The sequence below is a fragment of the Hesperophylax consimilis genome, chromosome 3 (assembly GCF_061612785.1).
Source record: "Hesperophylax consimilis isolate HC1 chromosome 3, BYU_Hcon_1.0, whole genome shotgun sequence".
NCBI lineage: Eukaryota > Metazoa > Arthropoda > Insecta > Trichoptera > Limnephilidae > Hesperophylax > Hesperophylax consimilis.
Window position 1 is genome coordinate 12688139 of NC_142838.1, and position 461893 is coordinate 13150031.

The 461893-nt window shown below is 33.8% G+C and overlaps 6 protein-coding genes and 1 non-coding gene across 12 annotated transcripts; 4 read left to right on the top strand and 3 right to left on the bottom strand.

Moving 5' to 3' along the window:
* Positions 1 to 14387: 14387 nt before the first annotated feature.
* Positions 14388 to 191762, top strand: LOC149424976 (uncharacterized). 2 transcript variants are annotated; one of them, XM_089648243.1, is made up of 13 exons: positions 14388 to 14478; positions 16101 to 16320; positions 180356 to 180638; positions 180720 to 180939; positions 181053 to 184297; positions 184379 to 184600; positions 184725 to 184892; positions 185145 to 185280; positions 185485 to 185691; positions 187332 to 187487; positions 188106 to 188392; positions 188990 to 189159; positions 189570 to 191762. In XM_089648243.1, the coding sequence occupies exons 2-13, from the start codon at positions 16204 to 16206 to the stop codon at positions 189915 to 189917; spliced, it is 5559 nt and encodes a 1852-aa protein (XP_089504369.1). In that variant the 5' UTR covers positions 14388 to 14478; positions 16101 to 16203; the 3' UTR covers positions 189918 to 191762. The 2 variants fall into 2 exon arrangements, with proteins under 2 accessions (XP_089504369.1, XP_089504376.1); XM_089648250.1 differs by lacking the exon at positions 14388 to 14478 and adding an exon at positions 15783 to 15833 and having other exon boundaries at positions 15940 to 16320; positions 187353 to 187487.
* On the top strand, positions 111233 to 111304 carry TRNAQ-UUG (transfer RNA glutamine (anticodon UUG)). Its single transcript has one exon. It is a non-coding gene; the product is annotated as a tRNA-Gln (tRNA).
* Positions 191763 to 194811: 3049 nt separating the features above from the next.
* On the top strand, positions 194812 to 203438 carry LOC149424978 (cytochrome P450 4C1-like). The gene is made up of 9 exons (XM_089648259.1): positions 194812 to 195079; positions 195870 to 195979; positions 196664 to 196754; positions 197403 to 197588; positions 197675 to 198066; positions 199738 to 199806; positions 200165 to 200333; positions 202327 to 202506; positions 203235 to 203438. Exons 1-9 carry the CDS (start codon positions 194917 to 194919, stop codon positions 203396 to 203398), a joined length of 1524 nt encoding a protein of 507 aa, XP_089504385.1. The 5' UTR covers positions 194812 to 194916; the 3' UTR covers positions 203399 to 203438.
* A 2107-nt stretch (positions 203439 to 205545) lies between these two features.
* Positions 205546 to 207892, bottom strand: LOC149424979 (adenylyl cyclase-associated protein 1-like). Its single transcript, XM_089650893.1, has 2 exons — positions 207656 to 207892; positions 205546 to 206990 (listed from the first exon to the last, which is right to left on the bottom strand). Exons 1-2 carry the CDS (start codon positions 207821 to 207823, stop codon positions 206901 to 206903), a joined length of 258 nt encoding a protein of 85 aa, XP_089507019.1. The 5' UTR covers positions 207824 to 207892; the 3' UTR covers positions 205546 to 206900.
* Positions 207893 to 212017: 4125 nt separating this feature from the next.
* On the top strand, positions 212018 to 222845 carry LOC149424980 (cytochrome P450 4C1-like). The gene is made up of 5 exons (XM_089648269.1): positions 212018 to 212384; positions 214056 to 214124; positions 214483 to 214651; positions 216645 to 216824; positions 222640 to 222845. Exons 1-5 carry the CDS (start codon positions 212067 to 212069, stop codon positions 222801 to 222803), a joined length of 900 nt encoding a protein of 299 aa, XP_089504395.1. The 5' UTR covers positions 212018 to 212066; the 3' UTR covers positions 222804 to 222845.
* A 2146-nt stretch (positions 222846 to 224991) lies between these two features.
* capt (adenylyl cyclase-associated protein 1) lies at positions 224992 to 423440 on the bottom strand. 4 transcript variants are annotated; one of them, XM_089648292.1, is made up of 11 exons: positions 423292 to 423440; positions 389961 to 390003; positions 259536 to 259825; positions 257770 to 257855; positions 255270 to 255465; positions 254621 to 254807; positions 251385 to 251540; positions 250502 to 250683; positions 249388 to 249594; positions 227102 to 227245; positions 224992 to 226436 (listed from the first exon to the last, which is right to left on the bottom strand). In XM_089648292.1, the coding sequence occupies exons 3-11, from the start codon at positions 259566 to 259568 to the stop codon at positions 226347 to 226349; spliced, it is 1281 nt and encodes a 426-aa protein (XP_089504418.1). In that variant the 5' UTR covers positions 259569 to 259825; positions 389961 to 390003; positions 423292 to 423440; the 3' UTR covers positions 224992 to 226346. The 4 variants fall into 4 exon arrangements, with proteins under 4 accessions (XP_089504418.1, XP_089504405.1, XP_089504425.1 ...); XM_089648279.1 differs by lacking the exons at positions 389961 to 390003; positions 423292 to 423440 and adding an exon at positions 347747 to 349313; XM_089648299.1 differs by lacking the exons at positions 389961 to 390003; positions 423292 to 423440 and adding an exon at positions 292739 to 292763.
* Positions 423441 to 424803: 1363 nt separating this feature from the next.
* On the bottom strand, positions 424804 to 456228 carry Naprt (nicotinate phosphoribosyltransferase). Of its 2 annotated transcripts, none has more exons than XM_089648328.1 (11): positions 455895 to 456228; positions 455604 to 455774; positions 455389 to 455515; positions 454615 to 454698; positions 452288 to 452415; positions 442568 to 443036; positions 437476 to 437741; positions 436223 to 436341; positions 434329 to 434490; positions 433232 to 433360; positions 424804 to 431778 (listed from the first exon to the last, which is right to left on the bottom strand). In XM_089648328.1, exons 1-11 carry the CDS (start codon positions 455974 to 455976, stop codon positions 431701 to 431703), a joined length of 1815 nt encoding a protein of 604 aa, XP_089504454.1. In that variant the 5' UTR covers positions 455977 to 456228; the 3' UTR covers positions 424804 to 431700. The 2 variants fall into 2 exon arrangements, with proteins under 2 accessions (XP_089504454.1, XP_089504460.1); XM_089648334.1 differs by having other exon boundaries at positions 442724 to 443036; positions 455895 to 456226.
* Positions 456229 to 461893: the final 5665 nt, after the last annotated feature.

The following is a 461893-nucleotide window of genomic DNA, read 5'->3' on the forward strand; positions in this document are numbered from 1 at the left end:
TTATCATTATCATTTAGTTTCATTTCTAATTATTATCATTAAATCCTCACACAACTAATTTTATAGTAATTATATAAGTTTGAACTTTTATACAGATCTTTAGATACCTTACAAAGATATCCTTGCTTTTATCGGCATTTATTCCACTAGGATTACACGAATAAGAAGGAGTTATGATTTGGTGCTGACTTTGAGCTGATTGTTTTTTTTTAATAATAAAAACACATAAATTTGTTTTTGACCACGATAGTTTTATTTTCATTAAATAAATATTCTCCTGACGAAGGAAGGGATCTTCCGAAACCGGTAGAGTGAAAATAAAACTATCGTGGTCAAAAACAAATTTATGTGTTTTTATTATAAATTATGATGAGCCACAAAGTGAATGCTTTTTACAATTACGTTTTTTTTTAAAGTCAGAACCATTCGTGTGTGGATTCCGGCGAAAAAAATTGATATTGTTCCAATTTGACAATCAAGCGTGCGCGGAATCTAGCAGAATAAAAAAATATTACGTGGGTGGTATTGAATAAAATTGTAAAATATACTTCAGGACTAAATAAATCTGAAAAAAATGTTATTCAAAATGTCCACAAAGTTTTTATGCCCCATTTTATGATTTAATATATAATATTTCGTGCAAGCCATCATAATGGGTTCAAGGTTACAAAGACCCAATTTTTTTTTGTCAAATGGCAAGAAAATGTATCATTAATGTAGAAAACGTGGTGTTCTGTCAGTAATGGCAATAACAGACAACAGTGGCATATTTCACGCTTACTGGTCGCCTTCAAGACTTCAAGCAAACAAAAAAACAATGATTTCTTCAGACTTTTGACCCTCGTAAATCTCACGAACGACTAAATAAAATTTCGTGTTGTTGGGTTCCATTAGGAACTGATCTGGTATTTCAGTGTCTCTGAATAGCTGTCACCATAACAACTTAGTATTGGATTTAGGTATCGTATGTTTTATACATAAGACACAGTATACACAAATACCACATCTTAAACTTTGAGCTCTGGTGTTTAGAAATTTTTGTTTTTTACTGTGTAAAGATTTTGGCTATTTTATGTCGTAACATTTAGGATGGTACATCACGAGCTGTAGAGCTCTGAATTACCCATCTAAATTAAATAATACCAAACTATTTTGTTGTATTAATTTTTATAGATTTTCGATTAATAAAATAAAAAAATAAATATATTTAAATTGGACGATGCCGGATAGTGTAGCCAGTACCTTTTTACTTATTAGGGGATAAATTATCAACCGCGTTGAACATAACTTCATTTTATTAAATTATCGAAAACCGGAGGCCAGATTAAAAATACTCATAAAGATGGTTTGTGTATTTTTCTACGGCGAAGGTCTCTTTTAATGAAGATGTTTTGAAAATCGATTTTTGTATTTACCATCTCAACCTCAAAAAATGCACGCAATCATCAATATATCACCTTGCAATCGGAACATTGAACTGTGACTGATTTCATTAATTGGAAAAATAAATCAGTTACGGTCATTGACGTTACAAAAAATGCTAAATTAAAATAACTTCATCATTTTCGATGCTTTTTATCAATACAACTAACGAATAATTGAATATCAGATTTAACAAAGATAAGCCGTTACTAATAAAAATAAGAAAACGTAGTTTATTTTGTACAAAACGAAGAGATTAATTTCATTACTGGTTATTTTCTCGTATCTTCTCGACTTCAAGGATATGAAATTCTTATATATTGGTACTTTTTGGTACACCTGTCCGCGGTTCAAAAGTCAACGATCCCAATTTATTTTTTCGTGTGCGGTTAAAATCTGAAAAAAATATTTTACGCATGTTATATCAACGCGTCGTCTTCCGTAAGTATCTTTTCGAAAAAAATATTAATAAAAATTTAATTAAAAACATAATCTTCACGTTTCATCATTATGATTAAAATTACTGACGACAGATGATTATTTAATATGTACATTCATTGTAATGCAATCGTAATGCTTCATCATTGTAATGCTTCATTATTGTAATGCTTCATTATTCTAATGCTTCATTATTGTAATGATTCATCATTGTAATTCTTCATTATTGAAATTCTTTATTATTGTAATGCTTTGTTTTTGTAATGCTTCATTATTGTAATGCTTCATTATTCAAATGCTTCATTATTGTAATGCTTCAATATTTTAATTCTTCATTTTTGTAATGCTTCATTATTATAATGCTTCATTATTGTAAAGCTTCATTAGTGTATTGCTTTTTTTATTATAATACTTCAATATTGTAATTCTTAATTATTGTTATGCTTCATTATTATAATGCTGTTGTTTTGTTTGTTTTGTTGTTGTTTTATGTAACCAGCAAAAAGAGGGAATCTCTTTGTATCTGGAATGGATCAATTATTTATTAAATAATATAATTTTGTTTTGGTTTGACTGATGATTGAACATTCGTGTGTTAACTGCTGTAATGTGATCGAATTTCAGAGATATACGTTTGTGTTTGCCACCAAAAGTTGACATAATTCATTGTCAACGGCAACGAATGCATGTCGGGAAGTGGCTTAATTTTCGCTTCCAAGATTTGCGCGCATTCATTCCTGCAGGTACCTATATTTTTAAATTTTAAATAGATGGAACCTACTGAAGAACCCAGTGAAAATACATTGAATCGGGAAAAATAATTATATTAGGATATTACCAAAAAAATGATCTTTTGGAACTTCGGGCACTTAAATTTTAATTAAGAACGAAGTAATCATTTCTATGAGAAGCACTTTCCTTTAAGAAAAATAAAAAAGGTCCCCCTTTTAACTTGCTTCAAGCATAACATCATATCCCCGAACATCATCCGAAAAGATAAAGAAATGGGCTATAAAAATTCATTACGTAAAACATTTTCCTTTATCCATAAAATATCAAATCATGAATATTTTGTACGTAAAGCGCAGTTAAAGTATCCTATAAAATTATCAACACGAGGTGCTTTGTATTTTAATCAGATTTAAAAATGAATAAATAACACTTTGCACGTAAACTTATACAAAACATAAGAAAAACAATAAAGTCTTGGTAACAAAGGACTTGACGGCCACCGTGGTCGAGGAATAAGGATCGTCTAATCAAGGCGTGCTCAAATAATTTTTCATTTGGTTGATTTATTTATTTAAAATACTATAGGTTTCATTTGCGGCACGTGCAAAAGTGGAGGATACTCTCAGTAACGCCCTGGTATAGGACCAACTTTCAGAATTTAAACGTTGCTTGAAATGAATTTAGTCGTGTTTGATGTCCAGATCTGAATAGCCAGGAACTTTCTCACTTTCTTCCTACCCACCTAGTATTAGAGGCTCCAGGCAGTTAGGAGCAGTTGGGGCTCTTGTGCGGTATGCACATCAAAAAAGTAAAAGCGCGCTGTTCCAAATCTTACATTATTTGTTTGTGAATTGTGACATTGAAATAGGTCCTTATAATTAGTATGTCGACTAGGAAGAAATAATAAATATCTTTGGCAAAATAAAATCAAAATACACAGTTTTATTTTATTTTTAATTCAACTTAAACTAAGAACCTATTTTAGGATAATGGGTTGATATTTTGGGTTTTATAAAAGTAAAAAAAAAACACTAACCTTAAAACTTTCACATCAATAACAATGGCCGCCAAGTGAACAATCGATTTTAATTTTAACGAAATAACTACATATTAAAATGCGTTATTTTCCATTTCCGAAAACTTAAAATCTACTTGTCATTATAAACTAAAAGTTATTTTTTTAATCTCCCTACTTTCGGTAAATTTCCCATTTATCCTTTTATAAGAGATTTTTATCGTGAATCTTTTGATAAATTTCTTTGGATACCACAGACATAATAATAAACAGTTTTAGATATCTATCCCTTTCCTATATGATATATCACGATGTGTCACTAACGGCTTTTTTAGATAGAAAAAACCATATTTTAAATCACTGAAAACGATCAATATATTATCTAAAACAATGTTTACATGCCTTAATGCCCTTTAGTTTAACTTTAAAATATATTAGTTTTTCCTTGCGTACATTTTAAAATCAGCCTTTTCATTTTGTATCTTAGGAGCAATTTAATGTTCGACATCTAACAGATGTCGGTAGTAGATTCGTGGAGAAGGGCGATTATCGTTAAATTTTATGATTTTCGTCCAGTACACTGGCAGCAAGCTAATTTTTATTACGTTACGTGAATTTTCACTGCGCACTTGCTCTAGGGCCTGAGATGCGCGCAAATGTTTATGGCTTAAACTCAGCGTAATAGCTATCAATATTATTTATTACCAAAATGCCCGTTTTGAACGTGCAATTAATCGAGCATTAATAAAACTTACAACGATTTTAAAAGGTTCGTTCAACACTGAAATCACATTTTTAATTCCATGAAAACAATATTTTTACGATTAGGTCAGCAAGTTTAACGAAACATTTTTTTATTTATTTATTTAAGTGATACTATGTAATGATATTTACATACATTATTTCCAAAGAGTTTAATCATTTCAAGAATGACAGCATCGGACAATTAAAATGAAATTATTATTTCTAGAATTTAAAGCGGAGTTCAACGAAGAGCGTACATAGATTTTAAAACAGACTAGATGGACTAAACACAAATATTTCATAAACACACTAAGAAGTTAGAGAGTCCCATAGAAAGATTGTGTCATTGGTTAATACAGCTGCTTAATATAGCTTTTGTTTGTTGGAAGTATAAAATATTATCTTTTCAATTTAATAATATTATCTTTGAAGTAATGAACATTTTTTTGAAATGTTTTAACTAAGCTGAATTCAACACTGGGCATTAAAACTACGAAAAAATCATGTTCACCATTAGTTGGCAAGTTTTAGGTTACCGAACAAATGGAAAATAAAAATAAAATTTTGTTCGATATAATATTAATTAACCACGGACAGACAGTCTTTAATACCATTCATAAAATTATTTTCATGGGAAATAAAATATTATAAACGGTCGGGAATGCTTATTGGTTTTAAAGGAACTTTAAATTAATATCTTTAAGGACTTAGCAGTGGGCGAAGCTGCTCAGTTTAGGGAGCCGGATCACCAGTTCCAGTTTTCCGTAAAGATCTGGTTCGGTGAACCGGCTCGATTGAATGACGGTTCTTTCAAATACAGGAGGTGGGGGTGGCTAGGGAATTCCGGAGAAGAATTAGAAAAATTACCTAGAAAATTTGAAATTCCCCCAAAAGTTAATAAGTTTTGAAAACATTTCAGTATTTCTCCACGCTTTTGCATTTTTAGTACATAATATTTTTCTCCCCTAGATCTAGAGAAAATTCTCTAGACAATATAATATCACTAACCTCGTGTCCAAAAACATAAAATTCTAATTTCTTCTTATTTTAAATAAATATCAAAATTTCCTCTGAAATCATAACATTTGTGTTAAGGTAGATAATAACCATAAATACGCCATAGTTTACATGCGACTGAAGTGTGCACGTATGCTATGAAACCCTATACTACCAACCCGGATCAGTAGTGACCCGCGAGCCATGAGAACCTTTGAACAACCACACGGATCTCCGTTCACCGGATCACCCGCTAGCTTACCGGCTCACTTGTTTGCGAACGACTCGGCTCACCTGCTCACTCGTTCACTCGTTTGCAGAGACGCGAACCGTGAAGATTGGTATTTGCGAACCGGATCTTACTGATCCCTACGAAAGTCCGATTTACTGAGCCGAGTCGATAGGAGTAACTAGGATCAACTATTGCGTAACGTTATCTTCTTACTCAGGGTTTATTAGTTGTTAAAATGATATGGTTCTACCACTATTTTACTTACATATACAGATGGAAATATTTAAACTGTTGAATAATAATGTTCACCACAATATTGGCCTTAAAATACATGTTTATGTTAAAAACATCTCTAGAAGAATTACATGAACCAATCACGTATCAATACTACATGTTTAAATTTAATTTTAAAATATATTATAGATTTATTTTAACAGGAGAGAATAGTAAGAGACATATATTTTAATATTCATCCTTTATCACCAATTCCAGCTCGCAACAGCCGCCCTGCTTCTCTACTCCGCCCTAGCTGCCATCTACTACGCCAAGTTCAACCCAATCCAGCCGGACTACGACACGACCTACGACGATTACTTCTTCGGGAGGTCCCTCGAGGGCGCCGCCCCCGCCATAGATGGGGACAGCGCTGGGCCCGCCCCTGGCTGGCTGAGCGGCCTCAAGGACATGGGCAGCGCCGCCTATCAGAGGATCATGGATACCATACACAGGGGGGAGGAACAATTCTGGTGATCTGAGGATTAGAGGTTCTACTATATTAATTAGTATCAATCCCTATACAAAGTAACTGGTAACCCATATCCATAGATAATATGTGGAAACAGAGATTAAATAGGGTTTGATAAGACAAAAATCGTGCATTCATGAAACTCTGGTTTTACAATCTTGGCATTAAAAATTAAAAAACTTCAGAGTTCGCCCAAAATGAATAATGATGGAAAACCCCTCTAGGGGATTGATCCTTGTTATTTTGAAGCGTTTTTTTTATCGAAAACTTGTCTTATCTCGTCAAATATTGATACTATCGACTTGGAAGTGGTTTCATTCGAAACAGCAAGAATAAAAACATAGTAAACGAAACGATAAAAAAGTAAATTATACAACAATATTTCCTTAGCAAAATGTATGATTGTTTTATACATCACAGTTTTTAGACAAATTAAACTTTCATGGTAAATTGTTTTCAATTCAGTCATCATATTTTCGTAAGCCACATAGTATTTAAATAATAAAATTCCTCAAAATATTTACATGGAAATACATGAAACTGGATACTGCGAATCAAAGCCGATAAATCTACCTAGATTTAACCGTTTATCCAATATTTTTAGGTTTTATAAAGTTGGCACATTATGGCAATCGATCGCTCAAAACGTTTTTGCAAACTTAGCATGGTATGCCAAAAATCACTCAAGTAGTTATAAAAATATTTCTTGTATAGGTTTCATAATTTGCTAATTGCTACTTTTTATAGTTTGATTGGTTAGTTTGTATAACTTCTTATGTAATTTGTGTTATTTTATATTTTAGATAATCTCTGATAGCAAATTAAGAGCAAAACAAATTAAATCTATTTAATGAATAATGCTAGAAAATTAGCCAAACCTTTGTCTTTTGACAATGTAAACAAAATTGCATCACAACTGTGAATATAATTTTATCAAAAAGTATGATCATAAGCTTGACGAGCGATCTAATTGTAAAAAATATTGAACTATTAAACCCTGCCCCCAATTCAAAGTTTCTCTAATTTGCCTACAATAATTACTTAATATTATTTAAGAGCATTGTTAATTGACCATACCTAACGATTTTATTATTGCGTTTTAGCGATTGTTTTAGAAGACCTTAATAATATCAATGTTATAAAAATACATATTTTTATTAATTTAGTCATACCGTTTTTAAGACAGCAATACTACTGACCGATATCATCTGTGTGACACCTTAAAATAATAACTTTCAAATTATAGACGCTGTTCATGCTCTACGAGAATCTTTATCAATTCTACTTTTTATCTCTCCGCAAAAAAACTCCGCAATGAACCTAATCTTATTGCTATTTTTATTAAAAATAAGATGGCAAAGTTGTATTTACAATTTTAAATTAAATCAAGCTATTTTTTCAGCCATTGTAAAATTTTTGTGCTTTATAGACAGCCCTTTTTCCCTTTAAAAGCAGATACTATCATTGTCATATAAATATATTTAACTTTAATATTATACAAGAGTTAGAAATCCTCAATAGTAATTTAGGTTACTTAGACAAACTTATTTTTCATTTCATCATTTTCATTCATTTCATTTTAATTTAATTTTGTATTACCTATTTATTTATATATAAAATTAATTTATTTAATATTAATGGTGTTTATAAAGGCTTTTCCTTTTTGGATTAAATAAGTTGAAAAGCTTTTTTAAAGATCGCAATCTCCCAAGCGAGGTAAACACATATATTTAACTAATGATGTTTCATGTTTTAATCATTTTTTTAAAATTTACATTGTTTACTATTGATGTTTTAAGGTTGTATTATTATTATTTAATTACATAAGTTACCTAATAATTTCAGATGTAATTGTATTTTGTTTAAAGATTGTTTCAATTCTTCGATCGTTTCCTTTTTCCCATATCCCGTGAACAACATAACCTTCATAATATGTACTTCGCACTGTCCTCAATGAATCGCCATATTATTGAATTGTATATACATACGTTGAACTTAACAGGTTTTTAAAAATCAAAATCTGTATTAGGTACAAGAATCTATAGACTGCACTATTTGTGAGTCTTGATTGTTCCTTGTTTTTTTATCAAGTCGAATTCTATTGTAATGATTCTACTGTAGTACATGCACGTCAGATTCAAACGTGACACATCTGAGGACAAAGGGAACATAGAATTGACCTCTAATGGAAGCCATCTTTGAATAAAGAGAATAATAGTGTCACAGGAGAACGTGTGTGACACTTTAAAACCATAAATTTGATGGAACCAAGTAGTGTTACGATAATGAAAAACAAAAGTGAATTGTGAAAGGCCTATACTACGTCTAGATATGATTCAGAACTCCATTACGATAGGATTTCCATATCTAAGAGAAAGTAAGTGTATACAAGAAATCAGAATTCATTTAAAGTTTAACTTTAAATTATCCTTTAGAAATTAGGTGAACAAAATCAGAAAATGTAGGTAAAATTTTTAGTGGTATTTCAAAGAGTGTGATTAAACTAATCACTTATAACTTTGTTATTATTTGAAATTCATTCTAGATTTAGTCAAACTTTACATGTACCTGTTTTCATTGAAACCTTCACTAGTTAACCCACACCAACCTAAATTTAACAAACTATTTTTTTATACCTATTTAAGTAGGTATTATTTAACGGTACGTTTACCGAAAAAGAAACACATTATTGCTTATTATTTAGTTCTAGAATAGGTACTAACTATTTTTTTCAGACGTTCTAATTATATATAAAAACAATGGGGGCAATGCAAAAAATATCTTGTAGTAAAGTTTTTAAATACATTACCAGAAAGTATCAGAATTATACACTGAAATATATAAATTGAATACTTAAACATGCAAAAAAGAAATAACGAACATAAAAACACATCCCCCTATAAACATTAACCTTTTTTTACTATGTTTGTACATTTTATATATATAAAAAAATGTGAAATGATTACTATGTGCATTGTAACATAGTTTAAATTATGTAACATTATTTATTCTGAATAAAGACATTAAAAAAAACTAATAATAACCATCATAGCAAAAGAGGGTTATATTTTCGGTGTGTATCGCTCTTTAAAATACCGCCATTGCGCGATGATACCTTTCTAAAATACGTTTTACTCACAAAAAAAAACACAAAAATCTATAACACAACAAGTAAAAATAATAGGTACCTATTTAAATCAGACATTCTTAAAAATAAATTTTGTTAGGTGTTAACCAGAGAGCGGCAAACACAAAATTTTCAAAGACAATGGAGTAGTCTATCCATGGAGCATAGAGCACGTGCAAAGTGAGCAAAGTCACCCGCCAAGACCAGGAAAGAACAAATAAAAATCAAAAAGGGTAAGACTATCCAGATAGGTACCTACCTACTTAAATAAATAAATATAATTTGATGTTCACCTACTTTGGAGCTTTTACACTTCCTGAGGTATTTACCTAACTTGCTAGAAATTTACTAATTAAATTAAATTTGAAATATGTTCCTAATTCATAAAAGTTTAATGAACAAACCAAGGGAGTTCGTTATTGACGTATTTATTATAAGAGGGAAAATACAATTCATGATGCAAGTAGACAAATAGAGAAAGGTTTGAGTTCGTTTATTTTACTCTTTTATACGCCATCTTTATCACATTGTGTACATTAAAGGGTTTCAATTTTTTTACAAGTGTTAGTAACAATGGTTGGAATTAATATTTAACAAGATATTTATTTATTGAAAAATATAAAAATTATAGATAGCAGAGGAATAATGTAATACATAATAAAATTTCATTTAAATAATTAGGTTTATATATTTTTATTTAAAGATGCACCCCCATAAATAGTTATGTGTAAGTTTTTTGTTTTTATTTTTTTTTTATAATACTATTTATCACTCTTCTTTTTTAATTTTATTTTTGACTTTAAAAAATATATTAAAATATTTTTACATGAATGTTTTTAGTTGTGTTTTGAATTCTATAAAATTATAACCACCGGATCTTATATTACTTTGTAGTTCTGTTAACTCAAAGTTTTTTTTACGTATCGTAATCAGTGACATGTATTTTTTGCCTGAGATTTGTTGCGTTACATATATTTTTTTAATTTTAAAAGAAAGTCGAACATTATCGGGTTACAAATAATCTGGCAATATTTGAAAACCTGCTACTACCGCCACAGCAAGCGAAAAATGTTGCTTGTGTTGTGATGGAGGACTAAACCAGTCGAGGAATTGAACACACTACGCCTGGGTGGGACTCAAACGCGATGTCAACTCAGCCATCGACCGGTAGATACATATATGTTGTTATTATAATTTGGAAATGACTTAAGAACAAAAGATGAGAATATTAAACAATATGAACTTTTGTGCTTTATCCTAATTTTTATAGCAATGTCTTTATTAAATATCGCCCTGAGGGTATTTAAAACATTCGTTCCATTACTTACTACTAGTGCTTATTATTAAACAATTTTTGTAAGGTTTATGAAACAATTATAACAACACTCAGAAATTCAGAAGTTTCCATTCACTAAAAAATACATAAATTTTCTGGCAAAATTTGAAATAAATCGATCGATAGGGGGTATATCTTGCGTCGTAAAGTTTTACAATCCTTTATTTGCCGAAAAATGAAAATATCGAAAAGAAAGCTCTCCATTTTTTTAGCTCTCCATGTGATGTAGATTAACCAATCCCGCTTATACTACGAGTTTCCGGACACCGTGTATAACTAAACTACTACGGGAAGGTCGTCACATTTTACCAAAAATTAGTACATTGTATCTAACTCGCTAATTAGATGGCCCAACAATGTCATCAAATATGAAACCTTTATATACATAAATATATGTGCATCTTATTTATCACCTCTCGAAGGTATGTATTATATTGAAGGAAACAATAATGTGTCCTTATTCAATAATATCAACTTGTAAAATGATTAGTCCATTCTTAGAAATTATACAAATATTGAATTAACTTGTAGCAAATCGGTTTTTAGTTAGTAAATCTAATTTATTTCTATTAATTAATATGAGTACGCATTGTACTGTCTACCTTGTCGGTGTAAATCTGAAGGTTCTAATTACAAGTCAATAATATATTCTCGATAGACATCTGACTGTGGCCTCCCCTTTGTAGCCTTGACTTAATTGGTTAGATTTATTGGTAAATTGACTCTACGAATTACTGTAAGTACTTAAAAAAAATACAAACCCGTTTGAAGAATAGCACGTGTGTAGGTATCCACCTAATTATAGTGTATAACGCCTGAATTTTAATATGTCTTAATCGAGTGATCTATTTTGTTGCAATCTGTAAATTCAACTCAAGTGTTTATATATTTAAATAGGTTGTACCTACCTATTTAACTACAAACTTTAAGAAAATTATTTATTTATACGCCCATTGGGCTTTTACATATATAGTTGATAAAAAAAATATTCTGAAGATTGTAAGTTCACAATAGTAACAATAATAATACATATAACCATATCCATTTGACATATTATAACAGCAAGTAAATAGTAAATGCATACAAAAATTATTTGTAGGTTGTACCTGCTGTACAAAAATAAGAATATGTATTGTTAACAAAATATAGAGCGTTTAAAATATAGAGGTTATCGCGGCCTGTTAAATCGAGGGCGTTACCAAATTTTTTTGGCGATTTACCAAAAAAATATATATTTCTTTAAATTAGACTAACGTCGAGTTGTACATATTTACCAATAAAGTAAATTTTTTAAATAAGTCTAAAATCCAGTGGTATCTATTTACCCTAGTTACCAACAAAGTTTATTTTTTAAATAAGACTAGCATCCAGTATTACCTATTTACCAACAAAATATATATTTTTTAAAGTAAACTACTATCCAGTAGTCTAAAGAAAATATTATAAGTGCAGTTCGAATTGTGCGTAAAGTGATCTTTAAATTTTGCCACATATTTTTATAAAAAATTTATTGGTGTTTTTAATGTTTTTAATTTTAGAACTTTAATATATGACACGGAACAGACTGAAAAATTGATATCTCTTACTAAGGATGGGTTGTTTCGGATAATTTGAACAGATCATCAAATTTCAACGTTCATTTTCAAGTTCTGTGAAAAAAATTTCAAGTTCCCGAAAACGAACGTTGAAATTTGATGAAGTGTTTGAATTCTCCGAAACAACCCCTCCTAAGAATTACGGTTGGAAGTTGAATCAATTACAAAATCTTAATAAAGTAGCATTTGTGAAAAAACATCATTCTGACGGGCATAAATGCAAGTTCTAACCCAAAAACTTTGAAGCCGTTTTCTCAGGAACTGAAATTTTGGATACGTACTAAGAATAATGTTTTAGTGTAATCATTGATAAATAAAGCATTTTTTGAAAAATTATTAATGCAAGACTTGTAAAATAAAACAAATTAAGTAGATATTTTTTTCTTACGCACGCAGGGATTTAAAACCGTTACCTTAGGATTACTAGTCGAGAGCTTTACCCCTCAACCACGGAGGCCATCAAAGATTGTAAAAATCTTGAAATATATGATGAAACTGGTTGTGAATACGAATAAGACGGAAAGTCTGTCCGAAACCGGTTGGCTTAACAAAAGTAATGTAGTATTCATACAAAAAGTTGCATTTTAAAATTACTATTTTCTAACATTGAAGATTTGAATCTCTGACAAGGGTCAATAATTTTGTCAGTCCAAATTCTAGGTTTATTAATATTCGTATCTTCCTTATTGGAATTTAGGTTGGCGCGAAAAATTCGTGTTTACATAACTTGAGAATCTTCGTGGAATCCAATTGACTTCCACGATTCGAATCGATCACTGGCCTTCTAGTGATATTATATGTTGTAGATCCAATACATCCTCGACGGGTTCCATGAAAGGATAAAACTGTTCCTGTAAAGAAGAAGAAGGAGGGGAAAAAGAAACAGAAGAAGATGAAAGGAATCCAATTAGGGGCGTTTAATCATACCTGGTCGACCATTAAAACACCACCGCTGCGGGCTGTAATTCGATAATCAGAAAGGGGCATCGTCTGAACTGGCATTTGTTACGTTTATCTTCAACCCATTCATCGAAAAGGGCATTTTATTTCTAATACATCGTGAACAGCCTTTTTAAAAATTTAAAACCTTTTTATTAATGTGTTGATTTTAACATTTTTACTGTGGAATTCTATAGGTCTTGCTTAACTATGCATGTTTCAAAAGTTGTCTAGCAGTATTTTTCTGAGGAGAAAACGTAGTAGTGTTAAGGAAATGTCTTTTTACTTTTAACCAAAATTTCAAAGTCGAAAGCATTGTTACTTGATTTTTTCAGCTTTGCTTGGCTAATCGCCTCAAGTCCAAGTTCAAATAATAATATAAACAGCTCTAACTACGTTTCCATTGTCTTATTTAGTCTTGAAATAACTCACCATTTAATGCTGTAACCGTCCACCTGAACAGAAATGAAAATATGTCTTAAATAATACACATGACTTATGATTGATATGTAAACATTGTTTACTAAGTGGCGCGTAAACTGAGTGATTTTCAAGACAGTAAAATTACAATATTAGAGATCATTGATAAAAAAATATTTATATGGCTGTTTCCTGCGCGCCATAAAATGGATATCTGTGTACATCCAAATATTATTTTTATATGCATACATACATATTTAGTTACCTAGGTATGTATGTACCTGCCATTTATTGTCATTTAAAGCTATTGATAAATGAAACCAATCATATTTCCGACACTTTTATCTTTACTTTAAATTTACTGTCAAAATTTGCTATTTACAACTTCATGAGAAGTACATTTCAACGAACGCCTCTCAAGATTTATAACAACACTACTGTGACACTTTTATATGAGGGATTTCATTTTGCTAGCCGATGTTGTTCTGATGTAGTTCTAACCCTTGCTTGTCCGATTTTATAGTGGAGCTTCCACGCTCAATAGCGCTCGAGCCTCCGAGCGTAGCGGACGTGTTTTGTGACGCTACACTTTTCGCGTCGTTTATTCGAGCTCGCCGCGATGTATTTTCGTCAAAAGAATCATAGTAATTCTTGTACCTAATTTGTCAACAATGACTCGGTTTGAACTCTCGGAGGTAGCGCGCTGCAGTACGCTTGGATATACTATGCAATAAACGGTTCGTGGTTAGAATTTTATTTCGTTTTTTTACGAAGATATAATAAATGGAAGTTATAGTTATGCCCAGCCACATCGATGTGGCTGTAGGAATATGATCTTGTCATCTGATTGAATTTTTCTCCCAGTTTGGTATTGTGGTAGAATATACATATTATATCGACTCCGGAAATACAAAATGGCGTAAGCGACAATTTAGTCAAAAATGAGTTAAACATACAGTTTTGATCAGACAAAAATTCTAATTAAAACTGTACGGTCTATTACTATTATTCTAGTCTACAATTTTTTGAAAAAAGTGTCGCTTACGCCCTTATACCTTTCCAGCGTCGATATTATGTTTTGTAGGTCAGTGATCCCCAAACCTTCGATCACAAGCTACAAGTGAGTGTTTTCAGTAGCACATATAATAAATAATTCCTTTAGAAATTTTCCTTACGAGATTGGGATAATAGGTCAATTGCTGACATAAATATTCTCCTAAGAATATTGACATTGAGAAAATATCTAGGAAAAACAATACTTTGACGGTGCTAATTAGAAAATTTATGTGTATTTTATGTAATTTTTGCATTTTAAAAAACAATGGATCATGTGTGTTATACGAAGCATTGATTCCAATTCAATCATTTAACCTTTTTATAAATACATAGGTATTATTTCGATGATCGGCAAGATCAAAAATTAATTCATCCATTCAATTTGATAGGTACAAATATTGCGTCCAATCATATAAAAACAGGAAAATATGTTAATTTTTTATGTGATAAATTATTGATGATTATTATCGTTATTGTTATTCAATGTTCCATTAAACGAGAACCACAACACAGTAAGACTTTGACTGCAATAAAGTATCACAAAAAATCCATTGTTGGCGCGACAGATGGATTAAGACCACCGATCGCGCTGTTAATAGTTATGATTTTTAAAATGACCATCAGAATTGTATTATGAATCCAATTAATATAAATCCTTATCTATTCCTCGAATCCTTCGAGAGGTCTAAAAGAATTGGCGGTTACTAGAACAAGGTGACATTGACATTGGTGTTACGCGTAACTGGCATTCCAAGTTATGAAACACTTGACGCGCGAAGAACCGGTTAATTAACGCTACCTTGTAAAATAAACACACCTCACCAAAAGATATAACTCTTTACGTTTTAGTCTTCTGTAATAATGCTTGCTTTAAAGATTTTTCGGTGAAGTGCCACGGTGGGTGACTGTCGGGTTTGAAGTGCTCCGTACCGCAACTGAGTTGCTGGTCTACCACTGCGTTGAAGTCTTTCTCAGTACAATCGGGCTATCGGAAGTACGGACGTTACGTCCCGATGCGAATTACCTTTTCATTTTGGTATCTTCATTTAAAAAAAATATTATACGAGCACGTGTTCTGAAAATAATATTTAATTTTATAATTTATAAATAAATAACATAATCTTTAAATAACTTTGTTTTAGATAAGGGCTTATTTACAATGTTAAGGTTTCGCAGAAACAATTAAAATTGCCACCCTCAAAATAATCTACTGTTATTTTAACTGTGAAAGTTGCTTGTGACGCATAATGGATAATTTAGTGCAGTTTTATCACTAATCAAAAGTTTACTTTTCAAAAATTAGTACCTACACGTTTGGACTCGTTATAGGACCCTGTTGAAAGTGTGTGTACTTGTTAGAACAGTAATGTACTCGGGTTAAGTGTTAAGTGAAAAGTGACAATAATATGAAAACTATGGAGAGCGTATACGGCCACAGCAAGTACAGACACCCCCTCACCTCCAACAGCTACTACCAGCAGCCCTCCATCCCTCACGCCAGGTCTGGCACTTTGAGGCCTCAGGTATGTCCTATACTACATTACCAAGCTTCTCATATATAATTTAACCCTTTTAGCAGTTCTAGTATAAACCTGCTTCTTTACGATATCCATGGCTATCAAGCCAATTTCCCGAAGGGTTAAGCAGAGATGCTGGAATATTGACTTACACTCCTTGTAATATCGACATTCATACAATCATCTTACATTATCTAAGATTTTTCCGACTGTTAACATGACCCGATTCAACTAATTTGATAAAAAAAGTGATTGATTGCAATCGTGGTAATGTCTATTTGTTTCTCTATCTTCTTATTCCGATCACTTGTAAGTGCATCATTACATTATATTGAACCTATACCCTACACTCCTTTCTCCGCCAGTCTGATTTATAAGTCGAATCCTTTTATGTGTCTTCTCGTTTTTCCAATATTATAAACACAAGTGTATCAGATTTCAAACCTCTTCCTTTTTTATCTTTTTCCATTCGTAACTGGGTGCCTATCGAATGTATTCAAGTAATAACAAATTGTCGTTGCTCGTCAAGCAAATAAATAGATATTTTCTGCTCATTAATTGACTATTAGGTATCTATCAGCATTACAATAGTAAGATAAATAGTTAAGTATCATCATCACTAAATGGAATAGGAACTATAAATACGAAACGAAACCTCGGAGATTGTAGCACATTGAATGAAAGATTTATACAACTATTGAGAAGTGAACATTTTATTTAGTCAGATCTGGCAACGAGCATAACCAATACATTATACCACAATTTGATTTATATTTAAAATGGTGGGAAATCTTTCGATATATTACTTATCTATTCGTCCCCCTGATTATTGAGATGATGGCGAGTTAAAAGGAAGCCATACGCCAAAAATAAGTATATTTTTAGTGTGCCTTATATCGCCACGAATATAGGTAATAAACATAAAAATTGGTTGGCAAACAATGTCTAGAAACGCTCAGTTTCAAGGGCAAAAGTGGTTTTTATTTATTTTATGAATAATTTTACGAATAAAAGTTAATCAAGGGAAACTTTCGCAGATAATCTAAGCCATAATATTGTTTTTGTTTTAACTTATTTCTTATACGCGTTCATACATTTCTAATGAAAAAAAGATATTTTAATTAGTTTACGCTTTTATTTTTTATAAAGTAACTGACGGTTTTAATTTTATTCTACTCAAAAAAAACGATGAAAAAAAGCTTCAATTGATTCAAAGCATATTTTTTGATATTCATAATGTAAACTGATTTGTAGTAAAGATTAATCTAAAATAGTGATTTATGTTAAGCTTCGCTGTAATGATTACACTGGACGGGTGGATTGAATTGTGTTAATTACATTTTCTGTATTTTAATTGTAATCAAATAATTTGATAACGAGTAGGCAGGTTGATGCGGAAGTAGAGGGTTACAAATATAAAATAATTTTTAAGCTTTACCTCAATAAATAACAACTAAAAAAACATGTTAAAAACGACTTTATAGAATTGCTATAGTTCATCATTGGCAGGTTAACATTACGAATTATTATGATTAATCGTCATATTTCTGTGAACGGTCAAATAATTACTCAATTATGAGGTAATTAGTTACCTTTGTATTTCTTTAGGCACTTGCCTATAGGAAAGAAGACAGGTATAAAACAAACACAACAGTCAGAGGTCGGTGATACAAGTAAAGAGGTAATTCTATGATTCATTATGTTCTTATTTACTCCAAACCAATCAGCCAATCATTATCTGCAAAAAATGCATCAAATACTATTTTTTACTGATTTTAATTTACTCACGGGCACGAAGGTAAACTACAATTATATAATGGCAGCCTCAAATATATTTGAAAAAAAAATTTTCAAATATATTTATCATTTCAGAGACAGAGACTTCATACCGGTGGTAGCTAGATTTTCATTTCTGATAGGGTATCAAAAATGTGTTTAAGTCACATACTCAAAAACAACAATAATGATTAAAAAAATAATAATAATTAATTGAAATTTAGAATTTATTAGAACCTAAATTATATGTTCTCGTCTATACTTCAATAACATTAATTAAATTAATAAAAAAAATTTAAGATTTTGCGGAAATTGCTTTGTTATTCATATTTTACTCCTAGCCATTTATTTATTTCGGAAAACATTTTTTACATCTATGAATAATAAACTTATAAAACAATACAAATTACATCTAATGACAAATTTTCACATAAACATAAAATTGCAACACTCAATTAGTCACTTTGTAAATATAATTATTACCTGTTTTTTTTTTTATGTAGCTATGTTTACTTTGTTTATATCTAATAGCTATAATATAATTATTGGACATTTTTTAATATAGTATTATGTTTGCATGGCATTGGTTATTGGCTCCGTCCACACGAAGCCCGCGCAACGCGCTGAGCCGTTCCCAACTAGAAAATGAAAAATTAAGTGGTCTTCCCAACAATGGGCGTCCTGTGAAAAAAAAATTGATGTTATCCGATTGTAAAGTCCAATAAATTTTTTTTTGAAATCACATATTACACAGAAAAAATTAAAGATTCTTGAGACCCTAACAAGTATAACACACCTCGTTAATGATAAACTAATGGGAAAAAGGATGTATTAACTTTTCGCGTGTAGATCTGTGATGCTTATGGGTTGATCTATGACACTGAAACACTGTCAGGTTTTCTTTGTATTATTGCATCTTAGAAATAACGTTACGTATTACGTGCTTCTTTGTCTGTAGAGTTTTCATTGTCACCGTACGTAACCGGTGTTTACGAATTAACCGTCGTGAATTAACCGTGAGGGTTACCAATTTAATAAGTTGCGCAATGCTCCTATACAATGACGCGCTGCATTCTTTACCGTTATTTTCGGAGCGTGGAAAAAATGCGGTTTTAGTCCGGAGAACCGAGCATTATGAAAAAAAAACGATAAAGAAGAGGAAATGATAACAGTTAAGTTCACTATAATCTTGTGAGAACTCCCATCACACTTTACACAAGAAGATATAATCTAATTGTTACAGTGCTAAAATCTACACAGAAACAATTAAGTTCATGTCTTCATCGGGTGGTTAAAGTTATTTTTGTAGACCAGTAGACGAGTTTTATGTATTAATTTCATGTCTTCATCGGGTGGTTAAAGTTATTTTTGTAAACCAGTAGACGAGCTGTGTGTATTAATTTCATGTCTTATTTGGTGGTTAAAGTTATTGTTGTAGACCAGTAGACGAGTTTGATGTATTAATTTCATGTCTTCATCGGGTGGTTAAAGTTATTTTTGTAAGTAGACGAGCTGTATGTATTAATTTCATGTCTTCATCGGGTGGTTAAAGTTATTGTTGTAGACCAGTAGACGAGCTTTATGTATTTTCACATGTAAACAAATTAATCTGAACGTCGTGAAACATTTGAAATCGAGCCGCTAACAATAACACTCCGTATGTAGATAGGCGATAAGGTTTAAATTCCCGCTTAAGGCAAAGCACCACGAAGTAATCCATAATTTTGCTAGTTGAACCTGAACGCGAACCGAGCCACGAATTATGGGAAAGGGACTAAGCAACTGAAAAGCATCTGCAAGCGGCGTTTCGCGCTCTTCCCGGTTGCTTTGTTCCTTTCCCATAAGTTGAGGTTCAGTTTGGCAGTTCGGCTCGCGTATGTATACGTACCATGAAGCGAAATCGGTCGGTTGTAATAAATTGAATATTATGGAGAGTTATTTCCAACTCCCTTAATGTACAACTTCAATTGTCCTGAAAATGTTCTGTTAGAAATAAATATGTATTGAACTCACCTGCGTTGATTGATTCCAAAACAATCAACCGAGTAAACAACAATCAATGAGAAGGCTAGCCGGTAAAAGGCTCATCATGGAGTGTCGCTCGGCAAAAATTATTAAAAAATATTATATCACCAACTTTTTTATTATTTCGTTAATGTGTCAAACCACAAAAAGTACCACAACTTTGTACAAAAAATAAAATAAAAACAACAACAAAAAATAATTTATTGTAGAAAGCAATCACTTTGTGGTTTGACATATTTAATAAAATAAAATACTTTTTTGTTTTAAAACCACGATATTTATTAATTTAAGAACCGACTCAAGCCCTCAAGCCCACAAACTCAAGCCCTCTATATTTTGTTATATATATACACACATTATGTACTTCTTGTTTAGTATTAATTTGTACCCTGATGATGCTTAAGTAAAGCGAAACCGGTCGGTTCTTAAATTAATAAATATCGTGGTTTTAAAACAAAAAAGTATTTTATTTTATTAAAAAATAATTTGTAGATACCTTGGAGGCCTTCATCGTATGGTTTACAGAATACTGTAAATACTGTAATTTCTGTATAATATTGTTTTGACAAAGTCCTAAAACTATGTTTTTTAACGATTGGTCATACAGTTTTGTTTTTATTTATTTTTATTTAATGACTGTATTTATTATAATTTCGACGTTTTAACCAGATACATATGAAATATAAATGTATAAGAGACGTACAAGAATTTAACTGTAATACATGAATACTATTTTTAATTAACGTAGGAATTTGATTTTAAAAACGTAGAATATTTTCGTGGTCGACGTTTTAATCAGATACGTATCAAATATAAATGTGTAAGAGACGTACAAGAATTTAATGGTAATATACTAAATTAATAAACGTATGTGATTTAAAAAAACGTATAGTATTTTCTTGGTCCTCCTTAAGTAAGGAAGTAGGTTTTGGATAAATCGCTTTTAGCGTTTTCTATGATACAACTTCATGGCTGGGGTCATTGATGTATTATACTTAGATGATACATAAATCGGAAAAAATAGGTTCCACTTCTTTACTTCCAATTGACCTCCAACCCTCTAAATAAAACTATCGAATCCGGTCTACGTGCACCGCTTATCGCATTCTAATAAGAGTGGAATACGTTTCGACAAGTTATCAGCACGGTTGGTTTTTTTGTTATTTTTTTTTTTGTTTTTTTTTTTGGTTATTTGGTTATTTTGTTAAATGAGTTTTACTTTAATTTTTAACTGTTTGATGAATCATATTGAGTCTAGGATAAATACCATTGATACAAACATATACTTGCCGTAACATCCGACATGCTGTAACATCTGACCTGATGTAACTTAACATTTTTAATTTTATATTTTTTTTATATTTTTCAATCATGTATTTTGAATTGTTATTCAGTGAACCCTGATTTTTTATTTTTTCAATTTTATTTTCTAATCTTCTACAAAGATAATGTACTCGTATGTATGTGAGTAAAATTTTAACTCTTAATAAACACAAGTATAACCACGAACTGGCGATTCCTATGTGGGATTTTTTGGTTAATCTGCTAAATGTATTATTCTTTACTTTTTAACAAAAAAAAGTGTTCCCTTAATTGTAAAATTATACCAAGGTATGTACCGGAAAAATTATTAATAATTTTTTTTTTTTAAATAGCGCCACTAATTGTATAGCTCTATGGTTTGGATAGAATTTTTTTAGTAATTTTTATGACGATATTTGTAAAATACTGTTCAATTCAATTTGGGAGGCGGGTACGGTTACCGCCTCCCGGGGAACTATTTATGATATGAGATGGATGACCGACATCTCTGCCATAAGTATCCCCAAGTAGTTTGCTACGTTTGGTGACTTAGCAGTGGTTTCCTGGTACATCTTTTTTTCAAATAATGTAATAATTTTTTGTTTTAATTTATTTAATACAGAACAATTAATATATAAGTTGATTACATAACGTAATTTGATTTTAAAAAATGCAATATTACAGGCTTTTAGTCTTATAAAGATTAAAACATTTAAATAAATTTACTCCCTTTTTCACAATTTAAACGAAAACATGTTGAAGACGCGACACAAAGCGAAAATAAATGTTCAACAATGCCGCCCACTTAAACTTAAAGGATATATAAAATAAACAAAAGAGTCTTGCCAGTTTAGTATTCACATCACAAAGAAAGATTAAAAAGGAAGCAACGAAAAACGAAAGCAAGATCTTTTGATCTTCAAGCTCACTAAATGTTAATTTAAACCATCACAATGTGAATATCACGTGTTTGGCGCAGCGACTAACAAACTATAGGGTTGTTATAAATAATATTATGTAATGATCGATAGTTTTAGGACTACTGGTTAAGGGTAAACAAAAAACAAGTAAAAATCTACACGTTCATAAAGGGGGACAATTAAAATATTATAAAAGCAATTTTTAAACGTTATGCTTTAAAATATTAAGACGAATTTGTTTGTTGGCGGATGTACATATTTAATATGAATAAATAGTTTTGTCCGTATAAAAACTCAATTCTTTCAAGAAAGGAATAAAAATATGTTCAATAACATGTTGGATTGAATCACCAATACAATATTGCATTATGTACAGTAACATGTTGGATTGAATCATCAATACAATATTATATATACATTTCTGTCGTATTCTCGTTTTTAATCTAGACTGGATATAAAATTTACATGCTATCTATATATTTAGCTATCGATTTTCTAATCAACCGCTTCCAACCGTTTGGAGACAGTGAGACTATGGCATCCCTAGTTGGTCTGAAGATAGTGGAGAGGAAATGAGATGGGGTACAGGAAGGTAAGGGAGTACCTGGCTATTCAGATCTGGTCACCAAACACGGCTTAAGCCATTTCAAGTAAAGTTTCAATTCTGAATGATGTTCTTACTCCAGGGCTATACTGAGAGTATCTTCTATGTATTATTTTAAGTGAATGAATTGTGATATAAGGCAAATTCATCAAATAAAATTTTCTTGCTCAGGGGCCGTTCAAGTATTATGTTAGCACTAAAAGGGGCAGGGGGGTCTTTGCTTTGCTTATTTTTGATGACATGGGGGGGTGGGGGGGACGAAATAGTGATTACGTCAGCACTGCTCAGCAGTGGTTATTTTTTTTTACACATTGTCTATGTTTGAAAACCGAATACATATTCGGGGATTCTCACAAATAATTAATACGTTTAGGTACTCGCTTAAAAAACAGAATACATTAACAGAAAAATGCATATAGGTACCAATTTTTACGTAAGCATGGGAGGGGGGGGGGAGAGCTTTGCTTACTTTTGGTGACAAGGGGGAAGAGGGGGTAAATAATTGTAATAAATCTGCTTACGTAATACTTGAACGGATCCTCACGCCGGGATTTGAACCCACGACCTACGGATAGCTAGTTGAGAGCCTTGCCCTTTAACCACGGAGAAAAAAACTGAAAGTAATTCAAAAGTATTTCACTAGGTTACCCTACTGTAATTTCCAATGAATCAATCTTTGAAATATTAATTGTATGCGTGCAGCCTTTACGTTTAAGTAATCTAATCCTAAGGTTTTGTGTTAAGGGTTAGGTTGGTATGTATGTAAGTACATGACAGTATGATATACGATACAGCCTTCTCTCCAGGTGGTGCGATGGTCGCTCCAGTAGTGACGCGTGGTTTCGCCTAACTGAATCCCCACCGACTAATTGAATACAGGGGTGAATGACCCCCGCTTCCAGGTTCGCATAGTCTTGCCTTGTTAAATACCTCCCGAGACGGGACGAAGAGGAATTACAACGAAAAAATATGAGAAACCACAGTTGTTTATAATATCGTCTGCGACACATAACATTCTGTGATACATCAAACAGAGTATTGAAAAATTTGCTCTCTTTTGCTTTTCTTATACAACTTCTGCTTACAAATGCATAAAATTAGCATTCATTTTATTCATCTTGTCACTTGATATCTCGTAGGTATTAATTTACTTGAAATCATAATAACTTGTATTAATTAAATTATTTATATAATCAGTAGAACGATGGCTACCCATATTTAGGCCTCATCACTCCAGACCTTGAGCCATGGCTGCCTAAATTTAGTTAGACGGTTTTTGCCATTTTATTTTTTAAGAATTTTTATAGTATCTACAATTGTGGGATAAACGATAAAATATAGGTGAATTAATTGGCTTTGAACCGCAGTAAGCTGTTTATATGTATCAGTATTAATATGTATGATTTATTAAATAAGTGCGGGCGAATCCAAAACTGAATGCCCCGAAATCTCCATCACTACTAGACTTGAAAACATCAATAAATTATTTTTTTTGAGACTCGAAAATTAGCACTTAAATTAAAGGACTAGGCTAATAGGACCAGAAGGAATTTTAGGACTAGAAGTAGGTTTAGGACTAGTAGGAGAAGGAGTAGGACTGGTAGACAAATCTAATGATTCAATCGAATGAATATAAAAAATACATTTTACACGGCACTCTAAAATGTAAATCATTAAATTAATCGTGAAAGATTTGGAAATGGTTTCGGGTTATAGATTTTGTTAAAAAAACCATTATATTGATTTAAAATACTCCAATGCGAAAATTTAATTAACAATTTACATAGCAGAAACATTCACACAAGGCGAAATGTTTGAAAAATCATTTAATTATGTTGTTCAGACATTCATTAAACTACTATTATTAAAGAGTAGTAAAATCATTTTTATAGATTTAAATGCCTCAATAAATAAAGTTAAGGCAATTATAAATTATTAACGGATCTTTAATTTAAGTTTCGATGAGTTTGGATGGAGTCATTAACCCCGTGTTGTTAAAAAGTCAATGCTTTTGGGTGGTTTTATTTGATTTTTACTACCTATTCTGTAAACTATAATTAATTGATTTGAGATCGCATTCATTAATGAAACATGCTTTTGTAGAGATTTGGATGTTTATTTATCTCAATAAATAACCCCTAATAAATCAGTTCTTACGATACATAAAGATAAAATTTAGCCACTGTTATCAAAATACATTCCTAAATTATATATATTATCTCAACCAATATTTAAAGATGAGTACGTATGCTTCACGGAGAGTCCAAAAGTTAGTTGATTTAATACAAATTATCCAATTATTATTAATAGATATCAAAAATCACGGGATAGCCATATGGGCATTGTTCTAATATCCCGTCGAAACTTGTTCATTATCACGAGAATAGCAGGGCGCGGGGACCGGATTCGGTAGTGTCCGGTCGTTTGGCGTTAGAGCATTGGGAAAATTAGAGTTCGTGTCTCATTTAAATTGGGATAGTCAAAATGGGAATTCTTGAAAAATCAGTTCTAATTTTGAAAATGGCAAATAAAATAATTTTCTCTTTCTATATTAGTTCTTTATCGCTTGTCTGAATTTGTTTAAGCAAACAGTTCCAATTTTGAATGTCATTGAAAGTTCATCACCAATTAGCAATTTGAATTAAAAAAAAAGCTTTTTGTGTTTAACATTTTGTACTTTAATTCGTGTTTATTATATTTTGTAAACCCTACATTAAGTCCATCCGCTCACGGGGCAACTGAAACTGATTGGCAACTGCCGGTTGCAAACTGGTTGGCAATCGAGCTTCTCTCGGCGCTACTCAGGTTTACGATTTCACTTATTATGTACGTTTGTTATATCATTTTTTTTAATATTTTTTTTATAGTGAATACCTCACAAGAGTCCCAACTGCTCCCGTCTGGAGCCAGTGAGACTATGGCATCCCCAATTGGGGGATGTTGTGAGGCTGAAGGTAAGTGGGGAAAGGAAAGAGGAAGGTGGGGAAGTAACTGGCTATTCAGATCTAGTCACTAAACACGGCTAAAGCCATTTGGAGCAACGTTTCAATTCTGAATGGTGGTCTTACACCAGGGCGATACTGGTAGTATCTTCCACTCTCCTTAGTATCATAGAATGAAGAAGAAAACTTCAGTTGTTATAAACTGTCTCATATCGTAATCTTGGACAAATCGCAAATTTATTGCAACTGAAATATCTATGAGCAACTGGCAACTGAAAACGCGCAGGCGGAGTTGCGAGTGACTGGTTGCGCCGCCGTTGAAATACAAAGGATAGCAATTTGAGTTACCAACTGTTTTTTTTCAGTAGCCCCGTGAGCGCATGGTCTTAGTAGAGGCTTTGGTCTATAGAATAAGCAGCAATATAACGTATGTGTAATGTATTCACTACGGAAGAATGCAGCTCCCGTGTTGAATATCGCTCAATCGCATGTGCCAGTTTACAATAGCCCCGCTTGACCTGTATGTCGAATGTATGTATTCTGAAGATAGAATATAAATATAAGAATACGTACCCGAGTAGTGTATGTAGGTACGGAGTAAGGAGTAACCACTTTGATATCCTTACCAGTGTCGGAATAGAGGTGGGCAACTAGAATACTGACCCAGGAGCCTTCTCTGAAGGGCGCCAATGGAGTATTTTCACTAAATCTCTATCAAATTATTAAGAACATTAAACAAAGTGATTACCAATAACACGACGTAGCGAAACAAAAGTAAGGTTATAATTATATTAACAAAATGTTCAATGTTTCTTCAACATGGGGGTAAGTATTGGACACACAAATTAATGATTATAATATTACACTATGAAGTATTTGCTAAAAACTGAATGTCACCAAGCTGTTTTAGCTACTTGTATCTTCTTAGGACTAATGATTAATACGTAGTTATGGCAAATATTGTTACAATAAACTGTCAAATTTCATAAAATCTCATCAAATACATCTTTTTTCATTCTTTTTGAAATATTTCGTGTTTGTATGTAGTATTACTTTATGTTTGTGATTACTCTATGTTTGCTTCATTCAAATGTAAATTGTTAACCTCGATACATACTCAGTCCTAGTGAGGTTGATTTTTATGAGAAAAAACGCGATTTATGTATAGTTAGATGCAATAAATAAATAAATAATGGAAGAAAAGGCAAATTATAGCAACAATTCCAAATTCATTGTATGATGGATACGCCATCTAAGATTTGTTTGGATATTGTAGGTGAGTTTATTTTATTTTTAATTACCTTCGTTAATTAAAATTAATATGTACTAATATGAACATTCCAGAGTGGTAGATATTTATACCACCAATTGACCACAATACAGAATTGAAACGTTACTTGACGGTTGGGAGGTGTACTGACTCTTGTGCTTTACTCAGATAAAAAGGTGAAAATATGATAAAAATTTTATTGGTTGCGAAAAATTGATACCCCAGATAATATATACGTATAAAAAAATGAATGCCTAAACAAGGCACAAATATACCTCGTCCCAGCTCTGATTATTACCACGCTCACTTCAGTTTAGAAGAAACCAATCATAGGAGATTAGTTTCGGTGAACTCCGGCAGAACTCGTTTCTGAATGTTGAACTCAGGTATCTAATCTATAAGTATTCATCAAACTAATCGTCTTTCAAAGTACCTTCCCAAATAATCATTAGGTTGGTACTGGTTATGAGCTCGTCGAAATCAAAGGGAAGTGTGAGTATTTAATGAAAGCAAGTGCCTAATTAATGATCAGGTACCATTCACATATCAAACGTTTAGCTATCATTATCATTAATGGTTCATAAATTAACTTTAGTAATCAGTTGTTATTGAATATATTGGGCGCTTTTATAATTCCAACTGCAACAGCACGGCGACGGCAACGGCACAGCGACGGGAACGTCACGACGACGGCAACGGCACGTGGCGTTTGAACTATTTAATACAATCGAGGGAGATGTACTACAATGCTAGCATTTCTCCTTTTTTCTCTTTTGTACACAGCATTATTTATTTTATAAAAAAGAGCTGTAGCATTATTGTGATAAATAATGTTTTAAGCTTTTTTGTGCCGTCGTTGTGCCATCGTTGCGCCGTAGCCGTAGACAAAGCGCCCATTTAACCTCATCACACTTTAAAACGGACAAAATATTCACATATCTAGATATTTACTAAACCTGTTGATTATTCAGTTTGGTCAAGTATTTTGGACTCAAATCCAAATTTAAAATATGCATGAAAAAGTCCGCGCAGCCGTTCCTCTTAACGAATGTGATTTTCTAAATAATATTATAATGCCCACTACGTTACAATGGAATCCATGAAATATTAGTTAGGTATCTTTATATACGCAGTAAAATAAATGCACTACAGAGTTCAATAAGTGGTATTCGATCGGAGATTGAACCTTGAACCTTGAACATTAACCTTATCTCAGTGGAAGTCAGAATAATTTCATGGTGTCACCGATCCAAACAGATAATAAAAAATGCAGAAAATAATAATATTTCCCTTTTAAAACTAAATGGGCTTAATCTTGAATGACTTTAAGCTCCCTGATTATTGTTTATTTGCCAATTAGTTCTTCAAAATACATTTTACTTCATCGCGAATATATGTGAGACATTGTACAACAATAATCCCGCTCATTAGGCTGTGTTGAATTGCTTGGTAATACTGGTGCCTTCAAATAATGTAAAGCCTTATCATTCCATATATTCCCACCTGCGCGGCTGTCATTCTGAACTGGTAGAGAAGCTACACGTACATAGCGCATCTCCACTTGCAAGATCAACGCTTTATAAGTGGAATGACAACTTGCAGTTAGTAGTTGTTGTCAACATTTTTTGTAATGAAAAATTTCAATGTTATAAAATAGTGTTAAAATCATTCGCCCTTTGTAGAGAAACTTGTAATCAGCATAACATGTAGCTTTTGTTAAATCAATTTATAAATACTTGGTATTTAATTAAGACATTTACGGAGAACATACACACCAAATCACTAAACTAGGCGGCTGCCTGTCTCATGATGACCAATGGCATATAGTTATTTTGTATGATGTGTAAATATATAAATTAGCTGAAAATACAAGCAGAAAACTTACTGCTATATAATACTGTTAATTTATTAAAAATCTGGTAAAATTAATCGTTTTCCTGTTAAAAACGGGACTGTAGGTGTTTAACGAACGCATTGGCAGAGTTCCTAACGTAGTATCAGTTAAAAGCTAAAGGTTTTTTGAGGACGGCGGAACACGTGTTCATACAACTAATGATATTGATATCGACGTACTGATATTGTCGCATTCCGCCATGATATTTATTAGGAAAAGAACACGTGCTTTCGATATATTCTGAATGACTAATATTTTAACATGAATTGGCATGGTATCACTTTTATACAGGATCATTATTCTCCGTATAGAAAATAGATATAAACGTGTACAAGGAGTAGCTTAAAATTTAGATTTTATAATCTAATCCTTATACATATATTTTTTCTGATACATACACACACATGTTTGTATGTATACATCTATATTGTTTATAGTGTGTAACTTATTTAAGACAGTAGATTAAAAAAAACACTGGAAACCCCTCAATAAATCGAGATGAATGGTTCTGCACCTCTGCAATAGTCTTCATTCCATCTCCCAGCAGCTAGCTAAGGCTAAGCTAGACTATCGCAGGAACGACATGTTCCGACTGTTCGGTTGCCTTTAATAGGCTACCATCTCCCTGCTTTGGATGTTTCCCATATATCGATGGCAAGATGCGAGATCTTGTACATCAACTCCCGGCGCGAAGTGGCTGGCGAAAGGCCATTGCCTTCTGTTGCTGGGTATTATGGAAGTTACGTGCTTTTAGAAATACCTAGATAACTCTTATTAGCAGCATTTCAATTTTTTTTTGTTTGACTTGATTTTAATTTTTAAATCTCTGTCTCTACAAATATTCCAAAAATACTCATGTATTTTCAATAGGTACCTACTACACGATGTAAGATGTTGAAATCTTTACAAAATTAACAATTTTACCTAAATATTCTTTTGATGTAGATTGAATACAACTAATCTTGGATTCATTCCTGCCTTTCTTCAAAGAAGACATGTTTTTTTTAGTTGATACCGCCCAAGAGCCCCTACTGTTCCCTGCTAACCGGAGTTGGCAAAATTGTGAGGCACTTTTTTCACTAATCTAAAATACAAATAAATTAGATCCCGTGTGAAACCTCGGAAAAAAATAAATTATAGTTATGAATTCATCAAAATTAATTAAAATGTGAGCGTCGTACAAAACATCGATAAAGGTGGTGATGTTTCATTTTAAGGTTATGTTTTGAGGTTGAATGTATTGGGGAGGGGATGGATATGGGCAAGAGGAGGGTGGTAAGTTCCAAAATAATAGATTTTTATCAATAATTAAACTTAATCTATTATATATACTATTGTATAAAACGCATTCTGAGAATATTGAAAGGGTACAGCACAAATTTCTAAGATTTATTAACTTTAAACTGAATATTCCAATTCAAAATATTAACTATGTTTTTTTGATGAAACAACTTAACTTAATAACGCTATCAGATAGGCGGATCATCTCTGACCTTGTACTTTCAAATAAAATTATTAATAATTCCATTGACAACCCTGAAATTCTCGCCAAAATAAAATTTTACGTACCGACTAGAAATACCAGGCAAAGTGCTACATTTTTCTGTGACAATTTTAAAACCCTCTATGAAGCTCATACACCTATAAATAGACTATATCATTTTGGTAATAAATTTGGGAATATTGTAGACATGCTTAAAGATTCCGTATTAGTTATAAAACGAAATCTTTTTAATCATTTTACTGAGATGTATGAATTCACAACTCCGTAGTTAATACACTTTTGTTTTTATATGTATATGTTCCTTAATACATATTTAGCTTTCCGTAATCCACACTATTAATTTGAATTTACCTTAATTAATCAAAAATAATAATTTATTGTAAACTATGTAACACAACTGTATTACTTGTTAACTACTTTTGTAAAAGCCCATTAAAATAAAATAAATAAATAATCGGTCAATATTATTTTAAACAAATCACAAAGGAACAACATTGGTTGCTAAAAGAACGTTGTTTGTCACAACGCTTGCACGAGTTTAATGCTGTACCAAGATGTTCCAAAAGATCATGTCAATGTGTATAGCAAACTTCATCAAAATATTCGTTATTTGTACCACTACACTGACGAGCTAACAGGTGTGCATGTGCATGTCGCCTACTAAGCTTCGTACATTCAGACCTTTTTATAACAATACTCGCACGAAAACGGTCTCCTAACCAGTGCGAAGCAAACGAGAATGTTGCATTTAAAAAGTATTTAAATGCAACAGAGTCCAGATAAGAAAGAAAACACACATATGTATGTACGAGCGACAGGTTAATGACATATTATGCAGGTTCAATGCGAAGGTTCACTTGCGATGGCACATGTATGATCGCTGTACACTGAGGGTGTTCCTTTACGTATTATAAGCGAGTAACGCGTGAGAATGTGCGCCGGGAATATGAATTCATTCCATTAAAACGGTAGAAAATGTACACAGAGTTTAACTCGGTGTGTGCCGGGGCAGAGGTGTGTTGGCGTTTCATGCTCTTTGACTACCCCTGCGGGAAAAAGCGTGCTTGTTAGTTTGCTAGAATATTAGTTGTCATGTTTTTTACACGCAGATGTTATACGTATAGATATAATTGTTGTTTTTTTGTTTGTTTTTAATTTGTTGTTAGGCGCTTTGATGACACTATTGCTTCTGAAGCTAGAATTTAACTCGAAAAAGTTTTGTACTAAGATAATTAATTTCTGTTTTAAAGCTTTTCGCTGTAGTACTTAGATAAAATAAGTCACTAGGTTCAAATCTTTCGTTAATTTTCTCATTTATGTTTAATTTTCAATGCAAATGATAATAATTTTAATAAGACTAAATAAAAATTTGTTTTTATCTTTGTTTAAATCACCATTTTAATTAAAAATATATATCTACATTCTTCAGAACCGAAGGTTCCTTCATCCACCACGTTCTCAGGTCATACATATACAAGTATAGGCAAATAAGAATACACAAATAAGTATAGACAAATAAGCATAGACAAAAGTATGTAACAGTAAGCGGAAGGAGAAGGTAATTTATTAATCAGTTTTTTTTTTTTTTTTTCTTATTATTTCTGGCTTTCACCCTTCAAGGGTGTTCTTGGCCATCATTTAAAATTATTGAGAAATGAAAGGTGAATTTAAATATTAATTTTATTTAAATGGGCAAATTTCAAAATTATAATGAAAATTGGAGTCGAGTTCAGACTTAGAAGAGATGAGATGTTGAATGGAGGGGAGGCAATTTTAGATAAGGCTTGATAGAAGAGAGGATATTTGTTTAGAGAGGGACAACCAAAAAATATGTGATCTAAAGTTCCCACTTCTAGACCACAGAATGTACAATCTGGGGAGTCAAGGACGTGAATTTTAAAAAGATGGGAAGGAACGGAACAATGTCCGATTCTCATTCGAATGAGTGAAGAAATTTCTTTTTTGGAAAAATGAGGGAATTGCTGAAACCACGGTTTTGATGGAATAGTCCTTTGTATTGAGGCATAGCAGGCTCCCTTGGATTGACTAGCAATGTGCCAATACTCCGACCAAACATTGCGGGATCTATCTTTGATGATGGAAAAAATGTCAGATAGGGGAATGTGGTTTACGAGGGTAACAACAGGGTTAGACGCTCCTTGTTTTGCCAAGGCATCCGCAATATCATTACCCATGATACCAACATGTCCAGGAATCCAAATCAGAGTTACAGTTTTACCAGAGCTTTGAATGGAGGCTATCATCTCTCGAATAAGGCATACAAAGTGATCATCAGGATGAAGAAGAGGACTGGATTTAAGTTTTTGGAGGGAACTGAGGGAGTCAGAGAGAACGAGGGAATGTTCAAAATTATTTTTTATTATATATTTGAGAGATTCTATTATTGCAATACACTCGGCTGAAAATATTGAAAATTGATTTGAAATTGAATGAAATATTCTGTCATTAGAATTATTGTGGTAAACGTTAATACCTATACCACAGTTAGGAGAATCGGGAGATTTGGATCCATCAGTAAATAGAAGAGAAAAGTTGGGCCATTTAGATGAAATAATGTCATTGAACATATTATTGACAGTTCGGGCCGGGAGATTGGAATGACTTTTAAAGATTCCGATCCCTTCTATTATTGTTGGGGATAGGGTGACGTGACTATATTTTAATTTGTATAAGGGAAGTAGATCATTTTGGATGATGTGAAGCTCTGAGAGAGACTTAAAATTTTTACAGATGTCAGGAAGAGGTTTAGTTGAAGCTCTGATTGTAGATGAATGGGTTGAGTCAATGAACAACGAGACGCTGGGGATAACCTGATGACATTTAGAATTTAAACATTTCAGAACAAATTTGTCAGCAAATAGTTGACGCCTTAAATAAAGAGGAGGATCAGAACATTCTACCTGAAGGGAATTGATGGGTGACGATTGCATCGCTCCAGTTATAATTCGCAAAGATTTAGATTGAATTTTGTCTAATTTATCAAGTACATTTTTTGAGGCAGTACTAAAAAGTGGGCAGGCATAGTCAAGATGGCTTCGAATAAGTGCGTTGTAAAGCAACTTAATGCAAGTAGGGTGAGCACCCCACCAAACGCCAGATAATGATCTGATGATATTTAAATTTTTTTCGCATTTAGTAACTAAATTATTAATATGGGACGACCATTTAAGTTTCCTATCAAATGTTACTCCCAAAAATTTTACTTCAGAAGCGTTGGGGATTGGAGAATTTTTAAATAAAATTTGAACGGGGGGGTTTTTATGGCGGTTTGAGAAGGTGACACACTGAGTCTTTTGGATTGAAAGTTCAAGACCATTTAACGTGAGCCATGTGCAAAGGGCATTCATGGCTTCGTTAAGATATTTGACGGCGAGAGGGATGATTTTGGATGATAAGAAGAAAGCTATGTCATCTGCGAACTCAATAACTTTTACTTGTGGGGGAATAGCGACATGCATATCATATGTGTATATATTATACAGTAAGGGGGACAATACATCGCCTTGTGGTAAACCCTTCCAAATAGACCTACTTTGAGGAAAAATATCTGGAAGTTCAATGAAAATTTTTCTATCTAGAAATAGATTAATAATAGATTGGACAAACATGGGGGGAAGGCCAAGGCCTAGAAGTTTTTTTTTCAAGATTGGGATGGAAACATTGTCAAAGGCGCCTTCTATATCTATAAAGACGGCAAGACAAACTTCCTGTTTAGAAATTGATAAATTAATATCAGTACTGATGATGGTAAGGTTATCTTGAGTGGATTTTTTTTTCCTAAATCCAAATTGAGATGGAGAGAGAAGCTGTTTACTCTCGACGAAAAATTCTAATCGGTTTTTAATTAATTTTTCATAAAGTTTACTGAGGGTGGATGAAAGAGCGATTGGCCTGTAGTTGGGTCCAGAATTTGGTGATTTGTTTGTTTTTAAAATAGGGATGATTATTTGACAACTCCAGTCATCAGGCATTATACCAGTCTGGAAGATTTTATTTAAGATGCTCAAGAAGTGGTTTAGAACATTATCATTACTATTTTTGATTATGCTGTAAGGTATACCATCTCTGCCTGGAGATGAGTCCTTGACTGTTGATAAACAATTTTTTAGCTCAATTAAGGTGAATGGAGAGTCTAGCCAATGATTAGACATAGGAGTATTATAGATGGGCGTTATTTCATCTAAGTTAGGTACAGAAGGGGGGGCAATTTTGTCCAAAAATTCATCGATCCATTTAGAATGAGACGCTCGAGGAGATGGTGAACTGGAGGAGGATCTAAATCTTCGGATCATAGACCAAACTTCCGAAATTGGAGTGTTCGGAGATACTGAACTGCAGAAGTTGTACCACCCGGATCTTTTTTTTGACCTCAATACCCTTTTGGCATTGGATTCAGCATTTTTGTATATAAGATAGTTCTCCATAGTCATATTGTAACGATAGGAAAGAGATTTAGCTTTCCGAATTCTTACTACTTTGGAACATTCCTCATCCCACCAGGGAGTTGGAGGGAGTTTTTTGAGAGATTTAGTTTTAGGGGGAGGATTTGATTTATTTATTGCAGTTATGAGCATTGATTTGAAGTTATTATAATCATCTTTGACGGAAAATATATCGGTGGCGGGTGAATTTAATAGGAACTTGTCCATATGAGAGTTAAATTCATCCCATTTGGTGTGTTTCGTTTTAATTTTTGTTGAAATATGAGACTTGTCTGATTGGAAAGAAGTTTGATAAGTAATGGTGATCGGGAAATGATCACTGGAGCAAGGGTCGGGGGACACCACCCACGAGGAGAGAGAAGCCAGACTAGTAGAACATATCGATAGATCCACTGCACTGGGGTTTGTGCTGGGGCGTGAGATCCTAGTAGGAGATCCGTCATTCAAAAGGAAAAGGTTGGATTGATCTAGGAAATCCATCACACTTCGACCATCTCGGTCGGAGAAAGCAGAACCCCAGACGGGGGAATGGGCATTAAAATCGCCTAATATAAAGAAAGGAGGGCTTAGTTGACTTACAATTTGCAACCAAGTTTGTTTATTGAAGTGGGCTGTTGGGGGAAGATAGACTGAAATAAAGGATGTGTCCTTTATTTTAGCTGCAACCATTTGGAAGTCAGCATTGGGGGGTTTGATATTATTTATTGGGGAAAATGATATGGATTTTTTAATAAAAAGGGCAGCACCGCCACCCGAACCTTCCGGGCGGTCGTCGCGGAGACAGGAATACCCTCCCACATTAAAGTGGGTGGATGGAGTAAACCAAGTCTCCGAGATAGCAGCCAAAGAAATAAAGTTGGAATTTAATAGGTTAAGGAGATCAGATTTGTTAGAAATAGCACTTCGGCTATTCCACTGAAGTATTCTGACATCCTGAAGAGTCATTTTGAATAAATGATTTTAATGTGGAAATAATAGTAGCAGCGTTGGACGGTAGATTAGTTTGAGAAGAAATAAGCTCAATTAGAAGCATAATAAGAGTTTGGATAAATGAAGAATTGTCTTGGGAGAGTTTTTCAGAAAGTTTAAGAGAGTTCATTGAGGACGGATTATAATTATTTGCACACCCATTTGTGGCATTTGAAAGAGGTGAACCATTGGGATTTAAGAGCAGTGAGTTGTGTTGTTGCTGATCGTATCCAGGAGCCGGTTTAGAGATAGCGTTTTTGTATGTGAATTTAGTTGAACGAGAAGAAGTTGTTGTAGTGGAGGGAAGAGGGTTGGATGAGGAGTTGCTGGATAAAGCCTCAGCAAATGGATAGCTGTATGTGAGCCTGAGCAGTTAAAACATTTAGGTGAGGAGGAAGAAGGACATTGGTCAGCTGCGTGGTTTTCTCCACATTTAAAACATCTGGGTTGAGATCTGCATGCAGCTTTGGTATGACCAAAACGGCAGCAATTGAAACATTGAGTGGTGGGATAAGTATACATTTCAACTGGTAATGAGTTGAAGAATAAATATATATGGGAGGGAAGAGATTGACCTTCAAAGGTGATAACGACAGATTGGGAGGGCTTCCAGGAAATTATACCCTCAGAGGAGTCCTTGTAATTTAGCCTCCTGGCTTTTATGGGATTGCCAATGTGTTGGGGGGTTGAAAGTGAAGACAGAATTTCTTCGATGGACAGATCGGTCGAGATACCTCTGACCAGGCCCATGCGAGTGACATTGAAAGTAGGGATATATGCCTTAAACTTTGAATTAGATGAAATGAAGATATTTTTGATGAAACTGTTGGCAGCTGACCCTGAGAGGAATTCGACGGAGATTCGGAAGCGACCCTCGGCTTTTACACCTCCAGGCTTGATTGAAAGATTCTTGCTATTTGATAGGAATTTTCCAAATTCAAGAGGGTGGATGGTTTTTCCTTGCTCAGTTTTTTGGGCGTATACTATGAATGGGCCACGGGAATGAGGAGAATAAAAGTTTGTTGGAGGAAGTTGAGAAAGTGCTGGTGGGGACTGTGAAGTCGAACGCGAGTCAAGTTTTATTGGGGAAGAAGGAGTAAATTTCCTTTTTTTGGTAGAAGTCAAAATGACAGAATCACTGTCAGAAATTTCTACATTTTCCCCGTCTGGGGGGTCCGGAGAGGGATCTAGGGGCTTTGTAGGGGGTACAGGAGGGAAATCTTCCTCCATTATTCACAACAGTAAACAACTACAATAATAGTATGAAAAATGACAGAAGTAAAAAAATTTATAAATATCTGGAAATCAGCAGCGAAAAGTGACTCCTGGAAGATCAGAAGGGAGAAGAAACCTCAAGGCACAACACACTACACTTTTTTTTTGGCCAGAAAACAAAATATAATGGTAAAAAATTAATTTTAGATAGAGCAAAACAAAACAACTGATGACAGCCAAATGTTATTGTTGCAATCTATTAATCAGTTATTATTGTAAAAAATATCATATAAAATTATAATCGTATTTGTGTAACAAAAACTTTTATAAATTAAAACTTCGAGGAGCAACTAAGAAGCATAAATAACAAAAATATAATGAATTTGGAAGATGGTTTTTTGAAAAATAAATTTGGTCATTAATAATTAATTAATTAATTATTAGTTTAATTAATTCTGAACAGGAATCATTCAGGAATGGCACACAAAGAAAACTTACTGATATAATATTGCTAATTTATTAAGAAACTGTTAAAATTAATAATAATCCGGTAAAGAATGGTACAGCAGGCCTTTAACGAATGAATTGATAGGTTCCTTTTATACTTTTAGTAAGATACGAACGATGTCGGAAAAGGTGTTTATAAAATTCCGAATATTTCCGCATTTCGTCATTGTATATTATTAAGTCAAACTCAGGTGCGTGAACACGTGTTCAGATATATTAAGAAAGTATTAAAAGTTTATTAGGAAACGGCCTGTAATACCATTTTTAAACGGATTTTAAAATATCAGCAATATTCATTTTTCTCCGTGCAGGAACAACAAAATATGAAAAACATAACAATGCCTATCTTCAATAACTTTGAGTCGTAAAGCTTGGTCAGCGATTATTCAAAAATTATGCTCGATGCCACAAGGTCATCAATCGTGCCTGATTGTAAACCGCAAGTTATCTCTGTTTAAAGATAACAATGGTTTCGAATGATTAATTTCCTTACGTTCCTTTTCTTTAACGTACTACACCATAATGCGCAATAATTCATTTCTCTTTCATATTGGAAAGAAATCTACTTTAATTTGGTTAGATCGGAGTTAATTTATTCTTAGATTGTTGCATGGAATGCAATGGGGACCTCAAAAGCACAAAAGCAGTTCCCATTTCTCATTCATCCAATGAACCGCTCATCCTCCATTGATTATTTATTGAGGAGAGTCAACAATGATGACCCCGCTACGGCAAAGGCTACGGAAACTGTGTCAAATGCCTTCATCTTGTGGAAGCCAGTACCAACATACTGTTTGCACTTAGTAAACGGTGAATGCATGAGCAAACAAGAGCAGACATTGTGTTTGAGTATCATTGATCAGGCACTGCAAAATTAACATGGTTTGTTTAACCGTGAAACTTTAGCATGTTGTAGAGTACTCGTTTTCACAGGTATTTGCGAATTGGACAAAGGACTTGCTTTGTTACACTTGAAGTTTGTGAGTATAGGGTTGGTTTCAGTATCATATGAGTATCTAGCACGGTAGATCGATAAAAGCCTATATCCATACGATATTGACGTAATCCGTCGTCTATAGTCAGTTACCGATATTTGCGAGCACGGTCAGAAAATGATTCCGGCAGTTGGTAGACAAACGCCGCTGCTTTTGCGGGGTTTGCCAATTTTATGAATATTTTTGTTTGGTATTCAAAATAACAAAACCAATAGGTGTGCCAATTAAAACAAAATTAATCAAACATTTTTCAAGTAGTAATAAAAAAAAACTATTATGTGTGAAAACATTAAAGCTTTTCAAAGATTTTAAAGGTACCAACGTGCTTTTTGATAGTTTGGACTTAATTTGGACTAAATAAGGTATGATAAAAGCCCCGATTATGAACAAACTAAGAGGCAAAGAAAATCTTAATAATTGAAAACCTAATTAACATTTTTATATTAAGTATAAAATCCAAGTACATTAATTCATTAAGTATAAAAATACATTCACAAAAACAAATAATAAGTGGTTCTTTAACTACATTAAACATGTGTTTTCTTATATTTGTGAAAGGAACGATAATGAATTAGTGGGTGAACGAGAAGACCTCATTCTGCAAAGTTTTAAAACCATATTAAAATGGGGTTCCTGCGATGCATCGGTAATTGCAAAGGAGGTGGTATAAATGAATATCCACTTTGACATCGAAAACTCTCGCTATAAATCATGTCTGCAGTATTTATCTTCAGTTCTGTATAATGAAGTTGTTATCCAACTAAATAACAGCTGTCAGATGAGAAAAAATAATATCAGTGACGAGGATTAATATTGTTAGTACAGTCGAGGGCACCCACCACTTCTCCCGAACCGTTTTAAGGATCAGATGGGTTCTTCTATCGGTCCTCACGTCAATACCCTACTTTTGTTTTTAAATCGAAGCTACTATTAAATGATTCTAAAAGCCCCCGAGTGTCCCTACATAGTACAACATATATCGTACCAAAAACGTTTAAGTGTTCTCATTCAAGGAAGTTTGTTGTTATTGAAGTTAGTGGAGAGACAACATTTATAAAGCAGAACATACGTTAGGATGGAAAAATTGTAAGTTCAGGGGTGTATTTTGTCATCGCTGGCTCTACTAGCATCATCTTCTGCGGACTCTCATAAAAAATGGACAAATGGCTACCTAAAAACAGCGAATGACATCTAAAATCCAATTTCATACCCAGAAAGACATGAAATTTATTACGCCCATTTCTTATGGTTGAACCTGCCGTGTTTTCATGTACACGGAGAAAACTATTTGAAATAAAATATTGCTAATTTATTAAAAAATCTCTTCAAAATTATTCGTATTTCAGTTAAACGGGACTGAAGGCCTTTAACTATTGGATTGACAGGTATTCTAATAAATTATCCGTAAAACACGAATGTGTTATGGCGATGTCGGAACGCGTATTGAGAAAAATTCAAATATTTTCGCATTTCGTTTTCGTGTACTATTAGGACAAACGCAGGTGCATCAGCACGTGTACGCCAACGTTATTATAAAAGCAGTTTTTTTTATCTAATTTAGGGGGTTCCTTCTCGGCGTGGGGCCCTACTCCTGCACGCTTTAGAGTCCTACCGGTAAATCCGGCCCTGGCTGCCTATAAACAAACAATATACTATTAAAACAAAAGCCGATGAATGGTGAGCATCCGAGGAGTGCCTCACGTGACAGCACAGGAAAGGGGGAATGTGATTATCAAAGACTGCCATCTTTGACAGCACCGTTACATGCTTGATTATCTTCGCTTTGTAAATTATCGTCGTCTCGGATCTCAGAGTAAATAATTTCTCAGCCCAACGTTTGTTGAGACAAGCTCTTGTCAGAGTAACTGTGCCCATAATACGAACATGTAATCTTATAAAAAAACGAATATCACAATGATATAGTATTACATACACAAACTTGCTGTACTCACGGATCTACAATGTGTTTCGGGGTTTAGATGTGAGTGATGGACAAACATTCATGTGCATTTTTTTTAAAACAAAATATTAATACGAAAGTAACCATGATCGATTTGAAGAACAAAATGATTGATGGTTTGAAATTAAAATGTACAGTTGGGTATCAAGTTCCATAATTAACTGAGAATAAAAGACAGCATGATCATTGTAATTCGGTTGAAAGAGCACTAATTCTCCGCGTCACTAGCCTCATAATCAGATTCAAAGCCGCTCCTATCGAAGAATAAATCTCTTGTTTTGGCCCACTTCGCTCGGTCGCCAGACATATTTTATAGAATAAGGTATTATTATTCCGTGAGCATTACCATTTGCCCTCGTGGGCCAAGTCGGTAAGCGGATAGCTCCTCTTATTATACAAAAATGTAGTCTCTCGAAAGTACAGTTACTGTACGTGTCCTTGACCGCCATCGTTCTACTTCTTATCCCGGGTCTGTCGCATATATACCGGTTTAATCCGAGTACAGATCACCTTTCATTTTGGGAGAATACAACAAGCCAGAGAAGATTCGACTCCCGATGCTTTCTATATTCACTCCTTGAGCAATTTTGGGAGATGTTCTTCACAAACAACAAATACCCATAGAGTATTTTTGAGATGTACATCTCCCAGCCCGACACGGTCTCATAAAAGTTATGATATCTCATTTTGTATTAATGTGTGATGTATAATTTTAACAGTACTAGAAAGAGAGATTTCTGCGCTTTTAGATTACTTACTGTAAATAACCACAGACGCTCCCGGAAATTTTGAAATAATTCCATGAAACAACATTTAGCATTTCAAAAATATTTGTCAAGGTTTGCAAACTTTATAATAAATATTTTTGTATGGAATGAAACAAATGTGAAGTGTAATTATTTTTATAATACCTTTTAATAAATAAATATGTTTAGTAGACTCGTATAAAGAGGTAATTACAGTATACACAATGAAAGTCATCAATAAGCGACTTATAAACTTTATCTGTGTTGCGTTGGAAACGTTATTATTTTTTTAATTTCATAATATATTTCGTAATACTAAAATCTGAAGGAGTCTTTCAACTGCTTTCAAAATCGGTTATTTATTTTGAAAAACGGTAAAAAACAACGATTGTATCTGGAATTTCGATTCCATTTAATGCAAAAATATTTTATAATCTGCTTTCAGACACTTCGCCTATGAGAAGTAAATTGCAAAATGTTAGAGGCTTTAGGAGTTAACTTCATAATAAGTAATAAGTTAGCACCGTCAAATAAACGAGATACAAATAATGGTCTGCATTTGCATATTTATGATTCATCACGAAGATTTAGGTAGCGTGCATTCTTTGTCTTGGCATTTTTGCAACTAACGAACCTCTGAATACATGTGGGCCCCAGCAACGATCAATAATAAATTGGTTGCCCTTTTTAAGGGTTCATAAATATATGTAAATTATTTGAATCATTTTAAGTGACTTTAAATTACATATGCGCTTTATTTATTTTGATATGTTGGGTTCTGAACCCTCGTCCAATGTCTTATGGCAATGTCTTTGGCCAAATCGCCCTTTGAATGATATTTAATTTATAATCTTAAAATATGAACAAACAAGATTTTAAATTCTGCTTTCGAAATGCATTCAATCATAAAACAGTTTTAGCAGGGTTGCAAATAAAATTACGTGACAGGACGCAGAAATAATAAAAGTCTTTGATTTTATTTTCAGTTGAAGGAACTTAAATGAACCCAGTTTATTTTTTATTTTTTTATAATTTATAGTATAGAAACAAACAGTACATGATTTACAGAGATGAAACAATATACAGGAATAAGAGACTTCATGTTGGGTACCATAATATGTTTCCTTGTAATGTCTGCTAATTAGTATGTTTATTTCTTAATTACCAGGTGACGAGTGTAGTATATGGGTGTGTGTAATGTATATGTGTGTGTGAGGGTGTGAGGGTGTGTGTGTGTGTGTGTGTGTGTGCGTGACTGTATGTAAGCGCATTGAAAATTTTAAATTATTGACATGATGCCGCGTTTGAATTTGGGCAGTGAATCCGAAAAAATATCAATGTTAGAGTTTAAATATTATTTAGAATATGAAGAGCTCGGTTAATTGGCGAATAAGATGCTGCATTCTTTTTATAATTAAGCGTGTGGAAGTGCACTGTATGTTGTGTACGTCTCAAAGGTATGTTAAAATTAATAAGAGTATAATTTATATTAAATTAATACATATATTATTATTAACAAAGATGTTGTGTACGTCTCAAAGGTATGTTAAAATTAATAAGAGTATAATTTATAATAAATGAATACACATATTATTATTAACAAAGATTACATTATAAATATTACTCACTTTATTAGTAATTTTTGAGGACTCCTGTGGCAGAGTGACATAAAGGCAAAGATTTTACTGATAAATTCTGGTGCTTTCTGAAATACAAAAGGTTTACCAGCAGGTAAGGTTAGGTTACCTCAGCGAGGTGATACAATTCTGATAAAAGTAAAGTAAACGCTTCCATTTCGGGCTTTTAATCGATAACCCGAAGATTTATCATTAATCGAACTTTTTTAATTAATTTGTTGATATTTGCATTAGTATTAATTTAAATAGTACTCGAGTGTGGGCTGGGGCGGGGGCGAGTCTGTTCGCTCAGGACCAGGACAAGTCTGTTTGCTGTTCAGTTGTTCAGTAATGTCGACTGTGGGCGGACTGGGTCATGAGGACTAAGTAGTAGTCACCGGTCAACGGGCTGCTCCCAGACACCTCCTCTAATCCTGCCATTAATGGGTCATTGTCATGGACACAACACACAACCAGCATCAAGTTCAATCTCGGACATTGGATACGTTTTTAATTCCGATTAGAATTCAAGCGTGGGTATACTGGTTTCAATAGCGGGGTTACCATTTGTGGATATTTGTAGATGATAATATTATGTTTACATTTATTGTTTGTTAGTTTACCGATATGCTGTGGTTTTTTTGAAAAAGAAAAGTCTCTTATCGTGGATCTTGTTTTGTAAATAGAATCATCAACCAAATTTTCGATCAATCGATTCACAAATAATACTTACATAAAAAGGACAAAGCAAATAAATTTTGGTCTAGTCATACTTTTTTCTTTAAATTTAAATCGTGTCGTAAGTAATCGAAACAAGCATTAGATAAACACAAAACCATTTGACTGCAAACACTTTTTTAAAGATATACACATCAAACTTACGCAGAGTAGATAGTAATCTACAGAAACAGTCAGGCATATGAATTTTGTGAACGACTAACATCATCTCTTTTTAGTCGGGTAAGTTCTGCAAGGGAAATTTCTGGGAATCTCTACCTTATTTTAGGTACTTCGATAACCTTTTTAAATTATTTTTTTACTACAAATTATTTATCCAGTTATAGTAAAAGATTTCTTATTTTGACATTCTTAATATTTGTGTAGACATTTATACCAACAAGTTTTAAGGTTATTTTGTATTATTATAAATAAATATATCCACTGTTTTAGAAATTTCATTCAGTGGTAAAAGGTACCATTCCTTTTGTCAAGATATGCTGGGCTAGAAGATCTCTTCTGCCCTGTGGTATCTTGAACAGATCACGGTGACGACTACAGCTGAAGTTTTCAGGCACTTCAATGAATTTCTTGTCCAGTCTTTCACAGCCTCAACACTTGTTTACCAAAGGTCGGTCTGGTTTGACCAACTTGAATTTCCTACAATTGTTCAGAGGGTATCTTGAGCACCTGATCAAAGCATCATAATTTGTGATAAAGCACAGCATCTCTCATAGCTCACCAAAATAAAGAAATCCATTTTGTTAGGTTCATTACTACTCTTTGATAAAATAAAAGAAATAAAGACTTTATAGTAGATAGGTTTGTTCCCAATCCAGTGAGTGTAGGTGTTCTGGGTTAACATGAAAGTGGTTTCAAAAAATAGACGGAATTTCTGCGAATATCGGGTCACTGCGAACTGCGAAGGAGGTGACCCAGCCCCAGTCTTATGTGATAAATTCAATACATAATTGTGTTGTGTTCAGCATAAACTAACCGCAAAATGTGCCGGTTATCCGAATATGGCAGAGGAAGCATTTCAATTAAAGTCTTGTTGATGCTGACTTGCTTTTCCATATTATATTTAAAAATATTGTTTTGGTCGCCTTTATGTATTTATTTGCATGTTTCTGCAAAGATCAGACTTTTCCGAGATCGGTTATTCACTGTAAATGTGAAAACATGGACAATCAAACACTGGTAAAGTAAATAGTTTGACTTATGGTGTTAAAAATTTAACAAACAACCAGACGAATTAGAATAACAAGTCAAACGTAGTCATTATTAAATATACCTAGGTAATAAAACATGAAATCCCCATTCAAAGGGAAATCTCAACAATGAAATTAAGTACATGTATCAAATGAATACCAATCTTTACGAGCAGTAATCCTATTTGATATAAATCTTTGTTTATTTTAATGCTCCTCTCCGAGAATAGTTGTCAGTTATAAGTTACGTTCGTCGACTTGAAGTGATCTCTGCCCTTCCTTATTATCTTCCTGTTTTAAATGGAATTATCTGTTTCAATAACACCAAATAAGGATTTTCTTTTTTAGATTGCGGGCAAGCGCAGCCGTTTCTGACCCTTACACCGTTATGAGTTCCTGGTATATTTTTTAGGTCAAACTAAAGTCAGAAATGCTGTAACAATGGTAAGGCTCCAAAGCGATGGTGTTGGGAAGTTTCTCATTCAAAGCCCATCACAGTGCTATACTACACTGCCATGGTTTATTATTTTATTTATTTATTTATTTATTTATTTATTTATTTATTTATTGTTTGTTTGTAAATATTACATAATACAATTAATGAACTTAAAATGTCCAACTAGGCGATTGCCCGTTTTAGGACATTCCAATATGATAAGTTTTTACATGTAATATATGGTACATTATAGTGTTGACTATTCTGTTGTTAAAAAAAAAATACATATGTATATTCGTGATTATTATAATTTGATTCATTTTAGTACTAAGCCAAGAAAATAGCTCTCCTGCGTGTACTGTGTAGAACCACGAGGACTATAGATATATCGCCACCCGGTAAAGCGTATTGGGCGTGAAAAGGACTTGAAGAGATTTTTTATTGGGGGTGTTGACGAGGTTCTTAAATGAGGTAGGAAAGACAAATACTGGTAACTTATTCGACATGTTTTTTCATGACAAATTTTGGAATGCTTGCGATGTATCTAAAATGTGCTACATATTGCTTATTTTTGAAATTTTTTGTATTTTAAATAAACACTGATATTTCTTAATAATAAAATTTTAATGTCAAAGATGAAAATGTTAACAAAAAACTGAGACATTTTGGTTCTAAATGTCCATAATTTTGAAAGAATTCAAAAATACCTTTTGTGTAAGGCTTTTTGTGTTTAGACCTCAGCACGGGCAAGCCACCCAGTGAGGCCAACATTACTGGATAATTTTGAAATGTAAAAAATATTGTACCAAAATAAATAAAGGAATTAGTAGGAATACGGTCACTTCACTTTTTACATCGTTTATGCAATAAAAAAATCCCGCCAATTTATAATCAAACCAAAAACTAAACTTTTTTTTGGATTTTTTTTAGGTATAAATATTTAAGCTGAATAATTATTTATCTTTCCAACCAACAAATCTATTATATATGGACGACTATATATTATAAAATATCCCGGTCAGATCTGTCCTTCAGAGACTCTTACGGAATATGATGTTTGTGGCTATTAATGTCCTTCCAAGGCTTGAAGGGTTAAAAATTGTGTGAATTGAACGGGACTCCTGCTCTTGTCCATCGAGTTTCTTGTTGTTAAAATTAGTTCCAAGCAGGATATACTAAAATATTTATAAAAGGAACAAATTTTTAAACTTCTGCAATTTTTTCAAAGAACACAATAGCAAATTTGAAATAGAAACTTGTTTTATTTTCGTTATTATTGAATTAACAATTTTTTTCCAAGATCGCCGAAGAGTTTTGACTACTAAGAATAATAAATAAGCGACTTCCTCATGGTTCCTCGGGCCGGAGGAAGTGGTCTGGCCTTCGAGATAATGAATGTAGGTTTTCCAGTCAAAAGACGAACAGTTGCCAGAATTTTTCACAAATTTGTATGCAGTATCGTGAACGACTGGTGTCCGTGGATTAACTCATTATAAAGAAACGAAGGCCAAATGATTCACGATCGCTTATCTTTACTGCTAAAATAAAATCATTCCAACTAATTGAACATAGAAAAGTTTAACACAAATACAATATTACCTAAGTTGTGAGACTGGGTATTGTACCACGGTTCTTTCAGATAAAATATATATTCCACGGACCCTATTTTTATTATTTTCTTCTCTTTTAAATATAGATACGAAACTTCAAAATTAAAACGCATTCAAATATTGACTAAAAACATCATTTAAAATTTTTGCATCATTTTCATTCCCGATTTCATTAATATCGCGTCTTCTACGCAGTACCTACACTTTTTAAATAAATTTCATAAATTCTTTATCGTTACTTATTACCTTGTTTCTTATGTATAATAATAGCTCACTAATCACATTTTTGTTACCAATACCAACCTGATTTAATTCGTTAAAAAAATCGTTAAAAAATCCTATTCATCAAAAAAGATACCTTATCGAAAAGTGTACCTATTATTAAAATAAAATAGTTGTAAAATAACCTGTCTCGACACACGATATACCTAGCGAGAAACAGCCATAAACAGTAAGCAACTATGTCTAAACGCTGATTTACCCAATAAAAATATAATAATAAATATATTTGGCATTGTTTGCGTGAGAGTTTCCTACGCGATATCTACATCAATAACGTTTGGACTATTAGCAACTCTTGAAAGTACACAAAGAACAGTTGGTTTTCTGTCGCGCTTTAGAATTTTTATTAGTTAAAAAGAAGTCTATATAAATCTTTACAGTAATGTAGTCAGTGTCATGACTAAAAAAAGATGTATTGGCAAATATTTTTGGCATCGTATCTGAGTTGATTATTTGCGAAATTATTAGGTTACTTTATCATTACCGGCAACTGCGTTTACCGGCATTTATTTTTCATCCTTTATTATAATCCCTTTATATGGTCCCTACGTTAACCCGCTTGATAACGCTGCCCAATCGGGTGGTGACAAAGTTAACCTTTCTTTACACTATACAGTCATGGATGCTCTTGGAAAGGTGTCACTTTTTTTTTTTATGTTGCGTAGATGGCATAAAGTAGAAGATAACGAAAGTATTCCAGAGTATCGCTCTGGAAGAAGCGTTGTCGGGGCAAGTTGTTCAGGAGGTGATAATCTCTATTATCTTTGGTGCTAGTCTACGTTGTGAGGTAGTTCTTATTGAATAATACTATTCTTAAAAAATGCTTATTTATTTACCATTGTTAACAACTTAGGCACCTAGTCAATGCCACTGAGTAGTTTGTGGCTAATTGAAGGCCATCGAAAACTGTTGAAAATTGACATATTTAACCATTTTGTTTAAAATTTTTTTAGATATGAGTAAAATAAAATAAATGACTACGTACATTATAATGTACGAGTAGGTACTCAGAAATGTCTTTATTAAGTAAATTATATGTTGTATCTACCTAATATCTGGCATTAGTCATACTGCCGTGAATTGACTCACGAAGTATGATAGGTAAAGCTTAATGAAATGGTTAGTTCTCCGAACTAACATTAATATTATTTTATAGAAAAAGGCACGAATTGAAATTGAACTTGGTATGGAATTTAGGTCAAACAGTCAATTATTATAATCAATGCACCTACGTAGAGATTCTATCCGATGCAGGTGGCGGAAAGGCTAAGTGTCTCTAAGGCTTGTCGGCAGATAAATTAAAAAGATTTTTTACTTAAATTCAAATCTTGGTCCGGTCATGGTGGTATCTTTTTTTGGGTCTAAAACACAGTTTTCTTGATGCACGTAATAATGTGAACTCGTTCCATTCTACTGCTAACCCAGCGTCCTGATCATCAAAATATGTCAAATTATTGTCAGTATCAAAAATAGAAACATTAATAAGTATGCATCAACATGAAAGTAGTTTTACAGTTGAATTATGAAGGTTTATAGATGGATTCAAAAATGCCATCGAACAGGAGCCGTGTGGTACGGCCCTCTATATGGCGATAAAAAATCTGCTAAAGACGTTAAATAACTTCTTTGAATCCAAAACATAACGGTCCGTTGACCTACAAACACTTTTGAGAATCGGATATTTACATATTTTTTTAGAGATAAATCTCACTAAAGTAGGTACTGCCATAATAATATTATTTGCTGAATGATGCTGGTGATTAATGTATCAACTTAATATATGCTGATATAAGTCTATTTTATTTATGAACCGTTAGTCTTTAGATAGTGTTGTCAACTAGTAGCGTTAGGTAACTTCTTTTCCCAATTTTCCACAATATTTAACGTCTTTTTTTTAGTCTTTTTGAGCAAAAAGGAATTCCAGTGAATTTAAAATATCATTTTTAACTTCATAGTTGGAATAATTTTCAAAGTGTGGATTTTTCAAAGCCCGCCAAAACGATCGAAATCTGACGAGGTACGCGTGACGACATACATCCTTCATCCGTCAAAAGTAGGTCGATCCCGCTCGGGTCTGCATGAAAACAAAAACAATTTAAATTATTTTTTTATTTTTTTTTATTATTTATTATTTATTATATTTATTATATAAGTACATTTTTGTTTATTTGTTACAATATAAGATAAAATATTTCAGGACCCCTCTTCCATAGAAGCATTAGCTTGTGGCTGGAAGAGGAGTGTACATTGTTTTATTGCAATAAGTAATTAATTAAAAATAAAATGATTTTAAACTTATTTAAATGAAGTGAGTTATTTTTCATGAAGTGAGTTATTCTTAAGATTAATTCAATTGGAAACATTTTTATTTTTTGTGAGTTTGTCTTTAAAATATTTTTTTACAGTGTTTATTATTTTGATGTTATCATTAATGTTTCTAATTTCTTCAGGTAGTCGATTGAAAAAAATTCTTGCCCGGTAAGTGTAATAATTTTGTGCAAAGGAAGTGTTTAATTTTGGGCAAGTGTTTAATTTGTTCAATATTTACCATGATTTCCAAAAAACATGAATTCTTTAGAAATAATTTGTCAACTACTACTGTAGTGACCCGTGTGCGAGTGTACGCAGCGCAACTTGGCACAAATTTTTTCCCATTCTTAATATGAGCAACCCGTGAGGTAGCGGTATAAGTGCTGTCAGAACACGCCGACCAAGTTTGAGAGTCTCACGGTTATAATTGTTTTTAATGAAAATTTATCAATTCTACGTTAAGTACTTATTTTCGATTCTAAATTTTGTTTTGTTTCACTCAGTAACAAACAAAGGATTAAAAATGCTTGGCTTCATTTTCCGTAATGGCTGAGACTTCAAAAACAATTACATGTATTCGTATGAAAAATGAACTTGTATTTTTCTTTAGTTTGAAGTCATGTCGAATATAATTCTTCTATCTGATAATAATAATAATGATTGGGTTATTTGCATAGCGGCGTTTTTGTGAGAAAATCACCACAAGGGAGCTTAACATCTTAATTTATGCATGTTCCTATCACTTAGACTTATAACTTACCCCTCTCTTAAATCCACTCCGATTCCAATGAAAAAAACCAGCATAAATTACCAAGATATACTAATTATAAACTCGGTCTACCAATAGAAACTATAAATTACAAGCACTTTAAAATTTTTAATTAATAAAACTTTCAGTCAGAAGACTTGTTTCGGACTTGACTTGTATTTTTAAAATTATTAATGTATTTATAGACAGCCCTGATTTATTGAGTTTAATCACCTTCAACGTGCCAACTAGAACTACTCGATCGAAAATTATTTTTAATTTTTAAAAATAATATCAAGACTACATCATTTAGATACTTGCTTGTACCTAGATTGCATGCAGTTTGCAACACTTTCGCACAAACTGTAGATGTGCTTAACTGCACAAAATATAGTTACAAGAAGGCTATAATAACATATATAAATAATAATTAAGGTTAGCATAGCACTTTTTTTCGGCATGGGTTCTATATAATTCAAAACGAAAATTTTACTATTGATTACCGTTCCACTGAATTATTATGTACATGCTTGTAAAAGCCCAAATGGGCGTATAATAAATATCAATAAATATATATTCAGAATCAACGTTTGTTGATCTATATGAATATGTGTTTTTAAGCCATAATATTTTTCACTCAGGTTTCTTACTAAGGCCAGAGGTCAACGATCGCGAGTTTTCTATAAGTTTAGTTAAGTATAATATTATGTTGCATTACATAACAAAGAGTTGTTAATTCTAAGTCAGTTCCGAGATCGTAAAGTTAATGATTTACCTTGTTTTTATAAGTGCCTTTGGATACTTGCCAAGCTTTGCGAAGGAATCTTTCAGTACCAAGAACATACTGCGGAAAACGAGAACATTCCTAGGAGTCAGCACTGAATTGATGGTCATTTCAGCTAACTAAATTACTTCACGTGTCCGTTATTGTACGCATATGAAACATTTACACTTCCTTATCTAAGTAAGTACCCAGCAATAAAGTGATATAGAAAAATTAATAATAAAAATGTTTATCGGAAAAAATTTTGTAGTAATATATAATAATTTCCCAATATAATATTAAAACTAACCACACGGAGAAAAATAAGGACTTCTAATTTATTAAGAATTTGATGAATTTTGAATTTTTGGGTTATTTTCGAACTGGTTGTGTGAATTTTTTTATGTGTATGACGTACATGTATGAGTGCCAACTGCTCTGTCTGGAGCCAACCAGGCTAATGCTTCCCCAATTGGGGTTATGGGTTATTGTTGTGAGGTTAACGGTATTGTGGAAGGGAAGGAGATGGGGAAGAAAAGGTGGGGAAGTACCTTGCTATCCTGGTTACCAAACACGGCTAAAACCATTTCAAGCAACTTTTCAATTCTGAATAGTCGCCTTACACCATTGCGATACTGAGAGAATCAGAATAGAGAGAGTACCATACTTTATTTTCATTTAATAAATTGTATGAAGATAAAATTTACTTGTGCACACCAAGATTTGAACCCGCAACCTCCGGATTGCTAGTCGAGAGCCTTACCACTCGACCACGGAGGCCGTCAAATAATGTGAATAATTCACCGACATGTATGTCTATGTTAGGAATGTCCTTCTTTAATAAAAAAATAAATTGCTCTAAGTAATATAGAATTTCGTGATTAGCCATTTGATTTGATTTGAAAAGTCAATATCGAACGAGCATAATCAATCGTGAATACAATCAAAACATATATAAGATTCGGCACGGACCATTGATGTCTTCTTAAAATATGGCCATTTTTTTATTCTACTTGGAATAATGCAAATTAATCTCGAGGAAGACTCCTTCCATCTCTTTTTTTATGATCTACGCTGTAAATAAATTAAAGGTATCAATTCTGTGGTACTTGAGAGCACTGGGGGTCAACAACTTCACTGCGGTTGGTCGAGAATAGAAGAAAACTTTGTACTAATACAAGAACCAACACAACGAACAACGAACAGCTTCGTACCTCTAGACATCGCGGCGTGCTGGTTTCGTTATTAATTTAGTTGTTCCATTTAATTATTATTTTTCTTCGGCTTAAAAATTCTTAGCCCCATAGTCTTTGTGGGAGATTTTTCTCCCAGCCCGACATGGAATCACGTTATCTCATTTTGTAATATGGTGAGATATAACAGTGTTAAAAAGAGAGAACACCACGTTTTGTATTTGCATTTAAATGTTTATTATATACGCTCCTGAAAAGTTTGAAATAATTATATTAAACAGCAGTTAGCATTTCAAAATGGGTTATGGGTTATTAATTTAGCAAATTTTATAATCATTTTTTATATTAAACGACAAAAAATTGAAGTGACGACAACTTTTGTAATACCTATGTTTAATTAAATATGTTTATCAGATTCGTTAAGTTAAGTTAATTTCATCTATGTTTACGATAAAAATTTTATTTGTAGTATTACATCGGCTGGCAAAGTCCTCCATCATAACACAAGCAACATTTTTCGCTTTCTGTAGTGGTGGTAGGAGATTTTCAAATATTGTCAGGTTATTCGTAAAATGGGAATGTTTCTTTTTCTTTAAGATAAAATAAAAAAAAAACTTTTATCTGCTTTCAAAAACAGAATTTTATTTTTAAATGCGTTCAAAAACAGCCAATATATTTGAAATTGAATGTCATGCGGGGATATTTGATGATGTTATTTTTTTTATTCTTTTATTTGCTGTCCTTGTGTCTACTTGCTGACCTCCATTTAGAATATAATTAATGAAAATTTCGCTTATTTGTCAAATATTGACTCTTTTCGTTTTCATCGGATACAAGTAATGCTTTTTAATGTCAAACAATATTTGTTGAGGACAAGTTGAAATATTTATTAACGGTTATAATAAATTTGTATTCAGATAGTTTTGTTTGTCCATTTCATCGTGTTCAATTAGGTAATATTGCAGACGTAAAGACTTGTTCTTTGCAGAAATATTTAATTTGTAAAAGTTAGAATTACTTAAAACATTTATTTAGGTTAAACTATGATGTTTGTCATATAAATGGTAACCTTTAGCCTAGTTAGTTCCTTATCAACTACATAATTGCCTTAAATACACTTTGCTTCTTATCAAACTACATGATTGCCTCAAGTACGTCGGTGCAGAAGAATAAAAAATTACAATTTTTCTTTACCATGTTTTAAAGTTTGAACCTTGCATAAATACTGGCTTTAAAACTTTTACATATGATGAATTAACATCGGTAAAGTACTCATATTTTTGTATTTTCTACCATAAACAATTCATTAATAAGAGATACAGTTAAGTATCCGAGTTGTACATACAGTTAGGCATATGAGGATTCCAATCTTTATTTGCGTTTATCTCAAAACAATGTTTTAGTAGATAGGCCCCTGTGATTCTAAACCCCCGAACTTAAATGAACAAAATAAGCAATTCTCAAATACCTACTTACGTGAATTATCAGATTGGATTTTCCCACGTTTTTTAAATGGCTAGGAAATAAATTAATAAAATATGACACGGAAACCAGTTTTCTATTAAATCATTCCCTCGAGATATAAATAGGTAACAACGTTAAAATAACATATTTTAAACATAAATTAAATCGCAAAAATATATTATTCTTTGTTTAATATTATATGCAGTCACTCGTGTCTAGGATGAACGAAGTATGCATGAAGAATGAGTTAATGATGAATGTAAGTAAGTCTAAAATAAAGGGTGTTTGAAAGAGAGAGTACGAAAACAGTGTGCAATATAGCTGTGAATGAGGAATACTTGGAGCAGGTGGATGAATTTGTGTATTTAGGAAGCATGTTTACAAGAGATGGGAAGGCTGACAGAGATATTGAAAGAAGGGTAAATGCAGGTAATTCCTTTAATGGAGGACTGAACGCAGTTGGCGCTAACAAAAAATTGTCCAAAGAAGCGAAGTTAGCAGTCCACAATGGAGTGCTGGTACCTACCCTGATGTATGGAAGTGAGGCATATAACTGGCAAAGAAAGGATGAAAGTAGATTGAATGCTGTTAAAATGAGATCCCTGAGGCGTATGTGTGGTAAAACCATTTACGATCGTGTGAGGAATGTGGATATCCGTAAAGAGTACAAGCCTGATGTAACCGTAATGATTAAGATCAAGAAAGGGACGCTTAGATGGTTTGGGCATGTAGTGAGCGAATGAGAGAAGAAAGAAGTGTAAAGAGAATATACGATGCAAATGTGAATGGTAGCAGAAGTCGGGGACGCCCGAGGAAGACATAGCACGACCAAGTGAATCAGATACTTGAGTCGTGCCATGTCAAGAGTCAGAACAATAGAAGAGTATGTATTAGACGGTGTATGAATGTGAATGAGGCAAGGAGTGTGTGCCAAGACCGAGTTGTTTGGCGGTCCGTCCTCTCTGCCTACCCCTGCGGGGAAACGGCGTGATGGTTAGTTAGTTAGTTAATATTGAAACAGTTTTGTGATTATTCCACATCCCAACGTCCTGGTCAATTGTCATTTACTTTATTCCTCTTCTTCCAAAGTCCTTCGTTTTAAAGTCTTACCTGGGAAGAAACAAAAACGGAAGAAAGAAGACCTACGCCAGTGATATTCAATTGTAATTGTAACACACCTATCATTTGTTTTCATTCGTAATATTGCGTCATTGATAGTGCATATTATCTTATTGTTCGTATCATTACTCTCGTGAAAATGCCATTAAATAGTTTGAAATGCATTCCGAAATTCAATATCCTCGTGTGGTGAAATTAAGGAGTCGTGTTGTGGAAATATCACAATAATTGTGATTAAACCGTGATTGTATATGAGGTGTACACCTATAAACTTTGCAATAGTGGGTATCAAGTGTATCTGCCTTTTCCAGTCGATAATTTAAAAAAATTTAATTATTTTTTTAGGTTATTATTTTACTGAGAAACATTCCTACGTGAATAAAGATCAAATAGGTATAATGTTTTATGGAGAGTCTCTTGTCTAAGTTTCTTAAGCGGAGGCTTTGAAAAACAACATGAAGCCCTCCCAAGGCTCAGAACCTCATAAATAATGATCGTTAATATGAAGCACTATTTATTCCTCTAGAACAATTATTGTATATCTTCACTACACTGTGGTACCTATTCTGAATTGTTCGTTTGGATTATATAAGATCTAATACCCTTCTTAATCTGAGTTTTTATCAAGTCAGTGACTCAAAAATCACAATAATTACACCTGAATTGCCTTCGACAGAAGCTAGATCTGCCATTTCGTGGTTTATTTCGGTTTGAATTTTTATAGATAAGTAGTTTTTGGCACTTCTGTGTGGCCTTCGTATACCGCCATCGCACATATTAGTATTAGTATTGTGGCCGCACTGACTGTAACGCACTTACAGCAACGGATCTTCGGAACCGTGAAAAAACCATGGAAAATCACATCACTTGGCAGCAGAATACATAAATCGCAGCATTATGTAATATATTATTTGATAGGTTTCCGCAATACGTAAAACTGCGAACACTTGAAAACGTAAGCTCTGGATCGCTGCGTTTTCTGCCGCCTTGTAAAACTTTTAACGCAGTTGTTATTTAAAAAGGAATTTGGGTTGTTTGGATGATGTAATTACATGTATTACATATAAAAAAATGCAATGTGCTGGAATGGTATGGCCTTAATAACATCTAAGTATTTGATTAGGTGCTAAATTTTTGATTTTGCGTCCTTCCACAAGGATATCAATAACATTGCACAGTAAATCACAGTAAAAAGTTGTTTTTACCTGAACATTTTAATACTGTATATATTTCTTTAACATCAAATCCAATATTATTTGGTTCTAATAGTGATTTATTTATGGGGTATTATGCCGTGTTGCAATACTTCCTTCTTTAGCCAATGTTTCGGACAGCATTACTGTGTCCATAATCAGAGCAGATATAATGATGGAAGCTGTGATGCTGTCCGAAATGTTGGCTAAAGAAAGAGGTAGCGCAACACGGCATGATACCCGAAAAATAAATCACTAAAATACTTTTGGCCGTGATCTCAAATTCTATTATTATTTAATTCGTGCATTTCGCTCGTTGACTCGTGGAATTGATTATTAAAAAAAATCCTTTTATTTCAAACACATATTTGCACTTCTATTTCACGTTTACAGGATTTTCCAATAAGAGGTGTTATTTTAAATAGCCCGCTATTTCGGTAGATTTTACTTTTGAAGCTGTCATTTTTTGACATTTGACAAGTAGAAACTACGTCATCGATAAAAATGGAACGATACACTCTTCAACAATGCATTGAAATTATTAAAATTCACTTGAGTGAATCAAATGCAAATCATCTTGAGTGATGAGACCCATTTCCACCTCGGTGGCTATCGAGAGATGATTAAACATTTTTCATGGCCGGAATTGTATGGTATTAATTTGGACAACGTTTACTTTCAACAAAACAGCGCTACGTGCCACACAAGCATCGAAACCATTGATCTTTTACGATTGAATATCAAAATAACACCTCTTATTGGAAAACCCTGTATATAATCATTTTGCCGGCTTTTGATTTTTGTTAAAAGGCTTGAAATCTCACGCACATTGCGAATTTTAATAACAAATTTCTTTTGAAAGGAATGAGTTTTAATATGCTTTGCAAGTACATTTTGCAAACCGATGCAAATAGGTTATATGTTATTAAAGTGTATCCCTTATTAGGTCTGATTTATGTACAAAACTATTTAATAAATTACAATAATTACAAATTACATAAGACACAGGACATTATCGACTCGTCCTATTGTTCATGTTCATAAACATAATATTCAAATGGCCTTAAGAACTCGTGGCAAATAATAAAATGAATATATTATTGAAAAGTATACAAATTACGCAATTTAATTAGAAGTAGGTAATAATTACTAGCCTGAAACACAGATACAATTTGAAAAAATCTTCCGAGAAATAATTAATGCCGCCGACGGGAATCGAACCCGTGCCTTTTTACTGCCTAAAAAATAAATGACTTACTTATTAATGTTTGAGGATTTAGTTTTTTTAAATAAAACAATGAATCTTGGTACCTAACTAAAGCAAAACCTTCGCGAACGATAACAAGTCTTAACGAATCAATCGTGATAAAAATATCAATAGTTTGTTACTTATTGGGCGAATTGTACACCAAATATAAAATTTCCAAGGCAGACTGTAAACTAAGGATGACGATTCTCTTACAAAGCTTCAATGACGATCCTCGTGATAAAATCATTAGCAATACTCGTGTACTTACAATGTACTTGCTTGCATAATATATAGTTTGTTTACTAATAATTTCAGCGTTATTGAATAATATTATGAGAATCTAGAATCGTGATTATCCACGTGTAAAATCGTCACTTCAATATGGCTTCATCAGAGTTGTCAAGTCACTTGGGAGTGATTAAATTTATTTCAGAACACACCGAGATCAACTAATGGAAAACTTATTTTTAAAATGCTTTACTACATAAGCGTCCCACTGTTCGGAACAAGCCAATATATCCCGCATTTTAGTTCAACAATTTTGTGAGTTAAATTAAATGAAGTAGGGGAGCAATTTTTCAGGTAACGTTTCAATTTTGAATGATCATCTTACCATGACGATACTCGGACGCGATTAAGAACGAAATGCAAATCAATCATAATTAATTTATTGGACTCCATTGGATTTTGAATCCGTGACCTCGTTTCATCTCTGAACACTGATAGCGAGCCAAGAATCTTTCCGTTTTACCATGGAGTTAATATAAAAAATATATATATAAATAGTTTCTTCAAATTTTGCAATTTCACTTTGTGGCACCATTTTATTAATAAAATAATTAAAACACTTTGTTTTTACCACGATAATCTTTATTTTTTATATAAAGTCAACATGTTTCGAGAACGATGTTCTCTTCATCAGGACAATTAATGTACTAAAAACTAAATTGTCAAGTATATAGAGACAGGTGTGGGTAGAAAAGGAAGTAGTGTGGGGGGGGGGTTGAGGGGAGGGGTGAGAGGTAGAAAGGGGAGGTGCTTAGAAGATCAAAGACAAAAAATTACAATGGAAATATGCTTAAGACAGGGTTATTCACAAAATTAGTTTGATTATTAATAATATTTAAATTTCTATTGACATTTTTCCTAATTTCTAATATTTCTAAAAGGTCTAACTGAAAACCACTAACATTAGTGTGTAAAATTTTAAAACCATTTTTTGTCAAATGAATGGTTTAATTCAATTAGATGGTTAGCAAATTCCGAATAATTATTGCTATTTAGACATCTCAAATGTTCCTTAAACCTTGTTTCAAAATTTCTGCAAGTTTTACCTATGTCAAAATGGTTACAATCATTGTAATTCAATTGGTATTTAGATAAAAGATACAAGATAGAAGACAGAAAACAGAAGATAGAAGACAGAAGACAGAAGATAGAAGATAGAAGATAGAAGATAGAAGATAGAAGATAGAAGATAGAAGATAGAAGATAGAAGATAGAAGATAGAAGATAGAAGATAGAAGATAGAAGATAGAAGATAGAAGATAGAAGATAGAAGATAGAAAATAGAAGATAGAAGATAGAAGATAGAAGATAGAAGATAGAAGATAGAAGATAGAAGATAGAAGATAGAAGATAGAAGATAGAAGATAGAAGATAGAAGATAGAAGATAGAAGATAGAAGATAGAAGATAGAAGATAGAAGATAGAAGATAGAAGATAGAAGATAGAAGATAGAAGATAGAAGATAGAAAAAAAATCTGCTCGTTTGTGAATACATTTATACGATTTTTCAAGGGTATAACGTAATAGTATGAACTAATAAATTGTTTTTCAATGGAAAAATACCATTGAGGAGTTTTTTTAAGATCTTTACGATGTATTTGAGGACCTAATGAGTATAATTCATTCGCAATGGTAAACACGACGTTATAAATTATACGTATATTATAGTATAATATATTAAGTTATTAGTGGCTAGGTCTTCGGTAGCAGCTACATGATGAATTCCAGCTAAGAACGTACCTACAAGCCCGCCATTATAATTTGAGCACCACTTCAACAGGCATAACGCTGATAGCTCCATTATTATTGTAGTCTCTCATTCTTTCTCATTAATGACAGGTGTAAAAGAAAGAGAGGTTATAAAAGAGCTCTCGGGGGCAAAATGATAAATTATGACCTAAGGTTGAAAAAAGGTGTGAGGCTGTGCTATTATCATTGGTCTCGCTAGTTGCTTCCACAGAATCGTTAAGTTTAGTGTCGTGACGAGGAATTTTCCGGCCCTGTAGGATACAATCCCATAATAATTATTATAGCCTCATGATTTGTAACTAGTATTTGAACTATTATTGTCAACACTACCTACGGTCACAGCTGTCACAAGCTAATAGATTTTTTTAAATACATTTATCTATCACACGCTAAAATGCGAAAGCAGTTTGTCAGTGGGTAAATAAATTGCGTTTCGACAAAAAAAATATTACCTCATTGTAACAAGTCATGAAACTTACTGATTTCTGAATTTAAGTGTAGTTTTCTAAATCTTAACTGATTGTGTCAAGAATTCAGACAAGCGAGTACCTACCTGTAATACGACCTTTAACAGAAAATTAATGATTTTCAAAATTAGAACTGACGTGTCAAGAAATCGAACATAACTATAATAATTTTTTACCAGAAAATTATTTTAATTCTATATTTGAAATGTGTATTTTTATTGTTTTATTTTCTTAGGGTTAATCTTGACAAGCAAAGAAAGATTTAGTTATTTTTATGGGTCTGCGCTATGGTCATTTTCAAGAAATAGTTATTTAATAACATTATCCCGTGATTTTCAGGTTCCTTTACTACTCAAAAAGTAGGGTTATCTGTATCTTTCCTGGGAATTTATAGTATGAATACTGCACAAGAAATATCACTGCTCCCATCTGTAAGGACTGAAGGGAGTAGGATATGAAAGGAGCTGAGAAAGAGGAAGTTTGGGAAGTATTTGACTCGTCAGATCTGGAAAAACACGACTAAAGCCATTTCAAGTACCATCTTTCACCAGGGCAATACTGAGAGTATCTACCACTCCTGAATTTCCTATTACTTTTCAATGACGACGGCATTAAAATTATGTAATAAGGCAAGTCACAAAAAATGCTTGTTTAAGGAGATGCACTACGTAGTAATTTAAAATCATGTGTTTTTGGTTTTAAAATTTGTTTGCCTAGAAATGTTACAGATGCTTTAAATAAATATTGCGATTAGAATACATCCAGGCCTTTAAAATAATCGAGTATTTTTTAGATAAGTCTTTTTATAAGACCAGAAAAAAATAATGTATAGGCCTATGAAAACTGCTTTAAAGTTCAAAATCTCCTACTTACGAACCCATTTTCGGTTATGGCTTTATTGTATAATGTTGCAAATTAAGTTATTTATAAAATGATCGAAAAACATTTAAATATTTGAGCCTGAACATCAACAAAATAAAATAAAAGGCACTTTTTGGCCATGTTTTTTTCTTGCATAAATCAAAAAAGGGTGAAGCGGGAATTTAAGCCTTATCGCCATCTACGTAAGGTGTGTTATTGATAGCGGCTTGATTCAAAATATTACACGACGTAGTACATAGCCTTAAAACAGTTATTTTGTTTATTTTGTCGAAAGTGTTACTACATTTGTAAATCTTCGGTTCACGTTAGTTTCACGTCTTCCAAGTCCATAATACGACTAGATATATGCTAAAATAGGTACAATATTGTTCAACATCTGATCAGAGTTTCAACTGAAGTCAAATAATAATTTACACAAGCAAAACTATAATCTCAAAGCTTCAAAGTTTCAAGGTTACCTCGACCCGCCGACCATCGACAATCATAGGGAAGAAGAAAAAACCAACATTACATATTATGCTTGTGAAGGCGTACATAACTGATAAAAATGAACTATTTTTTGATAATTCTTTGCTTGTGCTCTATTTTTTACATTGCATGAAATGAATCCTTAATTTACCATCCTTTTATCACATTATTACACAAATATCTGTATTGTAAGAATTGTTGTCAACAAATTAAGATTAATTCAACTATTCAGCCTTTCCTATTATTCCTGACCAAGTCTGTGGAATCGTTTTGACTAAATTTCTTTGCCTGCTGGTATTTTTTAAATATTTTAGTTTATAATGTATTTGAGAAAAAGTATGCATTACATATTATCTGAGATGATGACAGCCCAAAACGTGTTTCAGAGATCGTCCCTCATTGAGCAATTAGTCGGAAACAGACATGGAGAACTGGTTAACATAAATTTTAATGGCCAATGCTGCAAGATCTTAAATCAGATCGGAGAAAACGATGCAACTTTTCAAAATCAAAGTTCTTCTGGACTAAATGAAACTGTGTTAGTTGCAATAAGGAGAGCATTTTATTACACAGGTATGTGTATAATTTGTTTTTTTTTGCCATTTCAAATCACAAAATATTAATACATACCTGAGCAATAAAATTCTCAGTTATATATCCTTTCCCTTAATCCTGATAACTGAGTTCTTATGAGGGCTGCAAAACCAGGAACTCGCCCCTCCGTTAGCGTATTGGAAGCGCTGCAGTATCTGGGAAGGTCAAACATCACGCTGTAGGCGTTGTTATACTGAACGCAACCCCTTTCCATGCTGCTCTTCGTAAAGTTGGCCCGAAGTAAATATTTTTAATAATTTGTGAACAAATATTTTTCGTTTTAAAATACTGATATAGGTACATGGGTATATGTCTGACAACCTAATTTACCGCTTGTAAAGTACATATTTAATATCACAAAAGCCTTTCATTAAAAGTCGTGTTTGCAAATGGTGACAAGTTGTAAATATATTTGTAAATGGTTAAATAAGACTTAGAATAGTACAGAAGAAGATTTGAAGAAATTTGTTAGTAAATTGTTGGAAAATCTTTCATACTGTGATTTTCATTTAATAAAGTTATTTTGTTTCTTGACATCCCGCTTATCATCCAAACTCACGTGAACACCACGCCTTTGATATCTACTATCACCAAAACAACCATCTAAAACCAGCGCAATACATAGTGATACATATCTACCATCGAATAAATTGATATTTACCTACCAATGGATCGATACGCATTATAATTTGGAACAAATAAAGCGATTTGGAAAGACTAATAATACTTTATTAATAAGAATTTCACTCAGAGCCCATTTTCATGGTAACAAATTAACTTCAGCAACTATAGACCAAGAAATATTACAGCGCATCAAAATAACTAAATAGTAAAATCCTTCTATGCATGTTCGTAACGCGTAAAAATGACGTGTAATTTATCAACCTGGCAGTAATATTATTGATCTCGCCGCGAAACATGTTTGTTTTCAAATAGGCAGGATGGAAAGTTCCTGCCACTGAGAACAGTGTTGTAACCTCTCTTTCTGTTACATGTTTCGTTTATGAGAAAGATGGAGATAAAATAATATCTGTTAACGGTTTGCCTTTAGGGCGTGCAGTGTAATCAGTTGCGTGCCCTCATCGTGACCTATTGTCCACAATGCGCAATGTGTATATAGTGTTACATCCATTCTGCCGTTGAGGTAGATGTTCAAAGTAGGCAGTGACTAATTTATTCATAGCTCAGGCATGTCACTCTGTTATTTCCTACTACTAAACTTGCATGTAGCAACGATGAAGTAGCTACAGATAACTCGATAGTTAAGTTTAAGTTTTGGTAAAAGTTCTCGATGAATAAACTTAACACATCACAAACACAATCCCCAAAATTTAACAAATAATTTTAAAAATTACCTTAGCTTCACCGAAAAATCTGACCTTAAGGGTATACTTAACCATTCCTTATCTGTGGTATGTATTTACTACACATTGCTTCTAAAAACTTTAAAACTCTATAAATATAATAAATTCTGGGTTTAGATTTTAGGTATTCCTCCGTTATACATTTATGCACTGAATTAAAAAATAAAATTTTACATAGTTTTCAAATTCAATTAAAAATCAGAGATTTTTGTTAAAAATCGGAAACAAATACACCAATACAATCAACCGTGTGACGCTGCTACGCGAAGGGTGTGCGAGGAAATGACACGATCTTGATGTCCCGCTTTAGTTCGCTATCCGGGAACATGAGAAATCAACACGTCCGCAGTTGTATTTTGATTTAGACCATCGATACTTACGACCGCATAGCTGTGTGTGCTAGCCGCCAGCCAGTCGGTCGCGGACCGTCGTTAGATGTGGACCCCTCGCACGTTTTTTCATCATCTGCCGATGGTTTTTTCATGTTTTCAGCAATTAAATTACAATTATTATCACTTTTGATATAAAATATAATAAACATAAGCGATTACAATGAATATTCATATTTTTCCGATATTGAATCGCTTATTTTGAGATGTGTATTGACTACACAGCACCGGAACCCGTGGCTTTTTTTAGCACAGTAAGGGAAAGGTTAACCTCACAGGCAATTTGTTCTCTTTTGCGAACAATCAGCTATTACCTGTAGAGTCAATTTGTTCGCGTTATGGTCTCACAGATATCGTTGTGTCTCCCTTACTGTCATGGTAATAAACGTGTTATAAAGAGAAAGCACCACGATTTATATTCAAATCTAGATATTTACTACAGTAGATTTAAAATGTACACCTCTATTAAAATAAAGCTTCCGACGGCAATTTTCAACATTCTCTCAACAGGCATCGTGAGTTGTCTGAAAATTATTAATTATTAAGACAAAAACGGGGTGACATTAATGTTTATAATATGTATTTGTATGCCTTTCTTCAGAGAATTGAGTTCATATACGTACAAAACTTGTTATTCACATTCATATTGCATATGTACGGGCGCAAACAAATAATTCATCGTATTATTTTAAAGAATTTATTTCTGGGTTTATATAAATGATCTCACGTACGTGAGAACAATCCTGATAATACACAAATTTGTACATACAATTACAAATTACAAAAATCTACTCAGACGTGGATACGGAATAACTTCCAACTAGTGTTTTTTCCTTATATAATTAATTTAATTAAATAATACCCTTCCTGGTTTGACTTACAAATCTAGCAAAATTGAAATTCAAAATTAAATCAGAGCATTTTTTAGATACTTTCGTTTATACTGAAGTCATTTTTCCAACAGCATTTTATAATTAAAATTTGAACACTTACGAAGAATATCAAACAATATTCTGACATCGTCAAAATTCATAATTTCTTTCGAAAATTACATACATTTAAACTGCAACAGTAAATTTAACGGTACCAATGATTACTACGGAACTTAAATGCCAAAATAATTCGAAAATTGTTTATAGTGTTCATCTCGGTAACACATATTACCTGAGGGGATTGTGACTCCAATTAACCAACAGTTTTATTTTATCCGTATTAATCTTCAGATATCTGAAATTTTTAAAATAGAGTTTCTTTAAATTTTTAAAACAAGACCTTAAACCTAAAGAGTCAAATAGGTTATGATTGAGTATACGCTGGATAAAAGTAAAAGGGTATATACATTTTAATTCGGCAGGTTTATACGTTATAGTTACGTACTACCCTGATCGTCGTTCTGCGTCCCGTTAGTCCTATCATTTCTGAACCTTCACCATTCACACACGTTCCTTCCTGCAGCTATTAGTAGACAAATATTATTTGTCGCGGCAATCTCCATTATTTTCGAATCTAGGTGACGGAAACATTTGCATAATTTGTTTTGTCCGGTGATAATGCAACGCAGCTGTCTGTTTTCAAGCACTTAGGTAAATACGGGTCATTACCTATTCAATCACTTTACCCACTTTTCTTTTATATCACCACTTGCGCGGAAAACTCACCTTCATGTCGGATGCAATTACTGTCAATTGCGTAACACTTACTTGGGACAGATTATTCAAAGGAATGTAAATGTAGGTTAAATTAGTATCGTGGTCTAATCTAAGTTTGTAAGATCAACCGACAACGGTGACGACTACTCTAAGGAGTAAACTGTCTTCTTCAGACAACTTGAATGAGGTTTACATTTCAAATTTCCCAGATATATTAATTAGATCGAATGCATTTCTCTTACTGGCGCTTTCACCGATGAAACTGGACTATCACTGGCTAAAAATTTGACTTAAATGTACAATTTCAAAGTGATAACAGTTTTTGCGTAGTTTAAAATAAGCCATCTATAGGCACGTATTAGCTTTTGTCAATCTGTTGACTACTGTCAACGTTCAGACTGCAGAATTTTTGGTGTCTGTTGAACTAAGAGTCAAAACGATCTCTTTATTTACATGGTGAATGATAATAATCAGTAAAGTAGTATGAAATTTCTGAACAAAAGATGCCCTTCCATTATTGATGAAGTTATCGTGAAAGAAGGATTCCAGGGAACGTAAACATATGATTAACATCTGACTCTAGGGGCTTCGAACTCAAGGAGAGAATTGTAATTTCTGGTCACTCAACCTCACCATGTATAAGTAACAAGATGATGCATGTTTTATTAATAATCATTATTCAATGCATCTTTTGATGAAGAGTTTTTATAATACGGATCTAAGGAGAGACAATGTTAACATTATTCGTGATAAGCTTCAATATTATCTGATTGATCAATTTGACCACTAGAGGCTATCTTCTTTTTCAGATATTATTGATGGTGTTGAATTGTTGAGATACCTTGATTAATAATTGCTTCTGCTGTTCGATAAATTGTACATAGAGCATGAATAATAAAACGTGTTTATAAACAAATTCCGATAGATTTAAAATATGCGGTTTGATGTTTGTTTATTTGACAATGATCTTTAACAAGGATCAAGATAAATTTAATTCATTCATCGGCAGGTTACAAGATGTTAAAAGAATAGGCTCTTGCGTAGTTCTTTTATACTTTAAAGTAAATACTTCGACGCTTGGACATCGGTGTGTTTGTGGCTAATGGTTTGGTTATCTCTAGAAAACTTCCCGCGGCCATGATGTCTAATTGGACATGATGATATCATGGTGAATTAATACTTTATACACACGGCTGCTAGTTGGTACACTGCAGCCTCCATCTTATCATGTCAGACACAGGTCTCGTCTTCCGATTCTAAGGTACGCAGTTATCAGTAATTGCCACAATGTACCACGGTTATTCTTACAACTCCAAAGCGAATTCTATTCATACGTGATGACCTAATCATGAATTGATTGAGATTGCAGAAATGAGATAACAGATGGGTAATAGAGATGCTAAAAAATAATATTAAAAGCATCTTTATAACAACTAACTGTGATATAATAACTCATCTACCGTCGTGTGTTATGTTATTAAAATAATCATTGTGATCATCTGTATGTAAATCTGTATACTCTGAACAATTTTTTAGTTAATTTTTAAATAACTTGATTTTCATGTCACTATTTGATAAAGTTTTGAAGATCTAAAATAGTACCTATGTATTGTTAAAAGATGGTTGCTATCATTCATATTTTTCCACATAAATGTGTCGTCTAGGTTTTCAACAGTTCATCGATAATCTTTTATGTGCAAGCATTTTATACTTGGGAGTAAATTTGTCAAGATCTGATCATCATTAATCAAAGAGGTGTAGGTTAATATTCTCTATTGGGCACGTAGTTTAATATTCGACCATCATGGATTAAACATAAGTTTAACGGCAATAAAAGTAACTCTCTACACCAACAAAATACAGAAATATAAATACTAAAATTATTTGTTCTGGGCACCTTCTATTTACTGGACATTACCCGAGTCGAATATGACTTGTAGACTACACGGAGAAAAATGAGTATTGCCAATTTATTAAAAATCTCTTCAAATTATTGGTAATCTGGTTAAAAACGGGATTGCAGGCCGTTTCCTGATAAACTTTCAATAAATTCAAAATATATCGAAATACGTTTTCACGCACCTGCATTTGCCTTAATAATATATAATGACGAAACGCGAAAATATTAGGATTTTTATGAATACGTGTTTTAACAATGTGATAATATATTTCTATTTTACTAAAAGTTTATTAGGAAACCTATTATTTCATTTGTTAGCCAGATTACCAATAATTTGAAGAGATTATTGACATCATTGAAGAAGAATATAATACTAAGAAATCTAAACGAAACATGAAACAGAACAAGACACAGAAAAATTAAAAAAGATAACGGTAACAACTAGGAATCGAACCCAGGATTTCTTGTATTACCGGGACAGGCATCTTAACTAACTTGACCATTTACTAAACGTCATATTTGTCGCTCTCGTACTTCAAATTCAAAATTAAAAATATGATCTTGCAACAATTTTTTCTCATATTTTAGGCATCTATCCCTTTAAATGGAAACAAACCTAAATAGTGTGTCTGTATTATGGATATAACCTTGAAAAAAGTTGAAACTGAAGATTCTTAATAAATTATCAATACTAATTTTTCTCCGTGAAGAGTCCTGGGGTGAAATCAGATCAAACCAAAGACGCAAAGACAGAAAGCGTGAAGACATAAGACAATCAACTGGAACATGATTTGGGTGGAGCAAATTAATAGAATGTTGTATCCATTAATGTCCAACACTGTATACCGTATACCTCACCACAGGTGAGATAAACATTAATTAACATAGATTCATGTAGTATTTTTCAGATACATGATTTTTTAGGCCTCGTCAGTTGGCAGCTGATATTAACATGTTTTTTTTAGATTCTTGAATAAATATTTATCTGACCTTCGATATAAACGTTTTCATCTTTCTAGAATTTGATGAGTATTGTTACAATGCACCGTATAGGCATCAATTAGTTCCGTCAAGTAATTTTTTTTTAAAACTTAATTAAGGTCAAATTTGGCGGGTGTTATTTTTTATATGTATTGTACTACTGACACTTTAAGATTTGAGGTCAGAACAAATTTAATATTTGGTTATTTGTTTTTAGCTAGGTACATTTTGTCGGAAGTGATGACAGACCGTTTGATTAAATGATTTTTTTTTTTTTTTTGATATACATATATATATTTCACTAGTATATATATTATATTATATTATTATATTATATATATTATATATATTATATATTATTATGATATGATTAATATTTATTATTTTTCAATGTTCTCCCATAAAAAGCAATTGCTTGTGTGTATGGGATGAGGTATTATTTGTTTAGTTTCTTAGATTTTTATTTAATTTTTTAATTTTTTGTTTTTGTTTTTCTTTTATTTATTTTTTTTTTTTTTTAAATTTAGTTTAGGTTTTCAGTATATTTTTTTAATTGTGTTTTGAATTCTTTGAAACTATCATTTAGTGATCTTATATTTTCTGGCAATTTATTGAAGAAATATTTTATTTAAGTCCTGAATACCTTAAGCTATGTACCCACGCTCGTTTAAGCTCGATGTTTTTACGCTAAATCGAACGTGTTTCAACCCTATTGTTCGATATCGAGCGAATAACTCGTTGCGTAAAAGATTCAAGGGTCGTAATTCTTGCTCGATGTTCGACAGAATTGATTATTTGACTGAACGTCTTGATGGTACATCCATGGCGTCTTGTGTCGAGCTGCTCGAGTGCGTGTACGCAACGACGAGCATGGTTCCAAGTCAACATGTTCGATCGCGCCAAACCGTTGATCATGAATATACGTGTGTACATAGCTTTATAATATAAACTTTGTCCTGTAACAAATATTTCCTTGAGGGAATTAATTTAATTAATTATATCAGCAGAACTTCAATGCTGTGGGAAACATATTATGTTACACTCGTAATGACAACAATCATAATTATTGTTCCGCTGAGAATGTAAGTGCGTATTACGCCTGAGCTCTTGCCTAGGTTGTTATGAATGTATTAACAACTTACTGTCTTCAACTTGTATTATGATATTATCATATTAATTACTCATTTAAGCTCACAGACAATATCAGTAATAGTAATTTAGATATTCCTACAGTCTTTCTTAAAAAACGTTCACGAATTTTGTCGAAGGAAGATACCATTTTTTCAATGGTACACGTAGAAAAATTACAATTTTTGATTTATTAAGAATCTCTTCAAATTATTTGTAATTATGGTTAAAAACGGGATTGCAGGCCTTACAATGAATTAACAGGTTTCCTGAAAATCTTTTATGAGTATCGTCGGTTCATCAAACGAAATATTACAACGAAAATTCTTTGTATCGTCTTGATACATTATCAAGGCAAATCGATAAAATATTTTTCAATTGATGTTTTATTGATTAGGCCACTTCATTAAATCGAATTTATGGAGGAAATTTGTTTGTCTAGAAATTACAAGATGCGTGTACTCATACAAGATGTGCTACAGATGTCCTATACAAACACTCAAAATGTCCCGTCACCTTACTAAATGTACTTGTCCCACCTCTTTGTATTAGTACAAATGAGGTGGTTAGTGTATTGGGACTACATTAATACATTTCGAGTATGGGACATTTTTGTATCAGAGCCGTGAGGTGTCGAGGTGTTTGTGTATTGGTACAGTATTATAACAAAATATAGTGATACCTCATTTCAATAATTGAGTACCTTATACAAACTCATTCTGATATCGTGTCCTACCCAACACTATTCCAGAGGGCCATCGAGCGGAGAATCCATTCAGGCAGTCATAATATTAATGTTGGTGTTGTTGAATAAGTACTGGTCTGCACCAGAGAATTATTATTTAATATCGAACTGATGAGTACGACAAGATTTATTATAAACTGGCTGACTGCATCTCTTTCTCCGTTCATCACATAGTCTCATTTAACCCATTTTTTATTTGATTCGTGCTTCGTCGGGTATCCCCAAATATTTTTTTCAATTCACATCATGCAGTATCTTGTTATCCAAGTTGTAACGGTTAAAAAACTACATTATGTCGACTTAATTTCGACTCCGTATCTCATTAAGTCTTTCTCGAGTGTCCCAGACTTCTTCTATCATTCAAACCGTACTCTTAACACTCCTGGCACTAATAAGAACAAACTTATAGATGGCGACGAATAAATGGTTTAGGAACGCGTGTGGGATAAACAAAGAAACAGTCATTTTTATAAATGTAGAAAATAATTATCAAAAATACTAATTTCGGTTGTGCGCGTTCGATGCTCTGGTTCAATGAATTCGAAACTCTGATTTGTTTTGAATTTAAGTACAGGGTTTTCCAATAAAAGGTGTTATTTTGAATAGCCCGCTATTTCGGTAGATGTTACTTTTGAAGCTGTTATTTTTTAACATTTGACAAGTAGAAACTACGCCATTAATAAAAATGGAACGATACACGCTTCAACAACGCATTGAAATTATTTAAATTCACTTGAGTGAATCAAATGCAAATCATCTTGACTGATGAGGCCCATTTCCACCTCGGTGGCTTCGTCAACAAGCAAAATTGTCACATCTGAACGCAAGAGTTATTGTTGAAAAGACTCTCTATCCTCAACGTGTGACTGTTTGGTGCGGTTTATGTTCCGGCGGAGTCATTGGACCTTACTTTTTCGAAAATGAGGCTGGAGCAACAGTTACGGTGAATGGATTGCGCTATCGAGAGATGATTAATGATTTTTTATGGCCGTAATTGGATGGTATTGATCTGGACAACGTTTACTTTCAACAAGATGGCGCTACGTGCCACACAAGCAACGAAACCATTGATCTTTTACGATTCAATATCAAAATAACACCTCTTATTAGAAAACCCTTTATATTTAAAAAAAATGGACCCAAGAATTAACACAAGCGATAAAGTAACTTCCCATGAAAATGTTTTTTCAAGAATTTAGACTATCTCGACTAGTATTATCATAAATAAAAACAAGTTGGTATTTCCCAACACAGTGCAGCGGTGTATAAATTGTGCCTATCCAATTATCAAAGAAATGAGATACCAATTTAGAATATATCATAACTTCGTGTGTTTCCATATAATTTCATTGGGTAACGCTTCGGAATTCAGAGATAAACAATCTCATCTGGACCTGATTTCCCCAATGTCTCGGCCGCTCATTTGGTAATGGTAATTTGAATGACGTTTCCTCTTTTCGGCGTGATTTGGAGATTTTATGGTGTTAGAGAGTACAGTAAAGTTGCTGATGGGAATAGTCGGGGGTTGCCTCAGCCGGTTCGCGTCCGCCCAAGGAGTCATTGACCATCACTTACTTTGCCCATACCATCAAATATCATCTACCTCTATACAAGCAAAATGCGGACACATAATCAAAAAAGTATAATATCAGTCTTTGAATTTGAGAACTAATATGTTTAAAGTTACACGCTTTTTCAAAAGTTACTCGTCTTTCTTTAAAATTTGAATCCGCGTCGTTCGATCTAAATATTGTATTCCAATTAGTGATGGGCATAGATTGTATCGAAACATTTCGATTATTTATTAATTATCGATTAAAATTAATTTAGATGAATTGGTGTTTGAGTGAAATAAGTAAAAACTTCAAAATCAATTAAATTATTTATTTATTCGTATGTATGAGAATCGCACGAATTCATTTGGTAGGTAAGAGATATTCGAAGATGTCTAAAAAAAATTGATGTTGTCACTGTTTTAAGCCTTGTTGAATTGTTTTTAAGGTTTTTTCCCTCAACAGATTTCAACACCATATTTTTTTTCAAATATACTACCACTAATACAGCTGATGTGATATTTTAATTAGGTGTAAAGCCATAACAAAATGTTTATTTCTTATTATTTTTAAATAATACACTAATTTCCTTAAAGGGTTATTAAAAAAATGTTAATTCGGTGTGTTAAATAAAATTTCCCGCTTTATTTAGTTCATTCTTGAGTTGCTTGAGAAATGGCGCCCATGTGAGGTGGGACGTTCCGCTTGGCGGGAAACTTATATGGCGGAGTCAGTTTGAGGTTATGTTTACATTTACATGGTGTTCGAAAATGTAACTTATCTTTCGACCCGTGAAGGGCTTTTACCTCTGCAGTAGCTACCCAGCATAATTAGTTGCAGATGAACCCTGGAGTCCGATTTTTCATTGTTCTTTTTTGAAAATGTAAACGGTCGTGGAATTAAATGAGACTGAATGAACCGACAAATTTTAATTTGTATTACAAAGGGAGTTCATTAAACTTCGTCACCTGAATCTCAAATTTCAATACACATTTCAGAAATTTAACTGTGTCTTAATCAGAAATCTGATTGTGCTATCAATGATTGTATGCATGGTTACTAAGCTGTAAAACCTTCCGCATAGGGGGCTCTAGAGTAAAGTAATTTGTTGTTGAAAGATGACAGCGCGATTTCCATCACGACGTATGAGCTTGTATAAGTTAGGATTTTATTAAAAATAAGCGTGTTGATATCATTGATGGATGATCACATTTGATATGATGCCTAAGTGGTTGAAGGGTAAGGCTCTCGACTAGCAATCCGAATTTTGAAAATAATGTCTACACATTGGCCACTCTGAAAGTTATAAAAAACACAACTGATTTTGTAATACAACATATTGTAAGTATAAAAATTCACAGAATTTCTGTAAATGCTACTTAAGTCGAGGGATTTTTGCTCTATTTTAAATAATTATACTCGATTTTTAATATTAGTCCGCTCCCTCTTACATCCGTATTTACATATCTCCCTTTCAAACCACCTTCTTCTTCATTTTGAACGCTTACTACGGAGCCTTAAGTCCATGTTAAATGTTTACCTTCTTCAGTGAACAAACAAATATACAGAATAGAATTATACCGTGAGACGAAAAGGAGTCCGATGTTTGAAATGCAGGTACCTACTCTATAACAATATTATTATACTTGGTATTCGAACTCATATTTGAGGATAAGTCTTTTGTTTACGTTGGAGACAAAGTGTTCTGTTTAACCAAACGATTAGCTGCCTATAAAATGGCTCAATGACTCAAAGGAATCGTTTTTGAAAACTCATTCTTCATAATTTATTAGAAGTTCAAGTGTTTGAAAAGTAAAAAAGATAATTGTGTTCTTTACGTCAGTAGGTAGTAACAGATTGACATACTTTACTTAGCGGTCGTTATTATTTACAGTACCTTCATGGTACTTTCTTATGAAGAAGTTTTCACAATATGGCGCTTTACAAATTAGCCAAATATGATTATTTATTTGAATCATTACTCTATTTTTCAAATCAAATCACTTGTGGAAAGAATAAATTATCTTACATCTCTTAATACATAATACTAGCTGAAGTCCCCGGCGTTGCCCGGGGTTTACGCAAATGTTTCGAAATCCAATGTAGACAGTGACCTTCCTCTTATTTTGAAGGTTAAGTGTGCAAAATTTCATCAGTCTCGGAAAAAACTGTAGATTTGTATTAAAATCAAATCCATACCCTGGAACGGGGCACAGATACTCTCCTTTATATCATTTAGATTTTTTTCTTCACTCTTCTTTCTAAAATCATCAACTAAACGTTATTACGATTTAAAAAAAAATAAAGAAGGTAGGTATCTCGGCACTAGGATGCTAAAGTTATTTTTTGTTTTTAATGAGTTTTTATTATTCACAATGTACATTTGTTACGTAACAGTGTTACATAGTGAATGCCAAAGAAATACAAAAAATTGCTAAAGTTATATACCCACTTTATACTTCAACAAGAGGTAGTTATAATTTATTGTAAAACCTTTATAATTCCGTTTTCAATAGCTTTGTTGGCACGCCTTCCGAGATTACGGCAAAATACGTGAATCATTTCGATACTTTTTTTTCTTTTGTTACGTTTCGAACGTATCAACGTAACTTGTGACCAAAGAACGTACTTGCGCCTTGAAAAAAAGATAGGCCAAACGCGTGTCATTGACTTGAGATGTGAAAAAGGTGTAACTTTATTAATTAAACGGCGTATTGTACGGTTAAATAATGCAAACAAACATTTGTATCGGAGATTTTTAGGCTTTTTTAGCATAAACAATGGTGCATGATCATTTTTTGTACGAATAAATTCTGTATAGTGATTTTTTATATTAAATAAATGGTTCGATAGGTATACCTTTTCGAGGACACTGATAGATTTTTTATGGTTTATATACGTGTATACAAGATGATTAAAAATACAGGTTGTAAAGTTCTTATATTTTAGTTTGTTATTTGAATGATATCGAGATGCAATCTAACGGTATTTCTTCAACGTCGATCAAATGCTTTTTTCCCCTGATATTCCAAGACGTTATTTTTAACGAGTTTATATACAACCGGTCTGTCTTGCAGTCAGCTCATAGTGATCGGAAACGACAATGTATTCTTATTCAATGCATAAGAAGTAAAAAAAAGACTTCGCCGTTGTTTTTTTCTGAACATATGGTGACTCAACATCCTGCGTTATTTAAATTTTAATATTTACACTATGCACATCGTTTATTGGATTATTTATATAGCAAAATAGATTCCCATGTTGCGTGGTGTTAAATGAATACGAAATAAGATTAATTCAAATAGATTTTAATCCAAGATTATAAAAATGCTGATCAGCGTGAGAAAGCATACATGTTTTTGAATTGCGTGTGAATGATTTCTGTATCACTTCCAAAAACAGTTTTTCCTTTCCACCTTTTATTTTGGATGAAAATCTTTTGTCTATTCTATGAGCTTAGCTCTTATATTTTTCACACTAAGTAATCCTAATAATCGGCTTATTGGATTATCCAATTGGTAGACATCTGCGTCACCTATGTATCTATCTTCTACCAACTTGCATTTCGGTTTTTCAGTTTTATCAATTTCAGTTCCTGAAAATCGGTGTTTACTTAATTTGAAGGTTATAACCATCAATGTAATATATTATCAAAGAAGAAGATATTACCAATTAATCAAAATGAAACTTGAAACAGAACAAGACACAGAAAAATAAAAATATAACGGTCACAACTAGGAATCGAACCCAGGATATTTTATCTTACCGGGACAGGCGGATAGATTAGGTAAGATAAATTTAGAAATAATGTTTTGTTAATGTAAAAGACAAAAAGAAAAAATAATGCATTTTTGATGTTTAGTTTAAAAGATGATTAGATATAGTTTAAAAAATAAAATAAAATAAATGTTAAAATGCAGAATAGTTCATCAATAAGTGCGAATAGTATAGCAACCTCTATTTTATCGTGATATTTTTGTTTAGCCTTTCGGTGATGGTTTTGATGAAGTAATAGTAATTACGTATTATGTTTATTAGTTTTCGCTTATTGCTATAATCTGTATTAGATGTTTGTTGTGTGATTAATTTATTTATCTTTAAAAAAACAATTTACTAAGTATGGGTTGTTTCATAGGATTTGAACAATTCATCAAATTTCAATGTTCATTTGCGAATTCTGTGAATGTCTTATTAAAGTTATGTTATTATATCATTATAGGTCAGTTACTTGACAGAACTGTAATCGTAACAGAACTTGAAAAGAACTCTCACAGAATTTTATAATAATATTTGAACAATTCATCAAATTTTAAATTTTAAATTCAAGTTCAGTTTTTATGTCACCATGGCAGGTTGATTCACTGTACTTGGATACTAACGGAACTTGAATTTTAACTTTTAAATGTGACGAATTGTTCAAATTCTGTTAAACAACACGTCCTTAAAAAACAAAGACGGTCTGTTTAATTTAATATTTGTTAAAAATGTAGACTACTACTTACCTTATTACAATATAATAAGGTATACATTTTCTCAAGAAACCCTAGTTCAGGTGGACTGGTTACTTGACGACCTCCGTGGTTGAGGGGTAAGGCTCTCGACTAGCAATCCGAAGGTCGCGGGTACAAATAGGTGTTTGAGATATTTGTGTTATTTCATAATTTATTAATTAAAATGAATACCTATGTAGTATACTTGCAGCACGTTTCAAAGTGTAAAATACTCATTCAGACTTGAAAAGTTGCTTGAAATAGCTTTAACCGTGTTTAGTGACCAGATCTGAGTAGCTAAGTACGCCCCACCTTTCTCTTTCTCTTCCCCATCTCCTTCCCCTCCCCACTACCTTCAGCCTCACAACATACCCCATCCCGAGTCCACTGGCTACAGACGGTTGGGAGCAGTTGGAACTTGGATTGTTAATTATATTTGCAGGTCGAATCTTGATCATCATCTTAAATTGAAAATAAAACCCAAAAGCCACATTAAGTAGGTATGCACAAAAACCCTCGACATAATATTGCAGAATTGAAACCTCAAATCGCTTTGCCAATATCAAGACACAATCACAGTCAAATTTCCGTTATCCCAGAAAGTCCCGTAATACTTCAACACTTGTTGCACGATGTGATATTTTGCAATCATACGTGGAGCATGTTATATAGATATTATAGACAGGCGTCACACTGTTACAGAGTCACACACGACCGAACATAATCTAAAATGCTCGACTTGTCACAGTGTCACTGTCATGTCACAATGACAGTGACAGTGACTGGCAATTTGCACAACTCTAAACTATTCTCTCTGACTTTGACACGAATAAAATTTGCATTTTATATAATTGTTATAATAATAGTTTCTAGCTCAAACATGTCACTGGCCTCAATCATCAATTGCATTTTGTTTTTAAAGGTAACGGAAGCATTGTAAAAAAAATGAGTTCCAAATTTGCATGTTAGTGTAGAGATGTGAAAGTAAAAAATCATTTGATTTGAATGATAATTATAAAAACGAAAATAAAATCAATAGTCGAAATGCAAAGGATAAAAAAAATACACATGTTTAGGAAATGAGATCAAAAGAATTTGGTATTCTCAAACTCTTACTCAAAATTTAGGCGTATTAGATCTGTCAAAGAATTTTATATATGAAATGCTAAAATCAGTCATTTTAAATACATGTAGGATTACGAAAGATTTTTCAAATATTTGTATTGAGGGATCAGTAGGATTTATAGGTCCAATTAGAAGTTCTACCGAGCCGAACCCTCTGATATGAAAGTATCTGTAGTCAGTGAATTATTTTCCCATTTGATCTCTGGTGATTTGATATGTTGTTCTTGTATTGTTTTGTATTTATTATGCTTATATAATGCACTTGCATAATGTGGATTGACTAGAGATCATTTATGGAAAAGTGTGTGGAAGGGTTTAGTTTTCCCAGTGTTTCATTTTTAACCCGGATATAAAGTCGAAAAAAAATAGGTTACTGCACGGCGAAAAATGAGTAATGCTGATTTTTTAATCATCCAGTCAAAAACGGGACTTTAAGCCGCATCCTGATAAAGTATTTGTAAATTCGTAAAAAATATCGAAACGCGGGTTCATCTACCTGTGATTGTCTTAATAATATATCAAGACGGAATGCAGAAATGCTAGGATTTATAAGAACACGTGTTTGGACATCGTGACAAAACATTGGTATTTTACTTAAAGTTTATCAGGATACCTATCAATTCATTATTTAATGTTCTACAATCCCGTTTTTAACAGGATAACAAATAATTCGATGAGATTTTTAATAAAATTTACAATATTTTTTTATCAGGAAGTTTTCTCCGTGCGGCAAATGATATCTACCAAAAATAAAATAAAGTTTGTTCTGAGAAAACTGGGATCATCTTCCGAAAAAATGGAAAAAAAAAATTTGTAACTGTGACGTTTTTGCAATACAGTTATTGATGAAAGCGCCAGTTAACGAATATTAAAAAAAAAAAAAGTGGGTGTGTCAAGCCTACGCAAGACAGAAGTGAAACTTCTAGTTTCAGCTGATGCTTGGCGTGGCGCAGTTCGCTGGTGTCTGAGAGAGAGGAAAGAAGAGAAGAGAGAGAACGTTCGTGAGCGGCTCCCCCACCTCAACAAGGTTTCACTTCAAAAATGCCACAGCCGAGAATCGAACCTCGCTTAACTGATTGAAAGCCAACCACGCTGAGCACCAACTGTAAGCAAAGCCGCATAAATTGATTATATTATGTAGGTTCTGAAAATATGAGAGCTTGTTATGTTTTATAATGTTACCTACATCACACCCAAAATATAATATATTTTTAAAAATAATGTACAATGTACAGAAATAGAATCCCACACAAGATCGCGTAGTGCGCTCTAGCGAACGGATATTTTATCAGAGGGAGATAGTTTTAATTTTTTTTTCTGTAAATTATTACATATTATCAAAATAAATAAATTAATTAAATAAATGTAATACAATTATCATAATATACGGATTAGATAATAATTTTAATCCAACACAATAACGCAAAGCGCGCTCTAGCGGAGTAATGTTTTATCACAGTGAGATAAGTGTTTTTATTATTTTGCAATATTATTTTCTTTTAAAAAATGTTCTGACCTACTAAAAAATAAGATATTGAATGAAAAAGGCGTTAAAAACAAAAAAATAATGTGCGATGGCCGAGAATCGAACTCGGATCAACTGCTTGGAAGGCAACTATGCTGACCATTACACCACCAACGCCAGTTGTCGGGATGAGCTAAGAAGCATTTATATGTTACTTCAAAACTTTGACTAGATCAAATGAACTTTAATCGGTGGTGGGGGTACCCGCATTTTCGTTTCGGTCATGAGTCGGTTTTACTCCGGTCCTCGAAATTGCATGACGCGCGTAAAGAAGTTTCACTTCAAAAACAACAGACAAAATAAACAAGGCTTTTTTCATAGTCTAGTGGTTTAGCATGAGTCCAGCTTATACCATGATTTTATTTGTGATTGCAATATCTTCATTCATATCACCTCCATTTGTATACTCGTATTTTCAATTACAAAATGGAAATGTTTTTAGTTATTGTAAGTAGTTTTTTTCGAAAGAGGTCCTCGGGTTAAATCCGCCGTTGACCATCACTTATTATCTTGATTATTAAGGCTCTATATTAAGCACTCAAAAAGAAGAAGAATATGGTTTTAAAGGGAGATGTGTAAATACGAATGTTGGAAGCGTGTTCACATAAAAAAGATATTATAATTGTTATAATTATTGATTATAAATATTACATGCATACGCGAAAATATTTAATAAAGACTTATTTAAAATAGAGCAAAAATCTCTCGACAAATGCTTAAGTCGCATTTGAAGAAACAGTTTGCATTTTTTCAAACTTATAACTAGAGACACCCATTCATAGAAATTGAATAGGTTTCTCTACTTTTAACATGTTAACTAACAAGATCTGTTTTTTTATAAATTTCGAGGTAATTTCTGAAATTCAACTCTGCAAACGTACAGAAATTATATTAAAAAATAACGTATATTAAGATCTTGAACATTTTAAGCGTTTAAGGAATGTATGTTTGTTGTATTTCTGTTGAAATTCAAAATGCGGGGTCTTAAGCATGCAGTCAAATAAACAATATAAGTAAATAAGAAAAAAGAACATTACCACAACGTGTGGAACTATGTTATCTGCCTCCCCCTTAGGAACGCAGTAACTTTATAAAGTAATTGTTATGGATGCATACATTTATGCGTATATATTAGCAAGGTTTACTGTTAAAACAGCCGACATTGTAAGCAAGTGTGTGATCGTGCATGAACCCATTATTTAAGATTTTCATGTTTAATCAGCCAACCTCACGTTGTACAAATCAAGGCCAAAAGTTTTTAGAGCAATAACTTCTGACAAAAGAATATAAAAAATACTTATTCGAATCATTTCTATGGATCATTTCGGATGAAAACGACTCGTCTAAGGCCGTGAATGTACTGTTAATGTAGTATTTGTATGAATTTTCTAGATCAAAGTTCTTTTTTATTTATTCTGATCGTTCCTGAGAAATACAAAAAGGTTGCAACTGAGATATCAGCGATATGCCCATATACAGAGAATACTTGTGATATGAAATACTGTGCGATAATCGCGTAGACTATCGACACATTGGTTAGATAATGGTTATAATCTAGGCAGGTATGTAAATTAACGCTCCGTTCGCTGAATCAAAAAGATAGGTATTCGCAAATGTGACTTACGGAAGAGTTGGTTGTGATGTTCGATGATATGGTTCTTTTGGTATCGCTTGTATGGTGGAGGAATTCACAGGCACTCGTATAAGATTGAACTTATTAATAACGGTACGGTATTTTCGTCAACTGTCATTAGATGACGTTTTCACTCAAAGTAAAACTGCGCAGATTAAAGCCAGTAAAATTTGAATCCTAGCCTCCTTATTGGTTGGAGCGAAAAAAGCGTTAAAACAATTCAGTGTCACGAAACAAATACAAATATTCATTATACAGACATAGTTATTTAGTCTTCAATATTTAAATATTACAATATGAGGTTTTAATCATGAAGTTTTTCCATAAATGGTCATTTTTCTGTAGGCCTATATCCAATGAATTGAAAGAGTTCCTAACAAAGTAGGAAGCCAGTAAAATTAACCTAACAATGTAGGAAGCCAGTCAAGCAAATTTTCTATGAGGACGGCGGAACACGTATTCATACAAATACTGATTTTGATATTGACATACTGATACTGTCGCATGATGTCATGATATGTATTAGGAAACAACACGTGTTGTCGATATGTTCTGAATGACTAATATTTTATTAGTTAGTTAGCATGCTGTCAATTTTTTAACAGGATCATTTTTCTCCGTGTATATTGGGGCAAAATAATTTTAAAAATTTACGATTTTTCAACTTTTCATAAGTAACGTGCAGTAGGTACCTACATTTATAAAGCATGATAGCAATAATTATTAGTGTTATTTATCCAATTATCATGCAAACACGCTTCAAAGATCTGACATTGATTTTCCCTGAAAAGATCTGTGATAATGATCCGTGATGACTGTTGGCATCTTCAATGTATTGATGATTTATCAGTCATGCCTATAGACCGACACGATGCCGACGCCAAGGTGCCGCTGATGATGGCAGCTTGACCAAGTGTTATTATATTGGCATAAGTGCCAACTTTGGTGTCAGTATTACAGCTGATTCAGGTAAGTGAGTCACTCTGAATTGTAAACGACTAATATATTTAACAAAAAAATACATGTGCAGTTTTATACGTATTCATAAAATGATAGACCAAATAATAATAATACAAAATAGTTTCTTTGGCATATTAATTCCAAGTGGAAAAACATTTGCTAGTTGCTTAGCTAATCCAAATCCGTTGATAGGGTGAAACTATCATTTAGAGAATTTCTTTCGGAAGTTTTATATATATAATAAGTGATAATTTTATTAATAGAAAGTTGAGAAAAGTGGAGCAATACCGGGTACATGTCGGTTAGTATTACGAAATGCGAAAATATGAGGATCCGATGATATCAAAATCCGTTGATTTTGTGAAACTATCATAATAATTTGAAGATATTCTTAATAAATACTCAATACTTATTTTTTTTTCTTGTACACACTTACCTTCAGCCACACAACTTACCCTAATTGTGCATGCATGGTCTAACTAACTTCAGACGGTTGAAAACAGTTGACTCTTGGGCGGTATTTATATATAATAATAATTATATATAAAATAATCTTCTGGAAAAAATCTATGTCGCTACAAAAAAAAAATTCAAATCATATTCTTTAAAAATAAACTGATTTATATGAGAATCTGCAAAAGATTCACGTCTCAGTTATAGATGCTAATTTTATATAAATTCCTACGTACCCTGAGGGATATTGTGCTCAGTCGCATTCGTTATAAAAAGTTGGTGCGTTAGAGATACATTTTTACTTAGTGATTACTGAGTTTGATTGGTGAAAGCGTTATATTGCTGTAAATCTTCTGAATACCCGTAGGTAATTTCCTTCACTAATTGATTTAATATTCTTGTCGATTAAAGTTAGATTTCTTTATGAAAAACGTAATTTTCTATTTACTTTGTGTGTAAGTGGGGATAGCAAAAAAACACCAATTTATTTCTGGTCGATTGGGAGCGAAGTTTTTCATGTCTTCAGTAACAGTTATAGAAGAAGATCGACTGTCTATCATTAGAGTGGTTACAAAGCGATCTGCGCGTTAGATGTTTGTTACTGTGTTTATGTATTTGTAGGCCAATAACTGCGTTGTGTGGCTTGGACGGTTAAAAACGTGTAACAAATAAAATCAATCGGTGTGCATTCATAAATAGTGCAACTCCGATAAAACGATATGCAACTGTAATACATTCGGCGGTTTGTATTTGTAACGGTAGTCCCTGTGGCATACTGCGCTTGATAAAAATGCACTTCTTTCGTAAATGGAAAACACATTTTTAATACTGACAAACGGGAAAAGAAATTGTCTGGACCAACCAAAAATAGGGAGAACAATAAATTTGTATATTTCTCTGAGCCGTCTTTGGGACCGTCCCTGGAACCTTCCCTGGAACCGTCTCTGGGACCGTCACTGGGACCGTCTCTGGGACCGTCTTTATGACCGTCTCTGGGATCGTCTCTGAGACCGTCTTTATGACCGTCACTGGGACCGTCTCTGGGACCGTCTTTGTGACCGTCACTGGGACCGTCTCTGGGACCGTCTCTGGGACCGTCTCTGGGACCGTCTTTATGACCGTCACTGGGACCGTCTTTGTGACCGTCACTGGGACCGTCTCTGGGACCGTCTCTGGGACCGTCTTTATGACCGTCTCTGGGATCGTCTCTGGTAATCGTAAATGTCTCTAATAAGTATTGCATGAAGATTGCTGCGTTACTTATTATGTAATCAACATAGCCAAAATGCTGTTTCTTTTTTAATTTATTTCAAATAGTAATTATTATTATCCAATTAATTGTTACTATTAAAAATACTAATTTCGGTTGTGTGTCTATAACTCCGGTTCAATGAACTCTAGAACTACAATTTTCTTTGAATTTAGGTATCGTTTCTAAATTTCGAACTGTAAGGGTGCGTATAAAAGAAAACAAAATTTCCGCGAGCCGAGCCACCAAATTCGGGAAAGGAACAAAGCAACTGCAAGCGGCGTTTCGCGCCGTTGGCGGTTGATTTAGCATAATATTACCTACCTGTAATATAGTATTTGAAAAGAAAATTAAAAAAAATTATTGTTTTTTTCAAAATTCTATAATAATATCCCGTGATTTTTTACAGATCTGCGCTAGTACAAAAACTAATTTTGTTTGTGGGTTCGGCTGAGAGTAATCTTAATTCCGGTTCAATGAACTCATGTTTTTAAAAAAATAAGTTAGTTTTCAATATTGGAACTGTTTGAACAAATTCACACAATCGAAAACTATTCTATTTTCACAGAAAATTGGAACTGACGAATAACAAATTCAGATAAGCGATAAAGTACCTACCTGTAGTATATTTTCTTAAAACAGGAATTATTTTAATTCTGTATATGAAATATGTATTTCTTTTTGTCAAATTTCTTAGGGAGCAAAGTCAGATTTCATGATTTTTCAAGGGTCTGCGTTTTTTTCCATTTTCAAGAAAGCGTTATTTACAAAATAGTATCTAACATAATATCCCAATATCCCGTGATATTTCACGGGTCTGCGCTGGTAGAGAAATAATATTATGAGTTTAGAGAAGATGTGACGTGGTAATTATTAGGAACCCGACCGCCCGGGCTCTGGGTTCTTGTCCAGTTGTCACCTAAATTTTTTTCTGTTCTGTGTACTTATCTGTTGACAAATAACTACACAAAGTTAAGAAATTTAGCACATGAGTTTAATACTCTAAATTAACCGGAATTATGCATAATAGACCTCCAGTGGTAGACGTGAAATAAACAACAGTTAAGCCACATTTGAAAAACTTTTTATATTCCATTATGGTAAAAAAACATGCAAATATCGTTATTCAACTTATGTTTGTGGGGCAAAAAGTTGACCCCGTGGAAAGAAATTATAGACATAAGAATGGGAACAAATAAGTTATATTTAGCACGACACGATTTGCAATATTGCAATATCAATAGGAATACATAATAACATCGTGGATCATGCTTCTACAAGTAGAAAAATGCACATTTTCTACTATACCAATCATTAAACAGTATCGTATAGCATTGGGTTTAATTACTGTTTATGAAAACATCCGATTACTGATGATTATTAAAATGATTTCATCTTATGACGAATTAATTAACTTATATTGTATATTACAAACATGAAAATGTTTCTCATTGTTCGTGGAAAACACGAAGTATACAGTATAATATAAATCTGCATCAATAGCGGATTTTTTATATGCTTAAAAAATAGACACATTAAAATAATCCATGATTCAACTGCATTTCCTGTTTAATGTTTAAATTTTAACTACGTTCTTTTTAGATTTATGATGTCTTGTTTTTTGTTGCTGGATAGTTAAATATCTTCAGGAAGAACGGATAAATTATTGCGTGACGACACGATGTTTATCAACATTGTCCTCTATCAAGTTCCGCACTAAAATACAAATGCAAGCTTCATTGTATTTAATGTTATTTAAACACCCTTGAGATGCATCTGAGTTCACAAATAATAATAATATTACGTAATCTAAAATCTAAACAAAAACATACGAATAATGGAAAAAAAGTTCCTTATCCGGTGTTGTCAACAATAGAGCCATTTGTGCCAACACTAGAAAAAGACACTGCACGGTTACGAGTAGGTATTGTTGACTAGAACAGGGTTTGTCAAGCTTTTAAGTAATGCGACCTACTTTTAAGGTGTACAAACTCAACAAAAACCTAGCATGATTGAGATGAAAAAAGGTAATATTTTCTCACATAATTATGGTATTAATGTGTCTGTAATTGAATATGAATCTATAAATTTAAAAAAATGTACATTTACAATCTCTAGATATAAAATACGTGTCTACATTAGAACACACGATGATATGATCTAAATAAAGATTAATAAATAATTAAATACCCCAAGGTGTGCTTTTTAATTGAACAGAAATCCCTGCAGACGATGCAGGCGAAGTTACGTAACCTCATACGCGCCGCAGGCTAAAATTTTTGAACGTGTAAAAAAAACTTTTTTTAAATGTGGTTGTTTTATTGCCGTGAATTGGACATGACCTTCGATGGCCTAATATGGGTAATCCATTTTGTAAAACATGTGGAGATTCTGCCTTTCATCGTAGCATTACCCAACTTAACTGAAATACAAAATAAAATGTCATGTAAGGTTCATGTAATATAATAAATATTTTTTTATAAAACTACATATAATCGGCTCTAAACTCGTATTGCAAGAGCTAGTTATTGGGTTCGACAATAATTAATAACAATCCCTTCGCAAAATTACAGATTGAGGGCCTCTGCAATAGAGTTGTGACTGATTATTATTAGTAACTGTTACATCAGTTTAACCGTTACCTGGTTTCGTGGTACGAATTTCATCAAATCTAGTAAGGTGTGAAACGTAATGAATCGCATGTAAATTTGGTACCTATTTTACTTACGGATAAACGACAGTATCTATTTCAAATTAATGCGTGGGAAAAATCATTAAAGTTGCTTGCTAAATGTGATAAATCACACTAAGTTCGTTCTAAGACTTCTTGTATTATTTATTATACTTTGTGGGCATTGAATAAAATCTGACATGTTCTTCTTTATTTGTCAGGGAGTCTCTATTTTTTACATGCTTTACCGTGGGCATTAACCGTATAATATTTAGACAGTTCGCGGGAATAATCTAAATCTTTGGTTTTGATTTTTTTGGTTTATTTTTTCTTATGGAAAGTTTTTTGTTGCATTTTAACAGTTATAAAATTCAGGGAAATATAATACGATAATACAAAAAAATACAAGAAAATATAAAAAAAATTGTTATCAAAAACATCCCAAAAAAGGCAAATTCGATAGGTGGGCATTGTAATAATTTTAAAAATATTTCTACGACTTAAAATTTTAATGTTTTTATATTAAAAAAGTGTTCATTTTCTAGGAAAAAATATGTGAAATGGAGTTATGAGCGAAATAAAAAAAATCATTTTCCATTGAATAGAATTAACTACCGTTAGATGGAAAGTTTAAATTCAAACGTTGAAATTTAAACAAAAATAAAAAATGGTTATTTATTTTATTATTTTCGTATTTGATGATGTCTTAGAAACTTCGTAAATACCATCAGATTCGAAGCTAATTGTATAATAAATATCAAAATTACGTTACAGAAATTGCTTAATTTTTAACTTAAATTTCCAGGTTACATTTGACATTTTGTGATTGATAACCGTTATTGTATTTGTAAATATATAATTTCAGATTAAACTAATCTTGAATTAACTGTGAAATTAATTGAATTCGATAATTACTGGTGTTACTTGTGTGAATAAAATTTTACGTGAATCGTTAATCTGATTCCCATTGCATGTATTTAATATTTAATCCCATGACAGTGACCTAATCATTGCAAATTTACAATAATAACAAATGCACAAGCTAGTATAAATAATTGCTCTATTAACTTGTATTCGTGTTTTATAACCGGTTTTAAAAACAGACACAGCAAATACCTAATGTTCATTTATAATATGGTCAAGTTCACGATCAATACTTTTCAATTATAGTTAGTTACAAGAGTATGAGTTATTTATTTATTATTTAACTTAATTGTTTGTTCTGCATATTTACATATAATGTTTTTAATATTATTTAGTACAATAAACAGCAGTAAACATTTTCAAAATATGTTATCATAAGAGACCTTAAATTCTTTGACAGATCTAATACGCCTAAATTATATTATCATTATTATTATACATGTAAAAATCATTATTTAAAATGATTTTTTTAAAGTTAAAGGTGAATACAATTACAAATTTCAATTGAGAAATACATACACACCCTCCCACACACACACACACACACTCACACACACACACATACATGCACACACACCCACACAGACACACCCTCGGCAAACATCCTCACACTCACACCCTCATACCCTTATACACACACATTCATACACAAACAAACAAACCTTCCCTCTATTTCTCTCTCTCCCTCACAAACACACAAACACCCACGCACACAATCATACATGAAAACACAATTCTGATCTTCTTTACGTCGATCAATCGGGTGTTATCGAAGTTAGCATAGGAATTGCACGTTTATCGACGAAATTTTCTATGAAAACTAGTGACAATGCCATTTCATTACAAAACCAGTTGGAAGTCACCGGTTACTGTAACCGCTCGCTCTGTCCATCTCGCGTGGTTGCCATCAATATTCCTCCGCGCGGCTAAAAATGATCTTGAATTATTATCAAGCACATACCCACAGGTATTGTATAACGCAACCGATAGGGCGTGGATAAACGTTCAATGTAACTATTCTACTTTGAAATAAATCGATAAATGCAGTGGCGGCTCGTGGCTGTTAAGTGAGCTATAGTGTTAAAGAATGATAAATACGACTTAATTTATTTTTTTTCTATTTTAAATTTTTCGCATTGAAATTTTCAGGATAATTTTAGTGAGAATAATCTCCATACTGAATTGCGATATTTTAGGGATCAAATAAATATAATTAAACACTACTTCCAAAAAAACTTACAAATGTTAATATTTTTTGCAAAACATTTACATGTAAAAGCAATATAAATATTATGTACCAACCATAATAAGAATTGGCGAGCGCTCTGCCCCTCTCTTACTGTCTGATATTGCATATCTAAATTCCATTTAAAATCAAAGCATGCGTAGTATTTTATGTTTTGCTGCGTAAGTACCTTCCTACATACTCGAAGAGTGGAAAAAAAAATTTAGTTAAGCAGTGAAATAAAAAAAATATTTAATTTATAGCGTGAAAATGTGGATTATCTATTATCAACATATATTATAAAGGTAAATGTACAATGTGTGCTGAAATACAGAAATGCGTCCTGGTATGGTGTGGTAGCCCTCTATCCCCCATCCATGAAGAAGATTCTCGTTTTTACCTAAAGGGCGTGCTTTTGAAGATAAAAGGGCTGTGAGTTTCGCCCATCAGAAATTTCTAGAACAGTCCAGAACATTCGAGAGTATTCGAGAGCATTCCAGAACATTCTTTAATACTGTGGAGTATTCGGGAATAGTCTGGAACGTTCGGGAATATCTCAGATCATAATTAACTAAAAACTGGATTACAGCCCGTTTACCGATAAATTTTTAGTAAATTCGTAAATGTGACACTACATTGGTATCTGTAACTAGTACAACACAAAGTCACTATCCGCGTCTGTCTGTGTATGCGCTTAGTTCTTCTTAACTATGCAACGGAGTTTGATAGGATTTTCACTATCATTTAGATAATTTCTTTCGGAAGGTTTACAAATATAATACATGGACATTATATTTATTTAAAGTGGAGAAAAGTCAAGCAACCCCGGGTACACGTTAGCTATTCTCGGTCCAACTTAAGAACAACCTGTTGGAGTACCAAATTAGGTTCGTTCTGCGCATACCACCCCCCCGCTCCTTTCCTTCACCATCGCTCGGCTATCTCCGGCAATCTTCGCTGACAATTCGTTAGTCGTTAGTGCCCGCGCTTAGAGAAATTAACCCATTCAGACCCTGCTATAAAATGGATGTTCAGCCGATATGTCCGAATTCATTATCACCAGTTACGAAAAACAAAAAAGGACAGGTAAACATTATTTATGTGTTATTTGTATGACTATTCGATTTACAACAATGAATTTTTATAATTCAAGGATATAGATAGGTAATATATGTATAAAATTTGTGAATGTTGGTGTTGATCGGTTTTTTTATGTTTATAGGTGGTGCACAAACCTCAACGGACAATGATAATAAATATGTATCGAAAAAAATTTTCGGAATATCGATCACATTGTTGATGAACTAGAGGACAATAATGATAATTCGTTAGCTTTTAAAATTTCAAATGAATCATCTGAGGAAAATTATTTTTTTTTTAATGGCAATGATGATATTTTCAACTTTGGATTGATTTCTTAGCCGATTTGATAAATCTGATGCCTAATAAAGTACAATATGTATTGTAATACTATTATCATCATTATTTGAATGTATTAAAATGTTTTAATTTTTAATTTTATTTATCGGCAGGAAACTAAATTAAATAATTAATTTATTAAAATAGTGGGTCTGAATGTGTTAACGCTCGTCCTTTTAGGAGTGGGGAGAAGGGGCGGAGACATGCGCGTCCACGGGTTGTTCTAATGTTGGACCGAGTATAGTATAAAATAAATATTATTTACACTACATCATAAGTTCGGATAGCTTCTCTGACAATTTGCCCAATTCGGTAGACATACAGCGTACTACTACAAACTATGAACTGTATAATTTATTAGTCGTACATTTTTTACAAGTCTAAAAACCTCACGTCATGCCGATTTCCATCGCCGGTTAACATCTGTTTATCTTGTACCTGATCTAATCTTTTGATAATTATTTTGTGAGACGAAAAAAGTCTGGTGAAGATTCTGAACATCATCTCCAATTAAAAAGTTGAAGTTGAAATACAGTATTATATAATGATACGTGTATTTATATACGTGGGTATAATGCTTCTGCTATTAAAAGATACATGTCTACCGTCTTCCAGTATTTTAATAATTTTATGTACATTTTCTAAGAACTGAAATGATCTCGACTTTTGAATACATGAGAAATTGTTATTTTACTTAATTAAATGGTAATGTATGATGTATAATTATGTAACTGATTTATTTTACAATCTCACAACTGTTTTATTTAGGAAATATCGCTCATTCGAGATTGTTTAGTAAATACTTATGTAAATGTATGCCTTTGATATATTGGTACGAGGCATTGGCATCTTTAGACAGGTACAATTTTAACTAAATAGAGGACTATCATTATACGTAACACCAGATACGATTTCACAACAATTTAATATTTTTTTACAGAATTAAGATTTACGAGTAAATTATTATTTTTGAAAAACAATTTCGACAGTGACTTCAGAATACGTAACAGCTTTATATCATCTTTTTTTTCGAAAAATGTTCTCTGGTTTTGATTTTAAAAGCATTTTTGTGAATTATTAAGAAAACCAAAAAAATGTTGCTAAGACCTATTCATATGACAAAAATAATGTCGATAATTAATTCATTCGTACTATTGCCTCCTTCTTATTTTTACTACTGTTATTTTATTTTTTATAAATTTTAGACAAAGACAAATTCACGGCTTACGAATAACCTGAAAATATATGAAATTTTCTACTACCACCACAGTAAGCGGAAAATGTTGCTTGTGTTGTGACAGAGGATTTAGTCACTCCGGGGTATTGAACTCACTATGCTTGGGTGAGAACCAGACGCGATACTAACTCAGCCACCGATCAGTCAATACATCAGAAGGAATTAAATATTTTAAAAACGTTTTAACGTCTACTCAAAAAAGGCTTTGTTTTGACTTGACTATTGGAAGTTATCTCTCGTACGCAAGCACGAGCTAAAAATACGTGATATTAATGTTGATTTTTTGTACCTATGTTAATATTTCGGTAGGCGCTAAGCGTGAATTATGTATTATAATGAAATGACAGGAAAGCACAGACTTTATACTGTATTTTTAGGTGGAAAGGATAAAAAATTAGATATATGACATTTTGTACTAATATCATTAAATATGTTTAATTCAGAAAAATAATATTATTTTTAAATAAAAAACACTCCTGGGTTTCTCTAATTGAGACGTTAACCTGAGAAAATTTTATAAATTCCTGTCACCAATATTCTAGACGTAAAATTTTGTTTGTACAATGATGGAGAACTTAGATAGCGGAGCAATTGAACCTACTTAGCTACTGACCGGTAAATTTAATGTATATGTTAGTATTGAGTGATTGTGTTGTTCATATTTTAGCAACGTCAGCTAGTTGTACTATGCCTCATCTTATGAGACACTTGTAATTAAAATATATATTCGGTTAACCATATGAACATAATATTTATAAATTTAATTCTTGATAGAACATACTGTGTAGTTAAGCATGTGGATAAAAACACCTTGTTAACACACCAAAAAAGCTTTTTTATACTTCGTTAAATCCACATTATCAGTTCTAACTTGTCAGAGTATCATTATTCTTCCATTAGATCACAGATTTCCAAACATTTATAACCCTCAACTATAGTACAAAAAATGTTGGTCTGATATCTGTAGCCGCGAAAATTCTCGAACATTGAGCTCTGAGGAGGATATCGGTTCTACATAAGAATAAGGAATTGTCTGTAAATCTAGTTTATTCTTATGTCTTTTTAGCTGCCAAAAGTCGTTACATCGCTGTCAAATATTTTAAGAAGAATCTGAATCTCCCCTGTGGTGTCGTGCAATTTGTATAGATTTTTCTGAATAGAATATCTAAGTCAATCCAAGTTTTTCAAGTTCCAACGACTTTTTCATCACAAGCTACGAGGCATTGAAAGATCAAAATAATTTTCAAAAGTTAGTCAAGACGGCATAATTTGTTACTTATTTTTCTTTTTTATTAAAAGTGGAATTAAATTAATAACGAATTTTATTTTTTAAAACTTCTCAGCATCAATAATTCATTTTACACGTTTTATGAAATGTTATTTGCCTAATTGAATTAAACACCCAATAATTAAATTTGACATTTATATCTCTTACGTTTAATTTTAAAACTTTTACAATCTATGTTCTTGGTCGACAGGAATATGTACTGTTGTTTTTGTTAGATATGTGCTATCATTACCACAAAGCGTACGTGGTTTAATAATAATTTCAAAAAACACCAAGGCTACTGTAATAACATTGCCCTTGAAATAAACAGCAGTTTAAAATAGTAGTTTGTAGTTGAAGATAGTAATATGTAGTTTATTAAATGTATGTATGAACAACAAATTTCATTATTCAGATAGACTGATACTAAACATAAAAGAGAAGACATATATTTTTATTGTTAATTTAATTATTTGATATTTTCGTTCCCAGTTGGGCTTTTACTTATTTAAAAAGCAATTAATACACAATAACATAAAAACAAAGAACTAGGAGAAAACTATAACAAACTGGTATTACTGATATAAAATATGAAATTACTTATTATTTTTCGGAATAACTTATTGAGTAAAACCTCAAATTATAATATTTAAATACTGAAGACAATATTAGTGATTTTTTCAAACGAAAATCTTTCCCGGAAAGACAAGGGTCCTGGGTTCGAGTCCCAGATGTGACCGTTTCCTTTTCTGATTTTTCTGTTTCAGATTTTCGTTTGAAAAAATCACTAATATTGTCTTCAGTATTTAAATATGAAAATTACTGATTAAAAATCTCTTCAAATTATGCAGTCCTGTTAAAAACAGGACAGCAGACCCGTAACGAAAGAATTGATAGGTTTCATGTTAAACTTATAATAAAAAAGGAATGTACTATTGATGTGTCATTTTCGGATAGTCAGTATCTCAACATTATTTAGAAGAAAATTCTTTAGTATTAACAGAAATATTTTGGTATTGCTTAAAACGGAACATTTAAAACATGTCAGTTCAACCGGCTAGTAGCCGAGTGGACAAATGCACCGAATTCCCAGCCAGTGGTCGCAACTTCAAACCAATGCTTGCTAAGTCCTACATCATTGCACATGCACAAGCTACATTTTGCACTTACACAATAATGTGATTTTTGTGTCCTCAATGTGTATCACTTTGGAACCTAGCTGAATTTGATGCATTATTTCCCGAATCATGTATCCTCAATGTATACTAACCATTTTCACAGCTTCCATAAGACGACATATTATGCCTTAATTAACTTATTTCATGGGGGCCTCCTGGCAGGAGCCCTCCACCCCGAAGTTAGAGCTCTAGGCCGGGTCCTTTCGAGCCTTAGCGGAAGAATGGCCCTGACCGAAAGGACGAGTTACCTCTGTATCTCCCTGCCGTCAAATGCTTTACTCCGTGTTCGAAGCAGAGCTAGGCAGTTTGTTCAACTAGATTTTTTGTTCTGCTTGCCGAAGTGAAGTCTATTAAGACCTGTTTATATATAGTGATTGATATGTTTAGTATGTGAATAACATCCTTATATTCACTACCTAAATTACTATGTTTATAAATGTTATATTGTCAACAAAGTGTCATTTTCTGATAAAGTAAGTTTTTTTACTGTACTCCATCTATTCTTAAATGTATTTAAAACTTTAAAAAAATGGTTTGTCTGAAGAGTGAACCATCCTACCCAAGAACTGGTGTCGAGAGCTCTACCAGCCGAGCCGAATCTGCAGGGTTTTCCAGTAAGAGGTGTTATTTTGATATTCAATCGTAAAAGATCAATGGTTTCGTTGCTTGTGTGGCACGTAGCGCCGTCTTGTTGAAATTAAACGTTGTCCAAATCAATACCATCCAATTCCGGCCATAAAAAATCATTAATTATCTCTCAATAGCGTAATCCATTCACGGTAACTGTTGCTGTAGCCTCATTTTCGAAAAAGTAAAGTTCAATGACTCCGTCGGACCAAAACCGCATAAAACAGTCACACGTTGAGGATAGAAAGGCTTTTCAACAATAATTCTTGGGTTTTCCGAGCCCCAGATGCGACAATTTTGCTTGTTGATGAACCACCGAGGTGAAAATGGGCCTCATCACTCAAGATGATTTGCATTTGATTCACTCAAGTGAATTTTAATAATTTCAATGCGTTGTTGAAGCGTGTAACGTTCCATTTTTATCAATAGCGTAGTTTCTACTTGTCAAATGTGAAAAACGACAGCTTCAAAAGTAACATCTACTGTTTTAGCGGGCTACTCAAAATAACACCTCTTATTGGAAAACCCTGTATATATCGAATATCCCTATTGGATAAGACCGATATTTCATTCGAAACGTTATATACATTTCAAATGCGTGAGTACGCGTATGTGAACGTGAAATCCACAAGTTGATACAATGCACTGTCATCAACAACGAGTCTATCCGCCGAGTTTTTACTCGAGATAGGATGTCGGGAAGGGGGTTAATTTCCACTTCCAAGATTTGCATTCATCAAAGAAAACAGAAGTGAATTTCAAATAGATGTATTTAAAAAAAAAAAAATTTCTAAATGGGCAGGATAGCGGATTACATCACTAGGATCGCTGCGTAAGAAGTAATGCCGGGACACAGTCTTCAGTAGGCAGTATATTGTCGTTTTAATAGGTTTTCCACAACTTGTCAAAACCGCCGCACGTGCATTTGAACATTCTTAAAAACGATTATTGTCAAAAACAGATTCCTGTTTATTCTGATTTACCTATATATAACTTATAGTTATTAAAGTTCATCTTATAGTACTGCGCCATATTGGCAAAGCGAGAAATACTTATGTTCAATAATTTTGCCAAGAATTCGTACGACACGTAAATCATAAGAACTATTCTGTCTGTCAATACTTCATAATATAACGAGCTGTAATTAAGATAACATAACTTCTTCCCCGTCATTCTTCAATCGTTCTTTGGCATTTCTTCAACCATTCTTCATCAATGCTTCGGTCATTCTTCGACCATCTTCCCATAGTTCATCTCAATTATCCCGGGACATTCGAGGAAAACATCCCGCTTCGAAAGTCGAATTAATTCCCAGAACACTCTATAAAGGGATGTACGGCCATACGTCGCATTTGTCAAAAGATTCTTGTCAAAACATTTCGCTGACAATTCAATTACGTAGGTACCCATTTCATGGAAAACAGATTCCAATGGAAACAGCCTCCGCATCAGTAACCTGAAAGATGACATAACCGGACCACCCTATTTCTCAAAATCTGATTGCCAAAAAAACTATGCACAATTAATAAATGATTGCATGTTACTAATTCGTTGAATGAATGTATCCAGTATCTTTCTTTTGTGGCAGGTAGCTGAATTATTAATTCCCATTACATGACATTTGTAGCCTCGATTGTCAATCAATGCTTATTAAGTAAAGTCGAAAAATTAATAATAATTGGCAATTTAAAATATAATACACATTTTATTTTTTACAAGGATGGATCAAATATGGAATTGTTGTTAAATAACTTGGGTTTCAAACTATAACAAAAAACTGGTTTCACGAAAACATTTACATAGAAGGTAACTTATATATTTTACATCACAATATAAACACTATCACACTCCTTTTAAAAGCTTTTACACTCAATAAACGTTTAGGTTCACGCATATTTAAAAAAAATCATTTTAACAGTTTTGTACCTTTCAAGAAAATACTTTTAGTTTTGCTTTTATTTCCGAACACGTCTCCTACCTCTCTTTCTATCAGTGATATAGCGTCTTCAAAACAAACTACATAGTCGTGTATATAATTGAGAAGATTACATCTGAAATTTAAAGACAGTTTTCTGTTCTTTCTCACAGTCTTGAGAATAATAATTACTTAATAGTAGGTATTATAGGGTATTGATCTTGCCACGTGACTCTTATATGACTATATAAATTGATAATATTAATATACATGGTGTCCGGGGGTAAAGTGCGCTTACTTCGGGAGGTGATTCTACATGAAAAGTAAAAGAGAAATTTTTTTTCGAAATTCCATAAAAAAATATTTTTCCATAGAAGAATACTTATTTTCTCGTACAAACAATTCAACTTTTTAACCTGAAAACTACCTTAAAACATTGGAATTAAAAAAATATATTTATTTGTATTTTTTACTTTTAAAATCATGTTGAATCACTCCCCGACGCGACGTTGGCGCACTTTACCCCCGGACACCCAGTATAATTGTACTAAAAACTTTTTATACAAAATTTTGTATAAGGATGCTCGACAAACAACACCATATTTTTCTTATGATAACAATAATTATAGTATATTCGTCACGATCCTTGTACATTATATCAGTTATCTGTTATTAATAAATACATTAGACACAAATCAATCATATTAGCGCTCGAGGCGTGATGTTCCTAAAGTGTTATAAGTTGTGTCTTAGACCACCCACCGTATTTAAGTCTCGATAAATCACAAGGTAAAATCAATTAAACGATGTTTTCTGGCAAAGTTGGCATAGTTTTATTGGTGCTTTGATTTCGTGCCGTGCATTAATTATGTTTGAAAAATAAACAACGGATGCTGTCATTAAGAGGCTAAGATGCCACTGTTTAGTTAAATGCCTGCAATTTAAAAAATTTCGACGGTGCCCACATTGAATTAATTGGTTTGTGGGAATACGAATGATGACAACTCACATCCCGTAATGTTTCTAGGTGGGTTATTAAGTTATTATTAAACCATAAATCTGCTTATAAAGGAGAACAACGTACGAATTGATTCAACATGAATATTTTTTGTTAATGGAGAGAACAAATATATATATATATATATATATATATATATATATATATATATCCCGCTACATTTGTTGCGTCCGACCCCTAAAAACTCCATAGCATTGCAGCGTCCACCGACTTACAGCGTCCGATATACGGACGCTACAATGTTTTGACCTCAAAATTGGCCAGAACGATGCTTACCCCATGTAGAATCGTATGGCAAAAATTTTTGTGGAAGCAAAAAATGTCTCAAAATGTCTGGAAACGAATATTGAACGTTTGACATTTTGCCGACAGGTTCGCTACACGATGTATATATCGAGCAGTGTATGTTTTTATTCATTTCTACGATCTTGCCGCGTCCACGAAGTAATATAATTTTCGATACATAACGACGATCATGCTGCGTCTTCGCATTACATCGTTAGTATTGCGTCCTCAAGACCGATTACGAGTAGATATTATTTTATATACATAACGACGGTCGTGCTGCGTCCACGCATTACGTCGATAGTACTGCGTCCCCGTAGCCGCTCATGAGAATATACTATTTTTAACTCATAATGACAATCATGATGCTTCCATGCATCACGTCGATAGTATTGCGTCCCAGTGAACGATCACGAGTAGATATTATTTTGAATATACAACGACGGTTATGCTGCATCCACGCATTACTTTGATAGTATTGCGTCCCCCTGGCCGATAACGTTGAAATATTATTATGAATACATAACGACGGTCTTGCTGCGTCTACGCATTACGTCGATAGTACTGCGTCCTCATGGCCATTCGGAGTACATTGTTAAATATTATTTGAGCGTTTGGTTGAGTAAATCATCAGATTTGGCAACATTTGGTTAATTTACAACGATGCCGCTTGATACTCAGAACTAAGAATCGTCTTGCGTGGTTTTTAATGCATAACGACGATTTTGCTGCGTCCACGCATTACTTCGATAGTACTGCGTCCCCATGGCCATTCACGAGTACATTTTTATAAATTATTTGAGCGTTTGGTTGAGTAAATCATCAGATTTGGCAACGTTGGGTTAATTTACAACGATGCCGCTTGACACTAAGAACTAAGAAGCATCCTGCGTAGTTTTTAATGCATAACGACAATCGTGTTGCGTTTACGCATTACGTTGGTAGTATTGCGTCCGTTGTTGTTTTTTTTTTAAAGAAAGAGCGTTTTTTTGGGAGCGAAACCCGGTCGGCACAAAGTATAAAAAATAAAAGTGGTGTTTACAAAGTTATTGTTTTATTTTAAATTAAATATTGTTGTCAATTAAACAAACAATTTATAAGTTCCCGAATATTATCTGAATATAAAATAAATCTTATAGAATAAAATAAAAACCTCAAGATATGAATTGAAATCTAGCAAGAATATCGTAACACAAATTGTGAGGATTATTATTAATATATTTATAGAATTATAACTATATATTTTATCACACCTTCATACATGCAATGAAAACTTTAACTTAAATGAAATCAACAAAAAATCAAAATATAGAAGAATACGTATGTGAAACATACAGCGAATGCACTAAAATCTAGAACAATATAATAAATCTACTAACAATCTTGCACTTAAACATAAGGAGTATAATTTGAAACATGGACGAACTTCTGGTATACCTATGTATTTAACATTATGTCCACAACCAGATTTTTTAATACTATCCGAGGCACACTCGCATGCAATACATAAAAATATGCCAAGTATTCCAAACTACAAACAATATGTCACAAATTATCACAAAAATAAAAGTAGTGGAATTGTAGTCTATGCTAAAGAAAAATTTACTGATATCAATGTTAACGAAATACCAATATGTAACGCAAACTGTTTGTCAATTAATGAATCTAAATAATTAGCCAATTAATATAATCGCATGTATCGAATACATAGCTCTATTATACCCTTATAGTCCAGTAGGTACCCAAGCGATTCTTTCAGAAACTTGATCAGGGTGCTTAGGCTGTGAACATCTTGGAATAATTATCGATAATAACATCAAATGGAAAAGTCAAATAAACTCCACAGTAGACAGAATGAGAAAACTCATCTTTGTGTTTTTTAGACTTAGAAATACTGTATCATTAAAAATACTTAAAGGTATTTATTTTGCTCTTGCACATTCTACACTACTACAATATGAAATCGTGGTTTGCGGGGGGGGGGGTGCGTATAAATCATACCTACGTCCACTTGTGACAATTCAAAAAATATTAATAAAAATCATATTTAAAAAAGCCATATAACTATCCAACAATAAATGTTTTCCAAGGTTTCCCGGTTCCCCTTCTCACAAAAATTTATGACAAAAATACTCGTACATTAAGAACTTCAATTACATAAAGATTTATTTGATAAAAATAATATTCCATAATTAATTTTAAGCTAAATAATTATTTATATTGGAGGACTAACCGTACCACTAGTTCGAACTACAACAGCAAAACATCATTATTTATTTAACGGTATAAAATTATTCAATAAATTACTCCTGGATATATCTGAGGAAAATTATGACAGTTACAAAAAAAAAACAATTTAAAATTGTCTAATACCACCTAATAAATTTTCTTATTGTTTTAAATTATTTATTTATTTATTTTATTTCAGGGAAATCAACAGTTTACAATGTGGTTCATTTATACACGTGTAATTTACCTAACTGAGAAACCAATTGCAGATTTCCGCAATATTCTATTCCATTATGTATGTAAAAATTTAAAAACTATACTTACAAAAACTAAAAAATATTAAATTTATCGAAGAAAGCAAACACTTAGTGGCTTGACATTATACAAAATGAAACAAATACTTTGTTTTAAACCACTTTATTTTAATTTATATTTCGTCCACCGGTTTGGATTGAACCCAAATATTGTATAAAATAAATATAAAGTGGTTTAAAACATAGTATTGTTTCATTTTGTAAAAAATATAACGTTATTCAAGAGGGAGATTATTATAACATGAGATTATTTTAACTGGAGATTATTATAACAGGAGATTATTAAAACAGAAGATTATTATAACGTAATACTACATAATATATGTCATTACATAATATAATAACATTTTATGCAGTTTGGTACACGTTTAATACATTTTTAATATAGTTTTTATATTTATTTTGGTAACATTGAAGATAGAATCAGAGAGAATGTTATTATACATATGTTGAACATATTCTTCTAAGACAAGCATTTTTATTTTACTAGATTAGATGAGCGTGTGTGCCGTGTAGGTACTTTCAAATCAATTCTGCTTAATAAACTCCACATATTATGTTTCTGCTTATCATTCCTTGGTATTATTTATAACTAACCTGTTTTTATTACTTTTATTGTATTTTTTTGTAAGGCTATTAATAGTTTTTGTAATAATATTTGCAATATAAATATGTAAAAATATATTGTTGTCCTCTCCTAAGCACAAGCATCTTACTTATCAGAAAAAGGATTTAAATATTATTTAATATTATGTTGTAAATATTGTAACACTAAAGATGTTAAGAAATAAAAATAAAAAAAATATTTTTATTTTGAACTTAATGGTATTAATATGTTTAACTCATTAATTAAAATATTGCAATTTGAGGTTGAACTAATTAAGTTAAATATAAAAACAGATATTATTATATTGAATACGTAACGACAGAAGTTCTGCGTCGATGGTATTGTATCCTCGTGACCAATCACGAGTAGATATTATTTTGTATACATAACGACGGCCGTGCTGCGTCCACGCATTTCGTCGATAGTATTGCGTCCCCATGGCCGTTGGCGAATTTGTACATTTTTATGTATTGTTTGAGTCCTTGGTGAAGCAAAACGCCAGATTTGGCAACATTCAGTTCATTTACAACGTTGCCACTTAGCACTCAGAACTAAAAAGCGCCTTGCGCGGGTGGAAATTTTTGTAAGATGGTTTACAGTGGACGGTAAATTGATATCCCGACCTAAAAATGTCCAACCGCCCTCTGCAATGGAGCGAACTGGCGCGTTATGAAATGATACATTTTTACTAAGGATATCGTTGTAAAAAAAATTGTCGCACGCCTGCGCCCAGTAGGTACGTTTGTATACAAGGTGCAACAAGATATTCATTCAAACTTCTCACTATCAATAGACAGTTTGTTGTCAGGTCTGGTGTGTTTCTGGATGTCAAAAAAATAAAACATAAATATATATACATATATTTTTTATATACCGCACAAGAGTCTCAACCGCTCCCGTCTGGAACAGCGAGACTGTGGCATCCCCAATCTGAGTACTAGGGTGAAGGTATTGGGGAGGGGAAGAAGATGAGGAAGAGAAATGTAGAAAAGTACCTGGCTATTTATATCTGGTCACCAAACACGGCAAAAGCTTGGAAATAACGTTTCCATTCGGAATGGTGGTCACACACCAGGGCGATACTGAGAGTATATTTCACTCTGGAACGTGCTGCAAACACACTTTATATTATGTTTAATGTATTAATTGTGAAATAACACAAACAAATAAAAATTTATTTGCGCACGCCGGGTTTGACCGTCAGATTACGGGCTTCGGATTGCGAGTCGAGAGTCTTATCTCTCAACCACAGATGCTGTAATTAATTAATTAATTCACTATGAACGTGCAAACTTCACTAGAAAAGTAAGAAATATTTTGTGTTGTTTATTTATTTGTTAATTTATTTATTACACCTAATAGACGTTTACATTCTAGTTTAATAGTTGAGTATCGCAGTTATTATAAATTCTTCAAAATTAAAACAATAGAGAAAACAAAATAGAATGAAAAAAAAATGTTACAACAAAAGCGTATAATAAAATAAGATACATTGGTAAAAATGATAAGAAGTCTCACATCCTTAATATGTATGTAATTATTTGTATCTAATAAATAAATAAATAAAAATAAAAGTAGATATTCAAAATAAAGAAAAGATTGCAAAAATTATAGATGTCTATTTGTCTCGATATATAAAAGAATTAAAATAAACAATATTTATATTGATTATTTTTAAGGTGAAATATATCTCCCATATCAGAATAAGTCATGTAATCCTAAGGGGTTTAATAATATAAGGGGCATAACAACGGCCTAATTTTACCTTTTGAAACTCTCAAAACAAATCCAAGAGTCTTAAGGGCCTTATATACGGAAGACGTAAAAATTAAATCGACCTTCAAAACGCCATGTAACAAACAAATAATATACACTCGGACGCAAGAATATATTATTCAGTATGGACGTGAAACCTTTATTAGAATAGTCAGCAATATACGGCAGACGTAACAAATAAATTAGAGTGAACGGACGTGAAACCTATATTAAAAGGAACCTTCAATATACAAAAAATATACACCCGGACGTGAGTATGTACGTGACGCTAGAAATGTATGAAAGTGTAATAAACATCAAAACCTGCATTATTATGAATATTAAAAAAATATGATATTAGCGATTATCGTGAGTAAAATATAGTGCAATATTCACAAAAACAATCTAAAAAAAAGAACTAGAAGTGCTGGACGCCCAAAGACGGATTTACGCACGGACGCAATAAATGTTGTGGGACCTATATATATATATATATATATATATATATATATATATATATATATATTTATCCCCTCTCGTACTATGTTGATCTCGCGCGACGGTACGCCAGGTATATGTTGATCCGTTTGCATTTGTTGATCCACTCCGGATATGTTGATCCATTACCCAAGCTGGCATACATATGTAAATCCCTACAGATCAACTTGTGTCATCGAGATTTTGCTGTAAGCCACGCCCATTTTTCGGTGCCATATACATTTTACACGATTTATTTTGTTGATCTATATATTTCTGACAAACTTGACGGCTTGCATGCGTTGTAACTTAACCGCCAATTTCGCGCGCGCTGTCGTACTTTTTAGATCCTGTTAGTACATCCATATTCTATGAAAATGACTTTATACTTACAGAGGATAGACTGCCTCACGAGTATTTATATTGAAATGGAACTTTCGCAAACGTCAAATCCATGCTAAAAAAATCTTTTGAACTTGATTAAACAAAAATTGTAAATTTAATACATCATTTACTACGTTTCGTGACTTAGCAGGGGTGCTCGGGTTCAAAGGGTGAGGTTTGTCTAAGTCATTTTATAAGAGAAATTTTGAACATTGATTGAATAAAATTTTATTTTAATGTATCTTTTACCATCTCTCCCGACGTAAGTTTCTTGTAATGATTAAGTTGAAACAAAGCGTAATATCCATAATATGTGCCTATTAAAATTGCGGTGATTAGATTGGTGAGAATTAAATTTTTCAAATTTTAAATTGAAATTGCTGAAAAATTTATTCCAATTTGTTTTTTACTAAACATGGCTAAAGTCATTTCAAGCACCGATTCCAACCAACGATGTTTTAGTATATGTTCGTCAATCAACAGGAGCCATAATGTCTGTACATCAGAGCCCTCGAGAATTATTACAATTATGTGTACCGCCGCCCCGGGAGCCATTTATTAGATAACCAATACACCTACCATTAGTCACCGCCAACGATTTAGCGAGATAGTTGTTTATTTTTTGTATTTTTTTACATCGTCTCCACACAGGAGGCCCTAAGGAAAATCGTAACCCTCAAGGCCTATGTCATCTTTGTGAATGCTGTGTTGGGGGTATTTTGAAAGAAAGGAAGGTCAGTGAGTTCTGGGAAGGAAATAGGTATGGATGGGTGGGTAGTATTCTGGGGGTCAGTGTGTTCGAGTGATAAACATAAGATTCCAACTCTCCCACTGCGTTGCAAGGCGATGCGTTGAAAGAGGATTAATCGATCCGGCCCACCACGCATTTGGTAGGCAAGCGCATCCGCCGCCAAGAACCGAACAAACCTCACCCCATAAACCCGGGCACTCCTGCTAAGTCACCAAACATATCAAACTACTTGAGGTGGCTCTCGACTAGCAATCCGAAGGTCGCGGGTTCAAATAAATTTTATTAAAATTAATTTGCACTATTTTACAATTAGTGTTTGGTTATATCTGAATAGCCAGGTACTCTCCCACCTTCCTCCTCGTCATCTCCTTTGAGGTCTCCTTTGAGGATGCCATAGTCTCACTGGCTCCAGACGGAAGTTTTTGTAAGTCTCCATATTCAAATTCGGCGGTATGATTTTTTTATGTGACACCTATCACAAGAGCGCCCCTGTCTTTACACGTTAAATACATAGAAACTATGTCGCCAACCGGTTGGGCAGCGTTATGAGGCGGGTTAAGGTAGGGGCTGTTGGAATGAATTTATTAATGCTGGTCTTAAAGAGGCGCGAATTATATGGACGAGTAAAAACAGATGCTGATAGCTCGTTCCACATGCGAGCCGACTTACGGTAAAACGAGTCGGAGAAACGACCCGTTCATACATAGATAACATCAACTTTACTGTGAACCTGTGTTCCGCTCGAGTATCACGCACGTGCACGGTGCACCGGGGATCAATGCTGCTAGCTTCTTTTAACAGGCTCTTATAAAATACCTGTAGAATAGACACAGCATACGCACATTTCGTCATACATGATTTTACTGCACATATGCCTCAGGGATTTCATTTCTACAGTATTCTGTCTACTTTCAGCCTTCTTCTGCCAATTCCATGCCTCATTTCCATATATTAGGGTAGGTACCAGCACTACATTGTGGACTGCTAGCTTCGCTTCTTTGGACAGTTTTTAGTTAGCTCCAACCGCGTCCAATCATCCATTAATTACCCATTATAACCAAGAACCCGGCCTCCCCTACTAAGTCACGAAGCGTAATCAGGAGAGATGGTAAAAGATACAGGTTCAAAATTTCCTACATAACATTATTCCTTTTGCCGCCATTTTGGATTTTTATGGTCGAAAGGTATCCCTCAACCAGTTTCTTTCGATCCGGCCCGCCACGCAGTAGATGGGAAAACGCATCCGCCGCCAGGACTTAGACAAACCTCACCCTATGAACCCGTGTACCCCTGCTAAGTTATGATTTTTTTATGGATTTGTTTTTGCGAAATTTTCGTTTCAATCTAAATACGCATACATTTCTTATAAACAATTCAAGAAACACACGTCATTTTGATTTGAAACGGTACCATCTCACAGTCATTTCATGCGATATTCGACTCTAGAGACTAATACTTTGAGTTTAATATCACAAAAGATTACGGAATCACATAAAACCTTGTGATGAACAGTCCACCGATTGCCCCTTGATTGGTTCATTTAGTAAAACCATATATAGGGACACAGATCAACTTTGTCTAATAACTTCTTACCTGGATCAACATACTACGGGAATAGATCAATATATACGAGATCAACAAAATCTTTTGAACTTGATTAAACAAAAATGTAACTTTAATGCATCATTTACTACGTTTCGTGACTTAGCAGGGGTGCCCGGGTTCATGGGGTGAGATTTGTCTAAGTCATTTTATAAGAGAAATTTTGAACATTGATTGAATAAAATTTTATTTTAATGTATCTTTTATCATTTCTCCCGACGTAAGTTTCTTGTAATGATTAAGTTGAACCAAAGCGTAATATCCATAATATGTGCCTATTAAAATTGCGGCGATTAGATTGGTAAGAATTAAATTTTTCAAATTTTAAATTATGATTGTTAAAAAATTTATTCTAATTTGTTTATTACTAAACATGGCTAAAGTCATTTCAAGCTACGATTCCAACCAACGATGTTTTAGTATATGTTCGTCAATCAACAGGAGCCATAATGTCTGTACATCAGAGCCCTCGAGAACTATTACAATTATGTGTACCGCCGCCCCGGGAACCATTTATTAGATAACCAACACCCCTACCATAGGTCACCGCCAACGTTTAGCGAGATTGTTGTTTATTTCTTATATTTTTTACATCATATCCACACAGGAGGCCCTGAGGAAAATCGTAACCCTCAGGGCCTATGTCATCTTTGTGAATGCTGTGCTGGGGGAATTTTGAAGGAAACGAAAGAGAGTGAGTTCTGGGAAGTAAATAGGTTTGATGGGTGGGTAGTAATCTGGGGTTCAGTGTGTTCGAGTGATATACATAAGAATCTAACTCTCCTACTGCGTTGCAAGGCGATGCGTTGAAAGAGGACTAATCGATCCGGCCCACCACGCAGTTATTAGGCAGGCGCATCCGCCGCCAAGCCCCTCACATACCTCACCCCATAAACTCGGGCACTCCTGATAAGTCACCAAACATATCAAACAACTTGGGGAGACCTATGGCAGAAGTGTGGGTTATCAAATAAATGGTTCCCGGGGCGGCGGTACACATACCCTCCTCCCAAATTGTGATAAACTTCTACTTTCAAATGTAAAACATAATTTAAAACGTACCTAAATGACGGCCTCCGTTATCGAGGGGTAAGGCTATCGACTAGCAATCCGAAGGTCGCGGGCTCAAATAAATTTTACTAAAATAAATTTGTACTATTTTACAATTAGTGTTTGGCAACCAGATCTGAATAGCCAGGTACTCTCCCAACTTTCTCCCCGTCATCTCCTTCGAGGTTCACAATATCTTCAGTCTCACAACAACCCCAATTGGGGATGCCATAGTCTCACTGGCTCCAGACGGTAGCAGTTGGGACTCTGGTGCGATATTGCACCAGATATACCATCAACTTATTTTACCGTACATATGCCTCAGGGATCTCATTTCTACAGTATTCAGTCTACTTTCAGCCTTCTTCTGCCAGTTCCATGCCTCACTTCCATATATTAGGGTAGGTACCAGCACTCCATTGTGGACTGCTAGCTTCGCTTCTTTGGACAGTTTTTTGTTAGCTCCAACCTCGTCCAATCATCCACTAATTACCCATTATAACCAAGAACCCGGCCACCCCTACTAAGTCACGAAGCGTAATCAGGAGAGATGGTAATAGATGCAAGTTCAAAATTTCCCATATAACATTATGCCTTTTGCCGCCATTTTGGATTTTGATGGTCAAAAGGTATCCCTCAACCAGTCTCTTTCGATCCGGCCCGCCACGCAGTAGGTATTTTTTATTGATTTGATTTTTGCGAAAGTTTCGTTTCAATCTGAATACGCATACATTTCTTATAAACAATTCAAGCAACATATATTAGGGTAGGTACCAGCACTCCATTGTGGACTGCTAGCTTCGCTTCTTTGGACAGTTTTTAGTTAGCTCCAACCGCGTCCAATCATCCATTAATTACCCATTATAACCATGAACCCGGCCTCCCCTACTAAGTCACGAAGCGTAATCAGGAGAGATGGTAAAAGATACAGGTTCAAAATTTCCTACATAACATTATTCCTTTTGCCGCCATTTTGGATTTTTATGGTCGAAAGGTATCCCTCAACCAGTTTCTTTCGATCCGGCCCGCCACGCAGTAGATGGGAAAACGCATCCGCCGCCAGGACCTAGACAAACCTCACCCTATGAACCCGTGTACCCCTGCTAAGTTATGATTTTTTATGGATTTGTTTTTGCGAAATTTTCGTTTCGATCTAAATACGCATACATTTCTTATAAACAATTCAAGAAACACACGTCATTTTGATTTGAAACGGTACCATTTCACAGTCATTTCATGCGATATTCGACTCTAGAGACTAATACTTTGAGTTCAATATCACAAAAGATTACGGAATCACATAAAACCTTGTGATGAACAGTCCACCGATTGCCCCTTGATTGGTTCATTTAGTAAAACCATATATAGGGACACAGATCAACTTTGTCTAATAACTTCTTACCTGGATCAACATACAACGGGAATAGATCAATATATATGAGATCAACATAAGTATGCCAATTTGGGTAGATCAACATACTACGGGAATAGATCAATATATATGAGATCAACATAAGTATGCCAATTTGGGTAGATCAACATAAATTATGCATCCGATTTCCATACAAATTTTGAAAATTTTACTAACAGTATATCAAATGGTTTTTCTGGCAAACTGGCAACATTGATAATTATTGTACCACTGTTGTCAATTTATTCAGATGTATTCCATAATAGCCAAGTTATATGGTGTTAAAGGTGGATCAACTTAGTCTAACAACTTCTTACTGGATCAACATAATACGGGAAGAGGACAATATATATATATATATATATATATATATATATATATATGTATATGGTGATAATGATAACCCTGACGTGAGTGACCTTGCGTGACTGATATGTTTTCCTATAACCGTACTACTAAAGTTGATTTCTGGAATTGTGCATATAAAATTGAAATTTAGTAAACATAATGTTTGTAATCTGGTCTTAGATGAATTAAAAGGTAAAATAGGTTATTGCGACAACGCTCGTGGTTGCACTGAACTGAGTACTAATTGCACATAAATAAGCCGGTCGGTCGGTCAGACAAGCTGTCACCTGTGTCAAAAATGCTTTACAGTGCTTTTAAGATGTGCACAAATCATTCTCGAGCAAAAACCAAATCTGATTTTTTTTTAATTCGCATGCACTCAAAACTGACTTATTATTTCAATAAATACAATTTTCGCAATACTTTTCGAATTAAATAAAGTGAGACAGCGAACGCAGAAACACAGGGACAACCTAGTGACAGTGCGTCGTATTCTACTACTCTGCTAGTTTGTTTGTTCATCAAGACTGAGGGTAAAAGCCGCCCACTGATGGGTGAGCATGTGCGCGGCGAGCATGAGCGCGGCGAACATGAGCGCGGCGAGCATGAGCGCGGCGAACAGTCAGCCATATACTATATTTAGAATTAACTCCTTACAATACATCGCACAGACGCAATACAACGCATTACCTAGTAACCTAAAACATCCATTAACAAACAAAAAAACATTGGCAAAAGTTTATTTTCTTTTTATTTTCAGCTTTATTAACAAGTGACACAATCTTTTTTACCTCTATTACTTCTGTTTATTTTCTTAATATATTTTTAACTATCTAGTCATTTTTAAATCTATGTCGCTCTTCATCAAACTCCCCTTTAAAATACTGTACAAATATTTTCGTTTTAATTGTACAATGTTGTCCTTCCTTCATTTCTAATGTATACAAATATATTATAGCTTAAATAAATTTTAAAAATATATGTTTTTCATTCCCAATTCTCAAGTCCACATAATACCTACCACATCATATAATAGGTATATCGCAATCAAAAAACGTTCACATTATAATGATTGCATGGATTGAAATGACGTATAAATTAAAACCCAAACACAAAATGTGCTCTTCCATATAGTATTTTTTGTACATAGTTAAATCATCGCTTATCACTTTATCACATAGAAAAATACAATTAGAGCCACTATTTCGTACTAATTAATATCTTGTCGCAACGTGGTCCACTAACGATAATCGGTGCACACAGAAAAAAAGTTTTGTTAATTAATAAAAAATCTCTTCAAATTATTGGTCATTTAAAACCGGGATTGTAGGCCAGTTTCTGATAAACTTTTAGTAAATTCTTAACATATCGGAACATATGTGCACTCCCCTATATTTGACTACAGTGACGAAATGTGAAAATATTAGGATTTTTATTAATACGTGTTCCAACATCGTGATAAAACATTCGTATTTTACTAGGAAACCTTTAAATTCGTTCGTTAATCTCCTGCAATCCCGTTTTTAACAAGTTTACGAATAATTTGGAGAGATTCTTAATAAATTATCAATTTTCATTATTAATAATTTTTCCCGGTGTACGCTCTGCGCATAGACCGTTTGTAGTTTCCTGTCGGTTGGCGAGCAGTCGGTCGGTAGAGCGATGGAACCGTTTTTCGGACTAATTGGACAGATGGCACAGAAGATTCTGAAGACTCTGAAAAGATCCTTTTTAAAAGATGAGAAAATAAACTCTTATACCGTTCTTTACTTATACGTCTTACTTCAATATGCTGAAAGTGGTTGCTTGCGACTTTCACCCTTTTCCAGAGATCTCTGTGCCGCATGAATCGAAGACCTCTTCCTTTTACCATCTACCACTGGCTTCCATTGGCAGGGAGACCAATCTCAGCCCGCCCGGTCGCATTCCGTGCGGCGTTTTTCAGAGCCGCATTTCTGCTTTCTGCCCCGCGCGGTGGAAACGCTCCCCTACAAGGGCAGCGGGCAAATTGGCCGCGCGTTAACAGTCAAGATGGTAATGTGGCCACTTAGGAACCGGCAATGAAGACGTATATATTCGCGGTGATCACTTCAAATACGGTGGTTAATAGCCAGAAGCGTGCTGCTGCGCTTCCCCGAAGGATATGCCCTCACGACGGGAGATGTGGATATGGCGAACGATCTAGTTTTTTTAAACCCATCTGTATGACAATTGAAGTAAAAATACGCAATCTTATTTTTTCCACGCTTACCTTCTCCCTTTTTCGTTGGTAAAAAACAATTTCGACGACTGCAGGTAATAATATGAGAGAGAGAGATGGTTGAGAGTAGATTTTTAAAAATAACTAAAAGCATTTGAACCGGAATACGTTAGAAGGACAATTTGGGAGGCGGTATCGCTGCCCCGGGAACCATTGGATAACCTACACCTCTGCTATAGGCCACCCCAAGTGGTTCAATACTTTTGGTGACTTAGCAGGGATGCCGTCCATTTGTTCTGGTCCTGGCGGCGGATGCGCCTGCTCACTCACCCCGTGGCGCGCCGGACGGGTTGAGGGAGTCTTTTTAACTTCAGCAGGACTCGTATCGTCTTGCACCGCAGTGCGAGGGATGGATTCATACATCCGTCACTCCTGGGCCCACTGACCTCCAGATTCCTACCCACCCTTCATATCTTTTTCCTTCCAAGAACCTCCTCTAAATCCTACATCCAGAGCAATACTAAAGATGATTTAGGCCCTGAGGGGAATTATTTTCCTCGGGGTTTACTGTGTCTTACCGAAATGTAAATCTAATAAAAGTCGCAGTCGGTTTGTTAATTAATTTTCCCATTTAATTAAAAAATTATTTTTATTTTATTTGTTGCATGATGTCGATTTATTTGCTTACTTTCTTATTTTTTTATTATGTTGTATTGTGTGCATAGATCAAATCGTAAGCTATCCTATATAGATTACACTACATTGCACAACCTATGCGTATAATCCGGAATAAAATAATAATTATAACTATTATTATACGAAACATTTTCGTGCAGTTTTAAGTAATAACAATTACGTCTTTTGTGAAGTACTATTTATCCAGACTCACATTACTCACTTTGTAAATAGATTTTTCGTGGGAAATTTACAATCCTACTGATTTCATCTAGAATTACTTTTGTTCCTTTACATCTTATAGTATTCTTATAAATTAAAATTTCAAATTTCACATTTACACATGTGTGCGCTAGACCATCGATATTTTGTACAGAATTTTAAGAAAAGTTGTAAAATAATATTTTACTTAGTTGAAAAGTTAATTGTAAAAGTTGGGTTGTGATAAAAAGTATTATTTTTGGCGACAAGTTGGAAGATTTGCTTAAGTGATTTACTAGGAAAAAAACTGGATTATGCAATTAGAAAAAAACAAGGTTCTGTGGATATTCGAACCCTGATCGCTGGACTCAAAACTATTTCACTGCGAAGCACATCGAGAGAATATTATGATGTGAACGTTTCAATATAACAGCACGTCTATCTAAAGTGAAATGCTGACGACCTGCACGACTGTGTAATCGATTCGTCTGTACCAAGTTAATCTATCACAGAGAGTAGACTTGGATCTCATCTCGCGTGAGATTCTCACATCGGTTCCATGGTGTAACGGTTAGCACTCTGGACTTTGAATCCAGCGATCCGAGTTCAAATCTCGGTGGAACCTGCACAATTTTTTTTAAACGCATTTTTAAGGGATATAAAGATTATTTTAATGTTAATGCTTGCTCACTAGATTTACGTCAAGACTAGTTTAAAAATGTGTAAGTATCTACCCAAATAAAAACGAGATTTCTTTTCTTTTTGTTTATTATTTTTTCACAATTAAATTCCCACTTATTTGAGAGCTAAATTCGATTATTATTATTTAATCCTTGTTTATCTCACAAATCTAATCACATTTTCTGGGACATCTTTTGTAATACCAGTTATCATTTGTTTGATCTAACTAGTAGATAACTAACTACTTTTAAGATACACAGTTAAAATTGAATTTTCACATATTTTCCAGTATTTCCGTATAAAATGACAAGAAATGTTTGAAATTATTTTACGAAATAATTATATTACGCTCTTTCTTTTAAAATTTTCACTATTAACAGATTCCGTGGGATTTTATTTGAATTATTTAGTTGCCTTCAGAAACACGATTATTAAACCTAATTTATTGGCATGTGCAAATCGGTTATATGTCAAATTATAAGCAGATTAAAATATACATATTTAGATATCTTAAATAAGTACATTTCCGTATATTTTAGTAAGTAAAATCTGAATAACCTTATCGCGTTAATAAAATAGCATAATATTTGAAATATACAATGTTGTATATCTTGTCCAGAGATGTGCAAAATGGGTACCCAAAACCATTTGAAATGCAAAATGGAAATAGGTCAAAACTTTTCCATTTGAAAATGCAAAATGCAAAATGGTTTTTAGAAAAGCATTTCAAATGCAAAATGCAAAATACCTATTTTCAAAATGCATTGAAAATGCAAAATGGTTTCTCAGATCAAACAATTAAAATAATTATAGAATTTTTAAACAGTTTTGTCATTTAATAATGGACATCAATGTAGAACAAACATATTACATTATGGTAAATCAAAAAATGCCACGATTATGAACCACAAAAAATTTGCGCGCGACTAATGTTGGCAACGTAAAAACATAGAAACTGCTATCTAACATTTAATATTACAGCGTCATGGCCCCATGTTCAGTATTTGAATCAGTATTTTTTGTAATGGTATCAATAAATTGCCAGGGCTTCTACCAGGGAGCAACTTGACAAATGTAAATTACCTCTTATAGCGAGGTTGAGGACCGACTGATATTTGGGGCTTATGAAAAAAAGATGAGTGGAGATAGTAGGAAGAATGTTGCAAAAAAGCATTTAAAATGGAAAATGCATTGAGAAAAGCATTTAAAATGCAAAATGCAAAATGGTTTTTAGAAAAGCATTTAAAATGCAAAATGGAAAATACCCATTTTGCATTTTGCATTTCCATTTGAAATGGATTTATTTGAAATAAAGTACATCTCTGATCTTGTCTAGGTGATAAGAACAGTTTTATACACATTAGTTACACAATACTTGTAGATAATAATAATTGTAATATTCTTAGGACGGTTTGTTTCACAGAAGTTGAACAATTCATCAAATTACAAAGTTAATTTTCAAGGATAATATACAAGTTCTGTTATCATATTATTACTGGCCAGTTGTTACAGAAAACTTCATTAATAACAGAACTTGAATTTAAACTTTACAGAACTTGGAAATTACCCTTGAAATTTGAAGATTTGTTCAATTTCTGTAAAACAACCCGTACTTACACTTTTTTATATTTGAATACTACAAAAGTTAAGGAAATTATTGGGAATCATTCAGGAAATGTTTCGAGACGATACAAAATTGAGAAGGGATTAAGAATGTGAAAGAATGCGAAATTTTCCAGTAACGGGTACCTGTTTAAAATAAATTCAAATTAAAATGGATTTTGAAGAAATTGCAATTACCCAGTTTTCATTTTGGCAAGTCTAGTTACATTCTTGCTAGTCATAAAAACCTAATTATTTTTACCTTTAAAAAAAAACCTTCGCTGCGCCATCAAGCAAAAATATAACTCTGTCGTTTTATTGTAAATCCTATTTAAATGAAAAGTTGAATTTTCTTTAATGCTTAATATTTGTAAAGTTTAATATTCTGTAAAGTTGATCATTCTGAGATGTTGAATACTCTGTAAAATTGAATGTTCTGTAAAGTTAAATAGTCTGTAAAACTGAATCTTGAGTATAAAATTGAATCTTCTGTAAACTTGAATCTTCTGTAAATTTGAATCTTCTGTAAAGTAGAATCTTCTGTAAAGCTGAATTTTCTGTAATGTTGAATCTTCTGTAAATTTGAATTTTCTGTAAAGTTGACACTTCTGTAAAGTCGAATCTTCTATAAAGTTGAATCTTCTGTAAAGTTGAATATTCTGTAAAGTTGATTATTCTGCGATGTTGAATACTCTGTAAAATTGAATTTTCTGTAAAGTTAAATAGTCTGTAAAATTGAAACTTGAGTAAAATTGAATCTTCTGTAAAGCTGAATTTTCTGTAATGTTGAATCTTCTGTAAATTTGAATTTTCTGTAAAGTTGACACTTCTGTAAAGTTGAATCTTCTCTAAAGTTGACACTTCTGTAAAGTTGAATCTTCTGTAAAGTGGAATCTTCGGTAAAGTTGAATGTGCTGTCACTCTCACGGTATTACGAAAATGGCTGATTTCGCAGAGGGCAATGCCCTACTTACCGGCAATGAAATACCTTTCACGCGGAGCGCTGTTTCCTAGCGCAGTATAATATATTATACTTGACCCAAATGAACCAAGTTCATTGGCTAACTTCGAGATAAGGAAGCGATCGGCGCATTCTGTCCGAATAGGAAGCGGGAAATTATTAAATTGCTCCAAATCGAAATCGGATTTATTTTTTTTGCTTTCTTAGAAATAAGATGTACACATATTATTTCCTTAAAAAAATACATATTTAATATATTTTTTAGACTGAATGCTGTAGAAAAAAGATTCTGAGTTTTTTAGGCTGAGACGCATGTGTGGTAACAGGTAAATTTGGTGCTCCGGAAAGAATGCACGGCTGATGTTAACGTAATGAGTAAGGTTAAGAAAATAATAAGAGTATCACCGGTCGCTGGCCGAGTTGACATCGCGTTTGGGTCTCACCCAGGCGTAGTGTGTTCAATTCCTCGGCTGGCTAAGTCCTCCATCACAACACAAGCAACATTTTCAGCTTACTTTGGTGGTAGTAGGAGATTTTCAAATATTGTCAGGTTATTCGTAACCCGGGAATGTTTGTCTTTATTTTTCAAATCAAATGCCTACTTAAGTCTGGTCATCAAGAGTCAGAATAACTGAAGAGTGTGTATGAGATGGTGCATGCATGTGAATTAAGCAAGTAGCGTGTGCCATGAATCATGGCTCATGATAGAGTTATGAAGCGGTCCATCCTTTCCGGAAACATCGGATTTACCAATTTCGGTTGTGGGTCTGTCTGTGATTGTAATTTCAAATTCATTTTCAAAATTGGAACCGATGTGTCAAGAATTCATACATTTGATGAGCCTACCTAAAATATAATATTTTTTACCAGAAAATTATTTTAATTCTATATTTGAAATTTGCATTTCCTTTGTTTACGTTTCTTCGGGTTAATCTTAGGTTAGAATAAATTTAGTGATTGCGTGAGGGACTGCGTTTTTTTATTAATATATTACTAGAAGTTATGTGAACAGTTGACTTCGCGTATTGTTTTGCGGAATAAAAAGGTACTATCGAACATGGCTACCATCATCATCGAGTTAATACAGGACTTCGCTACGTTCAGTCAAACAATTATTATAAAGCACAATTTTCATCTTAGATTTAATTTAATAACATGCTTATTCTCGTGGAAAATCCTATAAAATGTAAATTTATGGTGGAAATAAATTAGCAGTAGCTTTACGATTTCTGTGCATTGCCCCGGGAGTGAAGTGGTCGTAGATTTTGTTCAGCTGGTTGATTCAATCGAACTGGTTCGATGTATCCGACTTTATGCAGGAATAATGGACTACACAATTACATAATACACCAAAGTTCCGTGTTCCGTTAGCGCAAACAAACATGTGGTTGTTCTGAACTCTAATTCACAAGTCAATGACATTACTTAGCACCTGGCTATATGTTTTTAGTAAATAAAGAGTCAGCTGATCGTTTTGATTTTTAATCTATCAGATCAGAAACATCGCATCAATTTTTTTTTTAAATTTACTTTTAAAAATTAAAGAAAACCAAAATTTCCTCTGCCTAATTAAGTCGATGCACTACGTCGTGTAATATTTTAAATTGAGTCGCTATCAATAACAACCCTTACGTAGATGGCGATAAGGTTTAAATAACCGCCTAACACCATCCGCCTGTTTTGATTTATGCAAGAAAAAAACATGGCCAAAAAGTGCCTTTTATTTTATTTTGTGGATGTTCAGGCATAAATATTTAATTTTTTTTCGATCATTTTATAAATAACTTAATTTGCCACATTATACAATAAAATCATAACCGAAAATGGGTTCGTAAGTAGGAGATTTTGAACTTTAAAGCAGTTTTCATAGTGCCTATACATAATTTTTTTCTGGGCTTATAAAAAGATTTCAAAGGTCAAGATGTATTCTACTCGCAATATTTAATTAAAGCTTCTGAAACATTTCTAGGCGACCAAATTTTCAAACCAAAAACACATGATTTTGCATTACTACGTATGGCATCGCCTTAATTATAAACCGTACATTATTTTCATTTCACGTGAGGAATTATTTATTATTGCGAAAGAAACGTCACTATCTTAATAACAATTGTTTTTTTCAAACTTTCTTCAGGTAGATACTAGGTACCATAATATTGAAGAAATTCTAATAAAAAAGTCCAAGTAAACACGAAAATTTCAAATTTGAAAAAATAATCTTTTTTGAACCAGATTTACAGACAGACGAAATGCAAAACGTTCGAATTAAAACTAACTGAAAGGTGATGCGAAAGCAAACGTAACTAGTTTTACCAACTGGTTTCATCAGAGTTATTTTTTAAATATTTTTTTCTTTGGATAGGTATTTGAAAATATGAAACAAACGATGGCGTCTTTTTGTAATTTTTAAAAAAGCTAACAGTTTTTTCAAATCTTCGTAGAAAGCAATAGGTAAACGTTCATCTAAAAATTCTAACCAGAAAAAAATGTTCAAATTTGATGACACCAGAGCTCGCTGTTCACCATTACAGATTATTTTATGTAAAATCCACACAAGCGTTCTAACTGGGAGTCAGTGAGACCATGGCATTCCTGATTGGGGTATGCTGAAAGGCTGAAAGTAAGTATAATTGGGAAGAAGGTGGGAGAAGGAAGGTGGAGGTTATTCAGATCTGGTCACCAAACATGGCTAAAGCCATTTAAAAAAAAACGTTTTAATTCTTAATTTTGGTCTTTCACCAAGCTGACATTGAGAGTAACTTCCACTCCACTTCCATCAGGAAGGGTTATTTTTTTAATAAGAAAAGACAATGTTAAAATCTGTCACTTGAACAATATTCATTCAACTGGTTTAAACTGAATACAAAACCCCAATGCAGGTCAACTGCAAGCTTAAACCTGAGTTGACAAATCGACTTACCTTTTGTAAAATAAAAAATAGCCACTGAGTAAAAAGGGAAAATGGTTTTCCTACCAAGGTTTCAAATCAAAGCAATTCCAAGGTCGCTTTCTTATCAATTCTCAAGCAAGTTGACTAAATCTCTGCATATTGGAAATCTGATCCTGATACCGTCAAATATTTCGCACAGTAACAAGGTGAATGCAAAAGGAAAGTGTTTATGTAAATATCCAAATCATTATGTTGGTGGTTTTTGCACCTAGTTTGGCGAAGTGGTCCCATTTTGTCGGCATCGGTCGGGGCTTGCATTGAACTCATAACTAATTTTTAGCTACATTGCATTCTAGATTTACCGTTAGGATAGTAACTATTATATTTATACCAACTCTCTGGGAAGGCGGTTACAGACACTTCCTTATTTATGCAATTATACCAAATAAGTAAATAAACTTTATGTTTTGGTAAACTTACTTGGTATTCAAATATTTATTCATATTATTTTACTAGCTGACATGTACCAAGCGTTGCTGGGGGTTATCCTTAGTAGATAGAGATATACAATTGCGGATTTTTCTGTAGGCCTTTTAAAGTTATAAAATTCTTTAGTATAATATGTTGATGTATCTCATAAAGTTTAGCCAACGTTAGTAATGTCATATTTTTTTACGACTTCATTACAATGTATCAATTTTTCTCTACTTTCTATAAATATAATATGCATGTATTATATATATAAACCTTTCGGAAGAATTTTTCTAAATGATAGTGCAAACCTTGTCACAATCCGGTGCGTAGTTTAGAAGCAGTAAGTATTGCACTGTACAAGTACAGCAGTTGTAGTAACTAAGCGCACAAACAGACAGACGCGGATCGTGACTTTATTTTATACTATTTAAAGATATCAAGATCTGCTTGCATGTATTTCTGAACGGATAATAAAGTTTGTACATGGCTGTTTGTGTAAATTCAGGTCTCCAGCGACCAATTTTTTCAGAACATTGGACAAAAACAAAAAACATTGGGCTAACATGAAACACCTCAATGTTTCATGTTAGCACAAACAAATGGTTCTATGTTTTTGATATTGATATTGCTTCAAGCCAGACGATGGACATTGCTAGGCTGCCCGAAACGTTGGATTGAGGAGGGGGAAGTGCAACAATCATATATACAAACCGCGTGAGATTGAATATTATTATATCGTAATATATTACACGACAAGAGTGGAAGATAGGTACCTTCAATAAGAGACCGCCATCTATGGTCGAAAAATTGCTTGAATTTGCTTTAACTATGTTTATTAATAAGATCCGAGCAGTCTGTTACTTCTCCACTTCGTCTGTATTTATTTCTCATATTTCTTTCCGATTCTTTTTGCTTTTGGGACTGAAGTAATCTAAATAGCTCCATTCAGAGGGATTCTAGGTTGTAATCAAGTTCTATGCAATCGAATAGAATATTTTAACCTTAACCAGTATGGTTGTCGTATCCCCTTTTTCAAATTTCGAATAAGTTAATAATTATAAGTGGGTCTATTCGTTGGAACGGGAAAATTTGAGCAGTGTTCGCACTGCGCACCTAACACGAAAAGCAGCTGCTGAATACGAATGTATTTTTACAGAAAATATAAAATCTGAACAATTTTTTATTTAGTATTTACGCTTTTCATGACGTTCGGATTTGGTAAACTTTTCTCTTATCTTGAATGTACTAACCATCAAACAATATAAATCTAGATATATTAAATCAATGGACTTCCCAAAAAGTTACACTGTAAGTGGGTCTTTTACTTGAAGTCAAAAATTATTATTGTGCCTCAGGTTTGAAATGGAGGAATTCACTTTGGTGATTTCGGTACGGCCTCGTGTCTTGCTATAAGATTCTAGTAGGAATCATTCTAACTATTGTAAAGGGAAGCTGGTAAAACTATTCCGACCTCCTATTAGAGTCTTCTACGAAAGATAGGTTTCTTAATAGAATATGGTAAGGAAACGTTGTTTAAATTTATTTATGTTTCACCTTACCAGTTCTTCTACTTGACTCTTATAAGAGGTCACAATGTGTCTACCAAAGTCACGGTAGTGAATACACACCATGAACTCCTTATCTGAACGGTGGTTCATCGAAGTTATAGGACTGAAATAATAAAGGCTCTCTTTATGTTTTAATAATAAAATAAAAACTAAACCTTTTTTAAAAAATATTATTAGATTATTTTTTTGTTCAGCCAGTAATAAGAGCAAATTTTTTTAGATAGTGAAATATTCTAGGCCTGTAGGCAATACCCCATTTCCGACATTTAAAGATATCCTGTTTAAAACTCAATATTACTATTTTTGATATCCGATAAAGCCTGGATACAAACGAAATATTGTGCGCATATTCAACATTATTAAATAATTATGTTACAAGAAGGTAAACGTTATTTAAAAAAAATATATATTTTAAGGGTAGATATTGTCACACTAAAATTTGTTTTGAAGCCATAGAAATAATTATTGATTGGGCATAAACATTGACTTGATTTAAGGAATAATTGGTAGCTATTTAAAAGTTTTTTTTTTAAATATTTTCTTTAAACAGGAGGTTCTGAGAAATACAAGTTCCCTTGGTTCTTATGTCATCTTTGAGGATGAAAGGGTCTTTGGACAGAAAAGACATAAGGAAGTTATGGGAAGGAAATGGGTATGATTTATAGTTATGCACGTTATGCAGTTATTTATTACAAAAACATCAAATCTAACAGGAAACTTAAGAATACCTTGTGGATATTTTCCACGGAAAACCATTTAAAATGAACAATAATACAATGTAGGAAAATTGTAGTTAAAGGTTCCCGTTTTCAACCGTTCGATCGTTTTTTTTATTTATGTTCGAATGTAAAATTTATATCATTATTGATAAAAACCTAGCGGTAAGATATATTTGCGAGGTTCATGCTTATCTATTAGTAAAACGGTTGAATTCATTTAAAAAAATATATATATCAGCAAACATTCTAATAAGATTCTTGTTAGAAATCAATCCCTATTAAAACTAGGCGAAAAAGTAGCTCCCAACACGTAAAGCTCTCTCCAATATGTAAAAAAAAACCTAGTTTATTCTTACACTATTGGGTAGTGCACGGGGGTAAGACAAATCTAGGATTCTAATAACATTACACTTGAATTTAAAATAGTGTGAAAACGGAATTGCTAGATGCATTTTGAGTCTTAGCGCTTAGTAGTCACCCCTAGAGAGAGGGAGTGAATCATTTAAATTGGAATGACCCGCAGTACAGAACTCCTTCAATAAGTCTAGTACCGCCAGTGGCGTGCACCGAATTTTTTAATAAGGGTAGGCAGTTGGAAAAGCTTAGCTGCAGGCTTTAACCGATGTTGATTGTAGCGATGAGTTGTTCATGAGCGATTCACAAAACTGAGTTAGCTCTTTTTGATGAGCCATATTCGTACGACTACCGGTAAACCGTACCACGGCTCAGTTGAACGTTTACTCTTTTGTATGGGAAGATATTTTAGGAAAATAGCACCATTAAAATTATTAATTGTTATTACATACTCAGAGACATCTGGACTCGGACATAAGTACATACCTATACGTACTAACCTCCTAACTTCTTATTTTTCAAGTAGTAACGAGGCAGCGTACCGGTAGCAAGAGGCGCACGATCATTCATACGCTGGGAGTTGTATCAGGGGAGTCGTACCGGGCAATCATAATATTCTCATTACTCATGCGCTCTGAGCTCGTTGCACCCGTTCAATGAAGCAGTCGTTCAATTGAGTCGACTCTTTGAGCTGAACGAAAATATTAAGCTGGTACCGTGGCTCCCGCTCTTGAAAAATAAAATGAGTCATGATCCATCGCTAGTTGGTTGAGATTACCTAAGTAAATATCCAAAAAACTGCTTTACAAGCCAATTACAGAATTTTATAAAATTGCCACATTTTTTCAACCGCATAATTGCATGTACGCCAACACAACAAAATTATTTTGGCAATAAAAATATACTAATTAACATTAAAGATGATCCAACAGATGGCACTGATTGTTACATTTGTGATTTATAACAATAGGCTTTTATCGACACTAAAGACAAACGAGTCATCCCTTGAATGAGCATATGCACATTTTTGTATCGATTGAAGACAAAACAGTGGTCGATCGGTAAGGCTCTCGACTAGCAATCCGAAGTTCGCGGGTTCAAATCGCAGCGTAAATTTTATTTGATTACATAATTTATTAATGTAAAATTATATGCAGTCTATTTGAGTGGAAGATACTCTCACTAACGCCCTTGTTTAAGACCACCGTTTGGTGACCAAATATTGGTTGCCAGATACTTTCCCACGTTCGTCTTCACCATCTTCTTCCATTCCCCACTACCTTCAGCCTCACAGACTCTTGTGCGGTATTCACATTTAAAAAATACAAATTTTTAACATGACGTGTGATCGTTTGCACATTTAGTTCCTGCCTTTGATAATTAACTTATAAGAAAGTGAACACTTTGAAAGTGTAGAGTTATTTCTTGCAAAATGTTATTTTTTTGTATTAATTACTTATATTTTTTTTATTTAAGTAGGGTAGGGTAGGCAGTGCTTATGTGCCTACACGCCATATGGATAGCACGCCCCTGAGCACTACTTTGGCGTGCAAGGTACGAGGACTCGATATACAACTTTGTATCGTTACATCGTTACATCCCTCCACTATTACTCGTCCTAACTCGGACGGCCGAGCCAGTTGAGCGAGTTGATTTATAAAATGATTATTTCCCTGATAGGAACCCTGTAAGCTATAAGAATATCCTATTGAAGGCCTGACCGAATGGGTTCACAGATCACCGACAAAAATATAACATTTTTAGGAGGCTAGAGGCGTAAAATTTTATTTTATTCAAAATTTAGTAAGCTTTTGTATATCCTTGTATTTTCGGACGGTTTCACCTCCGAAAGGGTGCTGAATTGTTTGTACGAGTTGGCAAATCATTTTGTTTTACCAATGCTCAATGAGCAAAAGTGTTAATATTACATCTTAACCCCTGTAATAGCCTTTTAGGATAATATTATCTCGACCGAGGGTCCATACTTTATAACAGTATTTTTATCTATCATGCGAAAATATATACGTGATTTTTCAGACGTTAGAAAGAGAAATATTACTTCATATACATATATAGATATACTGGATGCTATGAACAAAATTCTAAAAATTACATTAACTTTATTTTTTTTATTTATTGTATGAACCAGATAAAAATTTTCAATAAATTTTTAAAAATAAAAATATGGTAAGCATTTTTGATAACATTATTCAAGTTTGATACTAAAAATGTATTATTTATAAATACAAGTGCTTATTTTAAATAGTTCACTTAGAAGATAATTTTTTCTAGTTTCTAAAACAGTATTTTTTTAAGAAAATAGAAAAAATAACATAGTATTTATACCTATTCAGGGCTACATGGTGTTAAGTGTTGTATTTGATTTTCTTTATCTAGTAATTCCTAAGATTATTTGGAGTAAACAACGTAAACATAATTTTGGTCTCCGGCGAATTTATAATGCTTTTTTTCAATTTAAAAAAAAATCTTCCGCATGTTATCACTTGTCACTCAGGCGAGTAACTTTTTAACCCATTCCCCGACTCTAACTGTCCAATATTTACTGATCTTTTTGTGTTTCAAGTAGAAAAAAAAATCGGTGCTAAATTTCATTTACATTTCTTACTCCAAATAATGTCAGGAATCAGGAATGTTAAATTAAGTCAAGTGCGTTCATTAACACCCTCTTTAGCATACTTAAAATTAATCTAAAACATTGTAAACTTAGCAATTTACTAATAATACTTTTTATGTGTCTACAAATGGTCGAATGACGATAAGTTTGGCTTAAAATTAGGATCAAACAATAAACTAATCAGAGACCCTTTTCTAAAGATCGTGTACAAATATACCTACCACTGGAGGAGTATAACAGACCGCATATAGTAATTCGCTGTTGAGAATCGGGCCTCAGGTTAAAATCTACTAATTCGCAGCATCGTCAGCTGATCTAGACATAAGAGACCTTCAACTCTACCTGGACCGACAGGTATTGGTTTGTATGGGGACGTGTGACCTCGAACATTGTTCACGAAAATCTTTATGATTGATCGGTGGATCTTCACATGCCATGGATGTTTTTTCGCTCGGGAATTTAGAGATCGTGCAGAAGAAAAAAAAGGTTTTTGTAAAGCTAAATTATGCTAATTTCTGTTGAGATGCGTTGTTACACAATGTAGATTTTAATAGAAGCATTATTCAACAGGAATTATGATTATTTTAAGTCGTTCTGTACCTGGATGAAAAAAAATAATACAATAAGTAGGCAATTAATCAATAAAACAGTTTTTTGTATTCTTTATTGAATGCAATTAATGAATGTGGCAACAAACTTTATAAAAAAAGATTTATGATGAAATTAAATTTCATTTTATATTGGATTTTATCGATCTTCACAAAACAACAATGGGACAAACAATACTGCCGGTATTGTAAAATTCTTCTGCGTATATATATTTTTTAATTTGTGGATTGTAACTGATTATTTTAAATAGTAAAATGAGTTATTTTAAAAAAGAAGTCCGTAAGAAAGTTACTGCAGGGTCGGGCCTATTCAGGCGCAATTGGAGCAATCCAATTGCAGACTTCCCAAGGAGTCAAGGAATCAAAGAGCCAAGGCGCTGATAATTCCTAACACCTAAGAATTCGTGATTATTGGAAATCTTATTAAATATTTAAATTGTGATTTGTTGATTTCATACCTTATATGTTAACCGAGGTACGTATGACGTCACGCGTACCCAGTTAGATTTCGATTATTTTGGCAGGCTATAAAATGATTCGTAAACTTTCCCAATCGATATCCTTCATATTTCCTTAAAACATTCCCCAAATGGTGATGTAAACTAATAATTAGGAGCGCACTAATTATTTGAGAGTATTCATAAAATTCTCGTTCAATTTATTTATTTTGTTAGGCGTTTCAAATTTCTACTTTTGAGTCAAAGCTCTGAAGTGTTGACTTGAAGTGCTTACCAATATAACTGTGAATGAAATTTATGGTAATTTCAACTAAAAACCTGGTGGATATAATTATGTTGTACTATTGACTCCTCCGTAAAATCAAGAAACCAGATAAAATTATACGTAGAGTTGCATTTAATAACACGTAAATAAATTTTACGACTGTGACACCATGTCGAGATGTTTCTTAATGAACATGAGAAATTTTATATTTTAATAAATCTTTGATCGCAGTGGCGTGACATGCTTTCTTTTAAATCGTCAAAACACTAGTAAAAATGGCTTGCTCATTAATACTTTTTCCATCATTAAAAAGTTGAAATTTTAAAGATATATCTTTTAGAGTGAAAAAATACCAATCGTTAGAATTTTTTTCTGGAAAAATCTGTTGGAATATTTTTAAGAAAATTACCAGCACGAACAGGACGAAAATAAAACCATTATATTCTTGTATATATAATTATTTGTATAAGTAAGAGTTTTTAACAACATAAAAGTGGTCTTAAACAAATAAATGTGTTTATATTGTAAATTATGACGAACTACAAAGTTAATGCTTTTTTACAAATACGAAATGAGTATGTAAGTTAGCCTTTGTTCCAATTTCATGGCTTTATTAAAATCATTAGGTATACATACCGCCTTTAAACTTTTGAATAAACAGTAGCCTCCTTACCAATAAACGTATTTAAAATTTTACACAACTTAAAATTTTATATTTAAAAATCGTTTATTATTATAGGGGATGTATGTAAAGGGTTATTATGCACTGCGCAATTTGTAATATGTGCTCTCGACTAGTACGCTGTAGGTCACAGGTTCAAATCCCGGCGTGCGAAAGTAAATTTTATTTGATTAATATGTGATTGTTTTATAATGTTATTTCACAAAATTACTCTTTAAAAATATTATTTAGTATATTTGCGGCACGTTCCAAAGTTGAAGATACTCTCAGTATCGCTCTTGTGGAAGAATAACATTCAGAATTGAAACGTTTCTTGAAATGGCTTTAGCCGTGTTTGGTGACCAAATCTGTATAGTCAGTTTCATCTTCTCCATCTCCTAAACCTCTCTACTTCCTTTAGCCTCACAACATACCCCACTTGGGGATACCATAGTCTCACTGACGGTTAGGACTCATGTGCGGTTTCAATTTTTTTAAATAAAAAATGTCAATTCCACAGAAAGTACTGATATTTCACCTAGTAATCATAAACCAATAAAAATATCATTGTGTTTTATTTCTAACAAAATTTTTCTTTTTATTTTCAGGTAAGAACTTTATTCATCATCGAAGAGGAATTACGAACACATTTAACCAGGTTTTCATTTTTCTATTATCTTGTTTAACAATGTTTTAGAATAGTAGGTACCTACACACATAAAAACTTACTTTAAGACAAAAACACTTTTGTAATCTTCACAAAAAATAAAGGTAATACATTATACGATTTGCGTATGGCAGTTGAAATTCAATATGCCCAAGAGGCGCTTCCTTTATTTTCCATTGGATCGTATGATTGAAGCCATTGAATTTGAATTTTGAACAACCATAAAATACTCTTACAGAAAAAAAATCACTCCTCCAAATCAATCAATCACAACACGATAATGCCCAATCTAAGCGGCCTTGTATAAGATCCATAGAATTAAAACTATACAATGCCCTAAAATAAAGTCGTAATCTTAACGACGTAAGTGAAGAAGCCGTGCACAGAAATATGCGACGCGCTGCCCTGGTGTATTGGACAGACCTTCGGTTGAAATTTGCCTTACCAAATGTCTAAAATGATGTGGTAATCTTGACGTAAGTGATGAAGTCGTGTAAAAAGAATATTCGGCGCTTAACTCGGCTTAATGGATGAACCTACGGTCGAATTTGCCCTAGCAGGTCTAGAAAATTGATCTTTCCGTGGGGTTAATTTTAATTATTTTTGATGAACGTATTACTAAAATCTCAGATGTTTCTATAAGAATCTTTCAGGAAGTTACTAATTCATAGTCTAGAAATTTAAAATCTGATGCTTACAGCTAATTTTATATATTACATGAAAAAATACACTTTGTAAAACAACACTTTTATTATGAATTAATATTAACAGCCAACCAGGTTTAGCTTAGCTCAAGCTTCGTCAGGGCTTATTATATCAACTGATTGATATAGCAAGTTGATATAATAAGTCCTGACGAAGCTTGAGCTAAGCGAAACCTGATTGGCTGTTAATATTAATTCATAATAAAAGTGGTGTTTTACAAAGTGTATTTTTTCATTTAATATATAATGTCACATCACAAAGTGTTTGCTTCCTTCGATAAAGCTAATTTTATAGTTGAAAAACGTTTTATAAAATTTTCAAATAGTCTTACATAAAATATTTTAACGGTACGGTACTTTTCTAATCTCAAATATAAATAACTTACATCCGTAGGAATGTATATCGTTACGTTACGAATTCGTCGTTATTATCGTTATGAATTCGTTGGGATTAATTAAAATGTAAGCCTAGAGCAAACCCTCGTTATTAGAGTCTTGTGTCGCCTTAAGAAGAAGATAAGAAAACTTCGCTAATTAATAATAAGCTTCAGTCTATTTTTAAATGTTAAATAACTATTATCAAGGTAATATAAAATGTAAAGCTTTCGGTACAAGATTCAAGACAGTTTACCGTGCCAATTCTATGACTGCCACTAGTTTTATTCCCATGCATAAATTATAATCATCGTGACATCCGACTAACTTCGTCCCATATTATTTAATAGTTTGCTCGCCTGCAGGTAAAACGATATGCCATATTATTATGATTAAGTTTAATGTGTGCACATGAGATTGGGGACGTGAGACTTTCTCGCACGAAAACCTCTCTAAGAGGGATATAACATTTATTAAGGCGACGCACTACGTCGTGTAGTATTTTAAATCGAGCCGCTATCAATAACACCCCTTACGTACTCGTAGATGGCGATAAGGTTTAAATTCCCGCTTAACACCATCCGCCTGTTTTAATTTACGCAAGAAAAAAACATTGCCAAAAAGTGACTTTTATTTTATTTTGTGGATTTTCAGGCATAAATATTTAATTTTTTCCGATCATTTTATAAATAACATCATTTTCCACTTTATACAATAAAATCATAACCGAAAATGGGTTCGTTAGTAGGAGATTTTGAACTTTAAAGCAGTTTTCATAGGCCTTATACATTATTTTCTTCTGGGCTTATAAAAAGACTTATCTAAAAAATACTCGATTATTTCAAAGGCCAAGATGTATTTTACTCGCAGTATTTAATTAAAGCATCAGAAACATTTCTAGGCTACCAAATTTTCAAACCAAAAACACATGTTTTTGCATTACTACGTAGTGTATCGCCTTAAAGAAGAGTTGTTCGAGTAAAGTTTGGCAAGGTTTTGCCTTCAAAGTACCAACACAGCGTTAGTTTTTTTACATGTTTTTGAAGTTGAATAATAATCTAGATCTTGTTCAAGCTACATATTCTAGTTGATGACTCACACTTTATATGAAAAACTGTTTTTGTTGTTCTAGGTTCGCATTCAATGGACGTTAAATACTTACCAACAACTTGTATTTATGTCTTACAAACAAATTCTTCAGATTTATGTAATGGGTATTGATCTGTTGTGACCGCTATAAAAGAGAGAAGTCGATAAGTCAGGGCTTGAACGAAACCCTTTGAGGTGATGCGTTTGACTTTTCTAATGCAATAAGAAAACCAGTTTTCAAAGTAATAATAAAAGGCATCATCAGTCATAAAGACCAGAAGGAGACACAGAAAAAAACTGTTTTTAGTCCATTAAAGTATTTATATAGAACAAGCTGTAATAGATGTGAGTAATAGATCAGTGTTTTTCGTGCAAAGATTTAAGTAAGTAGTGCAAATACTTGAACTCTTTATTAACCTGATATTTTAAAGGATTTAGCTAAGATTAGTCCAACTCCAAACAATGATGTGCCTTGATTTATAGAAGTTCAGTATCGCCAAAGCAAATTGGTACAAATTGTACTTACTCCTACGCCAAGCGAGACGCATTCCCCTCCCAGGAATGCAGAAAATTGCATGTTGCCAGATACTATTAGGAAAATTACTCTCGTAATGTGATTAATGGTGCGGACATGACTAGGATGACCACATCTAGTCGCCCATCTAGTGTAGGATCCCACGGAGTCGTGGATATGAATCGATATCGAGGAAAAACAAACCAATTTTCAATTACGATTTCGATATCTCCTTGCGACATCCAACGTAACAATTTGTCGAGAGTGAAATTATTGTTTGGATGAAGCAGAATAATAAAGCATCTACAACGAGTAGATTATGACCACAGAGCCGTACATTAAAAGCATTCCTAAGCCAATAAAGAAATTGTGGGTATTTAAAAAATACTGACCACTTGTACCTTCGAACATACATATATAATATATATTAAACTCGTCTCACCTCAAACAAGTACAAGATTTACATTCGTGTGGTTAAAATAATATTCAAGCCAAGTTTGGATGCATCATGCATTATGTACATCTGTTATACTTCAAATCGAAAGCGATTGAATGTATCGCTATTCTGACAAACCATAACACAGACCACCCACATGTCAATCTGCGGTTGTTACACATTGAAGTTATGGTCCTTTGTTCCCTTTAAAACGTTCACGCTTTCCCCATTTCCCTTCGGAGATTCTGAACTTCGAAGCCCGCGCCATTATCGCGAACACACACAAGTTAACTTGTCGCGCGAGACAATGACATCATTAACACCGCCTTGACTGCGCAAAGTTCTTACAATATTCAATAACAATCCATCCAATATATAGCGGAACACAGGAAAACATGCGATAACTCGCAACCAGTTATTCTCACGCCTTGTCAGTGCGAGGCTCAAAACTATAACAAATCATTGAGATTAGCGTGCAACAGAATTATTATTACGTTTACGAGTTCCTTTTCGATTTGAAACCTTCGACATCGATTTTACGGCTCATTCGGTTTTATGTTTAGCTTTGGGTGGACTGTACTGCAGAGGGTATTACTTGTAATTCCATTGTGGCGGGCGTTCTTGTAGCGAGCAAAACAATAGAACGAACAATACACGTGTTAAATATTAAATTAAGCGTACGAGAAGCGATTCTTTGTTCATGTTACAAGTCTGAGGACAACACAGTGCTATACTTTTTCCTGAAATTTTGGTCGTAAAATGATCCATATTCAGGTCACGATTGTAAGGGTTGCGAAACATAGAATGTATTATAAATATTGTACTTATTTATTCAGTTTCTTGAACTTCACGTTGACTTGCGAATATTTTCCCTGTGAATGCAATTGAACAACAATATTATAGTACATTTTTTAGTCTTTTTAAGTAATGTGATATAATTTATTAATAACTGGCGGCTTGGGATATTTATATGATTTTAAGTATATACTCGTAATCAGTTGTTTTCGACATCGATATTAACTTAATATATTGCCCACGTAATAGAGGGTTTTCCAATAAGAGGTCTTATTTTGAATAGCCCTCTATTTCGGTAGATGTTACTTTTGAAGCTGTATTTTTTTGACATTTGACAAGTAAAAACTACGTTATTAATAAAAATGGAACGATACACGCTTCAACAACGCATTAAAATTATTAAAACTCACTTGAGTGAATCAAATGCAAATCATCTTGAGTGATGAGGCCCATTTCCACCTCGGTGGCTTCGTCAACAAGCAAAATTGTCTCATCTGGGGCTCGGAAAACCCAAGAGTTATTGTTGAAAAGCACCTTTATTCTCAACGTGTGACTTTTTGGTACGGTTTATGGTCCAGCGGAGTCATTGGACCTTACTTTTCGAAAATGAGGCTGGAGCAACAGTTACTGTGAATGGATTGCGCTATCGAAAGATGATTAATGTGTTTTTTTATGGCCGAATTGGATGATATTGATCTGGACAACGTTTACTTTCAACAAAACGGTGCTACGTGCCACACAAGCAACGAAATCATTGATATTTTACGATTGAATATCAAAATAACACCTCTTATTGGAAAACCCTTTACAAAAGAAACATTTCTCATGTTTTGAGAAAACGGTGGCTAAAGAGTTTTTAAAATTTTATTACATTACATGGGTTATACGTCGTACCTGTCTCACTAGGAACTCCTGAGTTGAGAGCAGTCTCAGTTTATCATAAGCCGTTTATAACAGAAACACAAATAACAAAACAATATCATCTTTAAATTTAAAAAGACAATCAGTCTCGTACCATTGGAAATGCATACTTATAAATTGGTTTTAATAATATCTTTGATGTTAGATCTGTCTGGGTTGATCATCCAAGACTTGATATCTGATTTATATTTAGAGTACGTTGAGTTCTGTCAAATGGCCAGTAGAAGCGCATTGTGTAGCTTTTTTTTATTAATAATTTTTCTGGTACATACATTGGTATAATTTTACAATAAAGGAAACACTTTTTTTATATAAACAGTTAAAAAGTAAAGAATAATACATTTAGCAGATTAACCAAAAAAATCCCACATAGGAATCGCCAGTTCGTGGGTATACTTGTGTTTATTAACAGTTAAAATTTTACTCACATACATACATTATCCTCATACATACATTATCTTTGTGGAAGATTAGAAAATAAAATTGAAAAAATAAAAAAATCAGTGTTTACAGAATTACAATTAAAAAGACATGATTGAAAAAAATATTAAAAAAAAATTAAAAATGTTAAGTTATATCATCTTTGTTGTAAAGTATTTAAAAATTTTTTGGCCAAAGGTATTGAACGATGAATTTTCATATATTTTTGAAAAATTTTACAGTTGTGGATGTTTTTTTCTGTAATCATTGTAAAGAATTTGCTAGGAGAGATAAGTTGTTGAATTTGCGGATATTTCTGCATTTTTAACAGATAATCGCGTTTTTGACTCATGAACTACATAAAAGCGTGATACAAAAAAAACCCACTCTAACCTTTTAAAATGTTTATCCCGCTAGATAGAGTGAAGTTTAGAACCAAGTCCAAAGAAACGAAGCTAACAGTCCACAATGGAGTGCTAGTACCTACACTGATGTATGGCATTGAGGCATATATAACTGGCAGAGGAAGTATAACAGTAGATTGAATACTGTAGAAATGAGATCCCTGAACCATACGTGTGGTAAAACCGCTTATGATCCTGTGAGAAATGTAGAGATTCGCAAAAAATGCATGGCTGAAGTAACCGTAATGACTAAGATTAAGAAAGGGATGCTTAGATGGTTTGGGCATATAGAGCGAATTATGTGATTAGTAGAAGAAGTTGGGGACGCCCGAGGAAGACATGGCACGATCAAGTGAACCAAATACTCGAGTCGGGCCGTGTCAATGGTCAGAATAAAAAAAGATTATGTATGAGATGATGCATGAATATGACTGAGGCAAGGAGTGTGTGCCAAGACCGTTTTTTGGCTGTCCGTTCTCTCTGCCTACCCCTAAGGGGAAACGCCTTGACGTTTAGTTAGAAGTTTGATACGATTTAATATTTTGTTACTGAAAACGTCTATAAACAACCTAAATCCAGTTTACCATAATAATATTACGTAGGCTGCGCAGTTATTACAGGTTATGAAAATATAACTCTACAAAAACTTGTTTTAATCCTGAAAACTAGTATCTTCGTTGTTGATACCCTTACAAGAAGTAATTAATTTTCTCATCCTTTGAATACTCATAAATTGATCAAGTCCTGAAAGCAGTGCTATGATAGCTTATGTTAGTGAGGTAATGAGGTATTCCAACATACGTAGGTGAATAACTCAACGCTAAAGTGTTTTATTTATACTAAGATGTGGGTATGTAGGTATAGATTATAAAGTGTATGGACTTTGGATTATGACAGATAAACATTATTTAAAGCTAGATTAAACTAAGTGGCGCTATAAATTATAACTTGTACTTGTACATCCTTATAATAAATGCCAAGTTTCCTGCACAAGTATTATTTATTTATTTATTTATTTATGAATACATATCAAAGATACCTTGATAAAACGATAGGGTAACATAAAATATATATATAGTGTAAGTTATCTCAAACCTTTAAGGAGAACGGTTGGGCGGTCTTTTTCATAAAAAAACTTATATTTGGATTTGGGGCCAAAATACTCAACTAAACTGAGCAATAATTGTTTTAATCAAAGGATGTAGCTTACATCTAGCAGTGCTACTTTATTTATTTAGGCTCTGCATTCTCAATTTCTACCGACGTGTTAGAACCTCTCTTAAATTCTTGAAGATTTTAAACTTTGCAAAAACACATGTTATTTTTTAAGTTAATCTCTATTCATATGCCGAGTTGAAAAGTAAATACACGAATTTCCCCCGATAGAAAAAAATCACAAAGATAAAAATACCTACATCTGTTCTGTTATTCAACATATAATTTCAGCGTTTTTTAAATGCTTCACGGAGATTACTTAATGATAAAAAATAATGCTAATTTATTAAGAATCTCAAAGGAAGAATGAGATTACAGTCCTTTAACGAATGAATTGATAGGTTTACTGATAAACTGTTAGTAATATTTTATTATATTTTACATTTATAAAACCACTACAAATAGTACAAAATCATATTATCAAGGGATCTCAACTATTCAATCTCCGTAAACTATTTCTACTTCAAAGCCTGAAATATGTCTTGAAAAACCAAAACAAATTTTAAAAATATGAACCCAAAATCAACTTTAGAAGAAATCATGTATTTTATACCCCACAAACCAATACCAAACTAATGCAAACTCACAGTAGCTTTATTGAACCTCGCACTTTTAATCTATTACCAAAAAAAATTCAAGTACCTAACAACTAAACTAGCGCAATACCAAAAAGAATTAAAGTTGTGGCTGTACAATGCTAATGTTGAAGCATTATTCATTTAATTTTTACTTTTTTCTCTTTTTCTATTTGTTTCTGTATAATTATTATTATTTTATTTTGTGTTCTTTTACTTCATATCAATGGATTGTCACGATGTCGGAAAACGTGTCAACAAATATCGTAACATTTTCGCATTTCGTCATTATATATTATTAAGACAAACGCAGGTGCATGAACACGTGTTCCGATATATATTGTTTATCAGGAAGCGAATTTGAAAATATTTTTAATAAATCAACAATACTCATTTTTTCCGTACATTTCTTGTAATTTACACAAATAATATCTCCCTTTCAAACCATTTTTAGTAATCTTCACTCGCCGTTTCGAGGGCGAAAACCTAATTTTAGAACGATTATACCTAAGCCCACACAATAATTTGACGTAAATATTTTATGAAAAAACATAAAATCTGAGCGAGTATTAAAACCAAATACATTACAAATGCAACTTATCCAATTGGCGGGAAATTATTACTAAAACATATTGTCATTTCAAAAACGAGAATAAATCAGTTCATTGAACAAGTTAATTAAAATGTCGGAAATAAGGGTATGGTTAATGTACATATAATACAAATAATAGCATTGCATTTTTTGCACATATATTTTCAAAGGGGTTAATAAAATGGAATATAATGAGCGTATTGTACCAATACGGTCAGGGTTATTCCACATTACAGGAACTATATCATCAAGGACAGCTTTTTAGCCGAACTTATTATTGACGGAGGCTTTGGTTTGATTAATTACAGCGATGGCAGGTGCACACTGCTCACCGCCTCAAATGAAAACACGCAGGATGACCTCACCCAGATCCTTCATGATTACTTCAAGCCTCTTCTTGTATGGATGCTGTACCAATACTTTGTTACATAAAATATGTAATACGTAACTTCATCACATACTCAATCTCCAACGAAGCATATAGTTAAATCCTCTTACGTATTCGGTTCTAGGTCGATAACCTATTGAGGCACCTATTCATCTACTGTTTTTTTAATAATAATTCAATTCGATCCTAAGTTTATTTCGATTCAGTTTTCACACCCAAAGGTGTTACATGCTTTTTTTATTGACAGTGTGATCATTAATCAAAATTTAATTGGCTTAAAAGCTTTAAGAGATAATGGTGTGCTTCGAAACAAATTTCATCACGGTACTAAAATTAATAAATTTGTCTTGCCATTTGAGTTTTTGAAAAAACTCTTATCTGAATACAATTTTTACACGCAGTATATTCGTCATCTATGGTTCTGATTTTAAAAAGCCATGGATAATGCTTAGATATAATGTACGTACAAGTAGTGTGTATAGTATACGGACATCATTACGATGCTTAATCATAAGGTGGGATTTGGTCTCCCCTCAAACAAATGTTCTCTGGTGCCTTGCGATTCTTCCACAGTCCTTAGGCCTGCTTTCCAATCTGCTCCAATCTACTTTCACGCAGTTGCTTGATCTGTCTTTAGATTTTAGGTTTTCTATCGTCAAATATTATTTCCGCATAGCCAGCCCTTCGCACGCAGTCTTTGGAACGTAACACTGACGTCTATAGACTTACAAAAACTTACTACTATAGGAGTAAGCAAAAAGAAAAAAGTTAGAAAAGAATATGAAAGAGAAAATAATGCACTTGGTATATCAAATATAATAGATTTAAAACTGTAACAAGCCCACATTAATAAGTTGCGAATAATTGAATTAAAAAACCTTTTCATAGTAACTTTAAATTTGGAATAATTTGTTTCTATTTTAGTATCAAGAGGCATTTCTAATATTCTATTTCTAAAATTCTAATTTGATATTCTAAAAAGGAACTTACATAAATTTTATTCAACTGTCGCTCAAGGGTCTCCAAAAACCACAACGTCTTCAGAAAAAAAATTGGTATAAATTTAAATTCGCACAGTTTTCTTGCTGAATTAGCTTTTAGTTATTAATGTTGGTTTATCAGTGTGAATCCGCTACATATTTTTTCCTCTAATTGCGGGACGTTTTACAGAATAACGAGATAAATTCAACCGATCCCATATTTATGCGTGCCTGGCAGGAGTAGGACACTTTTATTGCGCCCGATCACAAGGCGAGCGCTTTGTGGTCGCTATCAGAGATGTCACTATAATCCGATCGCACGTAACGGCTATAATTGGCCGGCCGTATACGTAATAAGTCCTCCGTGAATCAGGCTGTGCGGCCGGGGGGGCGAGGGGAGGTTGGAGCCCTCCCGGCCTTGGGAAGGGCGCTGGCACCCCGCTCTCCATCATTGCGCTTTTTTTCCTCTTTTGTTTATTTATAAACCGCCATAGACGGGTCTTATGTTACGACCGAAGATGCGCCTCTGAGAAAATTCCGCGGAATAGACAACATTTTTTTAGCACCGGATTGGAATTTTATGATAGCTCTTTACTCTTTTACGAGTCCAATTGTTCAGATCCTTATGAAACGTTGAGTGAATAATAGTATATAAGTTCCATGTCTTCAAGATAAAGTCCGATTACACACAAAAGTTTTGTTACAAAATATATATACTTTAAATATGGGAGTATTAAATTTCGATGTTTGTGATCCCACTGAACATAAACATTAAAATATGTCACACCTATGCTTCCGTGGTAGCTAAAAAAACAGTGTCTTCCTTAAAAAGAGAGTCTCAAGGAAAACACTGTGTTTTTAGTTACCACGGCAGTGTGGGTGTGAAAACCGAAAAGAGACAATTTCTTTGTACTAACTCCGCGCAAGAGGACTATTACCTTAACTTTTTAGGGGTTACGTAGGTCATTTTTGTTGATGTTATATTTTTTTCCTCTTCTACATGTAGAAGCAAACGTTTTGTTTAGAAGAGGACTAAGCATCACGATTTAAAATGATAAAAAATTAATGATCATTGCAAAACAAAAAATCAGAACACTTAAATATTTTTATCCAAAACCAACCCTCAACTCAACTAACTTTAAATGGATGATTTCATATCTAACCAAATAGAAAAAAAGAATATAATTTGATCTTAATTGGGTAGGTTTTTAAGCCCCGTATACCCAATTTCTACCGATTTATAATAAGTTTCTCGTTAACTCTTTAAGTTTTTAAGTTCCGAAAAATATATGTTATTTTGAAGATAATATCACAATACATTCGTTATGCCAAAACGTTAATTATTTGAAATTCCCTCGATAAAAAAATATCGCAAAGTAAGCTCCGAAAATTATTAAAAACGTGTTAGGTTCCGTTATTTAATATGTTATAGGCATGAAAAAATTCACAGAGTATCTTTAAATGCAAGTAAAGAATATTTCGAGAGATTTTTGTCTATATCAAACGAGTCGTTTTTTATTAAATATTTTCACAATTTTTTCTTAATTACTATGGTTTTTTTAATATCAGCGCGCTCCCTCCAACATTCGTATTTATATACCTCCCTTTCAAACTATTTTTAAACGCTTACTTACGGGGACGTAAGAATTTGAACATACCTTTGTTGAAAGAGAGCAAGTACAAAAGCCAAGTAAAGAAAACGTGTGTTGAATCTAGAAACTTACATATTTAATTAATATTTGTTTGGCCACTTTTGGTTGGCCATATCTGCATAAAATGGTTCCCATCGTAAAGCCTTAACGTCTCACTGGGCAAGTCCAGCGTTATAACTCACAGAGGAACAAGTAATATTATGATCCTAGCTTCTTTTATAAACCCTGCGAGAGATATTATAGCCCCCTAGCCAGTGCTAGTCGCTAGGTGTAGGAACTATTTATTTATACCATAATTTTACTTGTGTGTGTTGTTATCCTGCGAAAATTAATTGCCAAGATTTATTCTTAGTGGTTTATCGACCGTTCAAAAATACTTATTTGCTCGCATATATTATTTTATGGTTAGTTTATTGGTTCTATCATTTGGATATATTTCATGATATCAATGCAACAGTCTCAGGAGGTCTAGGACAGACGATCGATAAATCCAAATTTATATACGAATTTGACTAAATTCGTCATCTGTGGACAGTAAGCGATATTTGCGAGCACTGTCAACGATTGATGAGAAATGTTCTGACTGCCGAAAACATTTAGCGCCACCTCCATATATTATCAGAAAAGCATCAATTAACTGTCAATATACACAATTTTAATGTCGTTCGTTAGACAAAAACACTGGATTATTAACGAACGGAGTTTAACTAACGAAGTTCTCAGAGAATTGTGAGTTCGGGCAGAGAAACGAAATTTGTTAACTCAACAAGTTGTGAATAAAGACCTCATAAACTAATGAAGTCAATGCATATTTAGGTTAATTTTACAATTCAACATTCTCTATTTATTAATATTTGTACGTAGCTGTGTGACGTTTGACTCTTTGGAATTTCATTTAATAGACGGAAAAATTTCTATCAATGTTGCCAGCGTATATTGATTTCTTGTTTACTACGTTATCAATGTCGGTCTGGCTTTCAACAGCGCGACCGTGCAATAGATATCTATATAAAATCATTTGATATTTGCCTATCGATTCAATATTGTAAAGTTATCGCTTTCACTGTGCTAGTAATCTTCTGAGCAGCTCAGTCCAGAGATCTTAATAATTTGATCATCCGTAGAACATCTGTCACCCTTCCAAACGTTGCGAAAATTTCATAAAGTAATATTAAGACCAGTAGTCTAGCGACCGTCTGGGCACTGTAGTCGCCTGTGGGTTAGAACCCATAACCCATATCAGCTCGATACATAACAATATAAAACGAATACATGCGAATATAAACAAAATTCGTTTGACACATTGAAGTTACTCCTGGTTTTCTTTGTTTAACACACTGCTCGAAAGAGTTAGGTTCAATTATTATTATTCAAGGGTTGAGGGGCCAGATTAAAAGTTTGAGAAGGGTTTGTTCAAAGTCAAAGGTGAAGATGAATTACCTATTAATATATTGCCAGTACCTTTTAGTATAGGTTGAACTTGGTTTATGTTTTTAATACTCCCAGTCTGGAGGCCAGTGAGACTATGGAATCTCCAATAGGGTTATTTTATGAGGCTGAAGGTAGTAGGGAGGGGAAGAAGATGAAGATAGGGAAGTACCTGGCTATTCAGATATAGTCGCCAACACGACCAAAGCCTTTTCAAAGACGTTTCAATTATTAATGGTTGTCTAAAACCAGGGTGATACTGTGATATCCTCCACTCTTAAAGGTGCCGCAAATATAATATATATTTTTTAACGAAGTAAATTTTGTAATTGTGCACACTGTGATTTTTTTCCCGCATTCTCCAGTTTTGCTAGTAGAGAGCCTTAACCCTCGACCACGGAGTAGGTACGTCACATTTTTGCTGTTGATTGTAAAGCAGTATTGTATATATGTTATTATCTTCAACCATTATCGTATTATTTATTAACACTGTCTCTCATGGAAAATTGACTTTTCATTACTAAACTCTATGACGTATTGGTGATGTACTGTAGATTTTTGTACATTTTGTAAATAAATAAATAAAATAAATAAATAAGAGTTCTTAGAAATTTGTCCACCAAATTCTTTATCTATATCTTCACAGTTGAATGCTTTGACCACTGTAGCTACTCGTAGCTAGTCGTTATCCAAAGTGGATAATAAAAATTTGGAAAGGTGTTAACATTTTATTTTCTTTAATACTACAATAGGTAAATACTGGTAACTGAGTTTAATACTGCAGATAAAACCCTAATGATTAATAAATGTTTGAAAATTCTTACATTTTTTATGTGAATACCGCATAGAGGCTCAACTGCTCCCCGACTGTCCATAGTCGGTGGGACTATGGCCTCCTCAATTGGGGTATGTTGGGAGGCTGAAGGGTGGGGTAAGAGAAAGAGACGTGGAAGAGGAAGGTTTGGAAGCACCTACCTGGCCGTTCAGATCTGGTAACCGAACCCGTTATATAGATATATGGGGAAGAAGTAGGTTAGGAAGAACTTAGATATTCAGTTCTGATCACCAACAGAGCTGTAGTAATTTCAAGGCACATTGCGATTCTGAATAGTAGGTATCTGCTTTTAGTCATCGCTTTGCATTTTTAAATTCTGTAATTTACGAAAGTTTTCTAAATTTGAACCGTTAAATCTTTATTCGTGTCATAATACTATGTCCGATGAGAAAATAAGAAAATTCTTATCGTCCCCGTCTGAGGAATAAACTTAATGAACTAATGTGAAAATAAATTAAATAAGTCCGCCAAATTATCTTTTGTTTTAAACACATAAATTTAATGTTAATGTGGTGAGAAGAAGCCAGACAGCGCAATGGGTGCAGATATTTGGCATTGTAGTTTAACAACAACCAAAAGATAATATGTTAATTCATTTCGCATCCTTTTGCATAAATAATAGAAGTATTTTTGGAATAAATTTTTATCTTTCAAACGAATTTTATTTTTTTAAAAGCGAATCGTTTTACAGAACTCTAATAATAAGAACGAAACTTGAATATAACTTTCACAGAACTTTTAAATTTGATGAATTACAATAATTATTGTTCAAGCTCTGTGAATCAACTGAGCGTTCTAATAAAGCGATCTAAATATGGTCATAAAATAGGAGAGTACATTAAGGCGAAGCTTAATGCTAAATCACTATTTTGATTAAATTTTATAACAATTTATAACGTTATGAATACCAAAAAGTATGCTTTAGATAAATTGAAGGTTTTTCTATCGTTTCGCTTGAGTAGAATACAAATAAAATAATAAATAACCCAACAAAAAATATAAATTTAAACTTCTAAAAAAAAAAAATACAATAGAAATGTATGAACGCATAAAGGAAACAAATTTTAAAGAATACAGTTATAGCTAAAATTATCTGTGACAGTTTTATTTGATTACCTTTTTTGCTTTCTTATAAAATTATTTACAAAATAAATAAAAACCAGTTTTGTGCTTAAAATCGAACGTTTCTAGACTCCGTTTGTCAAGCTATTTTAATGCCTATTACCTAAAATATAAGGTATACTAAGAATATACATATTTTTGGCTTGTAGCTTCCTCTTAAGAGTCAGTTGTTTCACATAACTTGAACAATAACAGAACATGAGTGGAGCATTCAAAGAACTTGAATATTAACTTTAAAATTGGATGAATAACAATTCTTTAACAAAACTTCTGTGAAATAACTAACCCCAAAAATGTAACCGTCTTACTAATTAGATTATTACACGACCGTTCAACGTAAGTGGGGTAAAGCCAGCCTTAAGCCTGGTTTAAGATCGTTTTAACCAGAAAAACGCCATGCTAATAAATCTAGTTCTTCATTGTTATGACCTTACGCGCAGCGTAATATTTACACCGCGTTTTTAGTAAGGCTGTTTTAGTTGGTAACTATGTACATACTTATCTTAAATATTTTCTAGTTTAGTTAACCCAATTAAAGCAACTTTGACAAAAAGAAAATTGGATGGAAAACAGTCCATTTCAATATGAAGTACCTATAGATACAAATTAAAATATTGTTCTCTTGTAAGATATTTTTTGCCAACTACCTAACTACACACATGATGTCATATTGAAAACAACATGTTGACTCGGCACAAATTTCAGTTTTAATTCTTACTAACCCATACTATTGGACCATAATAGGTAATCAAATAACCCATGTTCTGTACCTAGGTATTTGGTACGGCAAAGGCTATCTTACATCATGTTATGCTGTCTTGCCTACAGAGGCTCCACACGCGTCAAACTAGATACAGGTATCTCGGTAGTTTTATATGGCATAGGAATAATCTTCTCCCGAATTGGTCACGATCTTCGACCGAAGACTTGTTGCCGGAGTTCTTAACGATCGCATCAGACCAACGACCGATTTCTTCATTCGAAGGTTCCTCGAACAGTCGTAAAACGTATTTCTTACGTTGTTCGGGATTTACGTTCAAACTGGACATAGCATTAACAAAGATAAATAATTTTTCATCAAATAGAAGCAACTACGAACAGCCATAAAAACATTAAATAAGTTTTGGTCTGCAACGAAGCGGGTAGAAAATTCTCCGAGACCAACTGCTATTATTTAATGTTGATAACATGTCCGTTTGCTAAAAATAAAGGTGGAGGTTTGAGGCCTCTTGTGAACAAAGCATAATAAAATATTTACGCCCGCATCTTATTAGCAAATCACAATGGGCCATCGTCCAGATATCCGGCACTGTTTTAAATATAATCGAATTAGAAAAAAAAAAGTGTTGGAATTCGACAACAGAGTTCCTTGTGTAGGAAAGTAATTGACTTTCTGGGGGAATGATTTGAGATTTTCACGGCCAAAAGTATTTTTGGGGCAGTATGCCGTGTTGCGCTACCTCCTTTTGTCAACGTTTCCGACATCATTACAGTGTCCATCATCATATGCCCCGATTTTCCATGACCTCTTAAGTGCAATATATTTGCTAGCTCCAAGTCCTCCACCATTTCAAAAGCAACATTTTTCGCTAATGATAATGATGGTAATAGGTGTTTTTTCTAAAATTTTCGGATTACCAGAAGGTAAAATTTAAGTTCAATCCTCTTAAAATTACTTTGGCTCTCTCCACAAACACTCAGGTATTAATTGTTGACTAAGCGCAGCGAAGTCATATTTTCATTTTTACATATTTCTGTAATTTGTTTCGTTCCGTTCTGGTTCCTGTTCAGGATGATAACTCTGTTGGAAAATACATTGTTAAGAAGCTTTGTAAATGCACGCACAGATGGCAGTGCGTAGAGCTTGCGGGGAAATCCGCAAGATGGAGCCAGTGGCCGGTTGTCGCCATTGACAGTGCGAGGGCTCTCCGACAATCGCACTGGCCCAAATTCCATTTAGCTAGCTTCTAGTTAGGTCGACTAACGAGTCACCAATATAATACACGTAGTATTAAATAAATCCCCGATTAATATAAAGAACCTCTTATTTATTAAACTCCTTCCGAGACGAGTTGGAGACTGTTTGTGCGAACACAACATACCCTTTTATCCCATCGGGGTTTCTACTATTTATTTATTTATACTGGGTTTTTACAGACTATCTCACTTACGTAGAACAATCAATTATAAAAAATCAGTTAATACACAAATAGGTACAACAAGTACAAAAATCTACTCAAACATAGGATACATTAATTTTCATACGTCTAAATAATGATTAAAATATAAAATAAATTAAAATTACCAAATGATGTGATTTATCAAATCGGAATAATCAATATTGTGGTACCTACCGGCCTGGAGAAAGTTTGAAAAAAGAATAGTCATTGAGATGGTGACATTTCTTTTGGACAAATTGTATAATTCTTTCTTTGGAAAAAAATATTACTATCTAAAATATTTGTGGTTTATTATCAAGTACGTGGGCATTTAGGTACGCACTTACAAATCTTTTGATTTCTGAGAAAGTTTTGGTTTTGATTTATTGAATAAGATAAAATTAGAAAAATACTTTTTTGGACGCAAAGTCTACACAGTTCACAGAACTACTAATTGTACCCTTTCCAGTAAAATGCACATTTTACAACCACACTCGCAGCTTGTTGTAGTGGTGGTCAAGGGGGGGGGGGGGGGAGAGGAGGGGGATGTAGAGCAATACATCCCCCTCTCACCTTGTAAAAGCCCACCAGGGCGTTGAAATTAATAAATAAAAATATTCAACTTTGGAAACAAAAACAAAAAAAAATAATAATAATAAAATAATAAAATAAAATAAAATACTATTTCGTTGGAATTTGATAGATTGGAATTCGATATCTCAAAAAAAAATTATGCAGCTCGATTACCGAATATTTTTTCTGGTCTCTTACTTGAATAAGTTGTCGTGTAAAATACTCTATTCGGAACTGGAGGGTTAAAAAAAAGAAGTAGAAAACTGTTTTTAAATTAATTTATCATAATATCACTCCTTAATTACTGTAGCATCATTATATTCTTAGCTAACGATAGATTATTGAAACCGCATTATAATGAACAAAAATATATGTACAAACATGTTGAAGGAGTTAAATATCTTGTCATTTAAGCAAATTACTTACTTCAACACTCTATGTTTAATCTACAAAATAATTAATGGCCATACATCAATTGACTTTTTAAGAATAATTAAAAACCTGAATCACAAACACAAACATGAGACGACGAAAAAAAAGAAAGAGACGTGTTTTTAACTTGCTTTTTAACACAAATGTTTATGTATGAAAAATGGTTCTTTTTCAGTTGTGTACATTTTAAAACACGTTTATTAGTAAGGTGGTAACATGTATAACGATTTTAATTAGGACTTGGATAACTATGTACTTGTTTAAAATTCCACAAATATATATAAATCCATTCTTTATGTAACCTTGCCATGGTCTTTCACTCTCTTTAAAACCAAAATTGGTATGCGTAGTAAAACAAATCATAAAATAAACGTGCATTTTTTTGATTCGCGTTTGGTAGAGGTTTTCACCATTAAAAAGAGATGCACGCCGTAGGCCAATAACCAATCAATAATAAAAAAGAATATTGTTTATATCGGACCATTGAAGGTCTGCCAAAGGTCGCCGTCTGCGGTTAGAAATTATTATTTTGGTATCTATTGTGCAATTTCGAGTTTCGGGGAATATTTTCTCCATGTCTCGTGAACTGAGGGTGTAAAGTACCTGGGGGATGGTTTTTTTCTACCCGATGAGTGGGCTGCCTATAGCAACTTATAGGACTGAAATACTATATTTTTTTATATTTTTTATTTTTTTTTTTTTGTCTGTAGGTATTTTTTAAATTTTATTTATATATATATATTTTTTTTTTTTGTAAAAGATTTTTTTATTTTGATTTTTATATATTGTTTTAAATAAATGTGTTTGTAAAATTTATACTATATTTTTTGTATATCTGGTTGCAATTTAATTTTTTATTTAAGTCCACTCATCAAGGGGGGAAGGTTATAGAGACTGGGAATGGATAGGTGGGTTTGTCGTCGGGACTTGAGCGCCCGAGACATGCTATGCTTGGATTTGAGTGCATAGGAAGTTTCGTATAGAATCTTTTGGCTAATTCTACCACATGTGTTTTAAATGGGGGGATTTTCGTGCCTGAATTAATAATGCTATTTCGGACAAACCAGGGGCTTTTGGTATATCTTCTAAGTGTGACATTCTGGAATGTGGCGAGACTTTTTGTGTTACCTGTGCCCCAAATGGGTGAGGCGTATGACATGATGGGGCGTATTTGTGTTTTGTAGATGAGTAGTTTGTTTTGTATGGAAGTTTTTGAGTTTGAGTGTAGCAACGGGTAAAGGGCGTTGGATGTGTTTTTTGATTTTTGTAGGGTGTTTTTTATGTGTTTTGTCCATGTGAGTCGTCTGTCAAGTGTAACTCCAAGATATTTGGCCGATTTTTGCCACGGTATAGATTGGCCGTACATCGTTATTTCCTCTCGCGGGGCGCGGCTGCTCTTTCTACGAGAGAAAAAGACGGCCACGCTCTTTGAGGGATTCACGTCTATACGCCATTTATCGTACCAATCTTGGAGTAAATCAATGTTTTTTTGTAGTCGGTATGTAATCATCCTGGGTGAACAGTATCTAACCATAACTGTGGTGTCATCTGCGTACAAAGCTTTGTGAGAATTTGAGTTATTATGCGCCGAACTTCCAAATTTATTCAGACTTATTTATACAATTGCTTGCTTCATTCATCTTCATACTTCGTAGCTCGTCTTCAATGCGTGAAAACAGCATAATTTTAAATAAATATTTCGTGGTATTGTGGTTCAGTACCACAAACGAAATTATTGCTTCAAATAAAACCAAATTTTAAATCACATCAATCGTGTAAAATTGGAACACAAGGATAATTGTGATTTTATGTAAAAAAAAAATAAGTTGCTAATATTATGAATATGAATGATTAAAAAGTGACTGCCCACATTTATTATAATTATGTTAAAAACGTGATGGCAATCCATTTCCTAATAAAATATTAATACATTCAGAATATATCGGAACACGTGTTAATGCAGCTGCGTTTATCCTGATAAATATAACATTCGTGTTTTTTACTGACAGTTTTTTAGAAAATCTGTCGATTCATTCGTTTAGGCCTGCAGTCCCGTTTTTAACAGGAATACGTGTACAAGTGGGAATTTATATCATGTATTTATTCTCTAAACAATCATTTTAATATTGCCGCCCCTCCTTTAAACATTTCTCCTTTTCTATGTGTGATCTCGACTCTAATCTTCCATATAATTAAGAAATTTACAAATTTAAATAAAATTACCACGTAAATACATACACCTCCCCTCTCTCTGTAATTTTAAATGATGACCTTGAACCTTGTTGAAGGTTGATATTCAGAAATATTAAAAAACTAACTGTTTTTAATAATTATCAGGTTTTACAAAAATATCAATATAAATCTATAAATGGTTTCTCAGTTAAGGCGAAGCTTAATGCTAAATCACTATTTTGATTAATCTTTATAACGAATTGGTGTACATTATGAATACCAAACAATATGCTTTAGATAAATTGAAGGTTTTTCTATCGTTTCGCTGAAGTAGAATACAAATAAGAATATAAATTACTGAATAAAAATATAAATGTAAGCTTCTAAAAAAATATATTTCAATAGAAATGTATGAACGCGTAAAAGAAGCAACTTAAAAAAAAAAACAATATTATAGGTAAGATTATTTGTGACAGTTGATTAACTTTTTTGATTTATTATAAAATTGTTCACAAAATAAATTAAAAACAGTTTTGTGCTTGAAAAGGAACGTTTCTGGATTCCGTTTGTCAAGCGATTTTAATGCCTATTACCAACAATATAAGGTATACCAAGAATATATTCATTTTTGGCCTGTAGCTTCCTCTTAAGTAAATTGCCCATATATCAATCTACCATACTGTAAACTGTTGATTTCCCTAAATCTGAGACTGAGGTAGATTAATTGATAAATAAATTATCTAACTGATGAAAAAAATTGATGATGAAGTCAAAAAATATTTCGCTTATTTGTTGCCTTGTCAAAAGCAAAAAAAAACTACCAAATAATAATATTATGTCAAATGATATCCATACTATAAATGCGCTAACAAAACTATGGTTTATCTAAAAACCTACCGCATAAACCTACTAAATATCTGGTCAAGCCGAGCAGCAACTGAAATACCGGCGCTAAGATAATGTTAGTGAGTGGACAAGCAAGCAACTCGTAATATGTGTCAATTTTTCATATGGTTTCAAGAAAAACCTTCTCATATGATTTAATATTTAATATAAGCGTATCCTCCCAGCAATGGCACTAAACTCACTGTTTATACAAACGTTAATATCAGTAATCTTCTCCTCGTAAGGCTTCTTAGCTTTTTAATAGGCTCTCGCATTACCTTTGCTATTACATAGCTCATTTAATGCCGGTTCTCGGCCGCGCCGTAGATTGGCGCTCGTGATTCGCTCTGCAAAAAGATGCACAGAATTCTTGATGGTCGTTGGCCCCCTCCTCATTGTGTAACAGTTTATAGTCTTGTTGGCTGACATATCTCTGGCCCGACACAAAGAACATGCCATAAATAAAATAATTTTTATTGCTTAAGTAGGTACTTCAGACTGACTCTTATTATGTTTACTAGTTGTTACCCGTGAAAAAAGACGGAATGTAACTTGAATAGTGCAAACGTAACCCATTTGAAATTTATTACAGGTAAGTACCAACTAAGTACCTACTTATTCTGAAATTGATAAGATTTATTTAAATTTGACAATATTCTCATGACAACCATCGGTTCCAATTTTGAAAAGTTCACACGATATTTACGATGCCTGCAGCCGACACTCCAAGGATGCATTGTCATGAATTGAGTGATTTTACAAGAAGGAAAATTATTTTTGTGATCTCTCCTTTTAAACATTGCAAACTATTTTAATTTTACTAAAAAAATATATCTTTCAACATTGAATAAATATATTACATAATAAGAGAATGTTAAATCACAGTTTGCAATTGATAGTTCGTATATTTAAACAATTTTATCTTTGGAGTTTAGATGTATAATAATAATAAATATATGAACAATACAAGCATTGGGTTTTAACTTTTTATTTTTCTATTCGTTACAATACATCTAGACTTGTTATTGTCTCACGAAATTAAGATAAAATGTGGCAAGTAAGAAACACTCATGTTTTTAGTGCATTCTTAATTCAAACGTTGGCATACATAAGTAAAAAAACGGGCAGCGTTTTCGTACTCAAAAGTTCCAGCGAATATTACCTCAAAACTGACTAGCGTTACAATTATGTGATTTTACCGCATGCATATTAATAAATAAGTGATTAGACTATTTTAAACGGTTCCATGCTAACTCAACACAGTGTCTATTCAACACACATTTAAAAAGTGATATAAAGTCATTAAAAACGATAAAAAAAAATTAACCTAACCTAACCTAATCTACTTAACTCAGTTAATAAAGTTATTGTTTCATCACTTTCCATGACTTTATATAACTTTTTAAAGATGTGATAAATTATCATTTTGATGATATATCTGGTCACTATTTTAAACAGTGAACTTAGTGACTTCGTAATTTGGCAGTTGCGCGTATTTGTACTCTAGTCGGTTTGCATTTTCTCTAACAACGCATAAATCTTCAGGCGGGGAACAGTTGTGTTATTCATAAAAATCCATGGTAATAAGTAATTTGAGAGTATTTACAGATAAAATATTTTTTCCTTGGCTTTTACTTGTAATTAAAAAACTTTATGGCAGCTTTTTAATACAATTTATTTAGAGGTAGCACACGACCATACGAAACGTCTGACAGTTTAGTACTAAATCTATGAAATCGAAAGCACTACAATTGACGTACTTTTTGCTTGCCACATTGATTTTTCTGCAACGCGTCTATTTATATTGTAACGTCTTTGAACACCAAACAAATTATAGCTTTTGACAATATGAAAACATAGCCAATTTTTAGGTGTTCATTACCTGTATTGAATTTAATGATAGGTAACTACCAAGTTAACGGGTCTAAATTATGTTTTTAAATTTAACATAATTATAACTTCAAATTAAAGTTATTGGATCCCCTTGATGATGGGTTATACGATGATTAATTATGTTTCGAAGTTTTATATTTGTGTATTTTATTAGATGATAATAGCACGAAGAAGAATAGTTTCTTGTAGCAATTGTAATCATTTGAAATTTATGAATAGATTTTCTGACATTGTGGAAGCATTCTACGCAATCAATAAAAAAAACACATTCGTGCACCTCTTTTTGCCCACGAAAATTGACAGACTCAAGGAAACTTCAATTATTAATATTGATAACCATCGTGAGCAGCGCAATACCCGGTAGCAGATAATAGGTCCGTGACATCATACGATGGAAACCAAAATATAAATATTATCTTTCATTACGATGCATCTGCTACAGTAGCCATGAATCCGCCGCTATGCTGGCTGAACACGTATCCAGCTAATCTCTCGGCATATTTATCTCTTTTATTATTGCGTTCCAGGAGCATAACTCGGCAATTGTATGTTAACTTCCAGCGGAACTGTTATACCATCTTTCTCAGGCATCCTGCCGGCCAATGGTCACATACATACATTACCAGACCGCCGCGAGTCCCGATGCCAGTTTGATACCATTTAGTAAGAGTGTCTTAGATCTTCTTCTGAGATCTTTCGTGTTTGTATTACCGGTCTGATATTTTTTTACTTTATCTCTGATATTATTTGCGTGTATCAATCATCTCTGGTCTCATTCTCTTCCGCTCGCATAGAAAACGTGACTCTCTCAGATGAATCTCGCAGTTTTCAAAGCGAAGATAACCCGCTGGAAAAAGGACAAATGCGATACGAGTTCAGCGGTGGCCACCTTTAACACCACGACCGGGACATGCGCTGGGAGATGGCACATTCAAAAGGAGAGAAGCATCAGGATCATATTGTTATAAAAAAAAACAGCAAATGGAATGCTTAAAGCTTCTTGGATTTAAACGTTAAACCTTTATTTGTCAAAAATAATCTCCACAATAGCTTGGTGTATTGTGGTTGCAATGGGAGACAGACACATGGAATGTCATATTCCTTAAAATCACGACATACATACAAGTAGAGACGAAGACACGGTGTATCTTATTTTACATCAATAAGTTACAATCTCTGTTCATTCAGACTTTTTTTATATTTTTATGTGTAACCGCATAAGCTTTCCAACTGCTAACCTAACCTAACCTAACCCAACCGTTTGAGCTAGGTAGACTATGGTATCCCCAGTTGGGGTATGTTGTGAGCCTTAAGGCAGTGGGGAGATAATGAAGATGAGGAAGCAGAAATACCTGGCTATTAAGACCTTGTCACCAAACACGTCCAAAGCCATTTCAAGCAACGTTTCAGTTCTAAATGGTGATCTTACACCAGGGCAATACAAAAGGGCTTAAATACTCAAATTAATCAAATTAATTTTACTTGCACACGTCGGGATTTGAACACACGACTTCCAGCTTGCTAGTTACTAGCCTTACCCCTCGAGTACGAAGTCTGTCTTCTTGTCATGCCAAACTAGATATATATCATCTAGTCCAAGGCTGCCCAACCCCAGGCCCGCGGGCCACAATGTGGCCCAGAACGAATTATAAGTGGCCCGCGTGAAACATTTTCAAAAAACCCGCCAATCCGCCAATTTGAAAAAGTGTTGCGGGCCCGCGGTAAAACAAACAATGCAGCTTGCGCGCGGTCACCAGTGTTGCCAACGACGGCGATTTATCGCTATTTAGGCTACTCAGAACGAGAATCAGCGACGAAAGAATCTAACCTGTTGAACTTACTTTTGAAACAAAAATACACCGGTTTTCGACATAATTTTTTTTGCGTCGAAATGGAATCCTGTAGCCACCCCCCCGCTGTGGGGTATCACATATGATCCGTAACAACCCCCCCCCCATGGATTTCAAATATTTTGTGGGGAGCACTCATTTAGATTTTTTTTTTGTGGGGAATTATGTTTTATAGAAATTCTCTAACAACCCCCCCCCCCCCATTGAAATAGGAACCGTCAGGTATTTAGTGGCCCGCCAGTGATTCAAAATCGTCAATTTCGCCCAACTGCTAAAAAGGTTGGGCAGCCTTGATCTAGTCTTATTAATAAAATTTATTCATTTTGACATATCGCAACATTTAAAAATTTTCGAAATGCTCTGAATCGATTTCTCCCATTACCAGCATTATATTATTATATAGTATACAAAATGGTTATAAATAACTTCGTATTTTGCTTTTGTTGCATCAAGAAGCATTTGGTTAAAAACAACGACTACCTACTTTTAAAAATAACCCGCAAAGAGCTTAAGTGCTTGATAAAAGCTAAATGCTTTGATAAAAGCTATTTGCGAAGATGAAATTATTGTTTAACTACCGAAGAACTGTCTGCGGGCATGTTGTATTTATTTTATGGCAAAATGGTCGATTAAATGAATTAAAAATAACTTTGACCGTTGATGACCGTTATAATTTTTTTCTAATGGGAGCCATAAGGCCAAATCGTTTATCGGTAAACATACGTTGTTTTGAGGTTAAAATAGTAACAAAAAATACTGGTAAAAAATTCATAATATGGATTAGATTAAGTAAGATTAAATTCTGGTACACATGACTGGAAATAAGATGTAAGATAATTTACTTACATGTACACGATTTTAAAGAGAGAAAAGAACAGTTGGTTGGCTGTGCAAATGTGTTACTATTTAAAATTCTGTTTTCACATAAGTACTCCCCACTGTTGAATTTTGCAGCCTCCTCTAATCTGGAGCCCCAAGGTAACCAAAATCCTTGACTGTGCATAAACGGGTGGTCCGTTTGATAGATTCCCTATCTGAACAAATGGACTACAATCTTTAGGGCGCAGGCGTCAGGCGGAAATGCTGTTTTATTTCTACCGGTATTTCAATTGAAGATGCTCCGAGAAATTAGCGTCGTTGATACTGGGTGATGGCGCATAGTTAGGAAACATGCCAAACGCGCGCCCAACATTTGTACACGGTTGACTTTTTTGTCACATGAGAACGGGTCGTTTAGCTCAACAGCTCAGTTGTAGCTCGTTCAAAGCCTCATCTTCTCTAAAAGACCCCCAAACAGCATCCCTAAAGATGACATAGGCCCTGAGGGAAATTATATTCTTTTAGGCTTCCTGTGTGGCGTTAGAGTGTATAAAGTATCAAATGTGTGACAGAATATTATTAAAATGGTTTTTTACACATCTGTATAAATAAAAATGTTAATATTCGTTATTTAAAATCTTAAGTCTGCGGAAGTTCTTCACTAATTGCTTTTAAATTTAGACAGAACGTTGCATTCGATTACGCGTGTATTTTATATACCTGTATTATACAGAAATCACCTGTGACAGGTAAAAACGTGTTTTTTAAAAGCAACACGCGCAACGTTTTCTCTATTTGCACAGACCGACTGAGCCATAGCAACGAGTGGCGGGGTACAGCTAGTATTTATTATATAAAGTGAGTTATTTGCAACGCGAAATTCGAAACGGATAACCTGCCCTGGAAAATCATGACAATCGGGAAAATTACGCCTCAGTTTATGAAGGTCTTACAATTGGCATCAAATAACTATTTCCCAGATGATCTTACATCATCGAAAATCGGAATACCATCAGTCACTGGACATCATCACGGGACATCAATTGGATATCCTGCTTCTTTGACATCGCACACTTTGAGGTGATGTAAAATTACGGAGTGAGGATCTGGATTTTTAGTTTTGTAGGTAACTTCTTAACATCTTTAAGTTGTACCTATATGAAGTGGTTGGCCAAAGAAGAGAACTGCAATACGCAATAACAAAATACATACATACTAACAAAGGTAACACATCGAATTTGCTTCTAGGATACGATTAACAATGATTTCAACAACTTTTTTCCTATACCATCATCAATCATTGCTCAAATAATCGGATTGCGTTCAACATGCCAAGCCATAGCCAACGCATTTGTAAATATTACTGGTTTTGGAGTACAATAGATAATATACTATTTGGATGTTTTTGAAATATATTGACCATGAACTCCGATTCATCGCAAGTCAATCAACCGAAATAATGACCAATGAAATAATACAGGTACATTTTACGTCTCTATCCAGTATCTGGTACGAACAATATAATTAAAGGAGTTTGATATCTAATTCAGGCATTATTTATTGACACCTGCCGATCATAGTCCCGTCTCGATGGTGTTCCTTCGACGCCTCTTGCCGCTTTTAATAAAGGAGTAATTTTTAAATTGTTGGGTATACTCTTTTCTGGGCGGTTAACATACAAAGAATGTGTTATTCAATTTGAATGAAGATAGCATTTGATATAGTGTTTGATGTGATGCCAGTTATAGTTATAGATCGTGCAGGGTACATCCCTAAAGTTTTTTAAAAGGTTTCTTGAACTTAGCATATTTTTGTTTTCGCTATGCCTGAGCATCTTGTACGTACACGGTGAACTCACGTGGGAGGGATCAAGGCTTGAAGGGAGATTATTAACTTCGCTTTTATTACGTACTGCAGATATTACGCGTAATTACGAGGTTTATTGTACACAGTTTATTGGTCCATCCTGTCACAAAACTTTTATTTTATTTTTAAGTGCTGCTTTATAAGAGTAACATTTTCTTGCCGTTTGTACGGATCCAGCGGAATTACTGCATCTCGGTGGATTTAAGGAGTGCATTTTGTAGAGAAGGAAGAGTATAGATGTTAATTTTCAGCAGAGAACATCACCTGATGTAGTCTATGATCTAATACATAGAACGAACCGTTTGAAAATGGAAGGGAATCGTCACGCGTTCACAATTGCTCTCTGTCTGTTTTATTTTTTATTTAACTTAACCATAGATGTTACTGCACTGTGCACCGTTTCTATATAAGATAATACAAAAGTTGATTCAACATTGGGTTTCAATTTCTATCGGGAATTCTATGACATACATGATTTTACTGATATAATATACGTAATAGATCATAAAACAGATGAGGTGGGAATGCGCCATTAATGGCAATGATAAAGACTCGATCCAAATTATTTTATTCGGTCGATATTGGTTATGAATATAACAATTTATTGAATTGTTTTCCTCTAATGTAGGTAATAATTATCAGAAATAAATGAGTATAGGGCCAATAATCCCGTCATGAACATCAATTCACAACTTTATGGACTATCATGTATTTGTCTAATGGACGATGGAATGGTCTTCGATGGTAATCATTAGTCTAAAGCCGATCTTTGATTGTTCATGTGCCGGAATGACGTCACGTGTTAATTCAACACGTTGCAGGCGAAACCATAGACTTGGGATAGTAACAGAGATGTCAGAAAGAAGATGGATAACCTCAGTCGTTTAATAATTTGGGGATCAGTGGTGAGGCACGAAATGAAAGAAAGTTGTGAAGGTCACATGTGTTTATTGGTGAGTCAGTGTAGCCGTAACGAGGAGATGACGCTGGACAGAAGAATACACCGGATGCTGGCTGATGATGGCAGGTCAAGCGCGGGTCAGTGAGTCGACGCCGGGCGCTGGTGACCGGGACTCAATGGAGGTCAGGCACTGGCGAAGAGCGTAGGTCTTCAGGCACTCCAGTGCTGACGAGACGGCCGAAGGTGCGGCGGACCTTGTAGGCGGTTGAGAGGGAACGGCGTGACCAGTGAGGATGCAGCGTGTCCTCATGGTGGTCATGGTAGCGTGGAAGAAGCGCTGGTCAGAGACACTGGAACCAGGGCGCTTGTAATCCGAGCAGCGCTTTGCCAGGAACGGCGATCTGGACAAGGCGCTAAGATGATGTCCCGATAGAGTCCATGGTGGTACGGGCGAAGCCGGGTATACGTCCTTCGCGCTAGTAAGAAGAGCGCGGTTGATCACTCGTTGAGCCTCGTAGACTGACGGCTGGTAGATAACTAACTGACTGACTGACTCGCTGCGTCGGGCCTATTTATACTGGTGGCCGACGGTAGCAGTAGGTAGATGGATGGCAACTAAATTCTAGGCACTCGCACAGACTGTGTGTTTCGGGAACCTTCGACAGCGTGGCAATTATGCATAGGCGGAAGACTCGAACCTTCTGGCGAGTTCTCGTAGTATCTCAGACTGAGTGCGCGATAGTATTGTCGCGAGTAGGCAAGTAGGTCTTGTAGTACGTAGGTTGTTTACGTTGCGGTTTGGACTGCAGGTACATAATTCGGGAGTAGATAGGTACTAAGTAAGTAGGTCGAGTGGTTTATTATTAATTATTTAATTTAGATTTTTCTCGACGCTACAATAATAATTACTGACGATATTTTGTATTGCATTTATTTTAAACACCTTTTTATGTGAAAACAAACCGCATAAGAGTCCTATATATATTGATTGCTCGGTTTATGTATGATTGCAAAATTCTACCTTAACTAAATGCAATCTAGACAGTGTCTTCAATAAATATATCATTTTTTATGTGCGACATCTATTGACTTTTCTACAAGTTTCAGATAAATATAAAAATATGCATTAACAAAACGAAGATAATGTTGGTAGCTCGTAGTCGAAGTATGATACAATTAAATATGACCGAAAGGCAAAAAGGTAAAATTAGATCAATAATAGAGCATAGCCAAAGCAATTCCTAGATGCGACCGAATCTTTTTCTCTTTTTACAGTTTCACTTCTTTGATTTGAGAGTCTTTAATATTGTCTCCACTGATTTGTAGTGGTACGCCACTACTTGACTCGAACGTTATTCTAGAAGTTTCCAAACAAGCTTCTTGGATTTTCTTTTTTTTTTTTAATATTTGTTTCTGGAGCAACTGGAATGTTCGAGAATGTTTTATTTTCCACCTAGATAAGCGACAACGTGAACGAAATGGTCAGTATAGCACCAGCAACCGCGACATCGAGATCGAATTATTTTGCCTACGTGACGCGCTTCGGAACATTCTCGAACCTTCCTTTCGTAAATCATTTTGTTGTATTTTCTACGTTTATTTATTGTTTTCGGATGTATTATTAAAAACCGCTTCAGACAAATTTCGTAGTTATTTATTAATAAAAAGAATACCGAACATAACTACAGATTAAATATTAAATTTTACTCATTAAGTTATTCCAAAAATAAAAACACCAAAATTTCAATAAAAACAACAATTTCATTCCACTGCTAAGAGGATGAGTAAATGATACAAACAAACTTCCAGATTTATAAATCATATTCGATGGCATCCTCGAATGCGTGAGAGCTCCGTAGATAATGATCTTTGATTGCTTCTATTACTGGGCGGTGCTTGATGGAATCAGTTGGCAATGACCGTGCTGGCAGTACCCCTTCGTGCTTCGAGACTTGCTCGTGCCTCATGCAGCGGGCGGCAGAGGGCCGCTGAACGCCCGAGGTGTACTTACTGAATGTGGTGTGCAATCGATAATGGGAGATAATTCACTTCGAATCTACGGATGAGGCGGAAGTAACAGGTAAACACCTCACCGTTGCATAATAACAACTGCACGTGAGTTACAAATTGGATGAAGATTTTAGTCTTAATAATTAGGCTCCGGATTCCAGAGTGGAATATATCCTCAGTGTCACCCTGGTGAAAAACCACCATCAAGAATCGAAACTTGGCGGCATTTATTTTTACTCGGGAGATATTTTCAATTTGTAGTGATATTTCAGGGGACTAATTATTTCTAATAAAACCTTGTCTTATAAACATCAGTTTATCATTAAAAAAAATAATAATAATTCAACAAATGTAGATATAATATGTCTCGACGCCATCTAGTGGGAAATTTAGCACTTACAAAGCCTTTCCTGCAAAAATAAAGTTGGTTGTTTACAGGTGAAAAAAATATAATAAGCAGTAATCGTTAATTGAAGTACTAGTACGTATTGAATTATTTGGCGGGTTGGAAATAAGCCGACATAGCTCAATGGTCCAGAGCACCTGACCGGACATCCGAAGGTACGGGTTCAATTCCCGTTGGCGGCATTCATTTTTACTCGTTAGATATTTTCAATTTGTATTGATATTTCAGGCGACTAATTATTGCTTATAATTATTTGTTATCCTTTGTGCTATGCATAAAACCTTATCTTATAAACTTTAGTTTATCATTAAAAAAATAACAATAATAATAATAAAGCATATCTTACATATTTTGATTTTGGACCAGTAAAGGGCGCAGGAATGAACAGAATAAAAGTCACTCTGTCTCCATATTGTAGGTATGCGTGATATCGCAGAAAATTTTGAGGCAAACACATAGGTACCTACTTACATAAATGTATTGCTTGCTTACAGAATATTTCTAACTATTATTCAAAAATTTTGAAAAATAAGTTTTTAATATAATCATTAATAATAACTGTAAAAGTCTTGGTAAAAGCTTTGGAGGAAAAAACTTTACACATATTCAAATTCGATCACTGTTTACCTACACGTGATGTCCCTTTCATGCTAATAACAGTAAGTATGCGTCAGGGAAATCATACACAATTCTGTCAAGAGCCTGTTCATTTGTCTGTTTTTACCCATAGTTTGTCTCTGTCAGTAAATGAAAACCATCATTACTTTATTAGGAGAACCCAACACTAAATATTTAAACATCGTGTCACTTAAACAACTCTATGCCAAAACCACACTTTTCTTATACTAACAACCATCGTGTCACTTAAACAATTCTATGCCAAAACGATAAATATTTATACTCACAATAATCTAAACACCGTGTCACTTAAAAAACCCTTTGCCAAAACCATACATATTTATAATCACAATAATCTAAACATCGTGTCACTTAAACAACCTTATGCCAAAACCATACATATTTACACTCACAATAATCTAAACATCGTGTCACTTAAGCAACCCTATGCCAAAACCATACTTATATGCACTCACAAAGATAATACACTTAAGATAATATCGAACTTACCTAACAAAATTACTAGATCTTTCAATCAAAGGTTAATCCAACAAGGAAAAACCAATACAATATTTGGACAGAGCAAATTTCATTTACTACAATATAAAACTTTACAACAGATATCAACTCACAAAAAAACTTACAAATATCAATATATTCAAAACATTCATAAAACAATGGATCTTGGAAACCTAGAGAGACGAAATTGATAGAATATTGAAATCAAACACAGACAAGTGAGACAACCTGTATAAGTATAATCAAAACAAACTATTTTACACGGAGAATAATGAGTACGAATGATTACTGAAAATCAGGTTAAAAAAGTGACTGCATGCCCATTTCCTAATAAAATATTCATTCGTAATATATATCTGATCACATATAAATAAAAGTTCACGCAGGTGGCCTTGTATTAAAAAAATATAATGGACGTTGTGCGAAAGCATTATTATTTTTAAGAGTACGTGTTCCGACTTCTTCATAACATATTCTTGCTTTACTGATAGTTTGTTGTGAAATCTGTCAATTTATTCTTTAAAGGCCTGCAGTCCCGTTTTTAACAGTAAAACGAAAAATTTGACCAGATATTTAATAAATTAACAATATTTTATATCAGTAAGTTTTCTTTGTGTAGATTTACATAGTATGTAACACGTTAAGTATTAAGAAATACAAAACATTGAAGAAAACCTCCTTCCTAGTATATAAGTATTAGGTTATATTTTCTATGTACACTGAATAAAATAAAATAAAATAAAATATACAACACTCTGAAATACAAATATTTCAATAAGAATCACATAAAATCTATAATAAAATCACTACTGCTGTTTATGAAGCAGCCTTTATAAACAACTTAAGTTTAAAGATAAGGATCTGTGAGCAGTTACCAATTAAAAATACATTATGAGGATCCCAATTAGCCGTCAAACCTTCACTCTCCGAACAAATAAGTCGACATCAGACTATTACGGACTTCTGATATAATATTACTATTCATTTGATGGAAAAGGCAGGCGTTGCAGGTTTCATGCAGGTAACATACGATGCGAGAACAATGTAGACAGGTAGTATAGTCGGCTCGGTAGGCCAGATTATACGGAGGCTGTCTATGGAATAGCGCACATAGTTCTTCTTCCAACGGACCTAGTGCTCAGCGAGAAATTATAAAGCTGAATTGCTTTTATCCAGGGGTTTTAAATTAATTATTTACGAGTATACAAAAATTTTATTTTAAAAATTCCCATTGTTAGTGTTTAAAAAGTCAACGTAAGTTATTTAATGTTGACTACGATGCTTTTAGCTTAGCTTTAGGCCTATATTATACCTACCCACTTATTCCGTACTTACATAAAATCTACTTGTCAGGTGATGTTTGCAAAAACTTTACTTGTTTGCCGTCATTCGTTTTGCACATTTTTTATATCTGAAATTATTTTTACTATATTCAGCCGGCAACGTTATTTCCACCACGAGCCATAATACGTGATGGAAATAATGAAATATATAGCAGAATAACATAAATAATAATGTAATAGCCTTGTAAAATAATATCATAATAATATAATGACATAATAACCTAGTAAAATAATAGCATAACAATATTATAACTAAACAACATAATAGAATAATAAATTAATCACATAATAACGTACTAACATAATAACATAATACCATAATAATAAAATAACATAATTAAAATAACATAGTAATAAAATCACATAATTATATACTAACATAATAACAACATAAGATCATAGTATAATAACAACATAACATCATAATATAATACATAAATGATAACATAATGAAATAAACAATAAATACAACAACAACATAATAACAACATAACATCATAATTTAATACAAAAATGATAACATAATAAAATACACAATAAATACATAGTAATATAATTACATACTAAAATAAAATCATAAAAACATGATAACATTATAACGTAAATAACATAATAATATAATAACGTAAGCTACGTACAGCATTAAAATACTCGTTTAGCAGTCAAAAAAATGAGACAAGACGTAAAATGATGGGTTTCATATTTGTCAAATGTTCAATAAGAAAAAAATGTGTTGAAAGTCGGGTGAAATCGCAAGATTATAATGCTAGTATAGAATGTATGTTTATGACAATTCAATGCAAAACTTGCTTTTTTCATCTAAGGTTGCGGGCTACGTCTGTATTTCGACCTAATTTGTATTGAGTATTAACATTACTAGATACAAACTAGAAACTAGGAAATACATTTTCGTAAAACGGAATGTTTCCAGTGGGTAATTTATTTCGTTAACGTTTTCTGATAACGGTATAAGAATCCATAAAGGTATTTCGTTCCAATCATGATGAAATATTTGCACATTAATAAAACAATATCCCTTATAAAAGGTTGGCCTTTAGCAGACGAATCAAGTAAAAACCAGTATGTAAGAATATTAACAATACGATACTCAGCATCCGATATAGAAACATAATGTATATAGACTAGCTGAGAAAAATAATGTTGTGATAAACACCTATAATGTTAATAATTACTGATCTGATATCAATAACACGAACTAATTCCCACATTACTGATGCGTACTCAAGCGTTAAACATTTTATTGCTCAGATATTAATTATATTCACGACACAATTATTATTAGAGTAAAATGACAACACAACGAGTAGATATTTTGTGTTCTGGATTAATATCAGAATATCTTATTAACCATTCTATGGGATGGTCTTCAACAGGTCTTAAGCGAAAAATAAAATTAATTTGGAAATCACCTATCAGTTAGATTTCGAATTGAGAATTGTTTGATTCCTAGTGGCATGTCATTTATCAGCAGTAGGTACCTACTTTCCGAACCATCACTTCTCAGTTTGAAACTATTATTTTTGAAAAATGGAATAGAAGACAGTGAAATCGAGTTCTTTTGTTTTGAGCGGGAAGATAAAAACGATTTGTCATCGAATAGGTTGGTATTGTTTGTCGTGAAGAAAATGTCGTTTTTTCGTATTCATATTTTTGTCGTTTTGTGGTAATTACATCGAGCTCCCTTGCTCTGAATTATTGTCGGATAACAGATTTACTGAAGTGTAATGCGATTGTTTTGTGTGCCAGAAATCCTTTTGCAGTTCTTACCGTGGAAGTGATTTGTTTCCTAGCATACACTTTCACCCAATTCCATCAAACATCACTGTCGTTAATTAGTGTTTTACAGTCCACTTTGTAAGTTCACCTGATGCTGTATAGTTTTTATACAGTTTCAGATGTAACACTCTTTATGTAAAATTGGAAATGGTGAAAGTGACAGATATTTCTTGCAATCCAACCTGAAGATTGGAGTCCCTGCTTTAATGGTAGGTACGGTTCCTGCAATAAAGCGTGCACATGTGTGTGGAAGAGTACCGCGAGTGACCTTGCAGGGAAGCTAGGTTCGAGGCATATCAGAGGCTGTAGGTACGGTACTGGGTACAGGCTACATATGAGCTAACACCACTACCAGCGTGCCCTGTATCAGCAGATACCGATGTACTGAGGGCATCTCAGGGGATTTATCTTCTGCAAGGTTCAAGGAATATATCGGTGGGAATACGCTTGAAAAGGAAAGATAGGATGAAGTATTAAAAATGATGAGGGAGAATATTTAGATTGAAAAGTGCATCAAGCTGTAGCTACCTAAAGGAATACTTAGTAAAATACGAATATCTCATATCACAATGTCGGAACACGTGTTCATAAAAATCCTAATATTATCACAGTTCGTCATTATATACTAACAAGGCAAATGAAGGTGCATGAACACGTGTCCCGAAATATTAGTAATTTACTAAAAAGTTTTTCAGGAAACAGCCTGCAATCCTGTTTTTAACCGGATATTCAAAAATTTTAAGAGATTTTTACTCATTTTTCAGATACAGATATTACTACAATTTATTTTGTTTGTTCAATATTTTCCAAAAATTGATAGGAATTTATTTATTTCTATGCTCGCTCATTTAAGAGATGATTACCTACAGTTTATATGGATAAAATATATTTTTTAGAAAATGTTAAAAAATAAAAAACTGTATGTGTATAGTTTAGTAGTGGTGTTTTATGAACACCTCAATTGGAGAACCTGTGCTGAGGTGTTCGCATATTTTTGATAAAGTGTTATTCTGTCGTCAAAAATCACAGTAGCCTCCTTAAGACTTTAAGGAGGACACTGTGGTTCCAATATAAATATGTCTTTATTTGCCGGCTTATTATTATGGAGTGATTTTTACAAGACAGTGTGTTATTGCAAATTATTATTCAATGTAGAGGAAAAAATATTGATAGAATTAATAAATTTCCGCTGAAAGAGAAATCGCGACCACCTTGCAACCTCACGATGAAGATTTTTTTCCTATCGGTAGGTTCGCCAATCTGAAATCGCCAATGAGTATTACAATCACGATCAGGTGAGCTCATCCGACTAACTGGGGTTCGAATATTTTCAGAAGGATTTTATATTATACTTTAACCCGAGATGAAGTTACGATGATGTTATCACCAGGGCCAACCAATGTGCCTCTCAATGCAGAAAACATAGTATATCTCAGTATCGCCCTAATGAAAGACAATCACTCGGTATCGATATGTTACTTGAAATGGCTTTAGCCATGTTTGGCGACCAGATCTCACTAGCCAGGTACTTCCGTCGCCACCCTCTACCCTTTCCCATTATTATTCTATTTATTTTTCACATTCGAAAAAAATATGATTGTATTTATTAATAATTAGTATTTGTATTGTTGTAGAACTCTGATGAAATACCTCAACTCTGAAATGGATTTAGATGTGTTTGGTGACCATTATAATTATATGTTTTGTCGATTATAAACTGTTATTTTCGAATGTATATTGTCTTTACAAACTTGCGCATTCAAGTTCGAACGGATAACTTTTTAAAATATTTTTGTAACTGTTATACTTGGTGGAATTCCATCACAATGAGTACAATGAAACCACTTTAAAACTTTATTCCACTTGTTTGTTTTATGAGACTAGACATACCTATTACATTGTGATATATTTCGATGTTCCAATTGTGCTCCATTACACTATAGTGTATTTATTTGCACTTGGATTATTATAAATTCGAGTTTATATATATTATTATTACAAGCGTTTAAGAAAACGCCCGGGTTGCCGGCAGTGAAAATGAAATATTATGCAGTGATAACTGAAGAGATATGTCAATTACCGGTTAGTGGCTGAGTCGGATTGAGTGGATTCAATACATATGCTAGCTAAGTCCTACATCTTGAAACAAGCAACACGTCCGCTTATTATGATGATCAATTCTTCTACTAGCTAAGTCCTCCATCTTGAAACAAGCAAAGCGTCCGCTTAGTATAATGGTCAATTCTTCTACTAGCTAAGTCCTCCATCTTGAAACAAGCAACGCGTCCGCTTAGTATGATGGTACAATTCCTCTGCTAGCTAAGTCCTCCATCTTGAAACAAGCAACGCGTCCGCTTAGTATGATGGTACAATTCCTCTGCTAGCTAAGTCCTCCATCTTGAAACAAGCAATGCGTCCGCTTAGTATGATGGTACAATTCCTCTGCTAGCTAAGTCCCCCATCTTGAAACAAGCAACGCGTCCGCTTAGTATGATGGTACAATTCCTCTGCTAGCTAAGTCCTCCATCTTGAAACAAGCAACGCGTCCGCTTAGTATGATGGTACAATTCCTCTGCTAGCTAAGTCCTCCATCTTGAAACAAGCAACGCGTCCGCTTAGTATGATGGTACAATTCCTCTGCTAGCTAAGTCCTCCATCTTGAAACAAGCAACGCGTCCGCTTAGTATGATGGTACAATTCCTCTGCTAGCTAAATCCTCCATCTTGAAACAAGCAACGCGTCCGCTTAGTATGATGGTACAATTTCTCTGCTAGCTAAGTTTGCCATGATGAAAAAGGTACATTTCCGCTTTGTATAATGTTACAATTCCTAAAATTTCCGTTTCGTATGATGGTACATCTCAACCCGTGGTTGATCCGGGGCCTCGTACTCCTTAGTTCTTTAATCATTAGCAGGGATGCACAGGACCCGAAGGAGTGTGTTGGGTATAATATAGCCATCTCGGCATCTAACCCGTCCGGCCAGAAGCTCAGAGAGAATAATGGTATATGCCCTCGCAAATAATGATGTTAATTATCTTCTCACTGCCATCTTCATTGTGCTGTTAGGACTTATCTCGTGAACAAGACCACTTCACATCAAAATACATTTATCAGGGTACTTTGAGAAATTGTTTTGCCTATTAACACGAAAGAAACTATTTAATTGTATCTGCCATTTTTACCAATCCCTCGCTAATGATCGAACTGGTTGGACTAGTTATTGAATAAACTCATACTCAGTTACAAGAAGTTTGCTGCTTGTGCGAGTTTCATCTCTAATATTTTGAGGTCCTGTGAAAAAATGTTTACCGAAGCATTGGGCAATTTCCGGGCATTGTTTTTGTAAATCTGAAAAATTAATATGCTACGTAAGTTATTCACTCTTTCGTTCATAAAGGAATGGCGAAGATGGGATGCAGAATATAATATTTTGTTGGAACAAGCTAAAGCTCTGCTAGTTGGGATTTTTATAGTTATCATTGTGTTTAGCACGAACCCAGCTATTCATGAGCATGTTTTAAGTTAAAACGTACGTGTAATTTTGCTTGTCAGATTATATATTTTTTCAATTAAAAACAAACAAGAACAAAAAAATCTATCACACGTCACCACTGATCACATTGCCACACCACGTGATACGCTCTCTGTCTCATCTATATGGTACTGCTGGAAAGAGGCGAGACGGAGTACGTTTGAATCACTGCGCTAGGTTTTACACAATAGCGGCGCGCGGTGGGGTTTTTGTTGTTGTTTTTTATTGAAAAAAATATTATCGTACAGCAAAATGACATCGATATTTTTTTGAACTTGCTTATACACCCCATATTTTTCAGCTCTGTCACGTAATTCTCGAGAGTTTTATAAGATAAAATTATTTAACAAATTCCAATTAGGTGTTTACTTAAGTGTCTAATTAATTTAATTATATCTACAACACAATTGCTGTTACCTATTATATTCCTGGGATTTTATAGTAGGTAGATACTATTTATTGATTTACATAATAAAATCACGTTTAGCGCTTACTTTTTTTTTAAATTTAGCTTTCTTGTTCATTCTCTTCAAATAACACTCCATAAATCTTCCCCTCAAAATATTATTCTAGCCTACATCCGATTTCTATTTGTATAGAAATAAAAAAAAACATCTAAATACAATATTGAAACGTCATTGAATAAAATTCATTGGTTCAAAATTGGAGTCCTTCTTAATAAAAACAAACACTACTCCAATTTTTAAATTATGTTTATTTTTTAAATGTTAGTTTATGAAAAGCTTCATATCAATCTGTAATCTGAAAATAGTTCCAGTGAAATAACACAAATTAATCAAATGAAATTTACTTGCGCAAGCCAGTTTCAGAACCAGCGTCCTCTGATTTGGTAGTTGAGAGCCTCACCCTTCGACCACAGAGGCAGTCCTGAAAGAAAAGGCTGTACAAATTTCAGAATACCAAAGATCATTACTCAAGTTTTGCTGCTCCATCACACACAGTTTCTTCTTCGTCGTGAAGATTGATATTATAAACAAAACTTGAATAATTATTTCTTTTTGATGTTTCGATAAGTTAAGTTTTCACGAATTCTTAATCATTTAGCTCCCCTAGTGATTCTACATAAAATACATACACAAACCTATATTCTTTAGTTAAAAATAATACCAGATTCATTTCCATTAGGTATACACTTTGAAAGAGTCTGAAAAGATCTTCATCCTGAACTGATTGACTTCATCTCGCGACTTATCTATTCACTATTATACCTAATATGACACAATAATTATTACATCATGTGTCCGTGATAACACAAATGAGTCACACAAGAATTAAATGATGGTTCTCAGGCAATTTAGTGTTCCCGACAAATCACGACTTATATCAATTATTAACAAACAATTATATTTAGATAAATTATGTTTGTTTAAATAGATGATTCACTTATTCATGCAGCTATATAACTTATTCATGCAGCTATATAACTTATTTATTTACGTGTTATAAGTACAGCCCATAAATCATAACTAAATAAATATAACGTATACTAGAGCAGACAAAAAATCACGAGATTTCATATAGTTGTAGGATTTGTGCAGCTGAAAGTATTTGCCTCCGGATGGCATATCAAAAAATAATTAGTAATCAGATAATCAAAAATAATCAGATATTAACATTTCAAATGTATACCGTTTATAAACAATTATTAGTGAATCAGATGACAGATTTAGATCTGTCAAAATAGATTAAAGAAATACACGTTTATAAATAATAATAAATATAAATACAAAAAAATACGTTTCGAATATAATAGAATAATTATTAATTAAATTAAATAACTTTGGTGCCTGCTTTATCACTTGGTTCCCAAAATCAGTTGCATTTAAAAAAATTAAAAGTTCATTGAACGCGAATAATTTTATGCAAGAATCATTTAACATCACGCACATCATAACAGACAGCCAAAATTAGTACCAGTGTTTGATTATTATGAAGTATTGAAACAATATTTATTACCAAACTACAGGTTGGTAGTAGGTACCCATCAGAAATCACAAAAACAAACGAGAAAAAAGATTAGGTATTGTTGCGACATTGTTTCAATATTATTATTAAGGTAATTTTTTGAATTGTTTAGTCTGTGTAAAATGAATACTATCAAATGCTGATGCGAACACTCTACTCACACAGATGCATTGCATGTATAAATAATGTGCCAAACTTGTTATACGACCATAATAAACTTCAACCATAATTTTATTACAAATTTGTTATCTTTAAGTCTAATCATGATAATATGACTAAATACTAAATACCACTGCAGGTAAAATACTGTATTTACATAAGGTGGTATAATGATTACATTGATTACGGTTTAAGCATCAATACAATACTAGGTCAAGGACAATCTGCAAGTAAATTGTCCGTTGTTATTTGTGCCATGCGGGATTTGTTAAATCAAGGTTACACACCGGATTATGCATCAATTGGCTTGTTCTTTTTATATTAAACTTTTTTTTTACTAAGTAATTCTACCAGAGAGCTGTGGATTAAACAAGAAACTGAAGTTTGACTAAATAATAAAATAAAATTTAGTTTACCAAAGTAATAACTATTATTGCCATCAATAAAATAATGATCTCTATTGCAGAGCTGTAAGATCCTTGGCCTCGAACCCAGAGGCCGCAGGTTCAAGGTTCAAGAGTAAAATAAATATAAAAAGTTAATTAAAGTGCTACGGGGTTTTCACGGCATAATAAGCGCATTGTTTCAGAGTGGAAGATATTTACAATTTCCCCATGGTAAGATAAATGTTAGGTACTTCAAACGACTAAGGCCCCGTTCAAAGATGGTTTGAAAGGGAGATATTCAAATACGAATGTTAGAGGGAGCGCGCTAATATTGAAAAACGATAATAATTAAACGAAAATGGTGAAAATATTTGATAAAACACGACTCATTTGAAATACAGCAAAAATCTCTCGACAAATGCTTTAGTTGCATTTAAAGATACATTGTGACTTTTTAATTCTTATAACATAGTAAATAACAGAAAAAAACGTGTATTTAATAATTTACGCAGCTTGTAATGATCTACCCTTTCTACTTCAAACTTTTCCTTCTCTTCTTTCTACGATAAATTTTCCTTAAGTCCCGTAGGTAACTTTTCCATAAGGTTTTGGTTATGTATATATCCGGGGTAGGAATGTCCTCTTTTCCGTCTTTCAAGCCTTTGTCCCTCTCCTTATTACACACCCCTTCAAGTGTGTACATCCTAGTTTGTCTACGTGACGTACGACCTTGAACGTACTCATCTCACGTGACGGTTCAGTATAAAAAGGCTTCACCGAACGTTGTGTTGGTTTTTTGTTTCTCGGTTTAGAAACCTAGTTATCTATGTATGTGTGGTATCCCTTGGTTCTTTTGAGATAGAGTGAGTTGAATCCATTACCGCTGTGTTTTAAAGTCATTTTATAAACCTTATCTTCTAAGTCGCCTGCTCCCCCAACTGGCTACGCGATTCTATCTATCGTAGGGTAATGTGAATATAATAAAGTGTTAGATTTTATATATGTGATATACATACGATAAATTTATGATGTTAGGTGTCGGCGCCATCCATGTATATATTTTGGGAGGGGAAGGAGTGGAAAGGAAATGAAATTTTTTTCAAGTTAAGATTGGCTCCTCCTCTTTACCAAACAAAACCGATGGATGATAATTTGAGCAAGGCGATCGATATCTGCGTGTCTGGATATCACAACCGGCCGGGTCTCCCCTTGTTCCAAATCGGCAACCGTCACGCCAGAATAAAGAAAACCAGGTCTCATCACCAATTTCAGAATTGCCCCAACCTCAAACACCTCCAGGAAAATCTACTTTACTGAGTGTAGAAGGGGAAAACCATGACATCCCTTGTCACGAATCTAGTCGCGAAAATGTGACACGTAAGGTCCTAAGTTACGTGCCACCTCTAGAAAACGTTGTAACTCCCTCGTCGTCGGGGATTTACATCCCTTTCTAGGTCAATAACATAGATAACACACGACGATCTTGTCGACATTTAGCCTGCCTTTAGCGATAGGTTGTGTGCCTACCCATTCAGCCAATTATCATGTGAGATATATGTAAGGTCTACTCGAAATGCCAAATTTAGGATGAGGACTGTCTGTATTTTAATATTTGGTTCCAGTATTTATTTTATGAGGTTACTAGCATCCTCGTGTATTAGGTATGGGTAACTTCTATTGAATACCTATCCTCTCAGGTAAGGTATAAACGGATAATTGGTTTGATTTTTGCATTTAATTTAAAGAGGCTGCCTACCTCTCGAAAGGTACCTGTTGAGAAAAGTTGTTCGGTTGGTAGTTTTATTTCGGAGATTACCATCTCCCTCTTTTGACACTAGATTTGTTTTTGTGCATCCCAATTCGTAACTTAGAAGTCAAACAATATATGAAAAGTATTAAATTAGAAAGTCAAATAACAGAAGAAAAGTATTCATTCTGTTTTTCATTCACCCAGTTAGTCATCTCTCATTCTCAGCGTGAAGCTTACCTGGTTACACTATATAGCTAAATCAGTTTAATTTTTGATCTCCCCCCTATCGGCTTCTTTCCTCATTTTAGCGAAATCCTTGCAATCTGTTCAATTTTGGTCCCCTCCCTACGCTTATAAAAGGGTAATTAAATAATTCTGTAAATACAATTGTACCTCCCTAATCTCTGTTGGGATTCGAACCCGAGTTTATAATTTGTTTGATCCTCTGGTTTTCGGTCTCCGTGGATAGATCTCGCCAAATCAATTCCTCCCTAGACCGATTAAAAACTTGCTGCCTTTATATACGGTCACTCTGTTTTAAAACGAAATCATTATTATTATTATTTTCATGTTTTTAAGACAAGTAATTTAGTTTGAACTACACATTTACGAAATCACGTTTAATTTAACACATTTTATATTATAATCGCGATCGCCCAGCCCTTAGCGCCCCTGGGGTGATTTTTCACAAAACGGCGCTCTACAAATTATCCAATTATTATTATTGTCATTATTATTAATTGTATTCTCACTGAGTCGAACCACTTTCACTTCACACAAACACCGGTTCAATAATCTTTCACTTTAATTCAAAAACCAACAAAGCTTTCTAACACCATCTGAATTCACTAATTAACTGTAATCCCACACAACACCTCTGATTTGTATTCATTTCTCGGAGCTGTCAGCGTATCCACGTTCAAGAACTGACTCCCCGTATTTTATCCCTTTCTGTGGGAATGTGTTTACTTAAGGCCTATAATCTATCCCATGTTGCTAGTCTAGACAAAAATTTTTAGAGCACGTTCGTTTATTATTTATCGTTTATTTATGTGGATATTCAAAACATCACAAGTTAACTTTGCGATTTTTTTTCTATCGAGGGAATTTCATATAATTAAGATTTCGGCATAACAAATTTACAGATATTATCTTCAAAAATAACTTTATTTTTGGAACTTAAAAACTGAAATAGTTATCGAGAAACTTGTTATAAATTGGTAGAAATTGGGAATTCGGGGGTTTAAGCTATGTTTGTTTAGTTACTAGATCTGTACAGCCAGGTATTTCCTAAACATCCTCTCACACCCGCATTTCTTTAATACTCTGACATGGTAATCTCTCTTTAAAAAATACTATTGTTAAATTTCTTGTATGCAATTTAAAATACCAATTGCTTAGAAACTGCTTAGTAATTGTTCGCTTACCAATTGCTTACAAATTGTTAAAAATAATATATTGTTTAAATATCTACCTTGCTTTCAAAATTTCTATAAAGTGATTATTATCGCTTATGAGTAAATGGGTTGATGACTTTACTTTTTATTTTTCTTCTCTAAATGTGTATCATGTTTTTATCACTCTGCTAAATGTTCCAAATAAACAATTAAAAACAAACAAACAAATTTAAAAAAGTAAAAATTAGTTAGAGGTTATACACAAAGAGAGGCATCCACGATATGCCTAATTAATTGAAGCAAATACGTACACGTTATAAATACCTAAGATAATATAATAAGAAATTGCAACCGAGTTCCCTTCAAATGCACACCGTAAAATACCGTTATGTCGATAAAAAACCTTGATTGTTTAAGATTATGAAATGCTTTTAAATTAATTATTATCTACCTTTATGAAGCCGGAAATACGGAAGCAGAATTTTTCTCTTTCATTAACATAATATTATTGCTATGATCGACTTAATGAAGGAATACCGTAATCAATTATTTATTTCTCGTTAGTTGTTTATTTTGATTGAGTAGACACGGACAAGCATAGCAAATAGTTATACACAAATTTTAAAATTGATCTTAAAAATATGCAGAAATAATATTTTGGTTTTTGTTAAATAACCTTCTATGATTTTAGGACAAAGTGCTCCTTTTGTAGTCAAATAAGTTCAATGGAGTTGCAGCCGCCTAAAATATATACCAATTCGTAATTACATTTAAAAAAATATACACATTATATTAGACATAAATACAAACAGCTGCTAATAAATTTCAACGTGAAATGAATATAGGGTGCTACCGGTTGTGGAAAAGGTTTCAGTTTGTGGCACAAAATGTCTAAATTGCTCGGTCATTGATTATTGTGAGTTGACATCGAGTCTAGTTCACACCCAGACGGCCGGCATAGTCCATTGGTAACGCATTGGACTGCCATTCCGAAGGTCGCGGGTTCGAACCCGGCGTGCGCAAATAAATTTTATTTGATTAATTTGTGTTATTTCACAATTAATTAATTGAAATAATATATAGTACATTTGCGGCACGTTCCAGAGTGGAAGATACTACCAGTATCGCCCTGGTGTAAGACCACCATTCAGAATTGAAACGTTGCTCCAAATGGCTTTAGCCGTGTTTAGTGACTAGATCTGAATAGCCAGGTACTTCCCCACCTTCCTCTTTCCCTTCCCCACTTATCATCAGCCTCACAACATCCCCCAATTGGGGATGCCATAGTCTCACTGGCTCCAGACGGGAGCAGTTGGGACTCTTGTGAGGTATTCACTATAAAAAAAAAAAAAAAGACGTCGTTAGTTCAATTCCTCAAAGACCTCCATCACGACAAAAGCAATATTTTCAGCTGACTGTGATCGTAGTAGGATATTTTCAAATATTGTCATGTTATTCGTAACCCAAGCGGCGTTTCGCGCTTGTTCCTTTCCCATAAGTCGTGGTTCAACTCGGCATTTCGGCTCCCGTGTTTAAACGCACCGTTAGATAATTTTATAATTAGATATCCATTTTCCCGACATTTTCAGTACTTTTATCAATTTGGTTTTATAGAGATGGGAGATGGCTTGCCTGGGCCCGTGAGTTTATCGCTACACCACTGGACATATTTATCTATCACAGACCAGAGATTTCCAGTTGCTACGTTATTAATGAGAAGAGTCCGGAATCGCAGAAATAATATCTAATAACAGTGTTGCATCATGAACACGAAGCTTCCTGCTTTGTCGATCATTCACTTTCCTCATAAGTTAACCGGTACGCGAGACAACACGCAACCTGAAATGGTCCATTGCTGGTGGCAACCGGCAAATGATTTTATATATGTTTTATATACTCGGGGTTATAAATAGTTTGAAGCATGTTTGGAGTTTTGAATTCTAGGTACCTAAAAAGTGGCAGTATTTTTAAGGTTAACTTTTTTAAACATTTGTTTCACTCGATTGTGCCAGGTCTTCCTCAGGCGTCCTCGACTTTTAACATTCGCTTCCACGTCATAAATTCTACTTACACACCTTTCTTCATCACCACATATGCCTCATTTTATTACAGATAAGTATTTGATACATCTGATCGTGCCTGTGTCTCATCAGTATCGTGAAATCCACACTTTATGGGTAACGGAATCAAAAATGTTTTTTATTTGTTTAATATTTTATTGTCCGTTAATAATTTTTATTACCTATCTACCGTTGTAAATGAATTTATTTTTTATTATTTAATAAATGTTGACATGTTACATTTTTTAACTACCATACTAGGCTAATGCCCGTGTTGTGGTAGTTATACATGAAATAATAATAAAATGAACATAAGAGAACTAAAAAATACTATTTTATAGAAACATAAGTATGCAAGTATGAATCAAAGATGAAATAATAATAAAAATAACATAAAAGAACTAAAAAATACTATTTTATAGAAAAATAAGTATGCAAGTATGAATCATACAAGAAATAATAATAAAAATAATTGAAAATCATATTTAACTGAAGGCTACTTGGTGATTTGATAATATTTTAATGATTTTCATATTTTGTGAAAAATCACCTCAATGGCGACTACGTCACTATTAACTCCGTAAGTAGGAATCTGCTTGTAGTAACATCAAGGTAATAACTAACTTACAATCAAGCCGTTTCCCCGAAGGGGTAGACAGAGAAGACGGACCTCCAAACATCTTCAAGGTCTCTGCACACACTCCTTACCTCATTCATATTCATACACGCTCTTCTGTCATTCTGACTCTATGCATGGCCTGACTCAAGTATTTGGTTCACTTAATCGTGCCATGTCTTCCTCCGGCATCCCACACTTTTTCTACCATTCACATTTGCGTTATATATTCTTCTTACAATCGTTTCTTCGTTCATTCGCTCTACGTGCCCAAAGCCCATCTAAGCCTCCCTTTCTTAATCTTACTCATTTTGCTTACATCAACCTTGCATTATTTCCTCAAACGAACAACGTGGTTTTACCAAAGATCTACGCCTCAGGGATCTCATTTTAAGAAAAGATAAATTATGACTTCATTTAATGCGAGCGTGATTCTTTTCCATTTTTTATTACGCTGCAATTTTCAATAGTGGTCTTTGAGCACGGTCAGAGCTTTTAATTTATATTTATTAAAGTGATGCAAGTCTTCTAACTTCCCGGTTCCAGTAGAACTATGGCATCTCCGGAGCATTCATTATAAGCTTTGTTAAATTATTGTTGTTTTAATTTATGCAAAAATACTGTATTCAGTCAATACCCTGTTGCATGGGTAGATAGGTACACAGCAAAATCCCAACAGCCCATAACGAGGGAATATAACTGTAAAACCATTATAATACCGTGTTGCTATGAATATCTTTACATATTTCTTAAGTAATGCAGATTTAAACCATCGAATCATATCTATATCATGGGTGGCCAACCTTTTTCAGCAGACGGGCCAGATTTTTAGATATGAGATTTTCTACCGGGCCGTACTAGCTCCTCTTGATACTTGGAACAACTGGTACAAGTATGAATGGTATTGGGGTATTGCTCACTCGGTGCTGGATTCCCGACAATATTTTTCGAATCCGTGGGGGAAGGGGGTTGTTAGGGAATTTCTGAAAAAAATAGTTCCCCAGAAAAATTTCTGGGTACATTTCCGAAGTATGATTCCTTGTTGCCTGTCGAAGAATTCCCCACATTTTTTTCATGTCCTCTGGTGCATTTTCTGTCAGTCGAAAAACTTCTTTCTTCTACCCGATATCTGTATTTCGGTTAGAAGAAAAATCTTCTTAGCGTCTCGCAGCTGGCGAGTATTACGTATACGGGACACAAGAGAAATCCAAGACTTGAAAGACTCGCAGTTCTGATAGTTGAATCAATTTACTCAGATACTTCCACATACTAGATATGATACGAACTACGAGCGTTGGAATGTTTTTTTGGTGGTTTTATGGTGGTTTTATGTTTCCGCGGGCCACAAGTTATGTTGGCCACCCATGATCTATAAAGAAGAGTGTATGTGGGATTGTTTATTATATACATCTACAGTTTTATTCTGAAATTGATGTGTTTTAGTACCTTTGACCTGCAAAACAAGAGGAACGTGAATTTTCTATTTTTCCCACTCCAGCAGGATATTAAAACTTCTTGATGAAATTTTGCACAGACACGATTTAAAAGTATTATAGTGATTTAGTTTTGAGGTATTATGCCGTGTTGTGCTTCCTCCTTCTTTAGTCAGTGCTTCATACAGCATTACAGTGTCCATCATCAGGTCAGACGTGACACTTTACATTCAATAAATTTGAAAAAGAAAATTACTAAAATCTGTGTTAAGCCCGGGTAACGCTGACGCCAAAGTGAAAATGTACTTTATTTCCATCAGATTATAGGTAGACACCTACCTAATATCATTATAGTAACCAAAATCTCCAATGGAAAGGACGTGAGAGAACCTAACCTAACCTAATCTCGGTATCGACCTCATGAAAGAACGTTGCTTTAAATGGCTTTTGTCGTGTTTAGTGACTAGATCTGAATAGCCAAGAACTTCTACCCTCAACTTCCCTATTTACTTCCCTTCCCCACTCCTTTTAGCATCACAACATACCCCTTGAAGTGTAGATACCATAGTCACACTGGCTCCGGACAATTGACTTGTACGGTATTTACATTAAAAAAAACATCGTGCATCATATTTATCAAATAATTACTGATGATAATAACGATGACATGATTTATGTGTTAATAATACAATGATATTTTTTATAATCATTATGCAGCTGAAACGTCAGTCAATTTCCTGATTCGAAACATAGATTATACAAGCATCCATTATTTCTTTTGCAATGGCTGCGGAAATAAAATGTTTATGCTTAACTATCCCGCAGCCACGTGGGGGAGTATGTAGTACCCAAAATTACTATCCTCCTTATATTAGCGTAAATACGTGACATATTTATTTTATTTTATTTATTTTTTTATAATATAATATTGATTACATTTTATGATTTTGACCGTCCAACTAGCAAGGATTCCCGTTTCAGGACAGTCAAATTTACAGGTTTCAAGTTATCCTAGACGAATTCACTGAAATTTTAATTTAATTTTTGTAAGATTTTTTGGCGAAAATGCTATCCATCCGATCCGAAGTTTTGGGTCCCAGAAACCTTTACAATATTTAATTATTGTTATTTATACGTAACCAGTAATGTTGAAAAAATATCAATCTCACAGAAATAATATAATGACTATTTAATTTGTAGTTTTTGCAACTAACTTTCATGCATTAGATCTTAATCAAACCAAATATATATTTTTAAATTATAACCGTTTATATAGTACCTAAATTAAATGGGTAACTAAATTTCACGATTCTGAAGACAACTTTTTTGATGATGATTAATATTATACAAATTATTCAATTACCAATTATCGTAAAAAGATATCACGATTTCTCACGGAAATAATAACATGCTGTAGGTACTAAACTTGGATTTCTTCCTGCCACTTCACTGAGTCTTTTAATATAATTTTACGTCGTAATTAAGCGAATTTGCGGATTACCGGAAATAACGTCTTAAATTATTGTTAAACAGTTTGAGATTTGCAGGTCAAAGAATATTGGATTTGTACTCGGAATAAAGGGACCAGGTAACAAGATATACCTACCTACATATATATGGAATAGAATATAAGATAAGTCGTCAATTATTTGTCAGTAGATAAGAACATCAACGTTTTTTCAATTTTTCTAATAAACGTTTCGTAAAATTGAAAAATGAGGTTTATCGTCTAAGGCCTAAGTTTTATGCACAAATATTTTTTTCTCTGTATACGGAGAAAAATTAGTGAAAAATATTCTAATTTATTAAGAATCTCTTCAAATTATTTGTTATCCAGTTAAAAACGGGATTGCAGGCCTTTAACAAATGAATTGATAGGCTTCCCAACTTTTGTTTGGTGAAATTCAAACATAGGTATTATCACGATGTCGGAACACAATGAATCATGTGTTCATAAAAATCATAATATTTCCGCATTTCGTGATTGCATATTATTAAGGCAAATGCAGGGACATGAACACGAGTTCCTATATGTTATAAATTTACTAAAAGTTTGCAGGAAACGGCCTGCAATCCCGTTTTTAACCGGAATACCAATAATTAAGATTTTTAATAATTAGCAATATCATTTTTTCACCGTGTACAGTTTTATTCCGAGATTGATGAAATTTTACACACTTACCCTTCAAAATAAGAGGAAGGTAACTGTCTACGTCTGATTTCGAAAATCTCTGCGTAAAGCTCGAGAAAAAAATAACGGTTCAATTCAACACATAAACAAATCACGAGTATTTTCATTTGATTTTCGTGAACAATATAGACGAATTCGAATTCTCTTCAGAACCCGTAAGAACGTACGTGAAATAATCCGCACAAGGCGTGAGCAAAGCTGGCCGAAGTGAAAAATGAATAAATCATTGGGAAATAGAATGGGGTGTTCACCGGTTATCCCTTTTAATAGAACTCTAATTACTAATTTTGCAGACCATCAAACGCTTCGACCAATAGTAATCTAGGGCCTGCTAGTAAAAATCTCAAAGGCATTGTATTAAGGCGATGCCATACGTAGTAATGCAATATCATGTGTTTTTGGTTTGAAAATTTGGTCCCCTAGAAATGTTTGAGATGCTTTAATTAAATACGGCGAGTAGAATACATCTTGGCCTTTGAAATAATCGAGTATTTTTTAGATAAGTCTTTTTATAAGCCCAGAAAAAAATAATGTAAAGGCCTATGAAAACTGCATTAAAGTTCAAAATCTCCTACTTATGGACTCATTTTCGGTTATGATTTTATTGTATAATGTGGCAAATTAAGTTATTTATAAAATGATCGAAAACAAATATATATTTATGCTTGAACATCCACAAAATAAAATAAAAGGCACTTTTTGGCCATGTTTGTTTCTTGCATAAATCAAAACAGGCCAATGGTGTTAAGGCGATGCACTACGTAGTAATACAAAATCAAGTGTTTTTGGTTTGAAAATCGGAATTCCGGCCCTTAAATAAATACCGCGAGTAAAATACATCTTGGCCTTTGAAATAATCGAGTATTTTTTACATAAGTCTTTTTATAAGCCCAAAAAAATAATGTAAAGGCCTATGAAAACTGCTTTAAAGTTCAAAATTTCCTACTTACGAACCCATTTTCGGTTATGGTTTTACTGTATAATGTGGCAAATTAAGTTATTTATAAAATGATCGGAAAACATTTAAATATTTATGCCTGAACATCCACAAAATAAAATAAAAGGCACTTTTTGGCCATGTTTTTTTCTTGCCTAAATCAAAACAGCTGGATGGTGTTAAGCGGGAATTTAAACCTTATCGCCATCTACGTAAGGTTTGTTATGTATTATTATCAGTGCCTTGAATACTTACTTATACTTGGCGCTTGGCAAGTCGGCGCTCGAAGCGGAATCCAATTGCGCCAGCATAGCACCGGCCCTCAGTAATCACATTATGAATTTCAAAGCAATAACATTTTGTGCATCGGTTTGCAGTGGATCATATATTATACCTTGTACTAATTAATAATTAAAAATCATTAGGTAATAATGAGCAACGATGTGCTAATCATTTTGTGAACCAGGAAACATGACGGGTTTTCCATTGCAACTAGTAATAAAAACTCGGATGCATTCTGAGAAGAACAATTATGATTATTAATTACGTAATACAATCGCGTAGTAATCCCGATGGATTCTTAATTCTTACACTGTAGGAGCTCTTCACGGTTAATAGTACGCTGTGGTCAATACTTATATATGGCAGTTATACACAATCTTTTTACCAGCCGGGTAAAAAAATTTATGTCATTTTTTATTAGTATCGAAACATTGAATAAAGGTGAAGAAAATAATAGAAAGGGAGCAATCGGCTAAGTGCCTAACCTAACATAACCTAACTTGCTGCAGTTCTGTGAACGTGTTCCAAAAATTATGTTTCTAATTTTCTCTCATTTAATTGCATCAATAACAAAATATCTTCTGTAATCGTGGGATTGTAAGTAGGTAGGTAGTTAAGCACTACTTACAAATAATTATGTAATAAATCCTACATTTAATGCGAAGAGTTTTTTTTTTAAGTAAGGAAATATATAATTTTTTTAAAGAAACGTCACTATCTTCTCATTGATAATTCTTTTTTCAAACTTTCTTCAGGCAGTGAAAAAATGGGGGTAAGAAAGTCCAAATTTTACATTTGAAAAAGGAACCTTTACTGAACCGCAGTCAAAATTAGTAATCTAGTCAAAGCGTGCTTGAATAATTAAGTGGATGCAGACACACGCACAAATTTACAGAGAGAAAACTAACCTAACTCCTGAGAAGACTGATAAGGTTAGGTTGGGCTCTATGTTTCAGATAATTTCACTCGAGACCGCCAACACGTGCTTTTTATACTTAGGTACTAGTTGCAGAACCAATGTAATTATTTTGTAATAACTTTCTATAAATTAGGCGAACGCCAACAGCAAGAAATACCAAACCATATCAGAAGCAAATCTCTCTGCATTTAAAACATATTAATTATAATTGTATTGAATAATCAACAGACTTGTATGATTCTCGGTACGTTTTATCGTTCTTCCTTATTAAGCTTAGCTGGCAGTGAAAATTATCGAGCCACACTCGTTCCGCGGGCCGCGGGTTGTTTATCACTGGCGTATGATGTACGACACGGCGCGTGTCGGAAACAAGAACGGCACAATGTGATTAGTTTGCGGTAGTTATTACATGCACAGTGATCAGAAGGGTGTTATTAATCGTATTATTTTTCCGCAATTTTGGTCCGTCGAACTAGAGAAGAAATTGGTGAATTCTATTTGGAATTGCAAATTTCTTTGAAATGTTCATTATGAGAAATTGATTCAATGCTAATAGGGCGGCATGTTGTTTGGCGTTGGTTTATGCTTTTATGCAAGACACATTATAACAATCATTTGAAAATTAGTTTTTTACGTAAACCGTTTTGAAGTGAAACTTCTTTACGCGCGTCATGCAATTTCGAGGACCGGAGTAAAACCGACTCATGACCGAAACGAAAATGCGGGTACCCCCACCACCGATTAAAGTTCATTTGATCTAGTCAAAGTTTTGAAGTAACATATAAATGCTTCTTAGCTCATCCCGACAACTGGCGTTGGTGGTGTAATGGTCAGCATAGTTGCCTTCCAAGCAGTTGATCCGAGTTCGATTCTCGGCCATCGCACATTATTTTTTTGTTTTTAACGCCTTTTTCATTCAATATCTTATTTTTTAGTAGGTCAGAACATTTTTTAAAAGAAAATAATATTGCAAAATAATAAAAACACTTATCTCACTGTGATAAAACATTACTCCGCTAGAGCGCGCTTTGCGTTATTGTGTTGGATTAAAATTATTATCTAATCCGTATATTATGATAATTGTATTACATTTATTTAATTAATTTATTTATTTTGATAATATGTAATAATTTACAGAAAAAAAAATTAAAACTATCTCCCTCTGATAAAATATCCGTTCGCTAGAGCGCACTACGCGATCTTGTGTGGGATTCTATTTCTGTACATTGTACATTATTTTTAAAAATATATTATATTTTGGGTGTGATGTAGGTAACATTATAAAACATAACAAGCTCTCATATTTTCAGAACCTACATAATATAATCAATTTATGCGGCTTTGCTTACAGTTGGTGCTCAGCGTGGTTGGCTTTCAATCAGTTAAGCGAGGTTCGATTCTCGGCTGTGGCATTTTTGAAGTGAAACCTTGTTGAGGTGGGGGAGCCGCTCACGAACGTTCTCTCTCTTCTCTTCTTTCCTCTCTCTCAGACACCAGCGAACTGCGCCACGCCAAGCATCAGCTGAAACTAGAAGTTTCACTTCTGTCTTGCGTAGGCTTGACACACCCACTTTTTTTTAAATGTACATAGGCCTAAGTATAAATAATGTAGATGGGTAGATATATCTACTGTGGAAATATATTTGCGTAATAACCATTCGATGTCTTGTTGATATGTGTGTGTATAAGTGTGTATTTGTTAGTTTTATTGATTTGTTATATTTATTCAGTTCTTATTCGGGATAAATTTCGCTCGCGAAGAAGTCATGGACGTACCAAAAAGGACGTCTCAAAAATCAAGAAGGATCCTTAAAACTGACTCACCTTACAAACTATCCATAACTAAAAGCATATTCCCCACGACCCTTAAAAAACCATACATAAATAAGGATTTAAAAATGATATCAAAATACGACTGAGAAGCATTCTAAGCACCTTTTCTAAAATATTGTATTTCTAAAGTATTGTGTGTGTAAATTACTAAAAATAATAACCTAGGTATGATGTATTTTTTCATTTGAATCATCATTTGAAAAATTTATTTTTCTGTCTAACTATGAGAAAATCCTGTTTTAGAACAGGCGAAATTTAAATAAACTGACATACATATTTTGTACAACACATATTTTTTTAATATTTTGGCAAATACATATTTTGCACAACAAAAGATAAAAAAATAATAAAATAAAGAAAAGAAAAGGAGAGAATGAATAAAAAAATTAAATAGATTATAACCTAAAAATAGATTTTTGATGGTGGAAGAATATTTGACGTAAAAACATCAAAATTTGAAGTTCTGTTTTTGTTATATGGTGCTACATACATATTTTGTTTATAAAAGAACAAAAAAGGGGAGAGAAGAGAAATATTATCATCAAATATTGAATTAGATAATAAAGTTAACTGCCGTTTGTTCAACATATTTATTACTAATAGGTAGTAATAATTTAAAAAATACTAACACAATATCGAAATCTCAGTATGGTTTTAGGAAAAAGCTTGAGTAGGTACCTACTGCCGACGCCATGCACGACGGCTATCTCACTCGCTGTGATTTAAACGAGGGTGATGGAGACAAGGAGAGCGGGAATAGGCCACCAGGGACCTTGCATAGAGCGCTTTTTATACATTTGATTTGTTTGGCATCCCAAATGGTTGGACGCCAGCCCAATATCTTGAATATTGAAAATCTTTGTTTCCTCCCCCGTACAACATAGGTCTCTGCAAATCCAACTTACTTTTCTTGTTCGACAGAGTTCTATTTCGTATATAACAATTTATTGCGTTTGTTCCAGAGTGAATACGGCTTCGGCGGGCTGGGCGCTCCCTACTCCAACCGCTACTCGCGCGGCGGCGGGGGCGGGGGCGGGGGCGGCGGCAGTAGCGGCGGGAGCGGCGGCAGCGCGGACTGGCCGCCGTGGGGGGCACCGCTCGGGCAGCCGCTGGCCCCGCCGGCCCGGGGCGCGCGCCCCTGCTCAGCGCTCCTGGCCGTCGCGGCGCTGCTGGCCGCGCTCGCCGTGTTCGCGGTGGCGGGCCTGGCGCTGTACATGGGCGCCTTCAGGTCGGACGGCGCGGAACGTAAGTAATAGACGAGAAATCCTGTTTTAACTCTGTCTCCAGAAACCGTTAAGAAATCCAACACATCCGTTTTAATTACAGCCATCTTAGCGTTCGAAGGGAGATTCCGCTTGCGGCGCTCCGTGGCCGCGGGCTCGCTGGCCGCCTCTCCGCCCAACGCGCCACGGCTCGAGGCGGCCCTGCGTCGCGCCTGTGCCCCTCGACTAGGGAACGCCATGGTCACCCTGCAGATGGTGGACTTCAACGCTGACAAACTCACCGCATTCTTCAGAATCTATCTCGACAGGAGAAAGGTCGAAGTGTAAGTAAACTTTCGCTAATTTCTCTAGCGAAACCCAGAATACATAACTTAAACAAACGATTTTTCACGATTGCAAAACATAAGTTTTATTATCTTTATTTTTTTATTTTCAGGCCTATTGAAGAACTCGATGAAATAATCAGCAACATTTTAGTAGAGAATTCAATCGCCAAGAATTCTCACCTGCGGCAACTTAACGTTGACCCAGCATCCATCTCCATCAAAAGAGATAATGAACACACATTCAAAGCTGACATGCTCAGTGATGTTGCCCCAGATAACAAAGCTTCCCTCCCCATGATGCCTTCAAATACCAAAGAAAAAGTCCTCCAGACGCGCATGGGAGTCATCAGGAAAACTGCTGTGACTCCTACTACAAATCCCACCCCAACTGTTAAAGTCAAACCTCAGCCAGCAAACAGTGATGAACCAGAGATTAATGTCGACGAATTACCCGTCATTCAGGGCTCCTTCCAAATTACCAAAACCGAAGCAGATATCACAGAAAACAAAAAGAAAATAGAACCTCTGACTAGGGAACCGCCAAGGACATCCAAACCAACCACTGCCAAGGAAACAACGACAAGTAAAGCGACAACCACAGAAGCTATCAAACAAACTTCTCCCAAAACTAAATCTACCACACCGAGGAATCCGCCTTCTTCAAGTACAACTCCTCGGCCAACCAAAATAATGCCACAAAAAACGCAAACTGAATACATTGTTGAAAAAACAACTGAAAATATTGAAAGTAAGAATAGGGAGGGAGTTGATATTCTGGCTGATGAACAACAATCTGATCTTCCAAAGCTAGATACTCTCTTTGCTGTTCCTTCTTATATTGACCAAGAACCATGGAAACCTATTCAACCAGGGAATGCATATAGTACAGCTAATCTAAATAATCCATTCGACATGGATGTTGAAGAAAGAGTTGGTACTGCTGAATTAGCTGATGATATAACTACGACAGAAGAAGATAAAAATGTGTATGAGTCTCCTATTGATCTTAGAAAAGAGCACTTAGGAGATAGCTATTCGATAGACAATTATAAACCTGAAAGTAATTTGAATCCGTATTCAGAATATTCTGGAGCTCCGGTTTATACAAGTTTTAAACGTCCACATTTTTCAGCAACTATAAAAGAATCGCAAAATTTAGGTGAGAGATACCCCGTACCTCACCCATTACCAGTCAATAAATTAATATCAATTCCAGACATAAATGATGATGATGATGTGAAGCCCATTGGACCAATGTTTTCAGATTCCAACCCTCATCCTAAAAGAAATACGTCTTATGTGTCGACCTATGTACCCCTCAAAGATAGACTTTCAACTGTGTCAATAAATGTGAAGCCTTTCACCGAAGCCGAAAGTGCTAATACAGAATACATTAACTTAAATGGAGGAGTGATTGTCAGAAAACAAAATTCTTCGAGCAGTGTTAAAATTCAGCCAAATGTGACCGAAACCATTCCAGCTATGCAAGCTGATGAAAATGAACTGATTAATTTAAAACCACTAAAAATAAATGCTACCAAGGATATTCCTTCCTTGTTTACAAATCAGATGACATGGGAGTTGGTGAATGAAACTGGTAAAAATCATTCAAAACCGAGAGTGGATCCCAACAAATCATTCAACGAAACATTACAAGCAGTGGTTACCAAAAATGATGATAAAACATACAGGCCATTGAGAAATGATACTAAAATTCAAAATATGAATAATATGTTTAAGAACTTTTCAACAATTTTTAATAAATTAGCAGCTTCACTTAGACGTCCTACGGAAGTAGAAACAGCTGTCAATTTAGAGGAAAAACATTCAGCAACGGGGAAGGTACCGATAGAATCATTGGAAGAAGAGAGACCATTGTTAGTAAATGATTCGCCTGCTACTAAACCCAAAGAAAATTCCGCAGTCCCTTTTATACATAAAACAAATATTGATAATGAACCCACAAAATACTTACCAGAAAAAATACAGAATCCTTCAAGTAGTTTAGATAATGACGATCAGCCTCTCACCATCCATGGGCAAGGATCCAGTGAAGTTGTAGTAGACATGACAATGCAGGAACTACTAAAAGAAACTTCCACACGTCAACCTACTTCTACTGTTATCCTACCAACCCTTCTACCAGTCAAATCTAATTCAGGAATTGGTCGACCACTTCGTCCAAGACCCAAAGCTCCCTTACAAGCCGATGAAAGTCGCGCTTTTACAAATGTTAATCCTTTTCTGAGTGAAATGAAAAGCTTTATCAATAATTTGCAGGATAATTCTCAAAGTATTGGCAACATAACTAAAACTAATAAAACTTCTTTGAATATCACAAAAGATGACGCAGACAGTAATAAAACCTCAAATGTGATAAGACAGACAACAACAATATCACCAACCACATCAGTTAAAACACATATCGTTACCTCAATTAGCTTTAGTAATAACGCATTGCCAAAGAACGATGATAATGTAACAAATGACACTGAAACATTTAATGTTACTAGTATCACAAATGATTTTCAAGACCAAATTAAAACTGAAAAACGTTTCGAACTTATAAGGGATCACACAAGAAAGATCGATATCAGTGAAAAATTTCGTTTACCAAAAACTCATCCATCAGAGGAAACCAACATTGGTGAAAAGATAGAGAAAGCATTTGATAATAGCAACAAAACATTTGTTCTGCCGACAGCGACTGAGTTTTTTCTAACTCACCCATCCACACAAGCTATGGAACTCGCAGAAAAGGTCAAAACAATCATAAAAGGTCTGGAAAACTCTAATATTCGTGTGGCACCTACAGCTCCAGCTTTTGTAGCACCTATCGAAAGTTACAAAGATTTTCAACCAAAGAATAATACAGTGTTTGTAAACTTCACGCAGAGTGCACTTTTCGCAAAAACTGATAGTTCGAATAACGATAGTGTTAATGTTGCAAGTGAAGTAAATAATGTAGGTGTGCTAACCGATGATGATATTTTAAGCATACTTAAAAACATTTCACTTATAAAAACCAATAAAAATTCTATGGGTTCTGCGGGAAATGGATCATTAGCTGATACAATCACAAGTGATAAGTTAAAAGACTTAGCAAATATAGCGACCATTACGGACTCACACAACAGTTCTTTTTTTGGGAATGAAAAGGTACCGGACGAAACCGTGATTTCTACGAAAGCTGTATCGTCCAATTACGCAGTCAACAGTGCTGGTTTTAAAATTCTAACCAAAACCTTCAACAAGATACCTGGGAATTTCAAAGATGAGGAAAAGAAGGTAAATAAATTTTACAATGAACCACCAATGACAACCCTGAGTGAAAATTCACAATCAAAGGAACCAAGTAAGTCATTTATTAATAAGTTATGAGCAGACTATTTATTTTTTAATTCTTAGGACATTCTCACATCTTTCTCAAATGAAGTAATGCTTTCAGATGACTGTGCCACAAATAATCTGACAGTGAAATGCTCAAATGGACAGTGTCTACCGGAGACTGCCCGCTGTAATAGATTACTGGACTGTCCCAACGGGGAAGATGAAGCTAAATGTTCATGCGCCGATTACTTGAGATCGCAATTCTTGCTGCGGAAAATATGCGATGGGATTCTAGACTGCTGGGATTTTTCTGATGAAAATAACTGTGGTAAATATCAAATTCTTTTATTAAGTACATTATTACTCTTATTAGTTGTGATAACTAAATGTGAAAACTATATTGAAGAGAATCAGAAGATGTTAGTAAGGTTAATTTATTTGTGTGTTCCTAGAATGGTGCAACCCTGAACAATACGTTTGTTCTAACTCCCGCCAATGTATTGACAAGGACAAGGTCTGCGATGGCCACAAGGATTGTCCCCAGGGAGACGACGAAAGACAATGTGTTACGGTGGCCATGTCGCAAAAGGATGCAAAAGCATATCCCTACAGCAAAGAAGGTAAAGCATTTAATATTATTTAGCTATTAGGAAAACCACCAAAACTCCCGATACTTGAAAAAATAATGCCATCTAGTGAGCAGGAATTAAACTAAACAGATTATATACATTCCCACAATCCATGCAAAGTTCAAAATTAGATTTTGCCTCAATTTTGCTAAACGAATATTGGTCTTCATAATTATTTATATTGGTTTGCTTCTTCATAGTACGCAACCTTGATTCATATATATTTGTTTTGTTTTAATTTAGGATACATAATGGTACAGAAGCAAGGTCGCTGGGGCAGATTATGTGTGCAGAATTTTGATAAAGTGATTGCTCGTTCGCAAAGCACTCTTCAAATCGCAGACCTTGGAAGGGCAGTCTGCAGAGCCATGACTTACATGTAAGATATTTTTCATCTACGTAATACATCCACGGTAACTTACAATATAATTCAAAAGAATTTATCAGTCAAGGTGTTATATGTTGATTCCTTAAAAGGACATCCCAAAAAGATGGTGTTACAGCAACAGAAAAATAGGAGAGTAGACATTACAATACTTAATAGCATTAATAATTTATTCTCACTTAATTTGTTTACTTCCAGCGACTACGACAACATAGATCGTGTGACCGAGGAGGCTCCAGAGACAGATAACCGGTACTTCTCCCTGCACTACGGCAGCCGGGGCAGCGGGGGGCGCGGGGGCCTCGCCTTCCGAAAGTCAGGCTGCTCCCGAGGACAGGTGGCAAAGGTGGTCTGCTCCAACCTGCAGTGCGGGGCCAGGCCGCAGGCTGCCAGCCAGCAGGCTAGGTAATTCAGACACTTAAGGATGGCCTAATTTACCTGATGGCGGGAAAAGAATTGCTGTACAATATTTTTATACAAATATTTTATACCAAACTCTTTGTAAAAGACCCAATTACATGAATGTGTATTATAATAATTTGATTCGAGTTTTCCTCATATTTTTATCTTTTTGTCTTTCGTGTGGAAGAATTTTTTATCGAAAGGAGACTATATTGAACCGTGATAAATAACAATATATCGATCCATCGATATATTGCTTGATGTGTATACCAAGTGATAAATCCTTTTTCGGCAATTGCTTGCGAGAAAGAAGAAGATGGCAATACGTTTCCAGCAAAGCAATTTCCGTAAAAGAATTTTACTTAAAAAATAATTGTTTATTTTTAAAAAAGTTTCTTAAAAACCTATTTTATATCAAATACAAAATATCAGGAATACCAACATACCAAAATATGATAGTATGGACAGAAATTATTGTAATCCCGTACAATGACAAATTTTCATTTTAAATGCAGTATTTCACACCCCCCGGATTTAAATGGTTGACTTTTATAGTAGATAAAGAAGTTAAATCAAAGTTCAAAAAAATATTCGTATTAAGCGTGGCCAGCGATCAGATTATGAAAAAATGTTTTTAGGATGAAATTGGTACAAATTATTGCATATTTTCTTCCTCTCCTGTTGATTATTTGCTAACTACATATTTCCGAAAGAAAGTACCTATCTTGGAGGTAGTGCTCCATGTATACATGGAGAGAGAGTTAAAAAAATACCCAACTTATGATAATTGATGAAATTTCACTCTCTCCAAAAAATTCACACCATTTTTCGTTAGAGCGAAAGAGATGATAAGAGTTTCAAATATGCGCCCATCGAAACCAAGGTATGAAGAAGATACCTACTCTAATTTTATAATACTGCAATTTATTTTATCCTTAGGACGGGTTGTTTCAAAGAACTTGAACAATTCAGCAAATTTCATAGTTAATTTCCAAGTTCTGTGAAAGTCCTATTGAAGTTCTGTTATAATATCAACGGTTCCATGCTAACTCAACACAGTAACTATTCAAAACACCTTTAAAAAGTGATATAAAGTCATTAAAAATGATGAAAAATAATAATTTTAACCTAACCTAACCTAACCTACTTACCCAGTTAATAAAGTTTTTGTCTCATCACTTTCCATGACTTTATATAACTTTTTAAAGATGTGATGAATTATCATTTTGATGGTTTATCCGGTCACCAATATCAACATGGGCCAGTTGCTTCACAGAACTAAAATAATTATAGAACTTTCACAGTCCTTGAAAATTAACTGTGAAATTTGATGAAATGTTCAAATCCTCTGAAACAACCCATCCTTAGTATATGTAAGACAATGATTATTCATAACTAAATATATAGATAGGTACTTATGGGTTTGTTTTAAAAAAAATTAGCCATTTTGAAAAAAACACAAAGTAAAAATTTACCAATTTTATTTGTTACAATATATCTCATTTTGTTGTATAATCAATAAAAAAAACCTCAACATCAGTTAATATAATTTACCACATCTTCCAAGCCGTCAACTCATTTGACGCCTCTTACAATAAGCAAACTTAGCGTTATTGGACATTTTGATTGAGCGCTCACGACAGTGTCTTGTCTCGCCATTCCAGGATCGTGGGAGGCGGCAACGCGGGGGCCGGAGCCTGGCCGTGGCAAGCGGCGCTCTACAAGGAGGGAGATTTCCAGTGCGGGGCTACCCTCATCAGCGACAGGTGGCTCATATCTGCAGGGCACTGCTTCTACCAGTAAGTGGATGATTTAAATTATCTACTAAAACTCAGTTTAATGCTATTTTGTTTCCAAATAAATATTATTAAATTAATCCGAAATTACACTGGCTGGTAAGACATTGTGATATAAAAAACGCTACTGGCTGGTAAGACGGCTGTCACCAATATTGAACTGTGTAATGCCAACAACGCCAGATGCGTGAAGAAAAATGAACATGTCATCTTACGGCAAATTAAAAATGGCACTTTTCAAATCGTTAGAATAGTTTCGTTGGAATAGAAATTTTTTTCTTGAATTTTTTTTAAATAAATAAAAGCATTGAAAATACCCTATTAGAAGCTTAGCAAAATTAGAATAAATATTTCGATTGCCAAGGGAGGAATGATCCCTCAGGCACTTCCGCCTCCCGGTATATCTAAGTACCTACCCATGGAGAGAGAAAACACATGGTTTAAGACGCCTTTCGCGGTAATACAAGAGATCCTGGGTTTGATTCCTAGTTGTGACCGTTATCTTTTAATTTTTCTGTGTCTTGTTCTATTTCATGTTTCGTTTTCATTTATTAGTACATATTATCTTCTCCTTCAATGATTTAATTCTAAGTTAATTAGTTCTACGTTAATTTATTCCAGTGCACAAGAAGATTTCTGGGTGGCCAGACTGGGGGCGCTGCGCCGCGGCACCACATTCCCATCACCCTACGAGCAGCTTCAGCCCATCTCTTCGGTGATCCTGCACCCCGGGTACATTGACAGCGGCTTCATCAACGACATTGCTCTGCTGAAGACGGCCAACCGTGTCGAGTTCAGCGACTACGTGCGCCCCATCTGCCTGCCCCCACCCGGCTCGGAGGTTGTTGATAATAGACGGTGTACGGTAGTCGGATGGGGACAGCTGTTTGAAGTCGGAAGAATCTTTCGTAAGTATAATATTTTTCATTTTACAGTATGAAATTCTTGATGAGATTGTGTATTTGGGAAATATGTTTAGAAGAGATGGAAAGGCTGATTAGGTTATTCCTCCAAAACTTCATTATTGGAAGACTGAACGGAGTTGAAGCTAACAGTCCACAATGAAGTACCGATCCAACTCTGATATATGGCAGAGACTGAATGCTGATCTGAAAATGAGATCCCTGAGGCGTGCGTATGATAAAAGCATATATGACCATGTTAAAAATATTGAGATTCCGAAATGAATTCAATGCTGGTATAAGAGTTATTAATGAGTTTAAGAAAGGTACACTTAAATGATTTGAGAATATACAGTGGATGAAGAAAGGAAAGAATGTAATGAGAAAATGTGAGGCGAAAGGGAATTTAATCAAATACTTAAGTCAGGCCATGTCAAGAGTCAGAATAACAGAAGAGTGTGTATGAATGTGAATGAAGCAAGGAGTGTGTACCAAGACAACTTTGTGTGGCTGTCCATACTCTCTTCCTACCACTGCCGTGAAATTTTATGAGTCATTTATTTCAATCATTGTCATAATGAGAAATTATTGGTCCTTCATCAGCTGACACTCTCCAAGAAGTAGAACTGCCAGTGATATCAACGGGAGAGTGCCGCAAACGAACCCTGTTTCTTCCCCTGTACCGCATCACGGAGGACATGTTCTGTGCAGGTTTTGACAGGGGAGGGAGGGACGCTTGCCTCGGGGATTCAGGTGGACCACTCATGTGCCAGGTAACCATTGCATTCACTTTTATATATTTCACCTCGATAGTAAACATTCATCACGGTACTGCATATCAAGATGGGATTTAGTCTCTTCCACAAAGGTTTTCTACCGGCTTCCGTCTTTAGTCATTCGCCTCCAGTCCTCAGGCTTCAATTCAATTCTTCTTCCATGCAGTCAGTTCTCCTCTTTCACAATATACTTCTTGGTCGCTTCTACTGAGGCACCGTTTGGTCATGATTCTTGGTGTCCTGTGATTCTTCAAACATTGCCAGAATATTGCAATTTTCGTAGCGTACCAAATCTTACAAGAGTTTCATGCTTAATTAGATTCTGGAATTCATTGTTCATCGTAATCCATTTGCTAGCGTAGGTCGTCATACAAAATCAATACCAGTATTTTGTTTGTTCTTTATAGGAACAGGACAACCAGTGGTATTTGTACGGTGTCACCAGTAACGGCTACGGATGTGCTCGAGCCAACCGTCCGGGAGTCTACACCAAGGTGGCCAACTATGTAAACTGGGTCCAAACAACTATGCAGATTTACGACGACCGATCATTCGACCACCCGCACAACCGGCAAACGTGGGGCAACAGATCCTCAAACGGAGATCTAGAAGTCTCAGAAACCAGGAGTTTTCATCGTCACGTGGACAAATGCAGAGGACATCGCTGCCCACTCGGTGAATGTTTGCCTCCAACAAGGGTTTGTAACGGGTTCATGGAGTGCTCTGATGGAAGTGACGAAAAAGACTGTTTGTGAGTTATACAAATTTGTAGGTAGCTAATTAATATTTTTGTAATCTTGAATTTGAATAGTCACTATGTAACCGGCTGTTTCATTCCGCACAAATCAAAGGTTCAATATTTTTTTTTATGTAAAAGTTATGGCTTTAAAATAACTAATTATATACATATGATTAGTTTGATTTAATATTCTTTCAACGCACATAATTAGGTTGGTAAGTTGTAAAAACATTATCTAAAATTAATTAATGCTAGGTGGTATGTGTGTTATTCTGAAAGTTTTAATAAATTTTTGTGATACGAAGAATATATTTTTGTTAGTATTCAGTTTCTATACTTAATGTTTTTTAAAAACTATTTATATTTTATCCAGTTATATTCTTGAGTGCCTTTAACCATTCAAGCGATAACTACCCAAATTTGGTAAGCACTACTAATGCTCTTGAGCGATAGCTACCCAACTTTGGGAAGCACAATGGTGGGCGATTTTTATGATTTTTTTTTGTTTAATCCTAAAAATATAGGATTAAGAGTGAAATATAGTTGGATTCATTGACTTTAAACCACGGTGGGCAATTTATATATTTCATAATTAATATTCGGAGGTATGATTTTTTTAAATGAGTGCATCTAAAACTGGAAATCTAAGTTCAAGGTTTTTTATTTATAAACTCTATCGCTCGTCTGGTTTATGTCTGAATGACCGCTATGAGATGATTTGTAAAAACTTGATATAAGTGAACTAAGAGTTCTAGGTTCTTTGTTATAATGGCTACCCAATTTATGAGCAATGGCTGCCTAAATTTAGGTAGACAAATTTTTTGAATATATTTCAATTTATTTTTAAATTTCCGTAAACTACTCAGTTATAAAACCTACAAACATGAGATAAACGATGAAATCTTTGTGGATTCATTGGCTGAATACCACAGTAAGCAGTTTATGTGTTTCCATATTAATATTCGGAGGTATGATTTTTGAATGCCAGTAAATCTCCATTGTTCAAGGCATTTATTTTGTAAATACTCAATAATCACTCAAGTGGCTTAACTCATGAACAATTATTATCAAACCATCAGACAACAATGAAACCTAGAAAATGTGAATTAAAAAGTAATGTAAAAAGTCTGAATATGTATATTATTATAGTGTTATATAATAGAAATTATTATTATTATGAACAGGTATTATTTTATTATTAAGATAGGTTTTACTGCAACGCTGTCCGAAACGTCGGCTAAAGAAGGAGTTAGCGCAACACGGCATAACACCCCAAAAACAAACAACAAAAATGCTTTTGGCCGTGAGAATCTAAAAACTTACCTAAAAACTTACCTAGGTTTTACTACTTCATAATTCATACTTTTAGTGAGCATTTTGAATTTAATACAATCGAATAATTAAAGATTGTAATTTAAAATAATCTAATATATTTTAATACACAAGTAATATGTAATACATTTGATTTAAGTAGAATTATAGAGATCACTCGCATTGTAAATATCCCATTTAGTTTTAAGTATTTATTTCTTATTAAATGATGATTATTATAGAGAATGACCGGCCTTTTCCGTTCAATATATTTTCTAAGGCAGTAAGTGTTTAATTAAGGCTGCCAATTAATTGAATGGACAACGAGGGTCATTTGAATAAGAACTGATGTTTTATCTTTTATTTATTTCTACCTCGCATTCTTTTGTTTACTTATTAACTTTTGTGTGAATCTATCCAAATATGTGTTTCCGTTGCAAAATAAAATTATTATTTTTACTTGTATATTTATTTCCACCTATTATATAACGTATTGTAAGTGTTTTTGCTATGATTTTTCACTAAAAATTATTTAAAAACTCACCCTTCCTAAAAGCTCCCTTTGAATCATGCAAAAGCACTACTCACATAGTCATAATACAAAGAAAATTTTAAAACAGGCAATGTATAGGAACGGTCTTTCCATACATGCTCTGGATTCACTGACTTATTATTATTTTCTCTAGCCGCAAAAAGCAAAACTGCAATTTACGAACTGCGACGCACAGAGCGAATCAAAATTCTCAATTCTCAATGCTTGAATACTAGCAACAGTGCCCTCAGAGACACACAACGACACGAAGCACGGCCAAGGAGGGAGTCATATCCTCGAACATCTACGAACCGCGTACACACACCAGTAAGTTTGAATGCTAACTTGTAACCAGTATCCAAAAAGCTGCAAAGAATTTTAATTTCTCCCACTCCCAAGTGCCTAGGCCCTTCAAGGCCAAACACATGTTTTGCCAGAGCATCCAACATGCAAATTATGACTAATGTTTACACATGTAATGCACAGTAGAGCAAATCTTATTACGAATCGAGTGGATTATGTTTGCGCGATGCATTTTTCACAGTTTGGCTTGAATAACTGTAGTTGAACATTATTGAAACATATATCTTTCGATTAGTTATTTCATTTGTGTAATTTAGGATCTATAACTGATGTTAGATATAGGTATATCTAGTTATTGTCCAGTATCCCTTCTACAAAAAGTCACCGACTGCCACCGATATACATCTCAATAAGCCTCCGCCACCAAATTGCGGTAATGATTTAAATCACAGTTAAGAAGTAAAAGATTTAAATATGTATATACCTGTGGCATTCACCAAACTCAACCATGCAGAACTTTGACCCGGAGTGAGGTTCACCTACATATTATGTTAATTCAACCTCTAAAACAACATCTTTTATACGCATTTCTTCTTTAGAATCTAAACTTTCCACAATTTTTTTTTAAATTTGCACAGTAGATAGTTACCAACCTACCCTTTCATAAAATTACAATAATCATGTTTAAAAAATATATTAAAACTCTAGAGCAGTGGTTTTTGACCTTTTTGGAGGTACCTAACCCCACCAGTTACATATGCGCATTCACCGAACCCCTCCTAATTTGAAAAAATAAAATTAGATTTTTACAAATTCAAAACATGGTATATATTTATATATAGGTGTACAAAATGTAAAAAAAAAAAAAAAAACAAAGATCAAAATATCAAATATTAATGGTTAAATCAAAACATGAAACATATTAATTATTATTTACTTTAAATCAGTGTGACTTCAACTCTTGCCTTTCAGAAACCAATTCACAAATTCGCGGCTTTACCTTGGCAAGTGCCACTCTCGTGTCATTTTCACAACAAAGTCTATTTCTCTTCTTCGTTTTTATATCTAGCATCTTCGAAAAGGATTGCTCGCAAAGACATGTTGTAACAAAAGGTATAAAAATCTCCAGAGCTTTCTTAGCAATAACAGGGTATGTTTCCATTTGTTAACACCAAAACGTTGAGAGCGATGTTGTTCTGAAGAGTTGCTGTTGAACCTGGCTCTGCTGAATTTCAATGATTTCAAGCGGGGCGTGTCACCACGAATCATATAAGTCGGGGGTCTTGACCTTCACCGAACCCCCGAGACTGACTCACCGAACCCCTGGGGTTCGATCGAACCCAGGTTAAGAACCACTGCTCTAGAGACTCTGTAGATTCCATATTTTGCACAAACTTACACAAATTTAAAAATGATAAAAGCAATATTTCAGATAGAGAAGGCGTCAACTCTCTCACAAACGCTTCCAGTGGGTCGTTAGACAATTATCTTTAGTGTACATGTCAGAAGTCATAAAACAATGAATTCGCTGTTTTTAAACTTATCTCAAAATTAAAAACTGTTTTTGAAAGCAGATGAAATACTCTTTCAGAGTTTAATGTTACAGATCAACATAATGAACTAAAAAAATATTTATATTTTGAATGCAAACCTTGACAAATACTTTTAAAAAATTAAATGTTGTTTCATGGTATTATTTCTAATTTTTCTTTATAACACTGTTTAAATCATATTTCTCACAGTAATACAAAATGAGATACCATAAATTTTATGAGACCGTGTCAGGCTGGGAGATATATCTCCCAAAAAGTCTCTATGGATTTTGGTTGTCTGTGAAGAATATCTCCGAAATTGCCAGAGGGGTTAGAAATGTTATTATTAAGAGCAAATTCACTAACATATCTAATCAGGAAAACCTTCCTTGACCTAACACCGGACATGATGTTAAAAATATATAAAACATATGTACGACCTCTCCTGGAATATGCTTTCCAAATATGGAGTCCTTACTTCGCAAAGGATATAAATCTGTTAGAGAGAGTACAGAGACGTTTCACTAAAATACCAAGAGCTCTGAAAGATCTACGATACAAAGATAGACTCAAGGAACTAAGATTACCAACCTTACAAGAAAGAAGAGAAAGGGGTGACTTGATCGAGACTTTCAAAATTTTATCTGGACATTACAGTTGCCCTAGCATCCAAGAAATCTTCACTACTAATAAAAATATAAATCTCCGTGGACACTCAAAAAAAATTACCAAAACGCCTTTTGCATCTAATCCTAGAAAACACTTACCTTTGAAGGTGTGATGTGTGCAGTCATAGGTTATAGGCCTACTTTCAAGTAAGTTGATACCACTATGTACGTAAAAATAAATAATTGTTGCAGCCATTGGCAATTTTCTTTTTGCTTAGGGTGGCTCGCTACCTTAATACGGACCTGCCCCTGTGCATTGTAACAATGTTGTCATAATAATTTACTGATTAATTTCTTCATGGTGACTGTCATGATAATAGTATTGATTGTTGGTAATTATTCAATTGAATAAAAAAACCATTTCAACTGGATAAGATAAAACTACAGATTACTCGGATATAGAAACAGCAGAAATCTGTACGTACATAAATCATACTTTTGGTAAACAACAACCAAGCAAATCAAATAATTAACTGATAACGCAAAGAAAATATTACAGAGATAAAATAAAATGAATTTATTTGATATAAAAGTTATAGGAGCGCTGTAGTTTTTTTTTTTTTTTTTGCATATATTGATAAAGCAGTAGACATAATACAATATGTTTTGTAAATACAAGTTTAGTTCAATTTCTTTAGTGAAGTAAATATGATCTAACACCCTATCAATATGTATTCAATGCTGAGTTTAATTTTAGCATCGTTTGTTCTGTTTTTATATTGTGTTAATTATTACTTTTATAAAACTAAAGCTGCATGGATTTTCAAAAAAGTCCCCGGTCCCAAGCGACTGCCATTAATTGGGAACTTAAGGGACTTTTTACACAGCCCAGGTATGATTTTCTGCTAATTTCATGAATTTTATTGTTTTTTTCAAATACCAAATATTTATTACTTTTGAAATATTTACCAATATACAACACAAAATTTATGTATTGTAATAAATACTAAAATATTATTCTAGTGATGTTAAAAAAAAGTTACTGATTCAATATTACAACAAAATTAATGTATCGATTTAGTTTATGGAAACATTTACACTAAACATTGAAACATTGAGGCGTGGCCATACACAATATTTTTGCTTTCTGTGGCCGATGAAAAACATTTTCCGCGCGGGTGAAAAGGGGAAGCGGAATACCAGCACCGTGTGGTGAGTGTCAGTCACTGAGATTTATCATCTCTTCGCCACGTTGCAGTTTTTTTTCTTTTCTGACCGTATAATTAAAATCAGTTATTCAAAATCGGTTACATAGACATGTGAGAAATTGCCCAATCCAAATCAGTCGTCTGATTAAATAAATATCTATTAAAATTTGAAGGTAGTAAGTGTGGTCAAACTCGAAATCTATGTTTTCTCCCTGATGCAACATAATCATTCACAATCACTAAAACCGTAAGCACGTCTTCCTCGTCAGAACTCATCTTAACGTCTACATGAAATATTTTGAAAATTCAAAATGTGCACGGCCATGCCCCAATGTTTCGGAAAAAAAAAAGCATAACAGAGGAGACAGAATGTGTGATTTTGTGTAAAGGTTTCCAAAAATCAAAACAAAACGCGAAGGGGACCCGCCTTAACAACACAGGCATTCCATTTATATGTTTTTGTGATTCTTTCAGTTCCCCTTTTTTATAAAGGGAGATGGTTGGCAAATACATTCAATGGTCCGTACGGAGCTCAAATATTTGGTGCTCGTCTTTTGAATATCACGAAACCCAGGGAAATAGAGGTATGTAAATGAATATTTTTGATTTCGTTAGTATATTTATTAATATGGTCTAAAAAAGTGGTGCTAAGAATGAAGTTACTAAATAAAAATCAACCCGTGTCAAACAAAGTTCTTTTACTATAATAATAATACATCTATTTTCAAATGTCTTTAAACTTTAAAAAAAAATATTTTGTTTGACTGAAAATGAAACCTTCCTACCCCAGGAACTGGAGACAACATTACCAACCGAGCCAAATCCAGATTGGATAAGACCGTCATTTATTGCATATATTAACTGCTGTAATGTCATCCAATTTCAGAGAAATGTGTTTACGTCCACCAAAAGTTGATAGAACGGATTATAATCGACAACGAGTCTATCTGTCGAGTTTTGGCTCAATCGGATGTCGAGAAGTGCAAGATTTGCAATTATTCATTACCGAATAAGAAAGTGAAATTCAAGTAGATTTATTTAAAATCTATAGATTCTATAGAAACAAAACAAAGATCACACATTTTTATTTTTATTATCTAATATTTCCTTACTGTATATATTATAATAACCGGAGTGGCCTAGAAATATGAACATATTCCAAAGGCTTTAAAAGAGTTTAAGATTTTTTATGTTTGTTTGTTGTTTTTAAAGGTTTTAAAAGAGTTTAAGATGTTTTTTCGAATTTAATCAATCATATTATTTTGTAGATAATACTATCCAGTCAAAAGCACATAACAAAAAGTATGATTTATAATTTCCTTCATCCATGGCTCAATGAAGGACTTCTGACAAGCAATGGTTAGTATTTTATAACAGCTTTAGTAAATAGGATTAGCAAATTGATCTTGTGATTTGCAAAGAATTGACCAAGAAGAAAACCCTTGAAACATTGAAGGACTTAATATAGGCAACATTTTAAAACAAAAAACTTTTTGTTACTGTAACTGAAAGTAGGAGTGTTAACAGTGCCGGCCCTGAACCAAATGTCGCTGGTAAAAACCTCAAGGGCGCTGTAATAGGTGTTAGATTTATCAGCGCCTTAGCTCCTTGGCGCCTTGGCAAGTCGGCACCCGGAGCGGACTGATACATTTGATACTGCACAGGGCCGGCCCTGACTGTTAAGACCTGGCTGTGTACTCCTCACCTCTTTCCAAAAGATGAATAATCATTTTCTACCTCTCATATTCATTTATTAATATTCCATGCAACAGAAGACGTAGAACCTCTTTTACAAGGTTCATCAAACTAAACAGTCAATATCACAACACCCAGACCTCAGCCTGGCAGCACCAAAATAATAAATAATAAGTATTTAAAAATCAAAACCTAACCTGGTAACATTTTGGCAGTAGACCAACATCCAAACCCAGATAATTTCTAAAATGCCTTTGGCCATCTTTGGTACTAGGGTCTCAATTTTAACATAAAATTACAATGTGATTTTAGGAGAGAAATGGCAAAAAAGAAGAAAAATCCTGACCCCAGCATTCCATTTCAATATTTTACGTCAATTCTGTAACATCTTCAGTGAACAAAGTGCAAACATTGTACAGTCTTTGAAACGGGAGATTGGAAAACCTGAAACAGATATAATAACATTTGTTGCACAATTCACCATCAATTCTATTTGTGGTAAGAACCAATATAATTTGCTTTCTTCTCGTGACTAAATATCTACCTGTGCAAATTGTTTAATATGTTTATTGTAATAATTTTAGAGACAGCGATGGGTATTCAATTGGAATCAAGTGAGAACTCAAGTTTTCAAAAATACAAAGATTCTATATACAAAATGGGAGAATTTCTTGTATACAGGCTTGTAAGAATATGGCTTCACGCTACTCCGTTATTCAGATTAAGTTCTGTCGGTAGAGAATTTTACAGGACACTACCAGTTTTACACAAATTTACTTTAGACGTCATAAGGAAGAGGCGAGCCACCATGTTGACAGAAGATCATTCAACCACTGTGGAGAAGATAGAGGATGATGATTATATGAACAGCAGCAAGAGAAGGATGGCCATGTTGGATTTATTGCTGTCTGCTGAATCCCAAGGGAAGATTGATGAACAGGGAATCAGAGAAGAAGTCGATACTTTCATGTTTGAGGTTAGTTGCTGTAGATTATAGCTGGTTTACCAGAGTCAAAATAACCAAAAAAAGGGTCAATGTCAAAAAAATGATAAAACGTGTGTTCTTCATTCAAATATTGTTAGTGGGAGCGTATTTATGCAGATTTATCACAGTCAAGCGGGATTCCCCAGGGACCTAACCGTGGACTCCTCCTCTTTCTTGTATTCATTAACTACATTCCCTTATCTTCGCTGATGATATAAAACTTTTCAAAGCTTGTGACTTTTAATAAAAAGTCACACTGATTCCATTCTTCTGCAGAATGATATTGATTCACTTGTCAAATGGTCGCAACTACCTTTCAGGATCCAGAGTCGTCACATTTACAAGATCCACAGATACATTCCTCTCTACTAATCTCTTTTTCAAATCTCATATATCTGACATTTTCTTGCGCACCAACAAAAAGATTAGATTTGTTCTTCATAATGCAAGATCATTTAATAACAGAATCGCAATACGGAGAAAATATGAAGCCCTTCTTCGCAGTATTCTGGAATATAGCTCCATTATTTGAGCCCCTTCTGAACAAAACCATATCCTAGAAATACAAAAATACAAAGAAGTTTATGCGTTAAGTATATATGAAAGAATATACATACTATCCATTTCTGTATCCATCCTTGTTCTTAACAGGAATGCTCAACCTCAACATCTTAGAAGAAACTATACTTAATCCACTTATATTGAAAGAGGTCAACTTATATGTGCCTAACAAATATACTCGTAACAGATCCCATGCACTTTTTTACTCTCTGAAAGTGAGGACTTCTGCCTATCAGAAATCGCCAATCAACAGAGTGACTCAACTGCTTAATGATTCTGCATTGACCATCGATATTTTTAACGTCACTTAATGTGACGCATGTGACATGCGTCAAAAATAGTGATACTGCCACCGTGTCCTTTTATACTTACATGAACCTCAAATTTGTAATCTTCTCCGTAATGTATTGGTGCATAACCGTTTTGTGGAGAACATCTATCTATCTATATAAATAAAAATGTAAATGTTAGTTCTAAATGTTAAATCTCCGAAATTTCTTCACCGATTGCTTTGAAATTTTGACACAACGTTGCATTCGAATACGCGTGTGGTTTTATATTCATACATTATATAGATGTCCTGTGACAGATATAAACAATGCCATCAGATGGACATAAAAGCAAAACGCGCTATCTGCACAGACATACTAAGTGACAGCAATGCGTGGAGGGGTACAGCTAGTGAATAAATAAATAAATAAGCAAGAACTGGACCCTGAACCTCGTAAACTCCAGTAATCAGTACGACTATTTTTAGCAGTTGTTATTTAAAAAATATATTATTTTATAAAGATAAATACAATAACAACATTTAATTGAATAATTTGTAGTGGACCGTCTGAAGGGCAAAGATAATGGTTCTCCAGTTAAATTATTGATAATTTAATCTCTGCACCAGTCAGCTATTAAATAGGCCGGTAATAATAAATGTATAATCCGATCCTATTTTTAAAAAAAGCTTGTCACGATTCTCAAAATGAATAATACCACTATATTATATATAATTTTACTGGGAGGCACAATTCTTAGATTTTATTATTTTTATAATACAAACTATTTGAATTTTGTAACACAATAAAATATTTTGTAATTTACTTCTAGGGCCACGACACAACGACAATGGCTATAACTTTCTGTTTGATGTTGTTGGCTAATAACCCAACTGCGCAGGTAAAAATGACTATATATTGTTTTTTTTATTTAATTTTTGGAATAACTTTATTGAGTTATACCTCAAATTGTAATATTTAATTAACTAATTAAATTAATTTAACCCAGTGCCCCGGCAAGGCAAGGATCTTGGGTTCGAGTCCTAGATGTGACCGTATCCTTTTCTGATTTTTCTGTTTCAGATTTTCGTTTAGAAATCGCTAATATTGTCTTCAATAATTGACTATATGTATATTGGCTTGGGACAGGTTGCTTCACAGAATATGAACAATTTATCAAATTTCAAAGTTAAAATTTAAGTTCTGTGTAAGTTCTATCCAGAAACATTTTATTATTATTTTTTAAATTGTTATTTTAGGAAAAAATTGTGGCCGAATTGGATGAAATATTTGAAGACTCGAAGCAAGCAGCGACCATGGAAGATTTGAACAAGATGCGCTATTTGGAGATGTGTTTGAAAGAAGCTCTCCGATTATATCCAAGTGTTCCATTCATTTCACGGATTCTTAATGAAGATGTTCAATTATGTAGGTATCCGTTGCATATAAAATAAAAACAACGGGACCCTCTAGTACAGTGTTCCGCAAAGTGTGCTCCGCGGCACACTGGTGTGCCGTGGCCATTTGTAAGTGTGCCGCGAGTCCCGCGTCACTTCTCACAAAGTGCTCTGTAAATCGGTCTTTACTTTTCAATGCGGGGCGGCGGCCGGAGGTGGCGTGGGTGGGACTCGATCGCTGCGAAGTGGCCGTGTGCTACGATACATTATCACATGTGCTACACTACATAAGTGGGGTGCTATTGCTACATTATCACGTGATTGCGCACGAGCTATCGGGGTGCATGCGCGTGACAACATAACATTACGAATTACGACGGCGACGTTGCGCCCGCTTGTTTAGTAGTTATTCGTTATGCTAGTGTTTGGTTGTGTCGTCGCGAACTTAATTGACTTTTTTGATTGCAAAAAAATATCCCATATTACGTGTATATAATGGATAAATTCGTTAAACGTACCGCAAGTTTGTCAAGTGAAACTAATGATTCCCAATAAGAAGCAAAGTCAACAAAGAAAAAACCTAAGCTTTTTGATCAGAAATACGATGAGAGCTATGTTCGTTATGGCTTTATATATTAAGGTGACGAATCGTGCCCAATCCCAAAATGTCTTGTTTGTGGAGAAACTTTGGCTAATAATTCGATGGTGCCCAGTAAACTTTTACGACATTTAACAACTAAACACCCATCGGTGGCTCACAAAGATAAAGCTTTCTTTCAACGTATGAAAGACCAGTCTAAACATAATGCAGGTTTGTGCATTAAACATCTTTTCATTTTATATTGATTTTAATAATAAATATTAATAAAATATTGTTTTTGGTAAATTTTGGTTCGGAGTGGCCACGCTTATTACGAATAATTTTTAGAAAAAAACTTTAGATATGCCGTAATTACTATGAAAGGAAAATTTTTGGCTTGGTGGTGGCGGAAAAAGATGCATTTTAATTATCAATTGCGTAAAATTAAAATTCACTTCTTGAACCGATTCGGTGACAGTTCGCGGTCATTCTGTCACTGTTATGTGATAAATATCAATCATAATTACACAAACCCGGCTAGACAAACCCGGCTAGACAAAACCTGCTTTGCCAAACAAACCATTCAAAACTTGGGATGTTTTTTAAAATTATGATGACATGCAGCTTTCGTAGTTTAACCTCAAAGTTCGCCGTTATTCGTAATAAGCCTAGCCAATCCTGTCCAAAATTTACCTTGTTTTTTTTTCTTTGGTGTACCGTTAAAATTTCTTGATTAGTTAGGTGTACCGTGAACATAAAAAGTTTGCGGAACACTGCTCTAGTAGACCGCATATACACCACAATAGATCGAATCAAAAACAAGTCATAAAACCACATTCGGACAAAGAAACTTCTTTTTCAACAAAATTCCACAACATCCTTACCCCAGATGGAAAATATTTTGAGAAACTTAACCCGTTGTTTGCCTCAAGCGCGTTTCTAGCATCAAGGCTGACCATATAAAATATGTTCTATATGACGATTTAATTTCAAAATGCTTTCCGGCAGAGAAAGGGTTAATGAGTACAAATCAAGAATTAAGGTCTGACTGAAAGTGGTCAGTGAAAGAAACTTTAAAAATCACTAAAAGCGATATAGAAGACATACCTAACTAAATGAAATTTAAATAATTAATAAATTGTTAATACTATATATATAATATTCATCAAACATTTTTATACTTCACATGTTTTCTAAACAATATTATTACCATTTACTTTAATATTTATAATGGCGCCAAAATTCAAGACATTCCAGATGGATTATCTAAGTATTTATTTAAAAAATGAATTAACCAAACAGTGTAAATAGACATAGTAAGACATAACAGCGCCCTTGAGGTGATTTTGTACAAAAATGGCACTATACAAATATCATTATTATAGAAGTAGTATTTAATCCAATATATTTAAAGCAATATCAGCATAATATATTATATTTTCAGCTGATTACCTAATACCTTCCGGTACCGCATGCCACATCCATATTTGGGATTTGCACCGAGATTCAACCATTTATTCTGCACCAGATGATTTTATACCTGAAAGGTTCAATCAAGAAAATTCTGCAAAGAGACATCCTTTTGCCTACATACCTTTCAGTGCTGGGCCGAGAAACTGTATCGGTTCGTATTATTTACCTATTAGGTTTCATTATTTTAGTATAAAAATAAAGTGAAATCTACATAATATTATGTACGTAGGTATGTGAAAACATTATATAATCATGTTGATAAAGGTATTGACGTGGAAGATTATATTAATGCATGAGGACAGGACAATATTGTATTGTTCCAGCTCTGGACCCATTTTCCTAGTTAGAACAGAAATTTGGAGGACAGGACAATGTATCAAGACATTGTCCTAGAGATAGATGGGCAGGCTACCTCCACAGGACATTTTCTTATCCCCACCACCACGCCCGGCAACATTTGCCGCATGTAAATGTGCTAGGGCAAGACAGTAGCCAGTAACTACACGCGTACGTGTCTCCGCTCTCGGCACACGGATCTCAAAAAAGTTACATAAATGGAATAATACAATACATACATTGTGGTTTAATAGACCTAATATTCTTCGAGAACTCGCTCGTAACGCATGTCGTTGTGTATCCATTTTCGCAGGGTTCCGTGTTTGAACTACGGTCGAATTGTTGGAATGTCTCATAGTCCTGTCCTGTGCGGTCGAGGGTGTTAAAGGAGCAAGGTCAGGACAATATTGCATTGGCTTCTGTATTGTCCTCGTATAAACTCATAAGAGTGGGCATATTCAGGATTCACAAAAAGAATGTTGTGTGGGAAAAGTAAGGCTTGTATTATTGTGTAAAGAAAGTAACAAAATGTTTTGCTTTCAGGACAAAAATTTGCACTCTACGAATTGAAGTCAGTCATATCAACCATTTTGAGGAACTTCAGACTGGAGCCAGTAACCAAACCACATCAAATAGTATTCTCTGCTGATTTGGTACTAAGATGTAGAGATCCCATCAAAGTGAAAATTCTTCCCCGGAACACATAAATAAATTTTGTATCTATGTAGTTTGTACTTTGAAATATTTAATAAAAATACTGTAGTTATAATCTATTATTCCTTTCTCTTCTCCGATATCCTACAAAAGAAATATAACTGCCGTAAAGCATTTTTTGTTTTCCATTTCAGTGCAAACAAAAACACTAAAACAACTCAATTTTCACCGGTCGACTTTAGTAACGAGATTTATAATTAATACCTTTGTAAAAGGTTATAAAAAAATAATTTTAATTATTTAAACAATGATGTATTTAATATTCAAACTTTATAAATTAGAAAAACACTGAAAAGAAAAAATGATTAGGGAACATGCAATGCCGCATGGTGGGGATAGATTGCGTTGAAAAAATTAATAATATATTATCCTTTCACAACGGCATGGTGTAGAGTGGCAACTTGCTGTTATAATTATTTACTGGTATTATGCATTTAGGACAGAGGTTTGCATTCCACGATGCAGTCAGTTTACCTGCCACTGAGAAACTGGCGATTAGTCGTGGTGCTGAAATACCTGGGTAATATTAATAAAGTGAAGATTCTTCCCAGACGCAGACAGCAAATTTTTGCAGTTGCATATATGTGTGCATATTAGTGCTTGGTTGATCAATCATTTTCACGATCCGGGATGATCCTGGTTGGCGAAGTGATTGGATACTTTTACACGTAGAAAAAATAACCATAGATAGATCGATAAATAAAAAAAATAAAATAAAAAAAATAAAATAAAAAAAATAAAATAAAAAAAATAAAATAAAAAAAATAAATAAATAAAAGAAAAACAAAAACAAAAATTTAAAAATAAAATAAAAATCTAAGAAACTAAACAAATAATACCTCATCCCATACACACAAGCAATTGCTTATTATGGGAGAACATTGAAAAATAATAAATATTAATCATATCATAATATGTTTTATTTTATTACTAGTGAAATATATACAGGGTGTCCAGAAACTCGTAGTACAAGCGGGAAACTGGTGAATCTACATCACATTTGGAGTCGATTTTGTAGTATGTTTTTTTTTATTTGAGCTTTCGTTATCGAGTAAATCGAGTTTGAAGTTGATTTTTTTTTTTTTTTTTTTTTTTAATCAAATTCTTATAAATTATTACTGAAGATCATACCCAACTAATTAAAACTATTTGAAAGTAAAACAAATGAAGAAACTCGGATTTGAAGCATTATTTTGAAATCACCCTTCATTTAACCCGGTGTAATCATAAAATATTTCTGCTCTGCAGGGTTAAAACATCTGTTATTCAACCCTAAACACCAGAAAAAACTTTAACCCTAAAATAGCCGAAAAATATTTTTTTTTGTTTTTTTTTTTTTTTTGATAATGCTCAAATCAAAAAACTTTATGTTTTTTTGGGTTCCCCATGTGGTGTAGATTCTCCAGTTTCCCGCTTGTACTACGAGTTTCCGGACACCGTGTATATGTATATCAGACATTGTAAAATTTTTTTATTGAATAAATCGATGCGCCGCTGCCAGTCGCTGTGTAGTCATTTGGCATAGACTATAGATGTTGTCTATCTTGAGTCTCGTACTGGCAAAACATAAAAATTTGACCAGACCCTTTTTGAGGGAAATCAATAATAGAATCAAAAATGAACTCTAAAGTGTTTGAATTGCAAGCGAATCTGTTAAAAAAATGTATGCACTTTCTCATGGCATACAGGTTTAAGTCGCATATCAAAAAATTCCAGCTAGGGCGAAATTCCAATGCCAGCAGTGCATTAACGTTTTGTAGGCGGGAAAAAAATATTGTCACTGGTGCAAGGACGGTTTTCCATATGAAAGCTGAGTTGACAACACTGATACTGTCCGACTCAAAGTTCATTGGGCCTCTGACATCTCATGAGGCCGGTTGAGTGGGGGTGAAACTGGAGTTGATACCCAAAGCCGCAAAAGCCTATGCAAAGAGTAGCGGTCTGCTGACACCTACTTTAGGGGTTCAAACAATCTTTACTTTAAAAACACTACCAACAGAAATTTGTGATTCCTGAACAGCTGGAATTTAGGAATTAGTCAGTATTAGATTAGAAGCCCAAACATAGAAACCTGTAAAATAAAATGCAGTTCTCTCACTCATCCAGAAAACACTGAATTAATAAATGAAAAAGCATTGAATATATTTTATACTTTATTATATTTGTGATAAAAGCAAACATTTAGGTTCTTCGGCAATAGCAGTAGTTAGTTAAGCAAACATACCAAACAATCATATTATGAAAATATTTAAATAAAACCATTAAAAGATTCAAATAAATAACATAATAAAAACATTCAAAACATTTTCATAAATTATTATAAAATTATTCTGATAGAAAAATGAAAAAGAAAAAGGACAATTTTTTAAAAATTTTATTGAAACATTAAATTTAAAATGACTGTCTTTTTACATTCAATGTTTAAAAATAATTGTACGTGACCCTTATTCATTTTTGTAGGAGACTACTAAATGTGCTCTATAAATTTGAAATTTTATTTTGAAACTCCTATTACATATTTAATACTTAGAGCCTTAGTTACTTCACTATTGTGTCCTTTAAATGTTGAGTTTTAACTTTTTTCCTTTCAAAACTAACATTTCCCAATCCAAATGAAAAATAATCTAAATTTCAATATTTTTAAGTATAATGAAGTGGGTCTTAAATTATTCTTATTTTGATTCTTAAATTGTATTCTTAAAAACCTAATTTACAATAATTAACGTGACTGAGTTTAGAGTTTACTGACGATAGGTTTAGCACTGAACACGGAACTGAAACGGCTCTTTGCACTCCGCCATCAAATTTTCTTCATATAACACTAATTAATATTATCGTGGTTTATCAAAAATAAAACCCTTTCAAAATATTTTCATTAGATTCCATTTGGATCATAGATTGAAAAGGAGGGCTAGGTTTTACACACACAATACAAATCAAATACATTTCCAGAACTATCTAATACAAAATAATGTTGCACAGTACCTACACAATGGTGTGTAGGTAATCATCACAAAACGTTGGCTGTAGAAAAAATAGATAATATGAACCATTTTATAAAAATGCTATTGAATCTAGGAGTGGTTTATTCAAAAAGACAGATACAATAATATGTACAGGTAGGTGTAGGTTTGCAGCCTAATGTTAAGAAACAAATGTGATTAGGCGTAAATTATTTTCATCAAAGAATATTTTTGGCAATAATTATCATTAAAAAAAAAAACATAAGTAATACATAATACTATCTGTAATCAAAATCTGAAATACTATTTTGCGATGTAAAAGTTGCGAAATATAATATTGTGTATATTAAGTATCAAAACGTTGTAAAAATTGTCTGTAAATCTACAGAAATTGAAATAATACGAGGAAACTGACACAAAATCAAATTGTCATAAAATGTTAAGTAGTTCCTTTTTTTAGTAAGAAGAGAAAATACTTATTTGATTGGCCACATTAATATGGTGTTAATAATACATTATATGTATAAGGAAGTTATCCCTTGCTCTCAATAGCTACGGTAGACAGACTAGAATTAGCTTTGTTCAGAGTTGTTTTGAATTGTTCCGGGATCGGCAGTTCGGTCTGGAAAACAAACATATATATTATTAATTAGGGTATTCACACAAACAATCAATTATTAATACATATTGTTAACGGGCATTTTGTAGAAAGTTTTAATTCAAATAACCAATGATTTTGTGTTCTCAAAAATATAATCCCTCCCAATTTAATAGGTGTGCAAGAATATAAAGGAAATCTCTCTAATAAAACAATTTAAAACTCTTATTAGGATTCTGCCAATATAGAAATGTTCTAATTACCCTATTTTAAAAATAGTAAACTTTGTTATTTTAACTCTCCTGTAACTGTAACTAGGAGGGATTACTGGGTAACTCTACCATTATAATTCTCCTTATCAGAGCAAAAACATATATCAAAAATATATTTTACCACTTGGGAAAGCATCCTCAATTACCAGAGGCTAAATGGAAAACTTTCTCTCCCTGTTCCTTAAAATTTCCTGAATTCTATTCTGAACTTTTTGTCAAATAAATACGTAATAAAGATTCCCTAAAATATCGGGTTTTTTGTACAGTAAAATATAAATTTTGAATAAAAAAATGAAGATATTGTATAAATATCTAACAAACATAATATTATTAAACATACATATTTGGTTGTTGGTGAATGGGTAATGTGTTGGCGAATGGGTAATGTGTAATATTGAATATTTGAAAGAGTCTTACGTAATCTCCATTTCCCTTTGGCACCAGTACATTCATCTCGGATGACTTGGAGCTCACAATCTCCACATTGAGGGAGTCCTCGCTGAGGTACATCTGGCAGCCATCGGTCTTGTCGATGGACACAGTGGGCACCTTGCCAAGGACCTGAACAAACAACACACACAACATTCATATATTTACGTTATTGTAAAACATGATACACAATAGGTTTATATGTATTTATTATGTACATATATTATGTCTTATTACTTGATGGCAGTGAAAAACATAATATTATGTCTTTCCATTTCATAATCAAAATAAAAAAATATTTTTTATTATTCAATCATGCTCTCACAAAATCTTTTGTTATTCAATCATGCTCTCACAAAATCTTTTATTATTCAATCATGCTCTCACAAAATCTTTTTATTATTCAATCATGCTCTCACATAATCTTTTAATTTTAATTGACTTTTTATGTATTTAAAATAACACATTAACACACTTCCTATGGGAAGTTTTCCCTTTTACGCCGGTCCTACTTGAATGTCCGATAATTTTATATCAATCTCTTTGTAAGGGTTCAAACTAGACGTGGGTCGTAACGTCATTTTCAAGAAACGTAACGAAACAAGTTTCTTGGTCGGCGTAACCTGTTTCAAAACGGTTATTTTTGTAACTAGTTATTTTCATTCACTTACCCGTCCTCGCGTGACAAATGTCAACCATGTACATGTGTTGGCCCCGCGTTTGGCGTGTCTCCCGAGTCGGACTAATTAATTAATTAGTTCCGACTAATCACGAATAATATACAATGGTTATTGATATTTACAGTTTATTTGCACGTTATATTTACTGTTTATTTACACCTTTTCATCGTTTTCACTGATATTTTTTTATTATTTACACTGTATAATTATTTGGTTGGTTTGTTCATTACACTTGTTTTGTTTGTTTGGCTATTTACACATAGTTTGTAAGTCTTATAATATTATAAAAATTATTTACATTTTTATTTTTATTTAATGACTAAAAGAGTTTATGACTCTAACAAAAATCTTTTTGGATCTAAATTAACATTTAAATACATCAATTGGGCAACTTTGTTTGTCTTCAATTGTGTGCGGCGGTTATTAATCGTGAGCCCTGTCTTGCTGAATATCCTCTCGCACGGAACTGAAGTTGCCATTATGTTGCCATACTTGCGCAGAAGTATAGCAAGGTTGGGATAAATGTGACGGTTAAGTTGCCACCATTGCAATGGACAGTTAAATTTCCCACTGTCGTTAAACATTGGTAGAATATTGTCTTTCAAATAAGAGTTTACTTCTTTGATGGCACACGACAAAGGTGTGCCTACTTGCTGCTGCTGCTGCGTCCCGACAATATTATATCTATACAGGAAGATACACTCAGTATCGCCCTGGTGTAAGACCACCATTCAGAATTGAAACGTTGCTTGAAATGGCTTTAGCCGTGTTTAGTGACCAGATCTGAATAGCCAGGTACTTCCCCACCTTCATCTACCCCATCTCCTTCCCCTCCCTACTACCTTCAGCCTCACAACTCACAACATACCTCAATTGGGGGTGCCATAGTCGCACTGGCTCCAGACGGGAGCTTTTGGGACTCTTGTGCGGTATGATGATGGACACTGTAACGCTGTCCGAAACGTTGGCTAAAGAAGGGGGTAGCGCTACATGGTATACCCCAAAAATAAATTGTTTCGCACTGGCTCCAGACGGGAGCAGTTGGGACTCTTGTGCGGTATTCGCTCGGCTGCCCGGGAGGTGTATTTCCAATCCCTTTCACGTTTCAGTCGCGCTAAAATTATTTAATTATTTTCAATGTAAAACAAAACATTGGAGGTAATAAAAGCGGTCTATCCTCTCTGCTTACCCTTCTATAATTACGGTCGTCACCCTCATACAAACAGATTTATTTTTTATTTATTTATTACATAAGATACATTTATAAGCAAAAATAACATAATAATATTTCAAAATAACTGTCAATATTAAAATGTGTACAAGTGTTATAGATAGAGCAACGAAACGCGTAGGCGACTGAAACGAGGACTAATGGTGATTTATATGCATAACATAACAATACCGCCGACTACCGCGTTACATTACGAAACGCGGCGTTACTGAAACGCGGCAGAGATTGGAAATACGCGGTCGCATGCGAAACGACCGAAACTAGTCTCACATATGCATAACAAATAACAATCCGTCCCGCCGACGGCGCCGACTACCGCGTTACGTTACGAAACGCGGCGTTACTGAAACGCGGTCGCATGCGAAACGGCCGAAACTACTTTACATCACACCCAACACCAAATAACGCATTTACAAAAATAACTACTTGTAATTTTATCGAGACTAGTTATTTCCGTTACATCGACGAAACTAGTTATTGTATCTAGTTACGTTAAATAACGCTCACTCCTAGTTCAAACTATATGTACATATATATATTTTTTTTTTTTTTTTACAGTAATACCGCACAAGAGTCCCAACTGCTCCCGTCTGGAGCCAGTGAGACTATGGCATCCCCATATTGGGGTATGTTGTGAGGCTGAGGGTATTGGGGAGGGGAGGGAGATGGGGAAGAGGAAGGTGGGGAAGTACCTGGCTATTCAGATCTGGTCACCAAACACGGCTAAAGCCATTTCAAGCAACGTTTCAATTCTGAATGGTGGTCTTACACCAGGGCGATACTGAGAGTATCTTCCACTCTGGAACGTGCGGCAAATATACTATATATTATTTTAAATTAATTAATTGTGAAATAACACAAATTAATCAAATAAAATTTATTTGCGCACGCCGGGTTCGAACCCGCGACCTTCGGATCTGTAGTCAAAAGCGTATACCACTAGACCACGCCGGCCGTCAAATATATGTATTTAAATATATGTATTTAAAAAAACGTGAACCATGTCTTCCCCATCTTAAACTTCTTGTCTTTTGTGTGGAAGAATATTTTATCAAAAAGAAACTGTATTAACCGTTTGAGTGCCAAAAAATTCATACATTTGCTTGTTAAATGCCACCAAAAAAACATTATTTTTTATGAAACTATATATTTTTTTAAAACCCCATAAATTCTTTGAATTTTCAAGGATTTCGATAAATCAAAATATGATATTGGTTTAGAATCACGCAGAGGAGGATCCCGAAGTCCAGGCGTTTCGAAAAAATGAGAATTTTCGGTACAAAAATTGGTTCCGGGAGGTACATTTGAAAATGAGTAATTTCCGGTGTTACTCTCCATTTCTTGGTCACGATCCGAAGAATTACTGGAAATTCGCATCCCGCGGTTGGGAAACACAGGTATGACATCACTGACATCACTCTCACCAGAGCTACTCTTACTCGAACTTGAATTAGAGGAGTGGAAATCGTCGCTCCCGCTGTCAGACATTTCAGAGGACGCCCTCGACGTTATATTTTTTCAATTAACTAAAATAAAAAAAATAATAAATGAATCTGAAATTTAAACGGTTTACTACGATCTTACAACTATTAAGATAATATTAGAATAATATTTACCAACGCCGCAGCACCACACCCGACGTACGCGCGAATCAGAACACGACTGACGCAATCGACGGAAATCGACGATCGGCAATCTTCGTTAAAACACGAATCGACGAAAGTCGACGATTGGCAATCAAACGGTTAAACATTTAGAATGCGAAGCTGGAGTTTTTGTTTTTTTTATAATGATTTGTGCAAAAATGAAAGAAAAAAAAAATAGTTACGTAATAAAAATACATACATTGTTACACAGAAAACATCACTAAAAGGCCCAACACTGACTTTAACTTCAGTTTATTAAGTCGTATTGCAAAAGTAGGCTTTAATTTCATGAGAACAATTCAAAATCCATTTTCTCAAATGGGACCCTTGTTTTCGCCCGCATGAAGTGTAAGTATACCTTTTTTAGAGGTGGGTTACATAATAATTAAGTGAATGAATGCAAACATTTCCAGTACATACTACTACATAATTAGCAGATAAAACTTGTTCGGTCAAAAATAAATAAGGGTAACTAATTATAGTGATTCATGTCCTGATGATGGAGAAATGCTGTTGGAAACGTTGGCTAAAGAAGGAGCTACACTATAAAACTTTTAGCCATGAAAATCTCAAACAAATCAGGGTTACTAAATTCTTACAGTGGTGTACATTTTATAAACTTTATTAATATGTAATAATATTTGGCTGACTTATAAATCGCCGTAATCGTGAAAAATCACCTCGAGATTTCTGAATCACATCAAGGGTTACTAAGCAACTATGTTTGTAAAAACCTTACTAATACACTAAGGACGGGTTGTTTCGGAGAATTTGAACAATTCATCAAATTGGAATCAAGTGAGAACTCAAGTTTTCAAAAATACAAAGATTCTATATACAAAATGGGAGAATTTCTTGTATACAGGCTTGTAAGAATATGGCTTCACGCTACTCCGTTATTCAGATTAAGTTCTGTCGGTAGAGAATTTTACAGGACACTACCAGTTTTACACAAATTTACTTTAGACGTCATAAGGAAGAGGCGAGCCACCATGTTGACAGAAGATCATTCAACCACTGTGGAGAAGATAGAGGATGATGATTATATGAACAGCAGCAAGAGAAGGATGGCCATGTTGGATTTATTGCTGTCTTCTGAATCCCAAGGGAAGATTGATGAACAGGGAATCAGAGAAGAAGTCGATACTTTCATGTTTGAGGTTAGTTGCTGTAGATTATAGCTGGTTTACCAGAGTCAAAATAACCAAAAAAAGGGTCAATGTCAAAAAAATGATAAAACGTGTGTTCTTCATTCAAATATTGTTAGTGGGAGCGTATTTATGCAGATTTATCACAGTCAAGCGGGATTCCCCAGGGACCTAACCGTGGACTCCTCCTCTTTCTTGTATTCATTAACTACATTCCCTTATCTTCGCTGATGATATAAAACTTTTCAAAGCTTGTGACTTTTAATAAAAAGTCACACTGATTCCATTCTTCTGCAGAATGATATTGATTCACTTGTCAAATGGTCGCAACTACCTTTCAGGATCCAGAGTCGTCACATTTACAAGATCCACAGATACATTCCTCTCTACTAATCTCTTTTTCAAATCTCATATATCTGACATTTTCTTGCGCACCAACAAAAAGATTAGATTTGTTCTTCATAATGCAAGATCATTTAATAACAGAATCGCAATACGGAGAAAATATGAAGCCCTTCTTCGCAGTATTCTGGAATATAGCTCCATTATTTGAGCCCCTTCTGAACAAAACCATATCCTAGAAATACAAAAATACAAAGAAGTTTATGCGTTAAGTATATATGAAAGAATATACATACTATCCATTTCTGTATCCATCCTTGTTCTTAACAGGAATGCTCAACCTCAACATCTTAGAAGAAACTATACTTAATCCACTTATATTGAAAGAGGTCAACTTATATGTGCCTAACAAATATACTCGTAACAGATCCCATGCACTTTTTTACTCTCTGAAAGTGAGGACTTCTGCCTATCAGAAATCGCCAATCAACAGAGTGACTCAACTGCTTAATGATTCTGCATTGACCATCGATATTTTTAACGTCACTTAATGTGACGCATGTGACATGCGTCAAAAATAGTGATACTGCCACCGTGTCCTTTTATACTTACATGAACCTCAAATTTGTAATCTTCTCCGTAATGTATTGGTGCATAACCGTTTTGTGGAGAACATCTATCTATCTATATAAATAAAAATGTAAATGTTAGTTCTAAATGTTAAATCTCCGAAATTTCTTCACCGATTGCTTTGAAATTTTGACACAACGTTGCATTCGAATACGCGTGTGGTTTTATATTCATACATTATATAGATGTCCTGTGACAGATATAAACAATGCCATCAGATGGACATAAAAGCAAAACGCGCTATCTGCACAGACATACTAAGTGACAGCAATGCGTGGAGGGGTACAGCTAGTGAATAAATAAATAAATAAGCAAGAACTGGACCCTGAACCTCGTAAACTCCAGTAATCAGTACGACTATTTTTAGCAGTTGTTATTTAAAAAATATATTATTTTATAAAGATAAATACAATAACAACATTTAATTGAATAATTTGTAGTGGACCGTCTGAAGGGCAAAGATAATGGTTCTCCAGTTAAATTATTGATAATTTAATCTCTGCACCAGTCAGCTATTAAATAGGCCGGTAATAATAAATGTATAATCCGATCCTATTTTTAAAAAAAGCTTGTCACGATTCTCAAAATGAATAATACCACTATATTATATATAATTTTACTGGGAGGCACAATTCTTAGATTTTATTATTTTTATAATACAAACTATTTGAATTTTGTAACACAATAAAATATTTTGTAATTTACTTCTAGGGCCACGACACAACGACAATGGCTATAACTTTCTGTTTGATGTTGTTGGCTAATAACCCAACTGCGCAGGTAAAAATGACTATATATTGTTTTTTTTATTTAATTTTTGGAATAACTTTATTGAGTTATACCTCAAATTGTAATATTTAATTAACTAATTAAATTAATTTAACCCAGTGCCCCGGCAAGGCAAGGATCTTGGGTTCGAGTCCTAGATGTGACCGTATCCTTTTCTGATTTTTCTGTTTCAGATTTTCGTTTAGAAATCGCTAATATTGTCTTCAATAATTGACTATATGTATATTGGCTTGGGACAGGTTGCTTCACAGAATATGAACAATTTATCAAATTTCAAAGTTAAAATTTAAGTTCTGTGTAAGTTCTATCCAGAAACATTTTATTATTATTTTTTAAATTGTTATTTTAGGAAAAAATTGTGGCCGAATTGGATGAAATATTTGAAGACTCGAAGCAAGCAGCGACCATGGAAGATTTGAACAAGATGCGCTATTTGGAGATGTGTTTGAAAGAAGCTCTCCGATTATATCCAAGTGTTCCATTCATTTCACGGATTCTTAATGAAGATGTTCAATTATGTAGGTATCCGTTGCATATAAAATAAAAACAACGGGACCCTCTAGTACAGTGTTCCGCAAAGTGTGCTCCGCGGCACACTGGTGTGCCGTGGCCATTTGTAAGTGTGCCGCGAGTCCCGCGTCACTTCTCACAAAGTGCTCTGTAAATCGGTCTTTACTTTTCAATGCGGGGCGGCGGCCGGAGGTGGCGTGGGTGGGACTCGATCGCTGCGAAGTGGCCGTGTGCTACGATACATTATCACATGTGCTACACTACATAAGTGGGGTGCTATTGCTACATTATCACGTGATTGCGCACGAGCTATCGGGGTGCATGCGCGTGACAACATAACATTACGAATTACGACGGCGACGTTGCGCCCGCTTGTTTAGTAGTTATTCGTTATGCTAGTGTTTGGTTGTGTCGTCGCGAACTTAATTGACTTTTTTGATTGCAAAAAAATATCCCATATTACGTGTATATAATGGATAAATTCGTTAAACGTACCGCAAGTTTGTCAAGTGAAACTAATGATTCCCAATAAGAAGCAAAGTCAACAAAGAAAAAACCTAAGCTTTTTGATCAGAAATACGATGAGAGCTATGTTCGTTATGGCTTTATATATTAAGGTGACGAATCGTGCCCAATCCCAAAATGTCTTGTTTGTGGAGAAACTTTGGCTAATAATTCGATGGTGCCCAGTAAACTTTTACGACATTTAACAACTAAACACCCATCGGTGGCTCACAAAGATAAAGCTTTCTTTCAACGTATGAAAGACCAGTCTAAACATAATGCAGGTTTGTGCATTAAACATCTTTTCATTTTATATTGATTTTAATAATAAATATTAATAAAATATTGTTTTTGGTAAATTTTGGTTCGGAGTGGCCACGCTTATTACGAATAATTTTTAGAAAAAAACTTTAGATATGCCGTAATTACTATGAAAGGAAAATTTTTGGCTTGGTGGTGGCGGAAAAAGATGCATTTTAATTATCAATTGCGTAAAATTAAAATTCACTTCTTGAACCGATTCGGTGACAGTTCGCGGTCATTCTGTCACTGTTATGTGATAAATATCAATCATAATTACACAAACCCGGCTAGACAAACCCGGCTAGACAAAACCTGCTTTGCCAAACAAACCATTCAAAACTTGGGATGTTTTTTAAAATTATGATGACATGCAGCTTTCGTAGTTTAACCTCAAAGTTCGCCGTTATTCGTAATAAGCCTAGCCAATCCTGTCCAAAATTTACCTTGTTTTTTTTTCTTTGGTGTACCGTTAAAATTTCTTGATTAGTTAGGTGTACCGTGAACATAAAAAGTTTGCGGAACACTGCTCTAGTAGACCGCATATACACCACAATAGATCGAATCAAAAACAAGTCATAAAACCACATTCGGACAAAGAAACTTCTTTTTCAACAAAATTCCACAACATCCTTACCCCAGATGGAAAATATTTTGAGAAACTTAACCCGTTGTTTGCCTCAAGCGCGTTTCTAGCATCAAGGCTGACCATATAAAATATGTTCTATATGACGATTTAATTTCAAAATGCTTTCCGGCAGAGAAAGGGTTAATGAGTACAAATCAAGAATTAAGGTCTGACTGAAAGTGGTCAGTGAAAGAAACTTTAAAAATCACTAAAAGCGATATAGAAGACATACCTAACTAAATGAAATTTAAATAATTAATAAATTGTTAATACTATATATATAATATTCATCAAACATTTTTATACTTCACATGTTTTCTAAACAATATTATTACCATTTACTTTAATATTTATAATGGCGCCAAAATTCAAGACATTCCAGATGGATTATCTAAGTATTTATTTAAAAAATGAATTAACCAAACAGTGTAAATAGACATAGTAAGACATAACAGCGCCCTTGAGGTGATTTTGTACAAAAATGGCACTATACAAATATCATTATTATAGAAGTAGTATTTAATCCAATATATTTAAAGCAATATCAGCATAATATATTATATTTTCAGCTGATTACCTAATACCTTCCGGTACCGCATGCCACATCCATATTTGGGATTTGCACCGAGATTCAACCATTTATTCTGCACCAGATGATTTTATACCTGAAAGGTTCAATCAAGAAAATTCTGCAAAGAGACATCCTTTTGCCTACATACCTTTCAGTGCTGGGCCGAGAAACTGTATCGGTTCGTATTATTTACCTATTAGGTTTCATTATTTTAGTATAAAAATAAAGTGAAATCTACATAATATTATGTACGTAGGTATGTGAAAACATTATATGAGTATTTCTCAAAAAAAGTGTACATTTTGGAAAAATAAAGTGTGCCTAGAAACAGTTCAAAAATTACACATGTTTTTAATTAATCATACAAAAAAAATATGCACCATTTTGTAGAATAAATATTACACTTTAACATATCGAAGAATAAACATTACAATCGTATTAATTCGCAAATATTTTAATTTTTTTAAAAATATCGATTTTTACCTTCCATACAAAATAAAATTGCCACCCTACCCACCTCATTTGTTTATACTTCATAAAATGCGATAATAACGTTATAATTTGTGATTTTTTGTAAGTTTTAGGGTCTTAATTAAATGTAGTTTCTGTACAAAGTAATTTTCTATGGGGTTTCATAATAAATTAATAATTTATGCACAAAAAACAAAATGAGACATAGTCATTTACTTTTTAGTAACTACTCTTTAGTTACGTTTTATTAGTACTTCCACCGTAATTTTTGAACCCATTTGTAAAATTTAACATGGGCAACACTAGCCTCTTTCTGATTAGTTGTTGGTCTGACTTCTCCGCCATAACATTAATTGTTAAAATCAGTAACAACGTGTTTCTTTAGTGGGACCACTATTTCGTAACAGGAAATATTATAGCCTTTTTTCACAAAACGGTAAGTCTTTTTCTACTCATCTTTTTGTAATATGTGCGGAACGAACATTGCTAAGCTTACATATTAACACTTTTAAATTTTATCAAACCATTGACTTTTTATAACATAAATTCTTATTACAATTTCGTAACGTTTGTTATGAATTTCGTAACGTAACGAAAAAGTTCAATGTAAAGCTGAGTGTACACAGTTACAACGTGATTAAGAAAACGTAAGTATATTGTTAGTGTGTCTAGCATTTTTATGAAAGTCTTATCTAAGTTTGGTAATAATGTAATATATTATGCACAATGCACAAATATACATATGTATTTAGATATAATAGGAAAAAAATAAAATTTATTATACCATAGAGCAAATCTGTTGATGGCGCTGGAAAGTAGGTAGGTTGTAATACATAGGATGCGCTGGAAATTCCTGATGGTCAATGGCAGAGCAGGTTTCGTCGGACTTGTATGTTTTATCATCGCGATTATATGGCATTATACATAATGACAAGTACTTGAAGATCAAGCTGAGCCGTCCAATACTGGTTTTATTTTAAATAAGCTTTAGGCACTCATACACACTATCCGTTCTACAGGCGCTCTATACAATATTTATAAGTGCCTTAAGTTTTTTATAAAAGCTTATTTAAATATAAATTTATTTTTATTTACTCTGATAAAACCATAACTACAGCATAACTTTTTTTTAGGAATGCCCCCAAAAACGAATGCCGAAAGGCAAAAAGCTTACAGAGAAAGACTGAAAAAGGAAAAGCCAAATAAATATGAGGAAATCCGAATTAAGCATTTAACAAAAGTTAAAGAAAATATCAAAAAGAAAAAAGAAATTCTTACAGAAGAAGAAAAAGAAGAGCTACGAGCAAAGTGGAGACAAGCCAATGATAAAAGAGCTGAAAGAAAGAAAATGGCTAATCCTATGACACAAGACAATAATACATTTGAAGATAGAAAAAATGATAAAAAAATCCTAAAGGAAAGACTACAAAAGCTGACTGAAGAAAATACTCGATTAAAAAGTCGAAATAAGAATTTAAGACAGTGCTGTAATCGGATGAAAAGGCAAGTGAACATTCTGAAAATATTATTGCATAAACAAACTAAAACTAATAATGATGCTATTTCCATTGAAACTACTGAAACTCCACGGTGTGACGATACACCATTAACGAAATCAAATAGTTTTTTAGAAGAAACTTTACCAAATGTGTCCACGCCAGAAAAAGATAAGGTGAAAAGAAAGCTAATTTTGCTAAATACAATTACAGATTCTTTAAAGACAGAGTTCAATAAAGCAGATCCCAGAGAAAAGAAAGTACTAAAAAAAGTAGCTACAAACCAAATAGTAAATAAACACAAATTAAAAACAGCTATTTCTAATGTTCTTGGGCTGAAAGGAAGAATTAGAATGACGAAATCAAGTAACCAAATTAAAAAGAAATACCAGAAAGAAATCAAAGATTTCTTTGAAAGAGAAGATGTAAGTAGATCTAGCGCGGGAAAAAACGAGTGCATAACGAGAAACAAAGAAAAAGTACAAAAGCGATATTTAATTGAACCAATATACAAGCTCTACAGAAAATACAGGACAGAAGGTGGTAAAGCATCTATACAAACTTTTTATCGGTTCCGACCGTTCTCCGTTGTGAAACCAAGACTTCAAGATAGGAATACTTGTGCTTGCATAAAGCATTGCAATTTATCTTTCAAAGCAAAATCGTTGAAGAAGCTAGGTTTGCTTCAAACATCTGACATTGATGAACTTATGAAAAATGTCACTTGCAGCAAATGTTTCAAATGCATGTACTCCGAGTGTTCTGAATGCAAAGATAAGAAACCAGATATTGATTTGACCATAAATGAAGATAGTCCCGTGCAGTGGCTTCAATGGAAAATGGGAATACATATCTATACTAAAATTGGAATAAAGAAATCTGAAGAAAAGCAGACAAAGAAGTATTCAAAACAAGTAGTGAAAGGAACTGTGATTACATTAGTTAAAGAATTTCAAGATGATGTACAAAAATTTAAAACTCATTACTTCAATGTTTTGCATCAGTACCTAGCATGGAAAAAGTGTATTGAAAACCTTGATGAAGACGAAGCTGCATTGATTTGTGATTTTTCAGAAAACTTTTCATGCAAGCAGTCGGAAGAAATTCAGGCTGTACACTTCGGAGGATCCAGGAATCAGGTCACATTGCACACTTGCGTACTTTACAGAAAAAATGTGAATCCCAAATCCATATGCTCCATATCCCCAAATAATGAACATGGTCCTGGAGCAATCTGGGCTCATTTGGATCCAATAATGAAACTATGCAAATACTTTAACATTAAAAAGATTCATATCTTTTCTGATAGTCCTGCAACTCAGTACCGCCAAAAACATAATTTCTTTTTGTTCCAAAAAAATATAAAAGATTACGGATTTAAATATGCAACTTGGAATTTCTTTGAAGCCTCTCATGGAAAAGGCCCAGCTGATGGGGTTGGTGGAGCATTGAAACGACAACTTGACAATCATATTTCACACGGCAATGATATAACCAACGCAAAAGAAGCATATGACTATTTAATGGTTAATAGCAAAGTAAAAATGTTTTATATAAATGAAAACGACATTCAAAAGATGACCAAAATGATACCTGAAAACATTGTTCCTATAAAAGGTACAATGAAGCTGCATCAAATTTCAACGGATGGCAACACGTCAATTAAATATAAATTGCTGAGCTGCTTTGATTGCAATAAAAATATCTGTTGCAATTGTTACTACACAAAAGAACACGAACTTCTATCCAACACCCTATCAGAACCAAAAGCACAATGTAGTTACATACGTCAAGCCTTGAAAAAACAATACCCACCAGCTAAAAGATTCAAAAGAACAAATAGTTCTACTACGACCGAAAGTGATATCAGTTTAATTTTACGTAGTGATTCAAATCTAATAGATATGGAATTTGAGAATGAAGGTCATTTAAAGATAACAGATGACGGAGAGAGTTTTAAAAACATAGGAGTGAAAGTTGATTTGAGATTAGATATTAAAGAGAAAACGCATTTTAGGATCAAAGACAAGGAAACGCAGGTAAAAATCTAATAATACCCCTTAGAATTCTGAAATTTCGAATAGTATCAATGGGATTATTAATAAAATACACTTCAATGATTATTTTTTTAATTTTTAGGACTCATCAAATAAGGAAAAAGGCAAGAAACGAAAACCCACAGAAAAAGAAAAAGCAACAATGTCATCTTCATCAAAACTTATATCTGCAAACCGTACTTTCTATGATACTGAAATAAAATGCCTCAAAGAAGAAGGATTAATAACTGAAGACGAAACATATTCTACACAACACGATGAAGAAAAAATAAAAAATAAAGGAAAAGGAAAAGGAAAAACAACAGTAAAACACCAACAAGTTATAGAAGAACAAAAATATCCCATTGATATAATACAAACAGATGACACAGAAAAACAAAGTAAAGAAATAAAAAGTCATATGATAGAAGGGTTAACCACTGATTTAAATTCAATGCCAATAATTTTTTTCGACGATTTAGTAACTGACAAAGTTATAATTACAGTTGATAAATATTTGTCGGATGCAATAACATTTAATGAAGCAGAATTTAATTTCAATAATTTTGATGACAACATCGGAGATGTTATAATAGGAAATAATAATGCCATAGAAAATAACACTGATATTGAAAATATGAATAATGAAAATGAAATTGAAGATTCTCACAAAATCAAAGATAAACCATGTGGAGTGACTATTCTTAAAAACGAAAAACTGGAAAATATCCATACAAAAAAGAAAGTGGTTCGTAAGGGCCTTATCTCTAAATCTCTATCACTAAATGACTATATTCATGCGCCAAAGCGGAGTGATAAACCAAAGACTGAAAAACTGACTGTGAAACCAAATGTGTCTTGGAAAGATTTCAATTATTATAAAGATGAGGAAGAAATTTATAAAACGCTAATGGATAGTGATTCAAACTAAATAATTGTATGTTATTAAATTTTTAATAGTTTAAACAGTGCCTGTTCTTTAACTTCTTAAGATTTGTTGAATATCGTGTTAGGTACTTAAATTTGGGAGCTGATAATTTGATTAAAAAAAAAATATTTGTACTCCCTTGTTTTTTTTAAGCCCCTTACAACGGGTATAACAAAATACAAGTATTTGGGTCGTGAGTTTATGTATGTTTGTAGTATGTACAATAAATAAAAAAGTAAAGGATAATTACTTACATTTAAAAAAGACGACAACAAATTAAATTTAATAAATAATAAAAAAAGTAAAATAAAATTTGCCATTGTGTAAACAAGCCTTATGTTTACTATTTAGTTACGTCTTATGACTATTTCGTAACACTATTTCGTAACTACATTTTCGTTACGTACATTTATTTTGAGAAATACTCATATAATCATGTTGATAAAGGTATTGACGTGGAAGATTATATTAATGCATGAGGACAGGACAATATTGTATTGTTCCAGCTCTGGACCCATTTTCCTAGTTAGAACAGAAATTTGGAGGACAGGACAATGTATCAAGACATTGTCCTAGAGATAGATGGGCAGGCTACCTCCACAGGACATTTTCTTATCCCCACCACCACGCCCGGCAACATTTGCCGCATGTAAATGTGCTAGGGCAAGACAGTAGCCAGTAACTACACGCGTACGTGTCTCCGCTCTCGGCACACGGATCTCAAAAAAGTTACATAAATGGAATAATACAATACATACATTGTGGTTTAATAGACCTAATATTCTTCGAGAACTCGCTCGTAACGCATGTCGTTGTGTATCCATTTTCGCAGGGTTCCGTGTTTGAACTACGGTCGAATTGTTGGAATGTCTCATAGTCCTGTCCTGTGCGGTCGAGGGTGTTAAAGGAGCAAGGTCAGGACAATATTGCATTGGCTTCTGTATTGTCCTCGTATAAACTCATAAGAGTGGGCATATTCAGGATTCACAAAAAGAATGTTGTGTGGGAAAAGTAAGGCTTGTATTATTGTGTAAAGAAAGTAACAAAATGTTTTGCTTTCAGGACAAAAATTTGCACTCTACGAATTGAAGTCAGTCATATCAACCATTTTGAGGAACTTCAGACTGGAGCCAGTAACCAAACCACATCAAATAGTATTCTCTGCTGATTTGGTACTAAGATGTAGAGATCCCATCAAAGTGAAAATTCTTCCCCGGAACACATAAATAAATTTTGTATCTATGTAGTTTGTACTTTGAAATATTTAATAAAAATACTGTAGTTATAATCTATTATTCCTTTCTCTTCTCCGATATCCTACAAAAGAAATATAACTGCCGTAAAGCATTTTTTGTTTTCCATTTCAGTGCAAACAAAAACACTAAAACAACTCAATTTTCACCGGTCGACTTTAGTAACGAGATTTATAATTAATACCTTTGTAAAAGGTTATAAAAAAATAATTTTAATTATTTAAACAATGATGTATTTAATATTCAAACTTTATAAATTAGAAAAACACTGAAAAGAAAAAATGATTAGGGAACATGCAATGCCGCATGGTGGGGATAGATTGCGTTGAAAAAATTAATAATATATTATCCTTTCACAACGGCATGGTGTAGAGTGGCAACTTGCTGTTATAATTATTTACTGGTATTATGCATTTAGGACAGAGGTTTGCATTCCACGATGCAGTCAGTTTACCTGCCACTGAGAAACTGGCGATTAGTCGTGGTGCTGAAATACCTGGGTAATATTAATAAAGTGAAGATTCTTCCCAGACGCAGACAGCAAATTTTTGCAGTTGCATATATGTGTGCATATTAGTGCTTGGTTGATCAATCATTTTCACGATCCGGGATGATCCTGGTTGGCGAAGTGATTGGATACTTTTACACGTAGAAAAAATAACCATAGATAGATCGATAAATAAAAAAAATAAAATAAAAAAAATAAAATAAAAAAAATAAAATAAAAAAAATAAAATAAAAAAAATAAAATAAAAAAAATAAAATAAAAAAAATAAAATAAAAAAAATAAATAAATAAAAGAAAAACAAAAACAAAAATTTAAAAATAAAATAAAAATCTAAGAAACTAAACAAATAATACCTCATCCCATACACACAAGCAATTGCTTATTATGGGAGAACATTGAAAAATAATAAATATTAATCATATCATAATATGTTTTATTTTATTACTAGTGAAATATATACAGGGTGTCCAGAAACTCGTAGTACAAGCGGGAAACTGGTGAATCTACATCACATTTGGAGTCGATTTTGTAGTATGTTTTTTTTTATTTGAGCTTTCGTTATCGAGTAAATCGAGTTTGAAGTTGATTTTTTTTTTTTTTTTTTTTTTAATCAAATTCTTATAAATTATTACTGAAGATCATACCCAACTAATTAAAACTATTTGAAAGTAAAACAAATGAAGAAACTCGGATTTGAAGCATTATTTTGAAATCACCCTTCATTTAACCCGGTGTAATCATAAAATATTTCTGCTCTGCAGGGTTAAAACATCTGTTATTCAACCCTAAACACCAGAAAAAACTTTAACCCTAAAATAGCCGAAAAATATTTTTTTTTGGTTTTTTTTTTTTTTTGATAATGCTCAAATCAAAAAACTTTATGTTTTTTTGGGTTCCCCATGTGGTGTAGATTCTCCAGTTTCCCGCTTGTACTACGAGTTTCCGGACACCGTGTATATGTATATCAGACATTGTAAATTTTTTTTATTGAATAAATCGATGCGCCGCTGCCAGTCGCTGTGTAGTCATTTGGCATAGACTATAGATGTTGTCTATCTTGAGTCTCGTACTGGCAAAACATAAAAATTTGACCAGACCCTTTTTGAGGGAAATCAATAATAGAATCAAAAATGAACTCTAAAGTGTTTGAATTGCAAGCGAATCTGTTAAAAAAATGTATGCACTTTCTCATGGCATACAGGTTTAAGTCGCATATCAAAAAATTCCAGCTAGGGCGAAATTCCAATGCCAGCAGTGCATTAACGTTTTGTAGGCGGGAAAAAAATATTGTCACTGGTGCAAGGACGGTTTTCCATATGAAAGCTGAGTTGACAACACTGATACTGTCCGACTCAAAGTTCATTGGGCCTCTGACATCTCATGAGGCCGGTTGAGTGGGGGTGAAACTGGAGTTGATACCCAAAGCCGCAAAAGCCTATGCAAAGAGTAGCGGTCTGCTGACACCTACTTTAGGGGTTCAAACAATCTTTACTTTAAAAACACTACCAACAGAAATTTGTGATTCCTGAACAGCTGGAATTTAGGAATTAGTCAGTATTAGATTAGAAGCCCAAACATAGAAACCTGTAAAATAAAATGCAGTTCTCTCACTCATCCAGAAAACACTGAATTAATAAATGAAAAAGCATTGAATATATTTTATACTTTATTATATTTGTGATAAAAGCAAACATTTAGGTTCTTCGGCAATAGCAGTAGTTAGTTAAGCAAACATACCAAACAATCATATTATGAAAATATTTAAATAAAACCATTAAAAGATTCAAATAAATAACATAATAAAAACATTCAAAACATTTTCATAAATTATTATAAAATTATTCTGATAGAAAAATGAAAAAGAAAAAGGACAATTTTTTAAAAATTTTATTGAAACATTAAATTTAAAATGACTGTCTTTTTACATTCAATGTTTAAAAATAATTGTACGTGACCCTTATTCATTTTTGTAGGAGACTACTAAATGTGCTCTATAAATTTGAAATTTTATTTTGAAACTCCTATTACATATTTAATACTTAGAGCCTTAGTTACTTCACTATTGTGTCCTTTAAATGTTGAGTTTTAACTTTTTTCCTTTCAAAACTAACATTTCCCAATCCAAATGAAAAATAATCTAAATTTCAATATTTTTAAGTATAATGAAGTGGGTCTTAAATTATTCTTATTTTGATTCTTAAATTGTATTCTTAAAAACCTAATTTACAATAATTAACGTGACTGAGTTTAGAGTTTACTGACGATAGGTTTAGCACTGAACACGGAACTGAAACGGCTCTTTGCACTCCGCCATCAAATTTTCTTCATATAACACTAATTAATATTATCGTGGTTTATCAAAAATAAAACCCTTTCAAAATATTTTCATTAGATTCCATTTGGATCATAGATTGAAAAGGAGGGCTAGGTTTTACACACACAATACAAATCAAATACATTTCCAGAACTATCTAATACAAAATAATGTTGCACAGTACCTACACAATGGTGTGTAGGTAATCATCACAAAACGTTGGCTGTAGAAAAAATAGATAATATGAACCATTTTATAAAAATGCTATTGAATCTAGGAGTGGTTTATTCAAAAAGACAGATACAATAATATGTACAGGTAGGTGTAGGTTTGCAGCCTAATGTTAAGAAACAAATGTGATTAGGCGTAAATTATTTTCATCAAAGAATATTTTTGGCAATAATTATCATTAAAAAAAAAAACATAAGTAATACATAATACTATCTGTAATCAAAATCTGAAATACTATTTTGCGATGTAAAAGTTGCGAAATATAATATTGTGTATATTAAGTATCAAAACGTTGTAAAAATTGTCTGTAAATCTACAGAAATTGAAATAATACGAGGAAACTGACACAAAATCAAATTGTCATAAAATGTTAAGTAGTTCCTTTTTTTAGTAAGAAGAGAAAATACTTATTTGATTGGCCACATTAATATGGTGTTAATAATACATTATATGTATAAGGAAGTTATCCCTTGCTCTCAATAGCTACGGTAGACAGACTAGAATTAGCTTTGTTCAGAGTTGTTTTGAATTGTTCCGGGATCGGCAGTTCGGTCTGGAAAACAAACATATATATTATTAATTAGGGTATTCACACAAACAATCAATTATTAATACATATTGTTAACGGGCATTTTGTAGAAAGTTTTAATTCAAATAACCAATGATTTTGTGTTCTCAAAAATATAATCCCTCCCAATTTAATAGGTGTGCAAGAATATAAAGGAAATCTCTCTAATAAAACAATTTAAAACTCTTATTAGGATTCTGCCAATATAGAAATGTTCTAATTACCCTATTTTAAAAATAGTAAACTTTGTTATTTTAACTCTCCTGTAACTGTAACTAGGAGGGATTACTGGGTAACTCTACCATTATAATTCTCCTTATCAGAGCAAAAACATATATCAAAAATATATTTTACCACTTGGGAAAGCATCCTCAATTACCAGAGGCTAAATGGAAAACTTTCTCTCCCTGTTCCTTAAAATTTCCTGAATTCTATTCTGAACTTTTTGTCAAATAAATACGTAATAAAGATTCCCTAAAATATCGGGTTTTTTGTACAGTAAAATATAAATTTTGAATAAAAAAATGAAGATATTGTATAAATATCTAACAAACATAATATTATTAAACATACATATTTGGTTGTTGGTGAATGGGTAATGTGTTGGCGAATGGGTAATGTGTAATATTGAATATTTGAAAGAGTCTTACGTAATCTCCATTTCCCTTTGGCACCAGTACATTCATCTCGGATGACTTGGAGCTCACAATCTCCACATTGAGGGAGTCCTCGCTGAGGTACATCTGGCAGCCATCGGTCTTGTCGATGGACACAGTGGGCACCTTGCCAAGGACCTGAACAAACAACACACACAACATTCATATATTTACGTTATTGTAAAACATGATACACAATAGGTTTATATGTATTTATTATGTACATATATTATGTCTTATTACTTGATGGCAGTGAAAAACATAATATTATGTCTTTCCATTTCATAATCAAAATAAAAAAATATTTTTTATTATTCAATCATGCTCTCACAAAATCTTTTGTTATTCAATCATGCTCTCACAAAATCTTTTATTATTCAATCATGCTCTCACAAAATCTTTTTATTATTCAATCATGCTCTCACATAATCTTTTAATTTTAATTGACTTTTTATGTATTTAAAATAACACATTAACACACTTCCTATGGGAAGTTTTCCCTTTTACGCCGGTCCTACTTGAATGTCCGATAATTTTATATCAATCTCTTTGTAAGGGTTCAAACTAGACGTGGGTCGTAACGTCATTTTCAAGAAACGTAACGAAACAAGTTTCTTGGTCGGCGTAACCTGTTTCAAAACGGTTATTTTTGTAACTAGTTATTTTCATTCACTTACCCGTCCTCGCGTGACAAATGTCAACCATGTACATGTGTTGGCCCCGCGTTTGGCGTGTCTCCCGAGTCGGACTAATTAATTAATTAGTTCCGACTAATCACGAATAATATACAATGGTTATTGATATTTACAGTTTATTTGCACGTTATATTTACTGTTTATTTACACCTTTTCATCGTTTTCACTGATATTTTTTTATTATTTACACTGTATAATTATTTGGTTGGTTTGTTCATTACACTTGTTTTGTTTGTTTGGCTATTTACACATAGTTTGTAAGTCTTATAATATTATAAAAATTATTTACATTTTTATTTTTATTTAATGACTAAAAGAGTTTATGACTCTAACAAAAATCTTTTTGGATCTAAATTAACATTTAAATACATCAATTGGGCAACTTTGTTTGTCTTCAATTGTGTGCGGCGGTTATTAATCGTGAGCCCTGTCTTGCTGAATATCCTCTCGCACGGAACTGAAGTTGCCATTATGTTGCCATACTTGCGCAGAAGTATAGCAAGGTTGGGATAAATGTGACGGTTAAGTTGCCACCATTGCAATGGACAGTTAAATTTCCCACTGTCGTTAAACATTGGTAGAATATTGTCTTTCAAATAAGAGTTTACTTCTTTGATGGCACACGACAAAGGTGTGCCTACTTGCTGCTGCTGCTGCGTCCCGACAATATTATATCTATACAGGAAGATACACTCAGTATCGCCCTGGTGTAAGACCACCATTCAGAATTGAAACGTTGCTTGAAATGGCTTTAGCCGTGTTTAGTGACCAGATCTGAATAGCCAGGTACTTCCCCACCTTCATCTACCCCATCTCCTTCCCCTCCCTACTACCTTCAGCCTCACAACTCACAACATACCTCAATTGGGGGTGCCATAGTCGCACTGGCTCCAGACGGGAGCTTTTGGGACTCTTGTGCGGTATGATGATGGACACTGTAACGCTGTCCGAAACGTTGGCTAAAGAAGGGGGTAGCGCTACATGGTATACCCCAAAAATAAATTGTTTCGCACTGGCTCCAGACGGGAGCAGTTGGGACTCTTGTGCGGTATTCGCTCGGCTGCCCGGGAGGTGTATTTCCAATCCCTTTCACGTTTCAGTCGCGCTAAAATTATTTAATTATTTTCAATGTAAAACAAAACATTGGAGGTAATAAAAGCGGTCTATCCTCTCTGCTTACCCTTCTATAATTACGGTCGTCACCCTCATACAAACAGATTTATTTTTTATTTATTTATTACATAAGATACATTTATAAGCAAAAATAACATAATAATATTTCAAAATAACTGTCAATATTAAAATGTGTACAAGTGTTATAGATAGAGCAACGAAACGCGTAGGCGACTGAAACGAGGACTAATGGTGATTTATATGCATAACATAACAATACCGCCGACTACCGCGTTACATTACGAAACGCGGCGTTACTGAAACGCGGCAGAGATTGGAAATACGCGGTCGCATGCGAAACGACCGAAACTAGTCTCACATATGCATAACAAATAACAATCCGTCCCGCCGACGGCGCCGACTACCGCGTTACGTTACGAAACGCGGCGTTACTGAAACGCGGTCGCATGCGAAACGGCCGAAACTACTTTACATCACACCCAACACCAAATAACGCATTTACAAAAATAACTACTTGTAATTTTATCGAGACTAGTTATTTCCGTTACATCGACGAAACTAGTTATTGTATCTAGTTACGTTAAATAACGCTCACTCCTAGTTCAAACTATATGTACATATATATATATATTTTTTTTTTTTACAGTAATACCGCACAAGAGTCCCAACTGCTCCCGTCTGGAGCCAGTGAGACTATGGCATCCCCATATTGGGGTATGTTGTGAGGCTGAGGGTATTGGGGAGGGGAGGGAGATGGGGAAGAGGAAGGTGGGGAAGTACCTGGCTATTCAGATCTGGTCACCAAACACGGCTAAAGCCATTTCAAGCAACGTTTCAATTCTGAATGGTGGTCTTACACCAGGGCGATACTGAGAGTATCTTCCACTCTGGAACGTGCGGCAAATATACTATATATTATTTTAAATTAATTAATTGTGAAATAACACAAATTAATCAAATAAAATTTATTTGCGCACGCCGGGTTCGAACCCGCGACCTTCGGATCTGTAGTCAAAAGCGTATACCACTAGACCACGCCGGCCGTCAAATATATGTATTTAAATATATGTATTTAAAAAAACGTGAACCATGTCTTCCCCATCTTAAACTTCTTGTCTTTTGTGTGGAAGAATATTTTATCAAAAAGAAACTGTATTAACCGTTTGAGTGCCAAAAAATTCATACATTTGCTTGTTAAATGCCACCAAAAAAACATTATTTTTTATGAAACTATATATTTTTTTAAAACCCCATAAATTCTTTGAATTTTCAAGGATTTCGATAAATCAAAATATGATATTGGTTTAGAATCACGCAGAGGAGGATCCCGAAGTCCAGGCGTTTCGAAAAAATGAGAATTTTCGGTACAAAAATTGGTTCCGGGAGGTACATTTGAAAATGAGTAATTTCCGGTGTTACTCTCCATTTCTTGGTCACGATCCGAAGAATTACTGGAAATTCGCATCCCGCGGTTGGGAAACACAGGTATGACATCACTGACATCACTCTCACCAGAGCTACTCTTACTCGAACTTGAATTAGAGGAGTGGAAATCGTCGCTCCCGCTGTCAGACATTTCAGAGGACGCCCTCGACGTTATATTTTTTCAATTAACTAAAATAAAAAAAATAATAAATGAATCTGAAATTTAAACGGTTTACTACGATCTTACAACTATTAAGATAATATTAGAATAATATTTACCAACGCCGCAGCACCACACCCGACGTACGCGCGAATCAGAACACGACTGACGCAATCGACGGAAATCGACGATCGGCAATCTTCGTTAAAACACGAATCGACGAAAGTCGACGATTGGCAATCAAACGGTTAAACATTTAGAATGCGAAGCTGGAGTTTTTGTTTTTTTTATAATGATTTGTGCAAAAATGAAAGAAAAAAAAAATAGTTACGTAATAAAAATACATACATTGTTACACAGAAAACATCACTAAAAGGCCCAACACTGACTTTAACTTCAGTTTATTAAGTCGTATTGCAAAAGTAGGCTTTAATTTCATGAGAACAATTCAAAATCCATTTTCTCAAATGGGACCCTTGTTTTCGCCCGCATGAAGTGTAAGTATACCTTTTTTAGAGGTGGGTTACATAATAATTAAGTGAATGAATGCAAACATTTCCAGTACATACTACTACATAATTAGCAGATAAAACTTGTTCGGTCAAAAATAAATAAGGGTAACTAATTATAGTGATTCATGTCCTGATGATGGAGAAATGCTGTTGGAAACGTTGGCTAAAGAAGGAGCTACACTATAAAACTTTTAGCCATGAAAATCTCAAACAAATCAGGGTTACTAAATTCTTACAGTGGTGTACATTTTATAAACTTTATTAATATGTAATAATATTTGGCTGACTTATAAATCGCCGTAATCGTGAAAAATCACCTCGAGATTTCTGAATCACATCAAGGGTTACTAAGCAACTATGTTTGTAAAAACCTTACTAATACACTAAGGACGGGTTGTTTCGGAGAATTTGAACAATTCATCAAATTTCAAAGTTCATTTTCGGGTTCTGTGAAAGTCATATTCAAGTTCTGTTATTATATCATTGTAGGTTAGTTGCTTGACAAAACTGAAATAAAAAGAGAACTTGAAAAAATCTTTCACTGAACTTTAAAATGATCGTTGAAATTGGATGAATTGTTCAAATTCTCCGAAACAACCCGTCCTAAGATTGACTAATCTTATGGATAGTATGTATTTTAAATATTTTAATTTCAAACAAAACATTGAAAAAAAAAAAACAGCATATATTTTTACTCCAAATGTCAAAAAATTTAGAAAACACATTCCTTTTATTTAGGAAACCTGCAAGAGAACGGTCATTTCACTTTTTATCTCGTTTTTACGTAAAAAAAATTACAATAAATTTACTTGGAATTCCCAGAAAGTGACCAAAAAAAACATATTTTGAATTCATCATTCGCAAATTATAAACATTGATTTCTTGGGTTTATATTCACCTGCGCTTAAGGCATGTATGTTATTAAAAAACATCACTTTCATAGAATTCTCATAAAATTCACGCGGTAACAGTCAAATAAAAAAATAATATGTCAGAAATAACCTCACTTTTTCAAGACGGGAATCTCATGCATCAGTCTGCCAAAATATGACATTGAATGTTCTTTCGCAGCACAGTTAGACATTTTTTATTAGTAACAATTCAAAACAGAGCTTGTACAGTCTTTGTTCAATGCATAACTAAACTCCATTTAACAGTTTGGAAGTGTCCTTTTTATTAGTACGGCTGTTAACGTTTAATCATAATAATTACAAAGGAATACCACATCATTTTTTTAAATAGACCGTTGGGGATAGTTTATGAAATACACTTGTAAACTCCCTCCTGCAAAGCAATAGATTCACATAGAGAGATATATGTTCAGGGGGTTAATGGACTACTTGACTTATTGCAACCAGTGATTCCTGCCATTATTTGGAGTAAAAAATGACAGTTAAATTTTGGTCTCCGGTGACTTTTTGATGTTTTTTTTCAACAATTTATTTTTTTATTATTTTCAATATTTCTTTTTTTACGGACATATATATAATGGAGTTATACCTGTTAGTTCGATCATCTCCAGAAAAGTTCCCACGTAAAAACTCAACACATAAACACTAGGGTGTGTCAATTATTTCAACTTTTGAATTCAGAAACGCCTGATGTCTCAAAAGTTGCGTCTTACAAAGAAAATGAGAACTACATTTAAAATTATTTTTTTAAAAATGGTTATTAGCTCGCTAAAATGCATTGAAAAACAGAAAAAAAACCTAAAACATGTATTTTTAAATAATGGTAATTAATATTTTCTTCACAATAATTTTACCTTTTAACGTTTGTTTATTATTAAAAACTGCGTATAGTTGACAAAAATTAAATAAAAAAATAAATTTTATTAATGCAAGTAAATCTACAAGAATACCGAAATTAACAAAAAAATGATAAAAATCCACTAAAACGTTTTCCATTGCCATTTAGTTTGCTTTAATTTTCAATTATTGGATTTATCAACGTAGTCAAAGATAATTGATTATGGGAAATATCGATTTCAACACTACGCAAAAACTTCGTAAAAAATATACAAGGGCGCAAAGGATTGTAAATCCGAATAAGTCACGACCTTTAGAAAAACCATCTACTCTTCTTCCGCTTCTTTCCAACAGTTTTTCAGATTCTGATGAGGAACCAGCGCTAAGTGATGATCATAAATCTGCAGTGGCTCATGATACATTATCTCCTCGAAATATACAATATTCGAAGATGAAGAATCCCTTGACGAAGTTATCTCAAATTTGTGATCGATACGGCGTATCACACAGAGCAGCAGCTGCCATTGCTTCTGCGGTTTTAAAAGATGTAAATGAAGCTGGTCCATCTTTCGTTATAGATCATAGTAGATTATGAAGAGCTAGAAAGCAAACTAGAGATATGTTATTAAATAGCCGTAAATTGACAAATATCGAAGGTTTATTTTTAGATGGGCGCAAGGACAAAGCAATGTTTATTATCAAGAAAGGAAGAAAATTTTATCGACGAATAAAAGTTGACACATAACGCTTGTGCAGGAGCCAGGATCAGTGTATCTCGGACACGCTACGCCATCATCTGGTACTGCTAATGCCATATGTTCTCTTTTGGAAGAGGAAAATCGTCAAATGGAGAAAATTGTTGCAGTTCGTTGTGACGGAACAAATACAAACACTGGCCGGAAAAATGGAATCATTTCAAGAATGGAACAGAGACTTGGAAAGCCATTGCAATGGCTTATCTGCCAGCTGCACGCCAATGAACTATCATTACGACATCTGCTATCTTCATTAGATGGACCGACTAGCGGACCTGTAGCTTTCTCGGGACCAATCGGAAGAAACTTAAAAAATTGTGAGAACGTTAAAATTATTCGGTTTGTTCCCATTCAATCATCCATACCGGAAAATATAACAGAAAAATTAAGCACGGACCAAAATTATTTATATAATATATGTCTGGCTGTGTCAAAAGGTATGATAACTGTAGATTTGGCAAGGAAACAACCAGGGAAAATGTCTCATGCCAGGTGGCTAACAACTGCAAACAGAATATTACGGCTATATGTTGCAACGGAAAACTCAACAGAAAATTTGCAGATATTGGCCACCTTTATTGTGAGAGTTTATGCTCCAACATGGTTTACCATAAAGTGCAATAGGTCTTAGATAGATGGAGCCCGTAATCTCTGGAAAATGGTTAGCATTTCCAGATATCTTTCAGGAGAATTGAAAGCTATTGTCGACCCCGTGATTCAGAGGAACGCATATTTTGCACACCCGGAAAACATTATTCTATCAATGTTAACCGATGACAATAAATGTATAAGGGAGCTAGGATGTAGAAGGATCATTAAATATAGGGCCCTTCAAACTTCATGAGTGAGAGAGTTCATAATTCCAAAAATTAATTTAAACTGCAATAGCTACATAGAATAAATTGACTGGCAGGCCACAGATTTAATTCTGACAGAACCTCCACTCCTGACCAACGTAAAAACGGACGAATTACTTAAATTGTGTGATGAAGGAAATGTAAAAAGGTTCGATTTTCCTAAATTTCCTTGCCACACACAATCAGTGGAAAGGTGTGTGAAGTTGACCACAGAGGCGTCTTCTGTTGCTGGTTACAATGCTAGAAAAGGTTATATTCACGCCAAGCAACTTTCAAGAAACATAATGCCAAATTTTAATTCAAAGCAAGATTTTAAGTACCTAATTACTGTTTTAACAATATGTTATCATTCAATTTTGAGCATCCATTATTTTTTGTTCGTTGTATTTTGGTCAAAAATGTTGTTGTACGTTATTGTTTAGTATCTTGAATTTAACCATAAAAAGTGTTATTTTTCCCTTTTATATTTTTAACCAACACATCACATATGTTTAAAAAAATATTTATTTTTCGTTCTTTGTACTGCAGTTATGGAAATAAAATTAAGTGTGCTACAAAATATAAAATATGGACCCATTGTTTTATTTTTTCCCAAATCACGAAATCAAATTTTTTTCAAAACTTCCGGCCATTTTAGCGAGCTAATAGTGAACACCAATTTCATTTATTTTTACGTTTTCGAATAGCTACAGATCACACGCAACTTTTGAGACCCCAGGCGTTTAAAAATAAGGCAATTTTTTTTCTCTCTATGGGGAGCGACACACGCTAATAAACACGCTACAAGGTTCACAGAAAACTTATTAATCCTGTAAGAAAGGTTTTTGGTGGTACGCCTGCTTGTTGAATGCGTAAGAGCGAGATGACTGATAGGGGTATAAAAGATGACGGATGCATCTGCTCGCCCTCTTTACCAAACCGACAGCTCAGAGATAAGACGTAGACAATCCGCACTTAATTGTTAATAAATCATTATATTGGAACACGCGTTCTATTATTGTGTTCCCACCAAGTCTGTAAATAACCGTCTAACAGTTATTTAACAGTGGCGCAGCCTACGGAAATCAGTAAAACATTGATTAAAAGAATCAACGCGCGAGATTTCGCTCAAGGAAATACGCGATATTATCGAAAAGTTCGGATTGCAACATATTATTCGGGTCGGTAAAAAAGGCCGGACCGAAAATATTGTTTTCTTCACTGAAAGGAGTGAAGAAGAAGAAGAAGCCACTGGAGCCAACCAGCTTCTCGGAAGGGGGAAGCACGGAAGGGTCCAGGGCGTCAAGCGGCAGCATCTCCAAGGGTCAAAGGATCGGAGGGGTCCGGGCCACAAGAGTGGTCTGGGGGCAGCCATCAGCAGCACCAGGGTCAAGGATCGGTGTTGCCAGGTCTCAGAGCGGTCTGGGAAGAGCCATCCAGCAACAAGGGTCAAGGAGCGGTTTCCTGAGAGGGTCCAAGGAGCAGATTGGAGAGCGGAGAAATCTTTGGGAAGTTTTTTTCTGTTTTTCTTTTCTTGTCTTGTGGGTACCTTCTGGGTAGAGGAAGCATGGAGTCAGGATTGGGGTCCTTCAGTTTGCGTGACGGTAACTGGGAGAACTTCAAGGTCCGTCTCGAGCAGTACCTCCTTGTGAATGATGAAAAGTACGCATCGGATGTTAAAAAAAGAGCTATTTTCCTAAATGCTTTGCAAGATGATTGTTTTTCTTTACTGGTAAATTTGTGTATTCCAAAAAAAGTAACAGAGGTTGATTTAAAAGATTTAATATCTAAGCTCAATGAATATTGTTGTACGACAAAATGTTTCTTTGAAGAAAGGTCACAGTTCTATTCAGCTAAACAAAGGAATGACGAATCAGTTCGCGATTTTGCTGTTCGTTTAAAATCTCTTTCTAGCAATTGCAAATTCGGGAATAGTTTATCAGAGAAATTAAGAGATTTCTTTGTATTAGGTTGTAAACCCGGTAAGATTAGAGAAAAATTATTTCTCGATAGTGAATCATATACTTTCGAAAAATGTGTGCAAGTAGCAGAGTGTATTGAACTTGTAGCATCAACCCAATCTCAATCAGCTGATAACAGAGTTTTAGCTAATTTAACAGTCGGCGGAGGTCGTGTCTCACCTAATACGCATGTGAAAAAGAGAGATGAATATAGTTTCAAGCGAAGCAGTAGCTGTAATCGGGCTCGTTCGCCGATTCATCATGTTACAAAGCGTAAGTGTACGGTTTGTGGTTATAATAATCACACGGCGGTAGAATGTAGATTCAAAAATTATGTATGTAAAATTTGTGGTACTAAAGGTCATTTAGCAAAACAGTGTAAACAGGTGACAACACGTAAAAACGTGAATATTTTGTTATCGGATGGAATGGTTGGTGATGTACTAAGTATTGAGCCATATTATATAGAAGTTTCACTCGACGGAATAAATAATAAATTCATGGTAGATTCTGGAGCATCTTGTAGCGTAATTCCGGAAGAATGTTATCTCAATAAATTCAGCAGTATTGAGTTATTGCACGAAAACGTGAGCTTACGGAGTTTTGACAATACGCTCATTGGTGTGGTAGGTACTTTCACACCGATACTAGAGTATAATGGACTACAACACCGACTAAAAATTATTGTCGTGCGTAGTTCGTCACTTTCGATTTTAGGACGTGATTTCATGAATCTCTTTAACGTGGGGATAACGGGGATCGTTAATTGTGTAAAACAGAATACATTAAAAGAGCGATTAGTGAAAAAATTTCCAGAAGTTTTTACGGATAAAATAGGAAAGTTTAACAAGTACGAAGTGAATTTAACCTTAAAAGATTGTGCTGTACCGATATTTCGTAATCACAGAATAATGCCGTTTGCTTTGAAGGATAAAGTTGAAAAAGAATTAAGTAATTTACTTTCTAACGGTATTATAGAACAAGTTCAGTATAGTGATTTCGCGAGTCCAATCGTACCTGTGATTAAGAAAGATGGTAGCATTAGATTATGTGGTGATTATAAATCTACAGTGAATAATCAGTTATTAATTGACAAGTATCCGTTACCTAGAATTGAGGAATTATTAACCAAAGTGAATGGAGGCAAGGTTTTTGCTAAAATTGATTTAAAATCCGCATATAATCAGTTTGTTTTGAAAAAGGAGTGTAGACGTTTCACAACAATAAATACCCACTTGGGATTGTTTCAATATAAACGTTTAGTGTTTGGGTTAGCACCAGCGCCAGCAGTTTTTGCTAAAGCAATGGCAAATTGTTTATCAGGATTACGGAACATGACGTTCTACTTGGATGATATTATTGTTATAGGAAAAGATGAAGTCGACTTAGAAAAAAACGTGTGTCTCGTTTTAGATAGGTTAAAAAGTTGTAATTTAACGGTGAATAGTGAAAAGTGTGAATTCAATTTAAAAGTTATTGAATTTTTAGGTTATAAAATAAGTGAGCAAGGGATTCAACCGTGTCAGCGGAATAAAGAAGCCATTTTAAACGCGTCAGCGCCTAGTGATTTAAATAAATTGAGAAGTTTGTTAGGTATGGTTAGTTATTATCGTAATTTTATTCCAAACATGGCAGATATATTGTCACCATTATACGATTTACTTAAAAAAGATGTTAAGTTTCAATGGGATACAGAACAAGAAAACAGTTTTGCGATAATAAAAAAAATATTAACTTCGGATAGGATTTTAACGCATTTCGACGAGAATATTCCTGTGAAACTTGTCACGGATGGAAGTTTGAATGGGATCGGAGCAACGTTAATCCATGTATTTAAAAACGGCGTAGAAAGACCAATAGGGTTCGCAAGCAGAACTTTAAATAAAGCGGAAAAAAATTATTCGATTTTGGATATTGAAGCAACAGCTATAATTTTTGGGATTAAGAAGTTTTATCAATATTTGTATGGCAGAGAATTTATTTTAGCTGTAGATAACCAGCCTTTGGTCAGAATTTTCGGTCAGAATAGAGAAATTCCTAAGATTGCGGCGTCAAGATTACAGCGTTATGCAGTTATGTTAGGATCGTTCAATTTTACGATTGAATACGTAAAGTCGAAAAATAATTGTTCAGACTTTCTGAGCAGGTGTCCAATTGAAAAGGTTAGCTGTGAAGATAATATAGAGTCTGGTTACATTAATTATTTTGAAAATAACGGGTTTAATTTGTCTTTAGACGTGATAAGAAGTGAGACCGAAAAGGACGAAATTTTAAATCAAGTAAAACAATTTCTTATCGAGGGTTGGCCAGCATCAGTAAAAAAGGCACAAAATGTTAATTTTATTAGAGTTTTTTGGGAAAAAAGGTTGGAATTGTCATTGATAAATGGGTGTATTTTATATCAACATAGAGTTGTTATTCCTGAGTCTTTAAGACAAGAAGTTTTAACACTTCCACCCCGGACCGGGGTTATAATTCTACACTAACTAGAGTTTTAAGCTGTATCTAGATGGTTTTTTACACCATATAACAAATAATTTAGGTAATCTTAGAAAAACTATTCAGCTATCGATCTGCATTTAAAAAATTTATATCGCATTACTACTTTTTAAGATATTAAATAAATTACATCTAAATCTGATAGAATATTTTTTACGGGGCGGGACTTTATAAACGTTTCCACGAACTGGACGAAGATCCTGCCGAAGCCGGTAGCCGAAAGATAAATTTTGCATTGTAATAAAAAGGGCTACACCGTTATAATTGAGTCACGCTAGTATTCTTATTATCACTTTACCATTTTGCTTTACCTAATGATTGACCGGAATTGAAATGGGAGAGGCGGTAACTGGACAATTTTTAAGGGATAGTAAGTAATTTCTTAGTTATTAATGAAAAGGACTTAATCCGAATCGGTGACACAGCGCTTCTCATATGTCCTTTTGAAATACTAAGATATTCACTTGGCGGTCCCAGACCATTTCGTCTGGGTAACATCCGGCGCAGGTGTCCTTATACATTCTATGAGCAACACATTTTAGGAACACAATTAAAATTGCATCCGTCTCTGTTTGTCGTATGAAATACAAATAGACCAGAAAGAGACAATTATTTTTTTAAATTTGTTGGAATTTGGAAGATAGAACTTGCTCAAAAGTTTAAAGTACAGTATGATTGAAGACTGCAGCGAATAAATAGTGTTTTCGGTTATTGCTAACTTGTGTTTTGGTGTTAAATAATTCTCTTTGGGAACGGACCAGTTTCACAGTGCTACGGGCGTCTTCAGATTGGTAAGTACATTTATCTTATGCAATGGCGTATAAAAGTATATGTTTCAGGGGTGTTAACTAACTAACTAACCATCACGCCGTTTCCCCGCAGGGGTAGGCAGAGAGGACGGACCGCCAAACAACTCGGTCTTGGCACACACTCTTTGCCTCATTCACATTCATACATCGTCTCATACATACTCTTCTATTTTTCTGACTCTTGACATGACCCGACTCAAGTATCTGATTCACTTGATCGTGCCATGTCTTCCTCGGGCGTCCCCTACTTCTTACACCATTCACACTTGCGTCATATATTCTCCTTACGCTCCTTTCTTCATTCATTCGCTCTACATGCCCAAACCATCTGAGGGTCCCTTTCTTAATTTTACTCATTACGCTCACATCAGCCTTGCATTCTTTGCGGATATCCACATTACTCACACGATCATACATGGTTTTACCACACGTACGCCTCAGGGATCTCATCTCTACAGCATTCAGCCTACTTTCATCCTTCCTCTGCCAGTTCCATGCTTCACTGCCATACATCAGGGTAGGTACCAGCACTCCATTGTGGACTGCCAGCTTTGCTTCTTTGGACAGCTTTTTGTTGGCGCCTACGGCATTTAACCCACCATTTATGGAGTTACCTGCATTCACCCTTCTTTCAATATCCCTATCAGCCTTCCCATCTCTCGTAAACATACTTCCCAAATACACAAACTCATCCACTTGCTCCAAGTATTCATCATTCACAACTATATTGCACACTGTTTTCATACTCTCTCTTTCAAATACCATGACTTTGGACTTACTTACATTCATAAACATTATTTATTCTCCACAATATTAAAATATTGCATTTTAATAGTTTGCTTTTATTGATGGTATCAGTGTCAAAATTTCTCGGTGTATTATTATTATAACTGCATATTATTGCAGCTTGTTTTTGCGCTTTTACTCAAAATGTTCATTTGGTTCCCATATTCTTTTATTTTATGATAAAAATTATTATATTAATTCTAAATTTATTTTCATGTAAACATTATGTATTCCATTGCTCAAACCATACAATTTATAGAATAATCGTACTACTAGTAGTACTAATAGTACCTACTAGTTTTTCACGCATTAGAATATGACCATATGATTTAAATAGCGCCGTTTTTGTGAAAATTCACCTCAAGAAGCGTTAAATTTAGTCTTACATTAATTATAATTAACAAAAAGGTATCATTTAATTCTTTTCTTTATGTGAAATAATAATTTCAAGATGTTTTTGTTATTTATTTTATTTTATCTTCGTTATTTGATAGATCATTAAAAACATAAAAATGTAAACACATAATCAACGGAAGGCACCCATGGTTATTTTTTGGATGCATAAATTTTCGATTTGAGATATTTTGAGAATATCAATCTCAGATGGGAAGGCTGATAGAGATATTGAAAGATGGGTAAATGCAGGTAACTCCATTAATGGAGGACTGAATTCCGTTGGCGCCAACAAAAAGCTGTCTAAAGAAGCGAAGCTAGTAGTCCACAGTGGAATGCTTGTACCTACCCTGATGTATGGCAGTGAGGCATGGAACTGGCAGATGATGATGATGAAAGTAGACTGAATGCTGTTGATATGAGATCCCTGAGGAGTATGTGTGGTAAAACCATATTTGATCGTATGAGAAATGTGGAAATCTGCAAAGAATGCAAGGCTGATGTAAGTGCAATGAGTAAAATTACAATATGCCCATGCTATTGATTATATTACGACTGGCAATTTAATGTTATTTTTCTTGGAAGCCTCGAACCAGGTGAAGGTAGTTATAATGTGTTGATTGTTTTGAGAAAGGAATTGTGGAGCGGGAAAACGAAAAATTAAAAACAATCATTGATTATAAATTTTATGAATAAAAGTGTTGTTTTCTAATACACTACACATATATTAATAGTAGGGGCAGGTAGGTAGGTACTTACGACTTTTAGAAAACCTATTTTGGATAAAACGAGTAATCGCTCTAAGGAGAAAATTTAGTTTTTTGTGCTCGCTATAACCAAGTTTGACTGTATATATATATTCATATATCGTCTCATATATATATATATATATATATGAGACGATATATGAATGTGAATGAGGCAAAGAGTGTGTACCAAGACCGAGTTTTTGGCGGTCTGTCCTCTCTGCCTAGGTACCCCTGCGGGAAACGACGTGATGATTAGATATTTAGTTAGTTATTATTGAAAAGTAAGTGGGTTGATGCTACATAATTACTTTTTTCTGATTACAGATTGCAGGCTCTGATTGCAGATTCAGTTACGATATCAAGTTTACCTACTTACTTTTTAAATTTACACAATTCTAAAAAAATGCCCAAAAAATTTTTAAACGCTGAGCAGGTGCGAGCGTTATTAGAGAAAGACTCTGGTAGTGATGAGTCAAACAGTGATTTTGAATTTGAAAACATTCAAAACACATCGGACATTGAAGATCATGTTTCTTTTGAAAGTTCTTCTGAAAGTGAATCCGACACCTCTGACGAAGATGCCGAAAAGATTACTGATGAAACGGAAGAAAAATCTTTTACTTCCAAATCTGGATTTAAGTGGAGTTCCGTTCCTCCGACACAATCCCGTAGTAGGCAACACAATATTGTTTACTCTCGTCCTGGCCTGACAAATGAAAGCAAAAATATTTCATCTATTGGAGACGCATTTTCATTGTTTATTACTGACGATATTCTCAAAGAAATAGTTACTGAAACCCAACGTTTTTGTGTGAGGGAAAACAAGGGCACAGCCGATGATGCATCAATTTCTACGGATGAAATTAAATCCTTTATCGGCATATTGCTTGCTGCTGGGAGAAACCGTTGCAGAAAGATGCAGTTGAAAGAGTTGTGGACAACGAATGATCTATTTAGGCAATTTTTTTATACAGCAGCTATGTCTAGAGATAGATTTGCATTCTTATTTAGTACTCTACGATTTGATGATAGAGTGACTAGGCACGAAAGAATCGCACAAAGTGGGACAAAACTGGAGGCGATAAAATCAATTTATGAAAATTTTAACGCAGCTTGCACTAGAAATTACTCCCCGGATTCCCACATCACCGTAGACGAACGTTTGGCGACGTACCGGGGATCATGTCCTTTCCGTGTATACATGAAAAGCAAACCTGGACGATACGGAATTAAAATATGGGTGGCAGCTGATGCCAAAACAGCCTATATTTTAAATACTCAAGTATACACGGGCAAAATTGGCAATGCCCGAGAAGTAAATCAGGGGTTACGAGTCGTAACTGACTTAGTAGCACCATATTACGGTTCTGGAAGAGGTGTTACGACAGACAACTTTTTCACGTCAATACCTCTTGCCAATAAATTATTGGATAATAATTTGACGCTGACTGGTACATTGAGGTCGAATAAAAGAGAAATTCCAAAAGAATTTTTACCTTCTCCGCAAAGGGAATTACATACAAGCCTTTTTGGTTTTACCGATGCACTTACAATTGTTTCTTATGTGCCGAAAAAGAAGAGTGCAGTGGCTCTTCTTTCAACCGAATTCCACGACGACAAAATTTCATCAGCGTCAGAGTCAAAAAAGCCAGATATAATATTACATTACAACTCAACAAAGGGGGCTGTAGACACCGGGGACAAAATGACAAGGGAATATTCCTGCGTTAGGTCGACAAGAAGGTGGCCATTTCGTATTTTCATGGAGATTTTAGATATGGCTGCCTTGAATGCTTATGTTATTTGGATCACTAAATATCCAGAATGGCATTCAAATGACCGAAGCAGACGAAAAATCTTTATCAGGGAGTTGGCCATGGACTTAGTGAAAAACAACATTAAAAGTAGAAAAGAAAGCGGTGTAAAATTTCACAAAGCGCAGCAATACGGCTTCGAATTATTTGAAAAAGTTATGCCGAGCACAAGCGACGATATTGTATTAAATGAAGTACAAGTTTTACCTACCAAGGCAATACGAAGACGGTGTTATCTTTGCCCGCGCAACATTGATAGAAAAACTAAGCTGTGTTGTTATACTTGCAGGAAATCTATTTGTGTTCTGCACAGGGTCCAAGAAAATTTTTGTACTAACTGTAAAACTATCAAGGACATTGCCAATAATGAATGTTGTTAAAATAATAAAAGTTGCTTAGGACGGATCTTTTGACAGATTTTAAACAATTCATCAAATTTTGATGTTAATTTTCAGGTTCTGCGAAAGTTCTATTCAAGTTCCGATATTATTTCAGTTCTGTGAAGTACCTGGCCTATACTGATATCATAACAGAACTTGAATAGAAATTTCATAGAACTTTAAAATTAACAAACAATCTGTCATTTTTGTAATAAGCATATCCGACCTTTAGAAATTTCTTCTATTATTCACTTTTTCTAGTATTTTTGCTGTTTCTTTTCAAGTCATCACTATACTAATGGTGCCATGATCTGCAATTTTAGGTTTGTCTAGTATTTTAGAATTTGTTCACGTTCATTTGATTACACAAACTCAATTAGTGTACTGGTTGTTTGTGTTATCTTGGTGTATTCTCAGTCGAATTGTTTCATTTTTAAAATGATCACGTTGGAAAATATTTTGCATAAAAATCCGTTTTGTTTATTTCATATTAATATTATAGTTTTTAATAATAAATTACGTGTATTTTAAATAATTAAAGCATTCATGATAGTGCATGTAGTCACTTACTAACATTTGGTAAATGAACAACATATTTTTCTATAAGAAAACAAACATTTTTCGACCATATCTTTTGTGCTTTTAATCATTTCTCTGTTTATCACTTTTTTATAAGAAGTCCCTCTACTGTTTTAGACGTGGTGCACTTTTCTCATTTTCCATTTAAATTTATGTATAAAGGTTTCAATTGCTCAAAGCATAGTGGTCATTTGGAAATTGTTAATTTATGCGATTGTTTATTGATAACTTGATATCAATTTTACAATGTTTTCCAGAACATCTAGTTCACTTTTGCAGTCTTGTGCAATAAGTATATATCCAGGAGTCATTACGCTATAATATCTTACAAGTGAAATGTTGTCAAAAACCGGACATAATATCCAATAGTTACTGTACCTTCTTATAACATTATATTTTATGTTTTTCCATCAAATTACGCAAAAATTGTGTTGTTAACGTCAGCTTGTTTTTGTTTTGTCTTCTTTTATAAATATGATCCCAATTTTAGATTAGATTATTTCTTGGTAATCACTTTGCATTTCATTTTTTCATACAATTTATTCTGGAGTATATTTATTCGATTTACCAATAAATTAAAGTTTGGGATATGTATGTACCAAAATTAATAGCTGACAGAATTATTCGCTATTTAATAATGCTGATTTTATTCCATGTTGTTTGGGTTTAACTTTCATCGTGTTGTGTGTGTTTTTCTAAATTGTGAATTTTTATTTAAAAAGTTATTGTCTTCTAGCTAGGTTATAATTTTCGTTTATTTCATCTTCAATTTTGGGAACTCGTGCCGTGTGTATATGTTACATTCCACTTGCTCAAGAAAAAAAATTCTTTGTAATAATACGATAAAGAGTAAATATCTTACATTTCAAGTTGTGATTTTCATCACGCGATTTGTGTATAATATGTAAATATAACGATCGTCCAGTTGATTAGTCAGACATCTCCGAAGAATCGGAATTTGAGTTGAGTATACAGTTATATGTAAAATGAAAAAACAAACAAAATATATGTTTTCTGGGTTATTTGTAGAAAATTTAAAAATGTCGTACTAATGTACCGAACCGTTATACTTCCCGGTGTTATTTTTTTATAGCATATTTAATTTATAAAATACAGACACATGTAAATAATATTTGGTTTATGGCGAGCATTCGAACATTGCTTTCCTCATTATCTCAAAACTTTGTATTTAGAGATGTCTGACTAATCAACTGGATGATCGACATGTCTTGTTTACCAGTAATAGGTATGTTCATTATACTATATGTGTAATAATTTTTGCTAATATCTAATGTTTGTTTCATAAAACTCATTTATTATAAAGTAGGTACCTACCTTATGTGTTTCCAAAATGTTGAGGTGTATTTTTGTAAAAATATAATATTTTGAGGTGTGTTTTTTGTCTTTTTGTAAATTTCTTCATTTTACTACGATATTATGTGTGTAAGATATTTTAAAATTATATTAAAATTATGTTTTATATTACGAATGTCTTTTTCTATTTTCTATTATAATTTTGCAATTTTCAGTTTATTTAATCAATCCCTATAAATGGTCACCATAAAAGAGATAGCCTCCTAGTATGATGACGTTTCTATTCTAAATGGTGGTTTTTGTTCAGGGCAATACTGAACGCATTTCCCATCCTTGGCCGTGCGGAAAATATATTATATTAAATGCATTATATTTTATGAATTATTTATGAAATATCACATAATTATTGAATTAATTTGCGCTTGCTGGGATTTTGAACCCGCGACCCAGAATCTCAACCATTTGACCATGGGGGCCGTCATTACTAAGAAAAAGAGAGAAATTCTCCGGTTTCTCATATGTATCCTATTACGAGTTTATAAATACCGTTTCCAGATCTCTCATAAATATTGTTTATCAAAAACGGGGAATTCTCAGGCTACAATAAAAAAATATTTATTTCAAGATTGGATTTCAATACTTTAAAAATACCTTATTTTTAACAATTTGAAGTTATTAAAAATACCTTATTTTTTACAATTTTATTTGATAAAACATTACAAAACAAAACCATTCACCGTTAAAAATGTAAAACATACCTACATAAATGGATCAGTGAAAAACTATAAACTCAATATATACCTATTCAAGCAAACGCATCATTTATGATTACAGGTTAACTGCGGCACGATGCTAGATGATACTCTAAATGAAATTATAATAAAAACAATCAGAAATAAGATATTAATTATTTTTTTTTTTGTAAACTAATGTTTAAGACAAGAATTTTTTTTCATAGCACAAAGGGTAACATTTATTTATAAGCAATAATTATTAGCTTGAAACACTCATCCACATTGAAAAATCTCCCGAGAAAAGATACATAATAATAATAAGAATAATTGTAGAAATAAAATAATTTAATACCTACATTAAATATCAACATACAACATTTGTTTCAAAATATTTAACATCCGTACCTAGTTTAGTAGTACGTAGTAGTTTTCATAAACTATAAAAGTAAAAAATACATATCCATCATTTACAGACCACCCTATGCAAGAAACTAGCCACCCACGTCGACGCTTAATCGCCAATCGGCAGTCGAGATTCGGAAACGAGGCGCGATGCTTGCTACGTACCCGCCTTCTCCGTTTTCTTTGAAAACATATGCGTTATGGTCTAAATTCATTAGAACATTAATTATGACTTTATTTATGAAACGATTTTGATAATGACTACTGAAATATGTAATATATACTTCCCTCTAATTATAACCAAAACAAATTTCATCGAATTATGTCATTAACACCTTTTAATAAGCAAAACAAATTGGGGGACTGAGTGACCCCGCTTCGGATCCAATGTGATTTTTTTCTTTCCGGGACGAAAGGGTTAAAGATGTTACACAGATCTCATTTAGGGGTTTTTAAGACTAAAGGCATTGCGAAAAGCTTTGTCTGGTGGCCAAAAATTAATCTAGATTTGGAGAAAATAACAGAAAATTGTAGAGATTGTTTAGAAATTAAACCAGAATCACAAAAGAGTTCATTAGCAGTATGGCCTTATGAACCTGAAGTATGGTTCAGGGTGCATATTGATCATGGTAGCTTACATAATAAAAACTTTTTAATTGTGATAGACTCTTCTTCGAAGTGGATCGAGTGTCTGGAAGTGAACAGTCTGTCTTCAAAAGAAAATGTTGAAGTACTTCATAGATTATTTTCACAATTTGGTTTTCCAGCAACTTTAGTTAGTGATAATGGTACGTGTTTTTGTTCTGAGGATTTTGAAAATTTTTGTAAGAAAAATGGTATGAAACATATTACTAGTCCAGTTAACCACCCGAGTAGCAATGGGCAAGCTGAGAATGCTGTTAAAACCTGTAAAAATTTTCTTAAAAAAATTTGTAAAAATAACAGATTTCCTTCAGATTATAAAGAAAAGTTAGGTAACTTTTTAACTGACTATAGAAATACCGTTCATGCAACAACAGGGTGTGAACCATCTGTATTATTAATGGGAAGAAAAATTAGAACAGTATTTGACTCTCTGATTCCTAGGAAGGTTGAGGAAAGAACGAATACTTCAAGTTCTACTCGTCAACAAAAAGTAATAAGAAAGGTTATTCAGAGTCAAGTCAATCAGAAAAGACAATATAAGGGTAGAAATAAGTCAGATTTGAATATAGGTCAGAAAGTGATGACTAGAGATTTCAGAGCTCAGGGTAATAGGTTATGGGTCCCTGGGGTTATTGTTGAAAAAAAAGGTAGAAAAATATATATCATAAAAATTAACAAGTCTAATATGGTGTGGAAAAGACATTTAGACCAGATAAAGAAATTACATGTTTCATGGCAGGAGGGAGATAAGCCGGAAGTCGGTACGTCTGACACTAGGGAACTGTCGATGGATGAAGTTAATCTCTCAGGTATGTTACGTAATAGAAGTGACTCTAATACTGTTTCTCCATGTTTCAGGTCTAACCCATGGCAGGGAAGACTTCGGCCAAGATGAGGACCTCGCAGTCCAGGAGGAGGAGTGGACGGGCGACGAGACAAGAGAAGGGAAGCAGAAAGAAACGCGGCATATGATAGTTAATTTTATTAAAAAAAATATGTTGTGTTAATTGTTTAGTAAATGAAATATATAAAATAAAATTGTAAATGAAATATGTAGTAATAGGGTATGATATATATAGATAGGGGCATTCAATTTTAGTAGGGGAGGATGTAAGAAAGGTTTTTGGTGGTACGCCTGCTTGTTGAATGCGTAAGAGCGAGATGACTGATAGGGGTATAAAAGATGACGGATGCATCTGCTCGCCCTCTTTACCAAACCGACAGCTCAGAGATAAGACGTAGACAATCCGCACTTAATTGTTAATAAATCATTATATTGGAACACGCGTTCTATTATTGTGTTCCCACCAAGTCTGTAAATAACCGTCTAACAGTTATTTAACAAATCCCAAAAGCAAACAAAACTATATTTCAAAAAGGACCACACTACATGGCCATTAAAGTATATAACAACCTTCCACGTAGCATCAAACAAATAACCGACATACTTAAATTTAAATCATCACTAAAAACATTTCCTTTAAACAAATTTCACTACACCTTAAATGAATACCTTACATAAATTAAGTACCTGTTTTTTTATTTACATACATTTGTTAACATTTAATTGTTGTGTTATGTAATATAATGTGTATTTGTTGGGTTAGCTGGAAGAAATAGGATGTAACCTATAAGCTATACCCTTTGTACTCTGTATTTTTGTGCAGTACATATTTTTTTGAATTTTGAATTTTTCAAAAACAATTTTTAATAAATTCTTCCACATGTCGTCACTGGTCACTCAGTGGAGTAACCACCCAACCTCTCACACATCGACAATAGCTGTCCAATTCCTATTGATTTTCTATGTTTCGTGTTGACAAAAAAACATCAAAAATGTCACCGGAGATTAAAATTTAATTAACATTTTGTACTCCAAATAATGTCACGATTCACTGGTTAAAGTAAGTCAAGTACCTCCCTTAACATCCTGTATATTTAAGTACGAACCTGCATCTGGACAGATTGGCAGTTGACGAACTCGACGCTGGAGACCAGCGACTCGAAGACCACGGCGCACTTGGTGCATGAGTCCAGCACAATGCTGTTGATCTTGCCCTTCACCGAGAGCGCACTGTCGCGGCACTTGAACATGTACACCACATTGTTCATCTCGGCGTTCTCAACTAGCAGGCCCGAGTTGCCCTTTTGGTATTCCTGCAAACAAATAGAAACAGAGAATAAGTCAAAAGGTTTCATTTATAAACATTCATTCAATTTTATTGGAATAACTTTGAAGGTTATACCCATCAATGTAATATTAATCATTGAAGAAAATAATACTAATAAATCTAAACGAAACAGAACAAGACACAGAAAATAAAAAATCGGATATGTTTATCTGAGACACTATCTAGGTTACAAATAAATTCATAAGAACTTTGTATTCATTCAAAAAGATAGCAGCCAAAAATATGGGAGAAATTAGTTGGAAGATAATATTATGGTTAATTCTGAATTTGAAATATGAGATCGAAAAAGATGACGTAAAAAAATTAGGGAACAATGGCCGAGTGGATTGTCCCAGTAAGACAGAGATCCTGGGTTCAATTCCCAGTTACCTTTTTATTTTCTGCATCTTGTTCTGTTCACGTTTCCATTAGATTTATTAGTATTATCTTCTTCTTCAATGATTAATTATTCATTCAGCTTGCAAAACGAAATGAACTCTGATATTGATGTTAAGTCATTATTTGATAAATAAACAAGTGTTACTTTCCGTTGGTTAGTCGGTTACTCTAATGATAAAGATTTATTTCCACTTACTTGTGACATATTTTTTTTATTATGTTGCATTGACTCTTAAAGTTGTATAATTTGCATTTTGGTGAATCTTACGGCAAGATCTAAACCTTTTATACACTCAGCTCAAATTCGAGTTCTAATAAAAGTAACCATAGTTGGCGCGTTGTTATCGTTGAAATCCTACAAATGTGTAGAGGGGTATCACGAATTTGTCAAAATTAAAATTTCATTTATTTTCTATGAGTCCTGCATTCCTAACAGAGAATTTAATGTTACAAAAAATATTTAATTTAATTATTTAATTGCCAAACCAACTTACAATGAGCCACTTCTTGCCATCCCTGGTGAACACGGGGGGCTTCTCGATCTGGCCAGAGCCGGGGGTGGGAAGGGCCTTGGCGAAGGGCTTGGGGGCTCCCACGGGGGTCTTGAAGGGCGCAGGGCCCTCGCGCAGAGTCGTGTTCTTGTGCGTCTGCATGTCGGAAGTCACCTTCTTCAGACCTACAAATTTTCACAACAGCCATGTCAGTTTTTGGCTCCGTTTAGCATTTATTACATTTATTTTTAGACAGGATTCAGCAGTCATTAACCAGTGGAACGCCGATGGGTCTCTGGAGAACATGCAAGCATTCTAATATGATCTTTATTAGAATAATTTGCGATACGATTTTGACTTTAATGCTTTGAAAAATGTATGAAAAACTAAATCACCGTCGTTTGGGCTAATAAAATGTTAGGTTCCACTAACATTTTTCTGTTTTATGCTCCAACCTTTAACAGGTTAGAGATGAAGAATTCAATATAGATTATCAACTGATTAATGTTACAAGGAATTTGTACAAAATGAAATTATTGAGTCAAACACAAAACTGTGACCATAGAATAAACATGAACACAAGAAAAGCCTTGTCTGTGAGTGAAGGCACTTCTAGTTTTCTTCTTTATTATATGACTGTGATGATAACAATGGGTGCAAAAGTGATACAAATGGGTTTTGTTATAAAAGATTGCTTACTTGTGTGCAAAATAATTAATAAAGTATGTGAAAGCTGGAAGAATGGAAGCGAAAAGCAGGACAATTTGTCAGTGTTGTTTGAGAATAATTGAATTGAATTTAATAATTTATTTCAATAAAAAAGCAGTCTTAATTTAATAAAACATTTAAATTAATAAATGGGAAAGATTTGAATAAAAGAACTCACTCTTGGTGATATCCGCTCCCTGGTTGATTTGAGCAAAGAGTGCATTGCGTTCTTCGCCTGAATTGTCGGCCGCCCCAAAGTCCACCTCGGGCAGGCACGGGGGCGGGGGCGGGGGCGGCATCCCACCGGGCGGGGGGGGGGGGCAGGACCCTTTGCCTTAACACCAACCAACACATTGCTATTAGCATGTCTTTAATACCAAGAATTAGAGTTTATGCCACCTCGATAGGACAGAGTTCTAACTGCCATCAGAAACAATGAATTAATATTATAATTACTGAGTTATTCAAGTATTGAAATTGCTCTGATTAATACTACAATTTAAAAGTTAAACTAACATTATTCAAGAACTAGCTTTTCTGGTACTCTCAATTATTCAAGCTGGTTTTTTCCTATCATTTCCAAAGGGAAAAATATTTCAAAATGTTACACTAAGAAATAAAAAATAAAAATTTAAAATCAAGCATTTGAACTAAATGTGATTGAATGACTTTCGTGGCATTATTTTTTAATAAGATGATGTTAACTAATTTTCACAAAGAACCAATATTTTGAAAATATCCCAAAGCCGCTAATAAAAGCAAAACATACACAGATAGTGAGATTGTTATAATATGTATTAAAGAAAAGAAATTCTTCAATCTTTCAAAGAGAATAATGAAATATTGTGTTAAAACCATTCAAATGCTAGCACCTGAAAGTAGACATTGCTGGGCGCTGTAAGATAGTAATTATTATCAGAACTAAAATAGCAGTTGTCGGCAGTCTAGGGGTTAAAGTTCATAATGTATTAAAATAAAAAGATTTTAACAACCAAATACAGCACGTTTGCCTGTTAATATAACATTTAACGTATTAGTGTAAAAGTAAAAAAAAATCTACGACCAAATTTAAATAAGTAACTAACCATCACGCCGTTTACCGCAGGGGTAGGCAGAGAGGACAGACCGCCAAAAAACTCAGTCTTGGCACACACTCCTTGCCTCGTTCACATTCATACATACTCTTCTATTATTCTGACTCTTTACATGGCCCGACTCAAGTGTCTGATTCACTTGATCGTAACATGTCTTCCTCGGGCGTCCCCGACTTCTGCTACCATTCACATTTGCGTCAAAATTAACCTACACTTAACGTTTACTGTATCTAGCGTCCCTTTCTTAATCTTACTATTTACGCTTACATCAGCTTAGCCCTCTTTGCGGATGTCCACATTTCTCACACAATCATACATAATTTTACCACACATCGCGTCGGGGATCTTATTTCTACGGCATTCAGTTTTAAATAATTTCACTCAAAAACATTGGCATAAAAACTACGCCTTTTTAGAATGGTCAGCAATGATAAGTGTTTCATAAAATGTATGGATCTAATTGAGAGAAAGTGCCATCAACAGAAATGAAAGTGAATTGGAAATAACTAGAAAAAAGACAATACAAGATGAAAAAATAGCAATGCATACCTGTATTCTAAAACATAAAAAGAGGAATTTGAAATAAATATTTGTTGGAATTGAATTTCAATATAGGATATATTCCATGTCCCAAACCGTATACAAAACTGAGACTTTAGTTTTCAGTTGAAATTTTTGTTTATCAGTTAATTTTGTGATAAAACTGAAAAAAGACTATATATTTTCCGAAAACTATTTGCTTAAGACTCTCAAGATGAAATGGTATAAATTTATTTTTTCGTAGACTTTTAAATATATTTTGTCTCTGTATTTTATATACTCTTACTTTTTTATATTATATTCTGTCTCCCTCTGTCCTCCTATCCAGGGTGTATCGGCACGAACCTGACAAATTTTAACCAGCTATTCCTTAGCACATTTGGAGTAAAAAATGTTATGGGCACTTTACTGTCCGGTAACATTTTTTTTTAACAAAAAATTTACTATTCATATTTTCACCACATGTCACCACTGTTTTATCCTTTGTCAAAGTTTGAAAACCCACCTGGCAATATTTTATTCGAGTTTCGTTGAATAATATACGTACGTACCTACATTAGCGCGCTTTTACGATCACAACGAAATGGCATGGCACCATTCGTCTCAATTTTAGCTATTATTATTTAGTGTGTATGAAAGAGCGAACACGCTTTTTGACACACTTGCTAATAACAGCTGTTGAACACGAGAAACAATGCCAATGACAGTGACGGAGTGTGGATTTTTTGATCATTTTTTGTTTCTTAATTGAAAAAAATGTTACCGGACAGCAAAGTGCCCATAACATTTTTTACTCCAAATGTGCTAAGGAAAAGCCGGTTAAAGTTTGTCGGGTACGTGCCGATACACCCTGTATACAAGCCCATTTTTTGTCTTAGTTTTTAGCTTTTAATTAACATCCTGATGAAGCTTAACTGAAGCGAAACGGGTAGATGTGAAAATTAAGTGGTTATTAAACAAAGTATTTTATTTAATTATAGGTAAAAATTTAATTTATAAAGTAGAGTTTTTTCTAAGTTTGAAGAAGCACCTGTTACATGTAATCGCAGTGGTAGTGCCAGTTTGATCTGATGGTTTGAACAGGATTTCCAGTAAGAGTATGAGAGAAACAAACCAATGTATGCATGCTTACAAATCGTCGCCATTCAGGCAAAAGCCACCAACCCTCATGCACAAGTTTTGAGATATCTAAATTTGAATGTTAGAGACACAATCTTATTTTGATGTGGGTAGATAAAAACTTAACATTACAAAATCTTTAAAACGGTATTTTAATGTTTAGGAAATGTAATGAATATTATTTATTTTTTAAAGAAAGGTAATTTTTCCCGGGTTTCGAATAACCTTACAATATTTTAAAATCTCCTACTACATGCCACAGTAAGCTTAAAATGTTGCTTGTGTTGTGATGGAGAACTTAGCCAGCCGAGGAATTGAACTCACGACGCCTGGGTGGGGAAGCAGACGCGATATCAACTCAGCCACTGGCCGGTTGACATATTTAAGATTTTGAATTTGCAGTATCTCAAAAGTGTGTGTTGTGGTTTGGTGACTTTTGCCTGAACGGTGATGAAATTGTAACCGGATAAAACAGAAGTGGCAAAACAGAACATGGTAAAATAATAGGTTAGGTTAGGTTAGGTTGTTGTTTGTTCTTTTTCTTCAATGTCCTGTTTTGTCACTGTTCTGTTTTCTCATGAACCCTTACGAATAGAAGGACGACTACTAAAAACCTTACAACTCTTAATAACTCTTTGGGAGTGTGTATATGTAAATTTACCTGACCACACCAGTCCAGTGGTGTGCTGCTGCTTGACAAAAGCCTGCAACTCCTGGAGGGTTTGCACCCAGCTCTTGCACCACTCAACATGCTTCTTGTCCTTCTCTTTCCAGTCCTTCAGCACGCGGTTGGTGTAGAACTGGCCCGCGTCGTTCATCTCCTTGACGTAGGGCGCGGGCGTCGGGCTCTGCAAGATTACAACAAGAATTCCGTGATTTACATTCAAATAAAGAAGACAAGAGTTCCAAAACTCAGACCATGTATGGAAGATTGCAACGAGAATTCTGTGATTTACTTTAAAACAAAAGAGACAAGAGTTTCAAATTTCAGAGCTTGTATGGAATATGGCAACAAGACTTTCGTGATTTACATTCAAATAGAGAATATGTACAGACGTACACATTAGTCTCAATGGTTGGTGGTTTATATTAATTTAAATAAAGAAAGCTTAATGGAATAAAGCTAGAATAATGGACTTGTAATGACTAATAATGTATATAATAAATGAATTTATCAATTCAAGTAGGCACAAATAGGTTTTTAGAAAGACAGTTGATTTTATTTTCAAAAGCAGACATCTGAGGAAATCCTTTCTATTCCTTAAAACCTTTGCCAAAATCAGTTTAATAATGAGAAATAGGTTTAATACCACAGCGACCCATCCCAGAGCGGGAATGCTCTCGGAGATGGCGGAGAGGTGATTGAAGAGCGGGGAGGTACGGTGCTTCTCACGGAACTCCTGGATGGCCTGGATCTGGTTGCTGGTGGGCGCCAGGAGGCCTTGAAGCTGCGAAGCAGCCGGCTGGGCTGACTGCGACGCCAGCGTCAGGTACTGCAGCTGGGCTCTACAATTAACAATAAGGGATAGATAGTATTAATCAAATCTGGTTATGTACACACCCACCATTTTAGGATATCTAAACAAAGTACATCGAAAATTATCAATATAGATATTCGTATTAATCTTTATTCAACACATTTCTGGTGGGTATTTTTTGCGCTGGCGCTACGCTATCTCCGGACGAAAATAAAGGTCCGGCGCGAATTTGTTTAAATCGTTATATCTTCAAAATAATTTAAATATTTTACTTAAAAAAATTCTACATAGTAACTTAACTTACCCAAGCTACGAAAGTACTAATGAAAATCGAATATTATTTGAAATGCAACTCAATTAACCTTGTATGTAATATGTTTATTACGGTCCGCCTATCAGTATTTGCCTATACCTGCTTTCTTTAAATACGCCCAATATCTCTGGCTCGCTTGCACATAGGAGTTGAGTGGGGCAGAACAGAGATAGAGATTTGAATCGGGTTTCACGGTCATAAAACCCTCATTCCAGAAATTGAATTATTACAATGACAAATAATATACTATCCTTTTGTTGAAATACCGATGTAAACTCAGGGCACGAAGATAAATATAAAAAGAAGACTTGCATTATGATTTGATAATTATGTACATATAGTTGAGACATTTACAAAGAGATTGGTATATAATATTCATATAAAAACATTGAATAATTTCTGCCATTCAAATGAGGCTGGCGCAAAAGGTAGAACTACCTTCCCGGTGTTAAGCATCAATCGACCGAACGGGTAGAACTACCTTTCCCGGCCGAAGTGTTTTAATACGTAAGTGAGTTTGCTGCTCATGAATATTTTAAATCATAGTTTAACTTTGCTTACAAATCATATCCGTTATTTTCTCATTTTATTAGGTTAGGTTATTTAGCGTAAAGCGCACTTGTGGTGAAGCTTCATAAAACTGTGCAACACGAATTAACTTCTATTATTATTATTAATGTACTTGAGTCCTACGCTTTTTCTTACCCAGTACATCGACTAGCCATGGAATAATCTATCCAGCCTACGGGCCTTTACCTGCTAGTCTAATTTATTATCAACTATGGATATGGGTGAAACTATTATAACGCGGCCATAATATATATCATTTTATGAAGATATATGTTATGGCCGCGAAAGAGACCCAACGAGGTATATTATGAGGTTGAAGGGAGAGGAGAGGAGAGAGGAACGAGATGGGAAAGAGGAAGTACCTGGCTATTCAATTCTGGAAACGCGCTGTTGTCTATTCTGAATATTTAGTCTCTCTCCAGGGTAGTTCTCTACTATTATACACTCGGCGTAACAAAAAAATGCCACATCTTCGAAAATAAGTTTCAAGCGTAACATTCCCCGACCCTATTTATCTAACCTAAACAGTATTGTTATTGTTAACATTACATTTAAGGATCTCTTATCAGACAATAGTTTCATTTCATAAATAATACAATTTTTCCGAGTACGGGACGTTAAAAAAATGTTGCGCATATATTCTTCACAGGTGCCACAACTTGTGTCATCTTCCTGGGCTATAAAAGGAGCAGTTTAAGTCAAATGTAGGTCATTCAATATCCAAACGTTGAACACACGTGAATGATTAGCGCTAGAAAACAACCCCTTAAAATGGACACCACTGCTGACGAAGCCCCTTAAGTGGTGGCACTACTGCAATCAGGGATGTAACAGTGTGATGTTGCTCGGCAACTAAACTTAAGCCGTTTGATGATTTAAAACGGTTTCAAGGGACTGGTGGCTTCATCGAGAGGCGTGTGTCAGGGCGACGGCGCTGCACATCCAAAAGAGACAATCTAAGTCTAAGACGAAGTCTCATAAGGTTTTGTAATAGGTGCGATTTTTATGACGCCGATTATATATTTGTACAGCGACCCTCGAGGTGATTTTTCTAAATTCGACGCTATACAAATCATTATCCAAATAGTATTATTATCATTATGGAATGAGGTGAAAATAAACTACAAAGTATATTGTGAAAAATCGAAATAAAATTTTTATTAATTATTATTGGCTCTGGAGTCAAGGAGCTCGCCGATCTGCCACAAATATCAATAATTGATATTAAATCATCAAACTTGTAGTATAATAATTCTGAAACTTATTACAATGAACAGGGGTTGAGTAATTGAGACCTAAGAAATTCAATTATTATCAACATTTTTCAAAAGTTCAATGAATTCAAATAAAATATCTTGATAAAAATTTTTTTGTACTATTTATATATTTTATATTACATTTTCAAAATATGATGAGACCTATTAAAAAAAAATTATATAAAGTACTCACTGGAAAGCCTTCTGCACCAAACCGGCGTGGGTGGCCACATCTCCCCCAATCTGGTTGGAGAGGGAGATGTACTGGGAAAGGGGTCCCTGGAAAGAAGAAAATGTTATAAAAGATTGATAAACATGATACCATCATTGCAACTACTAGCTGCTTAAAATCTGCAAAAATGTCATTAAACTCATTCGGTACAGAGAATTCACACCTTCTTCCAAAATTCTCAAAAGGAATATCAAATTAGGTACCTGAATCCTTTGCAATCCATTTCATCCTGTCAAATACGAAGGAGTACAAATTTGTGAAATGTTAATTGAGTCGTCGACTTGCAAAACCCGCTCCAGAATTTATCGGAAATCTGTAGATGTCACAAAAAACTCCTTGGAATAATTAAAAAGAATATATCTTTTATGCTAAATATCAACATAATTATTCTTTTGATATTTAGCAAAAATATTAACTTTTTTTTTTTTATTCAATTCAACCAGAAGAAATTTTAAGAGCAGGTTTTGCTAGTCGACGACTCAATTCAGAGAGTTATTAAAACACATCACGAGAAAAGACTGAAAGTTTTATTATTTATGAAATCTTTTTTCTTGTTGAACAATTACTAAAAAATACAGTAGATAACTGGATTTATTATTTAAAGTATCTAAATGAATATTTCAAAGCTCCATAGCTCATGATAAAAATAACAAGCTGAAAATAATCGAAAATTATTGACGTGAGGAATTTGAAGTGTTGATGGAAAAATTACTGACAGAAAAAGCTGTGCAAACTTCACAATGCCAGAGTTGTCCGTTTGAGAGCTTTGACTGCTTTTCAGATTATCTGTTTTATGGTTGAGATTAAACATGCTTCAACTTCAAAAACAGGTTGTCAATTCCTTCAATGTATCCTAAAACACATTTGACCGGTCAGTGGCCGAGTTGGCATCGCGTTTGAGTCCCACCCAGGCGTAATGTGTTCAATTCCTCGGCTGGCTAAGTCCTCCATAACAACACAAACTACATTTTACGCTTACTGTGGTGGTAGTAGGAGATTTTCAAATATTGTGAGGTTATTCGTAATCCGGGAATGTTCTTCTTTCTTTCAAAAAGAATTTTAAAAAAAAAATTTAATATGTTGCTAGCCAAACTTAAAGCCGGAAATGACAATCTGAAGGTCACGGTCCCTAACGAAGTGGAAGCCAAGAAAAACATAGCAAGATTACAGACGCGAGGAGTGGAAGAAAAAGAAAGTGGAAGAAAGAGCCTGGTTCCATCAGAGCGATTGAAGTAGGAGTCGACGGCCTCCTTGGTCGAGGGGAAAGGCTCTAGACTAGCAAAGCCAGAGATTGCAGGTTCAAATCCCGGAGTGCGCGATTAAATTTCATATGATTAATTAGTGTAACAATTTACTAATTTTAAATAATATTTAGTATATTTGTGGCACATTCCAGAGTGGAAGATACTCTCAGTATAGCCCTGGTGTAAGACCAACATTCAGAATTTTAAAGAAAGAAGAAGAAACTTGAAATAGCTATGGCCGTGTTTGGTGACCTGAATAGCCAAGTACTCCCCTACTTTCCTCTTCCTCATTTCCTTCCCCCCCTACCTTCAGCCTCACAATATACCCCAATTGAGGATGCCATGGTCTTATTGGCTCCAGACGGTTGGGAGCAGTTGGGACTCTAGTACGGTTTCACATTTTTAATAAAAGGAGTCCCAATCATCATTGAGGCAACGAATCAAGAAGACACATGGATCAGAACAAAGTGAAAGTTTTGTCACCTGCACGATATCCTGATACCCTTGCACACTCATCTTGTCTGAAAGGTTCTGGTCCTCCGAGTCTAACTGGCTGTTGGCGCTGGGCGAGTCTGGCGGTGAGGCGGTGCCCGACTCCTCGGTGGAGTCTTCAGTGGGGGCGGGGGCGGCGGGCGGCGGCGAGGGCGACGGAGAGGGCGGCAGGGGCAGCACGTCTGCTACTCTCTCTAGGCGGTTGACAACGCGCTCCAAGCGGTCGAGCAGTTTCTCGAGGTCGGCGGGGGACACGTGTGGGGATGTCTGTCCGTCACCTCCTGGAAACAAAATTGATTGATTGGTAATGAGGTGATAAAGAAATCAGCTGTGCGGCATATGTCCATTCACTGGTAGTTCACAACACTGGTTTTATTGTATTTTATAACATAAAGGCATATTAAATACGTTTTATTCGTATGAAAAGGAAATAAAGAATCGTAATATTATTCTAGATTTCCTTTTCGTCATCTGCAAATATATTCATGTTATCTTTTAATTTTTATATTGGTGAAAAAGATAAATATTTCCGATTTTCAAAGCCATAAGAAGCAGGAAGACGGTATTCCAGTGGTTAAGGGAAGAGTGATTATGAAAGGAGGAAAAATTCGCCAGCAAAAAAAGAAGAAAAAAAATGGATTCAAAATAAGTCGATACAGGGCTATTTTAGTTAAAGTTGTCGCTTTTTACTTTTATCCACGTATAAGTCACATAATTAATTGTGTCATAACATATTATAAAATGTTAAAAGCAATTTTTGGCATTCATGAAAGTGTACAAGTGTTCAGAAAAGACTTGTATTCGTTTTTAGGGCACTTTTATGAACGGGCTTCTAAATATTTGGTAGTGAATTAATTTGATTGTAACAATAAAAATGGGAACGACACAAACAATCTGGAAGAAGCTAAAGACGTCACAAGTCATGTCGCAACAATTAGTGGATTGAAAATTGACCGCGAAACAAATATATAGTAAATAAGAAATGTATCTGAAAACTCAGAAATTAACTTTATTGATAGAAGTAATTGGAACGTTCCATTCACGCTTGTTCTCTGGAAAATTTTAAACTGTAAAAATGTTCAATACTTCAGAGTTAGCTGCGATTTCGCGCTGTCCAGAGAATGTAGCCGTTCAGACATAGCGTCCTGATTGACGACCGTAACAATTGCTCCCCATGTATGGACAAACGGGCTGGCAAAAACAGAAAACACATTCAATAGCTACTGAACCAAAAATTCTATTGGAAATCTATTCAATCTATTCGCGTGGAAATCGGCGTAAGTTGACCATTACATACATGACTGAATTATTGGGGTTTAAAAATAAAAACATGCATTAACGGCGTGATGCAAAACATGTGATCACTAAACGAATTAATATATATTTTGAAAATGCGTAAATTTTTCGAGTTAACAGTATTATTGTTTAAAAATAAGAAATGCTATAAAAATTTGCATGCCGTTTTCAATTTTATTCAGGTGAAAATGAAAGTTAATTTTGCCGAAAACACGGAGAAAAGAAGGACGCATGTGGGCGCAACTCAATAAACGATATCCGCTACAAAACACAACTTAATTCCTTTTACATCCACTTATAAAAGGTTTCTAAAAGAATTCTATATTATTTTTTGACGAATCAATTTAAATTAATTAATTGGCAAGAGACGAGTCCGCAGCTGCTATTTCATTACAATTTTACATTCCATTAAATCGGAAAGAATTCTCAATATTATGAAAGTCGACCAAATTGTTGAAATGCACAGGGAAAACAATAACGTAACGATAAAGTTAACAGAATTTAACTGAACTAACTGGAGAAACAATCAAACAAAGTTTTCTTAGAGTGTACCTACACTAACAGGAACGGGAGTCCTCATGTTGGTGACAATCAAACTTCATAACGGTGGTATTATATCTTATATCCACATAACTCTAGTCGACCAGAAACTTCAGCAATTTAATTTAGTTACTAAATGTAATAATTCAGATCCGGGATAAACTTTATGTATCACAACAGTACGTTGTTAATATTAGTAATTTAACCTAAAGCAATTTACACAAATGCAGGGGCATTTTTACAAAGTGTCATCAGCTTTCCGATTTTATCAATAATTATTGCCCCTTCTACAACACAACCTTTTTCATTAGCGCTATCCGGCGCTTAAATAAGAATTAATCGTCTGAACTAATCAGCACTCCAAGCTGTCATTGTCCCCCTGACAGGTAAAGTGGCAGATAATATTGGATTTCCGCAGATTTTTTAACAAAATACATATATAAAGGAAATTGATATTTCGGACAACCGGAGAAAAAAACAACAACAAAAATCACTACATATTAATCATCTCTTAATAACCTAAAATATTTAAAAACTAAACAAAAGTTGTATCACGATAATATATATTATGTCGTGTAATAACAAGTAAGTTTATTTTTTCGATATTGATTCAGAGGTTACGACTGTGTGACTTGATTTGCGACAGCCGGGACTGCGATTTGCAAAATTTGAGTTCTTGCTTTTGTTGAATTGTGAATTTGACCATAGTCCAAAATAGTTCTGGTTATGTTTACCTCGTGGCTTACAAACTTAAAAGCGAGGCGGATCACGCAAGAAGAAAAACATTTTACGCTCATTTAGTCAATTTCCATCTCGTCTTCTATGCATGAAGTAATAGTGTATTCTCCCTCGAGAGCGCAGCTTGGTAATAGTAAGCTCGGCAGTTGCCAGTGTGTGAGCCAGCAAGACTTAATTCAGTTGACCAAGCTAGAGTCGCTGGAACTTATTATTAATGCACGAACCCACAGGACCCACGCGAGCAGGGCGAAAGCTCTGTTGTTATAGGTATGTATGTAGTTTATATGTATGAATACTTCGAAATCTCATTTACTCGGTGCCAGATAATTAATTTGAAATTGCATCAATTAATTTAGACGCGCACGGTGGCCGCACCAAACTCCATGAGAAAAACTAATCGTTAAAAAAAACTCTTCTTTCTTATTTATCTCAAGCTTGAGTTTAAAATCCACCTTGGGTATTTTTGCTTTAGACTGGAGTCAGCGACTATAAATGTAATAATGATGTCGTACTTCAAATGCACCATTCCCGGGGGTTCTCAACAGTGGCGTCCCGTGACTTTTGGGTGTACAAGAGTGCTAATAGTACAAAAAATATAATTTTTGGTATCGTAGCCGAAAATCTATTTTTTTCGAAAAGCAATTCTGAAATTTGCATGAAAATTTCGTTTTACAAATTGAATTTTAGAAATAAATATAAAATCTTTTGGACTAAACAACATCAACAATGTTGAATTTTTCAAACTTAGCACTCTATCACACTCGATAGTCACGAGCCGCCACTGGTTCTCAACCTTCAGCTTCTTCAAGCGCTTCTACTACCTAGTACCTACTACATGTTCTTCGGTGACTATTGGATTTTAGCACTTTACAATTCATCCACAAACAGAACGCTTCCAAACTTTTAATAGTAGCGTTTTGAGGTCCATAAAACATAACAATCTCACCGATATGTATTGCAGAGAAGGTACCTAAAAGCAAAAAAAGGTAGCCATATAAATATATGATTACCTCTTTAAAAAAGTAGTAACCGATTATATTCGATGGGTTAACTTAACACTTAAACTAGATTACAGAAGGTCTAGTCGGCGACAAAAGACCGGCAGTCACGACAGTTGTAAGATAATGTACATATTATAAAAGACTTTTCTGATAACTTAATTATCTCGTTTATAACACTGCTATGAGATAAAACAATCAAATTATGATGATAAACAACTGCCTTAGCGCTAAACGACTATTTTATTAAAACAAATCGCAGCTAAAAACAGTTGAAATGAATTGAGAAATGCTGTTATTATAAAAAAATATGTAGGATGTTTGCGAAAATATTAAAACAGACCACCAAGAAGTTTATTTATGTAACTAACTAACTAATAATAATAATAATAATACTTGGATGACTTGTATAGCGCCGTTTTTGTGCAAAAACACCTCAAGGGCGCTGTACAAACTTATAATACATTTCTACAGTGATCTATGTTATTACTTAACTATTTATGGAGAAAATATACACTACAATACTTACCTGGTAGGTCACTTGAGATTAACACTTAATTAACATTTTCTAATTGTTTATTGGCGAAATTTAGATACAGGATTTAGGACTTAATTGAAAAATTGAATATAACTGGACTTTCTCTTAATTTAAGGAATGGTATATTTAATTTAAGGGTACGACAGCTTAAAAAGGTAAGTTTTTAGTTTAGACCTGAACTAACTAACTAACTAACCATCACGCCGTTTCCCCGCAGTGGTAGGCAGAGAGGACGGACCGCCAAACAACTCGGTCTTGGCACACACTTATTGCCTCATTCACATTCATACATCGTCTCATACATACTCTTCTATTATTCTGACTCTTGACATGGCCCGACTCGAGTATCTGATTCACTTGATCGTGCCATGTCTTCCTCGGGCGTCCCCGACTTCTGCTACCATTCGCATTTTCATCATATATCCTCCTTACACTCCTATCTTCGCTCATTCGCTCTACATCCCCAAACCATCTAAGCGTCCCTTTCTTAATCTTACTCATTACGCTTACATCAGCCTTGCACTCTTTGCGGATCTCCATATTCCTCACACGATCAAACATGGTTTTACCACACATACGCCTCAGGGATCTCATTTCAACAGCATTTAATCTACTTTCATCCTTTCTTTGCCAGTTCCATGCCTCACTTCCATACATCAAGGTAGGTACCAGCACTCCGTTGTGGACTGCTAACTTCGCTTCTTTGGACAATTTTTTGTTAGCGCCAACGGCGTTCAGTCCTCCATTAACGGGATTACCTGCATTTACCCTTCTTTCAATATCTCTGTCAGCCTTCCCATCTCTCGTAAACATACTTCCTAAATACACAAACTCATCCACCTGCTCCAAGTATTCCTCATTCACAATTATATTGCACACTGTTTTCGTACTCTCTCTTTCAAACACCATTACTTTAGACTTACTTACATTCATCATTAACTCATTCTTCATGCATACTTCGTTCATCATAGACACGAGAGACTGTAGATCATCTATACTATTAGCAATCAGCACCGCATCATCAGCATACAACAGGCAACATACTTTCAAATTATTCAAATACGCGCCCAATCCCACCTCTTTCAATTCTTGCATACAATTATCCATGTATAGATTGAATAACCACGGTGACATTACGCAGCCTTGTTTAACACCTTTTGTGATATCAAACCACCCCGTAAAACCACCGTTTACCCTAACACATGCAACGCTTCCCTCATACTTTATTATTTATGTATTACTTTAATAACGCCCTTTTTAGGAGCTTTTACAAATGAATAGTAAAAATTATATGTAATTTTTTTTATATATATTTATTAAATAATTAATCAATTTACAGAGTATAATCAATAATGTTAACAAAGATAATTCATAAAATTAGTACAATTAGTTTTCACTGCTTTTGATTTTTAAATGTTCCTCTTCTATAGAAGCTAGCGCTTGTGTCTAGAAGAGTGGTGAGTATCAAGATTAATAATATTTTGTCTTTGTAATTATGAATATTAAAATTTATAATTAATTACAAAGATAGTTTCATCATTTTGGTATTTTTACATTGAACTTCTCTTTAATTGCTTTTAGTAGGTGTTTATCGTTTTCTATTGTTCTGATATTTTCGGGTAGGCTGTTGAAATATTTATTTCCTAGATATATGTAATGATGTTGAGCAAAAGTGGTGTTACATTTTTGTGTTGGAAATATATATTTTTGACGAGTACGACTTTAAGTTAAAAAGCTGTGATTTTGTTTTTCTTTTATTGTGTTTTTTGGGCAAGATCATTATATTTTAATTCTTCAAAAATTAGGTGTGTTGGATAATCTCTTGATTTTTTCAATATTATTTTTATAATTAGACGTTGTACAATTTCAACAGGGTGTAGATTTGTTTTGTATTCAGCTCCCCAGCTCATTACAGCGTATTGGAGATTTAATTGTACTAAAGCATGGTAGACTGATGTTAAAATTTCCAATGAGAGAAAATTTCGAATTTTCAAAAATATGTAAATTAATTTTCTTATTTTGTTGACGGTTTGGTTGATTAGGTTATATTTATTATATGTATATAACTAAACTGCCTCAGTGACAATCTTTTATATAATTTAAGTGTTAAATTAAAGACGTCCACTGACTCGGCATTATTATTTCCCGCCATACGTATTCTGGGCAGTGAGGAATACACATGGTAGTTAGTAACAGAAATTATACACTGAAATAAATCCAGATTTCTAGTATTACGTAGTGTAAGTCAGTCAAAATCCTTCTGTCGGACAATTTAAGCATATTTATTTCATTCAACAGAGTGTTGTAGTTTAACAAAATTGTTGTAATACCCATTTTAAAACTTAGAAAACGTAAGAATTTATTTTGTATTCTTTCAATAGCTTGTACATGAATGTTGTAATGTGGGTTCCAGACGGGAGGATTGTATTCAAGTTGACTTCTAACAACGGCAAAATAGGTACACTTAATATTGTCTAAATTTCAGGTTAACCTAGTTTTATAAATCACAACATTTGTAAGTCCTTGTTAGAGATTTACGTTATATAATAACAAAAGAAGGATTTGATTGAAAAGTGATGCCTAAGTCTAAGTATGATTTCCAAGTGCATTCGTGTTAATATTTCAAGAGTATTTTTATGAATGTTGTAATAAAAGATCACTGGATTTTTAATTCGAAAAATCTGACTATTCGACATTTTGAGATATATAAATAAAGTCTGTTTTCATCGCCCAAATTAACATTTTGTTGATACTATCTTGAAGAATATTACAATGATAATATTTTCAAAAATGAAGATAAATACAACATGAAATATTTTTGTAATATCATTTATAAACAAGATAAACAACATTGAACCAAGGTGTGAACCCTGTGGCACTCCACTTTGTTGAATTAATTCTTTCTTGCTGGGAGGATTTTATTTTAACAATTGTTGTCTACCAGTAGAACGGAGAAGTAATTTTTCATTGTCCCCTCAGCTCCCATACATAACCTCTCCCACACATGTGCGCTCAGTACTGACTGAGTATTTACCGAGTGTGTAGGCTCGACACTCGTATTATTAACTAAATCATCTGAGTGTAAAGAAAAATAAGAACCTAGGTCAAGGTGATCATTGAAAAAATATCAATAATATTCAAATAATATGAAATAGAAAAAGACAAGAAACTCAAACTCGGGACTTCTACTTAATCCGGGAATAATATGCCAACTGTGATGGCGAAACCTTTTTAAATACTGCATTTTTTTTCAATCCATTCCATGTCTTGTTTTTTTTTCATTTATATCGGCGATATTAATATTAGATTAGAACACAGAATAAATAAGAAAACTAGAAGTGCCTTCCGTGTAAATTTGAACGGAAACAAATGTGCCACTGGCTTAGTACCTTTATTTATTCATTGAAAAATGGTATATTACAACTAAATCATGAGCCGCTCATGACACTAGGGAACATCTAGGGAACTTCTGATCGATCACTTCAATCACGAAACGAATTGTTTACGCCCACAAGGCACTTCTCGAGTTATCCTTTATTCTATGGGTGACAATAACTCATTTTAATAGCATATTATTTCAAAAATTATTACTATTTGTCGAATTTAATTGTATTATCCGCGTTTAAACGAGTTATTCTCCCATCGCACTAGGCGTGAAATATGTATAGTTAAAATGAGAAATGCAAATGAAAATTCGTTGGGTGGCACTGGCAGCATACTCTTTGGAAATAGTTCAATTTAAAAAAAGCACGAAACAAAGACGGGGAAGTTTTTCGCGATGTAAGCGATCAAGAATGGAAGATGATATTTTATAAGATTTAATCGTAAAAATTAACCCGTAAAAAAAGCTTTTTAATTATAATACTATTTAAAATGTTCACTAAAAATTTTTTTTTTTTTTTGTTAAATTTGGTTTGGTAGAGGATTGAACCTTCCTTCCCAGGGATTAGAGTCAACCGCGCTACCGTTATTGCTACCAATAATGATGTTGGTGTGCGTTGTCTTCGACAGCGAGTCTATCTGTCGAGTTTCAGCTCAATCGGATGTCGGGAAGTCCAATTCCGAAATTGCATTAATTAATTACCGAAACAAAAGTGAACTTCAAATTCAATAAAATTAAAGTTAAAATAATACATTATAATATATGTAACTCTATGTATAAGCATAAAACTAAATAAATATATTTTTTGAAAATTTCTTTATATATATATAAAGAACTGAAAACTTGGACGTCCCCGACTTCTGCTATCATTCACATTTGCGTCTAAATTGAAGAATACCTACATACCTACATACCTACATACCTACAGCGCCCTTGAGGTGTTTTTGCACAAAAACGGCGCTATACAAGTCATCCAAGTATTATTATTTATTATTATAAACGTTTACTATATCTTGTAAGAGTCTTAAGAATAAGTCCGCAGGCGGAGGACTGATTATAATTGAAAAATAACTAATAATGAAAAACAAACAAACCGCAAAAAGAACACAAAATTTATTAGGTCCAAATTATGCCAAGGGTTCGCAAATCACCCCCTAAGGGGAAAAAACTCAAGGTTTTCTCACTGGAACGGTCTCCGCGAATTGGGTTCTCCGTACTTCTTAAGTTGGCGAACCCAGAATAAAAAAAGTTACTTTTTAGAACAGAAAGTGATTGTTTGATACTCCATGAATTTATCTGGAGTGGTTCTTTACGACAGCAAGAAAAAAACATCCCAATTTTTTTATGCTTAATTAGATTCAGCTCTTCAGAAACTTGAAGACGAAGAAAATAATACATGAAAATTGTTCAAATTTTCAATGGAAAAAAACGTTTCGTAAAAAAATCCTAGATGATTTACAATATAGATTATTTTCTCTTTTACACGATATTCAATTTGTAGCTGATTAGCAATATTTTTCAAGCAGACTTCTAAGGCAAATAAATTATGAAAATTTCCAAGAAATAAAAGGCCATGTCCGTGTGTGTGTCCTATAGACAAAAAACTACTCGACTGATTTCGCTGAAATCTTATAGAGAGTTTATTCTTATTAGTCCCAGGAGATTTTAGAGAATGGTTTGAATGGTAAAAGCCGGGGACGCCTGAGAAAGACATGAAACAAATAATTATTAATAGTAAAATGCACCAAGAAAGATATATGTATAAGGACAATGTCACGTGGAAGTGATTGGTAGAAGAAGCCGAGAACGCCCGAGGAAGTCATGGCACCATCGAGTGAAACAAATATAGGGTTTTCCAATAAGAGGTGTTATTTTGATATTCAATCGTAAAAGATCAATGGTTTGTTGCTTGTGTGGCACGTAGCGCCGTCTTGTTGAAAGTAAACGCTGTCCAGATCAATACCATCCAATTCCGGCCATAAAAAATCATTAATCATCTCTCGATAGCACAATCCATTCACCGTAACTGTTGCTCCAGCCTCATTTTCGAAAAAGTAAGGTCCAATGACTCCGCCGGACCATACACCGCATCAAACAGTCAAACGTTGAGGATAGAGAGGCTTTTCAACAATAACTCTTGGGTTTTCAGAGCCCCAGATGCGACAATTTTGCTTGTTGACGAAGCCACCGAGGTGGAAATGGGCCTCATCACTAACAAGATGATTTGATGAATTTTAATAATTCCAATGCGTTGTTGAAGCGTGTATCGTTCCATTTTTATCAATGGCGTAGTTTCTACTTGTCAAATGTCAAAAAATGACAGCTTCAAAAGTAATATCTATCGAAATAGCGGGCTATTCAAAATAACACCTCTTATTGGAAAACCCTGTACGTAAAAAAAATAATTTTATTAATTCTTTACAATAATGTTCTTTCCACCATAAATTGCACCCAGTTTTCAGGTACACTAGATACTACAACCTCAAAACTTCACTATGAAATTCACATACATAAACCCGAGCAACGCCGGGTATACGTCAGCAAGTTTGTAATATAAAATGTTTATCAGCTCTAACCACTTATTCCGAGTGAGAATTCAAACGATGCCATTTCAGTTTGTATGGTAGACCCACAGACATAGGAATTAATAGACGAGAAGATAATGGCGAGGGGTAAAATCAACTGTTGAAGAACGAAGGGAGTGAAGCTGACTGTGATTCGTCAATAAATCAATCTGACAGTAAATAGGCATCTCGCATTATAATATCACCATTTACTTCTTAAAAGTAAAATCTGCTTTTGAATGAATAGACATTTTTACATGGGAGCGCAAATTACTCGCCACGTTATGAACAAATTTGCGAAGTCCAAATTCGGCAAAAAAATTCGGTTATATTTTCAGAGTCGAATATTTCGTTTAAGTATTTAGTTAAGACACTTTTATAAATGTTCATAATTTACTTCCCAGCAACCAACCAGCTTTGTGTTTCGCGTCCAGACGTTTCTCGATGTGATAGTAACAACTGATTCATATTATTCGATGTGAATATGCTTAAAATAAAGTAAAATAATGCTTATATATGGAATGTAATACGACAGTTGGGTTTATTCTCTTTTTCACATCTATTTTTACAAGTTTTCATAGTACAAGTCAACATTTTGCCGTGTTATTTCGTAAAATGAACCGATGATGCCTCGACCATAGTTCGCACAAGAATGATGACGTACATTTTCAAATTTCACTTGAGGCCATACGCGATCACAGCCGGCTCCAATGGAACCGGTATGGGGAGTGGGGATAATACGCTTTTAATCACTTAGGGCAGGTCTACTAATATTCATATGTCTATGGGTAGACCCCATAAAATCACACAGAGTAACGCAATTACTACATGCTTTATGGCTTATGGTATGGCAGAAACAATTTACCGGAGTGGTTCCGGCATAAAGTGTAAAAGTTATTTGATCGCTGATAATATTTTTGGAAACTTGCAATATCCATTTTAATTATCATGGTAAACAAGGGTACATCCAAAACAAATTTACCTGGGGATAATTGGAAAAGTGTGTTATTCAAGGCCGTAAACACATTGTACTTATCAAATATACTAGTTTCGGTTGTAAGTGCGTGATGTGACATATTCCTGCGTAATGATTTTCAAAATTGGAACTGATCAATTCAGACAAGCAATAAGATACCAAAATTATTTTATTTTAATAATACTTCTATATTTGAAATGTGTAATTCTTTTGCTTATTTTTTTATTGATAGTTCTAAATCTGAATAACTAATGATTTTTTAAGTTTAATATCTGTGTTCATTCGAAAGGTAAATCGAATCGTCTCGCTAATAATTTGTTAACAAAAAAATCTACTACAGACCCGGCATTGCCCGAGTTTAACGAACAGTTTTTAGAAATCAGGTTAAGATTTTAAGTCTCCCCTTATTTTGAACATCAAGTGTGCAAAATTTCATCTAAATTCATCTTCAAAAGATGGAAAAATGGGATGGGGTGGTTTTTTCGAAATCTCGAGTAGACAATGACCTACCTCTTGTTTTGAAGATCAAGTGTGCAAAATTTTATCGATTCCGGAATAAAACTGTAGATTTGTATAAAAATCAAATCCACACAGCCCGCCACACATACCCATCTTGATATAAAAAGATTAATATAACTTTTAAGATTATATATATATAATCTTGGTATAGAAAATTAACAAAATGTTTTCTATTTCAGATCAAAATTTATATTTAAAATGGTTCATATATTTTTTTTATCCTAAGTACGTTGTAGTTCTACCACAAGACGCATTTAAGGTAAAATTAAATTGTTTTGGCTTAGTTACTGTCCATGAATTCCACCCGTTATTCTCGTATAACGTTGTAAAATAATTATAGGCCAGTGCAATTAGCGATTCGCGATCGAAGTAATTCCGGTAGTCCCAATTTTTTTATATGTTATATAAACTGATCCCCTGATGTAAAATCTGAGTTTCCGACCTTGGCACACCTGTGCTCGCGCCGCCATTTTGAAAAAACTGGCCGAAATCCGGCCAAAATCTAGTTTTTCCCAAATATCTCATTTCCAATGCAAATTTTGGCTAAAATTTTTTAACAAGTATAATAGAACATAAAATAACCTACAACTTTTGAAAAAACAAATTTCTTCTATCTCTAATAGGTACCGTGGTAGAAAGTCGTAAATGTGCGCATATTTTTGAAAAAACAAGTTTTTTGCGCGACTAGGTTTGGTTTTTTATAAATACCTCGTTTCCAGTACAATTTTGTGAAAAATTTATTGATAATAATTTTGTAGAAAATAAAATTTCGTTAAAGCAATAGGTATATAATTTATATTTTTTATCTCTATTACGTATCCAAACTCTTATCCAGCAAAACTAGGCCAAAAATTGAAACAGAGGTTAGGTGTTTTAAACTTGGCATTCCTTGATTTTATTTTTCTTTAACAATTATTGTTCTAAGAACATATACGTTGACAACAATCGTCATGCCTGTGTCAGACCTAGCTATAAATATAGTAGATAGACTATTTCAGCATATCGGTCGCCATACATTCCCAATGGGAAGACCACTAAAATAGGCCAAGCCACTACATTTGTGCTCGCAGCTTGGTCTGACATGCCTATCAACGTAATCACAACATACATTTAAGATTATTAATACAATTAAGATGATAAGGTACATAAAAAAGATAAAAAAATTGGTATTTTCGTAAAATTAACATTTATTGACATTCTTTTCTTTATTAGTTAAGTTATCAGCATAACAAAAAATAAAATTAATGGTAGATCAGTTTAGACAGAAGTACGAGCCCTTGACTATAGTTTCTTACTTCTGGCCCTGAATAGCTTTTTCATCGGTCTTATCACCCAAATTTGTGGCGACTGGGTCGTCATATTTCTCGTCATCGTCATCAACAAAGGTTTCTACAGCATTCTCGCAGGAGTTGCCATTGCAGTGAATGCAGAGTAGGGAACATTTCAAACCCGACTTTCTGCAGGTGCACTTTCCAGCGCAACCTTTTTTGAATTGACATGATATGAAGTTCAGCAAGGCCTGAGGTGCAGTTTCCTTCAACATTGTTACTGGAGTAAGTAACCCAACAGCATCCTTTTTCCACCCCCATTCAGTCGGATATTTATCGTGACCAAGCCAAGTCTGCACTTGCAAGTATGTTCTTGAAGCGTGTTGCTGGACTGCATCTTTGGTGGGTGGTAGCCTGGGTAAATTGAATTTGTTCTTTTTACTCCTTTGACAAAAATGATGTACCTTAAATTTTCCAAATTCGATTTCTCGTTGCCGCCATACAAAAGTGCAAATAGTTGTTCGGCAGCCAAAGTGATTGTTTCTGTCTTTGCTTTTGGGTCTTGAAATACACGAACAAGTTCATTCACTGAGTGGTTATTGAGAAGAATATTACAAAATTTGTGTTTGCCTTGACCGAACGGAGCTCCAGTTGTATCGCAACCACTTATGGCATGAAGGAATAAAATGTTTTCAACTATTTCAATGTGTTTAAAACATTTTTTCGAGTACAACGCGTTAGGTGATTTACTTTTTCCAACTTTTTGGTAATATACGTTGGGAGGTGAGAGAGCTGTGAGGAGTACCAGCAGATAAATATCTTGACCACCGATTATGACTACATCATGTTGAGATGACAACGAATTTGCTGTGTTCACTATGAGAACGTCAGCATCCTCTTCAGCTTGTACTGTCGTTATGTGGGATCGTGCAAATGAGGTTCTGAGTAGGGAAATAAAACGAGACTTGTTCTTCTCATTTTCCAGAAACTTTTCCTGTGTCACTTGTGGGTGCATGCTTTCAAAAAACAAAACTTCGGCAGAAGTTGTAACTCTGGCACGCCGTGCTCTTTCCACCCCTTTAGTGCTTTTATTTTCCATAGAATCTGGGTATCCATCGAATACCACTACTGCATTGGATCCATAATGATTTTGTACATACCTGACATATTGCTGGAAAATTACTGAAAAGGGTTAAGCACGACCCCATACAACTTTGTGCAGTAAATATCCTCCATCAATTACGTGTATTTTACTGCTTCCCAGTTCTGTATTATTTGGTAGAGGGTTTAATGATGAATAAAATATAGACTTCGTTCCTTTGCGCATGCCTTCCTCTGAGAAAAGAGACAATGGTACAGGAGAGAGTTCATATTGAAAATATTCTTTAAGTTCACTTTCAGACTTTTTGGCAATACACATACGATGGAATAGCATTAATGGAGCTATTGCCATAGTCACACCCTGATTTTTGACACTGCTGGTCACCGCCGCAAGAGAAACTATCGCATCATTACGTTTTAAGTGTAGGTTTCCAAAGTTCTGGTTGATAACTTTAGACATAGCTAATTTCCCCATATTTTAATCCATGTGACAAGTGACTTTGCTATCCCCGATTGTGCCACTGCTCGATAATGACTCGATACCTTCACAAATGTTATGCAGATAAACAAATCCAGCAGTCCAACGAAGGATGGAACTGTCTGTGATTCCCCGTCCTTGGGTCAAACCTCCAGATGTTTTCATCGATCTCATCAGAGTTTGTTCGATGGTCATGTCAGACCAAATCCCTGACCAAAATTTTAAATTTAAATCAACAGATTTTTTTGAAATTTTATGTTCTACATAATTGGTATCAATAAAATTTTCATGAAATTCCACTGGAAACGAGGTATTTATAAAAAACCAAACCTAGTCGCGCAAAAAACTTGTTTTTTCAAAAATATACGCACCTTTACGACTTTCTACCTCGGTACCTATTAGAGATAGAAGAAATTTGTTTTTTTAAAAGTTGTAGGTTATTTTATGTTCTATTATATTTGTTAAAAAATTTTAGCCAAAATTTGCATTGGAAATGAGATATTTGGGAAAAACTAGATTTTGGCCCGATTTCGGGCAGTTTTTTCAAAATGGCGGCGCGAGCACAGGTGTGACAAGGTCGGAAACTCAGATTTTACATCAGGGGATCAGTTTATGTAACATATAAAAAAAATTGGGACTACCGGAATTACTTCGATCGCGACCCCCTTTTTGGCGCTAATTGCACTGGCCTATTACCAAATGAAGATAAAATGATTTAGTTTAGAACTCGAACTTGCCTAATGGAAACCGTTATATATTTTTGAACTCAATTTTGAGTTCCCAGTAAGAGCAGTACTAAAACAACAACAAAGCGCAGGAATTGAATGTTAAGTCTTTTATGTCGCGTGGCATTTCTGAATCTGGGGAAATGCATTGCAAGGATCCTTTGTTAAATTGCCTTGGCGCAGTCGGTTCCTGGCAATGTTCAAATAGTTACAGAGGACAAAGATTACTTCAAACGTAGCAACGAGAAAACGATTTCAACGTTTTAAGACAGTCGGAAAACTCGCAAGTAAAGCTGTATTAAATCCCTACAAATATTTAAAATTTAGATGCAACAAGAAAAATAAATATTTCAAATATTATTTCAAAAATGCACACACTTTCGATTTTGTAACTTTGCTATCGTTAGCAGAAAAACCAAACATGTATGTGAAAACTGAATAAAAAAAACGCAGTAAAGAATGAACAACTTCCTGTAACCAGTCATTATGGTCATATCAGAGTCTAAGGCAGTGGTTCTAAACAGTTTTTAAGACAAGGATCATAAGAAAAGTTTTCGGAACACCGAAATCAACTTTCCATCCTGGGTGTGGGGAGGTTGAAAATTCCTGGAAAAAACAAAAAAAATATCGCTAAAATATCTGAACAAAGAAGCTGAGAAGCTAAACAACTTTTTGGAGCTAATGACCTCGATTTAGAGCTAAATCCAGCTCTCGTTGGCAACACTTCATAGACATAACTTCTATTAAAATCAAACAGATTACATAGCAGTGCAATACAATACATATATAGGTATATACGTACATAATATTATATTCTCGAATGAAATTTATTTGAGAAGAAAATCATTTAATATGATACCTAAACTTGTCGGCTTTCGCAGATTTCAGAGATATTACGGCTAATATTTGATACAACTACTCTCAATTCTCGGTCTAAATTGCTTTAGAGCTTCCTAGTTATTATATTGATCACTTCGCGGAACACTTGCAACAAGGTCGCGGAGCACCAAGAGCCTCGGGTCTAAGGGTTAAACCCTAAAAACCGGAGGAATAGAAAAGTGAACCAAAAAATCCAGAAATTGTCAACCCGAAGAATTCGCAATGGTAGTAATGGCTTGAACAAAGTCACATGACAAAGCATTAATTCAAGTTAAACTAATATCAATAATAATAATAATATTTGGCTAATTTATATAGCGCCGTTTTCGTGAAAAATCACATCAAGGGCGCTGTACAAATATATTTATTAAATAATAAATACTAAAACTACTGACATAAAACTAGTGACTTCCATACATCTAAGACTTATATTTAGTGACTTACGACTAAGGCCTGTAACTACTGTCTTAATGACATATATATTTACATATGTAGAAACTTACAACTAACATACTTACATTTAAAAATACGTCGATAAATATTCTTTCTAATTTTACTAGCGTCAGAAGAAGAAGGAAGTTCTATAATATTAGAGTGTTTCATCATTAATTTTAGCACACGAGTGCAAACTGTGCTCAATGGGTAAGCTGTAGTTTCATTCCAAGCCAGTATTTGATTACTGTGCCGTTTTAAACGTAAGCTTAGCTATTACAGTAGTGTCCTTATCATTCATACATATATACGTCAATGATCATTATACCCAAATGTTCATGGTAGTTTGTTTGAATGAAACCCGGCAGAAGTTTTCCGCGCTCTTTTTCCTAATGAGACCTCACCGTTGACCGCTTAGCGGTGGCCCGGTGGCGGTGCACAGTGGGCTGAAAATCGCCTTTCATAGACATAGAGACTTGAATTTTCAAGGGTATTTTTTTTGGCTAGAAATGGATTCTGCTGATCATTACTATGCTATAAAATGTCGTACGAAGCAATTGCGTGTACAAATGAAGGAGTTATAATTTTTTTAAGAAAAATTTGTAGCATTAAAGCATTAAAATGAATCATTAACAAAAAAAAGATTTTTTTTCCACTTTAGGATTTTAAAAAAAAAATTCGCACCTTGCGCCACAATATGAAGTATGTCAAAAAAATACAAATAAATAGTAGTATTATCTGTGTGTAAGGATAGAACGGCCAACCTTATGATTCCAGAGATAGCCTCATTTTTAATGTCAGCGCCATACAAATTTTTCTTAAAAAAATTATAACTCCTTCATTTGTACACGCAATTGCTTCGTACGACATTTTATAGCATAGTAATGATCAACAGAATCCATTTCTAGCCAAAAAAAATACCCTTGAAAATTCAAGTCTCTATGTCTATGAAAGGCGATTTTCAGCCCACTGTGCGGTGGCCCGGTGGCGGTGGCCCGGTGGTAATGGCCCGGTGGCGGTTTCCCGGTGGGCGCTGTGAAATAATAAAAGGACATTTCCTCCGCTTTGCCAAAGCTCTCTAAACACCCAAACACGCGAGATGATGCCCGGATCAGTAACGTGGGAAAATGGTCACTTTTAATGATACTCCTCCCACAAACCTTTAAAACGGGAACGTACGTGTTTTTTTAGCAGATTAATGGTATAATGTTGGTACATAAAATCAACAAAATTATGCTCGCTAATGTGGCACTTATATAAGAACCTCCTAAATTAAAATTTATGCCTAATTTTTCCCAGGGATTTGTATATTTTGAGAAATAATGATCACATGGCTAGTAAAGTTTAAAAATATATATTGAAATCGTCATCGCTGCTTTCGTCAATTGGGTGTTTTCATTGTTTTTTTATTCTCTTAAAAAAAGATTATATTTCTATGTTAACGAATACATTTTCTAGCGCCATTTTCGATTTGCTGTCAAAACTACATGTTCGTTTTTATTCGTGAATTCGGCATAGCAAGGCGCGCGTCGTCATCCCATACAACCGATAGGACATCGTGAATTTGACGATATATTGAATGTTATGATTGAAAATACGTTTTGAGTATTATCTTGATGTGACTTGAATGTTAGTTTTTCTATGCAACCAGCGTGGTCGTAGTCGTGGGCGAAACTTGACTTAATTTCGAAATAACTCGAATTTGAAATAATTTAAATGTTGATAGTTTTTTGGTTGATTTCTAAGGCTCTTATAGATTGTTTATTTATCATGTTTTACATATGTAATACATCTTGTGTATCTAATTATACATGATTTTTCTACATTTCTCATTTCTTGGTTTCTTTATTTTTATATTTAATACCTTATGGATTTTTTACGGTTTTGAAAATGAAGAGTAAAAATTTTTTTATACTAATATTTAGTTTGCCCACCTCGGTTCTCCGGGAAACCAATATATATAGAGAATAAGTAATAACTAATAACTATTGTAGTAAGAGGTTGCAATATTTCAGCTGCGGATATTTGAGGGAAGACACGACTTTTATTTACTTTACGCTATTTGGAGACATCATTTTTACTATATATTTATTTTCATTTCGGGGACTTCAGACTGTATCGTGAATGTGGAGTATTTTTATGTATGTCTACCAACTTTAATTAATTACTTATTTTTCTATACTATATCTCTTGCAAAAAATATATTTAGTACGTACTGGATTTTATTTTAGTTTTGAAAATATAGTAAAAATGTGTCTAAGAATTTTTTTACTTGAATGTAGCTCTTGATTCAAGATGGTGGTGATGTCCGTGAAATAAACATATTTTACATAATATGTGTTCACCAAAAATGGTTACTAAAAAGTAAAAATAACGTAATGAAAGAAGTAATTTAAATGCACCTTTCTTGGTTTTGAAGACTAATCACCTAATTTTACAAATCTTGCTTGTCCTAACACTTCATACATTAATTCAATCTACAGCATTCGATAGTCCTTAATGTTTTCTTATATCTTATGTACATTTCTAGAATAATTTTATATTTCTTATGTTTTTCCCTACCTACATTATATATTTAAGTATTGGTTACCTATTAAAATTAAGTAAATATATTATATATCTATAACTTATTTCACTGTAGGGGAGACCGGGGTTAGTTGACTATAGGCCTTAGTAGACTCAGCGGTGATAACTTGAACGGTTCTCAAGAAAGGGCGCTGTAAGTCCTTCCCATCATTTAAATAGCCGGTGCAGATTAGTATTTGTGTTCCTTTGGATCCTTACGCACGTGTCGGTTTATATAGTTCTGATTTTCGATATTTTGCTTTGGTGAGTAACTTTTTTATTGCAATTTATTTTATTATTGCTGTGCCCTAATTAATCAAGATCATATAAACATAAACTGGGTGCTAATTGTGCTTCTTTTGTGAGTGAATAGCGATAGTTGTGTTTTTTGTGGGACTGGTCGTTTACTGGAAATAATGCTTTAAAATTAAAAATGGCGACTTGGGTTAGTCGACTCAGTGGCGTTGGGGTTAGTTGACTCGCTGAGTCAACTATTTAGTATTTGCATATTTACTTAATATTTTATTTTTGTAATCCATATAATTGTAAGTCGCTAGTATACGTATAATTTTAACAGAGAACTTTTCATTTCGATAGATATTCGCAATGAGAAAATACAAAAGAAAAACCGATAAGGGGAAAACTTGCGATACAAATAAAAAAAGAGAAGCAATCTGGAAAAACTAAAAAGAAAAAAAATCCAGCATTACTAAATTAACAATGGCTACCAAAACTTTGTTTACTGATGACGACGAGGATTCTGAAGATGAAACTTCATGCCTGATTTGCGATGAGCCCTACACATGTAATGTTCCTGGGGAAGAATGGGTGAGGTGTATGATCTGCCAATTATGGGCTCACAAAAAATTTGTATCTGGCAACGCTACCTACTACCAATGCATCAACTGTAATTCAGATGACGATATGTAATGTTTATAATGTGTAATAAATTTTTATGTGTAAATTTTGACTTTATTCTTTTTCAATTCGATATTGACTCATTTGAGTCAACTAACCCACTACTATGAGTCGAATAGCCCCACACCCGGGGTTTGTTGACTCAGTGGGAGTTTTTTTTTGTAAACATAATTGCTGACCTGTAGGTGGATGTTTTAACTTGTTTTATCAACTGATCACATAGTCAAATATGTATGTTACATTATTGGATTAACAGTCCATGGTGACGAGCCTTCATTTTTTTTTTAAATCACGAAGTGAAAAGTGGGTCAACTAGCCCCGGTCTCCCCTACTTATGCATTTATTATTTTATAAAATAATTTAATTTATACATAAAACCACGTGACCTTATTACGGGTACCAGTAACCCCAGTAAGGATACTTTTTTCGTAAATATTGGGAACGAAATATTAAATAAAATTTTAACGGAACAAATATTATATTTTTAAAGATTTTTTTAGTACCTAGGTTCTTACATACCTAAAGATTGTTTCTAAGATTTTATTTTTCTTTCTTTAAATGCTACACATTTAATAATATCATATTCCCGAGAGAGCTTAAAAATTTAGTTTAAAAAAAAACATTTATTTGACAAAACATACCTATGATAAAAGAGCCTTGTTTCCGTTCCAATTTATTACCTACACCTTATTTTTAGGCACCTATTTTTACCTATACCACTCCATTTAGAACATGTGTAAAAAAATTATAAAACAAATAAAAATAATAAAATTTATTATTTTACCTCTTTCAATGTTTCAATTTTTTTCAGTATTTAAACCTGATTTCTAAACATTATTTTCTTAGTGCTACAATAATCTCAAACGTTCATAAAAATATATTTAAAAAAAAACTATAAAATAAAATGATTATATACCTGCAAATCACTAAAATAACATAACTTCCGTGTTTCAGAATTTTTTTCAGTACCCTAACCTAAATTTCAGGAACTCCGATTTTGTTTTTTTTAAAGCTTCATGTAACTAGAAGGCCTGTAAAAATTTTCAGGAAAAAATAACAAATTGTTTTCTCATAAACATGTCCGCAAAAAGACCTTTTCGCGACACTGTGCGGCGTTGACGTCACGCCAGGCGACTTTGGTGACAACCGTCATACCAGCCAGTGGCGGTGTCTATACTATCTATATCATAACGACGTTTTAGCAAGTTGGAACCGTTTCGGAAGATGCGGTTTTTTAAATCAATAATTATGAATGAAAATATTAAAATTATGTGTTTAGTACAATTACCAGAATCAGAAATATAAACTTTAAATCTTTCATACATTTTTAAAGATATTCATAGTTTGGGAAAATACCCCATTTGTGTAGATGGAAAAATTATCGAAGGTTAAGCATTTGTGTAGATGGAAAAATTATCGAAGGTTAAGCATAACAAATCTTGAAGCGTTATAAGTGGATCATTTATGACAATATAATTATAATCAAGTTATCACAAACTCAACATTAACAGATGTATTTTTATTTCTGATTATTGGGATGTATTATATGTATGTGTCTTAATTTGCTTTTTTTATTTTTATAGTGAATACCTCACAAGAGTCCCAACTGCTCCCGTCTGGAGCCAGTGAGACTATGGCATCCCCAATTGGGGGATGTTGTGAGGCTGAAGGTAAGTGGGGAAGGGAAAGAGGAAGGTGGGGAAGTACCTGGCTATTCAGATCTAGTCACTAAACACGGCTAAAGCCATTTGGAGCAACGTTTCAATTCTGAATGGTGGTCTTACACCAGGGCGATACTGGTAGTATCTTCCACTCTGGAACGTGCCGCAAATATACTATATATTATTTTAATTAATTAATTGTGAAATAATACAAATTAATCATATAAAATTTATTTGCGCACGCCGGGTTCGAACCCGCGACCTTCGGAATGGCAGTCCAATGCGTTACCACTGGACTATGCCACTATGAACCCTTAAAATAGGTTCTAGTTCTACTCTGGATGTCCGTAAGTATTTCATATATATCATTTATAGGTTAGTTGTAATAAAAGGGAAAACCCGTACAAAACAAGGCGAAGTTTGATTTGTCGAATCTCTTTGATACATCCTGTGGCTTCTTGCTAATTTTGGTTAATAGAGAAAAATCGTAACACCGTTGATTCTGAATAAAAAATAACGATGCAACCAAGTAGGTTGGTAAGTAACAATGTTTGTGGGACTGATTGAATAAATTCAAAAAATAATTTAAGAAAAATGGATTTTATTTTCATATATAATTGTATAGTTTTTTGGCCCTGCACTGCACTTGGGAGTGCAAACCTCAGAATTCGTAACAAATTCTCGTGGGCAAGAAGAAAGAAACCCGAAATGTAAATACAATTCTTCCGCTCTTGACGAGTATTTACTCGAGCGAAAATAACCTTTTCCAACTAGGAAATAGGCCACAGTGCTCGGTGGCCACTAGACACTGACTGGGCAAGGCGCTTAATAGAGAGAGCCAAGAAAGGAAAGACTCTCAAGATGGCGAAGGCTGGCGTACTAACTCAATCCATCTATGTTGAAATAGGTTAGCTTGTAGCCTAACAAGTACACCCGTGGGAGATCCCTTGCACCTTATGCTCCGAAAGCGAAGACTTCTGTCCATCAAAACATGGTAATCAACAGAGCGACTTAAATATTCTGCATTGTCCATCGACATTTTCAACGTTGCAGACAGTCGGGCGCATATCACAAAATAATAAAACTGCCGATATGACCCTTTTTGATTGGTAATATCATCACCGAAATGTATGTAACCGGTTTATGGAAAACATGAAGTAAAAAATAAAATATCAAAGGTTTCCATTAATATAAAAAAAATACATATTGAATACATCAGACAAATAAAATAATACCATTTATAAAAGCATGATTTGTTGGTATTCTAGTTGCTTTCCGAATTCTGCGTAAACAGAATAAACAGAATATTACTTTTACAATATTCAACCTGAAAATTTGATATTTAAAGTTAGCACTTACATTAAATTTCACCACTTAAGCGATTAGATGTAATAAAGAAACACTTTGTGGAATATAATACCTGAACCATTTCTCCAAAGGTGGGTACACAGTTGTAAGTGCTTTAAGAGAGGGAGGCGATGTTCATTAAAGCACAACTAACTAGAAACTGGATGGGTTAATGAAATGTATTAAATTGATAATCCAGAGCGAAAGACACATCACCATATTCGCCACCATTCGGAAACGTAAACTAACTTGAAACGGTTACCTGGATCAAAATGCTTTATACATTAATGCAGACACATTACTCTCTCATTGTTATTAGAGATAATGGCTGTTCAAGAAAGTGATGTTACTTACTCATTTGGTGCACTCCCCAGAGCACTTAAAGCTACATACAAAGTTGATACTTTAAACTAGCTCTTAGTGGGTTGTTTCACTAAGTGCCAGTAGAAAAATGAGTACAACTTTTTTATCAAGATACTGTTGAAAATGAGACTGCCGTACCATTTCCCAATAATATATTAGTCCATCAGATCATATCTGATCACGCGTTCAACGCAGGTGACTTGTTCGAATAAATATCATGGAGCAAATGCGAAAATATTACTATTTTTAAGAACACATGTCCCGACTTCCTCATAACATATTCTTGATTTACTGATTTGTTATGAAACTTGTGAAATCATGAGTTATAGGCCCGCAGTCCCTTTTTAGCAGGAAATCGAATGATTTGACCAGATATTAAATAAATTAACAATATATCATATCTGTAAATTTTCTCCGTGTGTATACAGTTTAATCAATCACATTTCAACGTTTCTACGTTCTGAGCGTAACGTAGCACGTTGCAGATTCCTTATAACACGGTGCTTCAAATCATAGTTGTTCAGTCACGTAACGTAACATTTCTTAAAGAATTTAAGCGATCTCAGACTCCAGCAGAACATGATAACAAACTAAGATAAATCTACCGTGTTTCCGGATAAAAACAATTCATCGGTATTCCCGTGTTGCAGTAATTAATGGGGCTGTGACGGAAAAATTAAATTTGAAGAGTACGGATAAATCCTTTGTAATACAGCGGCTAGATTGCAGCCTTACCGCAACAACAGATATTATGAAACCACGTAGGATATTCTGATGCCAAACGCATTCCGCAAATAACTAGAGCTAAAACGATTCCCAGCAGTTTGGACGTAAAATAAAACCACTAGCAATATAAACGAAAATAAATCATGTAAAGGGTTTCACAATCAAACGGTTACGTTGACAATAAAACGAAATAAAGTTTGGAAGTTTATTGAATTGGACAGAAACGTTCAGAATCAAAGGGAATATTGATTGTGAGTTGTGAGCAAAATAATAAAAATTTTACGAGCTTTTGTCGTCGATATGTTATGTAAGTTCGCTAAGTTGCTTTTTACGTGAAATAAAACAATTTAATATATCAATTCAATTTCTCTATGCATTATAAAAACAATTCTTAGCGTAGCGAAGTTCTGTTTTAACTCGACCGTTTGGCATTTCATCTGTCTGTAAATTTGTTTGTACATTCCGTTTCCGGTTTTTTTAAATCTGCTGCACCCACTTTGTTATTCAAGCAAGCCTTGCTTTGTATAGATGGCTAATTTTTACTGAGCTTTTCAATACTATCGAACCTTCCTGCCTGAAGTTTGAAAAATTAATTGCCGTGAGTTCTTATTGTTCTTTCTTTCTTTGGACAAATTGAGTAATTCCTTATTAATTTTTTTAAACATTACATTTTACATACGATTTATAATTAATTATGCAGGTAGGTATTTAAGTAACTTACAAATCTTATGATTGCTGACGAAATTTTCTTTTTGATTTATAAAATATGAAAGATTAAGAGAAACATACTTTTTTGGACGCGACGTCTACTGTTCACAGAGTTGCTTGTTGAATCGTTTTAAAACAAGTGTGCGACAAATAATCACAACATTCGGATAAAAAATAATAATATAATCTTTATAATATCGCGCAAGAATAAGACCACATAAAAAATGTACATTATGACAAAATAACATTGTCATATACCAGGTAATAAAAGTTGTTGAACGTTTCTTTTTTCCAGCAGCCGGAGTACTTGTCGTTTTAATGTCACCTCACTGATGGAAAAACGGTAGATATCGGAAGCGATTTTATTCAATGGCAGGATTGCTTTCCCCACTGGCATTTAAGCACCGGGAGATAAAACTTTGCTATCGATTACGAAGATAACCATCGGGGCCATATAAAAGTGAACGCACTGAATAATCGATGGCAGTGGTGGTTCGTGCTATGAGTCAGGAGAGGCTGTGCCTCTCCTAAACCATAGAGGAGAAAAGGGGAAAAAAGATACACGTATACGTATCCAAACGATTTATAAATTTAATAAGACTTAAATTAATTTCAACTTAAATATTAGCCATTTTACTAGGACTTGTTGTTTTTTATATTGTGTAACTCATCACACCAGTGTAACGCGGCCGGCCACACATGGATTTCACCGTGTCGAGCTACTACACAAAGCAGTATAATAATACGCCAGTGAGGCAGAGATAGGGCCCGCCTCCAAGAGCCTCTCATTTCGTAGGCATTCCGTCAGAGGGGAGGTGGAAGTTACACGGAATCGAAATGAACGATAGCCGACGTGGTCGCGCGTTGTTTAGATTGAGGCACGCCTCAAAAAACGAATACTTCCGAAGTAGAACCGATCAATTACGATTAGCTCTAGCGCTCTAGTGACCAACTTTTGAGATTATCCGTGATAGTTCACGGCAGTACATACAGGGTACGGCTATTTGGATGGATTTAGTACGACGAATTTGCAGTTGACAGTCTGTATACAATTGAAGTGAAATGACACTAAACTGCGCTATATAAATGCCATGCGTATTATATATTATATATTATTAATGTTTGCCATTATTATTATTATGGTTTGACCTAGGTAATAGTTGCAGTGTTTTAATTCAAGGTATAGGTAGGTATGCATAGGTAATTTATTTTTTGTTCGTGCTTCCCGACTTTTCAACCCCGCAAAGCGCCATACCTAGGAGGAAGTTAGTGGCGCGGAGAAGTAGAGGCCCGAATCGGAACTCGTAACCATGCTCCCCGGTAGAGAAACCTTTAAAATAAATTGAGTTCTCTCCGAACACTAAACGGAGAGAACCACGACCCAACATTTATCATGAATTGATCAATACACTTAACATGAATATTTCGTGACCGTGATCTTTCCGTTTCTATTCCCTTGTGCATTACAAAATATTTTCACAACACTCCTATTATCGATCCGCTCTGTATATGTGGAAGATACACTCAGTATTGTCCTGGTGAGAGACCATCGTTCAGAATTGAAACGTTCTCAGATCTGTAATACAGGTACCCTCACCTCCCTCTTCCCCATCTCCTTCTCCTCCCTACTACTTTCAACCTCACAACGCACCCCAATTGAGGATGCCAAAGTGTCACTGGCTCGCAACGATTGGGATCCACATTAAGAAATGTCCCAACCATGTAAACTAAATAGTGCTTGTCACTATTCAGAATAAAAGTAAGGAATTTGCAATCCACGGTGATATTTAAATCTGACAGCGCAGGTGACCGTCCCGGGTCGGAAAACAAACAGAATGATGTGGGTCATATATCAAACCAATATTTTGGTGTTCCACCCTCGCCTCGTTACATAGCTCCTACGAAGAAAGGTCAGGCGTCTCTTCAAAATTTGTTGACTGTTGACACTAAACCAAGGAGCGCCAAGAACCCATTCAAAGGTGGGACATCAAAGTGGCAAGTGATAAAAATAAATCTGTGTGTTCGCCTCAGGGTTTGTTTGTTAACAAGTAGAATTGGGCAAACATCCGTAAAAAATCGCAATTCTGACCTTAGGGTATAAGTAGAGACACCCATTCATAGCATTATTGATATTTTCGCGAATTAAAGCAATAAATGGTGTTTTTAGCGATAATAAAAAAGATTTTTTAGTCGCTATAACCTTGTGTTGACAGATCGAAGAACGAACATGACACACTCTACTGTATAAACATGTGCCATGTTGAGTTTCAATCAATAATACAATAAACATGTTTCAAGTGATTTTGCTAATTTAATTGTTTTTCCCCTCTTGCCGGCTCCCATTCCTTGACGTTATCCTATTTAGCTATGAAGGCTATGAAAACGCAAAACTAAAGCTATTTTTTTCAATAATTAATGCTACATTTCTTAAAAATTAAAGCTATCAATGGGTGTCTCTAGGTATAAGATAGTTCGTATTAACCTTGTACCCAGGTTCATACCTTCCTTTCCTCAAAAATACTCTCCACACATCATCCCCAAAAATGACACAGGCCTTTAGGGAAATGATTTTCCTCAAGGCTTCCCTTGTGGAATTCATATTTAAAATAAACTAGCTCAAAACATAATAAATACATATATTACGAAATCATAATATAACATGTGAAATAATACACATTTTTATTGCATATTTTAATGAAGAATTTGAAAAATCTGATGAAATTCACTTCTTACACCAATATTAAAATAATAATATTTATCGTTGTGGAACAACATTTCCATATAACTTATAATATTCTGAAAGATCAAAGACGCTTTATTTTCATTGGATATAAATTCAGATCATATCTGAGGATATAAAACATTACCTTACACAAATTAAAAAAAAAAGAAAACGTGCATGCGTAATATAGGTATTACAGCGTATTTACTTTTTGATATTACGACAGTCATTCACTTTGTCAATCGTGTGACATAAAATTGGCATGTGCCAGAGTTTTACGGACAAAAACTCTGTAAACGTGATAATAAAGATCTCATAAAGAAGAGTGCAATCCATCTACGTTTAATGAAGATGCGTATTGTGCTAACATGATAAAAAAAGTGCAATGGCAACTGCATTCACCAGTAATCAACGTGCCATTAATAATAATAATCAGAACTTGTTTACCAAGTAACTAGTAGACGTTAATTAATGTTTCGTACTTGTGTCAGGGCTGCAACAACAAAACTCTTCACATTAAATAATATACGGCGATGAATTCCCTTTGCAGTTTATTGCGTTTAATCAACACAGTAGTCACAAGCTTGAAAGCATAACGCTTCCAACCTCGCTTGACATCATCTAGCTGCTAGCACGTCTGTCCGCACAGTATGCAAAGAACTCATCGATCCATCACCATCTGGCGATGCGCCAGACATCATAAATTAGTTATGTTTCGTGTTCGTGCAAGGATTTCAATCTCTAGGAGTGCGGACTTCATTATTTGTCCGCAGTGTGTTGCAACTTATAACTGTATGTATTACGATCACGCCGAATATGGGAGAAGTCCCATCCGGCAGAACAAGCCTTTTATGGACGCAAAAAAATGTTAGTTTGCAACTCACCGACAATCAGTTTCCGAGAGCGCTGTTTAGAGAACCAGTACAATTTCAGACTTACTTGATATTGTTGTGTTTAAGAGGAAGATATAAGCCAAAAATGTGTAAATTCTTGGTATACCTTATATTGTAGGTAATAGGCGTGAAAATCGCTTCACAAACGGAGTCTAGAAACGTTCGATTTCAAGCACAAAACTGGTTTTTATTTATTTTGTAAATAATTTTATAAGAAAGCAAAAAGTTAATCAAGTGAAACTGTTACAGATAATCTTAGCTATAATACTGTACTTTTAAAAAGTTGTTTCCTTTATACGTTCATACATTTTTATTGAAAAAATATTTTTTTAGTATTTTACATTTATACTTTTTATTGAGTTATTTATTTTTTTATTCGTATTCTACTCAAGCGAAACGATAAGAAAACCTTCAATTTATCTAAAGCATATTTTTTGGTATTCATAATGTACACCAATTCGTTGTAAAGATTAATCATAATAGTGATTTGGCATTAAGCTTCGCCTTAATGGTGCCGTACGAAAGCAAATAAATTTGTTGCACTATTCATTAGGAATCTTAACACCCAAAAAAATATAATAGAATAATAAAAGAATAAAACGAAACTAATTTTATAAAAATAGATACATCCGAGAGCGATCTTACATTGAAAAATACATTTTCATCGTGACGTTTTTACTAATCCAATTATAAGTAATAGTGTAAATGACTGTTTAATAATGTATTTTGCAAATTGACACTTATCACTGCCATCACGTACCACTGTTTTTGCCAAATGGCGCCCGCTTGCAACGAATTTGAAATTATTGGTAATCAATTTTGCGGTCTATTATCTAAATTTTATATATTTCGTGTAATCGATGTCCGTATTTACGTGTCACACACGTAAATCACACACTCATTAGTTTATTGAAATCCTTGTTGGTTGGTAATTATTCAACAGTTCTCAGTAATGGTTTGGTGGAAATATGTCATCCGAAACCTAAAAATAGGTGTTCTAGGCATCTAATCACAAGAGGGCCTGACTTTAGTCACGGATTCATAATATTAGGTATTATCTTCAAACATCTTCCACAAGACAAGGTTTTACTAAGTTAATAAATAATTCAGATATTACCCAACAGGATAAGAGTGTTTGCGCAAATGAATAGATTTGTTATGTTACCAAATGACGCGGTCTAGATTTGGGTTGTAAGTATAATAATAATATGGAACACAATAGAATAATTGTTTTGGAGGTCTATACAACAGAATAATTTATCATAACAGACAAAGGAGAAGATAAGAGTGATGTTCTGAATCTCAGCAGACACACTTCTCATCTCAATAATTACAAGATCGAATAAACCAATGTACTATGGTCCTGCCAATCTCTCGCATTTTATATAATATATGTATATACTATATACAAAGTTGTATCATGAGATAACTAACTGCGAAAAAAAATTAACCAATAAATAACGTATTACAACTAACCGATTTCCCGGGAACACAAACGTTGCGAACCAGGCCTTAAAGTAAATAATATTAAAAATATGTCCAACTGCAATGAAATAGTGGCAATATTAACAACGCTGCCCGCTAGAGGCGCTTGTGTAGCATATTGACTTTAACATTATTTTCAATAGCGGCAAATTGAATTTATTCAGTACTTGGTGGCAGTGTCTTGCGCTTTCTAATTTGTATTTTGATAAAAATATAGATAAAAATGTCCCAAAAATTAGGTACTGTGGGTGTAGTTTACGGACGTAATAATTACGAACAACAAAAACCCTCCAAGCCGTTTTCAGGATGCCAAAAAACGTTGACAGGTTAGTTGGTGAAATATAATACGAATTCGTTAAATCCTAGCAAATAAAATGTTCTTGATTACATGATGTTGTGTTCCCACAAACAGTTTTCCAACTCGTCGTGGAAGGAGATTTCAGAGAATAAGTTCTTTATATTAAATCAGGGATTTATTCAATACTTCGCGTATACAAGAGTGACTTCCATGGTCGACCTAACTAGGAGCTGGCTAAATGAGATCTGCAAACACCAAGTTTGTCTGGAAGCAGCCTAACTGGCCCTAGCGACTACTGACTACTAGCTGCCATCTTGCGGACTTCCACGCAAACTCTCTGCACTGCCCTCTATGAGTGCATCTGTGAAACTCTTAGCTAACTCACTTCCCAACACATGAAAAGAGAAAACCATAAAACATTTTTTTTGTAAATCTTACAATTACAGAAAAGTATTTTATTACAATTTTAAACAATAAAAACAGAGATAATATCCGCTTTAAGGCGATGCACTACGTCGTGTAATATTTTAAATTGAGCCGCTATCAATAACAACCCTTACGTAGATGGCAATAAGGTTTAAATTCCCGCTTAACACCATCCGCCTATTTTGATTTATGCACGAAAAAAACATGGCCAAAAAGTGCCTTTTATTTTATTTTGTGGATGTTCAGGCATAAATATTTAAAAAAATTGGATTATTTTATAAATAACTTAATTTGCCACATTATACAATAAAATCATAACCGAAAATGGGTTCGTAAGTAGGAGATTTTTAACTTTAAAGCAGTTTTTATGGGCCTTTACACTATTTTTTTCTGGGCTTATATAAAGACGTATCTAAAAAATACTCGATTATTTCAAAGGCCAAGATATATTCTACTCGCAGTATTTAATTTAAAGCATCTGAAACATTTCTAGGCGACCAAATTTTCAAACCAAAAACACGTGATTTTGCATTAATACGTATGGCACCGCCTTAATATTTTTTACGAGTTATTATAAGTATAAATTATTAACAATATTGTAGGATAATTGCTTAAAGCCCGAACACTTTACCATCCGGGTAACTGGTTTGGCATCTGAGCAAATTCGCCCATATATAACCTACCCAATTAACAAATAAATGGGCACCAATTTATATTATAATTATTGTCTGAATTCCTAGTACATTCAATTATCTCAAAGAACAAGTGTAAGTAGTAAAATATTCAATACAACTATATTTTTGCTCCAGCTATATTTGGTGGGATTTCATTCGACTGATTAAATTCATAATTCACAATAAATTTAGATAATTATGGAACTGTTCTAAAACTGGCTTCAACAAAATACTAAGAACTTTATTGCGATAGATTGATGGCCTCTGATATCTTAACTAGCAGGCGGTTGGAATAATCTGGACCTCGACCTTGAGGTTGCCACCTTATTTATTATCCTGTTATTCTCGACAGTTAACGCCATATACGGATAACCTAATGTACTCTCTACTGCTGTCAATGGGTAAGCTCATAAAGTAATAATAATAATAATATTTGGATGACTTGTATAGCGCCGTTTTTGTGCAAAATCACCTCAAGGGCGCTGTACAAATTTATAATACATTTCTACAGTGACCATGTTATTACTTACTATTTATCGAGATAATATACAGTACAATACTTACCTGGTAGGTCACTTGAAATTAACACTTAATTAAATTTTAACTAATTGTTTTATTAGCGAATTTTAGATACAGGATTTAGGACATTATTGGAAAATTAGATATAACTGGACTTTCTCTCGGGAATGGTATATTAATTTAAGGGTATGACAGCTTAAAAAGGCAAGTTTTTAGTTTAAACCTGAAACCTGATACTGTATTAATTAATAATATTACCACATTAATTCTTAAAGTTTCAAATTACAGCCGAACGTAAAGTAGCAGCTTATAATCCAATTGTCCTAATTAGTTATTGTTAAAGAAAAAATAGCCCAGTTCTGAACTGAAGAAATGTTGCAAAATAAAAATTTCTGATGAAATCAGAAGCTACTAAAGTGGAAGTTTAAATAAAAGTTTGTTTTTGCTTCTCCTTTGATCGTGAACACCATTGCTTTTTCTGTTTGATTACTTTGTAGCGGATTAATTGACTCATTAAACCCGTAAGAATAAACATAATAAAAAAAGACTTAAAGCAGGTGAACTTCAGTCTCTGTGAACAGCAGCTACCGATCTACCGTGTCTGTAACGGGGTTTATCGTTGTGCGAAAAGGTAGGAGATGTTTCTTCGAAAACAAATAAAAAGTAACGATTTAATTAACTAATTGCGTTCTTACTTCCGCTACGCCACGGACAAACGGTGGAGTGTTCATTCACCTAACTTCTTTATTGTGGGGCAGCCGATACATTGCGCCATGAGCAATTAATACTTTGACAAACTGCACTAAATTAATCCTAGCGAGAACTCGTACGTTACCGACGTTATGTATGATATCTCGCTGCGACTAGTATGTGACATCAAGTAAAGGAGGTAGTAACGAAAAGCTACAAACTTTTAAGCTTTACTATTATGACCTGTAGTAACAAACCACTAACCTAATATAATATAATTATGACCTCTAAAAAAAGCTACGTATGTAGTTAAGGGTTCCATGATAACTCAACACAGTGACAATTCAAAACATTTAAAAAGTGATATAAAGTCATTAAAAACGATGAAAAATTTTTTTAACCCTAACCTACATAACCCAGTTAATATTTTTTTTGTTTCATCACTTTCCATGACTTTATGTAACTTTTAAAAGATGTGATGAATTATCATTTTGATGATTTATCCGGTCACCGTAGTTAAGACAAGTAAATAGTCTATTCAAACAAAAATGTGTAAATTTAAGACACGTTTTAAACAGTTACTAGCAGATATAAAACTTTAGGATCTGATATTAAAAGATAACCCACGTATTATAATATTACAGCTAACGGTTTGCCAGAATGTCGTGACCCGTTTAAGGAATGCTTTTATGACATATTGTAAGAAAAGTAAAGCCGTGTGATCTTTTCAATGATTTTCGTTTTCAAATAATCTTCACTTCAAACCTTTGTCCTTTTCTCGTGTCACTATTAAAACTTGTCTTCTTACCTGAAACAAAAAAGAAAAGAAAATTAGTGACATGAACAAAATAAAAAATTTAGACAAAAAACTTTCAATTACATACTTAAAAAAATAATAATAAATATTATTTTAAAATTGTCTCCTGAAAATGCTGCCTTTTGGAAAAATGGCATTAAAAACATAATTTTTTTACCAGTACTTTCATCATTTTTGATCAGTTTGCAATGTGTTTGTGTATTTCAAAGGCGCTATACACATCTTATTTTTTTTAATTCTCCGTTAAAACAAAAACTGTTTGAGAAACTAGATAAAATTATCTTCCCGTCGTATGCATTTATAATAAACATTACTGTTTCTAAATAATGAAATTTTAATATCAAACGTGAAAAAATTACATGTTTTACTCCATCATAGAAAAATTGAGAGAACTCGATACTTCGAAAACATGTTCTTTTGTTTTGGGAATTTGTAAGGAAACGGTACCTCCACTTTTATCTAGTTCATATAAGAAAATATAAGAAATACTTTTTAAAGTTAAATCAATTGTTACGATAGAGTTGCGAAATTTGGAATTCCCATTTTGGCAATTTTTTGAATTTTATTAACGAATGTATAAATATTCGAGGCAAACTGGAATAGTTATTATTTCTCTTTCTGAGGTCAAAAAAATAAGTATTTCCCCGTGATAAAAAAGATAAAAACACTTTTATAAAATATATACACCCGGTCATATATGACCCTAAAACACTCGAGGGGTTAAGTACAGAGCGCCATAATAACAAAACATATATGAATAATGGCTTTACAATTAGGTTTGTACATATTGGCATGTTGTGCAAAATAAAATAAAGACTTTTTGTATCTGAAGAATACCTCCGATTCAAGATAAAAATCATTGATGATAAATAGATTTTTCTTTTCACACATTTTTCTCGAATGCGTGTTATTATATAACGGTAAGTAGCTTGAGGATAAAATTGGCACTTCCAATACAATATATTTGCATATAAAAAAACATTGCCTAAGGATTCATAACATATTTAATATGTTTTATCTTTGAGACAGTAGATTTAGGAAAAAAAAATGGAAAAAATAAATGTTATTTTTGGTACATTTCAAAATTAGAAGTACAATATTTCTGTACCCGAGAAGCATACGGATGCAAGTCCAAAAAGCTAAATGTTCAGGAGAGCCAAAATACTTTTTTTTCTGTAAGTTTGGTCTCACAACTTCTGCGGATATTCATGATAATTGATTTTTATTTTTTATCCTATTGGATCAATTAATTTTGTATCGAAAATGAGAAAATAAAATAAAATATTTTATATGCAAAGCCTAAAAAAAATGTTTTAAAAAAAGCATTGTGGACTTGAGTCCTTCTGCTTCAAAATGATATTGAATATTTTGGTATGACACATGGTATATTATAAAGGGATCAATGTTGAAAACTTCACTTGGAAGTAAAATAATAACTATATAACAGGTAAATATAAATATCTATTTTATTTATATTTATATTTCCCTATAAATAAAATAGATATTTATATTTACTAGGTAAATATAAATAAAAAATCAAATAGATATTTATAGGTAAATATAAATATAAATAAAATAGATCAATGTTGAAATTTCATTTGGAAGTAAAATAATAACTATATAACCGGTATATATAAATATCTATTTTATTTATATATTTTTTTATTTAATTATAATTATTTTTACAAATTATTGGTATTTTCCATATCTTCGTCATCTGACGGAGAAAAAAAAGATTAAAAAAAAATAAGTGTAAAAAAAGTGCAGTGGCTCTGGTACCCACTGTAACATCTTTTGTATGACACCAAAATTTGGTGTATTTAATGCGATTGGAATTGTATTTACCTGGGGCAATACCTCCGGGGTGCTCAAAACGGTTCCATGATAAATCGACAATTCAACACACCTTTAAAAAGTGATATAAAGTCATTAGAAACGATGAAAAAAATAAATTAAACCTAACCTAACCCACATAACCCAGTTAATAGAGATTTTGTTCTTCACTTTACCATCACTTTTCATGACTTTATATAACTTTTTAAAAATGGGAAATTATCATGAATTATCACTTTGATGATTTATCCGGTCACCGCTCAAAACACCTCTCCTTTTTCTTCTAATATAATAATATTTAAATTCAGTTTCCTGAAAACCATTTTTATACAGTAGCATCCCCGACACATTTACGTCAGCTCGTAGCCATAATACCGTTGATATTAGGAAACCCTTACCATTCATGTTCTTCTTTCGATATACAAAAGGTGATTGTGAACCAGTTTTAAAGGGAATTTAAATATTTGAAATTTTCTATGTTCATTGAGTGTACAATGTACTGATTATTAGTTTTGCAATATCTGATGAATTGTTCCCGTTAATTTTTTTTGTCGTGCGGTAAAATATTTGGAATTGGGTAGTTTTTTTTTGCCTTTTCAATCGCTGAATGGACAGAGTCTACTTCCAGGTAATAAAAATTTAAGATGAATGATCTTGAGGTTTTTAATTTTTTATAAAACCTGCCATACGTAGGATATGGCTATTGTTATATTTCTATTTTGACCTGCACAGTTGTCAGACCATACGGTTATTTCTTCAACATTATTCCCCATATCGCTGTATATCCACTTTAAGAGGCAAGAAGCTACTTCATTTGCCACCTGTTTTCCATCCCTATATAGTCCATTCAGTAGTATAATGATGAGGTAAGGTAAATGTAAGTAAATAAATAAGTAAATGACATGGTCAGGTCTTCAATAATAATATCACCACCTATGTTTCCATCAGTCTCTTCAGAACAATTCTGTTTCTTGAGCCTCGTCATACATTCATACACGGAAATACTCTTTTTCATCATTATTTATCGCAGGAATGCAATAAATAATGATGAGAGCACTGGGATTGTTCTGTTTAGTTCCACAGAAAACATAGAAATTAGAGGCAGAAGGACGCAAAATGGACTTGAGTCTACATTCGAATGTTTACTTCCACGGAAAGCGTAGTAATGTTAGAGGCAGAAAGATGCAAGTCCAATGTACATCTTTATGCTTCTACGGTGTGGATGTGCTAATGGTTTTGCATCCTTATAATATTTTTGAAAATACCATAAATATTCAAGATGGGGCTTGCATCTTTCTGCCACTAATGAACATGATAATTTACTTCATGTCTTCATCAAAAACTCATTTCTTCAAATTTTGGACTTGCATCCGTATGCTTCTCGGGTACAGATTTTAACTCATCACTTCTCAATAAGGCATCGAATATAAGTCGTTGTCAAGAATATTTTGAGAAAGGCTAATTGAAAGCCGCAAAGGTTAATATAGAATTTATGGTGACCGGATAACTCATCAAAGTGATAATTCATCACATCTTTAAAAAGTTATATAAAGTCATGGAAAGTGATGAAACAAAAACTTCATTAACTGGGTTAAGTAGGTTAGGTTAGGTTAGGTATAAATCACTTTTTTCATCGTTAATGACTTTATATCACTTTTTAAAAGTGTGTTGAATTGTCACTGTGTTGAGTTATCATGGAACCAGAATTAATATGTCATTCGATTTAAAGTCCAATCACTAAAGCGAGGGTTCAGTCAACCCAGCGCAGCGGGATGGGTGTTAAATATAATCATTGAATTAGGTGAGGGTGGTTGTAGGTCTGCGTCTCCGAAAATAACTCACAATCTCCAGACGCCATTTATAGAGTTGGGAATAATGGCTAATAATGCCGTGTCCCTAATTTATGTGCATAAATTCTAATGGCCGCTTACGCCGCCGATCAAATTGTGCGACCTCTAACTTTAAATTTGACGGGAGCAATCTCGGAGCCACCAACGCAGCTTAACCTAATTTTCATTAACACTTAAAGCTAAGCCATTTTTGTTTCATTCGCTTAACTTAAGTTACATCCACGTAGTCATATTAGTCGTACTTAAAGCGGAGACGAAGTCTTTGTTTGCAAGCATGAGATAAAATATATAATAATTCATAATTGTGTATACACAGGTCACGCAATACTGTAATGGATGCTAAAAAAACATAATTAGGGTTTTATGTATTGGTTTATCGGTATAAGCTTTCGGCAACAAAACGTTACTGAGGAACATCTTTTTGCCTTGATCTATATCACGTATTATTAGCAAAAAATGAACAACAAACACTGTATAAGGCCTTCGAATTTTAAAATTAAAAAAAGGTATTTAATATCTGTCATAAGTCAAATATGTAGTGAAATTGAGTAATCCTACCTCGAAGACTTCATTTTTATTCAACCTTGAGTTCGCTATGTTTTGATTGGTGGACACGCAAAAAATAGGATTAAAAAACGTGAGTTTATTATAAAATGTAGAAAAACAAGAGATATATATTATCTTTCTCACATTCTTTGTAATCCCATCACAAAAAGAATAATTGAATTATCATTTAATATTTCCGTCATACAATTTAAATTGAAAATGTTAGACGATCCCAAGAACCATCTGGAAAGTTTTCTGAAGAATAATTGTCCATTTGCCGAAGTGAATTTAATAAAATCTGATCCACAAAACATTTGCGAGCGGCGAGGGCGGCTCGATTAAGTTAAAGAAAGTCTAAGGTTGATTTTTCAAGATTAAATAAGTTTCAAAGAAAGGGAAAAATAAATGATTTGAATTAATTATCTTTTTAGGAAGCCAATACTGAACATGAAAAAAAGTTTATTTTTAAAACAACAATGACTCGCTCCATTATCCTAATTCACCACAGAGCTGAAAATCTCTATGTAGGTGTGCAATATACGGTACGCCTCAAAAACTTCGATTTCTAGCATCATTAAATGTTCATAGATTGTTCTGTTTAGAATCTATCTCGCTCAGCTCACGGTCATTTGCATCATGACTACAGAGTTTTTATGTATCCAAAATAAACCGTCATTAAAAAAATGGCATGACGCAATTTTATTCCATATTTTTCAGTAATACAATCAGTAAAAAAATTGAAACGTGATTGTATTTATTTAGGCAAAAAGAGTAATAAAATCCAATTAGGGAAAAAAATTTGAAAAAACTAATCAAGTTGTAAATAAAAAATAATTGTGGAATATCAAGAACAAACAAGATATTTTTAAAGGAAGGAAAAATAAAAGTTTCTATTTATAATTTTCTAGCAGCGCGTCTGGGAAGTTATAACGTAAGTTCCTATAATTTACTTTTAAAAACTACGTCAATATTTAATTACAGCGCATACAAAATATTGTCCATGCTTTGCACAGCGGAATGAGGAACAGAATTTGCTCTCAGATATGAAGGATATTACGTGTTAAAATTAAAGGTCGAAGAAGCTAAGGTATCGGGTCTACGGCGCGCAGTATAATCCCCAATATTTCCAATTTCCATCCCCATATTCATAAAGATTAATAAACGATGATTCTAAAAATAGAAATATATGTAATTATACATAGAATTAATCAATCGTCATTTAAAAATGATTAAAACCGTAAGAGATTTAAACGCCCTGTGATTGGTAGGCGGGTTATGACAGAACTTCACCCCTTCCTCACGAGTCGGTCGGCCGCGGGCGTTAAGAATATCACAAAATAATGAATGACGATTTATGTCCCAAGTTGCGCTGCGTAGTGCTGAACACGGGTCACTACTGTTATTTACAAATTATTTCAAAAGAATTCATGTTTGTCGGAAACCTTTCCAAATGTTTGAATTGGGATTACTTGATAATTGACCTTACTGTTAACCGACAAACCCGAGGTACGAATGACGGCACGCGTACCTCGTCAGATTTCGATTGTTTTGGCGGACTTTGAAAAATGCAAACTGAAAGGGTGAACGTTATTTTTTTTATAAATTATGGGATTCCTTATTGGGGAATGTTGAGAGGCTGAAGGGAATTTAGAAGGGAAAAACTCGGGGAAGAATGCGTTGGGAAGAACTTAGCTATTCAGATCTGGTCACCAAACACGGCTAAGCCATTTCAAGCAATGTTTCGATTCTGAATTGTAGTCTTTCACCAGGGTGATACTGAGAGTTAACGGCATTTCCATCGTGATCTATGGAGCGTTGAAAGCTGAAATTTAGCTGAGATTTAACCGTCAAAAAAGACTCGATGTCATTCTATCCGTTTTTTGTTCAATAAGAAATAATATTCTTGGAAGCCGGGTAGTAATTACTAACTGCTAGTCATATTATAATCAAATCGACCATGCTAACCATTTGGGCATGTTGTAGTCATGTATATTGTATAGTGATCGATCAATGTTGGTTAACTGCTGTAAAGCCAATTTGTAAGGTTCATCAAACGTAATAACCTAATCAAAATCACATCGACAGACGCAGACATGCAGCATCCGTGAAATGTAAAGGCCACTTTCAAGTTGCTATCAAACATATTATGTGACCGAAATTCGGATTACGTAATACCAATGTAAATACATATAAATGTGTAGCCGAAAAGGGTTTCAAGTCTTCGAGTTTATTTGAACGGATTGGGAGTAATAACGTGATAGGAAAAGTACACACTAAGCATTTGCCAATTAAAATCAATGCCAATGGCTACAATTTATCCACATTTCATATCTACAACACCCTTAAATGTATATTGTAATACATTGGACGTATATAACAATATTACGTAACACGAATTACTTGGCAAAATCTCCTCGAATTAGCTGAAAGCACAAGACCTATTCACTAATGTGCATATATGTACACTTAGTTAGATTATAAACCACTAACTGTAGAGGAGGATGAATACACTGACTGCAAAGAAGTTGCAAAACATTTCAAAAATTAATATACCAAAGACCTTGGCGTTTCTCAAGGGTAACGGACAAAATATTTTGGCGATACTCCACAGTTCATATGAAAATAAGTTAGAAATTTAAAGGTAATACACAAGTTCGGACATTACTAATTTAGTAAACGAAACAAAAAGCTTCGCCTTTATAAAAGATATTTTCATTAAAATTCCAAGTCTGCATATCGAAAAATCTACTAGACAAAATACGACACATTTCAGTAAAGGAGTGTTTATTCCAACTGGACATGATTGCCCATTTGAAATTTGAAAGCAACAAACAGGATCTTAACTCTAAAAAAAGAAGAAAAAAATGGCAGAAAGCTCTGGCGTAGGAAATTTTTACATATTTCAATAATGTCTAGGTATTTCTTTCGTGAGCTATATTGAGCGTTGTTATTACAATCTATAATGTCCGTGTAAAAAATCACGGAGTACAATAATTGTAGGATTTATGAAGCTGAATGGATTTAGTAAAAAAATTGCTTTGGGATCACTGCATTTCAAAAGACGTAAAGTCTGAGTAAAGTTGAAAACGAAAACTGTCAAAAATTGAAACAAAATCAATATACATTGAAAATATAGAATTTTTAATTAATTAATTAAAATAAAATAATGTTGGTAACTACCTAATTTATCGCTTGTCTGAATCGCTCCCACAATCAATACAATTATTAAAAAAAGAAAATCCCACTTCTAGAGTTCATTGAACCCGAGTAAACATGAAGCTTTTCAGACACGTTCCGTTTTTGGAACAATATCTTCGAATTAGCAGGATAATAAAGCCAGTTATTTATAAAAGTGCATTGACACATTCACATATTCAACTACCGTCCTAACTTTCTTAGAAAGCATTGTTTATACAACAACAATGAAATAGGGATACATAAACTGTTTATCTAACGTAACCTCTGTATGGGTCTTTCTTCGTAGGTCGTTTCAACGTCTGCAATCCACAGCTACCACAGGGATTGGCCTGGAAGACAAGACAAGTAGTGAGTCTTATCTGGATATCAGTAATGCGGCAACTGGCAACACTAGATGGAGATGGGCTACCACAACGGGAACGGGTTGAAGGGATATTCACGAAAAACCGAGCCGCAAGCATTTCGCCATTAACGCGGAGATTGAAATTAATTATAATCCGGGGATTCCGCACGTAAAGGCCTAGCGGCGATTAAACGATGTACTTTGTTACGTGACAGAGCACATCCGTGAGAAAACACGGAACTAGCAGGGAAACGTATTCGTCAGTGTCTAACATAACGATGAAACATCAGTGAACTTGATAAGAAACTCTTGAATAAAAGGTTAAGCAATCATTACTTCATATGCATTGCCTGTGAAGAGTAGTAGAACATAGCAATTTTTACGATTCGTAGACGCAATGCCGTTTTTTTCAAAATGGTGAGTCTTGTAATAAATATTCAGAGAGTTCGCAACTTCAAATAATGTATAAGTGCACTCGTAACACGAGAACGGTTTTCCCTAAATTGCGTCAGCAGACGAGCCCATAACTCGAACTTTATGTTGCACCTTCAGAACAAAAGACTGGTTTTAATTAAGAGTGATTATACATAAAGAATCCACAAGCTTAAATAATAGTTGTACGAGGGGCAAGCAAAGGGTTTTCAGCTCTAAAAACTCTACAATGATGTACAACTCTAATTTTAAACTACACTCGGAACATGCGAATGGTTTATTTCAAAACGCGTTAGCTGATGATTCCGCAACTAGAATTGTATCGTTACATTCTGAACACAAAACTGGTTTTGAGTTAAGAATGAATTTGTATGCGAGTTTCCGGTCCCATCCAGCTTTAATTAGGATTGCACACAAAACACGAAAATTATTTTCCGCCAATGTTTGCACTACACATTCTGCAACTCGAATTTTATAACTACGCTTTATACACGTGGATGATTCCTTCAAAATACTTCAGCAGATGAATCCGCAAATGGAATTTAACTGTGCATTCTGAACATAAGACTGGTTTAAACTTAAGAATAACGGCCGCTGTTCCCAATCCTAATAATCAAATTCTAAGCGAATCATCACTGCACTACGTAATTCCAACACACAATAATTGCTTAAGCAAGCCGCCCAGTCTAAGCCAGCCGGACAGATGGATTAACCATTTAAGCAATATGTAAGGAAAAAACTAGTTACAAAAAGTGTCGACAGAGTGAAAAAATACCGCGAATGATCAAATGTCACTCTGACAATCGACAGTCGCGCTCCTTTCAGTTTTTTGTGTTGCATTTATCATTATCGTTTTAAAATGGATAGAGAAGTTTTAGACATTTTAGATATACTAGATATTGCGGAATGGGCCGAAGTAATCGATGAAAACATCGGGTTATACAGGCGGCGACAGGGTGTGGATGTCAATTACATCGAACTATTAAATGACAAAGAATTTTTTGACCGTTTTCGTATGACGAAAACGTGTTTTTTGTATATTTTGAACCTAATTGAGGAGAATTTAACTTATGCAAGCGAAAGGTAAGTTTTTATTTACGCAAGTGTCATTTTTGCGATCAATGTGCGAACTATTTTGCCCTTACCTCATGTCAGATCTGAAAACCTTTATATTCTATCAATTTAATGTTATTATACCTTATTTCTTTTTAGAAACTGTCCAATTTTACCGTGCAATCAGTTGCTGATAGCATTACGCTTCTATGCGACGGGAAGTTTCCACATCACAAATGGAGACTTCTTCAAAATAAGTCCATCTGCCACCAGCAAGATAGTAAAAAAAGTGTCTTATGCCTTGGCAAGCTTGAGACCACTTTACATTAAATTGCCAGTAGGACAGGAGGTCGAAATTGTCAAGAGGGAGTTTTACGAAGTTGCAGGATTCCCTAATGTGATAGGTGCGATTGATTGCACTCACATCAAAATCCAATCCGTTGGTAAGTGCCAAACCAAATAAACCAATACATGTGTTGGTTGTGCCTGCATTGTTTTCTGTACAGTAACAAATAAGTATAAGTATGTATTGTGTTAACCATCTACTTTCTAAAACAGGCGGGTCAGAAGCTGAAACTTTCCGAAATCGGAAGGGATACTTTTCGTTAAATGTCCAAACAATATCAGACGCGAAGATGAGGATAAGAGACATAGTAGCCAGGTGGCCAGGAGCAACGCATGACTCGCTCATCTTCCAAGGTTGCCGCGCCAAAGCGGTCTTTGAGACCGGCCAATACCCAAATGGAGTACTCGTAGGAGACAGCGGATATCCATTAAAGGTATTAAATACACAACTTTAATGTTTTAATCAAATAAGATATTTGTATAACGTCAGTAAATTGTTCCGTTCCTTCTCACCTTTTTAAAATTCACGTCCTCGACCATCCAGATTGTAAATTCTGTGCTTTAGACGTGGGAACTTTAGATCACATATTTTTTGGTTGTCGCTCTCTAAATAAATATACTCTGTTCTACCAAGCGTAATCTAAAATTGCCCCCCCCCCCCCATTCAACATCTCATCTATTCTAAAGTCTGAACTCGAATCCAATCTTCCATACGATTCTGAATTATGCACATTTAAATAAAATTAATATATTCATATTCACCTTTCCTTTCTCTGTAATTTTAAATGATAGCCTATAACAATCCTTGAAAGGTGAAGTCAGAAATATAAAAATAAAAAAAATTATTAAAAATACTGGGTTCAGTGTTTATATAGTTTTAATGACTTTTAAACAAAACATTTGCATAAAATAACATTAAAAATACTGTGTTCAGTGTCTACATAGTTTTTAACTTTCAAACAGGACATTTTCAAAACATAACTTGAAAAATAAGCAAGGAACGTACGTTATAATCTCTTTTCATAATTTAACTATTGCAAAAAGTTTTTTGGCAATGTGGTATGTAAGAAAAATTTAATTAATTACACAAGAGACATTTGCATAACATAACTTTTAAAATATTGTGTTCAGTGTTTACATAGTATGTAATGACTTTCAAACAAGATCTTCCTAAAAACATAACTTGAAAAATCAGCAAGGAACGTACGTTATAATCTCTTTTCATAATTTAACTATTGCAAAAAGTTATTTCGCAATGTGGTATGTAAGAAAAATTTAATTAATGACTTTTAAACAAGAGACATTTGCATAACATAACTTTTAAAATATTGTGTTCAGTGTTTACATAGTATGTAATGATTTTCAAACAAGATCTTCCTAAAAACTTGAAAAATCAGTAAGGAATGTACATAATCTCCGCGTTCACAGATGGCGCTAATTTAATTATTATTACAAAAATGTTATTGGGTAATGTTAAATGTAAGAATAAGTTTAAAAACATACAAAGTTATATAAAATTATTAAATGAAGAATGCACATTTCAACGCGCATCGTTCGCAGATGCTCCAGTTGCTCGATTTTAAGGACATTCTGAAAAAGAAAACAGTATAATATTATTACAAAAATATTAATGTTTTATTTCAGACATATCTCATGACACCATACAGGAATCCTGAAACACCTGTCCAACAAAACTATAATGAAAGACACATTAAAACCAGAAACGTTGTGGAAAGACAATACGGATTATGGAAAAGGAGGTTTCCTGTCTTATCGAACGGCCTGCGACTAAACCTCAACACCACAATGGCAGTGATAGTCGCATGTGGAGTTCTGCATAACATATGCATCAATCGTGGGGAGGAACATCCACAAGATTGGATCAATGGCGTTGACGATGTTCCAAACAATGTCGCAGAATTGAACAATGCGGGGAACGTTGCAAATTTAAAAAGAGACGTGATTGCAAATAATATGTACAATGTATGAGCACTACTCGTAGTTGGTATGTTTTTGAACCTGCGATCCAAAATGTGTGTTACTTGCTATTTCTTGTTTTTTCTATTTATGAAAATAAATAAGTATTTCTTTAGAGTAGATAATAAGTTTGATGAATATTTAAATAAAAATAATAAGTAAACAAAACAATTACCACTTCTTAATTTCTTTAGGGTGATCTCTTTGGCCTCCCTCTCCAACCTTACAACGGCAAGTTGCTCTTTTAATATATCATGGCGAATTGCCCATTCCGCTGCCTTCGCGAGTCTCTCCTCTTGTATCATCTCCAAAACAAGTTTTTCTTGGGCGGCTTTGGTAGAAATTATTTCTGTTGTCATTTCTGACTGGACCTTTGCCTTCGCCTCCATGTCTTGCATGTCCTTAATTCTCGTTCCTTCCGCTTCAAGCTTGGCGGCTGCTATTTTATGCAAATCAGCGAGAAGATGATCCTTCGCTGATTTCTTCAAACACAGCCGCCTCTTGAACGCCTTCCTAGGAACTGAAGGGGGGACGGTTAGTGAGGACGTAACTGGAGTGGGGGGAATTTCAGATGGCAGTGGGGAGACAGCTGGTGCCGACATCACGGGATGAATGGCCTGACTCTGAACGGTTAATGGGGGGACAGCTTGAACCGACATCTCGGGAAATGTGAAAATCGGATTTTCTTCCTAAACAAAAGATAAGAAGAATATCAACAAAATTCAAATATAACTGACATATTTATTTATAAAGAAACAAACGCTTCAAACTTCGCTGATTTCTTCAAACACAGCCGCCTCTTGAACGCCTTCCTAGGAACTGAAGGGGGGACGGTTAGTGAGGACGTAACTGGAGTGGGGGGAATTTCAGATGGCAGTGGGGAGACAGCTGGTGCCGACATCACGGGATGAATGGCCTGACTCTGAACGGTTAATGGGGGGACAGCTTGAACCGACATCTCGGGAAATGTGAAAATCGGATTTTCTTCCTAAACAAAAGATAAGAAGAATATCAACAAAATTCAAATATAACTGACATATTTATTTATAAAGAAACAAACAGTACATTGATCACATTGGTGAGAAAATTTACAGATATTAATAATATTTCATGGTTGGTACCTATGATATGTTTCTCTGTAGTGTCTTATTTATGGTATGTATATTTATTAATTATTGGGTGATGTGCGTAATGGGTAGGTGTGTGTGTTGTATGTGTGAGTATGTTTGTAGATGTGAGAAGTGGTGATGTGGGAAGTGATGATGTATGCACATTGAACTGTTTATATTATTGACATTATGCTCTTTTTAAATTTGGGCAGTGAATCGGAGAAAATGTCGATGTTAGAGTTTAGGCAAATATTATTTAACGTTTTGTAATTCAGCGTGTGGAATAGTTCTGTGTGGCGCGCATGTCTTAAGGGTATATCAACATGAATTAGGGAAACAAGTTAAGTACAGTCGATGTTATTATTTAAAATTCTGTGTATATGTTTCCTTTTGTTGAAAAGTTTGAAATGTACATTCAAAGTTATTGTTGAATTTGATGGTAAGATATTTTATAATTTTTTTTTTAAATATAGTATTATATATATTATCCTTCAATGTGATTGAGAAGTCAGTAAAAATTAAATAAAATTACCAATATCCAGTCCTCAGTCTCTACTGATTTCAGTTGATGCTGTCCTACGAGTACCGTGTTAGAGTTGGCTGCGTTGGTAGTTGGCTCGCTCGCATCATTTGAATCAAACCTTTCAAAATACAATAGAAGGACTTGAGAGTAAAATCATATAATATTTAGCAAGCAAGAAGTAACATACACAATCCAACTACAATGTACAATGCATGATAAGCTTTCAGATTCCACTACGTAATACTACAAAACTAACTAACTAGTAACTAACCATCAGGCCGTTTCTCCGCAGGGGTAGGTACAGTGGACACTGGACAGACCGCCAAACAACTCGCTCACACCACACACTCTTTGCCTCATTCATACATACTCTTCTATTATTCTGACTCTTGACAGAGCCCGTCTCAAGTAACTGATACACTTGATCGTGCCATGTCTTCCTCGGGCGTCCCCGACTTCTTCTACTATTCACATTTGCGTCAAATATTCTTCTTACACTACTTTCTTCATTCTTCACTCGACATGCCCAAACCATCTTTATACTACAAGTTGGGATTTATTCCTGTGCAGAAATTCTGGTACTAACCACCACATCTGATTATTACTGAGGCAGTTCATTTATGTATAATACTATATAAGTAATTTTTAATATTCTTATGTAACGGCCAATAAAAGAGCGTTAAAAAGAAAAAAAATTTAAACTTACTGGTTTTCCAGGCCGGAAGAACTTATGCCAATTGCTGCTTCGACCTTTAATAATACAGGGTCCTCAACATCTTGGCTGGGCCCTCCCCCAGTACCAAATATGTGGCAACGGATGCTGGCCCTCTGTGTTCTGGCTTCTCTTTTTAAATTGTCCCAAGCCTTTTTGAGAGCAACGAGCGATCTGCAATGATTTAAAAGATTAGAAGAAATAATTTGGCCTCATTCCCTTCAAGCATCGTCTCATACACAGTTTGGTTATTCTGACTTTTGACATGGCCCGTCTCAAGTATCTGGTTCACTTGATCGTGCCATGTCTTCTTCGGGCATCCCCGACTTCAACCATTCACATTCGCGTCATAATATATGTCTCATTCGCTCTAATACGAAACAGAATTGAGCTAGGAAAACCCGAGATACGAAACAGAATTGAGGGACAAAATGAAGCTTGTTAATTTCATCTGAATTTGAAGAAGACACAATATTATATAAGCGCCCTTGAGGTGATTTCTCACGAAAACGGCGCTATATAAATTAGCCAAATATTATTAAGATAAATCACATACCGTTGAGATGAGCTACCGCTGTTAAACTGGACTAAAACGTTGTTCCAAGCGGCATCCTTTACTCTCGTATTCAACAAATAACTCGGACCGCCCGTTGATTTCGATAAAAGTGCCGGCGACGATGTAATGAGCTCTACCAGCCTCATCTTATCATTTTGTGTGAAGTTCTTCGCACGCTTTGCTTTGATATCCATTTTAAGATTTGTTTGTGTTTGTTTTGCTGTCGCACGGAAAAAAAAACTTACGTCGATCTGCCAAATCAAATGGGAAGTCCCGATTGTGGCATCACGTTCAAATTGTCACTTTATTTTTAATATATTATATACGTTAGTTTAAAAAATATGAAATACCAGTTTATAGATAACGGTATTTAAAAGAAGTAATGTGTATTAATAAGAGCTACAATAATTAACTCTTTAATATTAATTAAACATAGAAAGTTTTTATTTTGATGTCATTTTATTGTCTATGCTAATGTTCGGTAGTGTGTGGGGCTACTTAAGATTTTCAAAGATAAAATGATTGGGAACAACGCAAATCGAACGTTCCCTGCAAAATGCTTAAAAATCGCTTGGCTTAGCAAAAACAAAGATTTGAACTTAGATAACGATTAAAAAGTTGGGAACAGCGGCCGTAAATCTGCACCAGCTTAAATTGAAAGTGGAAATACCAGAAAACGTGAATGGTTTTCCTTCATTTTGCAGAATATTTATGTGCCTGACATACCGTAAAAGAAAACCGTTCTCGCGGCCTGAATCTATTTTTGCGGTGCTTTCAGCAGGCAGCACCAAAAATGTTCGCGGGCCGCAGTTTCCCCACCCCTGGACTGTAAAGACATAATTAAATTAACTGTTACCGGTTTCAGCCTGTCACGTGGATATTTTGGGCGTTTATTTCGGTACACGTGTACATAATAGGTTTGTGTTTTGATGGCTATGAACTGCTATACCTGCTTTGTAATAGGAAGGCAATGTAAAATTACATTGCTGGTTACTTAATTTATTAATTAATAGGGGTGAGCCCGTCAAAGGCATTGTCACAACAACTAAATGTTAATTATCTGGTTAAATTGACGTGAAAGTAAATTGTATAGTATTAATTTGGGCTATTTTACAATTTATTCATTAAAAATAATGTATATAGTATATTTGTGGCGAGTTCCAGAGTGTTCCACCTTCAGTGTCGCCCTGGAGAAAGACTACCAATCAGAATCAAAACTTTGCTTGAAATGGCTTTAGCCGTGTTTATTGCCCGTACTTGAATAGCCAGACACTTCCCCACCTTACTCTTTATATTCCTCTCCCCGCTACCTTCAGCCTCACAACATACCCCAATTGGGGATGCCATAGTCTCACTGGCTCCTAACGGTTGAGATAAGTTAGGACTCTTTTGAGATATTCACATAAAAAAGATAATATCAACTAACTAAATAGCTATAACACCGTTTCCCGAGAGGGTTCAATATGATTATTCTTTTTTTAAATCATACAATAATATCATTATACGATAATGTGGGTATCGCTGGGTACTTTACACGTGATGAGGCCCCATTTAAGTTTCTATTTTTTCAGAGGACATGGACAGGACATTAACGTACGAAGCCTACATTTATCAAATTCGAAAACGCTAATATTATTATAAGGCTGGTTTTCTTTTGATAATGTTAATAAAATATAGTCTAGTAATGGATTACTTACAAATAAAACATATCGATTTAGTAACACCTAAAAACCTTGCAGTGAGTTCTATAAAAGCCACTGTCTGCTATTTGAAAGTTACCCACATAAAAATAGATACCTACAATTTACAGAATAACACCTAAAGTATTGTAGTACTTAATAGAAGATGTTTGGACATGAAGATGTGCACATAACATTCACAAATAGACATTTAAGAAATGTATAGATATCAAAGACACAATGAAAACTAACGCCAATTGTAAAGGGTACAAAACAAAGGTCAAAATGATAATTAATTTGGACTATCTACCGTTTTGTGAACATTTGTGAATTCAGAATTTAAAGTCGGACGCAATATAAATAGGTATTACATTGATATCTGATCAAAGGATAACAATAATTATTAACGATACAAACACTCCACCTTTATTAGGAAACATCTAATAAAGTAAAAAAAAATATAAATTTAACAATAGTGCATTGATCTACGTTAAACAGATGTTAATATAAAATTAAATACCGGTTCCATGATAACTGAACACAGTGACAATTCAACACACCTTTAAAAAGTGATATAAAGTCATTAGAAACTATGAAATTTTTTTTTAAACCTAAACTAACCTACTTAACCCAGTTAATAAGTCATGGAAAATGATGAAACAAAATGATAAAGTTTTTGTTTCATCATTTTCCATGACTTTATATAACTTTTTAAAGATGAGATGAATTATCATTTTGATGATTTATTCGGTCACCTAAAATACGATATTGAGTATAACTCCTAGCAAAATATGAAAAATAGTACTTTCCCTAGGTGAGTTACGGTTATACGTTATGAAATATGCGGTGTCCTGGACAGGGTTAAAAATTGTATTATTTCCCATAGGACTCACCATTGCCAGTGTCTCGATATAAACCCTTCGTATCAACCATCACGTCGAGTCGAGAGGGTCGGCGAAAATTGAGGGGCGAACCCAGCAAGCTAAGAAAACACCACACACGAGGAAAAATGAATAGCATAATCATATATACCACTAGCATATCTGTTTAAAGCTCTATGGACCATTAATTTCTAAACTACCCTTACTTGGGTAATTTAGGGGTAAACGTAAAGCAAGGGCACGGCTGGGGTTTTCGTGTTCGGTTGAATGACCAAATGTTCATCTTGAGATGTAGCCCACAGCAGAACACTCTGATATTTATAGATACTATACTGTACGACACCCAGAAGACACGGAGACCAAAGCTCTCTAAATATAACATGCTAAGTTCATTAACAACTAATTCGAATTGAACGTTCTATGGGTAATTGCCGACATCACAGATCAAAAGCGCACGAAAATACAAAGAAAAGCTCTAAAAAGAAACATTTGAGATTTTATTGATAATGCTTTGTTTTCTGTCGAGTTTGCAATTAAAAAAGCCAAGTATTCAGTAAGGAGATAAGCCAATGAGCTATTCGTTTCAAGTTGGGATTATGGGCAGTTAAAGCCAATCGGTAGGAGACGACTTAATACAGGGTGTTAAGGGACGTACTTGAATTACTTCAACCAATGATTCCTGACATTATTTGGAGTAAAAAATGTAAATGAAATTTCGGAATTTTTATGTTTTTATAAAAACCAAGACAATCTGTTTTCCACATATGGTTTACTCAACCTAGTCCAAAATTTCTTTTACATTTTTTTACTGATAAAACCCTGTATATCAGCGAAAGTGCCGCAAATTGCCAATAATTTATAGTGTAACCATAACTAACACAAGGAAAGACACAAAGCGTAGGAAGCGATAAATTTCATTCCAAACCAAGTGCCAAAGGAAACAATGTTAGAGTATTACGACCAGAGTAATGAAACTTGTGAAGAATGAATTGATATGTTGATTTCTAAAATCGTTTTGCAAATTTTTATTTCATGAAGTAATGCTCTGGCCATAATGCAAGTAGAAAGGCCCCAGGTGTTTTTATAGGCATATTCTGGCAACTGCTGACATAGGCTAGAAAAATACTCTGAAAGCTTTTTACGTCCTAATACATGAACGGGGCATAGGTAGGTATATATATGTTAACGTGTTACCTTACGAAAGAGTCTGTACGGAGTCAGTGGTACTATGGATCCTTATTTAGGAAATGTTATGAAGAGAGAATGAACGAAAGGAAAGGGCATTTATGTATTTATTTATACTGGCTTTTTACAGACGATCTCGCTTACGACAGAACAATCCCGTTTTAAAAAATCAGTTTATACACAAATAGGTACAGCACTTACAAATATCTACTCCGACATAGGATACATTAATTTTCGTACATCTAAAGAAAGATTAAATTATAAACCAAATAAAAATACAAAATTATATGAAAGACAAATTGTACAAAAAAGTTATACAGATATAGAGATAAATTATCGGCGAAAATGTCTACTTCAGCACACTCTATCTCATTATATAGTCGACACATTTGGGTCAGAGGGCTAAAATAGGCGATATTATTTTTTAATGTATTCCAGATTCAAACATTCTTTGGCAACATTTATTTCAATATTAGTAAGACATAATGCAGTTTCAAGATGGCCGTTAATTATTTTGTGTAAACATATTAGATCAGTCAGTTATCTTATAATTTTAAGTGTATTCATCTTGAAGTATTTAAGACGTACGTCGTATGATCTAAGATGGTTAAGTAGACCACATTTGAAAGATAACAGTCTTAGCAACTTTTTGACCCGATTCTAACAGTTAATGTGGTTTACAAATGGTGCTTCCATATTCAAGTTTACTTCTAATTAAGGCACTGTAAAGGGTTAAAATTGATTTAGGGTCTTTAAAAGGTTTATATATTCTGTGGATAAATTCCATAATTTTAAGAGACGTATGATGTACACATTAATGTGTATATAAAATATGAATTTAGAATGGCTATGAATTTAGCTCTTGAGATCTGCTCACTCCAACATTGCTAAAGCCAATTCAGGCAAATTTTAATTCTGAATAGTGGCTCTCACCAAGGCGAGACTGAAAGAATCTTCCACTACATCATGTAATAACATCAGGAGTATTTAATGAATTCTTTACGACATGAGCAATTTTTCCATAAATTTTATTACGACATCACAAAATTGATTTATTTTATATTAGATACACTCTCGATACAGATGCTTGTGCTTGGGAGAGAATAACTTATATATTACAACCACGTGTATCTTATTGAGTAAAGTTATAAAATGAAAACCATTTATGTGAAGCTGTAAAGTGATAAGTTTAAATTTACAAAGTGAAAAGTTTTAAAGTGAAAGATTACAGAGTGAAGTCAAGTGAAAAATTAGACGTGCAGGTTGATTATTTAACAATTTTAGATGACCATAGAGAAGACAACATATGTCTAATAAGACAATATATAAGGGTAATAAACAATGTAAATCATATCTACAGAAATAATTAACAAAACATAACATGCCGAAAAAAAGTAAGAATTGTATGTGGTAATACAATTTTTATTTTATTTTTATGATTGTCGTGGCTTTTTCTGTCCGTGATCAAGGGTTAATTAATTAAATAATTTTATTCCCTTTTATACAGTCATACTGTGCTGTTGTAGTTCGTACGAGTGGTACAGAAAACACATATATATATATAGAAGCAATATACGTGCAATAGTAAAACTTGTCAAAGGAAATTACATACGATTTCCAGTAAGGCAGGTAAAGCCAACGGAAAGTCACAGAAGAATTTTCGTGGGAAGAATTTCTTTTGTGAAACACGGACACAGCTGCAATCCACGACTTATTCACATTATTATTACAATAGGTAAGATACTTTGTTTCCGACTAACGTGGAGAATTTTTCAGCAGAAAGCAGAATATTATTTTTGACAGAGAATATCCTGTCCTGAGTAGATTATATCTCTACAGTCAATACAAGATAGGAAACTATTACATTGAAGCATGGAGCCTATCGTCCATTTTTTGGTTAATAATAAATAATGATAAACGAATTCTAGGTTCGTTCTAACGACAGCTAAATCAAAGATGAAATTTGACGTAAATTCCAAGAAATTTCTTATTCAAATATTCTAAAGCTTTTGAATATTTAGAATAATAAATTAACAAAATTCCAGCTCTGACAATTGGCTCGAGGACGGGTTGTTTCGGAGAATTTGAAAAATTCATCAATTTTAGTTGGAGGTTAACCGCAACATCAGAATCGTTAACTTTTCAAGTCTAACCCCATTATACCTGACACCAAAGTAAACATCGAGCATATTGAATGTCTGCCACAAGATATTTGCCAGAATGGATGCACCCACTTACGGCACTTGTGTCAACAACGAGGGTTTGCTGCTGTTATTGATACATTATCGGCGCATGGCAACCATTACAAGTTTCCATAGACTATATTATAGGCATTACATTTATCGGCAGGTCTATGTAAAACTGTTTTCATGATACCAATCGTGTTTTATACGAAAACCGGGCGATATTGCTCATGTAACTTGGCATAAATTGAGCAAACATGTTCGGCGGCCCTTTGTGCATACTTTATTGATTAGAGTTTTCATACTGACCGGATCATTCTCATCAATAACAGATACTTTTAGTAGATGGATTATTGATTTCTACATTTAGAAGTGTGATTGTTGGTGATTAAGTATGATTTTAATGGGATACATCCCTGAATACCGAATAAAATTATTTCAATTTTCATAATGGTAACTTTTGCATAAAATGAAAAACTTATTTCGATGGACCTCTAAATGAGCATTTATCTTTACAACTTTATAACTTACTATTAAAAGCAGTGTAAAAATGAGTAACTAATCTTTCACCAAAGTTTTAAAGGTATAAATTTAGCTCAATCGCATAATCTCGGTGTCACCAAAGCTGTAGAGCATAATTTTTGCTCGGTGCACTCGAAGTAAAGAAGCCTATTTGAATGGATTATCTCCCCTATGCATTGAACTGTCAAAGTTAAGTCCACGCAGATTTTAGCGGACCGCTCTCACTGACAGTATAGTTGAAATCGTAACGGTTATTAATAATTGGTAAAAGTGATAAGATGTTAAATGGGTTTGAGCCAAGTTTTCCGCTAAGGTTACGAATTGATTGGTAAAAGCGGCCATTAGTCGTAGGTAGTTACATAAGCAATTAAGAATTGAATACCTAACTTCTGCCATCAATGAGCCACACTGTAAAATACAGTTCTAATTTCGTTCGCACGTTTGCCTTCAAGGTGTTCAAAGCTATTAAGAATTGAACGACAGACAAATTTATATTTCAAAGTTATTTTGGAGAAAACATATATTTAGATATCTTAGTGGTTCATAATATTAAATTGGGGGAGAGGGGCGCTATAGTAAAGAATGAAAAATTAAAAGCAGAAACTGTTTTCTGTGTAAGGCAATGAAAGCAAAACGCGGCCCTCGAGCCTATTTCGTGCGGCCCACGAGCGTATTTCGTGCGGCTTACCTGCTTAAAATAAAATATCTAAAAAATTGACGTAAAACATATTCAACGGTTTCTGTTGTTTTGTAAAAGGGTTGAAAGTGTTGAATCAGCCACTTTTCTATTTCTAAATCAAATTTATATTTCAAAGTTATTTTCTTCAAAACACAGATTTTCGTGGTTCGACTATTGTAGAAAAATTTTATCCTTCGCATGCGACGCTTTTTGCATGCATTTTAAAGGTTTCTGTTTTATAAACTTATACCTAAAGTTTTCTTGACTAAATTTTGTTAATCATTCCAATGCGACAAAAATCAAAAGCATTATTCGTTTTTTGATTTGACCTTGAACCCAGCAAAAAATTTGCCTGCGGCCCTTTGATTGATATTTTGCAAGGGTTCTGTTTTATAATAAATTCCAAATGATGATTCTGAAACCATATAAGAAACAGGAGAGATTGTTCATATTTATTATTGAATAGCATTCGTTCCGCTTTCCAAAAATACGAATGGGTTTTACGACAAACTTTTAACAAATCTATTTTGAATCAGCAGCATTTACTGTTGTAACTTTGGAAATATATAATAAGATGAGAGCCAAAATTTGAGTTAGTGAGCCTTTAACGAGATTTTTGGTTGTATTAAATTAATCGGGCAAAAACGTTTATGCAAAACCTTTAAAGATTTTGAAATGATCCCACCTTTTTTTTTTTTTTTTTTTTATTTTTTTATATATACAATAATATTATTATTGGGTTTATAAAAACAGTTTATTTTTAAACAAGTTCTGCTGTGTAATTATTATTACGCGTGACAGCTGTTTCGCCCTCTAAAGGCATTATCAAACTGTGGGTAGCCCACTTACAGACGATACATTTATATTATTTCTAGGTAGGTATTTTAATTTCAATTACTGATTTCTTAATTGATTTCTGTGTAAAAATGTTAGAAATTATTGATGGTTATTACCCTAGTAAAGTTTCCCCAATTAGTGTAATGTTTAAATTTGACTGAATGTCTTAATGTTAGTTATTCCCAAACGATGACTCATAGGGTTATTTTAATAGTATAATTAAGTTGAACCACCCGTTCGTTCCACCCCTACTAGATATCTTCAAACCTAGTGCAAATACGAGTGCACATTGAAGTACTAAAATGTATATATAAATGTATATATATTCGTAACGAACAATTACTTAGAGATATTACTATTATTTTATTTTCTGCAGATAATACTATATTGTACCTCACATTCTATTCACGCATTCTCTGTTATTGACACTCAACTGAAAAAGAGTCACTGCCTTTAAGTATTTTTCATCAGAACGTACGCGGTCTGAGGACTAAAACTGACACATTTCTTCGTAGTGTTACGAGCGGTGATTATGACGTTATCGGCATAACAGAGACTTGGCTTACAGATACTATTTCAGATGGTGAGCTTTTTGACTCAAGATACAACGTATTCCGACGCGACAGAAGTATCGAAGGTGTAACCATGGGTGGTGGTGTGCTCCTGGCTGTCAAAAAGGAACTCAATGCAATTTGTAATTACTCATGGTGTTCTACGGATGAGGACATATGGGTTACTCTTCGCATCCCACGTGCAACTGGATTCACTAACGTTCATCTCTGTTGTACATACCTGTCAAAAAGTTTCAACTTCAATGCTCGAATCACCGCCTTCTCGAATGATCTAGGTATTAAGCTTTTGAATCAACCAGACGGCAAGTTTCTTATCATGGGAGACTTTAACCTACCCGATATTACCTGGACTCTTCCTGTGGGTGAGGTTAACCTGATTCCTAGCAACTACACTTCTACAATAAGCTCAACATTTATCGACAATATTAATTACTGTAACCTCCACCAATATAATGGTATTCAAAATACATTAGGAAGAATTCTTGATCTCGTTCTCTGTAATTTTTTGGTACGCGTAGCTCCCGCGAACGATCCGTTGGTTCCTGAGGATGCTCATCATAAATCCATCATTATCACTGCTGAGTTCGTTGAACCCCCGGTCATAAAGGAAAACTCAATTAAACGGCCCTCATTCCACAAGGCTAATTATGATGACATAAGAGATAGCCTGGCACAAGAAGATTGGAACGCACTTAACCTTACCGATTCCGTCAATCCTGCAGTATCGCATTTTTACAATATTATTAATAATTTGATCGCTGATAAGGTTCCATTGAGGCGTACTGGTAAATATTCCTACCCCCCGTGGTATAGCTCATCATTAATAAAACTTATTCGTGAAAAGCAGAAATTTCACAGACTATATACAACCTACAAGAACCCTTCCGATTACATTACTTTTTCAAGGCTACGCACCAGACAGAAAAAAATGGCAAAAAAGTGTCACGAAGACTTTATTAATAATGCTGAAGAGAATATCGCCAAAGATCCCAAGGCATTCTGGTCATATGTTAAATCAAAAAAACTATCAGCATCTATTCCTAGCGTATTAAATCTTAAGGATGTAACAGCCGATGGTGGACAGGCAGTCTGTGATTTATTTGCTGATTACTTTCATTCTGTCTACGAACCGGCTGACCCTCTGGGGATTTCTGTAGTTAAGCAGGTTTGTGCGATGGGATCAGTTTTTATCGATGCTGACCTCGTGTCCAAATATTTAAAACGGCTCGATTCTAGCAAGGGAGCTGGGCCGGATGGTATCCCACCACTGTTCATTACCGAGTGCGCAAATCATTTGTCACTCCCGCTATCAATACTGTTTAATATATCGATCAAGACTGGTACATTTCCAGATATATGGAAAAGAGCCTACATCACACCAATTCATAAATCGGGAACTAAGTGTGAAGCAGATAATTATAGACCCATTTCCAAGCTTTGCATTTTTTCAAAGGTGTTCGAAAACATAGTCTATGACCAGTTATTCCCTGTGGTAAAGAATTCGATCAACGAATTTCAGCATGGATTCTTTGCAGGTCGCTCTGTTGCTACTAATCTTATAACTTTTACAAACTTCTTGTCTGCCTCCATGGATAAACGTGTGCAAGTTGATACAATCTATACCGACTATAGCAAGGCTTTTGACAAGATCAACCACAACATTCTGCTTAGAAAACTTGCTAATCATGGTATTCATGGAGATCTCCTTCGTTGGTTATCCTCATACGTAACAAACACATCCCAGGCTGTGACAGTGGGTGGATTTTCCTCGGTCTGGAAAATCATTACTTCCGGTGTGCCTCAGGGGTCCATTTTGGGTCCTTTGCTTTTCTCTATCTATATTAATGATATTACGACATGTTTTCACAACGCTCAAATTTTACTATTTGCTGACGATATGAAGATATACCTTCCTATAAGCTCCCCGGACTGTTCTGCGCGTTTACAAGCAGATCTTGATCGACTGACGGATTACTGTCTCAGAAATAAGCTTTTTATCAATATTTCTAAATGTTGCAAAGTCACATTCACACGTAACCGTGTGAAAATACTGCATGATTACACCATTTCTGGATCGATTTTAACAAATAAAGACTATGTGCGTGATCTCGGGGTTTTCTTGGACTCTAAACTTACCTTTGATAAACACGTTGATAACATTGTCACCAAAGCATCAAAAAGTCTAGGTTTTGTACTGAGAACATGCAAATTTTTCAAAAATACTAAGACATATCTGACTCTCTACAATTCACATGTTCGTCCTCACCTGGAGTACTGTTCACCGGTTTGGAACCCGCGCTATATTGTTTATGTTAACAGGTTAGAAAGAGTTCAGGAACGATTTCTCAAATTCCTCAATTTTAAATCATTTAACATATACAACTCTTACGACGAAATCGAGAAACATTTTCGAATCACGAAACTACTCAACAGGAGGATTGTCGCTGATCAGATGCTCTTGTATAAAATTATTAACTCTAAAGTTGACTGCCCGGAGTTGCTGAACAAAATAAATTTCCATGCGCCAATTCGATACAGCAGACAAAATACCCTTTTCTACATTGATAGATGCAATACCAATTCCAACCAAAATGAATTTATGCAAAGGACATGTAACTACTATAATAATAAATTTGCAAATATAGACACTCGTGCTGACATATTCACTGCTAGTTACTATCACTACAGAATTTCATTGTATCACATTCTAACTCATATTAACCACTGTTAAAATGATTGTACCTAATATTTTAATATTACCTGCGTGGCAACTTTTCCTCATCCCTCTCCTCCCCTTTCCCGTTCCAACCCAAGTCTATTTAAGTATAGTTAAAATCACTTTTATTTATTGCTGTTTATGGTAGGCATATTATAGGTTTATCGTTTGCAGGTTAGTTTTATGTTTCTATATATATCTGTGAACATTAATAATTGGTCTGTTTTTTGTTATTCTCTTATGTATATTATATTACTAAGACTGTTAATGTTCCTAAAATAAATAAATAAATAAATAAATAAATAAATAATAAATTATAAAATGTATAGGTACAATAATTTCAAGAATTACATCTGATTACATGTAATTATTACGATGGGGAGTTTTTAAATCATGAAAACATATTTAAAAAATCCCTGCTTACTTCCATGTTTAACAAGAAATCATAACCTTTTATAACCATCAAATAATACAAGGTTGTAGATTAAAAGGTTCATCTCTTCCAATATTTACTATCTCCGTATAAAAACTAATACGTAATAAGAGAAATATGGACTTATTTCTGAAGAAATATCATCATATCGGATCTTTAGAAAGAAAACTAAATTTATTTAAGAAAAAATTCCAGGGAAAAATGATAATTCTTGGTTCAATCAAATTACCTACCCGATAATACGTTTTTCCAGGTTTATGGTCGCTCTATAAATAGATTTACAGGAATTCTAACTTATTGATAATGATTAAAATTAGAGAGCTAGAGCAATACACGAAATACTAAAGTCAGAAATAATAATATTGTTTATTGCTCGTGTTTATTTAACATTTCATTCCCGGCAGCAATTAATTGTCTAAGGGGGTAATTCATCATCCTCTTGATACCTTATTTATAAGATAACGTATACCTATAAATAATAAAAACATACTCGCAATAAGTGTTTTTTCTTTACTCTACACGGTAGAAAAAACAGATAACTAATCCGATATATAACCACTAAAATAAAGGTTCGAGTACCGATTAGTAAACCCGAACTTCATGAATAAATAAATCTTAATCCTAAAATATTAGTTATCCCATGGATAATCTATCAATAGGATAAGAGAACATGAAGAAACGATATTGTATTTATTTCATTTTATCAAGCTTGATGTATAAAGCTAAGTGAAAAGTATAATTTATAACTACTGAAAGCCACAACAAACAAACTTTCATGGTTGAAAGTTAGATTTATAGACAAAATTTTTTGAGGAAATTAAAAAAATATATTGAAGGGTGCGAAAACGAAATGTGAATTTCGGGAGATTAATGTGAAAACTTTTATTTATATTTCAGAATGAACTTTATTTGAGATTCCCCATTTTTTAAGAGAATAAAAATATATTACATGAAATGTGACGATTAGAAGCGAGACAAGAGGGTTATACGACAATACAGTTATATCTAAACGACACCAACATGTAAAAAAAAGGATGTATTGAGCGAACACACACATTCAGAAATTGGAATCCCTCAAGGAACAGACCTAGGTCCAATATTGTTTATCATTTATGTAAATGAAATGCTATCGATTCCGAAAATTGGAAAAATAATATCTTTCGCCGACGACACAGACTTAATCATACAAAAAAAATTCTGGGAAGAAGCATATCGAATCGCGAATGTAGAAAAAAACAGGTTGAAACAATGGTTGGATAACAATTATCTATCCTTAAACTCTGACAAAACTTACTACATAACATTTACACTAACGAACAAAAACCTTTCAACAATAAATTCGAAAAGTACTATTCATAACTCTTGAAAAAAATATTCCGACGGTTGCAACTCAGCAAAATGCTCAATACTGACCTAAAAGAATTTAATATTTAGGCCTAAAAATAAATCAACACATTAAATGGACAGAACATATTGCACAAACTATTAAAACAAACCGTAAACTTTACCACATTTTTCTCAAACTAAGATATATTCTTAAAAAACAAAGATAAAATAATAATAGAATCTTAGAGCACCAGACCGAGAACCACGGCATAAATAGCAAACCCTAGACATTCCACGAGAAGCTGGAACGATTTTAGGCTTCCAAAGACATATTTATCTGGAGCACAAAACAATATTTATTATAAAGGTTTTAAGTGTTTAATGAACTCCCTTTAAATATAAAAAAATCTTTCAGTTTTTCGTGGGTGATGTCTCAATGTTATGAAGTCCAAATTTTAGTACGTAGGTAATAGAATATTATTATTGTAGTTTAAAAATAGATATAACTCACACTTCATATAAAATGTAAAAAACTACACCCAAATAAAATATGAGATCAAGTTAATCGAATACTTGGGTCCGGCCATGTCAAGAGTCAATAACAGAAGAATGTGAATGAAGCAAGGAGTATGTAACAAGACACACATTATGTGGCGATCTATCCGCTCTGCATACCCTTTCGGGAAAACGGCGTGATGGCTAGTTAGTTAGTTAGAGGAGGCTTCGTCCTGCATAGGCATTGCGCAGAAAAAAACATGTATATATATTTTACGAAACTATCAATTTTGCGTGACATAAAAAAGGCACGCAAAAAAAATAATGCCAAATCCACAGCGACAGAGTCGTAGCCCCACCGTTCGATAGTTTTCTGCTTCAGCACACAGATTTTCTCACATTTCTCAATAGACTTTAATCAATATAGCATTTTGTTTCCAATTGAGCGAACTTCGTGACTCGATACGTCCGAACGTGGCAGAAAACAACCACTCGAATACTATTTATATTCAAAGTGAATTTAGTTCCCAAAACAGCAACCGAAAACATAAAGGAGTAATCAAAAGGGTTCAACCTCCCCAAAGCTTTATGTCGGTAAAATCACCGGAAATATATATTTAGACAGAAGATATAGAACATCTTTTGACGAGGCTAAATAAAATATCCGCGATATACAATTATTCTCATTTCTAGTTTCATTTCCTTTGAAAGCTCACGTTCTGGAAAACTCAATTAATCAAAGGCTGAAAATTGATTCTTGACGGGCCGGAGCTGGAATTGTTTTGACATCCATTGAACTAAATCAATAGCAGTGAAGAGATAAAGAACAAACACCGCGAATCTTTCGATAGATATAAAAAGATCAATAACAGAAACTATTATCATGAAAGATAGCACTTCTAGTAGTGCGCGCGTTGGCTTGTTTTTCTCCAATATTATTTCTCAATTGACTTTCCGTAAGTGTTCTTTGTTAAAAGACATGGCGATTCGTGAATTTTCTTACGGTTAACACAATTCTACAAGGTTTAACTGGGAAATTATTCAGAAATTTCGCAAAAACTTTTTGTTCTAGTAATTTGTGAATATCGGTCGCGACAAAGTCACAGAATGCGATCGCCTTGCTATATTTTTACTAGTTTAAATCCCCGGCATTACCCGGTCTTTATGCAGTTTTTCGAAATCCCTTATAGACAGTGACCTTCCTCTTGTTTTGAAGACCAAGTGAGAAAAAAATGGCAGCCCGCCTCCGCCGACTTTATTTAATTAGATATAAGATGTCATTAGTTATATTGCTATACGCTATTTGTAAATTTATTTTGTGTTTATCAAATTTTGTAAAATTGTCGATTTGATAGTTGTGATAAATATTTGCCTGCTTTACTCATGGCTCAACGCGGGCTTTTAAAATAATACAGACAAACACACTGAACTTAATTGAACTATAATAATATGTGCTCTAGGTTTAATAGAACTCCGAAAACAAATTTCATTTTCAATCAGACAATAATTGAATTATGTGTCACCGTGTCAATCTAAAAAGGTACCTTTTATGGGGAAAATAAAGCTGATAATTTAAAATTCCATTTATAATAATTTAAATAATTCTATTACCGTAACGTTTTTTTTTAAATTTCATAATTTCCAGAATTGTTAGTTGAAAAATGTATGGCGTTAATCAATAAATAAAAAGACGTTGTAAGCGAAAAATAAAGAACCTTTTTGATTTATCATTCAAAAATAAAACTGCAGTTTTAATAAACATAATATTATGTAAGAAATTAAAGTAAAGTACCTACTTACTGAGACAATTGAAAAATCGATTTTCCGCTGCATTATTATTACAGCATGTTGCTGAAGCAATTTTATTTACGTAACTGCTGAACGTAGGCATATACAGGGTTTTCCAATAAGAGGTGTTATTTTGATATTCAATCGTAAAATATCAATGGTTTCGTTGATTGTGTGGCACGTAGCGCCGTTTTGTTGAAAGTAAACGTTGTCCAGATCAATACCATCCAATTCTGGCCATAAAAAATCATTAATCATCTCTCAATAGCGCAATCCATTCACCGTAACTGTTGCTCCAGCCTCATTTTCGAAAAAGTAAGGTCTAATGACTCCGCCGGACCATACACCGCACCAAACAGTCACACGTTGAGGATAGAGAGGCTTTTCAACAATAACTCTTGGGTTTTACGAGTCCCAGATGTGACAATTTTGCTTGTTGACGAAGCCACAGTAATGTGTAGTGGAAATGGGCCTCATCACTCAAGATGATTTGCATTTGATTCACTCAATTGAATTTTAATAATTTCAATGCGTTGTTGAAGCGTGTATCGTTCCATTTTTATTAATGGCGTAGTTTCTACTTGTCAAATGTCAAAAAATGACAGCTTCAAAAAACATCTACCGAAATAGCGGGCTATTCAAAATAACACCTCTTATTCGAAAACCCTGTATAAATTACTGGTTGACGTGTACCCGGCGTTATCCTTAAGAGATAAATAAGATTCTCTAAATGATAGTGAAAACGCTATCAAAATCCGTTGCGTAGTTTAGAAGAACTAAGCGCACAAAAGACATATGCGGATACGGGATAGCTACTTTATTTTATACTATTTAGAGATGTGTTTGAAAGGTAGAGTTTCATAAATCGAACATACAAATTAGTAACCACTCGGTTTCGCCTAAATTTCAATATTTTCTAACTGTACATTCGAAAATGTATCGTCTAGACTCATTTTTGAGTAGAGATTTCAAAACTTCATAGATAAATACAAAGCGAAAATCGAGTAAACATAAAATAAAGACCATTCTAATTTCGGTTGACGGTGCGTGGGTTCGTGATTTGAAATTTTATTCCTACGTAATGCGTAAAACTATTAAAGAACGTTTAATTCTGAAAATTATAACTGATAAAAATTTAAATTATATCAGACAATGCGATAAGGTAGGACCAAAATGATTGAATTAATTAATAGTTATTCTCATTTGAATTGTGTATTTGTTTTATTTAAATGTTTGACGGACACTTATATGAATGTATAGAGTGAAGATATTTAATTATTGTAGACAATTTAGCGATTCCTAAACGGAAATTTGAAAAAGAAAAATCGGAAAAAGATGCGGTCTCATCTAGGACTTGAACCCACGACCCTTGCCTTGCCGGAGCACCGATCTAGCAACTGAGCTGATGGGACCCTATCTCCTTCGGTCATATTTAACTGTATCCTACTTCGAATAAGAACTACCAACTTATAACTACGTTGCCCGAACTAAATGCAATCTAGACAGTATATTTTATTTTTATTTTCTAATGTGCGACATCTTTTGACTTTTTCTGTCTAGTCTAGGATGTATATTGCCCCGGAGAGGCGAGGGTCCTGGGTTCAAGTCCTAGATGTGACCGTATCTTTTAATGATTTTCTGTTTCAAATTTTCGTTTAGGAATCGCTAATATTGTCTTCAATAATTAAATATTACAATTTCAAGATTTACTCATTAAGTTATTCCAAAATAAGAGGTTTTTTGGTCAATTATTATGAATAAAACATGTTTTTCATTTTTATATCATTGAATAGATGTTGTAATTTTTCAAGAAAGGTGAAATAATTTCCTGTTTTGAAAAGCAATGATCCCGAGGCAAATATATTTGTTTTTTTTTTAATAAATACTTTCAGCTTCACAAATCCTACAATTATAATATATCACGGGTGCTTGTGCAAAATAAAATCAAAATAAATTTTGGTAGCTTCGAAACTTCTTCGGTAGATCGGGTCTCAAAAGAACATTAAATTAAACGGTAATATCGACGGCATTCAAGAATAAAATAGTGCATCGTATCGTCTACCTCAACCAAATTCGCTCAGACTGTGAGAGAGACACGACCAAGACAAATACTCAGCGGTAAATAATGCAGTACTGATTTTAAAAAACAATTTTATTTTTTATTTATGAGCATCTCTAAAAGCTTTTCCATTACCATGCGAAATGTTTTTCTGTGGTGAAATAAAATGAAGCTATCGCGGGGTGCATATTTACAAAACCTGTCACGATGACGACTGTAAAAGAGTAGCTTTCGTTTGTGCAAAATCATTAACAACGCCTATATGATGTCGGTCGTGGTGACGACTGTAATAAGAGTATCTAACGTTCGTGCTAAAATTAACAACGCCTATACCATATCGGGCATGGTGACGACTGTAATAGAGTTATAGCTTTTGTTTGTGCAAAATTATTTACAAAACCTATACCACAAAGTGATTGCTTTCTACAATAAAATAAAACCTATACCATTTCAGTCTATATTCTTTATTTTACGAAGGATATTGTGAAGTACATTATGATAGCAGTCTAATCTAATGCAGTCCATTAAAGGTTATGTTAGGTTTGCGCAAACAAAGGTTAATCTTAGTCATCATGGCCGAAATGGTATAGGCTTTGTAAATGTTTTTGTACAAATAAAAGCGAATCCATTATAGTCGTCACCAGGACTGAAATGGTATAGGTTTGTAAATCTGCCGCCGGGATATGAATAAATATACTGTTAAAGTTTAAATGTTGATATGAGACTGAACTATTTTGTATTGAATGGAAAAGTCGATAAAGTGCTTAATTAATTTGAAACACAAATAAAAAAATTGCGCATATTCGTACTAGATTTTTGCTACACCCTGATTAAAAAAGTAATTATTCATTTCGATAAAGTATTTTGGTCTCAAAACCAAATTCAAGTTTGTATGAAAAAGCCGCAAAAACCGGTCCTCTTAAGTGAAATATTTATTTCAATTTATAATTTTACAAGTGTTACTACGACGAATTCAAATTTACCCCGAAAAAAATAATAACATTATACTTCTTATAGTATAGGCCTATATAAGATAAAACTTATTTTAATTTCACTAAAAACCAATTGTGCCATACATCCTTGCCTGAGCTTCAACAATCTGTGTGCGATGTATTTATATTTTGTATGCATAATTTTTGTAGTAACCTTTACTACACCTAAGTATTTATATCACTTTTCAACAGTCATCACAATAAATAAACGTTCGCTTTTATTATGCAAAAATGAAAATGCCCGCAGTTACAATAATAAACTAGTAGATGTGCGATTTATTAATCCGCTACCCAGGCTAAATTTGAAACCAAATGCTACGCTTCTGATTACACAGTAGATATAAATACACACTGCACGACACTGTACGTGTATTGTTGTACGCATGTGGCATGTGAAAATGTTCTATTTGTAACGCGCGCAAAATACTAACAAATTTCAATGTTTGAAAACAGTCAAATACTTGATAAAATATTCGATCGATACATCGTAATAAAAAGGTAGCCAATTTGTTGAGTGTAGGTATAGTATGTAGATTTCATTACCTTCAGAACGATTACATAATATCAATATTGTAAAAGGATATATTGGCCCACGAATCTTGTTCGTGATGGAAATCACGAAAGCAATTCCATTCATTTGGCGCAAGCTCACGATAAGTTTCCGTAGAAAATAATCCTCAAGGGAAAGGAAAGAGCTTTCGTAGCTATTCGGTCATAAACAGATACGCCTCATATTCTCCGAGTCAGTCGAATAGTCAAAACCTATTACAAAATATTAGCACACAATAAGAATAAAAAAGCTGCGTATTTCAACCGTGAAATGATAGCTCCATTTGAATAATCCTGCTTATGCATAAATTTGCTTACGAATTATTCTCGTTAACTAAATGATATTTCTCACAATTCCCTGAGCTTTTCCTTTAAATAAGCATAGAGTAATTATAGATATTCATGTGTCAAAAGAGGCGCATTTGGAAGTTGACACACATCACGAAATTACAAATAGCGGTTGACAGCCGGTGTGGCGGCCCCTTGGAATCGCTGCTGGCTACTAATTGAAGCAGTTAATCATTATTTGGCAAAGGCCGGTCAGTTTTCACGTCTCCCCGTGCAGTTGGGCAAACACCAACAATGCAATAAAGTTCATTTCGCTATCAGACGAGCTGGGACGAAGGTCCGCCTGATGACCAAGATCAGCTTTGAGCGAGGTAATGTCACGTGAAAATGGATTATCTGTGGAACATTACGAAGGTCCTTTATGCCTAAGCAGAAATGACTGTAGATTAGTGTAGATGTACATGGAACTCTGGGTTTAGTCCATCGATATTGTGCTTAAGGGCAAACCGAACATACGTCATAGGCTTCGGCTACGAATTTAATTATTTTATAAAAATGAATTTTTTGCAAACAATTCTTTCAATAAAAAATAATGTACATCGCGATTCAATTCATGAATGTATTTGTACGCCCACACTTAAAGCACATGATCTTTTTGGGTGTGGAGTTATATAAAACGTTTTGAACCTATAGAGTAATCTGTCACCACCTTTAAACTATATGTGAGATAACGTGCAAATATTGTGTGATATGAAATGCAAATAATACAAAAAGAAACAGTTTTAACGAAATGGTATCAAAATATTAACTGATTCCTTTTTAAGGGTCGCAAATAAGAATGACCCTAAAACGATCGTCCTTTTGCACAAAATAGAGTCTAATTCATCCACTTCATAATAGGGCATCCATGAAATTGGGGGTAAGAAGGGATGACAGATCCAGGTCTCGTTCGATTTTCTGTAATAAAGTTATTCATCTTGTGTGACCCCTAAACGGACATATCGTTACGGAGCACAAAGACTCTGAAAAGGTCTTTGCGGGCATTAATAAAGGGGCAGATCAGCATGATCCGGGAAATTATAAATAACAATGTGACGACGAGGTACACTTTCAGTTATGAAATAAAAAGTTTTTATTTGTGAATAAGGAAAAAAAGCTTCCAATTCTTATTGTGTTTTATTTTACTACCTCCGTACATGGATAATACTTTTCTCCGTTGACAATAAATAAGTTAACAATAATTACGTTTTTATTTCATTACTTCTGTTTCAAATTTGAAAACCTCCCTTTTTTAACTTTCTCTCCTCTCCTCTTTTTTATTTATTTGTAAGTAAAAAACAGCTTATACATAGAATTCAAAGATAAACATAAGTACATATATTTATTTGGTTGATTTATATAGCGCAGTTGTCTTGAAAAATCACCTCAAGGGTAGTAAGTTGTAATTTTAATAATTTAAGCCAAAAAAAGGCTTATTATGGAGCTTTATTGTGTCTTAAAACTAATTTTATATATGAGAGAAAGGAAGGGGAATATAGGATAAGAGATGATCCCGATTCATTCCATACGCATTATTAATTTACAATCGTACGCGTCACTTCTGTTCGACATTTCTGAAGGTTGTGTTAAGAATTGAAATAAAAATTAAAAGAAAATTGTGAAATTTTGTGTTATATTGTGCACATATGGGGGGGGGGGAAAGGGTTTTTTTGTTCTACATATGGGTACATTAAATAAATTGGTTTGTCGTGTTGATCTTGACGGTATACGAAGGGAGTTGAAGTTCTGGACAGATTCGATGTTATTAGAAAAGTTTGAGTTAATTTCATAATTTATGTGTATATATATGTTTAAATTCTTTCAATATGAGCTTGGTGAAAAGGAGTTCAGATTGGTGTGAAGTGTTCTAAGTGGGGGCGGATACTTGCGATGTAAAGGGAATACAGAGTATTTATGATGCGTAAAGGTTTTGATATAGGTACAAATTATAAATTCCTGTATTTTGTTGGGTTCAACAGTATGTTGGATAAAGTTTAATTTAACATCAAGCATTACCCTAGGCTCTGATAGATTCCACGTTTAATGTGTACACAAAGTAAACTTAATTTTTGTTACGTTTAAACGATAATTTATTCCATTTTGAGATATCATAACAAATGTGTTCAATTCACAGTAGACAAAAATATGATTAAGGTCCAGTCTTCCAGTAATGATTCGATTAATTTGACAACTACACGAAGAAAACTAACTGATATGTAATATTATTAATTTATTAAAAGCATAGTCAAATTATGCCTATGACGAATGATTTGTCGCACCTCCTCCATTATATTTATTCACCACCTGAGTGAACACGTGTTCAGATATACTCTGAAATGGTCATACAGTCACATTTTAACAATATATATTATTTTACCATCTGCATACGCTAGGTAATTAGAGTGTAAAAACATTTAGGCACACCATGTGTATACACATTAAATAATAATGACCCTAAATAAGAACCTTGAGGTACACACCGGATCGCACGGAAAAGAAGCTGGAAGAAGGTGTGAAGTAAACCACCGGAGTAAGTCACCATGGATGCTTAATTGATTTTTTTTTAAATTAGGATTTTTGTATTGGTCAGTACTTCTTAGAAGCTCTCATCGCTCTATACAATAATGAGTTCTGTGATTTTGACTTCTCTTTTAAGTTTTAAAACAGGTATACTTATGCATGTACATATAACCTTCCTTACATTATATTAAAACCTGTATACGACTACCGTGATACAGGCTTGAGCCTGGTACGATAGTCGAGAGAATATAAATAAATTGTAATGTAAAATTTGATTAAATAAAGATAAAATAAAAAAAATTTCAACAGCACCAACACAAACATGCACATACCGTATAATTTAATTAAGTAAATAAATGCATTATTTGTGTAAAGTAGCTTTTGACAGTTAATATCGTAATCCCGGCGACATATCTGAAAAAAAATGATAAAATATCCGTAAAATCCGAAGGTATTTTCATTTTCATCGTTGTTCTGTAGAACCCAGTTCTATGATCCGGTAACATTATTCCAGTTCAGGTGAAATTCTGTTTGCGGAAACGAGGGAAATGAATTTATCAGCGAGCTGTCGCCAGGGCTGGTACAGACTACAGACAGGCAGAGAGAGGTAGAGGCAGAGATAGGAGTGTCCATAGAGGGGTCTTGACGAGAGGGCTCCGCTTATTGCTGCTTATTGCTATTTATTGCCGACAGAATTGGAGCCACGAATACTTCAATTTGCAATGGCCTACCATTACTAACACAACGTAGATATAAAATAAATAGATAGACGTATAAATAGGTGTTAATATACAAGATACATATGAAATCTTGCGAATTATAACTTACAACCGTATTATTATTACATCAGTAGTTTAAAACGTATGTTTCTAATTGTCTGTTTAATAAATAAAAAACCAAAAATTTCTCTGAAATCATAAGATTTGTAAGTAGGTATTTAAATACCCACCCTAATTAATTATAAACCATTAATATTAAATTTCAAATAAGGAATTATTCAATTTGTCCAAAGAAATGGCACCATCTTAATGGCAATCCTTTTTTTCCAACTTTCTTCAGGCCGGTAGGTACCACAATATTTATTATTGCGATTTTGAAATGTTTGGCTCCCCCTATCAAAACCAAAGTTTGAACACCAAAACTACCTACGACGGAGGAAGCACTTACTACATAAATGATTCATCAGAATGATTAGAAATTATGAAAAACTCAGAGTTATTAGCGAAAAAGGGACAAGTGTATAAAATATACCATGATTATTTAAAGAGTTTAAAAACACTTTGGAATAGTTTTAATTAATTTTTTTGGAGAAAAAAATTATCAACTGTTTTTTTGTTTTTAATTTCACTGGCATTTTCTTTTCCGAATTTTAATATAAAGTTTGAAGCATGCCATTTGTAAGATGCATTAATCTGTGTGAGTGTTCGTCTCAACCTAAAATAGTATGCTTATTATGATAAATCCTTGGAACAAGAGGATTAGTTTATGAATTTGAAAATAAGGTACGTTCCGCGAGAGGCAGGAAGGCTGATTAGGGCACAGAAGGGTGAAAGCTGGAAATTTATGTAGGACTGAATGCAGTGGCCGCTAATTAAAAATTCGTCAAAGGAAGTGCAACAGTCCACAGTGGGGTTCATTGTGATATCAATACGAGATGCAGAAAAATGGCAGAGGCAGAACGTAAGTAGATTAAATGCAGTAGAAATACGATCATTCAGGCTTATGTACAGTGGAGGTTCATCACGGGGAGGACACAACGGGAACCGTCCCCACCAAATATTCCAGAAAACTACTAAAACAAACAACCAAAATTAAAACATAAAAGCAATTAATATTTGAAGAAATAATTTTGTATTATTTTAAAACTCGAATTTTGATGAGATACCAAGGTGTCAGAGACTTGGATTCATTTCTCAGGGTGGAGAACCACGCGAGCACATTGGGATGTTCAGAGGTTTTCTCAATTTCAACAAATTCACGAAACTTATGTTGATTTCATATGGCTCGGGGATAAACCATTAAATCCCCTCGTGACGAATGTTATTGGACCGTTTTAGTTAAAGAAAGTTGCGTACTTTCGGACGGGATTCGCGCGAATTAGATTTTAGTTCAGTGATAATCTTATTGGATGTTGTGTTATTTTTATTATACTAGTTGTACCACGCTACGCGTTGCTGTGGATCAGTCTGTGCAGATAGAGAAACAATAGCGCGTATTGCTTTTAAAGCATGTTTTTACCTGTCACAGGTGACATCTATATAATATAGGTATATAAAAACATGCGCGTATTCTAATGCAACATTGTGTCAAAATTCCAAAGCAATCGGTGAAGAACTTTAGGAGATTTAAGATTTTGAACAAACGAACACTAACTTTTTTATTTATCTATAGATATCATAAATTGGTAGACATTTACCTATGGAGATTTTTTTTATTTATTTCGTGTTAAGAAATCTGATAAGGTGCATGACTTGTCCATGAACATTTTTGTTAAAATTCTCCAGGTAATGACACGGTACAGTACACGCGAAAAAGTCGGTCCCCCACAATCGAAGATGTGCCTTTTCAGCTCGTCCCAAAAAGATGCAAACTCTAATAAACAAGAATAAGGAGATACTTCGAAGTTTGCGCAGGTAGAGCGAATGGGCGGAGAAATGGTGTTAGGAGAATATATGACGCGCAACCAGATGGAGTAAGAAGTTAGAGACGCCCCCAGAAACACATGGAAATACGATAAGGAAATTCAAAAATCAGGTTATATCAAGAGTCGGTATGTGAAAGCAGAAAAGTATGCGTGAGACGATGTAAGAATGTGATTAGTCAAATGTCAGTACCGCATAAGAGTCCCGACTGCTACTGACTTTCAGGAACCAGTGGGACTATGGTATCCCCAATTGGGGTATGTTGTGGGGCTGAAGGGAGTGGGAAAGGGAAGAAGATGAGAGGATGAAGGATAGAAAATACCTGGCTATTCAGATCTGGTCACCAAACAAGACTACAGTAATATCAAATTTCGATTTTGGTGGTCTTTTTTTACCAAGGCAATTCCTACTGAGGGAATCTACCACTTGAATTTGGCAAGGAATGCATTCCATCCTGTCTGGCTACGCCTGCGGGGAAATGGTGTGATGGTTATTGAGTTACAGACATATACAATTTTTTACAGGTAGGTACTATATATCTATATATTACATAAAGAAGACTATCCCGGTGAGGGTTTGTTTGTTTTAAATTTTGCACACTTGACCTTCAAAACACGAGGAAGGGGTCTACAAAAGATTTCGAAAAACTATCCCCACTCACCAAAGGTTCCTAAAAGGAAAAGGTTCCTACTCCCTAAATCAGAATTTTAATACTTCTTGAGTATTCTTGAGAATTTTGCAAAATAAACTTGACTTTCAAAATAAAAAGAAAATAACTACATATATATATATATAATACCGGATTTGAAAAACTCTTCGTAAAGTCCGGGCAAAGCTAGTCGGAATATAAAGCAGATAGATTTAATTATTTTCACACGGTGCAACTCCGGTAATTCAACTTCATGAATAATTCAAGAGTCGGATCTGATCCTAAATTCCCGACGATTCAAATAAAACTGTAAAAATCCCCCGCCCTCTGGAAAAATATGTTTTATTTGAATGGTTTTTCAATACCGTTTCGCACACAGCTGCCCAGGGGCTTACAATCACATTAATACGAATATATATATTTGTCGCCAAGCAAAAAAAAAACACATTATTTTTCAACGTTAAATAAATTTTAGACTAAACGACGTGACTCGGTGTTTTCCCGAATAAAAGATTTTTCAATATTCACGGTAAGGTATCAGTAGATATTAATGAAGGTTTTCGTTCAACGGGACGTTTTATCACTACGAAATCCCTTTGGAAGAGGGATCGTTTCAATCCTGCCACTACATACCTACATTACTGTAATGAATGTTTGATGATCATGGAGTTTATGTGAGAATTTGTAAAAAAAAATACAATTGTCAATCTAGTTGTTGGCACCTAATTACTAATTTCTTCCACACATAACCCAACTAGGTAATAAGTCTGTCTCGACACTAGAACTCCTAGAAATATCGGCATATCAAAAACCATTGTAAAAATAAATTGATATCCAGATTGATTTAAAAAAAAATACAATACTTTGACGCACGTTACCGGAACCAATAACGTAAAGTTGAAGAGCTAAAAAATTTATAGGTATAATATGTACAGGATAGACAACACAGTAATATATATTACGTGGGCATACCACTGACAGATTCGTCGTAGCCTATTTTACATAAAAACGATGATAGTAATGATGTAACAGAAATAAGGGTTAAAGTTACAACTGAGCTCTCAGTGGCAGAACAAAAGCAGAACCCTAGTCAATACACATTACTTACACGCATGGCGTTTTGAGTTTTAAATAGTCGGGTAAATATCAAATGCAAGATTATTGAAGAGTACGTACTTTATGATTGTATGTAAGAACTGCAAAAATACACTGTTAATGGCTTAGGTAGCGCATGTTTAAAGATAGAAAGGATAAGGTTAACATAGGGTCCATTCCGATAGTTATGAGTCTTCGTCAAACTTAAATTATTGAGCCTCAAATTTCAGTATAAGAGTTCGGAGCATTTCATCGTTTACCGACCGGCGGTAGATCAATTAATACTGTACGGTAAACCAACGATAAACCCTTGGACGAAGTCAAGTGTCGCGAACAAAACAAATTATACCCGCAAATAACAATGTAATATTCGCCACTCGTGAAAACGGGAAGTCATTGAATGCGGGAGGTCATTACGTATATTGTTATGTTTAAATAAATTGTTCATTCATTGAAATCAAGCGTCGACGAAATGCCCTCATGTTATTTGGACCAGTTAGATAATGATGTGTTTTTTTGGTTTATCTGATCACAACGTCAAACTTTGATCAGCCCTGATCTAGTGGAACTTCGGCACTAATATAATTGTAGGGGAATTATGTGACGAGTGAGCAAGTAAGGGAAGGGAAGGGAAGGATTGACCTAACTAACGAACTGAACTAGGAGGTGATATTTCACAAAAATGCGCTATATAAAATACCAGGAAGTAGATGGGCAAGAGTAACGTTGCAATGTACTTACTTACCAGTAAAAACTGGCTGTAGTAGTCCCGGAGAGAGGTCGTACGTGATGTCATCGAAGATGTACGCTTATATAAATATATTCATTCTCACAAGTCTTGCATGAAAACGAAAAAGATAGAAGATACTAGAATGATGACGTCACGTACGACCTCTCTCCGGGACTACTATACTAAACCTAGCTAAAGAAATTTCATGCAATGTTTCAATTCAAAAGAGTGATCTCTTATATAATACAATATAACTACTATTATTATCTTTAAAATTTGTGAAAATTCTGTAGTTTGTATCAAATGTGCACGTCGACAACTTCAGGTATAAATCCCGCGACATTTGGACTAAGCTCGCCCACGCAATTCGCATATTACTGTGATACACTCCATAGTATAGTAGCTGTAGGAATTAAAATGAGTATTATTTTCAATACAATTGTTTATTTATGCGTTTCCGAATTTCATGAATTTAACAATGAAAGGCCTGTTTTAACGTTATTTATTTTGGCATTCGCTTGACAAGAAAAGCTCGAATAGCTTAATGCTTTTAAAATGACGCTGCTTCTAAAAAGAAAAATACAGAAAGGCTTAAAATTTTTATTCCCTTCCGCGTTTTTTCTATTGAAAATTTCTAACCTAATGAAATCAACGAACACCAAAGCACAATAATATAATGAAACATAATAAATCTGTATTTTCTAAATTATAGATAACAACAGTTTTATTCCATAATGTTGTTTCATTTTGAAATGTGTTTAAACTGTGTATGGATAATTGGTTTTTATCCAACACGAAAATAAAATAATCTCTTTTGAAAAGACGGGTGCCTGGCGGAAAGTGATACGAAGCGATAATATTTTAATTAACGGAGTAATAAACTCGTATTAATCTTAGGATGAACATTAGTTAATCTATACGGTTAAACAAAACAAGAACAGGATTCTAAGAATAAAGTAAATTACGTTAAACCTACTTGACTTATCCAGAGAGACAGACAGACACCTTGAATGTATTTATAATAATATGTTAGTTTAATGCCATTACAACTTAATTGGTACCTTTATAGACTAATGGTATACGCATTCGACTTTCGGTCGAAAGGTTGCAGGTTCGATTCCTTCCGCCGAACAAAATAGGTAAGTATATAAGAAGATAGTTCATAATTCATTTATGAGTACAGAAAGTCTTTGGGATATATATATATTTTTTACTTTTATTTCTTGCTAGAGCAATCCCGATGAGTTACAAAACTCATTGTAGGACGAGAGGAACTTACAAGACATAGGTGGAAGTTAATAGGTAGGTACTATTTTACATTGGTATTTTATTATCAAAATTCATACAACACAGTACACAAATAGAAAAGGTAAGGTTAAGTAGAAGAAACAAGAAGAAACAAAAAGGAAACAGACAGGGATATACACATAAGCACATAGCCAAGGTAGGAATTTAGAAGAAGATACTTACCCACTAATACATTGGTAAAAATAGATTATGCTCGATTACAAATACAGGGGATATAAAAGGAGAGAGAAAGAAACAAAACAAAGTACAACACGAAAAGAATTACGTATTTTCGTTTTAATGTGTTTTTAAAAAATATTCTTTTAAAGTCTTACATTGAATTTTTGGATTATGCTGACTGTTTTTATACATATCTGGAAGAGAGTTTTAGAGTGTGTAGGCAATATAGTTATGATGAATGGTATGTATTACGAACCTTGAAAAGAATATTAATAAATATATTTAATTATGAACAAATATGATTAAGATTTTCACGGCCAAAAGTAATTTTGTTATTTGTTTTTGGGGTGTTATGCCGTGTTGCGCTAACTCCTTCTTTAGCCAACGTTCTCTGATGCACAACACATCTGATGGACACATCTGCCCTGATGATGGACACCAAAGATATTAGAAGAACGAGATATGCTATGTTAGCCGCCGGACCGTAGGCGGAGTACTACCTAATTAGGGTACTTTGAATACTATCGGGACGTGTACGCACAGAAATCTGTTCTATGTATTAGTGCGGATACCTTAGCGTAAGCGAAGGTGTGCAGTAGTATTGGTGAACAAAACCGGCGACACTGGGCAAAACAATTCCACACAGTATGAACTGCTCATAGCACATCTCGTTCTTCTAATATCTTTGATGGACACTGTAACGTTGTCCTAAACGTTGGCTAAAGAAGGAGTTAGCGCAACACAGCATAACACCCTAAACACAAATAACAAAAATTATGAACAATGTTACAATATTAATATTTTGATCAAATCTTAAATATAAGACGTTTGCTTTATTTAGTAAATATATTCGTCAAATGTTTATTATTCAATTTGAATCGTGCAATCAATCATGCTTAGTACGCATACATACCAACAAATATATTTTTAAAGTTGTTACAGTACAAAATTAAACAGATTTTTTCAACAGGGATCCTTACAAAATAAAGACGTGCTGTAGTACAATCTCACTGAAAAAGTATACACAATACAGAAACCTTCAGACCCGTTAATTAAAATCATGCATTTTACGAGAGAAGCAATTCACAAATAAAACAAAAGGAGTAACTTCTGCCGGGAGCATGCAGAAACCGCAATATTCTACTGTAAAACAAGAGATACACAGAAGAATAGAAAGTCTGTGTTCCATCATATTATCATAAACCTAAAAATAGAGTTTAAATCATTTTAACGTGTATTTTAAACACGTTTTCCACGGTTACCTGCTCACAGTGGCAAAAGGCCGACCTCCCCACAACCGATTTTAAAGAACCATTTAGGAATTTCATTTACCTTCATTACTTCTTGACGTGTTAATGATTTGACATTTACAACGATTTATTTGCACAATTTGAAAGTTTTTCATTAACAGGGACAACACATTATAACCAGTAGGTGAAAACAAGACGCAACCTTCAGTGGATAAATAGTTATTGAATTTCTAATAATGCAAGCAATTAGGAGTCACGAAAAGCAGAAACGAGTTTCACATGGGAAAAGTAAAATAAAAATAGCGACCTGTCTGTGACAGTATTTCCCATTTTATTTATCTTTCCATTTATCCGTATTGGAAAGTATCATGTGACGTCCCAATCAAAGTGAAGAGATTCTGAGAGGCTGATATTAACGTTGTCAAGTACTCATAGAAAACGTAGTTTGGCAGATACATTTCGCGGCGTATTGTGTATATCTTTATAAACAATAAGCGAATTCTGAGAAACTCCGTAGTAAGAAGAGAAGGCGTATCGTAAATCCGAGATCTTCTTGTAACACTAAGGTAGAAACACACTGGGTCGACGTACGCCACGTAAGCAACACATTAAGATATCTGGACTAATTACAATCCATACATTTTATATGGAAATAGATGAATTAGAAGCACACATATCACACGCAATGCAAATCCACGCTTCCATCGCTAAGCCGAATTGGGCTGCCAAGATCGACGTGGGATGTGTAAATATGAAGGGAGTGGCGTCACGCTTCGAACGAATTGATTTCAGATCTATGAGTGGTATTATCTATGCATGTACTGTGTTTGTTATATCTATAGTTGTTTTTTTTGACAGTTGGCTTAATAAAATAATAAACTAAGTAAATCACCACCTCAAATTCTGTCAAAGTCAGCTGACAAGCGAAACACATAAACATAACCTAAAAAATAAATGCCAAATCAACTGACGCGCCGGGTACTTTTATACCACTTGTCACGTGGTCACACGCGTTGCGTGCGTAGAACTTGCGTGCACATTGACCTGGGAACGTTGCAATGCGTGTATCATGTACGTCGACCCAGTGTGTTTCTACCTTTATTTTTGTGGCGACACGACACGCTTTGTTATTATTTATTAAATAAATAAAATACAATACAATTCAAACAACCGTAGAGATACTGAAATATGAAGAATATGCTTAAGTGTATCGTATTTGCTGCATGAGGGGAAATTTGATTGAATAATCTGGAAGGAATCGTGGAAAAGCGTGACATGTCCTAAGGGAATAACAAAATAATCTTTGTGATAAAATGGAAAAATTCAGAAAAATGTTGTCTTTTGAAATTTACAAAATAAAAATAAAGGACATCAAAGATGGGTTGTTTCACAGAATTTAAACAATTTATTAAATTCACAAAGTTAATATTCTAGTTCTGTTAAAGTCGTATTCAAATTTTATTATGTTCAAATACTGTAGGACAACCGGCATAGTAACAGAATAATAACAAAACTTGAATTTTAACGACATTCGATAAATTGTTCAAATTCTGTGAAACAACCCGTCCTCATTTAACTAAACTTGAATGGAAGTTTAAATCGCTTGTTCGCTAGCTTCACTGGGAATGCATGATACTAACCAACTGATTGGTGTCTACCCGATTAATTAATGGCAATGTTAAAGCAAAGTTTCAGGGTTTCAGTATTATAATCTCGTTAAATTTAATTCAATTTTAACATGTAAATACATTTTGTAAGATTACCGTAATCTGTCAAGGGAAACGTGTGTTATTAAAAGCTCCGCATAACATTATGGTAATCCGTCAGTTGTACGATATTGATTAGTAATCCATCATCGCCCTGATATCTATTCTAATATAAAGTTACGCAACGCCCAACATCTAAACCACATTACAATTCGCGTACTGCGCGGTGTCACACGCACGTGACGTGGCCGTCGTCACAAGTATTCTGGCGACAGATAAAGTGGCAAGTGAGGTTGTTACTTTGGAGTGGTTCTTAGAATCAAACAGAGAACTTCATTCACACTTCTCTCCGAACGCCGTGGGCGACTTACGTTGATCCAGGATTACATTAATTTGATTTATATCAAAACTTGTGTCTACCACAGTAACCGAGCAATGCTGAAAAAGTGAAACCCCTAGGAATATACACGCTGTGATGCCCACACGACATCTAATCACTTTTAAAATAATTAGATATGTAACGAAAAAAACGCTTCTAATTCAATGTTCTTGAGATTTATCTCGAAATGTAAACAAACATTCGACGAATTTTGGGATTTACAGGAATATTTTTTAAATTGTTAAGGCACCGTAGTAAGCGTTCAAAGATGGTTTGAAAGGGAGATATGGAAATACTAATGTTAGAGGGAGCGCGCTAATATTAAAAAAAACGATAATAATTAAGTGAAAATGGAGAAAATATTTAATAAAACACAACTCGTTTGAAATACAGCAAAAATCTCTCGACAAATACTTATGAATACACTGTGAATTTTTTCATGCCTATAACATGTTAAATAACAGAACAAAGCGTGTTTTCATTAATTTTTGGAGCTTACTTTGCGATTTTTTCTGTCGAGGGAATTTCATATAATTAAGATTTCGGCATAAGAAATGTACAGATATTATCTTAAAAAAATAACATGTATTTTTCGTGGAACTTAAAAACTAACAAGAAACAGGAAAACAAGAAAAAGTTAACAAGAAACTTGTTTTAAATCGGTAGAAATTGGGTATGTGGGGGCTTAAGGAATGTTAAATGACTAAAAATCTTTTTAAATACTGAGTAGGAACGACGGTGAAATAAGTCTTAAAATTCTGTTAACCAAGGTTAAACGCGACGCTCATTATATCCAGTGTTCATAGATGGCGTTAATAGAGAATAAATAGTTTTTTTCATAAAAAAACTCAAAATTTTCAAGAAAGGCATTCAAATACAATATTGGATTGAATCATCGTTTTTTTTAAATATTATTTAGAGATGAAGGGATATCAAAAATGTGTACATTCTTGGGATTCCTTAAATCACCATGGAAAGCGGAGTCTAGAAATTGTAGATTTAGCGAAGAAGTAGTTTTAATTCATTATGTGAATAATTTTATAAAAATGAAAAAAAGCTAATCAAGGGAAACTACTCGTATTATAGATAACTTGGCCGTAAAATCGTATTTTTTATTGTTTCTTACATGCTTTTATACATTTCTGTTGAGAAAATATTTTTTTTTGTAATCGCTAATATCATGCATATATATTTTTATAAAGTAATTGACAAATTTTATTTTAAGCGAATCGATGGGAAAAGCTACAATTTATCCAAAGAATATTTTTTAGAATTCATAAACCAAACCGATTCGCAGTAAAAATTAATCGAAAATAGTGATTTCACATTAAGCTTCGCCTTAACCAAGAAACAATGCAAACAAAACACAGACTCTGAAATTTCTAAAATTCATTTAAGTCCTCTCCTTTAATGATTATTTTATAGGAAAATATTTAATTACTTTTACACTTTGTGTACATTATTCAGTTTCACTTAGTTGAAAAAAAAACACAATATTGTTTTTTTTATTACAGTTTCCGGCCGCTGGGAAGGCTCTGGATATAAATATCGCACAATGTCATGAAACAAAAGCCTTTCAACCCTTAGCCTTCTTCCTTGATTCTCTAAGCTCGCGGCTAAGTAAAAAAATCCAACTTTTTGAAATATTTGAAACAATACTGTTTCTTAGCTAACGATGATGACTTTAAAGTTCGGATGAACGACCCAATAAATAGTCTCCTGTTATTATCTTTTTTCAAGTACGTAAAAATGTTAATACAAATTTTCCGCGGCTTAAAATATCCTTTTCATGTAAATTTTCCTACACAATACAGGCTGTTTTGCATGAAAAGTCGATCGAAATGGATTTTGTAAGTAAAACCTTGGTGAATATCTAACTACATATTTTTTTATAAAACCGTTCCAATTGTTCGCTTTCCTGCCTTATAATGAAAGTAGTTAGATATAACAAAAAAAATCCTTGTGAAAAATCCCTTTTATTGTACAGTCTACTACTTTTTATTACTTTTTTAGTTTTCTAACTTTAATGACACATGATTACGTTAATTATATAAAGTTAATTAAATGTCTACTACTTTTTATTACTTTTTTCGTTTTCTAACTTTAATGACACATGATTACGTTAATTATACTCGTATGAATGGCTTATATATAGTATTTTATAAACATTCGTAATCCTAGTCGGCATGCTGTGCAGCAAATTTTAGTGGCTATCCTTTTTTGTATTTCTTGGTTGTGATGCCATACTTGAATGAGTTCTTCGATGAATGGTTACTCGTTTTCCTTCATTTCTTTCATAGATTTACTATAGGGTTCATATCGGGACTATTTGAATAATTTGAAGATATTGGTGGACAACTTTGGCATTGTGGCAGGGAGCCTTGTCGTTAATTAATGTTTCATTATTATTTCGAAACCATGGATGCCATGTAAAAAAAAACAGACTAAACATTGTTCTAATCAAACAAAAACAAATAGATAAATTATTGTGATGTATGGTAATAAGTTGGGTATTCAAGCCATAGATGGCACTAGTCATAAAGCTTACTCCAGAGTCCGACAGATGTCGCTAGAGTGTAGCAATTGCCTGTGGGATATTATTGACAGACAACAAACAAGCTTCTAGAAACAGAGAATTACCAAACCTCGGGTTAAGAAAAGTGTAGCTAAATCCAGACTCATTCATTGTTACGTAAATAAACACAATTATAGTAAAAGAACTTTTTACTTTTCACAAGAGTTCCCAACACTAAATCTGCAAATAAAGCAGAGACATAACAATTATAAAACTAGTGCAAAAATTACCCCCTAAGATGAAAACCACGTGAATTTGTGTTTGAGTGTAATGGTCTGCACACGTCTGTAATACTTGGAAAATAAAACTTCCAGGATATCGCTGATAATACCTACTTTTACTTACTACTTACAGTAGCTTTACTACATAAATTGTCAAAAGAAATTGAAGCCTACTGTTCGTTCTTCCTGTAATTCAGTTTTCTTCCCAGCATCAATAGTAGATAATTGAATGGTAGATGAAGTACCCATAAATAGAAACCCATATTGAAAGCAAACCGAGTTAGGTACAGCAAGGACTGAAAATAAAGAATGGCATCTAAAGACGAATCTACTATCCGCAGGGTTGGAAAGCAAATAAATAAAAATATATCACTCGAAGAAGAAGATAATGTTAATAAATCTCTAACGAAACATGAAACAGAACAAGACACAGAAAAATAAGAATATAACGGTCTCAACTGGGAATCGAACCCAGGATCTCTGTCTTATCGGGACAACGTCTTTATCCACTCAACCACTGGGACCTAATTATTATTTTTGTCGATCTCATATTTCAAATTCAGAATTAACAATATTATCTTGAAACCAATTTTACCGACATTTTTGGTAGCTATCTTTTTGAATGATATGTTACATTGATGGGTACCTTCAAAAGTTATTAAAAGAAAAGTGTTACAATAAAAATTTAAAATTTAAATATTTTCCTCCTAAAATTCTGGGATTGCGGCCCTACGGGAGGAAGCCATTGTTTGAATATTTTAAATAATGATTCTATGTCCTGTGGAATCACGTGAAAGGTGTCAACGGGGAGGTGGAGTGAACGCTAAACTGTTAGCGATTGTGTATATCTAGAACCACGTAGAACTACGTTTTACCAATACCAGAACCCAAGTCATATTGTTATTTAGCATTTAGAACAATGTATTATTAATTCGTGTACATGATTTATTTTAAAAAAAAAACTGAAAGCCTCCATTCAAACGTGAATCGTTGAATTAAACCAAAGAATGGCGGCGGGTTGACTGTAAATGGCCTTATGAATAGAAATTAAAAATGAATGGATGCTTCTTGCAGCTTATTTACACATCGTTCATAATCGAATCCTACAAAATCTCCTTCAGTTTCGAAAATATAAATCCTTAAAAAGTATTTTAAAAAAGCTTAAAAGCTGGATACACAGAACAAGGAGGCTATTTGAGGTTCAATAAAACGTTCAAATGGAAATGACTGGTACCTACATATAATGGGAAATTTTCGTAATAAAGGTACCTAGTATGAAGTATTCGTAACTCATAACTTTTTTAAATTAGTTCAAATCATTTTTATTTATTGTTAAATGTAAGCAATATCAAATAACGTCATTACTAAGTAGAAGTAGGTACCTACCGAATATTTCTTGAAAATTTTGATTGAGTCTGAAAAACTTTCCATGGTTCCCATTACAAGATTTTTCTGAGAAAAATTGATGAGGGTGTCGGCTTACTCGGACAATCCGGCAAAGTAGAAGTTAAAGGTTGGAATTTAAGATTTATAAAATTGTTTTGTATAAATTTTTTAATTCATATTCCTTTCTCACAAATTTAATTTACTTATTCCATATTATGCTGTCTCAGTAGAGGTAAAGTCACAAGGAGGATATCCATAATTGATTTTATTTTAGCTATACAATACTTATGTACAAACTGATTAAATGTTAACTGTCGATTTCCCTAAAATTAATAATAAATAATATTCGCAATACTAGAAACAAGGCATGAACACCAACTACAAATACCTAAGACAAACACATCCTTTGGACAAAAACATTACAGATACCAGGCTATAAAGCTACACAATTCTCTTCCAGCTCTATTTAATACACTAGACTGAACAGAATACAAAAACATAATAGAACTGGCTGCATTCCTCAGAAGATCTGTTATAATTTTGTTACATTACTTATAAGTTTATTTTGTTAAAATTATGCAACGAAGTCATATATTTAATTTAAAATATTTATATTTCGTTTATACCTACTATAACTAAGTCTTAAATCCACCTTTTTCATATACTAAAAGTAGACTGTTATTATTAAGTAATTTACCATTGAAAGTCTTCCACAACACAGGTAAACTCCTATTGTGGAGCACGATACACGATATCTTAGTTTTATTAATACGTATAAGTATATTTAAAATATATAAAAATTCAGCCTGCGTAAGCTTGTGCTTGCAACACTCGAAAAGTAGTCCACCGATATCACTGAAAATTTAAAAGTTTGTTCTTATTAGTGCCAGGAGTGTTTAGAGAGTGATTTGAATGATAGAAGAAGTCGGAGACACCCGAGGAATACTTAATAATAATAATATTTTGGATGATTTGTATAGCGCCGTTTTTGTGCAAAATAACCTCAAGGGCGCTGTACAAATATATAATACATTTCGACAATGATCTATGTTATTACTAACTATAGAATAGTCAAATGTATTGTATCAATTTATGTCAGATTTTTTGACCGGTCAGTGGTTGAGTGGGCATAGCGCTTGGGTCTCACCCGAGCGTCGCGTGTTCGATTCCTCGGCTGGCTAAGTCCTCCATCACAACACAAGCAACATTTTCGGCTTTCTGTGGTGGTAGTAGGAGATTTTCAAACATTGTTGGGTTATTCGTAACCTGGGAATGTTTGTCTTTCTTTTAAAAAAAAAAAAAAAAATTGCATCCACCGGTTCGTCGATCACTAAAAGCAATATCTGCACCGGAATGAGGTACGGAGTCGAATTTAGGTCGATATTTTATAACAATAAATTTGTGGTATACATTAGTGAATGGAGGAAGAAGTTGAAGACGCCCAAGAAAGACAATAGCAATAGCGAAGCATTGCGGGGTGCACTAGTAATAAATAATGATTAAAAATCAGCGAGGAACAAATGTAATTTTCCGAGAACAGTGTACGAGAAGTAGTAAATGGAGAGTGGATGATAATTCAGGCAAAATATATTAACGAAGTAATGAAACATAATTTATAATGAAGCTTGTCGGGAAGAACTTCCCACATACGCATATTGTTGAATTAAGTGGAATTGTCTTCTGGACAATAACTCTCATGTTGTTTCTTTAACGCTTAACGATGTCAATTACCCCCCTTATTCCCCAGACACATTATTTCTAATTTGGAGCTTTTGGCAATGTACCGCATCGTACCGTGTATACTCCTTTTATCACAAATTGGACAGTAAACTGAGCGAATGCAAATTTATATTATGTTTTAGAAAAAGCAAGAGCATGAACTCTCGTGTTTTCTACTATACATGTTTGACATCGTACGAGGGAGAGCAGATATAAATATAAAATGTTTTATGACCACTTCTTATTATTACTAAAATGTCACAGGAACATGCGACCATAATAAAGATTGTGAAAAGGTTAAAATATTACATAATTATGTAATATAGATCTTCTATATTGACGTTGTTACGTTCTACAAGATTAAGTTGGAATACGAAAAGTAGCAGGAATTAGCATCATACAGTTCTGTTTGAAGAGCGGCTGTCGTTAAAAGTCAAATACAGCTACTATACTTCAGCAAGCCCAGAGTGATAATTATGTTTAGTTTATAAAATCCAATAATTATGTATCTTCCAGAATGCGACTATTACATATTGCTCAGTAAAATTTAGCCTTCAGGCGCATTCTCACAGTTCGTATTTTTAAAGCTAGTGTAGCTTCCCACATTTGCAGATTCGACCCTACAATAAAACAATTCATTGGCCTGGTATTTTTATAAAGATATTGTCTTGTTTGTGTATCATTTATGATTTAAGAATTAGTGACATTTTACTGCAAGCAGCGGCAGTTTTCAAATAGAGCTGTTCGCTTTCTATTTTATGATGACCCTAGTTAAACCATTATGCCTAAAAATATTTGCCAATACCTTTCCCACCCCTGTCCCATAGTAATAAAAACCCCAAATAAAGTTTCATCTCCCAATAATTCCTTTAAAATATTTGTATTGTTTAAGTCACGTTTGTATCATTAAGAATAGTTAAAGTGCATTTTATTTATGTTAAGAATGTTGTTTGCCAACGAGCGGGTGGAACATCTTTATTTTGGTAAAATGTCCTTCAGAATTTAGTTTAAATACAGATACCTCCCAGAAAAAGGTCAGTATTAGAGTATTGCTATAACTGGTAGGTACAGACGTACCTACGCAGGAGCTATTATTGATATAACTGGTAGGTACATGCGTACCTAGGCAGTCAGTCGTGAGATAATTACTAGGTTTATGTAAACCTAGGGAAAACTGAAGAATAGAGGAAACTAGACCTTTATTTCTTTCAGTTTAAGTTTTAGCAGAGGAAAATAAGATCCTCTGCAATTATATTGTGAATTAATAAATTTATATGTCAAGAAGAAGAAGTGTTTTCCTGCATTCCATCTGACGGCGTGTTCTCGTACCACGATAGCAGAAACAAATGCCATACCGCGAAAATGAAAATCCGCAGATTTGGCTGAAAAATATCGGTAGATTTGGTAATTTCCCACAAATTTTTAATTAGAATTCCGAAATGTGATTCGTAAGGAATTTCCGACGAATTTCGTAAGAAATAACCCCTACATTTTGATTTTCGTTAAAAAAAAATTGCTCATAATTCAGAATATCTTCGCTGACTTCGGTAGATTTTTTTCATAAATTTCGGTGTATTTGCAAATTTTCGGTAGATTTCCAGAAATTTGATAGATTTTCAAAAATTTCGGTAGATATTCTGCGAATATCGGTAGATTTATGCCGACATCGGTATCGGGCATCGCTAATCAAATCCCTGGTTGTGATAATAAGATGACACGGTAATGGATTCAGAGTTCAATTAGAGGATTATTTGATTTGACTTTTAAAAGTATGATCATTTATTTAAACAGCGCGTTTGGTACTTTCGGGGTAACTGAAAAGTTTAATAATATAAATTATTTTAACAGGTACGCGAGGGTGGAAATTTTACAAGCGTCGCGCTTTTACACTAGCACAAATTTATATATTTTTTAGCCTGCCAAGGCGAATAGAGGCAAACGAAAAGGTAATCGTTTCACTGCGCAAAGAAAATACTGGTGTTGAAACAAATATCGAAATAATGAAACGACTTTGCTTCAAAGAATAAATACTAAGGTTTTAATGTGACAATTGGACGTGGAAACAGCCAATTATTGAGGCTGTTTGTTTCATAAATGTTTTTTTCTGTACATTTTCAAAGCGTTGTATCTGTTTTACCCAGAATTTAAACCATCTAGAATAATTTATGATTTCTGTTAATTGCTGCACTACAAATTTGTCAGGCCGTTACTTGCTTAAATTATAAAAGCTGAATACCCTTCCGGAAAAGGTCGGAGAAAGTGGAAAAGGGAAAATTATTTGTGAAAATAAATAATACCGGAATTAATGACATACTCTAAATATGAGCGATGAGGCCACCCAAGCAGCAATTCTCTCAAAGACTGTCCTAACAACCTGTTGAGTGTATTTTGACACCTTTAAAAATATTCTAGCTCAAGCGAAAGTAAAAATAAATGGAAGCAAAGCGAAATGATTGTGTCAATATCGGAAAATCTTTCGGAAATAACACTCGTATAAATTAAGTACTTATTCTTACATTTTTATTGTTTCTAAATTTGTATAATTCTAGTTTACGCTTCAAAGAATTAAAGATTTAGTACCTATATAATTAATGATTATTTACGCATTGTGACACTTTTTTTCTGTTATCAGCAGGAAATAACACAAGCAAATAATATAGTAACATCGAACTTCTCGTGTTACAATCACACAATGGAATATTTATGAAAAACATAATGGTGAAAGACTGATCAGTGGCTGAGTTGGTATTGTGTCTGAACCCCACCCAGGCGTCATGAGTTCAATTCCTCGGCTGGATAAAACCTCCTCGTAGTAGGAAATTTTCAAATGTTGTCAGGTTATTCGTAACCCGAGAATATTTTAAAACAGATTTTTTTTAAATGCCTTTTAGGAAGTTCGACGAGAATCATTTCTTACCAGAAGCCACCAATGGCCCGAGGGGGTCGAACCTGACGCGGTGTTCCTGCGCCGCCCGGGCTGCGCCCACAAGCTCGGAGAAGACACGGTGGCGGCGTAAGGCTAACTCGTCGCGCCCCACTGCGCCCCCGCCCAGCCCCGCGGGGAGGGACTGCTTACGCGCAGCCAACACGCTCGCCGGGGGCGCCATGAACACGTCGTCGTCATCCGACACTTCCATCCGCAAGGACCCTCGAGGCTTCTCCTCTGCCGGCCAAGCGATGCTCGGGCGCTTCAAGATCCCCCCGCTGGACGTGCGGCGAAACGCAGCCTCGGGGATGGCGTCTCCCTTGGTGTTACTGTTTGTAGGTGAGGACTCTTCGTCGTCGCTTTCCTCCGCGGTAAAGTCGTTACTGCCAGAGTTGTTGACCGACTGTGTGTCAACAACTTGTCCATGAGTCATCTGACATGCTGCAGTATTTCCGTCAGGGTGACCTCCGTCAAGACCGCTGTTTATTCCTAAGCTGCTTTCGCCAGGTGAGCTCGCCTCATGAATAGTAGACATAGGACATCCTGGAATATGCTCGACATGATCCAAGTTAGTGGCGGCTTGTAAGTTGTCAATTTCTTCTTGTATTTCTGCACATATGTCCACATTGTTTTCTTCAACCTTCGGAACTTCCTTAGCTTTGCAGCTTTGCAACAATAGAATATCTTCTTTTATTTCGGCACAAATACCTAATTTTTTCTCTTCTGCTTTCGGAATATCCATTGTAGAGTCTTTTTCACGGTCTAATACAGTTTCCGGTTGATCTACGAGGGGATGATCGGGTACTCCGTCGAGAGAGTTGGAGGTGTTAACTTTAACGGGCGGTGAAGTAGTTACAAGGTGAGTCGAGTGACCGTTGCCATTATCGACGTTGCTTTTAACATCCTTCCTTTTGGTAGCTGGTGTTTCAGTATCAGTGTGGTTTTCAATTACCTTTTTACTCATACAGACGCAGCAATTCTTAAACATTTCGCCAAAACACGTAACATACTTAATAGGATCCTTACTGGCGACAGTCCTATTGGGATGGATATATTCACACCTCGTAACGCGTTACTAATACAATATTCATACCCGAGCTATGTCGTGTCAAGGTGTTAAGTTGTTCAAATGCAGTGCACACGCAATAAACACTTGCACCTAATAAGTTTAACGTAAAACTAGAACACACGCTAAACAGTAAAACAAACAAAAAACCGTCACGTGAATAACGAAACTAGCGCCAGGTAATACTTGACACTTCACAATGCGGTATTATAATATTAACACAAGATCACGAGCATCTTATCACTCACTCACCTCCGGCATCTGACATTCATTTACCGGTTTCAACTAGAGACTTTAGTAGACAAATAACTTTCCCGCGAAAACTGTTTTCAAGCACAAAAATCGAAACACATTTTCAAAGTTTCTGAAAAGTTGAGTTTTCATTTAGAACGGAACAACAGTAACTTTTACTTTCAGTAGGCCGAGCGGGTTCAACAATTTCCAATTTTAGCGGGAGTTTCGTGTAACTGGCGACCAAAATAACCGGGAACAGGCGGGAGCGTGTAGAGCGTGTAGAGCGTGTAGCGCGAGCAGCGCATCGCGGGGACCTGATTCGAGGTATGTTCATCTCACAGTGGAGCGCTGTGGGCGGGCGGCGGGGAGGGCGGCCGCGGCGGCGCCCTGATCGATGCCCGCGGTAGAGGGCGGGGGAGGGGGGGCAGCGCGGTGAAGGTGGGATGGCTGTGAAGCCAGGAGCTCAGGACCATCGGGGAATTGCTCCCTCAGAGGAAATACATTTATTGAGCATTGAGCTCCACCGGCGCCCATCTTAAAAGCAATGCGATTAAGACCTGTCGTAGTTTAGGCATACTTTACTGACTTGGCACCGAACCAATCGCACAATTACAAAGATCGTTAAAATATGTTCTAAAAACTTTTACGATCCCCTCAACAAAATATTACTGATTCATTGCTTGGAAAAAAGAAAAATAAGTCTAGGTACGAGGTAAAACATTCGAACACAAATTGCCATGAAGCATGGTTAGCGAATTTCTGTCGTAAATCTAAATACGATTAGAACTCAGAGCCGATAAGACTGAATAAATCCAATGGCAGCATTTCTGAAACACAAGGTAACAGATAGGTAAATTGTGTACTGAGCGTGAAATTTTCAGTAGGTACCTATTTTTTTAGAAACGATATATCGAAATAATCGTTTTTTGTATTACCTCCAATTTAGAAACGTGTTCCTTATCCTTATGCGCCAAAAACCTTTTAACTAGAATACAGTTAGTTCTGTAAAGAAATAACAAGTAGGAAATGAATACTCTGAAGCACAACAAAGGCTGCAATTCCAGCTGTGCTTACCGCCACGGTTAAGTATATTCAGCAGGCACTATTGCATTTTCAGTTGAAAGGACTCCATTACTTGAGGTGAACGCAGTCAGAATATTTAAAATGTTCAACCAAATCGCTATTCATGTACGAGTAAATATTTTTTAATCGTGTACTTTGCAATCACACATCAATAGAGGGGTATAAATGCAAAACCGCCACTATCCAATTCGTTCATTTTCGCCTAATGAATAATTAGCAATAGTAATCTATATCTTTAAGGCAAAAACGCCTCTAAGCCATTCAAAAACCACTTTTAAAGCGGTGGTCAAACGCAAAACCGCCACTTTCCCACTTTTGTGAGATTCAAAAGCGTCACTTTCGAAATGCACCAATCACGAGCCAGAAAATATAAGTATTTCGCAAATCCAATATGGCAGCCGTGCTGGTTGAAGTGCAAAACCGCCATTCTAATAAATTTTCAGGTTAAAAGACGCCACTAAACTGAGTTGAATTGAAAATCTCCACTATTCAAGCTGCATTTGTTGTTAGAGCAGACACAAATCTAACAAAACACAGCTAACCCAATAAATACACATTATATTACAAAACCCAACATTTACATGTTTACAAATATATATAATAAATTATTTATTAATGCATTTGTTTTTAGAGCAGACACAAATCTAAAAATATGCGAATCTAAAAAAACATGCATACATAAAAAATCACCAAAGGAGGGAAATATGCATTTTTTTTAAATGCTTAACATTTTGCATTGGAGGACGCACAGTGGCGGTTTGCTTTGATACCCCTCAATTAATTCATCACGAAACGTAGAGGACGACAAACCAACGCAGCTTATTGGATCTGGGCCAGGAGCTCGCTGGTTAAAAACCAAGCTTTGGAAAATGAGAAAAAAAGTGTTGCTAGGAAAACCACATGGAATACTGCGGGGCTGAAAGAAGTGGTTAGAATGAGGAAATGGGATAGGGGCAAGTTGAGAAGAATCTGGCTATTCATGACCGCCAATTAAACTAGCTAAAGCAAATTTCAATTAAAGTTCCGATTCTAAGATTCTTAGACACTCTTGAGACGAGATATAAATAAATCTGCCTACAACGATTTAATTAATCTATATTCTGTGAAATGTGTGAGAGAAACCATACAAATAATTAATTGTGGAATTAATTAATCGGCGACTCACAGCCAAGGATCTTCGAGCTGCAGTGAGGTCGTGAGACGTGCGTACATTTAATACTTTTTAAAACGGGAAATTGTAATGCATACTGAATATATAATATTTATTTATTTTAAATGCGAATAGTAAAAATCATACAATACTGTAAATTATCATATAATTTTTTTTTCAGAAATATTATAATAACTGTTTTTGAAAAAATAAGAAAATACACAGATTTAGGATAAGAAATTAAAAGAATTTAGCATTCTCAGACTATAAAAATATTACCATTTGTTATTTCGGCTACTGGCATTATAATACCTCTCCCATTCAAAATTTGGGCGTATTGGATCTGTCAAAGAAATAATATATAAAAATGCAAAAATCAGTCATTTTAAATACATGTAGGATTACGAAAGATTTAAAAAAAAATTATATTGAGGGATCAGTAGGATTTATAGGTCCAGTTAGGAGTCGGTGAATTATTTTCCCATTTGATCTCTGGTGAGTTAAAGTGTTTGTATTGTTTATATATTTATTATGCTTATATAATGTATGCTTATATATGCATGCTTATGCTTGTAATGTATGCTTGTATGCTTATACACTTGCATGATGTGGATTGACTAGATGATCATTGTGATGTGGAAAAGTGTGTGGAAGGGTTTAGTTTTTCCTGTCGGGAAGATTTAACCCGGACATAAAGTCGGAAAAATAAATAAATATTTAATTAATTTTATATATGAAAAATATTTATATTTATTATACACGACTGTACTGCCTCAGTAACAATATTTTGTATTTGTTACGTGATAAATTGAAGATTCGGTATAATTATTTCCCTCCGTATTGTGGGTAAAGAGGAATACATAATACGGTAGGAAGTTAGTCCTAGAATTTCTGCAATTAAATAAATCCCGACTTCTAGTATTACGTAGTGAAATCCAAAAGCTTATCAATGGAAGGTAATATTTAGGTATGTCGATAAATATGCATAAGTATGTATAAAAAGGGTACCTCTGTAACAAACAATCCAAATGTACGCCATCAAACTTACAGGTTTTAAACTGATATTATACTCGTATCTCGTTCCAGAAATATTAATCTTGATTTCTGTTGGTAACATTTGACTACCCTGCCAGAGAGATGTGGGGTTTTAATGACACTAGTTGGATAGTATTATAATGGAAGCAAAGGGTTAGGCTAATGTCAAAGGGCTGAACACAGTATTATAATTAAGGTACAACACTATTACTTTAGTCCGGTAATACAGAATAATTATAATGCGAGTAGCGTGGAAACGTGGTTATAAACACTAAAAACAGCATAAAGCAAACATCGCGTCTCTCGATTGTGTAGCAGAAAAAATCTCCAACGGCGATTAGAATTTTTTGTCAATTTTTTCTTGTTGTTTTATACGAAAACCTCACAAGAGTATCGAGCCAGTGAGGCTACGGCATCCCTAATGGCGGTGTACCTACCACACATTTATATATACACCTACCACATATTTATTATATTTCTCTCCTTCACCGCGAACATTAAGAATCTAAAACACGACGCACCGCTTTGATAATGAAGTAGACATTTTCATGTTCATTTATGGTTTTAACGTCGGTACATTATAACCTATGCCTAATAATAAGGGATTAAACAATAATCCTTATACTTTACTAATAAACGTGTTTTAAATTTTGTACAACTGATAAACCACAATTTACCATACATTAATGTTTTATTAGTAAGGCTCATATTATTAAAAAAAGGTTCCATGATAAATCAACACATCGACAATTCAACACACCTTTAAAAAGTGATATAAAGTCATTTAAAAACGATGAAAAAAAACATTAAACCTAACCTAACCTACTTAACCCAGTTAATAAAGTTTTTGTTTCATCACTTTTCATGACTTTATATAACTTTTAAAAGATGTGATGATTTATCCGGTCACCATTAAAAAATAATTGTATATTTTCACATATTTTCGTAATATTAATATATTTGTTTATAACATTTTATTCACTCAAAGGTAGGACATCAACAACTTTTGTTTTTTTTTTTCAAAGGGGATCGTCACGTCCCATGTGCTGCAGGTTTTTAATTTTCTTTAGAAATTCAATTATTGATGTATGGCCATTAATAATTTTGTATAATAATTATGTATACCCACAAAGTTTTTGCTACAAGTGAAAAATTATTTTGTAGATTAAATTTTGATTTTATTTAAGTTCATGTTTAAATGATAATATTTTTCATTACTTTTTAATGACCCCATTAAAAAAGTTCTACCATTAATCATATCAAGCTGGTAATGTGATGAAGCCCTTTACTTTAAAGAGAGTTAAGTACCAATTCAGTGCACATGAGCCAATAATAGATCTTAGTACCTTTTACACACTAGGTCGAACGTGAATGACTCGCTCATTAAAGCCCGCTCGCTGTAGGTAACTACTCGTACTGTAGGTAAATTTGCAATGGTTTGCTAAACGATAATATTATATTGATTCGACCAGTAAGTGCTTTCATTGTGTTGTCTGCAGTATTATTTTCCAGGTATTGCGGAATTTCAAATATAGGGCAGTTGTCACATCTCAATTCCAATTATTTGGTCATTAGTGTAATTACTCTATTAACATTGATCTATTTATTTACTTGGGGAAAAACGTTAATAATATTAGTGTTGTTTCCCATTACCATTCCATTGTATTATTTTATATTTAAAACTACTATAAGCATGTCTTTTATTTTTGCTTTTACTATCTTCTGCTACTTTCTTTTCTTTGTAATATTTGATTTGTTGACTTCTTTCGAATCTTCTCTGTATTGTGTGTACATTGTTTTTCCTTAATATGATTCAGATTTTCTCACTAACGTGCAACACTGCGAACAAAATAATATTTCATAATATATCATGTAAAAAAATAATATTTTGAACACCCTCTCTTACTATCCCAGTAATCCACGTAACTCCGGCAACTGAAAACTGAAATCGCAGTGACAATTCATTTGAGTTTCAGATTAACTATCTCTGTTTCTGTGTTGCGAGAATGAGACTTGAGACGCACGGTCTACACAATTTCACATCTGTAATATCAGTTACAGTACACACTACCTACCTAATTCAAACGAAGGCGAAAATAGCCGGTGACGGGTGTTCGGTTTTCGAATCGTGAATGACCCGAAACCCGATTAAAGATCAGGTTCTCGCGAAACGCTCTGACCCGGGTTATCCAATACGATCGATTGACCCAGCTCTATTACATACCCTGTTTGTCATGTACTTTGTTTATAAATTGTTTCATATATTATTCAATATTAGTACTCCAAGCATCCATGTATAATTATTAATTATTATCACTCCTTCTAACTGAACACTCTTTTTATGTAATTTTTGGCATGTTTTATATATTTAACTCTTCAGGTATTTATAAAAAAAAAAAATTTTTACAAAAGACATGGTAAAATTTAATGGAATTTCGGAATGCTCCCGAGGTATCTAAAATGTGAAACATATTGCTTTTATTTTGAAGTTGTCGGAAAAAGAAAAACCATTTTGGAATTGATAAAATTATATCTTTGAAATGTTAGATTATAACAACAAAAACTTACCGAGACATTTTGACTCAAAACGTGCATAATTTTGTAAGAATTCGATATTTATACAACACATTCCTTTTGTGTAGGCAATTAGTAACAAAACAATCACCTCACTTTTTATGCCGATTATACAATAAAAAAATATAAATATGTTTTTAACTTTCAAATGTCAACGAAAAAATCCCGTCAATCCGTAATTTTATACTGACATTTTTTTAAATTTTATACATAATTATGTATAAATATTTGAGACATACCGAGAAGAATAATAATTTATCTTTCCAATGACGAACACATATATACGCATTATAGAAAAAAAAGATAAAAAATACTTTTACAATGTATTGACGCCCCGGTCAGATCTGTCCTTCAGAGGCTCTAATGGAATATGATGTTTGTGGCTAGTAATGTCCTTCCGAGGCTTGAAGAGTTGAATAAAACAAATAAATCGGGGTAATAAAGCTATTGGGCAGTTCGATAAGTATGTACTTGCATGTTTTTATCGTAAGGGAGATAGTTAACGAAGAAAAAACCAGTTAATAAAAAAAATATTATGGTTTAACAGCCCTTGATATCAATTTTATTAGGGAAGAAGTTTTATTATCTTCTAGGAAATACAGAGGCATCCTTCAAGGTCCGATAAACGTAACCCCTCTCATTTTAACTTAAATTTCCTTAAACTTTTCATTTTGTGACAAATGAAGTCTAAACACGCAAGTCAAGTGAAATTAATGGCTCCGAGGAAAGTGAGCCGATTTGAATAAGACTAAATATTCGTGTTTTGATGTTCAGTTAAAAGGAATGTATTTTTGCAAACACTGAAAAGATAATACACACTAGCAATGCTTTCCATGTATATTGTAATGGAAGTATATTGTAAAGTCGCCACTGACTTATAATCGCCTACTTAGCATGCGTTCTGTCTCTCTTACACATTCCTGACATCGTATATAGCCATCCCATTTGATCGCAATAAATATTTGTTAATGATGCTGAAACACAGTTCTGCATTTGAAATTTAAGCAATGAATGGTCTGACTTTTTGATTACAAAACACGCCCACATCGCATTTCTTTATTCTATGATTGCAAACAATGCCGAGGTTTCTTAGACGGGCAGTTTTAAGGAAGGCCATTGAGCGTTCCAGGCAAAAAAACCTTTTAATTTCAGCTAAACGATTCTGAATACTGAGCTTTTCCATTTCAATGGAGCTTTCACACTTCTTGCATACATAAGTCAAAACCGATAGAAAACGATACTAACTTTATTCTACAACTAGCTTAAGTCCCGGGCGTTGCCTGGACTTTATTATGCTTTAATAATGGGTGGGAAAAGAAGGCGGGTGATTTTTTATAAATCTTAAGCTACGTATACATAAGCAAGCAGAACTGCCGAGCTGAACCCCAACTTATGGGAAAGGAACGAAGCAACCGCAAATGGCACGAAACGCTGCTTGTAGTTGCTTTGTTCCTTTCCCGTAAATCATGCGTTCAGGCTTTGGCCAGTTGAGTTCGGTTCTTCGACAAATGACGTGTTTAAATACATTTTATTCTAATTTAATAATATATTGGTTCAATTTTTAATCAGTCAATTTATTACAGTAAAACACCCAAAAAACCGCCCTTATAACAGGGCGGGTAAGCGGAGGATAACCTCCAGTAAAACCCCAAGTAGTTTTTCCCTAAATAATAAAAAATTCCACCTTTAATATTAACATTGACAATTTAGAAGCGCAAATGCTAGATTAAAAAAAATAATTATGGATATCCATATTAGAACGCATTAATGCCGAAGTGTCAACATTGGAGAAAAAAATATGATCACAACACAAGTGGTCTTTATAAAGGCTCTGGAGAATTAAGAAAAAATATGTTTTTTTAATACCTGGAATAGTATTCCCTACTCATGGATTAATATTTTGCAAACATGAACCTCATCAAAAGTAAACGAGAACCTGGAATCGTGTCTGAAATTTAAAAAAAAAATACAATCCTGACTTATCCAAACTTTCCAAGGCCGTTCATTAATTGTTCACATTAAATATGACAATATTTTATTTTTCATCAATAAATATGATTTTATAAAGTATGATACATAGTATAGGTAGTTTTACTCAGTATACCTAGTTTTAACAGGGGTTCAGGGACAGGGTTCATTTAAAGAAATTTGGCTATTAAAAGAAATCTAAATCGTCGTACTGGTGATAGTTTGCTCTTTTGACTAATGAGTTTGCCGACAACTGGCAAAGTACAAAGGCTCCTGTAAGACTAGCAAATCTATGATACGACCACGATGTTCTAGAAGTCGGTAACTGTCTCGGGAGCCGAAACTTGCAAGGAAACTTCCAAGGAGCGTGGAACTTAGTAATACTTAATTACTAAAGCGATACGCTGAAATCCTTATGCAGGCTAGATCCAGGCGCAGAACCTATTTTATGTGAATACCGCACAATTGTTGGAATGTGCCGCAAATATAACTTATATAATTTAAATTATTAAATTGTTGAATAACACAAATCGATCAAATTAAATTTACTTGCGCATGCCGGGATTTGAACTCGCGACCTTCGGATCGACAGTCGAGAGCCTTACCGTCAAATAGGCATCTACGGATTCGGCATTTATGAATAGCTGAAGTAATAGATTACAGGAATCTTCAGAAATGAACAAAACATTTTAACACACGTGCCTTATCGAATGCGATTATACAGAAAGTTTTACGAGTTCAAAAAGTCTCTTTCGTAGTGGAATTAATTTATAAAGCCCATAAAGCCCGCCGTAAAGAAGCTGCATGTTAACAGCTAGTTTCTAATCATCAGAATTGTACTTACGTTTTAATGGGGTAGCTACTTACTCTTTGATGAAATAGTAATCGGTTGCATAATAGAGAGTCCTAGGGAAGTCTAGTAAACGTTATGATTAAAACTTGGAATTTGCAGGGAGACAGTAACCGTCTGGGGAGTAGACTTTGTGTACTGTAGACTGTAGGCGTCTCGGTCTGGTAATGAGGCTAGTACTTACAAATACTACTACAGAACTGTCGTCACGAGACAAGCAGTGTCCAGTTTCATGATTTACTGTAGAGTAGGTATGGATATCCTCTGCACAGTGCACACTAGCGGTGTGTAGGTTCAGTCCATAAATGAACCACTCACTAGATCAAAATCTTCGGGTTTTTCGTACTGAGCCCATGGGTCCTAAAGTTTGCCATAGATAAAAGTCTGTAACTGAAAAATATACGTCACTACACGACATACTCACCATCGACTAGGATAGAAACTATAAAAAAGGCGTAACCATAGACAATATAATTCTCATTCGGAGCCAACCCCATTGGCTAGCCTAAAATCGGCCAATGACAGCGGCCTATAAACATGCATGAAGTGCGCACTGGTTTGTGGAAAATATACGTCACACGTCAGCCATAGAGATTACCGTGTCTTTTTTTTTGACCGACTTTTTTCTCGGAGTTATACCCCCCTGGTTCAGTCGGAATGAGTTCTTGAATCTGAGTCCTTTGCTTGAAGCGAATACCACTCCTACTCTCTTTTCAGTAACTCTCTTACAGTACTCCCAGAGAACTCGGACTCGAATGCCTCTCTGTATGTACTCAGCGCTCGGCAGTGTGGCTTTCCGAGTGGTGACATGCCCGTCCGGACCCGTACTAGAACCCGGGGGCCTGGTCTCGGTGCGGGTCCTGCTCCGGGTCCGGACCAGAGTTCGGGGCCGGAATCGTGCGTCTTACAGTTCGTACCCAAGAACTCTAACCCGGACCCACTCCTAGAACTAGAGTTCTTTTATAAGGAAGCACTCTTTGGAGGCCTCTCGCAAAACGCAGAACTTACTTGAGTTCGAATGAGCTCATTGCTAGTCAATTGGAGGAAGCCGACTGTGTCTCGATATAAAGGGCTATCCCATTAATCCATGGATTCAACAATTCCCCCCTTTTTAAAAGAGAATTGGACATCATTCCGTTTCCTCCCACGATTTTCAAATTCACGTGTTTGACTTCCCAAATTGTACTTCCCGTGGTCTAGAAGTGGGAATCTTAGATCAAATATTTGTTGGTTGTCCCTCTCTAAACATGTATCCTCTGTTCTATCAAGCCTTATCTAAAACTGCCTCACCTCCGTTCAACAACTCATTACTTCTAAGTCTGAACCCAACTCCAATCTTCAATATAATTAGGAAATTTGCCCAATTAAATAAGGTAGTGGAATTACGGAATCCCCAAATTGGGGTATGTTGTGAGGCTAAAGGAATTTGGAAGGGAAATAAGATGGGAAAGAGTAAGGTCGGGAAGTACCTACCTGGCCATTCAGATACAATAATAATGGCTTCTCAAGCATTATTTGATTATTTTAATTGTGGTCTTTTACCAAGGTGATACTGAGAGTATCCACAACTGTTGAAAGTCCAAATTACACATAAAAAACTTACTGATATGAAATAGGGTTAATTTATTAAAAATCTGGTCAAATTACTCGTTTTCCTGTTAAAAATGGGACTGGAGGCCTATAAAGAATGATTTGACAAATTTCATAACAAACTACCATTAAAGCACGAATATAACAACTAAGTCGGAACACGTGTTTTACAAAAAGAATATTTTTTCGCATCTCGTCCATTATATTTATTAGGAGAAGGGCACCTACGTGAACACATGTTCAGATATATTCTGAATGTCTAATATTTTAATGGGAAATGATAATTTTTAACGGTATCTTGATTTAAAAAAGCCCTAGTGATTTTTCTCCGTGTACTTACACTTATCATTATGTTTTTTTTCTTGGATATATAGTTTCTAAAAACAAGGAATAAGTAGTATTATGCTATGAATAAAACCTTGTCTTATAAACGTTAGTTTACCATTAAAAAATATATATTTAAAACTATTACTGTAGAAATTATAATACAAAATTATTGATTTCAGACAGTGGGCGGAAATGAACGATTGTAAATAAAGTTTCAATTGCGACGTTTATATTTAGAATACAATATTTTCAGACAATACGTTCTGGGGTCAATGAAATCAATAGGTACGCCTGTTGATTTTCAATAACCAATTAATCTTGGTTCACAAAACACTGTAATTTATTGAATAAGAATAATTAATGTTGTTTCGGAAAAGCTTGAAAATTGAGTAAATAATAAATTTAAAAAAATCTGTGATGACAAGTCGAGTCATGATGCCAATAACACATCATCACATTTCAATATAGATACATTAGCAGAATGTTAAAACGTTCAATATCAACACAAGGTATGTAGATTGAGTGTCTATTTACAAATCGCATCCATTTCACGAGGTCGACATTAAACAATGAATATTTACGTTCACACTGCATTAAGCAGTGTTAAGTGTAAACATTAATATTAATGGAATAAATGTTTGCTTTACCTGCTCGGATTCATTTGCTATTTATTGACATCTGTTTATTTCTAATTAGGTTCTTTAAGGTCCTTCTTCCATAGGGATTCGCAAATATCCGATACTCATGTCGCAAACAACTTGTCGCGAACAGTTCATAAACGTGACCACTTAAATCGTCAAAAATCGATGTCGAGTTCTCGAAACGTCAAACTAGAATGCTTTCATAACCTCACCCACAACCAAACAGTTGATGTAGCTGTTATTTTTATATCATGTCGTTCTCTGTTGACTATTTTATGCCTAGCATTGATCAAGTACATTCTTTGTTACAAAATGTTTGACACAAGTGACGCCACAGTCTCGACGACGTGAGTCGGAATATGATATGAAATCTTTAAAAGATTTTTTTTAAATCGATGAATAATATGATGGTTGAAGGGACTGGGCGGATTATTGCCCTCAAAATAAATTAACAGGCTTCATTAATAATGATAAAAAAAAAATCGTTGTAATGCAAAAACATGAATATGATTTTCCGATATCATGATAACATATTCGTAATTTACTAAAAGTTTATCAATAATTAAGAGATTCTGAATAAATTAACAATAGTCATTTTTCTCGGTGCGCAACCTATTTCATATTGTTTTCCTGTAGACGTATATGTATAACACTACAATACGTACATTCAACAGAATAAGAAGTTAAATAAGTTTTCTGTTTTTAATGATTGAGGATTGCGACAGAAATAACAATTTTCAGACGATTTTCTGTAATAAATTTTGAACTACGGGGTTAACTAAAGTTTTGAAATAGTGCTTATTTGTATCGCTATAAAAATTGCGTTTTTGTTCAAATTAGAGTACACTAACGATTATAACAGATTCCAGAGTCATAACTAATAAAACAAAACGTTTATTGCAAATACGAGAAAATTATTTTTTATCTATATTATTTGTGTATTTTTAAGGCACAATCCACTTTTTCCTCTGTTTATCACTTAGAAACCTGTGTCCAGACGTTCTCAAGTAACATAAAGACACAATATAAGATTGAAACAGTTCTCAAGTAGCATAAAGGCACGATATTACATTGAGACAGTTTAATTACTACTATTATTAAACTTTTGTAAAAAATACTTTCGCCATTGCGCACAGGATTAATGGCCGACATGATATCCAACTGCACCAGCGTCAACGGCTGATTCGAGCGATTCAGATTACTTGCCATTTCGGCAACTTGCGACTGTGTACGAAACTCAGTGCAGACGTATTGCGGCAGTCGCCAAGATACTTGAATCGTCGAGTATCGGATACTTGCGTATCCCGGTGTAAGAAAGCCATTATTGAATTTACGTCAGTTTTTTTTTAAATTTTGTAAACTGTATTTTAAAAGATTGAAAGATTGATGTAGGTACCCAAGGTTATATAATATTACACTAGGTAAGCGTCGGGGTATTGTAGATAGTATATAATATGTTACGTGTAGGTAGAATTTACTGAGAATAAAAACAATTTGTCTATCTTTTTTAGAAAAGTTACCTGCTAGGTTGTAGAGTATGATTTTTGTAGGTTCTTACGAATAAGTTGTTTACGAAAGTATTCACGGTATTGTGACTTTTCTAACTGAATTTCAGACGAGGTGTTTGAATTATCAAAACAAACGAAGTTTGATGCTGGGTAGTGAATAAAATATTATATAATCTCTAAGGAAACAGTTTTGGTAACTTTTTATCTTACCCTTTTTTTAGATTACTCAAGGACAATTTCGTTAGGGGGGCGCAAGTTAAGATATTTTTACACATCAAAAAGAAACAAAAATAAACTTATCTTACTGATGTAAGGAAAGCATATTCAGAGACATGAGGCCATTAGTTTAATGGGGCGCTAACCATTTGAGACAGCGGAGAATTGTTATTTCAGGGCCCGTTCCCACTTCCGTTTTCAAATCGGAGGCGGGTCCCGTTTTCAAAACGGACGGCCAATGGCCCTGTTCACACTACCGTTTTAAAAACGGACCATACTCTACGAAAAAAAATAATTGTCGATTCACCAAAAACATGTTATTTGCTCATTATTCAGTAATGGTGCGCAATGGACGACGATGAAGCTCTTGTTGTCATGTGGTACTTATTAAATAGAAGGAAAAAAGTGAAAAGAAAATTTTGAGTACACCCAATCATAGCCGAATGATTTTCTGTAGGAATTTTCCAAGTGTTAATTGGTGAGTTAAGAAGTGATGAACTAAAGTTCTTTAATTATTTTAGAATAATAATGAATGGATTATTTATATAGCGCCGTTTTCACCATGAAAAATCACCTCAAGGGCGCTTAATGGCTTAAGAGAATGTCTATCACTTCCTTTAACCATCTACTGGAATGAGTTTCAGAGAGCTTAACATATCAAAATACAAAATTGAGAAAGTGCATTTGTCCTGAAGAAAGGCTATCGATATTTTAAAGTAAGAAAACAATAAACACTCAAATATTTTTTATTATGTGTTTATTTAACTAATACGCTCTTCCGTGCATCTCATTAAAGCTTTAAAATTTAAAAAAAAGTAAACTTAAATAAAATAACATAAAAATTTTGATGTACAAAAGTTGTGTACACCAAGTGTTTTGTTTTTATTTAGTTAAAGATAAAATATTACCATACTCTTTCTTCGACCAGTGGTATTAAATTTTCGGGATTTATTTCCTTATCCATTATTGTAGTTTTGATTTATTTACTTAACAAAATAACCAAATACAAGCACGCAGTGTGCCTGCTTCCTTGCGACAGGGAGCGGGCGGGGAGGGGTCGGGGTTTGGCGGGGACTCTGCCGGAACGACTGGACGGCAAGTGTGAACAGCTCCATACAACACTATGAGCGAGCGTGTGCCGACACGATTTGAAAACGGACGCGCTGCGTAGGCGAGCCATCCGACAAAAAATGTCGGATCCGTTTTCAAATCGTGTCGGACAAGTGTGAACAGCTCCATACATCCACTACAGCCACTAGGGCATCCGATTTTAAAACGGGACCCGCCCCCGATTTGAAAACGGAAGTGGGAACGGGCCCTCAGGAATGTGAAACGTAGGCAGACAATTACAGAACAGAGGGGGGAAAATCTAACAATAAAATTAAATTTAAAAAAGATTAAATTATAATAAATAATTTAATAGTAGGTACCTAAGACATGTAAAGGAACGTTTTACAAAACGTTGACATTTTACTATAAATAACTAGCGCAGACCCGTTAGAAATCACGGGATATTATAATAATTGTAGGATTTGTGAAGCTGTAAGTTTATGTATAGAACAATTACAATAATTGCTGTATGATAAAGAAAAACCGTTCATGATAATGTACTAACTGTTTAAAATGTATTAAATTGTCAGAATCTGCTTGACATATCAGTTCCCATTTCGAAAGTGATTTTCTTTCTCCTACTATATTGCTTTTGTCTGAATTCTTCACACAATCAGTTCCAATTTTGCAAATGACACAAATTCAAAGCAAATCCGAGTTCACTGAACCAGAATTACACGAACAGACACAATGAGAATTTTTGATTATTATTGGTGAATCATATTATTATGAGTCCCGATTTTGGAATGCAATTTATTCAAAATACACTGGAATATTACTACAAGAAAGCTTGGCGATGTTCCAAAGCTCGATAATAAGATTCGCTATATAGGTAGCTACCTCCTGTGGTAAACTTACATAAAGTTGATCGGGTTCCAAGATCAGCTTAAGAACTCTACTTAACCCTTTTTTGCCGTCAGAATACACCAGAGTAAGTACAACAGAAAATAAATTATGAATAAAGGAATTGTTTAAAACTAATAAGTGTATTATTGAAACTCAGTCATTTCTATATTAGAAATTACGAAAACTTATTAGACTACCTTGAAACTCGACATCTTCAATAATAAATTATTCCAGTGTTCGATTATTTTTTGTATATGGAAGTTTGTTGTCTATTTTCTTCTAACTTATAACGGTAAGTAAGACATTTTAAATGATAACCTACCCACTTGAAGAAATAACAGCGATTTATTTTCAAAGTTTCAAAATGTCACCCGGCAAGTTGACCGTTGCGTCTCCGCAATGTTAGCGTAATATGGCTCACATACATTGAGAGGAAGCCACAAGCCAAAAATGTGTATATTCTTGGTATACCTTATATCGTAGGTAATGGGCATTAAAATCGCTTGACAAACGGAGTCTAGTAACGTTCGATTTCAAGCAAAAAACTGGTTTTTATTTATTTTGTAAATAATTTTATAAGAAAGCAAAAAAGTTAATCAAGTGAAACTGTCACAGATAATCTTAGCTATAATACTGTATTACTTTTAAATTGTTTCCTTTACGCGTTCATACATTTCTAGTGAAAAAATATTTTTTTTAGTAGTTTACATTTATATTTTTCATTGAGTAATTTATTTTTTTATTTGTATTCTACTCAAGCGAAACGATAGGAAAATTTCAATTTATCTAAAGCATATTTTTTGGTATTCATAATGTACACCAATTCGTTATAAAGATTAATCAAAATAGTGATTTGGCATTAAGCTTCGCCTTAAGATACACAAAATCGTAACACGGAGCACAGAATATGTCTGGGTAATAATTGGCCATCGTTGCATGAATATCAAGTTAAATAAACTATATGGGGGTGTAAAGTTGAGAGTATTTGTGTGGAAAGTGTACGTGTACTTGCAAGTGTACGTGCAAGGGATACTAACACATGCAATTGGTGGAAAATTCAAAGTAATGTGTGAGTCATATTTTTATGACATAAATAAGCATTATTAGGTACCTGCCATATCTAAGAAATGATTAACGTTCGCTCCATGCTGTTTCATGGTTTTAAATGATTAAATTAGTTTTAGAATTTCTTAGTACTAGTTTCTAGCGTACAAGATTTATTAATAGAAAATTCTAATTATATTCAGCAATTCCAACATAAAAGGTTAACAATACATTATTTATTAACATATATTCTACGCCCATGTGGGCTTTTACAAACATTTGTTATACATAATAGTTTAATGCGACAATAATCAAGAAATAAAAGTTTGCTATTAGTTATAGATATAGAAATTCAATTCAGAAGAGTAGTATTATGCTTAGCTAGATATTAATATTATTGAGGTATGTTACTATAGCCTTCTTGTAATTATATACCATGCAGTTGAACACATCTAAAATTTCTGCGAAATTATTGTCAACTGCGTGTAATCTAGGTAAAAGTAAGTATCTAAATGACTCAGTCCTGATATTGTTGTTGTAATTAAAAATAATTTTCGATCGAGCAGTTCCAGTCGGAATGTTGAAGGTGATTAGGCTCAATAAATCAGGGCTGTCTATAATTTCAGTAACACTTTTATAGATAGATTGACAATTATTCTAATATCTTAACTAGGAATAATCTGGACCTCGACCTTGAGGTTCTCACCTCGTTTATTATGATATTTTTCTCGACAGCTAACGCCATATATGGGTAACCTAATAGACTAATCTAGTGCCACCTATGGGTGAGCTCATACACTAATATCAAGGATATTACAAAAGGTTTATTGGAATGGAATTCCGAACGAATACGATAATAACGACAAATTGAATTTAACACAATCAAAATTCGTAGTAACGTTTTTTTTTTTTTTTTTTATATTTACTCCACACAGGAGGCCCTGAAGAAAATAATTTCCCTCAGGGCCTATGTCATCTTTGGGGATGCTGTGTGGAGGGTCTTTTTGTGGAGAGGAAGGAGTGAACATGGGTCTTGAAGAGTCCCATGTTGTAGGAGGGAGGAAACACAGAGGCCGGCAGTTCGTTCCACAGCCGAGCTGTTGAACTTAAGAACGAATCGTAGAAGCGACCCGTTCTCATGTGACAAGTGTCAACTGTGTACAAATGTTGGGCGCGCGTTTGGCGTGTATCCCGACTACGCACCGATGCCAAAGGGATCAATGACGCTAGTTCTTCAGAGCATCTTCCATTGTAATACCGATAGAAAAAGGACAGCATACCTACCTGACGCCTGTGCTCTAAAGATTGCAGTCCGTTTGTTAAGATTGGGGAATCTATCAAACGGACCGCCCGTTTCTGCACAGAGTCAAGGGTTTTTTTCAGGTATTTTGGGGCTCCAGACCAGAGATGGCTGCCAAATTCGACAGTAGGGCGCACTTGCGATTTGTACAGGGTGAGCAGTTGTGTACTATTAAAGTATCTGCGGGCCCTGTACAGTACGCCCAGCTTCTGAGAGGCCAACTTTACTCTAGCTTCGATGGAGCCCCCGTACCTGAGCTGGTCACTTATAGTTACACCAAGCATATCAATGGAAGGCCTGTTCGGAAGATTGCTTCCGTTGAAGGAGACTAGATTATCATTTGGATCCCTTTTAGACGTAATAAGACAGGATTGGGTCTTTGAAACATTAAATTCGACGAGATTTTTTTACCCCAGGAGAAAATACTCTCGAGATAACCGTCCATTCTCTGCTTCAAAGCCCTCCGAGCCGTTGGAGTTTGTGTGCCCTTTGGGGGCTTGTCAAACAAAAAGCTATCATGAACTGTACTGTCATCCGCGTAACAATGAATCGGTGCACATGTCAAAAGGTCATTGATGTGCAACAAAAACAAAGTTGGAGACAGAACCGATCCCTGTGGGACGCCAGCATTTAAGGAGTGCGAGGAAGAGGTGAAACCGTCAGCAACCGCCTGAATCGACCTATCCCTTAAAAAGTCAGCAATCCACGTACACAGGGATGCGGGAAGTCCGTAAGAATGCAATTTGTTGACAAGTCCTCGGTGCCAGACCCGGTCAAAGGCCTTGGATATGTCTAGTGCGACCGTTTGGGTCTCACCGTGACGTTCCAGGCACCGCCCCCAAACATGCGTCACATACGCGAGAAGATCACCGCACGAGCGGTTCCGCCGGAATCCGTATTGACGGTCGTTGATAATTTTGTTCTTCTCGAGGTATGTGAGCAGTTTGTCGTTGATCACACGTTCCATCACTTTGGACAGAACTGATGTGATCGCTATGGGGCGGTAGTTGGCCGGGTTGGAGCGGTCACCTTTCTTGGGAATAGGGTGAATTACCGCTTTTTTCCAACCAGAGGGCACAGTGCCACACTTCAGGGACATTTTGAAAAGCTTTGTCAAAACTGGAACTATTTCCGCAGCACACCTCTGCAATACCAGGGCAGGTATTCCATCGTAGTAACTATTCAGGAATAATATCAACCGCCCTTCAACCAACTTCAAAAGAATCCAACTAATGATTTATTTAGTATAACGATGGATAATATATAGTTTGAAACTTGCATTCTACCCTTTGCCTTTATGATCCAGAATTCAGGTAACGGTGAAACCGCAAATACTGCCTTTGGCGTCGGCTGTACGCAAGAAAGTGCTGATTATATTGGCAAAGGTTGTAGGCGAATTTTCCTAGTGAGGACTGAAAGGAAAGTTGTGTTGGTTTAAGATGGGAATTACTTAGTTTAAGTTCCTCTATACGCGATTTCCCATGGAGCCCAGTTCAGGCGCGTGTTCAGCGAAGGGGATTTAAATAGACCGAAACTTGAATTGAGATAAATTATCTGTTTTTATACGTCATTGAGGAGAAGGTTGCGCGGCCTTTTTCATACAAAACTTAAATTTGGATTCGAGGCCAAAATACCCAACCATACTGTTTTTTTTTTTAAATTAAAGATTGTAGCAAAAATCTTGTACGGATATACGCGCTACTATATTTATTTGTATTTCAAATTATAAAATAATGGCAATAAAAGAAATCGATTTATAAGAATTTTAGAGGCAAGTTTGGCAATTATTTGTGACTTAATGCTAATTACTAAAAATATAATCTTGTTTTTTTATGATGTAAATACGAGTACAATGATATATAAAAAATGAATTATTAAAACAAACTTTTTTTTTAAATTTACATCTAATTGCATTTACATAGTTATTACATAATAATTACTAATAACTCACAAAAAATTGTCTAAGTTGCCTCTGAAATCGTGAAAACTTGAATTCTGTAATGGCCAACATTTTCTAATTTAAAACACATATAAATAAAGCAGCACATATCCATACAAGATATTTGCTATAACTTTGATTAAAAAAATATTATTTAGTTTTTGTATTTTGGCCTCAAATCTAAATGTAAGTTTTGTATGAAGAAGGCCGCGCAGCCGTAACGACGAAAATTCCCTCAGGTATGAAAAGCACCTGTCGACAAATTGTATGAACGCATAAACGACGATGAAGGAAATTCATTGTGTTTGGAACGCCAACATAATCTCGTAAGAGCTTTAACACTTAGGATGGATGTTTTCATAGAATTTTAACAGTTCTTCAAATTTCATTTTCGGGCTCCGTGAAAGTCCTATTCAAGTTCTGTTATTATATCATTACAGGCCAGTTACTTGACAGAGCGGAAACAATAACAAAACCTGAAAAGAACTTTCACAGAACTTGAAAATCAACTTTGAAATTTGAAGAATTGTTCAAATTCTCTTAAACAACCCGTCCTTGTATGCCGGGGGTAAAATGCCAATCCCCCCGTACACCGGCTGTCACTATTTTCGTAATAAATTATTTGTTACTTTCCTTTAAATAAATAAAAGGCAATACTATGACTTTTAAAATGAAAAATTATGATATTTGAAATAGAATTACGCGCCGCGTTTTTTCATGGATGAAATAAATATATTTTCAAGTGAAGAAATGACAAGCTAACATAATATTGAGATACTTAACTTCCTTGCCAAGCGAATTAAAAATATATATATGCTAGGAGGATTTTTGAATGTTCAAAATACAAAATACTGGGAAATCCACGGTGGATGTCTTGGCACACTATGGGTTAATACCCTTGAAATACCCACGATTAGGGATTTAAAACAGGTACGGACCGGTACGTTATGAAATTCACGGTGGATGTCTTGGCACACTATGGGTTAATACGCTTGTAATACGCACGACTAGGGATTTAACAGGTACGGTATGAAATATTATGGTATGATTATATTTATTAATAAGTGATAAATTGTGTTTACAGGCGTTCAAATTTCAGATTATCGCACAAGCAGAGATCGGCTAAGCATGACTGAGCCAAACCAAACATTGCACAATACGAGTAATTTTGACCGAACTCTGTGTCTCAAATTTATTCAATCGAATTGTATGTATGTGTGTGCGTGCAATGATTGCAATGAAAAATCAAAAGTTGAAAAACATTCTTTATATAATTCGTACTTCAATTGAAACTGACACCCACTTTATTTTAATTTCGACATCAATATTTTGTTTCAATATAACGTACAAATCGATGCGTTACGTGAGATAAAGCATTGTCGTTTATATACAGGGTGTAACAGCACGTACACGAAGGATAACAAGCGATTCCTGAGCATATTTGGAGTGTAAAAAACGTAGATTTCATTTTTCTGCCTGATGATATTTTTGTCGATTATTTTCAAATATTCGCCCAGCGAGTCACGTGATACGCACTCGGTCTAGTTACAGAAACTCGGTAACCGATGAGACAGAGCACGTATCACGTGGTCCGTAGCGACGTGTAGCAGTGTGACCAGTGGAGACGTATGATTGAAAACATATTTTTAATTTCAAAAAAACATCATTGGACGGCAAAATGACATCTTTTTGTTAAATCCATATACGCTCAGACACATGCTCATATGCTCAGATATCGCTGGTTGAAATCACTAGGGCACACCCTGTATATATGACTAGACCGCTACCAAAAAAGTTTTCAATAATAGAATTGTCTTTCGACCGAGGTTAATTGGTTGTTAGTGCGGGTATCGCGTATACTGCAGACACTTGCACTTCGTTTTACGTTTTGTTTTAGTACGAAATTCGATTAAATAATAAAAATAACTGTTCAGATAATATTATTTTGAGCGTCACTATTAGGTACACTGCGTAATGAAGGCAAACCTTAATAGATCATTTTCCAACGGGAATCGTCAGACGTCGATAACTTAATTATTATGCCAATAAAAATGTTATAGCTATAACAAAGGATAGGGAGAATGTTTATGGTTAGTTTCAAATTATAGCTTAGAGTAGCATTATGTAGGCGACACATTACGCTGTACGCATCAAGGCTTGACCTATTTCAGCATATCGCTCGCCTTACACTACCGATGGGTATGTATGGCGAGCGATGCGCTCAAATAGACCAAGTAATGACAATATAGCGCGCTTACAGCATGGTCTCTCACGGGCATTAATGTTCCTAGGAGATTGGCTGTCTTCAAAATTCTAGAAAATTAAGCATTGTTACGCACTTTCTTATTGGAGATTTAAGATACAGGGTGTATCGGCACGTACCCGACAAACTTTAACCAGCTATTAGCATATTTGGAGTAAAAAATCTTATGTGCACTTTGCTGTCCGGTAACGTTTTTTTTTTAATAAAAAATTTATTATTCATATTTTCACCACATGTCACCACTGTTTTATCCTTTGTCAATGTTTGAAAACCCATCTGGCAAATATTTTATTCGAATTCTGTTGAATAATGCACGTGTGTACCTATATTGGCGCACTTTTATAATCACAACGAATTGGCACGGCACCATTCGTCTCATTTTTAACTATTATTATTTAATGTGTGCGAAAGAGCGAAGACGCTTTTTGACATACTTGCTTATAACAGCTGTTGAACACGAAACGCAATGCCAATGACAGTGATGTAGTGTGGAAATTTTAATTTTTTTTGTTTTTAATTGAAAAAAAATGCTACCGGACAGCAAAGTGCCCATAACATTTTTTACTCCAAATGTGCTAAGGAATAGCTGGTTAAAGTTTGTCGGGTTAGTGCCGATACACCCTGTATAGAGACGTGAAGGAAGATTATTTTCGCTATCACAAGATATAATTAATTATGTGAGAATTAATGGTTGAACTGAAATACAGTAATCAATTTTAATTACAATATGATGCAGGATTTACTTCTTCGAAATAATTCAATATTCTTAAAAAATTGGATTTCTTATAATTTTTTTTTTTTTCATTTCATATTTTCATTTTACAAGAGAGTGTATAGTGTATAATGTCCTCCACGATAGAATTTCCTTTATGCTGTGTATTAATATTATTATAGATATAAAATACAACAGGCATATAAACAATTCAAAATATTATACAAATTAAAACCGTTTCAAAACTTATTATTTTTTATTACTACTAAACTTCTCAACTGCATATAAGTGAGAATGCCATTTTTTACTCACACAAAATGTACGGGCGTCGTAAATCCCAAACTAAAATATTAATAAATTTTTCAGATACCTACTCGTAGTTACTTCGGTTAGCGGATAATATTCTAAATAAACAGCTAATACCTAACATTTCAACATTGGACAATTAGCAAAGAATAATTGCGTAAGCCCAAATGGATATCAAATCATATTAGGTAGTACATAACGCAATGTACCCACGGGCGTAATATCTCGTTTATCCGGCAATCCGAGTTATTTTCGACGTGTCTAGGAATTTATTATCAGGAGGGAATCGATTTACGTTTTCGAATGAATTCTGACCAATGACGTGACTGCTTTGATATCGATTAATTATGACCAATGACATGACTGATTTGTAATCGATGAATTCCGACAGAATCGATTCCTTGTTCGATGACTTTCAAAACGATTGTCTCGGACTGTGATTTCGAGTGATTTTTGAGAATCGATTTTTCCATATGATCTTTTTGACCATCGAATTGATATGGCCAAAATGATCGAGTAAATCACCGATAATTCATCGATTGTGCCCATCGGTAGAATAATCCCAACGTTAAAAAACACCTCTGAACCATATGGTGTTAGTACCTACGCTGTGGGTTTGTTTTGGCAATGCAGAGATTCAAAATACGCGCGCTCTAAAAGAGTGTTGGAAGCAGTGCTAGTACAATATGGGTGCGTTTTGTCCTTGTATAGTTTCAAAATACGTCTTCCGGACACCGTTTACATGTGTCTAATGATTCGCTAGCTAAAAAAAGAGTTACCTAAGACTATTTTCTTACAACTATGCATTATCTAAAGTTGGTATTCAATCAAAATTAAGAGTATTTCACTGTAAACAAAAAGGACCGTTTAAACGAAAAATAAGGATAAAAGAGTTTTCTCTAGTACAGTATTATACCTAGTGTGATAATAAAGAACGCATGTAAAAATAAGCTAATGTGCAAAAAAAAATCGTAACTAATAAAAAATAAATTGCATGAGGATACAACATAGATATGTTATCAAACACCCGTATGCAATCTTTCATCGGTGAGATATAAACATAATGATCGGGAGAGATACGTTAACAAAATATTTTCTTAAATTTCATAGAACACACCCGAAAATGCGAATTCACAGATTGTGTACCGAAGCAATAAATATTTATTCCAATTCAATCCGTTGTCAGAATAAATTGAACTACCTTCCAACAAGGAAAACTACCAGGAACTTTATTTTATACCAGTTCCTACATACATTAAGACCTGAATAAAATATTATTTATGATTGGCGATAAAAAACGCCGACAGGTCTGAAAGATAACACAATTCAGGTGTTATTCTGAGAAAAATTCTGACGCTATGACAATGTGAAAACTTTAAAAGTGGCTTGCGGGCTGGTGATAATAAAATGTTAAGTTATTTCAATCAATGGTTACACTGTTATGCATGTCTCTTGCCTCAAATATCACAATTTTATATTAAACTAGCGCAGACTTGTGAAAAATCAAGGGATATTATAATTTTAGGATTTGTCAATCTCATTGCCTTGCAAAAACAAATATCGTCATTTTATCTTTATCATATAATATTTTTGTGTTGACAAATTAGAGAGACATAATAATGTAATAATATAAATGGTAATGGAGGATATAATAGCAACTGTACATCATGCTATAAGTTTTTTCTATTACGAGAATATTGTCCTCTGGGTGCAAAGTCGTATCTTCTCAAAGTTTTAACATTTTAATAAAAGCGTGTTTATAAAGCCCTACAGTAGCAAAAGGCAGCCCGCTTACCGGGTAAGAAAAGATTATCTCCTCATTTATGCACCTCTACCCCCAGTTGACGCAGGACGAGGGAAAAATGTTCCGTGCAACTGATTTTTTTACAATACGATATATATAATGGCGTGTTTATATGAATTGACCCTGACGGAGAAAAGTTACGGATGAAATAGTGTTGATTTATTAAAAATCTGGTCAAATTATTATTTTTCCTGTTAAAAATGGGACTGCGGGCCCATAACGAATTAATTGAAAGAGTTCCTAACAAAGTGTCAGCCAAAGGCATTTATTTGTGCGGACGGCGAACAATTGCTCATACAAATACCGATATTGATCCTGACATACTTATATTGTAGCATCCCGTCATGATATCTATTAGGAAAAGTGTGTTCTCTAAAAAACAACGTGTTCTCGATATATTCTGAATGACTAATATTTCGCATGCTGTCCGTGCGCCACTAAAAATCTGTCGAAAATTTAAACAAAACAAAAACACGTTTCAAATACAGATTTTTTTTAAATAATAAAAATAATTACATTTACGTAGAGGTAACTACTTTATCGTTTACTACTTTGTCTGAACAACTAACTAACCAACCAACACGCCGTATCCCTGTTATGAAAATTATGAAAATGACACTTGAATTCAAAACAAATTTGAGTTAGTTACGCAGGAATATTTCACATCACGCACAACATCACAGACAACCGAAATTAGTATGTTTGATGAAACATGAATTCAGCAGAAAAAAGGATATATTATGCCGAAGGGAAAATAAAACTGTCTCCCTTCTATCTATATAAATAAAAATGTACATGTACGTTTGTTAAAAAAATTAAATTTGAAAGTTCTTAACCGATCGAATTTTGACATAAAAATAAAATACGCTTGTATTTGTATATACCCATATTATATAGATGTCACCTGTGACAAGTAAAAAACAGCGCCATCTGTAGGACATACATGTTTTTTTTTTAAAAAAACAGCGCCATCTGTTGGACAAACATGTTTTTTTTAAAAACAGCGCCATCTGTTGGACAAACATGTTTTTTTTTTAAAAAAAAACAGCGCCATCTGTTGGACAAACATGTTTTTTTTTAAACTGCGCCATCTGTTGGACAAACATGTTTTTTTTTTAAAACAGTGCCATCTGTAGGACATACATGTTTTTTTTTAAAACAGCGCCATCTGTTGGAAGTAAAATAAACACGCGCTATTGTTTATCTATCTACGCGGACAGAATTATCCACAACAACGCGTGCAGAGGTACAAATCCGAAGCCCGGCCATAAGGTTTTACAGTAGGGATAAAGAAATACGTAGCCGATTGAAAAGTAATCCGTAAACAGTCTCAAAGTAAGGGTTCAATGTTTTCAATATCTAGAACGTTTCAGTTTCAGCCCTAAGAAATGGATACAGCGTTTTCATCTGAAAAAGGTCAATACTAAATTGGCAAAATTCTCTCACAGTGAGAGAAAATCGTTCTCGATTTTGGGAATTTATACTTACTCCCCGTGATCTGAGCCGACGCCCAAAATACTCGAATTATACAGGTTTTGAGGGTTTTTTTAGGGAAACCTGTTCATCACATTGATTCCTGACGATTAAAAAATTAAATATTCTTTTTTTAAATACACAATAACTATATTATGTGTAAATTCTAACTATACTATTGTAAATGTTCTCCAAAATACCCTGGAAAGAATCTCAGACTTGTGATGTCCCGAAAGAAACCATTCATTTGTTCTGAATGCAATTACTAATGTTATCCAAATTGACCCTGGTAATAAATTACATATTTTCGATTCTTTCAAGGATAAAGAAACCATCCTGTCACTTCGAATGCAATCATCAATATTCCCAAAATTTGTTTTGACAGCATCGCCATTCCATTGTAAGAATATTGTGTACTAAATACACAATTTGGCTGTCCTGAAACGGGAATCCTTCGCAGTTGGACAGACAAAGGTTGATTTTGTTATGTATTGTTTGTAATTTATATATTTAAAATACATAAATAAATAAACTAATAACAGAAAACTCCGGCTTTTTTATATTAATTCCACACAGGAAGCCCCAAGGAAATAATTTCACACAGGGCCTATGTCATCTTCGGGGTTGCTGTATAAAATAATAATAACATAATGTACTAACCCAGCCCGGTAAAATGTATAATGTATTTAAATTAAAATGACGCTACAAAGTAATTTTGCAATTATTGAAAAGTGTATAATAATCACTCACCAGACATTATTTTCATAGAGACATGTTTTTGGTGCTTGGAACCGATCCGTGTAATAATTTTTTAAATTTGTAGTAAACTGTTAACCGCTTATTTTATCTGTATTCTGTTTGTTTCTTAAATAATAATAATATGAATAAAAATAATCGAAAAATCGTACAAGTATTATTAAAAGGGTTTTCGGACTCTTTTCAAAAAATTTACGACGAAGGAAAACTTAAAAATCAGAACGCTACAAAAGCATTAAATTGCATTGATCAGAACTAATACAACTGTAATATAGCAAAACGACGCTTTGTATAATGGTGAACTTATGGACGAGTATATCGTTATTATGTTGAATATCTGAAGTAGGATTACTTCGTGACAGAGAGAGGCTCCTCTGATTAACTCTCATTCTTGAAGATGGGTGGAAATTTGAGTGGCAATCGGCCGAAGTGAGAAATGCCCATCTCGTGCACGACCCCACTGAGACAGCCTAGTTTCTCACTGCCTCTTAAATTCTGGATAAGATATAATCAATAGGATAACGTCCTCCCACAGCCGCTACGCCCACATGATGGGGCTTCAAAGAGTCATGTGGAACCATGTGGACCGAACATGTGGTCGAAGAATGCCCGCTGCATTCATTCCCCGGCGGGATTGATGATGTATACAGGGTGACACCTGAGGCTCTAGACTGGCTCACTGTTCCCATCTGACCTCTCCACCATACGAAAGAAGAACTTCGTGACTGTAAAAATACGAACTTTACAAATTGGGAACAAATCGCAATTGATTGTAGTTACTTCAAAGAATTACCCCAATTAAGACAATCCTTGATGCTTGTGTCGGGCTCTCGGAGCAGCCTGACGCGTTTTGGTCGGTCTCGTCTTTCTTCGACAATTACAAGGGATATTTCATACATTCCGCCCTTAAAAGTGTCAATAAATGTTCCTTACTGTGTTCAAATTGCTTAAGTGTACTAAAAACTAATTTTACTGTGACCAGTGTGGACGTATAACGACTTTAAGAATAGGTGACAAATAATATTGTTAATCCTAAGATGTGTGATTTCCAATGTGTATAATACGAGACCAGTGCTTTGAACATTCACCAGATGTGATCATCCCTTCGGCCCTTGCCCCTTGCCCCTCGTCCACCCGCACCAATACTGCAAACCCCGCTGTCCGACGCATACAGTGCGGTTATAGAATGTGGGCCATATGACATTGCCTAGGCCACAGAATCGTCGTTTCTCGGAATCTACCCTTAACCCGGACAAGAAGAGAGTCATTTGGCGACTCATGCAACCCCTGCCGCAACCTCCGCTCCCCACCGCTCGTGCCCTTCCGCGCGTGAAATAATGACATCGGAAATGAAGGATGAAATCGGACTGAACCCGCGCTCTTTGGTTTGCTGTCTACATGGAGTGTTTTAAAACAATTATACAGTGATAAAATATCTATTTTTAGTGGTAGTTTATTTGTTTAGTCATTCTGGAACAGTTTTTTCTTTGGTTGAGTTTAGGATTAAGTTAAATGTTATATTAAGCGTATAAATATGTATTTTTTTTATGTGTGTAACGATATGTTAAGTTGTATAAGTAAGATGTTTATGTAGTACTTGGAAGGGAATGGCCGACAAAGATGTCGATGAGGTTCGCTATCCATCACATCGCCAACCCTTCGGTGGCGCAAAGAGGAGGACGGAACGTGATCAATGTCGAATTGGTACATGGAACATTAGAGGAGGAATGGAAAGAAAGATGAACGAACTATGTGATACAATGGTGAGCAAATGTTTGGACGTACTGTGTATAACAGAGAGTATGAAAAAGGGTAGCGGTACAATGCAGCATAGTGATAGGCTCGTCATTTGGTCTGGGAGACCAGATACGGAGAGGGCTTGTCAAGGTGTTGCAGCGCTACTGTCTCCCAGAATGATTGAATGTATGTTGCAGTATGAATGTGTAAGTCCGAGAATAATGTGGATCAGATTTAACCGATAAAATCGGTTTGACAAGGGTGTTTCTTGTTATTTGCTACGCCCCTGTCAATTCTGAAAGCGATGAAGTGAAAGATGATTTTTGGACTGATGTGAATGATGTAATGAGACTAAAAAATATGAACGAAAGGATTATAATGGCAGGCGATTTGAATGGGTGGGTGGGAATTAGACGTGACGGATTTGATTCGGTCTTAGGTATGTTTGGGGATAAAAGAACGAATGACAATGGGAACAGAATACTTGAAGTATGTTTAGAGTGGAACCTGTTTGTGTCGAATACTTTCTTCGATCATAAAGGTATCCACCAATATACGTGGGAAAGAGGAAATGAGAGGTCAATTATTGATTTTGTAGTAATTGACTCTAGGTTGAGAGCTGTTACCGAGGACACAAGAGTTTTCAGAGGGGCTGAGGTCGAAACTGACCACTTTCTTGTAGTGTCAAGAGTAAACCTCTTTCGCGGTTGGCGCTCTAAAGTGAAAACGGTACTAACTCCAACAAGAGTCAAAATAGAAAAACTACAAAATGATAATGTGAGAAGTAAGTATATGAATTGTGCAGAGATAAGATTGAATGCGAAGGAAATGGATGGTCTAAGCATAGACGAAACATGGAACCACATAAAAGTGTGTCTTTGTGAATCTGCTAGGGAGGTTTGTGGAATAAGTACGCAAGGTAGGAAGAAAGGTGATGCATGGTGGGATGATGAGATTAAAGCACTGGTCTCAGAGAAGAAGAAAGCATGGTTATGTCTGATTGCGGCTGGCAGTGCTTCCAGCGAAGAGAAGTATCGAGCGAAAGAAGTATATAAGGAATGTAAGAAAAAAGTAAGAGTTGGAGTGAAAGAACGAAAGAAACGCCTGGAAGAGGAAGAAGGAATGAAAATGACAAACCATTTCCAAGAAAACATTAAGTTGTTTTGGAAAGAAGTCAAAAGGTCCCGGAGTGGCCCAGAAAACGGAAGCATGAAAGTGATAAAATCAAAAGATGGAAAAATGTTGACGAATGAGGAAAAAATAAAAGAGAGATGGATGAATTATTTCGAGGAAGTCTTCGAAAGCGAAGTGAGTGACAGTGATTCCAGCGGTGAATCAGATATGAATGACGATGGAGTGAATGTTACCGAAATTAGCATGGATGAGATAGAAAGTTCGATTAAATGTATGAAGAATGGTAAGGCTGTCGGGTTTGACAATATTGCTGCTGAATATTTTAAAGGAGGTAGCCGTATAATTCTCACATGGTTGTGCAATCTTTTTAACCAATGTTTAAAGGAAGGTTATACGCCTTTAGACTGGAGAAGGGCTGTGATAATGCCATTATACAAAGGTAAAGGGTCACGTATGGAATGTGGGAATCATAGGGCTATTAGCCTGCTAAGTTCAGTTGGCAAGCTGTATGGTAGAATTTTGATTGAAAGAGTAAGAAAGGAAACAAAAGATAAAATATGGGATGTGCAAGGTGCTTTTATGAGTGGAAGGGGGTGCATGGACCAGATCTTCTCATTGCGTATGCTCACTGAGAAGTTTCTGGCAAAAAACCAGAAACTTTTCTGTGCCTTTGTAGATCTACAAAAAGCATACGACCGAGTCGACAGGAAAAAGCTATGGAAGGTGTTGTCCAAGTATGGAGTGAATACATATCTGACTCAGGCAATCGCGTCTCTGTATGAGGGAAGCGTTGCATGTGTTAGGGTAAACGGTGGTTTTACGGGGTGGTTTGATATCACAAAAGGTGTTAAACAAGGCTGCGTAATGTCACCGTGGTTATTCAATCTATACATGGATAATTGTATGCAAGAATTGAAAGAGGTGGGATTGGGCGCGAATTTGAATAATTTGAAAGTATGTTGCCTGTTGTATGCTGATGATGCGGTGCTGATTGCTAATAGTATAGAAGATCTACAGTCTCTCGTGTCTAGGATGAACGAAGTATGCATGAAGAATGAGTTAATGATGAATGTAAGTAAGTCTAAAGTAATGGTGTTTGAAAGAGAAAGTACGAAAACAGTGTGCAATATAATTGTGAATGAGGAATACTTGGAGCAGGTGGATGAGTTTGTGTATTTAGGAAGTATGTTTACGAGAGATGGGAAGGCTGACAGAGATATTGAAAGAAGGGTAAATGCAGGTAATTCCGTTAATGGAGGACTGAACGCCGTTGGCGCTAACAAAAAACTGTCCAAAGAAGCGAAATTAGCAGTCCACAACGGAGTGCTGGTACCTACCTTGATGTATGGAAGTGAGGCATGGAACTGGCAAAGAAAGGATGAAAGTAGATTGAATGCTGTTGAAATGAGATCCCTGAGGCGTATGTGTGGTAAAACCATGTTTGATCGTGTGAGGAATGTGGAGATCCGCAAAGAGTGCAAGGCTGATGTAAGCGTAATGAGTAAGATTAAGAAAGGGACGCTTAGATGGTTTGGGCATGTAGAGCGAATGAGCGAAGATAGGAGTGTAAGGAGGATATATGATGCAAATGCGAATGGTAGCAGAAGTCGGGGACGCCCGAGGAAGACATGGCACGATCAAGTGAATCAGATACTAGAGTCGGGCCATGTCAAGAGTCAGAATAATAGAAGAGTATGTATGAGACGATGTATGAATGTGAATGAGGCAAGAAGTGTGTGCCAAGACCGAGTTGTTTGGCGGTCTGTCCTCTCTGCCTACCCCTGCGGGGAAACGGCGTGATGGTTAGTTAGTTAGTTAGTTAGTTAAGACAATCCCCACTTTAAAAAAACCCAATTGCCATTATTCCAAATATGAAGGAAACTGTGGAAAATATGAAGAAAACCGTCGATATTAATATTCACATCGGTCAATTTCTAAAGCGTGATTTCTGAGAAATAGGAGGAGGGCGATTTAAAATTTTTGAATAAAAATACACCGATTGATATTTTAAAAAACAGGAAAAAAATATTTTTTAAACGCCTTTTTGTCCTGAAAGGTTTTTATAAGCCCGAGACATCAAAGATAACAGAATTTTACGTGCCCGAAAAAACGTAAAGGGAAAACATTCATATTCATGTCAATAAGTTAGGTACTAAGAGCCTTACAATATTTTTACAAATAACATGATAAGTACATTCGATAAAAGAAAATCTCTGACAAAATTCTTGATACACTGTGACATCTTTCATTCAGAAAATGTATTATTTGTAATTTTTTTTACCGAGCGCAAGGGAAATATCATAGGTCCATGACATCTCTGAGGGTGCTTTGCGGAGTTATTTTTAAACAGAGGAAGGAGGGAGCCTGTTTCTTGCAAGGGATTTACGCCCTCAGTTAGAGAGGGAAATGGAAGGCACAAAAACTGGCTGAACTTTCCGGATCCGAGAACAAATCAGAAAAACGATCCGATCTCATGTGTAAAATGTCAACCGTATAAGTGTGTTGGGGACGTGTTCACCGCGGCTCCCGACTTGACAAAGGGACAATGATAAGGTGGTTTATCTGTGGGCGGCAGCATTGTCCTTTCGGTTTTCTTACACAATGTTCTAATGAAATCCCTGACTCGAGTGTAAAAAGCAGAATTCCTGGAGATAATCTATAGTAATAGTATATAATATAATAGAATTAGGTTTTATAATATACTAGCTTAAGTTGCACGGGCTTTACGCAGAATTTTTAGAATTCTTATGCAATGTTTTACAAGTCAAGTGTGCAAAATTTCACCAATCTTGAAATAAAACTGTAGATTTGCATTTAAAAAAAAAACCCACACCGCCCGCCCGGTATCCGCCCGTCTGCCCGCCACAGACATTATTCTCTAGATAAATAGAATATTACTCACAGGAATTGAAGAATACTTATGACAGAAGACACCTAACATCATTTTATATGGTTAGGTAATTTGACGTCATTTGTAGGCTTTCCGGAAAGTACTGTGCAAACACATTCAATATAAAGCTATGAACATGTACTTTACTGTTTGACTAGTCAACTAAAAGCACGATATTATTTTAATGTGAATGAAGTGTGTATATTTTGCATACTATAAAGAAAATAACGCGATGCGATGATTTTAAGCAAATTTGCTTGGATCAGATGGTTATCATTAATTTTATAATTAATCGTTGCCAAGATAACTAGAAGCTAGCAGTTTAACTAAAATATCAACGCCTTGACACAACTTCAAGGTCTAAAAAACAACGTTTGGTTAATCTTATTTACATAAAGCAGAAAATCTGCAAAAGCGGGGCTTGGTTCTATGAAAAACCGATATGAATAAAACTGAAAACTTACGTGGGTCGAGGATATCTAAGTAATTAAATCATTTTCATAAGAATAATTTGCAAACCTAAACTTGAAAAGACCATGACTTTGTTCTAACCTTTGTAACTGAGACTGTTTTATTTACTCGCCGGAAATTAAACGTGAACGGTGGAGTTCAACTATTTTGACATTTAAATATAAATGATACTGCGGCATAAAACAGAATTGTAAAGTTTGTTATAACATAGCTGTTTAGACTTGCTCGTAGATAAGTCTATCAAATCTAAGATAACGAGAAATAATTGTATCATTTTAGTTACCGGTATCATTTTCTCGTTAAATAACAATACCAATTTGAAAATGCAATTAATCATGGAAAGCGATTAAACTTTTCTTTCTGGAAAACTAAATACCTACTCCTTCGGATGGAACTGCGCTTAACAGATGTTGCAGACAAACTTTAAAATGGAAAAAATAATATGAATGGACAAGAAATAAAACAGAATTGCTGGACTGCGATGGAATTGTGTTCTTGACGTGAATTGAAATAATACCTTTCCAGTTTGTGACGATATTGGGGAAACGATGAAAAATACTTTATAATTACATCGTTCAAAGTTTTCATAAACTCTCTTCCAAAAATGAAGTTTAATAATAATTATTTTTATAAGCAATAATTGTTCGCCTGAAACACTCATCCACATTGAAAAAATATCCTGATAAAAAATACATGACGCCAACGGGACTCGAACCCGTGTCCATTCGATTTCCGGTCGAAAGCTCTGACCACTGAGCTATGGGGGCTTATTTCTTACCTGCGAAATTATTCAATATATGCTAGTGTTTCATTCAACAATTACTGCTTGTTATATTTTTTTTTTTTTTTTTTTTTTTTTTCACCTGAGAACAACCAACTTTATTTTATATGAGAAAGGCATTGTAAGTGCTAAATCTCTCACTAGATGGCGTTGAGACAAATTTGTCTACATTTTTAGGTGAAATACTTGAACTTGTCAAATATTAATTATTATTTTTTTTGATAAATTAATGTTTTTAAGACAAGATTTTATTTATGCATAGCACAAAGGATAACAATTATTTTTATAAGCAATAATTGTTCGCCTGAAACACTCATCCACATTGAAAAAATATCCTGATAAAAAATACATGACGCCAACGGGACTCGAACCCGTGTCCATTCGATTTCCGGTCGAAAGCTCTGACCACTGAGCTATGGGGGCTTATTTCTTACCCGCGAAATTATTCAATATATGCTAGTGTTTCATTCAACAATTACTGCTTGTTACATTTTTTATTTTTTTATTTATGCATAGCACAAACCTTTGTGCTATGCATAAATAAAATCTTGTCTTAAAAACATTAATTTATCAAAAAAAATAATAATTAATATTTGACAAGTTCAAGTATTTCACCTAAAAATGTAGACAAATTTGTCTCAACGCCATCTAGTGAGAGATTTAGCACTTACAATGCCTTTCTCATATAAAATAAAGTTGGTTTTTCTCAGGTGAAAAAAAAAAAAAAAAAAAAAAAAAAAAAATGTAACAAGCAGTAATTGTTGAATGAAACACTAGCATATATTGAATAATTTCGCGGGTAAGAAATAAGCCCCCATAGCTCAGTGGTCAGAGCTTTCGACCGGAAATCGAATGGACACGAGTTCGAGTCCCGTTGGCGTCATGTATTTTTTATCAGGATATTTTTTCAATGTGGATGAGTGTTTCAGGCGAACAATTATTGCTTATAAAAATAATTATTATTAAACTTATTGTAAAATCAGATATGAGCGCATCAGCAAAATGCTGCCTGCTCATTATTTGGGCGTGGCCTATACAGATTACATGTTGAGGTGTCATGATACGCTGAAACCTTCCTCTCCCTACGGAAGGAGAACTGCCGCGGAATATAATTTCTTTGTACGGGATCTGTCACCTTGATGATCGCGTGATCAAAGCGCTCAATAAATTGATCTGACCTCCTCTCCTGCCGTAGGTATTTTCAAATATCGCCCGGCAAGCATATCACGGCATATCATCCTCGCCACGCCCACACTTTATAGCACATCATCTGTCAGGTGTGACAGGTCTATATGGAATTTTACGGCGAGCGATATGGTGTTATAAAAACGCTTTGATGCGTTTAGCGTAATGTGTAATGTGTATGACCCTAATATGATTAGCCACTCTGAAAGAAATTATCAAATATATGACCAAGCACGTCTGCCGGTTCGTTGTTAAAACGGGGTTCTGTCAAAAATTAGCATCATATTTACATAAAATTATGATTTGGTGTTGTAAATATAAACACTTAGGCAGCTAAACAAAACAATGAGAATGTACATTTTTGTGTGATCGCGAACTTGAATATGGTAGAAGTAATCAGTCATTTATTTGCCTTTTTAATGATTCATATTTTTTATTCCCCAATACATTCGGGAATAACATTTCGGAAAATGCTTTCCGGAATTATGTGTACTGAATAAATGACCATTCTGCGGGGTTTAGATTGAAAATTCCAACTGAAAGCCTTTTATGAATTGTTGAGGAAATTGAAAGCGATCAAAATGAAAAAATAACGTGACCTAGTAAGAGCAATACGCAAAGAGAACACTAGCATTCAAATACCAATGTCAACATCAAGGAAAAATTTTGAAGCACCCTGTAAAAGTAATTATTGTAATTTAAGAATCACTAGCGCAGACCCGTGAAAAATCACGGGATATTATAATTGAAGAATTTACGAAGCTGAAAGAATTTATAAAACAAATATTTACCTCAGGATTATTGCCTTTCAAAAACAAACATTGTTAATTTTAGAGTCAATCAGAAATCTACCTAACGGATGAATACTATTGGTAATCTTGAAAAATTACCACATCTGAAAATAGAAACAAAGAAATACACATTTCAACTATGTAATTATTAATTAATTAAAATAATTTTGGTACTACCTACTACTTTATGGCTTGTCTGAATTGTTTGCACAATCAGTTACAATTTTGAAAACCACATCAAATCCAAGTTCTAGAGATAATAATAATAATTTCCTCACAATCGGTGAATAATGGAATTCAAATACATATGTCAACTTTATTATATTGACTATCGAAGACCTATGGCAACTTCGAGGAGCAATCCTGAAAAATTCAGCATTCTGTGGCAATTTTTATTATTTAGGATAATAATAACAACTAGCAGTTAAAAACCCGCTCCGCGGGTTTTTTTCTGCTAGGCCCTGCGGGCGGCTCTTAGTTGGGCTTCGCCCATTTTAAGTGATATTGACAACAGTTACATTTAATAGATAGATATTAGAACATTCACAGAGAGAGGGTGAGTAGGTATATATATTGTTAAAACACGGAACAGGAAGGAGTTAATTAATAATAACATGCTAAATTTACGCATAATAAGAATGACAGTTGTTTGAATAAATGAAATTTTACGTATTTGTGATGGATTATTTCAAATGAAACACTATTATTGACTACATGTCTACAACTGATATTAACTGTTATCGTACCTAATATAATTAGCTCATAAGAGACTTGCAGTGCTTGAATATGTGTTACAACCGTCAATGTCTATAAGTTGAATCAATATCGTTTAGTTTGTCACAATTAAAGATAGTTTTAACAAAGTTGACTTAAATAATAGATTATTACATATTGATTAATTGTACCCGTGTTTATGAATAAAAGGAGGGTAATTGTGCGATGACATTAGCAGTCGGTTTAATTAAAATGTGTTAATTTTACTCCAACTGGTGGTAATTCTTTACCTACAACTGTTACTGTATCTAATAAATTTTAAAGCTAGATTATATATACACATTCATCAGGAGAGTAAAAATCTATATATAAAGGTAGATTATTACAATATAGCGCCCCTGAGGTGATATCTCACAAAAGCGGCGCTATGCAAATTGTCCAATAAATAAATAAATATAATGTTTACATTTTATTGTGTATACACCGAAGTCAAAAATTAAATATAGATTGCAATTGGGAAAGAAGAAGTGGAAGGAGGGGGGAGGGGTAAGAGTAGGCTGGGTTTATAATAATTAGGAATTACAATATCGTTAGACGGGAAAGACCAGTTGAGTGGGAAAATATTTAAAAGAGAGTTTATAAAAAAAATCTTGTTAATTATATCTGCTTTTATATTAATATGTTTCCTCATTTCTAAAATTTCAAAATTATTTATAGTGAAGTATTTTAAGACCTGAAAAAAACAAATAGCATATAACCATAAAACAATATATTCATAAGACAAATAGCAGTTAATAACGGTTATTCTAATAAATTGATAGTTGAAATACTAAATAAAAAAATTAAACACATTCTCTTCAAACGGTCTTTCTAAAGATAGAAATAAACAATGGCGTAGAATTCTGTTTGTGGATAACGATACTTCTAAAATTATATATATAAACAATCCTGGTACCATTCAACTGGCGTTTTACACTAATAACAATGAAGAAATATATTCTTAATAATAAAGATAGCAAAATTCAAACAAAAAAATCAGGAGTTTAAATACTCAATTGAGATGATTTTAATTTCTTTTACAAAGGTAGAACCAATAGAAACTTTGAAGTCAGATCTAAAGAATATCGCAGGGCTATAAATGGAAATAGTGAATCTGAGTTTGCAAATAATCTTTTGAATAATGATCACACTTTTGATAAAAATTCAGGTCTTAAAATACTTCACTCAGGATATAAAGCATCGTAAATAAATAATTTTGAAATTTTAGAAATTAGAAAACATGCCAATATAAAATCAGATATAATTAATAAGAAAAAAATATATAAATAATAATGATAAATGCCATTACAAAGTGATAAGCTTCCAGAAGAAATCTTCTTATAAAACGCTTGTTAATGGTAAGTAGTCAAGTATTGTGAGCTGCATATTTAAATATTCGCGCCAGGCATTTGGTTCGTTTTTAAACCGCCAGTGGTGCGCTCTGTCGGCCATCTTGAAGAAACGCGTGAATTTTTATAAACGTCAAACATAATCACGTAACTGTGGAGAATTTTCATTGTAATGTAATTAATCCTATGGATTATGAACTTTCTAAAACATATTTTCTTCGATATTATCCAAAAATTATATGAGCAGAAACGATGCTTTTGAAGAAATCTCGTATTATTATGAGGCGATCCTATGTTAGTATGGAATCGTGTCTTAATATTCAAGTTACCCGAAACAGACAATTTTAATTTGACCAATCAGAGGGCCTACATCGTCCAGACGCTGGGACAATAATACTATCAGATTTAACATGTTGACTTCCACGGCAATTTTCAGAATTCTGGTCTAAAAAGCCAATTTCATTTAATCATATTATATTATTTAAAACTCATTTTTATAATTATATTTTCTGTTCATTTATAAAATAAATTTTCTGTAAGCCAGCATTGATTTTTTGTTCTCTTCCCAGAAGCCATCTATCCATATTAGCATTGATGTACTACGAATTTTATCGCATTTTAGCGAATATGGCAAGTAAACACACTACGAGTTATCTCTTAGTCGGCGTCCTAGCAAAAACGCAATCTACGAGTTATCTTGTAGTTAGCAGTTAACATGTTAATAATTTCAATTTAGATAAAGCGTTTTCCAAAATTCAACCTATTGATTTTCCCGATGAACACTGGAATAAAAAGCCCTGCATAATATGTCAACTACAATCCTGAAGCGTCGTATAATAATTATTATATTTAATTGAAAAGTTACTTACTTTACTATAATTTGCACTATAACATTATGTCAACAAGTTTCGGTTATATCATTACTAGACAGTATTATAATAAACCAACCTAAGTTCATGTTTAAAATTATTCCCTTTTTACCCACATAGCCCCTCCCCTCCCCCTATCGCTCTATACTTATTTGAACCATTTAAATATTTTTAAATAAGAAAACTATCAAAATTGTCTATTATGCATTAATTCAGTCCTAATTGCAGTACGGGATTATTGGGTGGGGAGGGGCTTTTAAGGCTTCTTTACAGCCCATAATAACAATTCAAAGAATAATTATAAAAATCATCCTTAGAAAACCATATGACTCCCCTACTTTAGAGATATTTCAGGAATTTAATGTACCATCTATCACAGAATTGTATAAGAGAATCGCCTTATATCAAATTTATAAAGAATATTTTATTTATAAAATTCACCCCTCAGATAGCATAAGCAATAGATTCAAAACTAATGGCTTAATAGCCATTCCTATGCTTAGAACGACCACGGCTCAGCACCACTATTCGTATTTAAGTGTGAGATGGTCCAAAAATAAAATTAGTGTAACCGAAACTGTGAATTATGAACAATTCAAAAAGTTAATTAAGTCTCTCAAATTGGATAATGATATATTGTACCCCTAATTTTCATACACTTACTCAATCTGTAAAAAATATACAGGGTGTCCGGAAACTCGTAGTACAAGCGGGAAACTGGTGAATCTACATCACATTTGGAGTCGATTTTGTAGTATATTTTTTTTTGATTTGAGCTTTCGTTATCGAGTAAATCGAGTTAGAAGTTGATTTTTTTAAATTTTTTTTTAAATTTTTTTTAATCAAATTCTTATAAATTATTACTGAAGATCAAAGTACCCAACTAATTAAAACTATTTGAAAATAAAACAAATGAAGAAACTCGGATTTGAAGCATTATTTTGAAATCACCCTTCATTTAATCCGGTGTAATCATAAAATATTTCTGCTCTGCAGGGTTAAAACATCTGTTGTTCAACCCTAAACACCAGAAAAAACTTTAACCCTAAAATAGCCGAAAAATATTTTTTTTTGTTTTTTTTTTTTTTGTGTGAAAATGCTCAAATCAAAAAACTTTATGTTTATTTGGGTTCCCCATGTGGTGTAGATTCTCCAGTTTCCCGCTTGTACTACGAGTTTCCGGACACCGTGTATATACTAATTTGATTGTCTTTAAAAAAAACTATTTTTCTAAATTTTTCTTGATATACATATTGTACCCTTAATTTCCTCACGCTTACTTAATCTGTAAAAAGATGTATTATTTTAATTATCTTTAAAAACACAATTTTCTAATTTGTGTACCTATGTTAATATTATGTTTGTATTTATTTCAAAAGTTTTTGATTATTGTTTAAAGAATCATTAGAACTAAATGTAAAGACTCTCCTCCCATAAACACGAGCTCCTGGAGCTCAACTTATGGACAAATAGAATAATAACGAAAAAATTATTTATATAAGTCTGCATATTGTTATCATTTATAATGTTAAATAATAAATAAATAAAAAATTAAAAAATATATATAAAATAAATGTCTGTACTTAGGTTAGTTTAATAATACTGTCCAGAAGGTTAGGGTAAGAGGTTGTTCCTTGGTATGTGCATTTGTGCATTGCACTGCTTGTCTTCAATCTTCGCATAACTTACTATATGTGCCCCAGTCATCGATATACGAAAGAAGGCTTCAGTCATAATTCCCGCTAGCTCATTATTTGAGATATCGTCTTATACAAAACTTCCGCGCAAGCGCAAACGAGTCGTGCACGTGCCGATATGCACAAAACTTTGTTTTACCATACAGCGGGTGGTGTCAAGATCGCTTGACACGAGCGAGACAGATTACGCTCCTAACGGCAAATCACGTGCAGATGGAATGGATTCGTTTAGGAATTTAAAATGTTAGCGCTACAACATTCACACATTGTAAAATCGTATGCGGTGAATTTAAAAAACTTCCAAGATTTTTAGCGATAAAATCCAAATTTTTTACTCTATAGATGATTTCCGATTGAATGAATTGCAGTACCAGTTAATTAATTTGCTTTACCCATAGTATTACACACTAGGCACATTTTAAATGCGCAGCTGGCAATTTCAGTCAACAGCCGCATCTGGTTAAGGTATAACCGAAACAAGTTGACATAATGTATAAATTATAATAAAGTGGTTGAAAACAAAGTAACCTTTCATTTAATTATAATATCATGTCCCAAAGTGGTTGCTTTCAACGATGATTTAATTTATTTTTCTAAAATGATAAATTTGGAAATACGTCTCGCAAAATCCAACCTGAAATTGATTTTTTTTGTTGAGTGATTTTCCTCAGAACCGATCGAAACTTAATTTTTAATCATTTGCCTTTCAGATGTGAAAGTCTGTTAAATTAAAAGAAAAAAACTTTTACTTACTTTGGCCTCTCGTTAGATGCTGTCAGAAGTTTTGGCAGTCGACCTACAACATAATAAAATAACATGAATGTTGACGAGAAAATTAACTACTTTCGCTTAAATTTATAATATGCTAATAACACATTAAAACTCAAAACACTATAACAAAAGTTTACAGTTATTATAATTAATGTATACATGAAAGACGAACTCTAGTGTCTTACTTGAGATGGATGAGGTACAGTAACCACTTGGAGTAAAGATATGCATTGGTTTTCAAAACAAATCACAATAATATGGCAAAGTGATGAGTTCAGTTTTTGACAACTATTTATTTTTACATGATAACAATTTGGACGTCTGTGATTTTAACTCGTAATAAGTCAAACTTCCCGAGACAGTGGGACAAAGGACTAATTACTTAATTTTCTCTTCGCTTCGTTATCTTTAAGGAGCGGATATAAAAAAAAAACATATTTTATATTACACCAGTTCCAACAATCTGGTCCCAGTGAGACTGGCATCCCCAATAGGGGTACTGAGGCTGAAGGTAAGAAGTGGAAGGAGATGAGGAAGGTAGGGAAGTACCTTGCTATTCTGATCTGGTCATCAAAGACGGGTAAAGTCATTTCAAGCAACCAAGTTTCAATTCTGAAGGGTGGTCTTTCACCTGAGCGATACTGAGAGTATCTTCAACTCCGAAACGTGTAAAAAATATAAATATATAATACTATTTTTAAATAATCAATAGTGAAACGACACAAATTTATTAAATAAAATTTACTTGCGCACGCCGGGATTTGAACCCGCGACATCCGGGTTGGAAGTCGAGAGCCTTACCTCTCGACCGCGTAGGCCGTCATTGTCTTGTTCCCGAATATTGTTTTTTTTTTCAGTTATGTTATTTGTAAATAATAATTCGAATTAAAAGTTTTTCACGGAGCGAGAATTTTGACGTTATTTTTAATTTTTAATGAAAGGATTGCTAAAAAAATGGGGATTAGTTACTTTAATATTCACCATACAGCCGAAAGTAGATAGTAACATTGAAAACGTGACTAAAAGCGTTGAGAGTATTTTCAATTTCCTGGATTTCCCAGCCCCCCTGGGAAAAGAAGGAAAATCCCTTCTGTTTCGGTCATAAATCATCGTGAACTATTCATCAATTTCCATCCATAATCCCGAATAGTCTCGCATGACATCCACTGGAGGATACACGGATAGGCTCAGTAAGGGCCTATCAAAGGAACCTTCCCGGAAATATTGGAATAATCTTGATTATAATACATTTCTATCTTTAGATTCTAAGTCCCCATCACAACCCCTACGGACTATGTTTTTAATTACCTGAATGTAATGTCTCTGAAACAATTATATTCAAAAGATATTTTAATGTATGCATTTCAAAACCAGGATATCTTTCTACATACAATATTCAATACAACATACATTTCACAACGTACAACTAAAACGACATTTGGGCAAAGAAATTTGTAATATTTCTCTATAAAACTATTTAATATCCCCCATCTTGCAATAAAAGCCATTAAAAAATAACCGACTTCAAAAGAAGTATTAAGACATGGATTATGGCCACGGGAAAGAAGAACATAGATAAAATGTTACAACCTAACAAAGATTAACTTTATGTTGCATTTTTCTCCTGTATGTTTTTAAACTATACACTTTTCTTGTATAATGTTAAGTTTTCCTTCTATTATTTCGCTTTATAATTTACCTCTTGCATATTTTGAACGTTTACAAGAATTACTTCAATTCACACAAATTACCATGTACAAGAACGGGGAAACCCAGTAAGGTCACACTCTTTTCAACAAATGTAAAAAATGCTATTCATGATTTTTTGGGTCATTTATATCGGCGTGGATGAAAAAACCATGTCCAACAAGACAATGGTCACAAAGTTTCTATGTTTAATTATAATTTTTATAAATAAATATATAATGTAACTTTAATGAGGTACAGGTTTTCGGTACTACAAAATGTGCAGAAAAATAAATTATTAGAGTTCTGGGAGAACTTTTCTTCCTTGTATCGTGGATCGTTCGGTAAAAATAAAACAGACAACATGTTTGTGTATTTGAGTGGTGTTTTCACCTTTTTTTTAATGAAAGAATAATTATAAGGGAATTATTTTTAATAAAGTAGGTAACTTGGGTGTGGATATTTCCTTTCTTTAATTCTCAATAAAAGCAAGTAAAACATGTTTTATTTGTATTAAATATGTTATTCGTTTACACCTCAAACAGTGTTTTTCATTTTCCGGGTGGTACCTACGTGTTTAGTACATTCAAGAGTATTTTTTATGCGAGGTGGATTTGTCTGGTTCCATAATTCTCGAGATAAAAACCCATCTAAGTGCAAATAAAAGTTTGCAGGTTTTGCACATAAACACATTTAAATGGTTCATCGTATGATTGCATGGGAAAGCTTAGTGACAAAATATTGTTAATTTATTCAAAATTTGGTCAAATTATTAATTTTCCTGTTAAAAACGGGTCTGCGGACCTTAAACGATTGTAATCAGTTAAGCACGAATATGTTATGATGAAGTCGGAACAAGTGTTGTTAAAAATTATAATGTTTTCGCATTATGTCCATCATATTTATTAGGACAAGGCCAGCTGCGAGAACACGTGTTCACATATATTCTGAATGACTAATATTTTATTATGAAATGGGCATGTCTCATTTTTAACAGTATTTTGATAAGTATCATCCGTACCCATTTTTGGAGAAAGATTTAAATAAAACACCAGATCTGAGCAGTCAGGCTCCTTTGCGGGTGTCTGGGTTCCGTGAGAGAATCGGTTCGGCTAAGAATCAACAATTTTCTTGAAATTACTTTAGCTATGTTTAGGACCCAAAATTTAATATCCAGACACTTTCCAACCATTCTCTTCCCTGCCGATTTCCTTCAGCCACTCAACATTTCCAGATAAGATGTCATAATTTTGTGCTGCGACAAATAATACAACAGAATACATTATGAAACAATGAAATTGATTATGTTCGGTCTGGAACCAAAATATACCCGCGAGCGAGCATGAAAAACATCTGGGCTAAAAATATAAATTGTGTAAATATGTAGAGGCGGAAAAATTTCATTAGAAGAGAATTTTTTGTAATACAAAAACTTATTTTAGGTATATCTACGGCGTTCGACGAGTATATTTATTTCAGAGGGAATTTAATTATAAATTTCACCTCAGTTTAGTTTACGTCAACTGCGGTATATCAACGACATCTATGTATTTTCCGACGAAGCTTAGAAATTATTTTATAGCAAAGTTCTCTTTTTTAACAGTATATTAACTTCAGCGGTGTTTTTCTCCTAATATTTCAGCCTAGTTTCCATTTATTACAATTTAGCCCACCGGTAACACTGAGTATAGAAGAAAAGACTAAAAAAATAAAAGAAAATTCTATCAACAACTTTAATTTATTTCAAATATTGAAGACAATATTAGTGATTTCTAAACGAAAATCTGAAACAGAAAAATCAGACAAGGAAACGGTCACATCTGGGACTCGAACCCAGGACCCTTGTCTTTCCGGGACAGTGCTCTACCAACTGAGCTAATGGGACCCTATTCCCCTCGGTCACTTTTAACTGTATCGTACTTCGAATAAGAACTACTAACATTGTCTTCATTTTTTCACCGCAGATTTTTATAAAAGACGCTGTCTGGATTGCATTTAGTTCGGGTTGAATCTTGCGATCAAACATAAAGATAGTTGCCAATAAAAATGTGCGGTGAAAAAATGAAGACAATGTTAGTAGTTCTTATTCGAAGTATGATACAGTTAAAAGTGACCGAGGGGAATAGGGTCCCATTAGCTCAGTTGGTAGCGCACTGTCCCGGAAAGACAAGGGTCCTGGGTTCGAGTCCCAGATGTGACCGTTTCTTTTTCTGATTTTTCTGTTTCAGATTTTCGTTTAGAAATCATTAATATTGTCTTCAATATTTAAATATTACAATTTGAGGTTTTACTCAACAAAGTTATTCCGAAAAATAAATATTCATTTATTTCATTTACACATGACACAATTTTCATATTTATACCTCTATTTAACACATGCTATCACTGAATAGATTAATTGAAGAGTAATTTAATGTGAGTGTATTTAAAATTGATGTTACAACATTATACTTTTTTTTATATTCTTAATGGTATACGAAGTCTGGGACGCCCGAGGAAGACATGACATGATCGAATAAAACAAATACTTGAGTCGGGCTATGTAAATAGCCATAATAATAGAAAAGTATGTAACCGAGTTGTTTGGCGGTCTGTCCTCTACGCTTATCCTACGGTCTTAGCATACACTCCTTGCCTCATTCACATTCATCCATCGTCCCATACATACTCTCATATTATTCTGGCTCGACTCAAGTATCTTATTCACTTGATCGTGCCATGTCTTCCTCGGGCGTACCCGACTTGCGCTACCATTCACATTTGCGTCATATATTCTCCTTACACTCCTTTCTTCGTTCATTCGCTCTACATACCCAAATCATCTAAGCGTCCCTTTCTTAATCTTAGTCATTACGCATAAATCAGCCTCTCATTATTTACGGATCACCACATTTCTCACACGATCATATATGGTTTTACCACATATACGTCTCGGGGATCTCATTTCTACGGCATTTACTGTCTTGTATTTGACATATCTGGCATCACTGAATAGATCAAAGCGTAATTCATTATGGTTGTATTTTAAAGTGATCTTATCACTTTCTACAATTGATAACAATATTTATACCTTTTAAATTTAATTAAATATACAACTTAGTATATTATACATTACTATTTAATCAACATATTTCAAAATGCGAACGTGTTTGTTCATTTGTTTACTTTTTCGTCCTTCTTTCACGTCGCAACGGAGCGACCGAACAACGTAATGTTTTGCACAGGGACAGTTGGAGGACTGGGAAGTGACACAAGTTACTTTTCTACTTGGAAAAACATTTCACTCAAGTGGGAAAATTCTTTGTTCAGTAATTTCTGCATAAATACCACGCGAGAGAAGCCGCGGATATTGGGACTTTTAATGAAATAATACAACATAAATATACAAAGCAATTTATTTAATTTAAATTTAAATGACGCCACAAAGTGAATTTGCAATTATTGAATAAGTATTTATACTTATTATTTTTAGTGATAAACTTATGTTTATAAGACAAGATTTTTTATACCAAGTCCAAATTCAGCACTGACAAAGCCTTCCCTACAAAAATAAAGTTGTATGTTTACAGATGAAAAAATGTAATAAACAATAATTGTGGAATGAAATACTAGTACATATTGAGTTATTTGGTGATTTTGGAATAAGTCGACGTAGCTTAGTGGTTTAGAACAGCTGACCGGCAATCAGAAGGCTGCTGGTTCACTTCCCGCCGGCGGCATTTATTTTTAATTTGTATGGGTATTTCATACGAATAATTATTGCTTACTATAATTTACGTATTTGACACTTTTTGGTATCCCTGAATTATGATATTATCCAAAAATTTCATTCCAATGTACCTTTTGGTTTTAGCCCATTTGGCACGCTCTGTCTCTCTTACACTGCTTGACATTGTACATCGCCATTATATTTGATCAAAATGAAAATGTCATAATGATGATGAAACGATTTTCTGGATTTGAATTCTAAGCAAAGAAATGATTTAGATTACGAAACACGCCCAGATCGCATTTCTTGTGTTCTTCATTATTCTATTTTTGCAAGTAAAATGATATTATTTGTATGTTTTCGCAGTAATCTTTCGAGCATTCGTAAATTATTATTTAAAAATGGGTCGCTATAAACGCCTGTTTTTAATCATTTAGTTTTCTCGTAAACTTTCCGACATGAAAGATGTTCTGAAGAACTATGCGTGTTCAAGACTTAACTAGTAACTGTAGCCCAAATGAATGTTCAGAGTTTAAGCTGTTAAAGTTTTTCAATTTTTCCAGCTTTATATGGCTGGTAAGCTTCTTAAAATAAGTTTACTGCTTTCGTCAATATCTGGGAAGGGGGGTTCGCAACTCGAATTTAAAATGCCACGTTTTCAAAAGCTGATTGCAGTGTACTCTAGTAACTGAGAACGATGAACAATCGCTACTAAAAATATATCAAAAGAAGCGAGGCTAGCAGTCCACAATGGTGTGCTAGTACTAACGACATATGGCAGAAACATGGAACTGGCAGACGAAGTATAAAAGAAGACTTAATACTGTAGAAATTAAATCCTTGATCCGTATACTAGTCTAAGCGGGAGATCGTACATTACGTCATCCTTCTATTATCTTCTGTCTTCTTCGTTTTTAAGCAAGAGGCGTGAGAATGAGGGCGAACTTCGATAACGACCTTAAGAGCTCTAGGACTGGGACTAGTATATGAAGGTTTGTAGTAAAATCATGAATGAATGCGGAAAACCAAAAAAAACGCAGGCCTGATGTAAGCGTAGTGATTAAGATAAAGAAAGGGACGCTGAGATGGTTTGAGTACACAGGTGTGTAGGTGAATGGTAGAAGAAGGCACGAAGGAACCATAATTGAGTCTCCATGTCAAGAATTAGAATATCAGAACAATATATACGAGACGACGCATGAATATGAATGAAGCAAAGAGTTTGTGGAACACGGAGGAAGGTCACCTCTTACACGAGATTTCAAAAAAACAATCCCCACTCCCTTTTCCCACCCCTTAAAGAAGATTTTGTAAATTTCTTGATGAAATAATTACTGTCTATTAAAAACTCTGTATAAAGACAAAGTTGCGCCGGAAACGGAGAAATCCCCGGCGCTGACCGAGCCAAGTGTGCGAAATTTCATCAAATTCGGAATAAAAATGTAATTTGTATAAAAAAAAAAACCCACAAACTTACACCGCGACACTCGTCTTTATACAGGGTTTTCCAATAGGAGGTGTTATTTTGATATTCAATCGTAAAAGATCAATCGTTTCGTCTTGTTGAAAGTAAGCGTTGTCGAGATCAATACCATCCAATTCCGGCCATACAAAATCATTAATCATCTCTCGATAGCGCAATCCATTCACCGTAACTGTTGCTCCAGCCTCATTTTCGAAAAAGTAAGGTCCAATGACTGCGCCGGACCATAAACCGCACCAAACAGTCACACGTTGAGGATAGAGAGGCTTTTCAACAATAACTCTTGGGTTTTCCGAGCCACCGAGGTGGAAATGGGCCTGATCACTCAAGATGATTTGCATTTGATTCACTCAAGTGAATTTTAATAATTTCAATGCGTTGTTGAAGCGTGTATCGTTCCATTTTTATTAATGGCGTAGTTTCTACTTGTCAAATGTCAAAAAATGACAGCTTCAAAGTAACATCTACCGAAATAGCGGGCTATTCAAATAACACCTCTTATTGGAAAACCCTGTATAATGAACTGACTTGTACAATTCTTCTGTACAATTCACTCTCTTATTTAAACTTCCCCAAATAAAGATCAACATACAAGCAAGACGCGCAATATAAACAGAAAGTGAAAGATAAATTTAATACGAAAATAACAAGAATCGTGCGGTTAAAAAAATTACTATAAATTAAATACCATTTTGTACTAATACGGCATCTTCTCTAGTAACGCGGAAGGTATAGTTTTATAACTACTATTATTCGCCATCTTGGTATGCAGCAGAACATCTCTGTACAATTCACGGAGGAACACCGAATGAATAAATAATAAGGGTTACACAAAAAAATTTCACAGAATTCTTAACTCAAAAAACACAGTTGTTTTATTTAAGGATTATGGAAGAAAAATGTTACATCACTTTTTACCTCTTTCAGACAATAAAAAACTGAAATTTTGAACGCATTGCTTGCAAATCTTAAAGCGTCTTCCGTTAGATTATGTTCACACAATAAAAGTTAATATATAAAATCGTATAGGATGCGTGGTGAAAAGGTGAGGAAGGTAACCTATAATAGATTTATCAATTTATTGTAATGTCAATCAAACTAAGCGATCAACAAACTAGGCGATTGGTAGGAATGCCGGGTGTATTACTAATATTTCAATGGAAGGTGCCTCGAAAAACTAGCGGAATCGGTGTATCGGACTTTGGCAGGCACGTACATCCCGTGCACGGCGGATACTTCCGGCGTGAGAACGAGTAGTTTTTACGACTAGTTACTGTGCTCAGCATCTCGGCTATAAAATGACTTTTTTACGTGAAACCTCACATAAACTTTTAAAAATGTACATGTTGGCTAAAATGCACTGAAGAAGATATTTTTTCTTAGTCTTGAGACTCATTTATAATACAGGGTTTTCCAATAAGAGGTGTTATTTTGAATAGCCCGCTATTTCGGTAGATGTTACTTTTGAAGCTGTCATTTTTTGACATTTTACAAGTAGAAACTACGCCATTAATAAAAATGGAACGATACACGCTTCAACAACGCATTGAAATTATTAAAATTCACTTGAGTGAATCAAATGCAAATTATCTTGAGTGATGAGGCCCATTTCCACCTAGGTGGCTTCGTCAACAAGCAAAACTGTCAATTCAACACACCTATAAAAAGTGCTATAAAGTTATGAAAAGTGATGAAACAAAAACCAGGTTAAATAATTACACGTGTAACCTATAGCAACTTCACTTCGAAACTTTATAGCACTTTTTATAGGCATGTTGAATTGTAATTTTGAGGAATTATCATGGAACCGGTGCAAAGGAATACACTCACTTCTGCCGAAAGTGAAGAAAGTTTTATGAAATCACTTGATTCAAAGATTCTCGTGTCGAAATTAACAACACGGAAGATCACTTAGTTTCTGAAATATCGGAAGATCTGATGTCTGAAAATCGAAAAACCAAATTGTTGTTTCGTCATCCCATTGTTGAACGAAAGACAACAAACATAACTAACTTATCAATGTCAAAATGTCATTCGTTAGTGTATTGATTGAGGGATACGATTTTACGGACAATATTTATATATTTGTACGTGTAACTAAAACACACTTGCGAAAAAACAGATTAACCATTTTGATAAGAGATTACAATTAATAATCGATAAAAGCAAATCAGTTAACGATAGCGAAAACTCAAGATAAGACCGATTAAAATTAAGTCACTAAAATGTTAGCGTAGTTAATTTTTTTCGATTTTTTGTATTTCTTTGGCATTCACTATGTAACAATTTCTAGACATTTTTTGTTTTTTTTTTAATGAGTTTTATTATTCACAATGTACATTTGTTACTTATAAATTTTATTAATTAGCGACCGGTTTCGACACGTTCGTGTCATTAACTAGAAAACTTTAGTTTTTAAAATAGCTAGTTAATGACACGAACGTGTCGAAACCGGTCGCTAATTAATAAAATTTATAAGTAACAAATGTAAATTGTGAATAATAAAACTCATTAAAAAAAAAACAAAAAACATTTTTTTCGAATTTGAGTTTAGATAATATCAATACGGCTTTTAGTCACAACTTGGAAAAAATATTTTCATATCACCGGATCTAAAATACCAAAATAATTTTGGTTAACCAGTAAGAATGTCTATCCAACTACAAGAACAACATTAATGTAGTTCTCATGCACGCGTATTTCGTCTGATATTAAATAAATTTTCATTACTTTTTTTGTTTGGGAAACGTAATACAAACTAAACTATATTATCGTGCATCTGTATACATTTACCGCATTATTTTTGCTATAATCATTTCTTAAAACATTAATATGGAAACTTACGAACTGCTTACTGCGGCTTAAAACTAATAATCCATCTAAATCTCACCGTATATACCATTTTTTGTTTAGTTTCTATAAATTAGGCACATAATGATAAGCGATCGCTCAAAATGTTTATGCATATTTGCCATAATAATCCCAAAAATCGATCTAGTGGATATATATACATAATTTTTTTATTCACTAATGCATGATATTTACAGAGATGTGCAAAATGGGTATCAAAAACCATTTGAAATGCAAAATGGAAATGGGTCAAAAATTTTCCATTTGAAAATGCAAAATGGTTTTTAGAAAAGCATTTCAAATGCAAAATGCAAAATACCTATTTTCAAAATGCATTGAAAATGCAAAATGGTTTCTCAGGTCAACAATTAAAATAATTATTTATTTATTTATTACACGCCCTAGTGGGCTTTTCTTTAAAAAAAATATAAGCATTTTGTATCAGAGTAAACACTTAAAAATTAATACAATAAAGAAGAATGTAAACATAATGGCAAAAATAAATCCTCACGCATATAATTGAATTTAAAAGATTCAACAAAACAAAATAGTAGAAGCGGAGAAGTTATATGGGTACATAGGTCTATTTGTGTCTAGAAGAATAAAAGTGATAGAATATACAACATTTATACTGATTAGTTTTCAAATGAAATATATCACCCAGATCAGAATATTTGTTTCCGAGATTGTGAAGTCTCGGAATCGGAGAATTTTGGTAAGCTAGTGTCCTGGTGTTATTGAAGTAAAAAGGTAAGAAATGTCGGCATGATTTTTTGGGAACATGGATATTGATACATTGAAGTAATTCGGGACAGTCAATTTTAAAATGTAGTATTCTTTGTAACAGTATTAAATCTGTGCTTATTCTTCTTTCCGAAAGTTTCAATAGAGACATTTTATCCAAGAGGTAATTGTAATTTATGTTTTGTAAAGGAATATTCAATTTATAATTTATAAACTTTAGAAACTTCCGTTGAATCTTTTCAATGTTATCTGAATGAATATTAAAAAATGGAGACCATAACGTAGAGTTATACTCAAGTTGGCATCTGACAAGGGTTTTATATAACATAATAAATGTTCCTAAATTATTGAAATCTTTTGCAGCTCTCAAAACAAAGCCAAAGGCCTTGTTGATAATATTATTAATATGACATACAAAGGTGAGTTTACTGTCGAACATAATGCCTAGATCAATAATTTTATTAACACAAATTAAATTTTCATCATTTAATGAATATTGAAAAAAATTGGATTACTTATTTAATATAATTATAGAATTTTTAAACAATTTAATCATTTAATAATGGAAATCAATGTAGAAAAAACATATCACATGATGATAAATCCAAAAACACCACGACTACAGATTATGAAACCACAAAAAATTTGCGCGGGACTAATGTTGCCAACGTAAAAACATAGAAACTGCTATCCAACATTTAATATTACAGCGTCATGGCCCCATGTTCAGTATTTGAATCAGTATTTTTTGTAATGGTATCACTCAATTGCCAGGGCTCCTACCAGGGAGCAACGTGACAAATGTAAATTATCTCTCATAGCGAGGTTGAGGACCGACTGATATTTGGGGCTTATGAAAAAAAATGATTGGAGATAGTAGGAAGAATGTTGCAAAAAGCATTTAAAATGGAAAATGCATTGAGAAAAGCATTTAAAATGCAAAATGCAAAATGGTTTTTAGAAAAGCATTTAAAATGCAAAATGGAAAATACCCATTTTGCATTTTGCATTTCCATTTGAAATGGATTTATTTGAAATAAAGCACATCTCTGGATATTTAGAATACTTGTCTTATGTAAATGCTCTAAGGTCGTAAATAAATTATCAAAATTTGGTACTTTGGTCGGAATTCTATATTTTCTCTCCGCCCTACAACTTTCCGAAGGAATGCTTGGACAATTTGAAATTTACAAAACTTTTGCTTCCAATTTCTACGCAAATTTCAGCTGACACTGCCACGCTGAGCTATAATCCTTTGAAGTTTTAATTTAAAGCAACAAAAAGGTAGCCGCGTCAATTTAATTACGCGTCGGTAAAAATATATTAAAAGCAAAATAATAAAATAGTAATCCTTGGGTCAATGTAAACAATGAAAACGAATTCAAAACAAAGCTGTGTGTAACGGAACCTTCCGGTTCTACGGGGATAAGGAATTATTGCCCTTAACCTTAAAATTAATGACTTTTCCGCTTTCGTTCGAGAGAACTGGAATCGCAGACAGCGAAAAATCATTCGTTTTAAGAATAAGGACAATTCCATATCCTTAAGTAATACCGGAATAGACTTAAGGAATCGCAGACAGCGAAAAATCATTCGTTTTAAGAATAAGGACAATTCTATATCCTTAAGTAATACCGGAATCGACGTAAGGAATCGCTGACAGCGAAAAATCATTCGTTTTAAGAATAAGGACAATTCCATATCCTTAAGTAATACCGGAATCGACGTAAGGATAAGGAAATGTGCTTAACCTAAAATTAACGACTTTTTCGCTGTCATTCCAGAGAACTGGGAAGAATAACCGGAGTCGATCCAGTGTCGTTACTTTTAAGGATAATTCCTAACCTTAAGAAGAACCGGAGTCGATCCAATGCAGTTAATTTTAAGGTTAAGGACAATTTATTATTCTTAAGCATAACCGGATTGCCCCCTCTGGTAACTATGTCCTTTTGATTTTATTTTGTTCTACTATCGTAGGTATGTCCGATGGCAAAAGATTTGAACATTATTTTTCTTGTTAACTAACTGCTCGTTTTAACTTGTAAATAAATATCTTATAGTTCCACTTCATTATCGACGAGATTCCAGACAACAAATAAACAATGATTGGATCTAGACATTCATAATAGAACTTCTCTAACTAAAACAATATAGAGATAAACAAAAATAGGCAACGGATACTAAGTCAAGGGCGGTGGGTAAGATGATAATTCTCGAAAGTGAAGTAATTAAAGATCAAAGTGAGGGGATGCTAACAAGAAACGGTCCACAGAAAAGGGGTGCTGTAACTTAAATATCCTTTCCGCCCAAAGAACTGAAAGACGGGTTTAATTAATGTACGAACTTTGAGAATTAGAACAACTAAGACAAAATACTACAACAACAAAAAAAACGCTTCGGTACAATGAAATTTTACGTCAATGGTAGATAGATTTTTTTATCGAAAAGATATATTTATAGTAAATAATTAAATATTTGAAAATCTGTCGTCAAACAAATTCAAAGTATGACGAGGCTATTATCCACAGTATTAATTTGCGGTTAGGCGTGCAGTAGACACTTCCCCGCTTATAATATAATATAATATACGTTTGTCGAGGAAATAGAGGCATAAAAATATTTATCACTTGTTATTGCGACAATGCTGACAGTAAAAAAAATCAAGGGGGAGTAAAATATCACCCTCGAGGCGTTGTAGTATTAATACAAGTTGAAGTTAGACTCATTTGTATATTATAAAATATGATATTCGCATTACCTTACCTTAGAGTGCCATATTTCTTGTCAATTGATGGTTCAATTGAATGTCTACGATCGATATTCATTGATAACATGCCAAGACCAAAATATGATATTCGCATTGTTCACTCGTCCACCTTAGAATAGCCCCGAGTGCCATAGTTCTATTGGTTCAATTGAATGTCTACGATCGGTATTCATTGATAACATGCCAAGACCAAAATATGATATTCGCATTGTTCACTCGTCCACCTTAGAATAGCCCCGAGTGCCATAGTTCTATTGGTTCAATTGAATGTCTACGATCGGTATTCATTGATAACATGCCAAGACCAAAATATGATATTCGCATTGTTCACTCGTCCACCTTAGAATAGCCCCGAGTGCCATAGTTATATAGGTTCGATTGAATGTCTACGATCGGTATTCATTAATAACATGCCAAGACCAAAATATGATATTCAAATTGTTCACTCGTCCACCTTAGAATAGCCCCGAGTGCCATAGTTCTATAGGTTCGATTGAATGTCTACGATCGGTATTCATTGATAACATGCCAAGACCAAAATATGATATTCGAATTGTTCACTCGTCCACCTTAGAATAGCCCCGAGTGCCATAGTTATATAGGTTCAATTGAATGTCTATGATCGGTATAACTCGCTAAGACCAAAAACACGATAACAAAAATTGACCTGTAACGACACTATAAGAAAATGGAACCAAATGTACTCACATTAAAATATGTAATAAACATAAAACCTTATTATACCTGTATATTTGCACTTCAACCGTGTTGAAGTTGGGATCTAACGCTCATTAAGGCCTCAGTAGATTAGCTACCTGTATGTGTGTGGTGTAAGTTCTTCCGGCTACTAACCGCAGTTTATCTGCCCGCAGTGAAGTAACACAAACCTCGTCAACCGACCAACTCACACACGGGCAGCTCGAGTTTCCTAATTAAACCCACTTTAGCTCGTGATCGAGCTGTGACTGCAGGTAACAAACACATCACTAGGTACACTAGTGGTTAAGTCAACAGTAGACTTCGTGTACGAAAAAGTATGTTTCTAATTTTATCTTATTTAATAAATCAAAACCAACGGGTTTTTGGATTATTTGTAAATAAGTACTTCAGTATGTACCTACTCAATTATAAATATTTTAGCCACTGAAGTGATTTTGGCATATTTATTCATTATGCTAAAACGTTTTGAGAGATCGCTTATCGGTGCCATATTAATAGAACCTAAAAATATGGGATAAACGGCGAAATCCAGGTGGATTCATTGGCTTTAAGCCACAGTAAGCAGTTTCATATGTTTCCATATTAATATTGTGAGGAATGTTATTAATTAAATAAACTCCAGTGGTTAGTTAACATTTGGTTTATTTCTAATAAGGAATTACTATTAAAAATATCCAAAGAAATGTCACGATGTCAATAAATATTCTTTTATTCAAACTTTTTTCAGTCCGGTAGGTACCATTATACCGATTTGACAGCTCGTTTGACAGCTCTTCCACGATCAAGCGAACTAAAAGATGTAGTATCCAACACGGCCACCATCCTGAACCGGAACGTAACAAACAAATTTACAAACAGATGAAATGCCAAATGATCGAATTAAAACAGGACTCACGCTCAGTCAACTGGTTTTTCAATCAGTAGGTAACGTCTCGTCTTGCCTTATTGTAAGGAAACGGATTTTATAATATAATAGAATACGTTCATATTGTAAATCGATATTTTCTCGTTAGTGCACATTTCAAGTTGTATAATTTCATATAAAAAATAATATTGAACGCCAAACGGGTGGCAAAAAAAGTGGATAAAGTTATATAGCTTCAAATAAAAGTATAAAATAATTTGTCACATTAAGCAGTAAATTATAAAATAGTTGTTTTCTAATCTATAACACATGTGAGCATTTTCGAAAAATATCCGGTTACATTAACTCACGTAGAGATGTTGTTAAATCCTCTTTAAATTAATCTTTTCTGATAACAGGCAAAGATTATCACAAAAAAACTAGGAAAACTATCTAATAACCAGAGATGTGCAAAATGGGTACCCAAAACCATTTGAAATGCAAAATGGAAATGGGTCAAAACTTTTCCATTTGAAAATGCAAAATGGTTTTTAGAAAAGCATTTCAAATGCAAAATGCAAAATACCTATTTTCAAAATGCATTGAAAATGCAAAATGGTTTCTCAGGTCAAACAATCAAAATAATTATAGAATTTTTAAACAATTTTGTAATTATTAATATTAATAATGGACATCAATGTAGAACAAACATATTATATGATGGTAAATCCAAAAACACCACGACTACGGATTATGAAACCACAAAAAAATTGCGCGGGACTAATGTTGCCAACGTAAAAACATAGAAACTGCTATCAAACATTTAATATTACAGCGTCATGGCCCCATGTTCAAAATTTAAATCAGTATTTTTTGTAATGGTATCACTCAATTGCCAGGGCTCCTACCAGGGAGCACCTTGACAAATGGAAATTATCTCTCGTAGCGAGGTTGAGGGCCGACTGATATTTGGGGCTTATGAAAAAAAGATGAGTGGAGATAGTAGGAAGAATGTTGCAAAAAAGAATTTAAAATGGAAAATGCATTGAGAAAAGCATTTAAAATGCAAAATGGTTTTTAGAAAAGCATTTAAAATGCAAAATGGAAAATACCCATTTTGCATTTTGCATTTCCATTTGAAATGGATTTATTTGAAATAAAGCACATCTCTGCTAATAACTATGCATTTTAGAAGAAAATAAAGAAGTATAATGAATTACAACTAACGCTTGCTTTATTCTTGTAACATATTTCGTTTCGTGCACATAATGTTGAATAGTTTTACACTACACATAATATTTTGTTATGCTGTGCGGGTAACTGAGAATTGTAGACATTTAAACAGTTTGATAGAATTCTTTACAATCACGATTAGAGAGAGATTGCACGAAGAAAAATGATCAAGTTAAAAAAGTGATAGCATGCCAATTTCCTGATAAAATATTAGTCATTCAGAATATATCGAAAACACGTATTCTTTTCCTTATAAATACCATGACAGTCATGTGACATATCAGTATTTGCATGAACAAGTGTTCTGCCGTCCCCATAAAACTTTTGCCTTTAACTGATATTTTGTTAGGAACTCTGTCAATTCATTCGTTAAAGACCTGCATTCCCGTTTTTAACAGGAAAACGAATAATTTGACCAGGTATTTAATAAATTAACAGTAAGTTTTCTCCGTGTACCTTAGAGGAAATTGTGTTCCTTTTTTAGTATATTGTATTTTGCTTCTCTCTAGGCTAAGTTAATAATTGTTAAAAACATGGGCGAAGTTAAACTAGAGAAATTGGCCAAATCCCCCTTAAATTAAATGGCGATTCTAGCCTACAATTAAGTCCTTCGCTGTTTATCTTTAATTAAAAGCTATTGAGAAGAAAATCTCGAAACTGAAATCAATTCACGTAACAAAATAATTGTAATATTTTAAATTAATTAAAAACAGCCTTTCATTTTGCAACAGGGGTTTTGAAACGAAAAAACTTTCGGGGTATTTTTAAGGGATCGGATTGAGGATGATGTCAGAAGTCAAAGGCGATCATTACACGAGATCAAATCATAATTGGGCCATGGACGGATCAATGCGTAGTAATTTATAGATACAGAACATAATTTTAAAGGGTTTCCAATTTTTTATGTTAGAATGTCTGATAGTAATTAATAGCTATTATCGATATTTTTTAATAGTGTTTTCGGATATTCGACTAATCGTCAGTGTTTCTCCCTTTGAAGGCGATACAAGTCGTATGAATAAAATTATCTTTATTTGACCGATCCACAGTTTTATAATAACTCCGAAGAATGAACGGCTGAAATATGTAAAAATAATGGTGACCGGATAACTCATCAAAATGACAATTCAACACACCTATAAAAAGTGTTTTAAAGTAATAAAAAGTGATGAAACAAAAACTAGGTTATATATATAGAGTAACCATTTAACCTAGTTTTTGTTTCATCACTTTTTATAGGTGCGTTGAATTGTCATTTTGAGGAGTTATCATGGAACCAAAAATAACAACTGCAGGTCTTAAAAAACACCAAAATTGCTTATTTTTGTAGATGTACCTTACCCTCATATTTAAGGCATACCTTACCCTCCCCTAATTTACGGCATGTAGCACTTCAATGAGAATTCTGGGCTTGTTCTACGGCACTGCAAGGAATTTTAGAGATACCCGGGTTCTTATAGTTTTATTTAATTCCTTGGTAAGGAGTAAACTTGAAAGTGGTTCGGAAATTTGGAGTCCACACCGGGTAAAGTATTCTGAGAGAGTTCAGAAGAAATTCTTGAGATTTCTCTACACGAGGAAGTGTGGCTACTACCCGTGGCTCTATCCTTTGGGTATGTTCGGAATGAACTATCTACGGGTCAGGATGGATGTGCGCATTGCTACACATTTCTTCAGACTGATTCGTAGATGGTTTGAAAAATCTGTCATGGAAAGCATTCATTTCTATGTTCCTGATGGTTATCTCCATCACCGACAACATAGACTATTCTATCTCCCGGCCTGCAGGACTAACTTGCCAATGGTCATGCCTGTGGGGAGAGCAATCTTGCTGTTGAACAGAATCAATTCGGATATCTACATTTTTAGCATCAATGAAGCCATCTACGTAAGGGTTGTTATTGATAGCGGCTCAATTTAAAATATTACACGACGTAGTGCATCTCCTTAAGAAGAGGTCACTAATGTGATCGAAGACAGTGTTAAAGTACTTTAAAGATTGCTTTTTATGGTGCACATTTCACAGGAAGAACATAATGATAAAACTTCTGGATGAACCATTTCCAACAGCGAGTTTAGGTACATTGCCGTGAAGAAACACTCCCACCTCACCGTGAAAATCCATCGCCTCGGGTGGAGTTCTCTTTTTACACTCCTTGCAGTTTGCTGCATAATAAAAGGTTAATTTAAAAACATTTCGCAGATTTCCTTCACAATTCATTTTCCACGGAGTTATTTGCGTCCGCAGTTCCGGAATATTCGAAAGAAGCACTGTACAAGAGAACTTACACGTGAGAGACTATCTATCTTTATTTTATGGGTTAGTTTTTTTAAAGTAAAGTTTACTTTGATAGTCTCCAGACAGTATTAAAAAATACTTTTAAGTATTCATTATTTAACACTGATTAGTTACCTACTACCATCGAATAAAATAAACAAGATATTCCTTGTGTTTCTTGTTCCAAATAAATATCCAATAGGGGCTTAAATTTCCCATACAAAACTGCGTTTATGTAATACAAATGGGATGGAGGTCTACGATGTCAAGCGAGTGTAAGTGATACAGAGTGCTCGGCAATTGGGTAAAATGGAATATTGTTTCCATTCAAATTTGTAAGTAAGGCACTTATAGTTTTCTTCTTTATTCTATGCCCACTCCACTGTTCCTGAAACCCTGAAAAGCGCGAAAATTTGAATTCACAAGTCTATGATTATGTACATAACTTCCTCCATGTGATATATAAAATCCTGGAAAATATACAAAGCCTGCGGAAAGGTAGGTTCTTGCTCCAGTCAATATTGGAAATTGTGAATGTCACGAAAAGCCCTCGATATGTGGTACTTATTGGTGATAATGGAAGTAGGTAGGTAGGTACCTATCCAATATCATGAAAACATTCTACGCGCCAGGCAGAAGTTTACTCATGTGACTCAATATAATTTGATGTAATATTCACGACCTTTCAGGCCATAATTGGATCGCGTCTCGACTGCTGAAAATACCGCCCAGTAACTTTAAATTAATAAACATGGGTGTGATCCATCCCATTCCACTATAGGGGCACCTTCGAAAGCTTCATAAATATCATAAAATATGCATCGTCATGTTGGGGGACTCGTCTGGGTTTAATTTACCTAACAGCTTAATATTTTAAACGACCTACATATAAAAATAAAGAAAAAAAGTAAAAACATTCACAGTACTGTCTGACGGCAAAATCATCTCTTTCTTCCTTGTATAGTATTACCAGCGCAAGTCCCCGGCGTTGCCCGGCCTTTAGGCAGAGTTTTTTTTCGAAACCTAATGTAGACAGTGACCTTTCTTTTGTTTTGAAGGTCAAGTGTGCAAAATTTATCAGTTTCAGAATAAAACTGTAGATTTGTATTAAAATCAAATCTACGCCGCCCGCCAGGTGTCCGCCACATTACCACTCGGTTGCCCGTAACAGGGCACGGACACTCTCCTTCATATAAATATATAGATTATCCTAGAATCCTATTATTATACACGGATATAAAATGACTATTGCTAATTTATTAAGAATCTCTTCAAATTATTGGTACGTCCAGTTAAAAACGGGATTAAGGGCCTTGCGAATGAATTAACAATTTTTAATAAATTAATCCACATTAAACTTTAAGTAAATTACGAATATATTATGAAACACGTGTTCATGAAAATCCGAATATTTTTGCATTACAACGAAAATTCTTTGTATCGTCGTGATATATTATCAAGGCAAATCGAAAAAAAACATTTTTAAATTGACGCTTATTAATAAGGCCTGTTAATTTATCGTGAGGGCAAAAATCGATTTATCTCTGTATAATAGGAATCTGTATCTCGAAATTATAAAATATATCGTACAGAACTGTCTTGGAGGCATTCGGGTGTATGTTTTCCGTCTCTCAACAATTACTTTAAACTTTTCTTTATTTGAAACTTCGAATATATTTTACTCTTTACTTAATTCTTTAGCAAAAACCTAATTAGAAAAAATAACAAACCAGGAAAAAGTTCTCATAAAAAAAACTGACTGCTTAAAATAGAAGGTTAAATATATGTCCTTATTCCGGGTGCTTTAGTGGAGTGTTCTTTACAAATCTTATAAATTCGTTGCTCGAAATAAGGTAACAATGAGATGGAAGCAATTTTTATTAAGGACTGCGAACTCAATAGAAAATTGGCAATAATCATTATTAACGGATGCCATTTGGCGGGGGTTTACAAAAGATCAATCTAGAGATCTGATGTAACAAGCTGAAAGAAAGATGAAAGAAATTCTTCAAAAATGATTGTGAAGGCACCGTCCTAAATGCAATGAAAGTTAAATGTAGGATGGAATCTCTCTTAAACTTAAAACGATTCTGGGAACTGTTCGCTTAATAATCTGGACTGTAAAATGCGGGTAAAGTGAAATGCAGGGAAGCTGCTAAATTGCAAACCAGTAAAGTTCCTCTGCAGGATCAAGAAAACATATTCATACCTACCATAAGAATCTAGACTACCCAGAATTCATTCCAAACTGGAACCGTTTAAATGAGAAACTAGGTCATCTTAGGTTTTCAGACCAACCAAATGCAAATATAAAGAAGTTTCTTATAGATCATATTGTACAAATTGTAGGTAACCTAAACCTTAAATAAGTGTACTAATATTAGTATTAAAACGGATATATTAGCGATGAAACAAAAACCTTTTCCACCCAATCAATCAATAAGCGTAATCAATTCCGCCTCGGGAATTAGGGGGCAGGAGCACAGCGCCTAGTTCAAGTGGGAGTCTTCAACATGGCAACATAATTAGAGTTAGAAAAATCAGAGGTGGAAAAACTTATAATTTCGTACTTAAATGAGTACATTAATTACTCCGTATTTCGAGTACCATTTATAGCACGTAAGGTTGTGCCACTTCGGAACATTTGCACAACTACAGAACTTTATTTTCAAGAATGTAGATAAATCAATGTTGCCGTATAAAATTGTAAACAACATTACTGACTGTCCTGAATTATTAAACAGAATTGATTTGAAAGTAGCGGCACACACGTTCGTGCAATGTTTTTAAAGAAATATATTTAAAATACTGTAAAACTAATTGAAATCAAAATCATTGCCTTATAAAACTGTGTTCAACATATAATAATATTCTCTCTGGTGTAGATATCATAAATTGTAACGAAAATAAATATAAAATCTCCCTTCAAAATGTATTCATATCCCAACTAAACTTAAACTATATAAAATGTAATGATATATAATGTAATGACGTATGTGGTGGAGTGAGTCTTGTTTTAATTATATATATGTAATTGTAATAAATTAAGGCTGTTACTAATTATGATTATACACGCCCGTTCAACGTCGGGGTGGTAAAGCCGGCCTCGAGCCTGGTTTAATACCGTTTTAACCAAACAAACGCCATGGTAATAACTCAAGTTTTTCACTGTTCTGACTTCTGACCTCATACCATACCTGTATTGTACCGCGTAATATTTACGCCACGTTTTTAGTAAGGCTTAAAAGGGTACGTATACATTTGCGAACCGAAACGCGAACCATACCACGAAAGGAACGAAACAACTGCAAACGACGTTTCGCGCCATTTGCGGTTGCTTTGTTTTTTTCCCATAAGTTTCAGTAAGAGGTTCAGTTCAGCAGATCGGCTCGCGGATGTAAACGTAGCATTATAGGCTACGCCATACGTCCACTTCGGAGCCGCGGTACCACGCGCAACTCCAGGCCGTCGCGAAGTATATATATATATTAAAAGCATTGGGATGTATTTTTTCCGTCTCTCAACAATTACTTTAAATACCATTTAAAGTGAGTTATCTTAAAACTTTTCTTTATTTGAAACATTGAAGTAATTTTACTTTTTACTTAATTCTTTAGAATTAAGTAAATCTTGTTGGTGTATTGCACACAACATTCTGCGCTGGGATAAAACTTTTACAGCTTTACTTAAAGAAAAATCACTTCATATCCATTAAACGGTATTTCTGTTTCACATTGTATAAAGACTGTTAAAGTTTGGATTCGAGTTGGTACTAATAAAAAAATATCTTTAACTCTGTTTTTTTTTTTTAAATTTGGCAACAATGTTTTTCGCATCTGCAAGTTAATTTTTTTTGTATGTGTGTGCTAAAAATAGAGGTGACAGCTTTTTTGCTAACACCTTAAATAAAGCGAAAGTGTTTTTCGAATATTGATTTCTGTCAAATTTTGCGACGTTTTGATCAAAAATGTTTGGGGTAAGGTTTTTTCCAACTTTTTCATGTTCGAAATTGAAATATTGCACATTTTAAGTATATTTCAAATACAAAACCCAAATAAGTCATTTTATCTAGTTTCTAAAATAGTATTCGTTTTCACGACATCTTCGAAATGAAGAAATATATAGAACATTTAAAATACCTTGGAACAATTCCAAAATTCGATGAGAAATTATTATTATTTCAACTTTATACAACTGATAAACAACCACCTTTGACTGGACAAGCAATGTATATATCTTATGTATCTTTCCATGAACTATTTTATATCAGTTTCTATTTTACTTTTCAACTAGTTAGGTTTTCCAATACACGGTCGTTTATCAATTGAATACATTTTTTGATAATGTTTATGTGTTTCTCAGCAAGTATTTAATGCTTCTGGAAGTCTCCATATTTGTAAAGAAATAAGTCTACCCGCTGCGCAGAATCAATCAGAAATATGTAAAGTTTCTTGTTTACATCCGTAAACATGGGTACTTTAGACATAGCTATCGATATAGAATGCACAAGCTTCGAAGGGCATTTTTACTTGGCAAAATTTCAATAAAGATTGAACAAAAACTTTTAACAGTATCTAAAGTTAGTGAAATTGTAAAATTTATACACATATTAATAGTTTACTAGCTGACGTGCACCCGGCGATGCTCGGGGACTTATTAATTGTTTTGATATATCTTTTGTTTTATATTCCGGGAGAAATTTTCTAAACGATAGTGAAAACTCAATCAAAATCCGTTGCTTAGTTTAGAAGAATTAAGCGCACAAAGAGACAGACGCTGGTAGCGACTTTGCATTATAATATTTAGAGATTATAGAGGAATATAAAGTATGAAGGAATACTATAGTGGAAAGGCTGTTAGTGGGAAGAGAAAATTGAGCTTTTTGAACGTTCTTGAATTAGACATTAACTCTTAAACCCTACCTGGGGTACTGGAGTACCCCCCTGGTGTTTAAAATATCAACAATTTTAACAATATCGCACTGTTGCAAAAATCGCTCTAGCTAATCTACTCTCGATAATTGGAGCGTCAGTACGTCTGAAAGCCGTGACCGCCCGGCAAGTGCAGTCGCGTCCACAGGTGTTCCGGGGTACCCCAGTACCCCGTGGTAGGAATAGTGTTACTTCTTCCTTCCAGTTATACTTGAATTACTGAAGTTGTTTTTCGACATCTCTCTGGTAAGTTTACACATTATTTATGATTTACTTTATTTTGTGATAATGGTGAGAGTACAGTGTTGATAGGAAGGGCCTGCGCCCAATAACGAGACATTCATGGACTAATAATGTGTTATGAATGTAATGACAATGTATGCAGTGTAATGAGATATGACAATTAACAATTGGTTCACGTCTATACCCACAGCCAAGAAATTACTGGAAAAAGGGATAACATTAGTTGGAACTGTAATGAAAAATAAACCAGAAATTCAGACACTAAAAATCGAGAGAGATGCACATCAATGTTTGCCTACGACGGACCTTTCACACTTTTGTCGTATTGTCCTCTGAAGTCAACTAAGAAGAAAGTTGTAATCATGCTGTCCACCATGCATGACAGCCCTGACAAGGATAATGAAGTGTATTTTCCAGAAATAATACATTTCTATAATTCAACCAAATGCGGAATGGATGTGTTCAACCATCTTTGTAAGAAGTACTCGACGTCCAGGAAGACCAAAAGGCGGACCATGTATCTCTTCTACGGGTTGCTAAATGCTGTTGATGTCAACTCTTGGGTCTTATTCAAGCTGTCAACTAACATTGATAAAGAGAAAATCACCAAGCGGCGTGAATTTCTAAGAGTTTGACAATGGCACTCATAAAACCTCATATGAGAGCAAAATTACAAAGGCCAAGTTTACCCCGGGATTTCAGAGAAACTATACGTGCAGTCTTGAATATTTATATTGAAGATCATAGGCCGGTCCCTGATAATCCCAAACCTGGTCGCTGCTGCTTTTGTCGGCGCACATAGAACATAAAATCTTGATCTGTCTGTAACACTTGTCGCCGCCATATTTGTGCTGACCATCTTTACAAAATCAGTCCTTCATGTAAAGGCAAATATGTCTATTAGTTTTTATTAATAAATTTTATTGTCTTTTCATATTACTTTGCCATAATAAAAATAATATTTAAAGAAATATCAAAAACTTCTATTTTATTAATTTTTTTTGCGCGGGGTACTTCAGTACCCCGTGGTAGGAATAATTACATTCCCAGAGTGGTAGGGTTTAAGAGTTAAGAAACTTATGATGCCCAGTATTTCATTTATAATTCAAGGTAAAAATTTGTGATCAAGTACTACCTACTTTAAATAAAGTAAAATGAGTATTGCTGATTTATTACAAGCCTGTTAAAATCGGATGGCATGTCATTTCCTAATAAACTATTAGTACTTTCAGAACATAACGTATCACGTGTTGATGATTCATATCATGACAAAATGCGAAAAAATTATATGTTTTATGAAAACGTGTTCCGACTTCGCCACGATACATACATGTTTTACTGATAGTTTAAGGCCTACAGTCCCATTTTTAACAGGAATACGAATAATTTGAAGAGATTTTTAATAAATTAACAATATTTTTTATCGGTCAGTTTTCTTCGTGCATGATGGCGTGATGTAATAAATCGTAAATTTTCCGGAAAGAACATTAGGGTTAGGAGCAGGTAATAAATTGAATAAAAAAGGCAAAAGTACCCACCTAATGGCGCATACTACTTCCTGCTCATAGAAGGAACGTTAATTAGGGCGTTTCACGTGCAGTATAATCATTTTGCTTTTCCCGAACCACAATACATACTTACTTGTCCCTTTATTCAGATTTATTCAGGTCGAACAAATAACTTACCTACTATTTTGTTCATTCAAAAAGTATGCCCTCTGAGTTGCTTCTATGTACATATAATTAAGGCAAAATAGCTAGGCAAGGATGTGAAAACTTCGAAAACAGTGGTGTACAGTTAAAAATACCAATTTCGGTTGTGACTCTATTTGTAACCCCGGTTCAATGAGCTCTAGATTTAGAATTTGTTTTGAATTTAAGTGTCATTTTCCTAATTAGAACATATTGTTTGAACATATATATATACGACCGGTCAGTGGTTGAGTGGGCATAGCGCTTGGGTCTCACCCGAGCGTCGCGTGTTCGATTCCTCGGCTGGCTAAGTCCTCCATCACAACACAAGCAACATTTTCGGCTTTCTGTGGTGGTAGTAGGAGATTTTCAAACATTGTTGGGTTATCGTAACCCAGGAATGTTTGTCTTTCTTTTAAAAAATTAAAAAAAAAAAAAAAAAATTTAAAAAAAAATATTCAGACAAGCAATAAAGTAAATAGATACCAAATAATTTTATTTTTTTTATTTGAAATGTTTATTTCTTTTGTTTAAAATTTAGACCGATGTCGTAATTTTTCAAGTTTACTAACGGTGTTCATTCGAAAGGTAAATTTCTGATCGTCTATAAAATTAGTCAATTTTTGTTTTTGAAATGCATGGATGGATCCTGCGCCAATTTTTTTTTATGAATACTTTAAACTTCACAAATCCTAAAATTATAATATCCCGTGTATTTTTCACGGGGCTGCGCTAGTTTATAATGAATTCAACGGAGCGTTTTATGGCTACTAGTAACTATAACGAGGTAACTTGGTCTGAAGGAATAAACGCTGATTCCAACATCAATGATTAAGCGGGGCGATACATTACGCTATTCGCATCATGGCTTGGCCTATTTCAGGACATCGCTCGCCATATGGGAATGTATGGTGAGCAGTATGCTAAAATAGGCCAAGCCACGAGAATATAGCATGCTTGTAGCAGTCTGTTTGGTATAGTTGTTGGTTTTGATGTCGAAACGTAACTGAAGATTAACGGCAATTGAATTGCAGGCAAAAACTAACAGGCAAGTCAAGATCAAGAAAATCCAGTTTATTTATCAACTGGCAACAACGACAAAAAAACTAAAAAAAGTACCGATTAAATTGGCGAATGCATAGTGAACTCTAGGATTGAAATTCATTGGTTGAGAAAGGAGAATTATTTATGTTATTTATGTAGGAGATTTTATTAGAATTGACAGGTTGCCAGATAAATAAAGATTGTTTTATCCGACTTCCATTGACCCTGGATTTTCAATACAGCAAGCAGCAAGATAACGACTCTAAACACGCTTTCCAAAGGCAGGTAACCTGGAAAGTTCGAATCAGATGGCGCTCGCTGGTTTGGTTCGAGATCATTTGCATGACAGCTTTGTGATCCGGTTTAAAAGATATTGGATGGTTTAAGACACATTAAAAAAAATCTTGGTAAATAAGGAGGTAGAAGTGTCAAGGAGCTATTAAAAAAATAATTGAAAAATAGAAAAGCACAAGTAATTGAGAAAAGGAATGACTTGGTTTGTTTATAGCCGTAACCTTTTTCAGGTTGTTTTTTTCCACGGACGTATGTATCAACCACAGACATAGGAATTAATAGACGAGAAGATAATGGCGAGGGGTAAAATCAACTGTTGAAGAACGAAGGGGGTAAGGCTGACTGTGATTCGTCAATAAATCAATCTGACAGTAAATAGGCATCTCGCATTAAAATTCGTCCAAATTCGGCAAAGTAAATTTCTTCTATTTTCAGAGTCGTAGTTAGTTTCAGAGTATTTAGTTAAGACTCTTTTACAAATGTTTCATAATTTACTTACCCCAGTAAACAACGATGAGCACACTTGAGAATCGCTACATTGTGATGTGATAGTATATGTTTCTAAAACTGATCCATATAATACGGTGTGAATAAGCTTAAAATAAAGTAAAATAATGCTTACTTATGGAATGTAATACGACAATTGGGTTTATTCTCTTTTTCACATCTATTTTTACAAGTTTTCATATCACAAGTCAACATTTTGCAGTGTTATTTCGTAAAATGAACCGATGATGCCTCGACCATAGTTCGCACAAGAATGATGACGTCACGTTTTCAAATTTCACTTGAGGCCATACGCGAGCACAGCCGGCTCCAATGGAACCGGTATGGGGAGTGGGGATAATACGCTTTTAATCACTTAGGGCAGGTCTACTAATATTCATATGTCTATGGTATCAACACATACTTTTAACAGAATAAGATTTTTAGTTTATGATAATGTTTTCTGTTCTGTTAAGGTTAAACGCAACCCTCCTTATATTCTACGTGTTGATAGATGGCGTTAATTAATTTATTTTATTAAAATACGATTTTTGCAAGGTTTTGCTTTACAGTATTAAGACATTTTTTATTGCGATCGTACATACGCAATATGAACATGAATAAATAGTCTCATCTGTAAAAAAACTAAATTCTTTTAAAGGCACACAAATACAGTATTAAATTGGAACATCGACACAATATTGTACTTATATGCCTTTCTCGAAAGCATTGCGTTTTTAAACGGACAAAACTATTTATTCATATTAATATTGCTATTGTACAGGCGCAAACAAATAATTTGTCTTAATATTGAAAAGCAAAATAAATTAAATAACACCATCTATGATAACATAAAATATAACGAGATTCGCGTTTAACTTTAAGGCGAAGCTTAATGCCAAATCACTATTTTGATTAATCTTTATAACGAATTGGTGTACATTATGAAAACCAAAAATATGCTTTAGTTAAATTGAAGGTTTTCCTATCGCTTCGCTTGAGTAGAATACAAATAAAATAAAATAAATTGCTCAATAAAAATATAAATGCAAGCTACTACAAAAAATATTTTTTCAATAGAAATGTATGAACGCATAAAGGAAACAACTTAAAAAATACCGTTTTATAGCTAAGATTATCTGTGACAGTTTCACTTGATTAACTTTTTTGCTTTCTTATAAAATTATTTACAAAATAAATAAAAACCAGTTTTTTGCTTGAAATCGAACGTTTCTAGACTCCGTTTATCAAGCGATTTTAATGCCTATTAACTACGATATAAGGTATATCAAGAATATACACATTTTTGGCTTGTAGCTTCCTCTTAACTTTAAGGTTAAACGTAATGTATGTTATAATCTACGCGTTCGTAAACGACGTGAATTTAATTCTTTTTTTGCAAGTTGCGCATTAAAATATTAAGAAGAATTATTTGTTTGTGTCCTTACATACACAATACGAATATGAATAAATAGTTTTGTCTGTATAAAACCTCAATTCTTTTAAAGAAATGCACACAAATATTATATTGTTTCGGTGATTCACTCCAATTCAAATTGGCGGCATACGGCAGAAATAACAATTTTCATTCAAAAGTGGGGTTAAATTAAGTTTTGTAAGTGGTCTAACAGTGGTGTTTTTTAAATATATTTATAATGCTATTAAAACATCGTTTTGCTCAAATTAGTCTGAACAAACTGTTAATCGTAAAATCGATTTTTTTATCGGTTTATATTTGTGTATTTTAACCCTTTGTACTCCAAATTATTTTTTATATGGTATACCAACTACTCCATAGAGTGTAATCTAAAAAATGATGAAAATTACGACATTTTTAGAATTTTAGAAAAAAATGTGTTTTGTAAGGCAGTAAATAAAATGATATAGCTATGTTAAAAAATGTATATTCTAATCTTTATAATTTTTTAACATGTGATATTTTAGAAAGCAATCGCCAAGTGCATACGTGCCATGTTAGGACACGTGTCACTGGTTTCCCGTCTGCCACCTTTTACTGCCCTTTTCGAGCAGACCGTAGGTACAGTCCCGCTTGGGACCGTTTCTTAAAATATGGAGTTTTTCATTGAGCCTGGTCTCTGATGGAGTGAGAATATTTATTGCCCAGTGAAAAATATTCAAATAAAATGAATGCGTAGTTATTATGTATGTAAAACAGCGCAAAAAGAACAATCAATTGTAAGCGGGTACTGTATACAACTAAATAGAATCATGTGAAGACCTGTAAAAAGGATCGCTTTATTTTTTTTTAAATAAAATGTATACCCATTGTTTATGTCGCCGCTGCGGCGCCATCGGAGTTGTTAGAATGTTTGCTACGTCGCTGTGGCGGCGACAACGGAGTACAAAGAGTATTTATAAGTATTTTTCTTAACTGTTCATCGCTTGGATATCTATGTCCAGACGTTCTCAAGAAGTATAAATCACAATACAACTAAACTTTTGTAGAAAACTCTGGTCACTGCGTGATCTCCGACTGCACCAGCGCCAACAGCTGATTCGAGCGTTTCAGGTTATCTGCCATTATGTAGACTTCAATCTGGGTTCTTCGGCAGTTTAGAAAAATCGTCATATTGTAATTTGATCGGTGTGTGGTGGAACAAATCGTCAGATTTGTACCCAAACGCCACTGGTTTAATTCTCTATAAGATAAGCACTTCAGCATCCAGTGAAGTGAATAATTCAAACATTGTCGGGTCATTAGTAACCCGAATTTAAAAAAATGCTGTGATAAATATTGTATGTAAATCGGATAGAAGACAAAGTTAATTGGTGTACTGCCGCTCTTACTAAAAGTAGTATAGATAATAAAGAAGATGAACTCGGTGGCGTGTTTAGATATAATAATGATAGTCATTGCACTACATGCACGCATAACCCTGCACATAAGCCTGGTAGAGCAGATATGGGATGAACTGAGCAGAATGATGAACATAACGTTCCCAGAAGAAGCTCATGTTAAAATAAGATTGAAAAGTCATATCAATTAAATGTTTTTTTTCACATTGCCATGGATGGTAAACAATAGATTATTGTGTGTGCAAGATGGATTTAAGTATGGAGGAGAATAAAAATCATTAAAATACTAATTTCAGCTGATTAAAATAAATCGGAAGTAATTGATGTCTCCTACAACGAAATTTTAACATCCCCCTAGTGATATACCATCAACCATACTTAAAACAGTCTGTTGAAAACAGTTCCGTTGACCTGGAAATTACAGATAGAAAAAAAGTGTATAAATTTATTCTGTTTTTTTTTTAGTTTTCTCTGCTTCAGTTCAATTTAAAATTAATTTTAATTTTAGACATTCTACCTGGAGGGTGATGTATAATCATAATAATCAAACTAACTAATTTTGGTTGTCCGTGAGTTCGTCCTGCGTGAAATCTGGTTCAATTAACTCAAATTTGCTATAAATTTAAAGGTTATTTTAAAAATTGTAACTGCTTGTGTGAAGAATTCAGATAAGCGATAAAGTGGGTACCTACATACAATATAATATTTTTAACACTTTGACCAGAATTCAGACTAATCTGCGCTAGTTTTATTACTAAATAATATCAATTTAATTTTAAAAAACACCCAAATCCGTCAGCTACCAATAATTGGACAGCTACCCAAATAATGGAATGGAGTCGTAGATAATTAATTTTATTTTTACATCATTAATATTCATGTTGTTGTTGCTATTATTATTATATTATGTAACCAATATCCACCATTAGATGGGCATTGTTCTAGTTTGAGGGCCAATTTAAAAATAATTAATTAATTATAATTCAGTGCTGTCCCCTCATTGCGTTAACCAGATAAAACATAACAGCGACAAAACTAAACATGATAAAATAATAGGATTATGATAGGTTAGGTTTGTTATTTTATCTTTGTTGTTCTAATTCGTCATTAAACTTCCCATACAATAAATAATAACACAAGTGCCTTGTGGGCGTGTTTCGAGTTCCAAATATTTGCCGAAATAGAAAAAAAACCGTAGGTATTTATGAAATTCAAATAGGATGGAAATCTACGATGTTAGGCGAGCGTAAATGAGACAGAGGCCGGGCCAATGCGCTAAATGAAAAATTTGTATGGAAGGCACTTTTAATTATCTCCTTTATTCTATGGAACCTCCCTAAACACATTAGATCTGCATGCATTAGAGTAAACATCCCCATTACAGGAAGGTACCAGTGACCAGTGACCAGTGACCAGAAAGAGACCGGTCATGCCGTGTGGAGTGCAGATGCATCCATAGTTTGGCCAGATAGTCGGATAGCGAAAGGGTTGACGACCTCTGCCGGCGTAAGAGAAGAGCGGTGAAAGAACCGTTCCTTGAGTTGGTGCCGCTACCCGCGCCAGCTGCGCCAGACAGACTGACCTGGCGCACTAACTACTAACTGATTCGCACCTGTGTTCGATATTACCACAACTTAATAAAAAATATATATTTTATTATTAAAAATCTTACTTGACAGAACAATGACACAACATAACGCTGGAGAAAGGAGAAGAAGAAAACAACTAACCTAACATTACCTAAATAAACCGAACATATTATATCATGTTCTGTTTTGTCACTGTTTTTTACTATCCGGTATCCGCTTTCTTCCACTTTCCAAAATTCTCTCTGTGTCCCAATGTTAAATATCACATATCAGAACCGAAACATTGTTTGATATTGTGCCTTTAGTGTTTAGTGACCAGATCTGAATAGCCAGGTACTTCCCAACCTTCATCATTCCCTCTCGTCTCCTCGCCGTTCCCATTAGTCTCAAAGCATACTCCAATTGGGGTGCTATCACAGACATATGAATTCATATGTCTATGGGTGCTATAGACCTACTGGCTCCAGATAGTTGTGATTCAATTCATATGTGTGTGAACATTTTATCTCCTAGTAATATTATTGATGATAATTAAAAATACCGAGCGTATTTTTAGGGATTAATATAAATCACCAGAAATAATCCCGTCTGTGAAAATCTTCTACTTAAGAACCGTTTTTTGAATTTAGTTTTATTATATAACAGTGACGGGAAAACATGTTCATATTTGTGCCTGAGCTTCACAAAAAAAAATATATTGATTCGCCGATAGGCTTGGACTTACCGATAAATTAATTTTATATTATCAAAAGATAAAATAGCAAATTGATCAAAGAAATCATACAACAATAAATTACGTAGAAAATACAATATATTTTTTACACTGCGTTTTGGTACGCCATCTTTTAAATTAAATTTTCACGATTTAGATTATTTTTACCCGAACGGCAGAAACAGCTGTTCGGGTAGAGCTACCCACACAAGCTGATTTTCACGAAAAGTCTCCTATAAGTTATTAGTGTTATGCAATATTATTGAATAATTTATTTGCAAAACAAACTACTAGTTCACTACTACAAAGTAACATTTCGAAAGCATTTAAATAGGTATTAATATTATTATTACGAGTGGATTAAATAAAAATAAATCCACCTGTGCGCGATCAAGGTAAAATTTAATTTTGGACGATATGAAAGTCGAATTGTCAGATATTATGTTGTCATGCCCATGTATGACATCAAATCAGTGATGATTCATTCAGTAGGTCGTATCTAATGTGATTCACTCCGGGAGTGGAGTAACTTCATTATCCTCAAAACGATGTTTGATTAGATAGAATAGATTATATGAGATGGCCATCAGGAAACCACGGACGTCATTTACAAAACAGTTTTCATTATCTATAAATTATAAACAGCGATTAGTGGATTTATTAAAATTAACAAATTTACTTCTTCTCTTTCTATCTTCGAAGGTTTGTACGATGGTTGCGTGTACGTTTTTATAAAAGTTGTAAAAAGCCATTGTAGATGATTTTGCAATGTTGTTTTTTACAGTAGATGACGTGAGACAAATACGAAAACAGCTGCATTTTTTAAATAAGATTTATACGAATGTGAGAACTGCATAGATTCGTGAAAATTGATTAATATTTTCCACATTCTGTTGCCACGCTATAAGCTATGTAGAAGCAGATAACTCACATCTCTAGCTTCCTCATGATGGAAATAGAATCGAGTAGGCGTGCACGCCGGCTTTCATCAACCCTATATTTAAACGATGCACCCAAACTACGTAATATCCAATAAAGCACAAATATACACCGTAAATTGTCGTAACCGGTGACACGAGGGCTGTTTTGGGGATGAATGAACTAGGGGGAGTGATACAATGCTCATTATAACGCGAACCGGTAAACACTGTCTGCGCATAGCTGATTTACATAATAAAACGTCAAAACATACCGTTTTCAGAGTTTCCAGAAGCTTCACTCGATCAGCAAAAGCACAAAAGGGGACTGTAGCGTTGTAATCAACAATAAAACTCACAAATGCACAATTATTAGAGGTTACTTGTCATCGGCTTTGGGCGTTTGCGAACTTCCAAAGATGACTGTTTTGACAACACAATGAATCAACTCCTGGCGGAGATTCGATGAACTATTTTATCTGGTCAAACAGGAAATTATAAAAAAATGGCAATGTTTGTGAAAATTCATTTATATTATCTTCTAAAACGATAGTGAAATATTTTTTAAGTCAACATTCATGTCGTAAATTAAATTTACAAAAATTTTGCTAATATTCAAAGCGTTTTAAAACATCAATCGAGTTTATTTTTAAAATAGTGTTGCGTGTTCACTAAATGAGGATTTTTGTACAACACTCGATAGATGTCGGTATCAAACAATACTTTCATTTTCTACTATAGATGGCAGTACCTTGTGTTTGTTTTAAAAGTGGATATTTATATTATTAAAGTAATTGGTTAATATTATATTAAATGAACTAGCAATATACCATTGAAGAAGAAGATAATACTAACAAATCTAAATGAAACATGAAACAGAAAATAATTTGTCTTAATACTGTAAAGCAATACCTTGCAAAAGCGTATTTAAACAAAATTAATTAATTAACGCCATCTGTGAACACGTAGAATACAACGAGCGTTGCGTTTAACCTTAACGCTTTATATAGGGTCGAATCGAAGATATATCGGCAGTGTGAAGTCATATCTGTCGTTTTTCAAAATATTTCCGTATATTTGTCCATTTTGGAAAAGATCTATCGTGTTTTAACAGTCTCATACCCGTATGGAGTCTGAATTTGAAAAACATTTCTAAATTTTGAAAAACTCACTTACGGCTGTGTTTTTTACTAAAAAAAACTTGTCACTGCGAGGGTAATTAGTCGCGTTATCGGCCTTGATAAAAATAATTAATCAAAATACCGAGCGACTCTACCGGCTCGATTTGTAAGCTATATTTCGACCAAAATATCATATAGTCAAAATATCTAAAAGTCACAGCACGAGAGCATTTTATCACTTTTCCTCATATTAAAAAAAATCAGAAAAAGAAAAAAAAATTAGTTAAAGCGGGGATCGAACCTCGGTTCTTCACGACGATACTCAGGCGCTCTGCCTCTAGACCGCGAAGCTGAGTTTGAAGAGTGACCTAAACTAGGTATATAATATTAGCTAGGCTCCTATAGCGAAATGATCACGGTTTTTCGTGACGGTCATGAGTCGGTTTTATTCCGGTCCTCGAAATTGCATGACGCGCGAAAGAAGTTTCACTTCAATAATTTGAAAATCTCCTAACTACCACCACAGTGAGTGGAAAATGTTGCTTGTGGTAGAGAACTCAGCCAGCCCAGAAATTGAACTCTCATTGCCTGGGTGGGACCCAGACGCGAAGCCATCTCAGTCGCTGACCGGTCACCCTGTGACTGACTATTAAAATTAAACAACAGTCAACGTGTTCAATAATAATTTATTTTTTTGCTCATTTAGCAAATAATAATAAAGGTGAAATATACAAAACAACAAATTTAAAACATAAAAAATTTTTAAAATAAAAATACATGACGCTTAACAAAACACTACATAGGTAGAGAGTTGGGTAAATATATACCCAATGACAAAATATTAAAAACAGTAATTCAGCATGGTGAAAACTCAATAACCATTGGAGCTTTTTTGGCCATATTTTGGCCAATTTGCAAACACCAAATTTCCGAGCACTCAATGCTGAAATTGATTATATAGTGGAACGCTCCAGTGGATACAGATAAAAAGTAAGTTTCCAAATAAATAATTCTAATGAAATAAAACATTTTATAAAAGTAAATGACGATTCTTCAATATTTTGTACAATAATAAAGAGGTAAGAAATGAGCATGGCACGCACTGACTAGATACACAGCAATCTTTTCAAGCACATCCATTATTTTTCTAAATGTTATATCGCAATTTATTTTTTGCTTATCTATACATATGTTTCTTATAAATTAACATTTTGAAACTATTGACGCAATAAGAAAAGACAGAAATAGCCAGACATTTTAAAATTGTTCTTTAACATGCCGCTAACTACAATGCTCTATTTACTGTGGAAGCTATGCCTAAGTCCAAATACAGTAGACATAATTACGTAACAAGGAAAGGAAAAAATTACCCAGATTAAAAAATCTCAGATAATCATTGCCAAAAGACCACAAAAAAATTGTATATAAATATTTGATGACATGTAATAATTTGTGTTGAATATAAAATCTATCAATTTATTTATCAACAGGTTAGGTTTTTCTGCCTACATAGTTGGCGACAAATTATTGAACAATGTATATTTATTTTTTTGTTTATTTGATTTGACAATTAATTTATTTTAGTGTTTATTCAAAGGTGACATAGCGGGTAGTCAAAAGTATTATTGTTTGTTTATTTAACTTGCCAGTTAATTAATTTAATATTTACTTCAACACACTGAGTTAATGTTCAAAAGTATTTTTGTTTGTGTATTTAACTTGCCAGTTAATTAATTTAATATTTACTTCAACACACTGAGTTAATGTTCAAAAGTGTTTTTGTTTGTGTATTTAACTTGCCAGTTAATTAATTTAATATTTACTTCAACGAACTGAGTTAATGTTCAAAAGTATTTTTGTTTGCTTATTTAGTTTAGTTTTGCTCCAAGGTGACCAAGTGGATGGTAAAAAATATGTATGGGTAGTGGGTACTGCTATTCTTGACCATATTTAAAGCATAACCACACAATTTCTTTTTGTAATATGTTAACTCAGTTAAGGGAAATATTTATATAATATAATGCACTGAAGTAGTGAATATATAAGATATTTCTTTTAAACCCTTTTCAATGCAGTTTTTATGGAATAACAGATGTGAGCCATACTCTTGTTGACAGTAAAACAATTTATGTATTTTCTATGTGCAATTGAATTATGATGTTAGAAACAATTCATAGGAATTTCTTTACATCCTAAACTATGACACAAGCTTGTTAAAAACCCAACACACTCTGTATGTGTCGTTTACTACGGTTTTTCAATTTTAGAATGTAATTTTCATCACCTACTAATTCTTAGACAAAAAGTTACATCCGTAATAATAATGATAATAATCATTTTAATTTTGATCATTTTTATCTGGTGTCAGTTTGTGAAAAAATCACCTCAAGGGCATATAGTTGCCAAATTGCCTTGAATCCATAAAAAAATCATAGAAACAAATATACAAAAAATATAAAATAGAAAACGTAATAATAATGAAGGAACTGAATTAGCTGAGTATACTTTTTTATTGAAAATGCGTGCTTTTTGATTGGACAGACTGCACTTTGATTTTTATTGAAAATGTATGCATTTTGATTTGACAGTCTGCACTTTGATTTTTATTGAAAATGTATGCATTTTGATTTGACAGTCTGCACTTTGATTTTTATTGAAAATGTATGCATTTTGATTTGACAGTCTGTACTTTGATTTTTATTGAAAATGTATGCATTTTGATTTGACAGTCTGCACTTTGATTTTTATTGAAAATGTATGCATTTTGATTTGACAGTCTGCACTTTGATTTTTATTGAAAATGTATGCATTTTGATTTGACAGTCTGCACTTTGATTTTTATTGAGAATGTATGCATTTTGATTTGAGAGTCTGCACTTTGATTTTTATTGAAAATGTATGCATTTTGATTTGACAGTCTGCACTTTGATTTTTATTGAAAATGTATGCATTTTGATTTGAGAGTCTGCACTTTGATTTTTATTGAAAATGTATGCATTTTGATTTGACAGTCTGCACTTTGATTTTTATTGAAAATGTATGCATTTTGATTTGACAGTCTGCACTTTGATTTTTATTGAAAATGTATGCATTTTGATTTGAGAGTCTGCACTTTCAACAGTCTTTATAGCGCTTTATATACATACTTTACAGTGTTGGGAGATATTTATGTCGTTGATCAATAAAATAATGACCAAATTAAAAAAAGAAAAATTCAAAAAAACTATATAATATAAGCAGTTCTGATAAAATGCAACTACTTAAATATACAATAAGTTTCTTTGAAATATTTTCTAAGTTTACATTTAAACACGACAATGAGAGAAAGTGATGTTATTCAATTAAAACTGCTGTTATTCTGGTATACAAACATAATAATCCAATGTCCCAACCATAGAATAAAGAATGGTTCCAACTAAAGAATAAAGAATAACACTAGAACTGCCTTCCATACAAATTTGCTAGTAAACAAATGATCTATTATCCCAAAAGTCCAGCGCTTGTAGATCTCCATTCCATTTGAATTTCTTAAACAAAGTTTTGTACTGGAAATTCAAGCCTCAATCAGGTAAATATTTGGATCACGAAACACACCACAGGGCACTTCTTGTGATATTCTTTATTCTATGGTTCCAACCCATTAAAACATGTATTTAGGTGATCAAATAATAACCCTTCAATCCACACATAATGCTTTGCATAATATCATGCGCATAACTTATATCTTTGCATAAATCATCCCTTCATTAATATGTGTGTTGAAAATTATCTCCACGGGGTTTAAGTCGTGTTTGGAGATGCTGTGTGGAGGGTAAAATAGTAATGTAGCTGTAAAACAAGAGTGTTGCGCATGCCCGCTATTATTTATCCATTGGAAATGCAGCGAAGAGTTTCAATTATTATACTTGGTTAATGGCCAATGATTGATTAATTGATTGATGTGATTAATTCTAAAAAATTGTACGGAACAGGCAAATCATTTTAAAGAGCGCATGTTTGAATGTATTTGTGCACACAATAGTGGTGGAAATAGTAACACCCACAGTCTCATGTGGTCCTTCGATACAGTACACCACTACACCAGCAAGAATCTCTTTAAAATGATTCTACTATCAAAAATGTACTTTATAAAAAACATTCCTTTTTTTCTTAAATGCATATTTCTCTGAGCTATGACATAATATTTATTACTTTTGAAAAAGGCACGATCATCTCAACGCTTCAAGTGTCAAAAAATAATGAACATTCATACAGAAATATATTATTTAGCTTCTAGTCCTAGTAAATAAAACTTACTATTTAATATGACAAAAAATGTACAAAAGTATAAATTGATTGGAACACTTACTAACAAAAATTGTGCGCAATATTTCTTTGCTCCCTGGTTTTATTTAATACTAATTACATATATAAATTGTTCAAGAAAAAAAATACAAAGGATCAATAAATCTTAACTGTGACATTTTAACAATAAAATTAAGAGCCAGTTGTTTAACAGAATTTGAAAAGTTCATCAAATTTCAAATTAATTTTCAGGTTCTGTGAACGTTCTATTCAAGTTTTGTAATTATGTATATCATTACTGACCAGTATCACCACATAACTGAAATAATAATTTTTCTTTTTTTTGACACAATTGTATTTCATCATGTTTTCCCCAATGGGATTTACCGTGCTGAGGGAGACATTTTACATTTTCAGTATTTTATTTTATTAAATTTAAATTTTAATATAATAGAACTTGAATTAAACTTTCACAGAGAGTAAACTTTGAATTTTGACATATTGTTCAAATTCGGTGAAACAATGGGCCTTAAGTAAATTAGAACTCAATATAATTTTGGTTTTAAAAACAACATTTCAATCTAAATCTTAAATTTTATAAATATTGTTTTTTTATATTTCGAGGCAAAAATAATGAACATAAAAATTGGTTGAGCAAGATTCTATTATAGATGACATTAATTCTAACCAGTTAAATGTGTCTATGATTCATAACAACGGAATGCTATCGTAATGTTGAATACACTTAAACAATATTACATAATTGTTATTTCAACCTTTTGCCTATTCCTTAACATCACCCAAAGGAACAAAGTCAGAAGATGCACAGATGTACATTTTAGCATTGATTCATAGCCACTAATATACTGGTTGAACAAATTGTCATTACAATTTTTAACAATGGAATTAATTGTATAATATATATGTATCGTTGAACATATATTTACGCTTTTTACCGTCTATACTAACACACATTATACTATTTTTTTTAACAACTTTGCATTTGCTATTGCGTAAAAAAAATTATAAAAAATGATAGTATTCACGATTCTACATCAAAATTTCTAGCGTATCAAAATGTGAAAATAACAAATATGTATGTTTTTAGATTCCGTGGGTAAAATCTGACGTAAAATAAATAGCAAAAAGTACATATCTGCATAATAAATAAAAATAAATTACCTAATCGCAAGAAAGTTTTTTAATATTACAATTAATTCCTAAGTAAAATTTTAAAGGTAGATTTGTAGCTTTTTATATAAAAATCATTATAATCAATTTTGTTTTCTTTGTTAGGCACCAGGTGAAAAAATAAGGCTCCTCTTAGCTTACATCAAAAGTCACCATACTCTACTCGCCGAAAAGAAACCATTAAAAAAATTAAAATAAAATAGTCACAGATTGTTTTACAATGATAATGGAATTGTATACACCCTATGTGTGAATTTTTCAATAACGATAATCATTTGATTCACTAATTTTCTTTTGAAATAAAACATAGAACTTTATCTATGAATTCCTTGCACCACAAAAGGATGGACGGTAAATTGAATCGCAGTAAGTACTAGACACAGTGGAAATAGATGTCAAAATCTTATGCATACATATAACATTTCGTTGGTTCGTTTTTTTGAAATTTTCTTGTTTGTTTTGAAAATGATTCCTTTTCGGAGAACAGCATATACAAGTACAAGGGACGTGATTAAATTTATATGATTTCAGTGTCAGTAGTGTGGAGCAGTGAGAAGGACTGTTATCTACTGTTAAGGCTGTCTAGAGCTCCTTTAAGGAGTCCTTCATTTTTTAAATTGACTTCATTTTTGTATGTATTAAATAAAATTAATATGTATTCAAAAATAGTCGCTAAAAAAAAATTGTGCGACAATTCGGGGGCCGTAATATGAGAAAGTCTGTGAAGCACTAATACAGAATTGCTAGCTTCGACCTGAAACCTGCAAAAAATAGAGTAAAGTAAATTTGTTCGCTTTTCAGAACAGCTCTTATGGTCTCATAGAAATTGCTGCGCCTCCCTTACCGTCGTAGTTAGAAATATGAACAGTGTTAGAAAGAAAAAACACCTAGCTTTATATTCAAATATAGAAGTTAACGACAGAATAATTAAAATCTACACCTCTATGAAACCAAGGTCCCGACCGCAATTTGAGAAAAAGTAATGAAATTTTTTAGTAATTATGTTTACATGAAACGACAAAAAAGTGAGGTGGCAGTAATGTTCATAAAACATTTGTGTAATAAAATATGTTTTGTTTTCGTTATCAGTAATTTTAATTCAGTGCTTAGACAAAAAGACGTAAGGTGAGGCATTTTTAAAACTTGTGTTTGATTTAAAAATTTTAATATTTCAATAATTATATGTTTATTTCTAACAATAAAATTTGAATGTGTATTTCCTCACCTTTCTAAAACACTTTTAATTATTTGGATACATTCATAAATAACCGATTTTTTTGGATTTTATTGAGAAATGGAAATACACACAAATTCTCTGACTTTCTGACAGCATCTGTTAAAACTAGCTACTACTGCCCAGAAATATAACGGCCAATATGCCAGACGCATGTGAGACGCATAATGCCTGAAGGGTTAAGTGGGTACCTTTTAGATGAAATTTTCAAAGTTGGCGAGTTTTTTAAAATTTTTTGTGAACATTGTATAAATAGTATTTTGATTTTTATAATATTATCTCAATTATATACTCACATTAGAAATCAAATGATTTGATGATATAAATCTATTGATAACTTTTAACTTAAGCTAAAGTGCCACTTGGTGACATTTTCATGAAAAGTGTAAAATGTCCCAATTAAGTGTTCTTCAATTTGCGCATTAGTAAAGATCTCAGGAAAGAGAATCTGTCATACGTAATATACATAAGGTGTAGAAATATATAAATTATTAATAGTTGATGCAGTTTATTGCATAGCTGCAGCAAGAAGAACTATTGAGAAAAACTGTGAAATATATAATATTTATATTTCAATACAAATAAAGTATTTTTGTGAATAAGTACCTTTTTCAGTGTTGTGTGGAAAAAAATATTATCCCAGTCATAAAAAGTTATTTTATCAATAATTTGATTTGAATAATACTGAAAAGGGATTAACAGTTAGTAGAATAACTTATTTCTATATTCAACAATATAGAATAAGAAATCATCCCAAGTGGGATTCAAATAATTCTCATCCTTCAAAAATTTTGATTTAACATCCAAGGTCATAAGGAGACATATTATTCAGTTCAAATCATTTTACTATATTCTCAAGACAATTCTCCGATTGGAGCGTTCTGAAGCCACAAATCGTGGATGAAGTTGTATAGACCATCGCTTACTGCAACCTGTAATCAAAACAAATTTACATTATCTACAATAACATCAATGTTAGGTTTCACATTCACATCTTTATAACACATGTACAGCTTTACCCCGCCACGCGTTGCTGTAGCTCAGTCTGTCTGTGCAGATAGAGAAACATTAGTGCCTGTTGCTTTTAAATCTAACAGATGGCACTGTTTTTCAAAAAAGCATTTTTTTACCTATCACAGCTGATATCTGTATAATATAGGTATATAAAAACACATGCGTATTTGAATGTAACATTGTGTCCAAATTTCAAAACAATCGGTTAATAACTCTCAGAGATTTAAGATTGTGAACAAATGAACATTTACATTTTTATTTATACCCATAGGCCATACCCACCTATGAATTTTTTCATGGCAACGGTTTATAGGTTTCGTCACTGTTTAAAAATCGATTGCAGTATTTGAAGGTGCATTTAGTAATGTGGCATTAGAAGGACTTTTTAATTACTGCAATGAATTGTTTGTTGTTTGAAAACAGAAAAGTTGTTTATAGTTGTTGCGTGACAAAAATCATGATCCATGGCTGAAATCTACAAGTATTATGCATATAAAATTACATGATCATTTCAGTCATTATAGCACTCAGAAAAGATGTAGCTTAGCACTGGTCTTATGAGTCTTTTATGTACACACTAGCTGAAGTCTCCTGCGTTTTACGCAGAGTTTTTCTAAATTAATTGTAGACAGTAATTATCCTCTTATTTTGAATGTCGAGTGTGCAAAATTTCATAAAGTATCAAAATTCTGCTGTAAGGGCCTGAAAAGGGGGCAGGGAGTGGTTTTTTCGTAATCTTACGTAGACTTGAAGAATGAATTGAATGTTGTTTTGAAGGTTAAATTGTAAGAAATGTCATAAATCTCGGAATAAAACTGAGGATTTTGTATAAAAATCAAATCCACACCTCCCGCCACAGGCACTTTTCTGTATAAAAAATAGATAGATAGTTATAAGAGAGATGTGACAGAAAATAGATTATTTTTAAATGGTTTAAAGGTATTCTGGGTACATACATATGTACTAACATAATTTATACAAAAAATAAATGTGTACAAGTCACACTGCCACACGTCTCAATGGACCACATTATCTATCTCTTCTGTACATCACGTGTTGCGCTCGGTTGTACGCAATGGCGACATGCAATAGAATTTTTTTGTTGGTTTTAATTGAAAAAATATGTTATCAGAAAACAAAATGACATCTACATTTTTTACTCCAAATATGTTCAGGAATCGCTGGTTAAAGTCTTTCGGGTACATGCTGATACACCCTGTATAACTGGTGTATAAGTTAGAAGGTCTATACATATTGATTAAAAATAAATAAATGATGGTACCTTACTGTTACTTTCCTCTAGTGAATATGTACATATTATTCTTTATAAGCAGAACTAAATAATTAGGTTATTTTTATTCTTAAACAAACCTTGTAAGGAGTTGGGTTGAGATTCCTCTTGATATCCTGACGCAGAGACTTCAGAGAGATTTGAACCCGGTCTCGGACAAAGGATAGTGGTGGCGGAGGGATGCATATTTGTCCATCCTTCCAGTATACCTGGAATATTCAATTTTAATTACAGGCACTGTTTAAATAGTACAGAAACTGTATGATGGTAGACCCCAGTCTTCAACTCCTCGTGGCTCAACTAGCTCATCACCACTCAATGGATCAGGGTCACCTAAATTACCGTTCCCAGTCTTGCACATCCCTTACCCATATTTTTTTTGTGTGCTATATATTTATTAGTTTATTGGTGAGGCCCAAAATGAATATGTATTTTAACATATTTATTTCTGCATTTAATTAACTTTTATTCTGACAAAGGAAAGATTCTTGCAAAACTGGTCAACAGTTTGAATAAATGGTTCCATGATAAGTCAACACAGTGACAATTCAACACACGTTTAAAAAGTGATATAAAGTCATTAGAAACGATGAAAAAAAAATTTAACCTAACCTACTTAACCCAGTTAATAAAGTTTTTGTTTCATCACTTTCCATGACTTTATATAACTTTTTAAAGATGTGATGAATTATCTTTGTGATGATTTATCCGGTCACCGTGTTTCAAATAAGGTGCATACTATTACCAAAATATTGTAAAATAAATTTATAACCACTTGTAGTTTGAACGAATGTAATTTCATTGGCTACGGACAGGTTGTTTCACAGAATTTGAATAATTCATCAAATTTCATGGTTAAAATTCAAATTCTGTGAAAGTTCTATTCAAGTTCTGTTATTATTTCATCATGGGCCAATTGTTTCACAGTACTTGGATAGTAACAGTACTTGAATAGAACTTTAATATTAACTTTGAAATTTGATGAATTGTTCATATTCTGTGAAATAACCCGTCCTTCGTAAATATTTTGAAGTGTTATTTATGTTTATAGCTGCAGAAGGCGTTGGTAGATTTATTTGTTTTACCATTAATTTAACTGTCTGGTCCTTGAAGCTGTAACATTGGCAGTTTCCTACCAATACAACAGAAGTTAAAAATATGCGGATTAAAAATTTACCTTGTAAAGTTTCTCTACACTGGTGGGGATGACGTGAGCCCTCTTGGATTCCTGGAAGGGATGCCTGCAGAGGACTTTCTGACCTACAGTGGGAGCATCTTCATTGGATCGCTGCAAGAGATCAATCAAGGCATGACCATCAGCTCCAAAGAGTCGGTAAGCCTGGAAAAGAGAAAAATTTTGAGTAACCGTGCAAAACAATTTTTTTTTTTTTAAAACATACAAATCATTATTATTGTACTCCCAAGCACGGACGGCCCGCAATACACCTCCAAATATTTTAAAAACCATTGGCCAATCAATCGGAAAAAAAACCGCTTGCGCAGCGTCATAACTACAACTGTTTTTATTTATCCAGTAAGTTCAAACTCAAAACATACCCTATAGCCAACATTCATAATTTTGTACGGGAAAAGAGGGATATATATAAAAAAGGCTGAACCGTGAGATTTTGTCAAATTTCCATACAAAAAGTGTACAAAATATACTTCATTTCAGACAATGCACCGGGTCATTTCTCGGAAGTCTTCTGTAGTTTTACATGAACATAAATATTATTGTATTAAATTTCTACCTTGGGTTTTGGTGTACAGTAAAATATATTTAGTTATTTGGTACAGTTTTACTTTTGTGGACGTGAAACATACAAAACAAACATCACTGTCAGTTAGGATTGCATTACACTAAAGACTGACTGTTTTCCATGATCAGCCTAAGCAAGTGACCAGTCAAATAAAAAAATACAGTGTGTGGCAAGCCTACGCACGACGGAAGTGAAACTTTTAGTATTCTTCTCTCTCTCTTTTCATTTCATATTATTATTATTCAGAATGCTGTACATTATGCTGTGTTGTTAACAAATGAACGTTTAACTAGATTCCTAATATTGACATATTTATAAGTAGCATGTGATAAAAAAAAATTAAAAGTTATAAAAATATGGGATTCGAACCCGGGTCCTGCATAACGAGTGTCGAACGCTCTGCCTCTAGACCGCGAGGAGAGGTATCTCGCGCGACGAGAACCGCGTATACAACGTGTACTCCTCAATTGACTTGTCCCGCACTTATTTTTATAACGGAGTTTGTATATGATATTATATTACGATACAAAATTCGCTTCCTTCAATCGTTCGTTTCAAACAGAATTAGAAGGTTCGATCGCAAAAATTCTAAAATAAATTACTCAATAAAAAAATATAAATGTGCATTTTTGACAACAATCATGTAGATATCTTCTTATATGTATGCCTGACAAAGTCGCAGCACAAGAGCATTTTATCACTTTTCCTCGTATTAAAAAAATTACAAAAAGAAAAACAAAATTAGTTAAAGCGGGGATCGAACCTCGGTTCTTCACGACGAGAGTCGGGCGCTCTGCCTCTAGACCGCGAAGCTGAGTTTGGAGAGTGACCTAAACTAGGTATATAATATTAGCTAGGCTCCTATAGCGAAATGATCACGGTTTTTCGTGACGGTCATGAGTCAGTTTTACTCCGGTCCTCGAAAATGCATAACGCGCGTAAAGAAGTATCACTTCAAAAATATATATATTTTTAAATAATACTGATAAAATAAACATACAAATATATTTAAACAAAATTACACATCAGAAGTAAAAGCGAACGAAATCCAAAATAATGTTCTCCTAGACAACCTACTGTTTGTGATTTAGAACAGTTTTACATCAGATAAACGATATTTGATATCTCCTATTGAGAACTTTTTTTGTTAGCGTATTTTATGTTCATCATCAAAGTGATTTTCACACACCAAGGATAATGCGATAGATTTCGTCTATAAAATGGCCTTGCGTACCAACTCTTTTTCAGTTTAGGAAAAAACAATAAACAAAATAAGAAATAAAATAATATAATATTATTATTATTAAGTACCTCCTTGTGTCCCGGGATAGTCACTTTACCGACATCTTGACTCAGTTTGATTCGTGGCTGACCATTTATCTCTACCAGTTTGTACACACAGCCTAGGGCGGGTTGTCTTTGACAGGTCACTATAACACAAAAGTAGTCAAAGTCATAAATATATTTACATAAATATAAATAAAAATGTTTGATTCTTCAAAATCTTAAATCTCCGAGAGTGCTTCACCGATTGCTCTGAAATTTTGACTCAACGTTGCATTCGAATATGCCTGAGTTTTTATATATATAAAAATATCTATATTACGTAAATATCACCTACGACAGGTAAAAACATTTTTTTTTTAAAAACAGCTCCATCTGTTGGAAAACATGCTTTTTTGAAAAACAGCACCATCTATTGGAAAACATGCTATTTGAAAAACAGCACCATCTATTGGACGTAAAAGCAACTCGCGCTATTGTTTCTATATCTGCACAGACATATTGAGCCACAGCAAAGTGTAGCGGGGTACAGCTAGTATTTAAGAATAAATCATATTCACGCAAAACATCAACAATAAAAATCAAAGAACAGAAAATCCCTAGAAATGTGGACTGTAGGTACCAATTTGAAAGTCATTTGATGTTGGTAATTTGCATAAGACCTTTCGACTCCTAGGCCCCAGACAGGTTAATGAAAATCAATATCTGAACTAGCGTCATTGATCCCTTAGGCACCGGTACATAGTGGGGAAACATGCCAAACGAGATTCCAATATTTGTTCACAGTTGACATGAACGAGTCGTTTTTACGACTCATTTGGCTAAGGAATGATTATCCAGCTTCTGTGTTTCCTCCTTCCTACAATATGGGCCTCTTCAAGACCCATGTTCACACCATCCTCACCTCAAACCAACCCCTCCACGCAGCACCACCAAAGATGAAATAGACCATGAAAAAAAAATATTTCTTCAGGGCCTCCTGAGTGAAGTTAATATAAAAAAAGAAAGAACTTTGATTTTTAAAGATTTTTGACGGATTTCACCCGAAGTAAAAAATAAAATTTATTGACTTTAATTAAGTAATAAAAATGGTCTTATTTTGGGCACACAGACACGCCCACAACACACATGTGACTTAGATTTAGATGAGAGTATGGTAAGGAAATATATGTGGTACCCTCGGGCATAAAAACATGTCATAGAGGTGGCCATAATTCTCTAAGGGTCCCAACCCCAAACATGATGATGATGAAGCATAAAGATAGATTTTTGTGTATTACCAAGATGTGTCCCAATTCCGAAGCAGTCAATCTTATGTCCTTGTTCATTCAGACTAAGTATTGTTTCTTCGTTGATGTCGTTGGATGCGACGATAGTCATATTGGCGAACCAGGGCAGGTTCAGCTCCTTGGAGATGGTCTCGAAGGTGTTCCTGGACAGCACGGACAGGTACGCCAAGTCCCCGCTGTCGATCCTCACCCCCACGGCACGATACCCAATATCGTTCAGAGCCAACGCCACAGCACAGAAGTTCAGCAGGCCACTCCTACTTGATTAAAAAAATGCATGTGCTTGGGAACTTTCACGGTGCTCTACAAAACATACGCCTAATTTTTATGAATTTACAAGTTCAAAAATAGCAAGAAATCAGTAATTAATTTAAGTTAAATTATAATATTTTAATGGTCAACTTAAAATTATTCACGAACTGCTTGTTCATAGATGGCGCTGATTTAATTATTTTACACACTTTTTATGAGTTATGCTTTTAAAATTTTATGATGAATTTATTGTTTGTTTTTTTTTTCTTTATTCAGTGCATTGTGTTTGCACTTGTTCATGCGGAACATGAATTAATAGTTTTGTCCATATAAAAACTCAATTCTTCCAAGAAAGGCATACAAATATAATATTCTATTGATGATTCAATCATAAATCGTATTTGTATACCTTTCTTGAAAAAATTGAGTTTTTAAGCAGACAAAACTATTTATTCATATTCAGTGTGTAGAGGTGCAAACAAATAATTTTTCTTAAGGCGTAACTTAAAAAAATAATAATTTATTAGCGCCATCTATAAACGACCACTTTATTAATAATTTTAAGTTTACCTTTAAAAATAATAATCTTTATTGTGTAAAAGCATTATGTATACTGTACATACTTTACACGGGTAAAGTGAGCCAATGTTAAACTTTGTTTTAGCTAGTAGTTATAGTTACATTTTTTTTAATAAACAACCCTAGATTTTGCTCTTGATTTTGTTAAGTTTATGTATTTTACTCAAAAATACTACACAATTTACAAGAATTATTTCTCTACATTGTTAACACACATTTTATTTTTGTTCTATAATAAATAAATAGATAATAACATGTATCTCGAAATTATGCATGTATATCAAAATAAATATTTATAGTTATTGATATAAATTTTAAATAGATACATAATATATGAACATATAGGCAGTGGCGGCCCCAGCGTTTCTTCGATGGAGGGGACTGACATCTTTTACATGTAGTGTACTGACATTTTACTGCTCGGAGAAATAATATAAAAATTTCCAAACAAAAATCTTTGTGACAATTTGTGCTTGAACACAAAACAATTTTTAATTTATATTGGTAAACACCAATTCACAAGATAATATAATAAAAATAACACAATTTCTTGCAAGATTATCATCTAACTAAATTTGAATGCGCACGATTCCCGCCGGAAACTCCATAACTATCTTGAATTAAACAAACGATTCAGTGTTCTTTGGCTCGAGGGGGTTTAATTGACTCTCCCCACGGTATTAGAAATTCACATACAAGTGCGCACGCGTGGTTGAGGATTGCTTTACAATAGAGAAAGAAACCAAAGTACGTACCCAGATGCCTGAAGGGACATCTCGGTTTGTCCCCAACTTGTTTTTTTTACATTAGCTCCACACAGGAGGCCCTAAGGAAAATAATTCCTCTCAGGGCCTATGACATCTTTGGGGATGCTTTGTGGAGGAAAAGGGCATGAGGTGTGAGTAGGAATGGGGATCAGTGTGTCCAGGAGTGACAGACATATGAATCCATTCCCTCCACTTCGGTGCAACGCGATGTTCCGAGAGAGTCCTGTTGGAGATGTCAAAAGGTCTTTCTCATCCAGTCTCGCGATCTGGCCTGCCACGCAGTGGTCATGCAGACATCCGCCACCAAGTCACGGACAAAATTCACCATATGAACACCGGCCACCCCTGCTTAGTACACATTAGTTCTAGGTTCTAGTTCTAGTTAGCTTCAAGACGTGGCGCGGAGGGGACGCCTGTCGCTTGAAAGAGATCCGGAATAAACTTTTATTTCATATTTCTACAAACGTGAATTGCTTTTATATTTATAGAACTCATTCATTTCGGGGTAGACAAAGCATCAAATGGTTTTTTTTAGCAGGTTTCAGGGAATATCACGATCGGTCTGTCTCCACCGTACCCCTATGGAGAACCGCCACTGCATATAGGAATAATACTATAAATTAAATACGATCCACGTACACACATGTAAAACAACATGCACCACTTACTTTATAGTATATTAGTAGACAATTTCAAAATTAATATGTTTAATATTACGTATATCATTGATGAATTTACAATACGGCCTCAGTAAAAATCCAATGAAAATCAAATTATTTACGCTCATATCTGCAACATTGGTGTATAATTTTTCCATTATGTGCTCATTTCATCTTTTCTGTCTAACCTTCATCACATGTAAAGCAAACATTTTTGTTTTTACAATTGATTTGTTAAAATAAACAAAGGCTGAATTTAGCAAGGAATCTAGTATGAAAATCTCATTTAGTTCTACGGATCTCCGAAATAAGTTGAATTTTGACATTTGGGCAGTATTGTTTATTCATCAAAGATGGAAGACAAATGGAATAAATGAACTACACATCAATCATGAACACCTCGGTAAGTAGATTAATGAGAGGAAGGGCCAAAAAACCTTATTGGTATTATTAGTTGACAAAAATAACACAGATTACAATGAAAGATAATATGTACAGATGGATATAATATCATTTGTAAATGCTATTAGAAGTAATGTTGAATACATATGTACAAATTGATAAATCAATGTTGTTGTTGTTGGATTGTAACAACAATGCCAACAACACAGCATTCCCAATAATGAATAATAATTAATAAGATGGTCTCCGTGATCCCCGTATCGGGACCATTGACGTATGCAGCATGCAATCGAGAAGACTTGCCTGATGGAGTAGAAATTAAAAGCAAAGACATTAAAAGCATTTGATAAATGCGCAACATTTAAGCCTCTTTAACACAAACATAACCAACAAATTAAATTTTGTACACTAACCACTGCCGAGTCGTTTGGAAAATTAAAAACTATTTAAATCAGACGCTGAAGCAAAGGTGGGAAGATCCGGAATTTTGGAAGCTTTGAAATGTGCTATGCACCATACATTTGATCAAGTGACTACTCCATTAAACAAAACAATGTGTAAAATGAAATCAATTATTATTAGATGACAATGCCATTCTGCTAAAAGAAGCCAGCCAACACAAATCTCGAATCTCGAAGGTGTAAATATTTGAAATTCATTAGATTTTAAAAAGATAATGACAAAACAGAAACGTGTTTAAAACAACGTATTGATTAAGATAAAAAATACAATTTAAGAGATTTGACGGAGATTTTTGCAGACAAAGTATCACCATAAATACGATTACATGATTAGGATACAACTGTATTTTAAATACATAGACATACTTGTGCATATATTTTATTTGAACTGAATACATTAAAAACAGTAAGCACATAATTTATTGGAAATTAGGTCGGCTAGCTTTGCAAAGATTATCACCGCTGACAACACTGGCGAGGCGATAGATCAATAATTTAATAAGAAATCTACAGTGTCCATGTAATTTGGGTTGATTAGCTTCGCACAGATTATCGCCGCTGACAACACTAACTGACGAGGTGATCAATATTTGAATACGACGTCTACAGTGTCCATACAAAGAATGCAACGATTTGGTAGTTTTGTACGTGAGTTTGATAATATGGGTATTATTTTGAGGATTACATTATTGCTCGTATGAAGTTATTGATTTTGTACGAAAGTTTTTTGTCATAAATTTATTTATTTAAAACAGTTTTGAAAATGTCCTGAAGAGACCGAAATATCTTCACTTTCCATAGAATAAAGAAGAATACAAGAAATGCGATGTAGGCACGTATTGTGCTGCAAAGGTCTGGAATCAGGTCTTAAATTTCCAATACAAAACAGTTTTTCGTCATCATTATGAAATTCAAATGGGATGGCGATAAACAGAGAGGCACAGAGCATGCTTATTGGGCTAGAACCGAAAGGTATTAAGTCAATGGCGACATTGGTTCCCATTCAAATCTATACTAAAGGCATTTCTAGTGTGTAAAATTAAACTGTCAAAAAAATAGCCACACTCGCCCAGTTATTCGACACAGTAGTCCCAGAGAGAGGTTGTACGCACGTCATCGATGAAACCTTCTTTCTCACAAGTCTTGTATGAAAACGAAAAAGCCAGAAGATACTAGAACGATGACGACACGTAAAACCTCTTTTGGGACTACTTTATGAAAAGACTGAAAATTGTATACAATTTGTATAGAATCACTAAAAATATTATAGTGGAATTAAACTAAATTTACTCTATGGATATGTATGTGGATCTTTCTAGATCCTAAAGAGAAATCAATAATTTCATAATATAAACCTACAAAATATTATATTAAATTAAAAATATTACTGATAATACGTATAAAAACGAACGTGATAAATTTACGAGTGTGTAATATTACTTTGTCCGAATCGTGATTGTCAAATTTTTATTGACCCATCATCACCTTGGTAGATAAATTAATTTATTCTAAAAAGCATTAATTTAAAAGACGGACAGTAAAAAACGTACAAGTCTAAGAAGGGAATTCAATTAAAAATGGACATCATCTTTTCATCCGGTTTACTTTAAATAATAAGACAATCTAAAAATAAATTAAAATGAAACAATAACTTTGTGACATTACAATTACAAAGTTATTGTTTTATTTTAAATTATTATGTCAATATAAAAAGATGAAAATATTAAAAATAACTAATCTGTAAAATTGCTGGAAAAGTGGGAAATTTGACTGAAGGAATAAAACTGAGACTACCAGATGAAATGAGTGAGTACTAGGTACTACGGAATTAGCAAGACAACTAAATATTATTTTTGGATGATAAAGATGATTGGAAAATAAAGTGTCAAGCAATAATGTAATCGTTAAATCCCAAAATAGCAAAAGAGACGGGGATGGGATGGGGACAGTCCTCACACTTTACCTCAGGGTCCGATCAATCAACTCGGCGGTGTAGGAATACATATTAAGTTTCTGACAGTGGCACTTGTAGAGGTAGCATTTCCTCGACTTGTGGTCATGGTCATGTTCGTGTTGAGACATAGTGCATTGCCGCTGGGTCGTGCCATTAAAGGGATACCTCTTCACATCATACGTGTCCACTAGTGCTATGAATCCAGTGGGGAAGGCGGCCGCGTATGAAATCAGAGCGGCAAGCTCTCCGTCGTTGGCTTCCTCCGTGGAGATATCAATCATTGGAGAGATCTTCTTGCGCCAGTCCACAGACAGCTTCTGGAGGTCGCACGCTTCCTTCGTCTCCGCGTGCGGCAGCATGGTCGCGTTGAGATCACTCAGGTTGGAGAAGGAAGTGATGTAGGCGTGGGCGTGGGTACCCTTCACGGGAATGTTGAAAAGTTTCCCGGCCAACACGTTGCTTGTGCCATCAAATCCGCCTGCAATATCATTTAATTAATTCCTAAAACCATGAACATAACCTAATCATTCCTTCCATTTACAAGACTAGCGTTAAACGAATAATCATTGTTAAAATGTCTGCCAGTGTGTATTATTATGACTAGAAGTTAAGAACAATTTGATTGTAAATTATAACATGTAATTTGTGGATTCTGTGCAACCAAAATATTTCCTCACTTTTTTGTCGTTTCAAATAAAAATATTTAATAAAGTCTCATAAGTTCTTTTCAAATTGCGGTTGGTACCTTTGGTTTCATAAAGGTGCACATTTTAATTCATCTGTGGTTAAATTCTAGATTTGAATATAAAGCATGGTGTTTTCTCTTTCGTTGTGATCTCACCAGTCACCACAACAGTAAGAAGTTACAGCTATTTCTGTTATACCACTACATGAGTTGTTCCCAAAGCGAACAAATTAGCCTGAAGGTGTAACATTAATTCCACACAGGATGTGTGGAATTACATCGGTGTCATCTTTGGGAATGCTTTGTGGAGGGTGTTTTCGGACAGCGTTAAAATGTTAAAAATTTTTCAACAACATTTCCTTACGTCATAATAGGCTGATAAGGTATGATATGTAAATGTGTTATTAATATTTAACTGATCAGGAAAAACAGTTTCCAAATATAGATAATTTTATCTTAAATGGCCTTGAATAATAACTACACACATGACTGGTTACTTGATATTGTTTTAGCTTATCAGCATTATAAATATTTTCAAGAAATACTCAATCGATATTACAACAGACTATAAACCAAAATATGATGACTTAATAAACATATATTCATAAAGATCAACATGTTGATTCATCATACCTGCTAGAAAATATTGCATTTCGTTGCCCTGAACACAACACCAGCCAGAACGTAAAACCAAATATACGCAAAACTCTTTAATAGGACGTATCTGTAAAACTCACAATGCCTCTAGAGATATAGACATTTTCAACTGTAACTTGAAAACATATAAAATGCTACTTACTAAACTGATAACTTTTTTTATTTTGTGAAATAATCCTATCAGCTTAGTTTATTTTATTGTTTTTAGTATAATCATGCGAAAACTGTATTACATACTACTAAATGTCTTTAATTGTTTTTATAACATTTTGTAATTCCTTATAATGTTTATTCATTATATTTCTTTGTCATTTATAAATATATTGTATAGGTGCAAATATTGAATCAACGACTAGAATTAATGGAACATTATTGGTCTAATATTGTAAATAATTGCTGTTTATGCTAAATATATAAATGACTGTTTTTTTCGTAAATAAAATAAAATAAAATAAAAAATAAAAATGCTGATTCTGAATATACAGGCTGTCTGGGGGTAAAATACACAAATTTCTCTAGAAGATTTTGCATGATATTAGTAGAAAAAGTTAAATAACTTTTTTAGAAATTTCAACATTTTAAAGTAGTTTTCATGTACAAAAGTTGAATTGTTTGTACGGAGAAAATAATATTCTTCTATTGAAAAATAACAACAGAATTTCGAAAAAGTTATTTGTCTTTTTTACCTCTACCATCATGTAGAATCACCTCCCGAAGTTCGTGCATTTTACCTCTGGACACCGTGTATCAGTTTTATCATAAAATTATATGTAGAATTGATAAATTGACATTTAAAAACGAATAAGCCCGTGAGGATTTAAACGCCCTGTCATAGGCCGGTTGATACTGACAGAACTTACACCGCTACCTCACAGATAAGAGTACAGACAATTTTGTGCAAAGTTGCACTGCGTAGACTCGTACATGGTTAACCACTGCCGTATAGAAATTATTTCAAAGGATTTCATGTTTGCTAAATATTAAATGAAATCTTGCTAAATATCAAACAAACTTTGAAAATTATTTTAACTAAGAAAACCACATTAGCAAAAAAAAAATACTGGTAATTAACTTAAAAGGTGAATATTCATAAATATATATTTTTTAATTGACTGGAATTCCTTATTGGGGTATTTTGTTTTTTTTATTTGTTTTATTGATATATATTTTTTTTAAATTCTTTCTTGTTTTCATTTATGAAATATTGTAAAAAATATACAAATATATTCCGACGGTTCCGAAGAACAATGTTGGATGTGCTAGTTTATAGTTTTGCAGCAGAGCTGTTTAATGTTTTGTTCCTTCAATTTTACTGTTTTTGATAATTTATGTCTCTGATTAAATAAATGGGGGTTAATACAAAATATCAAACGACACTATATAAAAAACAGTAAAAATGCAGGAATGAAACTTTAAACAGCACTATTGCAAAACTACAAATTTTCACTTCCGACATTGTTCTTCGGGACCGTCGATATGTAAAAGTCTATTTAACGGGAGTAAAAATTCAAATTGTTCAACTCCTTTACGCAAATTGGTTATTGTTAAGTCTTTGTACCTACTGATTATACTTACTCATAAATATTATATTTCTGCATTATGTAACATTTCGACTTATTGTGTCAGTAAAAGCCCTAAGTGCGTTAATATTGAACCAAGTGACTCACGATTAGCAAAATGTCTAAATTACTACTACAAATCTTTAAAAGTTTCTTTGAAACGCAAACAATACCGACAAAAGTAAAAATTGAGGTCACCGTCAAAATGGAAAAGCGATTTCCAAAGAATTTATTAATACTTATTTTATGTGTGGAATTTGTGTGTTCAAAAGAACAATCATTTGTAACGTGACCCGTCTCATAGCATTGGAATATTGTCTGCGGTGTGTAAGAGTATAAACTCAGCGAAAAAGCACTTAAAGTTGATAGCCTTACAGCTATGAATCGGTGCCTGGTACCAATAGAACTCCCCGGGAACTAATCTACTTCAATCAATAGGGGGGCTCACCCCAAACTTTATTGCGTGCCGGAGTTTATAGGGTATAATTCATGTTCAAGAAAATATGGTGTCAAACTTTCCCTATTCACTATCCAAGTCTTGCTGCAAAACGGACAAGTTTTAGCGCAAACTGCCAAGGTTCATGGCACGATATCATAACTATAAAACTTACTTCAAATGTGATTTGAGCTTTTAAATAACTGACAAAGATAGTTTCAGAACTATAATATAATGTTTTTCAAATGGATATAATGCCTTTACAACATTCATTCGGTCGTTAATGCGCAAAAATTACAAGACTCATGTTCGGATAAGTAATTATACATAACTGCTTCAATAGTTGTAAAATTACTTTGTGGCGTCATTTAAATTATATATAAGTACGAGTATTGCATGTATTGAATGTAGAAAGTAATAAACATACATACAGAGATAAGTGATTTGTTCATTGTTGGAAAGAGAAATAATTATTCTTCTCAGTTTGTCTCAAATATTTATTCTTGATTCCACAGATGAAATCCAAAAATATGACAAACAAACTGTACTATTACAAATTGCCAGGATTTTTTCGTTGACAGTTTTTTTTTTTTTTTTGGTACAATATTTTACATTTCTTAGTAATAAATTTAGTAATGTTGGCCTCACTGGGTGGCTTACCCGTGCTGAGGCCTCCATTAAAAGTGGAAAGTTAAAAGATTATTTATATTTTTTTATTATATGAACGGTGTAAAAAGTGAAGTGACAGTTTTCTTACTAATCCCCTAAACAAAAGGAATGAGTTTTCTAAATATAAAAATTCTTTCAAAAGTTTGACATTAAAATTTTATTTTTTCAATTTTTATTTCAAATACGAACATCTCAAAGATAATTTTATTTATTTTCTAAAATGGTGTTTTTTTTTATGACAAATTTAAAAATATGAAATATAAAGCATATTTAAAATACCTCGGAAGCATTCTGAAATTCCATGAAATTTCGGTGTCATTGAGACTTGTAGGTAAAAATATTTAAAAGCCTGAAGGGTTAATAATTTTAAAATTTAAATTATACAAGCAGTGCTGAATATAGAGAGCATAATGAGTGTGCTTTTGTAAATGGAATGTACAATAAATTTTAGACTCCGAGACGATAAGTATAACATTTAAAGTGCAACTGGTAACGGTAACAAAATGGACACGCTAACTGGCCTTTTATACCCTCCATTCGTTGTACATTCATCAGAGACTTATGTTCAATATTATTCCATAATCTTCCACTACGTTCATTACCAAAAGTAATATATAGACAACAATAACTTTCAAAAAGCATTATTTGTGTTCGGCAAATCACCTACCAAGAACTTGCCAAGAATTTTACCTCACCAGGTTGTTTGATAACGATTAAATAATATGAGATATGCCTCTCGGGAAGTACTAATAATAATCTCGATGTAAATAAAACATCGCTGTATGTATGTATTGGAGAAAGTTTATAGTAAGTTGGATACATCTACGATTATATCTATCAAGTGCTTGGATTCATCTGGTAAAAACTAGAATGTTTCGTAATGTTAAATTCAGTTAGCTAAGAAGAAATTGCCAAGTCCTAAAAATATTTAACTGTAAACATAGAGCAATTACCCATTGAGTATTAAATTGTGTAAGAATGATTTGGACCTTGAATACAGAAATAATTATTGCATTGAATATTACAATTCTGTTTTCAATCGTGGAAAGTGAAGCAGATTAAAGATGAATTTATCATAAGGCCATCGTAATATAAATTTGCCCTTTAAATATTGCAGATATTTCCGTAGTTTATTACTGTAACTGTAGCCGGACGTGACACGAAGGACACAGGAAGACAATTTTGGGACCCAATGGGTTAAGTAAATGTAATTTTTTCTAACTCGGTTCATGCTTCATAAGAATAATTTAATTATAATGCATAAATATATAAACATTTTATTCAGCCATGTACAGGGTTTTTCAATAAGAGGTGTTATTTTGATATTCAATCGTAAAAGATCAATGGTTTCGTTGCTTGTGTGGCACGTAGCGCCGTCTTGTTGAAAGTAAACGTTGTCCAGATCAATACCATCCGATTCCGGCCATAAAAAATCATTAATCATCTCTCGATAGCGCAATCCATTCACCGTAACTGTTGCTCCAGCCTCATTTTCGAAAAAGTAAGGTCCAATGACTCCGCCGAACCATAAACCGCACCAAACAGTCACACGTTGAGGACAGAGAGGCTTTTCACCAATAACTTTTGGGTTTTCCGAGCCCCAGATGCGACAATTTTGCTTTTTGACGAAGCCACCGAGGTGGAAATGGGCCTCATCACTCAAGATGATTTGCATTTGATTCACTCAAGTGAATTTTAATAATTTCAATGCGTTGTTGAAGCGTGTATCGTTCCATTTTTATTAATGGCGTGGTTTCTACTTGTCAAATGTCAAAAAATGACAACTTCAAAAGTAACATCTACCGAAATAGCGGGCTATTCAAAATAACACCTATTAGAATAATATATATTACATTAATCTGTTCTTAAACTAATCAATCACTAATTCAGATTAATGTAAATTCCTTATTTAATTGCCTATAAACTCATGTAATGTGTAAATGTCAATATCTAGGGGTGCTAAACCTATATTAAAAACAAAAACTGAATTGGGCAATTCACATTTTTGTTGAACGGAAATTCAAAATTCAGTTTAAATATTATCTAATAGCAATAACATTAGTTCATTAATTTCACTAGTTGATAAGTCTTTGTTTGGAATCAAATCTTTAAATAGTTTAAAACAAAGTAGCTATCCGCGTCTATCTGTTTGTGCACTTAGTTCTTCTAAACTACAGAACGGATTTTAACAGGGTTTTTACTATCATTTAGAGAATTTCTTTGGAAAGATTTATATATATAATACATGCATATTATATTTATAGAAATTATATAAAAGTGGAGCAAAGCCGGGTACATGTCAGCTAGTCATGCATAATACAAATTGTGTAGGTACTCAATGGATGTGCAAAAAGTATAGAAAGTTATTGTTCTACAACCTCCATAGACAACAATAACCACGCGTGAATAAAGCAAATTTTCAGTTATCGAACGTAGTAGGCAGTGCAGCAGTGATAAATTACCGCAGCTAGGGCAAGTCTCTTAACCGTTTGAGTGCCAAAAAAATTCATACAGTTGCTTGTAAAATGCCACCAAAAAAACATTATTTTTTATGAAACTACCTATATATTTTTTTAAAACCCCATAAATTCTTTGAATTTTCAAGGATTTCGATGATTTTTTCGGTGTTTTATTAAAGAATATTGGTTTAGAATCACGCGGAGGAGGATCCCGAAGTCCAGGCGTTTCGAAAAAATGAGAATTTTACGTACAGACGTACGCGCGAATCAGAACACTACTGACGCAATCGACGGAAATCGACGATCGGCAATCTTCGTTAAAACACGAATCGACGAAAATCGACGATTGGCACCCAAACAGTTAATTAGGCCCTATTCTTCCACAGCAACTGGGAATAGAAAGAATGGACAATACATTACTTTTCCAGTTAATTTGAACACAATCTTTTAATGGGCTTTTAACATAGCTAACCTAAGCTGCCCGGGCTATTGCCTTGCCACTGGTAATAGAGATCCCTGACGGAGCTAGCCGATAATTGGTGTTAATAGTGTCAATGTCAAATGTAGACTAGCGTGAGAATTGTGAATATGTACATAAGTCATTATTGTCGAATAAGTAGATACAAATGAGAATGAATTATAAAATATTGCCTCTTATTAATGTATAATTGAGTCACTTAAAGCTGTAACTCAAATTACAACCTCAAGTATGTATTTGTAAGCGAAATTTTAAGCAACACAAAGGACAATTGTTAATTACAATATTTACACACAACTATGGTCCTATAGCAGTCCCAGAGAGAGGTTGTATGTGATGTCTATGTCGATGACGTACATACAATCTCTTTGTGGGACTACTATAAGCCACGACTATGGTCCAAACATCCGCACTTACAAAATCACCAATATTTGAAACATAGGTGAAAAATATTGAACAGTTCATTCTTAACTATTTTAGAAACTGTGTGCAATGAAAAATCTGAAAAATGCAGTGAATTTAGAAATTTGTGTAAAATTAGCTGAAAAATTACCATGACTTATTTTCGTAGCTTCAAAATATTTTCAATATTAAATTATATTATGTTACATAATTTGAATAGTCTAACAACATTAAAGCATTGTTTTGAATAAATGAATACATAAATTAATTTACTCTACAAAAATAATACTATGTTACAGGATAATGCTAATCGCTGCATGTACGTACATAGACTAAATCACAATTTAAATCATGCGGGTTAGTTAAAATTGAGATATATATTCTTATGAATACAACCTAAATTAGTATTTTTGATAATATTATGATTTATTACTCAACCTGTAAATTGATTGATTTGATAAAAAGCATTGCAAATAATTTAGATTCATTTTTCCACCATTTTTTATATTAACATTATCACGACACAATATTTTTCCTCAGATCTGCAATGTAAAATCCCAAATAAAATAATTTAACAGCCTTGTGTTTTATAATCACAATGTCCTTCTAGTATTAAAAATTATTGCTCTATATAGGTGTTGGTTCAAGTGCATTGACCAATACTCAAAATACATTGACCAATACTTTAATACCTACTTTTAAAGGCCTTTGAAAATTGTTTGTTTAGTTTAAGATCTCCCAAATTTGATTGCCCTCAGATCCAAAGAAAAGGCCGATTTTATGGCCTTCTGGGTGTAATAATTGCAAGGATGCCTCTAACCAAGGCAACCCATAATAAAATAAAATATTGCAAATTGTATTCCTGAGATACTGTAATTTATTTCTATTGTTCATGTCACGTCCCTTCGAAATTATTGTTAGGCTAAGAAAAATGTATTCCACAAGAGAAAATAGCCTTAGTAAGGTCAACTTTTCCTTGTAGTTTTAATTTAAAAGAGCAGATACCCCGAGTATCTAGACTCTAGATTCTAGAGTGAGTCTTGGACGTTCAGTCTTGGAGAGTAGTCTGTGACAGTAGTCTGTCAGAATGGAATACCACTACTGATTACGGGAAATCATTCCCTTAGTAATATTCTGTTTTTATTGTATAAAAATAAAACTGATGTGAATAAAAAATCAAAGAAAGTGTTTTCCTGCCTACCATTGGGTGTTCTCGTACCAAGATAGTAGAAACAACTAATCTCAGCTTCAAATTTCAATTGATAAGGAAAGAGACGATTCAGAAGAATTATGTGCATCTTTGAGTCAGGCAAATAACACTATTTTGGCTACGTGAGAATGTGGACACACAAATACCATTTGGCAGCATTACCAAAACAATCTAAAGTGTATTATTAAAGAAACTTCTACAATTTAATCTCCCTGTTTTATTCACAATAATGATCATAAAAGATGTTTCGAGGGGTGTTAATAGATAAATGAAATGTAATATAATATTTGAATGGTACATAGATAATAACAAAATCAAATAATAATGATGACTGCTAAGATATTGTTTTATTTGAATGGCATCATTGTTTAACTAGGAGAATACTTGTCATTTAAAACACTTGTCAGAGAATATTAGTCATCTGGAACGCAATGTGATAGAAGTAATATTATAAGAAAGATTAAATGCTTTATAGTGATGAGACATAACAATAGAAGACAAGGTAACAATATGCTCGTACAGTGGCGGTCGGTCACTTCTGAGCTAGACAAAACACTTTTAAAAGGGCCAGAGGAAAGAGGAGATAAATAAGTAAACCCTATCTTTACCGGCCTTTGACCGGTCGGTGGCTGAGTTGACATCGCATTTGGGTCCAATCCAGGCGTAGTGTGTTCAATTCCCGGGATGGCTAAGTCCTCCATCACAACACAAGCAACATTTTCCGCCTACTATGGTGGTAGAAGGATATTTTTCAAATATTGTCAGATTATTTGTAACCCAGAAAGTTTGACTTTCTTTTAAAAAAAAAATTAATCATTGAAGACAATATTAACCCTTGGAACGCCGACCTCCCACGACTTTGTACTCCTTAGCGCACCAGGGGTGAAATGCCAATTGGCTGACATTATTTTCTTAATAACTTCTTGTTTTATTGCAAAATTATGTTTTTGTAAATTTTAATGTCTTGCCAGATAATTTTATTTATATATTTATAAAAAACATATTATTATATCTGTCTTATGTATTTTCCCCAGGATGGCTACTTATACTTGCCGGGGAAGTGCTCTGATCACTGAGCTAATTATTATAGATCTGAGCTAATTATCTTTATGTCTATTTAATTTTTGTGTGAATAAAATGTAAATTTTTTAATAGTTTATAAAGAAGGACTTACCAATGTAGGAGTATTTAGAGGCTGAGAGGCCCCCGTCTGGGCCTTGGGCCCTCCGCAGTCCAAACTCAAGCAGAGATATATTCTTACCAGCGACCATGCGATAGCGGGCTGCATTCGTAGCCATTAAACTGAAATACATTATTTATTCATTTGAGTAATAAAGATTTGCCCTTTACAATGGTCTTCTCCTGTAAAAAGTGGGATTCAATTACAAGACTTGAAAATAAGTAAACTGACATGTTTTAATAGGTTCCATGATACCTCAACACAGTGATTATTCAACACACTTTTAAAAAGTTATATAAAGTCATTAAAAACGATGATTTTTTTTTAAACATAACATAACATAACCTAACCTAACCTAACCTACTTAACCCAGTTAAAAAAGTTCTTGTTTCATCACTTTCCATGACTTAATATAACTTTTTAAAGATGTGATGAATTATCATTTTGATGATTTATCCGGTCACCGTTTTAATAACTTGAAAAGCTTATAGCTTGTGTGACCAAAAGTGATCAAAATGAAATGAAAAGAATTGATACATTTTACAGATTTTTTAAAACAAAAGCATTGTAAAATTATCTTCCGTAATATTGGAATTATTATTTAGGTATATTTTTAATGGAAAAAATCGTTTTTTAAAAAGAATATGGAATAAAAGATTATGCATGCTTACAAAACAAATATTTTACATACTTATGATTTTTTACAGCTTGCATATTACGAAGTATAAAATGCGTGTCTAAAGTTCAAGGTTCAATTCGTGTAGCATTGTGGATTGCAACTTATACATTATTATACGACGAAAATAAATATATTACAATACACCACGTAAGAATGAGGTTGTCTCCTAAGTTTTTTTTTATTTTGATAAAAATGTATTATATATATTTAACATGATGCACTGCGAAGCAATGCAAAGCAATGTTTTTATCACTAATCAAGAAATATTGTAAATGCTTTAATTAAATACTGCAAGTAGAACACATCTTGGACTTTAAAACAATCAAGCAACTTTTTGATAAGCAAGTCTTTTTATAAGCCCAGAAAAAAATAAAATCAGGCCAACAAAATTTATTTTAATTGCAAAATTTCGTACTTACGAAATTCTATATTGCATAATGTGTTTTATTAAGTCCTAACATTTTAAGATTTGTGCCTCAACTTCACAAAACAAAATAAAACACGCTTTTTGTTAATGTTTTTTTTGCATAAATCAAAACAGGCGGCTGGTGTTAAGTAGGAATTTCAACATTATCGCCATTTACATAAGAGGTGTTATTGTTAGTGGCCCCATTTCGAATGTTACATGACGTAGTGAATCACCTTAACCCTTGAGAGCCGGAGCCCTGAAACTGCCGTGTTGAAGAATTGTGGCCACGCACGTCACGAAGCACAGCAATTTCAGTGTCGACCTTATGCATTAATTTTGTCTTTGGATATTACTTCTACTGGGTTTTTTAAACAAAAAAATCAAAATATAACTTTATTAATAATTGTATTGTCTCCATGTTGGCCTTCAAAAATGTATTTTTATTTATTGAATATTCTTGCCGGCTCCTACCAAAGAGTTATATTAGCAACAGTTAAATTAGTTTTTCAATATCTCCAAAAATGACAAAGTTACGGGCTTTCAAAGTGATCATTGGTAAAATATAAGCAAAAGTGTCCGGTGAAGTCACTAAAGTACAATTTAAAATTCGAATGGGAGTGCCGCAGTACCGCCACGCAGATCCAGTGACCTCAAAAAATATCAAAATTTATTGTAGGAAACAACTTCGTTTTGTGATCCGATATAATCAAAAGAATAAATTGAATTAAATATTACATGTTAGGCGACATAATGATATGCTATAAGACTTAGAAGATAAGCGATATTAATGACGTAAAAAGAGATTTCTTATTTGCTTAACATAAACATTAAATAAATACTGTTATAACTTACACATATGTACTTTTAAAAATTGTTTGTGAAAAATTTACCAACCATTTTTTTACTTTTATGTAAATGGCATAAAAAAATATTCATACATTAAGGACGGGTTGTTTCAGAGAATTTGAACAATTCTTCAATTTTCAAAGAAAATTTTCTACTTCTTTGAAATTTATTTTTAAGTTCTGTTATTATTTCAGTTCTGTCAAGTAACTGGCCCATAATGATATAATAACAGAACTTGAATAGGACTTTCACGGAACCCGAAAATGAACATTGAAATTTGATGAATTGTTCAAATTCTATGAAACAACCCATCCTAACTCTCTATAAATGTTAAATACATAAACAAAGTCAACAAAAGTGTAAAGTTAGTTTACAAATATAAGATACCTGGCATAGTTCACTAGCGTCAATAGTGTAGTTTCGAGGATTTGGGTGATGATGAGGGGTCCTTCCACTCTTAAAAGAGGCACTCTGAAAAAATAAAAAGGTTTTAAAAAACATGGTTAAATGCTATTGTTGCTCCTGCCATACTGATGAACACTGTTTTCTAGAATTCAGTGTTCAATATGACTAGTATTTTTTATGGTAATGTTGTGAATTATTGTGCATTTTTTTAAAATTGTATGCCACTTTATGACCGTAGATAACATAATGGAAATTGTGTATAAGCTGATATGCGAGAGAAAATCATTAAAGTAACTACTTAAACAATTTTATCTTAATTATTCATGCTTATGATATCTTTTTCTTGTATCTTATTGAATGTCACATGAAAATATTTATCTTTATTTGATCAAAATTATAATAAATGTTAGAACTGAATGTTTTACCTCTGAAGTTGAAATTTTGATTAAAGTAGGTACTACTATTTTGTTTTTTTGAGAGATTTATACTTCAATTCAAGAATGTTCATGTTATGATCATATGGTGAATGGGTAATTTATTTAGCAACTCCCAGCATTTTTGGGTCAAGGATAAGTATTTTTACATAATATTATATTCTTATTACATATTCTGTGTATTACATTACAGTTGATTTTTTTTAAAAATCCGCTCAGATTGAGTGAGTAGAAAATAGATTATTTAACAGGAAGATAGTTTGTTTACGACTTATTAGTACTTTTCACAATAACAGTAGCTTAGTGACACTGCGGTATTTACCTGGGGAATGTGACTGAGCCTTCTTCTATTGCACTCACAGTAACATCTTTGCATGTCAATTGTCTCAAGAAAATAAAGAATTCTGGTTCAATGGATGGCGGAAGAGTTTGAGTAAGGTAAACAATATCTAAAAGAGAATTAAAACACTTTTTAGGTTATAATTATTGGGCCAAAAAAATAAACAAGGACTTATTAAAAACCAAAGTTAAACTCACCACTGTCGGAGTAATGGAAGTGATCCAAAAACTTTAACACTTCTTCTAGGCCAGCAAATATAGTAAACTCTCCTTGAAATGGATTATTACGAAAAAATAAATCAAACACAGCAACATCGTCTCTCTTTCCAGATTTCCAATAGGCGTAGGCCATAGTTATTTGATAGAGGTCTAAAATAAAATAAAATATTTATAACCAAAATGAAACGTAAATAATGCTTGACATTCTAATCATTTTTTCAAAATTCCCTCTTTGGTATAATATCAGTACGCCAACTTAGGGAAAAATACCTGTCAAAAGTGGCTGCACAATCCCGTTTTGGCGTGCCATTTTTCTCTCACTATTTAACAGGATTTCTTTTTCACATGACATGATTTAAAACAATTTCGGACAACGAGCTATAATAGCCGTCGCGTGCAACACGTTTAATCTCACAAATGAAACTGCCATGAAACTGCTGTCATTACAAATCGTCACCCGCTAAGCGCGGGAAGTACGTTCACTCACACTGACTAACAACGCAGACGTCATGCGCAAATGCTGAATATCGACCACACATTGCTAAGGTCAAAATTTGAAGGGCAAGTTTTATCGATAGTTAAACATTATTGATAAAACTTTCAAAGAAAAATGTCATACGTATATAGTAAGTTTCTTTTATATTTTTATGTAAAATTAATTTTAGTTTTTTATTCACAAAAAATATAGGTAAGTACAATACTTAGTGTAGGTACATGTACCTACTTATTTACGCCATAACTATGACCATACCATGACAACATAACATGTGAACATTTGTGTAGGTATATTTGAATCTTCTTCAATTTCTTTTCTGGTACCTCATCTGGAATTTTATTCCTATGTATTTGTAATTCTGTTCCCCATTTATTTATTTTTTTCGGAAGTGCGATTTTTGTGCCTTTTTATAACAATATCCTGTAGGGACGTATTTGTTAAGTTTGTTGGTACCAAAACACAGTAGGTAGGTAGGTAGGTATTTAATTTGGTATGAATAACGAGTTTTGAAAGATATTAAAATTATTTTTAGATTATTTTTTTGGGCAATGTACCTAGTGCTACTAGTACACGTTGGACCAACGCATTGGGCCAATGTGATGAACCGCCAACTGCGTTCACGCGTAGGCGGGTTGGCGCCAACGTTGGCCCAATGCATTGACCCAACTTGTAATAAGGGCTTTGAGGGATTGTGTACCTACCGCCGTACTGATGTATGCCGTACTCCTATTTGTTTTAAATATGTTATTACAATAATTTTAAAAAAAAAAGTAAATTGTCGCTATGAATGCGTTTCAGACATGGTTGCAGACCTGGGTTTACCAAAAAACGCGTAATTTTATTAAATTAAAATAAGTTGTGGATATTTAAAAAAAATATTATATGAACACTTTGGGGACGACAAATATTCTACATGTTTTTTTACTTCGGTCGTAATATTTTTTCACAACCTAAAACCGTAAATTAATGGTACATGTTTACTTATGCATTTGCTGAAATATCTTTTTGTTCGCTGTGTAGGTCACTAGGCTTTTGGGGTAACCACATTATTTTTAAAATAATCGGATAGCGCACATATGACGGGTGCAATATCTGCATACAAGGTGTCCAGGGGTAAAGTGTACTAACTTCGGTAGGTAGTTCTACATGATAGTACATTTTAATCATCTAAAATATTTTTGTATGGTAAAAAAACGATGGATTTCGAAAAAAAGTTTTTTTATCTTTTATACTTCTACCTTCATGTATCATGTAGAACCTCCCGAAATCCCGAAATGAGTGCACTGTACATCAGGGCGTCGCGTCACCAGCTACCAAGCTAGAGGAGGGGGGCAGATTATTTTTTTTATAGAGCTTTCAGGGAAGGAACAATGAAGTAGTCCGAATAAAGTAGAAATATTTATGTAAAAGCTGACGTGTACCCGACGTTACTCGGGCGCAGAAGGGACCCATGTGCATACTGAGTTTGGGGGCCCCTTTTGAAAGCCGCAAACCTACAGCAAAACAACAAACCACAATTTTGATTTTATTAAAGGTGTTTGTGCTATGCCACCCAATCGTGATTTGAAAATATGTGAGCATTAAAAAGTTTAGAAAAATTGAATTTATATGTGAAAACATTCTTTTGCATTTGGAAATGTTGTATAAATTTTTTTTAACATGTAATGTTTAATTTAATGCGTCATACGCTGACTTAAATAAAAAGTCAATTTTCCAGTATGAATTCAACAAAGCGATCGAAAGAATTATGGTCTGAATTGGTATCAATGCAGACGCAGCCGCAGATTATTTCCAATTTCTCAATGACTTCTGAGGCTTTGGAACTATTTCATCGACAACTGAAGTCAGTACTTTTTAAATGGTCACATGATTCAGGACTATTAATAAATGCTAAACAAACCATCGTTATGCATATAAGATCACCTAATGCCAGATTTCAATTTAATCCTAATATTATTTCTCATAATTTTAATTTCATCCATATAAAATATCCCGACTAATTGTAAATGTGAAAGCTTAGAATTAGTTACGGAATATGTCTATCTTGGTGTTACAGTAGATTGTTTTTTCAAATGGGACAAACATATTAAAAAAAAACCTGTAAAAGACTCTGATCAATTGCTGGCAGAATGTACACATTAAATTTTTTCCTATCAATTGAAACACTTAAAATAATTTATATGTCAATAGCAGAATCTATTATAAGATATGGATTAACCGTATGGGGAAATACTACTATAACCAATCTGAAACAAGTCCAAGTTGTACAAAACGCAATTGTAAAATTACTAATCGTCCCTAATATTTTCAAACAGAGACATAATACACTGTTGCTGTTTCAGATTGCCAAAATTTTACCTGTTAAGGCTATACTATGGCAAAAAATCATAGCAAAAAGAAAAATTAGAACATAAATATAGTACTAGATTCACGCGCAATGACGGGTTAATAGTTCCGAAATTTAATGATAAATACGGACAGAGAACGTTTGAATACAACATACCAAAGATATTTAATTTATTACCTGACACTATAAAGCAATGTAAGTCTATGAATAAGTTTAAATGTATGGTGAAAAATTGGCTATCAGAAAAAAAAATTTACTTTAATATGTATGAAAAAATGTTGATTCTGTAGATATAAGATGTAAATTATAACTTATAAAAATGTATATGTTACTAAACTTTAAGCACCTGTTGACAAGCCAATTCAATTGGCATAACAGGACTTGTTTGTTGATATGTATTAACTATTTATTCAATTAAAAAAGTAGCGAGATCGAAAAGAGTGGAAAATTAGTTATAACTCTGTCAAAGACACGGAAAAGCGCTGCAGGCGTAATTTTTTTCCTTTATGGTGTGGGTGTTGAGAGTGAAATATAAATTATTGCATTCACAAACCTACGGAAAAAGCGCCGCAGGCGAAAACTATTGTAGGTCGAACGACAAATAAATTCTTTCGATTTTTATTTATCGCTAATTCAGTATCCCAACAAAATATTTAGGCTCAGCATGCCCACATTGCGTCTGTCTATTAGAGATGGAAATTAGTATGTTTGAAATGTATGTATATTACCTAGATAGGTAGGTAACTAAATGATGCAATCAAGAAATTATTGACCTTGAAGTTCTTCGACAACTTATAATTATTCCTAATGATGTAATCCGATTAGAAATAAATTCTCATTGTCTACGTATTTAGCTTTATCATAAATTATCTCAACCTTTAGTTTACTGTGGTATATTTTTATATCTATGATCATTGATCATAACTCATAACTATCAGATATCATTGTAAATAAAAACAATTTTTAAAGTTTAGACCATTTATTTTCTCTAGATTATTTTTCTTTTACAGAATGATGACCATAAATATAATATATAATACTGATTAATATTTTGTGGGATGTGTGCTGCCAATTACTGTGGCAAAAACCATAAATGTGTGCCCGTACATTGTATTTTATCTAATCCTGTTGCAACTTACATACAATTTTATATATGCGCACAAAACATTACTGTGAATATAATTTAAATGTATTTATTTATAAATTAATAAATCACAACATATACCTAATTAAAAATTAGGTTTTTAGGTACAGGCAAATCATTTTAAAAAATACATGTTTGAATGTATTATTTGTGCACACTGATAGTATTGAAAGTTTCAACCCCCCCCCCCCCCACGTTTCCCTCTTTCCCACCAATTGCCCAACACATAATATAATGACACTGAGGTGCGTAGCGATGTTAAGATAATTATTTGATCAAACATCAGTTGGTACCTAAAAACTTTTAAGTAAAGGTTTAGGTGTGTTTACACTTTATAATGTCCACGTAAATTTGTTTTTTTTTAAACTTATTGTTGATTGGGTTAACTTATTGAATAAGGAAAGGGTATTTTCTTTAGCCATTGGGTTGACTGTAAGAAATAGAGTGTACCCATATATACCCTTTGTAATTTATATTTTATTTACACAAAAAAAAATTAAATTTGAATTTGCATCCAAACGTCAGGCATTAAACAGGTAAATAATGTTTATTTTTTTATCCAACCAGTACACCACTACACGAGCAAGAGTCTCTTTAAAATGTTTTACCTATGTACCTACTTATGTCATTTCTGTAGACTAAAAACATGCTTTATTTGAGAACAGTGAAATAAAACATTTTCTAGTAAACTTTTTGTTGCACTTTCTCATATTTGAGTCAACATTTCAAGCAGCCTTCCAAAGGCAATGATTTCTTGTGTTACGTGCAGAATGTGAGGGATATGTGGAGATTGCCAGGAAATATCACGACTTTCTTTGAATTCTTATTTAGGCACCAAAAACTCAGCCATACATACAGATACACAATAGAAGAGCATTCCTTGGATAATGGCTGTTTCTTTGGATTTGACACTACAGAACTGGGAAGGCCCAAACCCCATTGAGGTTGTCAACTTACAACATGGACCTAAAAAGCCCTGGACAGAGCATTAGTGCGATTTTGTATAAATGGCATTGAAGCCAAATCTAGGGTGAGAGGAAATTGCCTGGCAGCCATCTTGCGTGACTAACTTTTGAACTAATTTATATGCAAAGTGGTGCATATTGAACTTTTATAATTTAATTTTTGTGTTGTTAATGCAGCTATAACGACTTATGAGTTTTTGGGGTATTTGATCAGACAAGGAATAGGATGCATTAAAAAATTTAAGTAGGTTTTGGCATTTTTCGTACATCCTCCGGCTCACCCTGCGGTTTCAAATTGCTCCGTCAAGGGCTTTTTAGGTCCATAACTTACAGATGCATGATGACATTTCTGATGTATGTACCTAATAGAAAAATGGGTGTGCGTGACGCTTTTGGCAACATTCATGGATTTTTCATAAAAAGGAAAACATACCGGTCAGTGGTTGAGTGGGCATAGCGCTTGGGTCTCACCCGAGCGTCGCGTGTTCGATTCCTCGGCTGGCTAAGTCCTTCATCACAACACAAGCAACATTTTCGGCTTTCTGTGATGGTAGTAGGAGATTTTCAAACATTGTTGGGTTATTCGTAACCCGGGAATGTTTGTCTTTCTTTTAAAAGAAAAGAAATATGTGCATGTGCATAGCGGGGTATAGCTTAAAAGGTTAACACTTTTTGGTAGGTACCTGGCAGTGGCGGTTCTTGACTTTCATTTCGCTAACGTGGTAAAATTGAAATATAAGGTATTAATGATGTTATTATCGCTGAAAATGCACTTTTTTTGAAATCCTGATTCTGAAAATCTTCATTTGAAAAATTTCATTTTTGAAAAAATTACAATTTTGAAAAAAATTACAATTTTGAAAAAAATTACAATTTTGAAAAAAATTACAATTATGAAAAAATTACAATTTTGAAAAAATTACAATTTTGATTTTTTTGTTTTGTTTTAGCTACAACAACATCATTAATACTGTCGCATTTTCAATCTTAATTGAATATTCACAGACTGCCACGGGTAGGTACCTACCAGTCTTTGATGGGTGTTCCCAGAAAGCAACTTAGTGTAACGCGCTTGACTGACTCCAAAATGCTCAAGAAATAGGAGGAAGTTCAACATTTTCAATATCGAAAAAAAACCTATAACCTATTATTTTTCATGGTATAAAATAAAAACAGTAAAAGCCAACAACCCCACTAATCTCTAATAAAAATAAGGGATTTTTTAAGTACATACTTACAATAATTATTACACAAATATATCATTATGTTTGCTTACAACAACTATCTAAAAATATAGGCCTGTTTACATAACAAACA

What these genes read in the sequence shown, in the direction of transcription:
- LOC149424976 (XM_089648243.1), top strand. Translation starts at nt 16,204, where the DNA reads ATGAAAACTATGGAGAGCGTATACGGCCACAGCAAGTACAGACACCCC. An exon ending in GACAGGAGAAAGGTCGAAGT is followed by an intron (nt 180,940 to 181,052) that starts GTAAGTAAACTT and finishes TTTTATTTTCAG; the next exon opens with GCCTATTGAAGAACTCGATG. An exon ending in TGAAGTCGGAAGAATCTTTC is followed by an intron (nt 188,393 to 188,989) that starts GTAAGTATAATA and finishes GTCCTTCATCAG; the next exon opens with CTGACACTCTCCAAGAAGTA.
- LOC149424978 (XM_089648259.1), top strand. Translation starts at nt 194,917, where the DNA reads ATGTATTCAATGCTGAGTTTAATTTTAGCATCGTTTGTTCTGTTTTTA. An exon ending in CGAAACCCAGGGAAATAGAG is followed by an intron (nt 195,980 to 196,663) that starts GTATGTAAATGA and finishes ATTATTTTGTAG; the next exon opens with ATAATACTATCCAGTCAAAA. An exon ending in TAATGAAGATGTTCAATTAT is followed by an intron (nt 200,334 to 202,326) that starts GTAGGTATCCGT and finishes TTATATTTTCAG; the next exon opens with CTGATTACCTAATACCTTCC.
- LOC149424979 (XM_089650893.1), bottom strand. Translation starts at nt 207,823, where the DNA reads ATGTTGTGTGTGTTGTTTGTTCAGGTCCTTGGCAAGGTGCCCACTGTG. An exon ending in CAAAGGGAAATGGAGATTAC is followed by an intron (nt 206,991 to 207,655) that starts GTAAGACTCTTT and finishes TTTGTTTTCCAG; the next exon opens with ACCGAACTGCCGATCCCGGA.
- LOC149424980 (XM_089648269.1), top strand. Translation starts at nt 212,067, where the DNA reads ATGGGAGAATTTCTTGTATACAGGCTTGTAAGAATATGGCTTCACGCT. An exon ending in TCGATACTTTCATGTTTGAG is followed by an intron (nt 212,385 to 214,055) that starts GTTAGTTGCTGT and finishes ATTTACTTCTAG; the next exon opens with GGCCACGACACAACGACAAT. An exon ending in TGGGCCGAGAAACTGTATCG is followed by an intron (nt 216,825 to 222,639) that starts GTTCGTATTATT and finishes TTTTGCTTTCAG; the next exon opens with GACAAAAATTTGCACTCTAC.
- capt (XM_089648279.1), bottom strand. Translation starts at nt 348,743, where the DNA reads ATGTTTAAGAATTGCTGCGTCTGTATGAGTAAAAAGGTAATTGAAAAC. An exon ending in CACTGGACTGGTGTGGTCAG is followed by an intron (nt 251,541 to 254,620) that starts GTAAATTTACAT and finishes GTTGGTGTTAAG; the next exon opens with GCAAAGGGTCCTGCCCCCCC. An exon ending in GCCAATCTGTCCAGATGCAG is followed by an intron (nt 227,246 to 249,387) that starts GTTCGTACTTAA and finishes TTGTTTGTTCAG; the next exon opens with GTCCTTGGCAAGGTGCCCAC.
- Naprt (XM_089648328.1), bottom strand. Translation starts at nt 455,976, where the DNA reads ATGTCATGTGAAAAAGAAATCCTGTTAAATAGTGAGAGAAAAATGGCA. An exon ending in TGTGCAGCCACTTTTGACAG is followed by an intron (nt 455,775 to 455,894) that starts GTATTTTTCCCT and finishes ATTTTATTTTAG; the next exon opens with ACCTCTATCAAATAACTATG. An exon ending in GGCTCAGTCACATTCCCCAG is followed by an intron (nt 454,699 to 455,388) that starts GTAAATACCGCA and finishes TTATTTTTTCAG; the next exon opens with AGTGCCTCTTTTAAGAGTGG.